Below are 576,716 nucleotides of genomic sequence, written 5' to 3'. Positions count from 1 at the left end.
CATGGGCATGTTTATGAAATCAATTCTCACTTTGTTAAAGAAGAAAGGCAAGGCCACAGTATCTTTAGGAAGGACAAATAAAGGAAGCCAGAAAAGATGAATTTTGAGTGTGAGAAAGTGGAACCCAATCCAGGGACAAGACCAGGGAGGAGTAAACAGGAAAAGGTCCCCTTGGAGAACTCATTTAAGCTCCACGCATTTACCTTATGAAGGTAAGATTGCATGCATAGACTATCTTCACCATAGAATACTCTAAGTATGTGCTGAATGCATAAATGAATGATTTAATGTATATGTGGAAGACTATCATTTCCAAGAAAATGGTTATAACTGGAGGCACAGAATATGGATTGGGGCTTAATGAGGAAATCTTAGTTGTGTCTTCCAAAGCCACTTTCCCATTAGTGTCTTCTACTTTACTATGATGTGGCCTCTGTTGGGGCCAAGCAATATGCCAAATGCTTAATCTAATCCAAGTCTCCAACCCACCATTAATTTTGATGACTATTGAGCTGCATAAGAGTTCCTGGATGGTGAATGCAAAATTCAAAAGTTTAACTTAGCTCAACATACCCCAAAGTCTGCATTCTTATTACAGGCAAAGCTGTCTTCCCTGTTGTTAAAAGTGATAGTATACTGTCACTGTCACGTGTGTCATTATGATTCTTTCTACTCTTTTCTCATTTTTTTTGTGCTGGTATTGGGGCTTGAATTCAGGACCTCACACTTCCCCTTAGCTTTTTTATTTTTTTTAATTTTTTTATTTATTTTTTTTTTGCTGGTCATGGGGCCTGAACTCTGGGCCTGGGTGCTGTCCCTCAGCTCTTCAGCTCAAGGTTAACACTCTACCACTTGAGCCACAGCACCACTTCCAGCTTTTTCTGCTTGTGTGGTGCTCAGGAATCAAACAGAGGACCTTGTGCATGCAAGGCAAGCACTCTACCACTGAGCCACCTTCCCAGCCCCTCCCCTTAGCTTTTATGCTCAAAGCTGACACTCTACCGCTTGTACCACACTTCCACTTCCAGCTTTTGGGTGGTTGAGATAAGAGTCTCATGGACGTTTCTGACTGGCCTGACTTCAAACTGATTTTCAGATCTCAGCTTGAGTAACTTGAGTACCTAGGATTACAGGCATGAGCCACCAGTATCTAGCTCTTTCAACTCTTAACACATGTGTTTAAAACTAGATTGTAGATATGACTTAATAGATTTTCCATGGGACATTCTAAAAAATTAATGGCTTTTAAATAGGACTATATCTGTTAAGAGAGATTCACTCACACACATTTGACTGGATTTGCCTCTATAGAGAGTAAATATTTCATTTCATTTCATTTCAGAAGCATGAAAGTGGAGGAATAAGACTTGATTCTCGATAAATATTTGTTGGACAAAGAAAAAGATTTGAAACACATTCCTTTCTTTGCTGTTTGTTTCTCTGTATGCAACAGCTTTATTCTTTCCCATATTCTTTTTTTATCCTTAGATTGTTTGTGTTCTTTGGCCGTTTGGAGAGAGCTAATATTTGTTTTCAAGTAGTTTTGCTCCAATATGACTTTAATTATTGCTTGGATAGAATTAGCAAGCCACAGATTTGTTTAACTTTGAGTTTTTCTTTCTTTTTTTTCTCTTTTTTAAAATTTTATTGTCAAAGTGATATACAGAGGGGTTAGTTACATATGTAAGGTAGTGAATACATTTTTTGTCAAACTTGTTAACTCCTCCCTCATTTATCTCCCATTTCCCCAAGCCCCCCTCCCAAAGTTGTACATTTCATTTCCAACATATTGTCTTGTGAGTATTACTGTTCCATTGAATTGGCGGGTCAATCCCTGAATATAGCAATAGAACTGGAAATCAGTGAAGTATGGATGGTCTGTTGAACAAATTATTTTCTAGATCTCCTCTTAAATATGTGTGGCTGGCTTTTGGGGTCCATAGGTTCTGCATCCTAAGTCAACCAGCCACCAAGTGAAAATATTTGGGAATAATTGCATCAGAATTGAACATGTATAGACTTTTTTCCTTGCCCTGATTTCATAATGGGATCATATAAATACTATGTACATACCATTTACATTGTATTAGCTTCTATAAGCTATCTAAAGATGACTTTAAGTTTTCAGGAGGATGTGCTTAAGTTATATGCAAATACTATGCCATTTTATAGGACAAACCCTTTTATATAAGGACTTGAGCAGCTAAAAAGTCTGGCATCCATGAAGAGGTCTTGGAACAAGGCTCCCACAGACACTAGAACCATTGTATTCTGAATCATCGATTCTCTCTTTTATTGCATCTGTTTGGTGCTTCTGGAGGTGTGTTGAGCTCCCCCATCCTATCATCCAAGTATTTTCTACTTCACCACAAACTCTTGATATTTTACCACTTGAACCATATCTTCACTTCTAGCTTTTGGCTAGTTTATTGGAGTTGAGTCTTACAAACTTTTATTCTTGGGCTGGCTTTGAACCATAGTTGTCAAATCTCAGGCCTATTGAGATTATAAGCATGAGCCACCAGTGCCTGGCACCATTGTAATTTTTAGACAATATAAGTGATTCAAAAGTGTCTTTGACACTCCTGGTTTTGTTCATTTCTTTTGTGCCTTTCCATGGAGAGAAAGGCATTAACTTCCACAAGGAACAGCCATAGAGAGAGTGGCTCAGAATAATCCATGCAGATTGCAGTGGAGCAGGATGGCATGTAGAGAGATAGACCCAGCAGAGATGTGAAAGGTTGCCTGCCCACACATTCTACTACACCCTTCTTCCATTATGTTGATGCAGATCAAGTGTGCTGAGTATGATAAAACAATTACCTCCCCCCCCCCAAGAATATAAGGATGAGGGACTGAAAGAATGACTGGGCAGAGACAGGGCAGCTGTTTTTCATGTTTTATGGAGCTCTCTATTTCCTGCTCATATAGAATTGTAGACAACGGTACATAGTATTATCATTTCCACAGAAGCCACTGTAGTAAGCAGATCTCATGCCCTCTACCACTTTTAGAGGTAGGATACTTTGCCATTTAAGAGGACTGGCCCAGTATATTATACTGAATTAAATAGGTCAAATTTTAAAATTTGGCCTCAGTACCTGTACAAAACTTTGCATAGAAAAGTCTCTGGCTCCCTTCCTACACACTCTTCTATCACTCTGCCATAGAAAAATGTCCTGGTCATGCAACCCCTGAACTGTACAGGTCTGATCTCTGGAATAGTGCTGGAATGGAAGGACCATAAAGCACTGTCTAGACAGAAGTAGTTATTACAGCAAATACACAATGTATATTTGTGCCATCCAATAATGATAGTCTTCTAGTTGGGTATTAATTGATGTCTGTCTTCACAGACATTTCATCCTACCTAACACTGGCCAGGTTAACAGGAAAAGATCAGCTGGAGGTGGATATTTAGAGATCTCAATTCAGAATAAGCCCAGGCAGACAAATTTGAGAGTCTTATCTATGTTTAACCATTACCAACAAAAACAGCCAGAACTGGAGAAGTGGCCCAAATGGTAGAGCTCAGTGAAAAAGCTGAGAGAATATAAGGCCCTGAGTTCAAGCCCCCCAAAAATGGTGAGACAAATGACAAGAGGGGACTTTTGGAGGAGCCTGTGTCTCAGGACAGCCATCCTTACTGTTGTGATGCTTTGTCTTCCAGCTCTATAACCATTCCCACTGAAGCCAAGTCAACCAACTATCCCACAGCAGCTCCTTGTGCCATAAGTCCTTCCTTCCTAAACATGCCAGCCCTGGGACTTGCTCTGGGTGAGCTTGCCTTCAGCATTGTATCTTATTCAGGAATCTCCTATTCACTCAGCTGTGTTTGACCCAGTTTTTTACCTCACTGTTTTCTGGTACGATTTTTGTGTTTTACCCAGTTTTTTACCTCACTGTTTTCTGGTACGATTGGCTAGCATCTGGCAGCTTTTTATTCCACTCAGTATATCCATTGCAGTTAAACATCTGGTTTTATCTCACCCATTGAGAATCTGTGAATGATTACTAATCAGGCACCAGCTACAGCCTGTTAAAAAAATTAGGGACAAATTGTGAGAAAATAAATTATGTAAGCAAATAGGGTTGCCTAGGTTTGGAGAGTTCATTTATTTTCAATTTATGTGGTCTAGAATACTGGTGCCTTTTCAGAGTTCGGTCCGTGTGTAGAAGCTTCTGCTTTGGTTCTCTGAGTAAGGACAGAAACAGTCAACATCATCTGTAGAGAAAATAAAGCAGAGGGTCTTCTGGGTCTGCTGGGAACTAACAGAAAGAACAAAGTCTTTTCCTTAGTTCCCTTGAGGCATAATTGGCCACTCTGAACTTTGAGGTTTTTTTCTGCTTTAGACATTCCTGCTCTCTTCTAGACTTCTCAAAATTGCCTGAAGATGAAGCAAACTGGAAGTCTTTTTAGTGTGTGTGCCAGTATTGGGGCTTGATGTCAGTACCTGGGGGATAGATATCTCTCTCACACACTCTCTCTCTGTCTCTGTCTCTCTGTCTCTCTCTGTGTCTCTCTCTGTCTCTGTCTGTCTGTCTCTCTGTCTGTCTCGCCACCATCCCCCCTATTCTGTCCTGGGGCTTGTACTCTGTGCCTGGATACTGCCTCTGAGCTCTTTTGCTCAAAGCTAACCATCTACCACTAGAACCATAGCTCAACTTCCGGCTCTTTTGGTAGTTTATTGGAGATAAGAGTCTCACAGACTTTCCTGCTTGGGCTGGTTTCACCACAATCCTCAACTCTCAGCCTCCTGAGTAGCAAGGATTATATATGTGAGCCACTGGCCCCTGGCAGTCTCTTAGCTTTTAAGCCCAGTGATTTCATAAACCACACTTCCACTTCTGGCCTTTTCATAGTTAATTGGAGATTAAGAATCTCACAGATTTTCCTACTTGGGTTAGCTTTGAACATTAATCCTCAAATCTCAGTCTCCTGAATAACTGAGATTACAGGTGTGAGCCACCAGGGTAAGGATTCTGGAGGTCTTCAGAGAATTACAAAGTATCTCACTCATATAGAGATTCAGTAATCACTATAGACTCTGACTTTGAGCCTGCGGTAATTTTTACTTAAAGAGACCTGTGCTTCAGGTAGATGGAATGTGAGTGGGTATGGATGTTTCTACATGGTCCCACTCTCTCAATATGCACAGATAAGAGCACAGTGACACAAACACTTGCTGAAGCCCTCAGGCTGAAATACTCAGAGACAGGGCAAGGGACAGACTCGTCATTACGTGGCCCATCTGCCTATTTCACAGATTATAATAATCTGTCTCCCGAACCATATGAAACCATAACCTGTAGCAGCACCAACTCTCCAGAGACTACTGCACAAAGTGACCAAATATGTTTTTCCTCCTTCTTTCCTTCCTCCGTCCTTCCTTCCTTCCCTCCTTCTTTCCTTCTCTTTCTTTCTTTCCCTTTCTTTCTTTCTTTCTTTCTTCCTTTCTTTCTTTTTCCTTTTTTCTTTCTTTTTTATGATACAAAGTTAGAACTGAAAGTAGTATGTTCACTATGAGTCAGAAAACCTCATGGTTTCTTTCACCCTTATGAAGATGTGACTTTAGGCTAAACCATTCAGTTTCTTTGGCTTGTTTCCCAGCTGCAAAGAAAGACTAGTAATAGCTGAATTATCAAAGCCAAAGATAAATGGTATTTTAGACACAGAACTGAATACACAATGAAACAGGAGATTGTGAGATTACTAGATGGGGCTCTAATAAAGCATCTCAATAGGATCTTGGCCTTGTAATTCAGATCAGAGTCTTTTGTTTAGCTTTGAATTTGATCTTTGGATGCTGGTCAAAATGATGGAAATCTGCTTAACATCTTCGCAGGAATATTAGGTGTAATCAGTAATGTGTTAGCACATAGGGAATTAATCTAGCTAATTAATAGGTTAAGAGTAAGTCATATCATTGAATTTATGCATAAAATCTGAACTATTCAGACACATGTAAACTCTAAATTTTATCTTCAAATAAATCTTTCCTCATGTGTTTTATTTGTTGAAATTCTGCACAGCAATGTGGAACTGTAATTGCAAATGGCAAGTGCATGTTATTTTAATTGTATATAAAAGCATTCATTTGTGGTACCTATATACAATGGAATATTATGTAGCCATTAGAAAGGACAAAATAATGGCATTTGCAGGGAAATGGATGAAATTAAAGCAGATTATTTTGAGTGAAGTAAGCCAAGAACAAAGAGATAAGTGGCACATGGTCTCCCTGATATGTGGATGCTAAAGCCAAAATACAAGAAGATATGGCAAACAGACTCAAGAAACAAAGGACAGCCACCCATTTTGTCATATCATTGCTAAATGACTCCATGTTCTGGACCATGTATATGGTAGATATATGCATGCAACAGAGGGAAGCCAGGAGGAGGAACAGAATAAGTGGGAACAGATCACACTAAGCAAAAGTAAAGAAATGTAAACAGCACCTGATGTGGAAAAAAAATAACTTGTATTGTCAAAGCTCATAGAATTTACAAATTGTATAGACCATGATAATGACAATTTGCCTTGTAAAGGTTAAAATGTGTTTGTGACTTTAACTAAGTATCACTATTCCACATTACTGTGAAATATGTGAAATTTATGTAATCTCCTAATCTCAAAGAAAAAAAGTGAGAGAAGGGATGGGTTAAGAGAGAGGGGTGACAATGTTGTCAGACACCTTGTACTCATATACTGTTTTGTAGAATGGGAAATTCTTTATACAACTACTTAAAGATAATAATAATAATAATAATAATAATAATAATAATAATAATAATAATAATAAAAAAGCAATCATCTGGCTGGGAATGTGGCTGAGTGACAAGAGTGTTTGCCTAGCATGCCTGAAGCTCTGGGTTTGATTCCTCAATACCACATAAACAAAAAAAAGCTGGAAGAGGGGCATGGGTGACTCATGCCTGTAATTCTAGCTACTCAGGAGGCTGAGATCCGAGCATCGCAGTTAAAGCCAGCCTGGGCAGGAAAGTCCGTTTGACTCTTATCTCCAATAAACCACTAGACCGGAAGTGGCACTGTGGCTCAAGTGGTAGAGCACTCACTTTGAGCTGAAGAGCACAAGAACAGTGCCCAAGCCCAGAGTTCAAATCTGGGGGGGGGGGGGGGAAAGCTGGAAGTGGCACTGTGGCTCAAGTGGTAGAGTGCTAGCTTTGGCAAAAGAAGCTCAGTGACAGTTCTCAGGCCCTGAGTTCAAGCCCCAGGAGGACAAATATATATATATATATATGTATATATATATATATACATATATATTAAAGCAAATAAAATACATATATATGTATATACATATATATTAAAACAAATAAAAGCAATTGTCTTCAAATTGTTAAATATTAATCAGATTGACAATTGATACAAATAAGAAAGTACATTACATATATTATTGGGGTGAAATTATATCCTTTCCAAACCAACCATATATTGATAAAAATTCAAATAATGCCAAATAAACGTATAAGCATTAGGATATATTGTAACTATAATTCATATTGAATTGTCTGATGTACTACTATCCATGATGCCCTTGCTAGCAAATATAATCTCCAAAAATTATAAAACCCAAAACAGCAGCAAAAAACAATATTGAATGCCACATCCCAATGATATAGTGAGACTGTAGGTTATCACGCCACATGGTCAGATGAAGAAAAACATATTACATTTCATGGTATTGAGAAATTCAATGAATGGAATAAATGAAGCTACAAATGTTGGATCTATGGTTAGCTATAGTGGGACGAATGTCATGTATTCATCTTGCATAGCTTTCCTCAGCTTTTGTTTTTACTGCTTCAACAGCCTTTTTATACATTTCCTTGTTGTCCTTCTCCCATTAGATTGCAGATTTTATGGGTATATTCTGCATCTGTTTCAGATTATTTTCATATATGTCTTTTCACACCCACCCTACGAAAGAGCACATTTTCAAACCCTGGGTGGCAATTTTGCCATTGTGAAGACTATGTGGTCCAGGCTGAGTTCATCCTTGTCAGTGAGGTAGTATTTGAGGGCCCATTTATGTAGTGCTTAACTTTGTACAGGCATCTGGTAAAGTAGGGTAACTGGTACCCAGTTGGGGTAACTTGCCTGAGGTTCCATAGCTAAGTTTGTGACCTAGCTCCTTAGCCTTTGTGCTGTACTGACTCTGATATCAGGCATGTTTTGTTGTTGTTGTTATTAATTGCAGTGCTAGGGCTCAAATTCAGTGCTCATTGCATGCAAGGCAAATACTGTATCATAGAGTTGAGTTCTGGCCCCCAGCCTGTTCCACTGTTGCTCTATGTTTCATAACTCCCTTTGCCAGGCTCACTGTGATCCTATTGTTATTGTGTGTTGCAGTGGCTTAGGGTAGTATAGGCCTCAGTAAACCTTTTCTTGATAGTCTGATGTTATCTTGCCCATTATGGAAAAACTTGAGCAGGAGCTATACACAGACACAAAAAGATAATGCCCAGTTTTCTTTCTGCCTTCAAACAGCCAAAAACTCTAGTTGAGTAGATCAAGCTGTTTGATAGGATAGCCATTCTACAAAGATTATAACTATAGGAGTCACAAGAAGATATGGACAAAACTATCACTGAGGAAGGTGTTACATCCTGAACCTGATTAACCAGTGTCTGGGTCTTCACTTAAAACCTTCAAATAAACTCATGGCGTCCCCCCCCTCTTTGTGAGCCAATCCTCCATATCTTGCCAACACACCTCGGGTGAATCAGTGAAAGGAGGAACAGATGAAGAAATGAATGGAAGCTCATGAATGAGTGAGAGATCCTTGTTTTCCTCTGGCCATTGCCAGGTATCTAGAATACAATGTGACATTTGTCTTCTTGAGCTCTAAATTCGGGCTACTCAAACATAACATCTAAAGCATGTTTTATTTTCAAAACAGCACTTGCTCTGCTTGGTATACTTTCACGTTATAACTCTTGAGTGTGTTTCTTTCTAAAGATTACACTGGATAATTGTGTTATCCCTGCCTCGGAGGAAGCTGTGTGCCTTTGTTGTTGTTTGTTGTTCCTTTTTTATCTTTACCATGGAAATCCTGGTGTGGGTTAGTTACCAGAACTCCGGGTACCGAGAGAAGTAGAGTCATGACTAAAGGATATCTGACCTGCAGAAGCTTTCATCTATAAGAACCAACACTAAGGCATAGACCTGGCACTGAGATGTAGTTTGCATTAAGAAAAGTTTCTTTCTGGTCATATGTCCCAGTCTCTAAATACACTGAATTATTTCAATCATATTCATTATCAAATACATTTCAGGATTTGTGCTTTCATTTCTCTGACCCTTCTTTAAAATACCATTTTCTTCACAAATGGAAAAGTCTAGAATCTCTGGAATGCCAAACGGTCTGCATGATAATATAATTTTCACAGGACTTAAAATCCAAAATATGGTTCAAGTTCTAAGAAACCTTGGTCTTTTTGCCTCCCAAATAATAGCAAAATGGAGTTCCGTGGCACTGCAAACATTGTGAAATCTTCCTTCAAAAATCCAGCCAGGCTGAATGCTCCCCACACACACCGTAGGGCATCTGCTCCCACTCTGACTCATCAGGAGGCACAAAGGACTGTTTCTCAAAAAAAAAAAAAAAGAGAGAGAGAGAGAGAGACCATTGCAGATTAGTGGTGTCCAGGGGGAAAGTTTGCATGCTAAGCATGGTGGTGACTGCACAAATCCTGGGGACTCTGCATATACTTCATGATTTTTTATGTGAATAAGACACTGCTTCTTGAGATTTCTCCTTCAGCACTACCCATGGGGAGCTCTGCATTTTCTGACATTCTGGCTTATGCTGAAATAAGGAAACTCTGAGGGAACTGAGGGAACCCTGTGTTTAGACACCCCTTTCAAGGACTCTCCCATCATGAGCAGGACCTAGACCACCTAGCCCCAATCCCAGATATCCAGGTTTGGAACTGGATTTATCACCTTCTTAGCAGTGCTGTCCCCAATTCTATTCCTCCCAGAACAGACTCACAGATAATCCTCAGCGCACAAATTTAGACTGTATTTTTCATTGCTCCTTTTCACAAGTGGATACACCAAGAGCAAAAGTAAGAAAGGTCATACAAGACTCCTGTGACTGTGATCCCAGCTGTCCTGGAAGCTGAGGCTCCCAGATCACTTGAACCCAGAAGTTCAGGGCCAGCCAAGGCAACATGGCCAAACTGTCTTCTTTTTTGTGCTAGTACTGTGGTTTGAACTCAAGACCTGGGCATTGACATTTTGCTTTATTGATCAAGACTGGTGCTCTGTCACTTGAGCCACAGTTCCACTTCCAGCTTTTTGCTGGTTAATTGGAAATAAGAGTCTCCTAGACTTTTCTGCCCAGGCTAGTCTCAAACCTGTACCCTCAGATCTCTTCTTCCTTAGCAGCTTGGATTATAGGAGTGAGCCACAGGTGCCAGCTCAAACTGTCTTTAAGATAAATTAAAATAAATAAATAAGTAAAAGCACCATAGAAAGCAAGCTTTATTAATAGGACACATATAGAAATCTAGACCTTCTCAACAAACAATCTATAAGGACACCCCTGGCTCTAATTATGTTGAGGGTCAGACTTCTAAATCTATGACTGTGCATGGTGAAAATAAACTGACATAACACATCGCAAACTGTTGACATCATTCTGGCTATGTTTATTCCACATAAGTAGAATTACTTAGAAAAACAAAAAAAAAGTCAAACAACTCAACTCTCAAAATGACACTAAATTACAGCTGCCCTCTTGGTTTTGTTCTTTTTTATTTAATAAATTCCAATCAGCTGGACATCAGTGTCTCATGCTTGTAATTCCAGCTACTCAGGACACTGCGATCTGAGGATTGCAGTGTGAAATCAGCCCAGGCAGGAAAGTCCCTGAGACTCCTATCTCTACTAAACTACAAAAAGAAGCCGAAAAATGGTGCTATGGCTCAAGTAGAACACTAGCCTTGGGCAAAAGAGCTCAGGGACAGTGCCCAGGCCCAGAGTATAGCTAAATCTGGAAAAAAAGAAATCAAATCCTTATTGAACTAAATGTACCACCTAAGTACTCTGTAGGTGAGGAATGACCTTGACATTTAAAAATTACTACCAACAAAGTTGCTTATATAAAAACACCACCCTCAAGGGCCTCTTACATTCTTTCTTGTTGTTTTTGTTTTAATTCCCTGGAAGACTAAGAGATATCAATAGACTAAAAGACTTAGGAAAAACCAAACACCAAACTCATATGTTCTGAGTGACTCAGCGAATGTTCTGCGGAGGCAGCAAACTGTAATATTTACATCATTTCCAAGTGCCCATTTGTGAGAATCAAGTTCTTGGTTTAAAATGAAAACTTGCTGGGTGTCAGTGGCTCATATCTGTAATCCTTGCTACTCTGAGGATAACAGTTCAAAGCCAGCCTAGGGATGACCACAAAACAAAGCAAAAAGCCAGAAGTAGAGGTATGACTCAAGTGATTTAAGTGGTAGAGTGCCTGTCTTGAGGGATAAAACCAAGAGAGCTCAAGGCCCTGACTCTGGAGTTCAAGCTCCAGTATTGACTGATTGAATGAATGAAATGAAAGTTTGATTTCCCACTGTGAAACATTCAGATGCCACAGATCACTGTGTGCTGCCCACCCCTAGCAATTAGGATGAGCAATGATCAGAACAAAATCAGCTCAGGAAGCTGAGTGGAGTAAGACTGACTCCCAATGGAATCCATACTCTTTGGATTCATTTCCCAATCATCTTTTTGTCCACACATGGGCTCTTTCAAGACTTGCAAATAATGGCACAGTTAAAGTCTCACAGCATGCTGTGCACTACACAGCTGGTATGTGTTATGCTTCTCCTATTAATGATGGAAAGATAATAATACTGGTGACAAAAAAACAAAACACATCAAATAGCAACAGCAACATCACACCAAAACATTCATGGCTTTCTCAGGAAGAAAAGATTTCAAAGGCAGAAAAATGCATTCTTGTCTGGCTTACTATTACAGTGATGCTAAGACCCAACTTGTTTTGAAAGTTTAGTGCCTAAGGAGTTGAATTATTGCATTCTTCAAAGGGACAGAAACTCCCCTTTAAAGTTAGGCATTCATTTAAAGTGTCTTATTGAGGAAAAACTGAGTTGAGTCAAGAAATGCTTTCTCCTGAACCTGATTTTGTATCTTCTGGTCCTCCACTGGAGGAGACCTCACAGTGGGTTTAGGAGAAGAAAAGCACTCAGGCAAGAAGTTTGGCAGAGGAGTGATCTCTCGGGTAAATCTGAGAGCCTGTCCCAACCCCATGAGAAATAAAGGCAAAAGAAGCTGTTCCTAACTGAAGACTGAAAGGCTAAAGTAAAATCAAAAAGACCACAGACCACAAATAAAACCAGTGAGATTGTGGTTAATGGATTTGTGCTGGGAGAGAAGTAGACTCAGAGAAGTGGCCTAAGGGAGTCTCTGAGATTTCTCCAGCATATCAAGACCTCCTTGGTCTTCTGGAGAAGAAAGGAGTCCTGCTGCCCACACCTTACCTTTCTTACATATGGGCCCATGACAAGACTCTGGGGCTCCCCAGTACCACTGGCCCTGGTAGGGAACTAAAGTCAAGGCATACACCACACCAATGAAGGAACCCACGCAGCAGCATCCTCTCCCTTCAAGACATTTTCTAGAATTCAAACTTTTCTCTAATCTCTCCTCTGTCTCATCAATATCTATGCAAGAGTACAATGCAGCCCCCAACCCTAACAAGCCCACTTGGCTCAGATTGCTCTGGAAAGCTCTGGGAAGCTCTCCACACCCTATCTGAGACATCTTGGTAGTGAGGGAAGAGTCCAGAGGTTGCCTGGGGGGTAAAGAATGCATCTTCTTTCCTAACTGCTAAAAATCGTAAGCCAGTGTGAGAGGAAAGAAACTCGTGTGGAGTGGACATCCAGGAGCCAGAGGAGGTGGAAGGGGAAGGAAGGAAGGAGGGGGGAGAGAAGAGGGGGGGGATAGAGGTGTGCAGAGCCTGAGGGGCTTGAGGACTCTGGAAGGGAGGGAAGGGAGGAGGGAAACGAGGGAGGGAACGAAGGGGGCTGGAAAAGTAGGAAGTGGGGGGCAGGATGGAAGAACATGGGGGAGAGGGTGTGCAGCGAGGGACCGCGGGTGGGGAGGAGGTGGGGCGAGGCGGGAGGGGGGCCGACCCCTCCCCGCGCCCCTCCCCGGCCCTCTCAGCCCCTCCTCCGAGTCTCTGCCGCGCCGCCCGCCCGCGGCGCTCTGCAAATATGAAGAGAAGCTGCAGCCGCGGAGACGGCGGCCACTACAACTCGGAGCTGCGCGCGCGGCGGCCGGGGCGGGCCGCGGAGAGGCCGGGCGCGGAAAGACCGGGACGCGGACGGAGTCCCCGCGCTGACCCGGGTCCGACCGCAGCGCACCCGCCGGGCATGGGACACGCCGCGGCCGCCTGAGGCCCGGCCTGGCCGGCGCCCACCGCGGGCAGCGGCCGAGGAGCCTGGTGGAGCCCGGAGGGAGCCCCAGAGCCGCCCGGCCGGCCGGCCCCTGCGGAGGTGGAGGCGGAGGGCACCGCGCTGCGCTGCGGGGCTTGGCGGGGACCGGCTCTGACGGCGGCGGGCGGAGGCCCCCAGGCGCCCTGGAGATGTCCCGCGTGCGCCGCCTCTTGCTCGGATACCTGTTCCCGGCCCTCTGGCTGCACGGTGAGTAGTCGCGGGCTGCGCTGCCCCGGGCGGACCTCGCCCTCGGGGACAGCGTGCCGCCCTCCCGCCCGGCCCAGCTCGGGCCCGGGCCCCTGGCGGCCCCAGCGCGGCTGGGCTGCCCAGCCCGAGGGCTCTTTCGGGCTGGGTGGGAGCGGCGCCCACACAGACACTTAGTATCCCCAGAATCCGGTGCGTGCCCGGGGAAAAGCCGTGATCCCCTCACGGCATCGCAGGCTCTGCGATCTCCCCTCCACGGTGCCCGAGCGTAGCCGCAGAGCCTCCGCTGCCGTCCAATCCTTTACCTGGCCGACTCACGCTCCCGGGGGTTGCCTGCCATCCCAGGACCACCTTGGGTCGCCCGCGCGAACTTTGGCTCCGCATTAAGGGTCGTGTGCGGTTCTCTCCCAGTGGATCGCTGCGTTCTCTGCGTGCAGCGCAGGAGGACTCCTGGTACCAAGATTGAGCCCTGAAAGGCTGTTTCCTAAGGCTCCCCAGAACCCCACGCCTCAGTCCTCTCAGGCTGCTTTGGGACTCTTATTCTTTCTGTACCTCGTGGGCTATGTTTCCTCAAAGTTCTAGAAAACTCTTAGCCAGACAACCTCAGCACACAGAAATAGTCCAGAAATTGCACCTAGCAAAATAAGTCAGAATTGCTTAAGGATGGACTGGGCATGCTTTGTGGCAGGTGTGTGTGTGTGTGTGTGTGTTTGTGTGTGCGCGCGCGCGCGCGTGCGTGTGTTTGCTTGCCTGCCCAGGCTGGAGCTTGGGCTTTGCTCACTTGGCTTTTTCACTTCAAGGCTAGCTTTCTACCACTTCAGCCACACCTCCGCTTCCAGCTTTCTACTGGTTAATTTGAGATAAGAATCTCACAGTTTTCTCCCCTGGCTGGCTTTGAACTGCAAAACCCAAATCTGAGCCCCCTGAGTAGCTAGAATTATGGGCAAGAGACACTAGCACCCAGTGCAGGTGGGTATGGATTCTTGTGACACAGGCAACAAGAGAACACATTGTTATTGTTCAGATGTTCTGGCATTTCAGCAATGATTTCACTGATTCCCTTCCTTGACACCCATCACAACCCCTCAAACCTCCAATCTTACTTCTGGCCCTAACTTCATAATGCACTGGAGCTAGGACTGAAAATTTGCCTCTCAACCCCTGAGAGGATCAAGGGACTAGTAGAAGAGAGGTAACCAGTAAACTGCTGCTTGGCTGTTTTCTTTGCAGTTCTGCAGGCCTTGCTAATGAACCAATGAGTCTGGTTGGGCTACACCTGAGGACTGATTGCCAAGGTGTACTAAGAGTCCCAGTGATCCCAGCATCTTAAAAGTCAGGATAGACTGCTTGCAGTTCCAGAGCAAAAGAGAGAAGTTATAATTATAGGGTTGGACTTCTAGACCCATCTGCTTAGAATTACAGAGCAGTTTTAATCTTTGGCTGAAACATGAAACAAATCAGAGCCAATGAGCAGATCAAACAGCAGCTGCCATACACACAAAAAGAAAGAAAGGGGGTGAAACAAGCCAAACTGTCCCCCTTTAAAAAAGAAAGCATGGCAATGTCTGGAGAAAAAGAGAGTACAAGTAACTTTCACATTAAAAGTAATCATGCAAGTTTGGTATCAACAGTTTTTTTTTCTTCCCATAGAACCATTGCCTGTTGAACTGCAAATACCACACTCAGGGATGCAACCTGAGCTTTTTCTTTCTCTTAGGTTATAATGATAGGCCTACCTACCCTTCCCACAAGCATAGTAATAACTAGCAGACATCAAGAGCCCATGTGTACCCAACTATATCTTTTGGTCAAGCATAGCCCCAACTCTCCCAGCTTTGAGTCTGGAGTCTATGGTAACTCCAGGGGGGGGTGGTCTGGGGAAAGCTTCCCCAGTGGTGCTTGGAGATAGACAGTGAAATAGCAGTACCTGGAAGAGGTTGTCTGAGCTGTAAAGGAATAGAGTAGCAAAGAACCACACGATGTCCATATGTTTGTATGAAAGGAATTTCAGATTAGAAAGGGAATTTACGAAGTTCAATGACTTTCATAAAATAGCACAACTTTAAATTAAATTTGCAGTAGCAAGGTTATTCAAATGAAAGTTGCCCAAAGACCTGCTTTAATGCAGCAGTGAATTCAGTGTGTGAAATAAACAGAGGAGATAGTTGAACTGTTAACCCTGAGGATCCAAGAGAAGTATTGTGATAATTAGCTAGGATAATGGAAAGCACCAGAAAAGAACTAGATATTCTTTCCTGCTTCTGTATTCTTACTTGAAGCAGTTTTAACAGAAAGTAGGTGTTAATCAACCTTACCTGAGAATTATTTGATGATCAGATCTCTTTCCACAATAAGATCTTCAGGCATTGGAGCATTCTGCAGTTTGGTCAGTTATTTCAATGGAAGTTGTAAGTCTGAGGAAATTATCTGAAATGTTTGCAATTTTTATTTGCAATAATTTTTTTTTCCTGATAAGTCAGAATATTAACCCTGTTACACCATTTATCTGTTTATGATGATAACTTTGTAAACAAAACCCGCAGGTTTTCTGTGGTTCTGAATATACTTGTGATCAACTTTATAAATTTAGTTTCAGATATCACTTATAGACTGTTATAGACAAACTATTAAAAGTCACATGATTATCCTGAGTAGTTATGCAAATAACCTGTAAATCATATTGGTGAGTAAATTAGGCTCTGGCAAGATTTTCGCCTATTATTTACTTTGCTCTTTTTTTTCAAACTGTAAATGTAGTGCAAAGCCCAAGTTCAAAATGTGATGGCATAGAAGTGTATATGTTGCTTGCTTTCTTTCCCCTTCAGATTCTGAAAACAGTTGCATTTCTTAATCCAAATAAAACCCATTGAGTGTCATGAAGGTATGCAGCTGGAAGATATCCATTATCACTGTTTTCTTTGCCTAGATGAAAAGCCACAAACTTTCAGATGTCAAATTCTCAAAATCATTCAGCTCCAGAAACACAGATTAGCAGGAGGAGGCCAGAGAAAGTGGTGTTTTAATGTACCACAAAGGGCAAATTCACTGTGCTAATGGAAACATTTGATTTTAAGTTGGGAGATGGCCTTTTCTCTGACTCTATTTACTTTTATACAACTCATTGACTTTTCTGAGGGGTGAAGACTTTTTTCAGCTCTTTCATTTATTCTGTTTAAAACCTTCAAACCATTTAAAAATCACCAAGCAAGTGTTTAACTGATCATATACGAGGAATGATTAAATGAGGCAGAGTAGAAATCTTTGAAACACCATTTTGCTGAATGTCATTTTTAGATAATCTAAGAAAACACTGTCTTTTACCCTCATGTCACAAAATGAAATCTTGAAAAGAAACATGACTCATTTGTACACAATAGAGGACAAGGGCCTTTGACAGATGTTAACTATTCTTTTGTTAAGTAAATTGACTTGCTGTGAATCTGTGGCTGAGTTCTGTGATGGCCATATACATTCTTTTTCTCCCCTCCCCCCCTCCAAAAATAAGAAAACTGCTAAATATAGATGGGTGATATAACTATGTAATTAAATAATGTTTAGGGACAGGTGACAACTGATATAATCAATCAAAATGAAACACCAACCATTTAAGACTCAGAGTAGAAAACTACAGGCTAAGCCGAGAGTCCGTGGCTGGAGCCTATAATTCTAGCTACTCAGGAGGCTGAGATCTGAGGATCATGGATCAAAGCCAGCCCAGGCAGGAAAGTCCGTGAGACTCTTATCTCCAATAAACCACTAGAAAACCGGAAGTGGCGCTGTGGCTCAAGTGGTAGAGCGCTCACCTTGAGCTGAAGAGCACAGGGATAGCACCCAGGCCCAGAGTTCAAGCCCCATGACCGATCAAAAAAAAAAAAAAAAAGAAAATTACAGGGTAGTGATTGTCTAAGTAGGGTTAAGACTTAGCAGGGGATGTGTCCAACAGAGTCTGTCTCTGGAGTTGAAGGAAACACTGAGAAAACTTCAGGAAGAAAATCGGTCACTACCAGCTAGAATGTCACTGAACTGTCAAAGTTGTATGTAGACAGGTCCCTGCATAGTTCGCATCAATTGCAGAATGAATTATTTGGGAAGAGGGGTAGTAGGTGCACAGGTTAGAGAAAAGATACAGTGCCACTCTAAAATCATGAGGCACATTCTTTCCCATAGGGCTTCTCATTTGATTCATTCAATGAGTTTAGTTAGGAGGGTTTGGCACATGTGACATGCCAAGTTGCACCTCCTACAGAGAGGCTTTCCCTCTTTCCTGAGGATTCCTGAAGCATAGCTAGTAGTATGGGGAAAAAATGAGATTAGTAATGTACAAGCTGGGTCTACTATGGTCTGCTCTGGTCTGTTCCCTACTAAGAATCACACACACACACACACACACACCCCACACCACAGGTACTACATATATAAACCTAGACCACCAACACCACACACAAACATACTTATATACAGTTCACACAGATGCAGATGCAAAACATGCAACATTCATACCATATACAAACATATATCAGATAAACATCATATACAGCACATATATTATGCAAACTATACACATATCTATCACACTCAAACATATACTACATATAACACACAGCCCCAATACCATGAACACCACACAATCCAAATACACACACACACACACACACACACACACACACACACACACACACACACACACACACACACACACACACACACACACACACACACACACACACACACACACACACACACACACACACACACACACACACACACACACACACACACACACACACCCCTACCTGTGAAGACCCAACATGCACACTACCATCTTGCACTCAGCCCCACCTGAGAACCTTGGTACTGGAAGACAGCAAAGAATGGGCTTAATCACTAAAGTAGACAAGTTATTCAGTTACTAAAGCCAAGAGTTTGAAATTGACTCAATTATTTTTCCTAAAAGGGAGATATTTTTTGAAAAAAGGTTTACAGATTATAAAAGCAGCTCTCTTCCTGCTTATCACAAAACAAAAACTTGGAAGTTACAGGAGTTTAGCACACACAAGGACCTGAGCCGTGGTCAGATCCAGTTCTGTTCGCAGGACATGTGAGCTTCTGTGCCAGAACTCTGAAAGCTACCCTGGGGTTCACCTACCAGTATCCACTTCAAAGCATGTGTTTATATGATGAATGCCTACTTAATTGGGTAGAGCAATTTTACAGCGAAGTAATTACCTTCATTTAGTCTAATCAGTCATATTTTACATATGAAACCAGTTCTAACTTGCGAGTACTCTTCTGACTCTGCTTGTCAATGTACATGGCACCTTAAAAAGTAGGGAAACGTGCAGAATAAATGTGGAAACACTTAAAACACTATCCAGAGACAACCATGATTAATATTTTGAAATTATATCTGTTTAAGGCATTTTAATTTTTTTAATTTTAATTTTTATTTTTATTGTGAAAATACTGTATAGAGGGGTTACAATTACATGGGCAAGATAATGAGTACATTTCTTATCAAGCATTGTAGCCTCCTCCTTTGTTTCCCCTTCCCATCCCTTCCCATCCTCCCCCCACCCATTTTTAAATAGTAGAGTTCATCCATCTCTAGAGACCAAAATTTAGTTCAGTTTATGGGTGCTTGAATATTGTTGCCCTTCCAAGGAATTTTGCACTGTACCATGGGTAAAATGGTTTCAAATTTCTGATTTCCATTCAGTCCAGGTAGGCAAGTGAAAACTGAAATATATCTAGTAGATAATTCTGATTTTAAAATGTTATTGGAAAAACAAGGACGTGTTTTTTTATTCATATGTCAGCAATCATCTTTGCTCAACATTGAACTGAGCACATACTAGGCTACGCAACAGTTTGTTGAATGAATGAAGGCTAACTTTTAAAAAGTGATTAGACATTGACCTCTTCTAAGTCCTCTCCCACTTCTTCTAAGTCCTTTTTTCATCATTCTCTCATGGACTGGTATGCTCCTGAAAGCTCTGTAGATCTAGGAAGGACATCTAGGTGGGTGGCAGTAACAGAAGTACTTTCTTCATTTCTTTGAAATTCTGCTGAGGCCATTTTATTAATACAGCCTGTGTGCTCCAGTGATGTACAGTTAGCCTGGATCTCCAGGGCATCTACCTCAGTGTGGCTAGTCAACCTATGCTTCCTTTCATTGAAGAATATTGCTTTTTATTGGCTGTCATTAGACAACTTCCTTTTCTGAGAAGATCAGCAGTCATTTGTGATAACCACTGGGGTAACTTTCTTCATGGAAATAAATCACAAATGCACACTCACACATTCACACACACAAGGGATGACTCCAAAGCACTGAGATCTCATCTGAAATATAGAAGGTGGTACTTTGTAAAATTGCACCCTAAAGCCCAAACAACAGTTTGTTCCAAATAGGTGAACAGTTTCCTTACAGATTCCACTGTTTACACTCTCTCACACACAAAGAAACTACTCCTTTGTTATAGTAATTTTATCTAGGACCAGGCCATGGGGCTACAATGTGAGACTGTTTTCTAGAGGAATCATTTGATAACCTCCTTATTCATAATGCCCTGACTGACCTGACAGAGCTGTGGGGAGCTTCCAGGTGGTGGGCACCATTGGGTGACCATGCCTATGAAATAACTATCAGTTGACACAATTGGACAGTGTACTCATAAATTGTCAAGTATTACAGGGACTATTAGTTATTAGTTATTGTCATCGTGTTGTCATTTTTAATATATGTTGGAAAAAGAAAGCCATATATGAAGTGACTTACCTACAACCACCCCCAAAACTGAAAACTCAAGGCTATTTTGAGTCGCTGTTTTCCTTGGATTCATTCACAGCAAAATCTTAGTGAGTAGGAGCTCCATTATCTTGTTCCCTCAGCTAAACATCTAGAATCTTCAATCAATGTGACATGTATACCCTCACACCTATGTACCCTCATTCTTGTTTTATAAAGAGGGGAACATAATTTCATGGCCTACAAGATGTGGTTATCCTTTCATTCTATTACATCTGCACACATGGACTGTCATACAGGCACTGAACTTCCTAATAAAGACCACAAACACCTGAGAGAAAGATAGCAGTGCCAACTCCATTCAGCATGTGATGATCAAAGTCCCAACAGCCAAATACTTAGATAAACTATAATTAGTAAAGTGGAAGGCTTTTAACAATTACTATTATAGGTAAGCACATTTATTATTCCTTTTTTTTTTTTTTTTGGTCATTCGTGGGGCCTGAACTTTGGGTCCCTCAGCTCTTCCCTCAGCTCTTCAGTTCAAGGTTAGTGCTCTACCACTTGAGCCACAGCACCACTTCTGGTTTTTATTGCTTATGTGGTGCTGAGGAATCAACCCAGGGCCTCATGCATGCAACGCAAGTACTCTACCACCGAGCCACTTTCCTAGCCACCACATGTATTATTTCTAAGGGTCCTCAGACAGGGACATGAATTATTATTGCTAGCTACGGTCTTTTAGCAGTGTTCTGATGCATTGCTAAGTCCTTGATTTACTTATGTGATTTATAATATCTTAAAGTAGGGTACATAAATATTTTACAAAATTTTTCTCTTCAAATATAGTTCCAAATTTTCCTTCTGTCCTCCTTCCTTCTTTCCTTCCTTCCTTCCTTCCTTCCTTCCTACCTTCCTTCCTTCTTTCTTTTTTTATCTCCCTTCCCTTCCCACTTTCTCTCCTCCCTCCCTCTTTCTTCATACAATACCACTTCTTTCCTCCACAATATGCAGAAAAATGATCTGTACTTCTCCAGGACTACAAGAAGGTTTTACTACTAATGATTGAAAGCAGTTACTGTCTCATTTATCCAGGCGAAAGAAATTGTACAAGATTGAATCAATGTGGGCTGGGAATGTGGCTTAGTAGTAGAGTGCTTGCCTAGCATGCATGAAGTCCTGGGTTCAATTCCTCAGTACCATATAAACAGAAAAAGATGGAAGTGGCGGGGCTGGGAAGGTGGCTCAGTGGTAGAGTGCTTGCCTTGCATGCCTGAGGCTCTGGGTTCGATTCCTCAGCACCACATAAGCAAAAAGAAAAAAGCTGGAAGTGGTGCTATGGCTCAAGTGGTAGAGCCCTAGCTTTGAGCTGAAGAGCTGAGGGACAGCGCCCAGGCCCAGAGTTCAGGCCCCACAACCGGACCCCCCCCCCATAAAAAAAGATGGAAGTGGCGCTGTGGTTCAAGTGGGAGTGTTAGACTTGGGCAAAAGAAGCTCAGGGACAGTGTCCAGGCCCTGAGTAAAAGCCCCAGGACTGGCAAAAATGAATAAATAAATAAAGATTAAATCAGTGTGATAGCCTTACCATTGGTCTTCCTGCTTCTAATTTTCCTGTTCTCTGTCCATTGCATAAAATCTTTTGGTGGTGCCTCTTCCCTTTTTCAGTGAGACTTATACACACACACTCTCTCAGTATGGTATACAAGTGAATGCCTTGGATCTTGGCCTACCCCCCAAACGTTTCTGTTGCTAGCCACACTTTCTTCTTTCCTTGAGCCATGTGCAAATCTCGCTATGGGAACCTCTCATTCATTTCCTTGTGTTTGAATGTGTTGTTTCCTCTGCCCAGACCCCTTCATTTCATTCTTCAAAGCATAGGTACTCAGCATACCCCAAAGAAAGGTTCAGATCCTGCCTTTTGTAAGCCCCTTATGGCCTAATTTATCCTTCAGTTGAGTCTCTTAGGAGCATGGTATTTGTAGTTGTCATGTCTAAAATTGCACCTGTCTCTCAGAGTCCTGATGATTATGTGAATGAGGGACTATGGTTTAGATATGTTGAGTGGTGCAGTAAATACAAAGATCCCTGGGTTGACCAGCTGGTCTCCTTGGAGGACTTGGCTAATTGTTGAGAATGGATTCTTGAGATAGCTTTCTTCTTGGCTTTCTTGAGACTGATGTTGTATCACATTGCTTTTAGTCCTAACACTGAATCCAAGTAGCTTTCATGTGAAGGTCAATGGAGGTCCCAGTTATCACTGGCCTGCAGTTAGGCAGAAGGGTGATATCAGAATCTGGACACAGAAGCTCTGTTCTCCCCTACTTATGTGTGTATCCATATACTTTGGTTCTTGAGTTTACTTGCAGACTGCTTTTCAAAAATCAAGTAAGAAAATAAGTTTTTTCTTTTTAGTTTTTTTCTCCATAATTCATTTATAAGTCATACCCTCAACCCTGAAGAGAAAAATCAGTGTGGGATTAGAATATGTATTGTTTCAGGAGCAAAGAAGTGTTAATGTGCTATCAGTGAGGCAGTTCCTTATTTTCTCGGACACATCACTCAGTGACTAGGAAGGAGGATACATGAAAAGTGTTAACGTGTTTATGTTTTATTACTGAGACACAGATAGAACAAATAGAAGCCACCAAAAACAAGAGGAATTGCCAGATTATCTGGAATAGATAAATGTCAAAGCCCTCTGAGACTGAATGATTCATGGGCATCTCAGGATGTTTTCAAGGTATTGTGTCGTCTAAGTTAAACTATTTTTGTCACTGGTCATGGAGTAATAATACATTTTACTAGGTGAAGTGGTGGCGGTAATATTATGTGCCAATAAGCCAACACTTGGGAGGATGAAGCAAGAGGATCATCAGTTCAAGGGCAGTCTTGGATGTAGAGAGAACCTGTCTCAAAACTACATCTTAACAATTATTGAAGTAAAGTTATGCAACTGGCAGGTTCTGTTTCAAAGCCAAGCAGCATAGCTCTGGGACTCAGTCACATCCTATACTCTCCTTTTTGCTGAAGAAACATCTGCAGGGTGCAAAGGAGTTTGTGAGTCAACTTTTTGAGCACAGGTTAGCTATTTCTGAGATGATGAGGTCACATTTCAATTCCAGTACCTCTAATCAAAACCTATTTCTTAACTAGCCACATTATAATAGGTTACATTAGTGACCTACCAGACAGCAGGTTTCAGTCAGGACTGTGCTGTCATCAAAATAATTACAGCTAAATTGGAGGCATGATGAAAGCACCCTCTCCCACTCTTTACATTGGCCCAACACCAATGAGACATAAACCTGGGTGTTGGGCAGATTGGGATTAACAGATTAGAATAGCAATAAGTACTCCATGTGAGGGCACTGTGTAGATCACATCTGTGACAGGATTGCTAGTAGTTCACCCCTAATTTGTATGATTTTCTACCTGACCCAGTGCACACCTGAATAACTGAAGAGGCAGCATCCTTGCTACATGGAGCTGCTGATAAGAATGCACATATTTTGCAAACAAGCTGGTTGTAAAAAGACAAAGAAAGAAATGACTTTGTGGAATGTGTTTGTCTCTTCCTCCTTCACTGAGGCCACCTCCCTGGAGAGAGTCACATAGGGGATAGAAGTGGAACCTCCAGAACATCCCTTTGTGACAGTCTGAAATCAAAACCCCCACTTTCATCATTGTGACCATAAATGATGACATCACTAGACAGAGTTCTCATTTTCACTCTTTCCCTTCTCTCATTTCAGGCCAAAATCAGTGTGGTAGCATAAACAAAGTTGGTAGGGAGGTTGCATTTAGTTTGAGTGCAGCACTGTTATTTTATGTCAAAACAGCATCTGTAGTAGCTTTGCCTGTTGCATTTAGATGTGCTAACAAAAAACTTGAGAGTTCATACTGAGAGACATCTGTTTCCTCATTGCCAGGACTTTCCACTAAAAAAAATTAATCCTCTGAATGTTTTGGTCAAATATTTTACAGATATCTAATATGGTTTGCAGGTCTGAGTTTTACCCAGGTAGATTTGTATCATGTTGTTGTAACCCACAGTACTATGGATCTTATTTATTTGTCTGTGTGTATGTGTGTGTGCGTGCGCGCGCGCCTGTGTGCCTGTGTACCTGTGTGCCTGTGTGTGCCTGTATTTAGAGCTTGAACTCAGGACTTGTTCTTGCTTAGTTATTTTTCTGAAGGCTGGTACTCTATCAATTGAGCCACTGCTCTATTTCTGTTTTCTTGTTAGTTGATTGAAGATAAGAGTCTCAAGGACTCCAGTTCCTCCCTGCCAGGTTAGCTTTGAACTGTGACCCTCAGATCTTACCTGCAGAGTATCTAGGATTATATAAGCAGTATATATATAAGCAGTGCCCAGCTTAACATTTTATTTTTAAATGCGTCTTATAAAATAAAGATATCCAGGTATCATTTTAAAGTATGCATCATTGGATGCTCATGAGTATTATTCTAATAAGTGCAATTGATTTTTCATTTTTATTGTATTTTCATACGTTGGTGTAACTAGCAGCTATTTTGTTAATGTAGTGCTGAACACATGGTAGGTCCATTGAGAGACCCACCTACTTGTTAATCACTTGAAGTGTGAATCTCAAAGGAGACATTTGTTTTTCTTGCTTCATTCTAAACATTGGGCTACTGGTAATTTTGTACAAATTAATTTGGGCCAACTTTAACTTACTTGTACTGGTACAAGTAGTTCCTTGGTCTTCAAATTGCTTTGTCCCTGAGAAACAAGCACATACAATCTTTTATAACTTATCTTTTTCTTTGATCATGGGGCTTGAACCAGGGCTTGGGTGTTGTCTTTTATCTCTTTAGCTCAAGGGTAGTGCTCTACTACTTAGTCACAGCCCCACTTTTGGCTTTTTGCTGGTTAATTGGAGATAAGTCTCATCAACTTGCTTGCTTGGGCTGGCTTTGAAACTCAGTCCTCAGATCTCAGCCTCCTGCATAGCTAGGATTACAGACATGAAGCACTGGTACCCAGCTAAATTATTCTTAATTTAAAACCTTATGTTAGATGTTTAGTTTTTCCTTGATTTTGTTAGGAGAGTTCCTGGCCTTGGAAGATAGCTGCATGCAAAGATCAAAGCATTTCCCTACAGGACAGAATATGGTTCACACTTTTGAGGCTAAGTACTTTATAAAGAAAAGAGGTTTGTATAGCTTAAATTGGGATGCTGATAGCTCAAGCATCATTATGCTGGCTCATGTGAAGTTCCCCTTGGCTTGGTCACCTGATGGCTAGCAAAAGCATGGTAGGAGAATGGGTGAGAGACAGGAAGCCAAAGAGGCTTGAGAGTGGCCAGGCTTATTTGCTCACAACAACCTTCTTGGGAAAACTCACTAGGGGTCCTATATGAACTGTCTTGGTCTATTCCAATGGCAGTGCTCCCTGGCCTACACACCACCTAGAGTCCCACTACTTGTAGCATCAGCATCCTGGAGGCCAGGTCTCCAACCACTTCTAAAGCATGACAAGGGCATCCTTTCAGAGGCTGTGACAGCTGTGTGATATGGTAAACCCATGGGAGCCAAGCCAAGGAGCAGACCCCAGCTCAGTTTCTGAACTGTTCTTCTGCCCTGTTTTCTTCTAGCTCTACCCTTAAGATACTTCTCACTGAGGCTAGTCATCTTGCTCTTTGCATTCCTCACCTATATATGTCCTGTGTGTGGCCACCCTTACCACCCTTTCTGATGAGTCCTATCTCCATCTGACCTCTTTATTAATGACTCTTGAACATGTTCACTTGTCTCTCCTGGTTTGTACTGCCCAGGTGCTTGTGAAATTGTACAGCTATAACACAGATGTGGTTGAGCTCTGGCTGTGCTGGGAACCAGTCGTGTGACCTCTAGCAAGATGTATTCTTGATCTCTGTGGGCCTTTTTGTCTCACCTAGGAAGTAATTTCCAAGGACATGATGCACTGTGGCCTGGGAGTCCTGGGAGAGTGAACACAGCCTCCATTGTGGAGTACTTGTTCCTTTTGACCTGTAGGAGCTTGCACTTGCTCTGCAGAGGCTGCTATCCACTGGGCTCAGGCCTGTGCTGCTGTATCCTGCTAACTCTGACTTTTTTTTTTTTAGGGCTGGGAGAGGGTTCTGCCCTCCTTCATCCAGACAGCAGGTCCCATCCTCGATCCCTAGAGAAAAGTGCCTGGAGGGCTTTCAAAGAATCCCAGTGCCATCACATGCTCAAGCATCTTCACAATGGTGCAAGGATCACGGTGCAGATGCCACCAACGATCGAGGGCCACTGGGTCTCCACAGGGTAAGAGCACTGGAGCAGAGGTGGGGCCAGGGAAATACTAGAGCACATACACCTGTAGGAGACCCCTTCTTTTTCTTTCATTTTAAAAATATTATCTTGAAGTAGTTGTACACAGGAGTTGCCATAACAAATCATTTATAAGTACAATGCATCTTGATCAATGTTGCCCCTTTCATCATTCTCCCTCATCTCTCCCAACCCATTCTCTCCCCTCGATTTTCTTAGTTTCAGAGAATATGCATTGAATACAATAATTGCATTGTGCCCTTTCCTTCCTCTCTTCTTTCCTCTATCACCCCTGTCCCTCACCTCCCCGGGACTACACCTTTCAAAGGATGGTTTTCTGGTTTTCATTTTGTTGGACCATGTGTAAGTTTTTCTAAAGAATTTTGCTGTTTGAATTCTCCTGCAAATACCATACTTCAGGTAATACATTCATTGCATATGACTCCATATGTGTTTACTTGTACATTTATAAATTAGCTTCCACATATGGAAGAAAACAGATATCCTTTGTCTGTCTGGGTCTGACTTACTTCACTAAAACATAATGTTTTTCAAGTTCAATCCATTCTTTGCAAATGATGTAATACCCGTCATCCTAATGGATAAGTATAATTCCATTGTTTAGATATACACTACATTTTCTTGATCCATTCATCTTTTGTGCGCTGTTTCCATTCCTTGGTTATGGTGAATAGTGAAGAAAAGCCCCTCCTTGTGGATTCTCACATGCAGATTTATACAAGCTGGGATGAGTCTGGTGGTGTCTATGTTCTAAGGAAGAGCTGACACCTCTTTGAGTTTCTGGATGGTTAAGAAAACAGAGCTAAGTACTCTAGAAAGTTGCATGGCAAAGCAGAGATTATGTTGTCCTGCTGTTAACCTCCTGGTATGAGTGAATAGATCCCTGTTTACTGAACTCCATGGGACCACTTGTGCATAAAGAGAAACCATTAGCAAGTGAAATTAATCGTCTGTGTTTCACCAGCTCTGAAACATGACTGGAAAGCTTCTGATGCACTAAATAATCTAGCCATATTCTGGTAATTTAATATATGGCTACGGGACTCTTAACAGTAAGTTAAAAGCTGCCTCAACTAGTCAGGGCGTAGTTCTTGGATTCTTTTCCATGCTCTGAAGCTGAGATTTATCCCAGTTTGAGCTCTGGCTTATCTTCCATTAGAGCTTTTAAAAAATAGCCTAGAGGCAGATCTGTGAGTTTTCTTTCTACCCATTAAATTGTTGAGCATGAACTGGACTAACTCTGGGATCTGATCATTTCTCCCTGGACTCCATTTCTAGGATATCCCTGGGGAGAGATCGAGTGCCTATGGATACAAGTAAAAAGAAATCTTACAAAATGATGAAGGCTTAGAATTTTTTTTCTAACAATGAAGTCTCTTAAAATAACTGCATGATAAATTATTTCCATAAAAACGTTTAGTAGGAAATCAAAACTTTAAATGATCAAAGTCCTGTCAACTGTGTGCCAGACATGATTGTGAATTTAGAATATTTAGCAGTCCCTGCCTTTGGGGATTTTACAGTTGAGCACAGACCGAAGTACTATGGTGGGTAGAGGGAGGGCAGGTATGACAAGAAAATATTAGCACCATAGAAGGACCCAGAAAGTCTAGCACAGAGGAAGGACCCTGAAGCTGAGACAAAGACTGAGGAAAGCCTTCTGGCTAGAAAAACCAGCTAAGGTCTTGCTGCATACAGAGGCCAGACTGGAGACCTACTGGAGTAGAACAAGGGAAAGCAACTCTAGAGAAGCCTGTGGTGGTGAAGGCACCACAACATTCCCTCCCTCCCTCCCTCCCTCCCTCCCTCCCTCCCTCCCTCCCTCCCTCCCTCCCTTCCTTCCTTCCTTCCTTCCTTCCTTCTTTGTTATTCTCTGTTGTTGTTGTATTAAAAACAGCTCCTTGCTGGCCGAGTTTGCTTGGTCTAGCCTGGAACTCCTGGACTCAAATGATCCTCATGCCTTTGTCTCAGAATATCTGGGAGTACAGGAGTATACTACTACACCTAGCTTATAGATCTCCTTCTAGGAAAAGAGAACTGGGAAGTTATTGAAGCATTTTCCTCTATTCACCCCCTCCCCTTCACCTCCCCGGGACTACACCTTTCAAGGGATGGTTTTCAACCTCCACCATACTTTGAACATAATTCAGCTTTACTGAAGGATGCTCTGGCTACTGTAGCAGATGGATGGGAGAAAATGTGATGTGAGTGGGGGTGACTCCTGAGACTGTTACATACTTCCAACTAGAGATAGCGGAAACTTTGGAGATTGCTGGGTGATGGAGAAATGGCTGGACCTGAGGTACAGTGGGTGCAGGAAGCAGAATTCACAGGCTGTTGATGCCAAGATAAAAAAAAATTAAGCCCGGTGCTGGTGGCTCACACTTATAATTTATGTACTCAGGAGGATGAGATCTGAGGATTGTTGAGGCCAAGCTTGGGCAGAAACGTCTTGAGATTCTTATCTCCACTTAAGCACCGAAAGAACCTGAAGTGGAGCTGTGACTCAAGTGGTAGAATGCTAGCCTTGAACAAAAACAGGCCCAGGGACAGAGCCTAGGCCCTGAGTTTAAACTCCAGGACCCCTACCAAAGAGAGAGAGAAGGGGGGGGGGAAGAACCCTTCTTGTATACACCTCCATTGACCTCAGGCACTGCTCACACATCTCCTCTTCCTTGGAGGAGGAATTTAAGGTGTATTCTCACACCTTTGGCCCCAACGGCTTAAAGCACTGCTGTGTGTTTTACACTCACAAGAGGTTTATTTGATACCAGTTGACAGAGTTACATGGCAATAGATCCCTACCTTTTCTTATGTTTGTCTCTCATCAATCTTCTACCTAAAAAATTAAATTATTAGCAACTTTCAGAGCTCCTTCACTTGGGAATCCAGCCCAGTTGCTTGTAGCCATGCAGTGTCAACCTAGCCCAAAGTCTGTGGTTAGCAGCCGAAGTGGAAGACCAACAGTGGTGAACTGAGCTTTGAGTCACAATCAAACGGACCAGAGGATAACAAGATTAGTAGACAAAGTTTTTGGCCAGTGATGGAAGGGATCCTTCCTCTCCATGGTACAGGCTCTGCTGTGTGTGCACAAACCAGTAACAACTAGGGCAGTATGAGAATGTCCTGGAGTCCTCCAAGCCCTTTGGCTCTGTAAACCCAGGCTAAATATTTTTGGCACAGGATCCTAGCATTTTATCAAATACTACTGTGAAGGACATTTCCTCCTTGTCAAACCAACACAAACCAGAGGAGCCTTTATTTCTTTTGTAATGTTAGCCTTGCTTCTTCTTAATTGTCCTTTTTTTCTGCTAGAGGGGATATTAATTTTTCATGGATGAGAGGATGCATTTCCACTTGCCACAGTGTGACTGCATTCCATTTCAGATCAATGGACACCTTATATCTGCCCGTTCTAGACAAGGGCATAAGAGAAAATGGTCTCCAAGTCAGTTTGGGATCTATTAGAAGGAAACTCCTTTGATAGGCTAGCACTGTACTCTACTTCCTATCTATAAAAGAAGACATTCTCTGAGTTAAGCCTATAGTGTCTGCTCACCTTTCCTATTCCTATAAGGAATAAAAGGCTTGTGGTACAGACTGATGTGGAGCAATCACTGGACTCATTGCTTGCTCATGATGCTTGCTCAGATGTGACTTTGGATGTTGCCTAATCTTGTGCCTGTGTTTTCTTAACTGTGGATGATTATCATACACAACTCCTAGATGGTGAGGAGGAATCAGTGAATTTGTATCTATAATGGAGTAGCATCTGCTTATAACAAACATTTTTAAATTATTACTGTCATGTCTTGATTCAGCCATGGATCTTGTGCACATGCTGTTGAGCTTACAGGGATCTTTTGTTCTTGTTTCTCCAGCTGCGAAGTGAGATCAGGGCCAGAATTCATCACCAGATCTTACAGATTCTACCACAATAACACCTTCAAGGCTTACCAGTTTTACTATGGCAGCAACCGTTGCACAAACCCTACCTATACACTTGTCATCCGAGGCAAGATTCGCCTTCGCCAAGCATCCTGGATCATCCGTGGGGGCACTGAGGCTGACTACCAGCTGCATGGTGTCCAGATCATCTGCCACACAGAAGTGGTTGCTGAGCAGCTCAGCCAGCTGGTGAACCGTACATGCCCAGGCTTTCTGGCCTCAGGTAGCCCTTGGGTACAGGATGTGGCCTATGATCTGTGGCGGGAAGAAAATGGTCATGAGTGTACCAGGGCTGTGAACTTTGCCATGCATGAGCTGCAACTCATCCGAGTGGAGAAGCAGTACCCCCACCATGGCCTGGACCATCTTGTGGAAGAGCTTTTCCTTGGTGACATCCACACAGATGCCACCCAGAGGATGTTCTACCGACCATCTAGTTATCAGCCACCCCTACAAAATGCCAAGGTACCTGGCTCCCTAACATCTGTACTAAAATAAAATAGTTGGCTCAGGTAAGGGTATGTCATAGAGGTCCCAGGAGACCTGGGAAAGGGAAAATTGAGGAATACAGGCAAATTGAGGCTACAGGAGGTGAGAGCTGTGGAAGGGGCCTGCCACCCACTTGCTTTTTGTGACCCAGGGCTTCAGTTTCCTGAAGTTGGGGATGGTAGGGTGAGGATCCTAGAAAATATCTACAGCTCCAGCATCCTAGAAGTGTCCTCTGTGATCCAGAGGAAGGAAATGTAGCTGTATTACAGCCATGTTTGAAAAAGACACCACAAAATAGTACTGCCCCATGGAGAAGAGGGAGAGGGACAGAGGGAAGTCATCAGTGACTCTCTAATCTGCATGTTGCGGAGAGCTTTCACCTGGCTACTGCTTTCAGTCTGCACAGCGACCTCCTGAGGGAAATGTCCTTACAACACTCTCTGGCAGAGGCAGCAAAGGTCCCAAAGGTTAAGCATTCCTGAGCACACACTTCGTGAGTTCCAGCACCAGAACTCTTTCCACCAGACCCAAATTCCTTCCATTTTACTAAGCAACATGTAAAGCCACTATGATCAGAAGGGAGGACCAAAGAATGGAGGAAGCAATTAAAACTTATAATGTTTTCTCCTTGTGTGATGCTCCAGTAATTATATTTGGAATTTGCAAAACATTTCCTTCCCATAAGCTCAAAATCACGTCAGTAATGTAACTTGATCGGCTCCATGGCAGAAACTTGGTTGTTCGGAGCTGGGAGGAACATGACAGAGTCAGGCCTCTGTGTTGGTCAGGCCACTTTCCCTGGAGTGTTCCCAGGACACACGAAGTTGCCTTGGGTGGAACAGTCCCTAGAACAGTGGCAGTCTAGTTACAGAGGCCTACTTGTCTTGTTTGGGTTGTTCATTTTGAAAATCTATTCTTTTTTCCTTAGCAGTACTTTGAGCTTACTCAGAATCAGTCAAGATAACACAGAGTACTTCCTCGACTATAGACTGCTCACTGTTGTCTTTTTTTTTTTAATCTGTTATTGTGAACTTAAGGAATGAAAGTAGCCTTTATTAGAAATCTGCAGAGGAAGCCCACTTGGCAGAGGCTGCGTCCTCTGTTTCCATCTCAACAGGGAGGTATCCCCATGTTGCCTTGTGCAGGGACCAGAGCCCTCAGAGCCAGGGCTCCCTGCTGTTGTGCTATCCTGCCTTTGTATGGCCACCCGTGGGTCAGCTTGTGCCCACAAAGTAGGAGCCTGAGCCTTTTGATGCTGTGAGTTTCAAAACTACCTAAGCGGCAAAGGCAAGTTAAACTAGGTAAGGGAGGGAAAGCTCTCTAGGATCCCAGGGCTGAAGCCCCACCACCACTTCCAGCTTTTTTGTTGATTAATTGGAAATAAGAGTCACAGACTTTTCTATCCTGGGCGGGGCAGGGGTGGGGGCTTGGAATCAGAATCCTCAGATCTCAGCTTCCTTAATAGCTAGAGTTACAGACATGAGCACTGAAAGCCTGGCTTCTAGTTGTTCTCTTATTAGTGAATGAAGGAGGATTCCCAAAGCTCAGCCCTTTCCATAAATGCATCTCTAACAAAGACATCAAGAGAGAATGTACTCACTAGGTCAACCCCTGGCTGGGTCATAATTCTTAGCCAGGTTGTCATGGAAGACAGATTAGGACCTTGGGCTTCCAGCTACATTCTGACTCCAAGCTAGTTGGTGGTAGAGTTGTCTGGAGCTGGTGCTAAGACTCATAGCAGTGTATGTGTTACCTCTCCTGGAACATGGCTGGACACAGTGGCAGAGAAGGGGATTTTTTTACTTCCATTTGGCCCCTCTAGTAGCCAACTTCCCACAGATCTGCAGGGGTGGGATGTAGAGTAATTTCACCTGAGCCAAGAACACAGCCCCCTCCCCCATCTCACTCATAGCCCTTAGGAGTTGCTAAGCAGGCTGAGTCCTCATCTTTTTCCCTGCCACCCCAAGTCCAAGAAGCAAGAGGCTGGTGTCTGAATGAGGAGGCTAGCTGCATTTGCCCATAGCTGACCTTGGGTTGCTGTTTGTATTCACCTATGCTCAGGTTAGGTTTCCTCACCAGGCCAGCACACACCCACATGGGATCTTTGGTCTTTTAAACTCAGAACTGAAAAAAAAGGGGATGCTCTAAAAACAAAACAAAATAAAAACTTTTCTTTTCTTTTTTTTTCTTTTATTAAATGCCAGTACTGGGGCCTGAACTCAGGGCCAGTGCATTCTCCCTTAGCTTTAATACTGAAGACTAATGCTCTATCACTTGAGCCACATCTGGCTTTTTGGTGGTTGATTAGAGATGAGTCTTGTGGATCTTTTGCCTAGCTGGCTTCAAACCATGATCTGAGATCTCAGCCTCTTGTGAAGCTAAGATGATAGACATAAGCCATTAGTGCCTAGCCACCTTTCTTCACTTACCCTGTCTATTCACCTTCAATTGGTGCTGTACCTCCAGTGGCAGGCAGCTCAGACCAGAGCTCATAAGTCACATGACCCCTCCCCACCTGCCAGTTCCTTTATTCTGCTGTGCAGGCTGGAGGACAACCTTCACTATCATCATCTCTGATTACTAATCAGAGCCTGTCCATTGTGGAATACACTTGTAGCCCCTGGAAGGACCTGTCTTCAAAGTGAGAGTTATTTACCTTAGGTATGGAAATTAAAGATGGCCATCATAATGCTGACCTTGAGCAGAAAAAGTAAGGAACTGTACTCAGGCCCTGAGTTCAAGTCCCAGTACAAAAATCAACCAATAAGAAAGAAATACACTCTAATCTCCAGTCTGATACCAAGATTCCGAAATATGAAGGGTAGAAAGAACTTGGGTAGTATTTAGGAAGTAAAAGGAAAAGTACTGAGAAAAGTATTAAGACAGGAAGGCACAGAGTAGCATGCTGATTCTGCTTTAATAGAATCAACAATTAAAGAAGAAAGGAATTAAGGATTTCTGGGAGGGTACAAGAAATCTGGCCATGAATGGCCTCTGACAGTGGGACTGTGTGGTGCAATCAGAACCTTCGCTTTTTGTACCTTCTGTGATGTGCACCACAAACTCCTATTATCTAATCGCCCTTGCCAAGAAAATTTTAAATTCCTAAAAGAATCATTCTCTCCAAGACCCTGAGGAATGCTGAGGCCCGGTAAAGCTGGCAGGAGGGCTTAGGCTTCCTGAGGCTGGCCAGGCACTCTGGGACTGCTGGGGATGCCTCGCTGGGGTGGGTGGGGACAGTGGAAGGCTATGTAGCTACAGAACCTGAAAAGGCATATTCTTTTCTTGTCCTTCATCTTGTACCTCTTGGCCCACTGAGCCCTCAGAAAGTTTTTAGATCCTTTCCCAGGACAGCTGTGGGGAGGAATAAATGCACTTGGCCATTCGTGACTTTCTAGACAGATGCTGGACCTGGTAAAACCCAGTGTTCTGTGCCTATGGGATGTCCAGAAACAGGTTCTTTGGGCTGCCTGTGGCCACCCTGTCTAGAACAGGAAGCAGCAGAGTGTCTTCAAAGAGCCACAGTCCTGTGCAGGAGGGGCTGGAATCTCCCTCCTTTGAACTCTTCGCCTCCCCTAATTGCTGGTCCAGGGAGACCTGGCTGAAAATTAGTTTAAATGCTAAATTGAGTTTCAAACCACGAGTCTCAGCCCCTGTGGAAACAGGACACCATGTAAAAATAGAAACTTCAAGTCAACTTGTTTTTCTAGGCTTTATGCAGCTTTGCTGTGAGGTTCAGAGTCCTTTGGCAAGTAATTGAGGTTTGCAGAGATTCAGGTGTGTGAGGATTATTTCAGGAGGAAACTGGCTCCTCTTCATTAAGAAAAAAATCAAGGCAATCTAAAATAATCCTGAAAGAAGATGCCTTGATTAAATGGAGTTTTAACACGAAGGCAGCCATTACCCTCAGCCTGGATTCTTCAGAGCCAGGCAGTTAAGATTGTATAGCCAAGTTCATGCTTACAGTGATAGAATCAAATGGTTATTAAAAAGCAAATGGTTGCCAGAAGCATTAGAAACACCAAAACCTCAGGATCAGACTTGTAAGCAAATGGAATTGGTCTTTCTCCAAAATCCTGAAATGATTTAACCACATGGTTATAAATCAAAGGGGTTGTCTGAAAACAAGACAGCTTTCCCCAAGCTGTGTCTCTTAAATATTCTGTCCCAGCAAAACAGCTGTGGTGGAGCTGTCTACAAGAACGAGGAAAGCACAAGGCTTTTAAAGGACTTGAGGCCTCCAAGAAAAGAAGAAAAGGCCCAAAGCTCTGTGTGCTCTCAAGTTCTGTGGAAGCTTCAGGCTAGGAACCAACGTGCCAACCAGACAGAGCCTTGTTAGAAATGTCTGTCCTTCTGGGTCCATAGGGCATTGGTTGCAAGACATCTATGGATGCCAAAATTGTTCACATAAAATAGTGCAGTACTGGTATAGGACCTCTGAACATCTTCCAACATGCTTTCAATCATGTCTAGAAGACATATAATATCTAAGATGACTTAAGTGTGATGTTAAACAGATAGGAAATATTAATCAAGGCATTTGTATGTGTTCAGTACTGATGCAACTTGTTTTCTCAATATGTTCTATCCATTATAGTTGGGTCATTCCTCAGGTGCAAAACCTAAAGATTCAAAGGGCTGATTATATGTGAAAAATATTATTGAACTGTGAGCCTTCTGCTGCTGGTGACATTAGGGGATTTCAGATCCGGTGGCTATCAGCAGTGGGCTTTTCAACTCAGGGACTGGATGGACTCTGCAGCAGACTGGGTACGGTCTCCCTAAATGTGTGTGGTATGGCTCCTGGGTGGGGCAGCCCTGGAGTGGGAAAGGAGCTAAGTATTCCCTGGTGTATTCTGCCAGTGTGAGGAAAAGTAAAGGTGGTATACGAGTGGTAGGAGATGAAGAATGGTACAAGGCCAGAGGTACAAGAAGTTATGACTGCCTATAGTATTATCAGTGGCTTACACTGGTAAGTCTATCTACTCAGGAGGCTGAAATCTGAGGATCAAGATTCAAAACCAGCCCAGGGAAAGGAAGTCCATGAGACTCTTATCTTCAGTGAACCAGCTGGAGCTGTGGCTCCAGTGTAGAGTTCTAGCCTTTAGCAAAAAAGCTAAGAGATAGTGCCCAGGCACTGAGTTCAAGCCCTATTACTGGCACTAAAAGAATGAAAGGAGGGAGGGAGGGAAGAGAAGGGGGGAGGAAAAAAAAGAAAGTGATGGCTTTGTGGCCATTTCATTTGGGCAGAGCATGAAGTATCCCCAGTTTGCTATTCTCCAGGCTGCTGCCCTCCAGCCATATTTACAGACCCAGATTATTTTATTTCTTGACTCTCAACTCCTCCAGAGTATTTTGGCAGACCGACAGGCACTTGGGGTTGCTTTATTTCAGGAGTTTGCAGATCAGGAAAGATTTGTTGTCAGGAACAATGCAAGTAGTAAACATTTCACCCTTAAAAGGCAAAAACACTGAGAGGCCAGGATGAAAACCCAGCAAGCAGGAAATCAGCCATTTGAAAAGTATGTCTTACATCTTTACTGCACAAATGTCAGCTGAGCAGTGTGGGGAGAGAGAGGAGTGGTCCAAGCCCAGGGGTTCTTGGAATTCACAGCAGACTTAATTATTTTGAAAAATTATCAGATTCAATTACTTAAATGAATTAAAATGCCTAGGAATCGATGAAACAAGCTAAAATAAGTACAAATTTTCTTCTGCAATGAATCTTAAAGTCATGTCTCATAAAGAAACAGCTCCTGGCTTGAAGTTCAGAAAATTGAAAATTAATAAACAGCTCCCAGTGAGCCTACCTCACTAATGAATCTGCATATAATTGTGCATGTAGAGAGATCTTCATGGAATTACTGTTTCCTAAAACAAGAAAGACCTTTGCAGCTGGTGCTCTTGGCTCACACCTGTAATTCTAGCTATTCAGGAGGCAGAGATTTGAGGATCTTGATTCTAATCCATCTTGATTCTAAACTCATATTTCCAATTAAACAACTGGAAGTGGAGGTGTTGCTCAAGGGGTAAAGGACCAGCCTTGAGTGAAATATCCAAGTAGAGCACAAGCCCTTGAGTTCAAACCCCAGTAAAGAGGGGGAGGAAGGAAAGAAGGAAAAGAATACAGGAAGGGTAGGAGGGAGAAAAAGAAGGGAGAAAGGAAGGAAGGAAAGAAGGAAGAAAGGAAGAGAAAGGAGAGAGAGAGAAAGAAAGGAAAAAGAAAGGGGGAAAGGAAGGAGCAAGCAAACTTTGTGAGCTCACTTCTTAGGTATGAGGTTCTTAGAAAGCTAATTTCTGGGACTGGGAATGTGGCTTAGTGGTAGGAGTGCTTGCCCAGCATGCATGAAGTCCTGGGTTTGATTCCTCAGTACCACATAAACAGAAAGGCTGGAAGTGGTACTGTGGCTTAAGTGTTATCTTTGAGCAAAAAAGAAGCTTAGGGACAGTGCCCAGACCCTGAGCTCAAGCCCCAGGACTGGCCATAAAAAAAAGCTCATTTCTGGAGGTTTCTTTCTCCTGAACTCTGAGGTATAGAAGAGTGTCCAGTTGCTATTTGTTCCCCACACACATACCCACACCCACATGCTCAGTAGCAGCTACAAACCCAGTAGGCTGCTTTCTGTTGGTCACAAAATACCAGATTCTGAGTAATTTGTAAGTGGAGATTTAGTTAGTTCATGGTCCTGGAGGCTGGGAATTCCAAGAGCACAGCACTGGCACATGTTGAGTGTCTTCCTGTTGTATCATAACTCGAGGGTATCCATGGTGAGACAGATTAAGTTTGCTAGCTCAGGACTCTCTTCCTCTTAGGAAACCACTACTTAATTGATCATAGGGTCCCTGACCTGATGAACTTGTCCAATTCTAAATACCTCCCAGAGCTCCATCCTGAAATACCATTAACATTAATTTGGGGATTGTGAACTTACAGGGAACACATTCAAACCATGACAGTCACAAACCATCAGCTCCTTCATAGTACAAGAGGTGGTTGTGTAATGTCCCTGTGACCCTCCCTGTGGCTTCCTCCTCCTTACAACATGTGCCTCCTTCCTGCTTGGAGATCAGGCTCACATAGTCAGTGTACTACTGTGCACCTGTGCCCACCTTGGCCACCCTGCCTGGGAGCAGAGAAAGACTGCAAGTGTCTCGGGTAGCTTAGGATGCTAGACAGACTGCCCTCACCTAGACAGCAGCTTTGGAGGTTGAGAAACTGCCCTTACTTAGACAGCAGCTTTGGAGGTTGAAAGACTAAGAGAAGGGTGACACCCTAAGAGAAAGGGTGGGGTTCTGGTGAAGGTCTTCTCCTTGACAGTGTACAGAGCTTATTCCTCATTCTGTCCTCCATGACAAAAAAAATGAGGGAAGACTTGGCAGCCTCTTTTTATAAGGGCATTAATCCTGTTAATCCAAGAGGTAGCACTCAGTAAACTCCACCCCTATGATCCAGTTACATCAAGATCCCACATCCAGTTCCCCTCACATTCAGGGTCACAATTGCAAAACAGTAATTTGACAAGATATAAATATTCAGTCCAATCCAGCAACGCAGGCAGCCAGCATAGAAGTGTAAACCTCAGTACCAGAGTCAATTTGAGGTAGCCACTCTGTCAGTGTAATCATTCTATCCCTAGGTCACAGGGTCCTAGAATCTCAGATGTAGAAAGCACCTCAAGAGGACTTTCCTTCAGGGCAGTCAATGCTCTTCTGAATGATGACCAGCTGCTCTATTAGTCTCCTTTAATTATCCAGGATACCTTTCTACCGTTAATCTGCCCATCAGAAACCTCATTACAACCAGTAAACGTGCTGTCCTCTGCTGGAAAGCATGGGAAATATGAAAAGACTGCATTGACCTGACCTCAAAGTATGTACAATACAGTGCCCAAGAAAAGCACTCAGGACTGTCTCCAGCAGGAATTGCACCTGGAGAGTTGCAGTTCATTGTAAGCAATATTTTGGACATGGGCTACTGGTGTTTATCCCCTACACTAAAACCCTAGGAAAAGAAAGTCCCATTATCTGTTTCTATCTCTCCTTTCCCTTAAACAAAACTTCTTAAACTCAAGAAATTGAAGACTTAGGTTTTGTCCAGACTGCTTTTCTAGTTGACCTGTTCACAAGATTCTTTCAAGTAACTTTTTCCATTTGGGACGGTGATGAAAACAAGAGGACCCTCTGCAGATGTTGTTGATGAACCAGCTCTCCAGAAATAAATGTTGGCAGGAAATGGGAGAGAGCTGGAAGAGCCTCATCAGTCATCAGCCCAAGAAGACCCTTTTCTAGGAGCTGGAGTCCTTGTGAGGGGGACATCTGTTCTTCTTAGGACTTCAGTCTTAGAGCTGTCTGGGGCCAGGAGGTAGCACTCAGAAAGTCCTAAGACCAAGGCCTGAGTCTACTTTGGGTTTGCAGAGACATCTGAGCCAAGTTATTTTCTCTGTGTGAGTCCCTTTTCTGCCTTGCCTTGAAACCATGCTATGTGGGAGATGGAAGCTCTTGGATGTAGATATGCTTGACATCCTCAGAACCCAATGCTCTCTGCAGACTGAAGCTCTTATACCTGTTCCCTGGGATCCAGTCAAGAGTCTATAGGCAAAAAAGGCGTGCTCTCCACTTCTTGGTGGTAGCATTGCTCACTTAGAAAGTTGATTTTTAAAAATGGGTTTCATCTTTTTCAGAGATTACTTTGATAGGAATCTTTTTCTTCCCAACTCTGTCTCTGCTTTTTTGTGGTGTTGGGGATTGAACCCAGGGCCTCTTGCATACTAGATAAACACTTTACAACTGAACCACACCCTAGCCCATTAATTAAGGCTGTTTATAGTACAAGTCAATAGCAACAAGGGTATATGGAACATGTTCTGGTTCCTCGGCTTTAGTGTTCAGATCTTGTGTAGACAACAGCTTTAAATAACCCTCTTTAAGTTTCTGGGCAATTTAATGGTATAGAAACTAAAATGGTGAGCAGGGGAATCTAGAACATGGTGGTGCTTCTCCAATGAGAAAATCCACAAATAGAGCAAATTTCATGAGAAACAGTATTTTACAGTATAGATCACCATTCATGCTTACAAACTGCACCTGAAATTCTCTTTCCATTTATAATCTTGAAAGGCTATTATTTAAGAAAGCCACTTTTAGTCGGATGCCTGTGGCTCACGCCAGTAGTCCTAGCTACTCAGGAAGCTGAGATCTGAGAACTGAGGTTCAAAGCCAGCCTGGGTAGGAAAATCTGTGAGACTCTTAGCTCCAATTAACACCAGAAAACTGGAGGTGGCGCTGTGGCTCAAGTGGTAAAGCACTTAGCCTTGAGCTGAAGAGCTCAGGGACAGTTCCCAGGCCCAGAGTTCAAGCCCCATGTTCAAGAAGAATAAAAAAATCACTTTCGAAAAGTTGTCCAGCAATACAGGGTGGAGGCATTATTTTCTGCTTTTCTGAAATTATGCCTATAGTTCTCTTTTTTATTTAAATCACAGGTAGTAAGAATCAAGCTGTTTCTTTGTTGATGTCCTCAGAGAGGAAGACCCTGTGTGTATCATAGCTTATCTCCTAGCAGCAGTTACAGAGTTGTTTCAAGTAACTAAGTAACTAGTCAACTCAGAAGCCAAGAATAAAAAAGCCACCAAAAACACCAGAAAGGCAAAGAAAGAAATTAGGTAAAATGGATATAAAGGGTTTGAATCGATAATTCTGTAAGATGTATGAATAGCCATTAAGCACGTGAAAATAACCACAGTGGGATTCTATGGGCAACTTAGTAGTTGCCTATCAGAACGGCTGTTACCCACAAACAAGAAGATGGGAAAATGGAACCCTTATGTGTTGGAGATAGAAATGTGAAAAGATGCAGCTACTGCAGAAAATAGCGTGGTGGTTGCTGAAAAATAAAGCAGTGAGTTGCCAGTGGTCCAGCTATTGTGCTTCTGAGTTAGTATCCCAAAACACTGAAAGCAGAGACTCAAACAGATATTCAGAAACCATGACAACATTCTTCACAGCAGTCAGAATGGGAGCAACCTAAGTGTCTATCAGTACTTAAGTGGAAACAAAAACAAATGTGAACAAACGGTAGACTATGACTCAGCCCTAAAAAGGAAGGAAAAATTGAGCAAGGCACTAGTGATTCATACATACCTGTAATGCTAAACACTTGGGAGACTGAGAATAGGAGGATTGTTGTTCAAGGCCAGCTGATCAAAAAAAATCACAAAATTTCTTCTCATCCTGGTCACAGCAGTATATTCCTGTCATCTCAAGCTACATGAGAAGCTGAGATTGGAGGATTGAGTTTCTAAGAAAAAAAAAGTCCTTGAGACTTCATCTCCTTGGAGGGAATCTGGATAAAGTGGCATGTGCAATGTGACCCAGCAGTAAGTGAAAGCCTAAAGTAGGCAGATCATAGCTCAGGCACAGGCACATGTGCAAGCCAGAAGTGAGACCTTATTTTAAAAATAACCAATGAAAAATGAGGCCAGAGGTATAGGTAAGTAGTATCATGCCAGCCTAGCCAGAACAAGGCACTGAGTTCAAACTTTAGTTCTGCAAAAGAAAGAAGAAAGGTAGCTCTGCAAAAGAAAGAAGAAAGGAAGGAAGGAAGGAGGGAAGAAAGGGAGGGAAGGAGAAAGAGGAGAAAGAAAGATGAAGAGGGGAGGGAGGCCATGCACTGGTGGCTCATGTCTGTAATCCTAGCTCCAGAGGAAGCTGAAATGTGAGGATTATGGTTCAAAGCCAGCCTGGGCAGGAAAGTCTGTGGGACTTCCCAAAAAGCTGGAAGTGGTTCAAGTGGTACAGTACTAGTCTTGAGCAAAAGAGCACAGGGACAGCACCTGGGCCCTGAATCCAGGAGCCTTGCCCCCCCCAAAAAAAGAATAAAGGAAAGAGAGAAACTTTATCCATTGTACTAGTGACTCACCCCTCTAATCCTAGCTACTTGGAAGGTTGAGATTAGAATTTCAATTTGAGGCCATCCCAAGTATAAGTCGAGAATTCTTCTCAACCAGAAGCTGGATGTGGTAAAGTGTGCCTGTCAACCTAGCCATATAGGAGGCTGAAATCAAGAGGATCCCTTATTTCTCATCTAAGCAGCATCCTGAGCTTTTCCTGAATCAGTATTGCTGTTTGAGAGGGGTGGGGGACAACCAAAACTCTTTTCAGGGATTGAGATACTTCTCAAGAAGGGCCAGGAATGAAGTAGTCCCAGCTGATTTTCCTAAGATCCTAGGTTCAAGGTAGCAAGCCAAGTGTGAGGAATGGTGGATGTTTGGTGGGTGAAATGAACCATGCAGCCCACAGGCCTCTGAGGCCTGCCAGGAATGGGCCCAGTAGGTATCACATAGCCTTGCTATGGTAACTCCAGCAGGAAGGCCACCAGCTCTGTGAGGTACCTTGGAGATCCCATGGCTTCACACATCTTCCTAGAGGCTCCTCTTGCTTTCAGAATGTGGCTGGTCTACCTGCAAGTGCTGCTGAGAGTGGCATTGGCCAGAACCCATCCCAACACAGCTTCATCCCTTCCTGTGAGAGGCATCACACTTTTGGTGACAGTCTTGTCACTGATACCAGGCCTGATAGGTTCTAGAGCTGAGCATGCTACTGACACCATGTTAACTTTTCATCCTGGCCTTTACATGTCAGAACAACTGTTTAGGGGGTAAAAATAAAACATGGAACCTTTACCTCATAGTAGCTCATTGAGGAACCTTGTATTGGATAGTTCTTGAACTTGGGCTGCTTTCTTTGAACTCAGTTTGTGTGTTATTCACTCTAACATACATTTGAAAGATGGTGGCTGGTGGCAGGAGACAGATCCTGTGTGTATCTGGTCTTCTTACTGAATGGGTTCACTGAGCAGGAGCTACCTTGATCTTCCTCTCTTAGAACACATGTGCAAGTGGCTATAATGGTTACCATTGTTAAATGAGGAAGTCAAAACAGAAATGAATCAGTTTCCTAAGATCACCAGCTGTGTGGTGAGATGATGGGTCTGGCTCAGGGCTGTCAGGACCTGGCTAGAGCCATCTTTCTGTGCTAGTATTTATCTGAACCTTGATGAACTATATACATGTGGTCTGATGTTTTCGTGTGTGTGTGTGTGTGTGTGTGTGTGTGTGTGTGTGTGTGTGTGTGTGTGTGTGTGTGTGTGTGTGTGTGTGTGTGTGTGTGTGTGTGTGTGTGTACATACATATGCTTTAGCACTGGAACTTTAATTCAGGGCCTGGGACACTGGTGCTTCACCACTTAAGCCACAGTTCCACTTCCAGCTTTTGGGGTTGCTAATTGTAGATCAGAGTCTCATAGGCTCTCCTGCCCAGGCTGACTTTGAACCTCAATCCTCAGATCTCAAAATCCTGAGCAGCTAGGATTACAGGCATAAGCCACTGGTACCTGGCTTGTATGTTAGGCAGGTCTGTCCTGTGAAGCAGAAACTTAGGTGTGTTCACAAACACATCACTCTCCTCTCTGTGCTCCAGAGCTGGCTTTTAATTGCTCTAAGGCTTCTAATTGCTTCTCAGGTCTCTTAAGTGTATGTGTTTCTTGGCTTCAGAATCACAACCATGCCTGCATAGCCTGTCGGATCATCTACCGCTCTGATGAACACCACCCTCCCATCCTGCCCCCAAAGGCTGACTTGACCATTGGTCTGCATGGGGAATGGGTGAGCCAGCGTTGTGAGGTGCGTCCTGAAGTCCTGTTCCTCACCCGCCACTTCATCTTCCACGACAACAACAACACCTGGGAAGGGCATTACTACCACTACTCAGATCCTGTGTGCAAGCACCCCACTTTCACCATCTATGCCCGGGGCCGATACAGTCATGGCATGCTCTCCTCCAGGGTCATGGGTGGCACAGAGTTCGTGTTCAAAGGTAGGTCTGCTACCTCCTGTCCCTAGAGTGTCTCAGGAGCTGTTCTAAGATGTTTTTGTTGAGGCAGAGCCTGAGAGAAGAGGCATGTTCTTTTTCTTCTTTTATTTTTCTGTGCCAGTGTTCGGTCTTAAACTCAAGACCTAAACACTGTCCCTTAGCTTTTTCACTCAAGGCTAGAGCTCTTCCATTTGAACCACAGCTCTACTTCCAGCTTTTTTTTTGGTGTTTAATAGGGAAAAAGAGTCTCATAGACTTTCTTGCCCAGGCTGGCTTTGAACCTTGATCCTCATATCTCAACCTCCTGAATAGCTAGGATTATGGACATGAGCCTCTTGCATCTGGTAAGAGCATCTTTTTATTTTGCTCTATATGCTAGGGATGGACTAAGGGAGCTATTTTTTATCTCTCAAAGCATCCTTGGAAATGCCCTTGAGCCCCGGTCTGGTCAGCAGGGCCAGATCCCTGTAGCTTAAATGTAGTGGATTCCATATCACTATATGGGTAGCTATCAGGTATGGCCCAGCCAGGACACTACTTGAACAGAACCTTACCTCTGTGTGTTCCTTTACTGGCACACTTAGGCAGGACTGAGCTGCCTCTCTGACAGTGTCATACTTGTTCATGTGCCAGGTGCCTTTCTAATGGGAGAGCACATGTGTATACATTGAACACACACAAGTGCACACAAGTATCTGCTCCACAGTACAACCCTGCCTAACAAAACAGACCACACTGTGCCTGTATCTCAAGCCTATAATCCTAGTGCTCATGAAGATCATGGTTCAAAGCCAACCTTGGCAGAAAAGTCCGTGAGACTCTTACCTCCTATTATCCACCTTTAAAAAAAAAAACAGAGATGTGGCTCAAGTGGTAAAGTGCCAGCTTTGAGTGAAAAGCTAAGGGACAGTACCTAGGTCTTAAGTTCAAGCCCCAGTACCATTGAAAGAAAAAAAAAAAGCCAGGTGCCAGTGGCTCATGCCTATAATGCTAGCTACTTAGGAGGCTGAGGTCTGAGGATCATGGTTTGAAGCCAGCCCACAGGAAAACCTGTGAGACTCTTATCTCCAATTAACCACCAGAAAAACAGAAGTGGAGCTTTAGTTCAAAGTAATAGAGTTCCAGCCTTGAATGAAAAAGCTCAGGGACAGCACCAGGCCCTAAGTTCAAGCCCTACAAGCCCTACAATCAACAAAAAAGATAAAAAATCAGGCCACATATATGCAATACATTAGAGCCAAGCTAAGTAACAGCACAGAAAGAGCTGTGACCTGGTCCTGAGTGCCATAGACTAGCCCTACCTCCTCACAGCTGGTGATCCTGGTGACTCCTCTGAGGCTCAGAGTTGCCATTCCCAACCTGAGCTCCCCCCGCACATCACCTTGTCACAGACTGGAAGGTGGGAGCACCACTGGGAAGGTTGGAGCTGAGTGCTAATCACCAAGCAAAGAGGCTGGGTCACTTGAGGCTGTTCACGGCCCAGGGGCCTTGCAGACACTGTTTTAATTCTCTTTTTAAAGCTTGAACATCTTTGTAAAGTAGCACCTCCCCTGAGATACCAAGTAAAGACTGATGGCTTTGGTCTTGAGGTGAGCCCTCCAAAGAAGCATTGTAGTATCATATTGTGTAAGGTTCCCAAAACATCTTAGCCCATCTGTTCAGGGATGCAAGTTAATTCCTGGCACACCAGCCTCTGCCTCGTGATGAGCCAGGCTGGGGACATTCGGTCTCTGACCACTGGGCCCAAAACCTGTTATGTTACATGCAGTTGAGACCAGGGGCTTCCAGAGAAACACCCCACAAAACTGGGCTTCTGTTCATTTATTTACTCTTTTTGTTTGTTTGTTTGCACTCTGACTTAATGTAGATGTCTAATTTAGGGGCCGGTGCTAATTTTTAAGACTGATGGATAGTTGACACCAGCACTTTGTCATAGACACAAGCATTTATTATTTTTGCATCCTAAGGAGTCATTTTTTGCAAACACAATTTCAGGGAAATACTGTGATGGTTTCCTGTTATACTGCCGGGCACAATCAGCCACACATTGAGCATAGCATTTACACACCAAATGCAGCCTGTTTGCTGGCCACAAAAGCTGCTCCTTGCTATCTGCAGGGAATTAATTACAGAACCCATTAGAATACCAGGCCCCAAGTTCCCCAAGTCCCTTCTGTAAAAAAGCATAGTGAAACAAGGTGCTGGTAGCTCATGCCTTTGATACTAGCTACTCAGGAGGCTGAGATCTAAGGATCTTAGTTCTAGATCCTCAGCCAGTCCAGGCAGAAAAATCTGAGCGACTGTTATTGCCATTTAATCAGCAAAAAGCCAGAAGTAGAGATGTGGTTGGTTGCTAGGCTTGAGAAAAGGCCTTGCAACATGAGCACAAGGCCCTGAATTTAGGCCCCAGTATTGGCACACACACAAATATAGTGATTTCATCTGCCTTACAACAAGCCTCCCTTAGAATAGCACATATAATTCCTTTAATTTTAATTTATTATTTTTGCTGGTCCCAGGGCTTGAACTCAGGGCCTGGATGTTGTCCCTGAGGCTCTACCATTTAAGCCACAGCACCACTTCTGGCTCTTCTGAGTAGTTTATTGGAGATGAGTCTCATGGAGATTTTTCTGTCTGGGCTGGCTTCAAACCGCAATCCTCAGATTTCAGCCTCCCGAGTAGATAGCATTACAGGTGTGAGCCAGTGGTGCCTGGCTAATGCATAATTTCGGTTACCAATAATACCTAGAACACATAACACAATGCCAGTGCTCCATCAATACTTGATATACTGCATTAAGAGACTACTTAAGAATATTCAAAGCTGGACACTGGTGGCTCACACCTATAATCCTAGCCTTTCAGGAGGTTGAGACCTCAACATGATAGTCTGAAGGCTTCTCAGGCAGGAAAGTCCATGAAACTCTAATCTCCAATTAGCCACAAAAAAAGTCAGAAATTAGACCAGGCTCTGGTGGCTCACGCCTGTAATCCTAGCTACTCAGGAGGCTGAGATCTAAGGATCGAGGTTCAAAGCCAGCCCAGGCAGGAGAGACCGTGAGACTCCTATCTCCAATAAACCACCAGAAAACCGGAAGTGGCGCTGTAGCTCAAGTGGTAGAGCGCTCGCCTTGAGCTAAAGAGCTGAGGGACAGCGCCCAGGCCCAGAGTTCAAGCCCCACGACCAACAAAAAAAAAAAGAAAAAGAAAAGAAAGAAACCTGAGATCTGAGGATCGCAGTTCAAAGCCAACCCAGGCTGGAAAGACCGTGAGACTCTTATCTCCAATAAACCACTCAGTAAACCAGAAGTGGTACTGTGGCTCAAGTGGTAGAATGTTAGCCTTGAACTGAAGAGCTGAGGGACAGCGCCCAGGCCCAGAGTTCAAGCCCCATGACGGACCAAAAAAAAAGTCAGAAATAGACTTGAGCCACATCTTAGCTTCCAGCTTTTTGCTGGTTAATTGGTTTACCATGGATGTAGAACCTGTGGGTACTGAGGGCTGACTGACTGTATTTGGCATAACTGCCATATCCCTGGGCATGTGGGACTCCCTGGCCTTAACAGTGTATGTGACTCCATGGTCAACAGTGCTGGAAGGTGGTAGCATTGTTTTCTGAAAAGAAAGCCTTGTAGAGGTCGAGGGTTCCCACCACTGGCTGGGTGAGTCACAAGAATCTCTGTCTCCCACAGTGAATCACATGAAGGTCACCCCGATGGATGCAGCCACTGCCTCACTCCTCAATGTCTTCAATGGGAATGAATGTGGGGCTGAGGGCTCCTGGCAGGTGGGTGTTCAGCAAGATGTGACGCACACCAATGGCTGTGTGGCCCTGGGCATCAAGCTACCTCACACAGAATATGAGATCTTCAAAATGGAGCAGGACGCCCGGGGCCGCTACCTGCTGTTCAACGGCCAGAGGCCCAGCGATGGCTCCAGCCCAGACAGGCCAGAAAAGAGGGCCACATCCTACCAGATGCCTTTGGTCCAGTGTGCCTCAGCCTCGCCCAGGGCGGAGGACTTGTCAGAAGACAGTCGGGACCAGGCACCAGGGAGGAGACCCCAGGCCCTGCTGCCTACTGTCCTGTTAAGCCTTTTGACTTTACTACATTGGAACATCCTCAGATAGAAGATTTTTAGAAAATGCTATTTTTTTCTAAACTAAGAATCCCTTACCATTTACAGATTTTTTTTTAACAAAAAAAGACATGATTCTTTTGATGCACTTGAACGCCTGAGAACTGTCATCCCCTTCCCCCTCCAGCCTGAGTCATGAACAGCCTGTTTGAAGTTTTCTGCTTTGAACTCCGTCCAGCTGATTCCTGGCCTGAGCAACTTCGTGGCACTTTAAGCCTGCAGCATTTGGGGCGAGCGTGTTTGGTACAGGCAGCTGGGGGTGGGGGTCAGAGCTAGGTCCTTTCATTTTTGTGCTTCCAATTATTATTGTATTGCTGAGTTGAGCTTAGAAGAAGCATATGACAAGCTACATGTTTTCCTGCCATTTTACTATGGTTATGTCCTGTCTCCTTTGAAACAGTTTTACACTCCAATTTTTCTATGATGATCCTACACAGAATTAGTTTGGGACTGTAATCAAAACACCTTGCCTTAAGATAGAGGAGTCAAATGATAGTAGTTAATGACTGCAATCCTAGCTACTGAGGAGGCTGAGGAGCAAGGTTCAAAGCCAACTGTAGGCTGTAAAGTCTATGTGAATTATCTCCAACTAACCAGAAAAAATCTGGAAGTTGAGATGTGGCTCAAGTGCTAGCCTTGAACAAAAAAAAAAAAAAAGGCTAATGGATAATGCCCATGCCAAGAGTTTAAGCTCCAGCACTGGCCAGCGCACGCACACACGCACGCGTGCACACGCACACACACACACACACACACACACACACACACAAAGATTTAGGTATAGATATGTACAGAGGAAAAAGTACAAGGTTTAGCTAAACTATCTTATCATCTATACCAAAATAAGGAGAAAAATCAAAGCTTTAGGAAATGTTGAGTGGGAATGTATGGTAATTAAAGTTTAAAAGTAATTTAAACTGTTCTTACTTCACTACTTTTGTTTTGCTGAGAGAAGAGGCACATGTTCTGTGCTGCTGGTTACATAATGCAAGCTGCTTCTGTATTTGTTCTCACCAGGCCCAGACACTGGGAAAAATAAGAAAGCAAGCTAGTTTGGTGCTGGTGACTCATGCTGAGATCTGAGGATCATGGTTTGAAGATAGTATGGGCACAAAATCCCATAAGACTCTTATCTCCAATTAACCAGCAAAAAGCCAGATGTGGAGCTGTGACTGAAGTGACAGCAATCAACAGCCTTAAGTGAAAAGCTAAGAGTCATAGCCGAGCCCTGAGAGTTCAAGCCCCAGTGCCAGCACCAACAAATGAAGTAACAACAAAAAAGAACATCCTGATTCTAGTCAAGAACAGGTTCCTCTGGGCAGCAGCAGTGGTAGAAGCCACCTGAGTGATAGAGACAGTGCACATTCATCATAGCTTCCCTGTGGGGCATTGAATCCTGGCACACAGTATGTGGTTAAGGGCAGGCAGAGGGAATCATTGCAGCATCTCTGCCATCTGCAAAGATGAATCTGTTATGATGCTTCAGGAGCTATTCCTGGAAGATAGGTTGGGAATCTGCCACAGTGGATCATCCCTCCATTAGTTCACACCTGGGTGGAGCAGCTTGGTATGAGTCATCTTATCAAACATGCCAGCTTGACTCAGTTTCCTTCCTGTCCTGTCCCTGCCATGTTTTCAAGGCCATCTTACTCAGAGTCAGCTTCTTCTTTTTTTTTTTTTTTGCATGCCATAATTCCTTTTGTTGTCTCCCCACCAAGTGTTATTGCTCCTAAAGACCAATGTTGACAAGAGATGTGTAGCCCAAGACCTAGGTATAATGAGAGCAGGCGTGGAGATCATGGTCCAGAACACTCACCCTCACATTTAAGAATTCACATGGGAGCTTGGCATAGTGGTATATGCTGCCTATAATTCCAGCACCAGGGAGGCTGAGGTAGGTAGATCACAAGTTCAAGGCTAACTTGGACTACAGGAGGAAAAAAATTAACTTTATGAAATGCAGAGTTTTTCCAGTGTGTTATTAAGTTATAATGATGACATGGGATAGGAAAGTGCTTTATTTTTAGATATTTAAAATCATGGTGCATACCTAGGGGGGTTTATTCCAAATGAAAATGCTAACTTAATGTCAGCCAAGTTTAATAAACAAAAAAGTCAAAAGTTATCCCATAGAGTATGTCTTATCTGTGAGCTTATTAATTGCCATTTTCTTTTTAGGGGGTGGCCAGCTAGGGTCCTGCTTGCTAGGCAGGTACTGTACCACTTAAGCTGCACTCTTAACCTTTTTTTTTTTACTTTTAGTTATTTTTCAGATAGACATATGCAATTTTCCTAGACCAGCTTCTGATTTGATCATCTTTCTGTCCCCTGCATAAGCATGCATCATCCCTCATAGCTCAGGTTTGAGATAGGGTCTTTCTAATGTGTTTGCCTGAGCTGGTGTGGAATCACATTTATAGACATGAGCTACCATGTGTGGTCCTTTATCTTTAAAGTGAAAAACTATTCATTGCTAAAACATGTCTCGGTAATTAGTCATGAATGACAGGATTATAGTCTCCCAGTTCACACCACCCACCTAGAACCAGGTATTTCTTTTAAAAGTATGCCAAAGCCAGAAACCAATGGCCCAAGCCTGTAATCCTAGCTACTCAAGAGGCTGAGATCTGAGGATCAAGATTTGAAGCCAGCCAGGGAAGGACTTCGAAAGACCATGAAACTCTAATATCCAATTAACCAGCAAAAAGGTGAAAGTAGAGCTATGGCTCAAGTGGTAGAGCTCTAGCCTTAAGCAAAAAAGCTCAGGAACAGCACCCAGGCCCCGAGGTCAAGCTCCAGGACCAACACACACACACACACACACACACACACACACACACACAGTATGCCACATATATTAATCTGTACACAGTATACATGAAATCCATGTGATCATGTCACTTCTGGTGTAACATAAATCATTACTGAGATAGACCAATATAATTTATTTGTAAATCGTTGACACTTAGGTATATATCTGTGTGTGTCACCATGTGTATAATCTTGTCTGGGTTGTGTCAGATCGACATTAACAGATGTCTCTAAAGGCATCCTCTCTCATGTACCAGTGATCTTCATACAAATGTGATTTCCCATCACCTTTGAAAAAGCAACAGTCCAGGGCTGGGAAGGTGGCTCAGTGGTAGAGCGCTTGCCTTGCATGCATGAGACCCTGGGTTTGATTCCTCAGCACCATATAAGCAGAAAAGAATCTTTAAAAAGCCAGAAGTAGCTCTGTGGCTCAAGTGGTAGAGTGCTAGCCTTGAGCTGAAGAGCTGAGGGACAGCGCCCAGGCCCAGAGTTCAGGCCGCATGACCGGACCCCCCCAAAAAAAGAAAAAGCAACAGTCCAACAGGCTCAAGAGTCACAAATGTTCATTCAATACCAAGATATTTTTCTGATCCTAGATCATTCTATAACAAACTTAAAATACTCTATAGTATACCCTTGTGTACTGGCAAGTCTGTCCCTAAGTGAGTGGTGAATATGCTTATAAATACTAGATTTGCTGCACCAGTGGTTCCAGTAGGATCCATACAAGGATCCATACTGCCCTCCTTCTCCCTTAAGTCTCTCCAGGTTCCAGTAAACACACCATTCTAACTCTCAACTTGTCTGAGAGTAAAATTTTAATTCCACCTCCAAGTGAGACATGTGGTAACTGTCTTCCTGTGCCCTTTCATTTCATTTAATGTAATGACCTCCATTTCTATCCATGTTGTCCCAAGTGATAAGATTTTATGCTTCATGGATGAATAATACTACACATATATTGCATAGCCTTTCTGCAGCCATCAATTGATGAACATGTAGACAGTTCCTGCTTCTGGTCTACAGTGAATAATGCTATAATAATCATGGGCACACAGATGTCTTTCCTATAGACTGATTTAATTTCCTTTGATGTGTATAGTGATGGAATTGCTAAATAATTCAGTATTTCTGTTTAGTTATTTTAGGGACTTCAATATAGTTGTCCACAATATCTGTACTAATTTGCATTCCATTAACAGTGCCCCAAGGTTCCCTTTTCTCTACATCCTCACCAGCACTTGTGATTTTTGATGGTAGCTATTCTAACTGGAATATGGTGGTAACTTATTATGCCTTTAATTTGCATATTATAATTGTGATAATAAACATGCTTATGTTTCTGTTGGCCAAAAAAAGTACTAGACTTGGGGAAAATCATGAATAAACAAAGGGATGCCCTTGCAGACTTCTCTGGCCTGCTGCAACTAGGTTCTTAGTCCTTTGCTAAAACAAAGCATGGGAGACTGGATAATTTATAAAGAATACACAGTTTTGTTTTGGCTTACAGATCTGGAGCCTGGTCAGCCCATATCAGGCAGCCACATGTGACCAGGCCCTGGGCTACTTCAGCACATGGGTGAAGCTGAAGGATATGCAGGCTTGAGTATAAGAGGCAAAAACCAGGGTGGGCTTGCTTTATTCAACCCATTTCTGTGATAGCTAATCAGTCTCTGGAGCAGAGCAAGCACTCACTCCAAAGACAGATGTCAGTTCTTTCATGAGGCTCTGCCCATGACCCACTCCCTCACCAGGCTTCACCTCCCAGCCCTGTTGCATTAAAGAAATTCAGGTTCCAATACATGAACTTGAGGAAAGCCTGAACGCACAACATCAGGCTTCATTGCTTACTGGGGTGCAAACTGATGGGTTAGGACCAGAAACTCTGAATAAATTTAGATGCGATCAAGACTTCAAACTCTAACCAGATTGACCCCAGGCTCCAAAAGGAAACACCTAGCATCTACTTTTCTCCACACAAAAGAAAGGGTCTGTTTTCTCAGACATGACAAGGCAAGTCTGGTACCCTAGAGTAATCTCAAACATTCTGCCCAGCGTGTGTGCCTCCAAATGATTTTGTCTGCATAGTGGTCCCAGGGCAGCCCACTGGGGCATCCCAGCAGTGCCCAGCATGAAGGGCCCCTGCTGGAGAAGCTGGCAGTCCTACATGTCCCATGTTTATAGGAGCAACTTGACCATGAGATTTGTGGTTTCTGGATAAAGGAAAGCTCCCAGGATAATCAAAGACATTCTGTGCTCTTACTAGTGATTTTCATCTACAGTGGAAATGAAGGTTCTGTGCCTGGCTGTGCATAGGAGCATCATAGCATTTCATGTTAAAATGGTGCCGATCTGGGCAAGATTCTAGACATGTTACAATTAAACATAGAAACCCATAGTGTTGCCAGGGCGGTCATGCTTGTAATCCTACCTATTCAGGAAGCTGAGGCCTGGGAGATCATAGATCAAAGTCAGCCTGGACAGAAAAGTTCAAGATATTCCATCTCCAATTAACCAGCAAAAAGCCAGGCTGGAGGTGTGAGGCCATGGTACTTGCAAAAATAATGGATGTAAGGAAGGAGAGGGGGAGGGAGGGAGGGAAGGAATAAAGGGGAAGAAGCCCACAGAACATGTAATCAGATGTGGCAGGATAAGATTCTGGGGCAGAGTTACTGCTGGAGGTGGGGGGGAGGGGGCACAGGCAGAATGAGTAGGTCCACCCAGGTTCAGAGACCTACCTAGCCCAGACTCCCTGTGACATCTGTGCTCTCATGACTCCAGATATCTCTCATAAGATTGGACCAGAATAAAGAATCAAGACCAGACTTGAATCAGTATTCTCCATGAAGCAGTAGATTGGTGAGAAAATCCATGAGTACCTTTTCTCACCTGTCCTAAAAATTAAGCAAGTCCTTCAAATCCCTATGGTGTTCCTGGTTTGCAGAACAATTGCTAATTCTGAAATTGGACCCCTCTTTCCTAGCAATCCCACCTCCCTGGGGTTTCAGTTTCCAGAAGAAAGTATCTGGAAAGAAAGGCAGGGGAACTATGTTATCCAACTTCTCTATCTGCTGAGATAGGAGCGATTGAGACATGCATTTACTCCAGCCTCTCCCAGTCAAGGAGACCTGACAGAACAAGTATCAGATGTAAGCTCCCAAAGCATGACCCCAGACACATGCATCTCGGCTTTGGGTGCTGCCAGTGGCATCTTGTTCCAATACCAAGCCAGTGTTTTCCATTAGATCTGTTTTGGATCTCTATTGCACAGTGGGCTTCATTGCCCACACCCTCTCAATTGCACAGTGGGCTTCATTGCCCACACCCTCTCAAACAGCACTGGAGCAATTTCACCCTCACTTCATCCTTCTGGAGTCCAGAAGCTCAGGAGCTCCTCTTCCTACCATGCAAGTTTAACCTTTACCTCCCAGAACTGGAAGGCAGCCAGCTCTATGGTTCATTACTTACTGCTTCTGCTTTTCAGTTTCTCAGCCAGTCATTTACTGTGAGGAGAGATGAACAGCAGGAAGATTCTGTAGGCTAGAAGTTGTATTGTTCAAGGACTTCAGGATTTGAGGCTTAGTCTGCTTTCCATAGCTAATGAGGAAGTGTGTGTTAGATAATGGACAAGCCTTCACCTTCAAAAAGCCAGGGCTTTAGTAGGCCTGTGGAAAGCTCCTTTATGAGCTGACTTCTTATCTCCCAGTGCAACAGTTCAGGCTTTCCCCAGCTGGGGCCTGGTCATGCACCTGCCCTGGGTTGTGTTGACGTAGCTGGAAAAATGAGATATTGTTATATTCCTTAGTTTTATCCTTCCACTACCTTGAGAAGTAAAATTCTATTATATCTAGGTTCCAGAAGTTCCTACATGAGGGAAAGTAATTCTCTTACTAGTATTCCTAATGCATAGCTCCTAAATACAGCATATTTAACACAAAATGAGGCTGGCCTCCACATGCCTGTAATCTTAGCTACTCAGGAGGCTAAGGTCTGAGGATCGTGGCTTGAAGCCAGCACACACAGGGATTTCTTTCCAACCTACCAGCAAAAACTGCAAGTGGAGTTGTAGCGCAAGTGATAGAGCAACAGCCTAGAATGAAGGAGTTAAGAAATGGCTTCCAGGCCCTGAGTTGAAGCCCCAGTACCAGCACACAAAAAAATAAAAATAAATAGTAAACAAATAAACTTTGGAAAGCATTCACAACCTCCTGTAGGTTCTAAAGCAGAAGAGTTAGAAGCAGGTGTCTGGCTGGAAGAGAGTGGCAGGGGGCAATGTGCCAGACAGAATTACAACAAGAAGATCAGTGTCTTCCCACACTCATAATCATGGAGGTAGTCCTAGACACTGTGTTTGCTTAGCTTGTGGATGGTAGATGAAAATAGATTGCCTTCATTTTCCTAAGGCTAGATAAAAGGATATCAAAATAACAGCAATAAAAATTCAACAGCTGATTAAAAAGTACTAGTAGGGCTTTGTGAGTGGCTCACACAGGTAATCAAGGTACTTGGGAGTCAGAGATAGGAAGATCAGAGTTTGAGGTCATGCATTAAAAAGACCATATTTCAAAGAACAAACTGAAGGCAGTGGCTAACACCTGTAAACCCAGCCATACAAGAAGGTGAGGTTAGGAGCATGGAAGTCTGATTCTGGTAATAAAAGGACAAGACCTTATCTGGAAAAAAAAACTAAACTAAATACTAAAGCAAAAAGGATTGGGAACATTGCTCAAGTGGTAGAGTGAATATAATAGCAAACTAGAGACCATAACTCCAATACCGCCACAAAAAAAAAGCATGAATGTTTTTCATAGAGCCTTCTGCCATTTATGTTGAAAGAATCCAGTATCTGACCTTCAGAATAGACCTTTACTCGGTCCCAATGTAAAGATCTTGATTTTCAGTTGTATGTATTTTATCAATATACAAAATTTGAGTTCCAGATTTCATTACTCCAGAAATTTGACCAGAGCTTAAAATGTCCATTAGTGTGAAGCTGGTGATAAAGCTTAGGACTCCTTGGAGATGTCAGCATCTCAAGATGAATGAAAAAATGAAGCTCCCTAAAATCCCTAATGTTTGAAAATATACAGAAATGAACCGAAAATGGATTGGAGACTGAAATATAAGACTTGAAACTGTAAACTTTGTAGAAGAAAACTTAAGAGAAAGCTTCATGACACTGATGTCAGCCACAATTCATGGCTAGCCCACCAAAGCTCAGGTGTATGCTGTGTGGACTACATCAAACTAAAATACTCCCTGAGTAAATTACTTATTGCCAGAAAGAAAGAGAAAATGATGGATGATTGAATAGTCTGCAAACCCCTATATCTGATAAGGAGCTAATATCTAAATTACATAAAGAATTCTTACAACTCAAGAACAAAAATCCTTGGGATGCTGGTGGTTTTTGCCTATAGTCCTAGCTACTCAGAAGGGCTCAGATCTGAATATCCCAGTTTGAAGTCGGCCAAAGCAGACAAATCTGAGAGACTCTTACCTGTAATTAACCAGCAAAAACCTGGAATTGGAGGTGTGGCTCAAGTGGTAGAGCATCAGCCTTAAGTGTAAAAGCTAAGCAATAGTACAAGGCCATGAGTTCAAGCCCAAAAACTGAGAGATAGAGAGAGAGAGAGAGAGAGAGAGAGAGAGACAGAGACAGAGACACAGAGAGAGAACAAAAAACAAATAACTCTTTAAAACACTGTACAATGGACTTGAAAATAGGCATTTCCCCCCCAATATATATTACAGTTTCTATTGTTTCTTATTTAGCTTCATCATAGAAACCACTTAATGAGGTCCTAAATGGATTTTGTAAACATGGACATTTAGACTTCATGAAAGACTTGGTCAAAGATACAAAATCATTCTTACTTCTAATATACATCATTCCAGTGGCCATAAAAGCAAAATTCCTGGTAAGATAATGTATTCTCTACTGAGCCTTGAATGACTTCCAGAACACCACAGTATTCAGAGCTAATTCTAGCTAACCTCTGAATTTCCTTATTGGCTTGAAACTAAATGGCAGGAAACACCCAGGGGCACTGGTAACCTTTCCTAATCTTGTGCCAACTTAAAACTGGGGAGACAGTACGGTGCAGCTAGTTTCTTAATACTTAGAAAAATTCCATTGAAATGAGAGATAACCAACTTGAAAGGCAAGTCCTTCTTTGCATCAATAAATAAAACATCAAAGTAATTTTTGAGCCAAAGATTCAAGGAAGTCATGTGTGGTTTTTAGCATAATAAAACAGTGAATATGAATTCAAATGATCAGTCTGGCTTAAAAAGCAAAGCACCAGGAAACTTTGTTTCTTAAGTCTGCTTCTCCTAGGGAGCCATGCAGACACTCGAATCATGTACGAGGCCCATGCTTGCATGTGGGGTTTGCTTCTGATCACTCTTCCAGACCAGAGAGAGCTGACATGGCAACTTTTCAGTTTCAATTCACTTGAGAAGGACCAGGATGTTTGAGAAAATGTTAGTGATAAAAATAATTAATTAGGAACTAGATAGGAAGCTTAGAAGTCCAAGCAATAAGAAGAGAATTAAGAGAAGTGGAGTTGTGGCTCAAGTGGTAGAACACCAGCCTTAAGCAAAAAAAGCTCTAAAGGACAGTGCTCACAACCCTGAGTTGAAGCTCCAGTGCCAGCACAAAAATAAATCAATAGTATAAGAAATCTCTGATTGCTAGCTGATCTTTGCATGACTAGTAAGAAGGCCAGAGAGGCATAGCTCTTATACTGGAGTTGGTTTCTCTTTTGCTAGTCTCTCTGAGAAGGTCAACAGAACTGAGTCTCTTTCCCCATCCTTCCACAGAGCTTGGGCTGTGGGTCTTTCTGCAGGTTTGGCTTTCTTAGACAAGGTGTGGAAAGAGTACAGCTTTTGCAGCACAGGCCCATGGGAATTCCTGCTCATCAACCCCTGCCCACTACTCTCTCTCTCTCTCTCTCTCTCTCTCTCTCTCTCTCTCTCTCTCTCTCTCTCTCTCTCTCTCTCTCTCTCTCTTCTCTCTTCTCTCTCTCTCTTCTCTCTCCTCTCTCTCTCTCTCTCTCTCTCTCTCTCTCTCTCTCTCTCTCTCTCTCTCTCTCTCTCTCTCTCTCTCTCTCTCTCTCTCTCTCTCTCTCACACACACACACACACACACAGAGTGGCATAAGTCCATCAGCTTCTCTGAGCTCAGCTTCCTCACTAGCAAAATGTGGATGCCAACACAGGAGAATGTGAGCTTTCTTAGCAGACCTACCCAGGCCCCTTCCACAGGTCATTTTATTCAAGATGCTCAGGTTCAAGTTCTTTCCAAACGTGAGAACCACAGCTTATACTGACCTAAGCTCCTCAGGGGATTCTTGCACACACCGAGGATGGCAGGAGAGGCGGGACTTGTCTGCTGCCATCAGGTGAGTTGTACAACCTCTCCTATTCAGTTGTTTTCCTTCCCAAACTTAGCTATGATTGCTGCTCTTTTGGTGGTAATCATAGAATTATTTTTAAGTTGACTGAGGAACAAAAGAAGAAGAGAGAAAATTAATGTAACTCAAACTGAATTATTGGAAAAATATACAAAAATGTCTTAAAAGCTGAGTGTGGTGGTATACATACCTGTAATCCCAGAAACTTAGAAGGTAGAGATGGGAGTCTCACAGGTTTGAGGCCAGCTGGGGCAAAGTTAATGCAAGATACTATCTGAAAATAATAAAAAGCAAAATGACTGGGGGTGTGGCTCAAGTGATAGAGCACTTTAAAAAATACCCTGAGTTCTATCTCCAACACTAAAAGAAACAAATAAAAAATAAAAATAAGCACCCCCTCCTTGCAGCCCTAGGACACCTGATAAGCTGCTTTCTGTCATTGGGCTGACCTATCTCTGCATGTATCATTTGTACAAAATCATAGATTATGTTATGTTTTCTCCCTGGCATCTTAGAGTGATATTTTCTAGCTTTGTCTATGTTGCCAAAATGTCAGGACTTTTTACGTTGCAATAGCTATGGAGTACTACACTCCACCGGTAACCACATTTTGTTTACAAAAATCAGTTGATCAGCATCCTTGTAGTTTTGTTTTTCATCTTTTGGCAACTGCAAATAATACTATTGCTACATACGAACATTTATATCCAAAGTTTTTGTCTTGCTTTGTTTTGGTTGGTTGTGAAACTTGAATTCAGGGTCTGGGCTATGTCTCTGAGCTATTTTGATCAAGGCTAGCATTCTACTACTTTGAGCCACAGTGCCAATTCCAGTTTTCTGGGGGTTAATTGGAGATAAGAGTCTCACAGACTTTGCCCCAGCTGGCTTCAAATGGAGATCCTCAGATCTCAGCCTTCTAAGTAGCTAGGATTACAGGTGCAAACCCCTGGCACCTAACTTACATTCAAGTTTTTGCTTGAATATTTGTTTTTAGTTTCTATGTGTATAGAGTTGTGAATGGAAATGCTAGATCATGGGGTAGGAGCAAGGCTTACTTATTGAGGAACTAAGGGTGGGACATGAGCACCCGCTACATTCTCACCAACACTTGTTATCATCTGCCTTTGTGTTATAACTTCTCAGCGAGTGCAGTCATACCTTTGAGTGTTTTTTATTTTCATTTCCAAATGACTAGTGATACTGAGCATTTTTTCCTGTGCTTGTTGGCCATTTGTATATCTTTTTTAGGGAACCACTCAAGTCCTCTGCTACTTAAATTTGGGGGTTTTAAAAATCGTATCTTTCTTATTCCTTTGTTTCTTATTATTGTTTCTCTTATACTTATTCTTTCCAGTGTATAATTTTAATTTCTTTCCTATTCCCCGCAGTTTGTTGTTGTTGTTTTACTATTTTGGTTATATTCTCAGTGATTACTGTGAAGTTTAAAATGAAATCCCTAAGTGTATGACCATCTAGTTTGAATTACTATCAGCCTGTTTCTAAAGTATATAAAACTTTGTTTCTGTATAGTTCGACTTGCTTCTACTTTTATGTTGCTGTCATAAATCACACTTTTAAGCCAGGTACTGGTGACTCACGCTTGTAGTCCTAGCTACTGAGGAGGCTGAGATCTGAGGATCCAGTTTGAAGCCAGCCTGCACAGGAAAATCAAGAGACTCTTATCTCCAATTAACCACCAGAAAACCAGAATTGGAGCTGTGGCTCAAAGCGATAGAGCACTAGCCTTGAGCAAAAGATCTCAGGGACAGTGCCTAGACCCTGAGTTCAGACCCACCACCTTATTTTTTTAAAAAAGTACACTTTTAAATGCTGAGCGTCTAGTAGCATAGACTTATCATTACAGGCTTGCACATTTGTTTGGCAAATTATGTAGAAAAATTGAAGCACTACAGAGAGAAAATGCCATTCTAAATTTTGTATTTACTTATATGTATTCCTTTTTGGTTTTTTTTTCTGTCTCTAATTCATCATATAACTCCCTGTGAATGTCTGGTGTTCTTTGACTTCACCATGAAAGAGATGCATTAATTTTTTTTGGAGGGGGGGTTCCAGTCATGGGGCCTGAACTCTGGGCCTGGGCACTGTCCCTCAGCTCTTCGGCTCAAGGCTAGCACTCTACCACTTGAGCCACAGTTCCACTTCTGGCTTTTTCTTTTTGCTTATGTGGTGCTGAGGAATTGAACCCAGGGCCTTATGAATGCAAGGCAAGCGCTCTACCACTAAGCCACCTTCCCAGCCCCACAATAATATTTCTTATACCAGAACATTTCTTGTAGTATTTCTAGTGACAATGCAAGATCCTATTTAGAATTTTCAGTTGCCAGGTTTTTTTTTTCTTCCCTCGTTTTAGCATTTGAAACAAGTGGCTCAACTGCTTTTGGCTCCTGGTAGATTCTAATGAGAGATAGGCTGACAGTCTTGTTAGGTTCTCTTGTTGGGTTCCCTTTGTGTCTGGCTGTCACTGGCTTTAAACCATCTGATTTTGTCTCAGTGAGGATCTCTGAATTACTCCACAAAGAAATAATTGAGATTATGGAATGTGCAAATTGTATTCTTTTATATTTGAGAAGTTGGTGTGTGTGTGTGTGTGTGTGTGTGTGTGTGTGTGTGTGTGTGTGCGCGCGCGCGCGCATGTGCGTGCATGTACTCTTACTGAAACTTGAACTCAGCCTCATGCTGGCTTTTTTTGCTCTAGGCTAGTGCTCTACCATTTGAACCACAGCTCTACTTCTGGCTTTTTGCTGGTTAATTGGAGATAAGAATCTCACAGATTTTTCTACCCAAGCTGGCTTCAAACCATAATCCCCATTCCTCTCCTGAGTAGCTAGGATTACAGATATGAGCCACTGGTGCCCAGCTATTTTGAAAGATTTTGGTCATTATTTCTAAAAATATTGCTCGTGCCCCTTCTCTCTACCCAACAAGGCCCCCACTGCATGCCTATTGATAATCTCCGAGTTCCTTGTAGCTGTTAGGTTTATATTTATTATTATTTACTCTTTCTTTCTGCTTACTGGATTGGATGATTTTTCAACTGGAATATCCTTAAGTTCATTAGTCCTTTCTTCTGATTCCTCAGTTCTGGTGCTGAGGTAATCTAGAAAAGTTTTTATTTGATGCACTGTATTATTCAGCCTTAGAGTTTTTATTTGATTTCTTATATACTTCCACCATTTGGTGGAAGTATATACTTTCTTATATACTTTCACCATTTGGTGAGATATCAGATCCCCAGTTTCTTTTGTTCTTTGTCTATCATTTAGTCCTTTGAGTATGCTTACGGCACTTGATTTGAAGTCTTCAGCCAGAAAGTTTAACATACAGCTTTCCTTGTAGACAGTTTTCTTTCTTATGAATAGTCCCTATTCTTTTTTTGTTTGCATGTCTCATAAATTTTTATGCAAAATAGATATGTTGAATATTATAATGTTTTAAGTTGTAAGTTTTTCATTAGAATCTAGAGATCTAGAAGTGTTAACTATGAAGTAGACTTTCTCTAGTCATTACTTTAATGGAGGTTGGTAGTTTTGAAATCTTCTATTCTACTGTTTGTAGTTACATAATGCTTTAACCTAAACTTGTCTGTTTTGTACTTACTTAAGAGCACAAATTGTGCTGATCCCAGAAAAGATTTCTGATGCAGAACTTATCCTGGGCTGAGAGCCAAGGCCTTCTAATTTTCTATGCCTTCCTTACATGTTATTATGATGCGCCCTAAAGTAGGGTCTGCTCTCTCTGTTTCTTTGAAAACCATTGATTGCTTCAAAAGAAAAATCTGTTCATTCATTGACTTCTTTTCTGCTAGTAAATTTTAGGATCCTTTTCTTTAAAATATTATTAGCCTATCGGTCCTAGAGATTGCTGCTACTTTATTATGTTTCATCTCTCACAAAAGACAAGAAGAACTTTTTGGAAAGGGAGGGACATTAGCTCTTTGCAATTATCACATTATTGGGGGGGAACATTTGAGTGACCTGTGACTTCACAACCTTGCTCCATGACTTTCAATCTGACATCTGATTACCAGGTCTGTGGTCAAATAAAAGTAACTTTTGCCACAAAATTCTCTTTAACAAAACAAGTACAAGAACAATTGTTTGGTCTGTACTTCTCTGATTTGTGGAGTCACAGTGTCTTTCTTCAGGGCAGTTACATGGATTAGCTATGATCTCCCTGGCTATGTCTTAGTCAAGCTCAGACAGTGGCACATACAGATAACCTAATCCTAAATGACATGAATTCAACCCGTTATGCTAATGTTCAAATAGCTATGTTGATAGTGTATAGGACCTATGCTAAATACTTTTGTTTTCTTTTGGGCAGGAGAGTGGAGGAGAGTGAACCCAAGGCCTCATGTTCTCCCTTAGCTTTTCTTGCTTCACTGAGCCACCAGTACCTGACTAAATCTTCTGCTTTGTAGCAATATATTTTCTGCTCTTAAGTGGTAGCCAGGCACAGTAGCCCCTGCCTGTAATTCCTAGCTACTCCGGAGGCTGAGATTTGAGGATCACGGTTTGAACTCAAGAGACTTTTACCTCTAATTAATTAGGAAAAAAACCAAAGTACAGAGGTGGCTCAAGTGGTAGAGAGCCAGCCTTGAGTGAAAAAAAAAAACAAGCAAGAGTGAAAAAAACAAGCAAGATTAAAGCCCTGAGTTCAAGCTCTCTTACTACCCCATCCCCCTTCCAAAACTCAATGCTAGGACTTATAGAGGTATCCAGTGTCAGCATGCACACTTCCAAGAACATTGCTCAACTCCCCAAGGCATTGTGTTCCATTAGGGAACACTTGCAATTCTTAAGAAATTCTCTGTCATTGTGGGCTGAAATCAGTCTGTTTCCACCCATGGCTCTAGTTCTATCAGGGTTAGTTAGCCTCTTCCTTCACTTGGTAAGTTTCCACGTAACTCTTCTTCCTACTTCTGCTCTTGTGAAAGTTAAGCCCTTCAGCATTCCTTCACACTTTCCAAACACCACTTGGATGCTAGTGTTTCAAGTCACTGCTCCATTCTTGCTCTTTGGTCAAGCTCCAGTTTGACAAATTAACATACTGCATAAAAATATAGAATAAAATATCATAGATGTTCATGGACCAATGAAAATTATATTAACACTACTGCTTTCCTGCTGTCGTTTGCTTGTTAAGAACACACTAAAAATACATTGGTGAAGTTTTCATCTGCAGAGTGAAGCTATTGGGAAGTGGTGGAAGGGGTTGGAGGTAAGGCTCAGTGAGAAGAATCTAGATCATTGGAGCCTTGTCCTTGAAGGAGATTGTGGGGCCCCAGCCACTCCTCCTCCTCTTTTTCATTGCAGCCATGACATGAACCATTTTCTTCTGCCATGCAATCCTGTCATGATATGTCACTATAGGCCATAGAAATGAGCCAACTAGGGCTGGGAAGGTGGCTCAGTGGTAGAGTGCTTGCCTTGCATGCATGAGGCCCTGGGTTCGATTCCTCAGCATCACATAAGCAAAAAGAAAAAAGCTGCAAGTGGCGCTGTGGCTCAAGTGGTAGAGTGCTAGCCTTGAGCTGAAGAGCTGAGGGACAGTGCCCAGGCCCAGAGTTCAAGGCCCATGACTGGCCAAAAAAAAAAAAAAAAGAAGCAAAAAAAAAAGAAATGAGCCAACTGACTATGGATGGAAACCTGTAAGACCGTTAGCCAAAATAAACCTTTCCTCTCCATAAGTTGATTGTCTCAGATATCATTCATGATAACATACTCCCCTGGATCAATTCTAGTAAAATGAAGAAGTTATAGAATGCTTTTTTAAATGCTGGTACTGGGGTTTGAATTCAGGGCCTTCTGCTCTTGAGTGGCTGTTTTGCTCAAGTCTGGCACTCTACCACTTGAACAACAGCTCCATTTTTATTAGTTAACTTCAGGTAAGAATCTTGTAGACTTTTCTTCCTTTTGATCCTCAGATCCCAGCTTCCTGAGTAGCTAGGATTGCAGGCATGAACCACCACTGCTCAGCTAGTTGGATTTTTATTTTGTTTTTCCTTTTTTTTTTTAACTTGTCCATTTTTTTGTGATTCTTGAGTTTGAACTCAAAGTCTCACACCTGCCTCACACCTACCATTTGAATGATACCCCCATCCTTTTTGGCCTTAGAATGTTTGTAGATAATGCCTCACTAACTTGCCAGACTTACCTCAAATCGTGATCTTCCTACTTCTACCCCCTGAGTAGGGACTGAAGAAGTACACCACCATACACAGCTTGTTGGCTGAAACAGGGTCTCTAGCTTTTTTCCTAACTGGCCTTGTGCTGCCATCCTCTCTAGTAGCTGGGGTTATAGATACAAATCATCATATCAAACCCTAATAAGTTGTAGCTCAAAAAATTAGATATATGTTTACTTTTAGAATTATTTTCCTTAAAGATTTAGAAGCTAATATTGTCTCTTTGTATGCTATGTTATGGAGAAATGCAAAGATTTTTTTTAAAGAATTCATATCAGAATTTGAGAAGATATCAGTTAGGGATGGGTCTCAGTGATGAAGTACTTGTTTAGCTGGCACAAGGTTCTATTCCCAGCATCAGAAGAAAGAGAAGGAAAAAGAAGAATCTAGGAAGATTCAGAGATTTTCATAGAGAAATAATCCATGTGAGCAGTTGTGTCTACATCCTAAAGCTGTTCAAAGGCATCTGGTGATCAATGGGATGTTTTATATGCAATCCATGAAATAACAGACTTTAAGCCTGGCACAGTGTTCATACCTATAATCCCACCTACTCAGGTGGCTGATCAAGGTTCCAAGCCATCCTTAGCAAGAGAGTCCATGAGACTCTTATCTCCAATTAACCACCAAAAATCCAAAAGTAGAGCTGTGGCTCAAGTGGTAAAAGTACCAGCACTGAGCAAAAAAGCTCAGTGACAGTGAGTTCAAGCCCTGAGTTCAAGCCCTATACTAGGACATGCACACACAAGAAAACCATGCTTGTGCTTATTAAAATATTTTATATTTGACAGATTCATTGCTGATCAAAAGCTCACAGAGGGTGCTTAATTGCAATGGGGGAACTAGATCTGTCTGCAGGGCCTGTCAGGGCCTGTCAAGCATATTGTTGAAGTCAGAACTGCTGGGTTTTTATTTTCCTGACAACTAAGGAGCTCTGAGCCCAGGGGAAGAAAAAGTGGGGGACACTGCACAATCTAACAGCAAGAAACTGAGTTCGGAGCAGAGGGCTGGGGGCTGGGAACTGATATTTGCTTATCTTGGTACTTTGTTGTTTCTGCTTTTGACTGATGATCTGTATTGGTGGCTTTGATCTTATTGCCTTCATTTACACAGAGTGGTTAAATCATTTTGTGGTCTTTAATTTGCAATCCACTTTTCTTTATTTGCTTATTTTATCCCCCAAATTAATTTGCTTGTTTTTATTCAAAAATGATTCAAGGCAGCTTACGGAAATACCTACAACTCAACACCACAGAATGGAATATAAAAATAGCTAAGTACATCTGGACAGCCAGAATGCCAGGCCATGGAAATAAGAACAGTCCAGATGTGGCCTTGGTGTGCTCAGGATGCTTTGTCAAATGCTAAGCCCTAGTAAGAGGGAGTCTTACTTAATGCCAGTCTCACTGGATGCTAAAGTGGTAACATGACTTAAAATTCCATGTGACTTCAACAAATTAATTGCTCAGGAAAAAATGGACAAATGTTTTTGACAGCAGAGAGATTCGCCTTTGGGGAACTTACTGCATGAAGAAGAGCCTATACTATTTATGCTTAGTGTGGTCTGATTCTTTCCAGCCAGGAAACAGAACTAGGTAGGTTTTGTAGGCAGATCCAGAGGCCAGGCTGCCCCACACCCAACTGGCTTTTCAGTCACATTTCCCCCCAGGGCTCATCTGAAATCAGCCTTCCCTCATCCAGGCATCTTTGGAAAACACAATTCTTTTATTTGTGTGCACCTTTGATGTAGGTAGCACTTATGTTGAATTGCTGCGTCCAATATAATCTTAGTCCTTCTTGGGACTCTATGTAGCAAAATTTGACTTTCATCCTTCAGTTAAATCTAATTAGGAAAATCAGCCGAAGCAACTTCCCATAAAAGTGAGATGTTATTACGTGCTAATGAAAGGCAGACGGATGGGGCAAGTTTCTCCAGGTTGTGCAAGTCATAAATGCAAAGCCTCCTCCTCATCAAAGGGTCTTAATTATCTGTCTCCTGAGCTTTCACATGATCATGATCTCTAAGCACGCTGTTATTAGGTGTCAATAAATGCCCAAAGGATGCTGTCTGCTTGTGGAGAGCATGTTGGGCTGTACATTAGACATAATGGCTTTTGCTAAACCTTTCCAATTTTAAAACTAAGTCCCTCTATGTCTTTCTAACAATATTGTTTATTGTGTAACCCCGAATGGAAGGTTCCTGCTTTCTAAAACATATGCACAGATGTTCTTAGCTAGGCCATTGTAGGGTGACTTGGGGGAACAGTAGGGACTATGTGATTGTTCTTAGTCACACAGTCTCATAGCTCTCTTCACTGACATTAAGGTGCATCACCATCTTCCACCTCATGCCAGATCTCTCACAAGATGGTGGGGCATGGACAATTTTTTTCTGAGGTCTCTCTGCCTAACTAGCTGTGACAATAGACCACAATGGAGTGGCCATACAGCGGCCAGGAGGACATCAGCACAGCGGCACAGTGGCACAGTATTGGGACTAGAAAGTACAGGAATTCTTACTTCCTCAGTCACAGATTGTTCCCTGTACACCCAAGGAAATGCAGGTAGCATGGGAAATGGTGGGATTTCCTGTGAGAGCAGCCCCCACCCACCCCGCTATTCTCTCCCCATCTCTCCCCTTCTTTAGTTTACTCTTCTTATGGTGGGGTGGGGATGGGGCCTGCATAAAGTCCTCCATGCAGATCAACTTCTCTGGGAAACAAATTCCTGTTGTCCTCAGTAGGTAGGGTGTGTGTGTGTGTGTGTGTGTGTGTGTGTGTGTGTGTGTGTGTGTGTGTGTGTGTGTGTGTGTGTGTGTGTGTGTGTGTGTGTGTGTGTGTGTGTGTGTGTGTGTGTGTGTGTGTGTGTGTGTGTGTGTGTATATGGTTTGAATGTCTCTATGGGGTTGTGTGTATAACAGTGCAATCTGATGTCTACAATCTGTGTGACTCTTCACATGTGTCCGTATTCATATATGTGTGTGTCAGTGTGGAGTGTATGTGTTAGGTTGAACTGTGAACTGGTGTCCTTTCTGGCCAAGGAAGAGGCTCTTTCTCTGCTGGGCCACTGCTCACCGCCCACTGAGGAGTGACACCAACAGCTCACAAAGGCTCTGAAAAGCCCTCCCTTAGCCTATTCAAGATCTGAACCAACTCCCCTCCCCTTCCTTCCCCATCTCTCTTCTCCCCTTCTCTTCCCTTCCCTAGGCTCTCTCTGCCTGTACTATTACTAGGAAAAACAGGAATCCCCTCTCCCCTCACCCCCCTTTCCTTTCTCTTCCCTTCTCTTGCTCTTCCTTTAAAAAAAATTAGACTCTTCTCTGGAATCACTTCTGTGGAAATGCAGGAGTCTACTCAAAACAGACATTTAAAATTGTTTTCTTATTGTCACCCCTTTTCCATTCCCTTCTCTCTCAGTTCATCTCCTGAGAATCACTACCTCCACACATCATCAAAATTTGCAAAATGGGTCATTTGGAAGAACAGACTGCAAATGTGTAAATAGGTTATCTAAGGGCTGCCTGGGTGAACATCTCTGCCCTCTTCATCACACACTGCCAGCCCTCCACCTTCCCTGCTAACTTTCCACCACTGGGGCTGCACATGTCCTGGACTACAGGGAGCCGGGTGTCCCAGGGAAGGTTAGGCTTAGCTGTCACAGATTTGGAGCCCTAGCCCCAGCTATGCTCTGACCCCAGGCATGTAAGCTTTGGGTAGATCATGGTCTTCATGATCCTCAGTCCTTCTGTTGAAGATCAACAGAAGAGTCTTCCCTTAGACTCACATCTCCCCAGGTTTGCCTAAGTTGTCTGGGGTACCCTTGTGCTCATCACTTCCTGTGGCCCCCCTGTCTTACCATCTGTGGGTTGCTCTTTCACAACAGTTTTTTGTTGTGTTGTTGTTGTTAACAAACAAGGGAAGGGAAATCTGGCTTACCCATGCTGGTGTGCTTGAGTCCCAGGCTCCTGCACACAAAATGCTTTGGGCTAAATATGTCCTGGATGAGCATGAAAACACTGCTCCAGCCATCTGCTTCCTACCAACCTCAAAGCCCAGCTTCACCAAAAACTCAACAGAACTCCAAGTTACAGCATCTGACAAAATGTGACTGGAGAGTAAACAGATGTCACCAGAGCTCTGGCAGAAAAGACAGAAAAAGAAAAAACCTAGAGAAGTTTAGCTTCAGAAACAATCTTGTGACTCAACTCAAAATTAGAAAAGTCTATTCTGTGTAAAATGTAGAATAGGGACTTTGTTTCCCCATGTGCATGTTAGTTTAATTCACAATCTAATACTATTGTTAGGAGCAGAGTTAATTATAAATTTTCTTCAGTGAAAAATTGAATCCAATGCATCAGGACCAGGCCAAGTGCCAGTGTCATGCCTGTAATCTTAGCTACTCAGGAGGCTGAGGTCTGAAGATTGTGTCTCAAAGCCAGGCCAGGCCTTAAAGTCTGCAAGACTTTATCTTATCTCCAGCTAATCAGCAAAAAGTTGGACGTGGAGCTGTGGTTCAAGTGGCAGAGTGCCACGTAGATTTCTCAACGCTAAGGGACAGAGACCTGGCCCCAAGCAAACCCCAGTATTGGCGTGTGTAGACACATGTTTAGTGCACACGCATGCGCGCGTGCACACAGCCACAGACACACACACACACAGCAATGGAATCAATTTCCTGGAGGAGACAGACAAAAGAAATCTCACTTGGGAAAATTATTGATAGTCTCAGCACCAAGGCAAACAGCTGTCTTTTCTTTTCTTTTCTTTTCTTTTTATTGTGAGAATACCGTACAGAAGAGGAGTTACAATTACATGGGCAAGATAACAAGTACATTTCTTATTAAGTATTGTTGCCTCCTTGTTGTTTCCCCTTTCCATCCCTTCCCATACTCCTCCCTTCCCCCCACCCCCACCAAAGTTGTTAAGTTCATTTTTCTACATAACGACTTGTACATCTCATTGTTGCAGTTGGTCCACCTGTATCCCTAGTTAAACGATTTGGGTTTTTTTTTTCTCTTCCCCTCCACAAATTATACCAACATCAAAAACAGTGAAAGTATGGGTTATATTGTGGAGAAGGAACATACAAAGCAACATAGAAATCAACTTATAAATATGATAGAAACAATTGCATGAAAGGAAAAAAAAACAAAAAAAACATTTGAATACTTATCTTAGGGTTCATTCCCCTAACATCAACTTATCTGACCTTTTCTGCTTGACTCAGACATATACTAGATATTGCAAATAAGGGAAACCATGGGACCTATGTTTCTTTGGGCCTGGCTTACTTCAATTAATATAATTTTTTCCAAGTCTTTCCATTTCCTAACAAATGGGGCAATGTCATTCTTTCTGATAGAGGCATAGAATTCCATTGTGTATAGTCCCTGAGTTGCAAAGCAGCCAAAGTAGCCCCTGCTCGTGTATGTATTACAGAGCACATGGGCTGCAGAGCCCTGAGCTCTGGCTGGGCCACATTGAGACCTGGCCTCTCAGAGGGCCTATTATGGAGTCTGTGCAAGGGGAGGGGCCACAGCCAGCGTAGGGGCCCTCCCAACCTCCCCCATTCTTTCATCCAGGAGACCTTAAAGTGGCTAAATCCTGCTGTTTTCATAAAGTTATCTTTGAGAAATAAGATACAAGATTATAACTCAACAAGAGAGTTGCCCTGAAGGCCTTTTTTTTGAGGCTCAGGCACAATTGTAGTGTGGATAAGAAGTCATCTGCTTGGTTAATGCTTATCTAAGTCATGGGTCTAAGCTAGGACTATACTGTCAGAAATCATCCAAGTCCCACAGTAGCAAAGCCACAGCTTACAGAAAGATCCTGAGGAGTGAAGAGGTAGTCCTGTCCAGGTACACTGAGGAGGCATCAGGAATCTTTGTTCATAGGAGACCACAGGGAGTGGGGAAGTTAGAGGAAGTTATCAAAGTAGAATGCTTTTAGACAACCTCACCATTACTACAGCCTACTGATGGGCCTGTGTGACCTTCCCTGGCCTGTGAATGACACACAGGCCTGCTGGATGCAAGCTACCAGCCAGTGTCTTGTTCTGTCCCTAGATCTAAACTTGGCAGGCAGGTGGCTAGGAGCCAATCGAGGTCATCCTTCTAAAGAGAACGAGGCCCTGGGGAGGACAGAAGGAAGCTGAGAACATTCTGCAAGGTCAGCAGAATAAACCTGGGAATTCTGGAAATGGCTGCCATGCACCTGCCAGCTGGAGTAACCTGTAATGGGGCATGAGAACGTGAGGAGGACAGGGGCAGGGAGAGAAGCTTGGCTTCTATCCTCGTGGGAATTGAGGAGGCCATGATGCTCCTTGGAGATCCTTAGGCCGTGCTGTCCTCCTCATGTCAGGAATAACCTGAGGGATCAGTACAAGAAGCCAGGCACCTGTGGGGCATTTCTGGGGTACGTAGGAGTCATGACTGGATGATTCTCCCTCCCTTTATTTTACTTTTTAGTGCCAATCCTGGGACTTGAACTCAGGGCTTGGAAGCTGTCCTGAGCTCTTTTGCTCAAGGCTATGCCTTCCTGCGCTGGCAGTTCTCAAGATCTTAGCCTCCTGAGTAGCTAGGAATATAGGCTTGTGTCACCGATGCCTGACTTTATGTTCATTTTTGTCAGTCTTCCCTTTTCTCAAATATTCCAAAGGACCAGTAAGGATTCTTGGAAACCTTTGCAGGACTTCAGAATCCTGGTTTAGAACCCAGAAACAACAATGAAAAATAGAAGTCCTTAGCAAAGAAGCCCTGGCCTCAGGGCTGTCCTCCTGGCCTCATTCCATTTCCCAGCACTCCATACAATAGCCACATGGGTAGGTCCTCACCCTCTGGAGTGGGTGAAGTTTCTTCTATCAGTGGGAACAATCGAGAAACAAGGGGGAGGTGACCTCTTGGGAGGTGACGCTGGGCGTTTGTGGGTCATACTTATAATTCTAACTTCACAGGAGGCTGAGACCTGAAGGACTGCAATTTGAAGCCAGCTGAGGCAGAAAAGTCCATGAAACTCCATCTCCAATTAGCCAGTAAAAAGCTAAGCTGGAGGCATGGCTCAAATGGTAGAGCACCAACTGTGGTAAGCATGAGGTCCTGAGTTCAAACCACAGTACTGACAGGAAAAAAAGAAAGGAAGAAAAGGCAGGAAGGATGGAAGGAAGGAAAGGAGGGAGGGAGGGAAGAGGGACTGAGGGAGGGAAAAAGGAAGGAAGAAAGAAGAAAGAAAGAAAGAAAGAAAGAAAGAAAGAAAGAAAGAAAGAAAGAAAGAAAGAAAGAAAGAAAGAAAGAAAGAAAGAAAGGAAAGAAAAGAGGTTGTCTAGCAGCTAGGTCAGGAGACAGAAGACACCATGGCACAGGGCTGAGCAGAGAACTTATAGAGGAGAGATTAAAGAATCAGCATGTGCTGCTTCTTAAAAGTCTGAATTGTCAGCTCATGATGCTAGGATGACTTTATTGCCTAATACTAACCAAATGCTTCATAGGCCCACAAGATGGGGTGGCTTGGGGAAGTGAGGACCAGGAATCCTTGAGAGTCTCTTAATCTAGCTGGTGAATACTCTGTTCTAGGCAGCCTGACCAACAGCTGCATGTAAAAATCCCTTAGGCTGCCGTGCCTGCTTTAGCCGAAGTTGTATTTAGGTAGTCAGGGAGATTTATGGGAGAACGCAAAGAAAAGGCTGGGGGCTCTGCCTGTTTGTGCTGCCATGTCTCAAGAATGCAGGGGTGGCACGTTGTTCCCTGAGCACACGCATGTCCCTGGGGCTGTGCCAGCCACTGGAGGACTTAGCACTTCTCCGGTACCTGACTTGCCAGGGCTGGGAAGGATTTGTGATCCCAAAGCCTTTGGACTCCCATGCCCGTCAGCTGCAAGGGATTTCAGTGTTCTCTAGGAGCATCAAGAGTATTCTAAGCCCACACTGATACTAAGGTGTCTTAAGGGCAAATAAGAAAAACACAGTGATGATGTGTACCCTTGTGTGCCCTGGACAGCCCTGGGTTTGGAACCTGTGAGATATTGTTGCAAAATTGGTAATGGTTTCACGAGATGGGCACTCAGCGTGTTTACCTGGTGTTTAACAAATGTCCTCACAGGCGAACCTCTCTCTCACGAAGACTCCTTCAGGGCCCACTTAAGCTTCCTTCCATCATGGCAGCCTCAAGGGACTGGGATTGTTCAGGGTTGTAAGTGTGAGTAGTCTATGTTCTCCATGTGGGAAGTGGGAACTGCCTGAGCCCCAAAGCTAGACCATGAGAACAGCCCAGCTGACTTCCCCCAATAGTCACAGACCTCCATGCAGGTTTATGAAGAGTGAACAAAGATCCCAGTGGGGAGGTGTGTCAGTGGATGGCTACTGTGGGAGCAAACTTTCCATCACTACAAAACTCTTGAGGTAATAAGAGGTATTAAGCTGATATAAAGGAAGGCTTACTTAGGCCCATGGTTTTGGTGGTTTCAGTCTCATGGAAATTGTACCTGATGCTTTAATGAGTCAGAACATTGTGCTGCCAGTGCATGGGAGGAAGTTTATCACTTCACAGTGGCCAGGTAATGAAGAAAAAGAAACTGAGGAAGTGGCCTGGGTCTAAATATCCCCTATAGACCACACCTCCAATGCCCTAACTTCCTTCCACTAAGCCCCTCCTTCTAATAGCACCTACTGCTTCTCAATAACATCAAGTGAGGAGCAAAACCTTCAATACATGAATCTTTGGGGGGACACTTCCAATCTTCAACCACTATATTACACTGTATTATTATTAGACCTATTTTATTAAAAAAAAAAAAAAGAAAAAAGAAAAAAAGAACAAGTGCTTGTGGCTCATGCTTGTAACCCCAGCAACTCAGGAGGATGAGAGCTGAGGATTTCAGTGGTTCAAAGCCAGTCCAATTAGTCATCAAAAAAGGCAGGAATGGATCTGGGGCTCAAGTGGTAGAGTGCAAACCTTGAATAGGAAAGCTCAGTGGCAGTGACCAAGCTCTGAGATCAAGTCCCATGACCAGCACAGAAAGGAAGAAAGAAAGAAAGAAAGAAAGAAAAAAGGAAGGAAGGAAGGCAGAAGGGAAGAATGAAGGAAGAAAGAAAGAAGGAAGAAAGAAGGAAGAAGAAATGGAAGTAGTGAGCATAGTGAGAAAAGCCTATAATATTGGCTATTTAAGAGCAGAAGTAGGAAAATCTCAGTCCAAGGCCAGCCCAGATAAAGTTAGCATGGGACCCAATGTGAAAAATAAACTAAAGACAAAAGAGCTAAGAGTGTGGTTCAAGTGGGAAAGCATTTGCCTAACAACTGAGAGGCCCTGCATTCAATTTCCAGTGCTGCAAGAAATAAAAAAGAAATGGAAGCCCAAAGAAGGAAAATGTTGTAAGAGATACGAGGGAGCACTCAGAGTATGACTAACTCTAAGTGCTGTCTTTCCAGGATAGCCCTGCTCTCTCCAAGAACAGACATTTGGCATATAGATAAGACTCAGAACAAAGCCTAGCAAATTACTTGTTACCATCCTTTTGTAATTTATAGCCCTAACTGAAGAGCCCTAGTTCAATCAACAGACAACTGTAGAAACTGACAGTTTCTCTCTGGTTTGAAAGACTGTTGGCAGGGAAGGCCGGGGAAATACAAGTAATAAAGTCACGAATCCAAATGCAAAATACCTGGCTCGGGGTAAGGCTCTTCCCCAGAGGACAGAAATATATTTACATTATGAAATAAGCTGGAGCCCAATGGGAACCTTTGTTATTATTAGATTTCCTCTGGAGAAGGATTTATAAATGAAAACACAACTTGCTATTTTAGTATTTTGTTTTTCAGGGAAGAAAAAACCCTTTGCAAAAACAAATGTGAAAGGAAAAACTTATCCATTTCAATCAATTGTTTATTTTCTTATTTGTTAGGCTAAAACTGTCTTCTTTCATCTCTGATTTTTTGGGGGGCCTGGAGAGAAGAGGGTTTTAGGTTTGTTTGTTCCTTTTTTTTTCTTTTTTCCTTCCTGCAAATCTGAGTGGTCTCCGCTTTCCTTTATTGCTAAATCATTGCCCAGAACTGCAATTCTGGGTCAGGAGGGCCCTCATTTACCGTAACTGTCAGTCTAGAGCCCCACCTAGTGTTCAGATAGGAAAAGACAGCAGGAGGGGAGAGGGGGAGGGGAAGTGCCTGACCACATCTGTGGATATCTGCGGTCTGTGGCCATCTGTGGCTGTATTAGGCCATCTGTGGACACCTGTGCCCATCTGTGGCCTTAATAAATAATGATGACTTTCTTTCTATATAGCCACTGGCACACAGCTGCAGCTTCTGCTTCTCTTTAGCAGCAAGTGTATTCCATTGCCTTTTATCTCCTCAGGCAACCCTGATGCTGCTTTTGCAGCCCTGCTACATTTTGTTTGCCTTGAAATTTTCATGTCTGGGTAAACTTTCTATTATTTTTATAGACTATTAGTGTTCTTTAAGTTTTTTCCTTGACATTTATTTGATTCTAATTATACATGGGAGGAAAGTTGTAAGAGATTCATTCCAGGAGATTTTAAAACATAGTTCAAGCCCTACATATCTTAAGAAATGCATGCTCCCTGCAATATGACACCTCCTGGGAAGGCCCAGGTACACACACTTGCTGCTGGTCCCAAGAGTTGGCTCAGGCCATCACTCCCTTCAGGTCTTTACTAAGAGGGCCAATAAGGAAGCTGCTGTCCCCCTTATATGCTGTCAATCTCATTATTTACTTCATGTCTCCCAAAGCATTCAGCACATACTGGCAGCCTGCAAATCCTTCCTGAGTAAGAATGGAAACTCCACTCACACCAGGTAAGGGATCTTGTCTGTGGCAGGTACAGGACAGTACCCGGCACATAGGAGTTGCTCTGCACATGTCTTCTGGAGCTGCCTAAAGAACAACAACAAAAAAAACCCAGACAGACCCAGTTCATAGCTCTTCATTTCCAACAATTCCAAAGGGTACAATTATTGAGGAATTTTTATGTATGTATGTGCCAGTTTGGAGACTTGAACTCAGGGCCTGGGCATTGTCCCTTAGCTTTTTACTCAAGGCTAACACTGTACCACTTGAGCTACACCTCCACTTCTGGCATTGTTTTGGTGGTTATATGAAGATAAGTCTCATAGACTTTCTTGCTTGGGCTGTCTTTGAATCACAATTCTCAGATCTTAGCCTCCTATGTGGCTTGGCATACAAAAGTGAGCCACTAGAGCCCAGATAATTTGGAAGATGTTACTTTTGAAATGTTTTTTTAATAAAGCTAGGCATAAATAATAATTTGCTACTTCAATTTTGCACAATTTGAACTTGCAGAAATGTAGCCACATGAATAGATTTTCTTTGAAAAAAGCTGAAGGATTATAAGTATGCTGAAATCCTCTAACAGACATGTTTATGGGATGTATTTCTGTAAAGATGACATTTATAGATGAAAACCAGGTTATCTACACATAGTCCATTAAACATATTCAGGATCCCACTGAACCAAACCAGGAAACTAGATTTCTCCTTTATTCAAAGATAATCAGCAAAGTAAGATCTGTATCTCTCCTCTTCAAAATAATATTCATCAAAACAATTATGTTCCTAAAGTAGATGTGGAGCAGATCTATGTGATTAAACACTTTCAATATTGCCTGAGCACTGTCCCTCAGCTCTTCAGCTCAAGGCTAATCCTCTACCACTTGAACCACAGCACCACATCCAGCTTTTTCTGCTTATGTGGTGCTGAGGAATCGAACCCAGGGCCTCATGAATGCAAGGCAAGCACTCTACCACCGAGCCACCTTCCCAGTCCTATTTGAGCCCTTTGTAGCCCTACTGTACATAGGCATCCATACTGAGCTTTGTGAACAAACTAGTGAAAGAAATCACTCATGTGCAGTTATGAAAATGAAATGTTGCCAGAAGCTTTGACTGTCATTGAAAGCTACCATAATCTCTACTGTTTTAGCACCTGTGGCTGGTCAAGATATGTACAGGTGGTGCCACCATGTGTTTACTAAGGAGAACTGCAAGACTACTGGAAGGGAGAACACAGGAAGCCACTCTCTAGCCAATAGGGTGGTTTCTGACTGACTCCCCTTTGGGCCCCTCACATGGTTTGATTACTATGTCTGGGCTGCTCAGTTATGGGAAGACACGTGCCTGTCATCAGATCTTCTTTGCTTTTCTCTAACCTTGATGTGGTGAGTTGCATCATAAAAATGGTCATTATCTAAATCATTAGGAGGATTATGTCAATGTTGAGGCAGAGATAAGACTATCACAGGTTTTTATGATTCTGCCTCCTCGGAGGAAGTAGCCCACAGTATATCCTCACTGCCTTATACACATTTATGTTGGCTCACAATTCCTGGTGGTTCTATTCATGCTTGCTTGACCTCTTGGGACATCATGGTAGCGTGGTGTGCAGAAGAAGGGTGTGCAGAAGGAGGCTGTTCTCCTCAGAGAACAGGAGAGCTAGTAAAGGGACTCAGAGTATCACCTTCAAATTCACACCTCAGTGACATACTTCCTCCCCAAGGCTTCAACTCCTAGTTTCCAGATCTCCCAAAAGGGCCACACATTCAATACATGAGCCTGCAGAAGACATTTCAGTATACTAATGTACAAGATAGTGGTAAATGGGGAAAATAGAATATTATTGCCAAAGGACTAGCGATTCAACAAACTTTAATAATATGTGAGCTCTTATGTTCCCCCAGTTAAGATGTGTGGTTCAGAATGAGAGAGAGAAAAGTGCCTCCAGATCCTGCTGAAAATGCTTCTTCCTGCTCAAACACTTCTTCCTGTAATGCCTTGGGTGCCAGGGCAGGGTATGCATGAGCCACCAAACAACCAGCACAAAGCCCAAGGTAGGAGATATGGGAGAATCACCCTCTGAGAGAAGTCTACTGAACTGTTCTTGGGCGCTACTTTCTTTCACAGCTTTCCTTTCACTTTCAAATAAACTTACTCTGCCAACAGGACTCACTCCCCCAGCAGTGACTGAGACTTGTTATCTCATTGAGGAAGATGGGTGCCAGCATTTTGCTTCCTGGCAGCTGCTGAGGCCAGGGGAGAGAAGCAGGTTGTACATATAAGGAACTTGGTGACTCAGGCGCAAAGCACTGTCAGAGAGGGAGGCTCACCATGAGACCTGTTGGCTAGCAAGCTCAATTTCCAGTCTCATTCCCACATTGAGGTGCAACATGTTATATCCAAGTAAGTCTGGCATTTGGAAATGCATGCTTTTATTGACACAGAATACAGAAAGATTTTAGGAGAGAAAGGATTGGCCAGAGGCATTCCTTGGGCCAAAGAGGACGGTTGGTATTGCAAGAAAAGATTAAGATGAAGCCCAAGAGACTTTTGGGTTGACGATTTGGAGATACATCATAATGCCAAGATTCAATTTTATGAGTTGCCCGTGCTTGGACAACTATACAGTATCAGGACCATCATAGGTCCGAAGTTTCTTTGCTCAATTCCTACCTTAGGCAAAGAGAAGTGGGGACATTTGCACTTGTCCCCATTTTATCTCCTCTTGATCCCTTAATACTAGGACAAGTTTGCATGTACCAAACTTCACTTTCTAATTCAAAGGCTTTTGGAAACAGAACACTCCGATGACAAGGGGTTATCCTGTTGTCTTTTTCTTTTTCATTCTCTCTTTATTGATGCTGAAATAAAATTAAGTTAGATGTTGTAGGCCCAGGTAGATGACAATTCCAAGATAGCTCAACAGTCAAGTCTGGCGCAGAGTGTGTGTGTGTATTCAGCAGTAAATAACAATTCAATATGAATGAGGGAAGAAAGCATAACGGGAGATTTGTTCCAGATATAGTACAGGAAGCTTCGAATGTGGTTAGTTGAGACCAGCTAACTGGGCAATCTCCATGATGAAAAAGCATTATTTCATGGGTCCGGGGTGTCTGTGGTACTCTGTTGGTTCTCTAGGGCCTAGAAGTTCCAGACACACTTTGCTACGCATTTGTCAAGAGCAAGAATAAGCACAAGAACGAAGGGATTTCTCCCGGCCTCCCCCCCACCTCAAACCCCCCTCCCCACCCTCCCACCCCAGGCCTGGCCAAAACCGCAGCGCCGAGACCGTCCCTCGCAGTCTGCGCCTGCGCGTCGTCGTCTAGCCGTACTTCCGGCAGGCTGCGCAGCGGAAGTTTGAGCGCTCCGGCTCCCCGTAGACGCTCAGCCGTGCGGCGTCCCGGCGTCCTCCGCGGGGTTCCCACGCCGACGCGGCCGAGCTCTCTCCTGGATCCCGAACACAGCGGCTTCGCCCTCCGCGTCCGGGCCGGCGCCGGCGATGGCGGCTCAGAAGATCAACGAGGGGCTGGAGCACATAGCCAAAGCAGAGAAGTAGTGAGTGAGCGCGGTCGCGGGGGGTGTGCGTGTGCGGGCGCCCCGGCCCCGTCAGTCCCGGCGGGGCGCGGCCGCGGCGTGGCTTGGAGGTGGCGGGGTCCCGGCTGCGGGCGGCGCGGGAGCCGGGCTCGGCCGCGGGGCTCCTCCCGCGTGTCCTCCGTCTCCAGGTCTCGCGGAGCGGGGCCGGCCTGCGCATGGCGGGGAGGCGGTCGCATCCCGGCCTCCCCCAGGGCCGCCCCACCTCCCCGGGGCCGGGGGTTCTGCCGGCCCGAAGCGTCCCTGCCGGGGAAGCCCTCCTCCTCGACTGCCGTCGCCGAGAAGCCCCCATGTGGACTGCGGGTTCACCTGGAACATTCCCTGGCGCACCCTCGCCACCTTCCCTGGCGCCTCGCTGTGCGGCCTGCCTGCCGCCCTCTGGATGAGTGCGCGGGGCGCTCCCCGCATGGCTGCCGGGCCGCGTGCCAGGGCGCCGCAGCCTCTGGCTGCAGGAGGTTGACCCCAGACCCTCACTTACCCGTGGCAACAAACCCCCGGCACGTCGCAGAAAGTATCCGCTTGTCCTTGGCCGATGCGGAGAGGAAGGAGTTAAAGACTCTCCCAGAGGAAATTGAGGGCGGTGCCTAGGGTGCATGCAATTTTAAGGATTTTAGATTTTTTTTTTTAACTAATGAAATTGTTGGTAACTTTGAAAAAAAAAAGGCTTGCAAATCTAATTCTTGTTACAGTGTATACATAAAAGAAAATGTCACCAGAGCTAGATTCTCTGGACAGTCCCATGCACCCGTCGCAAAATGAAGGGTGTACTTCTGAGGCGCGTAGGGGAAAATCCTCATTTTCCAGCCAGGTTGCTCCCCTGATTCGTGTGCAGCTTAAGATGGTGTACAGCAATTCCTATGGACACCAAAGGTTTTTGTAGAGTGTATGTGCGTGTGTGTTGATACCATGGCTTGGTACTTCCTTTTCTTTTTTTTTTGGTTGCTCATGACTCCTGCTCCACTCCTTGAGCCTATGCCTTTAGTCTGGCATTTTGCTGGTTAATTGGAGATGGAGTCTCATGGGCTTTTCTGCCCCAGCTGGCTCTCAACTGTTAATCTGTTAATTTCAGCCTCCTGAGTAGCTAAGATGAACAGGTGGGAGCTACTGGTGCCCAACACATCAAAGCGTGACAGCCACTGAATTAGTTTTTAAAACAGTGTATTGCAAACAAGGTGAATAAAGACTGAACACTATCCTTGGCCTCTAAAGTCAGTAAAGATCCTGGAGGACAGTTTCTCTTTGTTTCCATTGCATGGTTCCCTTTCTAATACAGTTATTCTTTCTGTTGTTCCCTAGTGGCTGATTCTCGGCCTTTTACTTTTGTCAGCCCTTCTACTCACTCTTCAGACTCCCTAGGGGATTCTCCCTGTGCCCTTGGTGTGCTGTATGCTGGTGACTCCTCAGCTTCTCTGAACTCCATACCATAGCCTCTGAGCTACTGAGGACGTGGCTTCCAGGTTCTTGGGCATGAGTGTTCCTTTCAGTTTATCAGAGCATGGATCACTGTGCCCAACCCCTAACATTGCTGGTTCTGTAGGCCTGGGGTGGGGTCAGCAATTTACATTTTGAGAAGTTTCCAGGTAATACTGATGCTGCTGGTCTGAGTACCATGTATTGACAATCTCTGCTCTGTTTGGATGTTACAGAGTCATTTCAAAAGGGGGAACATTATGCTTTACAATGAGGGAATGAGGATGTGTTTATTCAGAAAGAGTCTAGATGGAGGAAGGCAGGGTGGGTATTTGCACCTGATGGCTTTTCTTTTTCTAAAAATATCTTAATGACCTACATGGTCACTACAAGCAGGGTTCTAACTTAAAACTGAAGTTGAAATGTGCTTTTCTTGCATTCTAGCTTGAAGACTGGATTTTTGAAATGGAAACCAGACTATGATAGTGCTGCATCTGAATATGGAAAAGCAGGTATTTGTGGCTGAAGTGATGTTACTAGAGTACTTTAAAATAATCTTAAGAGTAATATCTCAATGCTGCTTGTAGGACTGTAATAGTTTTGTTGTTTTTAAGGCAGAACAACCGTGCAGAGTCTTGCATTTTTCCCCCTACCTTATTCTATTCAGATGTTTTGACTGAGCCAGAGATTCTGGTTCCTCTTTTCACAGAGATGAGTAGTGGTAATGGTAGACAGTTCCAGGTTTTTGCATTGTTACACTGCTTTGCATTTGTCTATAGTACTGTGTTCAAGTCTTGCCATATTCTTCTACACTCATTATTGAATAAGGAGTTTTTAAGTTTTTGGTTTTTTTTTTTTTAAACTTCGCTTCATTGTAAGCAAGCAAATCTATAAATTGTATTTTGGCCTACTATGGTTTTATATGAGCTTAACTTTGAGCTACCTTGCTAAGTGTTCATGAAGTATAAAGCAGTACGTATATTTAACATCTGTCTCTGTCTGTCTATACATGAGCTAGTAAAGGGAATTTATTAAAAACTTAGCATTTTCATTTTAGAAAGATATGATAGCTACCAGCAGGTAGATCTGTTAGCATTTGGGATGTAAACTACTACAATTTCAAGTCCCTCAAGAATATTTTCAGCTGTTGTAGTGATGGTCCTGACTAAGATTGTAAACTTAGAATAGTGATCATCTTGGGCAAGTACTTTCAGTCAAACTTGTTTTAGAAAAGAGAAATCAGGGACATTGAAACTAACCGAGGGCACTAATTAGGGCTATTCCTCTTCGTTTTGTTCTGATGAGAACCCCTTTAAAACAGCTGACAGTATTTTAGCTCTTCTAGCAATACAGGTAACAGTATGGAAGCAGTGTTTGTGTGTATTTGTGTTTGTATGTAAGATGCATGTTAGACATTTGGTTTCTCAGTATTTAATGAGCTATAAGGATTTAATCATTAAATATGAATCCTGGAAACTGAGGAGCTGCCATTTGCCATAGAGAATCTCGTGTTTGGGCGTATCTGAGAGTGTTGCTGTTAGCAGGATTTTTTTTTTTTTTTTATGGTGTACAGAGGGGTTACAGTTACATGAGTAAGGTAATGAATACATTTCTTATCAAACCCCCTCCTTTGTTACCCCCTCCTTTGTTTTTCGGTGGATGTAGCACTAATATGTTGCTACTAGTGACAATTTTAAAAACTTTTGAAAATATTCTTTTAAAGTATTGATAGAGATTATGAGGACATTCTTCTAAGGAGAGAGAATTAATTGTATTTTATAGTTTTAGGAAACTTCCTACTTGAAATTAGTATACTTTGTAATAGTTTGTATAGTATGCCGATTTTGAGGATGATTCATTTCAACATTTTTAATGATGGAAATAGAAAGTCTATTTTTTTTTTTTCTGTTTCAGCTGTTGCTTTTAAAAATGCCAAACAATTTGAGCAAGCAAAAGATGCCTGCCTCCGGGAAGCTGTTGCCCATGAAAACAATAGGGCGTATCTTTTTCACCCTTTAAAAAGGAATTAAATAATTAGGTGATTTTAACAGCAACTTTTTCCTGTTTTACTACATTTGAAATAAAATAGTTTAAATTAGAATATGATTAGAAAAATTGTTTATTTTTAAACTGAGGGAGCATTTATAGTGTGATCATATGTCTACATCAGCTCTTAGAGCTGTGTTTGAGAGTTTATTTTCTGGTTATTTGCTGGAGAGGAAGGAGGGATATTTTTAGACATCTGCTAAAGAATAAAACGAGACACAGATATTGAAAATGCATAAGTTGGAATGTAAAAATTTTAACAGTACAGTCTTTCTGAAATATTTGAAACACAATGGGTATTTTAAAATGTAACAATTATGCATTTTAGGCAGACTCTTCAGATTAATGTCTCATAGGAATAACTAAAGATCTATGCAGTTTTTTTGTGAGATAAGCAATGATGAGAGATCTGCAGAAACAGAATAATTTCTGTACTGGTTTGGAGTCATCTTTTGAAACTGACAACTAGTGATGTAGTTAACTGTCTTGTAAAAGTAGATCTCTAGAAGCCACTGATTTCCTCTTTTTCCTTAATTTTGACATCATTATATCCATTCAGTCTTTTCCATGCTGCCAAGTAAGTAATATTATCCATGTTTTTACAAATTATTTTTTAATCAGCTAGTAAATTTTCCCCACACATTTGTAAGTAGCGAATTACTATATATTTAAATAAAATAGTTACTTCCATTTGCTTAAGTTTTCAACTGAATTTTTAAAACTAAGTAATTTCATATTATAAGTTATTGGAATTAGATTCAGCATAACGTTTCAGGACTTTTGTATTCAGTAGCCTATGAAACACACACTTGAGTTAGAATCTCTCTTTACCTGTCCTTGTAGTTAACAAGTACTTGTGAAAGTTGCTTCTACTAAGAGTATTTGTTTTAGAATTTAGGCTTAGGTTTGTCAGGTTAGATTACCCCATAATCAAAGCCTTGTGACAGAAGCCTAAAGTATCAGACTGTGCCCAAGCCAGCATTCACTTTCCCCACTGGCAGGGCCTTCACCAGGAAACCTCTCCTCCCCTAATTTCATGAAGATCTCATCAGAGAAATTATATTCTCTTTTTAGGGCTTATGAGCAAGCTGGCATGATGTTGAAGGTTAGTAATATTTTGTCAGTACTGTAAGTAAAATGAATTAACAAGGTGTTGAGGTAGAATTTATGTTGAGATGGAAAAGTTTACTTGCTGTGTAAAGACATAGATGGTAAATTAAGAATTCCTGTCCAGGGTAACATCAAAGTTTACATTTTGTGTATCTAAAGGAAGGAATTGTAAGTGTTGAAAGTGAAATGTAAGCAGAAATATATTGGTTGGAACTTGGAAAAACAGGGTTGAAAGCTTTGTAATAGGACAGATATTAATGACGAAACGAAAAATGCTACAAAGGAGGTTTCCCTATATTTAAGACTTTAAGGACTTGTAAATGTAAAAATGGACAAAAATGTTTAGAAATTTTCATGGGTTTTAGAAAGAAAATACTTATTCTGCTTAAATAAATACCATTTTGTCTTAGTTATTGCTGTTTTACCTGATTGTTTTCAAATGACAACGTTGACCACCAGTGGGCCACAGTTCTTAAAAACACATTAGAAAAAAAATGCACATTAGAAATTAACACCCATCTTATGGTAAGATAGCACATACTAGTACTGTGTGTTTCTCAAAGTATGTCTGATGGTAATTAAGTTGAAATATTTTCCATTTTTATGTTTTCTACCTTTATAAAAAGTTATTTTGAATTATTTTTAGTTCTTAAAGCTTTTTTAAAACTCAATAAACTTTGTTTTGTATGACTTTTAGAATATTAACTTGCCAATTTTGTTTTCAATGAATTCATGCTTCTGGTAGAATATTTAGAAAGCTGGAAAGATTAAGGAATATTAGTACTGTAATTAACAAGTTTAGTTTAAGTATTTTCTTAGCCTCTGACACAGAAATTTTGGTTCTGCACATCTGGCATAAAGAAATAGAGTGATAACAAGTAGTTGTAAGCATAGTTATTGAGAAATGTTAATTGTCTAGATGTTTTCAAAAGAGAAATACGTAAATAAGAGTGCTTCCAACTGCTCTGCCATTGAAATGCACCTTCCCCAAAGATCATGCAGCTAAGTTGTTGGCTGATGCAACACCCAATAACAGTCCCTTAGAAACTACAATTTCTTGTTAGCCAAGAGGCCAGGGTTGTGTTCTCCTTCCTGTTTCCCCTGAGAAGTGGGAAGTTCTCAAATGTACCTTGTGCCTTCTATTAGCATATCCTATCTGAATATAGCAATCTAGCACATCATAATTCTTGTAGCCTCAGTTTATCCCTAGTAGCTGTACTTAAGCTTTGAATCTTACTTAAAAGTTATTATTAAGCATCATTTCTTTTGTTCAAATGTCTTTGAAGTTAAGAAAGGTAGTACTTTAGGGAAAGACAATGGCTAGGAAACAGATGAAACGAATTGCTTTCTGGCATGCTTATTAGATAGTTATACCTTAGAATAATGTTGTAGGAGTCTTGAGCTCCAGACAGAATAGTTTATGTAAAGTAGAAGAAAAATAAGCTAGCTTTCTTTTTTCTTTTTTCTTTTTTTTTTTTTTTTTTGGTCATGGGGCTTAACTCTGGGCCTGGGCGCTGTCCCTGAGCTCTACAGCTCAAGGTGAGCGCTCTACCACTTGAGCTGCAGTGCCACTCCTGGTTTTCTAGTGGTTTATTGTAGATAAGAGTCTCATGGAGTTTCCTGCCTGGGGTGGCTTTGAACCCTGATCCTCAGAACTCAGTCTCCTGAATAGCCAGGATTACAGGCATGAGCTACCAGCACCTGGCTTAGGCTACAGGTTTGGTGTAGACCTCTATATAGAAGGGACTTGGTGTTTATGTTTAAAAAATGTAAATACAAAATAGCAAGAAGAAAGTTATTTGACTTCTCTAACTTATATAGCTTCATTGAAAGTCTGTAGTAACCATTAGCTAGATATAGATATTTATGATACATTTCTGATTGGTTACATGTAGCTTCAGTTGGAACATCACCATTTGAACCATTTTAAGTACATTTGTTGTATAATGTTTTCAAGTCATTTGCTCATGAATTAGGGGTAGAATAATTGAATTTCCAGTCATTAACTCTGCTTGTTTAACTGGGTACATTTTCTGCCCTATGCTGTATGTTTTGCCTAAAGGAGATGCAGAAACTTCCCGAGGCTGTTCAGCTGATTGAGAAAGCCAGCATGATGTACTTGGAGAACGGTACTCCCGATACAGCAGCCATGGCATTGGAACGAGCTGGAAAGTGAGTGTGCACACCTGCTTACAGTTGGAAGCATTGGTTCTGCAGAGATGTTGTCTTTAGTTTGCTTTTATAAAGTCCTCTGCAAAACAGATTTTTCTGCTTCTCATATAAGTGAAATTCTCTCATCTAATTCAGGCTTGTAGAAAATATTGATCCAGAAAAGGCTGTACAGTTGTATCAACAGACAGCTAATGTCTTTGAAGTAAGTTTGAACTTTTTCTCTTCACTTAAAATGTTAAGATTAATAGCATATATGTAAACAAAAATGAGATGGCTGCTTTTTTTTTTCTTCTTTAACAGTACTGGGATTTGGAATTTGAACTCGGGACTTTTGCTTGCTGAGCAGGATCTCTTATCACCAAGCCATATCTCCAGCCCTATTTTCTGCTAGTTGCTTTTGAGAGACAGTCTTACTCCCTTCCCAGACCTATACCCGGGCTCTGTCTGCATATTAGGCTTTTCATTATAACTAGGATAATGGGTATACCACTGTGTCTAGCGCTCTAATGAAAAAGGAGTCTTTCAAACTTTTTCTGCAATTGTGATCCTCCTATTCTTAGCCTCCAAAGTAGTTACAATTATAGGTAAGAGCAACTAGTACCTAGCCAGTGACTGCTTTTAAGGCTTGTCTTCTCTGTTAGAGATTAAGTCGTGAATAGACTAGCAAAGTTTGGCACCTCATAGTCACTTCTATTACTTTATAAATTTATTGCTGAAAGGTAAGTTTTCCAGATTAATGCAGCCACCATTCCTTCTTGATTCCTTCAGAATGAGGAACGCCTCCGGCAGGCAGTTGAACTACTGGGCAAAGCCTCAAGACTACTTGTACGTGGACGCAGGTGTGCGCTTTCAAACTATATGTATGCCTCGTGTATGCATACACGCACATACACACACACACACACGCGCGCGCGCGCGCCATTATTGGGGCTTGAATTCAAAGCCCTAAGTACTGTCCTTTAGCTTTCTTGCTCTTGGCTGGTGCTCTACCATTTGAGCAACATTTTTACGTTCAGCTTTTTGGTGGCTAGAGTCTCAGACTTTTCTACCCAGGCTGACTGAACCGTACTCCTCAGATCTCAGCCTCCTCAGTACCTAGGATTACAGGTGCAAGCCACTGACACCTGGCTTCTAAGTGTATTATAAGTCTACATTTTGGACTGGTAAATAGTTTTAGGTATAGCTGTTCATCTTTAAATATAAGCTATAGGCATACAAGGATACCCTTTATATCCTGTAGAAAAATTGACATCTAGTGAGGAGACATACTGAATTAAATATTTAAAGATGCACTGTTTTTCTTCTGTATAATGCCAGAATTAGCTCTTTTTTTTTTTTGTCCCTGAGCTCTTTTGCTTGAGTCTAGGGCATTACCACTTTGTGTCACTGTGCCACTTGGTTTTCTAGTGGAGATAAGAGTCTCAAAGGCTCTCCTGTCTGAGCTGACTTTGAATGGTGATCCTCAGATCTCAGCCTCCTGAGTAGCTAGGATTACAGGTGTGAATGGCGTTCAGCAGCATCTCACTTTTATTGGCAAGTATGATTCAGCAGCATGAAAGAGATCTGTTATTTGGTTAGTTTTTTTGTTGCTGTTCTGCTAGTCCTGTGGCTTGAATTCAGGGCCTAGGTACTGTCCCTGAGCTTTTTGCTCAAGGCTAGCACTCTACTACTTGAACCACAGCTCCACCTCCAGCTTTTTGGTCATTAATTGGAGATAAGATTCTCATGGACTTTCCTGCTTAGGCTGGCTTCAGAAAACAGTAATCCTTAAATCTCAGCCTCCTAAGTGGCGTTACACATTACCCCAGAATCTTAGGATTAGATAACTTTGCCTATAAAGGTACATTCTTCGGGGAAAATGGTCTAGCCATCCCTTTGCTTTCTCTTTCTCGAGCCCACCATCAAGTGGAGAATAGGTGAGAGTGGTTAGAAGAGATGAGTGTTGAAGATCAAAGGTTCAGGTGGGCTGGCTTGGTTGACTGGGGCCTGCTGAGGCAGCACTGGGGCCTGGGAAGGCAGCAGACATAAAAGAGGGAGAGAGTAGCCTTGGGGAGCCTGGAAGCCCTTTCCATGGGAAGGGAAGAAGTCTGAGTGATGAAATGGAGGCTAGTTTCTGGTGCATTTCACTGAGGGGTTTATTGAATTTGTTAGAAACTCATTACTTGTCATTTGCACCAACACTTACATTCCTTTGTTCATAAGTCAACTTGAAGCCTGATGGACTTTTTGTGTGTGGGGGGGGGGGGGGGCAGTTGTGGGACTTCAGCTTTCTGAGCTCTTCAGCTCAAGGTGAGCACTCTTTCACTTGAGCCACAGCACCACTTCTGGTTTTCTGGTTAATTGGAGATACGAGTCACACAGACTTTCCGCCCGGGCTGGCTTTGAACTGCAATCCTTAGATCTCAGCCTCCTGAGTAGGTAGGATTGTAGGCATGAGCCTGGCAGGAGATTGACATTTAGGAGACAGTCCAGAAAGCCAGATGAACAGAGCTGATGGGGACATGGTTATGGGGTAGTTAAGAATACCTACCTACCTGTCTGTTTCTCCAGAGTCTATCACATGCACTACAAAGATAACATATACTATGAAGGGATCACTGCCTGCCTTGTCTTACATTTCTTTGTTTGGTTTTGTTTTCAGATTTGATGAAGCTGCTGTCTCCATTCAGAAGGAAAAGAATATTTATAAAGAAATTGAAAATTATCCAACTTGTTACAAGGTATTTGTTGAAAATGCCCACTTTTGCCAGGCGCTGGTGGCTTACGCCTGTAATCCTGGCTACTCAGGAGGCTGAGATCTGAGAATCATGGTTCAAAGCCAGCCCTGGCAAGGAAAGTCCGTGAAACTCTTATCTCCAATAAACCACTAGAAAACCGGAAGTGGCGCTGTGGCTCAAGGGGTAGAGTGCTCGCCTTGAGCTGAAGAGCTGAGGGACAGCACCCAAGCCCAGAGTTCAAGCCCAATGACTGACCAAAAAAAAAAAAAAAGAAAATGCCCACTTTTGGCTTTACATTCGATAACTCTTCACATTAGAATATATAAATAATGCAGGGATACGGTGGGTATTTGTATATTTCTGTGAAATGACACTATTTCTGCCTGTGAATGAGAAAGCCATTATAACCTGTTTCTTGTGGATTGCAACTAAAACTAGAAACTAGAAAGCAGCTATCTACAACTCCTGAGAAACAAAGAAAGGCAGATAAACTATGGAGGGAAATAAGCAGGTGGAAAAATGAGTTTCCCACTTCCTCTTACAGCATTGCCCTGAGAGCATTCACAGTGCTAGGCAGCAGAGGCCCAAGCAATAAAAATGCAAAAGAAATCCCATCATTGATATAAACAGAGAAGGCCAAGTTGTTTTTCTCCATCAGCTTGCTCCAAGGTCAAGCTACAACTGTCATAATGGCTCAGGCCCATCAAAAATAGAGGAACCCCACTTTCTGGCCAGAGGAACTGGGAAAAGGAGCCATCAGAGCATAAAGAAAATCCCAATAAGGAGAAAATAGGAAAGGGAGTCACCTAAGGATGTATGTGGCCCCCCACAGATCTTGGCTATATACATAGGTATGACAGACCCATAGCAGACTCCTGTACAGTGCTGAGAGAAGGGAAATAAAGCATAAACCACTGAGCCTTACAGGACCAAAAACAAGGCATGGTTCACAGTTTGACATAACTGAGATGACTGACTGGCTGTTAAAAGCATTTGATACCCAGAGAATTACAGCAACATCACCATAGCATAATATCCACAGACATCAGGGACACAGTGCATAATTACTCAACACCTAAACCCGGAACTGGCCTAGGTTCAGGAGAAAAGACAACTGATGTCAATCAAGTCCTCTTTGTTTTTTTTTTTAAATGGAAAAAGTTATTTTTAGGACTAAATATAGTATCTGAAATAAATGACTAGATGAGTGTAATTATAATGGTATGGTTTTATAATGGAAATAACAAAAGATAGTAAACTTGAAGACAGAGCAGTTAAAAAAATAGAAATGAAGATTTAGCCAGGCCTTGGTGGTTCACACTGTAATCCTTTCTACTTAAAAGGCTTAGCTCTCAGGGTCTCAGTTCAAAGCCGGCCTAGCCAGAAAGTCTTACCTCCAATTAACCACAAAAAAGGCAGAAATGGAGCTGTGACTCAAGTAGTAGAGCACTAGCCTTAAGCAAAAAACCTCAGGGACAGTGCCCCAGGACCAGCACCAAAAAAAAGAAAATTCTTTTTGAATACTTCTTTTAGATTCAAAACTCTGCAGAAAACAGATGAAGATACAGCTTGATACCAGCAAGGGTTTATTCAGAGGAGCCTGTGGAGGGGAGCTTCCAGCCAAAGCTAGAGTCCTGTGTCACTTACAGACTCGGGTTGTTTCTAGTGTGCTCATGGGAAGTACTAGTATGGTTTGGTCCCATATGAGGATTGACAGAAAAGCAGAGACAGATAACATGCCAAATGAGCCACAGCTGGCAAAGGGGAAAGGGTAAGGTGTTGCATTTGTTAATTAAGACATAGGTTTGGAACCTGACAACTTTATGGGCTGGGCATGGTGGTGCACACCTATCATCATAGAGATGGAGACAGGAGAATCTTTAGTTCAAAGTCAGCTTGGGCTACGTGCTAGAGACCTGGTATCAAAAAAATAATAATTTGGAATTGCTTTGCTAATAAAATTCGTCATTTTCTTGATCCCATAACTTTTGGCATTGTTGACATATACGTATTATTATTGCTGATGTTGCCTAAAGTTTTCATTTGTACTTTCTCCTTAAATATTTTTTCAAGAATTCCTAAGTATAGTTTTACACTTATGAGCCCATCCCAGCCCCAGCCCCTTTTGATTCTCTTTTTCAAGACTAAGTCAGTATAAAGTTTTGAAAAATTCAGGGATTGTGTTCTGGGGATTTGTCAAAAATATGGTCCGCAAGCCAATACCACCTGAGAAGGGTTAGGGCTGGAGAGTTAACAGGCTTGCCTGGGACTGCTCCTGAATTGGGCATTATCCTACCCAAATGTGCAAATGTAGTTTGTGCCATTTGTGTAGTTTGTGTTAGGATTTGAGACACATTTGTGTCCTGTAGACATTATCAGAAATTACAGATCTTTCAGAATACAAACCAATATTCTGAAGGTTAAGTTTCAGTGTTTTAAAGACTGACAGGGAGTTGGCTTTATGAAATAAGAATAAATTGGAATCTTAATTTTTTGTTTTAGAAAACAATCGCTCAAGTCTTAGTTCATTTGCACAGAAATGATTATGTGGCTGCAGAAAGGTGTGTCAGAGAGAGCTACAGGTAAGACCTTGACTTGGAGGTCCAAATTGCACTGGGGGGCATTTGTCAGAATTGCTTCTAATTGTTTCTGGCTCTGAAGCTTCTTTGTAAATCTCCTAGGGCTAGGCGTAAACTACCATTGCAAGATGGATAATTGTTTGGAAGAGGGGCTTGTTTTGTACGTTGCAACACCCCTGGCCTCTGTCCACTGCATGCCAATGGCCCTCCCACCCTTTGTAACAGTCTGATGTCCATGACTTTGTCACCTCTGCTGGTGGTAGAGAAGCAGTCTTTTAAGGGAAGGTCAAGTGTGGTTGTGTTTTACTTTAGCATACCAGGGTTCAATGGCAGTGAAGACTGTACTGCACTGGAACAGCTCCTCGAAGGGTATGATCAGCAAGACCAGGATCAAGTGTCAGAGGTCTGCAACTCACCCCTCTTCAAATACATGGACAATGACGTGAGTGGGCCATTTTGGCTAGCTTTCTACTTGAAGGGAAGAGGTAATTTTTTTTTTCCTGAGGGAGGCTTCTGCCTCTAATTTTACCTTTACCTCAAGCTGTACTCATAAAGGGACATATCAACTCCATTTGGGTGATTTGAATGGCAGCCATATTATCGACATTTACTTACTCTTTAACTGTGTTTAACCATGTGCATATTTTTAAACAATTTAGCTCCATTCCCAACTTCCTCTTCCCAGTTGACCTCTGTATGTTTTTTGGTCAGTTGTTTTTAGGCCCCCATCTGGAAGAGACCCAACATTTAGTGGCTTTTTCAGTAAGCCTGTGGGAGCCCTCTGAGGCAGCTAGCAGTGTAATGCACTTGTAAAAGTCAAGTAACGGGCTCTGTCTTCTGCACTGTTGTGAAGAAACTTTCAGTCCCCAAGGAAGAAACAGCCTGCAGAGCACCACACACAGGAGTGGGCATGGCTCTGCAGCATTCCTGCTCACTTCCTCTTTCAGTGTATTTGATTGTATATTAACTTAAGATTCCAGTTGCAGGGTATAATAGTCAACTTTCTTACAGTGACACAGGTAGAGAAACTAGTCTTTTCTCCTTGTTTTCTTCTCTCCTTTCCCCTCCCTCCTCCTCTTTCTCCCCCCCTCCGTGTGTGTGTGTGTGTGTGTGTGTGTGTGTGTGTGTGTGTGTGTGTGTGTGTGTGTGTGTGTGTGTGTGTGTGTGTGTGTGTGTGTGTGTGTGTGTGTGTGTGTGTGTGTGTGTGTGTGTGTGTGTGTGTGTGTGTGTAAATCATTCTTTGTTTTTGAGACCGGTATCTTAGTTTAGCTTAGACTGGCCTCAGACTGTGATCTTCCTGCCTTATCCTTCTGGATACTGAGGTTACAGATATCACTGTCCCTCTCAGCTTTATGTATGATTTTGTAAATTTTTATATATTTTAAAGGCATGCCATTAGCTTACATCCTCACTCAACAGTACTTTATTTTATAGATACTAAAGTATTAACTTGGTATACTCACATTATCTCAAGTTCCCAAATGAGCCACACATTCATATTTCCACAATGTGCACCTGTCATATCATGGCCATGAGACTGTTGGACCTTAGCACATTGCTCAGCATGTTTTTCATGTCACTGGTAGCTAAGACACTGTCCTTTTATGTTAATTGTTGGGGGATATCATGTGACTAGAATGTGTTTTGTCATTTACAGTATGCTAAGCTGGGCTTGAGCTTGGTGGTTCCAGGAGGGGGAATCAAAAAGAAGTCACCAGCAACACCCCAGGCCAAGCCTGATGGTGTCACCAGTGCAGCTGTTGAGGAGGAGGAAGACGAATATTCTGGAGGACTATGCTAGTGCTAGTGCCTAGGAGAAGGGAAAAATCCTGACACACCATTTTCATGGACCTGGGACTTGTGTATGCTTATCTACTTCACTGAGGATGTGATATTGGTAAAGATGGATAATTTTTAGTTAACATTTTTCCTAATCAGCCTACTGCCTGTGAAGCAATTTTTTTGTTCGCAGTATAAGAGCAAGAATTAGCCAAAAATGTGTTCACATTATAATTCAGGTGATTTTAAATTTACAAGCCTAATTCTAGACAATATTCTAAACAAAAAGGGCATAGCCCTTTATGGTTTTTCTAATTTATTGTTAGGCCACTTTCTTTGCATTTTTTAACAGTGCTGCTTTTATTGTTAAAAATAATTATGATTTTTAAAAGTTTTGAAAAGGAAATTTACCTCAATGATATCATCCATTTAAATGACTAAGTCTTTCTCAGAGATAAGATTGAAATAGTAGCTGTTTTGAACTCTTCAGTATTTAGCCCAATGAAACATGCATTTAGGCTGGTATATGTGACTACAAAATTTTGAAGTTGCATTTAAAAATGATACTTAAATGTCTTCAGTGCTCTTGGAAGCATGGGTATTTTTTTCATCTTATATATAGTGAGTTTCTTCAAATCTTCTTGGAGTAATGGTCATTGATAATCAGACCTTTCATATGAATTTCAAAAAAACTATTCTCATCCACTGAGTATATCCATATTTCTTCCTCCAGATAATTTCTGACTCATTTAAAGTTGCAACTAGACCTACTATAATGTAACATGGGAAATACTGTCTTATACCAAAAAATGGGCTGTGAAAGCATTGCTGTTGAAAGGCATGTATTTAAAATACTGAGTTGCCAGTGTTTTTATACTTCATTGTTATTTCCTCATGGTTTAGTTGGAAGCATTCCTTTCCCCTTGTCTTTGTTAGGCCCATTTCATAAGCTAATAGGAAGAGTCTGGAAGCAGCATTCCTCTGTGCCATGCAGGCCAAGCCCGCTCTGTTACTTGTACCCTGCCTGTCTCTTTACAATCATCTTACTGGAATGTGGTATGCTTAGTTTCACTGAACATATCACAGTATTTCTGAAAACACTAAAATGAGCCTCATAGCACTGGTGGTCCCAGCTCTGTGAGCAAGCTTACACAGAAAAGCATCCTCTGCCAGGTGTGCTTGAAGAGCTTACTGTTACTGATTTATTGAGGGTCTGATAGAAAAATATTAACAAATTTTGTGTTTCCGTAGGTTACTTGCATAATGTGCAAGTAGCCAGCTCATTTTCATTGACTATATTAATATTATGAATAATCTGAATAAAGCTGTATTTAGGCATTTTTATTGAAAGAAATAAATGCATAAAAAAATTTCATCAGCCAGAACCTTCTGCACTAGTTAGTCATCTATTTAAACAGATTTGCTAGTATTCAAAGATTTGTTGTTTTTTTTTTTGGGGGGGGTGTCCGGTTGTGGGGCCTGAACTCGGCCTGGGCACTGTCCCTCAGCTCTTCAAGACTAGCACTCTACCACTTGAGCCACAGCGCCACTTCTGGCTTTTTTTCTTATGCTTATGTGGTGCTGAGGAATTGAACCCAGGGCTTCAGGCATGTAAGGCAAGCGCTCTACCACTGAGCCACCTTCCCAGCCCCCTCAAAGATATTTTAAACTGAGTTTATAGACCATGTTATTAATTACAGCCTTGGGAATCTTATGTTTTCCTCTTTTTTACATAGTGGAAACATAAAAAGTGATACAGTTCATCTTGAGCAGAAGACAGCTTGAGTTTTAAACAATACAGCGGGCTTTAGACAACTGCAACCCCGTTCCCTCACCCTTTCAGAGTGGGCAGGACTTGAGTAGATCTTCTATGTTAGAGTTACTCTGTGTGGTTTCTAGTAAAGACTTTGTTTTTCATGCTTCTACATTCTATTTTTCCACTTGATAATCTTTCATCTTGATTCTAGTCAGAAGTGAAAAACTTGTGTTTACAACAAGAAAAGAATTGTTTTCCAGAACTCTTAAAGCCCTTGTGTACCAAAGTGCTAATCTGCATGAATATGCTCAAAATTTAGTATTCAGTGATCTGTTATATAGCAAGTGAAGTCAGTCTGCAAAATACATTTTAATATATTTATTTGTGAGTATACAGAGTATGGAATTCATGTATGGAATCTGCTTTATTTTTTCAGCTTCCTAATGAGTAGAATATTAAATGTTTCGAAAATGCAGATGGTTGCTTCTATGGAAGACAATTATGAAAATAAACCTGAAACAATATGAATATTATTATTTAGTTTTGCTTGTTCATTTATTCAAGGAATTCTGTTAATTATTTGTATAAGAGCAGTATTTTTTCTACTTTACATTAAGATGTTAAAATTTATTCCTAAAACTAAAAAATATTATCACTATCATTAATGAATTTGACTTACTCATATTGAATATCACATCTGTAACTATCCTAAGTAAGTGGTTAAATTCTAGCCAGATAAAGGGGTCAAATTAACCATCTTGTGATAGAATTCAGAGAGATGAGTGGGCCCCACCTAACTGCTGGCAGGATGATTCCATACACCCTCAGGGAGCACACTCAGCCTTTTCCTACGTGGGTTCTTGTGTTCTGTTAATGGACAAAAAAAAAAAAACCATTTAGCTTGCTGTTTAGATTCATAAAGCATTGGACTGCAGCATTAAAAACTCCCTTAGGTCTGTTTCTGTGGTCTGTAACCTTTTAAGGTTTTATGGGTAGATTTGGGTGGACAAGTTCTGCTTCTACTACAGAGGTGAAGTTAATGTTTTTCCTATTGGATTGTCCTGTTGATTTCTGCATCTTTTTATATTTCATGGATTTTAGGCTGCAATTGAGTACCATTAGTAAACATAAGTCAGCAGATAACTATGATCAGCTTCATAAAACAGCTACCACGACAGACAACTTGAGGGTCTGGATTATAGGAAGACAGACTTCATTAAAAAGTCACCAGTTCCAAAGGGTCATATTATGTTGCAATAACAACCCTTATCTCTGGTTCAGAATAACAGATTTCTGTTCATGCCACACATCCATCACAGGCCACCTGAGAGCTCTGCTTTAAGACAGGACAAGGGAGCACTGTTGGTCTCAGTAACAGAGAAACAGGAACCCAAGTGGGCCTTATGCTACCATTCAGTTGTTAGTTCCAGAAGTGACACCTGACATACTTACTAGCCTGATAACAGAGGGACAGGACCATTGGTTGCTTGTGGGCCTAAAAAGAGAGAGTAAGGGGAGTAAGGACTATATGACATATGTATGTCTCGTGGTCAGTAGTTTAGGTTAGCACTGGTGGGATTTTGCCATAACACATTTACCTGGATGGCCATTCTCTTATCCCCAATTTCAGGTGATTAAACAGATCAGAGGAATTCATTTTTCTCTGAATGTTTTCAAAGTTAAGATGTCTACAGGGAGACAGCTATTGCTTTCCCTGGCTTCTTGGTTGTTACATATTTAAAATGAAAAAAGTCAGTGGGTCATTTGGAGTTGGAGCTTTCCATTCAGTTCTTAAGTAGGAATTGGAATAGCTGGTGAGAACAAGATGTGGCACAGACTTGGTTTTCTAGTTTCTATGTTTGTGATTTTCATCCTGTGGAGATCATTGAAGCCTGAGAAATTCCTGCACTGATACCCTGATACCAGAGTACAGAAAGTAAAGAAGCAGCATCTGTCATTGTGAGTACCTTATTAGGTCTTTCAAATCTGAACATCATTCTAATTCCTAATCCCAGGCCTACTATTTATTGAGTACCTACTGTTTGCAAGTTGAACTCTTCTACAACTCCCTTTAAAGTGGCCTTGTTATGTGATCAGATGAGTGTTAATAAGGTGAGAAAACAGAAGCCACATTTTGAGAGATCTAATCTTGGAGTCTTCATTAAAAGTTGGTGACTGCCTGGTGGACTCCTGTCCCAGAGACCAGCAGCCAGCAAATACACTTAACGCTGTTAGGAAACTGAGCCATGAAGGCTGGAGAGGAAAAAAAAAACAAAATAATACAAACAAAATAATACAAACCAACCAACTAGTTTGTTTGGAGCTGAACTGAGAAGAGCCAGAAGACAGGACACAAACATGGGAACATGTGGAATAGTGGATGACACCTGCACTGGTCTGGGCCTAAATAGGGTCAGGTCAGGGGGCAGGGTCACAGGAAACTCCCAGTTCCAGGCATTGGACTGACAGGTTTAGTAACTTAGGAGCTAAGTGCCTGCCCCTGCCTCCAAGGATTCAGGCATGCCCATCACCTGGGAGACAATGGGCTTCACCTTCCCACACCATGAAGACGATGCGAGACCCTACCATCCACCATGTGCCTAACATGGAGCAGGCCAGACCTGAACTCCATATTTCATGAGGAAGCTGGCTTATTAAGCCCTCTTGTCTGAAACATCAGATTTGGCCCTGTGGTGGCCTCAGGGAGAGCCCTGTAGAAGGGATGAAGGGTCTCTGAACCACTTCATATATGAAGATGCTCCCAAGATTTAGCACACAATTTGCTTATTGAAAGTTTTTCACTTTCAGTTGGGCACTGGTGGCTCATGCTTGTAACTTTAGCTACTCAGGAGGCTGAAATCAAAGCCAGCCCAGGCAGAAAATCTGTGAGACTCCTAACTCCAATTAACCACCAGAAAGCCAGAAGTGAGGCTGTGGCTCAAAGTGGTAGAGCACTAGTCTTGAGCAAAGAAACTTGGACAGTGCCCAGATCACCCTCAAAAAAAAAAAAAAAACAAATTTATCACTTTTAATGTTTAGGAATCTAACCACATTTTATTGTGAACTTTGTAAATGTACTTTGAATTGACAATAATTGTTCATATTTGTGGGGTACAGCACACTTCCACTTGAAAATAACATGTAAGGATCAGATCATGTTAGTTGGCATTTCCATCACCTCAGGCATTTGTCCTTTCTCCTGGCTGTTTTTAAAACTGATTTTAATTACAACATATCCATGCTACAGAATTGAATCACATACATAAAACATTCATTTGGATTATCATAGAAATGATCCTTTTAAGCCAAGTCTCTTTTCTGTGCCTGCATTAAAAGCCTAATTATTGCTGGGAAGTTGGCTCAGTGGTAGAGCGCTTGCCTTGCATGCCTAAGGCCCTGGGTTCGATTCCTCAGCACCACATAAGCAAAAAGAAAAAAGCCGGAAGTGGCACTGTGGCTCAAGTTGTAGGGCACTAGCCTTGAGCTGAAGAGCTGAGGGACAGTGCCCAGGCCCAGAGTTCAGACCCCACAACCAGACCAAAAAAAAAAAGCCTAATTATTGGCTGGGTGGCATTTCTGGGGTGGCAATGCCTGTAATCCTAGTTACTCCAGACTCTAAGATCTGATCACAGTTCAAAGTGAGCTTGGGCAGAAAAGTCCGTGAGACTCTTATCTCCAATTTACTAGCAAAAAGCTGGAAGTTGACATGTGGCTCAAGTGGCAGAACACTAGCCTTGAGTGAAAAAGCCAAGAGAGAATGTGGGACTCTTGAGTTCAAGCCCCAGTATTGGCACATAAAAAAAAAAATTGAAGAGGGGAGAGTAGGGAAGCACCACACCTTTCTGTAACCAGAGTTCAAGTTCCAATGTTCAGTTTCCCCAAAGACCGACAAGAGCAAATAGCCAAACACCCAGTGAAAAACAGGAGGTGGGGGAAAAAAAGGAAGAATTTCAGAACGGAAAAGCTCCAAGACCCTTCCCTCCGCCGGGCAGTGCTGCACCAAACCGCAGCCCGGCCCAGCCTGGGGCTGCCGGAGACCCCAGAGCCACAGTGGCTTGTCAGCAGAAGACTCCCAAGGTGCTGTTGCTGGATCTGCTGATTGTAAACGGAAACGTCGGAGCTCAGAACCTGCACAAAGACCCTTCCCCCACCCCTCACTGGAGGAACAGCACTGCTCCATCCCACCAAAGCCACTTGGACTACAGGGGTCCGTCTGCAAAATACCAGCGCAGAAAACTCCCAAGGTGTTAGTGCTGCCCCAGATAGTGCAAACAGAAACAGAAACCTCCGAGCTCAGAACCTGCAGGAAGACCCCTTCCCCATCCCTCACTGGTGGAGCAGGTCCACATGCCATCCCCAAAACAAAGAACCCAGGCCCATAAAAGGCCGGCGCAAAAAACCGCGCCAGCCTGGATACATACACAGAGGCAGAACTGCTGCCACTACCACCACCACCACCCGGCCCAGCCCACAATCAACCCAATTTGAAGGACAGTGGCAACCAGCAACCTGCAGCACACAGAAACAGCAATCTGCTACAGCCCCGCTGGAGAGTGCCCAACCAATTCCAGGATAAGTGAGTATCCCACAGGAGACACCCTCCCCCCACCTCAAGGGAGACCAGTGCTAGTGCTAACCCCCAGGGCTTGACCCTGACCCCTCCCCCTACCACATAGACTACAGGTCCCACTAAAACTGGGAACTGTGCAAGTGCCCCACCAGCCCATGGAACACACGCAGCCCACCAGGCTTGAGCAAGAGTGCCCCTGGGAGGGAGCTTAAATGCTCAAGCTGGGAACAGCGCCCACAGGTCACAGCAGCCAGCAGCAGAAGAAATCCAGACTGCATACCCCAGCAGGATACCCAGCAGCACAGGTCCCATCTCAGGCCAACCAGTGTGTCCCAGGCTGGGGACCAGGAGCCAGGGCCAGGCCTGGTGATCAGGTGCCTGACTGCACAACCTACCTGTCCCGATTGAAGTCAGATGCTGAACGCATGCCTCAGCAGTAGGGGGAAAGCAGGGAACCACAGGCCCTGGGAACTGCACCCTTGATGGCAAAAGACCTGTGTGTTCAGGGCAGGAGAACCAGAAGCCCAAATCCCACCAGAGCCTGACCTGTATATCCCAGACTGGGGATTGGACCGCCCAGGCCACCAGCACCCGATTATAGTCAGGACTCTAGCAACTGGGAAAATACATCCAGCACAACTGATATTGCCAAGAGCACCCCTAGGAGGGAGCACAAGTCTGGGCTACTTAGTCCTTAGCTGAAGGTGGAAACTGCCTGTGATCTCCAGCAGACAGCTGAGAGTCCTACATGAATCAGACTAGCAGCTGGACATTGACCATTCCCCCAACAGAATCGAGACCAGGTACAGATTCTCAGCCAATCCAGGGCCGAGAGTGAGCTTCATCAGTTGATCCAGGAACCAACCCAGAACGAAGCAAAGACCTATTGACCAAAACAGTCAGAGTTTGAGATTAGTATCCAATAATCCCTGAATCCCCATGCAAAAATCACAAAATTTATCAATAGCCAGAATAGCAAGCCACCCCAAAGGCCAGTAACCACCCAGTGAAGAGCCCCAGTGGAAGCAAAATAGGAATAGAAGACAAACACTACATCCAAGAGATGTTAGAGGCAATGACTCAAGAATTAAAGCAAGCAATAGATCAAAAATTTAAAGAAACTAAGTATCAAAGAGATGCAGGATTTCAAACAAGAGATGCATTCAAAAATAGGTACAGTACACACCTTGCTAAGAGATGAGATTAATATTCTGAGATCCAACATAGAAGTCATAAATGGTTCAATTTCCTCCATGCAAACCACAATGGAAGCCATAGTTAACAGAGTAAATGAAATGGGAATTAGAATATCCGATACGGAAGACAAAATGCAGCAACTGGGAAAAAAAAGTCCACAGATATGGAAAAATCACTTAAACTATGCCAAAGAGAAATCGAAGAACAAGCAGACAAATGCCAAGAAATTTAACCTTTGTATAATTGGCGTGGACGAAAGTGAGGAATACCAGAACAAAGGAATGCAACACCTATTCAGTAAGATTACCACCGAAAATTTCCCAAACCTTAAAAGAATGTCGTATCAACATAACAGGCATATGGAACACCTAACAAGCAGGATCCCAGGAGGAACACTTCTAGGCACATTATAGTAAAAAATGATAGATCTGAATAATAAAGAAACAATCTTGGATGTAGCAGAAACAAAGGAGCTATACTATAATGGGGGGAAAAATCAGAATCACTGCAGATCTCCCCACCCAGACAGGGAATGCAAGGAAAGCCTGGGAAAGTACCATCCAAGCCCTGAGAACCAATAACTGCCAACCCAGACTGCATTCACATTTGATGGAGAAACTAAAATTTTTATTAGTAAAGAAAAACTAAATGAATTCATAAACAATAAGATAGAACTTCAAAGAATATTAAGAGGAAGAATACAACATGAAGAAAACAAGATCAGGGATCCACATCAGACAGATATCACTAGAGGTCCAACTTAGTAAGCACAGGAGGAAATGAAAGAAGAAAAATTTAGGAAAGCAGGAAAATGACAGAAAACAATGCATTTCTCTATAATAAACATAAATATTAACGGGCTCAATTCACCAATCAAAAGAAAACTGCAGATTGAATCAGAAAACCAGACCATCCCTCTGATTCCTTCAGGAGACCTACCTCAGAGCCAAACATTAAAACAAACTCTTGAGTGGAGTGAAGGGATGGAGGAAGATCTAACATGCAAATGCTCCCAGCAAGAAGACAGAAGTTGCCATTCTGATATCAGACAAAATGAACTTTTCATTAAAATCATACAAAAAGAAAAGGACACTACATATTAAGACAGGGAACAATCCAAGAAGAGAATATTACCATTATCAACATATTCCCCAAACATTGGTGCACCCAAATACATTAAGCAAATACTCTCAAACTTACAGAATAAAATAGATCCAAATATAATACTAGGAGACTTTAATACTCCACACTCACCAAAGGCAGGTCTACCTACCAGAGGATTGGCAAAGTAGCCACCAAATTAAATGATCACATATCTCAAGTGGAATTAATTGACATATACTGAGTTATCTACCCTACAACAACCCAGTACATGTTCTTCTCAGCAGCCCATGGAACTTTCTCCAAAATACACAATATCATAGTTCATACAAGGAATTTAAGCAAATACAAGAAGATTGACATAATCCCCTGTATTCTGTCTGAACACAGTGGAATCAAGCTAGTTCTCAATAACAAAACATACTGTAGAAATTATTCAAGTACATGTCAGTTGAACAGCACACTTCTGAGCAACACCTGGGTAACAGAAGAAATTAAGAAATTAAAAAGTTCCTACAATTCAATGAAAATGAATACACATCACAAAGAAACCTGTGGGACACAGCAAAAGCAGTCCTTAGGGGCAAATTTATTGCTCTCAGTGCACACATCAAGAAAATACAGACAGACCAAGTCAATAATCTCATGTTGCAACTCTGCTAGAAAAGCATGAAAAACTTGAACCTAAAGTTACTAGATTGAGTGAGATAACCAAAATAAGAGTTGAAATTAATGAGATAGAGACTAAGAAGACTATAAATAACATCAATAAAACAAGGCTTTTTTTGAAAAAAATCAATAAAATTTGTGGACTTTTGGAAAGATGAACTAAAAAAAAGAAGAAGGGAAACCCAAATCAATAAGATCAGGGATGACACAAGGAAAATTACAACAAATACCCAAGACATCCAAACAATTACGAAGAATTATTGCCAGAATCTATTCTCACTAAGGAAGGAAAACCTAGCAGAAATTAATTTTTAGAGAAATACAAATTGCCCAAACATTACTAAGAAGAAATAAATCAATTAAATAAGCCAATATCTTTCAATAAGATAGAGGAAGCAATCAGAAGTCTTCCAACGAGGAAAAGCTCAGGACTAGATGGATTCACTACCGGATTCTGTAAGACCTTTAAAGAGCAACTAATATCCATACTCCTCAAGCTCTTCTGAGAAATAGAAACAGAGGCAGCTATTCCAAACTCATTCTATGAAGCCAATATCACACTCATCCCCAAACCAGGCAAAGACCCAACAAAAAAAGAGAACTATAGACCAATCTCCCTGATGAACACAGATGGAAAGCTCCTCAATAAAATGTTAGCCAACAGAATCCAGAAACATATAAAAAGATCATACATTATGACCTAGTAGGCTTCATCTCAGAGATGCAGGGATGGTTTAACATACATAAATCAATAAATGTAATCATCACATCAACAGATCCAAGGTCAAGAACCACATGATTATCTCCATTGATGCAGAAAAGGCTTTTGATAAAATACAACATTCAGTCATGTTAAAAGCTCTGGGGACAATAGGAATAGAAGGGAACATTCTTTAAAACAATAAAACCCATATATGACAGGCCAATAGCCAATATTATACTTAATGGGGAAAAACTACAACCAATTCTCCTAAAATCAGGAACAAGGCAAAGATAGCCACTCTCACCACTCCTCTTCAATATAGTTCTGGAACTCTTAGCCAGGTCAATAAGGCAAGAAAAAGACATTAGAGGGATCCACATTAGGGAAGGAAGAAGTTAAGCTATCCCTTTGTGCAGATGACATGATACTATATCTTCATGATCCCCAAACTCCACCCCCAAACTCTTAGAACTTATAAACCACTTTGGCAAAGTAGCAGGATACAAAATTAATCCACAAAAATCAGTTACCTTTCTGAACACCAACAATGTACAAGTAGAAATCAAGAAAACAACCCCATTCACAATAACCTCAAAAAAGTATTTAGGAATTAACAAGATGTAAGGGAATCATTTAATAAAAACTATAAAAACTTAAGCCTGGTGCCGGTGGCTCACACCTATAATCCTAGCTACTCAGGAGGCTGTGATCTGAGGATCATGGTTCAAAGCCAGCCTGGGCAGGAAACTCTTCTGTGAAATTCTTTTTTTTGGGGGGTGGGGGGAGTCCAGTCATGGGGCCTGAACTCTGGGCCTGGGTGCTGTTCCTCAGCTCTTCAGCTCAAGGCTAGCGCTCTACCACTTGAGCCACAGAGCCACTTCCGGCTTTTTTTCTTTTTGCTTATGTGGTGCTGGGGAATTGAACTCAGGGCCTCATGCATGCAAGGCAAGCACTCTACCACTGAGCACCTTCCCAGCCCTTCTGTGAGATTCTTATCTCCAATAAACCACTAGAAAACTGGAAGTGGCACTGTGGTTCAAACAGTAGATCACTCACCTTGAGCTGAAGAGTACAGGGACAGCACCCTGGCCCAGAGTTCACCCCATGGCTAACAACAACAACAACAACAACAAACCCACAACAACTTAAAGAAATTATAGAAGACACCAGGAACTGGAAAGACCTTCCATGTTCTTGGATAGGCAGGCTTACTATAGTGAAAATGGCCATACTTCCTAAATTGACATACAAATTCAATGCAATTCCCATTAAAATCCCAATGATGTTCATTACTGAAATACAGAAAACAGTCCAAAAATTCATATAGTACTACAAAAGACCTAGAATAGCCAAAACAATTCTTGGCAAAAAGATAATACGGGAGGGTCTCAATGCCGGAATTCAAATTCCACTAGAGAGCCATAATAACAAAGACAGCTTGGTACTGGCACAAAAACAGACCCAAAGACCAATGGAATAGAATAGAAGATCCACAAATAAAACCACACTCTTACAGTCAGCTGATATTTGACAAAGGAGCCAAAGACATACAGTGGAATAAGCACTGCCTCTTCAAATACTGGTGCTGGGAAAACTGGGCAGCCACATGCAGAAAACTAAAAGTGGACCCCAGCCTGTCACCATCACTAACATCAACTCAAAATGGATTCAAGACCTTAACATCAAACCTGAATCTCTGAAACTACTGCAGGACAGAGTAGGAGAGACACTTGAAATTATATGCACAGGCAGGAACTTCCTGAACAGAATCCCAGGGTCACAACAATTTGGAGAGAGGCTCAACAAATGGGACTACCTTAAAAAGTTTCTGCACAGCTAAAGCTATAGCAACCACGCTAGAAAGACAGCCAACTAATTGGGAAAAATATTTACTAGCTATATATCAGACAAGGGCCTAATATCCAGTACATACAGGGAACTCAAGAAACTAATCCCTCCCAAATCTAACAAACCAATCATTAAATGTGCCAGGGAGCTAAAGAGAGACTTCTCAGAAGAAGAGATAACAAATGGCAAAGAAACACATGAGGAAATGTTCACCATCCCTCGTTGTGAAGGAAATGCAAATAAAAACAACTCTGAGATACCACCTTACTTAACCCAGTCAAAATGGCCCACATCCTAAAGTCAGCCAATGACAAATGCTGGAAGGGATGCAGAGAAAGAGGAACCCTATTACACTGCTGGTGGAAATGTACACTAATACAACCACTTTGGAAAGCAGTCTTGAGGGTCCTCAGAAAGCTAAATATTGACCTCCCCTATGACCCAGCCATACCACTTCTAGGCATCTACCCTGAACAACAGGAACCAGTGGGTATGCAAGTACACATGCACCTCCATGTTCATTGCAGCACTGTTCACAATAGCCAGGATATGGAAACAACCCAGATGCCCCACTACAGATGAATGGATCCAAAAATTGTGGTATCTATACACAATGGAAGATTACGCAGCCATTAGAAATGACAAAATAATGGCATTCACAAGGAAATGGATGGAACTAGAAAAAATCATTATGAGTGAAGTAAACCAAGAGCAGAGAGACAAATGGCACATGGTCTCCCTGATAAGTGGATGTTAAATCCAAAATGTAAGGAGATACGACAAAGTAAACAAGACTTGAGAAACAAAGGACCTCAACTCATCTTGTCGTATCATTGCTAAATGACCCAATGCTGCTGACAACATATATGGTATATTTGCACATATCGAGGGAAACTAGGAGGAAGACACAGGAAACAGAGGGAAATGGGAAAACATACAACAGTGGGACCCATCAACTGCACTGGACATTGACCAAAACGAACTAAGCAACTCAATGGCAGCAATGGGAGGGAGGGAATGAGCCAAAAACAGCTGACACTAAGCAAAAGGAAAGAAATGTACATATCACCCGATGTGGAAGAAATAGCTGTATTGTCAAAACCCATATGATTCGCAAACTTTATAGACCACGATAAAGACAATTTGCCTCATGAATGTTAGAATGTGTTTGTGACTTTAAGTATCACTATCTCACAAGATTGTGAAATTTGTGCAATCACTTAATCACAATAAAAAAGCTACATACATATGACCATATAAGATGATGCTAAGTGAAACGAACCCCAAGATAGGGACACAAGAGGTTTTATCTTTGTTGCTGTTGTTTTTAATATACCATGTGATTTTGTTTCTTTTGTGTGTTCTTCCCCCATGGTGAAACCCCTGTGTTCACTGTATTTGATTCTGGTACCCTGCATCGGGTATATAAATTTTTCTAATTTGGGGAGGGGAAAGGAAATAACAAAATGCTGAAACAAGGATACAGGTTGACCCATTGTAACAATGAAATGTACAAGACATTATGTTGAACATGAACTTTACAACTTGGGGGGGGGGATGGGAGGGAGGAGTTAGGGAGGTAGGGAGGGAATGGATAACAGGAAAAAAAACAAAGGAGGAGGTAACAATGCTCAATAGGAAATGTACTCATTACCTTACTTGTGTAACTGTAACCCCTCTGTACAGTATCTTTACAATAAAAGAAATTTTTTAAAAATTTAGGTTTATGAAGAATCCGGGCTGTAGGGTCAGAATATTTGGAGCCACCAGGTGGCACTGCAGAGCAAATGGACAGAATCCAAGGTACTGATGTCAGTTGGTCCAGACCACTTTGTCAGGGCCACTTCACTGTACCCATTCTAGACCTAAAGTGGATAGAGACTGAGAAGAATCTACTGGATGGGTCAGTGTAATTCTTACAATGCAGAAGGAAGCATGATGTGTGTCTAAATCATGCATGCATGTGCATACACACACACATGCATGATTTAGACACACATCATGCTTCCTTGGTTTTATTGATCTGCTGTTGCTTTCCTTGTCCTAATAAAAGTTCATTAGGTGGTAATGGGAAGAACTGGGGTCTTTGCTTAGGCTCTGCCTGACTCAACTTCCCAGGACTAACACTGTACAACGTGTTTTCTCAGGAGAGAGTATTCAGTATCCCTGATCCTATCCAGGAAATACTGGCAGTGTCCCCAAGATTGTTACAAATACCAACTATCCCCAAACATAGGCAGATGTGTTGGCCAGCTAAAAGCTATTATCCCTTTTAGAAAAGTGTAGATTTGAGAACACAATTTACCCCTCTGCCCCACATTCTAAACTCTTAGGTAATGTCAACACAATGCCAGCATGAGTATGTGTCTGTATTGTTGGAGAACCAGAGGACCCTGTAGTGTAGGGTGACCTCGTCACATTTCAAATGCTCAACAGCCCTTTGTGGCTGTCATAGTGAACATTACAGTTCCCACAAGTTTGTGGACAAGGCTGGTTTGGATCATTACTTTGCAGAGTAACTCAGTCTCATTTGAGCCCCAAGCCACACATTCCTGTAGAAGACCAGGATAGTAGCTCTACCACTGTGCTTTGAATAAAGTAGAGCCACCACAGTCTGCCCCTTCCTCACGCAGAGGAAGTTCAGGTTCAGCAGACTCTGTGCTGTGTTCCTGAAGCCCAGGGCTGAAGTGCCCTATATTTGGTTCCCGTGGATCCCCAAGGAAACTATGCTTCTTGTTTGTAAACTCACTGCCCATATTTTCTCTCTTTTCTGGATTCACATTTTCATTCAACATGCAAAGTCAGACTAGATCTATCAAATTAGATCTTTCTCTTTCTCCCCATCAAACCAAGTTTCTGGTTTTAAGAAGAGTTTCCCTAGGATGGTGACCTAGAGCTATCTAAAGATTTCTGATAGAAATACTCCACCCCACCAAGAGAGCATCAGGTGGTGAGGGATTGGGAGTGGGAAGCATGACCTTTGCCCAGTAAGATACTGTGTGAATGGCTTCAATGTCTTGTCCTCAAACCACACACTTCTGCCCACACAGGCCTCACAGCTCCAAATACCAATAATACCTGGGGAGCAAGAAAGAGACATGTGGTAGTGGTGGGATTAGGGGTGGAGTGACAGAGCCACAGACACACACAGAGACAGAGATTTACACAAGATTAACATTCGCTCCATTGTATGACGCTGTATGCCTTGCTGAGGATCACAGCCTGAGATGTTCAGGCCTACTCACTAAGTCTTCTCAACACTATTTCTCAATCTTTTTCAACTGCAGCATCTCCTAGGGTAAGTTAGACCATTATCCTCATGGCATTGTTCCTCTAAGCAAACAAAACAAAAGCAAAAGTAAAAATCTGAAAATGCTTATATGTGTAGATAAATATGTATATAAAAATATGTATATGTAATGTATATTTTCTGGAGCAACACAATACACTGAAGTGTAAAAAGAGTCTGAGAAAATTCCACACGAGATGATAGTTCACAACTTCTCTAACCTTTTTTTGGCTAGCCCTGGGGTTTGAACTAACGCTTGAGTGCTGTCTCTGAGCTTTTATGCTCAAAGCAGGTGCTCTACCAGTTGTACCACAGCTCCACTTCTGGCTTTTTGGTGGTTAATGGGAGATGAGTCTCACAGACTTTCCTGTCTGGTTGTCTTCAAATTACAATCCTCAGATCTCAGCCTGATTACAGGCTAAGATTACAGGTGTAAGGCACTGGAGCCCGGCTCTCTAACTTTATGTACTAACTGCCCTGGCCTCAAATCCTCATTCATTCTTGGCACACAAGTCCCAGGAAGATGCAGCCACCATGTACAAGCTACCACAGGTTGTCCACTCAGGCCCCGAGGCCCCACATACCTCTCTCAGGCTTTCCCTTCTGGGTAAGACTCTGAGATCTGTAAGACTTGGAAAAAATCACATTAAGTAAGCCAGACCCAAAGGAACATAGGCTCCATGGTCTCCCTCATTTGTAATAATTAGTGTATATCTAGGATAGTCCTAGCTGAGGTTCACAATAGCTCAATAGCTATGTACACATGACCATATAAAATGATGCTAATTGAAATTAACTCCAAGACATGGAAACAACAGGTCTTTGTTTGACTTTGTTGACCTTGTTGTCGTCAAGTTCTTTCTTTTTATTTCATTTTTTCCTTTTCCTTTGGTTTATTTCTGGCAACTACTGTCTTTAATTCTGGTGCCCTGCCTCTTGTATATACGTTTATCTGATTTGGGGAAGGGAAGGAGAATAATAAAATGGTGAAACAAGGACACAGGATGACCCAATGCAACAATGATATTCACAAGACACTATGTTGGAAATGAACTTTACAACTTTGGGGGTAGGATTTGGGGAGGGAAGGGATAGTGGAAGAAAATTGAAGGAGTGGGTAACAATGTTCAACAAGAAACCTACTCATGATCTTACTTATGTAACTGTAACCCCTCTGCACAGCACATTTACAATAAAATAAAAAGTCACAAATGAAAAAAAAATCACCACTGGGAGAGAGTGAGGGAAGGGGTGACATTGTCTAAAAAGAAATGTACTCTTTACTTGACTTGTGTAACTGTAACCCCTTTGTATACAACCTTTATAATAACAATAAAACATGTTTTCACAGAGTGATAATGAATGGTGAGGATGCTCATCTTGTGATCATTGGTCCCTGGCAGAAATGCAGCTTTATCTGATGAAGCGCACACACAACTCATTGGTAAACACCTGGATTTCTTTCCTTCCTTCCTTTCTTTCTTTCTTTTTCTTTCTTTCCTTCCTTCTTTCCTTCCTTCTTTCCTTCCTTCTTTCCTTCCTTCTTTCCTTCCTTCCTTCCTTCCTTCCTTCCTTCCTTCCTTCCTTCCTTCCTTTCTTTCTTTCTTTCTTTCTTTCTTTCTTTCTTTCTTTCTTTCTTTCTTTCTTTCTTTCTTTCTTTCTTTCTTTCTTTCTTTCTTGTTGGTTATGAGGCTTGAACTCTGGGCCTGGACACTGTATCTCAGCTCTTTAGCTCAAGGCGCACACTCTACCACTTGAGCCACAGTGTCACTTCTGGTTTTCTGCTGGTTTATTGGAGATAAGAGTCTCATGGATTTTCTTGCCCGGGCTGGCTTTGAACCCCGATCCTCAGATCTCAGCCTCCTGAGAAGCTAAGATTACTGGTGTGAGCCACCAGCTGTACACTTGGATTTCTTAAGGCATTGACATTGTGGATAATAACATTAATTTGTAATGCACCATTGCAGTGAGAATATCAATAAGAAACTAATTAAGGAATGTTGTTAATTTCCAATATTATGATTATTATTCACTGGGCAAGAAAACTTACCCAAGATGTCCTGAAGTTGTGTGTGTATACGCACCATGAACTCAGGGCATTGACCATTCGCTTTTTTTGTTAAAGGCTAGTGCTTCTCTACCATTTGAGCCACAGTTCTACTTCAAGATTTTTGGTGGTTAGTTGGAGATAAGTGTCTCATGGGCTTTCCTCCTGGACCAGCTTTGAACCATGAACCTCAGACCTCAGCCTCTTGAGTAGTTAGGATTACAGGCATAAGCCACTGGCACCCTGAAGTCTTATAGTTGATGTGAGGATAGTCTTGTCTTCAATTTTCACAAAATTTGATATGATATTAGCAAGGAGAGCATGGCTCAAGGGGTAGAGTGTGCCTAGCAAGTACGAATCCCCAAGTTCAAACTCTAGTACTACCATAAAAAATTTATTTTAAGCCAGGCTCACGCCTGTAATCCTAACTACTCAGAAGGCTGAGATCTAAGGATTGCAGTTCAAATCCTGCCCAGGCAGGAAGGCCCCTGAGACCCTTATCTCCAATAAACTACTCAAAAAAGCCAGAAATGGCACTGTGGCTCAAGTGGTAGAGTGCTATCTTTGAGCAAAAGAAGCTCAGGCACAGCACCCAGGCCGAGTTCAAGCCCCAGGACCCTCAAAAAGTTATTTTAGTCGGGCGCTGGTGGCTCACGCCTGTAATCCTAGCTACTCAGGAGGCTGAGATCTGAGGATCGCGGTTCAAAGCCAGCCCGGGCAGGAGAGACCATGAGACTCCTATCTCCAATGAACCACCAGAAAACCGGAAGTGGCGCTGTAGCTCAAGTGGTAGAGCGCTCGCCTTGAGCTGAAGAGCTGAGGGACAGCGCCCAGGCCCAGAATTCAAGCCCCATGACCGACAAAAAAAAAAAAAAAAAGTTATTTTAAATGATCAATAGTAGAAAATGAATCCAGATCAATCATGCTACAAAAAGATGGGATTATGTATTATGTATAAATATTATAAAATTACTGTCTATCAGGAAAAGATCACAGTGTCTAAAACTCTAGGACATATAGATTAGCTTTATATAATTATAACAGGAAATAAATTAATTTGAAGATTTTATGGATTTAAGCATTTTTCTTGGTATTTGTCAACTTTATGATTTTTTTTTGTGTGTGTGTGTGTCAGTTATGGGGTGCTGTCTCTGAGCTCTTTAGCTCAAGGCAAGCGCTCTACCACTTAAGCCACTACACCACTTCTGGTTTTCTGGTGGCTAATTGGAGATAAGAGTCTCGGACTTTCCTTGCCCTGACTGGCTTTGAACTTCGATCCTCAGATCTCAGCCTCCTAAGTAGCTAGGATTTACAGGTGTGAGCCACCAGAGCCTGGCTTAAGATTTTTAAATATTGTGATTTTCTTTCTCCTGCTAAATCATGCACTTTATACTAATGTTGTATTCTTTATTGTAAAATTTCTTAAGGAGAGAATCCTTTGAAATATATAAGCTTCAGGCTATATGTTGACTGTCATTTTCTGTCTTCTGCAGATTAGATAAATTCTATTAATCTTTTTCCTAGTTGTGACTATTACTTCTTTTTATCATTTCCATTAAATTAATTTTTGCTTTTGAAAAATTTTAGGCATATTTTGAGTTTCAGAATTTTCACTTGCATTTCTTTCATATTTTATATTTTTCTTCTGAGACTTTGCTACCAAAATAATAGGATTTTCTAAAAGCTATTATTGAACAGTCAATCATAAGTACTTTGAAATCCTTGTCAGATAATTTTAACATTTGGATCATGTCAAGGTAGCCTTCTTTGTTCTTTTCTCTTATAACTATGTTACATCTTCTAATTTCTTTATATGTCAGGAATTTAAGCGTGTGTCTTGATGATCAAATTCAGCTATATTCCTCCAAAGAGTGTTATGTGACTTTTATCAAAGGTGATTTGATTGCCTTCAGACTACCTCCTGGGCAATATTATGATCTCTGTCTAACTTCTGTTTTGAACTGGGTTACTGGCAGCTGTTGTGTTGGTGTTTAGATCCACAGGACCAGACACATGGACCAGGTATATAGTGTTTATGTACCAAACCTGTGATCTACCTTCTCTGCTTCTCTCCTGAGGTCCCCTCCTGACTAGTGAACTTAAAACTTGTCCTCTTTTCTTTTAGACTGGAAGGACAGTGATTTTCTAGCCTAAGTTTTATCTGTTCTGTGCAGCCTTGAACACAGGCTAGGAGACATTAGAATGAGTACTCAATGATTGCCTTTCCATTCCTCTATGTTTCAACCCTTGTCCAGATTTTGCTTAATTTTATTTTCTTGTTACTGGCTTTGAAGTGTTTCTAATTTTCTTTTTCATTCTTTCTTTTTCTTCCTCTTTGCATTAGCAAAGTTCTTTTGGTGAGAGAGAAATTCTGCCAGGACACAATAGCTCTCACAAATCTGTGCCTGGCCTTGCCTCTCCTGGTTTTATACCTGAATTCAAGAGGAAAGGATAAAGGGAAGCAAACCAACAAACAGCAGAAACTGAGCTCTGTGGCTGTTGACATTGGATTGAAAAGCATCTCTCCAGTAGTTCCCAGGTGACAGGGTGAGATTCCAGAGGCCAATAAGACCTCTGTGTTCCCACCCAAGAACCAAGAGCTGGTGGAATAAGGAATCCAAGGTGAATGGGGTTACTTTGGTGCCTCATAGACAGCTTTTGGGGAGCCAAAGGAAAGCTCAAAGGGCCTATTCAAAGGCCACCAGGACAAGAGTGTGTGGTAGGGCAAGGAGTTCTGGCTGGAAGAACAAGAAGAAAGACCATTCATTCTTAGGCTGTGAGACTAAAGAAATTGAAATTACAGATTATGATTATGAGCAATGTCTCTATACAGCATGCACCAAATAAGAAATGAATTCCACTTTCTTCTTATCTTTCCAACCAAGACAGACATAATCTGCACAGTAATGAGTGGTAATTTTTAAAATGGCAGCCTAGCATTGGAAACAGATGCCTAGAAGTCTAGCTTCTCAGTAGGTAACTGGAGGGCGGGGGGCGGGGGGGAAAGGAGGAGTGGGGAGCGGGCAGTAAGAGGATGGTGCTTGAGGCCAACCCAGGCAAAAGTTAGAGAGACCCTATCTCAGAAACAAGGTGGGTAAGATGGCTCATGTTGTAATCCTCGCTATAGGAGACAGATGTAGGAAGATTACAGTAAGGACCAACCAGTGTAAAAGCATGAGACACTATCTAAAAGAGAAACTAAAAGCAAAAGGGACTTAGGACATGTCTCCAGTGATAGAGTGCATGTCTAGAAAGCACAAGGCTTCACGTTCAATCCCTGGTAGCATATAAATAACTATATAAATATATAGTTAACTAAGCCAAATAATAGTCTAGTTCCTAAAGAATCTAGGGAAATCAGCCACAGAGGTTCATGGCTCATTTTATTCACTATGGGCAAGAGGGAATGCTTTTGAGAGACACCTTGAAGTGTTGGGATGAAGGAAAGATTCTCATATCAAAATGCATGTTGATACCTGTTCCTTGGTGGGTTAAGAACAGTCATGAAGCAGTCAGGATAATTCTGGTCTTTTGTTTGAGTATATCCTGTACTATTTCAGAGCATCACTTTGTCTAGGAAGTATGCATGTACACATTGCAGAGGTCAGACTTTATTCAATGAGGAACAAATGAAGAGTAGAAGAGAAAGGTTCAGCTCTGTGACAGCCTCCCCTAGACCAGGGAAGCACGGGGCTGGCATTTCCATTTACACTGGGCTGCTGTGACTTTCGGAGACTCTATGGATAGAAATGAGGAGTGGTGGACAAAGGTGAGCTAGAAAAGCACAGGCAGCAAGTCCCCCGGGAGGCTCACAGGAGCCTGGGGCAGGCTGGCCAGTTTGAAATCTGCAGGAAGCCCTCTGTCTACACACTGCTCGCCCTTCAGGCAAGCCTCAGCTCTTCTAGAGTCCTTCTGCTGATCCAATCAGGTCCCTGCAGGTCAACTCCCAGCTTCCCATACAAAAAGTCACTTGATTATAGAGTTTAGTTCCAAGTAACTCATGCCAGATGAGCATTTGGTGAGGCAACCAAGCCAAGTGCACATATCACCAAAACCGTCACAGGATTGGAGGCTGGTTCTATATATAAGGCTCTCAGTGCTCTGCCACCCTCGTCCCTGTGGTCCAGCCTCCACAGCATTGTTCTGGGAGAACCTGGTGCCTAGAAAAGCACCTAGGGAGGTGTTAGGCAAGCCTTATCCCTGTGTCTCATATACCAGGGCTATGGGACCCAGAATGCAGCAGGGTAGCAGAGAGGGGAGAAATTGACATCTGTTCCTTTGGAAAGACAAGAAACCCACTTGGAGAGCCCAGGTTCTAAGTTCAAATCTCATATCACAACACCCCTCCCCCCCAAAAATAAAATCCGAGAAGCAGCATTGGAAGGTACACACTTGTGATCCCAGCACTTGGGAGGCAAAGGCAGAAGGATTGTGAGTTCAAGTCATGCCTGGGCTACAGAGTGAGAACCTATCTCAAAACAGAAAATCTAGCTCATGCTTGTAATCCTAGCTACTCAGGAGGCTGAGATCTGAGGATCGCAGTTCAAAGCCAGCCCAGGCAGGAAAGTCCGTGAGACTCTTACCTCCAATAAAAATGACTAGAAAACTGGAAGTGGCGCATTGGCTTAAGCGGTAGAGTGCTCGCCTCGAGCTGAAGAGCTGAGGGACAGCGCCCAAGCCCAGAGTTCAAGCCCCATGACCAACCAAAAAACAAACAACCTCCCCCCCAGAAAATCTAGAAAGAGCCATATGGAAACCTGGCTACTGAGAAATACAATGACATTCTAGTTAAGCTCTCCTCTCTCATCTGGCATGAGATAGAGAACCAGACATAGAACCTGGGAATTCTCCCTATTTGTATCTTGAAATCCTGACCCATTCCCATGGAGGTATCTGGCCTACAGAAAATTCTTTGATCTCATGGTCCACGCGCGTGCACGCACACACACACACACACACACACACACACACACACACGCATGGCTATGCACACACGCATGCACCTGTACTGGGACCTGAACTCAAAATCCCACACTCTTGCTTGGCTGTTTCACTCCTAGCTGGCACTGTACCACTTCAGACATACCTCCATTTCCCATGGGCCTTTGATGCTATCTGAAAAGACTGTTTCAGGCACCCAGGAGTCCCAGTCTCATTGATGATATATGTTCTCAATTCAATCCATTGACTTCTCAAACAAAAATATGGCAAATTATCTCATTGCCTCGAAAGGGCGAGAAATTTCTGGAGATGTTTTGCTTTGGAGTGGCTGCCAAGGGAATGCAAAAAACTGCCTTCCCTGCTCTCACAAGCAACAGCCTTTCCCCTGTTGTCCAGTGAGGCAAAGCTCCCATTACTGTTTCTCTTCATGGCTTTCAGGCCTCACCTTCTGCCCACACTGGGGGCACACAGTGCCTCACTCCCCTCAGCCTGGGTGGTAATGTCTAGCAGGACAGATTCCTTTTCTCTACCCATTTAACAAAGGGCAGGAAAGTATTTAAAAGCAGACAGAACAAGTTAATTAAAATGGAAAGGAAGCCAGTGAAAGACTCCTGAGAGAGGGTCCCAAAAGATGAGTCCAATGAAGCCCTCTTCAAGGGTGTTTTTTTAAAATAGTATCTCCTTCCCCTGGTTTTGCACTGGTTGCTGGATGGTTTGTTAAGACTCTGCCCTGGCTCTGTTCATTGGTTCAGCAGGATGGGAAGAAGCAGTCAAGAAAGAGCCCAAGGCATTATGGGAATAAGAAGCACCATCATGGGCCCCAGCTGATCTGCTACTTTTTTTTGCTCCTATTTCTCAAACAGTTCCCTTTTCTTTCCCTCATGGAGGCAGGCAGTGAGCCACTGTGAATTCACAGTGAGCCAACAGTGAGGTTCAGTGGCAGCAGGAATAGCAGCAGTGCCTTCTGAGGTGCCTGGAGGGAGGTAAGTAGTTGAGGGATGAGTTAATAATTTGGAAAAGCAGAAAGCTTGCTTGACTGGGTGCCAGCAGCTCACACCTGTAATCCCAACTACTCAGGTGGCTGAGATCTGGGGATCCAAGTTCAAAACCAGGGTGGGTAAGAAAGTCCATGAGACTCCTCTTATCTCCAGTTAACCAGCAAAAAGCTGGCAGTGGAGCTGTGGCTCCAGTGGTAGAACATACTAGCCTTGAGCAAAAAAAGCTTAGGGACAGCACCCAGGCTCTGAGCTCAAGGCCCAGGACTGGTGTACACGCACACACATACACATGCACATACAAGCCTGTCCTCAGTGTTTCTTGACAGACTGTAAATGGGTTCTAGTCAGATCTTATCTCCTTGGAGAAGAGTGTGCAGAGGTGGACTAGGTCCTATCGCCCTCCATTAGCTCCTGTCATAGGTGGCAGCCTGACTCGGGGTGATCTTGTTCTTTGTACTAATGTTCTGAGAGTTCTCTTGAGCTTTGTCTGCCTGGGTCTAGAAGATGTTTTTTTCTTTTCTTTTTGCCAGTCCTGGGGCTTGGAACTCAGGGCCTGGGCACTGTTCCCGAGCTTCTTTTGCTCAAGGCTAGCACTCTACCACTTGAGCCACAGCATCATTTCCGGCTTTTTCTGTTTATGTGGTACTGAGGAATTGAACCCAGGACTTCATGCATGCTAGGCAAGCACTCTGCCACTAAGTTGCATTCCCAGGCCAGCAGATGCTCTTTTTTTCCTGTTATTCTCCTGGAACAGTTTAAGGATCATAGAAAAGTTTAGAGAAAGTTAGAGATGTTCTAATTACCTCTTAGCTCCTGCTACCCCTGCAAGCATAACCTCTTTTACCATCAACCCCCAGCACCAGAATGGTGCATTGTTACAAATGGTGAGCCACACCATACATCCTTATTACTCACGGCCCAGAGTTCACATCAGCCTCATCCTTGCTGTGTTATTCCTCAGGTGTGGACAAAAGGCATTCATCTACTATTATGGTGTTACATACAATAAAAATGCTCCTCCAAATCATCCTTCATTGAGCCTCCTGCCTCAACCACCAGGGCAAAAACTGATCTTTGTACCATCTCAGTAATTTTCCTTTTCTAGATTGTTATATGTCTTATGCATATTTCTTTTGTGGCCTGATAAATCAATCCTTCCTTCTTTCCATCCCTCCCTCCCTCCCTCCCTCCCTCTCTCCCTCTGTCCCTCCTTTCCTTCCTTCCTTCTTCTTTCTCCCTCCCTCTGTCCTTCCCTTTCTTTTATTCTTTCATCTTATGTTCTTGTTTCTTTCCCTTCCTTCCTTCCTTCCTTCCTTCCTTCCTTCCTTCCTTCCTTCCTTTCTTTCTTTCTTTCTTTCTTTCTTTCTTTCTTTCTTTCTTTCTTTCTTTCTTTCTTTCTTGTATTTTCTCTCTTTTTCTTTGTTTTTTTTTTTTTGTTTGTTTTTTGCCACTACTTAGGCTTGAACTCAGGGCCTCTTGCTCTTGGTCAGCTTTTTGTCCCTCATGATTAGCCAAAAATTCAGCTGGAACCTCTAGTTCTGTTTTTTTTGTAGATGAATTAGAGATAATAGTCCTGTGCATTTATAGTAACTGAGTAAGTAGGATTACAGATGTTTGCCACGGGTGCCCACCCTCATTGTTATTTTAATACGCATTGTCCTGGTGATATGGGATGTGGAGCATTATTTCATAGGCTCATTTGTCACTGTGTATCTTCATTTTCAAGGTGTATTTTAGTAGAGATCCATCATTCATATAATCAAACATATTCTACTTGAAGATGCTTCTTCAACAAAGATTTCTTAATTTGGTTAAGAAGTATTTCTTGAGATGATAATATAAATGATGCTGTTTTTTTTTTGTATTTCAAGTTCCAGTTATTCATTGTTGATAACTAACTTTTGCATATTAGCGCTGAATCTTTCAATCTGTTTATTATTATAGCAATTATTTTGTTGTTGATTGATTTAGATTTGTGTGTGTGTGTGTGTGTGTGTGTGTGTGTGTGTGTGTGTGTGTGTGTGTATGTGTGTGTGCGCGCGCTGGTCCCGGGGCTTGAAATCAGGGCTTGGGCTACTGTCCCTCAGCTCTTTTGCTCAAAGGTATCACTCTACCATTTGAGCCACAGTTCCACTTCTGGGTTTTGAGTGGTTAATTTAAGATAAGAGTCTGCCTGGAATGGCTTGTGATCTTCAGACATCAGCTTCCTGAGCAGCTATGATTAGGCATAAGACCACCAGCACCCAGCTTATTTGACTCTTTATTATAAAGACAATCAGGTCATTTGTGGAGAAAATAGCTTTTTAATTTTATTTTATTGTGAAGATGCTGTACAGAGGGGTTAGAGTTACATGAGTAAGGAAATGAGTACATTACTTGTTGATCGTTGTTACCCCTTCCCTTCCTTGTTGTTACCACTATTCTCTCCCTCCCCCACCTCCCACACTCCACCCTTCATCCCATTCCCTCCCCCCCCCACACCCGAAGTTGTAAAGTTCATTTTCGATAAACTGTCCTGTGGGTATCCTTGTTGCAGTGGGTCATCCTGTATCCTTGTTTCAGCTTCCCCTCCCCACATTAGACATCTGTATATACAAGATACAGGGTACCAAAATCAAGTACAGTGACAACAGGGGATATTCCAGAGGGGAAAAAAACATACAAAGGAAACAACAACAACAACAAAATAAAATCACATGGTACATTTAAAACAATAACAATAAAGACAGACCTTTTGTGTCCATATCTTGGGGTTCATTTCATTTAGCATCATCTTATATGGTCATATGTACATGGCTTTTGAGCTTTTCAGCTCGTCTGACAAGATTATTTTATATGTATACTAATTATTGCAAATAAGGGAAACCACGGGACCTTAGTTTCTTTGGGACAGAGTTACTTCACTTAATATGATTTTTTTCCAAGTCTTTCCATTTCCTAAAAAATGGGGTGGTGTTGCTCTTTCTGATAGAAGCATAGAATTCATATATATGTATGTATGTGTATATATATATATATATATATATACATATATACATATATCACATTTTCTTGATCTACTCATCTACTGAGGGGCATCTGGGTTGATTCCATATCTTAGCTATGGTAAATAATACTGCAATAAACATGGTTGTGCTGGTAGCTTTGGTATGACCTTGTTTGTGATCGTTTGGGTGAATGCCCAAAAGTGGGATTGCTGGGTCATAAGGGAGCTCTATTGGGAGTCTTTTGAGGAACCTCCATACTGCTTTCCAGAGTGGTTGGACAAGTTTACACTCCTACTAACAGTGTAGTAGGGTTCCTTTTTGGCCATATCTGTCATTATCAGCTTTTTTAATTATAGCCATTCTAGCTAGGGTGAGATGAAATCTCAATGTTCTTTTGATTTGTTTCTCTTTTATGGCCAGAGATGTTGAGCATTTCTTCATGTGTCTATTGGCCATTCTTATTTCCTCTTCAGAGAGGCCTCTCTTTAGGTCTTTAGTCCACTTGTTGATGGGGTGGTTGTTTCTTTGAGAATTTGTTTTTGAAGGATTTACTTTTTTTTTTTTTTTTTTTTTTTTGCCAGTCGTGGGGCCTGAACTCTGGGCCTGGGTACTGTCCCTCAGCTCTTCAGCTCAAGGCTAGTACTCTACCACTTGAGCCACAGCGCCACTTCTGGCTTTTTTGCTTATGTGGTGCTGAGGAATCAAACTCAGGGCCTCATGCATGCGAGGCAAGTGCTCTACCACTGAGCTACCTTCCCAGCCCTGAAGGATTTACTTTTTTGAGTACTAAGTATATTTTAGATATGAGGCCCTTGTCTGTTGTATAGCTAGTGAAGATCTTCTCCCAGTCTGTGGGCTTTCTATTGATCTTGCTAGCTATGTCCTTTGCCATGTAGAAGCTCTGCAGTTTCATGCAATCCCATTTGCCCAATCTTTCTTGATTTGTGTTTCTGGATCTTTGTTAAGAAAAATTTGGCCGTGCCAAGGAGCCCTAGAGTTTCTCCTATTCCATCCTGTAATGTTTTCAGGGTGTCTGCTTTGACTTCAAGGTCTTTGATCGTTTGGAGTTGATTCTGGTGCAGGGTGATATATAAGGATCTAATTTCAGTTTTCTACAGGTGTTTCACCAATTGAGAAAATAGTTTTATTTCTTCTGTAATCTGTATTAGCAAGAGTTTCTGGTGAAATGCTGAAAGGGAAGGGATATCTTTGCTGTGTTCCTGATCTTTGGGAAGGCATCTCATTTCCATTTGTTAGTTGGTGAAGAGTCTTGATACCTGATAGTTTCTGTAATTATTCCTTATGCAGCTGAGGAAGTTTCCTTCTATGTGTAGCTTAGAGAGACATGTATATATTTTTTAAAATCCTGGATATTGGATTTGATATAGTCATGTAACTTTTCTTTCTTAGCTTACTGATGTTGTATATTAATTGATTTTTGAACATTAAATCAGCCTAACATACCCAGGATAAATCTCTGTGTCATGGTATATAATTTTTTTAACATTGTATGTTTTGATTTGCTATTTTTTGAAGGTGCCTTTGCATTCTAAGCAAGTACTCTACCATGGGACTATATATCCAGGACTTTGCTTTGTTAATATTTTATTAGCGTTTTACATTAGGATATATTTTATTCTCTTTGTCTCTGTCTTTCTGTTTCTGTGTATGTGTGTGTGCATATTTCTTATAATGCTTGCATTTGGTATTGGTGTTAGGAAAATGCTTACATCATAGAATGTGCTAAGAAATTTCCCTCTAGTCCAATCTTTTGAAGGAGATTATAGACAATTAACATAATTTCTTCCTTAAATGCTTGCTAGAATTTACCAGTGTAGCAATTAATTAGCATTGTTTATCCTTTAAATGTTTGCCATAATTCATCAGTGAAGTTAGCTGACCCCAGAATATTTTTGTGGGAAGGTTTTCAGTTATGAAGTTTCATTAATTGGCAGAGGGCTACTCACATTTTGGGAGGATGTGTATTTCATGAAATGTTTATAACTTTGTATGTTTTAAAATGCATTTATTTAAATTTGTTTAATCTTTTTTTTTTTTTTTTTTTTTTTGGTCCAGTCGTGGGGCCTGAACTCTGGGCCTGGGCGCTGTCCCTCAGCTCTTCAGCTCAAGGCTAGTGCTCTACCATTTGAGCCACAACACCACTTCCGGCTTTTTTCTTTTTGCTTATGTGGTGCTGAGGAACCGAACTCAGGGCCTCAGGCATGCAAGGCAAGTGCTCTACCACTGAGCCACCTTCCCAGCCCTAAATTTGTTTAATCTTTATAACTTTTTTTTTTTTTTTTTTTTTGCTGGTCATGGGGCCTGAACTCTGGGCCTGGGCACTGTCCCTCAGCTCTTCAGCTCAAGGCTAGCACTCTACCACTTGAGCATCAGCCCCACGTCCGGCCTTTTCTGCTTATGTGGTGCTAAGGAATCGAACCCAGGGCCTCATGCATGCAAGGCAAGCACTCTACCACTGAGCCACCTTCCCAGACCCAATCTTTATAACTTTTTATTCATTTAATGAAATTTTCCTGCATGATATCTCCTCTCTGCTTCCTAGTATCATTAACTTGTCTATTTTTATCTCATTCCATTGTCCATTTAACTGACCCTTTTTTTTTTTATTGATGGGGCTTGAACTTGGGGCCTGGGCACTGTCCCTGAGCTATTACATTCAAGACTAACAGTCTATCATTTTGAGCCACAGTGCCATTTCCAACTTTCTGCTGGTTAATTGGAGATAAGAGTCTCATGGACGTTCCTTCTCAGGCTGGCATTGAACTGTGTAGAGTGGCACATGTGTGTCACCCTAGCCTATGACTAGCAAGTAAAGGCTCTAAGGTTAAACCTCAGCACCACTAACAAAAATTAAAACACAAATATTAAGTTCAGGAAGTAATAAGATAGAAAAATAACAACAACTACTAAACAGTGAAATCTGAAATCAGATTATTTTTTTGTTTTGTTTTTGGAGTCTGGTCATGGGGCCTGAACTCTGGGCCTGGGTGCTGTCCCTCAGCTCTTCAGCTCAAGGCTAGCACTCTACCACTTGAGCCACAGTGCCACTTCTGGCTTTTTTTTCTTTTTGCTTATGTGGTGCTGAGGAATCAAACCCAGGGCCTCAGGCATGCAAGGCAAGTGGTCTACCACTGAGCCACCTTCCCAGCCCATGAAATCAGATTCTTTTTTAAGATCAGTAAACCCAGGCCAGTAGCTCACACCTGTAATCCTCACTACTCAGGAGGCTGAGATCTGAGGATCACAGTTCAATGCCAGCCTGAGAAGGAAAGTCCATGAGACTCTTCTCTTCATTTGAATATAGTGGTAAGAGCTCATGCTATTGAGTATTCCTTGTATTATGCAATCCCTTTACCTCTTCTTCCTTCTAGGTTGGGTATCTCTAATCAGAAAATCCAAAATCTAAAATGCTCCAAATGTTCCTGAAGCTGGATAGAGTAGAAAAAATGAGGTATGGCAAGCTAATAGCAAATACAGGAGATACTCCTTTATGTTCATACTTCCCTTAAGATTAAGGGAACACAAGTCTTTTGGGGGGAAATGAAACAGGATAACCTATGGAAACAAGCCTGGTGCAGGCAACTCCGAAATATGTTATCTAAAAACTTAGAAATGCTATCTTTGTTTCAAACAAAGGCAACTGAATGCATTCTTTCCTAAGGGATGCATTTCTCACCCAAGAATTCACAACTGCCTGACAGAATGCCCCAAAATGCAGATAGCAGGGTGTCTCCTTGTTTCAAGGATAAGGATCTGTTCTATAGCAGGATTCAGTCTTACCTGGAAACTCAGAGAATAACACCTGGTGTAGTTAAAACAAAGACAAAGCACCTAGCTTTGCATAACTTAAAGCCAGACCCCCTGCCTTTATCCTATAAATACCCAACAGTCCAAGGAGCTATATGTTGCTCTGGGTGTTTCCTTGTCTGTTTCTGTGTCTGTGTCTTTGTGTCCCTATGAGAGCACCCATACTCTGCTAGAGTGTGTCCCTGCCCTTCTGTTTGTCTGCTTTTTTTGTGTTTCCTTGCTTGTTTATTTAATAAAGCTCTGCCAATTTTTTTTTTTTTTTTGGGTCCGGTTGTGGGCCCTGAACTCTGGGTCTGGGCGCTGTCCTCAGCTCTTCAGCTCAAGGCTAGCACTCTACCACTTGAGCCACAGTGCCACTTTCGGCTTTTTTATTTTTGCTTAAGTGGTGCTGAGGAATTGAACCCAGGGCCTCAGGCATGCAAGGCAAGCGCTCCACCACTGAGCCACCTTCCCAGCCCCAAGCTCTGCCAAGTTTTCTTACCATTGTGATTGTCCAGAAATACTTATTCTGCAATTGTGAAGAGTTCCTATATTTATTTATTTATTTATTTATTTTTTGGGTCTGGTCGTGGGGCCTGAACTCTGGGCCTGGGCGCTGTCCCTCAGCTCTTCAGCTCAAGGCTAGCGCTCTACCAGTTGAGCCACAGCGCCACTTCCAGCTTTTTTCTTTTTGCTTATGTGGTGCTGAGGAATCAAACCCAGGACCTCAGGCGTGCAAGGCAAGCACTCTACCACTGAGCCACCTTCCCAGCCCCCAAATTCCTATATTTAAAGGAGAGCTTCACTAAATCTGTCCGGTGACATTCCCTGAGCATCACACTGGTGAGGAAAATTCCACACCTGACCTTCTGACAAGACAAAATGCAGGTGCCTAACACAGCTTACTCAGTGTCCCCACTACAAAAAAAAAAAAAAAAAAAAAAAAAAAAAAAAAAAAAAGATCCTTTCTGCCCTTCCAGTTGTTTTATGCACAAAATTATTGAAAATTTTGTATAAAATTGCCACCAGACTGATCATACAGTACATATGAAACAAATGAGGTTTCATAGATTACCTCATTTATGTGGATCATTAGGTATGTGTGAATATTCCACAATATAAAAGATCTCATATTCAAAACCCTTCATTCCCTAGCATGCTAGGTAATGGATGCTATACCGGTTATTCCTGGCCATGATCCCTCACCCTTGGTCTAAATCTCCTCACCTCTATTCTAGACCCCTTCACTTTTCTGCTGCCACAGCAGTGACTACAGGTTTGATTCTGCTCTTCTTTTCTAAGTCGCCCTCACAAGCTTAGTGTGAGAAGCTGGCAGAATGGTGCCATCTCCCGGGACCTGTTCTGCTGGCCCGTGTGCATGCTCATGGATGGATCTCTGCTGTGACCCTCAGAGGCATTAACTAACATCCACAGGGACATGCTCATCATTCCTGTGGATGGTGACTGTGACAAGGAGTCTGTGTGGCTTGACCCGAACACTGCCTGCTTTCTTCAGGACAGCAGAAGGTGTACCCTAGATCTCAAGTTCCTACCACTAGGCTAAGGTCAATTGCAACTGCTTCTCCGTCTCCCTAGCCCTGCAGACCTCACTGGCTTGGGTTCTTCACAAGGTCATTCCCTAACATCCTCTCCTCCAGCGCTTCTCCATTTCCAAACTGTGCTCAGAAGCCCAAACGCGGGCCATGGCTGCTATAGGAAGAAGGGATATAGCCCAAGAGAGGCCCTTTAATTCCTGGGAGGTTGATTAAAGCTTGGGGATATATACTGTCAGGTAAACGAGGCTAAGAGAAATTAAGGGGCCCATGGTTGGATTTCCCAGCCATATGGCTTGGAGGCAGGCTTCCTCAATCTCTATGTGATTTCTACCCTAGCTTAGACCTGGCTTGAAGGACTGCCTGCCTTCTGTAGTCAGCAAGCTTTTTTTGGATGTTTTCCCCTCTGACAGTGAGGTGGAGTTCAGAGATAGAGTGTGTCCAGTCCTGGAGCTGGTAAAAGACCTGTGGTCTATCACCATCACTGAAACAAACGATTTTCCTCCTATATGGCTGGAGCCTTCGTTCTTGAGCCCTAGTAACAATTTTGTGGTGAAATATTTTAATTTTAATATCCTTTGATCTTTTCTTTTCCTGTGTCAGTTTGTTGTTAAATGTCTTACAATTTGCTTCCTGGAAGTTCCTTATGTACTTTTGTTTAAAAAATATAAAAGAACACACAAGCACATATAGACACCATGATTATTGTCGGGAAATCAGAACATCATCCAAGAGTTCTGCTGAGTGATTTGGTTCTATTGTTGCTGTGATTGAGGTAGCTGATCCTAGCAGGGCGGAGGCATGCTGGTTTTCAAAGCATGGGAACCGATATTTGGTAATTAATTCCATAGAAGACACTGAACATCATTTGAGTTCTGCTATTAAAGTTTCAAACCAATACTATAGTTTCTTCTTTGGAAACTCCTTTGTTAGCAGCTAATCCTTGTTCTTGTGATTTATAGAGTATCTACATTACAAAACTAAAATAAGCCAACAAGAAGTGGTGTGTGAGTGTGTGTGTGTGTGTTACTAGGGCTTGAACTAGGGCCCTGGGTACTGTGACTTACCTTTTCTGCTCGAGTTTCTATCACTTGAGCTACATCTACACTTCTGGCTTCTTGGTGGTTAATTGGAGAGAAGAATCTCATAGCCTTTTCTGCCCAGGCTGGCTTTGAACTGTGATCTCCAGATGCCAGCTTCCTGAGTAGCTAGGATTACAAACATGAACCATCGGTGCCTGGCAAGTGTTTTTTTTTTTTTTAATTTTCCCTTAATTTTTATTTTTTTAGTCTATTCACTGTATTGAAAATACTTTTCATATTTTGTACAAATAGAATAAAGACCACTCTGGCCGGGCACTGGTAGCTCACCCCTGTAATCCTAGCTACTCAGGAGGTTGAGATCTGAGGATCGCAGTTCAAAGCCAGCCCAGGCAGGAAAGTCTGTGACACTCTTATCTCCAATTAACCACCAGAAAACCAGAAGTGGCACTGTGGCTAAAGTGGTACAGTGCTAGCCTTGAGCTGACGAGCTAAGGGACAGGACCCGGGCCCAGAGTTCAAGCCCCATGAATGACAAAAAAAAGAAAAAGAAAAAAAAAGAGTACTCTGTGTATGACTGCAAGATGTGCTTTATTTTAGGTCAGCCCTGAACAGGAAGTACACAGGATTGATTTTTTTAAAACTTATTCTAGCCCACTCAATGACTCCCAGAAACTGTATTTTTAATATGGAATGAAAACTACATTTCAATCATCAATTTCTCATGCTACATTGTTATTTCATGAAGAGGTTGTATTACCAATGGTAATAATTTAAGAAAAGCCAGTTTTTATTCCCCAAGCTCAATATACATATTTCTTTCATAATTATGAACTTAAAAAACCCGTCTCAGATGTAAAAATGTGAATTGGAATATGTAAACTCTGATATACCTGAAAAACAGGGAGGAAAATGTCACATATTGGAAAAAACCATTGCCTTAGACCATGGAAATGGGAAAAAAGCGCATTGGGTAGGGCAGGGTGGGAGGGCGTGGTGACTTGAGTCACTGTTACAAAGCTGGAGGCACCCATCTAGGCGTGCTCCCATGGAGAGGTGCTCCCAGAATGTGGGGCTGGCCCTTCCAACTGTTCTTTTCCAGGCAGAGGGAGACCATCTGAGTAGAGCAGTCACCATCTCCGCAGAGGTCACACCCAGATCTCCACAGAGGAGGCGTCCGTTTATTTGCTTCGCTGATTTGTTTGTTGTTGTTGTTTTCCTGAGAAGTCACTGGTGTTTCATGGAAAGATTTTTGTATCAGTCTTCAATTGAGATAAGGCAGTAAGAGTATCACTAATGTTATCTTTTTGCTTAGAGTGAGGCTTGTCTTTCCATAGGCATCTTCCTGGATCACTGGTTCCCTTTGCTCTTTTCTCTTGAGACGTGGGGAGTGTTCCCTGCCATCATTGCTGGGGCATGATTGGAGTGTGTTGAGGGCCCACTGGGCCTCTATCCAGCAGCTTCTCCAGTGCTGCTAAGAGCTGTTGCAATACCATTCCAGTGCTGCTAAGTACTGTCTGTTGCATACTCCAGAAGAGGTGCAGACCCCAAAGGGTACCTTCTTCCTTCTTTCTTCTCTTTGGCTTCTCTGAGGGAAAAAACCCCTGCGTCAATCTGGCACATAGTCAATGAGAATGCAAGACACTGAATTCAAAAACTTAAGCAAGTAGCCCTGATTTCAGAGAAATGGAAGTACATGTAACTTCAACAGTGTCTTCCTGTGCCAAGGTAGCTTTTGCTATAAAGGAACCCAGCTCCTTTTGGCTACCTGTCAGAAGAGAAAACCATTCCCATTGAACTAGAAATACTTTAGCTCTTAGGAGAATATTGTGCTTTTGTAAAAAAAAAAAAAAAAGAAAAAAGAAAAAAAAGTCCAGATTTTAACTTGATTTTGCAGTCTGGGTCCTAAGAGATCAGTTTGTTTTTTCTCTAGTCCACTTGATCATTGTTTCTGGTGAGCGGTACAGGAATATTAATTTGGCATAGAGATCTTCTTCCAGTTCCAGTTCTCCTGTCTCCCGGACTAAAAAAATATCTGTGCACAACTTTAAAATTCTGTCTACATTTGGAAGCTCTTCAAACATGATGGAGTGGGAAATGCCACTGAAGAATTCACGGACAAATTTCCCGATCACGAGGACAACTGAAGCATATAATCCCATAATCCTGAAAGAGACAGGAAGTAGAAACTGTATCTAGCAGTTAACTATGTTAGCCATATTTTTTGGTGAAATATAATACATGGGGTAGAAAGGCAATTGGACTCCCTTCTTTCTTTCTTTTCTTTTTTGTGCTGGTACTGAGGCTTGAACTCAGGGCCTGCTCATTCATTGTCCCTTAGCTGTTTCATGCCAAGGCTGGCACTTTATCGCTTGAGCCACAGCTCCGCTTCTATGTTTTTGGTGGTTAATTAGAGATATGAGTTTCATCAGCTTTCCCATTCCAGCTGGCTTTAAACCTCAGTCCTTAAATCTTAGTCCTGAGTAGCTAGAATTACAGGAATGAGCCACTGGTGCTTACAACTTTGTTGTAAGCTGAAAGTTACTTGTCTCTCCTGAGCAATCTGTCTTCCTCAGGGATTTTTATTTTAGCAGTACTGGGGAATTTGAACTCAGTGCCTTATGCTTGGTTGGCTTGCTTGCTGGGATGACACTCTACTATCCTTTAATCCAACTTTTTGCTGGTTATTTTATTTTATTTGGGTCCGGTCGTGGGGCCTGAACTCTGGGCCTGGGCGCTGTCCCTCAGCTCTTCAGCTCAAGGCTAGTGCTCTACCACTTGAGCCACAGCGCCACTTCCGGCTTTTTTCTTTTTGTTTATATGGTGCTGAGGAATCGAACCCAGGGCCTCAGGCTTGCAAGGCAAGCGCTCTACCACTGAGCCACCTTCCCAGCTCCAATTGCTGGTTATTTTGGAGATAGAATCTCATGGACTTTTCTGTCTAGCCTGGCATCAAACCATGACCCTCTGGATCTCAGCAGACAGGATTATAGTAGACATGAGTCACTGGTATCTGGCTCTTCAGAGTTTTATTTTTATTTTATTTTTGTCAGTCATGGGGCTTGAACTCGGGGCCTGGGTGCTGTGCCTCAGCTCTTCATCTGAAGGCTAGTGCTCTACCACTTGAACCACAGCACCACTTCCGGTTTTCTAGTGGTTCACTGGAGATAAGAGTGTCATGCACTTTCCTGCCTGGGCTGACTTTGAACTGTGATTCTCAGATCTTAGCTTTCTGAGTAGCTAGGCTGACAAATGTGAGCCACAGGAGCCCGGCTTCTTCAGACATTTTTATAATAAATTCTAGATGGAAAATTATGAGGCTGTGTAACATTTTTACAAACTTTTATCTTGCATAAGATCTTAGAAATTTAACCATCAGATCAGCTGTGATGCTTCATGCCTGTTACACAAGCTACTCTGTAGCTAGGAGATCTTAAGCTAGTCTAGAGATCAGGAAGATCACAGGTCCAGGCCAGCCAGGGCAAAATGTTAGTGAGACCTCATCTTAATAAATATACTAGTCTGGTGGCTTATATCTGTAATTCCAGATATAAGGGATGCATTAACTGGAGGAATGCAGTCCGAGGCTGGTCCTGACCACAAGATTGTATCTATGTAATTTGAGAATTCTAAAAAGAAAATAAGCTTTTTGCTGTTGTTGGTGGTGGTGATGGGCCTGAACTCCAGGCCTGGACGCTGTCCCTCAGCTCTTCAGCTCAAGGCTAGCACTCTACCACTTGAGTCACAGCTCCACTTCCAGCTTTTTCTGCTTATGTGGTGCTAAGGAATCAAACCCAGGGCCTCATGTATGCAAGGCAAACACTCTACCACTGAGCCACCTTCCCAGCCCTGAAAAGCAGCTTTTTATTCTCAACTTTATATGCATATATGAGTTATTATTATTATTATCATTATTATTTTGGCCAGTCCTGTGGCTTTGAACTCGGGGCCTGAGCACTGTCCTTGAACTTGTTTTGCTCAAAGCTAGCACTCTACTACTTGAGCCAAAGTGCCACTTCTGGCCTTTTCTGTTTATGTGGTACAGAGGAATTGAACCCAGGGCTTCAGGCATGCTAGGCAAGCACTCTACCACTGAGCCACCTTCCTAACCCCCATTTGTGAGTTCTTATAACTATTAATGATAGCAATGGGTCCTTACCCATAGCCAGCCAGGAAGCCTAGGCTGGGAGGGCTGACCTTGTCATTGAAGACTACCAGCTCCAAGGCCTGTGAATTCTGTTCATATATCCTATTTCCTGTCAGGTTGAGAACCCACCATTCACTGTTAGACTTGCTCATATTGTCTCTGGACAAAATGATGGTGATGTTCATGAAATTATTTTCTGGAAGAAGAGAAAAGAAAATCAAGGCAGCATGAGGGTTTTAGGATTTACAATAGCCGTTCCCAGGCAAAACCTGGTCACCATCTTACCAAATGCCATCCTGGGATGAAGACACGTTTGTGTGTGTGACTGTCAGAGCAGCTGGGTGAGTTCTGGGCCTGCAGGTGAGGCCCTTTCTCAGCTGAAAAGTCAGTTAGAGTTTTACATGCGCACAACAGCCAAACCACAGGGAGAGAGAAGATATACCGCCCAAGCAGCTGTGTCAAGAACTCCAAACAACTACATGGACATTAAAAACCCACATCACTGAGGATGCATGACTGAGTCATTCATATTACCAACACCGAGTGTCTCCCTAGGAAGAAGATGATTGCCCCAGGGATTGAAAAATGGCATGTAGCATTATTCCTTATCTTGATGGGGAAAGACTGTGTATACAAGCACAATTTAATTAAGTGGGCCAGCATTATTAAAGTCTGTCTACTTGCAGGGGCCACTTTTGCTTGATATAATCCATGATTGCTTTAGTGAAGCGATTTGTCTTTTTTTCTTTCCCTCTCTCCCTCCTTCCCTCTCCCTCTCTTTCCTTCCTTCCTCCTTCCTTCCTTCCTTCCTTCCTTTCTTTCTTTTTCTTTCTTTCTTTCTTTCTTTCTTTCTTTCTTTCTTTCTTTCTTTCTTTCTTTCTTTCTTTCTTTCTTTCTTTCTTTCTTTCTTTCTTTCTTTCTTTCTTTCTTTCCCTTCCTTCCCCCTCCCTCCCTTCCTCCTTCCCTTCCTTCTTTTTTGAGACAATATATCACTATGTGACCTAGGCTAGCCTTTAGTGCTGGGATTACAGGTATGTGCCATCACACAAGTTTTGTTTGCTCTTTTCAATAGGTGGAGTTGGAGGAGGGGAGAGATCATTTTGGGAAAGTTTGATGGCATGATAGTTTTCCTCATTTATTGTAACTAGAATGTGCCTGGTACATTGCCTGGATGGCAAAAGACAAAAGATACACTTGGACATAATAAATCATACAGGACTCTTGACATTCACAGCGAGACCAAAGGAAGATACTCATAGGAAAGCATCACAAAGGCTCAATCGCTAAATGCATATGATCAAATGATAGCTATCACAATGAATGTCAAGAAATAGAAACGAGGATTTTTTGTTATTTTGATTTTTGTTTTTTTTTCTCTGATTTTTTTGGGTACTTTTTTCTTGTATGTAAGTTTATCTGTTTTGATGAGAGTAAGTCCCACAGAACTTGTGGGACAAAGGGTGAATCAATGCAGCAGTGGTACTCACTAGACACTATGTTGAAAATGGACTGCACAACCTGTGGGAGGGATCCAAAGGGATAAACTGGGAGAAATGCACTCATTATCTGATATATGTGACTGTAACCCCTCTGTACATCACCTTTACAAGAACAACAAAATAAAGATTGATGGTATGAAGCTCTGTAATGTTCTGAAATCCACATTGTGGAGCAGTGGTTGCTTTTGTTGGAGCATAAAGCAAACACAAAGGAGCAGGGAAGGATGAGGCAAACGACCTTCGAGTTATATCCCACCAAGACAGTGCAGCCCCGTCACCAGCAACAGTGCCTGCACAGATCAACACCCTTGTGAGCTGTGAACTTCATGAGAGTAGAAACGAGCTCTGCATTAAGATATTGGATTGCAGAAATCTAGGGCAGTGCTTGGCAGTAAATGTCTTCTGGAGACATGGACAGATGGATGGATCTATACAAGATTCACTAGGAACACTCAGGAATAGTAATAACAATTATTTCTGAAGACCTGAGGCAGTTAGTTACAAGTTACACCTGGCCAGGGGCCAAGATGGCTCCAGGTCTGGGTCTGGTTCTATTATATAGTGGTTACCTCTACTTGTGGTGTCATTCAGTTTCTTCGCTATCCATCAATTTGGGTTAAATACACCTTGTGGGGATACTATTGAAAGGCAGAGATGGAGGAGGCAGGGGATGGGAAGGAAGAGGGAACTCAGAATCCCTCTGGCTGAAGGTGAATCAGGCTGGGAGTAGGCACAGGAGAGGCTGACCTTGGAAAGAAGAGACAGCACACCTTTCTTTGAACCTGAAGGGCAGGAAGAAGGAGCTTGTGAAAGAAGACATGCTCTAAGGAGGACCAGAAGCTTCAGGAGCATCTCCTGCCAGGTCAATACAGTGACAGAAGAGAGCTTGAAGACAGAATCGCTTTGACAACAGCTTGTAGAAGGATCAGAGTGTTTCCTGGGAAGTGATTGCTTATTGAATGATTTGTACTCTCAGAGTAAACATTACTATGACTATCTCTGATCAAAAGGAACTAGCCCATTTCCCAATGTACCTTGTACTTTTCAAGGCATGTCCATTTCCTGAAGGGAAGATGAAATAGGTCTTGTGTCCATCCACCCTCTACTGCCTCACTCTCACCAAATCTGTCTAGGATTCTAACTGCTTTTAGTATTTCTGCTGTTTCAGCTAGCCATGAGCAGCATGGAGCTCCAGTTCTTGGCACAGTGCGTGGTGCAAAATCACTCATTCATGTTGATGAATGAATGAACACAAGATACCTGCCTGCATTCTATTCTACCTCTTGTGTGTGTGTGTGTGTGTGTGTGTGTGTGTGTGTGTGTGTGTGTGTGTGTGTGTGTGTGTGTGTGTGTGTGTATGTGCACGCACCGTACAGAGGCTTGAATTCAGGGCCTCATGTTCTCACTTGTTTTGCTCAAGGTTGGCATTCTACCACTTGAGCCACACTTTTATTTCTGGTTTTGGGATGTGAACTGGAGATAAGAATATCATGGACTTCTTTGCCTAGGCTAGCTGTAAACAGCGATTCTCAGATCTGTCTCCAGAGTAGCTAGGATTACAGGTGTGAGCCACCAGCACCTGGGGAAGCCAGGCAGTTCTGTAGAAGTAAATCACAGTCATGTATCTATTCAGTGACTGGAACACATTATGTAATTTTGTCACTCTGCAAACACTACAGAGGGGACTTGCACAAATCTACATGGTACAACTTGTTTGCTCACACATCTAGGTGTGACACATCGTTACATGTATGTGACACATGGATATGGTCTGTGGTTGACTAGAATGCCACATGGCACATGATTGTCATCTAAATGTATCAGTTTTTGGTCATCACTAATACTCGGGAATGATCCAGTCACTAAATCATGACTATTGATAATTCTTGACCATTAGGCCAAATCAAGTACATATCTTGCTGTCTTTTTACTATTCTGAGTGGGAGAGACTATTGTACTTTAGGATATGTGAAAGGATCTGGTTGATAACAGAAACAAGTAAGTGAAATCACCACTGCACGTCACTGAGCATGATCTAAGTTAGTCACGTATTGTATAGTTAATGTGGAAAAGAAAATGAAAAATATGTCACCTGACTATCAGGGAGCCCTTTAGCAGGAGAAAGCAGACCGAAAGTTGCATGGCTCTTGTCACACACAGAAAGGTAACTGGAAATAGCTTGAGAAATTTGCTCAACACACAGACTGCTGAAATGGAATTGTTCTGAAGTAACATCTCATTCTTACCAGATAAAAGTTGCTTGATTGGTTTTGAATTAGAATCACTGGGTGCTTTCACATAATACGGGTAGATCTTTTCTATTGTCCTGTAATTTAAAAAAAGGTGGGATTTAGTGTTAATTTGTACTGCTCCTAGGAGCTTGAACTCAGTGCCTGGGTGGTGTTTGTTAGCTTTTCTGCTTTACTGTTTGAGCTATAGCTCTACTTCCAGCTCATTTTTTTTTTATTTTGAGATAAGAGTCTCGCAGGCTTTTTCCTGTGATCTTCAGAACGTAGCATCCTGAATAGCTAGAATTACAGGCATGAGCCTCCAGCACTGCGAAGTATTCATCACTTCATATTTTTTAGTGACTTAGAAATCTGGTGTTTTCAAAGGATGAAGGACATTGCATTACCATGTGAGAATTTTTACCAGCCATGTATGTTTGATAAAGCATATAACAGGGAAAAGGAACTTACACTGGTGTGTTTGAACTTTGCGTGTCATTTCCAGCAATCATTTTAGCTATGTTCTCTCTTGTAATATTTTGAAGAGAGAAAGAAAGTTTATCTGTTGCTATTTCTGACTTTGCACCCAGACTCATATTTCTGTGAAGAAAAACAAGGCTCAATGTCAGTGATTATTACAGAGTCTGCAGGAAACATTTACAAACTCACTTGACTTACAGTTTTAGCATTTTATCAAGTCTTCTTACCCAAGTTTTATCCCAACCCTTTCTGTTCACCTTATTTCTACATCTAGTTCCTTAAACAATCAAGTTAATAAACACATTGAAACTACAAGACAATCAAGGGAGAGGAGGCAGAGGCTGCTGCCCCAAGAGATGCAATTTTGCTTCACTGATACAAATTTTAGAGACTTTTTTTGGCTTGAATGCATCACTAAGAGGACACTGTGCCTTAGTTTTTGCTCTCAATCCTGGTGCTCTGCCATCTGAACCATACCTCCACTTCTGGCTTTTTGGTGGCTAGTTGCAGGTAAGAGTCTCACAGATTTTACTGCCTGGCTTGGCTTCAAACCTTGAGCCTCAGATCTCAGCTTCATGAGTAAGTAAGAGTCACTAGTGCCCAGCTCAAGGACATTCTTATGTTAATCCAATAGTATTGGCCTTTACAAGGACTAACGGAAGCCATATTTAAACTGATCTTTTTTCTATTAGGTTTTAGTGGTAGCTCTTCAATGAAAAAGTCTAGAAGTTCATTTTTTGGCAACTGATATAGAAATTGGAATGAGATATGGGAAACACTTAGGACAAAAAAATAAGATTAAAATTGGTATTCTAAAATAGGTCTGCATAGGTCTCTTCAAAGGCAGCTCTTTCCTGTATCCTGTGGATTCATAGAAGATTCCAGAAGGCTTTCTTTTGTCCCTGTCATGATTCTTAATTTTAATGAAGAAGTGGTATCAAGACTTTCTGGAGTCTTGATCTTATGACTATTATGACAGAGACAAAAGGTAATCACCTAGGACATGGTGAGACCAATGCATCATAAAAGCACCAGTACAATGTTTGGAAACCAGAACTTTTAGTAAGATACTGTCTACATAAGCAATGACAAAGAAGTGGCTGTATATGCTTGCCACTAGTTCCAGTTGGACTGGAGGAGGAATTTCAATTCATTTTCCACCTCTAGATGTCTTCAGATCAAGATCCCTCCAAGGTTAGAGAAAAGTACTACTAATAATTCATGAGAGTCCAAGCCTTCATAAACTAATCTTTCAATCTTTCTTTTTCTCCTCCTATTCTCTTCCCTCACTCCTCTCTTTCCCTCCCTCTCTCTCTCCTGCTCTCTCTCTGTCTCTCTCTCTCTTTTTCTTTCTTTGTGTTGTGGTGGTATTGATGGTTGAACTTAAGGCCTATACTTGCTAGGCAAGTACTCTACCACTTGAACCATGCCTCTGTCCTTTTAGTCTATTTTTGAGATCGAATCTCAAGCTAACCTTGCCTGAAATGCCTTGATCTGTGATCCTCATACCTCTGCCTCCTGAGTAGTCAGGAAAAGGAATGTAATACCATTCCTGATTTATTTTTAAGACAGACTCTCATGCTAACTTTTGCCTGAGGTAACTTTAGACTAAGATCTTCCTATCTCTGCATCCTGAAAAGGATTCAATTTCTTCATTACTATGGCTTCAACCTTTTTTAGAAAATTCAATAATTCACACAGACTTATTTCATTTTATAAGCCATCATCCTGTTTCTTGCTTCTCTACTTCTCTCTCTTACTCAAAACAAAATTCATTGACTAACTAACTAAATAAATAAATAAAGCCTAAGAATTTCTTAGTTTGGTCATGGGTTCCTGGACAAGTCATTATTTAGTAAACAAAAACATTAGCTTTAGCATGAAAGGAAGGTTCCCATCTGTGTAATGATAGAGTAAGCTCTATATTAATCTAATATTTCTGTCTACCTCCCACCCAAGTTTAGATGGGGCTAGGGAATGATGCATGGAAATGCAGTAACTACCTCTGAATACTCCATGAAACAACAACAGAGAAGCTACTATTGGGGTCCATGAGCTCTTGTATCATTTTCTGCTTACTGGGAGGGCTGATGGTCCACAAAGAATTGGAGTTTCCTTCCAATTCTGCTACCGTTATGTCTTCTTTTTCATAATTTTCCAGAAATTGCATAGCGCCCTGTATGTGCACAAATGCACATGCATAAATCAATTAGAGACATATGCTTATAAATAAAACAATTACTCCTCCCTTTGACTGCACAGATTTCTTGCTAGGAAAGGAATCTTTACTTGATACATAGATGCCATGTTCCATTGCCCACTGGTATGGCAGCTGTCAATCACCTGGCTTAACCCCAGGTGGTTAGCATTAATACCCCAAAGAAGTGTCCCAATTAAGCAATAATGGATATCTAAATAGTTTCTTGTTATGTTTCTTCTCTCCTTACACAAGGAGAGGAGAAATTTATGAAGAAAAAGAGAATGTCCTCAAGTTCTCCACCTAGGACATCCTGGCTGTTTTAACTAGTTGCTCATTGTTCAAGATTAGTTTGACAATGCCATGGTAATTTTATACAAATAGCTTTTCTTTTTTCTTTTTTTTTTTCTTTTTTGTGTGCTGGCAGTGAGGCCTAAACTCAGGACTCTGTACTCTTACTTAGCTTTTCATTCAAATCTGGTGCTCTACCATTTGAGCTATACCGCCACTTCCAGCATTTTGCTGGTTAATTGGAGAAAAGAATGTCAAGAACTTGTCTGCCCAGGCTGGCTCCGAGCCTCAATCCTCAGATCTCAGCCTACTGAGTAACTAGGATTACAGACATGAGCCACCAGTGCCTGGCCCTAATCACAACTTATAGAACTAATTTTAATGATGAAAACCATGTTATCGCATTATCATGATGTTAACAATTAACATCAACTACAAGTTGGTCACCAGAACATTGTCATTCATTGTCTTTCTTACTGTTCAATATTTTCTTTTCTTGTTTAATATTTTAAAATGTAATAGTCTCTCTATTTTTTTAAATTGGTGTTTTAGCTTGGATAACTCTGATAGGCTTTGTGATGATGGTGATGATGATGATTTCTTTTTATGCTGGTCGTGGGGTGAATTACTGGGTGCTGTACTTGAGCTTTTTTGCTCCAGGCTAGCATTCTATCACTAGAGCCACAGCTCCACTTCTGGCTTTTTTGGTGGTTTACTGGAGATAAGAGTCTCTGCCTGAGCTGGTTTTGAACCACAATTCTCAGATCTCAGCCTCTTGAGTACCTATGATTATAGGTGTGAGCCACTGGCACCTGGCTCAATGTTTTACAAAAGAAGTTGCTTGTAAAATCTTCAGACAGAGAATGAATAAACAGAGTAAAGAATGGAAGCTCTTTCTCCCCATGACCATGGAAGGGGACCAGTGGTAAACTCACTTAATAGAACTGTTATAATCTCTGCCACCAACCAATCTTAGCGAACCTTCAAATTACTTTCAATTTCTGCTGTTAAGAAAATACCTACATGGTGCTTTCCCCTATTTTGAATTCCTTTCTGAGGATAGATTCTCAGAATAGACATGCCAGTCAAAGAGCCATATCTACTGTAGTTTTTTTTAATGGATCAAAAGCTATTGAATTTACATTAAATTATTCTTAATTTAAATTATGTTTATTACCATTTATGCCTAATAAATAGACATACCTTCTTAAATTATCAGACTAGCCAGTGGTAACAGATAATCCCAGAAAAGTTCTCCTCCAACCACTACAATCCATGGCAAAATATTAAGCAATTTATAACAAGTGCTGGGCTCACCTAGAGCAAGGTCTTCATAGAGATCTACTGCATATATTTACTTACAGTATCCCTAGAGAAAGCTCTCATGAATTTATTAAACTTTTGCTGGTCCATCACTTTCAACTGGCTTTGCTGAGCGCTCATTGTGAAAATAGGCTGGAAAACAAAGGCACATGGGCTGTAAGCATTGCCAGTACTTCCCTATATCCCGGGTTAGAAGAAAAGCATTTGCACAGTACAACCACTGAGTATCCTGAGGCAGCTGACCTCAGAGATCATTCTCTGTCTCTGCCTCTGTTGGTGGTCTGGGGTTTGATAGGTAGATAGTCTACCACTTAAGCTATGTTCCTGAGCCCTGTTTGCTTTAGGTGATATATTTTTTTTTGATAGGGTCTTGCATTTTTGCCCAGGAATGGCCTCAGATCAGGGTCCTCCTTTCCTATGCCTCTTATCTAGCTAGGATTACAAACACATGCCACCACATTCAGCTTATTTATTAAGATCGGGTCTTGCTAACTTTCTAGGCTGGCTTCAAACCACTCTCTCTCTCTCTCTCTCTCTCTCTCTCTCTCTCTCTCTCTCTCTCTCTCTCTCTCTGTGTGTGTGTGTGTGTGAGAGAGAGAGAGAGAGAGAGAGAGAGACAGAGACAGAGACAGAGACAGAGAGAGACAGAGAGAGACAGAGAGAAAGGAGAGAATGAGAGAGACAGAGACAGAGACAGACAGAGACACAGACAGAGACACAGAGAGAGTATATGCTGGTAGATGGATTTGAACTCAGGGTCTGGACAATGTTCCTTAGATTTTTTTGCTTGAGGTTGGCACTTGACCACTTGAGCTACAGCTCTATGCCTAGCTTTTTAGTGGTTAATTGGAAATAAGAGTATCACAGATATACTGTCCACATTGGCTTTGAACTGTGATCTTCACAGCTCAGCCTTTAAATTGCTAAGATGACAGGCATGAGCCATGGGTGCCTAGTTCAACCACTCTCTTCCACCTACTGAGTATCTGGAATTACAAGCCTGAGCCATTTGCTCAACTTTGCAGCGATTGTTCTTGTGTTCAAACCAGATGGTTGGTGGTACTAGGGCTCAAATACAGGGCCTCACAGATGTGAGGCAATGAATTGAGTTTCTCCATCTCCTGAATCTACTTCACACTCATGTTGGCTAACAGTCAACATCTGGGCAGGATATTGGAATTGCCAGCCACCACTAAATACTCTTGAAGGCATTCCTGGAAGAATGCAGCCTGAGGAAAGGCTCTAGAAGGTAGGGTAGACCCAGATTACCTGATATCCTCCCAGGGTGATTGTGACTGAGACATCCAGAGGCTGGTTGATAACTCCAGCAACAGATTTAATCAAGGACATGAAGAGAAGAGGGAACCAGACGATGCAGATGAGCAAGACGATGATCATGCCACCCATGCCGTACTTTACCACTTTCTTTTTTTTCTGGCCCCGGGGCTGGGGGTATCTCTGCAAGAGAAGGATTCAGAAAGGCTCACACACACATGTTAGGGGATGCATGGAATGAGAAGGCCAACACTCTTCACAGGGTTGGAGAATGTGGGCTTTGGCCTGATTCTTTTCTGCTTACACTGACATGGGGATAGCAACCTTGAAATGTGGTGTGAAGCTGTGCCAAGTTTACATCATGTCCCCTGGTCCACAAGGTGGTGCCAAAGGGGGCCAAAAGAACCCTGAAGGTGGGTATCCCAGGCTCATGCCCATAATCTTATCTACTCAAGGGGCTGAGAGCTAAGGATAGTGGTGTGAAGCCAGCCTGGACAGAAAAGTCCATGAGACTCTTATCTCCAATTAACTGCCACAAAAGCCAGAAGTAGAACTGTGGCTCAAGTGGAAGAATGAACATAAAAGCCTTGAACATAAAAAAAAATCTCAGAGACAGCTGGGCATTAATGGCTCATGCCTGTAATCCTAGCTACTCAGGAGGCTAAGATCTGAGGATCATGGTTCAGAGCCAGCCTGGGCAGGAACGTCTGTGAGACTCTTATCTCCAATTAACCACCAGAAAACCAGAAGTAGCACTATGGCTCAAGTGGTAGAGCTGAAGGATAGTGCCCAGAGTTCTAGACCCATGACCACCATCACCACCATTACCACCACCACCAACAAAAATCTCAGGTACAATCCCCAGTTCCTGAGTTCAAGTCCTAGGACTGGCAAAAAAAAAAGAGGACCCTGAAAAGTTATGTGGGTTTTGTTAGTGAGTGAGTCACATGTCCTGCTGCATAAACAATGTCTTTAAGGTATTATATATGGAAAAGAAGTTTTAAATTCCTGAATATTCTGCCTGCACATGGAGGGTAGAAAGACATTGTTTTAAATTGATTTCCTGAAGCTGATGCTAGTGGCTTATACCTATAATCCTAGCTTCTCGGGAGGCTCAGATCTGGGGATCATGGTTTGAAGCTAGCCAAGGCAGAAAGTTCCTGATACTCTTATCTCCAATTAACCAGCAAATAAAACGTAACAAAAAACCATGAGGGAAATGTTGAACAAGAGTTCCTGGTCCTTAGTTCAAACCCAAATACCTGCACACATACAGAAATTGAATTCCTGATGTTTGCTATCAGGTATAAAAGTAAAATGTGAATGATTAACAAGGCTGTTTCAATCAAGAATCTGAGTCAGGTTCCCCTAGGTGCTGGATGAAAAAGCAAGAGGAGTGCAGGGATGTGAGTGGCAGAAGGAAGAGTCAGCACACTGCAACTATAACACTGGAGTTGGTTACTGGCTTTAAAGCAGACTTAGTGAGTTTCCACTAAGTGCTGTGGGAAGTACGAGGGGGCATCTCTGCTCCTCAGTATCAAAACTGCTTCAGATCTACCTGTGCATTCTTGTGTAAATCCTTCTCTTTTGATCTTTCAGGGTCTCTCCATCCCTAATACTGGGATTGAACTTGTGAATGCTAGACAAACGTTCTGTCCTTTGAGCCACATCTACACAACTTTTGCTTTTAATTTTTTTTCCCAGAAAGGGTTTTAAAATTTTTTTATCTGGGCTGGCCTGAATGATTGGGATTACAGGTGTACCCAGATTCTAACATTCTAACTTACAGTTTCACAAATAAAACTAGAGTTCGATATTTTAAAAATTGACATCTCTCTCTCTGTCTCTGTCTCTGTCTCTCTCTCTCTGTGAGGATATACAAATGAACTGATTTGTTTTCTGCTAATTAATCAATGAAGCAAGTTGAGGGCTCTGTATACCACAACTCTGGCATTGCATTGTGACGGAATCTGTGAGCTAAAGAAAAAAATGTATCTCCCTTTCTTTCTCTCTTTCTCTTTGGTGGCACTGGGGCTTGAACTTGGGCAAGCATTCTACCATGTGAGCTAAGCCCCCAGAAAAGCCAATGTGTCTTATCTCTGCCAAGGACAGCTGTGGTCTGTTCTGCCAAAGTGGGCCCTCATCTCCCGCTCCTCTTCCCAAGGCCAGGCCATCTCAGGCTACATTTCCCATCCACTTCCCAGAGAGTGCTGGGAAGGGGCTGCAAGGAAATCATTGTGGAATCTGCACAGGAGTGAGTGGCTGGCACATGTGGGCTTATGACTTTCCAGATATTACTATAATAATCATAACACAATCTTATAATAAAGAAGGAGATTTTTGAGAGTCCCTAGGGAGAGATGGTATAAACTTAGGGTTCCACAGAGGCCCAAAAGAAAGAGTCCTTAAAGTTAACCTCTGAAGTGAGAAAGGAGGTAGATTATGGAAGATCAGGCAGAATGCTCCAGACAGCGAGGAAGCATCTCAAGGCCTTATCTGGGAAGAAAGAAGTTAAACATACAATGAATAGCTCCCTGTTGAGTGAAGGAAAGGGGACAGAGGTATTCCTGAAAGAGAGGACTCAGAGGCTGATGTAAAAAAGTGGATGTTCCTGCTGTACCTAGGCAATTCACACTTCTCCATTAGCTGTCAACATTACAGCAGCCACCCTGCCTCCCTGAGGAGTCCGTTCCCTTCTGAAACTGTCTGAGTACCTCTTTGTCCCTGTGACAAAGAATTTGTCATCTACTGGATTTATTTGTGGGACCAGATTGTGAATGTCTGTTTCTATCCACTGAGCCATCAGATCCATAATTTTGTGGTCATTGGATGACTAGTTCCCTCCTAAAACCCTACCAAGCCCATATTCACCTGAGTTCTGCTCACTGAGATGTACTTAACAAATATTTGTGTAATGATTTCTAGATCCTCTGTTACCCTGATTGCTACCATCAATATCTCTTTGGTATGGTGGCTCTTCTATTCTGTGCTTCGGTTTACATACAGCTTGCCTGTGCTGCCTTGATCGCTAAGCTACCAGGGTTGGGAGGTGACGAACACTTTATAAAGTATTTTGGCCTTTATGAATGGATTGGTGTTTCTTGGGGAAATGGGCTTGCTATCATAGGAAGTTAATTCCTTTCTTGTTTTACACAAGCCTGTACCTGAAATGTTGTTTGGATCTGAATGCCCCCTAGAGGTCTGTGGGTTAAAGCCTTTGTGCTCCTGGAAGGTAATGGGCCTTCCAAGAAAAAGGATCTTAGTGGGAAGTCCTTGGTAAAGGATTGCGGGACTTTACTCTTTTTCTCTTTTTGCTTCCCAGTCACTATGGGCTGGACAAGCCTCTGCTACATGCTTCTTGCCATGGGGAAGTATGCTTCCAAATGCCCAAAGTAACAAGAACAAGTGGTAATGGACTGAAACCTTCAAGACTGCAAGTCACAAAGAAACTTTTCCTCATTTTAAGTTGATTTATCTCAGGTGCTTTGTTAAGGTGTGATCTAACACCTGAGAGTGAACTGAGTCTCTTCCTCATATAAATTTCATCTGTGCTTTCTTGTGTGGCTTGCATATATCTTAGCAACATACCTGCTCTTGAAAGACAATTTAGTAATATAGTAACTTTAATCACTGATTTTCTTTCCTTCTTTCTTTCTTTCCCTCCTTCCTTCCTTCCTTCCTTCCTTCCTTCCTTCCTTCCTTCCTTCCTTCCTTCTTTCCTTCTTTCTTTCTTTCTTTCTTTCTTTCTTTCTTTCTTTCTTTCTTTCTTTCTTTCTTTCTTTCTTTCTTTCTTTCTTTCTTTCTTTCTTTCTTTCTTTCTTTCTTTCTTTCTCTCGTATTCCAGTGAAGTTAAATGGACCTTTTGGCCACTTGTCGTAATTCTCTTTTTGTTTAGCTGGTTGGTTGGTTTCTGTCTCACAAATTAATTCTAGCTTGCATTCTTTCCAACATTTCAAGTTGTTGAACACAACTATTTTAGAGAAAATAATTCTTTGTTCTCTTACTTTAGAGTAAATAATTATTTTTCTCATATGTAATGATTTCTAGATCCTCTGTCACCCTGATTGCTACCATCAATATCTCTTTGATATGGTGACTCTTATATTCTATGCTTTGGTTTATATGTAGTTTGTCTGTGCTGCCTTGATCACTAAGCTAACAGGGTTGGGAGGTAATAAAGGCTTTATAAGGCATTTTGGCCTTTATGAATGGATTCGTGTTTCTTGGGGAAATAGGCTTGCTATCATAGGAACTTAATTCCTTTCCTCTTCCACACATGCCTGGCTATTTCCCTGATTTTCTATCATGCATGAAGCAATGGGAAGTCATTAGCTGAAGCCAAACAGGTGCCAACACCTTCCTGTCCTCCAGAACTGGGAGCCCAAACAAACTTCTTTTTATAAATCACCTAGTCTCAGGGTTTCTGTTATAGCAACAACAACAAAAACGAACTGAGTTGATTGCAATGGCTCACTCCTCTAATCCTAGCAACTTGGGGATTGCAGTTCTGAGTGTTCTAGGCATAAAGTGAAACTCTATGTCAAAAAAACAACCAACACAAAGAGGGCTGGAGCCTGTGGCTCAAACGGTAGAGCAAGTGCTTAGCCCAGAGTTCAAATCTCAGCGCTTCTAACCCCACCCCAAAAAGCAGATTAAGTCATCTTGTTATTATGTCAATACCTTCTGCTCCCTAAAAGCTCCCAAAGCTCCCTTTGCTAAGACAATTTTGAGCATATGTTCAGTTCCATCTCCTTTGGCCCACTAGCCTCAAAAACATAGAGGCTGCAGCACAATGGGCCTATGACTGGAAAGTGAAACATGTACTGGGAACTCAAAGTACACAAGAGAATTTATGTAGATCGGGGAGACGTTTCCAAAGAGAGTACTATTTTTGGTGTGCTAGTATTGGGACTTGAACTCGGGGCCTAGATGATGTCACTCAAGTTGACACTCTACCACTTGAGCCACAGCTCCACTTCTGACATTTTTTTTGTTGTTTATTGGAGATAAGAGTCTCATAGACTTTCCTGCTCAGGCTGGCTTAGAACTAGGAATGCAGGTATGAGCCTAGGTATTTTTTAATTGCTGTTATGCAACAAGTTCTTATATGCTAACTAAACTTTTGAAAAATCCAATAAATCTCATTTGTATTTTAAGAGCAGACAAACATAGCAGAATAAACAAATATTGATACTTCAATTTCTTTTGCATAAAGAGGTTGATTTCCCAGCCCTCCTGAAAGAGGAACCGGAAGGTGAACATGAGGCCTAGCCATTCCATTAGCCTCTGTCCCAAAGAGCACCCTGAGAATAACTACAATATACTGCACCTAGAAGCAGAAACATTTGCATGCTATTGCTGACACAGGCAGAAGTAAGATTAAACCTCTAACTCCAGTGAGTTGGAAATCAATGCACCATTATTTATAGGTCATGTCAATTTTCGCCTGCACATATGTTTGTTTGGCCACAAAATGCCCACCATCTATATGAATCTGGGAAGCAATTTGTTTTACACGTGAAACAAAGGAGAAGGGGGCACTTTTATGGGTTTCTTACCTTTTCTGATTCTCGCCAGCACTTCAGGATGAAAATGTGGGCATAGATGTCCTCCACACAAATCCAGCTAGAGAGGCTCAAGGTCGTGTCTGTCCATACCCAGTCCATCACTGCCCTCAGCTCAGTCAGGAATGGAACGAGCCGGAACCTGCCAGAAACCACATCTTGTCAGAGAAGTATTTGTGAGGTGGCCCCATTATCTACCTCACCTCAAGAATGCACGCACTTCCTTCATTTAAACCTAATGGCAGAAGAAAAATTCTCAAGGTGACCCTCCCAGGAAAACCAAACATGGAGCACAAGTGCACTTCATAATGAGCTTAATATGCATATTAGTATTTTTCATTCTTTATACTTTCCCTGTTAGTTATAACCTCTGTGTGCATGTGCTTGCACAAGTACCATACTGGTGCTTAAACTCTGAGCCTTATGATTTCACTTGGCTTTTTCAAGCAAGGTGGGCACTTTACAATTTGAGCCACATCTCTACTTTTGGTGGTTAATTGGAGATAAGAGTCTCATGGATTTTCTTCCCAGGCTTGATTCAAACCATGATCTCCAAACATTCAGACTTTCTGAGTAGCTAAGTGCGAGTCCTAGCATCTGTCTGGATTCCATTTTTAATAAGGTAAGTGAGTTTCTTTCATATTTATTTGTTTGAGAATCTGTTGGCCATAGGGTTATTGAATTAGTTGTTGTTTTATTTCTTCTGGTAAACATATTAGTAAAAATAATACATCTGGTAATGAAAGATGAGGGCAAATGGGAGAAGTCAGTGGGACATGTCAGTGGGAACCAAGCACAGGAAGACCCTCTGTGAGTAGACCAGTTGCCTCTGTCTTAGTCTCTTTTGCATGTCATAGCTAGGACTGGGCTCCTCTAGGCTCTGAAGAATGTTCAGCATTCTTGAGGGATGCAGATCTTCTCCCAGGCTGGGGAATTTGGGCCTATTCCAGAATTCTAATCACTGAGAAATTTTCACTTGGGCTACCTTGGCTCCATAAAGGGGGCAACAATCTAATTCTTAAAAGAAGTACATACAAGGCTCAGGCCCAATCTAGAACTGAAAGAAACAGTGCTCAATGTGTTGCTGTTCACAACAGCTGGACTGACTGCCAGAGCCTAGCTGTGGTGCATCGTCATGGAGCAGGCAGCAGCACCTGCCATTCATGTGGTAAATGACTGATGTCCAGGGGATGGCGAAAAGATGCTGCACTGAATCCTGGAACTGAAGAGCAAATCCACTGTCTGAGGAATGAACTCACTATCCACGGCAAAGTAAGCCAGTGGCGTTCAGGTGGGTTTTGGTGGGATAAACCCTCTCTTCCAATTCCAAAAGTGTTTTCAATGGTCTGTTCTAATGTTCTCAGAAGTTTATTGACATTTAAGGATTATATAACTTCTTTTTTTTTTCTTTTGGTGCTGGTCCTGGAGCTTGAACTCAGGGTTTGGGTGCTGTTCCTATGCTGTTTTGCTCAAGGATAGTGCTCTACCACTTAAGCCATAGCTCCATTTCCAGCATTTTTTGTAGTTAATTGGATATAAGAGTCTCAAGACCTTCCATATCTGGACTGGGTTTGAACCATGATCCTCATATCTCAGCCTCCTGAGTAGATAGGATTACAGGCATGAACCCCATTTTCAACCCCAAGTATTTTCAGAGTAATTAAGAACAATACTAAAATAGAAAATTATCCCATGTGGATGATCCTAGGACAACTTTCTCAGCAGGTGAGGGGCAATTACACTCAGAAAGGTGTTTCATGGCTGACATTTCTGTAGTTGCCTTCTCTCTTTCTATGTAGGAAACAGTTGTCAGCCCACACTCCATCAGTGACGGTGACACACAGTATCCTCACCCTTGAAACAAGAAGAGGTTGACATAGTTGTAGCTCTTCGTGAGGAAGTTTCCCAGGACTCGTGTTGGGTACCCACAGCGGATTTGATAGGCAGATAGTCCAAAGTAAACACACTTCACAAAGTACCAAAGCTGGGCAACCAGGTTCTGGCTGAATTTCCTAAAATGTAAAAATATTCAAAATCATGAAAATATTTTGTTACTGTAAAGAGATACAAGTTGGAATTAAAAACCAACAAATTCCATTTCTGCCACTTAAAGGAATTCTTTAACAGTGGAGTGTGCCAAAGACAAAAATCTAATAATTAATGGAACTTCCAATGTGCATGTAGTTGCAAAAGCCATGATTACAGTAAATTGCTTTTAAGTATATTTATTAATAACTTATAACAACATAAACTACCATAGTCCAAATTAAAAGCAGTTATGATTGGCCGTTATATTTGGGAGCTGGGCATAGCACCTATTAATCCCAGCTCTGCAAGAAGCAGAGGTAGAATGATCTTGATCCAGGTTAGTCTTGGGCAAAAATGTAAAAAAAAATACCCTGAAACATAACTAAATGTCCGAAAAATAACTAAAGCAAAAGGGCTGCAGTAGTGTCACAATTGATAGAGCCTGAGGCCTCAGGTCAAAACATTAATAGTGTTCTTTCTCTTAAAAAACAAAAAAACAAAAGAATATGAAGACTTTTTCCATGATGCCTGAGGGTATTAAAAATATATAGTGCAGTCTGGTGAATTAATACAAAGAAGCACTTCAACTGTGTTTCACAAAGGCAGGTTTCCTGGATTAGGCACATGGCTATCCCAACCAGTAGCTAAGCGATTCCCCCTTGCTTGTGAATACAAACTCAGATGTACAGAAAAGACCAGTCCTGTTACATTATACAGATACTTCTACATTTACCTCTGTGGACCATTTTCTTTTATAATCTAACAGAGGGGATATTTCCCATTTAGAATTAATTTATTTGGACATTAAGCATTAACATAGTCTTGTTTCCTTGCTTTATTTTGTTTTTGGCAGTACTGGGGTTTGAACTCGGGACTCATGCTTGCCAGGCAAGCATTTGAGCCACATCTCCACTCCTGAGTAGTACTCTTTTTTCTTTTTTTGGCCAGTCCTAGGGCTTGAGCTCAGGGCCTGGGCATTGTCCCTGAGCTTCTTTTGTTCAATGCTAGTGCTCTACCACTTGAGCCACAGCTCCACTTCCGGCTTTTTGTGTTTATGTGGTACTGAGGAATGGAACCCAGGGCTTCATGCATGATAGGCAAGCACTAAGCCATATTTCCAGCCCTCCTGTAAAGTACTCTTAAGACCAAGCTTTAATCATACTCCATATGGACTGAAATATAGAGGCAAACACAATACAATATCTTGGATTTGCCCTTCAAATGAAGGCTGCCACCTCTCTTGCCTTAAAATCTCTTCCCTATAAATATGTATAAAATGCAGTTACAATATTTTGGAGGAATTGGTTCACACTGTGGATTTGTACTCAATTTAGAAGAGATCCCAACCTTCTGCTGCTTGTTTCATGGTGCTGCCCAGGCATGCCACTGCTCGTAAAGACCTTACCTCTCAGTCACACCAGGTAAGATGAAGAACATCCAGAAGTGAATCCCAAACACAAGGATGACCTGGAAAATGACCTTGCCCAGCACAGTCTTCCTGAGGTAGAGTGCTCGGTCCACCACCATGGTTCCAAACTGAATGAGGACCATCACCAGAAATGGCCCAGGGACCTGGTCTTCTGACAGCGAAGAGGTGATGTCTGCAGCTGCTGAATGTTTCTGGTGAGAGACAACAGGTTTAGGCCTGAGTGGTACTTCCCATTAAATGATGGGCATCCAGAGGCCTTTGCCCAAACCTACCCCAAAAGCCCAAAAGCCAAAGACAATGATGATGAAGTCCACGGTGTCAGCCAAGAACATCAGCACGTACACGTCAGTCACAGCACTGTAGTCTGGGTGAATGAGGTCATAGAAAAACTGTCTGATGGGCACATAAATTTGCAGAGTCCTGCAAGACAGACAAAGACACATACACACATGCTTCAGAAGGAGGAGGAGGAGAGAACAATCAGACACTATGATCAATAGATCATTCTGTTCTTCTCAGCCTTAGGATAATTTTTCTGGGATAGATCCTTTTTGTGGGACAGATATGAACTTTTTTTTTTTGCCAAGACAGGTATGATCTCTTCTCTGAAGATGATTCCATACTTCTCCTCCCTTGCTTGAGGAATAATAGAGAGATATAATCTTGGAAAGTGGATTCAGGGGACATCTCAGTCTTTTACCTCTGTTTATAGGAAGTCACTGAAGCTAGTGCCCCAGCTCTGTGACAAAACATACATTCCCAAGACTTGGTGTACTCACTTCTTTATTGTAAATGCCTTTGCTTTGATTAAATGCTCTTGAAGTTTTTCCATGTAAAGTTCCCTTTTGCTTTTTTGTTTAATACTCAAAACACTGCTTCCTTTCTGGCTGCTATTTCGGGTGCTTGTACTGCCTAAAAGCAAGAAAGAATGGAAAGAAATCACAAGATGTAGGATGAGGGGTGAATTGGATCTGTCACTAGAAGCCATGGAGCCCACATGCTTGATGGCTGAGGAGCACATATGGGCAGATGGCTTCATGTAAAAGTGTCTAGTAGGCTGTCTTCTCAACTCTGCTACATTGAACAAGATCTGTGGGGTTTCAACCCGGTCTCTGAAATCATTTGTCAAGGATTCTTCTGGGAACACTCTGGAAGAACAGCTTTGATTGTGCTCAGCAGTCCTAGGTTGCAGCCTTCCTGATAGAATCCATGGCCTAGTCCTGTTTTCAAGCCCTAACTTCTCCAATGGTAAAATGACAAAGATGAGGTCTGTAAGTGTCTGCCTCAGAAGAGCAGGTTCTGAGGATGAGCATACCCAAGCATTTGGAAATTTCCAAATAAATAATAGTTTCCATAAATATGAAGGCTCAGTTACTCCAAGAGTAGCAACTGTAGGGCAAATCTACTTTCTGATCATACTGGCTTATTAGCAAGCAATAACTAGTTTAGGAAATAACTAGGTAGTTTTGTGAAAAGCCCGTACTGACTACATTAAAATCCACTTTCAAAATACTGAATTCTCTGAACATCATTCCAGCAGAATATTTTGCCTATGCTTGCCATTTTCTAACTAGCAATGTGCTAGACCTTCTCCCAATTCTGAAATTGATATTTAGAGCAAAGAAGCCACACAATGAGGCAAGACTTGAACTTGGATCGGACACTAGAGCGCTTACCTTTTGCGTTACAATATCCATCTCTTGATAGCACCTGATAAATAACATCACTTCCTAAGACTCACAGGTACCAGAAAGATGAGATCATTTGGTAGCTTAGCCTAGAAGCCATATGACAGATACCTCTTTTGGACCTGTTTGAAGAGAAGCTGGATCCTGGGGAGATCTGGGTGTTGCTGCTGGAGCGTTTTCTGCGGAAGGCAGCTGGCTGCTCTGGGAACGTCACGTGCACAGACTCCACGGAGGCGGCAAGGTTGATGGACTTCAGTGAATCTGCAGAGTCTCTTCTGCCATGTCCAAGGGAGCACTCATCATCAGATTCCTCCTTGTCTGTGCCATTGTCAACAATGTCATCCTCATCCCATAGGCCATGACACTGAAGACCAAAAGTGACAAGTGAGGCCACCATTGCCAGTGGGGGAGATGGCATTCTGTCGTACAGTATGTATCAAACCCAGCAAACCAAAGGACAGAAGTGTACAGAAGCTGTACAAGTGTCCCAGGAGAACAGAGATGACTGTCAGTAATGGGTTTGACTGATTAACAAAGGTAAGATTAAGAAAGTTTTGGCAGATAGAATAAAGATGAAATGATAATCACTTGACTTGTTCTTTGAACAAAAGTACTTTCCAGAACATGTCTGTGTGTTCGAAGCGAGAACTGCATTGCAATGACCTTTGAGGACTCACCTCTTCACCCCAAATTCATCAGTACCTCTGCTTTCCATAATGGTTCTATCCCTCCCATAGCCTGCACGATGCGAAGTGACCACTGGCTCCCTCCAGGCTGATTCAGGAACAAAGCAAGTATTCTACTCAAATATCAGGCAAAGCTTGTGATGCCTTTTGTAGAGCCTGGTGTTTGCTTAATGAAAATGGACGAGGAATTGGTAAAGAGAAGAAAAACGGCAGGCCAAGAGGCTGAGAGCCTGGGGATCTCCTTGGAGCAAAAGGCTTCCAGTACTCCCTGTAGCCTTGTTCCTAAGGCATGAAGTACTCCAACAAGGTTGTCCCCTGACCACAAGGACTGCCAGGCTCTGTCCTTTGTGACTTAAATTTAAGAGGACAAGAACTGCAGGCCAAGTGGTTGGAGACCAAGTCAGAAAATGATCAGTTCACCAAAAGAAAATATATATGTGGTGTGTGTGTGTGTGTGTGTGTGTGTGTGTGTGTGTGTGTGTGTGTGTGTGTGTGTGTGTGTGTGTGTGTGTGAACTCACTCCAAGCCTTGTGCCAAAAAGGATCCTAGGAACTGATATATTAGTTGATAAAATAAATTTAAGACACGTTATCAAAACAGCTAACTTTCAAATAACAGGAGGACACCAAGGTTGTAACAGACCCGTTAGTACAGAAAAAAATGCTATGGGATAATTTATACTTCCTTAGCATTGAATGACACAATAAAGCTTTGTTTATGACAGTGTGTGAGAAGAAAAAACTCCACTGGCTGCTCAGGATTGCCCTGCTGGAGGTCTTCCTAGAGTCATGTGGTGAAGAGTGCCTTCTACAGCAAATTGGCCACATCAACTGTAGTCTTTAGTAATAGCTAAGGGTTTCACAAGAGACCCCCTAGTAAAAGCAGTAATGCTAGAAGTAGGCAGGAGGTATAAATGGGGACAAGTGGCCTTGTGATCCATCTCGGAGTGTTTTCTGAGGTTCTAGCTGAAACAAAGGTGGAATTTGGTGTATCAGGCTAAGATACTACCCAGTACTTAGGAAGGTTTCTCAAATGTGGACTAATTATGATGAATCCAGGGTTGAAATACAGATTTACTCCAAGTTCTCTTATGGACTATTTAGAGAAAATGGGAATTAAATAGATATAACTATCATTTAATTTAAGGAGCAGAGGCATCTCATGACCCCATCCTGAAACCCAGTGTTCAAGTTCCCCAGGAATAGCACTAGGGCTGGGTTATCGCCACAAGCTGATGAACCATAAGCGACCAGTACCTTCAAGATGGAGCGATGGAAGAACAGGGCCAGGAGCTGAATGAGGTCGTAAAGCACATAGCCCTCCTTCTTTTCCACCCCTATGATGTTTGGAGGGTGGTAAGGTTTATCCTTGTTCAGCTCCACATTCTTATTCCAGGGGAAGAATCCAAATTGGAAGAAATATTTGACCACAATTGCCACCTACATATAATGACAGAAATTCAAAGGAAATTCTTTAGGAATAGGTATATATGAGAAACACTGTCAGAAACTGAGGTAAATACCTCAGTTTGATGGGGGGGGGTGAATATCTACAATTATGTGAAATACCAGTATCACTGGACTTTATAACAAGAGCAATGTCTCATGGTCACATGTGTCATAAGTTGTAGACACAGTGAGGCCATCAGGCAATATGTGTTGATGCTTAGGTGACTGTCATTTCATCTCATTTTGAAAAATTAGCTTTTATACTGGTTTCTTTAGGAGGCATTTATATAGTTATTAAGTTATTACAATATGACAGGACAAACTTGAAAATGGCAGTGTTTATATGTCATGTATTGATTTAATTTGAACCTATTGGACATTATACAGTTTGAGATTTTGTGTGTATGTGTATGTGTGTGCATGCGTGCATGTACATGTGTGTGTACTTACAGAACTCAGGGCCTTGTGTGTGGCAGGTGTAAGCTCTACTACTGAGCTCCACATCTGAATGATCCCATAAAGCTCTATTTTCCTCCTTATCTGCTGGCCAGATCTGTATGTAAACCATTGCAAAAGAAAAACAACTACTTTTCCTTCATGTATTCTTAAGTCTGGGCATAGTTCTTGTGTTTTTTGGCATGTGGTTTATATTGTAGAGTGAACTAGTGTCAACTGGGTTTCCATGTATTTCATCCTTCATATGACAGAAAGTGGGAGCCCAACTTAACCAAGAACATTTCTTTTTTTTTCTTTCTTTTTTGGTTGGTCATGGGGCTTGAACTCTGAGCCTGGGTGCTGTCCTCAGCTCTTCAGCTGAAGGCAAGCGCTCTACCACTTGAGCCACATTGCCACTTCTGGTTTTCTGGTGGTTTATTGGAGATAAGAGTCTCACAGACGATCTTGGCCGGGCTGGCTTTGAACCATGATCCTCAGATCTCAACCCCCTAAGTAGCTAGGATCACAGGCATGAGCCACCGGTGCCAGGTTCGAACATTTTGGTTTTTAAGATGAACATTATACAAGCAGTTCTTGTCTCCTTTGTTACATTATGGGTATCTTCCTCATCCCTAGGTGAGGAAGGGTGTCTGGAAAACTCCCCCCCAGAAAGAAGGATAAGAGAACAGAATTTTAGCCATCACTCAGGAGGGAGTCAGTACATCCCAAGAAGTGTTACAATAGGAATATTCAAACAATATCTATTTTTGGCAAGACTACATGAATATCTCAATTAGAGTAATGTCTATGTACTTTTCTTTATAGCCTTTATTTTCATCATGGGAATAAGATACGTATTTTCAATGTTTTATTTTATTTTTTTGTTCAGTTGTGGGGCTTGAACTCTGGGCCTGAGCGTTGTCCCTTAGCTCTTCAGCTCAAGGCTAGCTCTCTACCACTTGAACTACAGTGCCACTTCCAGTTTTCTGGTGGTTTTTATTGAGATAAGAGTTTCACGGACTTTCCTGTCCGGGCTGGCTTTGAACTGCGATCCTCAGATCTTAGCCTCCTGAGTGGTTAGGATTACAGGCATGAGCCACCAGCGCCCAGCTTTCAATCCTTTAAACAGTACTTGTGAGATGATTCTCTCTATATCTTGTTTTAATTGCCTGTTGAATTACTTGTAATCCTATAAAATCTCTAGGCTGTAACTGGATGTCTCTGAGTCCTGTACTTTAAGATCCACGTGCCGTGCTATTGACAGTGAAAGTGTGTCCTTATGCACCCAGAAGGAAACTCAACCTTCTTCACAAACTTACCCACACAACCAACCACAGGAGCCTGGGCATGAGGCTGTGAGGATTCCCCAGGGCTTCCTGGGACTTTACAATCATCTATGATTTCATAGGACAGTCTGGAAAAACAAGTCACTCTAGTCAGACAGGTACCCCTTCTAATAAGAGTGAGGGTAGCCTTTCTGACATTTAGATTTTTATGTGCTCATTTAATTTTTTGTTGGGATATATGGGAAATATGCATGTTGTACTAAACTATATTCAAAGTGGGGTTTTTTGTGCTGTACTGGGGCTTGAACTCAGGGCCTAATGCTCTTGGTTAGCTTTTTTGCCTGAGGCTGGCACTCTACCACTTCTGGCACTTTTTGTTGGTTAACTGGAAATAAGAGTCAGATTTATCTGCCCAGGCTGGCTTTGAACCTCCATCCTCAGATCTTCGCCTCTTGACTGGATAGGTTACATGCATGAACATGAGCCAGTGGTGCCAAATTTTCCAAGTATATTCTTTTTTTTGTTTTTTGATGCCAGTCCTGGGGCTTGAACTCAAGGTGTGGGCACTGTTCTTGAGCTTTTGTGCTCTACTACTTTGAACCACAGCACCATTTCCAGCTTTTTAGTAGTTAGTTGGAGATAAGTGTCTCACAGAGTTTACTGCCCTAGCTGGCTTTGAACCTGTGATTCTCAGATCTCAACCTCCTGAGTTCCTAAGTTTACAGGCAGGAGTCACCAACACCCAACCCTCAAAATATATTCTTGTATGTTGTTATTTCAGTGTCTATTTGTTGAACACTTGCTGATGCTAGTGCTCTGCTTGATTCTGCAAAAGACAGTTACTCTCTCAGTGATTAATAATGCATCTGTCACAACCAGGCTCCAATACCCACCCTCACTCCCCGCCATTCAACAGTTGAGAAACCCCAAGTCAATTATTTGATCTCACTTAAGATGTTCCCTTAGGGGTTTTAAGTGGAAACAGAATAGTTCCATCATTCTCTGCACGATATGTGAAATATGAGGAGGTATATAAAATGTCAGCGCTAGGTAACTGATAGTGAAAATGACATGAATCAAAGAAGGCTGTGTAGGTGATGGACCTACCTCAGTATAGACGATAGCCATCATCCAGAACCGTCGGCTAGGCCGGGGGACAGACAGCATAGCCCAGAGGAAGATGAGGATGGGCAGAAGGAGTGTGATCATGGAGGCAGACACCATGTGGTTGAGGATAATCACAAAGTAGCACACCATTTCTGAGCGGGCTACCAGAGTATTGTACATGGCGTAGAACAGCAGCAAGAACCGGGGCTGGCCTACATAGAACTTCTCTGATTCTTCCAGCTCATCGTCACGGAACATCCTGTCACAATAAACATGATGAGACTCATCTCCAACTGGATTTCATTCAGCATGACTCTTCTTACTGAATTCCCCACCCTATTCTTTGTCCCAACATCCTAGGCTCACACTAATTTTTTGTTAGTCAATTTAATCCAGTTGAAATGCTTTGGGCTGGAAGTGTTCTAGATTTAAGATCTTTTTTTCCCCAAATTTTAAAATAAGTCCATAATGAAACAACTTTGGTTGGTAACTCAAGTCTAAACATCAAGTTTATGTGTCATAGTTATTGTATTCAAATAGCCAGAGGGCAATTTCAATATTATTTTGCCAAATTTTGTCCATGAAAGAAAGCTTCATGGTATGAGTTGATCTACTTCTTACATGTGGCATTTAAAGTATTCTCAGGTCTGAGATTTTCAGATTAGGATGGCTAGACTTCTTTGTGTGCTGATACTGAGGTTTGAACTCAATACCTTTCATTCTCACTTGGTTTTTCACTCAAACTCGGCCTCTACCATTTGAACTATATCTCTACTGCCAGCTTTTTGCTGGTTAACTGGAAATAAGAGTCTCAGGGACCTTTCTGCCTGGCAGGCTTTGAGATACAATCCTCATATCATAGGATTAGAAGCAGGAGCCACCAGTGCCCTATGCGCCAGCAGTGCCCTATGCAGGAGAGGAGGCCACATAAGCTCAGGGCAGTTTGGGTTGGTTCTGTGACTCAATCATGGAAGTACTAAAGGACAAGAAGTTTTAGAATTGGGAATTTGTTCTTAGTGTCTGGGGCTGGGATGGACTCTACATGAGATCAGAAGACACATGTGAGAAATGTGTATTTGCTCACAATACAATTTGCATTGTAAGGTCATGGGCCTGCTTGTGGTCTTACTTGTTGAGCAGTAGCTCGCTAGCTGTCAGCTCATGAGTGAGGGGTGGTAGGATGCTCGACTCCAATTTGTCTGTGCGGCTGTCATCAGGGCTCACCACCATGTGGTTCTTGCCCCCAGAGTCATCCTGAGAGGCAAAGGACAGGCGCTCAAAGCTGACAGCTTTGCTGTAGGAGGGTGGGGGCTCCACATCCCCGTCATCTGTGGAGAACTGGGGCAACTCTTCATCAGGAGTGAGGCCAACCTCCTCGGCCTCTGCATCAAACTCCATCTCCTCCTCTTCCTCATCCTCTTCCTCTTCTTCTTCTTCCCGCTTCTCCTCCTCAGCTTCTCCGAGCTCTGGCTCCAGGCCCACTGCTTCTTCTTCCGCCTCCACCTCCACCTCCTCAATGGTTTCTGTGGTCCCCTGACGTGAGTATAGCATGGTACACTGTGTGGGCTCACTGTCAGGAGAGAGGGATGGGCACAGAGCACTTGTCTTAGCATCTAAACTCCCCAGGACTGGCCCAAACTCTAAACACACACCTCAGAACTCCCAAAGAGAAAACATCAAGCAAGAGAGGAAAAGAAATACCCCATTTTTTTCTGCATTCCATCTGCTTTGTTCCATCAGACTAATTCCTGGTCTGCAGAAACTGCATAAACAGTAGTCTTTCTGATATAAATATAGACAGAGGGCATGCTCCCCCTTCAAAATCGAAGCAAGTCACATTCCTCTCAAGGTGCAAATTTCATCTATGCGCAGTTTTTTTAAAAAAACAAAATTCACAGCCATGAACTTCAGGGTTTATTTCCAAGTCATTACCTAGTCAGCATAGCATAACTACCATTAGGTGTCTCTGAAGAAGAGAAGAATGCATTAGCAAAGGACAAGCCATGCTAGTTTGTGCCAAAGATTTTTTTAACCAAGATGTGTTCTACTCTCAGTCCTACAGAAAGGATCCACCCAGATCTAGTGGGGATGGCAGGAATGATCGATCACCAGCTGAGCCGACCAAAAGCCACTCTTCTTCAATATGACTTTTTTCTGTTTCCCACATAGGGTCTTTTTTCTTACTGATGTGAAGCTCAAATGACTACATTTCCACCACCCCTACAGTTTGCAACCATTTTTCTAGAAATCTTTGCCTTCCCAGTATGGCTTTCCTTTCAGCTGCCTGCTGCACTCCACAATGTTGTCCTTTTCTCCAGCCACCCAAAGACATCTGTTCACTATTTCTTATCCATCCCTCTTCCAGCATTTCTCCACATGCTTTCCTAGTCCTTACTTTGTCCACCCTGTGCTTTGCCTCTCTTCCCTTTCCTTTTAGCCTTTTTTTCCCTCCAGCTTTCCCTATCTGCATGCAGGAAAGGTTGGAACTGAAAACGGAGCAGCCATGCGGGGATATTCCTGACATGCCTTTGTTACTCTGTCCTTCCTGTTGGGAATGAAGGAAGCACACAGACCTCCCCCATCCACAAAGAAGACAGGATTATTTGGAGCCTGGTGGAGGTGTATATAATTTGTTGTATCCTGAAGTGTGCACTACTGTCTACATGACATGCATGAGCAAGTAGGTCCTAGAAACATGATGATTCTCAAATGCACAGGTTGAATCTATTTTTCTTGGTATGTAGTCATGCCAATGAGCATGAATGAGCATGGAAGGCCCCGTGTGGCAGTCTGTGACAGAACTAGGTCTGCAGGAACCCTTGAAGCTTGATCAGGGCTTTGGACCTAAGAACATACATCATATAGACATCTCTGGGAATACCAGGACTAACCAGAGGGTCACTAGACTCACCTCCATTAGATAGCTCTGTAGGAAGCTGTGACATTGCCCCACTCACTCCCCCGGGGATTTTCAGATCACGGAGCAACTCTACCCAAGTTCTGACTTCCCAATAACTGGAAGTCATGATAAGCACAGTTCCTAAGGTTGGGGTCATGTGAGTGTCTGAAGGCTGAGGGTTCCTTCAGAATTCAGCAAGCTCCAAACAAACACCTGGCCTGAAGCATGCAGTGTTGCAGTGATACACACAGCTGCTAAAAAACAATCTATGTGAGCATCCTCAGATTTGTCACCATGAGCTATCTGAGTTAATTTCTTTTAGATTGGATCATTTTCATGTCAGGATAGGCACAACCTAGCTGATGTCCCTGACCCTGCTAAGATTGTGTGTATGTGTGTGTGTGTGTGTGTGTGTGTGTGTGTGTGTGTGTGTGTGTGTGTGTGTATACGCACACACACACAAATATTTGTATATGTGTATATATGTGTGTGCTGGTCCTGAAGCTTGAATTCAGGGCTTGGGTACTGTCTCTGAGCTTTTTTGATCAAGGTTAGAGCTTTACCACTTGAGCTACAGCTCTACGTCTGGTTCATTTGGTAGTTAATTGGAGATAAGAGTTTCACAGTCTTAGGTTGGTTTTGATCCTCAGATCTCAGCCTCCTGAGAAGCTAGGATTACAGGGTGAGCCACTGGCACCTGGCCTCTAAGGCTTATTTTTTTAATGTCTTTACATTGTTTACAGATAGTTCACTTCTAAGTGGTTACTTTTTTGGGGACAGAACTTAATGAAAAAACGTAAGCCATTGTATCAGAATGAAAATTAAATAATGAAGTTCAACACAAACTGTTAAAACTAGGAGGGCAGGGTTGAAGAAGGGCAACTTATAGTGGGGATGATTTTGATCAAACTAGCTTATATGCATGTTGTAAATATCACAAAGAAACCAGTTTGTACAATCAATGTATGCTAATAAATACTTCCAAAAATTCTTTGCAAACAAAACAAGTTATAGCCTACAGTGGGGATATATTTTAAATAATATTCTCTTCAAAAGTCAGTGGTAAACGTTCTGGCTTTTTTTTTTTTTTGGTGGAGTTTGAACTCGGGGCCTCCAATTGCTAGGCAGTCACTCAGCCTTTTTGGGCCATGTCCCCAGCCTCTTCGCTTCAGTTTTCTGGATAGGCTCACAGCCGTGCTTGGGCTACCCTGGACCATGATCTTCATATTTGTACTTCCCATCTAGCTAGAACGACAAGGACATACCCCTAGGCCCAGTTTATTGGATGAGATGGAGGCTCATGAACTTTTCATCCAGGTTGGCCTCTAATTTAAATCTTCTCATTTTTGCCTCTTGAGTTATTTGGGAATATAGGTGAATCATTTGCTTGGCTATGACTTTTAGGTTAGCCATGCACATAAGACATTGACAGATTTATTCTGCTACAACTAAAAATGGCCATGCATGGCAGATTTTCAGATTTGTTCTTTTTGTATAGTATGTATTGCTAGCAAAATCATAAGAAAAAGTTTTCTATAATTCCTGGGGTTTCTCCCCACGAGAGCTACCTACAAAATCAAATATAGGAAGCATACCTTTAAATCTTTGCAGATATCAAGGGGAGGACAATGAGTATTTGCAGTCAGGATTTTAAATAATGTCCTAATAGACAAAACTGAGGTCAGGTTAGTGTCATGGAACAGGGTCCTGGGAATAGTCAGCCTCAGAAGGGGCTGTAGTTGTATTTTTGTTAGTCATGCAAATGCTTCAAAAGAAAGATAAGAAAAAAAATGACATACATGATAAAATTTATCTTTGCAAAGACATCAAGGGAGAAGATCACATTACAGAACAAAGCATGCATGAATGAGTTAAGCACCTTGATGCTAAACTGCCACTGTCAGCTGAAGAGGAAGACATGTCCATGCTGAGCATTTTACGGAGCCTAGGCCGAGCACGCTCGCTTGTTTTAGGAACAGAGTCTTGTCCATCTAAGTCATCAAGGGTGGACTGCCTTGAGAACAGCAGGGTGGCTTCAGTGTAGCAGCTAGCAGCGCAAACAGTTACAGAAACACAGAGTTAAAAGACCACTGGTCCATCTGCTTATTCACAATCAATCGACCTACACACTGCCATGCAAACCACACACAACACCACCACCACCACGGACAATGATGACCACGTAGCAGGGGCTCCGGGGCAGGGGAGGACCTGTTTGGCAGGATAATAAAACACAAGAAGGCTGGAATTAAAAAAACAAAACCAAAAGTAAAACATTGGCTATGATAAATGTTCAAATGACACTCTCTGGGTGGGCCAGGGAAACAGAGTAATTACAAGTTCCAATAGTACTCTTGAAAGGCAGTATTTATGTCATTGTAAGATTGCAAAGGAATTGTTCTTTTGTTTTTGACAAAAATGCATTTTATTTGAAATCAAACTACTAAGCTCATTGAGAGCATTTATCAGCCCAATTGCTTAGGCAAAAATTAACTACTTATATAATTTGAACAACAGATTTTAACTTTTTCTTTTTAAAAAAGTTCTCCAAAATGAGAGCAGAATGCTCAGGAATAACACAATTAACTGACTTTTCCACCCTGTTTTCTGAGTGATATTTGGTCATGCCAAACTAAATGTACATGGAAGAGATGGTGGTTTGATATACACCTAGATATCAACCAACATCAAAAATCAAATAAAGTGCTAACAGAAAATAATAAAGGAATTCTAGCAATGCCAGGTTAATTTTGCCTGCTGTTTTATTTTGCCTAATTTCCGTTTCAGATGTTTTAGGACTGGTTGTATACTATTAGGAAGAAAACCATTTGCTAAAATTTGTGTGTCTTGAGAACCAACAGGGCAGTAGTGGGAGAGGCTAGACAGCTTCCAATGATCATCGCCCCTTCAAATGTGGGAATATTTTTCAGAACGGAACTCAAGCTATCTGGAGCAAGTTATGCTACTATATTAACTTTATAAGGGAAATAACATCAGATCTCATCAGTCAACCATTAAAAAAAAGTTTGACACTTTACTTCTGAATTTAAAAGAAATCTCGACCATTCCATCAAAGAAAACCTGGATGTACTGATTAGGTTCCCATCCTGACACCATCAACTGAGGTGGATGTGAGAGGGTCAGCTATACAAGGAGCAGGCCACCCTGAGTGACTGTCCTCACTAGGGGAGGGTGACCTCACGGTCACTAGGCCTGTCCCACGAATGAAGGATCAGAATGCCAGTTACCACTGGAAGAGTCTCTCCTGGAGAAGACACTGCAGTTCTCCAACATTATAGCCTCAAGGAGACCTTAGTGTTGATCAGTTTCTGCCTGGAAATTTGAAAGTTCTAAGGTATAAAGTGAAAATGAGGCTCAGCACAAAAACTCACTCAACTCCCAACAAAACGAATTTAGTGTGCCTCTTCTTTCTTTAGTTTAAAAATTAGTCAAAATACATTATAGACCCATTTTTTTTAATGGTGCCAGTTTTCTGGTGTAATTGTTGATTTAGCACTTTACTACTTTGACAGTTTTTACTACAAGGCTTTCAATGATTTTCACTATCTCCTAACTCACAATTTTTATCTCCTCTACTGTCTCTCCTCCTTCTCCTTCTCCCTCTCCCTCTCCTTCTCCCCCTTCTCTCTCTCTCTTCCTCCCCCCTCTTTCTTTCATGCTGGCATTGAGGCTTGAACTCAGAACTTGAGCGCTGTCTCTAGGCTTTTTCACTTAAAGCTGGTGATTTACCATATAAGCCACAGACTCACTTTTGGCTTTTTGGTAGTTAATTGGAAATAAGAGTCTCATGAACTTTTCTGCCAGGTCTGGCTTTGAATCATGATCACATCTCAGCCTTCTAAGTAGCTAGGATTATAGGCTTGAACCACCAGTGTCTGGCTAACATAGTTTTTGATCATGAGTATAGTTTCAGATCAAGTTAAAAACCAATCACATAACTTTATTTTAACCAGCCTTTTCCCCTTCTTTTTCTTCCTAAGTTTTGATGTGTATTCAGTTAATTTAATTAGTCATGGTATAAATTTTACAGAGTTAAGAACTACTAGTATAGGAATCATGTAGGTTTTACTTTATGAACTAGTTCAGTTTACTTTCTTCTCTCTCGCTATATCAAATATATATATTATATATATGTATATCAAATCTATATATTCAAACCAGGGTTTCAAGTAGGGTTTTCAAGAAACTGAAGAAGTCCCTAATTTTTTATGAAAATATTTCACAATTTCACACTGACATGTGTTTTCCCTCTTTGGAAGACAGTGCACAGGTTCATGAAATTTCAAAAGGGATTAATGTTACCATTACCCTTAATGTACTAACTCATGAAGAAAACCTATGCCATTAATTTTCCTTTTCACTTAGATATCCTAGGGACAAAAACAATCCCTTTATTATAAGATAATACAAACATGTTAAAAACAGGCATTTAAGAAAATATTATAAATCACATTAAAGACAGCATATTTTCTTTCTTTTTTGTCTGTGCTGGAGCGTGAACTCTGGCCTTGGGCAGTCCCTGAGCTCTTCAGCTCAAGGCAAGTGCTCTACCACTTGAGCCTTAATGCCCATTTCCGGCTTTTTTGCTTATGTGATGCTTAGGAATCAAACCCAGGGGCTCATGCATGCAAGGCAAGCACTCTACCACTGAGCCACCTTCCCAGCCTGAGACAGCGTACTTTCTTGAAGGAAAGATGCAGTGTAAAATAGAATAACATATTGTGCATTTTATGTAATCATATTCTTCATTGTGTAGAAGGAAATAATTTCAACTATGAATTTATTTTTATGTAAATAGGGCAGAGCGATCCAAACCTTTTTTTATTTTAGATCTGACAAGTTATAGTATGGGTTAGACTCTGTCTACTTTGCACATATACAGAACAGCTTTGTTCAAAGACTGAAGGCAGTAGACATTAGTAAATGTGAAGCAAAAGTGGATGGATGGATGGATGGATGGATGGATGGATGGATGGATGGATGGATGGATGGGGTGAGTGAATGGATGTGAGATTAGACAGACAGATGTGGAGATGGACTAGAAAGTGGGTGGGTGAATGATGAGTGAATAGATGAATGGTGGATGGATGGAACATTTCTTGGAAGATGTGTGCCTAGAGAAATTTTTTCTCATTCTTCCATTCCCTTTCATTTAAACAAGTTTTTGTTTATAAATAGGTTGTAAAGTGGGTGAATATGGAAACTTGTAGTTATAGCTCAACACATTCAGAATGTTCCTTGCCTCTGCCCACCATCCTGCTGAATATTATACCTGCACATGTGAATTCACCTGCTCATATATTAGCACTATGATGGTTTCTGTTCTGTTCTTATTATGGTGCTAGCAACCAATCCTAGGGCCTCACACATACTCAGCATGCAGTCTGTCACTGAGCTACATCCTCAGCACAGTCCACTCTGAGAGATAAAGTGGAATACATAAGAGCTTAGAAAGAATGAAGGTAAAATGAATTTTACATTTTGGCATTAAAGTGATTTAAAGAGAGAACAAAGATTCCGTTGAAGTATATTGATTTATTGATACAAAGAGACCTATTGCTAAAAGGAGTAAACTTAAGAAGATTGGTGGGTCTCCAGGATATGGAAACAAGAGTTTTTCTCTTTGTTGTTCTTTTTGTTTTCTTTTATTTGTCGTTTTTGCTCATTTATCTGTCTTTGGGAGAGTACGGGAGGCACAGAAATGGAGGGACAAAGAGTAAACAAATTAAGCAATGGAACTCACTAGACACTATGTTGAAAATGAACTATACAACTTGAGGGTGGAGACAGGAGGGGAAAATCTAGGAGGAGGGAGGGAGAGAAAGGGGTAACATTGTTCAAAAAGAAATGTACCAATTTATGTATGGTATATTCATATGTATAGGTTCAGGAGGAGGTGGGGGAGGGTAGAGAACTCCAGGGAAAAGGGTAAAATAGTACAGCAGTGGAGCTCACTGGACGATAATGAAGGTGAACTATACAACTCATGGGTAGAGATAGGAGGGACAGGGAGAGAGTGAGGCAAAAGAAGACACTGTACAAAAGAAAATGTATTCATTATCTGGCTCATGTAATTGTCATCCCTCTGTATATCACCTTTATTATAAAAATGAAGTAAAATTTTAAAAAGTGATAGAGTGCTAACCTTGAGCAAAAGAGCTCAGGGACAACATGCAGGCCCTGAGTTCAAGCCCCACAATTTCCAAAAAGCAAAGATACTTATTACCTGACTTATGTAACTGTAATCCCTCTGTATATCACCCCTTCATAATAATAATAATAATAATAATAATAATAATAATAATAATAATTGGAATAAAAGGATTAAAAAAGGAAGATTGATGACTTCCAAATACAGTGACCATGGTTTGAAAAAAAATGGAAATAAACAATGAGCTTGTCTCAACAAAGACGAGGAGAAAAGGCTAAAAGTCCCTTTAAGAATATCTCTATAAGACACAGGATGAGAGGCTAGGAAGGTGGCTCAGTGCTAGAGTGCTTGCCTTTCATGCATGAGGCCCTGGATTTGATTCCTCAGCACCACATAAGCAGAAAAAGCTGGAAGTGGTGCTGTGGCTCACGTGGTAGAGTACTAGCCTTGAGCTCAAGTGCCCAGGCCCAGAGTTCAGGCCCCACAACCCACAAAAAACAAAACAAAACAAAAAACGACACAAGGATGATCACCAGGTCAAGGATATCAAATACATTTTTTTTGTAGCTTTTGATATTGCTTTTTGTTTCAAAAATTAGTAACTGAGAAATGTGGAAATGACTGGGTAGAAAGAAAATGGAATAGAAAGGTTTATTACCATGTTACATTATTTTCCTAACCATCAATAATTTGATTAAAATATTCAAGGTATGTTAAACAGAGTCTCAAGTAGGAAATAAATGGTTGACCTGGGAATCCTGGATGGTTTTCTGCCCTGTGTTATTCTTCTCACAGAAATACATACTAGCTGAAATATCCATGACTGTGGAACTTGAAAATGAGCAAAGGTTATCCTCAAACTAGAGGGAAAACAAAATCTCTTTTATTATCCCTGAAAAGACTTTACAAGGGAGAACAGGAAGAAATATATCCATGAATTGCTTTATCTGTACAAAAAATCACATTTAAATCAATACATCACAAATACCTTTAAAATTAAAATGAGACCACTATATATACTATTTTTAAAACTAGAGTTTTGTATATGTACTACACACAGATGTGCACAGATAGCAATAACAGATATATCTATAACAATGATCTTTCCATGCTAATAAATAGAAATTTATTTGTATTAATAGATAATTGTGGAATAGCAAAAAACCAGTCTCAACCAGAGAAACCAAAATATTGAAATTGAGTAAATGTGAAATAGCACTTTAAGGTAAAAGGAAAAATTATTTTTAAACCACCTCTCTCAGATATTTCAATTTTGATTTTCAGTTTCTATTTGGGGATTTGGGGTTGGGTATTGATTGAATGGTCAGTTTGTAGCTGTGCAAGAGAAACATTGCCCAAGGCCTTAAGTCTCTTCCTGTACCCAGCAGCTGAAGATAGCCTGCACTTTCTCACCTCAGCAGGTGCTAAAGGAGGCAATGGCTATGTCTCAGAGATTCTTCCCAGGCTCACATTACATAGGGGAGGTCCTTATCTATTTGTGTTGGGCCTAGAATTGAGCCCAGGAGCTGGCCTAGAATAGGTGTTGTTCAACAAAATTGATGAAGACAAAAATAAATAAAGATGTCCTCTTAACAATCAGAAGACTACAACATGTAATTCTTTTAGTCAGCTAATCAACCTAGGCCGTGCCCATTTTTTCCTTCTAAGGCAGAGATTTCTGCCTTAACTCAGAAACTAACTCTGAACAATCAACAGCAGTTGTGTAGAACATTATGGTGCAAAGGGTACTGAGGCATTTCTGAAACAGGTGGAAAATAGATGCAGGAAGAGGCTACAGGAAAGCAGCCCACATTATTGTGGTCAAGAGTTTGGGCTCTGAATTATTTACCATAGCTAAGATATGGAACCAACCCGGATGCCCCTCAGTAGATGAATGGATCAAGAAAATGTGGTATAGATACACAATGGAATTCTATGCCTCCATCAGAAAGAATGACATTGCCCCATTTGCTAGGAAATGGAAAGACTTGGAAAAAATTATATTAAGTGAAGTAAGCCAAGCCCAAAGAAACATAGGTCCCATGGCTTCCCTTATTTGAAATAACTAGTATATGTCTGAGTCAAGCAGAAAAGGTCAGATAAGTTGATGTTAGGGGAATGAACCCCAAGATAAGTACTCAAATTTTTTTTGTCTTTTTTTCCTTTCATGCAATTGTTTCTATCATATTTATAAGATGATTTCTATGTTGCTTTGTATGTCCCTCCCCCACAGTATAACCCATACTTTCACTGTTTTTGATATTGGTATAATTTGTGGAGGGGAAGGGAAAAAAACAAACTGTTTAACTAGGAATACAGGTGGACCCATTGCAACAATGGTTATGTCGAAAACGAACTTAACAACTTTGGTTGGGCATGGGAGAAGGATGGGTTGAGGGGAGGGGAGGAGTGTGGGAAGGGATGGGAAGGGGAAACAAGAGGAGGCAACAATGCTTGATAAGAAATGTACTCGTTATCTTGCCCATGTAATTGTAACTCCTCTGTATGGTAGTCTCACATTTAAAAAAATTTAAAAAATTAAAAAAAAAAGTTTGGGCTCTGAGCTGGACCAGGTGATTTGAGATCCTGTGTCTGTTTTTATAGACTTCCTAATTGTGTGACTTGGAACATTTTTTGTAACTGCTCTGTAACTTAATCTTATCTTTGAAAACTCTGGGTGGTGATGGCATACAGCGTCTAGTAAGGTGTCAATGCACAAAATGAGCTCACAATGCTGAGTGCTGCAGGCACTGCCACTGTCAGCATGGAGTCAGTTTGCCAGTTCTGCTGAGAAACAGTGCCTGTGCCTGTCAGTAAATCCCAGAGAAAATGGAAACAAGTTAACAGCGAAACCTTGAAGTAACAATGGTGAAAGGAAAACTTTAAGGAAAGCAACAGATGGCAGAAAATACCAGGGCAGAAGATTCTTGATTAAGCAGGCATTTTGGAAGGTAACAAATATTAGCCTAACACAAGAGTAATCTGGAGGTTGGGAAGGGCCATTCTTATTTGCTTCAAGCTTGGCAATCTCAGCACTGTGCATGTGAAGTGTACTCATATTTATTACCACTGTCTGCTTTTATTTGATTCTGTCTAGGGGACAATGCTCTTTTGACATTGCTGTGTAGGTGCAGGTGATCTGCAGGGCCTGGGATGCTGTGCACATTTTTAACTAACTTTCATTTTATCCATTCATTTCTCAGATGTGATGACAACCACTTCATTCACCTGGTGCAAAGAAAACCCACTTTTTAGAAAGTGAAATACCTGGAGATACTGTCATGGGAATCTAAGCTATCCATCCTGTGGGCTGCTTGGGCCCCAGAGGCAGCTCCAGGGTGCTCGTCGATTGTGTCCAGCCCCGACTCTCTGGAGAGGTTCATAATGTGGTTCTGGTAGTACATGTGGATGCTCTCCCGCGTCGGCACATTGCCCTGTGGAGAAGGGGGCATCACCACCATTCCTATGGACCACTATACACCAGACTGGCCATGCTCAGCACTTTTGCATACCTGGCATAAATACTGACACCATGCTAGGGAAAATGAGGATTCATGCCACTCATTTATAATCATTAGTGTGACTCAATATTATTAGATAATTCTAAGGAGGAAAACCCTTTGTACACATAGGCAATTGTGTCAGTCATAGTTACATTTTCAGAAACAGGCTACTATTTTAACATACAATCTATAAACCACCCATGACTATGATATACTTTGTCTTACACACATCCTAATTTTCCTAAGATTAATTGAAATCCTTTATCGAATACAGCAAAGTCTATATATCTGTAACCTCTGAGGAGGGGAGAAGAGAGAATGAGTAAACTGGAAGTTTCTCCAGACTGTGTGTGTGCAGGTGTGGGTATGTACACAAGTGTGTGCCTTGTGTGTGAATATGTAAACATGCAAGTGCATGCCTGTGTACACATATATGCATGAATATATGCATGTATGTATAGTGTTTGATTATGTTACCTCCAAAAATAAAATGGATTAAAATATACAGTATAGTATAGGGTCATGTGCAGGGTAACAACTTCCTGGTGAGATCAGCTTATTTTCCTCCCTTTTAAAACTTACCTTACACAGAGTTTTAAAAACAGGTTGAGCATCCCTTGTCTGAAATCTGAACTCTCTGATGTTCCGAAATGAGCATTCCTTGGGTGTGGACATGATGGCACAGTGGCCTTATGGAAAGATCAATCAAAACTTGGGCACACTAAAAATGCTGCATAAAATTTCAGGCTGTGTGTATAAGGTGTATATGAAATACAGACAAATTTTGTGTTTAGACTTGTGCCCTTCCACCCAAGGTACCTCATTATGTATATTCAACTATTCCAAAATCAAGAATAAAGGAGTCAGAATTGGAATCTTTTGGCAAGAAGCCAAAATAATCATGCCCATAGTGTTACCTTCTTAATCTCTCTGGTCAGCATGCACCTCTCAATCCTCAGGACAGTAGATATGTCGATGTGCTCCCTTGAAATGGAGTTAAGCCACGTGGTGAAACTATCCACTGTTGCCAGGAACAGGACCCAGGTGAACTTCAGAATGTTAAATATCCTCTTGATGATGTTATCTAAGAGAAATAGCACCATTAATGATTTTGTTGTCATGCCGGACTGTAAGGCTTTATTAACACTACACTTGGGTTTTGTCCTGTATTCCTGATGAGGAATTCCTGAACCAGAGGACGGGATGGCATCTGTGTAGCTTTTTATATATTCAGTGGCAGAGCTCATAACAGACACAGATGGAATCTGTAGTATTTAACCAGCAATCAGAAAAACAGCCATCCCTGAGTGCCCATGGGGGATGATTCTAGAAACCCAGCAGATAAGCCTCATGGGTACTTAAGCCTCCTATGTGAAATGGTATATTATTTGCATAAAATTTCCACATGTATACCCCCACACATGCTTTAAATAGTTATAAATGTATTGCCTAAGAAACAATAGCAAGAGACAAAAGCCTATGTGTGTTCAGTTGTATTTTTTTTCCAACTATATGTTTTAAATCTGGAGCTAGCTGAATTTATGGAATGTGGAACCTGCCAATTAAGAATTATGACTGAAGTTTTTAGATTTACTAAAAGTGGAAATGCACGTATTACTGACACCAGGAGAGAAACAGCTTGAGTTTTTAATGATTTTCTATACTTGTTCTGCTCTTCAGAGTTATTAGAAGCAATTCTGTTGATATAGTCAGACTTCAGTGCATCTTTTTCTGTCTGAGTTTCAGTCAAACCATTTTAAAGCTTTTTTTTTTCAATGAGTTCAGTACATGAACTAAAGGCTATGTGTATTTTGTTGAATGATTTACCTTCCCCTGACGTGGGCTTGCCACAAAATTCTGCACCTGGGATTGGTCTTTCCCACCAATCGAAGACTTGAGAGTTGTGCTATAGGTAGATTTTTGTCCTATTCTGTGACTGTGACTGTGACTGTGAAATAGGGAGCTGTCACATGATAGCATAGTTCAGAGTACAAACATGCTCCAAGTATTGACAAAGCTAACAAGCAACCCCCCAGCATGCTAAGAAATTTTATATATGCGCTCTTGACTCCTGGGGAAAGTTTGAGGTGTTTCCACAGCTGGGGACCTTATTCTTTGTAGTATTAGTGTTAAAAAGAAAGTAAATCTTGTTACTTACAACCACATGGATGAACATAAAGGACCTTATGTTAAATGAAATAAGCCGAATGATGACAAATGCTGAATGGTCTCATTCATATGTGGAACCTAATCTAGTCAAACTCACGAAGTAGAATGGGATCCTGGGAAGCATGGGAATGGGCATGGGAACAGGTAGTTCAAAGGGTACATTCTTGTAGTTATACAGAATGACTCTGTGTGTTACGTATGCATCAGTAATTAGAAATAAAAATAATGCTGGAAATTTACCAATGAGTAGACTGTATGGGCTCACAAAAGAAGCTGATTCTGGAGGTGATGGTTAGGGTTACTTGCTGGACTGTAGTAATCACTTCAGTATATATAGATTTATTGAAACAGTATGTTGCATAACTTAAATATAGGGAATCGAAATATGGGGGGGATGGTACTAAGACCTTCATAACTAAAGGCCTCCCAGGTGTTGCATTTTAGGAAGCTGGAAGAGAGTACCCTTTGTTAGGCAAAGAAGGACAGGAGAGGCCACAGGAAGTGAAATGAAATAAGGTCCTAACAGATGCCACAGAAGAGCAATTCTGAGAGATACCATGAATGCTAAACCTCTTTCCTTACCCCTGCTGCCTTAAAAATACCTTGGCTGATACATGTTGCCACATTAGCATGGTTGGACCTACAGCTGCTTCATGTAGACACAAAAGGGAATTTAACAGGGCTAAATTCATGAGTGTACTTTTGCAGCCTCCTACTTTTTGTTGTTGTTGGTGGTGGTGTTGGTCATGGAGTTTGAATTCTGGGCCTGGGCTCTGTCCCTGAGCTCTTTAGCTTAAGGTGAGTGCTCTACCACTTGAGCCTTAATGCCCATTTCCAGCTTTTTCTGTGTATGTGGTGCTGAGGAATTGAACCCAGGGTCTCACGCATGCGAGGCAAGCACTCTACCACTGAGCCACCTTCCCAGCCCCCAGACTCTTACATTTTTGAGAACTTAGTTTTTCCTACTATTTATAATTACTTTTTTGAAGTGGTATTTGTTAATGGTCATTAAACATTTTATTCCTTTTTTCTTCACTTGTTTGTTCAACAATAACAATATTTCAAGACACATGTCCCTATTTCACCAGAAGTGGTGAAAACAAACACAATGCTGTATTTCAGATTTGCTTCGCTAGAGTTGGTATTAAAGCCAAGACCTCTACATTGCAGACTCAAGAATTGAGTAGAGCAGTACAGGTAGTGATCAAGAACACAGATTCTGGATTCAAACTGCTAGAATACAAATTGCAGCTGCATTTTTCTGTGCTGTGTAGTCTTGCAGAGGTTAGTAAATCTCTTGTTGGCAGAGTGACTCAAGTGGTAGAGCACCTGCTAGCAAGTGCTAGCCACAAAAAGAAGTACTGCCACAAAAAGAAAGTTAGCAAATTTCTTAATGCCTCAGTTTCCTTCTCTGTTGAATGAGGAAGACAGTTTTGAAGGAGTTAAACAAGTTACTATGGCTAAAGAGCTTGCAAAAGTGCCTGCCAAACAAGATTTTTCAATCTGAAGTTGTTGGATACCACCATTGTATAAAGCATTATAACAATAGCACAATATCACAACCAATTTGTGGAAATGCAACATCTGAATAATGGATGCTAAGGATTCCTGAACTAGAATATGGAATCCTTGGAAGTTCAATATTTGCCGCAGGAGTAGGAGACAGTCTTGGGACAATCCTGTCTGCTAAGTACTGTGTGCAGTCATTCTAAAGATCAAGATGGAGATATTGATATTTCTGACCTACTGAGCACATTCATTCATAGATTTTGTTTTGCCTTTATTTTTTCCATTCTGCATGGAGAAACCATCCTCCATGTCACAGAACAGAGTGGTATTGTGACTGCACCGAGGTGAGTAAACCAGGCTTCTATCAATCTCTGCTTCTTGGAATTCTGAGAAAGTCACACTTGGCTCTCCTCTCCTAAAATGAACAGCTTGCTCTTGAGCTGCTGGAGCACTTAGATTCTCCCAGTCCCATTCATCCTACGCTCACTTTCTCCTTCCTGCATTCATTCAATAATGTATGGTGTATTTCAGCTAGAAGAGAGACTTTTGAGTGCTCCTAACACAAAGAAATGATGGATTTTTTGAGGTAATAGATGTGTTAACTGCTCTGATGTTATCATCCACACTTTTATACATGTATCTAAATATCACACTATGCCCCATAATATAGTTATTGTGGTCAATTAGAAAAGCTAGCTTGAAAAGATGGAGCAATGAAAAGGAAAAAAAATTAATGGCCAGTATTTTTTGTGCCTTTATTCTACTGGCTTATGTGAGGCATAGCACTTGTTTCTAAAACTCCCTTTTAGAAGTACTTGCATCAGGAATTTTATAAACAGACAGCAATCCAGCATTTCACCCAGTGGTGCAAAGGTCAGCTCTGCTCTCAGAATCACTTCACAGTCTTAGCAGAGATGAGATACTGGAGGCTGCTGATTACTTCATCTTAGTCCAGAAACTCTGGACTAAGGTCAGGCCTCCTTACATTAACTGCCATCTGGCCAAGAATCAGCTTTAAATTTATTACCATTTACCTTTGCCTTTATTTTCTTACCTGGTCCATCAGATTTCTTCTTGATTGGTTCATCCTCATGGTCTTCCCATTCCACTGGACCTGCTAAGTGAGTTCAACAAAGATGAGGTAGATTCCTTTTACAGTAATACAATAACAATACTACTGTTACTGTTAGTCTTGGTAAGCTTATATGTCACTTTTAATATTTTTCTTTGAGTAATTCTCCCCTATAGTTTTCATCTTGAGACTTCAGGAAGGACAAGATCAATCAGTAAACATCTTGGGACAACAGCAGAAATTGTCCCACAGACAACTTAAGCCTTCTTACTGTGACCAAACACCATCCAACATCCTGAGATACAAATCAACCAGTAATCTGAGCATACTTTGACCTGAACCATCTAATCACATATGCCTGGCCCTTGACCCCATCTTCCTTAAAATGTACGCAAATATCCCAAAGGCAGTTTCAGTGTCACTTAAGTCTGCCTTTCTTTCCTATAAATCATTAGTGCTCCTCTCTCTATTTTGAGTATAGGGGAAGGGACAGGTGGCCCAGCTTAGATTAATTGAGAACTGGGGCTTTTCACCCAAAACTCCAGTTTCAAATTTTTAAAAAAGCAGTAATGTCCTTGGAGTGAGCTGGTATAGGAAATAAATTTTTCTTTATGTGACATATGTATGGCTATACATAAACTTCCCGGTTTTGAGAACCTGTTTTGTACAAAGTCAAAAGTGGTACTGTGGCTCAGTGGTAGAGAGCTAGCCTTGAGCTGAAGAGCAGAGGAACAGCCCCATAACCAGCAAAAATAAAAAATAAAGAAAAAAGAAAGAAAAAAAAGTATGTGTTCTTAACCTTTGCTATACTTACACACACACACACACACACACACACACACACACACACACACACACATCCTGAAGGATATCTACTATGACATGTTAATTGTTGAAGGATTGACTTCCATCCTGTTTTCCCAGGTACATACAGATTCCAGGCAACCCAGCAAATAAAAGTGCAGGGCTATCTCTCTAAGCCTGGCTATACACATTCCATCTTGGGCCCAACCAAAAAGCCCCCCACTTCCCTTGACCTAGTAGCTTTTTCATTAACCTCTGCCTCCTTGCTCAGACCTCATAAAACCCAGCTCCTATCCCAGCTCTGATATACAGTCTCCAAGCCTGTGGGAAGGCTGTCCCTTACTGCTCTATCTTAATAAACAGTCTTCATCTGTGGAAGATTGAGTTCAGCCTGTATCCTTCCTTTCGCCTCCATTTCCCCAACAAATGTGGATACAAAATCTAGAAGCAATCTTTTGTTTATTAAGAATGAAATAATTATGTAAATTATGCATATATGTATTATGGAACCTTTTGTACTATTAAAATGATATTGTTCCATAGTCAGAGAATTGCAAATTCAGTAGTTATTTGTGCAGTATCAACTCAATTTTGAGAAAGAAACAAAGGAAATTATAGTATGTGAGAAAGCTAGGATTTGTGGGTGTAGGGGCTGTCTCCAGGACGTGGATTGGGGCAGATTGTGCCCCTGTTTCATTACCATGTGTGTACTTCTTTCAAGTGTATATTAATTTTATCTTTTCAAGCAAATAAAGTAACTTAAAATTAACACTGCCAGAAGAAACATTAAAAGGAAGAAAGAAAAGTCTTAGATTGCAGTTAGAAATTAGTTTCCTTTTAATTTTTCACTACTTTTTAATTCCACAAGGAATGGATGATTGAAGTAAGGAGGTTGAGTCTAACTAATTTACAGTCATCCTGGTGCCTGTGGCTGTGTGGAGGGAATTCTCCACCCAGTGCTAAAAAGCCTAGAGGTAGATGCCTAGGAGGATTCTGCTTCAGAGAAATGCAGATATCATACCCTTAGGAAAGCTTTGCATATAGAGAATGCTCTGATTCTGCCTTGATTACCTCCCTAAATGGTTTGAATCATCCACTTCTGAGTAGCCTCTAAGTATACCCCTATATGGAAGGCTGAAGCATATCTTCCCTAGATGGAAAAGTTCTGATGGTACTGTACCTGAGTATGTCCATATAAGGTCTGCTTTTGTTAAGGCTTGGTCTCCACCCCAAACATGTGGTTGTTGCCTTTAAGAGCATGGTGCAAGCTCTGTTTGTTGGGGCTAGTCTTTGAGAGAGGAGTCCACCATGCAGTCACTGGCCTTTTAATAGACTCCAAGTATCAACCTCTCAAAATGTGGCTTCTCTGTTTTCTCACCATATAACATGATCACATTCTCTTTTTTAAGCATCTAGACAGAGCAGAGGCTAAGGCTCCTTTCAATCACACCACTTCATCTCCACTCGCTCAGAAGTAAATGGTATCTATTCTTCATAAACCAAGCACAGTGTTCTTCCTGATATTTCTCTTTCATTTTACACTATTATCTGTACCCATTAAAGTGCAAAGTATTGTCCTGTGATATTTTGGTTTTCTTTGTTTCATGAATTGTTACTGTAAGCATTATGCCCACCTTTGGTCCTCAGCTCCACCCAGACCTGAGCCCCTCCCTGCCCTGGAGTTCCCACCATACAGCTGGCCCCTCCCTCTCTCTGCCCTGACCCACCTGAACTCTCATCTACTACCTAGACAGTGGAGGCTGCCATGTGCTCTCTCTCCGGGCAAATATGGCTCCTCTAATAAACCTTGTAATAATCTTTCTCCTGTGCCTGCCTGCCTCTGTGTGGTCCCCTGGCATGAATGTGACAGATCCTTTCACAGATCCTTCAGTTATATTAGGTAAATGTCATTCCCAAAGTGATGTTTTTCACTTTATAACATGTCAAGAAACTAACATGCCATTTTTTTTCTTTCTGTAGACTTGTAAAGAATGTTTTCAAATTGTTGTTTTTAACAAATAATATTTGGTGGATATTATTTTTTTCAATGGATATTCTTTGACATGTGATGAATAGATACAAGTGTTGCTTAAGTCAAGCCACAGATCTGAGAATAGGACTGATTTGCACTCCAGAATGTCCACATGTTTCTTCCATGCAGCTTTTTCATGTGGACTTACTACTTCCTAACACTACTCCAGGTGTGAGCAAATATTACCGACTCCCAGTGATATCTGAAATGCTTAGGATCTTGCTAATCCAATAGGTAAGCAAAAGCAACCAAAGCAACTTAAGCAACACTGAAAAATCAGAATGTGGCATTGAGTTTGTTTCTTGTATTCCGTTTTTTTTTTTTTTGGGTCCGGTCATGGGGTCTGAACTCTGGGCCTGGGCGCTGTCCCTCAGCTCTTCAGCTCAAGGCTAGCACTCTACCACTTGAGCCACAGCACCACTTCAGGCTTTTTTCATTTTGTTTATGTGGTGCTGAGGAATCGAACCCAGGGCCTCATGCATGCAGGGCAAGTGCTCTACTACTGAGCCACCTTCCCAGCCCTCTTGTATTACTATTGAGGATATGCAGCCTTGAGTTGACAACGTGTGTGTGTGTGTGTGTGTGTGTGTGTGTGTGTGTGTGTGTGTGTGTGTGTGTGTGTGTGTGTGTGTGTGTGTAGCCCATTGAGACTTCAGGAGCCAAAAGTAGAGAACACCCTACCAACATCAAATTCATCATGCCAATATGTATATTAACACACTTCAAAGGTGAAAAATATTCCAAACTACAACAAAAACACTAAAAATAAAGTTAAAACGCAATAAGTACATTCAGGACACTTTGGGACACTTTTGTTTACAGATCTGTGAACTGTTTTTATGCATTCCATTATTGGGTTGATAAAATCAACTTTATCAACATAATGAGAAAACTAACCTTTTTGGTCAGATAGCTTCTAATTGCTATTTTTATTTCATATTAAAGCAGGCATGTTAGTATTTCCAACACTCAGGGTGTTTAAAGCCAGCCAGATATAGATTGTTAGTATACTTAGATGTGAATACTGCTTTTCCTGAGGCCCCTCTTGGGTGGGTATGACAGCTCTGGGTCTTACCAACTCCTAATACTAATCCTTACTGTGATATAGAGAATGAAATGATCAATCCTGAATGTACTTATTGTGTTTTAACTTTATTTTTAGTGTTTTTGTTGTAGTTTGGAATATTTTTACCTTAGAAATGTGTTAATATACAGATTGGCATGATGAATTTGATATTGGTAGGGTGTTCTCTACTTTTGGCTCCTGAAGTCTCAATGGGCTACACACACACACACACACACACACACACACACACACACACACACACACACACACACACACACACACACACACACACACACACACACACACACACACACACACACACACACACACACGATGTCAACTCAAGGCTAGTACTCTGCCATTTAGTCTATACCTCTACTTCTGGCTTTTTGATAGCGATAAGAATCTCATGGACTTTTCCGTCCTGCTGGCTTCAAACAATGAGCTTCAGATCTCAATCTGGGTAGCTAGGATTATAGGTAAGTAATACCTGTCTACTTGCCCTTTCTTTTTAGATGAAACTGACTAGGTTTTGTCTTTTCATTGACTATTTGTAAAAAAAAAAATCTTTTAACTTAATGATCAGGCATTGTCTTGTATCTCTTTTTTATTCTTTTTTTTTTTTTGTCGGTCGTGGGGCTTGAACTCTGGGCCTGGGTGCTGAACTCTGGGCCTGGGTGCTATCCCTCAGCTCTTCAGCTCAAGGCGAGCGCTCTACCACTTGAGCTACAGCACCACTTCCGGTTTTCTGGTGGTTTATTGGAGATAGGAGTCTCACGGTCTCTCCTGCCCGGGCTGGCTTTGAACCGCGATCCTCAGATCTCAGCCTCCTGAGTAGCTAGGATTACAGGTGTGAGCCACCAGCGCCCGGCCTCTTTTTTATTCTTTAATGTCACCTAAAACTTAAGTTTATCCTTCTATTTTCTTTGGGTTAATTTTGATCTTCTCTCCCTACTTTATGGTTTCTTATTTTATTGTTTTTGTGTTGGTACTAGGGCTTAAACTCAGGTTCTGGGTGCTGTCCCTGAGCTTTTCTGCACAAGGCTAGAGCTCTATCACTTGAGCCACAGCTCTGTTTCTGGATTTTTGTTTGTCTGTTTTGTGGTTAATTTAAAGCCTACCTACGCTGGCTTTGAGCCATGATTCTTAGAGCTCAACCTCCTTAACAGCTAGGATTAAAGGCGTGAGACATAGGTGCCTGGGCTCGTCCCATTTTATAATGCTTATCTTAATTTAAATTCACAGATTAATGTATACCAATGGTCAGCTATGAGAAATTAAGGACAAACAAAGCTTTCTGTCCTCTATGGAGCAAAGAACAGGTCCCCTGAATCTTCTGTCCTTCTGTGATCTCCCTTTCCATGAGGTCACAGATGGTGGAAATGCTGGCTATGAATTGAATCCTGCTCAACACTCACCCTCCCCCGATCCTTTACGCCTCCGTTTTTGTTCTTCTCTCTCAGACTTCCTTTTCTCTTTCCGCCTCTGCCGCAGTGCTGTTTTAGGATCTGTGATCCAGGCTTGATAAACAAACTGAGACAAGAAATTGCAATTATGTTCTGACATTTTAATAATCTCAAATGAAAGGTGACCTACACCACACTTCCTAGCTTTAAGAAATATTATTTTTTTCTCTCAATACAAACTAAACATCCCTCCTTCACCTGTATATGCTCAGCTGATCTTGGCTATTTTTGTTATCATGAGATATATATGAAAACAGACACTGTGGGAATATATTTCATTTGGTGTCACAGATGATCCTGACACAAACTCTGGATATATACCAACCATCAGTTATCCCAAATCCCTAAATACTCTGACACTTGTGTTACTCAGTTATGGATTCTCTTTGCACTACACAACATGGAATACACAGGATGTCTCACTCAGCTTATTAGTTTTTCCATTCAAAAACAAACATCTTATTTACTTTGAGAAAATAGTTTTTACATTCGATACTCTCCTTGAATAATAGCCATTACCAGCAAGTTGAAAATGAGTTTGTGGATTGATTAGTATCTTGAGAGGAGAAATATGGTAGCATTGCCATTAGTTAGTTATTCCAGGATGGTATGGAAAGAAAACTGTGGTGCTTAGGTTGCAATCAAGAGCAGAAAACAGTTGCATCAATATCTTAGAACAAGTAGTTAGGAAAGAGCAAGTTCTGTAAAGCCCACCCACCAAAGCATGCAGAAGAAAAAAAGAAAACCTGACACACAAACAAGCCAGCTGAAAACCATCAAGCCAAGCAGACATGCTGTACATGCACCTCAAACACCTGGGTCTCAGGGAAGCTGGCTTTTCCATTATAATGATGAGATTGAAGAAATAGTCTCAGGTTCTTATGTAATTTTGTCCTACACTATTAACAGATTGTTGAAATATTTGAAAAACACAGAAAAAGTCAACTATTGGCATTGTGATATTTGTAGAAAACAGATTCAACGTTTCCACAGACAGACATGAAGAGACTGTAAATTAATTAGAAATTTCTCACTGATAGAAATCTAAATTGTACAGGAAGGTTACCCAAATACCCAGATGGTATTATTTCTGGATATTATTTCCAGGAAGAAAAAAAATCATTCTAGTTCATGTGAAAAAAATGTATGTAAGGAAATGAGAAGATAAACTGGAATATAAAGGACCATAGAAAGGAATTTTTGGCAGAAGCTTACTGAACATGTTAATTGGGAATTCTATCAAGAACATCTTTCAGTTTTAGTACTTTTAAAAAGCAGACTTGCTTCAGCACAGTACCAGTTCTGTTGAAGGGATTTGAACATAAAACATTTGCAGGCTTAAGAACATCTGGTGACATTTCCTTTAAACCAAGTATTATTACAATATTGTTTCAGATAATAAAAGAATCCTCAAAATAGAAAGCAAGAACAAATTAGGATTTGTGAATGCAGCAGACACACAAGTTGTAGGAAATCTTTTGCTCTGAAGAAAAAGCCAGTAACAGAGGGAGAGGGGAAGTCCAGAGAGGATGGTTTAAGGACAGAGTTTACAGGGAAGGTTCCATTAACAACTTGACATTTGATTTCTGAGTGACTAAAGCCTATCAGTATAGTCTCCCTGAGGTGAATATTTAGATTAGTGAGTACAGGAGAAGTGATCTAGAGGGAGCAATCATGTGGTAATACCCTATTTCTAGGAAACTTTTCCCTAGGTTGGCATTTTGAATACCAACCACATTACAGTTCCAGGAGCTTTAGTTTTGCTGTTGTCTACTTTTAAATGCTGATAAGCAGAGGCAGGCAGGGGTTCCAGTCTTTAGTTGGGTCAAGAAACGGAGACATTTACTGAACTTCCTAATTATTATTTGGCAACTCATAAGTCTTACCCAACTTGACAAGTCCATGTGGGGGGCTGGAGTGGAGGTGAGGTGAGTGGAGGTGGGAAGTCAAAAGGTTTTATGGGGAGTCAGATGGTGCCAGGGAAAGCCAGGGAGAGTCAGGCTCTCACAACACTAACCAAAAGTTTAAAGACTCATGGATATGTATAAGCAACTATTAATGTGTGCCCCTGATTTTAGTTTTAGTTTTTATCTTACATGACTTCATCTTAAATTTTATCACTTTTATTGTAGGGAATGGCATTTATTTCTACTGAAAAATGATGGGGCAGAAAAAAATCATTTATTCTTCAAAATGTTATGCAGTGGAGATCCTTTACTGAAATTGGTGATGTTTTCTAGTTTGTCTTTTAATGCAAATGTGATCAGTACTGTCTTTATCAATATCATCATTCTTTAGATTTTTTTATTAGTAAGTAGGGGGATAGTTATGTAGAATCTTCTCATTTTTAAACTAAGGATTAGAGAATCATACAGTGGTGTACAGGAGGGAAGTGGAGGCTCATGGGAGCCACTGCAATGACTTTTCAACTATAGCCAGTCTCCTGGGTTTAAATCTGAAAGGCATCTGGAGGGCTGACCTTGGCTGCTCCACACTTTCACCTGTTGAATTACATCAGTTGTTTCAGGATCCCAGGTAAAATGTGAGATGCATGGGTCTATGTCACTATTTCTATCTCTTGCTTAACACAGGAGTATAACAAACTGAAAAGTTTTTAGAAGAAACTCTTTTAGAGTTTTCAGAGGACAAATATCTGATAAAATATAAGCAGAGTTATATGTTACTTTTTATTTTTAATAATATGAAGTAAACTACAGTTCAGGTAGCTGAATAACTTCTATTGTGCATCAATCAGATGAATTTTTTAAATACTTTATTCAAAAGTGCATGGGCATTAGGGCTATTCAGACTATTCACAGCTGAGCAATCTAGACAAGCTATACTCAAGACCTGGACAGTCAGAGCCAGTTAGGGAAGATGGAGAGTGAGAAGCCAGGCAGGAGTTGGAACCAAATTAGTCTTTTATTAGCTTATCCAGATTTTTGTTTTACCAGCTTTCTGAGAAAAAATTATTATGTTTTATTCATCATAACTGATGCATGCAATCAGAGGTGACCATTTTAAAATGAGATGTAACTTACGCGAAACTATGAGAAGAAAAAGTAGATTTGGATCTGCATTTTTTCTTTCTATTTTTTTCAGAAGTCTTTGAGGTCCAATAAGAAATGTGGCTTCTATGAAGTCTTTTTGGAAAGCTTTCCTAATATTTCACAATCTTACAATTCCTTCATTGTATGATCTATAGAACAGAGAAAATGCAGATCCCGGGATATGTTTTTTCTAAAGTTCTACAGAGCAGAGAATTACACACTACATGTCAGTAAAACAGGAAATACCTTTGCAGCTCTGATTAAATATTGAAGAATAGTTTTGGGAAGTTTTATGACAGACTTTGGCAAGGCTAAAATGGCTGAGGCAAACTTCCCAATAGCTCTCTACAAAGAAGGACAAAGCAAGAGTAATTAGTAGAAAAAAAACCCAAAAACTAATAATTTAATATCTGCTGTCTTATGAGTTTGTCTCTAATAATTAAGATCAATGATGTCCAAATGTCCCAGCCATAGAAACTAGAATAAAATGTGTTCCACTTGTCTAGGAATTAAAAAAATGCAGTCAGTCATGGCATGTGATCCGTACAGAGTGAAGATGGTCCATTTCTCTTCTTACTGAGGAGTGCTTAGAATAAAACTCATTAAAAGAAAAATAAACATGTTGAGTCAGTAGTATTTGGCAGGGCAGCTGCATACATGCATACAAACATGAAATATATACCAAGAAACATACACAGGGAGGAGTAGAGCCAGGGAGGTGAGTCAAGGAGTCTCTAGGAATAATTTAGTTCTTCAAGATTGTGGGGAAGGCACGTGGGTGCAAGCTGCCCATATATAAAGGCCTGGCTAGCAAAATGATGTTGCTTTTATTACAGTTGATACTGCTTTTAACCAGGTGGATTACATTCGAGGTGCCCTAGCCTCTTAAGAAATGAGAATTAACTGTCCTAGTCTGTGGCTCACTAGAAAGGGAAACATATCCCAGGTTTTTATCTCCCATGTGACCTTGGTTGAAAAGCCTGGTCTTTAACAAGCATGGATTATGTATTCTAATTCTGAGCTGAAGAGCAAGAACTGAGGAGACAGCATGTTCTAAAACAGTGAGAGTTCAGCTGCAAAGATCAGAACTTCACTGACTTATTACCTCAAAACAGTCTCAAATCTTTAGCCCTACAAGTAAACTGAATTTCACAATCAGCTAGTTCACATATTGAAATGTAAGTCCATTCAATGAATCCAAAGCAGTGCCAAGGACTTCACCTCTTACTTGCAACAGCAACAATAAAACAAAGGTCACCTGGTGAACTTCTATTTTAATGTGTATGAACATGTTTTGATGCCAGAGAACAAAGACCTGCCTGAACACTTGCAAATAAATGTGCAGCTTAATTAGAAATAATCAATTTACGATGTCAGTCAGCATCTTCTGAGAGATGGGACATATGCATACATCAGAAGTAACCTAGGCTTGCAATTCAGATGTGTCCATTAAAGAAGTTCCAACTAGCAAAGGACATCACTTCCCCAACCCCACAATTACCTGGAAGGCTGACTTCCGTGGAGGCTCTTCATCTTCCTTCTTTAATTCTTCCTCTTCTTCCTCTTCACTATCCGTCTCAAACAAATAATAATCTCCACTCCTGACCACTATGTGAAACAAAATATTTGCTTATTTCTTGGAAGAGATATGAGAAATTGGGAACTTATTAATGAAATGCCCCCTCAAGATATGCAAATGGTCACCAAAAAAGGACCACAGGAAGAGATGTCAGCAGGGAGGAAAGTACAAGAGATGACAAGAGGCTGTCCAGGATAGGGCCGCATGGTGTGGATGTGTCTGAGTCCACAGAGTATGTGGCCTTGTCTGTGCCAAGTAAGAAGATTGGAATTAACCATTCTTGGGTTGACCTGGTGGTTTTTTCCCCTTTGTCATAAGTTTTACATGGCTGAATCTGCTCAACTGTGCAGCAATCAGTTTTGTTACTGAGATGCTAAAATAATTGATAGCTATTGTTTCATAATTTTGGTCATTTAGACAAGGCCAGAGTGAAGTGGAAGACATTGTCTGTCATAGGTAAGCCAATTGGAGTGGTTCAGGAGCCAGATCAGTGCCACCAACCTTCTACTTCACTTTACGCTTTGTAGACCTAGCTTCTCCACATCACATGTGAGACAACATATATGACAAGACATTTGAAAGAGTTAAAACAACAACAACAACAATATTGGCACAAGGAGGAAATGAGTAGATAACATTTAAAATAAAACAGGAAACAATGACAACAAGAGAAATATGACTACCACTGCACCAGCTTTTCTACCTATAGCTATGGGACCAACAGGATGGCAGAAACGATCCACAGAGATTAGCTCTGTTAGGCTCTTGGTCAACAAGCCACTCCCTGGAGCCTAATGGAATTCAAGAAAAAAAATTCTACTGACCATAAGCTACAAAGCACAGTGTGGACTGCTTCTGCCTAGTCTCACTTTCCCTTCCAGAAAACGGTGACTGTGTCAAGTTGGGAGCTGAGAAAGTGGGGATGTCCAGAGATTTTTAAAGAGATTTCAAAAACCCAATCATTATTAGTTTGATGGGGATTGCAAGTTTATTTGAGAAAGTATACCCAGCATGTACATTTCTTATGCTATAAGAATTGTACCACCACTTCAGGAAAACATTCATATTTTTCGAATTATATTTAGGTTTCCAAAGCTAAGGCACCCATCTTTTAGGTGAGAGAATGTGGTATTTTAAGTATCTTTTGGCCTTACATTTTATAAGGTAATGGGAAACCTTGGCTTGCTTAAAATTAGTTGCTTGGCTTATTACTACACATGGTCAAAAGTCCAGCGATTTTGCCCATGATTTCAGATGACTCTGAAGCCTCCTTTTCATTGAAGATGCAGAATGAATGAATTGGGCCTTATATCCTTGAACAGAAACACTGTAATTCATTATTTTTATTCTGAAGAACAAACCAGGCCCAGAGTACTGAGTCCAGGCCTTAGGAAATAAATGCAATATAACATAAGGTAAGCGAGAACAAACCAAAGTTCTAGCAATACATTTGACATAGAGGAAGACCATGAAAGTAATGCCTTCATGTAAGCTGAGACACTCACAGGAGAGTTACATGGACTACTCTCACATGGTCATTCAGGAGAAACACGGATTATGATAGGATGGAACATTTTACCCTCATTATAGGCATTGAAATCAATCAACAGCTAAGTGTATTCAATCATACCTTCTTCTATAGCCTTTATTCATGTACATGAGCTCACCTCAAGCATTGATTTTTATCATTAGAAATGTAACCAATTTATTACACAAGTGGCATTAGCACACTAAGAAAAGATGTTCTTTTAAAAGTCTCATGACTTTATAAAATGTTACTAAGACAAAGCTCAAAAAAAAAAGAATGGAGAATGGTTTCTCATGTGGCATCTGCTCTTCCATGTTTGATAGTTCAGATGTAGGGCCAGCCAGTAGCCCAGGTCTACATGCATACATTGCAGGGATGTAAAGGTTATCGCTGTATCACTAGTGGGACATTATTTGTTAAATATTACCACTTGCTTGTTGAGAAACCTTTCCCTTTATTTCACATACTTAACAGTAAAACAAGGCTTGCCATTAATTTCAGAAGTACAGAATTAATACCATTAATTTCAGAAGTACAGAATTGATATGGGTAAAAATCACACTGAATTGGAAGGTATCATTGAACAGCAATAATGCAATCCTATGTGTGTACAAAGGTATGGAATCAGGGGCTTTGGCACCTAAAGACCATGCTAAGATCTTCACTGCTGACCATCAATACATGGTAACACTGTGACACCAGCAACAGACTTATATTGATACTCCAACTACACTTACCCTTAGTTTGAGAGCCCAGCCCAGTTATTCAACAGATCAGAATAAGGGTTTTTAACAAAACTCTTCTAGATCTGATGGTAATTTCTGGAACCCATCAAGGCTTATAAAAAGTAGACTATATTTTTCCCTTGTGTTCTTCTTAAGATTGTAAAAGAAAATATATTTTGCAATTCAAAATATAATTCCAAACCATGAATTACACACATTTCTGCATTATTGTACCATCAAGTATTGTAACAAAGCACATTTAGTTTTAATATGTCTTCAAGAACTTGATATAATGAGGGTGAAATGAGTCATATAATCTAACATTAATAACCTTCATAGGAAGTTCTTTAAGCTATTTCCAACTTGAAAGGTGATTCTCAAAGACCATATCCAATTCCTTTGAAAATACAATGTTTAGATGCAAAAAGGAAAGACAACTAAAGTAATTGCAATGGGGATTTACCTTAGCTGAAAGGACAAAGCGTTCAATAGGACATGATTGTGAAATGGATAGGTCTTACTAACTAGCAGAGGTCCTTTAAAAACAGAAAAGTAAGCACAGTTTACTTGTGACTTGACAGGAACAGGCAGTTAGCTCAGTCTGTTACCATATTGGTAGCCTAACTATTGTGCCAATAACAGTTAATGGAAGAATTATACTTGTTTTCAACTTGAACTCTAGCCTTTTGACCTGTGCAGAAAACTAAATAAAACTCTTTAGAACTCACTTTTTATCATGTTAAATTTCAATATTGGGGATTAAATTTTATTATATCTAGATATAATAAGCAATATTTCAAGTATTTTTTTTTCATTACACTAGCTTGCTGATTGTAGAAAATTACTTCTGGGGTGAGAGAGGCCCAAACCAGATCTATGTGATACTAAGAATTAGGCATGGGAAATATTACCATTGATAATTTTCTAATGATATCTATTAGTAGGGTCTTTCCCACCACTCCATGAGTTCATGTGTTTTGGTGACATTCCTTGTCTAATGGAATATAGCATATGATAAAAAGACTGAAGACATGACAATCAATTTTTAGGGTTACACTGAATTGGGTCACTCCATTGTAAAGACAGTGGCCAACATTGCTAATTTCTTTGCTTAGCAGAACCATTACAGCCAGTGATTTCTCTAGTTCATAGTTCATTTTTTATAATCAGAGAGGAAATACACTACTATGTGGCTATCTAGCTCTGCTTTTCTTTTCCTTTCTTTCTTTCTTTTCTTTTTGTTGTTGTTGTGAATTGGTCACTTGTGAGTCTCAGGTGGTTCTGAGGCTGTGCCACAGCTCAACATGGGAGTTTGGTTCAGTTTTATAGCCATTTTGAGACCGGACAGGAGGCAAAGTGAGAAAGTAAATGCTTTCATTGTAAGTCATCCCTCATTTCTATATTTAGTATACTGCCAAAACCTAAAATACAAATAAAAATAAAAGCTCTTGGAATGAGGGGAGGAGCACTCATTGACATCCATGTCTACTGCCTTAAAGAAAGGGTTACAGACATTTTGAATGTAGTGATCAGCCTTCAAGCAGTACTTGGAGGAGCACAAACTCGTGATTACATATGTGAGTGTGTGTGTGTGTGTGTGTGTGTGTGTGTGTGTGTGTGTTGTTCCTGGAACTTGAACTCAGGGCATGGGCACTGTCCCTGAGCTTCTATTGCTAAAAGTTAGTGCTTTATCACTTGAGCTAGAGCTCTACTTCCAGATTTTTTGTGGAGGTAGTTTACTGGAAAGAAGAGTCTCATGGACTTTCTTGCCCAAACTGGCTTTGAACCATGATCCTCAGATTTCAGCCTCCTGAGTTGCTAGGATTACATGTATGAGCCACTGGCACTTGGTTGCGAACTCATTCTTTGTCATAAAACAAATACCAGAAGAGCTCTGGACTTCAAAATTAGATAGCATCATAATCAGTTCTTGCTTTCTGAGCCTATAAATGTGCTCAAAAGTCTGTAAGCCATATATTGAGCTTTCTTCAACCAATTATATCTAGTTGTTTATTTTTCTATTATCTGTTAGTATATTGGAATTATCTAATATCTCTAGAAGAATAGATCCATAGAACCTATAGACCCATTGATGCTGCAATTTTCCTACACTCCAACTCCCTATCAAGTCACAAGGGTCAAACCATGCATGGGACACACAGGTCATGGGGGAGCCTGAATTCTGGTCAAGGATATAAGGGTTAGAGTCAGTGAGATTGGAAGAGTATTGAGAAACCTACTGGAAGCATGATCAACCCAAGGCCGCCACCACTGCTTTTTTTTGCCCTTGGCTTTCTGTTTGTCTGCTTCTCCTAAAATAAAATATGTCCAAATATTAATTCTCATAAAGTGAGCAAACAAAATTTGAAACCACGTTTTAACAACTCAATTGTCAAATCTAGGTCAGTTGCAAAAGTACATCAGAGGTCAGGAAAAGGAACTATACTAAGGCTGAAAAGTATACATGTATTTTCACAAATTATTTTACCTCCAAACGGTTCAATAAAATAATTTGTTAAAATGCATGAATTCTAATGGCTAGAAAGTTTTATGGTGATTATTTTAATGCATGGTTGAAAAAATAAAGTTACTAGTGATGAACAGATGCTATATACTGGAAAAATATCATACACTATTGTTTGATTCCCTTTGAACAAATAAGCATGCAAGCTTTGATAAGGCTAAAAAAACAAGAAATCTTTAAACCTTAAGCTAGATAAAATATCTAATTAGATATAATACACTATAAAGCTACAAATATGTACTTCATCAGAGCTCTCACTGGAACAGGTAATCATTGATATTTTAGCTACCAATACTCAGAGGCCACATAGACTATGCATGCATATTTAATTTATATAAAATTTATAGAAATCAAAAGCAGCCTATTTGAAATATCTTCCTTAAACAAACACATTTAGCAAAACCATGCCAATTTCTTCAAAAATATGTCTTTTAGCTAAAGTTAGGCTATTTGCTCATTGAAGGCATCTTACCAAAAAAGATACTTGTAAAATTATTCATTCATTAAATATAAGTTGATTAAACAAATAAAAATATCCCATGTACAGTAGGAAAGTAAAACTTGCAAAATTTAAAAAAATCATTGGTAATATTGACAGAAAGAAAAGTGACCCAATATCATGCTTCTAGACCATGTCAAAGTACTTGAATAAGAAGAAAATGTCTCCACGTACTTTCATCATCTTCTTCAGAGAGTTTTTGGAGGTCCTGGCCTTCCCCTGACTCCTGGGTTAAGCTTAGCATCCTCTCCTTACCCTTTTTGTACTTCTGTTGCCTGGCTTTGATGCGATCCATTCTATAAAATAAAGCCATTTTAGTAGTGCCAAGAATACAGGCAGTTATTTTATGGCCAATGGACTTACACTTTTATATATATGTCTAAAATCATGAACAAAGTAGTCAACTTCAAGAATTATGATGAGATTTATTGCTAATAAGCCATGATATACGTGTATTGTGTATAATATAATATTATATATTGTATTACATATTATATATTATGTAATCTATATAACCTACAAATATATAGTAAATATATACATTATAAATATTACATATTACCTATTGTGTAATTCATATTGCTACTTCACACTTCACAGATGCTAGACTCAATATGACCCATAATGGTTAAGGTTTGGCATGCAATTTTTGATGTGCATTCACATCTTGTATCACAGCCAGTCTGAAATGCCATATCAGAAAATGCAAGTTCTTTATTTTTTCAAGTTTTGAATTCTTAAACAAGTGGAAAAATTTATCATGGTGCATTACAATATAGGCCTCTCTTATGAAAAGTGAGAAACACATTCTAAATGTTGGTTGAAATATGTTTTAAAAACAGTTGCACCATAATGCATTTGCATTATATATTTTTGCATATAACTCATACCTTTGTGAAAACAAACATGCCATGACATGATTTAATTTATATAAGGCTCTGCTTATCAGAAGGAAACCGAGATATAAATTCAGCATAATCTGAAGCTGTTACAAACTAGCTGTTCTTACAAACTAAAGGAACATTCCTGGTGAGCTGATTATTGAGCACTTCTATTTTCTTGGCCAAAGTGTCTAGGTTTGAAATTCTGTGGCCATCAGCTTTCAAACCTGGCCCCATATACATAAGTGGTACCAGTCTTTGGAAGTTCCATTCATTGCTGAAAATTTCATCCTGAGAACATTCTTTTCAACCAAATTCTTGACTTTCCTGAGAGAAGAACAAGAATGAAGCAAGATATCCTTACTGTCTCTTCAGCTGATCCATAGACTTTTTCTCTTCCTCAATTCTTGCTTTCACAGCTTTCACGATTGTGGCCTGAAAGAGTTCAGCCCCTCTAAAGGGAGATAGGAAACAGAACCAATTAGTATTCCTGCCTTTGTTCACCTTCCTCTGAAAATGATAAGTAAGGGTTAGAAAGCATGGCTTCCCCTTATTGTTGGCTGACTGAAGTTTCCTGGCTGGAGGTTACCAACTCCCTTCTGTGATGGTCACTGTCCCCCCATTCCCCCCCAAAAAAGGAAAGAATATAAAATGTGAAATTGTTAGGACCAGGTCAAAATTAAGCAGATAGGGTATTGATTAGACCAAAGAAGAAGGAAATTTAACTGGGATGAACAAGTCCCAGGTAACCTCAGAAACCTAGGTAACAGACCCTGGGAATAGAAGATTGCAGTCTGACAGTTACTGAAACTTGACCATTTGTATTTGATTAAGAATAGGACCAGATGTTAAATTTCAAAGATAAATGACTGAGTAAAGAGTTAAGCACCAGGATGGCTGCTCTAGGCACCTGCACTTCTAAGGATGGCTTGTCTCACCTCTAGGCCATTTGGGGAGCTGTTAATGCTTTCTGCCATTTGGGGAGGTAATGTTTTCCTAAGGCTATGACATCTGTATGACATCTGTATTTCTCTAAAGCAGAGCCCTCCTAGCTCACACCCCACTGAGTCAGCTATCTGCACTTCAAAGGAAAGCTTGCCGCACCTCCAGGCTTTAGAGCTGGGTGCATAGCCCCCATCTCCTGCCTAGGTACCAGGGTGTCTGCAGGAAATAGTTAGGGCTCAGCCACCTTACTTTGCTTTGATGCCATTTGTAACTTGCTTCTCTGTCAATTATGAAACTGACACTGACCCCTGAGAGTGCTCCCCCCCCCCAGGATCTTGCCTTTAAATACCCTGACTTCATAGCTGGTTTTCAGTCTCCATAGTGGAGTTCAGATGTCATGGCTATTAAAATGATTCTTAGCCCTATTGACTGAGTGTTGGTGGGTGATACCTTTTGCCACTGGGATATTTCACTTCTAGAAGCCCTTTCCTGGTGGATAAACGAGAAAATGCACCCAGGGAGCAAGTGGGCTGCTCACTACCCTGGGAGGCCAGTGAAGAGAAAATAGTATTTTCCAAAGAGCAACAAGTCTCTTTTAAAGGCATCCCAGAAACCATGCTTAAGCATTATACACCTGACCTTATTAGGGTTGCTGGGTCAGATGGTAGTTCTGTTTGGACCTCTTTGAGAAATCTCCATACTGTTTCCATAATGCCTACATTAATTCACTTCCCACCAACTGTGCATAAGGATTCCCTTCTTACTGTATCCTTATCAGAATTTATATATATATATATATATAAATTAATATATATAAAATATACATAATGTATAATTATATATAAATTGGATAGTTATTTATGTGAATTATTATATATTTATATAGTAGTGTTCATTCTGATAGGGGTAAAATGATATTTTACTCTGGTTTTGATTTGCATTTTGTTGATTATTAATGATGGTAAGCATTGCTTTATATACTTGTTGGATTAAAAAAAAATCTTCTCCCCCCTCTCCCTCCCTTCCTTCTTTCCTTCCTTTTTTCCTCTCTTCCTCCCATCTTTCCCCTTTCCCTCACTACCTCCCTCTTTCCCTTCCTTCCCTCCTGCCCTTTCTAGCTCTCTTCCAAATTAAGGTTTTGTACATGCTAAGCATGTGACCTATCACTAAATTACACCTCAGTTTGAGTTTGCATATTTTCTTTTGTGAAATGTCTGTTCAGAATATTTTCTCACTGTTTTAATTGGAGTTTTAGTTAAGTTTTATCAGTTCCTTAGCACAAATTTTAAATTACAAGTTGGAGAAATGCACTACCAATAAGATATGTAAAGTAATAGGTAATAATGCTTCTCTCCAATGTCAGGAATTACTTCTTAAAATAGAGATAAGGAGAGGAAAGATGGACTGAACTCTGGACTTAGATGGCCTGTATTGCTCTGTTACTGTTGGAGGCCAGAATGGGCTGCTTCTAGTGAAGAGTATCTATAGAGGGGCTCAACTATACTTGTGGACCACTTACCCATATCCTAAGTTTTTATAAAGTGTCACATTGTATTACTATGTCTATTTTAGATCCCAAAGCCCTACTTCTAAATTTTTCTTGCCCTGATTTTCCTGGAAGGGGTTTCTCAATTTCTTGTGGGGTTTCCCAACAAATTCAAACAGAAAACATAGTGTAACATTCCTTTTTCTAAGTTTCTTAATAAAAACCACTGAGTCTCACCCATGTCTGACCCACCTTGAGGCCAGGATCTGTGAAGCTTTTATGTCTGCCACAACATGCAGGAAGTAGTAGCTCATGAAGACTCTTCTCTGCAGCAGAAGGAAGGCAAAGCAGATGCTATCCCAGATGATTCCTGCCTCTCCACTGGGCAACTTGCAAGATGAGTCCTCGTTAGCTGTGGTAATGCAGCAGGGGAAAACACAGAAATTAACTTCACTCCCACTGCTACTTTATGAAATCTGTGCTATCCACAGTTCTAGGAAACACAGAGGTACAAGAGCAGCATTCTGTTGTCCTGATCTAACCATGTGCAGTTGAGCTTACAAGTGATGTGAGGTGGCTGAGCCTCAATAATTTGTAGCCATCCTAGTGCCTAGGCAGATGGGGGACTGGGCTCTCCACTCAGCTCCAAGGCCTAGGGGGTGAGACAAGCTATCCTTTGAAGTGCAGATGCCAGGCTCAATGGGATGAGCTAGGACGGCTCTGCTTTAGAGAAATGCAGATGTCATAGCCTTTGGAAAGCTGAATGCTCTGATTCTGCACTGATTAGCTCCCTAAATGGCTTGAATCACCAGCCTCTCAGTAGCCTCTAAGCACACCCTATCAGGAAGGTTAAGGCCTATCTTCCCTGGATGGAAAAGTTCTGCTGGTACCTGAGAATGTCCATTTAAAGTCTGGCATTTTGTCTTCAGTGGTGGGGGAAGGTGATGCCCCCCCACCCCCTTTCTCAGATATCCCAGACATCTGGGATAATTCACATTACAACACAAGTAAGGCCAACACTTTGGGTCCAATGTCAACGTGGACTCATGATGTGACTCCACAGTGAGATCTTGAAACTAAAGCACAGGAAAGCCCCTGAAAATGTCTTCAAGAACCTCCAAAAAGGTTCACGGGAAAAGAATGTCTTAATGATAGAAGAAATGCTCTGACACAAAAGACAGGACAGAGCTCTTTATCCAGCCTGACAATGAGTACAGTATGGGGTAATAGAAGGAGGGATGTGGGTAGCACATTTTATCTGAAGTAAAAACCAATTTCTAAGTGATGGCTGATGTGCAGTCTGATTCAGCCTTATTGGAAACCATGGTTAGGAAGAGTATCATGTCTAAGCAGCTCCCTTTCTGCACAGCAGACCATGTGTGATGTATCCTGGGTTTTGATGCACGAAGTAGGTGGCAGAAACAAGTCAACTCCAGAAAGCTTGGGGGTCCTTCCAATTGTTTTTCTGAATGTGAAAAAGCTCTCTGAGCTTCAAGAAGAAAGAAAGAAGTCTGACTTACCTTGAGGACACAAGATATATCTGAATCTCTACCTCTACCTCTCTTTCATCTATCTATAAATGTATGTATGTATGTATTTTAGTAAAATGTATGTATGTAGATAGGCAGGTAGGTAGGTATCTAGCTACCATCTATTACCATCTTACCATCTATTCTTACCATCTATTCTTGAGTTATGAGTCATACCTGTAACCCATCTTTTGTTTTTGTTTTTGTTTTTGAGATTAGGTTCTTGCTCACTTCCAATTCTCTGCCTCTGCTTCTTGAGCATACTGGGATTATTAAAGGCATTCTCTACCATTCCCGCTCTCAAAATTCTAACTGGAACAACTACAACTTAGAGTAGATATCTGGAATCCTTACTAATCATATCTCACAAAAGCATAAGGAGTTACTATTTCACCATATCCAATCCCCAGATCTGCTGGAATTTTGGAAATTTCTGGAAAATGGTCTAAGAGGGAATATATGGATGAGGGCTCCTCATACTATGAACAATTTTCACACATTACAGATCTATAACCTTCATTTAGGGAGAAATTGACCTCTAATTTAATATCTTTAATTAATGTATATAGGTCCTGTTTTAAAATTAGAACATCTCATACTTACGCATTTTATAGCCTTTGACTGTACAGGCCAGGCTGAAGGCTTGGATCAACCAGCAACAATTTTTTACCAGTGCCCCAATGTATCCACATGCTCCTATCTGAAATACAAATGGGAGGTCAGTTCTCCATCTCTGAACCTAAAAAGCAAGTTTGGTTTCTTGTGACCCCAGCATGTGCAGGAATTCACAAGGACCCAATGCCAATGATTACAGAGGGAGTTATACCTAAAAGTCCAGTTACCATGTTGGCCTATTTTAGCTGCTTAGATAGCAAAGTGAATTCCTAAAAATTAGACCTATTGAGTAAAAGGAGGGTCTTCAGTGTGATGCCTCTGCAAAAAAACACTTCTCTTTTCAAGGAAGAAATTCTGAGCCATTTTAGGAAGAAAACCAGATTCTGAAAATAGATATACATTGAGACCTATGACTTTGATTTTGGTACACTTACTTTTACACAGGTCTGACAATTAAATCTATGCTATCCCCAAGGAGATCATCCCAGACCTAAGCTGCAGGGCAGACTTCAAGGAACAGTAAGCAGAGGTTGGCCTTTGCACCCAGGGACTGTGCTTCTGGGATTCAACCAGCTTTGGCTAGAAAATATTTGGAAAACCATTGATTGTCCCTTATTGAACCTGCAAAGATTTTTGTTTGTCATTATTCCTTAAACAACGTAGACAAACAACTATTTTCATATCATTTATGGGTGTCCATGGAGGTTCCAACACCAGTCCTCAGGGGAGACCAAGGAAGGGTTTTGTCTTTTGGGGCTTGTTTGGCTAATTTTCTGGGTAAAGAAATCCTTTTTGTTGTTGTTGATCAGTAAATAGCTGTCTTACAAAAATGAATATATCAAGTTAGTTATGTTAAATTCCCTGAAGGGTGAATTTTAAATAATTATTAACCACCTCTGGTCAACAAGGTGATAATGCACTGTGTGTATGGGGGGGAATATGTGAGTATGGATCCTTAAGACCTGTTCCTAAAGCAGTGGTTATTCAGCCAGAAATCCCAATTCCAATCTTATGCTATCAAACTTTTGTTCCTCTTGTAAGAGGCAACTTAAAAGACTTTCAGCCAGATGTAGGTGGCTCACACCTGTAATCCCAGCTAATCAGGAGGCTGAGATCTGCTGATTGCCATTCAAAGCCACAGTAGGCAGAAAGGTCTGTGAGACTTTTATCTCCAATTAACCAGCAAATGCTAGAAGTAGAGCTTTGATTCAACTGGCAGAGTGCCAGCCTTGAGGGAACAAGCTAAAAAATATAATCAAGGCTCTGAATTTAAGCCTTAGTACTAGGAGGAAGGGAGGGAGGGAGGGAGGGAAAAAGGGAGAAGGAGAGGAGAGAAAAAGAGAGGAAAGAGAGCGAGAGAGGGGCTTTTGCTGAGCCTGGTGAATTAACTAAAAGTCCCTCAACTTTGTACTTTGCTTTTTCTATCTGTGCTGTTCTCTGAAGCAGTCAACTTTATGATCACCTTGGGCACCAAGTAAGATAAGCATCTTGTGTGGAAGGCAAATTACCACTCTAACAAGCATGTCTTCTCAGGAGACTACCTAGTTCCTATTCTGTTCCAGTAATAAATGATAACAACTTTCCCAGAACTCCTCCAAAAGGGCAAAGACTGAGCTCATAGATTAGGTTACCAGGTCATACCCGTGTCTTGGGACTGCTTTACCTCTGTATACCTTCCTCATTCCTTGCTCCCAGTTTTCCCTCTTTAACTTGAAGCCAATGTCAGATGGCTGAAATGTACGAAAGTGCTATCTTTCCATGGCTGACATGGAATAAATCTCCTTTTTTTGCCTTTTACCATGTCTCTTTATTTGGCATATGGGAGTGAGTGATTGGATCTATCTTGGGGCTCCTAGAGTTTTGGACCTTGTTTCTAAAAATTCAATTTCACTCTTTTCCAAGCAGGGGAACATCCTCTCTTCTTTGTGTCTCTGGAGAATCTTGAATTTTCTTTTTTTTAATGGCATGAAGTTTAGGAATCTTACTCTCCACTTAGGTTGAAGTAAGGAGACTGGGTCTAAGCAAAAAGAGGACATTCTTCCATTTTAAAATGTGTTTTGAGTTGGTAAGTTTCAGAAAAGTCTTGATCTCCTTATTTGGTTTGGCTTATATTTATCATCTTTGTTAGATTTGAGTGCTCACTGGGTTTTTTATTTATTTTGATTATGTTCAGATCTGATTTGTTTTCTCCTTTGTTAAGATGAATTCCCTGCACCTTGTGTGGTTGTTGGCCATATACGCTGTGTGTTAGTTGTATTTGGCAAGGGTGAGGTAGGGCTTTGTGCCTGGAGCGCCCCTGCTGCCCACTAGTGCTCTGATACAGACTCCAAAATCGGCCTTGTAAGTAGTGGCTTCTTTCTTCTCCAGACTGTATCTACCAAACAACAAGGTAAGATCTAAGCCAACTTTTATATTTGCTTTGTTCTTAAAATGTGGCAATCATTCTCACAAATGATTATATTGCCATAATTTTAAAATAAGTATATCTTCCTCTTTAGAATGTGGGTTCCCTAAGGGTAAAAACTGAATCCTATTTATCACTAGCTCTTCAGCAAAGAAGCATATAACAATGGACAGATGGATGGATGGATGGATGGATTAGCTCTAACAAGAGATCCTTCATCTTGAGACTGGCTCCTGCATGAAATGGCCTATTTTCCAGTCCCCTACCCTCTTTTTCAATTCTCAGTACTTTCCACATGTAAATTAATGTGAGTGGGGTAAAGTGCTGACCTGCCTGAAGCCATGTCTATCATCAACTAGAAAATTAATCTTTCAATAGACACTAGGCAAAATAAATTATTCAAATATCTATGACTATATAACGTGGCTCTCCTAGACCTCTAAACACAATGCTATACATTATATATCAGCTCCTTCCCATCACCTACAATAGCTTTTGCAGTTCACTGGCTGATGAGCTCATCCCTAAATACCTAGGTGGGAAAGAAGCAATGGATCATTACATCATCACTCTTCTAACTCACCACCAGTTACAGCTGTAAGAAGCAGGCACAGGGCTAAGTTAAAGGCAGATGGAGAAGCACTGACTCCTTCAGCTTGAGCCAGGCTAGATCCAGGATATTAAGGCATGAGACTTAGGAGTTAAGAATAGAATTGATGGGGGCTGGGAAGGTGGCTCAGTGGTAGAGTGCTTGCCTTGCATGCATGAGGCCCTGGGTTTGATTCCTCAGCACCACATAAGCAAAAAAAAAAAAAAAATAGAATTGATATTGATAGATGACTTGATTTGGAATTCATTTTCTTAGGTTTTCCACTCTTCCATTAGGCTGTAGGAACTCACAATGCCTTTAAACTTTGTATAAATGATTTTCAAGAGCTCAGGCTAAGAATATCCTGGGTAAATATTTCAAGAAAAATACTTGGTAAAACTTGTTTTTGTACTAAAAGGCGATTTTGTCCAAGGTAAAGAAACATAAAGACCCAGATTTAGTATACTGGCTAGCTTTAATGTCTCTCTGGTCCCACATGGTCTGACATGATAATGTCAAGAATGATTAATATGTATCAGGTACCCAAAACAAAAGGAATATTAACTCTTCTGCCTTATTTTCTAGAATAAGTACCACTAAGGCTTGAGTGTTCTATTGATACACATGTTAGAGAAAGCTGTAGACATCTTCCCCTGGTGACCTCTTTGGTCCAACATAATGCTATAGATAAGCCCATAAAAGGTTCTTAACCAAATCCTACAGCACTAAATAACTCAAGGGGTATCCTTGGGGGCTAAAAGATAAGTGCTATAGAATTACCAATACTGTAGAATTATGACTGGTCATAATTCTGGTAGAGAAAGGACACAGGTATTTACTAGCAGAACAAACAGGATGTCTCTACTAATCTGAATGCCTCTGCTTAGAAGCCATTGCGATGCTGAATTCTTTCTGACATCTACCACATCCAGGTATATAAGATGTTCCTGCTCCTCATTCTTTCTCTTTACCATTCCCCACCCCACATAACAGTCTATAGAGCTATGTTCAATTTATTTCACACTGCTACAATTCTTTCTATGTAAGAGTGTTTTATTTTCAAACACCACATTACTTTGAAAAGATTCGGTTCATCTGATTCAGTTAATCAAAGAGTCACTTGGTAATCCATGCAGTGAGTGATGACACCTCAAGAAGAATAGGATTAATTAATAAAATATATTGTAGAATCCATTCCTTTGAATACAGATCCCTTTGAAGTATGACCTCAAAGGAGTGAAAATGAGTAGAAAGAATTTGGCCTAATCTGGAGCAATAAAAATGTAGTAAACAGTCATTTGGATCCTGAATTTTCTGCACCTTATCTGAGGCTTTTACCAGTGTCACATGAGAAGCATGAGGATTTTAATAACCACTGAGTTGATTGTTTACCCTTACACCAAAACTACAAGTGTGTTATACAGTGAGATCCACTTACTGACAGGATATTTTTCATTGTAATCACAAAAACGTTGTATGCAATCAGCCAGTCCCAGTAGCGCAGGATGCTCTTGATGGGTTTCAATAGCAAGTCGCCTCCAAAGAGCAGGAAATAGAAACAGGCCACCAAATAGCCCATGCAAAATATGCTGATCCTGGTTGTTCCCGTAATGAAGATGATAGTGAGGACGAACCAGAAGAGGTAGCTAAAGATGATCACTTTGGACATGTCCAAGTAAGATCTGGTGGGGGGGAAAAAAACCTCCAAACAGTAAAGAGACAACAACAAAACAAGCAAAAAGCAAAGTCAGGATTTCTACTGTATGAAGGGGAAAAATTCATACTTTATATTGGACTCCCTATGAGCACTTGGCAAACCGTACTATGATCTTTCATTTCACACTGCCTGGTGTATAGAAAACCCTTGCATCATTAGTAATGTACAAATAGATGAATTAGGAAAAGTCTGTGGGAATGTATGCTTATCATTTTCTTTTGGTCAAATTTCTCACAAATAGTTTCTTCTCAAGCAAGGTTAGAAAGAGGTCTGAAGTAGAGGAGCCATCTTCATGAAATGCTCACACACTAGGTGACTTAATGACATGAAGCCATTGTTACCTGCAGTGAATAAAATCTGGCACAGGGTTGTGTTGGCTGAATGAGGCTGCATCTAGGTTCATGCAAATTTCCACATTGTCCCCAGCCATGATTCGCACTGCAGCTTTATTTTCATCCTCAAAAATCTGCCGTTGCAATGAGGCACACAGGAGCAGCATGAAGTCATCTGGCAAGACAAAGGTAGGTGACTAACACATCATCTCCTGTTCTGGGGTCCAGAATGTCACAAGCAGCATGAGCTGGTCCCTAACTCCTCTGGGAAGTGCATCCCCAAAGTTCTTACTATAGGCCTACTTCTAGGGCCTAGTAACAATCTCCACTCCCCAGTGTGGCAGGGGGAAGACAGTACACACAAGGTGGGACTTCACCACGGGAAACCCTGGGTTCTGTTCTCCCATTGCTTTGTACCATTGTTCGGTGTTCATTACTAGGCTTCTAGTTGTCAAGAATCTTTCCTGAGACAATATGGATTTACATTAATTTCCCATCTTTTTTTTTTTTTGAATTGAGGCTCCACTGGGAGCCAAGGTCTTCTCTCTTGGCTTTTTTCAGTCAAAACTGGTGCTCTACCACTTTAGCCACCTCCACTTTTGGCTTTTGGCTGGTTAATGGGTGTTAAGAGTCTCACAGACTTTTCTGCCTGGGCTGACTTGGAACTCTGCAGTCCTTAGATCTTAGCCTTTTGAATAGCTAGAATTAGAAACATAAGCCATGCTTGCCGGGATTCATACTAGTTTTGAGAAAGCTACTGGAGCCCTTTCCTTCCTCACATTCTAATCTTTTACATGTAATAGATGTGACACTCCTGTTTTTGTTAAATCTTGCCATCTCCCAGTGCATCAGCAGCCACAGGACTTTACCAGAGCATAATCACACTGAAGGTCGCAGAGAGGAAGACAGGAAGGGAAATGTCTGAGAGCTGTTTGGCACAGACTCCCCAGGCCAGATCACCAGGGCCAAGTCACAGGTTGCTTCTTTGGTCCTAAAATTATCCCTGAAAATATTTAGGAAGGGAGGGCACTTGAGTTTTCTATATTTCTTAGCACTCTCCACTGTCTTGGAGAGAGAGAGAGAGAGAGAGAGAGAGAGAGAGAGAGAGAGAGAGAGAGAGAGAGAGAGAGAGAGAGAGAGAGAGAGAGAGAGAGAGAGAGAGAGAGTGAGAGAGAGGAGAGAGAGAGAGAGAGAGAGAGAGAAGAGAGAGAGAGAGGAGAGAGAGAGAGAGGAGAGAGAGAGAGAGAGAGAGAGAGAGAGAGTGTTTGGGGGAAGGAAAGGAAACTGCTCCAATCTTTCATTTACTGGCTTCTTTCAAAGGTTTTGACCTTGTATTCCAGTCTTTTAATGAATCTGGTGGCCTCTTTCTTGCCACCACAGCTTTGTTTTTCATTTTGGCCTGCCTGACTGTGGCATCTTGAAACCTGTCCACAGCTCAACTTAAAAGACCCCCCCTCTCCACCATTTTAGAAAAGGTGGGTGTGTAGATACACATGCTTAGGGAGGGAGTTGGAGTTGGAAGGTGAATTATTGCAAGTGAATGTGGTACTTCAATGTTGATTTATTAATATTTGGCAAATGTAATAGAGCAATTAGGAGCCATTAATGAACTTGCAATATTCATGAATAAAACAACCCTTTACATGATTGTAAAGTTCAGGGAAAGAAGCAAAAGCACTAATGCCTACTGTGTGAAGAATAAACAGCAAATGTAAACCCAAGTACCAATGTTGTGAGCCCTGTGGTAGAAACACTTACAGACCAAAAACACAGGGTTGGGCCGCACAATGAAATCAGGGAAGTATAACCATTTGATGATGTTGTCATTGAAATTGGCACCCTTGAACCTCCATGGGTAATCTGTGGGGGGAGGGAGGAGATAAACAGCAAGCATCAGTTCTCTAGTGGCCATTGATAATGACTTCTGCTAAAAGCAAGGTGGGGGCTGCTCACCTCGACAAGGGGCAGGTGGGATGCCAATGCAGATGAAGTACTGGAAGGTGATGATACAGGCCAGGAAGCAGCAGTACTTGGGCCAGACCTCAGCGATGGCTTTTCTTCTGCGTCGATACAAGACGGCAATCAGCCAACAGGCATGAATCATGGCATAGAAATCCATTCGCTGACCGATTACATTCACTGACATTAGGAAACAGGTCTGTGTAAGGGTGATAAGAGGCAAGAGAGGCTGAGTTTACAGGGAAGGGGAATAAAATTGGGTTTTATGCACTTGCTGGGGTAGAGACCTGCATTGCTTAGGCCATCTCTACTGAGTGTCTTTTAGTGGGATATAGAAATACTGTACAAGTTATTTTCAAAGAGATGACTGACTATGCCATTGTCATAATATGGAAGCGACGGACAGTGACGATGTCATCATTGCAAATTGTTCTGTTAAAGGGATATCAGTGAAGTAGGCCCTGAGAGGAGACTGGAGCTGGTACAGCTTCTTTCCAGGCTTTGCCTTTGTTTTAAGGATTTTAGACTCCATTTTTGACTGACCTTTAAGGGTGGTAACTAAAAACCTTTGATTGTTCAGTTAAGGACTGACCAATAAAACAGATCGGTTGTAATCTGGCTCAAACTGGCAACATCACACGCTTACGGTAAACTCTGCCTTTTGCATGTGCTTAAGGTAAACTCCACTAAACTCCTCCTTTGTGCATGCTTACCATAAACTTCACCTTTTGCACATGCTTACCATAAACTCTGCCTTACCCACTGAATTTGTGAGCCATTCAAACTAAAAGCAATAGGCTGGTTTAAACAGCCATTATGAGACAAACTGTAACCTCATTGGCCACCTGCATGTGGTCTGGTATGACTGTGCAATCTTTTGTGGGTGTGACAATCTCATTGGTCACCTGTGTGACCAGGCTTGACCTCATGAATTTTGCCTTTAAAAACCAAAGTAGGTGGGCAGCTAGGGGTTGCAGTATCAGCTCCGAGCCTGTGCTGTAGCCCTGGCTGGTCAGTGTAGGAACATTCTCAATAAAGTTGCTTCTTTGCTAACAACTTTGTTGCAGTGGGCTCTGTCACTCCAGAGGAGTTGGTGGGCTTGCATGCCTGAGTAGGGGTCTTCCTACTATATCATTACCACAATCATGGCAGGTTAGAACATTCACTTTGGCCGCAGTTTGCACTTATAAAATACAGAGTAAAAAAAAGATTAGTAATATATTTTTGGAGGTGCCAGGACTGGCGCTGGAACACAGGGCCTCAGGCTCTTGATCAGCTTTGTGCTCAATGCTGGTGCTCTACTACTTGGGCCACACCTCCACTTCTGACTTTGTGGTGATGAATTAGAGATAAGGGTCTCAAGAACTTTCCTACTTGGGCTGGCTTTGAACTGCAATCCTCAGATCTCAGCCTGGTTAGCTAGGCTTACAGCACCCAACAAATAAAATTTTATTTTTAATATGGAATGAATAGGATAACTGGTCTCCACACATTTAGATGGTTCTTGACATCCAGAAAGGTCTCCATTGCAGTTGGGGAAATGGAAAATTCCCAGCTAACCTACCAGTAGCAGCAATATCTCTATTCCCCAAGGGGGTCAGTCTCCCTGAAGATCGCTGATGAGGTTCTGGTGACCAGCTAGCCAAAGACATTACTTGACTTTTCATGGAAAACAGAAATAAATCACCTTGGTAAGAAAACTCACCTCCAGGCCAAATTTGTAGAAGAAGTAGTTTATGAAGTATTTGGCACAATTAATAAGCCCATCATCTAGATGCAATCTTGTAATGTCATGAAAGATAGTTTTAGACACGGGGGCTGTAAGGTTGTTGTGACCTCGATAGTACTCCTGATGGCGGTAGATGGTAACTTCAAAGGCGAGAATAGCCAACATCAGAAGATTATTCTACAAATGATAAGCAAGAAAAACCAACTGGGTATACCAAATATGTTATGATTTGTTACTTTTAAGCAATCCCCTTCACTGTACTTAATTTTGGATATCTAAAAGGACATTTTTAATAAAAATTCTACCTGCATTCAATGTAGGATTGATTGTAAGGCTTATTTTCTCTGTCTTATTAATTGTGGAGTAATCTTCATTGTAGAAATCAGGCTGGGAGCCATGGTAACAGGATCTAGAATCTCTCTCTCTTTTTTTTTTTTTGGTCGGTCATGGGCCTTGAACTATGGGCCTGGCATTATCCCTCAGCTCTTTATCTCAAGGCAAGTGCTCTACCGCTTGAACCACAGCACCACTTCGAGGATCTTGAATCTCTATATAACAGATGGGTTGCTCCTTCTACTTACTTGCTAAGTATACTTCATATGCTGAGGAAGATGACAGTCTAATCTTATTTGGAACCGTAAGTGCATATAGAACAGAGACATCCTGGAAGCATACTATGCTGGAGGAGTGGGATGCCATCTGGAGGGGAAGCTTTAATACTTCTGAAATCTGACCAGAGAAATTATGCTCATGAGGGTAAAATTATAGTTCTTATGATAATGATGAAAATAACTAATGTATGGGTAAATAGATGACAGATATTAGTCAAATTGCTCTTTTCAAATATTAATGTATTTTATCCTTCTAAAAGCAACTTACAGCACTACCTACCATGTAAAGAAAAACTGTAAATATGCAGTATATGAAGTTTTAGTATATTTAAAAATCCTAGTCAGGCACTATTACTCATACCTGTAAATCCTAGCTACTCAGGAGGTGGAGATCTGAGGATTGATGTTTGAAGCCAGTCTGGGTCAAATTTGAGAGACTCTTATTCCAATTAACCATCATAAAGTTGGAAGTGGAGCTATGTCCCAAATGGTAGACTGACAGCCTTTCATAGAAAAAGCTAAGAGAAGAACACCCTTGCCCTGAGTTCAATCCCCAGTATTAGCAAAAATCTCTTTCTCTCTTTATTTCCCTCCTTCTGTCTGTCTGTCTGTCTCTTTCTCTCTCTCTGTCTTTCTCTCTCTCTGTCTTTCTCTCTCTCTGTCTTTCTCTCTCTCTCTCTCTCTCCCTCTCTCTCTCTCTCTCTCTCTCTCTCTCTCTCTCTCTCTCTCTCTCTCTCTCTCTCTCACACACACACACACACACACACACAAACCTAACTGCCAAGTGTATGATTTTATTTTAAATGCATGGCAAGTGTAATATGACTGCTTAAGTTATTTGTCAAAGTAAAATGTGAAAAAGTATAAGTTATTTAATGTTTGCACTATGTTTCTTTGAGTATTCGCCATCAAAGTTTTCTTTTTAATTGTGAAAATACTGTACAGAGGGGTTACACTTACATGGGCAAGATAATGAGTACATTTCTTTCAAGCATTGTAGCCTCCTCCTTTGTTTCCTCTTCCCATCCCATCCTCCCCCCACCCCCTCACCCAACCCTCCTCCCCCCCACCTACCAAGTTGTAAAGTTCGTTTTCGACATAACTACTTGTACATCTCGTTGTTGCAATGGGTCCACCTGTATCCCTATTTAAATGATTTGTTTTTTCCCTCCACCCCCCAAATTATAACAACATCAAATACAGTGAAAGCAAGGGTTATACCGTCGGGGAGGGACATACAAAGCAACAAAGAAATCATCTTATAAATGTGTTAGAAATAATCGCATGAAAGAAAAAAACATTTGAATACATATCTTAGGGTTCATTTTCCTAACATCAACTTAACTGAGCTTTTCTGCTTGACTCAGACATATACTAGTTATTGCAAATAAGGGAAACCATGGGACCTATGTTTCTTTGGGCATGGCTTACTTCACTTCATATAATTTTTTCCAAGTCTTTCCATTTCCTAACAAATGGGGCAATGTTATTCGTTCTTATGGAACGCCATCAAAGTTCTTTTGCAAAGATTGTTTTCATTATTTCTAACTATAATATATATCCTTTTAAAAATATGGAGAGACAGAATTTAAAAATGAAAAATTTTGGGCAGGGAAGGTGGCTCAGTGGTAGAGTGCTTGCCTTGCATGCTTTGAGGCCCTGGGTTCAATTCCTCAGCACCACATAAGCAGAAAAAAAAGTCGGAAGTGGTGCTGTGACTCAAGTGGTAGAGAACTAGCCTTGAGCTGAGGGACAGCACCCAGGCCCAGAGTTCAGGCCCCACGACCAGACACCCCCCCCAAAAAAAATTAAAAATTTCTTGCACTGCAATGCTAGTGTTTTGTAAACTATGGGATTTCCTTTTCAGACAATTCTTCTTTGTCTCCAGCGTGTTAACATTATGCATGCTGTTATAAAATATGCTTTTTAAAAACTTAGCAATTTATTTTGGACATGTTTTAGTTCTGATTTTTTCATTGACCTTGCTTGATGAGCTATTTAACATATATTTAATATATTTTATCTAAACAAAGTAAGATTGCTTGGCTAACTTCTTTTCAGCATACAAGATCAGTACTGATTTTAATATTCAGTTGTTTATTGCCAAGGTGATTCTAAAAGCCATGTAAGAAGATGCAGTGACTGTCACACAGGGTGCTGAGGCTGTCATGGGAGAGGATTGCAAATTGTATCTGTGCAGTGGCCCAGGCTAAACACAGGAAAACCATTACCCTCAGATAGACAAGCAAAGGAGAAGACTTCCTCAGGCCAACCCATTCTGTTGGGTCAACAGGAGCACTGTAGAGCAGAGACTTGTTCAGCTCATGAAGGGGTATGTTGGTTTGATTTTCATTTGGCTAAAAAAGGAGAGAGAAAATAGTCAGTTTGTCAAGTGGGCATGGGCAGATTTTTCTCCCTCAGCTCTGGGCTTAGTAGATTTGGGAGCCCATTTCAAGGGGGATCTAAGTTCCAGAACAGACTTAGGTCTAGGCTGGATAGAATCAGGCTGGCTGACATGACCCATACTCCAGGCTATATGTGCTTGGGGAAGGTACAGGCTCTGCAAATATCTGACTCGCTTTCCGAAAGGACATCAGGAAGGTCTCCCATCCTTGAAGCTCACCAAGGAGCAGTTGACAGAAAAGTTCTCAGGCTTAATAGTTTGTAGCTGGTACAACATTTTGCAGATGATGATCACACATGTCCAGACAGTGCAGACACTCGAGGCCACACGGCGGAGCTTGGCATATGGCAGAGCAAAAGCCCAAGATATCAAAAATACATAGTTGAATAGAGACACCTGGAAACATAAAATCAGAAATGGGGACAAAAATACATGATATGAAATAACGTTCAAGGGAAGATGACTTGGCTTCTTCAGTTTAGCAAGTATTGCTTGTATCCTTACATGAATAGGGACTAAATGAGTGAATTATGGTCTGAAGGATACTTTTATATGGAAGACAGATAGACATATGATTATTTATTATCAATAAAATATAGCAATATCTAAGTTACAGATGTGTGTGAGTTTCTGTGAGAGCATTTACAAGGGATCTTTGGTCTGATGAAGGGGTTCACAAAGAGCAGAACCAGGTGAATGGTGTGAGTAGTGAATGTGAATGATAAATAGTGAATTCCAGGTCAATGGTGCAGAGGCCAAGGCAGGAAAGGGTGGAAAAGTATGGTGAGAACAGAACTACAGATAATCAGGAATTAAGAGTTGGAAGTATAAAATGTCACAGTGGACCAGGCACTGGTGCCTCACACCTATAATCCTAGCTACTCAGGAGGTTGAGGTCTAAGGATCATGGTTTGAAATGAGCTTGGGCAGACAAGTCTGTGAGACTCTTATCTCCAATTAATCATCAAAAAGTTGGAAGGGGTTCAAGTGGTAGATCACCAGCTTTGAGCAAAAAAGCTAAGGGACAGTACCCAGGCCTTGAGTTCGAGACTCAGTAAAATGAAGTGAAGTAAAATAAAATGCCACAATGGGTGAGGATGTAAAGATTGTGCCACAGTATTTGTAGTTTGTTATCTACTGTTTTATTTAACTACTTATTTCTAAATCCAAGGCATCTGTAAACTATAAAACATAATAACTTTAACAAAATACATAAAACATAATAAATATAAAACATAATAACTTTCTTATTGTACCAAAATATTTTATGCAATTATGCAATTTATGCAATTTTATGCAATTGACTCTCCTCTAATCACCAAATGTTATACTAATTTGGATGTTTGAAAGCAAATCTTAGCTGAGCACCAGTGGCTCACACTTGTAATCATGGCTACTCAGGAGACTGCGACCTGAGGATTTCAGTTTGAAGCCAGCCCAGGCAGGAAGGTCTCTGAGACTCTTATCACAAATAACACTAAAAAGCTGAAAGTGGTGGTGTGGCTCAAGTGACAGAATGCTAGCTTTGAGCTAAAAAGCTATGATACAGCTAAAGACCCTGAGTTCAAGACTACTCCTCCCCAATTCTATGAAAACACTGTGAAATTAACCTCTTTGTTGTTTCTTTTACTGCTTATTGAAGGCATTGAGTATACAAACAACACAATTTGAATAGAACTCCACTTTCTGAATAATGGTGAAATAGAAGAAAAGAATAATAATTTTCTTAAATCCTAAGTAGTTCATGAGGACTCTTGACTTGGGAAGGTCACGGGATGGTGCACTGAGATGTCCATAGCAGCCTGAGACAATGGAGTAGAATGAGCATTCTGCCTGGGGAGAGCCATACTGTTTTGGGAGCACACAGCTGAACATAATCCAAGGTGAGGAAAGATGATCTGTAAGATATTACACCTGAACTGAGACTGGAAGTGTAAGCACAAGATAGGTAAGCAGAAGAAAATGCAGGTGCAAGGACTTATAGGCAAGAGTGAACATAAGAGGGACACATCCCTGGAGAGGCAAATGGTTGGGGTTGGGTGGGCAGTGTGATAGTGTGTGTGTGTGTGTGTGTGTGTGTGTGTGTGTGTGTGTGTGTGTGTGTGTGTGTGTATGTGTGTGTTGGGACTTGGGATTGAACTCAGGACCTAGACACTTGGTACTGTCCCTAAGCCTTTCCACTCAAATCAGTTACTGCTCCACTTCCAGCTTTTAGTGGTTAATTGAAGATAAGACTCTCATGGACTTTCCTCCTTGAGCTGGCTTTGAACATTGATCCTCATATCTCTGCTTCTTTAAGTAGCTAGGATTATAGGCCTGATGCCTGGCTATAGAGGACTTTAAAACAGATTCATGTCCTTGAGTTTAATAATAAGTCTTAATGAAGTGTTTCATATCATGTGATTGTGAGCACAAGAGAGAGAGCGAGAGACAGACAGACACAGACAGATAGACAGACAGACACACACAGAGATGTCAGAGCCTGGGTGCTATCTCTTGGATACTTTTTCTCAAGGATGGTGTTCTACCACTTGGGCAACACTTCCACTTCCAGATTGTTTTTGGTTAATTGGAGAGAAGAGTTTCATAAGCATTTTCTGCCTGGGCTGGTGCTATCTTCAAACTTCAATCCTCAGATCTCAGCCTCCTGAGTAACTAGGATTACAAGCCTGAGCTATCAGTGTCCAGTTTAGCTTAACTTTTTAGATTGTAGGCAGTGGCTTCCTGACTTAGTTTTTAGCAAAGATTGTTTGAACGGTGACCAACTCAAAAATAAAACTAAAAATTAAAATTAAATTTGTAAATATTATACAAAAATCACTTGTTAAATAGAGGCTCTAAATAAAAACTCATTCAGAGAAGGTTAATTGTTCACAGCAAAGTGAAATAATTGTTGATAATGGTAATTTTTCTTTACAAACAAGAAAACAGAGGGTTTATACAACTGGATCAGACACTTAGTGTCTTGTCTCCAGAAAGAAAAAAAGCCCAATAGCAAAAAAGTTGAGTACTAGTGAAGACTTTATTCAATTTCAGCACTTGAGTTTACTCCTTGGTAATATAAACTGGAGTGTTACTATTTGCCTTAAAGAGAACTTTGGGAGATAGATTCCCACACGTAGTGCAGAAGAGCTAACCATTCCATGAAATTCACCAGGACTGGATGAAAATAAGAAACCAGGGTATCATGACCAAGCCATTTAGGACCTAAGCCACCGGACTTTCTCTCCATTCCTTCCGTCTTTTCAGTTTCTTGGGTATTCTGAATGTCAAAGCACATGTACCTATCTTCCAGTTGAGATGTTCTAACATAATAGGCATTGAATTAAAAAGCACCATGGAGATATGAAGAAGGAAATAGATAGATGGCCTACTGTGATTGGCTGTATTCTGCCTGATAATACAACAAACATTGACTTGCCTCTTTCACAGTAACCCAGATAATGTAGGAGGAAACAATTTTGATGATGTGCAACTCCAAGATCCACCACATGAACACTTGCAATTTGTGAAAATACTCCAGGAACTTTAAGAAGAGCACAGTGAGGCGATCGATCACCAGGTGCCATTTGTTTCTCAAATCTGCAAAACAGTAAGTTCACCCAAGAGCATGATGATTTTATGTCTTATTCATTAAACTAAAAACTTTCGGGGCTGGGAAGGTGGCTCAGTGGCAGAGTGCTTGCCTTGCATGCATGAGGCCGTGGGTTTGATTCTTCAGCACCACATAAGAAGAAAAAGCCAGAAGTGGGCTGTGGCTCAAGTGGCAGAGCACTCACCTTGCGCTGAAGAGCTGAGGGACAGCGCCCAGACCGAGAGTTCATGCCCCACAACTGAAAACAATAACAACAACAACAACAAAACCACCACCACCACAAAAACCCCAAAACAACAATAACACCAAAAAATAACAAAAAAAACTTTCAGAGAAGCTGCAAAATAGTTGAGAGTTGAGACCCTAAGAGCCCCAAGGCATACTGATGGCATGGACATTATAAACTGAGACTCAGACTCAGAAACAATGTTATTGTAACCACACGTCAATTATTGATGTTGAGAGGAATTTTGATGAAACTATGATTCCCTAGTTCTCTTCAATATTAAGTATCCTGAGCTCTCTGTCAAGCTCTCTAACAAGTTTCTTGTTAAAATGTTGGTTTCAGAAGTCATTGGCTAAACCTCTCCTTCCTCTCTAACATACCTGTCTTAATCTGCCAGAGGTAGGAACAGCTTGCTCATTCTGCTTCCAAATGAAAAAATGAACATTAGATATTTGGATGACCTAGTCTACAGATTCAAGAAATGTGATCAGGTTCATTCAAACCATTTTTTTTCATTTTATCAAGACATGTTATGCTTTCCACTTTGTGATAGATATACATGTTTCTCTCTAGGACTTTGCTAGTTAATCTGACTGAAAGCTGAAACAGGTCTGCTTTGGCCTGTCACATCTGCACCATGGATTACCTCATCATATTTGTAGACAGAAGCTCACATTCTCTACCTGGCATCATGAGTAGATTTAGCAGTTATTGCATATAGTTCTGAACATTAAGGTTTCAGTTGTGAAAAATGCTATTTACAACATGACTCAGATGCTGGTCAACAGAAAGTTCTGGGTGCTAGGTAAACATGATTTGGGGGTGTACACAGGTAATATACCTGATGATATGGGGGTACAAAGGTGCAGTGCAATTTTTGGTGAATCCCTATTAGTAAAGCTCAACCTTCCTGAAAGCAACAATGGAAGATCTGAGTCTTAATCGCTTATACTGAGGTGCAGGTGCTTCTCAGCTATGGGAGGTGGGGTGGGAGGGATATCTCTGGTCCTTTCCTTATGTCTTCTGAGATGAGCAGGAACAGGGACCAGGTTTACAGGAGGAACTTGCCTTTGAGAGGAATCTTCTTCCTTATGTGCTTTGTATTTTCTACTTTTGTACAGAAGAGGAGACCATGAAAAACAAGGGCAGCAGGCTGGGTGCTGGTGCTCATACAAAGGCTGAGACCTGAGGTCACGTTCAAAGCCAGCCCAGGCAGAAGAGTCCACGAGACTCTTATTTCCTATTAAGCTCTAAAAGCCAGAAGTGGCGCTGTGACTCAAGTGGTAGTGTGCTGGCCTTGAGTTAAAAAGCTCAGGGATGTAGCCAGATCCTGAACTTAAGCCCCAGGGCCAGCACAAAACAAAATAAAAACAAAACAGAAAACAAGTATGGCACCTTAGTGTCCCACCTCAAAGATGGCACTTTCTTCCCTCTTATACCTTCTGGGTACTGTAACAAAGACTGAGCTGGTTCTGTCCTTTGCATTTTCTGTCAGGGAGCATGTCCTAATTACTAATGCCATCTGATCCCCATTACATCCTGTTAAAATATTATTTCAAGTCTAGGAAGACACAGGAAAGAAAACCCTAACATCAAAGTAGACAAAGAATATGCCTAGATAACACCTTCAGGAGCTGGCTTGAAATGATCCACTGTGGAACTGCACATCTTCTTAATTCTTAGTTACTCTTTCCCAAAAAAGCCCAGACAGGCTTCCTCAATGAAATGGTGAGACAAAGGAAAGGCTGAACCAATGTGACAGCCATACTCACAAGACACTATGCTGGAAATGAACTTTACAACTTGAGGGGGAGGAGAGCTTCAGGGGAGAGGGAGGGGGCAGCGAAAGTGAGAGAAAAATGAGGGAGGGGGTAACAATGTTTGACAAGAAATGTACTCACTACCTTACTTATGTTATTGTAACCGCGCTGTACATCACCTTTACAATAAAATAAAATCAATTAAAAAAAGAACATGTGTAAAGGTGATGTCAGGTACTATCCAAGGCACCTTCACAGGGACTGGTTTCTCCTTGTAGGGAAGGCCCCTAAGAAAATGGTGACATATGCCCCGTGGTGCCTTGTGGCCTCTAAACCAAAGCTCTGCCTGGTGGTCTGGACTCAGTAGTCAGACATCTGCTCTTTTCTCAGTCAGATTAGAGGGAAATAATTGGAGCAGCTGAAACAAGAATATTATAGCAACCAAACATATAGTACCCCAATACAACTAGGAATATAGCAACCAAAATCCAGTAGAACTCTCCCTTTTATTTCTCAGACTCACACACAGATCCTTTGGAATAGGTCAGCGATTCATTCATTCAATCAGAACAACTGCTAAAAGTGGGATGATTACCTGATGTCTCTTCTTCCTCCTCTGACTCCTCTTCTTCATCTTCATCCTCCTCGGACACATTGCTGTCTTTCTCAAGCTCACCCTTCTCAGCCTTTTCAGTGTATCCCTCTAGCTTCTCCTCCCCAGGCTCCACCAGCTTCTTTTCTAGGCTAGAGGTCAGATTCAGCATGGCCAGATCTGGGAGGCTCCCTTCAGGGTGGGCCAATCTGTTGGCAGAGAACAGCTGAGTCAGAAGAAGAGGGCCAGGAGAGATAAGAACCAGGGGCAAGTCAAAGGAGGATAAATGAAATGAGAATCAGTGCATGTACAAAGACCTTGCAAGGGCGGGGGGTGTTAGATCTTGCCACCTTTTATTGGTTTGTTTTAAGTTCTTATGAAAAACAAACTCTCAAGTCAGGTTTTAGAAGCTTTTCATACTCAAGTTCCATTGACTAATCAGGAATGAGAGCTATTGACACCTAAACTTGACATTTTTCTCCCCAGAGGAGACAATGGTCAGAGTTTAGGATGTAGAAGCATGAAATGGCACATGTAGAGCAAGCATTTCATGACTTCACGGGGGGACTTACTCATTTTGGTGGATTGGTAATTTTTTCTTGATGCTGCTCAATGTAATTGAAATAGAGAGGGAAAAAAAGGAGATGAGAACAGAAGAATTATAAGGAGAGTCAGAGATCATACATCATGCTACACATCACTCACTATTGCATTCCTGTATGCCTCTTGCAGGAACCGCCTAATGCCAAGTGCATTCCAGGACGGCATGAGTAGCGTGCTTTTGCTGTGACCCTAGGCTTAGCAAGTGATCTGAGTGGAAACGACTGCGGGCTTGTGAGGAAGAGAACATAGAGACTCCTGAGGCGAAGCTTACTGTGCTCTTTAGGAACACAACAAACCATCTTGTAAGAATCAGGAAATTATCTTTTTTTCAGATCTTAAATAATGTGTCTTCTCAATCAATGTTGGCAGCAGCTAACCCCACTCTACCAGCTTCAAATACAAATGGAACAGAAGCAAAATGCTCTCAGGAATTGGGATATGCTGGCATCAGCTCATGCCTGAGGGTGACTGATGGCAGCTATGGACTGGAGGCAGCAGTGGAAGACAGTAGGAGGGAACCTGAGCCTGAGTGAGAATAAGGAAGTTCTCACTGAGCCCAGACAGCTGCATTGAGCCTACAGTTTCTCTCATACTGTAAATGACAGGTACAATTCTTCTCTCCCTTGTAGGTATTTCTCTCTCTCTCTCTCTCTCTCTCTCTCTCTCTCTCTCTCTCTCTCTCTCTCTCTCTCTCTCTCTGAGTGGTGTGTGTGTGTGTGTGTGTGTTGTGTGTGTGTTTTCTGATCTTGGGGCTTGAACTCAGGACCTGGGTGCTGTCCCTGAGCTCAAGGATAACAAACACTCTACCACTTGAGCCATAGCTCCACTTCTGGCTTTTTTTTGTGCTTAATTGGAGATAAGAGTCACATGAACATTCCTGCCCACGCAGGTGGCTTCAAACCATGATCCTCAGATCTCAGCTTCCTAACTAGCTAGGATTATAGGTATGAACCACCAGAGCCTGGCCTGTTTCTTTCTTAAACCTGTGGCATTAGGCTGCTTTGTCTATGTCCTAAATGTGATTGGATATGGACACTGCCACCTATTTCTTTACTTCAGCAGTGCCAGATTATACTATGTAAGTGAGAAGACACTATGATTAGGACCAAGAATTTGTGACCATCTTAGACCAAGAATTTGTATCTGTATCAATTTCATACTGACAAGAAGACAACTTTTGTTTATAGAGCAAAAAAAAAAATTCTTAGCCATGAGACTATTTATGATTCAGGTAGAACCAGAGCAAAATATCCCAGTATTTCTGAGCCTTGGGCAGAGATAGAGTGAGGTCAATCATTAAATGGAGGAACTGAAGGAAGACCTGGAACAAGCCTTTCAGAATATCTGCATTTCTTGCTAAAAACTTGTAATCCTCTACAAGACCTCTGAGGTAGGTGGGGCTGAGGATGAAAGAGTCCTGAAATTCCATCACTCATTGTTGCTCATTGTACTCTGAAACAATTCTTACAAGGAAATGGGGCAAGTGGCACCCAGGATCCTCTGGAACAAGCAATTGAACCTTGAAAGCTTGGGGTGACAGAGAAAAAGGAGAAAATGTGTATGGGGCTGTTGTGTTCTAGCATAGGTGTTTGCTAGCTATCTGAGAACTTTGGCGAGTTGTATTTTGCATGGAACATTCATAGAATTGATGTGTCTTAATTAGGTAGAGATGAAAAGTACATGATTGAATGATAATGCTTTAAAATAATCTGAATTTTTCTTAATATCCATCTATCTATCTATTGCTCAATTTTACTATACTTTTATGGAGGCAATAAAGAAGAATGTTGAAAGCATGGGGTTTTGGAGTCAGAAAGACAGGTTGAAAGCTCGGTGCCAGTGGCTCACATCTGTAATCTTAGCTACCTATGAAGCTGAGATCTGAAGATCACAGTTCAAAGCCAGAAAAGTCCATGAGACTATTATCTCTGATTAACCAGCAAAAAGCCTGAAGTAGCTCTATGGCTCAAGTGATAGAGCACTAGCCATGAATGAAAAAGCTAAGTAAGGGCATGAGGCTCTAAGTTCAAGCCCCAGTACTGGAACAGCAACAAAAACAACAAATTGAAGCCCAATGAGATCACTTCCTAGTATATAAAATGGCAAACTATTTAACCTGTCCTCGTAAGTCTCCATTTGCTGATCTGTAAGCTGGAAATAGTTGTGCTTACTTCATACAATATATAGAAAACAAAGGTAGTTTCTGTAAGTACTTAGTTATATTAAGCCATCTTTTTTATTGTGATTAAGTGATTACATAATTTCCCAAATTTCATAGTATTGTGGGATAGTGATGCTCAGTTAAAGTCACAAACACATTCTAACTTTCCTGGAGCAAATTGTTTATCATGGTCTATAACATTTATGAGTTCTATGAGCTTTGCGATACAGTTATTTCTTCCACATTGGTGATATGTACATTCCCACTTGTTCCCTCCCTCCCATATATTAAGCTATCTTTGAGGACAGGTTTTCTTATACTGAATTTTAATAACCCTTTAATATAAAGGCATAATTAGAAACATGCTCTTACAAGGGACCACTCAACAACGGATAACAGAGCAGATGCTAAACTTAATATAATCCTCAGCCCATTGACAGTTTGTGTACTTAAAGGAAACATAGAATCTATCCTCCAATATTTTCCATGGGTTGTTCACACTGCTGAGTGTAGCTTCTGACCACTGTATTCACTGGGAGGTAGGGCTTCATTCATTATGGATGTGTCATGCACAAATGCAGAGGGTTAATGGGCTATTGTTCACTAGACAGATCAGCTGCTCCAGAAAACTATTAACTCAGCTTTCTTTCCCCTTAGCAAATAATAATAAAAAAATCTTGAGGGGCTGGGAAGGTGGCTCAGTGGTAGAGTGCTTGCCTTGCATGCATGAGGCCTGGGTTCGATTCCTCAGCACCACATAAGCAGAAAAAGCCAGAAGTGGCACTATGGCTCAAGCGGTAGAGCACTAGCCTTGAGCTGAAGAGCTGAGGAACAGCGCCCAGGCCCAGAGTTCAGGCCCCAGGACTGACCAAAAAAAAAAAAAAATTTGACTTTTCCTCCCTCCAAATTAATATTGAGAAGTATACTCTGGTGAATAAATACATCCCTCAAAATGTCATGCTAAGGAACTTAGAATACTTGAAATTCTTTTTTTTTTTTTTTTTTTTTTTGGTAGGTCGTGGAGCTTGAACTCTGGGCTTGGGCACTGTCCCTGCGCTTTTCAGCTCTTCAGCTCAAGGTGAGCGCTCTACCACTTGAGCCACAGCGCCACTTTCTACTTGCATTTTTTTTGGGAGGGGGTCCAGTCATGGGGCCTGAACTCTGGGCCTGGGCGCTGTCCCTCAGCTCTCCAGCAAGGCTAGCACTCTACCACTTGAGCCACAGCGCCACTTTCGGCTTTTTTTTTTCGCTTATGTGGTGCTGAGGAATTGAACCCAGGGCCTCATGCATGCAAGGCAAGCACTCTACCACTGAGCCACCTTCCCAGCCCCTACTTGCAATTCTTTTTTTTTTTTTTTTTTTTGGGTCCGGTCATGGGGCCTGAACTCTGGGCCTGGGCGCTGTCCCTCAGCTCTTCAGCTCAAGGCTAGCGCTCTACCACTTGAGCCACAGAGCCACTTCTAGCTTTTTTTTTTTTGGTTTATGTGGTGCTGAGGAATCGAACCCAGGGCCTCATGCATGCAAGGCAAGCACTCTAACACCGAGCCATCTTCCCAGCCCCCTACTTGCAATTCTTTACTGATCATTTTGTGTAAATTATTTATTATTCAGAGGAAGGATTTTTGTTTTTTTGTTTTTTTTGGGTCCGGTCGTGGGGCCTGAACTCTGGGCCTGGGCACTGTCCCTCAGCTCTTCAGCTCAAGGCTAGTGCTCTACCACCTGAGCCACAGCGCCACTACAGAGGAAGGATTTTTATTGTAGGACGACTCCAGATAGGCATGCTGATGGGCCCACTGTATTCTCAGAGAATCTCTCTCCTCTACTCTCTCATATCAAATGATGACATATGCCTGTTTCCATGGGGATTTCCCTTTCTTCTCTTTACATTTCTTTATCTTTACAGATACTTTTGTGTCATTCGTTGCCTTTATAATGGTTTAGGCTCTGAGCTCTGATCCACTTCCTGAGCATTTCAGAGGTAAAATGTTGCTCTTCTTTCCAATTGTAACTAAGAGATACCATCCATCTGTTCATTTATTCATCCACTCTTTCCTTTATGTCTTCAACCTGTGCACTTCTTTGTACCCACATCATTTAATTTTCAGTATGTTTTGTGGGCACTCTTTTCTTGAAGGCAGAATTCTAGTCTTGCTCTCACCAGCTCCTTTGCTCAAGGCAGTGCTGTTTTTGGTACCACTGTGGCCCAATGAGTGCTGAGTGTGATATTCTGTGCTCTGGGGACACAATCTTTGTTGAAACAGGAGAAACAAATTTTACTCTTGAACTAGGATGAAAAAGCTACCTATTAAACCACTTTCTACTGAAGAAAATGAATTTTTTTTGCCACTGTAAAATCTCCTTTGTTTATATATTATTCCTGTGTGTGTGTGTGTGTGTGTGTGTGTGTGTGTGTGTGTGTGTGTGTGTGTGTGTGTGTGTGTGTGTGTGTACTGGGGATTGAACTCAGGGCTTGGGCGCTGTCCCTCAGCTTTTTTGCTCAAGGGTGGCACTCTACTCTTTGAGACACAGAAGTACATCTGGTTTCTTTGTTGGTTTGTTGGAGATAAGAGTCTCAGGACCATTTTTGCCCAGGTTTGCTTTGAACTGAGATCCTCAGCCTCCTGAGTAGCTAAGATTACAGGCATGAGACACTAGTCCTTGGCTCTCCTTGACTTTAAATTATTTGAATTTGGAATATGTGAACTGTAAACTGTACTCATTCTTTTTATTAGAAAAATTTGTAGTTTATGATATCAATAACAGTAAAGTCAAATACCTTCCATAATTTTAGTTTATGATCTCAGTAATATTTAAAGTAGAATATGTGTTGTGTTAAGGATAAATTATTTCCTAGAATCCATAATTAATTTTAGGAGATTTGAGTTCACCTATAAGCAATTGCTTTGTGAATTTAATATTGTATCTTACACATGAATGGTAGTGATTCCTCCAAAAATATCTACTAAGCAAGATTGGATGTAATAGTTTTTGCTCCTGAAAGTTAAAATATTCTAATTCACACTGATTATTAAATTATTTTTATTTCCTCCACCTTTCACATTATTTGTCAAGGTGACTCAGGAGCACATGCTGTGAAAAGAGGAACCCTTTGTTTGATGTGTCTTCACAGGTATTGCTCTGGCTTCTTTTATGTTAACTTTCCTCCATAAAGGAGAGATTTAACTGAGAAGAAGATAATGGGAAAGTTTTAGTATTCCAAGATTTTAACTATTTTGGTTGATGCTGACCCTTTCTGTAAGAAAAACAGAGAAAGACAGGGTCATTCCTTCTGCTTGGAGAGGTAGGGCTTACACATTCACTCAAGATTTCTGAATGGTGTCTGGATCTTATTTCTCTACTTGGCAGCTAAAAGCCAGAAGCAGACTTTTATTCTCTCATGCTGTCCAGAACACTGGGTCCCAGCAGACTCCAGCTAAACTTCATTCTATCTCCTCCTACACCTCCAGTACTGCATCCTTGCACCATTTTGTCTCCTACCATTTGCTGCACTTGGTTGTCTGCTTTAGGATTTAGCCTAAGAGAAGTTTTTGTTTTTTGGGGGGCTTGAATGCAGAGCCTCTCACTCTTGCTTGGCTTTTTCACTTAAGGCTGACATTCTACCATTTGAACCACAGCTCTAAGAAAAACATGAATGCCAGAGAAAACCAAAATCTTTCAGCCAGTTTGTTAATGGAATTAATGCATGTTTCTCTTAACTAAATACTAATGTTACTACTAACCATATGGAATTTGGAGAGTGAACAATTTCACTGGCATGCTTAACAAAGTAAGAATAGTTTGAAGATACAGAACCTCAAAGATCTTTGCTCGGTGCTTGTGGGACATTTTGTGGACACCTTGTACACTTACAAAGCTCATTGTTGTGGATGAAAACTCAGTGTGAGTTTTCTCTCCCAGCTCAATGGTCCTCATCTGAAAGCAGGGCCACATTCCAGTGCCATCTTTGCACATTCTATGGTCTGCAGACAAATGATGAAAGCTACTGAATACAAAAATATTCTTCTTCTAGTCTGGGTTGATCTTGCAACTAGAGATTTACTTGAAATTTTGATGTTTGTAAACCACATATTGTTGTGATTATTTTTTGTTTCAGTCACAAAATGTCTACCAAACGTCAACTAAGGGGTAAGGTTGAGGGGTCAGTGACTTGTGAACATTATAGGACATCCAGGCCTGAGGAGCTTATGCCTCTAGCAAGGGAGATGAGCCAAGCAGGCAGTGGAGATTTGAAAGGCAGAGTATTGGGACAGCCACAGTGACCAACTGCCATGGGAATTCAGATAAAGGGCAGATGACTTTTAGCATGTGTGTGTGTGGAGGAGGTGGTTCTTAAGCTGAGCTCTTAAGTACATGTATAAGAATGAGACGGACTCTCAGGTAAGCCTTGAACTGCTTCTACCACAAGATAATAAAGTAAATGGGGTATAAGTTCGGACTGAGAGCAACTGCTGAGCACCAGCTGAAGACCCTCAGCAACCTCCACAACCACTTGGCAGTACCATTCGGTGTAACACCAAATGGCTTAGATTGCAGAATACATCCATGAGCATACCTGGAAGCCACTCTCCACTACCTGATGATATATTTTTCACTTATAAAGCAGGAAAGAGTTTAACATACCAAGAAACATTTTCAAGCAAGGAAGAAAACATCAAAATACCCACCTATTTATTATTAGATACACACGGCCATTGACTTTGGCATGGCTGAGAGGTTAGACAGAAGCACAAGGAGGCAATGGGAGACAGGAGGGAGAGAGAAAGAAGACTGTTAGAGACAGTGACATAGGCTATATCTTAGGCTTCCTATCACCAGTTGTGTTGTCATCCACACCGGTTGTGCAGCTCAGAAAGAATGTAGGCAGCAAGAATTTATAGAAACAGGAAATCAGACACATGCAGGAAAAATACTCTAAGATAATGTACCTCTCTTTTCTTTTTTCTCCAACATATTCCAAAGATATTCATCCCCCTAGTTTTCTAGTAATTTTTATTTTTATTTAATATTTTTTACTAGCAAGTAGTTGTACAAAAACGTTTCAATATAACATATCAGTTTGTGAGTACAATACCTCTTGTTATCCCTTTTGTTATTTTCCCTCATCTCTCTAAACTCCATCTATCCCCTCAATTTACCTAATTACATTTTCACATATGTACATTAAACACTATCACTGCATTTGCCCACCCTTCTTCTCTCCATTTGTCTATCTCCCTCCCCTTGACCTTATTCCTTTGACACTTGTTCCAGTTTTTTGATATTCATTTGGTTAAACTATAAGTTAATAGTTATACCAAAGTTATCCCCCGGCATACACCATGCTCTAGTTAACATGTTTGTATAAATATGACCTTTTATATATTTACATATTTAGATCTATCTTCCATAGATGAGAGAAAACATGCACCCTATTCTTCTACCTGCCAGTTCACACTAAACAATAGCAATATTTAAATTCTTTAATGGAATTTTATGAAAGATAACTATGGTGAACATGGTTTCTTTCAGATCTTCAAAAACTGAAGTTGGAGAAAGAGGTTGTTTTGTTTCTAGATTTATAATAATATTTTCTAATGAATAATTGATAAAGAATTTTAATAAGATTATTACTAATTTACATTTAAAATAGGCATATTATTATGTAGGATAAACTATTATCAATATAGAAAATCATATACCTGAGATTGCCTTAGAATTATAATAGTTTCTTCTTATGTATCTCATAGAACATTTTCTTAATACTAACTTTACATACAAAAGTGGCACTTGTCTATATTATATGTATGAACATATACACATACATACACAGTGAGCAGACAGGAGGAGACCAGTTGGTTACTGACAGAAACAATAATGTGACAATTTAATAACTAATTTCAGATTTGTGGGATTTATTTATTTTGTAAAGTATCAAAAGGAGGTGAGCACAGGAAAAGCAAAGTAAGGCAGTCTGTTCCAACTTGGAAAATGTCTTTTTCTTTGTTATTTTCATTTTAATTCAGCCACTGATTAAGACTAAGACTAAAACATACTGTGATGTAAAAAATTATTAGTTAAAATACTATAATAAGAAGAGTTGCTAAAAGGTGGGACATAAATTTTATGCTTAAAGTTTATGTTTGAGGACTTCTCCATCAAAATTTTGCAGGAAATCTCAAATAAGATAGCATGTGTGAATTTTTTAATTTCTCCAAGGTTCAAAGAAGCTGTTTTTCTACAGATCTGAAAATGGAATCACATGTGCTTAAATTCTTTTCAGATAGCTGAGTTTATGCATTTCCATCTCATCTCTAAATTTTCTTGTAAATATCACTGTTAGAGAGTGATCCTGGCTAAGTCACCACAGAGAGCAGAGGAGAAATCAACCTCAAATCACCCCAGGTTCTTCAGGTCTGTTCTCTTTTTGCCTGTCCTGCAGGAGGGTAAGTGCCATAAAGCAGGAAACAGACAGCATTTACCTTCATGTGGGACAACTCTCCTTACCCAGAATCTGCATAATTGGACAGGGCAGGGCAAGGCAGGGCAGAGCAGGAAAGACTTAAAGGCAATTCTGGTACAAGTTCAGCTCTTATATGCCCACTGTGTCCATAACCTGTGATATCTTTAGACTGGTAAAAATCTTAGCTAAGCTTATCCTAAAATATTTATAGACTTTTCTGGATAAATTATGGCCTGTATCTGTATTTGATGAATGAAGGCAATAAAAAGCCCCTGCATACTGGAAAATCTTTGAAAGAGAAGAAAATTCATGTGGAAAAGAAGGAAAAGATTTGGGAGGAAAAATATTTTTTAAAGGTTTTATTAGTAATGATCAATAATTACATGTCTCACAAACATAAATATGTTCTGCCAATTAAAAATATTTTTGGGTGATGCTGAGGTCTGAACTCAGGGCTTTGAACTTTCAGGGAGCGCAACTATACCATTTGAGCCATATCTCCAGCTCCTAAAGTATTTTCCTTGATTATTGGATATGATATCTGAAAAATGCTGGCAGTTATAGTTAAAGCATATATATGATTAGAGTTGTACAACATATTAAGCTTACCCACAGGTATCAAAGTAACGTTAAAATGATCAAATAATAATAGTACTAGTCTTCATAAACTCAACCTTAAGGCAATTTTCCTTACCAGCAAGTACAAATTTTTAACAAAAACTTTATTTTTCCCAATGTCTGATTATCTCTAACAGTGAATGGAGTAAATGTATGGGAGTCTGACCATCAGCCCCATCCATACATGGGTAAGATGGCTAAGAAAACATCTAACAGTTCTATTGGTTGATGGTCAGTTGGAGCATACTCAGAATGAAAACTAAGTATGACATTAAAACAAATACAGAAGCAAATCTGTAATATCACAAAATATTTTTCATCATCAAATAGCAGTGTTTCAGTTACCTATAATTTTAGTTCTTCTTGGAACAGAACATTGAAAGTTTAGTATTTCCTAAAATGAGAATAAAATCATACTTCATGTTGTATTCATGTGATCAATTTTTTTCTTTGAAGACAAATAATTAAATTTCCATCTGTGTCTTCATACTATTCTCAGAATAGACTTTTGCTCTCTTAGTTGTATATAGCAAATATTTTCCTAAGAACTGAATCACAGACAAGTATGGGGCAGAAAAAAATTGCTTAGCCTTAATCAGAAGAATGATTATAATTTTCCTGTGATAGCAACAAGGATTTGTGATAACCCATTGTAGTTTCATAAACACAGAGAAGACATATCCTGTCTATTACTTTTAAATAATTTATATTTATTTATGAAGAGAAAGCCAACAGTAATCACTTAAAAGAAGACATTGTCTTTATTTCCTCTTCTTAAAGACTTTTATTGTTGCTAGTAGACTGCAGTTTTTCTGCTTTTTGGCTAAGGTTAACCCTTTCTAAAAATTTAAAATCATCTTTTGGAATATTCTTCTGGTGATTTCTTTATAGGTGATTAGCATAACAGAAAACTCACTCCTGAATCATGTGAATGTCCTAGAAGTATATAACCAGCCTACACATAAAATATGTACCACCAAATGGGGTGTTGGTGGTTCATGATCTAAGGATTGTGGTTCCAAGCCAGCATAGGCAGAAAAGTCCATGAGACTCCTACCTCTAATTAACCAGCAAAGAACTGGAAGTGGAGGTATGACTCAAATGGTAGTGACAGCCTTGAGCAAAAAATGTTAAGAGAGAAGTCAAGGCTCTGAGTTCAAGCTGCAGTACTAGCATGCATATACGTGCACACTTGTGTATGTTTGTGTGTATATACACAATCATCATCAATGATTTTTAGAATCATAATCACAGCTATTGTGAATCTGCTCACATGATTAGACAGCACTTTACATGAATCAGCTATAATTCACTACCAACTACTTCAGAAAGTGTCATGGAATAGTCTGTATTCTCTCTCTTTCTCTCTTTCTTTCTCTCCATTACCCCCCACCCCACCTATGAACTGAACACTGGATCCATAAAAACTGTCAACCAGAGGTAGAGTATCAAAGCTGACTTCCTGATGACAATAGTTAAGGATTTCCTCATTTGCTCACCTGTAGATGGTGTTGTCTTCTTTGCTGGGGATGGCCTTGAGGTCTGTGAGTTCCAGAAAGCGGTCATGGAAATAGTGAAGGTGTAAAATGCACACCAGCAGGAAGGAGGTTGGGATGAATATGCGAGTGAATAATTCAGCCACAGTAAACTGCTTTAAGCCAAGATCCTCAAGCCTGTTGTAAACAAGACAAAAAGCAAGAAGCTTTCTTGGGCAATGCAGGCCACCATAGTTATTCAAGGACATCAGCTGTGCTCTCTCATTGGCCTTCCCACTCTCGGTATCCTTCTCTTCCACAATCATGCTTTAGCTTTTAGTTTCACAAATTCAAGTCACCTACTTTTACAATGGACATAAACAACCTTGACATTGCCAAATTCAATGGCAATTTTTCTATCTATCCTCTAGTCCCTGAAATAACCCTGGTTAAGATATTTCTACACATTCCTGGTTTTCTTTTCTGTTACCATGGTCTCATTTCTTTCTTTTTCTCCCTCTCTTCTTTTCTTTTCTTGCTTGCTTTATTTCTTGCTTTCTCCCTCTCTCATTCTTTCTTTACTTCTTTCTGTACCTCTAGACACTGAAATATCCCAAGGACTCACTTTGGAGTTACTTCTATACTTGTATTTTTTTTTTTCCTGGTGCTCTCAGTATATCCTGTGGATTTATCTGACATCCTAATGCCCAAGACTCAAATGTCCATTTATAGCACAGAATTTTCCTGTGAACTCTCATCCACAAATTTCTAATGAAAACTGGCTGTTCTACATTGATTTCATACTTAGTGTTCTTGGTCTTCCTTTTTTCCTTAGTAAGGCTATTCTTTATATTCCCATCTCTATTCTGATTTTCTCTGCATCAATAAATACAACCATCTACCCTGTCAAAGTTAGGAAATCAGAAGTGTCCATAATTCTTTCTTTACCTTCTTAACATATTCCTCTGCATTTGTTTTAACATGCTGAAACCACCCAGTGCTGTCATCTACCTTTGCCCCTATCTAGTCAGATAGAGTTGCCATTATTTCTCATAGGACTATAACTGTGGTGTGAGATGCAGTCTTATTTCTATTTATCACACCTCATGTTTTCTCAACTAGTCAGCGTATCTTTAATCCTTGAAAATGTCCAAATGAAACTTTCTTCTTCATCTCTTTCTTTCCTTTCCTCTCAACAGGCATACACTTGCTTCAATTCTTCATATGTACCAGGCCAAATTCAGTCTTATCGCAGAAAAGATGAATTCTCTATTTGCTCTGCCAGTAGTGAGTGCTCTTCTGTCCCCCAATCCCCAACCCCCACACTTTTCCTAAGACAGTTGTTTCTTATCCTTCAAGGAGAGTTTAAAGGATACCTGCTTAAAAGACAATTGGAGCCACAATTTGTAGTTTCCCCCATTGCTCCATCAGCCTGCAATTTCCTTCACAGACTGACCACAATTTGAAATAAACTTGCATACAATAAGTGGGTGGTAGACCTCATAAGACTTAAGATTTTCTTGTTTCCTGTTGTAACTCCAGGATAAGTATTCAATAAAATTTGTAAATAAACATGGCAGATTTGTTTGTTTAGCTACATGGCATTTTTTTCTTTTTGTTCTTTCTGTCAGTGAGTACCAGTACTGGGGCTTGAACTCAAGTGCTGCCCCTTGAACTCAGATGCTGCCCCTTAGCTTTTCTGTTCTTTTCTCCTTAATACATTAGCACCCAACTTCCAGTGCTGGCCAGAATTCCAAAGTAATTTCAGATGTTTACAGGAGCAAATTAGAAAAGGAGAAAGCATCATCCATTAACCATACAGGGCATGCTGTCTCCATACCCTAAGACTCTCTGTACCTGTATGAATGGCTTTCTCTTTGTCTCTAAGTTCACTTTCAGTCTAAGACTGGAAACATGAAGAAGAAAAGGCTGAATACATGAATTACAAGTCTTTGAGCTGAAAAATGGAGTTGCATATGAAAGGCAGAAGCTGGATGCAATATTAAGCAGGTATGCTTCCTATGGAACTGACAATAAAAATTAACATTTTCTTGAAATAGGGCTGATAAAATTTAGTCAGCCAATATTCATGTAGTAGCTACTACATTTTAAGCTTTAAAAGAAGAAACACAAGGAAAAGTGAGTTCTAAATCCTGCTATCCTGGTATCTATAATCCCCAAACCATTCTGTTATTCTAGAATCCATATAAGTATTGTAACCATATATATACTCAGACCATTTAATGGCTTGGCTTCTTCTCATTCCATAATGCACTAACATCACTTACTTTTCTTTTTTCAATCCTGTCATATTTTGCCACAGGCCTGGGAAGTTTTCAAATTGATATGTGTATATAAAGATAAGCACCAGCATAGTGTAGATAACCACTGACATCCAAAAATATTTTAGGATTTTTCTCCACCATTCATAGTGCACCTGAGAATCACAATTAAAAAACAAAGGAGACAAAAACGTTATTGGAAAACATAATATATTTACTCTATTTAACTAAAACAAGTGATTCCATAGAAAAGTGCTGGAAAATAGTCTGATTTTTAGTTCTTTAAGGTTTTCATCTTTAGATGGGTGGATCTGGGTTAGAATCACAGTACTATTAGCTATTGTGAACAGTTGCTAAACAACTTCACTTCAGTTTTCTCCTCCATAAGCAGATCATTTGCAGAGTTGTTATGAGGACACTAAAGCAGGGTGCAGGTGGCTCGTGCCTTTAATCCTAACTACTTTCCTGAGTAGCTGAGATCTGAGGATCAAGCTTCGAAGCCAGCCTCAGGCAGTAAAGTCTTGTGAGACACTGAGATTCTTATCTCCAATTAACTATCAAAAAGCCAGAAGTGGAGCTTTTGCTCAGTGGTAGAGTGCCAAACTGGCTTGGGCAATAAAGCTAAGGGACATTGCCCAGGCCCTGAGTTCAATCCCCAGTTTGAGCACAAATGTACACTAAGGTGATGGTTAGAAGGTTCCTAGCATGTTATCTCATCTCTAGGAGGAACTGAGCGAACGATGTTATCGTGGTTGTTACTGCTCAAAGGAAACTGCATCAGTTCTGAAATTCAATATGGGGTTTTATTAATAAAAACATGAAACCATCATACAGGAGGCTCTCCTTATTATAAGCTGTGGCTAATCATTAGAGAAGTTTAGCATGTATTTTAAAAAAGTATTTAAAATCTGGGTGTCAAAGGCTCACACCTGTAATCCTACTCAAGAGGCTGAGATCTAAGGGTCATAGTTCAAAGCCAGCCCAGGCAGGAAAATCCATGAGACTCTTATCTCCAAACCCAAAAGCTGTAAATACAGCTGTGGCTCAAATGACAGAGCATTAGTTTTGAGTGATAAGGCCAAGGGACAAAGCCTAGACCATGAGTTCAAGCACCAGTACTTGCATACACATATTAAAATAATTTTTCAAGATCATTATTGATTTTTGAGAACTTTTATGTCTACATGCAATATACTCTGGTTTATTGTCATTGCTTTATTTGGTTTGTTAACTGCCTGCAGGAACATTTTATTGTTACAATTATTTCTATCATTGGAGTCCCTCTAAATCCGTTATAACTGAGTGTGCGGAGAAGCCAATTCATTTTAGTAAAGAAATACTTTTTACAAATTTTAGTAAAGAAAATACTTAAGCACTTGTATTATACATGCATACAAATATGCACACACATGCACACACACACACACACACACACATACACATATATATATATACAACCCCACACACATGCACACGTATTAATAATTTTCTGATGTCAAGACTTGAAATAATAGCTAAATAGGGAATCCTCTACTATTTGAGATGATCATAACATCTCTTTAAATGTATTATTATATATTCAAAAACTAAAATCGAGTTATATAGACTTCTTTTTTTAAATCAAGGCTTTTATTGACAAATTAATGAACTTTTTCTGATTTTCTAAGAATCTAAAAGTTTAAAGTTGAGAACATGTTGACAGTCATCTCCCATTTTAGGATTCTGAAGACATAATGCTTGAATTTTATTAATCATTTTCTACAATATGTTCATAGAATTGTATCCCCTTAAAAACATTGGCAACAAAAGTTCATTTACATTCCTGGAAGATAGATAGGAAAATAAAAAACTGGAGACCAATCTTTACCTACCTGGTACAAGGCCACACAGAACAGGAAAAGCACCATGTAGATGATTTTGTACATTACTATTTTACCCTCGAAGCTGACAAAGAAGAACATGCCACCACAGACGTAGATCCAATACTTGATGAACATGGCTATAACCAGATTGCCCAGCACCTTCATGATGTCCTGGTCATCTTCTTCTTCTTCCTCTTCCTCCTCTCTCTTTTTCTCTTGCTTCTCTTCTTTTATTTCCTCATCTTCTTCCTTCTCTCTGGGTTCTCCTTCCACTTGTATATCTTGAAGTTCTTCATCTTAAAAACAGAAAACAGTGACATTAAACCCAACGAGTTATCTGACTATATATCATACTTTGGCTGCATAATATATATGGGACACAAAAGCATATATTTTATGAGTGAGTATATAATTTAGAGGATTTTGGACTACTCTAAAAAACAAGGCATAGAATTCCATTGTATAAGGAAATGAAAGGACTTGGAAAAAATCATACTAATAAAGTAAGCCAGACCCAAAGAAACATAGGTCCCATGGTTTACCTTATTTGTAATAATTAGTATATATCTAGAATAATCTTAACAGATGAGCAGAATAGCTCAATAGCAATGTACATATGACCATATAAGATGAAGCTATGCAAAATGAACTCCAAGACATTGACACACAAGGTTTTTATTTGTTGTTGTTGCTCTCAATGTACTATGTGACTTCTTTTATCTTTTGTGTATTTTTCCCCCTATGGTTTATCCCCTGTTGTCACTGTATTTGATTTTGGTACCCTGGGTATTGTATAAACATTTATCTGAACTAGAGAAGGGAGGGGAAAGAACAAAATGGTGAGACAAAGGACAAGGTGGGAACCTATGCAACAACAATACTCACAAGACAATATCTTGGAAATGATCTGTACAACTTGGAGGGTGGGGATTGGGAGGTGGGAAAAGGGGAGAAAATGAGGGAAGGGTTAACAATTTAGACAAGAAATGTAATCACTACCATACTTATGTAACTATAACCCCTCTGTACATCCCCTTGACAATAAAATTAAAATTATATAAAAAAAGCAGGCAAGGGCTAGGAAGGTGGCTCAGTGGTAGAGTGCTTGCCTTGCATGCATGAGGCCCTGAGTTCGATTCCTCAGTACCACATAAGCAAAAAGAAAAAAGCCGGAAGTGGTGCTGTAGCTCAAGTGGTAGAGCACTAGCCTTGAGCTGAAGAGCTGAGGGACAGCACCTAGGCCCAGAGTTCAGGCCCCACAACCGGACCCCAAAAAAACAAACAACAAAAAAAAACCAGGCAATAGTTACACTGAATTCATAGCCTTCCTGAAATGTAGCTTAAAAGAAAATAACTTTGATAATATTTTATACTAATTTCTTTATAGAACTTTTCTTAAATTTGGTATTTCCTAGATCTAGAATCTAGAAAAATAAATAACAATAATGTAAATGAAAATAACTATACCAGTTTGAAATTATCATTCTTTCATGGCCCTAAACAATCTAATTGGTACTTGACTGTAATCATCTTAATCTTAAGGCATATTTGTAAGTATCAAAAATTGTAAATACAGTTATCATTTAGTTTAAATTAGGTTTAAGAAATAATTAAAATTTAATTGCTTAAAGTATTTTTATGAGTCAGAATTAAGATATTTCATCTTGCTTTGAAAAATACTCTGGACTTAATTCCTGTGTTACCAAATCTATCTAATTTGAATAACTTATACAAAGAACTAGTAGATTCTCAGAGTAAGGGGTATGAAAATGAAGGACTAGATTATTTATCTCAAATGAACCATTCTTTACCAAAATTAACTGGCTAACTGATCTACTAAGTAGATATTCAACTTATAAAGGCAAGATTTGATTGTCCTAAATACAAATTGTTTAAATAGGGATACAGGTTGACCCATTGCAACAATGAGATGTACAAGACACTATGTCGAAAAATGAACTTTACAATTTAGGCAGAGGTGGGTGGGGAGTGTAGTTGTGGAGATGTGGAGATGAGAGGAAAGGAATTGTAGGGGAAAAACAAAGGAGGAGGCAACAATGCTTGATAAGAAATGTACTCATTACCTTGCTCATGTAATTGTAAGTCGTCTGTACAGTATTTTTACAATAAAAACTTATTGTTACTGTGTGATTTAATATATAGTTATGTTAAAAGTTTTGGTTTTATCAGGGATATTTCATTGAGCTTACTAGACAATCTTCTGAGAGCACTGACATGCTCCTGTCTAAAACAGAATGTTTCTTGACCTCATAAACAGTTTCCAATCCATGCTATAAACACTAAGCTTATCACTATTGACATGTCCAATTGATTACCTATTTATCACTAAAACCATAGAGATATTACTCAACTAACTTCCTCCCTCTTTCCCTTCCTCCTTTCCTCCCTTTCTTTTGTGGTATTATGTTTTTAGAAAAGAAGAGAATAAAAAAAAGGAAAGAACAGACTTTTAATTAAGCATATTTAAGTCAGTTCCTTAGTTCCAATTCTTACTGAAATGTCATGAGACCATCATGTGAAGCAAAGTAAGCAAAGTTCAGAAGGATAAAAGTAACATGTTTTCTTTCATATGTCCTTGAAAAGTCATTTAATTTTTCTGACTCTCAGTTGTTCAGTGGCTTCTGTTGGCATTCTGTTGGGGAATTTTGAAAGTTCCCTGTGGAGTCTCACACACTGTTAAAATCCTGGATTCTATACTAACATCAACTTTTATAAAACTTTAAAAAACTAAGATTAAAAGCTACATTATCTACTATTACTTATGGCTTCAAGTTCACAATCAATTTTCATTCAGTCTAAAGCTCAGAATTTTTCAGGTGTATTTAGGGCTATTTGTAATTCTGCTCAGCATAAAAATCTGTAGTCCAACACTCCCCATAAGACTTGCCTTTCTCTTCAAGATCCTCACTTCCAATTTTGACTTCAGACAAGAGCGCTTCCTTTTCTTGAAGAGCCTTTTGCTCTGTGAGGTGCTGTCTCAGCAGCAGCCAAAAGGTAATAGTGAAAAGAATCTGAAATCAGAGTGAGCAAAATGAGAACTCAGTACCATTTTCAGCATAAACACATCCCACAAGAAATAGTACTTTCTTTATAGGGTGATGGGAGCCTTTTAATTTTAATTTAAAATAAAATCATTGCCCCACTAGGTTCTACCAGAAAGGAACTGATTTTCAATCTTTGACACACATATGTGTGTGGTGCATGTCAAGAGCACATGTGGTAATGTGTATTGTCCCTGGAAGATGAACTAGACAATCCAAATCAATATCAGCAACTGGACTCCCTCATGATGCCTGCTTGATTTTCTCCTGATTGGGATGTCATTACCATTGGGAAAGGAGGATATGTTTCTTGTGTAACACTCCTCTTATTCTGAGGAGTTCTATAGATATAAAAACTACTTGCATTCTAGAAAATTGAAGCCTTAATTGCTTCCCCTTAACCTTCCTGCACAGAAAGAAGAGTCCTAAGTGTCTAACCTTTTGATTAACATTTCCCTAAGGGATATGGGAAAAGCTTATAATTTAGAGAGTTACATTTTGTAGGGAATGTAATATCTGCTGATAATGATATTAAAATGTAATTCATACAATTTGTTCATTTAAAAACATTCAAGAGCTAAATACAAAGAGAAAAAATTCAAGGGCTGCAAAATGTATCTTAGAGTAAAGGCACAAATGGTGCTTGGAAAACTGTATGTTCACATGCAGAAAACTGAAATTAGGTCCATATCCCTCATCTTCTACTAATATTAATTCAAAGTGGATCAAGGATCTGAAACAATGGGGGAAACAGTGGAACATTTAGGCATGAGCAGTAACTTCCTGAGTAGAACTCTTTAATAGCAAAAAAGAGCAAGGCTTGACAAATAAGATTATACCAAACTAAAAAGCCATATACAGCAAAGGAAATATTCACTGCGGTGACTCAGCTACACATCTGAAAAAGAATGAATAAGCAGAATATACAAGGAACTCAAAAAACTAATATCTCAAAGCATCAACAATACAATTAATGGCTAATGATTTGAACAAACACTTCTCAAAATATGCACATCTGGTCCATAAATGCATGAAGAAATGCTTAACATCCCTGGCAGTCAGTGAAATATAAATCAAAACGACAGTGAGCTTTCCTTATTTCAGTCGAAATGGCCATCATAAAGAATAAAAATAAAAACAGATGTTCATGAGGATCCAGGGAGAGAGGAAATCTTATAAACTTTTGGTGCAGCTGTAAACTATGCAACAAACATGGAAATCAACAGGAGGTTCCTTGGGCATTTGCCCAAATGTTTACAAACAAGACCACACTAAAGCTACCAGCACAACTATGTTTATTGCAGCATTATTTACCATAGCTAAGATATGGAACCAACCCAGATGCCCCTCAGTAGATGAATGGATCAAGAAAATGTGGTATATATACACAATGGAATTCTATGCCTCCATCAGAAAGAATGACATTGCCCCATTTGTTAGGAAATGGAAAGGCTTGGAAAAAATTACATTAAGTGAAGTAAGCCAAGCCCAAAGAAACATAGGTCCCATGGTTTCCCTTATTTGCAATATCTAGTATATGTATGAGTCAAGCAGGAAAGGTCAGATAATGTGATGTTAGGAAAATGAACCTTTAGATATGTATTTAAATGTTTTTTTTCTTTCATGCATTTGTTTCTAACTCATTTATAAGATTATTTCTTTGTTGCTTTGTATGTCCCTCCCCCACAGTATAACCCCTGCTTTCACTATATTTGATGTGGGTATAATTTGGGGAGGAGATGGGGAAAAACAAGTCGTTTAAGGATACAGGTGGACCCGATGCAACTATGAGAAGTACCAGTTGTCATGTCAAAAACAAACTTTACAACTTTGGTGCTGGGGGGGGGAAGGAGAAGGATTGGGATTGGGGGGGGAGGGGGGAGGCTGGGAAGGGATGTGAAGGGTAAACAAAGGAGGAGGCTACAATGCTTGATAAGAAATGTACTCATTATCTTGCCCATGTAATTGTAATTGTAACCCCTCTGTACAGTATGTGTACAAAAAATAAAAATTAAAATAAAAAAACTATAGAACTTGCTTAGGATCTAGTGATAGCACTCTTGGGCATTTATCTAAAGGAATGTAAGTCAAGAAATAGAGGCACATGCACACATATGTTTACTGCAGAACTATTCACAATAGCCAAACTTTAGATTCATGGACCTAGAAATTTCTCTTTCATCTATCTATCTATCTATCTATCTATCTATCTATCTATCTATCTATCTATCTATCTATCTATCTATCTGTATTATGTAAAATTATATATGATGTATACATGTATAATAAGTATATATACTAGAGTATTATTTATAATGCAATAAATATGTGTATATGAATGTATTATTATTTAGCCATAAAGAACAATACAATTATGTCATTTTCAGGGAAATAAATGGGAAGTGGGAGTTGGGAAGAAGGAGAGCGATGAAAGAGATAATGCTGATCAAGGTACATTGTATGGATGTCAAAATGAACTCCCCTTGTACAAACAATTCTATAAACATGTCCTGTTATAAACATTTATAATTCTATAAAAAAGTGCTACTAGAAACATATCAGGACCTAATAAAGTAAAGATCCAAAATGCTTGCACTTCTGAAACTTGGGCATTAAATTCTTTTTCTTTTAATTTAATTTGTAAACATACTGTACAGAGGGGTTACAATTACATGGGCAGGATAATGCGTACATTTCTTACCAAGCATTGCAGCCTCCTCCTTTGGTTTACCCTTCACATCCCTTCCCAGCCTCCCCCCTCCCCCCCAATCCCAATCCTTCTCCTTCCCCCCGCCCCCCCCCCCCACACCGACGTTGTTAAGCTTGTTTTGGACATGACAACTTGTACTTCTCATTGTTGCAACAGGTCCGCCTGTATCCTTAAACAACTGGTTTTTCCCCATATCCTTCACAAGTTATACTGACATCAAATATAGTGAAAGCAGGGGTTATACTGTGGGGGAGGGACATACAAAGCAACAAAGAGATAATCTTATAAATGCGTTAGAAACACATGCATGAAAGAAAAAAACATTAAAATACATATCTAAGGGTTCATTTTCCTGACATCACATTATCTGACCTTTTCCACTTGACTCATACATATACTAGATATTACAAATAAGGGAAACCATGGGACCTATGTTTCTTTGGGCCTGGCTTATTTCACTTAATATAATTTTTTCCAAGTTTTTCCATTTCCTAACAAATGGGGCAATGTCATTCTTTCTGATGGAGGCATAGAATTCCATTGTGTATATATACCACATTTTCTTGACCCATTCATCTACTGAGGGGCATCTGGGTTGGTTCCATATCTTAGCTATGGTAAATAATGCTGCAATAAACATAGTTGTGCTGGTAGCTTTAGTGTGGTCTTGTTTGTAAACATTTGGGTAAATGCCCAAAAGTGGGATTGCTGGGTCATAGGGGAGTTCTATGTGAAGTCTTTTGAGGAACCTCCATACTGCTTTCCAAAGTGGTTGAACAAGTTTACATTCCCACCAACAATGAAGTAAGGTTCCCTTCTGTCCACATCCCCTCCAGCATCTGTTGTTGTTAGAGTTCTTGATTTTTGCCGTTCTAACTGGGGTGAGGTGATATCTCAATGTTGTTTTGATTTGCATTTCTTTTATGGCTAGCTATGTTGAACATTTCTTCATGTGTCTATTGGCCATCCTTCTTTCTTCTTCAGAGAAGTTTCTCTTTAAGTCTTTCACCCACTTATTTACTGGGCAGTTGTTTCTTTGAGGATTTGTTGTTGGGGGATTTAATTTTTTGAGTTCCAAATATATTTTAGATATGAGACCCTGGTCCGTTGTATGGCTAGTGAAGATCTTCTCCCAATCCGTGGGCTTTCTATTGATCTTGCTAGCTATGTCATTTGCCCTGCAGAAGCTCTGAAACTTTATGGGCATTAAATTCTGAAAGTCAGCATGAACTGAACTGAGGCTGCAAGTTGGGACATATGAAGAATGGTTAACAAAAATCAAAGCATCTTCTCTGTGGAAGATGAGTAAAATCCAGGCATATATAATAAAGATTTTTATTAGCATCTATTATGAGGAATCTTTCTTTGTGATATTTCAACACATGTTTTTCAACAATACAAAGTACTCTGTTCAAAACTTAATCCTCCACCATCTCCCTTCATCCCTTGGGCCTTTCCTAAAACAACTTTAACAGGTTTCATTGTTCTATTTTCACCTTTGTATATATAGTATTTTGACCATATTCACCCTTATTTACCCTCTCCATTGTCCCATTCATACTAGTACCTGACCAACTCCTGCCCTCCAACATAGTGTCTTTCACTTTCTTGTTATTCAGTGTATATTCATTTAGTGTATATTCATTGTACAGAGTTTCACCATAGAAGTTTAGATAAACATTTATAATATTTGAATCAAATTGACTTGTATTGCTCTTTTCCTGTGCTTCCTACCCTTTTATTTATTTATTTTTTGTTTGTTGTGGGGCCTGAACTCCGCCTGGGCACTGTCCCTCAGATCTTCAGCTCAAGGCTAGCCCTCTACCACTTGAGCCTAACAACAGATGGCTTGTCAGTACAAGAGAAAAAGTGTCACAATTTTTCTACTAAAAATGCTGAGGATGTGATCAGGGGAAATATTGACATTTCATATCTATTTCAAATTATCCATAATATAAATGTAATATAAATGTAATAATAAGCCTGTTTTACAAATTGATAATCTATCACTAACCCCTTGGCATATTTTACATTGCATTTTTTGGATTTCTTTTTCTATTCATTTTTCTACATTTTTTACACATCTAATTGCTAATATACTAATATACACTTTATAAAAATAATTCATATTATAATACCTTGAGAGGTATTATAATATGTCATTTTAAGTAAAAGTTAAAAGCATGGTGTAGTACATGTTCATACTTAGATTAAGGAGACTTCTGAGCAATGAGAATTATTCCTGAAAGCCTGGTGTCTGCTCATTTGTGCAAAGCAATAAATATTTGGAAGCTCGTTTTTCAAAGTTGTGCTGGATAAGATTATTGTGATTTATATGGTTTGGTTGTTATTGTTTTTCTGTGTGTTACTTGGTTTCTTGTTTTCCTACAAACATACCTTTGATGCAAGTTCTCCTGGTTCTTTCTTTTCTAGAAATCCTGGTACCTTTTTAATTTCAGGAAGTTCAAAACTCCATATGTACTGTAACACCAACAACAGATTTGCATAAACCACCATGAAAGGGGAGCTGATCATGGCATATTTTCTTCTGTTGCGAATCATCCAAAGAGTACATGACCAAATCAACAGCACAAAAGTCAACCAGCTGTGGTAGGTGATGCTCCAAGCCTCCAGGGAGAAAAATCAAAGAAAACAGGGTAATTATCAATTTGATGTACAGTTCTCACTTCTGCTAAGTTCAAAGTTATCTAAAAAGTAAACAACATGGGCTGGGAAGGTAGCTCAGTGATAAAATGCTTGCCTTGCATGCATGAGGCCCTGGGTTTGATTCCTCAGCACTACATAAGCAGAAAAAGCCAGAAGTGGTGCTGTGGCTCAAGTGGTAGAGTGCTAGTCTTGAGCTGAAGATCTGAGGGACAGAGCACAGGCCGAATTTAGGCCCCATGACCAACAAAAAAAAAAAAAAGCAAAAAAGAGAAAAGGACAGAGTTCTGAAGGAAAGGTAGAGAGACTCCAGGCTGTAGAATAGGGGAGGGAAAAAGAGATGGATTTTGTTGAGGATGACACTGGCTTTGTACTTCCTGTAGCCAGATGCTCAGGACTCATGCCCATAATCTTAGCTATGCAAGAGACTAAGATATGAGGATCAAGATTTGAAGAGAGCCTGGGCAGAAACATCCATGAGATTCTTATTTCCAAATAACCATCAAAACTCCAGAAGTGAAGCTACAATTGAAGTGGTAAAGTGCCAACCTTGACTGAAAAAGCTAAAGGACAGTATCAAGAACCTGAGTTCAAGTTCCACAACCAGCACAAAACAAAACAAACAACAAAAACAAAAACAAACAAGTGTAAGTGACTTTTCCCTTCTTTTCCACAAACAGTTTGGAGTCAGCAATTACTTATACATAATGAATGTGAGCTATTTCCGGGCTAAGAAACAGAAGCTTTGAGAATCGCAAGATTAAGTATACAAGTTGGACAGAAAAACATGATCGAAATTAAGAAACTAATGGATGAACATAAATGGAACATTAAACTTACGCACATACACACTCTCTTACACAGGATGAGTTAATAAAGGTGAGTGCCAGTGGTTCACACCTGTAATCTTGGCACTCAGGAGGCTGATATCTGAGGATTATGATTTGAAGCCAGCCCAAGCAGGAAAGTTCTTGAGACTCTTATCTCCAATTAACCAGCAAAATGCTGGAAGTGGAGCTGTGGCTCAGGTGGTTGAGCACCAACATTGAGTGGAAAAAAGCTAAGAGACTAAGGGACAGTACCAAGGCCCCAAGTTCAAGTCCCAGGACCAGCACACACACACACACACACACACACACACACACACACACACACACACACACACACACGCACAAAGTGCTGTCAGGAAAATTCTATATTTTTTCCCCTTCACATTAAGCTTTCAAAGAATCAGCAATGTATTTCAAATGACAGCTACAAATACAATCACTAAGGTGAATTCATGAATCTTATGAACTAGGAAACCTGTTATCTGTTACTGTAGTCTCTACTATCATCTTAATTTGGGAAAAGGCCTTTAAAACATTTTGTAGATAATGTTGAAGGCTTACTGAGGTCAAACACAATTCTGAATATTATGCACTATCAAGAAACAGTTCTAGATTCCAGAACAGCTTTATGTAGTAGACAGGAATGAAGTAAATGAATTCAGCATGGGACCACAAATATTTTTCTCAGCAATTTGCAAATTTGCCTTAAAGAAGAACTGGCTTTTAAAGCAATGCATTCTTTAACATTATTGGTTAAATTACATAATCATTATATTGGAAATTAAAACTCCTTTTACTTAAGTTAGAGACTGATAATGACAATGTCCAAATTATTTTCCTGAAAGAATTATTCTTTATAAACAATGTTTATCAAACATCAGGTAATATTTAGAGTGGGTACATAAAAAGAAAACATTGAATGGATTTATATTCAATAATGTATTTAATGACTTGATCTCAGTAGGAAGGAGAGTTAAGTTTGTCATAATTTTCAAAAAGATGAGATCCCAACAGACTTTTATCCTCTCTCACATTGTTCTTTTTTGGCAGGGTGAGGAGAGCAGTGGAAGAACAGTGGATAATGAAGATTTGTAAGGAAATTTAAGGGTTTTTAAAAATGTTTTTAATATATATATTTATTGTAAAGATACTGTACAGAGGGGTTACAGTTACATGAGTAAGGTAATGAGTATATTTCCTATTGAGCATTGCTAGGAAATTTAAGTTTTATCTACCTGTAGTTTATGGTAGTTGGGAAGTAAAATCTGAGCTATGTGGTTTCCTACCTTTGATTTCAGAGCTGTCTGATAAGTTGGCACACTCATACTATGTATTTTCGAATAAATACAAAATCATAGTAAACAGGCTTGGCTATCTGAAGCCTCTACTTTCGTCTGATTAAAATGCCTGCTGCAATATAGGCAAGTTTCCTTGGAGGGCAGGCTCCTCTACACCAGGGGCTGCTTAAGACTCAATAACACCAGCCAGGATCATGTCTGTTTTTGGGTGGGGTCCAAAACCGGGACTCTTCAGTACTGACACTTTTGATCATTGGCTAGCACTCTACCAACTCTACCACATCCCCAAATCAAGGTTTGATTAATTTTTTTCTTTTCTTCCTTCTTTTGTTTATGGGGTGGAGGAAGGGGCATATGACACCTGACTCTACCAACTGAGCCATGCCTCTAACACCAAAGATCATATCTTGAATGAAAAACTGTGCTGGTTTTTATTACAGACTTACCTTTCTATTAAGTAAAAAAATTGTATTCAATCTAATTTGTTTCAAACCCTACTTCCTTAGAGAGAAAGAAAAAAATAAGTATATAATGCTTTAAGTTCAAAATAAGAATAAACAAATTGTTTAAATAGGGATAAGGTGGATCCATTGCAACAATGAGATGTACAAGTCATTATGTGGAAAAACGAACTTTACAACTTTTGTGGGGGGGGAGGAAGTTTGGGTGAGGGGGGAGGGAGAGGATGGGAAGGGATGGGAAGGGGAAACAAAGGAGGAGGCTACAATGCTTGATAAGAAATGTACTCATTATCTTGTCCATGTAATTGTAACCCCTCTGTACAGTATTTTCAAAATAAAAAAAGAAAAAAAATTATAAATAAAATTTATACCATAGTATTTAAGCACAGATTTGGAGGAAGATCCAGAAGTTTGGAGGAAGATATATAAGGAAAAAATTTCAGTATATAATCAGAACACAGAATTAATTCTATTTAAACAACAGAGTTGGAGATGAATACTGGTGGCTCACACCTGTAATCATAACTACTCAGGAGGCTGAGATCTGTGCATTGAAGTTCAAAACTAGTATAGGCTTACCTCAAATTAGCCACCAAAAAGCTGGAAGTGGAGCTGTGGCTAAAGTGTTAGTGTGCTAGCTTTGAGCACAAAAACTCAGGGACAGTGCACAGGCCCTGAGTTCAAGCCACACACACACACACACACACACACACACACACACACACACACACACACACACACACACACACACACACACACACCACACATACACACACATAGAGTTGGGGATCTCGAGATGAGCACTTTTAATTTCAGGAACTTTTTTCTACCTTCTGTCCCATATGGCAGTGTTCTTACTATAATCTGGAGCTAAGTCATGTACAGCTTTATCCAGGAAGTATCTGTGTTGAGTGGTGCCTGAGTAAGTTGTGTCTACATATTTTTTTCCTAGAGTTAAAATATTTTCATTTTGTATCACCGAGGTGTCCCTGGAATCTCAGCACTGACAACAGAATTTGGAGATGTTATGTTAAAAATAAGAGTATTGTGTTTTCAAAAATAAATAAGATCTCTCAAGAATTTGTATTTAGGAAAGGAAAAGATTAGAACTTCCTTTATCTTCTATCTGAGAGTCAAAGAACTGTTATCAGAGTTGTAATTTTGAGCAGAAACAGCATAAATAGAGAGCTCACAGTTGGGACCATGATAGTTTGATTCGTGTTGGTAAAGAGCAATTCCAGGTAAGATGAGTGATAGTAATGAAAGCAGCTATGTCAAGTGTGAATGTCATTAATACCTTATAGAAAAGGCTTCTTGGCTTTAAGTTGGAAAACTAAGGACAATCTGACCTGATAAGCTAATTTGAGAAAAATGTATTAATATTTAAAAAGAGAAGGAGTTGAAGAGCATATTACTTTGCAGTCTATAGCATAAAAATCCCATGAAAAATAAATATAACCAACAATTGTCTGCCAAGCCATGAGCAAGATTAAGCTCTTTATGCTGGCTATTAGAGGTCAGGCCTGTGGGTCTTGGAGCCACTGGGCCCTGTGCACCATTTTTCAGGGCTGTAGTAGGTGCAGCTCATGTCTACTAGATAATGGGGGCAGATATACCTACCATCATCGCAATGAGGGCACAAATGTAACTTTGTTTCATGATAAATTGGAACACAGAGACCATGGCATGAACTTTGACACTTCTTTTTTCCTCCTGGCTCCTTTCCTCTTCAAATTCTTCTTTGTCTTCTTCTTCCTCTTTCTTTTCTAGACAGATAAATACCTTAAATAGTTATTCATGCAAATGTGTGATGTCTGTATAAATGGCCTAGGCAATGTAGCATGGTCTGGTTTGGGCATAGCTTATAAATTCAGATTTTAGGAATAACTGACACTTAATAATGCCTCCACAATTCAAATAGAAGCAACAAGTTCTGCTTGATGAGGGTCACAATATACAGAACGCAGAAATTTCCATTTGAGAGAGTGTGAAAGGCATCCTCTAAGATGATCTTCAGACTCTATTTGCTGGTATTCGTATCTTCTGGACATCCTTCTCTGAGTGTAATGGAGCTTCTAAGTAGCATGTAGGAGGCAGAAATGAGCCACAAACCACTGACATCATTGAAATAGCAACTAATAGAAATATTAGTGTACAACTAACTAGCTAGGTAAATTCACACACACACACACACACACACACACACACACACACACACACACACACACACGTAGGTTTCACGTTGTTAAAAAGTAAACATGTTGCCTGTAACCTTAGCTACTCAGAAGGCTAAGATCTGAGGATTAAGGGTCAAAGTCAGATCAGGTAGACAAATTCAAGGGACTCTTATCTCCAGTTAACCACCACAAAAGCTAGAAGTGGAGGTGTAGCTCAAGTGATAGGAAGTCAGCCTTGAGTAGAAAAGAAAAGGGATAGCACCTAGGCTCTGGGTTCAAGCCCCAGTACCAACACCAAAACAAACAAACAAATGAATGAATGAATGAACGAATGAATAAACTGCAGTATTGGTACTAAGAATAGGCAAAAGTTACGGAAATGAATTTAGCTCGGCTGGCCTGAGACATAAAGAACATTTGCATACCTGTAATTCTAAAGAATCAAATAAACAACAAACAGGAAAGATGCCATGCCTGTGGATGAGAGGGAAATAGAGCCCTGGGTAAATTCTCCTCCCCTGGCAGGTACATTACCTGAGGACTCTGATGTCTCCCACCGGTACTGGGGGGTGGAATACAGTTCAGTCTTGGCAGGGCCGTTCTCTATGGGTAGGCTGGGATGTATGGTGTGGTAGTCCACAGGATTGCCATTCACCGTCACCAGCAGGCCCTAGAAAGGAAGCCAGGGAACAGGACACTTGAGCAAACAACTATGGGCTATCTACATTGCATAAGTCCCTCCCCATGCTCCAGAAATAGCTCAAGGGATGAAGATTAAATGGAAGCTAAACAATTATCCAAATATTCTACCCAAATAATTCTCTCTAAAATTATGTAGGTTATTATAATTTTTTTTGCCAGTATCAGGTACTAAATACCTGCCAGTACTAAAGACCTGGAGCTTGCTTTGCTGGTGTTCTATGATTTGAGCCATGCCCCCAGCCTAGTTTTAGATATTTTGGAAATGGAGTCTTGTGAAATTTTCTTCACAGGCTGGCTTCCAACCTTGGTCCTCTAGATCTCAGCCTGCTAAGTAACCAGAAATACAGGCACGAGCACTGGATCTGTCCCTACAATTCTGATTTCTCCTGAATGATGGCAATAAGATGCACACCTAATCTTGTAGCATTTCTACTATGCAGAATACCCTCTGTCTCACTATACAGTGTGATCTTGGGGAATGGCCTACAGTGACATTCATGCTTTCTCCAGCCTCAGCTGTCTGCACTGAACACCTCCTACCTGTAAGGTCCTCCAAACCTTCCTGGTCCTCCTATCCCTCCATTTCCCCATCCCCACTTCTGAGGTCTGAACTCAGGTTGTGGGCACCGTTCCTCTTTCACTCAAGGCTAGCACTATACCACTTGAGCCCAGCTCCACTTCTGGCTTTTTGGTGGTTACTTAGAGAAGTTTCTTTTGTGCTCAGTTTGACTTCGACCTTGGATCCTCAGATCTCAGCCTCCTGAGTAGCAAGGATTACAGGCATGCAAATTTTCTTTAGGTCTCAGGACAGACTCCATCTAAGATCTCTGCCTAACTGCTAGGTCCAGTCCACTGACTGAAGATACCTGGGATTTTCCCTTTGGTCTCTTGTACATTTATGTATTTTGATACTAACATGTACATAAGTGCATTCATGCAAGACTTCCTATTTAATTTATGTAATTATTAGCATAGTCACAGTACAAAATACATAAAATAGTTCTATAGGCTGTTTCAAGTATATTTTGCATGTTATACTTAATGATTCACCAGGCATCATTTCTGCAAAAAATGTAATTGAAATGCACTGGAAATTTAGATTGTTAAATCAGACTCATAAGTATTCATTCCATTTATCACTTTCAAGTCACTTACATAAGAATAAATGAAAGTCTAAGGAAATACTAACATCAGATGGTTTGTAGTCATCTTGGGTCATGGATAAAAGCTGCAAAAAGCAATGCAGGACAGTATGTTATTAGGTAAGCAAAGAGCATTTGAAGGTTGCTATACATCTATAAATTGTACTATCCACACACGCCAGCTGAATCCATGCTGGGGTTAATACTGCCATGCAAATGCAAAATGTTATTGCAAATTCAATAACACCACTGGAGGCTTCAGTTCACTGTAATCACTTCCCAGCTTCAGAATTTACCTTTAGCTATCACAGAAAATAAAGCACCATAAGCCACATGGTTATCAAGTTGCTGCATTTTCCAAGGGTTTGTTCTATAGAATAAGCATTTTGCTTTTATGTTCCTAGACATCTATTAGACATGAGCAGGATTCCAAAAGCACTCACTTTTCAAGACATAAAGGTTTCTTAGTAGGATTAATGACTTATACTGTAGTCTGGAATATATCTGTGTGAGTGTGCATGTGTGTGTGTGTGTGTGTGTGTGTATGTGTGTGGGAGAGCGTGTGTGTGTGTGTGTGTGTGTGTGTGTGTGTGTGTGTGTGTGTGTGTGTGTGTGTGTGTGTGTGTACCAGTCCTAGGGCTTAAGCTCAGAGTCTTCTGCTCTTGCTTGGCTTTTTCAATCAAGGTTGGCACTCTACCACTTGAACCATTCCTCCACTCCTGGCTTTTCTTGCTGGTTAATTGGAGATAAGAGTCTCTTGGAATTGTCTGCCTAGGCTAGCTTCGAACTGCAATCCTCAGATCTCAGGAATGAACTACCATCACCTGATTTAATATTATTTTACATATTTTACATTTAAGATAATTTACATATTGTTCACCACAAAATAATTCTTATATGACTGTGCTTTTTTAATACAGGTTGTTTGGGCCTCCCTAAGGCATAATTAACACAAAAAGTATTTCTGTAACATTTGGAGATGAGACTCATTTAACATTCTTAAAAACCACTCAGGGCCCTAAAAAGTCTTTCTTTATGGGGAGATTATCTACCACACCAGGAAACTAAAAGAGGCATTTAAAAATGTTATTGATTGATTAATTCATTAAAAACAAAATCCTATTGTCATGTATTGGTGACTTATACTTGTAATCCTAGATACTCAGGAGGCTAAAATCTGAGGAACATGATTGGAAGTCAGCTGGGGCAGAAAAGTCAATGAGACACTTACCTCCAATTAATCATTAAAAGGCTAGAAGTGAGGCTATGGCTTAAATGGTAGAGCATTGGCCTTGAGTAAAAAAGCTAAGGGACAGAATCCAGGCCCTGAGTTCAAGTGTGTGTGTGTGTGTGTGTGTGTGTGTGTGTGTGTGTGTGTGTGTGTGTGTGTGTGTGTGTGTGTGTGTGTACGTGTGTTGTGTGTGCGCGCACACACACAAATAAAATCCTATTATATGCTATAATAAATTAATCATATATATATTCTTAAAAAAACCAAATACTAGGGTATGGAGGAGGAAAGAGGGAGAAAAATAAGGGAGAGGGTAACAAGATTGACAAGAAATGTACTCATTATCTTACCTATGTAACTGGAATCCCTCTGTATATCAATAAAATTAAAATTAAAAAAACAAAATACTGGAAAAGGTGTTATGTTTTATACTTTTACATGTTTTCTTAGAGTTAAGCTTAAAGAAGGCAACTGGATTCCCATATCTGTGCTTTGATCTGCTACAATGCACTGTTTTGATAACATATGTAAAGAATGCCTTGTTTCTATGAGAATGCATTTAGAAACAGAAGGATGTGTTAATCTTCTATCCGGACCATTATGAGTAGTCCTTGCTACTTCAGCAAACTCTGCTAATAGGAGTTTTGTGAAGGGGAGGTGCAGGTAGAATTGGAGACTCTACTGGAGCAGTTCCCATCATCTGTTACAGTAAAATTACTGATCTCTTTTGCATCTCGAATGAATCTTTTACCTGTGCATTGTGCTTTCAGGAGATGATGACTTCCAAGTTGTTAGTTGGCTGAGCTACACAGTTACACCACTATTGACTGATACCTTTCATTATATAATATTTATTAATTTAGTTTGAGAGTACTGGGGTTTGAACTTAGGGTTTTGCACTTGCTAGGCAGGTGCTCTACCATTTGGGCCATGCATTTAGCCCTTCTTTGCTTCAATTTCTGAATAGAGTTTTACATTTATACATGGGCTGACTTGGATGGTGATTCAATTGTTTACCATTTCCCATATGACAGATGCAGGCCACCATGCCCAGCTTTTATTGTCTAAGACAGAGTCTCTCAAAGTTTTTGCTTGAGCTGGCCTTAAATCATAATCCTGCTCTCGGGTTCCCAGGTGGCTAGGAAGGAATAAGCCACCTTGCCTAGCTCCATTATGTAATGTTTTAAATGCATATTGATATTTAAATATCATGCAACATTACACAAGCACATTTATTTACCAAAAAGTCATTTAAGAAGAGCTCATCAGAAGTGTTTAAATGTTAGGAAGTTTTCAGAGTTTCAATGATAGATACAAGGTTTCTAAAATTCTGATTAAACTCAAATTTTTAAACTTTGTAATTTCATGAAATACTAATCTGTTGCTCTCCTCAAACTGATGGACTTGCTTCATTTATTTTCAAGTAATTATTGCTAAATACTCAGATCAGAAGAATGACATTTTTACGGGATGTGAAGGGTAAACAAAAGAGGAGGCTACAATGCTTGATAAGAAATGTACTCACTATCTTGCCCATGTAATTGTAACCCCTCTGTACAGTATGTTCACAATAAAAAATAAAAAAAGAAGAATGACATTTTTGTCATTTGACTGATCCTTTAACAAGAGTAGTATCTGAGGACACACAGCACAGGTGCTCAGCTCACAGGGCCCTTACTGTGTCCCAGCGGACAGACTCTGCTGTGGACAGCTGACAGACTGCAGATGTAGTATGCTATGCTGACATCTTTTTGTTACATGGAATAATAAAGTAATATCCTGTAGTTCAAGGTTGACATGGAAGAAAATGCTTATAGTCATGCATGGCTTAACCATGGGATACACTGAGAGAAGTTCATTGCTAGGCAATTTCCATTTTGTGGCATGGCCTGCCACACTTCTAACCTCCATGGCATAAATTGGGCTACAATCCTGCACTGCACCTACTCTACAGAAGGCTTTAGCAGATGCTACACAATGTATCTGTGCATCAGCCATAGAAAAAGATACAATAAGAATGTGCTAGAAAGACAGAATGGGGTCCACCTGTAAAGGATACCTTACACAGGTACTGTGAGAGAGGAAGGGAGTTACGAGGAAGGAAGTGAGTTATGAGTAACTATAATGGTGGAGGAGGACATTACTATACCTACCTTAGACTTAGATCACTCTCCATCTGTCTGTCTGTCTGTCTGTCTGTCTGTCTGTCTGTCTGTCTGTCTGTCTGTCTGTCTGTCTACCTATATCATCTATCTATTGTGCTAGTAACTGGAGCTTGAACTGAGCGCCTTGCACTCTCAGTTGGCTTTTCCACTCAAGGCTAGCCCCTGCAAAGCCACACTTCTGGCTTTTCAGTGGATAACTAGAGATAAGAGTTTCACAACTTTCCTGCCTGGGCTAGCATTGAGTCACAATTCTCAGATCTCCTCAGCAGCTAGAATTGCATACATAAGCCACCAGGTACCTCTATTTTAAAAGTGCATTTAATGACACCAGCATTGCCACAACCATGAGAGTCATGCACTGTGCTCTGAGGCTTTCATGGTTGTTCTGTTGCAGGAGGAGTTTTTTAGGTCTTTATGATGTATGGGGCTACTAACTCTGTATGAATGGGACAGAAACATCACTACGTGGCATGGGCTGTTCAGCAAGGTTGTTCTTAAGTGCTTTCTGTGTATGCTTGGCAGTGAAGGGTTCTACGTATGATCATCACTGCGGGCTTGAGTTGGCCAGCCCAGCCTTGATTTATGATGCTTAGGCATCCAGTTTTACACACCATGGCAAAGATTTCTTTCCTCCTTCTCTTCCTTCCTCCCTTCCTTCCTTCTCCTACTCACTATGTAGTGGGTTTTATACTCAAGGCCTTGCACTTGCTAGATAGATGCTTCACCACTTGAGCCATGTCCAAAGCCCTTTGGCTTTAGTTAATTTTTGCAGGGGGTCTCAGTTTTTAAAAATTAATTTATTATTATAAAGGTGATGTACAGAGCAATTATAATTAAACAAGTCAGGTAATTCCTTTCATACAGCATCTTCTATTCTCACATTCTCTCCCAGTCCCTCCCTCCCATCTCCATTCATGAGTTGTATAGTTCACTTTCATCAGTGTCCAGTGAAATGCATTGCTGCACTTTTTCATCTTTTACCCCTTGGGTTCTGTACCTTCCCCCGACCTTCCTGATGATATACACATGAAAGATGTGTAAATCATTTTCTATAAAGAAAAGAGAGATTTATTATGTCCATATTTTAGAGTTAATTATATATATATACATACATATGTATATATCTTTATATAAATATAAAAAGGCATGTAGGTATTGTGCCTTTGTGTTATTCTCTTCTTGTTCTCACTGTGTGTGAGTATCTAGAATCCTGTATAATTTATCATAACCCAGTGTATTTTAGATATAACTTCCACTTATTAGAGAGAATATTAGCCATTTATCCTTCTGAGTTTGGCTTACCTCACTTAACATTGTTTGTTCTAGTTTCATCCATTTCCCTGAAAATAGCATTATTTTATTCTTTCTAATGGCTGTGTAAAATTCCATTGTATATAGGTACCACATTTGTTTGATCTACTTATCTATTGTGGAACATCGGAGCTGTTTCCATATCTTGGTTATTGTGAATAGTGCAGCAAGAAACATGGATGTGCAGGTGTCTTTATCACATCCTGGCTCATGATGTTCAGGGTAGATGCCCAGGAGTGGTATGGCTAGGTCATAGGGAAGATCTATGTTTAATTTTTTGAGGAACATTCAAACTGTTGTCCAGAGTGGTTGTACTAGTTTACATTCTTACCATCAGTGCAGTAGGGTCCTCTCTCCATGCGTCTTGGTCAACATTTGTTGTTGTTTGAACTCACATTGGCCAATCTTACTAGGGGGGTGAGATGGAACCTCAGCATTGTTTTGATTTGCATTTTCTTTATGGCCAATCATGATGAACATTTCCCCATGTGTTTCTTTGCCATTCTTCTGAAAAGTCTCTCCTTAGCTCCCTTGTCCATTTAGAGATTAGTTTATTAGGTTTGGTAGAAGTTAGTTTCTTGAGCTCCTTGCATACATTGGATATTAGACCTTTGTAGGCTATATTGCTGGTAATTATCTTCTCCCAGTCTGTTGGCTGTATTTTTAGTTTAGTAACTATGTCTTTAGTGGTACAGAAAATATTTATTTTGATGTAGTCCCACTTGGCAACTCTTTCTCCTATCCATTTTACCCGAGACTCTTCAAGAATTTTCTACCTATAAGTTCTAATGTTTCAACTACTTTCTCAAATATTTTATTTCTCAAATATTCACCCAGGACTGGATTTTTCTTACCCCAATCTTCCTACCTATGCCTCCAGTAGGATTACAGGCACACACCCACCTAGATTTTAAGTATTAAAACAGAGTTCGTTGTAGTCTTGAGGATTCCTACCAGGAGTTCATGCTCCCAGAGCTCTATGGGCCTCACTGGATAGATCGGGCTACCCTTGGCTGCTACCTAATATCAAATGGACTAAATCTGACAGCCTAAAACCTGGGGCGATGAGATAAAAGTGCCCCCACAAGCTGTTAAATGTCACATCTACCCCATGATTCTGTCCTTCATCATGGTGGCTCATTTATTTCTCATCCACTCTCAATATAGGACAGTCATGCTGATGCTAGGGCTTGTGTATCTTAGAGAAACCTACCAATCACCAAGTGAATCTAATAGTCAGCTGTTGGATTCTCTATGCTGGGAGCCCCTCACTGAGACCAGCAAGAATGTGAACATGACTTGTCCTCACAGCACTACAAGAGGCCATTTGAACACACAGGGTGGCCAATGAATGATCAAGAAGGTATAGAAACATTGTTGTTAGATGTTGCAGACCTTACAGGTCTTACTGGAAAATTTCAGCCTGACTCCACACACTGACAGGTCCAGAATCTGTTCAGCAGGACCTTGGCTCTCCCCTAAGTGGCTGTTGATTACTATGGAAGGGGCTCAACACAGCAAACTCACTTGCTGAAACATATTTCAACTCTGTGATTTTCATCTGCTGTCCACATATTGCTTTCCTATTTATTAATTTATGCCTGTGCTGGGATTTGAAAGCCTTGAGCTTACTTGGCTTGCTTCCTTATGGCTGGTACCCTACCACTTGAATCAGGCCTCCAACTTGGCTTTTTGCTGATTAATTGGACATAATGGGCTCACAGACTCACAGCTTGGGCTGACTTCAAACTGCAGTCCTCTGGATTTCAGCCTGCTGAGGAACTAAGATTACAATTGTGAGCTATCAATCTTGACTTGTTTGTTTAAGTATTGTTTGTTTCAAATATGTGATGTAAATAAATTAAGAAGATTCTTTTAGGATTAAGAGACTTCTATAGAAGCATGGACATACAAAATCACATTTGTCCAGGGTTTGGCTGGCCATGGTGCTGCTTTTAGAAGCAAGCCATTCTTTTTTGATGTGATGTTATGGCACCTAGCTGACTAAATCAAACTGTGTCCACATATCAGCAGCGTGGGCTGATGTGTTATTACAAAACACACACTCAGCAGTAAAATACCAATATAGCAACATAAACTATAGATAGAGCTCTTGGCTCCTGGGCTTACTTTTCTCTCATCAGTTGGGTAATGGGCTGCATACCACAGGCTCCGCCTCCTTTCTGCTGTGTTCTGATTAGAGCTGCAAGCCAGGGCTTGGTCCTCTTCCTTTGTCTTGTCATCCTCTACCTGAAACACAGAATCACAAGAAGAACTCTGCTTCCCAAAGCTCATCCATCAGCAGACATTAGAGGACACCATGAGCCTGGTTTATATTACACACTGTCCTATACTTGAGATGGACCCTGATTCTTGCAAGGCCCTATATATTATAGCATATGCCTTATGTTAAGTATCTGTGTCTCCCTGTACATTCTGAGTAGCACTAGAAAACAGTTATGAAGATCATTTAGTATGAACACATTTTGTGTGTGTGTGCCAAACTGAGGCTTGAACTCAAGTCCTTGTGCTTTAAGCCCTACTTCCAGCCTTTCCTGATTAATTGGAAATAAGAGTCTCTTTAATCTTCCTGCTTGGGCTGGCAGAAAAATCAGATCCTTTGATCTGAACTGCCTGGGTAGCTAGGATTACAGGTTGAGCCATTGATGTCCAGTAGTGTTTGATAGACTTTTACCTCAACTTGTATTTTTTCATTAAATGTTCTAAGGCATCTGGGATCAGGATCATATTATATTTTCACATTGCCTCAGAAAGAAAGCCTACTTCCAGCCTACTTACGAGTGTAGATGAGCTGAAATACTGAAGCTGATGTAATGCCTGTTTCATGGACCCTTAGAGACCTCTGTAATACAGCTGAAGCCCGTGTGGCTGCAGTCCAGATTGCTTTCCTGGTTCTGTCTGCTTGACATTGTTCCCCAGACACCTCAGGACAGGGACACGAGAGTATCACACAGATCTGGAGGGAACAGCAGGATCTCACCAAACTACTGCTCCATCTGATGCCCAGGGAGAGCTAAAGACCCTGAGAACTTTTCCAGGCTGCCTTCATTTCTGTCATGTATAAAACAGTATTCAGAATTTCACCGTGCGTGTCAATTCCTTATGTGTACATTTTAATCTATAGATACATATCATAGGTATGTTTGTTGAGGAAGCAACCATAATGAAAACTTTAAAGGATTTTTTTTTTTACCAAGAATGGGAAATTCCATGAGCACCTGAGAAAATGCCAAAGCAAGATGACCTTATTATTAGCTATCTGTGGTGACCCCTCAACGAAGATGACCCATCATCAAGGATGGGGTCTGTGACCTATTCCTGCTAGTCGCCACTGTCCTCCATGCCTGTTCATGTAGTAGGGAAAAAGAACACAGGAGAGGGAAGACACATCCTTGTTTCTGAGTGGCACACCTGCCAGGCCTACCTGCGGGCATGGCTTTCTCTTGTAGGATATGCCAATTTATCAACTGCAGGCTTTGCCTATTAAGGTCTTGCTACCTTAAGGCCTACATTACTATGGGACACAGAGAGCCACCTGACTGCAAAATGGATTTGTGGATCTGGTACAGTCCATGGTGTTAAGCCAAGAAAGTGGAAAAGTAGGAAACTACTCCAGGCTAGAAATGATACCTGAGGAGAGATTGTATTCAGCCAAGTGCTGATGTGAACTGTGCCCCCTGCAGGCAATGGGTGAAAAAGCACAATTCTCTCTGTAGTTTCAACTTTGTTCCTTCACATGCCAATGAGATACCTTACCACTGAGCTCCTCATAGTCATTTAGAAGAAATAAAAAACTGAGCTGTTTACTACTGAAAGGGAAGAGAGAGAAGCTTCACAGGCTTTGGTGACCCTCCCTCCCCCAAAGCTCCAAATCCTTGTTGAGAAGGCTGTAGGGAGGGAACATCCTTATCTCTCTCCCTTGCAGTTATGCATAGACACCCGCAAACCTGGCCTTGCCCTACAACATCCTCAAGGTCTGAGAGCTCTGGACAAGATTGGAAACTCCAATCACCATGGTAATAGGGGTTGCATGGTTTCTAAAAACTAAGCTTTGTTGTCAAATTAGGCAATAAACTGGTTTGTACCATTTAGTATGGGATTTCCAAAAATTCTGTCACACCTTATTTTTCTCACCTATATAACAGCTATAATACTTGTACTTTAGAGTGATTTAGCATATTGAGGTAATGTATATAAACAACTTAGCATAACACTTGGCACTTAGAAAGTGCTCAGTACAAATGAAGCTACCCTCCTCACCATCCACTCTCAGAGTGCACATAGGGAGTTAGTAAAGGAAAGCTGGTCTTTCATATTCAACCCTCTTTGCAAGGTGTATGTGTGTGAGAGTGTGTGAGCATGCACGCATGTACACATGCCTCTGCACCAGTACTAGGGTTTGAACTCAGGTTCTGGGCTTTGTCTCTTAACATTTTTTTGTTCAAGGTCGGCACTCTGCCACTTGAGCCACAGTTCTACTTCTGGCTTTTGGCTGATTAATTGGAGACAAGAATCTCACATGCTTTTTCTGCTCAGGATGGCTTCAAACCATGATCCTCTTATCTCAGCCTCTTGAGTAGTTAGGATTAGAATTAGAAGCCTGAGCTACCATAATTATGCATAATTATGATACTATCACTAGCATGTGAGCATTGGGTGGCACTATAGTATGGACTAGTCAGTAGGCTACAGGAATTAAACTTTGCACCTGGAGATTCCAGGTTGGTTACTTAGCAGACAAGATCACAGAAAGCATTTGAGCCTTACAAGGGGTTCTTGTAGCCAGATGCGGATCAGTGTGGCCAGCGTGTAGTACATCACCAGCAGGAGGATGGGGTTGGCATGGTGATACCAGGACAGATCCGGGTTCACTATGATCTTCCAAGTGCTGGAGCAGTCTGTTTGGATCACTGACTTGATGCCAAACAACCTGTTAGCAAACAAAGAGAATGCTTGAAAGCCGCTACAAACTCTATAATTCATGTTAGCCTATATTACTATGTAACACATGCAGATATTTGCAATATGTATGTAGTATACACATCCTTGTCACATGTGTGCATATATTCAACACTAACACCCACATTTGCCAAGTGAGCTTTAATATTGGTTCAAAAATTCAGCTTCTGCACCAGGCACTGGTGACTCATGCCTGTAGTCCTAGCTACTCAGGAAGTTGAGATCTGAGGATCACAGTTCAAAGGCAGCCTTGAGCAGGAAATCCTGTGAGATTCATCTTCAAATTAACCACAAAAAAGCAGGAAGTGGAGCTGTGGCTCAAGTGAGAGTTTCTGCTTTGAGTGGAAAAGCTAAGGGACAGCACTCAGGCCCTGAGTTCAAAGCCTCAGTACCAGTACAACAACTTCCCAAATTAGTTTCGACCAATTTTATTTTTAGAAATTTATATTTTAGTCACCACCAGCCCCATTAAATGCCTGCATTTTGAAACTCCAAGTATGTGGTAACATGTTACTAAGTCCAACTAAATGAGCAAATATTTTGTTTTCGGCTGGACTCAGCATTAGCTCTTCAGCTAGTGTTGATATTATGGAGCAAATGTTGAAACTTGACATAGTTCTACAGCTGAGCCGTAACAGGCAAATATTATATAGTAATATCCATGTAAGATGTTTTTCTGTTAAATTTTATGTATGGACAATTTGATTTTTTCCCTAAGTTTTGTCCTTCATCATTTGAAAGATTAACTTGTTAAATTTTGAAATGGTTTGTAAAATATGATTGATGTATAAAAATCTATAAAAGTATAAAGTGAGATGAATTAAGAGATTCACTTGGGTGCTGGTGACTCATGCCTGTAATCTGAGCTACTACTCACCAGGCTGAGATCTGAGGATTAAGGTTCAAAGCCAACCTGGGCAGACAGGTCTGTGAAACTCTCATCTCAAATTAACCACCAAAAAGTTGGAAGTGGTGCTGTGGCTTAAGAGGCAGATTGCCAGTCTTGAACAACAAAGGTTAAGGAGAATGTGAGGCCCTGAGTTTAAACCTTAGTACAAGCACGTGTGTATACATACCTACCCCCCACACAATGCACACACACACACACACACACACACACACACACACACACACACACACACACACACACACACACACACACACACCACTCCACTCTCTCTCTCTAAAGGAAAATTCACAATAATTTTTCATAGTTGTTTGTAAGTTGAACTCTGTACCCCCTGAACGTTTTTTGACATTTCTATGTAAGCACTGAAGAATGAGACCTACATTTTGTACAAGGAGTGGACCTCACAAAAATGTAAAGAAGCTATAGAATTGTCCTCTACAAAGAATTCTCTCTCTGTGTTTCTATTTGTATCTTGTCTCTCTCTGTATCTTTCTCTCTTAAGACACTACAAATTGTAGAATGAATTTGTATTTAAGAAGGGAAATTTATACTTGAACTTTCATATTGTTTGTGATGTTACAAGTCTAGGTCCCTGTAGTGTTAAATACTTGGTCATTTATTTTCTAGGGTGGGTTGCATTTACAGGGAAAAGTGACAATTATCTTGTGGCCCTTACAATCTTCCTCCCATGCCGTGTGATCATGTGATGTGATGAGCTAGCTTGATGGAAGCAAGGGCCAGGAGGTGTTTTCCCAGTGAGTATGAAAGGGGGCATAGGGATAAGATGTCAGGAAGAATGCACAATTTGGGGCAGTTAGTCCACAAAAAGTAGATGAGTAGATGAGAGGAGAGAAACCTTGGGGGATTGGTGTGATTTTTGTCCATATCATGAGCCTGAGTAGGAGAAGAGAGTCAAAGGTTAGAAATAGATGGAAGATAATTTTCCCTATGTATTAACAAACCTTATTCTATCTTGACAATACCAACATGATTGCTAATATGTTTGCATTTAGTGTCTAGCATTCAAACTGATTTAATAAAGATGGAGTCAGCTTTCTTATCTATGAATCCACGTCCATGAATCAAACCAACATAAAAATTTCAGAAACAAATTGTCTCTACTGAACATGTACAAATTTTTCCTTTTAATGAATATCTAAATAATACAATCTAACATTTATCTACATGCCATCTATCTCATATTAGTTATAAGAAATAATCTAGGGCCAGGCCCAAAGAAACATAGGTCCCATGGTTTCCCTTATTTGCAATAACCAGTATATGTTTGAGACAAACAGAAACGGTCAGATAAGTTGATGTTAGGCAAAATGAACCCCAAGATAAGGATTCAAATGTTTTTTCTCTCTTGCGATTGTTTCTAACACATTTATAAGATTATTTCTTTGTTGCTTTGTATGTCCCTCCCCCATGATATAACCCCTGCTTTCACTGTATTTGATGTTGGTATACTTTGTGGAGGGGAAAGGAATAAACAAATTGTTTAAATAGGGATACAGGTGGATCCATTGCAACAATGAGATGTACAAGACATTAGGTCGGTTGTGGGGCTTGAACTCTGGGCTTGGGTGCTGTCCCTGCGCTATTCATTTCAAGGTGAGTGCTCTACCACTTGAGCCACAGTGCCACTTCCAGTTTTCGAGTGATTTATTGGTGATAAGAGTCTCATGGACTTTCCTGCCCGGGCTGGCTTTGAACCCTGATCCTCAGATCTCAGCCTCCTGAGTAGCTAGGATTACAGGCGTGAGCCACCGGCGCCCGGCTATTTAATTCTTTTAAAAAGAATTTTTTTAACCAAGCTGGGCGCCAGTGGCTCATGCTTGTAATCCTAGCCACATAGGAGGCTGAGATCTGAGGATTGCAGTTCAAAGCCAGCCTGGGCAGAAAAGTCCCTGAGACTCTTATCTCCAATAAACCACTAAAAAACCAGAAGTGGCGCTGTGGCTCAAGTGGTAGAGCGCTCACTTTGAGCTGAAGAGCCTGGGACAGCACCCAGGCCCAGAGTTCAAACTCTACGACCAACATAAAAAACCAAAACAACAACAAAAAATTCTTTAACCAGAAGTGGGTTTGCTGAATCATATAGTGATTGTAATTTTACTTTTTGAGGAACACCACCATACTGTTTTCCATAGTGGTTGCAGCATTTTACTTCCTACCAGAAGAACTGATTTCCAATATCAGTACATACTTCCTTGCACATCCTGCCTATACCTGTGACTGTATTTTTTTAAGGGTAACAGTTCTGATAAGTGCAAAGTGAGACACCTTTCCTTCTCAAGTGTTCAGAGCTCTTTTTGCCCTGGCCCTCTGACAGGGGTGGGCTATTTCTTAATTAAGTGAGCACTGCCTGTTTAGAATGTAGTGTGAATTAAGATGATTCTCCTACCTCCAGGAAATAGGCTCCTTCCTGTTACTAGAAAGTACTATCCAAAGATAACATCTTTTGCTTTTTTCCCCCCAGTCCTAGGGCTTGAACTAAGGGACTTAATTATGTCCCTGAGCTTTTGTGCTCAAGGCTAGTACTCTACCACAGCTCCTTTCAGCTTTTTGGTGTTTTATTGGGGATAAAAATTTTCTGGAGTCAGGCCCAGAGTTCAAGCCCCATGACCGACAAAAATAAATAAATAAATAAATAAATAAATAAATAAATAAATAAATAAATAAATTTCCCGGACTTTCCTGTCTGAGCTGGTTTTGAATCTCGATCCCCAGATTGCTGCTTTTTGAGTAACTAGGATTACAGGTATGAGCATGGGTGCCTGGTAATTTCTAGCCTTACATTTTTCAATGAAATAAAATTAAGTTCTGTGTAACTAAAAGGAGAAAGAAAAGGAAAGGTGGATGTGTCTTAGGAAATCTGAGTGTTTGAGATATAGGTGGTAAGTAAAACCAGATTTGGAAGACTCAGAAGAGACCTGTTTATTGATGTTCAGATTTGCTGAGTCAGGGGAAAGTTCTGGTGTTGTATTTCTAGTGTACACACTCAATTTAACTTTTTATTTTAATTTTTTGGTCAGTTACCCTCCAGCTCTCACTCAGCTTGCTGATTCAGCTGGTGCTCTGCTATTAAGGTCAAGCCTCCAGCCTGCTTTTTGCCGGTTCTTTTGGAGACTGAATATCATGAACTTTTCTGCTTGAGCTGGTTTAGAACCATGATCCTCCCTCCAGGTTTTAGCTTCCAGAATAAAACTAAAACATGTTTTTAGTTTTTAAAGGCAAAAAAATGAAGAGGATTGAAGTGGCACATATTATCTACTTAATATTTTGATTTATAAACTAATATCTTGCATTAAATTACCTTAGCATGTTTCTCACAATAAACTTTGAAACATCAGAGGCTAGAGAATGAAGTGGAAAGAATGGGAATGCAGGTAATGATTCAAATCTATGCGATCTTGAATCAGACAATTCACCATTTTATGCTTCAATGTTCGCATTTGGAAAACAATTAGAAAGCACTTTTTATATTTTCAGACTGTGTAACTCAGGGTGGTTTCAAACTCCCTATGTTGCTGAGGCTGGCTTGGACTTGAGATCTGTGGGTCAGTGGCTCCCAGGTGCTAGGATTAAAAGTATAGGGCACCACACTTGGCCATAAATAACAAATTGTGAGGATTAGGTATATGATAGGCATAAAGGTTTTTAAAAGCTCATGTCAGTTCAAATTAGAGTTCTTAAAAGCAAATTGGAAATGCCCTATGAAAATTATTTAGTTTTCAATCAAATTTCTTGAGAAATAGATATTAATTTTTCTTTTTGTGATTTCCTTTTGTAATTAAAAATTATCTTTGGTTATACAAAGGTATTTCAACTCAACTTGTCAACTTGTTAACACAATGCATTCTGATGTATGTCACTGCTTCCATCATTCTCCCTTATCTCTCCCAACCCCACCTATCCCCTCAATTTTCTTAGTTCCATTCTCACATATATACATTGAACATTATGCCTGCATTCACCCACCCTTCCTCTCTCCATCTGCTGTCCCCTGTAGAGGGTTGTATTTGTTTTACCAGTATTGAGGATTGAACTCAGCGCCTGGGTGCTGTTTCTTAGCTTTTTTTTCATTCTAGGCTTGCACTTAAGCCACACCTCCACGTCCAGCAAACTTTCTTAGGTTTTATGTGCTATTTGACATACATTGTTGCCTGTGTACACACATGTGAATTTAGGCTGTTTCCTGGAAATGAGCAGTAGTTGTACAAAGCTGATAATTTTAAATAAACACAATGGCAGAATGTCTGAATCAATTTTGATATAATTGTGTACATTATGGACTACTATGCACCTGTTAAAAATAACATACTATTTATCTACATATCTATACCTAGAAAACATCAAGATATGTTTTAACTTAATGTTTTTAATTTTAAAAAGTAAAAAATTTCTAATTTCCAGGAAGTTGAAAATATAGGAAGAATATGGGATTTCCTATACCTACTTTCTCCTGTTGCATTAGAATAGAATATTTGTCACAACCAACAGGCCAGTAGTGATGTGTCATTTTTAATTACAGTCCACGCTGTATTTGGGTTTCTACTTAATGCCCTTTATTCATCTTAGAATCCATCTAGGGTACTGAATTACATTTAACCACCAGGGAACATTTATTTATTCAGTTGCTTACTTTTGTCATTATGGGTATAATATGAATTGATATAGCTTTATTTTGTTGCTCAAAGCATTCAACTTGTTAACAGTAAAAGCTCTTTCAGTTTGTCCTTGTGTTTCTTTGCTAAGCCCATAGTTTCCTTCCGTTCTTCTTTTCTCCACTTATTTCCCCTTCTCTCTCTTCCTTTCCCTTCCCTACCTGCCTTCCTCCCTTCCTTTATTCAAGTTGAACTCCTATGATCAAACAGGATTCATTCCAGGGATGCAAAGCTGGTTAAAGTTAATTAATATAATTCATCACATCAACAAGAACAAAGATAAGAACCACCAATCATCTCAAAAGATGCAGAAAAAGCATTTGACAAAATCCAACACCTCTTTATGAGGAAAGCTCTGGAGAAACTAGGAATCCATGGAACATTCCTCAATATAATAAAGGCTGTATAACAAACCTAAAGCTAGCATTATATTTAATGGTGAAAAGCTAAAGCCATTACCTCTAAATTCAGGAATGAGACAAGGATGTCCACTCTCTCCACTCCTTTTCAATATAGTATTAGAATGCTTAGCTAGAGCAATAGGGTGAGATGCAAACATAAAGGGGATCAAAATAGGGAATGATGAAGTAAAACTTTCCCTCTTTGCAGATGACATGATCTTATATTTAAAGAACCCCATGGACTCCACTCCCAATATACGCAAGCTGATCTGAAACTTTGGCAAAGTAACAGAGTATAAGATTAGTTCTCAAAAACCAATGGCTTTTCTCTATGCCAATAATGAGAAGAGCATGGCTGAAATTAGGAAAGTAACTCCTTTTGTATTAGGCCCTCCCCCTCAAAATAGTACCTAGGAATTAACTTAACCAAAAAAGTAAAGGACCTCTATGATGAAAACTTCAAAAACCTGAAAAAGGAAATTAAAGCAAAACTAAGGAAATGGAAAAACCTCCCATGCTCCTGAATTGGGAGGACTGACATCGAGAAAATGGTGATACTGGCAAAGGTTATCTACAAATGCAATGCAATACCCATCAATATCCCAACATCATTCTTCAATGAAATAGAAGAAACACTTCAAAAATTCATATGGAACAAGACCCCAAATAACACAAACAATCCTTACCAGAAAGAACAGTGCTGGAGATATATAAATACCAAACTTGTATACTTGTTCAACCACTTTGGAAAACAATATGGAGGTTCCTCAAAAGACTCCACATAGAGCTCCCTATAACCCAGCAATCCCACTTTTGGGCATTTACCCAAATGATCACAAACAAGACCACACTAAAGCTACCAGCACAACTATATTTATTGCAGCATTATTTACCATAGCTAAGATATGGAACCAACCCAGATGCCCCTCAGTAGATGAATGGATCAAGAAAATGTGGTATATATACACAATGGAATTCTATGCCTCCATCAGAAAGAATGACATTGCCACATTTGTTAGGAAATGGAAAGGCTTGGAAAAAATTATATGAAGTGAAGTAAGCCAGGTCCAAAGAAACATAGGTCCCATGGGTTTCCCTTATTTGCAATAACCAGTGTATGTCTGAGTCAAGCAGAAAAGGTCAGATAAGTTGATGTTAGGGAAATGAACCCAAAGATAAGTATTCAAATGTTTTTTTCTTTCATGCAATTATTTCTAACATATTTATAAGATGATTTGTTTGTTGCTTTGTATGTCCCTTCCCCACAGTATAACCCCTGCTTTCACTGTATTTGATGTTGGTATAATTTGTGGAGAGAAGAGCAAAAACAAATCATTTAAATAGGGACACAGGTGGACCCATCGCAACAATGAGATGTACAAGTCGTAACGTCAAAAACCGAACTTTACAACTTTGGTGGAGGGTGGGGGGGAGGATCGGGTAGGGGGACTGGGGGGGATATGGGAAGGGATGGGAAGGGGAAACAAAGGAGGAGGCAACAATGCTTGATAAGAAATGTACTCGTTATCTTGCCTATGTAATTGTAACCCCTCTGTATGGTATTTTCACAATAAAAAAAATAGCTGAGGGGAAAAAAATACCAAACTTCAAACTTTACTACAAAACCATAGTAATCAAAATAGCTTGGTACTGGCACAAGAACAGACCTGAGGACCAATGTAATAGAACTGAAGACCCAGAAATGAACCCACAGACCTATGGCTACCTAATTTTCGATAAGGGAGCCAAAAAAATAGGATGGAAGAAAGACAGCCTTATCAGTAAATGGTGCCGGCAAAAGTTGTTAAACACCTGCAAAAAACTAAAGTTAGGTGCTTATATATCACCCTGCACCAGAATCAACTCCAAATGCATCAAAGGCCTCGAGGTGAAAAGAAGACCCTCTGAAAACATTTCAGGAAGGAATAGGAGAAACTCTTGGGCTCCTTGGCACAGGCCAAATTTTTCTTTTTTTAAAAAAAATTAAAATTTTATTGTCAAGGAGTTGGGGGATAGGGTTAAGGTGAGATGTCAGTATGTAAGTTTGGGTTAGGGTGACAGTTATGGTGGGGTGAGAAATGGGACTCTCATTAGGAATCAAGACCCAGAAACACAAGTCAAAGAAAGGTTGGACAAATGGGATTGCATGAAACTTCTGCATGGCAACAGACATAGCTAGCAAGATCAATAGAAAACCCATCGATTGGGAGAAGATCTTCACTAGCCATACAACGGACAAGGTCCTCATATCTAAAATATACTTAGAACTAAAAAGTTAAATGTTCCCCAAACAAATCCTCAAAGAAACAACTGCCTGATTAATAAGTGGGCTAAAGATTTAAAGAGAGATTTCTCTGATGAGAAAATAAGAATGGCAATAGACACATGAAGAAATGCTCAACTTCTCTAGCCATAAAAGAAATGCAAATCAAAACAACATTGAGATTCCACTTCACCCCAGTTAGAATGACTATAATCAAGAAATCTAATAATAACAGATGCTGGAAGTGATGTGGCCAAAAGGGAACCTACTGCATTGTTTGTGGGAGTGCAAATTTGTTTGACCACTTTGGAAACCAGTATGAAGTTCCCTCAAAAGACTACAGATAGAACTCCCCTATGACCCAGCAATTCCACTTTTGAGCATTTACCTAAATGATCACAAACAAAGATATACCAATGCTACCAGCACAACTATGTTTATTGCAGCATTATTTATAATAGCTAAGATATGGAACCAACCCAGATGCCCCTCAGTAGATGAAGGGATCAAGAAAATGTGGCATGTGTGTGTGTGTGTGTGTGTGTGTGTGTGTGTGTGTGTGTGTGTACATGTGTATGTATATGTATATATGAATTCTATGCCTCCATTAGAAAAAATGACCACCCCATTTGTTAGGAAATGGAAAGACTTGGAAAAAAATATATTAAGTGAAGTAAACCAGGCCCAAAGAAACATAGGTCCCATGGTTTCCCTTATTTGCAACAGCTAGTATATGTCTAGGACAAGCAGAAATGGGTAAAAAGCTATGTACATATGACCATATAAGATGATGTTAAGCAAAATGAACCCCAAGATAGGGACACAACTGTTTTTTTCTTTTTTGCTATTGTTTTTAACATATTTAAAATGTACTATATGTAACCAACCCATATGTCCCTCCCTCTATAGATGAATGGATTAAGAAAATGTGATATATATATATATAATGGAATATATATATATATATATATATATATATATATATATATATATATAAAATGGAATTCTATGCTTCCATCAGAAAGAATGACACCTCTCCATTTATAAGGAAATGGATGGACTTGGAAGAAATTATATTGAGTAAACCAGACCCAAAGAAACATGGTTTCCCTTATTTGTAATAAATAGTATATGTCTAGGATAATCTTGGCAGATGTACAAAATAGCTCAATAGTTATGTACATATGACCATATAAGATGATACTATGTGAAGTGACATGGACAAGACATGGACACAAGAGGTTTTTCTTTGTTGCTCTTTTTTTTTTTTTGGGTCCGGTCGTGGGGCCTGAACTCTGGGCCTGGGCGCTGTCCCCCAGCTCTTCAGCTCAAGGCTAGCACTCTACCACTTGAGCCACAGCGCCACTTCCGGCTTTTTTCTTTTTGCTTATGTGGTGCTGAGGAATCGAACCCAGGGCCTCAGGCATGCAAGGCAAGCGCTCTACCGCTGAGCCACCTTCCCAGCTTTGTTGCTCTTTTTAATGTACTACACAATTTCTTTTTCTTTTGTGTTTTTTCCCCTATGGTTTATCCCCTGTTGTCACTCTATTTGATTTTGGTAACCTAGGTATTATATGTACATTCATCTGAATTAGGGAAGGGAAGGAGAACCAAAAAAGGGGAGACAAAGGACATAGGGGGAACCAATGCAACAGTGATACTCACAAGACAATATGTTGGAAATGATCTGTACAACTTGGGAGAGGGTGCTGGGAGTAAGGAAAGTAGGAGAAAGAATGTATGAGGGGTAACAAGTTAGACAAGTAATATACTCACTATCTTACTTATGTAACTGTAACTCCTCTGTACATCACCCTGACAATAAAATTAAAATTTAAATAAAAAAATAAAGTTGAACTCAGGGCTTCTCTACTGCTTAAACTCTGCCCCAAGTCCAGATTTTCCTACTTTATAGCACTACAAACTGCTTCAGCCCTGTCTTGCATATTTCCCTACCACACCCTGGGCAATCATGCCTCCAGCTTTAATGAAGAGTGGTCTTGAAAAACCAAGATTTGGGCAGCAGGGCAGCTTACTGCTACTGTGGCCTGCAGCTTCAGCTCTTTTCAGTTGCAAGTGCACGTAAGTATATGTGCTCGTGTGCCCTCCTGCCTAGAGCCATTGTGGTGATAGTAAGTGTGAGATTATTATTAGGACTCCAGCTTGAATGTGCTCTCATATTGCTTCTCTGTAACTTTCCCCTGAGTTCAGGAGATACTGTTACATCATCTGACAAGCCTTGATAATCTCACCCTACATAGCTATATATTCTATATCTATGCATATGTATACAAATACACAATACATTCAATCATTTATAATTGTACATGCATATGTATGCATATGTACAGAAGCCTGCATGCAAATAATGTATATTTATGCATACATGAACATACTATAAATTTATAGGTACACATGTATATAAACATATGCATTCAGGGCTGGGAAGATGGCTTAGTGGTAGAGGGCTTGCCTCACATGCATGAGGCCCTGGGTTTGACTCCTCAGTACCAGAAAAAAGCCGGAAGTGGTGCTGTGGCTCAAGTGGTAGAGCGATAGCCTTGAGCTGAAGAGCTGAGGGACAGTGCCCAGGCCCAGAGTTCAGGCCCCACGACCGACAAAAACAAACAAACAAAACAAACAAACAAAAACATAAGCATTCATATACACACATGTATTCTTATATACACACATGTTTTCTTATATACACACATATATGCACAAATAGAACTGCTGACCTATTCCTTCATGGAAAATGGTTTTATGCACCAAAGCCCAATGTTTATTCACAGATGCTTTGTCATTAGACTTAAAATCACTAGTGGTTTCCATGGTTACCCATGTGCTCACCTTTCTCCCTACCTCTTTGAGTGAGATTATATCATACAAATACAGGTGAATGGTTTTGTAACAGTCTTTCATAATTTTTTCATCTATACAAAGTTTTATTCTTTATGCTGTAAGTTCAGTCAGTCTTACCAGTGTCATGTGTTGTCCACCATTGCACAATCACACAGAATAATTTCATTAACCTTGAACCATGTCCTGTGCTTCATCTAGTCAACCTTCTCAAATCTCTAACACCCCCTGATGTGTTCACTGTTTCTATGGTGCTCTTTTTCCAGAATGCCACACAAGTGACATTCTCCAGGACACAGGCTACTCATTCTGGCTTGTCTATTCTGAAGGGAGATTGCTAAGATTCCCCATTTTACCCTGCACCAACTTGTACACATATTTGAGGTATCTGAGCAGTTAAAACACACAGGAGCAGCATCTGGGGCTATCTATGAGCTCCAAAGTTGTTGCTGGTAAGGGCCTGCATAAGGAGTAGGGACAGGTTAAGGGAAAGAGCCTTTCCCCTGCTCTCTCCTTCCTTCCTTGTTTCTTCCTTCCTTCCTTCCTTCCTTCCTTCCTTCCTTCCTTTCTTTCTTCCTTCCTTTCTTCCTTCCTTCCTTCCTTCCTTCCTTCCTTCCTTCCTTCCTTCCTTCCTTCCTTCCTTCCTTCCTTCCTTCCTTCCTTCTGCCTTTCCTCCTTCCTTCCCTCCTTGCTTCCGTCCCCTGGGGCTTGAACATGGGATCTGGGCACTATCCTTGAGTTTTTTTTTAGCTCAAGGCTAGTGCTCTACCACTGGAGCCACAGTTGCACTTCTGGGTTTTTGATAATTTAATTGGAGATAAGAGTCCCAAGGGCTTTTCTGCCTGGGCTCACTTTGAAATAATCCTCAGATCTTGTCCTCCTGCGTAGCTACAATTATTCTTCCTTTTTGAATAATGTAGGCTTTTTCCAATAAGCATTTATAACCACTCAATTAATTAACTTGTTTATACTGGGTCAGCTTTAGAAGAACTTCCTCGAGAACTTCCAGGATGGGATGGCACCATCTTCCCATAGTTACCTATGATTCTGCAGTGGTGACAGATAAAACCAATTGCAACCATGAACAAGGCCCCTTCACTAACTCCTGTCTTCTCTCTTCCCTAGGCAAACACCAATCCTCTCAAGGACTCAGGAGCTAGCTAAGTTTAAGGGGTTTCTTCAAGATAACAGTTGAAATGGGTAGAGATTTTGAGGGGATCTACGTGCCTGCTTATGGAATTCACCTTTTTCTTCCACTACTTCCTAAACAATGCTGGAAATACTTTGAGTAGAAGACAATGATTATCACAGGGAAAATGAGTTCTGAGCAGATGGTGGAATTACTACTGTAGGGTACAGGGGACCCATGTAGGTAGGCTCATACCACATCACAGTTAATTACTGAGAGTGATTCTCACCACCTAATCTTCCCGCTGTGTTGGGGCCATGCAGGTGACAATGTTGGCCACCTGTCCAGAGAAACTCCACTGTATGGAGTCTGAGCATTGGCAACAGTATCATCTTGACTATTTTCTGTCTCCCATACCCAAGACCCAAAGTGCCATCTTCTTTCACATATCCCAAAGTCTCTGCATGCCTGTGCTCGGAGGCAGTGAAAGCTGGCAGGTGTTCAAAGATGCTGGTTACCAACAAAGCAGCAGCAGCCACGTCCACAGCATGTTTTGTAGGAGAATGAATGAGTGTTTCTCCTGTTGAGCCTTTAGTAATCCAGGCCCAGCTCTTCTCTGTGCTTCAACAGGACAGGACAGATAAAAGGACTGACACTGTCTCAAGATCTTGCCTGTGATTCTATCACAGCTGTTCCTTCCATGCCTCACTAAACCAAGGCAGAAAGGAGAGAGCGGGCCTGATATGGACAATGCCCTCCTCCTTCCTGAACATCCTTGGAAGCCTGGGTGATGGCTTTGCTCTGGAGAAATCCTGTCTAGAGGACAGGGGCCTCTTTCTTTGGGATGAGGTGGGCAGTGACCTAACCAGTTACCCAAACAGCTGAGAATGGCCTGAAAGACATTTAAAGGGAGACCCAACCAACTACTGGTTTCCAGGACCCTTCTTGCTCTCCTGCATCATAAAGTCTATACTCTCGTCTTCCTCCTGCTCCTCTTTTACTTCTTCCTCCTCTTCCACTTTCTCTTCCTCCTTATCTAGGATGCAGGACAGGATCTCATATAGCATAAGTGGACCTCCCAGTGATATTCCTAGTGAAGGACTTATACCGAACTGCAAGTAGTCAACAGGATTTCCTCAACTTCCCTGGCACCTTTTTCTCACTTTCAAATAAACTTTGCTTCTGCTCCCACTTATAATCCTTTATTTGGCAGAGAAAAAAAAAGAACCTAATACAGTACCACTGCCTTTCCAAAACTATCCCCCCACAAAGTCACATGCCCTCAGTCCTCAGCCTCTGGCACGTGGCCTCTGTTGTCTCCAGCTGCTCATCATTTCCAAGAGTGTAGGTCTGTGCCTCACATTCCTGTGTCCTTTCATGCTTTTGCCATGCTGGTTATTCTGTATACCCCCTGTTGATCTGAGCTAAATACATCCATGTGTAGTGAGGACTTACTAGCATACTCTAACATCTAAGATCAGGGCTTATATGATAGTTTCTATCTTTTTACATCACAAAGAGCATTGACTCAGGCTTTCCAAAGTGGAATTTGCAGATTGCTTGTAGACTGCCTGGAAATGCCAGCTCCTAGGTCCCCACGGTAGGCTGTCTGTGGCCTGAATCTGGGAAGAGGCCAGGGGAAAGCACCTTTCTTTTTTTTATATTTTCTTTTTTTATTGTGAAAATACTGTAAAGAGGGGTTACAATTACATGGGCAAGATAATGAGTACATTTCTTATCAAGCATTGTAGCCTCCTCCTTTGTTTCCCCTTCCCATCCCTTCCCATCCTCCCCCTGCCCCCCCAATCAAGTTTGTTTTCGATATAATGACTAATACATCTCATTGTTGCAATGGGTCCACCTGTATCCCTATTTAAACAATTTGTTTTTCCCCTTCCCCTCCACAAATTATACCAACATGAAATACAGTGAAAGCAGGGGTTATACTGTGGGGGAGGGACATACAAAGCAACGAAGAAATAATCTTATAAATGTGTTAGAAACAATCACATGAAAGAAAAAAAACACATTTGAATACATACCTTAGGGTTCATTTCCCTAACATCACCTTATCTGATCTTTTCTGCTTGACTCAGACATATACTAGATATTGCAAATAAGGGAAACCATGGGACCTATGTTTCTTTGGGCCTGGCTTACTTTACTTCATATAATTTTTTCCAACCCTTTCCATTTCCTAACAAATAGGGCAATGTCATTCTTTCTGATGGAGGCATAGAATTCCATTGTGTATATATACCACATTTTCTTGATCCATTCATCTACTGAGGGGCATCTGGGTTGGTTCCATAGCTTAGCTATAGTAAATAATGCTGCAATAAACATAGTTGTGCTGGTAGCTTTAGTGTGGTCTTGTTTGTGATCATTTGGGTAAATGCCCAAAAGTGGGATTGCTGGGTCATAGGGGAGCTCTATGTGGGAAAGCACCTTTCTAACTTTCCCTCTAGGCCCCATCCAGTGATTGAAAAGCACAGACAACCTCAATGCTAGATGTCAAACTTTGTTGGACAAATACAATATAAACAGAGCTGGAAGCATCTTTGTTCACCCCCAATTATTTCTTTCCCATTGAGGATTAAAGGAAGGAAGGATTCCCAGAATGGCTAGCTACTCTGCGAACACATTACTGAAGAAGCAGTAAAGGTCCCTGATTTTATTTATTTATTTTTTTACTTTATTGTTTTTGTGTAGTTGATACACAGAGAGGTTACAGTTACCTGAATCAGGTACGATCAGTACAATATTGTAAAGATGTTATACATAGGATTGCTGAGGGAGAACATGAAGGGATAACTAGAGGAACAGAAGAATGACTGAGGGAAGAGTAATGACAGGGAGGATGAGGAGGGATGGTTGAAGGAGGACCTGGAAAAATGACTGAGAGAGGACAGGAGAATGAGGGAAGACATGGAGAATGGCTGAAGGAGGATGAAGAGGGATGGCTGGGGGAAGACATGGAGGAATGACTGAAAGATGTGGGATTTGAGGGATGATGGACTCATGAGGGAAAAGGCCCTCGTGGTTGTGACCAGTGCCTCATAAAGCATCAATTAGACTTCTCTACTGTATGTGGACATAACAGGGAGATAGTCTCTGGAAAGCCAGACATGAAACCCCACCAGACCCCCAAACTGCAGCAAACACTGCTTGGACCTGTCGGCCTCAGGAGCAGGGAGAAGCAGCTGTTTGCTCTAGCAAGCAGTCCACAGTGCTGTTCCCAGCTGGGCTCAGTAGCTTTCTCAAGACTGGAGGCCACATGAATGACCTCTGCCTCTGGTAGACAAACAGAAGAGAAACAGACATTCCACATTTAGAACATTGAGCAAGAAGCCACTCAAGCATACTTGTTGTCCAGTACAAAACAAATCTTCTGAAGACAGTGAAACCTTCCAGATACCTGTTCTTTATCTTTCTAGCAGTTTTTTTTAGTACTTTCATTTCATTAAAATATGTGCATAATGTGATGCTGGCAATTGCCTATGGTTAAACTTAGCTACATAATTAAACTCCTCACCTACTTCCCACATTGATCATTTTTATTCCTGGGAATGCTCACTACAATGAAATCTGACTTAATGGTATCTCAGCATATGACTGCTAGGTGCTGGCAACTTACACTTGTAATCCTAGTTATTTAGGCTGAGATTTAAAGATTACCAAATCAAAATCATGAGACTCTCATCTCTAATTAGCCATCAAAAAAGCCATAAATGGAGGTGTAACTCACTGGTAGAATGCTATCCTTGAGCAAAAAACTAAGGGACAACACCCAGGTCCCAAGTTCAAGTCTTAGTACCAAACAAACTAAAATGCTCCATTGCTAAGAAGTTTAAAACATTGGCTTGCTGTCTAGTGTCACTAATGTGAGAAAGTGACATAAATGGCTGCAAATAAACCAGTGTCATTATGTTCCACTTTCCTCCTATCGGAATTTACAAGACAACTTCTACTTTCATAATTAGTTTGTGATGGTTCTCCTCCTTATTGGATTGCATTAAGTAACCCCACAAAAGTGAGTAAAACATCCCTTGGCCAGACTTCATTTCTCTCTGGACTTATTTTCCTCCTTTCCACATTTTAGATTCCTGACTGGTAATAACTTTTTCTTTGCATGGGTTATTATTGATATTTTTTTACACTAAATCTTTTTAAGGAGTAGTAACAAAAGTAAACTACCCCATTATTCCATGATTCTGAGCCATCACTGGACTCTACCTCCTGGTTTTCACCTCCCTTCAAAGCCCTATCCTATTTTTGTTTGGCCAACCCATGGCTTGTTCAAGGACATAAGCTGTATTGAGGAAAAAAAAGCTAAAACTATAAATCAGACTGCTTGAAAACTATTTCCTGCTGACCCATTGTTAATTCCATTACTCTGTTGTTAATTACTAGATTAAGGTTATGGGATGTGTTACTGTAAGATGCTTTGCTGGGTCCTGTGAATTAACTAAAAGTCCCTCAACTTTGTATCTGTGTCCCTTGATCTAAGCTATTCTCTACTGTATTCAACTTTGCAATCTCTATGGGCTCCAAGAAAGCCCAAAACCAATTTAGTGTGAGAGGCAAACTGTTACTCAAACAAGTAATGCTTTCTTCTTATTAACTTAAAAAACAACAGCCAAAATTTCAGGAGACTGTCCGGTTCTAGTAATAAAATGATAGCAATTTTCCAGAATACCTCTACTGGACAAGACTGAGCTAATGGGCAAACAAGCCATACCTTCAATTTGCCACTGTTTTAACTCTACATATTTCTCATCTTTTGCCTTCTTATTTAAACTGAAGCCAATGTCTGTACCTATGAAGACGTACTAAAGTGTTGTCTTCCCATGGGTGCATATAATAATATCCTTTCTCGGCCCTTTGTTATGTTTCTTTCCTTGCATTTGGGGACAGACCTAACTTGGGACTCCTGGATTTCAGGACAGGGGTCTAAAAACCTGGTTTCAGCTTCATAATCTGGCACAGAATCGTTGCTCCAGTCTTTCTATTTATTATCATTGTGATTGTTATAATAATGCATGTCATGAACTTGGCCTATGCCAGGGATGAAACTTACTATAGTCACCATTTGTCTCTTTGAGACTAACTTACTTCATTTAATATAATTTTTTCTAGGTCCATTAATTTCTCTGAAAATGACATATTACCTTTCTGATACATGAGCAAAATTCCACTGTATGTATGTATGTATGTATGTGTGTGTGTGTGTGTATGTATATATATATATATATATATATATATATATATATATATATATATATCTCACATTTTCTTGATCCACTCATCTTCTGTAGGGCACCTTGGCCGTTTCCGTAATAGTGCAGCAATGAACATGGATGTGCAGATGTCCTTACCAGAATCTTGGCTTAGTAATGCTCTGGGTAGATGCTCAAGAGTGTATCACTGGATCAAAGGGCAGGCCTATATTTGTTTCACCTTGGTGATGTGATATGGGAAGCAGCTCCTAGAAAGTGCTCACAGTCCTGGATTGGTTTCAGCAAATGCATCTTTGATTGTAGCTTGTAAGTGTTCTTACCCACCCTAATCTGTGCATTAGTTTCTTCTACTCATCAAAGAAATATTCTGAACAGTTATGGTCTACAACTTCCCATATGAATAGGAAGGAGATAAGGGAGTGTTACATATCATCCTGTGGGCACACCTGGAACATGGAAGTGGCTGCACCAACTACCTAGGCAGCAAGGTTTGAGTAGGGAATGTCCTGAGTAGTCACTTCCAATTTTCCAAAGACTAGCACAGAGAGAAACTTTGGATTCATCAATCTTAGATGATGGAATAGATTTCCCCTCTGGGTGAAGTAGAATGTCTTCAGGATTTTTTTTGGGGGGGTCATTCAGACCTAGTTGCTCCATCACCCTTGAAAAGCTGGAGTGATGGCCACGGGAATAGAAGGCAAGTATGACTGATCATTGCCATTGCCAGGCACAAGGCTTTTCCTTTAAAGTCTTGGGGGAATCAGGAAAATTGAAAAAAAAAAGTCAAAATCTCTTCCCAATTCCAAGTTTTAAAGTGCAGACCAAAGGTCCTTGATTCCAATTGCTGGGCCGTGGGGCAAGGGGAGGAGAGCCCAGAAGGATTTATGTATGACTAGGAAGATCAGGTATGAGACATCAGTAGATACAGAAAGCAATTTCTGCATTTCCAACTACTATACAATTTTTCCTCAATGTTAGACATATTTCTCTGTGGGAGCAACACTTGTTCTGAGAACTTTTTCCAGCAAGGTCTTTCTAGTTCTCATGGCATCCCACCAATCTGAGTGTAATACAGCCTCTTACACATTAGTTCTTTCAATTTTGGCTTTCAAATCCTCCCCTCCCGACCTCTCTGCATGGATATGTCATAGGGAAAACAGCCAATGTTTAACTATTCTTTTCATTACTTTCTTACTCAAGCTTTAAACATGTTTCCATGCCAAAACTATGGACACTTTTTTTCTCTGTGTGAGAAACTAATCTGACAGATTTTATACTACATTGTTTTTTCAGGCTTGGGAAAACTTTGCATTGAGTCTCCTGGGCTCTGCATCATGCCCTTGAAGTTTCTAGGGGCATATATGTGTCTTAGAGATTTGCCAATTGGCTGTAATTACATTTTATGCTTGATTTGCAGAATATTGTTTTATATGGAATCCTGTCCAAAGGATACCTTTTTACCTAGTAGAGGAGGTGCTGTATGCAAAACTGTGATTGCAGTGGGCAAGTTAGGCCATTTGGTAATGTCTTCTGCTACAAGCACTCCTTTGCTGTTGTTTGATCTTTTATTTATTTTAATTATATTTTATTATCTTTAAGTATTTGTACAAAGGGATTATAATTCAACATGTCAGTTTAGGAGTACAATGTGTCTTGATTATTGTCCCTCCTTTCATCATTCTCCATCCCTCCCAACTCCACCCCCAATTTTCCTAATTTCATAGAATATGAATTGAGTATTATGATTGAATTCTCCTCCTTTCTCTCTTCATTCATTACCACCTCACTTGACCTTTTCACACATATCTTAAGTATCAGTTTCCTGGTATTCATTTTGTTAGACTGATGGTTACTCTAAGAGTTACACCATTTAGTTGGTTACTCTAAGAGTTACACCATTTGAATTCTCCCATGCAAATACAATACTTCGGTTACATTTACATACATGTGCCTATGACTTCGTACATGTTTACTTATACATTTATAAATTAGAATGAGGTTCTACATATGAGAAATAAAACATGTCTTTTGTTTCTCTGGGATGTATTTCACTGAACATAATTTTTTCCAGGTTCTTCATTTCTTTGCAAATGATGCTTATCATTCATCCTATTTGATGAGCAAAATTCCATTGTGTATATATACTATACCTTCTTTTTTTTTTTTTTTTTTGGTCCGGTTGTGGGGCCTGAACTCTGGGCCTGAGCACTGTCCCTCAGCTCTTCAGCTCAAGGCCAGTGCTCTACCACTTGAGCCACAGCGCCACTTCCAGCTTTTTTCTTTTTGCTTATGTGGTGCTGAGGAATCGAACCCAGGACCTCAGGCATGCAAGGCAAGCGCTCTACCACTGAGCCAACTTCCCAGCCCCATACTATACCTTCTTGATCGATTCACCCATTGAAGGGCATCTTAGCTGTTTCCAAACCATGGTTATGGTGAATCATGCAGCAATAAACATGGTTGTGCATGTGGCTTTACTATGTCAAATTCACAAGACAATGATTCTATTTTATGAGTGTTTTCAGTTTCAGTGTATGGCTGCTTTCCTTTGCCTAAATATACTGCATGTACCCATGCACCCGTGCATTCCTCTGTGTGTGTGTGTGTGTGTGTGTGTGTGTGTGTGTGTTGAACTGAAGCTTGAATTCATGACTTAGGTGCTGTTCCTTAGTTTTTGGCACTAAAGGCTGGTGCTCTACCACTTGACCACTTGAGCCATAGTTTCACCTCCAGGTTTTTGGTGATTAATTGGAGATAAGCATCTCATGGACTTTTCTGCTCTGGCTAGCTTTGAACTGCAATCTTCAGATCTCATCCTCCTGAGATGCTAGGATTACAGGCATGAGCTACCAGTGTCTGGTTCACATACAGTTTTACTGATGATGACTTTCAATAAACATTTAATAAAAAGATGATATCAGTACTAAACCAAATCTTATTTATCACTAAAGAAGAGAAATGCTTCCCAACTCATTTTAGGAGGCTAGCATTACTTTGATACGCAAACCAGATAAATAAGTGAAATAAAACTATAGGCTAATATATAGTATGATCATGATGCAAAAATTATACACATTATCAGTTCAAATCCAGCAATTCATAAAAAAGAAAATATAAGCTGGATGCAGTAGTTCACACCTGTAAATTTAGCTACTTAGCAGCCTTAGATCTGAGAACTGCAATTTGAGGTTAGCTTAAAAAAGTTTTGCAAGAACACTGTACCAACAGCTAGGTATGGTGGTACTTGCCAGTCATCTCAGCTTTGTCAGAGACTAACATTAGGAAAACCACATTTCTAGGTCAGTCTGGGCAAAAGTGTTCCCAAGATTCCATCTCAAGTAAAAAACCTGGGCATGGTGATGTGTGCCTGTCACCCCACCTATGGTAGAAAGTGTAAGTAGGAGAATATCAGTCCAGGCTAGCTGGGGCAAGATTTTAAGAACCTATCTCAATTATTCAGGGCAAATAAAGCTGGGAATGTGGCTTAGCAGTAGAGTACATGTCTTGTAAGTATGAGGCCCTGATTTCAAACCCCAGTAACACAAAGCAAAACAACAACAACAAAAAACCCCAACAAAATGAAATGAAACATAAAACCATGGAAAATACTTTTTCTGTTTTTGTTCTAGGAATTGAACATGCTTTACTACTGTTCTACACTGGCAACAACAGGCTAGATTCCTCTAGACCAAATGAGATTTACCTGGAGTGTGTCAGGATAGTTTAATATTCAATGATCATTCATGCTATCAGCTGACCACAAAAGAAAAGAAAATGATGCTTTCAATAATACTAGAAAAGTGGGCTGGGAAGGTGGCTCAGTGGTAGAGTGCTTGCCTTGCATGCATGAGGCCCTGGGTTCGATTCCTCAATACCACATAAGCAGAAAAAAAAAGCCGGAAGTGGTCCTGTGGCTCAAGTGGTAGAGTGCTAGCCTTGAGCTGAAGAGCTGAGGGACAGCACCCAGGCCGCCCAGAGTTCAGGCCACACAACCGGCCCCCCCACCAAAAAAAAAAATACTAGAAAAGTATGTGATGACATATCCACTCTGTTTTGGGTAGGATTTTTCAGCAAACTAGGAATGGATGGGAATTTTTTTTTATCAACCTGATGAAGAACATCTGTGGGAAACCTATTACCATCACACTTAATGAAGACTAAATGCTTTCCCCCCTAAGAGAACAAGATAAACACATGAATTTTAAGCAGAAGCTCACAGCAAGTGTGAAAAGACAAGGAAAAAAAAGTATCCAGATTGAAAACAATGAAGGTAAATAGTATTTGTAGGTAATATAGTATCTTTAGAAAACATTGTGGAATGGACAAACAACAAAAGAAACCCCCCAAACCTTGGAGAGTGAATGAAAATTGGAATGAAATAAGATAAATACACAAAATAATCACATTTTTATGTACTAGGGACAATAGTCAATAGTTTTACAAAATAGAAGAGAGTCAATGATTTTATAAAATAGAAGAATTTTATTTATGCTCATGGCTGTGTGTGGGGAGTGGTGGTGTCATGCTAAAGGAAGACTGTTGTTTTGGCTTAACAGGTCAGAACAAGTCCAAACTAACATCCACAAATTAATCCACAAAGACTCTCAACTTCTGGAGGAAGCACACTTCACCTTCAAGGATAGCTTTCATGGGGAGGCACCTGGTCCTTGTCTCGATGGCTACCTTTTCTGGGATGCCTATCTGGTATAATTATTTGGGTATAATACTTGGCCACTGCATTCTCAACTCATGTTTCTTAAGCTTGTTTCTTCTGGAGTCCATCAAACTACAAAGGGTCATTTAAAAAGGAGCCTCATAGTAACTGTCCTCCAGAATTTTACCATAGTCCACTGAAACAGTGCACAAATCATATCCAATTGATAAAAAACCCTTCCTTGCGGATCCCAAAATGCCATACCCTACTCTGCCCTCTCTCAGCAGGAAGTAGCTTGGAGTGGTTATCACCCCTATTAAGGGCAGTTAGGGGAGGGAGGGGACTGAGGTAAAGATAGGGGAGCTGCTCAGTGGTAATAGATATAACACATGGCAGATAACATGTGTACCACCAGTACACTTCTTGTTTCCCATAGTGCTATAAAGTCCCATTTAAACACTTCTTCCTCTAATGCCCTGGATACCTGCTCAACCAAAAGAGCCAGGGATGTGCATATATAAACCATCAAGAAATCAGAAGGAAATATGGGAGGAGCCCTGCACTGTACAATCTCCCTCTGAAAGGACTCCATCGGACTCTCTATCCAGATGGAGTGTCTTGCTACTTTTTCTCATGGCTTTCCGTATACTTTTTTTTTTAACTCACTTTTCTGTTTTTCTTTTCACTTTCAAATAAATTTAGTCTGTTTTCTTTTTCAAAAAAGAAACTGAAATTAAAATTATCATATGTAATGGTATTAATATTCTGAAAGAGCTGAGGGTCGAGTCTCACAGCAGCTGTGAAAGACCTGTGCTCTAAAAATACATAAACTGGTGAGAGAAATTTAAAAAGACCTCAACATTTGGAAGTCTATAACTACCTCATACATCAGAAGACAACACTACTCAGATTTTTCTAGAATCAATGAGACCCAAGTCAAAATTCTAGTAGGCTTTATTGTAAGATTGACAGACTGATTTAAAAATTTATATAAACATAAAAGATCCAGGAGAAACTAAATGTCTATGGATTTTAAAAATGAAGTGTTCCATAAGCTCAGCACAGTGGCATAACGATAAATGGTACAGATAATAGACAGCCCATGTTTAAAGCTAATCACATGTAAATGAAAACTTGGTTTTTCAGAAAGGTATAAAGCAATATTCTGATGAAGTCTTTTTCAAGGGAATATTCTGAAACAATTGACATAATAAGCAAAATAATCTATAAAATTTCTAGAAAAAATTTCAAATTAGTGAACTGTAGTTTGGAAATGATTTCTCAAATGCCACACTGAAATAATGATTCATAAAATAACAAACTGGCCACATAGCCATTATCAAAATGAAAGCTTTGCTTTAGCACAGTTACCATTAGAAGAACACTTCCTCTACTGGGAAGATCCTAACACAATACTCCCTGACAAATAACAGGAATCCTGGTTGTTTCCTCAGATCTCCAAACTCAACACCAAGAAAATAAACAGTTCTAACTTTTGTAGTGGCAAATATTTTGATAGGCATAATCTACATGAATATGATTATCAAATTAGCTCCTGGATTCTTAGCCTTATGCATTATTATGAAAATGCAAGTTAAACCCAACTTTACTGCATGTGAATGAGAGTCCAGGGGAAATAGAACCCTTGGTTAACCACAAGGTGAATGTCAGTCAATAGACTAGGTTGAATGAAGTACCTCATGCCTTTAGTACATGCTTGGCGCCCCCACAGTACATTCTGCATGATTCTATTTCTATGAGATCCTAAAAAACTTAAGCCAATCTAGTTGCAGAAAGCATATCAGTGACTGCTGTTTATGGAGGCAAGACAGGGAAGGGAGAAATTCCATAAAACCATGAAGAAACCTTTAGACCAGATGGGTATGTGTGCTACATACAGGTACCGCATCGACATGGCTATGGTGTCACCAGTGTGTTTATGTCTAAACGTATCCAACTGTATCCTTCAAGTATATCCAGTTGATTTCCTATCAATTGTATCTCATGGAAGCTTTTAAGAAAACAGCAAGCTAATGCTATCAATAATGAATAACTAGCAAGTTTATGGAAATACTTGCCAAAATCTCTTAGCAGAAAGCTTCTTTAGAGGAGAAAAATGAAAACATCTTAGTCTTAATGTTCAGAGAAAATCTCTTATCTCTGAGTCATGGTTTCTTGGAACTAACAAGCAGAAGTTACTGCACAAGCGACATTCACAACTTCAACAATCTCAGCAGTCATCAGACAATATGTCTCTGTGTATTTATCCCTAAAATATCTTAGGAGGCAGCCAAATTTGCTTATCTACAGTCAAACTGAAAAATTAATGAGGTGTTGCTGCAACCAATTAAAATCTTGAACTCAGATGAAAATCTTAACTTTAACAAACAAGATGATCCTACATTCTGATAAATTTTGATAGCTAAATAATTGTTTTGTTCTAAAATACCTTTTTCTCAAACAATCTCTTCAGAGTTAATTTTTCATACACTGGCCTAGATCCCAAAGTTGTTCATCTGGAGAGACCAGCCAACTCCATACCCAATAGGTCTGACCCCCTAGGCTGCCTGCTGATGTATTTCAAATGGATGCAAATAATTGAGCTCCTGGGCTTTCCTGTGACAAAATGCAAAGGCTGGGTGACTTCCAACTTGTCGGTAACCCTGTAAAGGGACTGTCATAAATATTCAAGGAATAAAGTGGAAACATTATAATTTGGGTCTTTTATTTCATGGAGACTTAGTATAGGTATTAAATGAAAAAGCTTGGAACACATTTTATACCTTTGTAAATCTCAGTCCTCCCACCCCCCAAAAAAATGGGCTTAAAAATTAACATGGCTTGTTGGGTGCAGATGGCTCAGTTCTGTAATGTAGCTACTCAGGAAGCTGAGATCTGAGGATTCAGGTTCAAAGACATATTAACTACCAAAAAGCTGGAAGTAGAGCTGTGGCTCACTTGAGTGCCAACCTAGAGCAAAACTGCTCAGAACAGTGCTCAAGCCCTGAGGTCAAGCCCCAGTGCTAGCACAAAAAACAACAACAACAACAAAAACAAACTAAAAACTAACATGGCTACTGGGCACTGGTGGTTTATGCCTGTAATCTTAGCCACTTGAGAGTCTGAGATCTGAGGATCACGGTTCAAAGCTAAGCTAGGTAGGAAAGTTTATGAGGTTATCTCCAATTAAACATCAAAAATGAAAAAAAAAGCCTTAAGTGGACCTGTGGCTCAAGTGATAGAGCACTAACCTTGAGCACAAAATCTCTTGGACAGTGCACAGGCCCTGAGTTCAAGCCCTAGGTCTAGCGTGTGCATGCATGCATGCATGCGTGTGTGTGTGTGTGCGCACACACACACACACACACACACACGGGTTTATTCTTAGAATTAAATAAAAAACTCACACATATGGACTTATTCTTAGAATTAAATTAAAAACAAATGTCACTAAACTGACACAAAAATGATAGCAATTTCCAAGTGGGATGATAGCACTCAAAATTAGATTGCCTAAAACCCAAGTAGGTGATAGACTCTTCTTAAATGTTATGATTAAATTTCTAGTCAATGTTGAGCATTTTGTTATGAGGATAACCTATTTAACAAACACCACAGTTTTTATTACCTATAAGCATTATTTCATAAGTATTAACTCACTTAACATGGTAAACTTATAGAAAAGCTACTCTTATATTTAATCTCATTTATGCATTATATTATGTTTTCTACAAATAATATTGAGAAAAGAATTAAGTGCTAAAAATCATAGAACTAACAATATAATTAAAAATTAAGAATAACAGAATTAAGTTTTCCCAGATATAGGATTAACAGAACTTAATTTTGGATCAGAGATAAAAAGACAGTAGTAAAAGCTAAGAAAAGGTGCAAAATAGAGACTTGTTTTGTTGTTAAGTTGTACTTTCCTAAGTTACTAATGCTATGCAAGTTGGAACTCAGTCCAAACAGAAAAACTTATCATGTATTAACCTTCACAGAGAGAAGTTTAATGAAAATCACACCATGTACAGCTTATTTACACATATACCCAAATGGCAAAAGGAAAATAAACCCAACATTTCTTGGTTACATCCTGCAAGCATGCCCTGGGAGACCCAGTGCTATTTATCTCGCCAACTGCCCAGCATACTACATCACTCTGCAGCCCCATGTCTTCCCCCATGCCAGCCCCCCAAATTAGGAAAGACATCCAGGTATCTCAGTAAGAAACAGCACATCAGCTCTCTGAAGAACATACTGAATATGAACTGAAATCTATTTCTTCAAACATTAAACCTATTTACTCCTTTAACTATACCGATTGTAGCCATCAGGGATGAAGTTTTCGTGAACTTCCTAATTAAAGAAATTATTTTTTTCTTTTCTTGAGACAAGGTCTGACCAAGGTGACCTCAAATTCATGATCCCACTCCCTCTACCCCTCAGTGTTGGGGTTACAGGCATGGCTATTATGCTTGGTTTAAACTATTGCTATTGCTTAAACAAAACCAAAATATTAGCTAGCCCCACACCGAAGGAGTCACACTCCCTCTCCCATGCTCCTGGCTTAGCTTTTAAACTGAATTTGATGGTCCATAACCAGGGGCTGGCACACAGAGCAGGGCAGTGTGAACACAGTGGGTAGGGACACATCAGCAATGATTGTTCTCGAAAATTACTTATTATGTGCCTCAACTAATGGCTCCTCTTGCTTGAGTTTGGAACACAGAAATTTCACATTATGTTAATATCCACATAACTAAAATATACAGGTTTTAGAAAACGAGGTGAGAAAACAAAACTGATCCAAGAGTTCCCGAGAGCCCAATGTGGGGTCACCCTGTTAAATCCTGGGCATCCAGAAGCCTGTAAAGCTCTTTCACAGATGGCAGAACCCAGGCCTAGCTAGGCGGCCATGAGGAGGGATTGCCCTCTTCCAGGAAGATTCTTGTAAGGAGAAAGATTCCAGAAAGAAGTGCCTGGACTATGTTTGGAGGGAAGAAAAAAACAGTGAGCTGAGTAAGCAGGAGGGGGCAGCTCCAGTGAAGGGAGGGGTGCAGTGCTGGGGTTGCAGAGTGCATTCAGGGCCCTGACAGTATGATGGAGATGAGGCTAGGATCATTTGAGAGGGAGACTTGAGTATGACTCCTGAAAACGCCTGATGCCTTCAATGGTAAATAGCTGTGGTTCTCATTGGCACCCATATTATAGAAAGGCATCCTCACTCCAGGCAGGCATGATTTTCAGGCTGATTTGTGCCCATCAACTAGCTCTTTTGGACCTCCCTGAATCCCTGCTTGACTGCTTGCTTGTACTGTGATCTTCCCTGTGTCTCAGCCATAGCAGCTGACTGGCACCTGCCGATCAACATCACCTCTTTCTCCATGGCCTCTTCCCTCTGGCACTGCCACACCCTACTACCTCACTCTCCTCAGTGTGGAGTAACTCCATACAAAGCCACAAAAATGAGGCCAGAGTGTCTAAACAGGATTTTGGTATATACTATGCTTAGGAACTATTAATGCCAGGATTCAAGATTCCTGAGCTAGAGCATTTATTACTATTAATACAGTAGGGACCATTTCATCTTTGGTGGCAGTGTTAATAACAGCTGGAAGGACAGTTAGACAGTACAGTCCTAGGCTGTAGAGACATCCCATGCAAATGCCCTGTGGCTTGGTAACTTGGTAAAAAGCAGAAGTTGCTGTGTGCCCAAGGTAAGGTGTCATGGCTGGGTAGGAACTCCCTCAGGATTTTGTAAGTACCACCCCATATATGTGGTTACTCATTTTGGGGTGACCAATCACAAGATGTGGTACGTGTTCAAATGGACTCAGAGTCCAAGTACCGAAGTTTGTCAGTTTGCCATTTATCAGCAGCAAAGTAATTCATATTCTTTCTCTCTTTCCTTTCTCTGTCCCATTCTCTATGTTTTAAGACTTGTTGTGTTACTCTAGTTGGTCTCAAAATCACCATCCTCCATGAGCCTCCTGAGTTCTGGGATTATAGGCTTGCACCAACCATGCCCAGTGTAGTTTCTTTTTTGGTTCCTGTTTCTCACCTTTTATATGAACAGAAATGAGGTCTGTGTAAGGCCTATGGACTAAGTCACTTAATCATTAATACTACTCAAAACGAGACCAGTAATTTTCTTACTTTTACATCCCCTACCAACTTTAACAAATAAACAAATGCTATACATGTGGCTACTGCTCATGTCTTCTGCTGACACAAGGTAAAAGGGAAGGATTACCAGAAGTTCCTTAACATTAAAATAACATGATTTATACCCCCACCCGCAACTGGATTCCTTTCACTTGAATTTATTGCGAAAATAGTATCCTGGAGGAACAAATGAGTCTTTCTATGCTGTTTATGTTTACTAAACCTCAGGCCATCTAAAGCAAGACTGCAGTAGCAATCCTGTGTGGGACCACAAACATCTGGATTATCTAACTGCTTGCAAGGCAGACTGCCACCACCCTGAAGCAGAGCTCGTACATTCTTCATTTTCCAGAGGATGGGCCAGGTTGGTTCTCCGAACCATGAGAGAGAAACCCAACCCAGACCTTTACTTCTCTTTACATAGAAATGATTATCACACAATTCATATAAATATAATTAATGACACTGAACTTTAACATTCTTTGGTTCATTCTGTGGCATAAAATTCTTTGTCATATAATGAGTGCTGCCATTTGATTACACCTCCAACCCACGTTTTTGCTGGTTAAGTGGAAATGGAATCTCAACTTTTCTGCCTGATCTGGCTTTGAACCAAGATCCTCTGAACTTCCAAATTTTGCTGTTTTTTTTGTTCACATCGTTTGAACTCTGAAATAAACAGGAACGTTTCCTTCATTAAACATGATTCCTTTCTAATCATTGTGATTTATAGAAATAGCAAATAAAAAAGGGTAATAGGACAGCCATTGTAGATTTACTTAATAGAGTGTCATTTTCATGGGAACAGCCTAAGAATTATCCCCAGTGCTTCCCATCCTTTCATTCTCCACCTTCAAAATTTAAGGTGAACAAAGCCACAGAATAACAAATTGAAAGAGAGCAAACAAGTTCAGCCTTGGAGTGACTCCCTTGAAAATTCTGGTGTCAGAATAAAAGCCAGTGAGTAAGAGAGACAGCCTAAAGCTGTATCTGCATTTTACTGTTTATCATATGCAAAATGTTCATCAGTAGGACAGAGAATTAAATACATGGGTTCGGACTATCTATCTATCTATCTATCTATCTATCTATCTATCTATCTCTAAATATATCATCTATTTTCTATCTATACACTATATCAATCCATTGATCACTATCTATCATCTATCTATCCAGCCAATCCTATTATTTGAATTCAGAGCCTATGCCTATTTAGCTTGCTTGGCTGGTACTTTGCCATTTGAGTCAGGTCTCCAGCACAGCTTTTTGCTGGTTATGTGTAGATGGAATCTCAAGGATTTTTCTGCCCAGAATGGGTTCAAACAGAGATCCTCTGGATCTCAGCCTCTGGTGTAGCCAAGATTATAAGCGCGTGCCACCATCTCTTCCACAGTATGTTATATAAAGAAATGATGATCATTTATTGCTGCTTCCTGCCCTGCCCAGCACATTTACCTGCTTTAGAACCTGAAATCTTTGGATAAGAAAAAGAAAATAAAGCTCACTGTATGCCAAGACTGATTTTAGATGAACACACTTCAGAATTACTTTAAGTATCATCTTTACAAAGAAATCAGTCAAAAGTGTGCTACCAAGCTATTAGAATTGGCTTTTAGAAGAGTTCCAGAGAATATAGAAGAGTGAAGCTCATTACAGAGAGGTGCATTTAAAAAGGTCCATGGGAACTACACACTCATGACAGCACAATACATGCTTCTTCCACTTCTGTTCCTGTCCCCTACCCAGCACACCACCTTTGCACAGCTCAACAGGACAGAAGTGGCCTAGTACTCCTAGATTTACAAAGCTGCCCACACAGCCTTACAGGTATAACTAGGTAAGGATCTATGTAAAGGGACAAATCTGGACATTTATCTAGTTCCACAGCTTGAACTCAGTCTGTCATGCTCACTCAGCTTGTTTGCTTGGCTGGAATCATACCATTTGAGTCATGCTCTAGCCTAGTTTTTTGCTATTTAAATCATTCTTGCTTCATCTCTTACAATGTTATATGTTTGCCTGCCTGAAGAAATTCTCCATGAAAATACATTAGCTAATGCAAAGTTTTAGTTTGCTATTTTCTTAGCAATACTTGCCAGAATATGAGTTTCAATAGGACCTTCTTCTGTTAGATTATTTCCAGTTGTATACATGGTCATTTTTTTCTATTAAGTAGATTAATTTCGAGACTTTATTTTTCTGGATGAAGTCCAAAAAGTGTGATTACTAATACTTTTTTGTGGCTGTAATAGGCTGAATTATCTCAGATTTTTGAAGAATAATTTAACTTTGGATAAGTGTCTCAATCTTCCAATACATACACTTGTCACTATCTAGTAATGAGTCTTGAAATTTGTTTTAGAAAATGCAATCTTATTACCCCTGTATGCCAAAATGGAAGAAGTTCATACATTCTCTTTCTTGATCCAACACCTAATGTTTTTGGATCACTGGGTTTCAGAAAAAGTCTTACTCTGAAAGAAAGGAAACGTCTGATCTGTGTGTGTCACACGCTGGCCTGGGATTGCCACACATAACATCCACACTGTTGAAGGCAATCCACATCATGAAATTAACATGACCTTAGGAACGTTGGGGACCTCCAGCAGAAACAGCATCACACAGCCCTGGAGAGCCTCTTCACACTAAGACAGCAAAGGGCCACTGTTTTCTCATCCTGAGTTTTATTCCATTTAGATGGTCAAACCCCATGGATGACTATGGTATAATTTAGCTAATCATTGAACACATTGCAGCCTACCAGAAACATATTCTAGAAGAACATTTCATGGCAGAGGAACATAAACCATTTCAGTACCACATTACAAAGTAACATGTACAGTAGGATCCAACGTCTGTTTTTTAAAATGTCCATTTATGCATAGGAAGAATAAATACATTAATCAATTTAGGGGGCTGGGAAGGTGGCTCAGTGGTAGAGTGCATGAGGTCCTGGGTTTGATTCCTCAGCCCCACATAAACAGAAAAGGCTGGAAGTGGCTGGGAAGGTGGCTCAGTGGTAGAGCGCTTGCCTTGCATGCCTGAGGCCCTGAGTTCGATTCCTCAGCACCACATAAGCAAAAAGAAAAAAGCCAAAGTGGCAATGTGGCTCAAGTGGTAGAGCGCTAGCCTTGAGCTGAAGAGCTGAGGGACAGCGCCCAGACCCAGAGTTCAGGCCCCACAACCGGACCCCCCCCCCAAAAAAAAAGAAAAAAAAAGAAAATGCTGGAAGTGATGCTGTGGCTCAAGTGGTAGAGTGCTAGCCTTGAGCTGAAGAGCTGAGGGACAGCGCCCAGACCCAGAGTTCAGGCCCCACAACCGGACCCCCCCCCAAAAAAAAGAAAAAAAAAGAAAAGGCTGGAAGTGATGCTGTGGCTCAAGTGGTAGAGTGCTAGCCTTGAGCTGAAGAGCTGATAGCGCCCAGGCCCCAAGTTCAAGCCCCATGACTGACCAAAAACAAAAATAAATTCTTTTAAAGAATATGTATTTTTTCCCTCTCTTTTCTTTCCTTCCCTCCCTCCCTCCCTCCCTCCCTCTCTCCCTCCCTCCCTCCCTCCCTCCCTCCCTCCCTCCCTCCCTTCCTTCCTTCCTTCTTTTCTTGTCCTTCTTTTTGTTTGTGCCAATACTAAGGCTTGAATTTAGGGCTTGGGAGCTGTCCCTTAGCTTCTTTGCTCGTCTAGTGCTCTACCATTGAGCCACAGCTCAACTTCCTGCTTTTTTGCTGGTTAATTTCAGATAAGAGGCTCATGGACTTTTCTGCCTCTCTGGCTTCAAATCTCAATTCTCAGATCTCAGCCTCCTGAGAAGCTAGGATTACAGATATGAGCCATATGTGTCCAGAAATGTATTTTTCTTGTTTTGTTCAAACTTTCCATATGCTAATGAACAGTCTGACTATTAAGGACTTAATCTAGGAGACGATAGTAACAGACTTTTAAATTGTTAAAGGGATTATCTACAAAATATATATTGATAATAAGTCCATGGCAATAACTTACCTGAGGCAGGTAAGTTATTAAACTTTCAGAGCTATTACCTGTTGTCCAAATCTGAGATATCACTCAGCTTACAGGCTACTATGGTTTATTACTAAATGTTTGGAAAAGAAAATATTTCAGAAAGTATGAAAATAAGAGACACAAATTTTGATGTCCATAAAACAGTTTCATTGGAATACATCCCTACTAATTCTTCACATCTTGTTTTGATTGTTCTCAAATTATAATAGTCTCTTGAAAGACTGTGACAGGGATTTATAGCCTTCAAAGACTGAAATCTTGGACTGAAGATTGCCTGATCCATTTTTGGGATGATTACAGTCTTTGCATTTCCCATTATCTGCCCCTAGATGGCAGAAAAGATCCTAAACTACACACACACACACACACACACACACACACACACACACACACACACACACACACACACACACACACACACACACACTGCATACACACAACATACACAAAAAGATCCTAAAATGATAACACACACACACACACACACACACACACACACACACATACTACTGCCCTAAACAGAATATTTAAATTTCCAATTAAGTATCCTCTAATAGTTGGTCCTTACAATAGTACAAAACATTTGTGGTTTCACAAAACCACAAATAAAAGTCTAAAAGAAATTAAAGTCCAGAACTACTGTCTTCACTAAAACTTAGGATTTATTCTTTCCTGCATAAAATAAATATGATGCAATTTGTACCATTAGAGAGTTCTTACTTTTGATGTATCTATATATGCATTTATTCCTTCCTGCCTAATAAATAAATATTATAAAATATGCACCATTAAAGAGATTCTCCATTTTTGCTATATCTACATAATGTTCTATTCTCATTAGATCGAATAAGATTTGTTGAGTTTACAAGTCAATGTTTACTTTAACTGAACTTAAGTGGTATTAGAATTTGTTTAACTAACATTTGTCAGTATTATATGGACACAGCTAAAGCTTGGTATTTTTTATAATCAAATATGACAAAAAGCACATATACAAACTCTATTGGGGTCTGCTGAAAGAAGGATGTAAACTTGAATAGCAGATAAAATAAATAATACTGCTCATAGTCTTTTCAAATATGATTTCCTCATTTCAAAATAGGAAGACAAGACCATCCAGTGGTGACAGAGACCAGGAATCTGGAACAATGTTCATCCCTATAGCCTTTCCTGACATTTTGATTCCTTTTCTGCAACATTAAATTATGGACTCTTTCACAGACAAAAAAAATAAGGTTAACTAGGACAATAGATAAACCTCTACTGATGACCTAGTGTAAGTAATTTTGTTGTCTTTATCTTTCTTTTATGATCTGTCATATTTGTTGTTAAATCATTTGAAAATTACAGATATCATGAGGCTGCAAGAACAAATAAGTCCCTAGAGTATCAACATTTGCCTCTTCTGCACCTAAGTAACTAGAAAAACTTGCATACTACTTCCTAAAGTCCACTGACTATTGAAATTTTCTTCACTTAACCTCTAAATATCTTTCAGGGATCTAATATAGAGGCATATTGTACATGTGTATTGTATATTGATTTCTCCTTTAAATTAGTGTAATTCTTAGCACAGTTTCGCTATATACTTTTTTGTTTTATCTATGTGCTGGTTCTTATTTTGTTTTGTTTTATTAATAGGGTTTTTTTATTGTGAAAATACCGTACAGAGGGGTTACAGTTACATGAGTAAGGTAATGAATACATTTCTTATCAAGTATTGTTGCATCCTCCTTTGTTTCCCCTTACTATCCGCGCCCTCCTACCGCCTCCCCTCGCCAAAGTTGTAAAGTTTGTTTTTCGACTATTGTTGCAATGAGTCCACCTGTATCCCTATTTAAACAATTTGTTTTTTCCCTTCCCCTCCCCAAATTATATCAACATCAAATACAGTGAAAACAGGGTTTATACCATGGGGGAGGGACATACAAAGCAACAAAGAAATCATCATATAAATATGTTAGAAACAATAACAAGAAAGAAAAACCATTTGAGTCCTTATCTTGGGGTTCATTTCACCTAACATCAACTTATCTGATTATCAACATTTCTGCTTGTCTTGTATGTGCTGGTTCTTAAACAGATCACATCATTTGTCTTGTAGACACACATTCTTGTGGACCTATTTTAGTTATGTCTGTCCTTTGCATGTCTTATACATTACAGGTTGAGTCAAAGGCTTGATACTATGTACCTCTGATGCTACAGAGAAGTCTGAAATATTAGGCCATCTCATTTTAGATAATGTTATTTATTTATTTAGTGCTGGTCCTAGGGCTTGGACTCAGGGCCTGGGTGCTGTCACTAGGCACTATCGCTGAGCTTTTTTGCTCAAATTTAATGCTCTACTACTTGAGCCACAGCTCCACTTTCAGTTTTTTGATGGTTAATTGGACTCAAAAGTTTCACAGATTTTCCTACCTGGCTTGGCTTCAAACCATGTTCTTCAGGTCTCAGTCTCCTGAGTAGCTAGGATTATAGACATGAGCCATAGACACCCAGCTAGAAGTGTTAATGTTGATCAACTGATTAGGAGGTTGACTACTTTTGTAACTTATAATGTTTTTCTTTGCAATTAGGGAACAATCTAATGTGGTTACACTTTGATATTGGACATCAGCTTTCAACTCACTTGAAGTAAGAATATCAGGCTGTAGCCAGAATCAAATACTTCATTAAGGGGATGGACAGATAGTAATTTTCTGTTGCTACTTTCCTTTCCTGGCATTATCTTGTCTCTAACTGAGAAAGGCCTAGAATCCTTTCTGAAACTTTGAAAGTGCTGGATTCTTTCTCTCTAATTCCCATGCTCATGGTAAGAAGTTGGTGTAATAGTCGCCTTTCTATCAAGGCAAATTATTAGAGTTCCTCCTCTCCTCTCTCTCTGTTTCAATGGATTTTGGTTTTGTTTGTTTTTCTTTTTGTTTTTGTTTTTAATACTGGGGCCTCATGCTCAGATTATAGTATTTTTGTTTTTAAATTCTTATATTCAATTCATTATTATTTTAATACTTATTTCATAGTGGTCTTTTTGGCCCGTGAAAACTTTCTAGTTGAATGCTTAAGACATGCCCTTGTTATTTTTCATAAGTTCTTCTGAGAACTCTTGTGACAGCTAAGACCTTAAGGGATTAGGGTCCCAGGACACACTTTTGCTTCTACACTGTGTCATCTAAGGCCAATAAGAGTAAATTGCTATATTGCTTTTTCATCTCACCAAAGTGTGGCTTACCCCAATAATTGGCATCCAGAAGCCATCCTGAATGTTCAGAGCCTAACCAGACCCTAAAAGACTTGGTGAGGAACACCCTCAATTGCTTTAGCAATTTCTCTTACCTTGCATAGTAGTCGTTGGGGGGAACTGCTTCTTGAAAGAATTGGAACTGATATAAATAAAGCCCAATCAGGTGCCCAGCAGTGAAAATTGCCAGCAGAACGCAGAGACAGCTGAACAGCAATGGGTCAAATGTCCGGCACCAGGACCACCAGGTACACAAACCCAGGAATACAAAGAAGTAGACAGCTGATGTCAAAGATGGCAACATCATGCCTGAGGAGAAAGAAACACAATCAGGTAAAAGGGGACAGTAGTGGACCTTCATCTGTCATTCAGCAAATGTACTGATTGGAAGTGATGTCAATTTCCTCCCTGCATTTTAAAACAATCACTCAAGTTTTCAAAATATTAATCACAGTCTATTGATATAAACAGAATACTGTTATTATGTATTGCAAAAAAGTCATACAGTAAAGAGTAATTTTACATGTACACTAAAAAGCACTTGATGAAACTGAGCTGAAAATGTTAATTTTTCATACCAGTAGAATTTACATTTATATTTAAATGTTTCCCTCTTTCTTCTCCCAGAATCCTTCTGAAGCATATGTAGATCCACTCCAACTTTTCCTTACACCATTTTCTTTAGACTCACTTATATTTTTCGGTTGACTAGGATTTGTAATAATATATGCAATGGCAGCTAAAGTCTCCTGAAAACTTTGTCCTACCTGTAAGATCTCCAGAAAAGGACATGTAGGATCAGGCAACCCTTTATACATGTCTTAAAATATTTTGTGCATTTAGAAAGAATTCCTCATTAAAATATTGGGTTTCTCCCATGAAGAAGCAGCTATTGCATTTTGTTTTGTGTGGATATGTGATAATATTACAGCTTTAACTCAGGGCCTGAGCACTGTCCCTTAGCTTTTTCACTCAGTTTCTAGCACTTGAGCCAGAGCTCTACCTTTGGTTTTTTGCTAGTTGATTAGAGATATCATGACTTTTCCCCTGGGGCTAGCTTAGATTTGAGATCCTCAGATATCAGCCTCTGAGTTACTAGGATTATAGGTGTGAGTCTCTGGCCCTGAGCCAGTTGAGTTAATTTTGGCTTTGGATTGAAGCAGTCTTTGTGACTGAAGGAGTGCTGGTGGGCAGCAGGATGGAAGGAGGACACAGAATGAGATAATATTATTAGGAAATAAGCGAATGGTGGCCAAAATTTAAAAGAAGTGTCTGAGGTGGAAGATTGCAATCTAACTTGGAAACATAAATAAGTTTACCCTGGATAGTTAAATTAAGCTTTCAAATAACTGCATGTAAATGGACATGTCTTTGGAATGTGCTGGCCATGGGCATATTCAACTCACTAACTGCAAGAGATCACCATTCAAAGTTTTTGAGGATGAGGCAGAACTGTTACTCTATTCTAAACATAGAAAATGAAGTTACTTAGATATGGAAAAAGATTATTTGACAGAGGTTAGCAGAAACCATCCTCAAACACCAAAGCTAGAAGTGAACAGGAAAAGAACTCTCTTTATGTGTGGTTTCTATGAGTGGCCGGCTGACTTAAAAAAAAAAGCTACAGCATTGTTCCAGTGTCCTGGAATAGATTTGTTACCAGCTTTTCTTTTTTTTAAACCATGTCTTTCATTATTCTTCACAGATCAACCTGTTCTCAATGCAGCCTTAGTATAGAACACACTCACCGGAGGAGCCCAGTAAGATGGTCACTACAACTTTGCCTGCTGTGGTTATCATGTTGCCAATAAATTCCTTAAGTTTGGAAGCAACTGAGGCCAGCCTGCGAAACATTTTTAACTTTGCACTTTCTTCCATCTCTCCTTCCACACCTTCTCCTTCATCTAAATCCTCCTCATAGATTAGTGCCTCTTCTGAGTCCATTTTTTCTCCTTCAGCCTAAATAAATAAAAACAAAAAATATTATATTGCACATCATTGACAACTCACATGGCAGGTGATACAGGTCTTAATTTCTGAATTAACCAACAAGGTCAATTTCACAAATCAGGAAAGCATTCAGATCACCAGTTCATACCTAGGTCTTTGATAGTCTCTGCAGTGACTTCAAACCACTTGGAACTATCCTGAAGAAGATATTTGATATTTCCTAGAAAAATTCTCTAGTCATATAATTGTGGGTAGTTAGTTACCTATGTGCTCATTTTTATAGGCAGAAGAAACTCAGAAATATCTATTGACAATCTCAGTTTGGGTCAGTCTGGTTTCGAGTCTTCAAATTTAGTTTTCCTACAAGGTTCTAGGTGGTTTAAAAGAACAACAGCAGCACCTAGCTTTCAGCAGGTCACCTTAGTTCACCATTGTAGTATTTCCTGAGCAGAAGAAGATGAACAGTCTCCAGCTGCTTGGCTAAGTATGCCAGTAACTCTTGCGTTTACATTTTCAGAGAATGCCATACTGGCTGCCCACTGGTGGGCACAGTGTCTTTGTCATGTAGGGGAAACTTGAGTACCAGATCTATATACATCTCCATGCATTATTTCCCATTGGAAAAGAAATGCAATGGTGATTTTGCTACTTGGTTGGTAAAGACTAAGTTGGGAATTTTAATTTTTGCTTATTAAAAGGGTAAGAAACTTTTAAAGAATCTCATACACAAGCAATATCTCTAAGACAAAAAGAATGTACCTGACTTGTAAAGCTGTTTGAATTTGTCCCCAGACCAACAGCCTGCACATTTGAGGCAGTGCAGGACAGCTGGCCACTGAGCCACAGGGCTTAGGCCCAGTCAGATGTCCTGAAAGATGAAAGAGAGAGGCCTGGCTCTCCAACCTCCCATGTCACAAGTTCTTTCAGCTCACACATTTGCACTGGTTCTCAGCATGTTTAATTCTGTGGCTGGGAGGGGAGAACCCTCATAAATAACATATACACATGTATACATCCATACCATATACACACAAATCGCACACTTAACACACTCATATAGACATATGTACACACATGCATACATACCTATGCTCATATACATGCCCTCAGAAATACAGCCTAACACACACAGGCAAAGACACAAATAACCCCCCACATGTCCATATATATATATATGTACATACATATATATATATATGCATGCACACCTTCACATACACACAGACCTTCCCAACATGTATGCACACACACATATCCCCTCATATATATACACACATAAACATATCCTCTCACACACATGCAATACACAAAAACACATTTATGCTCACATATATATGCACATACCCTATGAACACATGCATACATGTGTAGACATGCACACATACACCCCAACAGGACCTGATCCTGGGCTGACTCCTGGTCACACAGGTAAACTTGGATTCCACTTTTTTCTATTGCAACAATGTTCGGACCTGTGTACTTGTGTTTCACTCACATCCATGAATTTAGCTCAGCACAGTTGAGAAACACTTGAAAAGAACCATGTCTATCCCGAGCACATATAAACATTTTTCCCCTAAACAATATAGAAGCAATCTAGGGGTAAATGGAGGATATGCACAGGTTCTGTGCAAATATTATATACTACTTTTGATAAAGAACTTGAGAACCCATAGACTTCGCTATCCATAAGGGATCTTGAAACTAGTCACTGTGGATACAAAAAGACCACTACTTTCATATTTTTTCCCTGAAGCAGAAAGAACATGTTTTTTTTTCATTACAATGCTTTTATACATACAAGGTCAGTGTGTCTTAATATATCTAGGAAGAGATATAGCAATAAAAATGTAAACAACTAAAAATAAGCAAACAAGCTAAGCATCTCAGTAATAAATGCTACTCAGAGAAGTCATGTAGCGTGAAATGATTGAGACTTGAGTGGGTGACTGATTCAAGAGGAATCTTTCCTAGGAGGTGAAATTTAAGCAAAGACCCGAGTGTCACAAAGTCATCAGCCATGTGGCAGTCCCAGGAGACAGCATTTCTGTCAGAGGAGCAAGATGATCAAAGACTCTAGGGAAGGCAATGTGTCTCATGCCATCACGTCTTCCACTCCTTCAGAGGACAACTCCTAGATTTTTCATCTCTCATTCTCAGAGGATGGCCTTGCTTTCTATTTAACAGAGGGAAGATGAGAAAGGTGTAGCTAGTCCATCAGATTACCTCTCCAGCCTGCCTGTGATTCACACCCTCAGGATTCCTCTTGAACTAGGCAAGCTCTACATGCTCCAGCAGCCTCGGGGCACCAGGATGAAGAACAGCTTAGTCATTCTCCCTTCAGTCCTGTCTTACATGTTCTCCATTTCTCTCAGATCACTCCATTCAAGAAAAAAATATGCATTGATTTCTGATCTTAGAAAAACACCACTCTACCAACAAGCATCCAGCCTCCTCCAAGTAAAATTCTCCAAAAAAAAATTGAGAATCTGTGGTGTATGGCTGGGGGACCAAGTTGGCAAACCTGAGGTAGGAATGGCAAGTAGAGTCCAAGTCAGTTCCTGTCTTTTTGTCTTTTGCCGAGAAGGCTGTTTGGAAGTTTTGTCTGGAAGTACCAAGCCAGCAGCTAGCTCAGTGGGTTGGACAGAAGTGGCCCAACTGGGATTCCCTGGCATACTGGTGGATTTTACATCAAGGCTTTAGTGGGTTCCATTGGGGGGAATTCAGAGGTGGCTCACCTCTTGTGTGCTGCCCACCTGGGACCACCTGACCTTCCCACTCATGTCCCTAGAAACAGATCAAGCAGAGAAAGATGTAAGGAACCAGAACCTACAGACTTTTGCCTCTGTAACTGGAGAACAAATGGGTCTCATTCCAGGTCTCCTCACGTTTACGGCAGAATCACTATCAGAATCCATCCTGTGCAGCATCACCTTCCTGATGCTAGAGGAGCAACACATGGCAGGTCTCTCTCCTGGAAGGAAGTTTGTTTGAGTTCTTTGCTCACTTCCCTCGAAGAGGAAGCAAAGAAAGAACATATCAAGGGCCGCCTGGGTCACAGTTAACATGCTGCAAAGTTTCCTATCAAATGACTTATGATTCAATTACATAATGGCTACGGATGTAGATGAAATCAAATAGAAGTCTGGTCGAGGAGCCTTGGTAAGGTCACACAAATGCATTTCCCTGACCTCTGCTAGGCACCCAGCACCTCTGTGATGTCTATGAACAGACCACTGTACTTGAGATGTTTGGAAGTTTTATACCACAGCCCTGGGGTCCCTTGTTAGAAATGCTTTTCAAACGCACTAAGGTGGGAGAGAGAACAGAGTGAGGTGGCTTTGAGACTCCCTACTATCCCAGTCAGTGGGAGGCAAAACCACCATTAGTCACCTCCATTGGCCTGGCTTCTGAGCCTGCAGGCTTTCCCCTTCAGTGACTCATCTGCTGAAGTGTAAACATGAGCTCTCCAAGAGCAAGGACTCACCCTATCATATTTACTAACAAGAACCCTTGCTTGCTGTCCCTGCTTAGACTACAACTTGGCCTTCGGAGCTAACAAGAAGTAGCTGGATAGAAAGATTTAACTCCCTTGGTCCTGTGAGCTATCTAAAATGAAGTAAGTCAAATATTTAGAAAGTCAAATATTATAGCTTGAAGACTTACTAGCCTTGTCAAAATCTAAAGCGCATTTTAAAGACTTTTAAGTCCTTTGCTTCATCTCCTTTAACAAGTTGCTGCTTTCAACAGGAAATCCTGTCATTGTGACACTGTGATGAGCCTGGAGGATTTTATGCTAAGTGACATAAGCCAGGCTCAGAAAGACTAGCAACTGCATGATCTCACATATATGCTGAATTTAAAATGTCAACCTCCTAACTAGAGAGTGGAATAGTGTTTCCCAGTGGCTAGGGGAAGGAGGTATGCAGAGAAAGAGGAGAGACTGGCCAAAGGCTATAATGTTTCACTTGGACAGGAGAAAGTGTTCTGGTTATAGATGGTACATTGTGGTTGCTACAGTATTTACTAATGTATTGTGTATTTCAATATAGCTAAAAGAGAGGATTAAATATTTTCAATCCAAAGAAATAAGTATCTCAGCTAATAGATGTGCTCAAAAAGCAGGATTTGATTAGATTATACTATGATTTATTCAATTATTTTGCAAATTGGATACTATAAATATCATAAATCCTATTGAAAAGTACAAATAAAATTTTAAAATGGGCTTATTATCTTGCTCATGTAACTGTAACCCCTCTGTACAGTACCTTTGCAATAAAAAATATATATTTAAAATAAAAAAGTAAAAAAGAAGGAAGGAAGGAAGGAAGCAAAGGAAACAAAAGAATTATCCATGTATTGAAAAAAAATAATGGAATGTTGCAAAACATCTTTGATTTCAAACTTTAATCTCCTGCTTTTAAAAAATTTTTATTGTAAAGATGCTGCACTGAGGGGTTACAGTTACATCAGTAAGGTAATGAGTACATTCCTTGTGGAGCATTGTTACCCCCTCCTTTGTTTTTCTCCTACTATCCCTTCCCTCCCCGACCTTCTCCCCCCTCCTTTACCCCACCTTTCCCTCCCCACCCTGAAGTTAGTAAAGTTCCTTTCCAACATAGTGTCTTGTGAGCATCATTGTTACAATAGGTTATCCTGTAATCTGCTGCTTTAGGAGATGTCAGCCTCCTTAGCAGCTCAGATTACAGGTATGAGCCCCATGTGCCCAGCAGGGTAGAACGTTTCTTTCACAAAGAGAGGTCTATGTGCTGTGGAATTAGCTTCATACAAAGCCCTCTATTCTCTGCACCCAGATAAGAACTCAACTACAAATCAGCGTCCACATCTCAGCCCAAGTTGCACAAGCTGTCCTTTCTAATCAATTTTTGAAACAGAAGACATAGTTATTTTTGGTAGGACCCAAGCATTCATGTTTCCTTATCCCTAACACTACATAATCCCATCTGGGGTGGAATAAGTACTAAAATATGAAGGGTCATCTGAGGAATATCAGAACAGTTCACCTAGGTCCATTTCAGACTTCCAAAAGCACTGGGATTGGGTTCTTGAAGCATATGCTCAAAAAACCCCTTGGCAGCCACCCTAGACCCCAGACCTCCCTATTGTTGGTGAATCTTACAGTGGAGTAGAAATCACAACAGACACAATAGGAAGACATCCTGGTTGAATGGCTCAGCAGACTTCCTTCCTGGAAAAATATATTGAAGAAATCTCTGGAACCTCCTTTAGGCTTCAGTGATGCTTCTGACCCCAAAGGAAAGTTTTATATACAACTGAAATCAGTTTCTTCTTGCTTGTGATGAAAACTAAACTTTAAAATGTTTCTCTGGAAGTCTATCACAGTCACATATAATGAGGGAAAAGGTCTGGGAGATATAAGGAGCATTTTTCTAAAGTGTCACCATTGTTTATGCATTGTTTGTTATTAAAAGTTAACAATTTATCTTAGCAGAATGGGCTCATCTCAACAGAATGGCCCAAGGAAGGGAGGGAACAGTGGTGAGACTCACAGCAGAAGACAAATGGTCTTTCCAGTGTTCTCTGAGAAGGCAAGAAGTAAGAGAGAGGAAGGCAGAGTTATTTGTGTGTGATCACATGTGTTATGTAAGCCTAACGTGACGGCCTTTCACAGATGAAGCAAATATTATGTTCTTTGGCTAGACTTGCTTTGGGAAGATTATTTTTCCAAACTTATAAAAGCAGTTTTATTAGTTGCCTATTCCACCTGGAAAAGTGAACATGTAGATTTTTCTTTCAGTCTCCATCTAGAGAGCAATGGGAGTTTAATATAAGACAGGCAATGACAAACTAAGTTAGATTAGCAGCTGTAAGTCCTGTGGAGTGAGCATCTTGTTCTCAGAACATATCCCTTAAGCCTGAAAGTTCATAATACCTATTTTGGGACCAAAGTGACAACTTATCAGCTTAAATTACTCAGAATAGTCTTTAAGAATCATTTGGACACCATTTGAAAGGGAAATAAGTAACAGTAAAGATGAGCCAAATATGATGGGCCATTTAAAGGATTTTTGCTTTCAGATGAAAATAAATTAATTAATAGACTACTATAAACCAAACACACACATATCCTTCTATGTGTATTATCTACTCAGTTTGGTTTCAGAGGTTATTACTGTTCTTGCCTCATCTATTTTTTCTTACAGGAAGAGTCTAAGTTTGGCCATTCTACATGACACATCCTGGTTCTTTTCTGGAAATAAAAAAATCAGGAGTGAAGACAAAAGCAGTCTTCTGACAATACACAAGCCTTTCCGGTCTCAAAAGTTTCCTGAAAGTCACATAACTCACATAATTATTTGTGATGGATTAAGATACAAATAAAAAAAATCTTTGCACATTTGTTATAAAGGTGTAAAGGTTGAGCGTGGCTGAAGCTGTTTGTTTGTCCAACAGTCTTCCTTTCTTCCCCATCTCCATCCATCCACCCATCCATCCACTCACCTACCTACCTACAAATCCACTTACCCATCTATCCACCCATTTGTCCAACCTGTTGTCTATCACTCCATCCATCTATCCACCAATCCAGTCACCCATCTAGCCATTCATTTGTATACCCATCCATACATGCAGCAAGCTTGCCATACATCCACTGACCCATCCATGAAGCTACCCACTCACCCACCAATCCACCTAACTCTTTATCCATCCATCTATCCACACACCCATCCTCTCACTCATCCATTTATCTTCCTATCATCACCTTGTTATTAAGTACAAGCTCTACTTACTCCAAGCAAAATGCCAAGTTCAGGATGCAGTAGAAAAGAGAACTTGGAGGATATCCTTAGGAGAGGATCATAGAGGCTCAATAGTTATGTGCATATGATCATATAAAATGATGCTTATGGAAATGAACTCCAAGAAATGACAACAACAGAGTTTTTATTTTACTTTTTATTTTTTCTTCTTTATTCTGTGTTTCCCCTTTTGTTGCTGCTTTTGATTTCTGTACCTTTTGTCTTGTATGTTATGTTTATCTGATTTGGGGAGGGTAAGGAGAAACACAGAAATGGTAGGATAAAGGGTGAACTAATTTAGCAGTGATACTCCATAAATACTTCATTGAAAATGAACTATTCAAGGGTCTGGATGGAAAATTTGGGAGACAATGAGGGAATAGTGACACTGTTAAAAAAGAAATGCACTCATTACCAGTCTTATGTAACTACAACTCCTCTGTACATCACCTTCACAATAAAAAGGTAAACCTGTCACAGAACATCTAGTACTCAGGAGAAATAAGCCAAGTATAAATAACTTGATAAAGCTGAAATGTAAGATCCTAAGGACAGTGTGAGTGGAAAGAACTGGACCTGACTGCAGGGATCTGGAATGCTCTACTTGTGTGATTTTAAAGAGAAAAAATTCTTGGCAAGCAAATAAAAAGAACAAAAGATAATCCTTGTGAGATACCAGTTGCAGATTGCTTGGCACATTGTGGGAACCATAAAGAGGTGTAGAGAAACTGAACATATCTTTGGATAAATAACATGTTCTTCAGCTCCTAGGGAATGGCCAGTCAAAACAGGCATTTCAAAAAAACATTGAGATTACACCTCACCCCAGGTGGTAATGTTTTGACAGATGCTGGCAGGGATGTACCCAAAAGGGAATTCTAGTACACTCTTGGTGGGGCTGCAAACTTATTCAGCCACCCTGGAAAGCAGTAGGGAAGTTCTTCAAAAGACTAAACATAGATCTCCCCTATGACCCAGCAATCCCAATCCTGGGCATTTACTCAAATTTACAAACAAGGCCACACTATAGCTTCCAGCACAACTACGTTCATTGCAGCTTTATTTACCATAGTTAAGATATGGAACCAACCCAGACGCCCCTCAGTAGATGAAGGGATCAAGAAAATGTGGTATATATACACAATAGAATCTATGCTTCCATCAGGAAGAATGCCATTGCCTAATTCACAAGGAAATGGAAAGACTGAAAAAAATTGTATTAACTGAAGTAAGCCAGACCCAAAGAAACATAGGCTCCATGGTTTCTCTCATTTGTAATAATTAGTATATGCCTAGGATAGTCCTAGCAGAGGTTCACAATAGCTCAAGAGTTATGTAAATATGACTACAAAAAATGATACTAATCTCCATGCTATGGAAAGAAGAGACTTTTTTGTGGTTGTTTTGTGTGTGTGTGTGTGTGTGTGTGTGTGTGTGTGTGTGTGTGTGTGTGTGTGTGTGTGTGTGTGTGTGTGTATGTGTGTGTGTGTGTGTGTGTAAACTATTTGCAGTTATTTCTTTTGCCTTTCATTATTTTCTCTTCTGGTTTATTCTCCATGGTCATTGGTTCTGATTTTGGTGCCCTTTGTCTTGTATATAAGCTTATCTGATTTGGGGAAGGGAAGAGTGGGACAAATAGTGATACTAGACACTATGTTGGAAATGAAGTTTACAACTTGGGAGTATGTGCGTGAGGGAAAATGGGAGAAAAATAAGGAAGGGGTAACACTGTTCAAAAAGAAATGCACTCATTATATTACTTATGTAACTGTAACCCCTCTGTACACCAAAAACCCCAGGCCTGCCAACATGTGGCTGTGTCCCATAGCTGTGGAGATGCAAATCTTTGAAGCTGCAAGTGACCTAAATCTTATTCTTGTTCTTTGATGCCTCTATTTTATACTTTGGATTGCTTTGTACAAGCCTCTATGTGAATCAGTTAGTGTTTTGTCAATTAACCCAGTAGGTATATGAGTGCTATTGTGTGCAGTCTTCATTAATTTTGCTGTTACGGGCTACAACACAGGAATAAGACTGTAAGGATTCTCATCCTCATAGACATAGTAAAAAAGACAGGCAATAATTACCAAAGCAAAGGAGTATGGAGAATAATGACAGGATATGATCTTAGTAAAGCAGGTGAAGTGTTTGTCAATATTCTGGGAAGTTCATGTGGGAGATCAGAAGGTGGGAAAAGGTGGAGAGGAAAGTGCACAACAACAGCTGGGTGAAGGGCTTTTGCAGGAGAGGGGATCATCTGTTGAATAAATGTTCCCTATCTAGGTCCTGTGATGATAGAGAGAGGCAGGACATGGCCAGACCATTTTGAGCTGTGAATGTCAGGGTCAGGTCTGAATTTTATCCTAATTGATAGGAACCCAAAGAAATATTTCCTCTGGGAATTAGCACCATTTGATTTTCAATTTGACAGGAATACTGCATGCTGTGTGTGTGTGTGATCCATGGGGCAGGGTAGGAATAGTAGTTGGAAGAGGCAGTGGCTATATGGTGAGATTCATGGACAAAATTCAGAACTTAGAGGTAAAAGCCATAAGACTTTTTGAGGTAATAGGCAAGGGCCCAAGGAATCCAGGGTGATACCTGAATTTCTGGCTTGAGCAACTGGGTAAAGAGAGCTTAATGTTATCTATATGGTCTGCCCAGGCCTGGCAGGCCCAGTGTGGACACCTCCCTACCTCTTGGCTAAGTTTCTACTCAGGATCTGTTACCTAGGTAACTGGCACACCTGGAAGCAGTCCTCCTCCCCCTCCTGCTAGGATATACCCAGGGCAGCCCAGGCCTTCCATCTGACCATGGGCAGATCCCAGGCCCTGAGGTCACATCCAGATCCAGTGTGGCCACACCTTTCCCCCACCTAGCCACACCTCTTCCTGTTCCTGGCCTAGATAAGTCCTGGCCTGGGGGTGGGTCTCCCCTTTTGGCCATGCCTCTCCACCTTGCACAGCAGGGGCAGCAGTTCTGTAAAGAACCTTCAGTAGTCTGAATATAGTGTGGTGTTCGCTTCATCTGCTACCTAATGAAACCTACCTACTTAATAGACGTTACATTATGCTCTTACGTGAGGGAAGGAGGGAATAGGGAAGGAGGAAGGGAAGAAGAGAAGGAGAGAGGAAGGAGCACTGTGGCCTGCTCCTAAACATGTGGCCAAAATCTTGAAAGCAATTCTACAATTCTACATCTAGAGTGTCTGCCATTTAAAGGAGAGAAAGCGGAGAAAAGTGACTGAAGTTGCTGGAGAGAGAGTGTCTCTGGAGCGGGGAAAAGTGGCACAGGTGGGTGGGACCCTCCAGTTCCTCTCCTTTCAGAAACTAGTAGACATCCTCATGCTCAGGGCTCTGTAACTTCTTCAAGTTTCCATGAAGGTATTTCATTTTTATTCACTGTTAGATATAATCACCTAGCAATGATTCCAGGACAGAAGAAAGTACTCTTAAAATTTTGTAAAATATTGTCTTAGAAATCTCCTTAAAGGTTAAAAAAAAATCCTGTGATATCATGATTCCTTCATAAAGGCTGAGAACAGGTACTGCTAAACATGGCCAAATGAATTAACAAATGGGTAAAACAAGATAAGTCTTTTGTAATTGCCCTTCTTTCCTTCCTTCCTTCCTTCCTTCCTTCCTTCCTTCCTTCCTTCCTTCCTTCCTTCCTTCCTCCTCCTTCCTCCCTCCCCTCTTTCTCTCCCTCCCTTCCTTTCCTCCTTCTTTCCTCCCTCCTTTCCCTCTCTCCCTCCCTCCCTCCCTTCACTCCTTCATTCCTGCCAGACTGCCTGCCTTCCCTTCCCCTTCCCACTTTTCTATGTTCCCCTCCCTTTCCTTGTCACTCCTTCCCTTTCTTTCCTTCTCTCTCTCTCCCTCCCTCTCTCTTTCCTTCCCAACTGCCTGCCTTCCCTCTTCTAAATCCTTTCTTCCCCTCCCTTGTCATTCCTTCCCCTTCCTTCCTCTTTCCCTCCCTCCCTCCCTCCCTCCCTCCCTCCCTCCCTCCCTCCCTCCCTCCCTCTCTCCTTCCTTCCTTCCTTCCTTCCTTCCTTCCTTCCTTCCTTCCTTCCTTCCTTCCTTCCTTCCTTCCTTCCTTCCCTTATTTCTTCTTTCCTGGAAGCAACATCATCCCTAGAACAATTACAAGACAGGTTTTCACTCAGCATAAGTCATAAAGTATGAGGTCTGCAAGACACTTGGGCAGCCATCCAGTTCTGCTCTGAATGGTTCCATGTTACGAATAATTGAGTCTGTCTGCTTGAAAAGCAGGTCTAGGAAATTTAAAGCCAATGACTTCAGGGGAAATCTTAGGTTGGAATTGATCAAATGTATAATGCGTAGGTAGAAGGCACCAATAAAAAGACTGATTTTTCCCTTTCTTGTTCTTTTTCTCTGTAAAAAACACAAATCTAAAAGCTGAAGTGGGAAGCACAGCATGGTTGGTCATTTTATCTTAGATGTCACCATAGCCCAGGGGATGCTGGGTATGAGAGAGTAGAAGGCAAAATCTGAGTTCAGAAGGAATTTTCCAAGAACATTAGTAGTGTCTAAATGCTACATTCCTCAAATTTTGGCAATTATTAACATTTTTGCTGGTATCTGAGTTTGAACTCAGGCCTCCTGTTTGCTCTCCTACTTGACCCACCCTTCTAGCACTGCTTTTTGCTGTTTATTTTGGAGAAGGAGTCTCATAGATATTTCTGCCTGGGCTAGCTTTTGGAGATGTAATCTCACAGATTTTACTGCCTAGGTGGCTTTGAACATTATCCTCTAGATCTTAGACTCCTGAGTGAGCTAAGGACACCTAGAAGATTATATGCTTTATACTTCATGTTTTTATTTATATGATTTATCTAGTAAAAAGATACCTCTTGATAATTTGAAGGACTGGGCTGGGTTGGGTTAGATGGAAAGAAGAATGATGGAAGAGGTGACACTGACCAAGACACATTATACACATACATTTACATCTTGAATTGGAATCATTTTGTACAATTATTTAAAGATAAAAAGTTGATTGAATTTAAAAAATTTTTAAGGCACATCTAAGTAAACAAGGTATGACTATAATTGCTACTTGAAAAAAATTAATCAGTCAGAAATGTGGTTTAAAAACATGTAAAAATATTATTTGCTTAAAATCATAAGGCTTCAAAACTTAGTTACAAATATAGCAATATATATATGATATCAGTTTGGTGAAATCACACACTGTTTTGTTGCGAGATAACCCTTTCTACACAATTTGCTTTCATAACATAACTTTTTGTTATGTTAAAATAATATTAAATATATGTTAAAAATAATAATGTATTTCTCAACTCAGCATAGTAGATCTGTTTCTGAATAAAAACATATAAATAAACAAGACAATGAACATGTCTATCTAGACAGAACTCTTTCTGGGAGGTGAGGGATGGGGTACCTTGTTTAGGGCTGTCTCTGTACAATTTCAGAGCAAGCCAAAGGCCACTGAGGAGGCATTGTGGCTTCCACTTTTCCTAGATACTATCTAGAGAAGCCTGGGATTGGTGAATACTTCTCAATGCTTCATCATCACATTCACCAAGACCCTAAGACAGCAGTCCTATCCTGATGTTAGCTGCTACTTTCAAACAGTGCTACATCTTGAAAGGAATTCTCTTGGGCTCCAGAGGATTCATCTTGCCATTTCTCCACTGAGATAAATGAAAGAAGAAACAATGCCAGCAAACACTATTCTTCCAGCATCCTCAAAACCCAAACATTCTGGAGTGTAAAAGCCAAGAGTTATAAGCAAGAGGAAGTATGTTGGGCCCTTGAAAAATAAAATAAATTCTTCTGCTTATTTTGGCTGTGTGTTCCCATTCCTTTCAGATTGAAGTCCAGATTGTCACAAGCAGGAACTATTTCCTTGTAGATTAATTGGGAAGGATTGACCTATCACCTGTTTTCTCCTAGGTTATCTGGTGGGCTAAAATGGCCAAGAAAATGGAAAATTAGTATTATAATTTAGCTGAGAAGGAAAATAGCACCCTATTGGTGATACTATTTTCAAAGCTGGGAGTGAAAGATGCTTACAATATCTTGTTATCTTTAAATAATGTGATTAATAATACATAAGTTTTGGATATTTAAGTCTAAAGATGAAAATGGGGTACAATATAGAACAAAACACAATTTGGGAATTAATGCATGCTCCCCAGAGAGAATTAATGTTATCTCCAGAGGTACAATATCACTTAGAACCTAGCTGTCTTTCTGTGGGTCGGTGAGTACTTTCCTAGTCTTGGCAAGCCAAACAGAGTCTATGGTAACAATGAATGTTGTCTTCATAAGCATCCTTGCAGTTCACCATACTGATCTGTTATGACTGGCACAGAGAGCTTTGTTCACCTCAGATATACTGTCCAAATTAAGCTTCTGTAAGACTTACAGGAACTCAAATTTGAAATTGCTCTACTACTTCTCAAATCAAAGAATGACATAAGTAAAAGAAGCAGCTATTTATTTATTTATTTATTTACTTACTTACTTATTTTTAAAGCTCATTTTCTTTTCTATTTTTCTTTTTTGCCAGTCCTGGGGCTTGAATTCAGGGCCTGGGCACTGTCCTTAAGCTTCTTTTGCTCAAGGCTAGCTCTACGACTTGAGCCACAGCCCCACTTCTGGCTTTTTCTGTGTATATGGTACTGAGGAATTGAACCCAGGGCTTCATGGATATTAGGCAAGCACTCTATCACTGAGCCGCCTTCCCAGCCCCTAACAATTTATTAAGCTACTAAAATGAGCAAGCTCTGTGCTGGGACCTTTTGTTGGACAGTTTCTTTGGTATTTCTGATGACTATGTGCCATGTGATTAATGCCTTTTTTTTCTGGTGCTGAAGTGGAGCACATGAGTTATACCCCAACTCTATTAACTCCATTGTGTAGAAAAAAGAATAAACAATTGTCTGAAATATGGTACAACCATCATTGCTAGCTTCTAGGTCTGACTTGAAAATACAATCAAGTTGAATATTTTCTCAACTCTCCATCTATAATAGGAAAATGACTGACAATATTGTCTTAATAATAGAATGTCCTAAGCTTGAAAAACTGAGTTATGAGTTAGATGGTTCACATCTGTAATTTTAATTATGTAGGAGGTTGACATCTGAGGATCTGAGTTCAAAGCCAGCCTAGGCAGACAAATCTGAGAGACTCATATCTCCAACTAATTATCATAAAGTTGGAAGTTGAGGTGTGGTTCAAGTGGTAGAGTGGCCGCCTTGAATAGAAAAAGCCAAGTGAGAGTACAAGATCCTGTGTTTTAGCCCTGATACTGGCACAAAAACAAACCAAACCAAACCTGAGTTAATGGATTTACTTCCACCAAACTAGAAACAATTAGTAATGACCAAAAATATTCTTAACACGGACATACTGAAAAATCCAAACGTAAAACCAGATATTCAAAATTTTAGTTCCCTGTCTTACAATTGTAAAGTCAGAAGCAAGATCACTTTTATAGCTTTATCTGGTTTTAGGAGTTGTAAACTTGAATGAAAAATCTCCTCAGAAGCTACTTTGCATTATTGTCTTTTATACTTTGTAACTTTTTGCCCTAAAAACACGAATATTGACATGTAACATGATTCCATATTTTTAACCCATAAAGTTTATGGCAACAGTGTTTCTAGTTTGTATTGGAGGAGACTGAATTAAATCTTTCTCTTACTAGTTATTTTCTTTTAAAGGAACAAGCATATGAGGTAATTTTCTGCTTATTAGTGAAGAACAAGTCATTTGCTGTAACTGAGAACCTTTTTCCTTTAGTTCTTTCTTAGTGGTTTACATTATTAAAGTAAGCAATGTCAATTAATTTCAGTTTTACATGTTTTAGTTCTCACCACGGTTTATGACTAAAAACATCTGGGAGTTGTGTCATGTCAAATGTTTAAACCAAGTATTTTTAATAACTTTTTTCTTTGTCAATTTAAGCTCTGTATTAAAAAACTCAACAGCTTTGTAAAAACTGATGACATCTAAACTTTGATGACATAGTACAGTCATTATTAGCACATGACAGTATTCCAGAGCAGGCCCTGGGACACTGTGACAGGTGTTTGACCTGCTCCCACACACCATGACAGAAACATGAACCCATTTTGGATCCAACAGTTGTTCCTGAAACCTTTCCACTAGCTAAAAACCATACAGTTCAATTATTATTTGTGCCATCTTTTCAATTCTCATACTTTTAAAAGTATAGGAATATATTTATTTATTAGTGATCTTCAAAATAACCAAGGCAATTAAACTCTAGGGGCAAGATACACAGGCTAGGAAGCTTCTCTTTAAGGGAAAATTAATGCTTTCTTTCTCTAAAACCCACCAGATGTTACTTCTTCACTGAATATTTTGCAATAACTAAGGTCTCCAGACAAAATGGATCATAATTTTGTAGATGACTTTCCAGTGTTAGCCACTGAAGCTAATACAAGGTAATAGTTCAGGGGTGATAAAGGACCATGGGTCTAATGCTGGCCCTTGTCTGCTAAGGACCTTGTGAAAGATTGATATCGACACTGATATCAAGCCCCCTGTACCTGTCTTGTCATCTCTGAGGTGTGGGTGAGGACATGTGTCCAGTAGGGTGCACAGGCTACCCTGCCAAATGAGTGTGACCCTTCATGCCAGTGCATAGTTGGCCACACTGTGCTCTGCCTCTTCAGCTCTTACGGTTCTAGTTCCATTTATCTATCAAGGGCCACAGCCCTATAATTCAAAGAAGGAAGACATATGGAGTCAGACTTACCAATTCTTCATTTTCACACTCTGAATTATACTGTGCTGCTTCTTCTGTCTCTGGCTTCTGAACAATGTTTCTGCAGACAAGCCAGATGGTCAGACTCGCAATGAACATTCCAATATCAGGCACAAACACTCGGATGCCATTGCCAGCGTCAGCTCCTTTTAAGCTTTGAAGGCAAAAAATGGGAAGAGGAAATTTAGTTAGTTCTTATAGTTTATAATTAAGTAACTGATTATCTTATGATTCAGTTTTTTAAAAAATATTTTATTGTAACGATGCTATACAGAGGGGTTATAGTTACATGAGTAAGGCAATGAGTACATTGTTACCCCTTCCCTTGTTGTTGTCCCACTATCCCTTCCCTCCCCTATGATTCAGTTTTAATGATTTCAAGTAAAAGATGCTCAATTTCTATCCAGAAAACTTTGCATTTCACAGAAGTTTAAGAAATATAATGAACTCTAAGTCAACAATTACTCCTAATGCATGTTAACAAATTACATTGCTGTTAACACGTGTCCACTATGAATACAATTGCTTGCAATGTAGCTGAAGCAATTAACAATAAAACAGATGTTACTAGCTAGAAATACACTATTCTAAATGTCAATCAAAGCTAACAGATAAAATGGAGAAATCATTAAAGCCATCCTCTAGTCTGGAGCATGTCATTATTTTGTGTTCTTAGTTGATGTTATTTCTCATATTTTTCAAAGAAAGGTATACCTAGATTATTTCTTCCAATCTTAGACAAGTAATGTTGGACTTAGAATAACAAGATTTGGGTTGGAGCCTAAGTCTTCATAATAAGTGGCTGCTTTGCATGGGAGGACGTCTTACTGTCCTGACTGTTTTGGGGTAGTAAAAACATTACAGTGCTTGCCTTCCTTATGCTATCAAGTGACACAATGAACAATTTCACTCAATGAAAGCTATGAGGTCATAATTTTATAAAACAATGAATACAAAACGTAGAAAATAATGTCTATTTTTTTGTTGAGTGAGAAATATTTTCACTGAGATCTATATTTCAAGCCCAGCAGCATCAACTGACATTTAAATCATGTTCAGACTGATAAGAACATTTATTGTTACATCTGAGATCTTGAATAAAATGGGGCATAGGAAGTGCAAAGGCCGGGGGTGAGGTGTTATGACAAGAAGCTTCAACTGGAAGAAGAAGAGGGATGTGTCTGCGAAGATAATCTAGACACTGTCCGTGACTGGGGAGCATCCATGGGAAATGAATACAGAAACAGGAAGCAGGTATTCAGCTGCCAGCATGGCAGGTCAGCTTATGTCTCCTCCACCAAGATGAGTTCTGGAATTTCACTGCTGTGAATGTAAAATAGCAGATCCTTATGGCCACCAGCCAGCTTCTAACACTACTCACCCATGGCATAGCCTTGTCTGCCTCAGTGGAACTGACAGTGACCCAGAGCGCCCTGCTATCCTGAGTGACTGCACTCACAGCGCTGTGTCTGGTTAGCTAGGACCTCATCCAGAGGAGTCAACAGGAGCCACAGAGTGGGCCAGTCTGGTGTGCTCTCTATTCACCCGCATGACTAGGAAAAAATTCTGGCAGGATAAAGCTAATGAATAATGAGTGACATGAAGAGACGGTCATGCACATTTTACTGTGTGTTCAGAACAGGGGGTGAGGAGCTGAGGACCCTAGCTGAGGAGCCAGGGTCTGTGCCGGCATTGAAAGTTCCGGGAAAATGAGATGGTCCACAGAACCGTTAAGAATGGAACATCAAAGGAGGAAAGGTTTATCAGAGATAAAACTTGGTCAGGGACATGAAGCAAAAGTCAGGAACAAATAGTATGTATGTGTGAATAGTATGTACATGATTGAATGAATGTATGCATGAATAGATATCTGTATGAATGATCATACATGTATATATACATGTGTGTATGAACACATATCAGGATGTATACATACATGTGTATGTATATATTTAAGGATGTATGTATTACTTCCTCAGTACCCATAGGCTATTGGTTCCATAAACCCTGGTGGTACCAAAATCTAGGATGCTCAAGTCCCTTATATAAAAGTGTTTGTATACAACTCATACACATCCTCTTGTTTAACTCTTCTCTAGATGACTTGTAACACCTAATACAATGCAAACGCAGTTACATGTTGTTACACTGTATTGTTTAGAGAAGTTAAAAAAAATCTGTGTATGTTTAGCACAGATGTAATTTTTTCCCAAGTATTTTCAATCTATGGTCAGTTGAGCCATAAAGGTAGGACGTGTAGGTACATAGGGCTGACTGACTGTATTTATATCCACTTTTTATGATCACATACTATATGCATTGACATTGTCTATATTATACAAGTGAAGCTGTTTTTAATTTTATTTTATTGTAAAGATGCTGTGCAGAGGGGTTACATGAGTAAGGTAATGAGTACATTTCTTGTCCAGCATTGTTACCTCCTCCTTTGTTGTTCTCCCAGTTGTTTCAAAAATAATAAATGAGCTTCATCAGTTGGAGATAACCACTATTAACATTTGCATAAATAAAAAATATGCTAACAATATATCCACTTCCTGAGTACTTCCTTTGTGCTAAATAAGAGCTATTTAACCCAAGCAACCATGGAACAGAGTATCATTATCTTTTATTTCCAGATACTTCAGCTTCCCCGGCCCCTCACCCCCGGCCATGGGGCTTGAACTCTGGGCCTGGGTGCTATCCCTCAGCTCTTCAGCTCAAGGCAAGCACTCTACCACTTGAGCCACAGCGCCACTTTCTATCTTTTATTCCCATACGAAAAAACCCGGAACTCTCCTTAAAACAAACTTTTTAACAAATCACTTTTGCTGAGCCATATTTTTCCAATGCTTGCTTGTTCTACAAAGGAATTTTAGCAACAATGGAATTCTATTCATCCATCGGAAAGAATGACATTGCCCCATTTGTTAGGAAATGGAAAGGCTTGGAAAAAATTAAGTGAAGTAAGCCAGGCCCAAAGAAACATAGGTCCCATGGTTTCCCTTATTTGCAATATCTAGTATATGTCTGAGTCAAGCAGAAAAGGTCAGATAAGGTGATGTTAGGGAAATGAACCCTAAGATACGTATTCAAATGTTTTTTTTTAATTTCATGCGATTGTTTCTAACACATTTATAAGATGATTTCTTTGTTGCTTTGTATGTCCCTCCCCCACAGTATAACCCCTGCTTTCACTGTATTTGATGTTGGTATAATTTGTAGAGGGGAAGGGGAAAAACAAACCGTTTAAATAGGGATACAGGTGGACCCATTGCAACAATGAGATGTACAAGTCTTTATGTTGAAAACGAACTTTACAACTTTCGTGCGGGGGCGGGGGGGGCGAGGGAAGGATTGGGTGGGGGGGTCAGGGAGAGGATGGGAAGGGATGGGAAGGGGAAACAAAGGAGGAGGCTACAATGCTTGATAAGAAATGTAGTCATTATCTTGCCCATGTAATTGTAACTCCTCTGTACAGTATTTTCACAATAAAAAAAAGAAAAAAAAAAGAAAAAAGCCCCTAAGGATTCAAAAGGCAATCAGCCAGGTGCTGATACTTCACTCTAGTAATCCTAGTTACTTAGGAGGCTGCAATCTGAGGATCCTGGTTCTAAGCTAGCCTAAGCATAAAAGTTCTGGAGACTCTGATATCTGCAGTTTAACTAGGAAAAAAAATGCCCAAAGTAAGTATGTGAGTGAGTGAGTGTGTGAGTGTGTGTGTGTGTGTGTGTGCATGTGTGTGTGCATGCTTACTAGTAATAAGGCTTGAACTCAGGGCCTGGGTGCACACCCTTAGTGTTGTTTTTTTTTTTGTTGTTGTTGTTTTTTGGTTGGTCATGGGGCCTGAACTCAGGGCCTGGGTGCATGCCCTTAGTTTTTGTTGTTGTTGTTGTTGTTTTTGGTTGGTCATGGGGCCTGAACTCAGGGCCTGGATACTGTCCCTCAGCTCTTCAGCTTAAGTCTAGTGCTCTACCACTGAGCCACCTTCCTAGCCCTCCTTTAGTTTTTTCTGCTTAAGACTTGTGCTCTACTTGAGCTCCATTTCTGGCTTTTTGTTGGTTAATTGGAGATAGAATCTCAGACTTTCCTTCCTAGACTGGCTTCAAATCTTGATCCTCAGATCTTAGCCTCTTGTGTAGCGAGGATTATAGGTCTGAGCCACCAGCACCCAGCTAGATTATATTATCAAAGCACTTTCATGGAAAATAAATTAATTTTAGTACTTCATGAAATGCACAAAGAAAGCTGAGTTGTGGGGAAAAGTTCTAAAAGAAAGGTAACAAGAGCTCCAGTGTGAACTCAGCTCCTTCTTGCACACAATATAGAGGAGAAAAACCAGAACCTGGCTTTTCCCACCTGTGGGTTGCATTAAGCTTCAAATTTGCAGTTACTTTGAGGCAACAGCCTAAGCTTTGTGGTCCCAGAAGAGACATTTTATGGCATACATGTACTAAAGAAAGAAATGAATATAACTTGCAAAAGCAATCACCCTACCCACTGTGGTAAAATCCAGTCATAGGCTCCAGGGCTGGGTTCTGATTTTCATTTGAAATAGAATCATTCAGCCACTAAGGTACTAAACTATGAATTTGCCTTGTATATTTAAGGAAGGCAGACATTTATATACTATCATAGAAACAATGAGACTTTTGAAGAACATAATAAAATGTATGTATAATGAACAGGTAGGTCATCAAATAATTCAGAGGCCATCTTCTCAATAAAGCTTCTTTCTTTGTTGTTTAGATCATTGTTTAATAAGGAATATTTATTTCAATAGAAATCTTCATACTGTTGTGCAGTAAAAGCAACACAAGGAAAACAGTCTGCCAATTCATCCACAAGGTTCTGTTCTCCACTCACTTTTCTTCTAACTCCATGAGACCAGTCCAGCTATACCTCATCCTCCATGGAGCATGTAGACAATGAACTTCACATTTCCAGCCCCAAGAAACATTAGCAGAGCCTCATTCCTTACTACCTATCTCCTCTTTTGTATTCCACAGTTTGTCAGAACTACATGCTATCTTTACTCCCAATTACTTTTCCTGACTATATTTCTGACTTTGTCATCAATTTAGTAACTAGGGTTTTCATTTGCTCATTGAAAGACTGGAAGGGATTCTGTCTTTATGACATTTCTCCTACCCTCCTCATCTCTGTCCTTGCAGCTCAGTCTGGCTTCTGGATGACTGTAACAGCATCCGTATAATTGCCTCATGATGCCTCTCTGCCTGTCAAGCTTCCACATTGTCCCCAGAGCTTAATGTCTAGAAGCATCCAGCTGATCATGTCAGTATTGTAGCTACAGAAAACACCCCCTTTGCCTGAGCAGGGCACCAAGCTCTTGTTTTCCCAAGACCTGATTGCCTTATATCTCACTACAATTTCCTTCTACCCCCCATTCCAGTTTCTCCTCCCAACTACTATGCTGATAACAATGCTTTTTCAATATGAGCTGGGCATGATGGTTCATGCATTTAATCTGAGCATTTGGGACACTGTAAATATGAGCCCAGAGGAGGTTACAAAGAAACCAAATCCAACAAACAAAATTTTCTTCTTGCAAGTCTCATCTATAGCATCCCCACTGTAGAGGCCTTCCAAACTTGCTCTTCCACTGTATAGTCCATAAATAACTGACTTCTTCTTGCTTTAGAAACCTGCCATACCCTGCACACACTGGGCTTGAAAATGACCAGTGCTTTGAGTCAATCCCTTGTTTATGGGTGTACCCAGCCAACAGGATTCCTTCTGGCTTATCTCTGTGTCCTGGGACTTTCAGTGTGTGGTACAGTATGCATGACTCAGAGGATGGCTGAATGCATGCTAGGTCCAGGCTGTTGACCCTTTAAATATTCACTCTGTTTCCTAGAGCCTAAGATTGCACAAACATGACTGATAAATTAGATAAGATACCACCACAAGGCCCCTTGTTATTTAGTTTGTGAAAAATAAAGCACCAATACCTAGGAGGAAAAGGTTATTATTGCACAGGAAATGGCATGGAGATCACAGGGTCCATGAATAAAATCCCAGTGTATTTACAGAAAGATTTACTTGTCAAAACTGGAAATTAGCCGGGTGCCGGTGGCTCACGCCTATAATCCTAGCTACTTAAGAGGCTGAGATCTGAAGATCACGGTTCAAAGCCAGCCCAGGCAGGAAAGTCCGTGAGACTCTTATCTCCAATAAACCACCAGAAAACTGGAAATGGCGCTGTAGCTCAAATGGTAGAGTGCTAGCCTTGAGCTGAGAGCTGAGGGACAGCGCTCAGGCCCAGAGTTCAAGCCCCATGACCAAAAAAAAAAAAAAATTAAATCATTAAAGAAAACATTTGGTGCATCCAGATGTAGTGACACATGCCTTAGATCCTAGCCACCCAGAATGTGTTGGTAGGACTATCATAGTCTAAGCAAACAATGTGAGACTCTATCTGAAAAAGTAACTAAAGCATAAAAGGGCTAGATAGCAATCTAGTGGCAGACTTCCCCAACACACCTATATATGTATATGTATATATGCTTAGTTTTAGCAAATATGTTAGAGAAAATATTTAAAAAAGAAGAGAAGTTGAGTGTTATCTGATGAATATTAGATGGCCCAATTCAGCAGAAATCTTTATTCATTACTTTAAAACTAATAAGTATTTACTCAGCATCATATACTGTCTCTAAGGCATAGAGTATGGGCTGTAATGGTTTATCAAGAAGATAGGAAGGTAAGTTAAGGTCAGGTTAGGGATCTTTGAAGATGTGGAGTAAAGGAGAAACAGGATCAAGAATGGCACAGAGCCACAGGAGACAGTCTTGGGTTCTGGAACTAAAGATGTGTGTGAGGGATGCTAAGGGTGCTCAGGTACAGAGCTATACTTCAAACTAGTAGTCTCATGGACTTGGCAAATGCAAGGAGGGAAATCATGGTTAAATGGGTAGATTCAAGAATTATCTTTTCACATGTGTTCACTGAAGTCATTAGGGTAAGTTAGAGTATCCTGGGCAGTGCCTAGTATAAAGAAAATAATGTTCAAGGATTTCTTACTCTATTTTTTTTGTCAGTTATGGGGCTTGAACTCTGGGCTTGGGCACTGTCCCTGAGCTCTTCCGCTCAAGGCTAGTATTCTACCACTTTAAGCCACAGCACCACTAAGTATTTCTTATCTAGTCTGTAGGACATTTAACAACATATTAAATTTTCTTCCAAGTAATTCTAAGACAATAGACTACCAGATTGGGTAGCCAGAAGGTTAGTTTCCCTTGTTTCCAGGATAACAAGACCAGGGAACTGGCTAGCCCACGGATCAACCACAAGACCTATCACCTGTAAGATCCATCCATATCCTAAAGATTCTGAAAAATTCCCTTAAATAGACGGAGGAGGGAGGTGGGGGGGGGAAGGGATAGTGGTAGAAGAACAAAGGCAAGGGTAACAATGTTATCTAGGAAATGTACTCATTACCTTACTCATGTAACTGTAACTCCTCTGTACAGCATCTTTACAACAAAACAAAATTTAAAAAATGACTGGTGCCAAGTTCTAATAATGAAGGCATTCATGCAGAGCCCCCCTCTCCAGTGCACTTTCACAGAAAGCAAGAACAGTGACCCTACAGTGACCTCAATCCAATTTTACCTGGGACCTTATTTTTCAATCTCTACAGAGTTTCAAAGCATATGGTCATATGCAGATGGACATTTATTACACAATCAATCTGTTCATCAAAGTTCAAGCCAAACTAAGGACAGCCCACAGTTAGGGGCTCAGAAGCTAAGCATGAGTCCCTGGCTCTCTTGTAGTGTATCCCATGTTCTCTTTAATAAACTTTTCTATTATTTTCATTGTTATGTGTTTTATTTGAATTCCTCTCCAGCACGGTGAAAGAATCAAAGTTAAGCTACATACATTTTCTGGAGCATATTATGTTTATGTTTAGGTTTATTAGTGTTAGATGCATGAATTTCTGGTCACAAATCCATCGGAAGCCACTTCTGACCACCTCTGAATCTGTACAGAAGTGCTGTCATGGCCACCAGCAATAAATCTCCCTTTTCTGCCCTTCAGCATGTCTTCCCAATTCTAAAATTTCATTTTACTATGAAAATCCAAAACAAAGAGATAGTGAAAGTTAAAAGGGAACAGAAAAGAAAAAAGAAAAAACAAATTTTTGAGTGTCAACATTTGGTATCAATAAAACCCCACAGTTACAGTAGGACAGGTCTGGGATATGGCTCAGACATAGAGCATTTGCTGAGCATGTACAGGGGTCTGAATTCCATGCCCAGCCCTGCAAAAAACAAAAAACCCCACAAAAGTTCACAAAGAATAATTTCACTTATACAGCTCTTTGGAAGAGCAAATCCTTTGGTACAGAGGAGTTGGTAGAAAGGTCAACTTCAAATAAATTGCAATAACATGATTAAAATATCAAATGAGTCCAGTTGAAGCAAATAAGAGCTATTAAAATGTTTATGCATGATTTTCTGGTGGCTTCTGAAGTTCACACACAGAGACATGTAGCTACTGTTGTTTTCCTTAATTTTAACTACAGCTTTGTTCAATCCAGGCATCTCCACTGTCTGGGCTGTAATAGCATGAACAGATACAGTCAGAGAATGTGTATTTAATAATAACATGCTAAAACAAAGAAGACCCTTGAATCCATCTACTTCTCTCATTTGTCTTTATGTACATATACGCTACTTTTTAAAGATTTCTATTTGTGATTACTAGTCACAGGTAGCAAGAATAATATATTTGACAGACATGGGAAAAGAGTTGGGTTTGAAACTTCAAAAATATAATTTTTATTTTGAATCCCTTCTGCTAGTAAAACACAGTTAATGTTACATTACAAAAAAAGTGGGGAATAAGAGTCCACTGGCTCAAGCCTGTTATCCTAGTTACTTGGGAAGCAGAGACTGGGGATCTTGGTTTGAAGCCAGCCTGGGTGCAAAAGTTCTCCAGACTCCATCTCATCCAATGGCTGTCTTTTTTTTTTTAAATTAGTGTCTGGGGTTTCAGAGTGTTTTTAAGCCACAGCATTTAAATATTTAAATCACTTTGCTCATTGTGATGGTTTCATTTAGAGCACACAACACTCACATTAGTATGTTGCTAGGTTTTTACATGTGTTATGGAGGAGGCTTAGCATCTATTAAAAGAGGCCAGAAGTCCTTGTGTGGATGAAGGGTGTGCCCAGAAATGGAGAGCAGATGCCAGGCTCAGAAGACTGACAAGTCCATCCAGTGCATGCTGCTCTTCAGGAATATGCTGACACTGCCTGGCACAGGTTCTTCTGAACAATGTGGTCACTGACAGTATTGCCCTTATAAGACAGGATAGGTAAGGAGACAGGGGAAATTAGATTACTTTTACAGATATCAAAAGGACCAGGCTCAAAACTTAAAACAGAAAGTAAACTGGAAGAGTAGTTAAGCTCTCCTTCTATCACACCTGCTTCTGGTTGGATGTTAAGTTCTAAGATTAAGAGGCAAAGTCAAGGCTATCTAAATCTGCCTACTCCTTTAAAATGGTAAGCTTCATGAATGGGCAAAGTTGTCTCATCAAAATTTCTAAAGGTTACCTTGGTTGTGGATAGACTTCATCCAATTTATACCCCCCAAACCACTGTTTTGGATTAGGAGTTGCTTGATGACATAGCTATGTGTATACATAGAAAACTCAGAGTAAACAAAAACTAACAATAGAAGTTGCCATTTTGCGTCTTTAATTCCCATTTCCTGCATGGGGAACAGGAAATGCCTATCTCTTCTCCATTTCTTCCTACTTTAACCTTTTTCTATAAAAATAAATCTCTGCTAAAACTTTGACCTTTTGAGACCCTCCTTTTTGTGAAATGCACTGAAATGCTTTTTGAAGGTGATAGTTTTTTGGGGGGGTATTTTTTGTTTGTTTTTTCTTTTTTTTGGTACTGGGTTTTAACTCAGGGCTTTGTACTCTAGCATTTCCCTCTCACGGATGGTACTTTGCCACATCTCCCCACTTATATCTCTTTGCTGGTTACCTGGAAATAAGAGTTTCATGGAATTTTCTGCCGGGGCTGGCTTCAAACCATGATCCTCAGATGTCAGCCTCATGAGTAGCTAGGATTACAGTGGTGAGCTATTAGTGCCTGACTTTAATTATTTAATTCATTCAGGCAAGTAAATCATGCCCCAAAGGTCAAAGGTAATTCAGTAGACCTCCTCCAACCTTGGGATAATGACTGTGCCTGGACCAACTCTTCACAGAAGAGGAAAGGGCACCTGAACATCCTCAAGCACAGAACCACACTGGGGGAAGGAATGCAGGAAGGAATGCTGGCCCTCCAGATGAAAGACAAACTCAGCCACACTGTCCACCTGTGAGCTACCAGGCTCCTTGCAGTGAGCTTTCTGGGAAAATTAACAACACATCTCCATCATTCAGCCACACTGACACAAACACTATCTCAGGCCTTCCCACCTGCTTGAATTGGTTCATGGAATAACTTGAGAAAATGAACTAAATTCATTTTGCTAAAAAGAAAATAGGATACATAGTAGGTAGCTGTAGCAGAGTAGCACATCTCTCCTCCTGACACACATTAAAAAAAATCACCTCAGGAAAGAGCAGGAAGATTTGTATGTCACTTGAGAAGACTAAGGAGAACAAAGGAAATGACATAAACATTGAATTTCAAGGTCTCAAACAGAAACTCATTCCTGTTTATGTGTGTCTACTGTATTACATACATTTTAATGGGCCCTGTACATAGCACTGAGGAAGATAATGAGCTTTTCTAGGGCAGAAGAGATTGATATAGAAACAAGCAAGTCTCTGAATGACACAGAGTCATCAGGTCATGTATGTGTGCATGCATGTGCAAGGAGCCATGGTATGCGCATGGAAGGCACCATGATGTTCATGTGTGAAAAACACCATCATGCATGTGTACCAGATGTCATGATATATTTGCAAGACATCATGTGTTTACTAAGAAACATAGCATGTGTGCACGGCACCATGACAGTGCATGTGTAAGCACCATAAATAATGTGTTTGTGCAAGACACCTTGCTGTGTGTGTAAGGCATAATGATTCATGTGCAATGTGTACCATAAGGTGTTCATGTATAATGAGCCATGACAATGAACAATGAATGGACAATAGACTATGTGTGCCATGAAGTGTGTGTGTGTGTGTGTGTGTGTGTGTGTGTGTGTGTGTGTGTGTGTGTGTGTGTGTGGCTCAGCCGAAAACAGGAACTAAGGTTGGGGTTGTAGCTTAGTGGTAAGCACTTACCTAGCATGTGTGAAGTTCTAACTTCCACTCATAGTGCCCATAAGAAAGAAGGACAGTTCCTTCAGTTGGCCAAGTCTGAGATGGGTTTGGAAGGATATAAAAAAAGAACATGATACATCCAGGGAGTTATAAGCAAATTTGTGGTTTTGTTGTGATATAAAATTTAAGAACAAATGGTAGAAATAGTCTAGAAAGTTACTAGGTTTCATGTTTGTGAGAATCCTTTTTTTTTTTTTTTTTGTCATTCACAGGGCTTGTTAGGCATTGTCCCTCAGCTCTTCAGCTCAAGGCGAGTGCTCTACCCCTTAAGCCACAGCATCACTTCCGGTTTTCTAGTGGTTTATTGGAGATAAGAGTCTCACAGACTTTCCTGCCTGGGCTGGCCTTGAACCGTGATCTTCAGATCTCAGCCTCCCAAGCAGCTAGGATTACAGATGTGAACCACCAGCACCTGGCTTGTGAGAATCTCTGATATTATCCTAAGGTTTTTAGAGAGGTATTGGTAAACTAATGCTAAGCTACTTTCTTGTTGCTCATACATAGAACAAGTTATTTAACTTCTGTTTCCTAAATGACAAAGTAAAGAAAACACTGTAAGTCTCGTAAGGGTGTGAGAGTAAGCTAAAGAATTTGCTGTGTTTCTGCTTGTCCTGCCAGGAGAGTCCTGGATGGCAGAAACTAAGCATACAAGAAGGTGGCTGTAGACTGGGATTACAAATGGACCAGTTCTAATTTCAAGTGCTTGAATTTAGAAACAGGGAGAAAAGAAAATGTGACATTCAAAGTATCAAAAAGTTACTAAAAAACAAACCCATAGGCTAGAGAGAATTTGTAATAGAACCAGCAGTCTGAGAAAGTGATAAATAGTAAAATCATACACACACATGTGCATCCACTCACACACCAACAATAACATGTAAAGCAAACCAGCAGAAGCTCAGTTCACAGTAAGAATTGTGTACTAATGGCATTTTGTGAATTAGTGTCAGATGACAAAGTTCTGTACATTTTGTTCTGTCCATCTCTTCAGAGTATAATCCACCTAAATAAGGACTCTCCTAGATTACTACTATACAACCATCCAATCAGAAAATCAACCCTGATGTAACACTACCATCCCACATGCTACATTTCTGTCTAACACTACCATTTGGAACACACTTTCAGCAGGTACAACATTACTAGCTGATGCAATCTCCCTTCCTATGTCATCAAATATGTCCACAATGCCCATACTTCTCTGTGTTCAGATCCTATGAAGGGCAAAAGGCAACATTTATTTTTCATGTCTCATCTGTCTCCTTGGATTTGTTTTTCCATGACTGTAGGAATGACTATAGTGTTTCAGCCTGGCTCGAGCGTGTGTTCTTGGAAAACCTTCACAGGCTTAGTGTCATTACTGTTGTCAAGTGACACACAGCAGGAAGTCCATAGTCCAGGCATCACCTATATCACTTGGTGAATGCGGTAGATGCCAGCCTTCTTTGCTGAAGTCATCATTTTTTCTTAAAAAACATCCTTAAGTAGTTGTACAAAGGTGTTTTAATTCATCATGTCAGTTTGTGAGTAAAATGCATCTTGATTAATGTCACCCTTTCATCCATTTGCTCCATGGTTCCCAATCCCACCCAGCCCAAGTTATTTAGTTTCATTCTCACATATGTAGATAGTATATTATGACTGTGTGCACCTATCTTTTCTCTCTATTCATCTGCTCCCACTCTCTTTGACCACACCCTCCTGACAACCTGTCCCAATTTTCTGGTATTTGTTTTGCTAAAATGTAAGCTAGTTGTTCAAAGGAGTTATACAACTGGAATCCTTCCTTGCATGTAACACACTTTAGTTAATATGTTTGTGTATATATGGATATAATCTTGTATAATATAATGTAATATACATACATACATGCACAATCAATATATGTATATAACATATATAATAGTTAGATATAAAAATCACCATTTTTTGAACTGCAGTTGATTTGAATTTTAAGGGATATACTCCAAAATTACAGCAATGTTTTATCCCTTATTTGAACCTACAGATAAGGGATATAGGAGTCACTATTGACTCTTTTCTGTATTAACCACTATCATATGTGTATATATATATACATATATATATATGCATGTGGTGTAATATTCCATATTAACCACGTAGCAATGAGCTACATACATCTTTATTAATTAGTTTTCTACTAAATATAACATTTCCCTTTATCTCTAGCTAATTATTTTCCTAACTACAGTGTCAATACCTGAATTCCTGTTTTTATTAGATGGCCTGAGATGATGATTATTTATTTGAATGGTGGGGGCACCTCCAAGCTGGCTTCTGTGACTTCTTCCTATGGTTAGTGAAGTTTTGTCCTGCTCTCTGATGTAGCAAGATTTTCAGGCCTATCTTTTACTTCCCAACCTTGTCTCTGGGCTCTAAGTGTCCAAGACCCAACATTCTTTGGGCAGGTATGGATTCAAAGCTAGCCCTCCGATTGGGGCATTCTAAGTAAGTGTTGCTCCTGGAATCATAGTTTTGGACTTTTGTACTTGACGCTTAGAAATATGTAGATAAATATGTATTTCCATATACTCAAATGTGCATTTTATGACTATTTCCATGTATTTATGACTATTGTATTTTCAAAGCTATGCATTCATTCTGATCATTTCAATTTAAACTTAACACCTCATTTTTAGCCTTTTCCTTCTATGTTTAGAATCTTTACTTCAGAAGTGAGAAACTTGGTTCCCATGACTTCTAATATATTTCATTATATACCAAATCACTTAGTTATTTACTTTAACTAATTTGCAAGCCACCACAGCTGCCTTGGCACCTGCGCTTTTACCACCTGTGATATAAACCACCCCCACATGGAGTCTACTTCTAACACACCTCCATTTGACCCCTGCCCCAACGTCCTGGCTTCTGCCAGGACTATAAGAGCTGCAGGCAACAATTCCATGTGCCATGTGATCCCCCTTGGTTCCAGAAACCAATACCTAAATACTTGATGGGAAAGGGAAGAAAAGGGGGGAAGACAGAGAGAGCTAGGCAAGTTCTTTACATGAGACCGAGGTAAAATGGAACCAGGTAACTTGAGGAGATGAGTGGTTTTGGGAGAGATGAGGGAGAATGATGGAATGGGTGACACTGAACAAGATGCATTGTACTCATAAACTCATTGTGCTCATTAACTCATATGTTAAAGTGCAATCCTTTTGTGCAACTACTTAAGATAATAAATTAAAATATAATTAAAAAATTTTTTTTGGATCCGGTCGTGGGGCCTGAACTCTGGGCCTGGGTGCTGTCCCTCAGCTCTTCAGCTCAAGGCTAGCGCTCTACCACTTGAGCCACAGCGCCACTTCTGGCTTTTTTCTTTTTGCTTATGTGGTGCTGAGGAATTGAACCCAGGGCCTCAGGCATGCAAGGCAAGCGCTCTACCACTGAGCCACCTTCCCAGCCCCTAATTAAAAATTTTTAGAAGGCTAAAGAAAAGGCTAAAACCAAAGATGGAAAAAGAAATGCAAACATATGTAGGTCAGCCCAGAAATTCACAGAATCTCTGTCATCCACCATGCTGTCAGCTCCAAATCCAGCTTTCCAAATCTACCCAGGACTTATGGTTTCCCCCATTTTGTGAGTTACCTAGTGAATACAGTGCTACCAAATGTTCAAAGAGAAGGAAAAAAGTAGTCAATGAGTCTTTACCAATGTGTGTTGAATAGAACCCAGAATACTTAGCGAGATATCTTTTGATTATAGAAACCTTAAGACTTTGAAGCTTTCCAAATCTACCCAGGACTTATGGTTTCCCCCATTTTGTGAGTTACCTAGTGAATACAGTGCTACCAAATGTTCAAAGAGAAGGAAAAAAGTAGTCAATGAGTCTTTACCAATGTGTGTTGAATAGAACCCAGAATACTTAGCGAGATATCTTTTGATTATAGAAACCTTAAGACTTTGAACCACAATGTTGACTGTTGTAGTCTACATAAAATGATTGTTACATCTTTTGAGCCTTTAAGAAATTCATTTCTAGCCAGGCGCCGGTGGCTCACGCCTGTAATCCTAGTTACTCAGGAGGCTGAGATCTGAGGATCTCGGTTCAAAGCCAGCCCAGGCAGTAAACTCCATGAGACTCATCTTCAATACACCACCAAAAAACTGGAAGTGGCGCTGTGGCTCAAGCGGTACAGTGCTCGCCTTGAGCTGAAGAGCGCAGAGACAGTGCCTAGGCCCAGAGCTCAAGCCCCACGACCGACCAAAAAAAAAAAGAAAAGAAAAGAAATTCATTTCTTATGTTTTCCGAAGATGAAGTAGAGAATGTATAGAACAGTAATTTGCATTTTAGAGTCACATCTTAAGTGCTGGGCTGTGGATGTCCCAAGTCCATCAAGCTGGGGACTCTTCCTGACCCTGCATGGTTCTGAATTAGACATAGATAGAGACACAATCTGAACTGCTGCTTCTGAAGGTCTTCATGCAGTGAAAGCTAACAATGAGGCATAGGCAGGTTCCATCACCTTTATTCTCCTCCACCAGGGCTCCAGGCCTTCTCTGTGAGACAGCGCGTTTTGGCAGCAGACCCATCTCCAGAAGCTTCTCAGATGTGATAGCCCTATCTCGGAAAGAACTTCCTGAGGCCCTTCCTGTGCTCCCCACCAGACGCTCATTCACCTGGATACTTTTGTGTTCTCAGATTGACTGGTTTTCTTCCCTGTCAGACTTCACTCCTGCAGCCTTGCCAGCACAGCTTGAGTCCTAGGATAAATTCTTCTACCCACAACACAGTGACTCTTCCACTGCCCCACCCCCATCCCTGGAGACTGATCACAGACAACTCCTATTGTAATTCTTTCATTGGCCTGCAAAACTTCGGTGAATCACCATAAATGAGAAGCCAATGCAAACCTGCTCTGCTTGAACCAAACAAAGCCTTCACTGCAGAGGTTAGGATTCACACTATGTTCAAAACAGAACAGTCTCTAAGAAGAGGGCTCCACTTGCTGCTTGGCAGGGTGAGGATTGTGACTTGAACCCAGAACACATATTGCTGAGAAAGAGAAGCTCTTATTTCTCCAAGTGGTGGAGTCATGAAATATCAGCCAGCACTGTCATTGCAAGAAAAGAATAGCCCGTGCTGTCTTTGCAGGGAGTTACCATACCACAGCCACAACTAACAGGTCTGTGATTGCAGTGTTGTCTAGTTTACAGTCCCCCTTCTGGGAATTACTTTTCAATAGTTAGAAAAACACTATAGTTGTGACCAGTGAGCTTATTATAACACAAATTAAGGGCACATCAACCAATCTTTTATGTTTTCAGAAATGTATTAGAATAAAGAGGAACAAAAACCAGGAATGTGCAGAATAATAAAATAATAAAAGAGTTACTTTTTAAACAGGTAGGTGATTGTGTTGGGCAGCAAATAGGATACTAGAAATCCATTGTTCAAATCTCTTGGAGCCAATGTATTTTCGAATGCAATAGCAACCAAACTCTAAAAAACCCCCAAACGATATAAAGTATATAGAGTATTTTAAACCAACCACATCGGCAAGTATATAACTGTTGAAAATAACAAAATTGTGGTGATTTCCATTAAGAATTACTTTATGGCATCTCAGCCAGAAGAAGCAGTAGAGTCCAGAGGTTCATGAGCCTAAACTTTGGTATTATGGTAACAGAAGCTATTTCTGGCTCCTCTCCCCAGGGAGTTCTTTACTACAATAATTTATGGCAAGGGTGAGATGAACAGTTCTGGATGCAGTGGAAATTGTTTCTTTGGTGAATCCTTTTGCTTGAAATGCTGGGAAATGGTGTCTTAATAGTTCAAGACCTACTTAACAAAATCATTGATTGATGGGGATTATAGCTATAACTTTCCTGAAGAAAGATTTGTTATTTTCATACATTAAAAATACTACTCCTAGAAGGAACTATAGCTACTACAATCCATATACTTTCACATCTGTACAGAATACATCTATCTATCCTGTTGGCCAGATCCAAGCTTTCTTCTCCAGTGGGGCCACATTCCAATGCCCTTCACCCAGGTCAAATAATACTCAGCCTGTCTTGAATGCTATCACTGCCTGTCATTACCCTTTCCAGGGCAAATACTAAACCTCTGATTCACCTCCGTACATCCAGCTTCCCAAGTTAGCTGCATTTCCTTTCCTGTTCTATCCATGATCTCTCCTAGGGAGTTCCTGATAATTCACACAAGCTCTTTCTGGACTTGGACATCACACTCTTCTGTGTCCATCTGAGAACAGTGAGCAATGCAGAGAGGGACTTCTACTGCTTCAGTCTTCACTTTGAGCTCAATACCAGCATGTGGTCCTTATTTAGTAAATATTTCTTAATTGAATTGTACAAGAAATCATCATTTATTATGTTTGGTCAATTTGGCAGGGATGAAAGTTCTATAATGGCCCATTGGTACTGTAATGAATTTTTCCTCTTAGCATGCTATTTAACAAGCACTTCCATTCAATGTCCTCTGGGTACCTACAAAGGCCGAGGTCCCCTGATGGGGCTTCCTATCGACTTTCTCCACATAGGTAAGGTTCTCAGACTAAATGTCTTCCAATTCTGATATCTCTCTTCTTACTGGGAAGCAACTGACAGTTAAAGCCAAGATCTGGACCATGTTTCTGGGTAGTTAAAGCCCCCTGGATGCTTCAATCAGCTTTCATAGGTCCAGAGAGCTCACAGGTCTCTGCAGTGCTTGTAAGCTGAGGGCTTTGGGATTTTCCTGGCTTGAAGGACAGTCAGTGACTTAAGATGCTGAACAGAGGGCTAGGGGATATGGCTCCATGGCTACACATGAAGCCTAATTAGTGAAGGGTGGGATCAGTTATGACCATCCTAACTCAACTGAGCACTGGGGGCAGACCTCATTGTTTGTCTGTGGCAATGGGTGACAGACTGTCCTTTTACTTATTTCTCTTATTTTTCTTAGTAGCAAATGGCACAAAGTGGCACAGGGCTTGTTGTTTTCCTTGATCATATCTTTTTCCTTTCTTTCCCCGAAAGTAAGGAATTCAGGGCAACCTATTCATGACCATGAAAACACACTAACTCTCCTAAGACATGGGAAATAAACCAAAGCCACTCAGGATAATGTGTCCTAGTGACAAAGAAAGATTTCAACAGAGCTAATATTATTCATCATGATTTTTCTTCAAGAAGTCAAACACCTGTTTTCTGCACACAGCTGATGACCAACCAATAATTCCAAGTCAAGCTAACCTTTTAGTTTCAGATTTCTCAGGATAAAGATTTTCTTGCCCTCTCTGCTCCTGCACTGTGGTCTATATCCATTAGTGTTCTAATGCAAAAAAAAAAAAAGACAAGAAAACCACTGGCAAATTCACTGAAATGACATTCAGTCCCATAAGGAATTCGATGATCTATGGGGATGGCTAAATAAATATGGTTAACTTGTCAGAGCAGAGTGCAGAGAAGTATTCAAACCCAAACATTTCTCATGATGACCAAGTGAAAACAGTTTTCTCTCTGTTTATGGCAAGCAAGTCAATAAGTGGCTTCTGGTACAAGCCATTTGAAGCTCTGTCTGAGGCTCTCTGCTCTCTAATCTGATATTTAATTCTTCTCTGTGCTATTGACTTGGCCATTGATCAGGATTTTCCATTTGCTCTTGGAATGACATCCTCTCAGGCTGTTTATTGCTCACAGTTACAAGGCCAAGGGGATTGGGGAGGGTATATCTGGCCTGGGTCACTACTTGGCTCTACCCACTGATGGAGGAGTAAATTACTGCTGGGTTTGGCCAGGTACCATGTCCTATGTCCAGGAGAGGTGTGATTTCCACAGTTATTTGCCCCTCTGGCAAGGCCTTCTACACAGTCTGCAAAAAATCTTCTGAACCTCTCAGAATAAAGAGAGTCACTTAGAACTCACTACATCAGCTGATGGATGTAAGGGCAGGTTGAGTATCTTGAATCTGAAAACCTCAAATCTGGTGCCATTGATAGCTGATGCTTTTCAGTAACCAAGATGGAGATATAAGAGAAAAATTCCATACCCTGAAGCTTGGCTTCATGTACAGAATTGTTTAAAAATATCATTGATCCAGATGCATTGTATTCATACATTGATCTGTGGAATGGTAACTCCTTTGTATAACTACTTAATAATAATAAAAACATAATTTAAAAATACTACATAAATGACTTCAGGCTATGTGAATTTGGAACATAAATTATTTTCATGTTGAATTGATTCACAAAATAGCTCATTATGTATATGCAAATATTCTTTTTTAAAAAATAAGTTTGTTATTGTGAAAATACTGTACAGAGGGCTTACAATTGCATGAGCAAGGTAAGGAGTACATTTCTTGTCAAGCATAGTTGCCTCCTCCTTTGCTTCTCCCCTACCATCCCTGCCCTCCCATCTTCACGAATACACTCTCCACCCCCCCCTCCAAAGTTGTAAAGTTCATTTTTCGACATTGTTGCAATGAGTCCACCTGTATCTCTATTAAACAATTTTTTCCTTTCCCCTCCCCAAATTATACCAACATCAAATACAGTGAAAACAGGGGTTATACTGTGGGGGAGGGACATACAAAACAACAAAAAAGCACCTTATAAATATGTTAGAAACAATAGCAAGAAAGAAAAAAACCACTTATGTCCTTTTCTTGAGGCTCATTTCGCCTAACATCATCTTATCTGACCTTTTCTGCTTGTCTCACACATATACAAGTTATCACAATAAGGGAAACCATGGGACCTATGTTTCTTTGGGCCTGCCTTACATCATTTAATATAATTTTTTCCAAGTCTTCCCATTTCCTAATAAATGGGGCAATGCCATCCTTTCTGATTATTCAAATATTCTAAAATTGAAACAATTGTTTACAGGCATGAGCCACCCATGTCCAGCTGGTTTCTAAATCCTAAGATACCTGAGAGGAGAAACTAAATATCACTAACTCCTGTGGCCATCTTGCTAATAGCTTATTGCTTTCTAATGAATTTGAAAATTTATTTCAATTTTGGCAGTATTGGGGTTTGAATTGGCAGTACTGGGGCCTCAAACTTGCTTGGCTGGTACTCTACCACTTGACCCACGCCTCTACCCTTGTTCTTTGCTAACCAGCAAATGGAAATGGGGCATAGCAAACTTTTCTACCTGGGCAGTTCTCAACCTGAGATCTTCCAAATCTCTACCTCCTGAGTAGCTAGGATTACAGGCATGGCCATAAGAGTTTTTCACTTTAAACACATTTAAAATGAACATGAATAAAAAGAAAATATAATCTGTTAACAATGAAGCATAACTTCTTCATATGATCCATCAGCAATGAGAACAACTTTTACATAAAAAATAATTTTACTATTTCTTCCTCTTCCATAGGAAGTGATTGTTCAGCCTTAATAAAGTCCTGTGTCTCTCAAGGCTTTCTTGGCTAGAGATGATATTCTAGCTTGAGAAGACCTCTGCAAGTCCTTTTCAATTACACTAATGAAAAAAATTTGACATAAAATTCTAGGTTACAAACTATTGTCCATGGAATTCAGTGTAGCAGATTTTTAAAATATATACCTGCTTTACACTAAGGTGCTTGCTAAGCACACAACGTGCAAGTTTTACTTAAGCAATAAATACACACACACACACACACACACATATAGTGTCAGTAAAAATAATGTGTGTGTGTGTGTGTGTGTGTGTGTGTGTGTGTGTGTGTGTGTGTGGCTTCAGGGGTATGATGATAGAAGAGAGATGCTATAATAAGATGAGTCTGGTGTTGGTAGCTCATGCCTGTAATCCTAACCTCTCAGGATGCGGATATCTGAGGACTGTGGATCAAAGCCAATTTGAGCAGAAAGATCTGTGAGACTCTTTTTTAAAAATTTTTATGTAAATTTTATTATAAAGCTGATTACAGAGGGGTTACAGTTACATAAGCCAGGCAATGAGGACATTTCTTGTTGAACAGTGTCACCCCTCCTTCATTTTCTCCCATTTCTTCCTTCCTGACTCCCCTCCTCACCAAGTTGTGCAATTCATTTCAAACATCTGAGAGACTCTTATCTCCAATTAAGCAGCAAAAACCAGAAGCAGAAGTGGCTTAAGTGATAGAATACCAGCCATAAGTGAAAAAGCCAAGTGAGAACCCAAGGCCCTGAGTTCAAGCCCCAGTACTGGAACATACACACAGCAAAACAAAATAAATAAAACAAAAACAAACAGAAGAAAAACTCAAGATGCTGGCAATGAGACATGAAGACCTGCGTTCTGAGATTGAAGGGGTGTGTGAGTTCAGACTCCAGCCATTAGGAAACTTAAGACATAAGCAGAAAGAGGTAATAAGAGCCAATCTCACTGGAAAGATGGGTGCAGAAAGTCTAAAATTTTAAAGACATTAAATTAATTGAGTAGGCATGTGAAAGTATGAATTACAAATGTTTAGTTAAAATAGTTTATGGGATAAGAAAAAACTGCAGGAAAATCAAGGGAATGGTTATGTGACATTCCCAGGAAAAAGTAATGTGTGGCCTAGGCTTAAGGAAGGACAGTGGAAGGTGCACAGGAGGAGGACAGAGGGCAGTTTCTCCCTAAGATGCAAATTGGTGTGGTCTGGGACTGATGTAAAAGCAATGCCCAAAGGATAACATGAAAGAAAATGTTAACACTAGCCTTTGAAGGTTGGGGGGTTGTACCTGGCCAAAGCTTCCCTGACTTCCACTAAGTGAGGAGGCAACCAACTGAGGCAAAGAGAGGAGGGGCAATGGGGAGAGCGCAGCCTGGTGTTTGGGCAGTGCTCTGTCAGTACATCATACCTGATGTAGAAGATGACCAGTTGAAGTCTATAGGGAATAGCAGATGGGAAACTGCAGGCTTCACAGCCAAATAGATCTAACTCCACACATCTATTGGTGAAGAAGGTACTGAGCCTCTTTGGGTCTCCATTTCACATCATCTGTGATGTTCAGCTATGAGGCTATTAAAAGGGTTTAATTGCTGGCTGCCAGTGGCTCATGCCTATAATCCTAGCTACTCAAGAGGCTGAGATCTACGGATCTTACTTCAAAGTCAGCCCAGGCAGGAAAGGCCAAGGTTTATCTCCAATAACCAGCAAATAGCCAGAAGTGGAGCAGTGCCTCAAGTGGTAGAATGCTAGCCTTGAGTAAACAAGCTAAGGGACAGCAGTCAGACCCTGAAATCAAGCCCCAGTGCTGACACACACACACACACACACACACACACACACACACACACACACACAAGAAAGTGTTAATCTGTACAATGCTGACATTATTTGCTGCTCCAAATAGTTTGTGCAAATTTAGGATGAAGAAATTTAGGAGTGTGTGTGTGTATGTGTGTGTGTGTGTGTGTGTGTGTGTGTGTGTGTGTGTGTGTGTGTGTGTGTGTGTGTGTGTGTGTGTAAAAGAGAGAGAGAGACAGACAGAGAGAAATAGATTAGGAAAAGAAGAGCCAGTAAGAGCTGGTTTCTACCTGTTCATCTAGAATGATATATTTCCCAGGATCCTGATGGGAAACCCAGTTCCCATGAAATATCCTAAGTAGAAGCTGTTACTTCAGGTGAACAATAATATCTTTGTCATTAATTAAGGTATACCACTGGCTGAGATAGGATAGGGGCATTTCAAATCTAAGACAAAGCTAATTTCAGACTTCTAAGTAGGAAGCAGATCAAGTAAGAAACACAAACCTTGGGCTTCTGGGTAGTTGGTAATTAACACAATTCCCCAAACACCTCAGTTCCTGACTCAGATGCCAAGTTCTACCTCCACTGCAAACAGCCTGAGATCCTGCCTCTTATTCATCATGCTGTCCACATGCAGACTTGAATTCTTCATGGGATATGCTGTACAGCTTAACTGTACAAGCCATTAATGAAGCTTAAGACATCATGCTGATCCCTTCTATGCCCAACAAGGTGCCAACAAAGCCTCTTGGGACTCCAGCTTTTAAGTTCCAGACCACAGTGTTCTCTGTAGCTCAGATCAACTCACAGGTTATTTGTCTTAGTCATAATGACCCTATTTAACTAAGACAGGGATTGTAAGTCTGGAGATATTTTCTTTCAGCCATATTTTGAAAGAAAGAAAGGATGTTTAAGTTAAGGACTCTATTTTCTCCAGAAGAAAAATAGATTTTGTCACCAAGTGCACATTAAATGGTGTTAGTGTTTGAACAAATGATGAGTCAATGAGTGAAGGGAACAGGGGACAAACACAGCTAGCATACTCAATGTATGTATGCAATCACGGAAGCAGGAAATGTGAAATGAGTCTGAGGGGAGGATGGCAATCAGATGGTGAAGAATGATGAAAAAGGTGACTGAATAGAAGGCACTAGACACTTAGATGGACACATTAAAATTATAACCCCTATACAACCTTTTGAGATTCAGAAAAATAAAATTTTATCTTAGACTTTGCTGATTATTTTCCAAGTTGGAAGCAAAAGATCTAGAAAGTCAAAGCTTTCTATAGCTTGAAAAAATGTAATTGATCTATTTTTTGTTACCTATTCATAGATATACAAATATCTTTATATATGTATACACATATGTTCATAAAAGACACACTAATTCAATGGCTTTTGATCTGTGCTTCAAAGATATGTTTAGGCAGGCCAAAGAAAACAGCAAATGTAATCAGCTGCATAGAAATCCTTAATGGACATGGAGGTAACTTGTTACAGCTTGATACATCTGTCTCACAGATGTGTAGAAGTTAGTTGGAATATCTAACTTGCTTCTGACTTAGTAGGAATTCTAAGAGCTTAATAAAGCACTTGTGGCAAGAATGAATGAATGTGCTTGCATGGAAATATCACAATGAAATCCCCTTGGCTTTAAAACAGTATGCTAATTTAAAAGTAAAGAAAAAGAATAAATGAGACCCCAGCTTTCTCTCTTCTGATAAAGTGTCTTTCTCATGAAAGTGGGTTGAGATAGAATCAGTGTCAGGACTTTGTTAAGTTACAGCTGTGTGCTTTAAGTGGATTATATTAGTGCTCTTTGTGAACTAAAGATAGAACTATTGTGTTGGTCTTTGCCACAGCAAGTCAGTTTTCCTTCATAGTGCCACAGGGCACTTGTAGGTAGCATGTACTCACAAATGGCTGATGCTATTGTATTTGATCTGTAATGTCAGCCACAAGCATGACTGGGACATCAGTGTGATCATTTGGGAAAAGTCTGCAGTCCCGTGTGGAATGGGAAACAGGGGCAGGTTTTTCTTCTGCCTTTCACACCTGTGTCTTCTGTCTGAACACATTTTTCACCTGTAAAATCCAATTAACTAAGAGCTCCAAGAAATGGCTTGCTGGATATTTGCTTACAGAAAACAATATTAACACTCAGTAGAATATTTGACTATGTCACAGTAGTTTTTTAAAATACATTTAAAAATTATCTTTAAGTACTTGTACCAAGGAATTTCAATTCAATATGGAAAGTGCTGGCTCAAGACTGCTTCTTTGAAAATCTTGAAAAGGAGCTGTGTCTTACATGAGTGGATGATTAGTGCTCTTAATCAGGAGTTTTATTTACTTTTGTTTTTGTTTTCATTTATTATAAAAGAATGAGTCTGGACACTTTTGCTATCTTGTCCTATGGTCAATCTCTCTGTCTATGTCTGTCTGTCTATGTCTGTCTGTCTGTCTGTCTGTCTGTCTGTCTGTCTGTCTCTCTCTCTCTCTCTCTCTCTCCCTCTCTCTCTCTCTCTCTCTCTCTCTCTCTCTCTCTCTCTCTCTCTCTCTCACACACACACACACACACACACACACACACACCTTTGGGTCATGTCAAGCCCACCTCTTAAAATGCTATCACCTCCCAATATGGATGTCTAGGGGAACAAATGTCCAACAAATGGAGAACTAGGAGACATTGGAACCTACCCAAATACAATGCAGAGTAAAATCTGGGTATCATATAGTCCTGCCAGCATGGTGCTGCCACAAATAGGCCCAACTTCCTATTCTTGAGGACTAATCATTTAACTTGTCTCACAGCAGCTCCACCAACAAAGCAGGCATGACTTCTGCCTTGGAGATTTTACAACAGGGTCATTTCACAAGGAGCAACCAGTGATAGGCCCAGATCATTAACCAAGAAGCTTGAGAAGGGAGAGTTGGAAATACCCTTTCTGTGACAGGCATGTCAGCAACAAAAGATAATGTTGTGCACTGACACATAATAAAGTCACATATTCCTTCCTCTGCTCTCAGGAGTAAGCCTGCTCTATCTGTAGGTAGCTTGACTGCCCACCAGATTGCTATAAGGTAGTGGTGGAAAAAGGTGGGATCCATTCCCAGTTGCTCTTTGCAGGACCCACTCTTCCCTAAGCACTCTCCAACCAAGTGCCCGTGGGCATCTCTATGGAAGCCATGAATTTATTCTACAGCTCTCTGATTAGGCTGCATGGTGGGCTTCTTAGCTGCTCAGGGACTTCTGATTAATGAGTACACACAATCAAAGCATCTCCACACAAGACATTCAACACTATGACAGAAAGATGAAAAACTGTCACACGAGGTCCATAGACCTAAACATAGCCCTCAGAAAAGATTTCACGCAGCGGTAATGCCTAAACCCTAAACTGTGAGTCACAGCAGACAGCAGACCTGGACAAGACAATGCTACATGAAGCTGGAGTCCCCCCTAAAGACCACAGTGGGCCTTCTGAGTTATGTCTACATTGGAAAGAGTCCTAGGAACATATGTGTTTCATTATGGTGGTCTATTTTTAGGGTGGCTTATATTCTACATTGTTCTTTGGAAGATCAAGATAATTCATTCCACAAATCCCCACTGCACATCCAATAACACACAATAATGTTAATACTAATGTAATCTGAAGCACTGTATTGATTACATACCCTTGAAAATGTCTTTAACTTTTAAGTAAAAATGGTCAAGTGATCAAGAAAAGACAATTATTTTTAAATAGGTGCGAGTAAGAACTCTGAGAAAGCAGAGCCTTCCCCTCTGCGGGAAGGTTGCTATGCTCAAACCTAATTACTCATTGCAGGACTTTTCTCAGATGAAAAGTCCAGCTATGGAAAGAGCAAACATGTCCATACCTTGCTCAGACATTATTGTCATAGCTATTACTAGAACTTTCTAGCTTTTTGCTTTTAGCCCCTTCAGGAAACACAGCAGAGTGCCACCTGTGAACCATGAGCTGCAATGACGAATGCCATTTTCAGGTGGGAGCACTTAAGACCCAGTGTGCAATTATCCAAGTTTGTTTATCCCATGGAGACCACAGTGCCACAGGCTGAAGCAAATGTGGATTCAGAGGTGGGTTGCATTCAGCGTCCTGTGTTCACAGTCTCTCTCTGTTCTGACTCTCTCTCCCGCTCTCTTCTGGTACTAGGGCTTGAACAAAACCTTGTTCTCTTGCTGGCTTATTGCTCATGACTATACTCTACCATTTGATCCATGCCTCCAATCAGGCTGTTTGTTGGTTAACTGAAGTTGAAGTTTTATAAACTGCCTTCTACCCAGGCTGGCTTCCAACCATCATCCTCCAGGTCTCAGCCTCTTGAGTAGCTAGAATTATAAGTGTTAGTCTACTCTGATTATAAACTTAGAAAATCTTCACAGAACCATCAGCTTTTCTTCTTGAAGCCCCAATATGTTAAGCACTGGGTCTTGTTGTTGTTTCTTTTAGAACAAAAAGTTAAATGAAGCCTGAGTAAACCTTTCTGACACTAACAGACAATTTAACAAAATAAGTATCAGGAAGATGAAATGAGATTGTTAAAAGGGGGTGTAAATAGAAAGTAGAAGAAGGCAAAATGGAAGAATGGACAAACAGCCAGAAAATTCAATACACATACGTTATTAAGGATGTGAAAAATGTGAAATGCATCTGGGGGCATGAAACAGACAGGATAGAGTGATGGGAGGGGTGACTTTGATCAGATAGCACAGAACACTTAGGTGGACATGTTAAATTGTAACCTACTTGTACAACCTTTTGAAGTTCAGGAAATAACGAAAATAGAAAACCATTGAGACTATTTTCTTGTGTTGCTAGCAATATTGTAATATTATGTTGGAGGTGACACATAAGATATGTACTTCCTTTCCAGGGTTCAACACATCTCTAAATGTAGGGAGTCCTAAAATAAAATAAGAAAGGAGATACAATTGTTTGTAAGACAGTGATTTCAGTATTTTGAAATAACTGTTTCAATCACAGAAAGGGTGACAATGTATATAATGTCTATAATATTATCTTTGAATATATATGTATATGTATATATGTATGTATGTATATATGTATAGCCACAGGGTTTCTGAAATTCAAATGGCTGAATGCCTCTCCCCTGGGACAGCCCATCACATCCCAGCAAACATTACCCAAAGAGGGCCAGTGGGTTGCCCTCTCATCTCAGCAAACATTACCCAAGGAGGGCCAGTAGGATGGTCCCCAGGTCTTCCTTTGTGTTATCTAATATAAAGTACAAGCCATCTGTGCTTTCTTATTCTTGGAGAAAGCTTTGAAGCTTCAGGTGACAACATTACTTCTTTCCCTTCAAGTATGATCACTTTAATATAATCTAGTAGAATAGCAGACTTCAAAGAGGACACAGCATTGAAAGGGCCAGTGCTCTTAGGATTACTCTCAAGTCCCAGGGATAGAACTCAGGGCATAGGGCTTGTCAGGCAGAAGCTCTACCACTGAGCTATGCCTCTAGCTCATTTTGCCTTTGGTTGTTTTTCAAGGTAGGATCTTTTTTATGCCTGAGCTGCCCTTGGCTGTAATCCTAATACTTGTGTATTCTCACATTGCTGGGGATGACAGGTGTTTGCCCTGGTGCCCAGCCATTGGGTGAGATGGAGTCTCATGAACTATAATGCCCTGATTGGCCCTGAACTGTGATCCCTCATGCTCATCTTCCAAACAACAAGGACTATAGGCTGCCTATGAAGCTCTCTGGTCCAACAACAAAATTGAGAAGTCACAGCAGCATTGTATGCCCTCCCCTTACTAAATCTATAAGGGCCATTGATGGTGCCAAGAAGTCTGAAAATGTGTGCAGAGAAATAAGGGAATCTTGGAATCCATCAACAGATGGAGGGAAGGAGTAGAGTAGGGCTGCAGAAGGGTGTTCTCTATTGCTACTGGAGAAAGGGTGCATTTTAATGGTTTTCTTATTTCTTAATTTAATTACTTTCTTTTGCCCATACTGGGTCATGAACTCAGGGCCTGGGAGCTATCCTTTAGCTTTTTTGCTCAAGGCTAGTGTTCTACCATTTGAGCCAGACCTCTACTTTTGGCTTTTTGCAGGTTAGAGATAAGAATCTCATAAACATTTCTGCCCAAGCTGGTTTCAAACCACAATCCTCAGATCTCAGCCTTCTGAATAGGATTACAGGTGTGAGCCACTAGCATCCTGCTTATTATTGTAGGGGGGGGAGGATCTCCTAGACTGTTAAGGTCCCAGACTGTGTGAGAAAAACTAAACCAAGAAATTGACCCTTTACTAAAAACAGAGAGGCCATAAAGGGAGACCTTAAAACATTTCACACTCTCTCATACCCTGCCTAATTAGAATGGCACCTGCCTTGGCACATTGTATATTCTCCTGTAGCTATCTTTGTAATAAATCTCCTGCAGCTGTCTTTGTAACAACCCCCAGCTTCAAGGGTGCAGGGGCATATGACATTATGTTTCTGGAATGTACAGCCCTTATGAGTAACAATATCTGCCTGCTTTGTGTGAGGACCCCAAATTCGAGAGCCAATTCAAACCAAGATGATAGGTTAGTTTAAACAGTTACTATGAGACAGACTGTAACCCCATTGGCCACTGACATAAATATACAATCTTTACATGTGTGTTACATTCCCGTTGGTCACCTGTGTGTGACCAGGCATGACCACATGGATTTTTTCTTTAAAAACCCTAGCTTGTGGGCCATTCAGGGTCGCAGTTTCTGTGCTGTGTCCCTGGCTGGTCAGCGATCCACTTCCACAATAAAGTCATCTTTTTACATGAGGCTGTCTCTGAGTGGTGGACTCTTTTCCCCATAACAATTATTACTATTTTTATATACTCTCTCTATACATTACATACTCTTTATATATTCTGTGTATTGAGGCTTGCTCAATACACTGAAAAACAAATTGCCCAAGCAGTACGAAGAACTAGTCTGAACACCAGAAAAAATAGAAAAGAAGAAGTAAAATATACATTTAGACAAAATAAAATTAAAATACTTTTGTCTGTTAGGGCAATAGAGCCCTCCGCTTTGCTGTCTCTGTGTCTCAGCTATGGGCTCTTCAGGCTCTGCTGAGCCTGACCCACATTCCTAATGCTTGCAATGGATCCATCTTCTTTTCTTGGAGGAAAACGCTGACGTAGAGCTGCTGGCAGCTAATAGTGATAAGGTCCCAATTTTTCCTACTACTGATTTTTAATAATTGGGGTACAGGTCAATATCTGTACAAATTTCTCTAGACAAAAATCACACACTGATCAGGTCATACAGGATGGTAAAAGTTGGGGAGAGTCAGCTCCATTTCCAGAAATTCTCTATAGCCACTTTGTCAGGATCACAGTGCCAGGAGTGTTTGCACACACTGCTTCATTTACTCTCTATATCCCCCCTGAGTCCAGGCCAGGTTTTTCACAAAGATCCCGAGGCTCAGGAAGATAAAAGGAAGAAGGAGGACTCACCTAAGGCCAAATAGACCCTTTAAAGCACTTAGGACACTGGCCTAAGAAAACCATCCTATCACTCAGGGTAATTTTAAACTTCTCTTAGTGCTCTTTCCAAGTCACCTTGGGGTGACAAGATCATCTTGTGACAGCAGCAGAAAACTGCCTTCTTATTGTGACCAGACACCATCCTATAACCCAGGATAAACATCAACCATTAAACTGGAGCACACTTTTTGATCAAGACCATCTGATCACATATACCATCTTCCTTTACTTAAACCTAAAACTTAACTGTATTCCTAGCTACTCAGGAGGCTGAGATCTGTGCTTCTTTTTTTTGGGGGGGGGTGTCCGGTTGTGGGGCCTGAACTCTGGGCCTGGGTGCTGTCCCTCAGCTCTTCAGCTCAAGGCTAACGCTCTACCACTTGAGCCACAGCGCCACTTCCAGCTTTTTGCTTATGTGGTGCTGAGGAATCGAACCCAGGGCCTCATGCATGTAAGGCAAGCACTCTACCACTGGGCCACCTTCCCAGCCCCGAGGCTGAGATCTGATGATCAAGGTTCAGAAGCCAATCCAGGCAGAAAAGTCTGTGCAACTCCTATCTCTAATTAAGCAGCAAAAAGGAGGAAATGGAGCTGTGGTTCAAGTGATAGAGTGCCAACCTTAAGTAAAAAGCTAAGCAAGAGCATAGGACCTTGAGTATAAATCTTAATACTAACACACACACACACACACACACACACACTCCCCTAAAATTTATGCAAATATCCTGAAGACAATCCCAGGGTCACTGAGCCTCCCTGTCTTCCCAACATGGCTACATTCCACTAAATTTCCTTTCTCTAATGTTCACCAGTCTCTTTAACTTGTGTGTAGGGATAGGGATGGGAAACCCAGCTCAGTCTGTTTGAGACCCTCAGAGTTGGGGCTTTTCACCCCAAACTATGATTTCATGTTGATCTATCATGGAAAAACCACTTAGAATAAAGTGGGATGTGCTGACTCCAGCTTACCTTTCAAAGCCAATCTGCCGAAATGTCTTCTCCCATGTGGAGCCTGTAAGGGAAGGAGAAGTGGTCAGTGCATTTCAGGTCTCAGACAAGCCTGTAAGCCTGTCCTGTTGCTTCTCAGGGGGTTTGACATTCCATTCCCATGAAATGATTTGATTTTCCCCTCTGCAGCCTGCAGGTGGCCCTTGTGTTTTGGTCATTTTATTTTACTTTGTAATTGGCAGTGCACATTTGCCCTGTGAATGGAGATGAGGGGAAAGAGCATAATCATCACCTAAATATAGATAATTTCTTTGTGGGACATTCAAAGTCATTGCTTCTTGTTATTTTGGGACATACAATAAATTATTGTTAACTATCATCATCTTACTATGCAAATCAGCGGCAAAATATTTCTTATTGAACTTTGTATCTAGTAGCCACACACTTGGCCACACCATCCATTTCCTTCTTTAGCATCTGAAGATTATGGTGAGACAAAAGGTGAAAGATTTGGCAGATAGGGAGATACCAGACCCTGACCAGGTGGAGATAAAACCGCTTCCTCTTTCTGAAGACAAGGTCCCTGCTGGCCATGGAACAGACCCATGCAGGGGAGAGGTGCTTCTCCCTTTGGGATGAGAACAATGGCCTAGCCAGATTCCAGAACAGCTGAGACTTGCCTCAAGAGCTATAGAGAAGAACTCCATGAGCCTACATTGGGCTACTGATTTCTGGGTCTCCTCTGGCTCTTTTTAAGTGAGAATTCTGTACTCTTCTTCTCCCTCCAGTCAGAAGTCCTGGTTGGGGCTTATACCAAACCAAATATTATAATTAAAAGGCTGTCTGCACGTCCCTGGCTTTTTACTTACTTTCCTTTTTTTTCTTGTCGGTCGTGGGGCTTGAACCCTGGACCTGGGTGCTGTCCCTCTTCAGCTCAAGGCTAGCGCTCTACCACTTAAGTACAGTGCCACTTCTGGTTTTCTGTGGTTTTATTGGAGATAAGAGTTTCACAGATTTTCCTGCCCGGGCTACCTTTGAACTGCGATCCTCAGATCTCAGCCTTCTGAGCAGTTAGGATTACAGGCATGAGCCACTGGCACCTGGCTGGCTTTTTACTTTCAATTAAGCATTACCCACTTTTCCTACTTCATAATTCTTTGGTGTAGAAAGAACCCAAGACCTCCTAGACTGATCAACAGTTCTATTCTCCACTTCCAGGAGATAAGCCTTTCAGATTCTGCATATGGACAGAGCAGAAGTACACAAACGGGATTCCATCAAACCACAAAGTTTTGAAACAATCACCCTTCTGAACTTCTAAATATATCCATCTTAGAAGAATATGAATAAAACTCTTTTGCTAGAAACAATTTTAAAAAAGCTGGGTGGGGCATATACTTGAAACCCCATCTCAATCTATCACTGGGCTCAGTGGCATAAACCTGTTTTTCCAAAAATAATAGAAGCATAAAATAGATTGTAGCTCAGGTGCCAGGTCAGGAAGTAAAACTCAGCCAGTGGCTCACGCCTGTAATCCTAGCTATTTAAGAGGCTGAGATCTGAGGATCGTGATTCAAAGCCAGCCTGGGCAGGAAAGGCCATGAGGCTCTTATCTCCAATTAACCACCAGAAAACTGAAGGGGTGCTGTGGTTCAAGTGGTAGAGTGCTAGTCTTGAGCTGAAGAGCTCAGGGACAGCGCCCAGACACAGAGTTCAAGCCCCACGACTGACAAAAAAAAGAGCTAGGGGCATGCCTCAAGAGATACAGCACCTGTCTAGCAAGTTCATGACACTCAGTTCAAACTCCAGTATTGGAAAGAAAGAAAAAAGAAGAAGAGGGAAGGGGAGGGGAGGGGGGGAAAGGAAGGAAGAAAGGAGGAAAAGGAAGGGGAGAGGAGAGTGAGTTTTGCACTGTAACATTCAAGTCTTATCTTAGTTGGCTGCTAGCCAGGTGACACTGTGAATCTCCAATCATTGTACATCACGTCTTCTTGTTAATAAGGTTGGATCATGAGTTTAATATTTTACTTTTTAAAAAAGAACATGAAGGCGAGGCACCAGCTACTCTGGAGGCTGGGACCTAAGGATCATAGTTCAGAGCCAGCCTGGGCAGGAAAGTCTGTGAGATTCTTATCTCTACTAAATTACAAAAAAGCTGAAATGGAGCTGTAGCTCAAGTGGTAGAGTACTAGCCTTGAGCAAAAGAAATTCAGAGATAGTGCTCAGGCCCTGAGTTCAAGCCCCAGGACCAGCACCAACAAAAACCCCAAAACAAAAAAACTTTTACGCTAACAGTTTTTAGTTAGGAGAATGCAAAACTGCTATTTCAAGTCTACAAATTTCCATGTAATAATTCTTCCTTACTTGACAGGCATATAATAACTTGATATAGAAATGTGCTAATTTGGGCTGGGAAGGTGGCTCAGTGGTAGAGCGCTTGCCTTGCATGCATGAGGCCCTGGGTTCGATTCCTCAGCACCACATAAGCAGAAAAAAAAAGCTGGAAGTGGCACTGTAGCTCAAGTGGTAGAGTGCTAGCCTTGAGGTGAAGAGCTGAGGGACAGCGCCCAGGCCCAGAGTTCAGGCCCCACGACCAGACCTCCTCCCCCCCAAAAAAAGAAATGTGCTAATTTATATCAAATATCATTAAAAATCATTGTGGAGGTGATGTACAATCAGGTACTGAGTACATTTCTTTTTGATCAGTGCCACCCTTCCCTCAAATATCATTTTAATAAAAAAAAACTTCTACATGTGTCAAAGTTTGGGTAACTTGAATTATTTTTTCATTTTTGAGACTCAATCAGTGGCAAAGTATTTTGAATATTTACCCATGCTTCCCTTAATTCCTCATGTGTGATATGCTGGTTGATGGCCACAGCAGAGTAGTAAGCCAGTTACCAATCCATACTGCTTTTTTGAGAATGTACTTTCTGAGAAAGTACTGTCACAGGATGCAGCAATACTTCATTCACCTCAGGCTACTAAAAATATCTTCTGCTGCTCTTCCTACAGTCAAAGTGAGTGGGGATGGTGTTTGAGTTTCTTACAAACTCTGCCTCAAATGGTTTATCTTTATGTGACCCCAAAGGACATTTGTCTCTGGGGAGAAAGAAGTAGTCCCCAGGGAGTCAGGGCTAGTCCCCAGGGAAACACAGCTAGAATCCTCAGGGACACAGAACTAGTTCACAGAAAGTGTGGAGATGTCATTTTACCTCTAGATTGGGTCTCTGATCATAGTAGTGTTTAAATCTTTGTATTAAATAATTAAGGATTACACTTTGGATATGAACTATACATAAATTTGCAACAGATTCAAGCTCATATTATTGGATCCACCTGAGTCCCAATGTGGTTCATTAAGTAAGAGGGAAAGACCAAGATTTCAACTAACCAGCCTAGGGATTTCTCTTGTTGCCTAGTCCAATGAATGTCCTGAAAAACCATTAAGACTCCTATCTCAAACCAGGGACCAGTGATTCATGCCTATAATCCTGGTTTCAGGAAATGGAGAAGGAGAAGATTCAGGTTCAAGGACAGCCTGGGCAGAAAAGTTTGAGAGATGCTCTTCTTCAACCCATAGTAGACCCACGCTATGTGCGAGGCTGAGAATGAGGGGTTTGTGGTTCTAGTCTAGCCTGGCCCATAAAATTCTGGGAACTCATCTCCACAGAAGGAAGCTGGTTGTGGTGATGGGCACTCGTGATCCCAGCAACACCTGAAACCCTAAAAGCAGTTGAGTTAAAGCTCACTCACATGCCCACACTGGCAAGTGAGACCCTATCTCAAAAACAACCTGTGAGAACAGGCTGGAGGCACAACCCAAGTGGTAGAGCACCAACCCAGCAAGCTTAAGGCTCTGAGTTCAAAACCTAGTACCCTCCCCCCCAAAAAATATAAGGATTGTTCAAAGACAGTATGTGGTCCCTGGAGGCTTAGTAGTTAAGACAGTTTTAAAGAACTCACAGGCTTTTAGGTAGTGGCTACACTGTCTTCTGGGACTGCTGGACACTGCCTGGCCCAGGCTAGGAAGTGGGAGAGACAACAGACTGCTGGAGGAGAGCCAGAAGATCTAGTACAGCCAAGATTAAGGTTCCAGTGGTGGCAAAGTGTGGTGGTGAGAGGGTTCACTGCTGTTCTTGACTTCTCATGCCTTGACTGAGCAATAAAACACCTTATAAATGTTCTATAGTTCCATTGTTCTCCAAAAGCTCATTTCCAACATAGTATCTAGTTAGTATTCCTGTTGCATTGGCTCACCCTTTGTCCACCCTTTCTGTGATTACTCTTCCCTTCCCCAAATCAGGTAAACTTATATACATCACAAAGGATACAAAAATCAGAGACAGAAACCATGGGGAATAAACCAGAGGAGAAAAAGATGAAAGACAAAATAAATAATTGCAAACAATGCACACACACACATACACACACACACACACACACACACACACACACACACACACACACACACACACACACACACACACAGAGAGAAAAAACAACCACAACAAAAACCTCTTCTTTCCATATCATAGAGATAATTTAAATTAACATCATTTTATGTGGTCCTATGTGCATAGCTATTGGGCTATTGTGAATTTCTGCTCGGACTATCTTACACATATACTAATTACAAATAGGGAAACCATGGAGACTGTGTTTCTTTGGGCCTGGCTTACTTCACTAAATATGATGATTTCCAAGTCCTTCCATTTCCTTATGAATGGGGTGATGCCATTCTTTCTGATGGAAGCATAGAATTCCACTATATATATATCTCAAGATAATGTGATATATATGTGTATGTGTGTGTGTATATATATATATATATATATATATATATATATATATACATACACACACATGTATCTCCATTCATCTACTGAGGGGCATCATATCTTAGCTATGGTGAATAATACTGCAATGAACATAGTTGTACTGGTAGCTTTAGTGTGGCCTTGTTTGTAATCATTTGGATAATGCCCAGGAGTGGGGTTGCTAGGTCCTAGGGGAGCTCTATGTTTAGTCCTTTGAGGAACTCCGTATGGCTTTCCAGAGTGGTTGAACCAGTTTACATTCCCACCAACAGTGTAGTAGTATTCTCTTTGGGCCACATTCCTGCCAGCATCTGTTATTATTTGTTTTCTTGAATAAAAGCCATTCTAACTGGGGTGAGGTAGAAGCTCAATGTAGTTTTTTATCTGCATTTCTTTAATGGCCAGAGATGTTAAGCATTTCTTCATGTGTCTATTCTTATTTCCTCTAAGGCAACAGACAAGGGGATCGAAATAGGGAAAGAAGAAGAAAAACTCTCCCTCTTTGCAGATGACATGATCCTGTATTTAAAGAACCTCATAGATTTCTCTCCCAAGTTACTTGAGCTGATCTGAAATGTGACAAAGTAGCAGGGTATAAAATTAACCCACAAAAATCAATAGATTTTCTGTATGCCAAAAATGAGGAAAGCAACTCCTTTTGTAATAGCCTCCAAAAAAAAAAAAATACAATACCTAGGCATTTACCAAAGGTGTGAAGGACTTCTATGATGAAAACTTTTTAAAACCTGAAAAAGGAAATTAAAGCAGATTTAAGAAAGTAGAAGACCTCCCATGCTCCTGGATTGGGAGGATTAACATCATGAAAATTACAATACTGCCAAAAGCTATCTACAAATTCAATACAATACCCAGCAATATTCTACCAACATTCTTTAATGAAATAGAAGACCCCAAATATGAAAAATAATCCTTAGCAGGAAGAATAGTACTGGAATAATATCAATACCAAACTTCAAATTGCTTTGGGGGCTGGGAAGGTGGTTCAATGGTAGAGTGCTTGCCTTGCATGTATGAGGCCTGGGTTCGATTCCTCAGCACCACATAAGCAGAAAAAGCTGGAAGTGTTGCTGTGGATCAAGTGTTAGATCACTAGCCTTGAGCTGAAGAGCAAAGGGTAGCGCCCAGGCCCAGAGTTCAAGCCCCACAACCGACAAAAAAAAAAAAGAAGAAGAAATTGTTTTGTCCTGGAACATGAACAGGCCTGAGGACAAACGGAATAGTATTGGAGACCCAGACATGATTCCACACTCCTATGGCCACATAATATTTGATAAGGGAGCCAAAATCATCAGATGGAAGAAAGACAGCCTCTTCAACAAATGGTGCTGGCAGAATTGACCATACTTGGTAGAAAACTGAAGTTAGATCTAATATCTATATCTATATCTATCTCCTTATATATCACCCTGCACCAGAATCAACTTCAAATGGATCAAAGACCCCAAGGTAAGAGCAGATACCTTGAAAATATTACTGGAAGGGATAGGGGAAACACTAGGGTTTCTACACACAGGTTGAAACTTCCTAAATAAAGATCAAATAAAAGCTGGATAAATGGGATCACATTAAACTGCAGAGCTTCTGCATGGTAAAATGACATAGCTAGCAAGATAAATAGAAAGCCCACAGATTGGGAGAAGATCTTTACTAAATGCACAACAGACAAGGGCCGCATATAAAAAATACACTTAGAGAGAAAAACATTAAGCCCCCCAAAACCAAGTCCTGCAAGAAACAACTACCCATTAATAAGTGAGCTAAAAAATTAAGAAGAGACTTCTCTGTTGCTCTACCATTTGAGCCACATCTCCAATTCTGGCTTTTTGTTGGCTAACTGGATAAAGTCTATTGACTTTTCTGCCTGGACTGCCTTGGAACTGAGTTCCACAGATCTCAGCCTTCTGATTACAAGTGATTACCAGTGTGAGCCAGCAGCCCTTGCCTGAAACCCTCTTTCTCCTCCTCCTCCTCTTTCTTTTCCTCTTCTTCCTCTTCTTCTTCAATGATGATAATGATGATGATGATGATGATGTAGCTTTACAAAGGGATTACAATTTCCGAAGTCAGGTTATGAATGCAATTCCTCTTGGTCAATGTCACCCCTTCCTTTGTTCTCACCCATCTTCCCCTTCCTGTCTCTATCCTCAAGTGACATGTTTCGTATTTTGAAGCCCTCTTTCATAATAGATTATTGTAAAAATAAAATAAGAAAATGATTTTGTTATACAGTACTAATAAACTTGGAATATGAAGTTTTAATTAAGAAATAGATCCCTCTTCATATTAGTAAGAAATGTAAATTTATTTGGTCAGGAGAAGTCAATAGTTTGGGGCCAAGTATCCTAGTACTGTTTAGAACAGAACATTATTCAGCCACTCAGCCAAGTGCAGTAGAGATGAGAATATGACTTGCTCTGCTTAATAGAACTAAATCTCATTAGTGATTTGAGTGTCTTATATTCCCCAGACTCATCACGCAAGCAGTCATCTTGATCTGCTCAGAATATAGGACTGGATATATTGAAATATGGTTTCTGCCCTTAACTTTCAAATACACAAAGGTTTAGGGTTTATGTGTGTTGTGAGTTCTCAGCCTGCTGAAACAAGAAGCACACAATAAAAGGACAGACATATCCAGATCCTTTGGCACAAAAACTATTTTTGGCAGCTCATTATTCAGTTACTGTGGAATTCTTTTAAAGCCATTAACCATCCCTTTACTTGGTAAGGGGATACTACTCTCCATTGCCAAAGCAGTCCAAAACTGAGGAAACAAAAGCGACTGGCAGACTTTCTTGCTTAGGACATTTCTAAATGAGATTTACAGTGCCTTCATCTATGTTGCTTGGTGAAGTCCCAGTAACCCACAGACATCTGGAGTCTAAAATATTAAATGGAAAACTTCTAGCAAGAAATGGCTCATATGTTTTAAATACTTTTTAGTATAGGAGATTGTTGTAATTGTTTTAGTTTGTTACTATTTTTAATCCTACTGTTCTAATTAATAAATGACACAATATCATAGTTGTGTACATGGAAAGCAAACAGCATAGTCCTGAGTTTCAGACATCATGGGAGGAGGGGGTCTTAGAATGTGCACCCCATAGGCAGGGGCGGGGGGTGGGACACTACTGCAGTACACAGAGCTCTAAAATATACCACACTTTTTAAGATAAAGCAAGCGGTGGTAACAGAAAAGGATAGGATTTAACCTATGGAATAGATAGCATATATGAGAGTGAGTTTTCTTTTCCAATCTTAGATGAGCTTACTAGAAACAATGAACTATGATTCTTCACTTTGAAACACCACTAATAGAATGGAAATCTAGAGCAACGATGAGAGACCATTTTGAGTAAACCAACCCTGCCTTCTTATCCTTCACTGACCAATGCATTCTGAGTCTGCTCCTGTGCATATCCTGGTGACCAAACACCCTGAACGCCTCAGAACTGACAGGAAAAAGGCCTCCCAGTAGATACTCTCTGTAGCAAAAAATGCATTTGTAACTAGTCTCTTACTATTTGTCCATCTTCAACCCCACCTCTGTCTTCTTAGCAGACAGATATTATTGATATGTTAATTTGGGGGAGAACTTCAGCTCTAGATTAAAATTATGGTTAAAGCTGGCTAATAATGATCCAAATTGCTTTTCTTTCTTTCTTTTTTATTTTATTTCATTTTATTTTTTGTCGGTCATGGAACTTCAACTCTGGGCCTGGGTACTGTCCCTGAGCTCTTCAGCTCAAGGCTAGCACTCTACCACTTGAGCCACAGTGCCACTTCCAGTTTTCTTAGTGGTTTATTGGAGATAAGAGTCTCACAGACTTTCCTGCCTGGGCTGGCTTTGAACTGCAATCCTCAGATCTCAACCTCCTGAGTAGTTAGGATTACCGGTGAGTCACCAGAGCCTGGCTAAAATTGCTTTTCGTGTCACCTAATACCATATATAGTTAGTTAGATAGACAGATAGACAGACAGACAGATAGGTAATATGCACATATATATCATATATCAGACACATACATATCATATATATATACAATGCCCTATCTATCTATCTATCTATCTATCTATCTATCTATCTATCTATCTATCTATCTATCTATCTATCTATCTACTATCTATCTATCTTTGTCTTTCCTTTTGCTAAGATTTGGGTGTGAGTTCCAGAATTCATGCATTGGTAACTTAACTCCCATATTCATGCTTGGTGGTATTTGGTGGTAGGGTCAGGAAGTTACTAGGATTAAAGATTAAATAAAGTCAGAGCAGGATCCTCCTGATGATATTAGTGGTTCATTTAAAAAAAATAAGGGGCTCTAAATGTGATTTGGTGGTAGAGTGCTTGTCTAGCATGCATGAAGCCCTGGGCTTGATTCCTCAGTAACACATAAACAGAAAATGGCAGAAATGGCCCTGTGGCTCAAGTGTTAAGAGTACTAGCCTTGAGCAAAAGAAGCTCAGGGACAACAGGACTGGAGCAAGTGAGGGGGGGAGGGGGGGGAAGAATCTCATTATGTGGTACCCTCAGCCAGGCTATGAGATATAGCAAGAAGGCCCCAATCTATTTTACAGAAGCTAAATAAACTTTATTCTTTATAAATTACCCAGCTTGCAGTATGTAAGCATAGTAGCAGAAAACGGACTGTTTTTTGTTCCTTATTCTCTATAATCTTTCTCTTACTCCATTTGAGTATACTATATAATTCAAAATATTTTACTCCTCTAAGTGTTCTGTGTCTGAATATTACTTTTAAGATTGCATCTAACTGAAGTTGTCACAACATCTCTTTCTACATCATCTTTCTTTGAGAACCTGCAGATTATACTGTTAACTTTTTTCCTTCCTTCCTTCCTTCCTTCCATCCTTCTTTCCTTCCTTCCTTCCTTCCTTCCTTCCTTCCTTCCTTCCTTCCTTCCTTCCTTCCTTCCTTCCTTCCTTCCTTCCTTCCTGCCTGCCTGCCTGCCTGCCTGCCTGCCTGCCTGCCTGCCTGCCTGCCTGCCTGCCTGCCTTCCTTCATTTCCTTCCTTCCTTGCCCCCCCTCTCTCTCCTTCTTTCTTTCTTTTTTGTGCAGATCCTAGGCTTGAACTCAGTGTCTGGAAGCTGTCCCTGAGTGTTTTGCTCAAGTCTAGCACCCTAACACTCAGGCCACATGTTCACTTCCAGCTGTGTGTGTGTGTGTGTGTGTGTGTGTGTGTGTGTGTGTGTGTGTGTGTGTGTGTGTGTGTGTGTGTGTGTGTGTGTGTGTGTGTGTGTGTGTGTGTGTGTGTGTGTGTGTGTGTGTGTGTGTGTGTCTCATGGACTTTCCTGCCCAGGCTGGCTGTTAACCATGATCCTTAGATCTCACCCTCCCTAGTAATTAGGATTACAGATATGAGCCACTGGCACCCAGCTCCTGTTGATTATTTTGAACACTCGATATGTGCAGCAAAGTGTAACTGTACAAATCCATGCTGAAAAATCCATGTTTGTGTATGAATGTGTTGCCCAGGGATGGTAGAATATGGGTGATTTTCTTTTTTAAAATTTCTTGTAATTTTTCTGCAGTAGTAGTTCAAAATCACAGAGCTTTACTTGGAGCCACCCATGTGATTTCTATTATCAATCCTGTTGTTGGCCCTCTAGATTTCCTTACACAGTTCCTTGCAAGCTTTCTCAATTTTTAATGTGACATTAAGGGGGGTGGGATTCAACAGCTACTTTGCAATTTACAACTATAGTTTTTCATAAATGTTATGAGTGGAAAAGCAAAATTCTCCATCTTCCTATTATAAATTGGTAATTCACTTCACTAAGGTGTTTTCTTGCTAATTACAGGTATCATCTATTTTCTTTCAATCAACTTCTACAGAGAAAAGAAATCCTGATAATACAGAAAAAATGAAGTTAAATGGCATAATGCATGGGCAGACAAGACATAGGTTTCACCTTGAGTTTGTCACAGAACTAACAGCCACTTGAACTTGGATCTGCCTTTGTGTTTTTGAATTAGCCAGCAGAAAAAGGAGTAATACTTTGCATAAATTGTTAGGTTCACCAGTGTATTTCTATGAAAGCATATTTTCATGTGCTCTGGGGGCTGCCAAGCAGCCAAACACACCATCTGGCATAGAAACTGGTAACAAAACATTCAAATGTCAGGAAATAGCCACACGCTAGTACTTTCATTTACATCATCTTAACTCTCTTTATATATATATAATTTTGGGGGGGGCGGGGTCCGGTCGTGGGGCCTGAACTCTGGGCCTGGGCGCTGTCCCTCAGCTCTTCAGCTCAAGGCTAACACTCTACCACTTGAGCCACAGTGCCACTTCTGGCTTTTTTTTTCTTTCTGTTTATGTGGTGCTGAGGAATTGAACTCAGGGCCTCATGCATGCAAGGCAAGCGCTCTACCACTGAGCCACCTTCCCAGCCCCTAATATATATTTTTTATTGTAAAGATACTGTACGGAGGGATTACAGTTACATGAGCAAGGTAATGAGTCCATTTCCTATCAAGCATTGTTACCCCCTTCTTTGTTTTTCCCTTACCATCTCTTTCCTCCCCACCTCCCCAACTCCCCCTCCCCCAGCCACCAAAGTTAGAAAGTTCATTTTCAACATAGTGTCTTGTAAATCTCTTTGTTACAATGGGTCTTCCTGTATCCTTATTTCAGCATTTTGTTATTTCCCTTGCCCTCCACAAATTAGAAAAAATGTATATACAAGATTCGACACCAGAATCAAATACAGTGACAGCAGGGGTATGTCAAGGCTAAGCAGAAGAGTTCAAAGCTATGTACATATGACCATATAAGCTGATGCTAAGTGAAATGAACCCCAAGATAGGGACACAAGTGGTTTTATCTTTCTTTCTGTTCTTTTTAATGTACTTATAATAATGTACTATGTCACTTTCTTGTGTTTCTTTGTATGTTCTTCCCCCATGGTATAACCCCTGTTGTCATCTTAACTCTTGAAAGAAAAAGGTTTACATATTTAATAAAAGAAACAGAAGGTTTAACTACATATCAAACACAGAATGTAATGTGAACTTATAAGATAAAATAGAGGGATTTTTCTCAGTTGACCAATATTGACATTTTCCAACTATTTAAATGATCTTGCATTGAATTTTAGTTGAAATCTACTAAACCACAGAATGATTGCTCTAATGCATGATATATATCCAAGCAATGCAATAGCAGGATATAGGGTTAAATAGAGAGATCTGAAAGATTTTCCAAGTACTATTTCCTGGATGATATTTGTCCTTAGATAGATTAAAAATGATAGTGAGCAAGACAAGGTGCACACATGTGAAATCCCATCACTCAGTCAGGGATTACAGGAAGACTGAGAATTGGAAGCTAGCCCTTGGGAATCCCAATCTTATAAATGTCTTCACCCAAAACAAAACAAACCATACCAAACAAATAAAAAACTAAAGCACAGAGATAACATAAATATTTATTATCACTTAATTAATACCAAATGACCTAAATTATTAGTGTGTTTGCGTGTGTGTGCACGCACATATGTGCTTGTACCGGGGCTTGAATATGGGGCCTAGGTGGTGCTGTCCCTTAGCTTTTTCAATCAAGGCTGGAACTAAACATTTGAGCCGGCTCCACTTCCAACTTCCTGCTGGTTAATTGGAGGTAAGAGTCTATAAGCTTTTCTGCCTGGGCTGGCTTCAAGCCTTCAGATCTGTTTCCTGAGTAGTTAGGATTATATATAGACATGAGCCACTTGGTGCTCAGCCTACTTACTGGAGAATTAAATCATTCCTATCATGTAACATTTTCTATTTTTCAATTTATATGTTTTGATTCCAAAATGTGTGAGCAAATATTGTATCCATTTCTTTGTTCTTTATGAAGCTTATAATACCCAATTATCTCAACACCACCTGGGCAAGAATGAGAAGGATTTGGATGGAGTGGCTTGCCACTTGCAAGGCCCACATCCATGCTTCCACCCAGTGCAAGCTGGAACAGCTTTCTTGGTGACATGCATCCTCCCACCCTCCCACCTGTGAGGCTGATGCAATAGCCTTGTGAAAAAAAAAAAATTCATGTTACTCCAAAAGGAGACACAAATCCCAATAATTAATTTCCTCATTAAATAATGGCTTTTAAAAATAAACTTGGTGCAGGTGCCAGTGGCTCACACCTATAGCTACTCAGCAGGCTGAGATCTGAGGTCATAGTTCAAAGCCAGTCCAGGCAGAAAGTCCATGAGACTCTTAAATCCAATAAACTACCAGAAAATCTGGAAGTGGAGCTATGGCTCAAAATGGTAGAGTGCTAACTTTGAGCAAAAAGACAGGGACAGTGCCCAGGCCCTGAGTTCAAGCCCCAAGACCAGCATTAGCACACACACACACATGCACACATACACACACACACATACACACACACACACACACACACACAAATCAAATAATCCTGGAGTATCAAATTTCTAGTGTAAGACTGACTGGTGGCTTTGCTTTGACCCAAATTACCACTACAATGGTAACAGACACTTTGAAAATGAGGAACATAGTCTCTCTCTCTCTCTCTCTTTCTCTCTCTCTCTGTCACATACACACATACACAAACAAACACATAAGCATGTACCTATTTTCAAGAATCTTAGCGGAGCTGTCACTGGTAAGTTGATTTCACTGTAGTGTGAATCTTAAAGTGTTCTATGCATATCTCCCATGGAAACCAAGAAAACCAGCCATCCTTAAAGAACATACACTATTTGTCATTCATTCCTCATTGTAGTCCCCTTAATTCAGAAACACACATATACACTAAACAAAAGCTGGGCAAACTGTCTTCGATACATGGATGTCTTATTCTGAGGAAGCCAAACTTTTGTTCTCATCCAAATCATCATCAACATCATCAGCAGCATCAGCAGCAACATCACCACCATCAAACCTTCTTCTGACCTCTGACATCCAAATCTTTCCTAATCTAAGATACAACTGGACAGTGAGAGAAAAAGGGGTAGAAGAGTGAGAGGAAGATAGGGAGAGAAGAGAGGAAGAGAGGGAATGAGAGAGACAAAGAAAGAGGACAAAAGAGTAAAAATGAGGGAAAATGGAAGAGAGCTATGGAGAGGAAGAGCACAGAAATGAGTTTCTATAGTGATGGACAGGATGGGCCTCATGGCACAATGTTTTGAGGAAAGGGTAAACTTGTCAGTTGGCCATTTCCCAACATGAACATGAGAAACAGCCTAAATATGCAACAATTATGAAATGTTTACATATACTGTTCAAATGTAGTGGGTAGTATCTAGCACTAAAATTAGATTTTGAGTAGAAAAAAGCACTGAGAAAAGTGAAATTTATAGGCTTTATGTAGTTAGTGAAATTATACTTGACATGGTATCATAACTTAAGGCCCAAGTTTCCATGATTTTAGATATCCTATTTTTTATGCTTTTACTTTGTTTTCTATTTTTTATGCTTCTACTTCAGCAAAAATGTTTAGATCTTTGACCACAATATGATAAAAAATAGAATCTGGAGATTACTCAATGTTTAAAGAGAAAGTTAAGAAAGAAGATTCAGCTGGGCACTAGTGGCTCATGCCTGTAATCCTAGCTAGTTAGGAGGCTGAGATCTGAGGATCATGGTTCAAAGTGAGACCAGGCAGGAAAGTCCAAGAGACTCTTACCTCCAATTAATCACCAGAAAACCAGAAGTAGAGCTGTGACTTAAAGTGGTAGAACACTAGCCTTGAGCAAAAAGAGCTCCAGGACAGGGGTCCAGACCAAGTTGAAGCCCCAGAACCAACATATGCATACAGATAGTCAGACAGACAGACAGACAGATAGTCTCTCTCTCTCTCTCTCTCTCTCTCTCTCTCTCTCTCTCTCTCTCTCTCTCTCTCTCTCTCTCTCTCTCTCTCTCTCTCACACACACACACACACACACACACACACGAATGAGAGGCCAATTTAAGCAAAAATGACCTTACAAATGATCTCTTACATCTTTAGCTTGCTTAGCATACATATTTCTGTGGGTTCCATCTGTAACACTGTAAAAATCAGTTAAATAAATGAAGACTAATTTCAGTGGAAATACAGGAAAGCAGTGCCCAAGCACAATGCTCAGAACTGAGTGGGAAGACAGGACATGGAACATGGAGAAAGCAAAGACAGATTTCCCTTTTAAAGGCCAGGGTCAAACAAGATGGAGAGAAACAATTGAGTATGAGGGGCTGGAAGGGACAGCTGGAGATGACTGGGGACAACAACAGTGTAAGCCAAGTAGGATGCAATTTGTGGGAGTCTTCATGAACTAAAGGAACAGGCTGAGCAGAGGTTGATGGCCAAGAGATAAGGAAGGATATGTCCAGCTATCTCAGCAGAGAGAAGATTCTGATCAGGGATGGAGGATGTGCCTGGATCAGGTAGAGGGCTTGGAGAGCAGAGGAAACAGAAAAGGAAGACTGTACCATATATGCATCAGAGAATGGGCAGGGAACTCAAATTTTTTGAGGAAGACTCATGAATCATCCTATTTGAAAAGGCATAACATTGGACTGTAAATTTAGATAAATATAGTTGGAAATAATCTATACATTGATCAGTCTTCCAGAGAACTAGAACATATAGAATACAAAATTGACTCAAAATAAGCCATATGTTGTGGACAGTTTAGAAAATACTTAAGAACATGACTATGTTCAAAATTATGGAGAATAAATATTTATTGTACAAGTCTGGAATGCTGAGATACCCCCAAACTGGCTTCATGATTTGCTCTAAAAGGAACTTCAAAAAATAAACTTCTGATATCTATTTGTTTGTTTCCTGCTTATTTCTTATAAAAGTTGATGATGGAAGACATTTCCATTAACTGATCACAGTTATTACAAAGCGATGTGCATAGGAGTTTGCTAAGACCCCAAAGCATTACACTAGATCAGAAATTGATGCTGGACTTTCATCATAATCCTCTTGCCTAGTGCCAGCTCTCTGGTTGACTTGAAACCTAAGATGTTTACATTTGATTCTATCCTGCTCAATCTTTCTTCAGCTCCATGATATGACTGCAGATTAACCTCCATGAGATAGGAAAACTGATAGGCAAATTACTTAATAAGTACAAATCACTAGAAAACCATGCGTCTCCTGCCCCAAGATACTTTCAGGAATAACAATCGGTCACAACTTCTTAACAATTTATGAGCAATCATGACATGGTCCAGCTCATCAGAGGACTAAATTTGAGCAAGGCACAGGTATAGAATATCCCTTCGTAGGTTATCAGGAGCCAGGAAGACTTGAGCCTTATATGTTGTAATGTATTTATGTACTAATATCTAATTCATATGTCTTTATTTTCTAGGTATTACACATAAAACTTCTCAGTATGCAACTATCTGGAACTCTAGTAGGTCAAAAGACAATGACTCAGCTCTTGTAGTGAAAACAATTTGACTTTGAATGTCCACTCTACCATCATGCATCTGTCAGAATATACTCTATAAATCCATGGGTTAGTCATGACATCTCTAAAATGAGGGCCAACTCTGTTTATGCCAACTACAATCTAAATATTGCAGACCTAGCACCAAGTAGAGAGTAAGTTGTAGTCACTATGAATATAAGACAGAGGCAGAGAGAAGGACAGAGGCAGAGACAGAGGAGAGAGAGAGGAAGAAAGGAAGAGAAGGAAAGAAGGAGACGGAGGGAGGAAGGGACGTCTTTCCTTTGTTTCCTTTGCTCTTCCAGAGACAAGTTGGTGACTTTTCCAGTATTGTTACATAATTTGCCTGTTTTTGTTTACTTCTACTTTTATCATTGTTGTTTTTATGCAAATATCCTTTTGGAAGCTTGAGTTATTGTTGGCCCCTGACAGAATCTAGCAGGAATCTGACTTACACACAGGTAGAAGTGGGACAGTCAGGGAGACACATGGGGCAGTCTCCACTCTATGTGAGGGAGACAGGCTCTGTCATGAGGGAGAGGGTATGATGGCTCACCACAGGTCACTGCAACAGCGGGTCTTTCCCCTAGTTTCATTTTTTTTCCAAAAACTAGCATAAATTAATTGTTCAATGGGGCAGCATATGATGTTTTATCAGATTTGTTCTGTCCCTCTCTCCCTCACCTTTTTGATAATATATATTTTATTGTAAAGATACCATACAGAGGGGTTACAGTTACATGAGCAAGATAATGAGTACATTTCCTATTGAGCATTGTTACACCCTCCTTTATATTTCCCCTACGATCCCTTTCTTCCCCACCTCCCTGACTTCTCCCTCCCTTCCTCACCATTTTTTAAAAACAAATATTAGTGGTTTTATTTAGGTTTATTTATGCTCTTTTCACACACACACACACACACACACACACACACACACACACGTATAATGTGTTTGCATAATAATAATCTCTCATCACTCTCCACTGGTCGTCCCCTACAATAGACCCCCTTCTACAAAGAATCATACTTTTTACTGATAAACATCGTGCACACTACATTCACATGTAAGAATGTTTGATTAGGCTCTGGTATACACCAGGATGCCTGGCTTTTAAACTTGAACCAGGTGACAAGCAATTGATATATGCCTAAAGAATGTAGTCTATATTCAATTATTTTAAAAAGTCTACTTATATTTGTATTTTATTTTCAAATTTGAGCTAATAAGCAGTATCAAAAATGACAGGTCAAGGTTTCTTGGACCAAGCACTGAATTTTCCTGTCCCCCAGTGCTTCCCATCAGTGTGATTCAAATCAAGCCAGACTCTGGCTGTCTACAGCTCACAGGCTTTCTGAAGGCCGATAATGAGAGCAACTCTGCTTATTTTATATTCTATATGCTTTAGATTGCATTGGAAATACAAAAATGCACTTTTAGGAGATAAAATTCTCATGAAGAAGGCAGAAAGCCAAACCCCAAAGAACTAAGATGGGGATTAATGTCAAGGTATTTGGGAGAAGTCAAGGTATTTATAAAAGATTCAAAGCTTCCTACGCCTACACTTCTTTAGTAAGAATCACACACATTTCTACAGCAAAGCACCACCTTTCGGATGTGATTCCACACCTACACCATTAGGAAAGAAAGGACTTTGAAACAAATATCCCAATTTCCCTACAACTTAGAGGGAGGGCAGGGGTGCTATGTGGTATTAGAAAGCTTCCCATTGGGCTTATAAGTGCAGGGTAACTGAAACCAACAGTGTTTCTACACAGAGGGGCTCCTAGGGGCTGTCTGCACTGCTTTTCCAGCCCAGAACTGTGGGTGTGGAGTCCCAAGTGTGCAAGTGTTACCCAGTAATCATGTTCTTCCACTCAGGCCTACAATTATTTCCCTTCATAGAGGAGAAGGAGTTTTAGTCTTATAAGCCATATATTACATAAATTTAGGGCTGCTGTAAATGAACAAATGTCATTAATATGGAACAAATGGTAGGTAGAGTCATCTATGTCTCAGGCTTTATGCTGTCATAGCCTGTGACACAAGTGCATATGAAATTCAGGTTTCTGGATCCAACATGGAAGAGCTAAAGTCACCTTTATTTATTAGTGAGCTGCAGAGATTTGTGACAACCTTCCTTGAAGTATCCACTTCTCCCACACTTCGCTGGCCAACATGTGTCTTCCCAGACTGTAATTCAGAGCACGAAGGCATTTGGACTGGAGCACACAGGGCTTGGGATGAATGTTCCCAAGCCAGGTGCATGCTCCCCTGTATTATTTGTGCAAAACATAAAAACACTTCTTCACATTCATCCCTGCCTACTAGTTCAATTTGGATGCTTTAGCAGGAAGAGAAGAAGAGAGTGTTTGGTTTGTCTCTGTACTGATTTCAAAAAGTTTTCCAGTCTTCTGCTGAGGTTTTGGCTGACTAGAGTCAGTCTTGATGTAAACATGGACAGTATTCACCTCAGCTGCAATAAAAATTAGAGCCTCTGAAAATATTCTTGTTTATGTGATCAGCTGAAATGTCTAAGCTCACTGTCCTCAAGCAGAAAATTAGACAAAAGAAACTACTGGGAACACAATGAAGGAGAAAACTGCAAGTGCTCATGATGACATGAAGCTGCCTGGGACTGGATGAATAGGGATGTCACACATTGTGTGGGCAATGCTCGAGTACCTCAAAATGGTGCAGATTTCAGACTGCTGTGAAAAATTCTGAATTAATAGCTGGGTTATCTGGGTACTGGTGGCTCATACCTGTAATGCTAGCTACTCCAGTAAGGTTTGAGCATCACAGTTTGAAGCCAGCAGAAAATTCTGTGAGACTTCTACTCCTAACTAACCAGCAAAAAGCTAGAAGTGAAGCTATGGCTCAAGTGGTAGAGTTAAGGGATAGTGCCAGGCTCTGAGCTCAAGCCCAAACCCAGTGCTAGTGTGTGTGCATGTGTGCCTGCATGTGCGGGCATGCGCGCATGTGTGTGTGCACGCATGCACACACACAAACAGAAATTCTAAATTATTTTAAGCAGATGTTGACAAGTTTTCCTCTATTATCAAGTAAAACTAGAATGTTTCAACTGGCCAAGCAGTAGTTCACACCAACTATTCAGGAGGCATAAACTGGGAGGATCACTATTTGAGATCAGCCCAAGCTAACAGTTCTCAAGACCTCAGCCCATCAAATAATGATGTATGCCTTTCATCCAACCTCCAGCAGATGGCATAGGGAAGATCTTGGTCTCTGTGGGCCCAAGGATAATATGCAAGGCCTTCCCTGAAAAAAATAACTACAGAACAAAGAGGATAAAACATGGGTTGGAGGAGTGTTTCCAGTGATAGAGCACCTGCCTTATAGGTCAGGCCCTGAATTCAAACCTCAGTACTGCAAAAATAAAAGGGGGTGGGGAAAGGAAAGAATGAAAAAAATGTATATAATGGCTTACTACAATAAGTTTACATTTCAGAAGTTGCATTTTGATGCCATTTCAAATAAGACTGGAGCAAGGAATCAGACTTACAGTCTGTGGGAGAGGGGCCATTGTCACAACAGTGAGAGCAGTTGACTCTTGCCATCCTCTGGGGTGCAACTGCTGTGGGCCCTCAGGACAGATGTTCCCATTCTCACCAACATGTCTAACAGTCTCCCATAGTGTTGAAGGGAGTCTGACACAACAGGACAGGTGGATAGATTGTGAGGGTATGTGCTTGACTAGAGAGATACCTTGAGTTTACTAAAGTAGAAGTGGTTTCTTGGTTGGCAAGAGAGGGGGGAGCATTATTTCTTAGAGATTCTTCCTTAAGTCACCACGGATAGAACATAGAGTAAGTATCTAATTAGAGCTGCTTCAAGAGATTGCCTCTGCTTTGTTTTTGTTTTTGTTTTTAAAGAGAAAGTGAAAGGCCTAAATACTTTGTCAAAACCAAATACAGTAATCCCCACTTTTCTGGAGATACATTCTAAGACCTCCACCCCTTAGTATATTCCTGAAACCATGGAAACACTATACACAATTTATACCATGGAAACACTATACATACTTTGTTCTTTTCTTATATGCAAGTCTACAATGGCACTTAATTTGTAAGTCACAAAGTAAGAGATTAATAACAGCTGCTAGTGAAATAGAGCAATTAAAATACGTTGTGATAAAAGTGTCATCACTACTTTCGTGCATTAGTCAATAAGTAAAATAAGGGTAACTTTAACACATGTGCATGATATCAAGAGAGTTGATACGACAATCTAAGAGTCACCGAGTGACTAAGGAGATGGGAACATATACAGTGTGGATATACTGGGGAAGGGGATGACTCACATCCAGGGAGGAGAAGATGAAGCTGGTGGAATGATATTCCACTATGTCACTTGCAAAGTTGCACAACTTAAGACTTACAAAGTATTTATTTTAGAAAATTCTCATTTAACATTTTTGGACCATGATTGAATTCAGGTAGCTGAAAAGATGGAAGGTGGGTAAGTGTATGTGTGGGGACAGTCTTATGCAAAAAAATTAGAATAAAGGGTGAATATTGTCAATATATGCATATGTTTTATGTGTGTGTGTATTCACACATGAACATGTGCACATATTCCACTGCACATAGCAAGGATCACTAATCCCTAGACACACAGAATCAATGGCTTCATTCAGTGTGTCTGACCCTTAGATCCTGACCTCACAGGACATCTTTGCTTCTTGTTGAGATGGGCCCACTTTCCTTCCAAAGAAGTAGGAAATCTATCTCCATCCTAGATCAGTGACAGAGCATTGGCCTAGAATTTGAGAGGGCCTGGACTTAACACACACACACACACACACACACACACACACACACACACACACACACACACACACACACACATTATATAGCACTTTGCATGTGGTAGGCAGTAATTTAAAGCTCTATGAATATCTTATTTTACTTAAAGCTTCATGTCTACTCTTTTTTTATTCTCCCTTTTAGTAATGGGGCACTGTCCCTTTGCTTTTTCACTCAAGGCTGGCACATGAGCCACACATCCACTTCCAGCTTTTTTCCTGGTTATTGGAGGTAAGAGTCTTACAAACTTTTTTGCCCCTTCTTTGATTTGAACCTTGATTCTCAGCTTTTAGCCTACTGAGTAGCTAGCACAACAGGTGTGCGCCACCATTATTCGTCCATGTCTACTCTTTAAGATAAGCACTTCTATTTTTTTTCCAAATACACATGTGGTAACAAATCCTGGCTTCAGGTAGAACAAGCAGCCCGGTAGCTGCTAATCCAGAGCTAGCAGGACTTTCTGCAACAGGTGAAACATCTCACATGACAACTGTCGTGTCTACAGATATGAAGCGGCTCACCTTGAGCGCTGAGTGCCCCTATAAGTTAGGAGGAACAGCAGCATGGCCCCTGTACAGACTTCCATCCATGGACTTGGCTGGAGTTACTAATGGCTCTCAGGACTCTCATTTTTCCTGTGATTTTTGAGGAATGGTTTGGCAAAGCATCATATTGGGAAGTAATCCATTAAAAATTGTGCTGTTACAACAGCCTCTTTTGTATGCCATCATCTTTTGATGACTTTTGAGATATCTTTGTATCAGAGTTAAAATTCCACTGCTTTTCAGAGCAGCAGAGTGTTCTGTTATGGAACTTTAGTGCTTGAGGCCTACTCTAGCACTCAGTGGGGCTTCTTCTCCAAGCAGGAGTCCCGCCCCTCAGAGTCTCCCCTTCCTTTCTACACAAATAGTTATGGAATCACAGTTCTGAAATTGCCATTCTCAGTTCTTTTTTTCAAGCAATGCAAACTTTACAGTACATAAATTCACTGGATTCTACAAAATAAATGCAGAGTTGGCTTGGAAATGTCTCCTGGAACCAAGATTCATTAAGACTGCTTTGAGGCATAGTCCTTAGGATTTTCTTTTTAAAGCAAGAAAAAAGAATTCTTGGAAAACCACATTGGAGCCATGGAGGTAGATGATTCATAAAGAACCAGGTGGTAGTAAGCCCTTGTCATAATGCCACTGATAAAGAAAATCTGGTCAACCATTGACCCTTCATTTCTTTATTTCAGCTAATTCTCCTAGTGGGGAAAGTTAAAGGTCTGGAGCTAAGCTGTATAGGTTTTGCCAAGTCTGCAAGCCTGGAGGTTGGAATTCTTACATCTGAATGTAGGAAGGAAACCTACATGGCTTCAGGGCAGGGGACCAAGAACTCAGTTCAACTGAATATGTTTTTGCTGGAGATAAGAAAAACAAACTCACATAGCTATGTTGGACTGGGTTCTGCTGTGACAAATTGTGAGACTGAAGACATAAACCCACAGTCATCTCACCAGCAAGTAGTTGCTCTGGCAGGAAGTCTGCAGTGAAACTAGTCTTCTAAGTGTAGAGCAACAAAGCCCAAGAGAAGACTAGCCAACAGCTTCCTCCTTGTGAATTTCTGTTCCCTTCCCCTCCTCTCCCCTCCCCTCCCTTCCTTTACCCTCCCCTTCCTTTCCTTTCCTTTCCCTTTTCTTTCTCTTCTCTTTCCCCTTCCCTCTTCCCTTCATTTTCCTCCTTCTCTCTCATCTCACTGTTCTTTTCTTTTTTCCTTCTTTCCTTTTTCTCCCTTTCTTTTCTATTGAGACATAGCATTACTCTGTAGTCCTGGAACACTTTATCCCCCTGCTAAGCCTCCCTTGTGCTAGAATTACAGTAGTTACTACCATTTCTCATTTTCTTGCCTTCTTCCTTCACAGCTCTGGAGATCAGTGCTGTTTCTAAATGTGTGTGTGTGTGTGTGTGTGTGTGTGTGTGTGTGTGTGTGTGTGTGTGTGTGTGTGTGTGTGTGTGTGTGTGTGTGTGTGTGTGTGTGTGTGTGTGTATTTTCTTCTAATCTACTTTGGTTTTTCCACAATGACAATTGCTGCAAGTACACAATTCAACTTGCTGTCATCAAGAGAGATGAATATTTAGTTTATGAGGCTAAACTATTTATTAGAAAATGCATGTAATAACCAGGAGATGGCATACAATTAAACACTGTTGCTTGAAGTGCCCTAGTGGAGCCAGAAGTGGCAGGAGAATGAATGAAAAGCCGTCTCCCATTTGTTTTGTACTTCACAGATTATATTGTAGATTCATGCCTCTACTTGAAGACTAAATAGATTCTTTTCTGATTTTGAATCTCACCCTTTGGAACTAGAGCTCTCTGTTGCAGCTTACGTGCAGGACAGTAGTATCTTCACCATTCCTGAAGCTTCAGAGCCTGTGAGTTTTACATTGAAAGAATGTAGCCAGAGATTCCCCACATGTGGCTGTGGCTTGGCAAATTATCCTGTGGCTTGTACATTATTTCTTCTATGCAGAGCTCTGCTTCCTTAGAATGCTATCTGTGGGTTCCAGGGAACAGGCAAAGCAATCTTACAATAGCCCTGAGATAAATTACAGAGCCAAACTAGATTTCTATAAAAGTTGATTTTTTCCCATTATTTTCTCATTTTACCAGTGTTCACTCTCTGAAATTTTGGGAACTTTTGTCCAAACATCTAATCCTAAAGCGCCACTTCAGGTCTTTCCTAAGCAACTTATCCACTCTAGACATCCTTCTTTTCCCTGAAGTCAGTTCTGTATGCTCAAAGCTCTGCTCAGCTTATGGTAAAATTAAGTCACACTTCTTTGAAAGATCCACTCTAATTCAACTGGTCATGACACAAATAATGGCTTTCAGAGAGCATAGCAGAGATAAGAGACATAGCTCTCCTAGCAGATTTTGCTTCTAATAATCTAAATAATGGACCATCTGAAATTACATGTAAAACCTCATTTAATAATCCTAACTGGATATCTTCACTTAATATGATTTTTTCCAAGTCTTTCCATTTCCTAAAAAATGGGCGATGTCATTCTTTCTGATGGAAGAATAGAATTCCATTGAATATATACATATACATATACATATATATATATATATATATATATATATATATATATATATATATATATATATATACCATATTTTCTTGATCTACTGAGAGACATCTGGGTTGGTTCCATATCTTAGCTATGGTGAATAATGCTGCGATAAACACAGTCCCAAAGAAATTTAGGCCCCATGGTTTCACTTATTTGTAATAATTAGCGTACATATAGGATAATCTTATCTGATGAGCTGAAAAATCTCCAAAAACCATGTACAAATGACCATATAAGATAATGTTAAGTGAAATGAACCCCAAGATATGGACACAAGAGGTCTGTCTTTATTGTTATTGTTTTAAATGTACCATGAGATTGTATGTTGTTGTTGTTGTTTCCTTTGTATGTTCTTTCCTCTATGGCACATCCCCTGTTGTCACTGTACTCAATTTTGAGACCCTGTATCTTGTATATACAGATGTCTAATCTGGGGAGGGGAAGGGGAATAACAAAATGCTGAAACAAGGATACAGGATGATCCACTGCAGCAAAGATACCCACAGAACAGTATTACATTTCAGGCAGCGAGGAGGGGAGGGGATAGGAATATGGGAAGTGAGGAGGGAAGGGATAGTGGGACAACAACAAGGAAGGGAAGGGGTAACAATGATCCACAAGTAATGTACTCACTGCCTTACTCATGTAACTGTAACCCCTCTGTACAACATCTTAACAATAAAATTAAAAATTAAAAAAAATAATCCTAACTGCCCAAAAGAAGAAGTAAAGCATCTATGGTACAGCAGAAAGAGCATCAAATTTAGGATCACAAGCTGTGTAGCTAACCCATAATTCAAACAAAGATTATCTCTGGCCATGGCCTCTTGTCCCAGTCTTTCCATCTCTGTGATGGCAGAGTAGTGACAAGCATGCTTTTCAAAGAGCTAAGTGCTTAAGAAATACAAAACACGAGAAAAGTTAACACATTAGGCCTCTAAGGGGTATTAATAGAAGCAATGTCTGACCACAAGCAAACACCTATTTTAAGCACTGACTTCGGCCAAAAGGCCAGGCCAGACAGAGGAAGGAAGGGCTATAAATCAATCTCCTTAAGAAGCTTTCTGAGGAAGTCAGCAAAGGTTGAATATTTTTAACTTTTAGTTTTAATTAGCTTTGAACAACCTCATAAAAATTATAAAAAATAATATTTAGGCTTCACTGGAGATGAACCTTGCTCTCATCGATGAAAATGAATGTATGGAAAATGAATATATGGATCCTTCATGACTAAATAACAGGAATATTCAGTGACTTTACAAAATAATCTATTTTTATCAATGGAGACAATTTTCCATAAAACAATTTTCTAAAACATGAAAAAGGTAATTAAATAATGATCATTCACATTTCAAAAGTGAATTTAAATCCTTCACACCCTTCTCTTTTTTGGTAGAGAAGACTATTTAAAAAGTTGGGAGCCTTGATGGGCTTCATTGGAGGTCAAACCAAGTGTAATCCTGAGCCATGCCTACTTCATAGCTGTCAGTGTTTTGCTGCAGTAGATGGAATGGACCTGACAATGGAAATCAAAGAATGTATGTTACATCCCACAAAAGTGAGATCTGTTATAAAACTCACCCACACACAGGGAAATGTACTTTCCTTTAAAAATACCTAGGCAAGCCAGGGACTAGTTGCTATCCAAGTCACAGTATACATACACATACACATACACATACACATACATACATATATACAAACAGATGTAGAAAGCATGAGATGCATATGTTAGCTGATTTTCTCTGAGGACCATCATATATCTGCTAGGTCTGCCTGGGAGCAAAACCCCTTTATTCCCCCCTCCTCTTTGTGATGGACAGCACATGGCCTTACCAGAAATCATCTGCCTGTAATCAGTCATCACCTATAACTGTTAAACATCTGGCTGTGGATCTCCTGACTGTGAGTCAGTAAAAGGATCCCAGAATCTGAGGTCACTTCCTCATCCACTGAGGCTATACCTCCTCCTCACCTTTCCCTATATAGTCTCTCTCTGCCATCAGTCAGGCTGCTGGGAGCTACTTGCTACGTGCTACACACTCGACGTTGTGCTCCACATACCTACACATCTGGTGCAGTCCAGAGATTTGGTTCTCCAAATAAACTCTATTCTGCCTGAACTGATGGTGATCTCTTTTCATCAACCCTTACAATATCCTCATCAGAAAGTGAAGGAGAGAACTGAGCAGCACTTTCTGGAAGCTGTCACATTTCATAAGTCACTGCTGTTGCTTTGGTTATCTTTTTCTCTGACTAACACAGGGAATTGTTCATTAAAATAATGTTTAAGTGAATGTTTACTAGTAATGTTGGTGGCACTCAAGATATGTGGGTCAGTGAGACCACAGCAGAGTCCCAGCTTTGACAGGTCCATTACAGGCAGGCCACGCAGTGCCACAATGATGCTGGATCCAGAATGAGCTTGCACCAGTGTCCACATAAATATAATTGGGTTTGCCCTAGAGATCTTACTGCTCTCTTCCAATGAGCATTTTATACAAGGTATACAGGAATAAGATTAGGATCTGGGAAATGATGAAGATCATAGGTAGGAGTCATTACCACTGTGTGCCTTCTGGTAACGTTTACCAGTCTAGAAGACTCAGACTGAGATATGTGTTTTCATTGCTATCCAGGAGCAAGGATTTAGAGAGAATACATATGGACTGAATTTCTTTCTAAAAGTCAAAGACTATTGGTATTTACAAAAAAATATTTGCACATGATCAACTTTATCTGGATCCATTCACAACATTACAAAATTGATTTTAAAGTATCAATTGTTGGGATGACAGAGTCACTTATACCTGTATTCCAAGGAACTTTGGAGGCAGAAATAGGAGGCTCACAGTTAGAAGCTATCCCATGCAAAGTAAGTTTGTAAGACTGTATCTCAAAGAACAAGGTGGGTGTGGTGGTGAATGCTGTAATCCTAGCTATGAGAGGCATAGGTTGAGTTCCAAGGCCAGCCAGCCTAAAGGTGAGACCCCACCTTTCAGATGCTGACAGACTGACATGAGGAATATTTTGTTCCTCAACTTATATCTTCCAAAACAGTTGTGATCAATAAGAAAACTTCCAGAAGCCATACTAGGTGCTTCCCAAATCAGCCTTGAGAGCAAAGACTTCACAGAAAATGTGTTAGATGAATGAATATAATTGATGCTGCAGTCATGGCTTTTTTCTTAAAACTTAGGAAAAAATCTGCTTTAAAAAGTTTGCTCACCCAGTGATTGGACATGGTTTACATTGATAAGATTTTTTTTGAAGTGTTGGCTTTATCCTATGCTGTTTAGTGAGGGTTAATACTGAAAATAAATGATGAAGTTAGACTTTGACTCCAGTCAGAGTGTGAGCAAGGTAAATCTACTCTTTGACAATGGTCAATAAATCATATGACATTTATCCTGGCACTTGAAAATTCTGTATGCCTACTATGTGCCAGACATCATGCTTAAAGTTGAAATAGGAAACACTTCTATGAAGAGGACCACAGAGGAGGTATAGGAACATGTAAGAACCAAGGTTGAAGAAGAGAAGGGGAAATAAAGATTAAAAATAATAGATATGAGTGAAATGATCTTAGAATCATTTGTCATTTCATATAGAATCTTTGTTTTTCAAATGAGTATTGCTTATAGCTCTAGCTATGATTTTTCCATGAGGGGTGCTTAGCATAAATGTGGCCCTATCTAGTTCCAGTGGCTCAATAACATTCAGGTCTGTTTCTTTTATGATGATGATGAAGATCATGATGATGATGACAATTATTATTACTATTAGTTTTCTAGGAATGGAACCCAGGGCATTGCACATGTTAGAAAATTGCTCTTCCAATGAGCTACAACCAATATGAGTGTCTATGAATACATTCACATATTTTTATCATGTATGAGATTTCTTATTTGTCTCCTCATGATTATCTCAGCAAGTTTTCCCCTAGCTCCCCTAGAAAATGCATACTTAAGATACATTATTTAATTACTCATTAAAATTATTCTAGCACTTTCAATAATACTTCCAACGTGGCAATTGATTGATAAAGAAGGAGAAAAGGAATCGAAGATGGAAAAGGAAGAAGTAATGAAAGGAAAGAAGAGGAGAGAAGCGAGAACAGGGAGAGGAGAAAAGAGAACCAGGGAGAGAGGAGAGGAGGAAAAGGAAAAGAGAGGAGGGGACAGAAGTAAGAAAGAGATGGTGAGGAAAAGCTGAAGAAGGCATGCGTGAGTGCTTTACTTGATGTATTCACATAGAACAAATGCTTCCGTTCACTACATTTTTGACATGGAATTGAAATAAACAGGCTTTAAAAGAGAATTTCTTGAACTAGGGCTAGAATAACAAACATTCAGTCCAAGGTCAACATTAATACCTACTGACATAAGGGCCTTGGGGAAGAGAAATGGAGGTTGGACTCTAGAAAGAAAAAGAATAAAGAAGACTGAAAGCACTGAATTGTCTCTAGCATGAACCTTGCCTGGATTCTTCCTGTCTCGGATATCTGGGGATCCTGATGTGAGAAAGATGTGAATACATAGTAACCAGAAGAGCGGTCAGTGCTTGTGTCTCAGTGCCTTCCTTCCATAGGTGGAACATTCGATCGTGTACGAAGAACTTCATAAAGCATGTGCTTTGCAAGCAAATGAAACCCAAAACAAAAGAGGTACTGTGTAAGGTCAAGAGTTAGCTCAAACAGGAAGGTGTTGATGAGAAGGGCCTCTGCATTGATTTTTCTTGTGTTTGCTCTTTGTTTTTCCACAGCCTCACTATGACAACTTGTAATTATAGCTAACCTTACTATTTCATTTCTACTAGTCTGAGTTAGTTACTACTGCCTTTAAAATAGCCCAACTGTCTATATATCCACAACATGACAGGATATTAGCTCCTTGATAGCAAAAATTTATATTTATTTTTCCAAGACTAAGACTTGAACTCAAGGTCTGATACTTTCATTCAAAGGCTGCCACTCTATCCCCTGGACCATGCCCTTAGAACCCATATTTATTTTGCTTTTAAATAATTTTATTATCTTTAGGTAGTTGTTCAAAGGAATTGCCATTAAACAAAGCAATTTATAAATACAGTACATCTTGATAAAGGGCCCCACTTTTAACATTCTAACACATCCCTCCCAATTTACCTGTTCCATCTCATTTCTTAATTTTATAGGATATACATTGAATTCTTGACCACTCTTCCCCTTCTCCTCTTCATTCATCTCCCCTTCTATTTGCTTTTATTGTGTCTGATTTTATTCTACTATATTACCTGCCTCTGGATCCAAGAATCACTACATGATGAATGGTAGGCAAATGCTTTATTTTAATTGAATATTGGAGATATGCCATGTTCATGGATTAGAAGAATTAAATTTGTCAAAATGTCCATTCTATCTAGAATAATTTACAAATACAAAGAAACAATCAACAAAGTTAAAAAAACATAGATGGCAGAAAATACTTGCAAATAATAAGGTTAGTTATCCAAAATATATAAGAAATACATTACTCAGTAGCAAGATTATTCATGGCAAGATTTGTGCCTGGTTACCAGTGATCAAAGTATATAAAGATATCTCTCACGAGAGTGAAATGGCCAACAGACTTATGAAAACCTGCTCATCTGAGAAGTGTAAATTAAAAACCAAAATGGGTTACCTTCATATCTGACTGAATACCTAATTAGTATCAGAAAGATGATTAAGTATTGGAGAGAATTTGGAGAAAAGAAACTCTAGTATACTGTTAGTGTGAATGTATACTAGTAACAGCTATTTCAGGAAGTAATAAGGAAGTTCCTCAAAACACTAAATAGAGCTATCATGTGATCCAGCAATCCCAGTATGGTCTGAATCCAAAGGAAATACTGGTATGCCAAACAAACATCTGTACTCTCATGCTCATTTCAGTAGAATTTATAATAGCCAAGACATGGAAGAACCCTAAATGCAAATCAAAGGACAACCAGATAAAGAACACTGTGGGAATACTACTAAGTCCCCAAAAGAAAGTAATTCTCTGTTGAGACAATATGAGTGGGTTTGAATGACATTACGCTTCATAAAATAAGCTAGACAGAAAGATAAAACTAGATAATCTCACCTATATGTGGGATATAAAAACTTGATCTCATAGAAACAAGAATGGAAGATGAGACATGTAAATAAATAAAGAGGATGTAAATTTTCTGTTATATCAAAGGGCAAATTTGAGACATATATTGTATTGCATGGTGATTAAAGTAATAATAATGTATTATATGTCTCATACTTACTAAAGAATAAAATGTAATATTTTTCTCACCACAACACACATTAGTGAAGAGTCAGATATATTATTTTGAGCAAATCTTTCTGCAATATATCCATAGCTTAAAATATCACATCATACTGGGGCTGGGAAGTTGGCTCAGTGGTAGAGTACTTGCCTTGCATGCATGAGGTGAGGCCCAAGGTTCGATTCCTCAGCACCACATAAGCAGAAAAAAGCCAGAAGTGGTGCTGTGGCTCAAGTGGTAGAGCACCAGCCTTGAGCTGAAGAGCTGAGGGACAGTGCCCAGGCCCAGAGTTCAGCCTCCACAACTGACAAAAAAAAATCATATCATACCTAATAAATATTAGCCAGACATGATGGTTCAAGCTAGTAATTCTAGCTACTTGGGAAGTAAGAGACTGGGGATTTCAATTTGAGGTTAGCCCAGGCAAATATTAGTTGATTAAACTCCATCTCAAGCAATGGCTGAGTATAATGGCACCCACCATTATCCCCAATGACATGGGGAGGCAGAAGTAGGTGAATCACAGTTCAAGTCAGCCCAAGCATAAATTGAGACATACTTTGAAACTAATCAACCCTAAAGGGGGCTGGAGGCATGGCTCAATTGGTAGAATGCCTATATAGAAAATTCTGGGCCCTGAATTCAATCCTCAGCACCATGAAGAAAAAAAAAATATTTCCTAGTTTCATATTAGTAGAAACAAAATCTTTGTATGTGTTTAAGACAGTCTGGAATTAAAAATGTGCTAAGACTACAAAAAACATAGCTATACTCTAGGGTATGAATTTTATCATTCTAACTTTAAAACAAATAAGACTATCAGCTCTGTGAGAATTCTATTACTGAGTATAAAGCTTAACTCATACAATTACTAAGGGATAGTAAATCCAAGTTACATCATTATTGAGATTATTTATTGTCATGACACAAAGTCAAAAATAAGTAAGAATTCTAGAGTACAACAAATGTCAGATACTGTTGACAATGCCTGTGACTAGCACAGAGAAATGCCATTCAATATATTTCATCAACAATTTATCTAATAATTTAGTTTTGTTGGTGTGTGTGCATTTGCATGTGTATGTGCGTGTGTTTGTGTGGTAGGGCTTGAACTCAGGGACTCACACTCTTACTTAGCTTTTTCACTAAAGGCTAACACTCTATCATTTGTGCCACATTTCCGCTTCCACAATCCAGTCTTATTAGGGAAATGTTAATTAGAGTAAGATATATTTTACTAGCATATTGATTCAAATTTTGCTAATGTGTACAACTGATTCAAAGAGTTCTCCTAAATGGGAAATTCATTTTTCTTGTTTCATTTTCAAAATCTTCACAGTAAAAAGAAAAGGTTTACAGATTTAGACAAGGATCTCTGATCTAAATTATAACTGTAGAGTGAGGCATGTTGGTACACTCCTGTAATCTCATCTCTGAAGAGGCAGAAGCCTGAGTATAAAAAATTTGAGACCAGTTTGGCACAGTTAGAAAAACATGATCTCAAAAAAAAAATGTAAAAAAGGAGTCAGGGGTGTAATTCTGAAGAGTTTGCTTAGCATGAAAAAGGCCCTTGCTTTAATCTCCAGCACTGTAAAAGAAAATTCTCACTGTTCTGTAAAAAGTGTTCATTTGTCATACCTTTAATAAAGACATCTAGGCTGGATTATGATGGCACGGGGCCTGTAGTCATCTCTACTCAGAAGGCTGAAATCTAAGGATCAAGGTTCTAAAATAAATTAGGCAGAAAAGTCCATGAGACTCTTATCTCTGATTAACCACTAAAAAGTCAGAAGTGGAGGTGTGGTTCAAGTGGTAGAATGCCAACCTTGAGTGAAAATGTCAAGTGAGAATATGAGGCTCTGAATTCAAGCAGCATAAAAGAAAAAAGCGTATAAAGACTTTTTACCTCATCACAAAGTATTTTATGGTAGTAAATGTTTATTACACTACAAATACCTAAATGTAATAATTAAAAATAGAGATAATTTTTATGTCATGGATACTGTTTCCTGAATAATTTATAATGACATGTTTTCAGTTTCAGGGAATCTTCAGTTTAATGTATATCATCTATATTTATCTACATATATCAAAATTCATGTCACTTTTCATAATATTTTTAGAGTCCAGGAAATTGATACATATTTCTTGTACATATGTATGGGGCAAAGTACAACAACTGGGTACATTCATATAATATAGGATGACTAAACAAGAAAGCATGTAGCTTTCTATCAGCTTTGGGATATTTGCAGTCATGAGGCTTTGTGCTTGGTCTTACAGAAAGGAAGCTGCTTTTCATCTTTTTATTGAAATGATAAAATTCTAAATTCCCCAACTGATGAGTATACACTTTTGACATTAATATTGTTTTTATTGCAGCAACTGCTTGAAAACTCATTAAATATGTATGTCAGACAGACAGATAGATCTAGATATGCACATTCATTCATTTGATGATAGTGGAGTTTGAATTTAGAGATTCCACTTGCAAGGCAGCTACTTGAGCCCTATCTATCTCCATTGGCTAATTTTGGGATTGGATTTTACTTCTCACTGAGGTGCACACCTAAGCTACCATCTATGTGTTTGAGCTGTATTGTGTACCTTCCTCTCAAACAAAGTCTGTATTGTTAGACTGGCCCACTTTGTCCCCCTTCTCTACACTCAAGAGTCTTGCAGAGTTTTCTGTCCAGGCTGGCTGGCCTGGAACCACTATTATCCCAATCTCAACTTCCCTCAGAGCTAGGATTACAGACTGATGCCACTTCCTTTCCTCCCACTATTAGTGAGAAGTGGTCTTCTGAACTTTCCTGCCTGGCTAGCCTCAAACCTAGATCCTCTGATTATCAGCTCTCAAGTAGCTAGGATTATAGTTGTGAGCCATCAGCACCGACATAAAATAATTTAAATATACTTTAAAAGGACTCCTTTTTATGAGAGCTAGCTGAATATTTCAAGAAACACTAACTCTAAGGTAACTCTAAGTTACGTCAGGGTAACTTAAGTCTAAGCTGGCACCTTGTACCTCTATATATGCCTGCACAACAAATCTAGTATTATAGGTATGCACCATGCCTGGCCTCTAAAATATACTCTTAATAATCAAAATCAAGAGGATTTGCTCAAATTCCAACTTCAGTTTGGGGAAAATGGTTTTAATTTTGTGAAATAACTGAAGCTATGTAAGTCCCCTAAAATACCAGTTTTATATGTAAGTCTGATAAATAATTCAACTTGTGCTATCCAGTGAATATTTTCTGGAATAGCACAACACTCAGCTTAATTCCGCTGCTTCCATTACACCCTTGAAATGCCCTTCATTTTACAGTAAATTGGGAACATACAGTGAGAGTTTTATGTCTATAATTTTGAGGTTCAGTTTACTCCTATACCACACAGACTTGGGTTAGTGCTTTTATTGGAAATAATTTACAAAAGAAATGCTGCATCATGAAACTGAGGTTAGGGAGACTGTTATTTAAGCAAACAAAAATCAATTCCAAATTGTTTTAGATTTTGAGCTGTGATTTATCTTCCAGCAAGGACTGGTGGGCAGGATGTAGGGATAGATCAGTTGGATTTCCCTGGTGGAAATGACTCTTTGAAAGGCTCCTTCCCCTGGTCCTAATCTTATTATAAGACCTATGACTACTTTCTCTTTCCTTCCTTTTCCACCTCTAATCTCAGTTTCGCTTTAATATTTTACACCTTTAATTTCCCCTAAATCCAATGCGAAATTCACATATCCTTTTACAAAGATAATAAATGCTATGTAACTTTATTTAATTTTCCCCAAATCCAAGGAGCTGTTCACATTTCCTTTTGCAAAAAGAATAAATGCTATATAACTTTATTTGATTTAATTTTCCCCAAATCCAAGGAACAAGTCACATTTCCTTTTACAAAAAGAATAAATGCTATGTAACTTTATTTGATTTAATTTCCCCCAAAGCCAAGGAGCAATTCATATTTCCTTTTACAAAGAAAATAAATGATATGTAACTTTATTTGAAAAGCAATTGTTATTGTTATTAATTGTTATTATTTTGCTAGTACAGGGGATTGAACTCAAGACCTTGTGTTCTTCCTTGGCATTTTCACTCAATGCTGGCACTCTAGCACTGAGCCATACTTCCACTTCTGGCTTTTGCTGGTTAATTGGAGATTAGAGTCTTAAAGTCTTTTCTGCCTAGGCTGGCTTTAAACATTGATCCTCAGTTCTCAGTCTCTTGAGTGGCTGGGGTTATAGGTATGAGTCACCAGCATCCAGCTTTGATAAGTAATTTTCAAAAATATAATAATCTTATTTTGTTTTTTGTTTTTTGTTTTTTGTTTTTTGTTTTTTGTCAGTTGTGGGGCTTGAACTATGGGCCTGGGCACTGTCCCTGAGTTCTTCAGCTCAAGGCGAGCACTCTACCACTTGAACCACAGCTCCACTTCCAGTTTTCTGGTGGTTAACTGGAGATAAGGGTCTCATGGACTTTCCTGTCTGGGCTGGCTTTGAACTGTGATCCTCAGATCTCAGCATCCTGAGTAGCTAGGATTACAGGTGTGACCTACCAGTGCCTGGCTTTATTTTCTCATTAAGAAGTTATACAGAGGTTACCATTTCACAATCTAGGTAATGCATACTTATCTCTTTTTGATAAGCAATTTTCATTGAAAAATACAACACATGTTCCTAATTTCCTCATGAACTGAAAAGAGAAGTGAGAACAACTGAGAAGGAAAGGTTCAGTGTGATCCTCAGAGGGCAGAGAGGAGGAATTGACCGTGTGTGGGGATAGGGTGCCTGTCATTCTGTGGCTGTACTCACCCACAACTCAAACAAAAGCTTGGGTGCAGAGGCCACCTGGAACTTCTCCTACAACAAACCAGGTGAGCCATCAAGTTTCATCTTTTCACACTTTCTTTTCCTTTTTGGTTGCTCCTAATTCAGTTATTCACCCTTCCAACAATTATTGAGCATGATACTATCTATTTATCAGCCATTCTTGTAGGTGCTCACATTACCAAAACAAATAAATTAGAGTCCTGGCCCTCAATTCAATATCTTCTAATGGGAGGACACGGAAAGTCAGTGATTATATCTCCACATGGCAGGGCCAATAGCAGATCTTTAAAGTACTGTAGGATTCAGAGGCACATGATCTCATCTGCCTGGGGGTTTGGCTCAGGTTTCCTGGAGGAGGTGGCAACACTATGGGTGGGCCAAGTGAAGCAGTGTAAGAAGGATGTGTGGGTGAGAGCAGGCTGTCTAGCAGAGGTGGGAAGGGAGGCAGAATGTGTGGAATTAAAAAGGTGGGGGTGGGAAGCTGGAGGTGGGGAGAAGCCCAGGAATGCTGCTCTTCAGTAACTTCCCTACCCAGCCCTCCTAAACATCCCACAGGCTACTACTCTTGTTCTCCCATTTCTCCTTTTGTAAAAAAAACTAACAGTAGGACTCATTTGCTATGCTGCTGCAACAGTAAAATATACGGAACTGCTCTATGGAATTGAGGAATTACAAATAAAACATGCCTAGCACAGAGTGACCAATTGTACATGAAGACCATTATCTTCAATGAATTTAGAGCAAAACTTGGAATGGTGCACTCACATAGGTGTACATGCACACATCTATGTATCCATGCATATGCCCATATGTGCACACAAATGCACACATGCCCACACCTAGAGCCATGCATACATTAAAAAACTGGTATGAGATGAGATAAATGAGACTTTTGCTGAGGAGATCTCTGCTCTGCCTAGTCAGAATACAAACCCCACATCCACGATGGCAACCCCCCCTCTACCTTCAAAGAAATATAAATAGAATTGCACAAGAAATGGATTTGATGTTTTCATTAAGATCTACATGAATCAACAGCTTCAGCTAATAGGAAGAAGGATAGTCTATTAGTCAGACTTCTATCACCATGATACTTAAAATACATAAAGAGAAAATATATCTTCTTCTGTTTTTTTTTTTTTTTTTTTGGCGGTCGTGGGGCTTGAACTCTGGGCCTAAGCGCTGTCCCTCAGCTCTTCAGCTCAAGGCAAGCGCACTACTACTTGAGCTACGGTGCCACTTCCGAGAAAATATATCTTGGCCAATAGTTTCAGTCCATACTTGTGGGCTCAATTGTATGTGTGCCATAGTGAGGCAGAGCAGGACTGAAAGGCTGATGAAGCAAAAATGCTCACTATTCCTTGCAGTCAGGAGCACAGAGAAGAGAAAGAAGTAAGGGTACAAAGATGCACATTCCAGAGTATACCCTGAGTGATGACTTCCTTAAGTAGGCACACCTCCCACTTCACTACTTCCCAATAATATCAGCCCATTATGAATCCATGAGGATTACCCTTGATTACATCAGAATGCAAGCATTTCTCAAAAGCCCATAGCTGGAAATGAAGCTTCCAATACATGAGCCTATGGGAAACACTTCTTACCCACACTATGACATTTACCAGAACAAGAAAACTATAGCACTGCTTTGTTCGTATGTATCAGGCATCCCATTGGGCAAGAGAGGGCAAAGGCCAGGCAGAGCTGGACTTAAGAAGTACCTGAAAAGATTCTTAGATGTGACATCACAACTCTCCCTAATACTTGAACAACTATTGTAGAGAAAACACTAGATTGGTTATATTTCATTTTAAAACAGCCTCAGGATATAGGATCTGAAGGGTTCATCTTAGAAGAAGGTAGATTTCTATACAACAAAAGTTAGCATATCTAACTATTCTTGCTGACTTATTAACTGACATATCTTCAAGAAAAAAATTGTCTTCTAACTTTTCAGGCTTTAAATGTAAAGATCCAAGACAGTTATAGACCAAAAGATCACAGTTATAAGCATGTTGACAGAGGGCTATGACTGCACTCATTGGAAGGGAGATGGCAAGAAAAATAGGCTCAAGAGGTCTGGGAAATATATGCAGGTCATCAGATGTATGGGTGAGTCTCTGTGACTTTTTTATTTTTAATTTTTATTACTATTGTAGAGGTTATATATAAAGGAGTTACAGTTACATGAATCGAGTAGCAATTATATTTCTTTTTGAACCATGACTCCCTGCTGTGACTCACTCTTAACGACAAAGATGTTATTAAAGGCTAATACCATCTTCCAAACAAAGCAACTATTAACCATTTAGTTAGAATTAGTATATGATATTAACTATCCTCTTACTAAGCACAAACTGCAAACTTTGTGCATCTTAATCTTATTATCAAAATCTGAGCAGTCAAAGCCTGACTTCTCCAAGAACAGTTCCTTAGGAAGCTCACCAGGCTACAGGGCATATTTGGAAAAAGTCTGGACTATGAAGTTCAGGAATTCTGGATTTGTTGCTAACTAATCAAGGGATCTAATATAAGACACTTTCTGCCTCTGGCCTCACTTTTCCCACCAATATTATGATAGTGAAAGCCATGAAGTAATTAAGACATAAAGTAATTAAGATATGTCCAAGTTACCCAACATGCTTAGAATTCTGCATGATAGAAATTGTAGAATTTGTTGACAAGCTTTCAAGTCAATGAGAGAATAATATGAAGACCATAAAGGATTCAGACATCCAGCTCAGAACCAATGCCCTAGGCCACGTGCCCAGGGCATGTGTACTGAGAGATCCCAGGTGTATTTCTAGTTCTTTCTTCAGGGTATGGGACCTTGAACATGAAATACAACTTCTGTAACTTTTGTAGCAGCGAATTACACTTGTTGAGCACTCATGAACCAAAGATGGTTCTAAGGGCCTGGCTGAATTAACTGAATCTTCACAACGACCTATGTATGGTGATTGCTATTTTTCCTTTATACCTAAGTAGTGGAAACTGGGTCAGAGAGATGAGTGTCTAGTTCATTGTCACCTACTATGCTACATTAAATAGTTTCAAGTATTTCTCACAGGCTGAGCTGTTCACTGGAAAATGCATGAACATCAGTATGACTCCTCCTCCAAGGATTCATCCTAAGGATGCTTCTCTTCCCTTCCCTTCCATATGATCAGAGCCTCAGCTTGCCCTCTTAGCTGTGTCTGGCTTTTGTTATTCCAGGAGCAGCAACTCCATCAAATGTGAGTCTCTAAGAGCGCTCTTTCATCTGTTGCTTTCATCCAGAATCTACTGAGCATAATTTTGTCTTTACCTTTATTGTTTTACCCACTCCTCAGAATGCCAGACTAGATCCAGGCTGGTAAGTACCAATGTGAGTTCATGGATCAAAAAATCAATTTGCTTTGGTTATAAGGGGCTGAAGGAAGCAGGACTATAGGCTAATCTATCCCATCACACATGACAGAGTATCCATGACCCTCATGATCTTAGAGGACCTGAATAAAGAACAAGTCAGCTGTGTCACCCCAATCTCCATGCAGACAGCCTGAAGAAGAAACAAAACTGGATCCAGATATTATTTTCCTTTTGTTTTGGGCACCATTGTGGTTTGAACTCCGATCCTCACCTTTGCTAGGGATGACATGAACTACCACTGTACCATGCCCTTTTCTGGTGGAATTATTTTTCAGGTAGGGCCTTGTGCTTTTGTCCAGAGCTGGCCTGGATATCAATCCTCCCCAGTATCATAGCTGAGATGACTGGGATGCACCACTCCATCAGGCTTATTAGTTGATGTGGGTTCCTACATACTTTTGTCCCAGGCTGTCCTGGAACTCGAATCCTCCCAACTCTACCTTACCTGGATTACAGACATGAGCCATTGCTTTTGGCCATTTTTATTGAGGAGAAGTACCTCTAATAGATTGATGATTAATATTCCAATTCCAACTAAGGAGCTGGAAATAACTCAGTGGTATAGTGCTCACCTAGTATGTGTGAAGCTCTAAGTTCTATCCTCAGTAACACATGCACATGTGCATGAGCATGCGCATGTGCACATGTGCACACACACACACACACACACACACACACACACACACACATACACAGGAAGAGAGAGAGAGAGAGAGTGCTTAGGCCAAGCACAGTGGTCATTCCTATAATCCCAGATACTCAGGAGATGAAGAATGAGAGGGTTGTGTTTCCAGGTCAACTAAAGCAAAAAGGTTGTAAGACTTTTGGAAAAACTAAGACTAAAAAAATACTGTTATTATAAACTGATGTATAGAGGGGTTACAGTTACATAAGTCAGGTAACAAGTACAATTCTTTTTGGACAATGTCACCCCCTTCCTTCATTCTCTCCAAGTAAAAGTAAGACTTTTGAAGAGCAGTAAGACACTTTAACAAATAAGTCAAGTGTCTATAATCCCAGATAGGCAGGAGGTGCAGGTAGAAGGATTTGAGGCTAAAACCAGTCTTGGTCAAAAAGCAAGACTTGATCTTGAAAAATAACCAAACCAAAACAGAACAAAACAAAAAGAGTGGGAAAGGTATCTCTGGTGGCAGAGCCACTTGTCTAACTAGCACAATACCCTGAGATTAAAACATAGTTAATTGCACAAAATGGAAAAAAAAAAAAAAAAAGGAAGAGAGAAAGGAAAAAAAAAGGACAGTTTGGATGCTTGATGTCTTTCATGGAGATACTTTGTCTTTTCAAAACCTGTTTCCTCCTCAATGTAGACCCTACCTTAATGTTCAGCACTCAATGAGGCAGTGTACTTGTCCAAGCAAAGGAAGAAAAACCAGAACGAAAAACTAGATGAGAAAACTACAAACACAGCCCCACTGGGCCCACAGATGGCCTCTTTGTGAATGAAATAATTAGGCTAGCTCCAGCTGGGCAGGGCCTGGCATCTAAACTCCCCTACCTCTTCCCAGGCCTCTGCCTCCCTAAGAGCACAGCTGTTCAGCCCAGAACCCCACCCACCAATGGCAGGTGAGTAAATGAGATGGGCCTGCATGGAGGCCCTTCTTCAAAAGACAAGGGAATCTTTTGCAACAGAAATGGAGCCATTAGAAACCAAGTACAAAGATCACTGGTCTTGTAATCTCATTAGATACCCTACAAACAGCTATCCTAAATATCTATTATCACCAGGAATTTCTCTTCCAATTTTTTTTGGGGGATCCGGTCGTGGGGCCTGAACTCTTGGCCTGGGTGCTGTCCCTCAGCTCTTCAGCTCAAGGTTAGCACTCTATCACTTGAGCCACAGCGCCACTTCCAGCTTTTTTTTTCTTCTGCTTATGTGGTGCTGAGGAATCGAACCCAGGGCCTTAAGCATGCAAGGCGAGCGCTCTACCACTGAGCCAACATCCCAGCTCTTCTCTTCCAATTTTTTGGACCCAAAAGTTTTCTGAAGAACTTTGACACAGTTCAAGAACCTAGACTGGCAACTGGGTGCCGGTGGCTCATACTGTCATCCTAGCTACTAAGGAGGCTGAGATCTGAGGATAGTGGTTCAAAGCCAGCCCAGGCAGTAAACTCCATGAGATTCCAATAAACTACTCAGAAAAAAACAGAAGTGGTGCTGTGGCTCAAGTAGTACAGTGCTAGCCTTGAGCACAAAGAAGCTCAGAGATAGTGCCTAGGCTCTGAGTTCAAGCCCCAGAACCAGCACACACACACACACACACACACACACACACACACACACACACACACACACACACAAAATCTAGACTGGCCTTGAAATGCTGCTCACAGGGCCACATATCTACCAACGAGTCAGACAGAGTACTTCTGTGTAATTTGTAATGACATAATTGAAACCAGGTTCACATTTATTTAAGTAGCATAGTTTTGATGGAATGAAAATATTTTAGTTAGTGGCACCACACATTTTAGCAAAATTTACAGAGGTCTCCTTTGCTCCATGGACCCCCTCACTTAGTATAAGAACGCAGATTTAGAAATAAAGCACGTGGGACAGGGAAGGGAGTGTTAAATTTCAATCCTACACAATGGCACCTTTAACAAATCTGCCAGCCAGTCAAAAACTAAACAGGGTGACTTGAAAAAAAATCTTCACTACTGCCAGTTAATAGTCACAAGACTCCAGGGGAACAGAATCTTATGATGGCTCAGTATTTAAAATGCTATCCCAAAACACGTGGTTTAGGGTCCCAAGGGATGTTGAGAGCTTTTGCTATCATGGTGGTGAGCCTAGAAATTTTAAATTGGGAAAGAAGTCATTAGGAAAACAAAAATGAAACACACATAAATATATAAATGAGCACTTGGTGGTCTTGAGTCTGAAGCTACTTGTTTTGGTATATTCTTTCTTTCCCAGCACAAAAATCTTGAAAAAAAAAAGTGTATATGTGCTGGTACTAACTCAGGGCCTTGTGCTCTTGTTTGGCTTTTTAGCTCAAGGTTGCCACTCTACCACTTGAGCTTTTTTGTTGTTTTTGTTTTGTTTGACCACTTCCAGTTTTTGTGTGTTTGTTTTGCTGGTTTATTAGCGATAAGACTCTCATGTACTTTTCTGCCCTGGCTGGCTTCAGACCATGATCCTAAAATCTTAGCCTCCTGACTAGTAGATTACAGGCATGAGCTACTGACTCCTAGAATTCAGGCTACTGAAATAATGGAGTTTATATTTACAACTTTGATGGTAAAATCCTAACTCTAACTGTGGAGAAACAATCTCAGCAGTGAAGTGAAGTCAACTCTAAATGAAAAGCTGGTATTTCCATTACCCACCCTCCCAGGACTTATAGGAGTTTATAGAATTTGATCATTAAACAAATGCTGTAGGCTGAAAACCTAGTCTGTGTCAATCTGGGACATGAATGAGTTTGCCAACCTCTGAAGTTTGTTTGTCCTTCTCTTTGATCCTTTTCGAGAATGTATTAATATTAATGCTACACATGAAACGGAGGCAAACAGCATTCGCAACACCTGGCGATGGCCCTCCTCTAGCAACACTGGCTTTTTTCAGAAGAAATTTATGATGTCTATAAACTCACCTTCAAGGTGCTTAGGGCTGAAAATAAAGAACTCTTTTTTTTTTTTTTAACTCAGACTTTAACCTAACCCTTGGGTATTCATTATTCCATCAAAAATATTTGGATCTTCAAATTGGAACCTTAACTTTGTTAGAAATAAGCTTCACATTGGAATTTAACTTTGTAAAAATAAAATTTATGGTTGTTGACTTCCATTCAGTTGGCACTTATTTGTGCAAAGGAGTTCTTTCACAAGGAAGCTTAAGAGATGAGGGAAGGAAAGAGGGAACGGAAGGCATTCCTCTGATTCAGACTTGTTCAAGTTACCGTGCAGTAAGGAATAACAGTAGAAGACACATAAGACATGGTCCTTGTCAGGGACTTGGGGATGATGTTTAGGAAATGAGGTTTAGAGAAGCAGTTCCAACACCACAAGACTGAGAGGGAAGAGCAGACAGGAAGAGGGAGGCTAGGTGGTCAGCCCTCACTGCACTGAGCCAGCTTCCTCCCTCCACTCCTGGGAAATAAAGATACTTTCAGGATATCAATACAGATTCCACCTGAGCAACTGAGTATTTTGAACCCTTGTCTACAGATGAGGTATCAAGGCTCCTCAGACGTGTGTGTGAGTGTGTGCATGGACATATGTGTTTGTGTTATATCCCTATATCTGTTCTATCTACATTTCATTAAAGAACATATATAAAATTGATACATTAGAGAAGGAAATTTTTTTTTAACCTTTCAAATTGTATTGCTTTTAGTGTTGTAGAAAATCTTCTTGTATATAAAAGTAGGAATGCCTAGCCATGCTGAGTCAGAAGGGACCATGAATTTCATTTCCTAGCTGGACATTACCAGTCCTCTTCCCTATATCCCTCAGCATCTAAACTACTTGAGATAAGGGTCAAGTTCTATATTTATAAACTCAGATTTTAAAAATGCATTAAGTTTTAATACTGATGGGGAATTCATGTTTGAAATGGTCTTCTAAAATTTGAATAAGATTTATGGTTATGTAATCTGTGGTATGGTCTTAGTTGTCTTAGTCAGATTTTGGTCAAGAAGTAGTATGAAGTATCTTGTCAACAATCTGTGCTACACGTGAACTTGGCCAAACATAATAATTGTTCTTTATCACTGTATTGAAATCAAAATGACCTTATCAATATCATGGATTTTGTTTGTTTGTTTGTTTTGTTTTGTGCCAGTACTGGGGTTTAAACTCATGGCCCCACGCTGAGTGAGATTCAACCATTCTGTTAATGGAGTTGCTCTAACACTTGAGCCACAGATTCACTTTTGGACTTTTTACTAGTTAATTGGCAATAAGAGTCTCTGGACTTTCTTGTCTAGGATGACTTCAAAACTGTGATCCTCACATCCTCGTGAATAGTTTAGGATTACCAGAGTAAGCTGCCAGTACTGGCATAAATACCATGTTTTATCAAAATTGCAGCAGCAGGATAATGTTTGGCTGTTACCAAACACAGCCACATTTTAACAATTGAATATTATTTATTCATACAGAGGAATGCAGTTGGCATACATCCCTCATGAATGTTAAAAAAAATTATGCCACGTAAAAGAAGTAAGACACAAATGACTACACACTGCATCTATGTAGGCGAAATATCCAGAATAGCAATGTCTAACAGAGTTGGAAAGTGTAATAGTGGCTTTTAGGTCTGGCTGGGAGTAACTAGTATTTATAATGCAGGCTTCCTAGGAGGTGTACACTGGGCCTGAAATGCATGTTCTGGCTGACTGCACAGGCTGTCTAACACCTAATTGTAAACTTTAAGTAGGCCCATTTTATGGTATGTGAATTATATATCAATTTAAAGAACAAGTCACACTGTAAATTATAAATCTTTAATAAAAATACTTTGTCAGACATAGTTACCAAAAGAATTATGAACTCTATAAAATGACAAAAATGGATATTAACTTCAGCTCTGTAGATGTCTGAAAGTTAGCAGTGAGGGAGGAGGGATAATGAGTAATTTATGAATATGAAATTCATATTCCACTAAAGAATCCCTCACTTTATTTAAGCAAGTCTCTTTGGTCCATGAGGAATTTTGATCATTTTACTTTATAGAAAGTGTATTTACTTCTTATTGCTTTTACTTGTGCTTATGAAAGTTCAGGAAATTTTCATCCCACAAATAGGCTCCTCAAAGAAAAACTGACAAGTTAAAACTGTTATTACAGTGTATTTCAAACACCCCAGGGATTCTTTAGTTTTAACTGAAAACATATGGATTGTATTTGGTCTACTTGAAATGTTTCTGTTTTGTCAAGTGACAATCAGACAGCCTACAAAAATGGGCCATGATTTATTTTGGAAAGGCAATATCTAGACAAAACATAAATATATTGAATTTTTCAGATCATAAATTCAAAATAAAATGGATATAAGATACCCACTTCCCTCTGAATACCAAAAAAGAATTCTGTTTGAAAAAGAACTTCTATGTACTATGCCTTTTTTTTTTTTGCATGAAGACATAGGAAATGCAGCTGATGCCAGAAGCTCAGATTTACTATTCTAGTTACTCTGGAGGCTGAGAACTGAGACTCAAGATTCAAAGTCAGTCTGGGCAAATAAATGTATAGACTCTAATCCCATTTAAGCAGCAAAAAGCCAAAAGTGAAGGTGTGGCTCAAGTGGTAAAGGCCAACCTTGAGCAAAAATACTGATTGAGAGTGCAAGTTTTGGCTCCACAACCAGCACATAAACACACACACACGCACACACACACACACACACACACACACACACACACAGACTGCATAATGTTACATTATGTTTTATACCAGGGATGATGTTATGGTCATACATTTGTGATGTAATTAATATAGCATTACTATACATTTGTCTTCTTGTTAAACATTGTTTTTTTTTAATGTAAGTTCCAAGGACTGTTTGATAATCTTGACTTCCAGATAGGTCTGATAAGAATATTTTACTAACATTTAGGAACCCAATATCCAACGCATGTTGGAAATTCATTACCTAAACTGCTCTCATGCCCTAATTTTCTAGGCAAATCTTCTTGATACATATTTATGTTGTGCTGAATTGACAATCACCAGAATTTACCATGCATTTTATAATATACATCACAGATTCTTGTGAGTTAGATGGCCCAGAGCTTTATCAGTTACCTGCAGAGTAAGATGAGCAGAGGTTGTGATACTCACAGTTGTAGGCAGGTGCAAGGCGGTGCTGGGCTTCAAGGCTGGCCAGTGTAATGTGGAAAATGATGTGCAGCAGCAGGAAAGAGAGGCTGGTAAAGCACAGAGACTTCAGCAACCGTCCTGTGTGTCCTGGGGAAGAAGGACAGAGAGTGAAGGAGGTGCCAGTCACCTCTACCCACACTTCCTCCTCTTCAGATCCAACACAGAACATACTTCTCCATCTCCTAGTGTATGGACCCAGTGAAACAGACAGGCAATGTTATTCATACCTTACCTATTACTCTCTATATATCTGTAAGCCTTGCATTTATTAAAAGTCCACTGTAACATTACATGCAACACATCATTACTGTTATTACATGACATGTTATTGAAGGACCACAGAAAGAACCTGATCTAGAAAATTTCATAAGAAAATGCTACCAATTTTGAAGGAACAGTTAACATCCAACTTATAAAAGTAATTCTAGATTGTAGAAAAAGGAAGTGGCCTAAAGCATGTTATGAAGTTACGATAGTTTTGATTACAAAATTAAATGAACCTAGAAGAGAAAACTATAGGAAAATTTTACTCATGAGCATAGACCATTAAAAAAACGGCTAGCCAACTGAAATAACATAGTAAAGTTAAAATATATCATAATTACAATAAAGTTTATTGCAGAAAACAAGTATGGTTGACATTCATAAATCCGTAAGTGAAATTCATACACTAACAGGCTGATAGACAATTTTCTCAATGGGTACAAAAGAAACATTTCATGAAGTTAAAAATATTTATAAGCTTGATTTAGTGGCTCAAATCTATAGCTATAGATATTCATGAAGCTGAGATCAGAGGATCTCTGTTTCAGGCCAACCTGGGCCAAAAAAAAAGTCAGAGACATTCCATCTCAATAGAAGATTTCTTCTGAAATCAGGTGTTGTTGGCATTCTATTCAACATGGTACAGAAAACCTTAGCAAAAGAAATTAGGTTTGGAAAAAATTCAAAGAAGAAGTTAAACTGTATATGGTGTTCAGATGACATAATCTTATATAGAGGAGCCCTTAATATTCCAATAAAAAAGATACAAAAACCTAAAACTAATGACACCAATAAAGGTGCAGGATACAAAAATCAATGTACTAAAAAAAATTGAACACTGAAAAAGCAAGAAGGACTAAGGGCAAAAAAGAAAAGCATCAATATGTTTCTATACACTGACTGGACTCTCTGTTAAAAAAAATTAAACCCATTTGCAAAGCAAGATTTAATTAGCTACTTTTAGTATTGTTGTGCCAGGATAGGGAAGGCATGACAAAACAGAGCAACCAAATTAAGTAAGCCAGGAAGCAGAATAAAGGTAAGAATACAGAAGAGACTAGGGGAAAATATAGCCCCTAAGGACATGCCCAATCTCCTACATGGACCAACATCATATTAAGACTATCCATTCATTATGTCAAAGCCCTCTGGATCTAATACTCTCTGGAAACACCATCATAGCATACCCTGGTTACAGAGGTATGCTTTACTAATCCTCCAGGCATCTCTCAATCTGATTAAGTTGACACGTTAGATAACCATCACATAAATGGCTAAATCTGATCTTCTGTCATATGTGATTATGTGTGAAAGCTATTTTTTCAGATTTTCTTCTGGTAGCATTTTCACAGAGATTTCTTTGTGTTCTAGAGTGTGGAGAGAATGGAGGGACTACACGAGAACTGCATGTTTATTGTGACTGCGACTTCTGCTTTCACCAGAAATCACATACAGGTGAATGTTTCATGTTTTCAGATCTCTTCTTAGTATACATCCCATCCTGGATATTATAGTTGACTTTTAAAGTTGCCCACCGAGGTCACCTCTGAGTGCAATAATTTCCCAAGAAACTTCTTCTTAGTGGTCCTACTAAAATTTTAGGACTTTGCTGTTTCTTTCAGTGGTGATCTTTTGCTCAAGGTAGTGATGAAATTTCGTGCACTTTACTTCTCCTTATAGAATGAGCTCTGAATTAAATGCAATAAAGTCAAGTGCTTTGTATCAGTCTTTCAGTAAGTCCCCAAACTTGACAGTACACACACCATTCTGCTCTGTCCTCTTAGGAACCAGGAACAAACATCAGAACTGGAGATATGGGCTGCTGTCTTTAAATCCTCTGACAGTGGCAACAAGGAAAGACAAATAAAAATGCCCACTCTCCTGCCATCTCCAACTTGCCTGTTTCCTCTCACCTCTGTAAATTTGTGACTGGTTTTAATAGTTCTAAAAAAAACCTGAATCTGGTTGTTTTTATTTGACATTTGGATGTTTCTGCAAAGAAGCAGCCTATGGAGATGTGCATTGAGCCATCTTCACTAACATAAAATTTGCTTTCATTAAGATTTTCAATATGTGTCTTTTCTTTATTATACACATATCTACATATAGTGTCTGTGTATGAATATATGTAATACCAAAGTCATTGAATAGAAGGTAATTTTCACTTGAGTAAATAAAGCAGAACACAATCACGCAGAAAGCTAACTCTAAGTAGAGCAGTAACACCATAGGCCATTATAAGTGATCCATGATCCACTCCCATACCTTCCCATTAACTTATAAAACTGGCACAATTAATTCAAGTAAAAAGCCACCAATTATATACTCTTCCATACATTTTTTTCCTCTCACTCCCTTTCTTGTTTGACATCTTCCCTGGGGACAGTCCCAGTTGCCAGGCTATATTATGGTGCTCTCTTGAAGGCATCTAACTACCTTCCTCACCTCACACATGCAAGCTTTTCCTTCTGACAAAATGAAATAGGAGAGAAATCCAAAGAATTAAAGAATGAACAGGATCAATTCTCAATCTGGACACAACCTGGTATCCCCTGTAAGCTATACATTAATTGAACTACGCATTCTTAAAACCCTTGAAAAAAAACTGAGACATGAACTATGATATGAAAAACTCCCCAAGTCCTAGAATATCCCTGAAATGTCACAAATAAGGTGCACCTAAATATATAGTAAGATTTGACAACTGACTTAACAATGGAACCATGACCCACAGAAAATGATCAAAGCTGATGCCATCAATGTAAACAGACTGATTACCTGCTAAATACCAGAGGAAAAAACAATTAACATTCTTCAGAGGATTTTACAGTGTTCATAATGAAATATTTCAAGTGTCCACAACACAATCCCAAATTGTCCAAGATACAAAGAACAAGTTCTCAAGAGAAAAGTTAATCAACAGATGCCAATTCTGACATTCCACAGTTGGAATTATAAGAAAATGTTACAATAACATCCACTATAATGATGTCCCATGATATAAAGATAAACTGTTAAAATATAAAACAATCACAGTTGTCAGCAGAGAAATTGAAACAACAGCAAAAATATTCAAATAATTTTAAAACAGAAAATGGAATATCTGAAACTATATATACCTATATAGTATAGTACACCTGATAACTTATTAGGATACTGGAGGTACAAAGGAATGTCACTGAATATGAACTGATAATAACTGTTATCGACTTAAGGAACTGAGAGGAAAACACTGGAAAAAAGTTAATAGAACCTTAGACATCTGACAGAAAATATACAAAGATCTGTCACTTGTTATTAAAAGAGATTGCTACAAAAAATGAATAATAATTTAAGAAATTTAGTGAAGAGGTAATTTCAATAAAACTCTTGAAGGCCATAGGTAAAAAAATGTCATATTTCATATCAGAAGAGAACAATTCCAAACCTACATTTGAAAACATCACAAACCATTCAGACAAGAACACAGTGAAATAATATTATAATGTTATGAAAGTAATGAATTGTGAACTCAGACTTCTACATCTTGTGAAAATCTCTTTCAGAAATACAGATAAAAGTAAGGCATTCTCAGATAAAGGAGAAACTAAGACCTGTTTTAAGAGAAATGCTCAGGTAAATTATTCAATCTGAAGGTAAATTACTCCAAATGGAAACCTGGAACTTCAGAAATGAAGAGCAACAAAAAGAAATAAAAAGTTGCTTTATGGGCTGGAAAGGTGGCTCAGTGGTAGAGTGCTTGCCTTGCATGCATGAGGCCCTGGGTTTGATTCCTCAGCACCACATAAGCAGGGAAAAAAAGCCGGAAGTGAGGGTGTGGCTCAAGGGGTAGAGTGCTAGGCTTGAGCTGAAGAGCTGAGGGACAGCGCCCAGGTTCAGAGTTCAGGCCCCACGACCGGACCAAAAATAAATAAATAAATAAAATAAATAAAAAATTGCTTTACACACATGCATAGTTGTACAACACATACACAGCATACACATAAACACATACATGTATGTGAATGCACACACACTACACACATTATATCATACATATACACATACAGCAATACATGAATACCTACATACATACAATATGCACATAGACATATACACACATATATATTCATATACACATATACAAACATACCTATATCTACACAAACAACAGGCACATATGCACATATACTGATACACATTCACACATACATGTACACACGTACAAATACACAGACATGCACACAGGTATATACATCTACACACATATGCCTATACACATAAGCACATATACTCCCAGTCTAATTACAGCCATGCATCACTTAATTCACAGCATACTGAACAAGATCCCCATTTCTCAGGATGGCATCAACTTTTGTACGCTAACTCTGAAATTTCCCACTTAATAAATGTGTGCCAAAATCACTGAGAGATACTTTTTTTGTTGTTGTTTGTTTTTTCTTTCTTTCTTTCTTCCTTTTTTTTTTGGTCGTTGGGCTTGAACTCTGGGCCTGGGCACTGTCCCTCAGCTCTTCAGCTCAAAGTGAGCACTCTACCACTTGAGCCACGGCACCACTTCCGGTTTTCTGGTGATTTATTGGAAATAAGAGTCTCACGGACTTTCCTGCCTGGGCAGGCTTTGACCGTGATCTTCAGATCTCAGCTTCCTGAGTAGCTAGGATTACAGGCGTGAGCCACCGACGCCCGGCTCAGAGATACTTTTAAAAGCATGTTCTGAGACTTTTCTTGTGAAAATAAAACAGCAGAATTCCTATCCATATAGGTTTCTAGATAAATTAATAAATTTGATATCAATTTGGCACAAAACCAGTGTTCCAAAACCAGTGTTCCAAAAGTATTATTTGTATGTAAAGTCTTTGCCATTTTACTCAAAAGATATATATTTATTTACAGCTTAATTAGGAAAACTTAGTAGAAGTACTATGCAGAATAGGTACTTAAAATGCACATCTTACATTTAGAGGAAAAAATAACATAGAAAGGAAAATTTTTCATTTGGAGGATTTCCTACAAATTACTCTTCAGATCCAATAAAAGAAAAGGCAGTTGATACAAATCTGAGGGTTTTCTTTTACCAATTTTATTTTATTTTTTTATTGTAAAGATACTGTACAGAGGGGTTACAGTTACATTATTACCCCCTCCTTTGTTTTCACCCTACTATCCCTTCCCTCCCCACCTCACCAATTCTTCCCTCCCTCTTCCCACCCCCACCAAGTTGTAAAGTTCATTTTCAACATAATGTCTTGTAAATCTCATTCTTACAGTGGGTCAACTATCATTGTTTTAGCATTTGTTATTTCCCTTACCCTCCCCAAATGAGAAAATGGATATACAAGATGCAGGACACCAGAATCAAATACAGTGAAAACAGGGGTTATACCATGGGGAAAGAACATACAAAAGAAACAAAAAGTCTTTCCATTTCCTAACAAATGGGGGGGAGGGGTTCATTCTTTCTGAAGGAGTCATAAAATTCTATTGTGTGTGTGCGCGAGTGTGTGTGTGTGTGTGTGTGTGTGTGTGTGTGTGTGTGTGTGTGTGACGTTTTCTTGATCCATTCATCGACTGAGGGGCATCTGGGTTGGTTCCATAGCTTAGCTATAGTGAATAATGCTGTGATAAACCTAGTTGTGTTGGTAGCTTTAGTATGGCCTTGTTTGTGATCATTTGGGTAGATGCCTAAAAGTGGGATTGCTGGGTCATAGGGGAGCTCTATGTGGAGTCTTTTGAGGAACCTCCATACTGCTGTGCAAAGTGGTTGAACTCAAAGAAACATAGGTCCATGGTTTCCCTTATTTGCAATAACTAGTATATGTCTACGACAAACAGAAGAGGTCAAAAGCTCTGTACACATGACCATATAACCTGATACTAAGCAAAATGAACCACAAGATAGGGACACAAGATACTTTATCTTTCTTGTTGATCTTTTTTAATGTACTTAGTGATTTTTTTTGTTTCTTTGTATATTCTCCCCCCCACCCCCACCACATGGTACAACCCATGTTGTCACTGTATTTGATTCCGGTGTCCTGAATCTTGTATATACAATTTTCTAATTTGGGGAGGAGAAGGGAAATAACACAATGCTGAAATAAGGATACAGGATGACCCATTGTAACAATGAGATGTACAAAAAACTATGTTGAAAACAAACTTCACAACTTTGCGGGGTTGGGGGAGAGCGAGGAGTTGGGGAGGTGGGGAGGAAAGAGATGCTAGTGGAAAAACAAAGGAGGAGGTAACAATGCTTGATAGGAAATGGACTCATTACCTTGCTCATGTAACTGTAACCCCTCTGTATAATATCTTTACAATAAAAATATATTTTTTTAAAAAGAAACAAAAACTTCTGGGCATGTACCCAAGCAATCACAAACAAAGCCATACTAAAGCTACCAGCACAACTATGTTTATCACAGCATTATTTACCATAGCTAAGATATGAAACAAGCCCAGGTATCCCTAAGTACATTAATGGATTAAGAGTTTTCTTATAAATTCGAAATGAAATTAATTATAGATGCCTACCAGATGGGAAGCTTTTAGGCAGAACACATGTTGCTATTTAACCATAGTTAGTTAAAAGAATTGCCATTCCTGCTGGGCATGGTAGTTTACACCTGTAATCCTAGATACTCCAGAGGCTGAGATCTAAAGATAGTGGTTGCAGGCCCCTTTTCGCAAATGAATCAAAAGGCTGGAATTGGAGCTTTGGCTCAAGTGGTAGATGTCAGTCTTGGGCAAGAAAGCTAAGGGACAGCACCCAGGCCTGAGTTCAAGCCCAATACTGGAACCCACACATACAACCAAAGAATGGCAATAACTGGGCAACAGTGGCTCACGCCTGTAATCCTAGCTACTCAGGAGGCTGAGATCTGAGGTTTGCGGTTTGAATCAGGAAAGTCTGTGAGACTCTTATCTCCAATTAACCACCAGAAAAATGGAAGTGAAGCTGTGGCTCACGTGGTAGAGCTCAAACCTTGAGCAAAAGGAGCTCAGATATAGCACCCAGGCCCAGCCAACAACAACAAAAGGAACCTCGTTACCAATTCAAATGAAGAGAGAGAACACATGTGTACTTCATAACCAGTCTGAAATCTCATGAGACTCTAATTCCAGTTCCCAAAACCTTTTTTTTTTTTTTTTTTTGGTAGAAAGGAGTGAATCCCAGAGAAGTGACCAGGGAAAAAGCTATTTGAACAAGGAAGGGTGGCATTTCCTGCAGTATTCTCCTCATCTCCATACTGGGACTGAAAATTCCCATTATGTTCCTGCAAGTGGGGTACAGAATTCCCATCCATGCCTTCCTAACTCTTTCCTTGCAAAAGCCCAGTGTTCTACCTCTACTTTCTTTCCCCCATTGGTATAGTTATTGGAGACATTATTATCATTTATTATCCTGGTTTTATGTACAATGAAACTTTCAAAATCAGCCACACAATAAAACAGATATAAACAGAGAAGAGCAATAGTTTCAGAGTATAGGTGAACCATAGTCAAGGGACAAGGGACAGGAACATGAAGATGCCTGCATCAAAGGCTTCCACACCTTTCTCCCTTCCGAATTGACTGTAATCAGTTATCAATTCTGCAACATCATTCCCTTTAACTTTGACCCAAGGAGAATTTTGGCCCTCCCTCCACTGAGATGGCCTTGGAATATTCCTTTAATATTAAGACACAGTGAGTAACTGTGGGATGGAGTTCCAAGAGCAGGAAGAGAGGCTCAGTGCTGACACCTCTAGGGGAGGAAAGGCACATAGCTTCCGGCACATGGCTTCTCCCAAGCAATAAACCATAAAAACGTCATGAGTACATTATCATTCAGTGTCCTTTAAAAACCAGGGAATTGTAATCAGCCCTGTGTTTTAACCAGTGATCCTAATTGTGTATTTTTTTTCATTCAAAGCATGGTGCATGAGGCTCACCACAGAGTTACCACTCCTCCAAAGCTAGCCTGTTTACTGCTTTGTATTGCTCTATCCCTCCAAAGTATTTACTGTGTGCTGATGATTGGTTATGTCTTTCTGGTTATCTGTCTTTTGTTTTCCCTTCTTTTTCCTGCATTTGGAACAAAAGCCATGTTTCTACACAAGACTGTAGTCTGGCCAGAAGCCCCTTGCTCCTGGTGTGTTCAGGGATACTGTTTGGACAAGTCTCAATCCTGATGCTTAGCTCAGTCTTCTGGAAATTATTTGAAACAATTTCTAGGCTGCTGCTTTCTAGTTTGGGGGTAAAATTAATCTTCTTTGCATTTAGTTACCCGTGTTTCAGCAAGAATCAAGCAGAAGTGTGGAAGTGGAAGGTAATTACGATAGTCATCCTCATAATAGTATAACAAAGCTCCCTATGATGTCAGAACTTCTCACTAGAGCTAGTTCCCAAAGATTCCCATCACCTTTTCTCCAGGTAGCTCCACATTGGGGATTAAGCCTTTAATCTGCACCTTTCAAGAAAAGTTACAGTCATGGAAGTGGGTGGCAGGGAAGGGGAGAACTCGTAACAAAGATTTTAATTCTCTTGCTTATAACACCTGGAAAAAGTTCAAATGCAATTTATAACAATATCAGCCACCTAGATGATAAAAACTATAGTCCTCCTGAAGACTTTATCCTTGGAAGGGACTGATGCTGGTATCGTAGACTGAGTTGGTATAGAGAATAGGCCTGGTCCCTGAATTTTCTGGCATCCTGTTCATCATGTGCCCTCTTGCTGCCTCTCCACCATGCTGTAACAGAAACCAAAGACTGAAGTCTTCCTAATTTTGGGTTTTGAGTCTCCTAAGTTGTGAATTCAGTAAAACTTTGTTCTTAATATAAGTGTCTAGTTTGGATATTTTGTTATACCAGTAAACAAATAAAAAATAAAAAGTTTAAGATAAATACTAGAATGACTTTCAGCTAACTTTCTTGAGATTCTCAACAATGTAAATAAATAATATCCTAAAATATGAACAAGAAATTATTTTTAAGAAGTAGAAGAGATGACTTTTCTTTATAATGTCATTTCTTCTACTTCTTAAAAATAACTTCTTATTCATATACCAGGTGCTGGTGGCTCACTCCTGTAATCCTAGCTACTCAGGAGGCTGAGATCTGAGGACGGAAGTTCAAAGCCAGCCCCAGCAGGAAAGTCCGTGAGACTCTTATCTCCAATAAATCACCAGAAAACCGGAAGGGCACTGTGGCTCAAGTGGTAGAGCACTCGCCTTAAGCTGAAGAACTGAGGGACAGCGCATAGGCCCAGAGTTCAAGCTCCACGACCACCAACAACAACAACAAAAAAAGGAACAACCATGTCACAGACATTAAAAATAATTCTTATTTATTTAAAGAGATTAATAAACTAAACCTTAGGTTAGACACAGAGATAAATTTAATGAATTTGATAATAATACTGAAATGTTTGCCTAGAACCCAGTAACAAAGATGATACAAAACAAGCATTAGGAGACATGGAGGGCAGATTGAGAGAATTCTAATATATCTTTGGGAATTCAGAAAAGCAGTGTGCACAGTAGAAAAAATACCTGATGAACTTCCTTCTACTCATTTGTCTGGTAATTTGTGTATGCCATAAAGCATGTTTCACAAACACAAAGTATTAGGTATCTTATGCCAGAGACATCTCTATCATAGGGCAAGAGTATACAGCCTGTGCCCTTCAAATCAGAGAAAAAAAGGGTTAGGGGATCCATAAAGGTAGTAGAAATCAAAAAGAAATTAGAAATAGCACTGTTGTTTCAATCAACTAGAAACAGAATTTATGAAACCCTGTACTCACTCAGGTGGAAGGAGCCAGAGTTTCAGTAAAGTTGGGAATTCTAGGTCTCTACCTCTGAGGACCAGGAAGAAAATATTTTATGCTTTGCAAAGGTGCTCATGTCTGCCCTTGTAGCACAAAAAACAATCGTACACAATATATGGACAGGTTACTTGTAGCTATTGGTAAAATTTGGAACTTGAATATACCCCACAGGCGCATGGTAAAAGGCTTGATCCCCAGGGTAGAGGTATTGGAAGGTTAGGTTGTCTAGGCTTGAAAAGGTGAGATCAGTGTTTGGGCCATTTTTCTTGGAGACAGCAGTAAAGGGGGGACTGCTCCCCCTTTTTTTGTCAGTCATGGGGCTTGAACTCAGAACCTGAGTTCTGTCCCTGAACTTTTTTTTGTATATATTTTTATTGTAAAAATACTGTACAGAGGGGTTACAGTTACATGTGTATGGTAATGAGTACATTTCCTATAGAGCATATTACCTCCTCCTTTGTTTTTCCCCTATCATACCTTCCCTCCTCACCTCACCAACTCCTCCATCCCTCCACCCACCGAAGTTGTAAAGTTTGTTTCCAACATAGTGTCTTGTACATCTCATTGTTACAATGGATCAACCTGTATCCTTATTTCAGCATTTTGTTATTTCCCTTCCCCTCTCCAAAATAGAAAAGTGTATATACAAGATGCAGGGTACCAGAATCAAATACAGTGAAAGCATGGGTTATGGGGGGGGGGGAGGGCGGAGAACATACGAAAGAAACAAAAACAATCTCCTGGTACGTTATAAATACATTAAAAACAACAGCAAGAAAGATAAAGTCTCTTGTGTCCCTATCTTGTGGTTCATTTCACTTAGCATTATCTTATATGGTCATATGTACATAGCTTTTGACCTTTTCTGCTTGTTCTAGACATATACTAGTTATTGCAAATAAAGGAAACCATGGTGTCTCTGAACTTTTTCATTGAAGGCTAGCACTCTACCACTTGAGCCACAGTGTTACTGCCTTGGGACTATCTTCTCTCTCTCTGGCTTGTGACTGGAACTGCCAAAATTGAGCCAACACAAAACTTTTCTCTTACAGGTTAATTATTGACTCTTTTAGGAGTCAAAAACGAATACAGCTGTGACACTATACAATATAGATATAGATACTAAAATTTAAATTTCCAGAAATTGGGACATGTTATGAGGTCATATTTTTTCTTGATTTTTTTTCAACTAAATATGGACACAAGAAAATTTTGGCTGGTGGTTATCATTTGATGAACTCTGCTCTTGATGAACAAAACATTTGAAAGCAAAAAATCCATAAGTATAAATAAAGAAAAAGGCTAGATTTTGATAATCAAAAAATTTCCTAGCATCCCATGAATTCCACAATATCTAAAGAATTCTTTCCCACTTACAAGGCTCAAAGAAACAATGGATTCATTAGCACCAGCTGGCAAACACCAGATTCAGTCTTTGTGTTCGTAACAGTGAGTTCCCTAGAGAAGATGCTACACATTTTTACTTTCTAGTCAGATCATTTCCAGAAGAAAATCAAGTTAAAAAAAAAAGGCTTAATTCTTAAATTAGAAGGCAGTTACTTTTAGCAGTGTTTCTTGCGGGTTTATTTTGTACATGTCAGTGTATACATATACATAAACTTCATGTAAGCACACTTTAATATTTCCTCTAGGTATGAAAGACTGAAGTACAAAATACAAGCCAAATTGGATACTCCAATTTTAAGTATATAAATACAATGGCTTTTCTTGTACCCTCTTATAGGTTGGTAGAGAACAGGCTAATGCAAACAACCAGTTTTGGACACGAAGAATTTTCCTTGGTGGATCATTGATTATACAGTTCCACTCAGGAAGTAAGGGAAAGCTTTAGCAAATACTCAGACAGGGGAGCAACTCAGTCTTGTGCCTTTGTCTGACCTCTTCAGATCTTCTAACAGGCAGGATGGTATCAGTAGCTTAGTGATGCAGTGAAGTTCAAAGACATGTATGATATTAACTACAGTCCTGAGAAAAGCTTTTGTGTCATTGTGGAGCTTGAAATTTGGGCTTTGTGCTAGTCCAGTAAACAAACTTCAAGACTAAGGATAGTTACTGTTCTTTTTTATGTTGTTGTTGTTCTTTAATTTATTTTTTAAACATTATGTTATAACTTTTGCAATTTTGACCCTGATAGTTTCTGTGTTTTGTAGAAAAGTCCAGGGATGACAGGGCAAGAATATGGGTCTCTTTATAGAAAGTTCTTTTTTTTTTCTTCTTTTTGCTGGTCCTGGGGCTTGAACTCAGGCCTGGTTGCTATCCTTGAACCTCTTTGTGCTCAAGGCTGGCACTCTACCACTTGAGCCACAAAACCACTTCTGGCTTTTTCTGAGTAGTTTATTGGAGATAGGGTCTCACGGACTTTCTTCCCTGGGCTGGCTTCAAACCACAATCCTCAGATCTCAGCCTTCTGAATAGCTTGGATTACAGGCATAAGCCACCAACACCCACCACCCCCCTTTTTTGAATTAAATTGTATGTGTGCAACACACATACATACACACATGTGCACTGGTACTGAAGCTTGAACTCAGGGTCCAAGCACTGTCCCCTACCTTTATCACTCAGGACTGGCAGTCTACCACTTAAGCCACAGATGGTTTTTTGTTTGTTTGTTTGTTTGTTTTTGTTTTGTTGTTGTTGTTGTTTTTGCTAATTCATTGAAGACAAGAGCCTTATGGATTTTCCTCTCTAGTAGCTAAGATGACAGGAATTAACCAGCACCCAGCTACAGAATGTTCTTGAATGCAGAAATTCCAACAGGAGACATTATCAAATTGCAGAAGCTTCCTGTCAATTCTCCTGCTAATTCCAAAGACCTACCTATGGGAAGAAGCTGTTAGTATAGGCGTTAGGTATGTGGATTAGTCATTAGTAGTGACATCCATGAGTCTCTGCTCTCTTGTCTTTGTTTAAGAATCCTGAAGACTTCAGAAAGGTACCAATAGGAGCGTTAATTTTGATATTTACCAAATGCAGACTGGAACCTGGCTCTCCTTTACTTGTGTTTCTGAGACTTTACACATTTCTCAGTTTACTTACCCCACATTTCTATTGTAGGGACTAGAAGGACTCATCTATCTCAGGGAGGAGCCATTTGGGATCATACAACTATGTCTGTGATGATTGAAAATATGAGGAATGTGGCTTAATGTTCATATGCTTATTCAGCCTCATTGCTTAGGGAATTGGATTAGAAGAATAAGGAAGGGAGAAGATAAGAAAAGTATGCTGTGTTGAAGAACTAGCAGAATCAGAAGGAAGAACTCTGTGTGTGTGTGAATGCACATGTGCACACAGGCTTGGGCTTGAATTTAGGGCCCCAAACTCTCAGCTTTCTTGCTCATGGCTGTAATTCCACCACTTGAACCACACCTCAGTCTGGCATTTTGCTGGCTAATTAGAAAGGAAGTCTCATACACAGATTCTTTTTCTGCCCAGGATGGCTTCAGACCTTGAGCTTTAGTTCCCAGCCCTCTGAGTAACTAGGATTACAAATGTTAAGTCACTGATGTCCAATCAGAGGAAGATTTTAAGAAAACTGAAAACTGGAAGTAAATGGGGTTTACTTTTGAGACACTTGGTTATCTTAATAAATAACCCTTTGTTCCAAGGAGGTAAAACATACCTTTTGAAATGTGTTTCCTCAAACCAAAGTCTCCCTGCTGACAACTGCTGTTTTGCCCATAATGTTCCAGAGGAGTTAACTGCATATTTCCTAAACTGATCACCCTGTGAGCTTCTGGAAAGAAGGAACCCAAGATGTGACTCTCCAGACTAACACCGTACTTTATGCTTAGGAGACCCCATTAAATGTCCATTAAAAAGACACAATAAGAATGAAAATCATACACATGATAAAAGGTGTGCTGGTTTCCATCTATGTTGGCAAGAACAATTCACATCAAGCCAACAAGAAGTCATCAACTTGCTTATTGTTTCATGAAGCCCATTTGCAGATTTGGTACCAGGGGACCTACAAAGAGTGGTAAAAGGGAAGAAAAACCATTAGGCTATTAAACCTGCTTCCCTGGGGGCAGGCTTATTCCTTGTGGGGACACCCTCCCAGCAGTTAACTTGAGATATCTACTGATCAGGGTTAGCCAACAATCCCTTTAGGAAAACACTCACATGGATGCTGAAAGAACTTTCTATTCCGCTATACTTTATCCTCACAGGCTCAAAATAACTTAACCTTTGCCTTTTTTCTCCCTTTTATTTATTCTTTCTTTGTCCCTAGTTCAGCATATCCTAAGTGTCAGGCATGAGCAAACATCAAGAGGACTTTAGCTTTGTGTGGATCAGGTTAAAAGACTCCATCAAAGGTTGCATCAAGTATTGTTGAGGTGTCAGAACCTAGCTTCTCATCACACGGGGTCAATGCGGTGGGGGCCACTTACTGTCTTCATCAAGTTTTTTCACCTATATTTGTTCATTATCATGAGGTGACCACTGAGTTAGCCAGGAAGAGGGAATTGTGCTATACAGAAGGTTACAATGACTAATTGCCTTGTGATCCACTGTGTTTATCCTTCCCGGCCCTGGGCTTTCCTCTTGTGTTTTAGAGGCCAAGCCAGACAGCTGTTAGCCAGCATTGCCTTCTGTTTGTAGTTTGTACTCATAGATAAACCAATAGTGACTCATCTGTAAAGGAAGTCTCCATCATGAGCACAATCCTACTCAACTCCTTTCCACCACATCATAGGAAATGAATCTTTTCAATTAATTTGTCTCCATTACCACAGCAATTTTTAAATTATTTTATATATTTTTACATTTGATTTTATTGTAAAGATGCTGTACAGAGAGGTTACAGTTACATGAGTAATGAGTACATTTCTTGTTGAGCATTATGACCCCCTCCTTTGTTTTTCTCTTTCTATCCCTTCCCTCCTCCACAGCCCCTCTGAAGTTGTAAAGTTCATTTCCAACATAGTGTCTTATGATAATATACATTTATCTAATTTGGAGAATAACAAAATGCTGAAACAAGGATATAGGATGATCCATTGCACAGTGACTTTTTTAATCCATCTATAAAACTGCTAAGAAGAATTTTTTGAAATTGAATTTCTCCTTTTAGACTTTATAGGCTTCTTTCTGAGATCTAAGTCCTCCTCTAAGTAACACAAAAGACCATCCCTGGCTACTCAAACTGAAATGGACCTCACCATCCTCGAGGTTCTGTTTTTCTAACCTCACTATTCATCATGAATTTTCATTATTTTATTTGCTAACTTTTCTCTGGCTTGGGCACGGTCCCTGCACTCTTCAGCTCCAGGCAATAGCTCTACCGCTTGAGTCACAGTACCACTTCTGGTTTTCTGGTTGTTTATTGGAGATAGGGGTCTCCTGTACTTTCCTGTTCGGGCTGGCTTTGAACTGTAATCCTCAGATCTCAGCCTCCTGAGTAGCTAGGATTACAGGTGTGAGCCACCGATTCCCAGCTGCTCATTTTTCTCTTTTAAATGATGGCTTGATGATTTCAAGGATTCCCTTTGTTATACATGGTTTTCTCTCTATTCCCAACATACAGAAAAGTGTTCAGCAGAAACTACATGACCACTATTGGTTGAATAGGATGTATCAGGAGACCCTTAAGAGACATGCATTAATTAGGACAGCCATGTGGATTACATTCTTAGGGAATACTGTGAAATCTTTAACTTCCCTCAAGACAAAAGACGGAAAGAGACAGGATCTTTTAGTACCTAGCAAGGAAGGGAACAGGCAGTACTTGGCTCTTCAAAGTTAACTTTCATGGGGCTTGAGATTTTATCTAGAATTGGCTGACAGTCTTGCATTCACACCTCTGTATCTGTTATAAAACAGATTCCTCCATCCTACGATCTTCCAACCCATTCCTATTTCATACATGTTAGCATGTAACCCTGCTAGACTTATTTATTATTTGACTTGAGTATACTATTAGGCTGAAGACCCTTCTAAACCTAAAAACCTACTGCAAACCACCTTTCTTTTCACATTATTGTGGCTTTAAAAATAATGAGACCTTTAGAAAAATATATATGCAGAAAATAAATAAAGTGTAATACATATACACTCCAGTGAATTTTAGCCAGTATGAGAACCTGAGAACTGAGAGCTGAGCACATCACCACTCAGGATTTTCATTGTACCCTCTAGTTACCTGCAGAAAACTGAGAATCACAGGTTACCTGCCACAACCAGCACAAAGAACAATCACTCTGGATACAGCCCAGCTAAGACTAAAGACAGCACTGTTAAAAGTACCAGAAGAACATATCTTAAGTTGATGAGATCAATGTCAAGACTTATGACAGGTATTAAGAACTATGAAAGCCAGAGGGCAACAGAACCATATTTCAGTGTGTAAAACCAGGAGGATTACAATTTCAACCATTTTTTTTAATTACTAGTAAAACACTTCTTATAAAATGAATGCAAACATATAGCTTCATAGATAAATAGAAACTGGGCACAACTATAACCAGTAGAGCTAAATTATAAGGAATACTAAGAGGAGTTCTTCAGGAGGGGAAAACCACACTAAAGGGAAACTCTGATCTACAGAGAAGAATAAGGAATATTCACATATAAAAATGTAAATGAGCCACTGACTCATGCCTGTAACTCTAGCTATTCAGGAGACTGAGATCTAAAGATCATGGGTCAAAGCCAGCCCCAGGCAGGCAAATTCATGATACTCTTATACCAATTAATCACCTAAAAGCCAGAAGTAAAGCTGTGGCTCAATTGGTAGAATACCAGCTTTGAGCAAAAAAGCTAAGGGACAGTGCCCAGGCCTGAGTTCAACCTCAGGACTGGTACACACACACACACACACACACACCCCAAACACACGCACGCACACACACATGCACACACCCACACAAATGTGAATGAATATAAAACATCCTCCCGTATCTGCTTAAGTCAGGCTGAGGTCAGGTAAAGTCTTCTTTACCATTAGATATTCTATATATTGTACCAAGAAGCAATGCAGGTTGAGTATCCTTTATCCAAACTGCCTAAGGTCAGGAGAATTTCAGATTTTAGAGTTTCACACACTTGGAGAATATTTTCATAGACTTTTCCAGCTGAGTATCCCTAATCTGAAAATTGAAACTCTGAAGTATGTCCAATTCCAAAACTTTTTAAACACCTATCAGAATAAGAATGCTTCACTTATATATGTATATATCCAGGAGTAATAAACCTGAGCCCAGCAGTCATCTGATGGGCACCAAGCTCTTTGAATATAAAAATATTACCTTAAAAGGAATAATCTTGCTAGGTCAGCTACATCAGATTCCTTTTCCCTTGAAATTTGTCTTCGAGTCCTATCAGTCATTTTGAATGCATACCAAGTCATTTGTTTCTGCACTGAAAACAAGGCAAGCATACTACAGACCCTGTTTCTAATCAAGCAAGAAATTTAAAAACAAGTCCCAAATGCACGTTCTTGATTTAATCAGTTCACACTATCATCTGCTACTTAATTCCATGATGGACTAACTTCCTGGCCACCTGGGCATTTCATGACTCAATGACAGATTCAGTTCCTGAATTTCATGCTTATAATGTACCTATCTCTGGCAACTCAGAGGCCACTAGCTTTAATTTACTCATTGGCTTCCACAAAGTATTTTGGACTTGACCCTTGGTAACAGATGCCTGTGGACCTCTAGCCCTGGTTGTCTAGATTCCAAATTGCTCCTGTAGCCTGCATATCTTTTAGTCATTTCCCATGTATTCTAATTCTTGCTGAGTGCAAGAGTTCTGCTGGGCCCTCTGATTACATAGGTGAAAACCACTGAGAGCATCATACCTCAGAGCAGGCAGAGCCTGCTAATTGATTTAAGAGTTAGGTTAGGTGCGTATTCTAAAGTGATAGTGCTCCAAGAAATTAAAGATTACAAACACTTTGAAGTCCCCTTGGGACCAATGATAATCTTCTAGTTGATTAATTTAACAGGAAAATGGACAAATACATCTTTGCATACAAAATTTTTTTTGCTAACTTCTTATTCTATCCATTGAACGCTAGTAAAAGTTTGAATTCGGCTGCTTAAATAGTTATGTGATTTTGTCTAAATTCTTCAGAATTTCTTAACTCTTTTACTTCAAATAATCAGAGATTGTAATTGTTATCTAAATGATCAGTCTAGCACAAGGGCTGCTCTTATGAATTTATTTTTTTTACTAATTTCTGAGTTTCTGAAGACTGCTGAACTTTAGCATTCTTGTGCATTAAAGTTCTTATGAGGAATCTTTAAAAACAAAATATTCGGACTCCATTCCCAGAAGTGCTGATCTCCCTGTTCGGAGTTAGTTAGAACAGAGGATGTTGTAAAACCTGGGTAATTCCATGGCAATGGCAGAGCCACGGTGCTAACAGTTTGGTAAATGGAAGGCTGGTTTAGCTCTAATCTACAGTGGTAGCTACGTAGAGTTGTAGAAATGGCATATAGAAGTACAGTAATGCTTTCCCTATTATTGAAAAGATTAATAGGCTTGAATTTTTAAGCTCCTCAGTTTTCTTTTTTTTTAAGTAAGTGTTCTACTGTGAAAATACTGTACAGAGGGGTTACAATCACATGAGTAAGATAATGAGTACGTTTCTTATCAAGCATTGTTGCCTCCTCCTTTGTTTTTCCCCTACCATCCCTTCCCTCCCATCTCCAAAACTACATCACCTCCCACCCACGCCTAAATTGTAAAGTTCTTTTTCCGACATAGAATCTTGCACATTTCATTGTTGCAATGAGACAATCTGTATCCCCCTATTTAAACAGTTTTTTTTCCTTCTGCTCTACAAGTTATACCAACATCAAATACAGTGAAAATGGGTTATACCGTGGGGGAGGGACATACAAAGCAACAAAAAAAAACATCACGTAGTACCTTATAAATACATTAGAAACAACAGCAAGAAAGAAAAAAAAACTACTGTGTCCTTATCTTGGGATTCATGTAGTTTAACATCACCTTATCTGACCTTTTATGCTTATCTCAGACATATACTAGTTATTGAAAATAAGGAAAATCATGGGACCTGTTTCTTTAGGCCTGGCTTACTTCACTTCATATAATTTTTTCTAAGTCTTTCCATTTCCCAACAAATGGGGCAATGTCATTCTTTCTGATGGAGGCATAGAATTCCATTGTGTATATATACCACATTTTCTTGATCCATTCATCTACTGAGGGGCATCTGGGTTGGTTCCATATGGTAAATAATGCTGCAATAAATACAGTTATGCTGGTAGCTTTAGTGTGGTCTTGTTTGTGAACATTTGGGTAAATGCCCAAAAGTGGGATTGCTGGGTCATAGGGGAGCTCTATGTGCAGTCTTTTCAGGAATCTCCATACTGCTTTCCAAAGTGGTTGAACAAGTTTACACCCCCACCAACAATGCAGTAAGGTTCCCTTCTGTCCACATCCCCTCCAGCATCTGTTGTTATTAGAGTTCTTGATTTTAGCCATTCTAACTGGGGTGAGGTGGTATCTCAATGTTGTTTTGATTTGCATTTCTTTTATGGCTAGAAAGGTCAATTGGCCATCCTTCTTTCCTCTTCAGAGAAGTTTCTCTTTAAGTATTTAGCTCACTTATTTATTGGGCAGTTGTTTCTTTGAGGATTTGTTGTTGGGGGATTTAATTTTTTGAGTTCCAGGGTTATTTTAGATATGAGACCCTTGTCCATTGTATGGCTAGTGAAGATCTTTTCCCAATCCGTGGGCTTTCTATTGATCTTGCTAGCTATGTCCTTTGCCATGCAGAAGCTCTGCAACTTCATGCAATCCCATTTGTCCAACCTTTCTTTGCCTTCTTGTGTTTCTAGGTCTCTATTAAGAAAATTTCAGCCTGTGCCAAAGAGCCCTAGGGTTTCTCCTTTCTGTTCTGTAATGTTTTCATGGTGTCTGCTTTGACTCCGAAGTCTTTGATTCATTTGGAGTTGATTCTGGTACAGGATGACATAGAAGGATCTAGCTTTAGTTTTCTACAAGTGATTAACCAGTTTTGCCAGCACCATTTACTGAAGAGGCTATCTTTCTTCCATTCTATTTTTTTTAGCTCCCTTATCGAAGATTAGGTGACTATAGGTCTGTGGGTTCATTTCTGGGTTTTCCATTCTATACCATTGGTCCTGTGGTCTCTTCTTGTGCCAGTATCAAGCTGTTTTGATTACTATGGCTTTGTAGTAGAGTTTGAAATTTGGTATTGATATTCCTTCAGCACTGTTTTTTCTGTTAAAGATTGTTTTTGCTATGCAGAGTCTTTTATTGTTCCATATGAATTTTTGTATTGCCTCTTCTATTTCCTTGACGAATGAGGTTGGAATATTGATAGGTATTGCATTGAATTTGTGGATAGCCTTGGGACGTATTGTCATTTTCACAATCTTGATCTTTCTGATCCAGGAGCATGGGAGGTTTTGCCACTTTCTAAGTTCTGTTTTGGTTTCCTTTTTCAGGTTTTTAAAGTTTTCATCATAGAGGTCCTTCACTTCTTTGGTTAAGTTAATTCCTAGGTATTTTTTTTTTGTGGGGCTATTACAAACGGAGTTGCTTTCCTGATTTCAGCTGCACTCTTCTCATTGTTGGCAAACAGAAAAGCCGTTGATTTTTGAGGGTTAATTTTATACCCTGCTACTTTGCCAAAGTTTCAAATCAGCTTGCATAATTTGGGAGTTGAGTCCATGAGATTCTGCAAAAGAGGGAGAGTTTTACTTCATCTTTCCCTATTTGGATCATTTTTATGTTTGCATCTTGTCTTATTGCTGTAGGTAGGCATTCTAATATTAAATTGAAGAGAAGTGGAGAAAGTGGACATCCTTGTCTTTTTCCTGAGTTTAGAGGACATGGCTTTAGCTTTTCACTATTAAGTGTAATGCTGGGTGTAGGTTTATCATATACAGCCTTTATTGTATTGAGTAAATGTTCCATGGATTCCTAATTTTTCCAGAACCTTCTTCATAAAGAGGTGTTGGATCTTGTCAAATGCTTTTTCTGCATCTATTGAGATAACCATGTGGTTCTTATCCTTGCTCTTGTTGATGTGATGAAGTATATTAATTGATTTGCATATACTGAACCAGCATTGCATCCCTGAAATGAATCCTGTTTGATCATGGTATATGACTCTTTTGAGGAGTTGTTGAAGTTGATTGGCCAAGAATTTTTTGAGAACTTTTGCGTCGATGTTCATCAAAGAAATGGGTTTACAGTTCAGTTTCTTTGATGAGTGCCTGCCTGGTTTGGGGATGAGGGTTATGATGGCATCATAGAATGAGTTTGGTAGTGAACTTACCCTTTCAATTTCATTGAAGAGTTGAAGGAGTATTGGTATGAACTTTACTTTCAAGGCCTTGTAGAATTCCACTGTATATCTATCTGGTCCTGGGCTTTTATTAGATGGGAGGTCTCTTACTGCTGTTTCTACTTCAATGCTTGCTATGGGCCTGTTAACTTGGTTTAACTCATCTTGGTTTAATTTTGGCATGTCGATATTTGCTAGGAAATCATCCATTTCTTCCAGCTTCTCAAACTTATTAGGATAAAGGTTTGAGAAATATTACCTTATAATGTTCTTGATTTTGGTTGTTTCTGTAGTGATGTTTCCATTCTCATCTCTGAGTTTGTTTATTTGGGTGTGTTCTCTTTTTCTGATAAAATTTGCTAAGGGTCTGTCAATTTTGTTAATTTTTTCATAGAACCAACTCTTTGCTTTGTTGATTCTTACTATGGTTTTTTGGATTTGAATTCGTTTAATTCTGATTCAATTTTAATTATTCTTTCCATCTACTAGATTGGGGTTTAGCTTGCTGCTCTTTTTCAAGGAGGTTCAGATGGCTCATTAAATAGTTGGTTTCAGATTTCTCCAATTTGTTGATGTAGGAACTCAGAGCTATAAACTTGCCTCTGAGTACTGCCTTTGCTGTGTCCCAGAGGAGCTGGTAATTTGTGTGTTGATTTTTGTTGAATATCATGAACATTTGCATTTCCTTTCTAATCTTTTCCATGACCCACTGGTGATTCAACAGTGTGTTGTTCAGTCTCCATGTGTTACAGGGCTTGGCTTTTCATGTTGAATTCTAATTTTATTCCTTTGTGGTCTGAGAGAATGCAGGGCATAACTTCAATGTTTCTGAATTTGGACAAGTTTGTTTTGTGACCTAAAATCTGGTCTATTTTGGAAAAAGTTCCGTGTTATGCTGAAAAAAACATGTATTCTGATGCTGCTGGGTGAAATATTCAGTAGATGTCTGTTAAATCTAGTTGATCTATGCACTTGTTTAGATCTGCGGTTTCTCTGTTGAGTTTTTGGGGATAGTAGTGTATTAAAGTCCCCAACAATGAATGTCTTTGGATCTATGTGAGATTTAAGGCAAAGTAGTGTTTCTTGGATGAATTTGGGTGCTCTGTTGTTTGGTGAATAGATATTTAGAATTGTAATATCTTCCTGAAGGACAGATCCCTTAATTAGCATGTAGCAACCTTCTTTATCTCTTCTCACTAATTTTAATATGAAGTCTATTTTATATGATATTAGGATTGCAACTGTCACCTGTTTATGGGGGCCGTTTGCTTGGTAGATTTTATTCCAGCCTTTTACTTTGAGAATATGTTTCTTTTTATGGGCAAGGTGTGACTCTTGAAGGCAGCAGATAGAAGGAGCTTGCTTTTTATGTCACTTAATTGGAGAGTTTAGTCCATTAATGTTGAGAGTTAGGACTGAGAGGTGTTTGGTAGTTCCTGCCATGTTATCCAACTTTTTGGGAGCTGCCACAGCTGGATTCTTCCTATGGTTCTTGGATTCTCAGTTTGGGTGCAGTTTCTTGGCCTTCATTGTAGTTTTGTTGGTTTTCTATGTGAAGGACATCTTTAAGTATCTTTTGTAGGGCTGGTTTGGAGGAGATGTATTGTTTCAATTTTTCTTTGCTATGGAAGTTTTTTATTTAACCTTCGGTTATGAAGGAGAGTTTAGCTGGGTACAGAATTCTTGGTTGATAGTTGTTTGTCTTTAGGGTGTGGCACATATCATTCTAGGCTCTTCTTGGTTTCCCTTTATAGATGATTGATCTTTTCTTCTTGATAGCCTGAAGGATCCTTTCCTTGGTCTGAATTGATCCTATGTGGATTATAATGTGACAATGGCATGTCCTATTCTTATCTGGTCTATTTGGGGTTGTAAAAGCTTCTTGTATCTGAATAGGCCTATCTTCTCACACATTTGGGAAGTTCTCTGCTAGGATCCTGTTAAATAAATTTCCTAGACCATTAAATTCTGTCTCTAGGTGCTCCTCTAAACCCATTATCCTCAGATTAAGCCTTCTGATGGTGTCTTCCAAATGTTGAATAGATCCATCATATTTTTTGGATTTGACTTGAATATTGTCTGTTCTTTCTCTATAATATCTAGGCTGTCTTCAGCCCTTGAGTTTCAATCTTCTGCACGGTCTAACCTACTGTCAAGACTTTCTAGTTTGTTTTTTATATACTTTCCTTCTAATTGGTTGGCTTTGATGACTTCAAATTCTTTGTTGGAACTTTGCTTTAAATCTTGTATGAACTTCTTTACTTCCTTAATTTGTTCAGTGTTTACTCTCAAATCACTGAGTTGATCAGTTATAGTTTACTTGGACTCCCTTTTCTTCTGACAGGCTCCATTCAGTATTACCTTTGTGGTTTCCCTGGATTCCTTCAGCTGTATGTTTATGGATACCATGAATGCCTCTATTGATTTTTCTCACCCCTCTCATGCAACTTTTGTATTACTCTGATTAGCTTCCTCATGCTCACGCAATTCCTGTATTTCTCTTTGACTGCTCATGCAATTCTTGTATTTTTTCTTTGACTATTCTCAGCCTGCTCATGCAATCCCTATATTTCTCCTTGACTGTTTGCAGCCTGCTCGTGCAATTCCTGTTTTTCTCTTTTACTGTCCTCAGCCTGCTCATGCAATTTGAGTACCTTCCTCAAGCTCAGGAGATTCCTGTAGTAATTTTTCGTTAGCCTCAACATGCTTTTGAAGTTCCTGTATTAATCTTTGATTTGCCTCATCTTGCTCTCTATCACGCTTGCACTGAGTCCTTTTTTTTAATTAATAAGTTTTTTTATTGTGAAAATACCATACAGAGGTGTTACAAGGTAACAGGTAATCAATACAAGGTAATCAGTACATTTCTTATCAAACATTGTGGCCCCCTCTTTGTTTATCCCTTACCATCCCTGCCCTCCCATCTCTATGACTACACTGCCCTCCCCATCCCCCACCCACCAAAGCTGTAAAGTTCATTTTTCGACATAGCATACTTTTCATTGTTGCAATGAGTTGTTAGTGTTTGTAGAGCTTTTTGGGAACTCTCCTCTGGATTATTCATTAACTGTTCTATCACCTGATTATCATGAGTGGGAGTTGAGATACCCAGACTTGTCATTTTTCTTGTGTTTCTCCAGCTTTTTCTGTCCATTTAGTATGAAAGTAACACCAAGTTTGTGCTAGAACACTATATTAAGGCAAGCATCAACCAGAATCCTGTAGTTGCACAGTCCAAATGGCTGCAGATACAATCTAGTTCAACAGATACAATCTATTCAATATCAGACAACTATGGATTAATGGGCTAAAAACATCCAAGAGGAATTCATCGAACCAGAAATTATTAGGTTTAGGGAGAATTGTGGAGAAAAATTGGATTAGAGGGATGTGGAGAGGTAAAAGGAGAGTGAATTTAACCAAGTCCTCATCTCAGAGAGGGAAATGGATAGGACAGAATGATAGGAGAGATTAAAAAAAAAAAAAAAGAAAGAAAGAAACAACTGCCCAATAAATAAGTGGTCTAAAGACTTAGAGAGAAATTTTTCTGAAGAAGAAAGAAGGATGGCCAATAGACACATGAAGAAATGCTCAACCTCCCTAGCCATAAAAGAAATGCACATCAAAACAACATTGAGATACTACCTCACCCCAGTTAGAATGGCTAAAATCAAGAACTCTAATAACAACAGATGCTGGAGGGGATCTGGACAGAAGGGAACCTTACTGCATTGTTGGTGGGAGTGTAAACTTGTTCAACCATTTTGGAAAGCAGTATGGAGTTTCCTCAAAAGACTCAATATAGAGCTCCCCTATGACCCAGCAATCCCACTTTTGGGCATTTACCCAAATGTTCACAAACAAGACCACACCAAAGCTACCAGCACGACTATGTTTACTGCAGCATTATTTACTATAGCTAAGATATGGAACCAACCCAGATGCCCCTCAGTAGATGAATGGATCAAGAAAATGTGGTATATATACACAATGGAATTCTATGCCTCCATCAGAAAGAATGGCATTGCCCCATTTGTTAGGAAATGGAAAGGCTTGGAAAAAATTATATGAAGTGAAGTAAGCCAGGCCCAAAGAAACATAGGTCCCATGGTTTCCCTTATTTGCAATATCTAGTATATGTCTGAGTCAAGCAGAAAAGGTCAGATAAGTTGATGTTAGGGAAATGAACCCTAAGATATGTATTCAGATTTTTTTTCTTTCATGTGATTGTTCTAACACATTTCTAAGATGATTTCTTTGTTGCTTTGTATGTCCCTCCCCCACGGTATAACCCCTGCTTTCACTGTATTTGATGTCAGTATAATTTGTGGAGGGGAAGGAGAAAAACAAATCATTTAAATAGGGATACAGGTGGACCCATTGCAACAATGAGATGTACAAGTCGTTATGTTGAAAACAAACTTTAAAACTTTGGTGGGGAGGGAGAGTATTGGGGGGATGGGGGAAGGATGGGAAGGGATGGGAAAGGGAAACAAAGGAGGAGGCTACAATGCTTGATAAGAAATGTACTCATTATCTTGCCCATGTAATTGTAACCACTCTGTACAGTACTTTCCACAATAAAAAAATGAAACACTTAAAAATTATGTAAGTATGAAGAAATAATATTTATAGAAGAAAAGGATAGGATGAGAGGAGGGGAAATATAAAAAGGAAAAATGAAAAAAAATTCTTAAAATTGGAATAATTGAAAGTTATATAGGTAAAGAAATAATACTACTAGTAAAGAAGTTAAGCCTAAGAGGTTGTGAATTGAGTAATAATTTCTGGATTAAGTATGTACACAATGACGGATATGTTCTAATAATCAGCGATGGGTATATATCTGAGGATGAACAGAACAGCAATTAAGTCATGCAAAAAAGAAAGAAAGAGAAAAGAAAATGAAAGAAAAGGACTAAAAGATCAAAAGAGTGAAAACACACATACATACATTCCTAAAATAAAAATTATGAAAGAAAAAAAGAATAATAGAAAACAATTTTAAAAATAATAAAAATAGGTAGAAAAAACAGTTCTTTGTTTTGGGGATTCTTTTTGGGAGGGAGGAGGAAGATCTTGTATCTCCCCTGTGTCCATAATTAGTCTCTTGGTGAAGTCTGTGGTCTGCTTATGATGTTTGGTTTTCCTGTGACTTGATTGGTTTCTTAAGTCGGTTTGTTTGAGAGGGAAGACAGCTTTGCCTTACCCAGGACTTTGTGATCCTCCTCTCAGCCTAGTTCAATGGGTAGAAGATCTGCTTTGAGTATCATAAAAGAGGGAGATGGCTGTTTACTCAAGCTTGGAGTTACTGTTCTGGGTAGGGTTGAGGCCTTACAGCAAACAGTAGTTTTTCTCTGAGGGGCTAGCTCCTGAGCCACTCACAGAGCCTAGCCTGGAGCCATTCTCAGGGTTTATGTTTACTGAGTTTCAATTGTTTGTCTAGGCTGCCATAGGGAGGGGCAGCCTCTGGCTCTATTTACCCAGTGAAGAAAGTCACTCCTCCGGGGAGCGGAGCTTTCACTGCCTGGGTGAGGTGACTTTCCCCTGGGTGGAGCTGAGCCTGGCAGGGCAGGTCAGGTTCCTGTGACCTGCTAATGGCTCCAATTGTTTCCTTCCTAGGCCTGTGTTGGAGCTAGCTCATTGGGGCCTTTGTCAGTATCAAAGATGGAAATCTTCTCTGGTGGTTGGGGAGGAACTGCCTTCCCACTGTGGCTCTGTGAGAAAGAGTGAGGATGTCAGGGTTCTACTCATGTCAGATTCTTGGTTCCTGGGCCATCCCTGGTCTGCGATCAGCAGGATGAAGATTTCTGCTCCTTGTCAGTTCTTGCTGGTAGTGAGTAGAATCCACTCACATGCTACGTCTGGTGCCTTTGTCCCAGATTTTCTCTGTTGGTAAGGTGGCCACAGCTGTGGCTACTGGCAAGTGCTCAGATCTGTCTCCTTAACCAAGCTGCCTGCATTTTCCCTCTTTGGCCAAACTCTCTGTACTGTGATGGCACACTTGGTGTGATTCTCTAGCCTAGGGCTATTCATTAGAACGCTAAAACTGCTTTCTATGCAAGAGCTTGTTTAGCCTCCAGCTTCTCCTCCACCATCTTCCTCCAGTCTCCCCAGATTTCTTTACTATTTATAGAGTATAGTTTTATCTGAATAATGATGTTTGGAAGTATTAATTCTCCTCCAAAATTCATATGTTGAAGTCCTTCTGCTTGGGACTCCATAAGGTAAATATATTTATAGACAAAGCTTTTAAAGAGGTAATTAAGGTAACATGAGGTATATTGGATGGTCCATAATCCAGGATCACTGGCATTCTTCTAAGAAGAAAACACAGGACACAGACATGCCCATAGAAATATCTCTCCTTGCCAATCCAAGGTAAGGAGAAAGGCCTTAAGAGGAAGCAGATTGGATAAACCTTGATCTCAGATGTCTAGCTCTAGAACTATAAGGAAATAAAAGTCTATTGTTTAAATCCCCAGTTTGGGGGCATTTTGTTATAGCAGCTCAAGCAAACCAATACCTATAAAGGCTATCTATGAGAAGAAAATAATGATAGTAAAGGTCTTGATTTCACAGTTCTTAGGATTTTCTTAATCAATATGCCCCTTATCAGAGAACCGAAGTACTGATGTAGATATTGTCTAATAAATACGAACTAAAAACCTACTAGGCTCCAAACAGACATAGCTTGCATTTGTCTTTGAGCAAGAAATAAGCCAGAAGGATATCAAAGCCAAGAAAGCCTAACCAGTCTCTGTTATGCTTCCAATGTCATAAAATAGAGCCATCTAAGACATGGATATTCTACTCCACAAGATCCCTGAGGGAACATAGTGACTCAGTGCTCTGTAAAATGAAGTGCACTATTCAAGTTCCAGAATGACAGGCCTGACCACACAGTTCTTCAAATGCACACATGTCCATGTTCTCTGGAAATAAAACCTTTGTAGTAACACAACCACTTGAAAGTGGACATGAACTCTGCCACTCATTCAAAAGAGTGGTTTTGCTTAAGCTCCATAATTATTCTACAACTCAGTTTTCTCCAAAAATGTCACCAACCTGATGAGCAAAACTATCATATACATTTATATGATCGCCAATAACACAAGAATTAATGGTAATTAGCCAATTCTGCCCTTCAAAGTTATCTGTCATGAAGAAGGAACCTATCACTGTTTTGTACATATTTACACACTTGGTTCAAAGAAGTATTTGGTCTAAAGAGGACGATTAATCAGTATTTGTTGAAAGAGTAATCATATAGTGTGTGAACATCTTCCTGGTGAATCAACACTCAGCCCAAATGTCACATCCGTTTTCAAATGTTCCTTCAACACCTATTCACTCTAAATCCATACAAAGCACTATGCTATTCAGGGTAATATATACAGAAAGCCTGGATCTGAACTATTTTCATTGTTACAATCCATCCTTAGACATACAGATGAAGAGCTTCCAAAGAACTGTATTGATACAAGACCTAAGAAATTTAACCATGTTTCTCTTGAATACCAATGCAAGTTAATCCTCTTCCCTTTGTAACAGATTTAATTCTTTTTTGAGAGAGAGGGTTAATACTGTTGTATTTCAGACTGGCCTCAAACATACTATGTAGCCTAGGCTAGCCTCCAACATGCAATCCTGCTGCTTCAGCCTTCCCAGTGCTGAGATAAAAGGTGTGTATGTGTCATATTACACCCAGCTCACATATTTAAATTTAGATGACTACTGCCTTGCTGTAGTCCCCCCACTCCGCCCACCAAAAACACAACAGAACTCTTTTTACTACACATATGTGGGCAGTTTTTATATATAAATTATGCTAGAAAATAGTTTTAAAACTCTTAGGTGTACTGGTCTTTGAACTCAGGGCCTCATGCTTGGTAGTCTAGGACAATACTGCTGAATCATGCCTTCAGTCCTAATATTACTATATATGTAAGGATTCAAATTCTATTTTAAATCAAACATAACACTTTGCAATGGTTATTCATATACCTTTTTCTATCTTACTGAGTTCCTGCTTCCTAGCTTCAAGCACTGTAACTGCCTAAAGACTTCTGGCCTTGGAAAGCCTGTTCCATTGCCTTAGGGGAAAAAGCCTCCCAAAAGGCTATGAGCTACCCTTGGACATGCAGTTGACAAAGAAAATGAATGTCTGCCACAATCCTTGATCTATGTAAGTTCTGCCAAAAAATATAAATATTTGTATTATTGAAAACATGTGTATCACCAACCGTGGAAGTTTTTATTTTTTAGCATTCCAGTCATCTTTTATTCACATGCAGTTTTTAAAATTAATTGTACAACACGAGGTTTTTCACTATGATATTCCTATACAGACATAAAATATAGTTTGATCACACCCTCTCTATTAATATTTTTATCCCCTCTCCCCTCTCCTTTTCTTAGTCTCTTGTCAATTTTTGCATAAAATATTTTTTATTATTATCATTTTTTCAAAAGGGAAAGAAGATGTAATAAGGGAAAGTTTTACAAGACAATCCCTATCCTTCATTAGAAAATACTTTTAAACTCAAACTCATCCTCCTCCTACCTCAGCCTCCCAAGTGCTGGGATCATAGGCATGAACCCATCCAGCTCCAAGCCATTCTTGGGTTACTCATATATTCTAAAATGTTCAGATTAGATCGTTTATTTAATTTGTATAATTTATATAAATCCCAGAAGCTGTAAATACTTTTCCCTAAAGGGCAGAAAGGAATTTGAGAAACACTGAAGATGATACATTGGATAGGTGAGCCTATATTATCGAGTTAGCCCAGTAAAGTTTTAGGGTTCATGGCAAATAAAGGAGAAAGGCAAGCCTGGTACCTGTGGCTCACACATGTAACCCTAGCTACTCAGAAGGTTGTACTCTGAGGAGTGTGCTTCAAAGCCTACCTGAGCAGGAAAGCCATCTGTAATGGCTTTTTGACAGGACCTTAACTAAGTAGCTATTGAGCACTACAGCTCAGATTGTTGAGCACTGAGTTGGAAGATATACTTCTGTATAGCTTAAACTGCTTAGTTTGTGACAATGTGTCACAGCAGCAATAGGAAATAAACACAACTTGATCTTGAACTTACTGTTCTATTAAATTTAGCCACCAATTCAAGATCATCCACATTCCATAAAAATAGTCATTTTTTTCAGCAATTTAGGGGGTGAGCATAGAGCCTATGGACTAGCTTGCTGCCCCTACCTACCAAGTTTCCATAGCTAACTCAATGGATGAAAAGGAGATACAAGTATTTTAATTTATTAGCAATAATCACAGTCCATTTGGGTAGTCCAGTATGAGACCTAATCAGAATCTCAATGAATCTTTCAGTGGTGGTGTAGGAAACTTAAGTGTCTAGGAGACGCATGTCAGAAGGCTTTTAAGCAGCTATAACAGTACTAGAGGCAGGTATAATCCTCACTGGTGCTATTCCTTCTCAAAACAGAGGTCCCTCAAAATCACAGTCTTGGAAGATTCTCAGCCAGTGTTTTAGACAATTGACACAAGACACTTGAGGGATACTGAAAAGAGGCTTAAGAAAGCAAAAGGAGCTAAGAGGTAATATGATAGCTTATTGGATCATAAAGACTATGTCCTGGTTCCTGCTGCAACCTGTAGCACAACCCTGACAGATGTGACAGAAAGGGAGGCACTTCCTTGTACCTCAGTAGCCTGGAATATTCTTTTTTTATTTTTTATTGTGAAAATACTGTACAGAGGGGTTACAATTACACGGGCAAGATAGTGAGTACATTTCTTATCAAGCATTGTAGCCTCCTCCTTTGTTTACCCTTCCCATCCCTTCCTGGCCTCCCCCCCCCCCCCCGGCCCCCAAGCCTGGAATATTCTTGCAGATGAGTGTGTTATTTCCCTCCTCTGTCTCCATCAACAAACCTTACAGATAAATAAATGGAGAAAATTTTTTTTTAAAAAAAGAATGTTCTCTGGGAATAAGATACTCATATCTGCCAAGTCCCTTTTGCCCTGAAAAGTAACATATCCAAATATTCTGTGGATGTGACAAATGAAGAATAAACAACAATTTTTAGAAGATATGAATAACTTAATATTTTAAAAGTCTCTCTTGATATTGGGTGCTGAGATAAAGCCAAATCAGAAAAAGAGATGAATCCCTTCAGGACGATGTACTCTTGCTTCATTCTTTGGAGAGGGAGGAATCCAAGTCTATATATCCTCAGCTAAAGAACAGGAGATATTCCTGTGGTCCTGGAGTTTATAGCTTAGTTCTGTTTATTTGTGTGCCTCCTATAGCAGATTCAAATTTCTTGAAGAAAATAATAAAATCTCTCAAGCCTTTGAAGATGTTTAAATCAGAATTGAGCACATATATGCAAGTGTTCAATCTCATATTTTAAATATTAATTTGCAAATGGAAACATTCCAACTATGTGTGTAATGCTTATTTCAGCTATAGTTTCAGTAACTGAAAGTTAACTGCTCATTAGTATGAAACAGCTTGGGAGTTCTGGTGACCTCTTCCTTTCCCCTTTTCCTTGTACTTCCTTTCCATCCTTATCTCCTCCAGCTAGTTTATTCTCCCCTTCGCCCTTATCATTCTTGTAGACTTAAACCAATAACAATTTTTTTAGGAGCCACTGTTTATTCTACACTTCAAAAAAATGCAATCCATACCAGGGTAAGAGGGAAGGAAATGGGTCCTTGAGTGATCTTTGAAAGAACAGCAACAGAGAGCTGCAAAAAAGGAGGAGGCAGCTTGGTGGTGAGGATGCATGTCCTCAATGAAGGATGTAGAATGGGAAGGTCCAGAAGGTAAGAGTCAAAAGAGAGGCACAGTAAGAATAAAGAAGGCAATGAGGACACAGGAAGAGGTCCAGATGCAAAGAGTAAACTGGAGGCCACAGAAAAGGTGAGAGGCAAGCAAAAACCACCTGGTTCAGAGACCCCCAGAGAGAAGGTAAAGTGTAAGGAGTGGAGCCTTCAGCGAAGGCTGAGGGGCAGGAATGAAGAGTGGGGTTTAGCAAAAAGGAGAACAGCATCAGGAGCTAATAAGCAATAACCAGTTATTTATTGAAACAAGTGATTACTCCAGGTCAAGAGAAAAACAACCAAAATTATGAATCAAGCTCTATAGAAGAAAAAAAACAAAAGTATGTAAGAAAGGAACCACAGTTGTGAAGAAATGACTACCTAATTATTTAATGTTGGTACTGGGGCTTGAAATCAGGGCCTCATGCTCTCCCTTAGCAATTTTTGCTTACAGCTACACTCTACCACTTGAATCACACCTTTACTTCTGGCTTTTAGTGGTTAATTGGTGACAGATTCTCATAGGCTTTTCTGTCAAGGATGGCTTCCAATCTTTATCCTCAGATTTCAGTCTCCTGAGTAGCCAGGAGTACAGGCATGAGCCACTAGTGCCTTTCAATGAAGTGACTTTCTATGCTATCAACTACATCAAAGGATATGATCAATTTTTGTCAAAGGCATACTCCTTTCTAGTTAGCATCCAAATAATACAGATTTGTTTTATTTATTCAGCTCTGTATTAATGTTATCACTGGAAGAAGTTCACTTTTCATTTTAAACATGAGAAGTTGCTAATTCTCTTCATATTGCTTTTGAACATTTATTTGTTTTCCTATTAATATCTAGGTATGAAGTGTGGAGAGACACTGGGCTATTGTGTGAATAATAACCTTCAAAAGCCTATGTGTTGAAAGCATGGTCCTCAGCTTGTGCTACTTGGAGATGGCTCCAGAAGTGAAGCCAAGTAGAATGTCTTAGATCTCTGAAGGCCTGTTCTCAATGGAGACAGTGGGAATCCACAGTAGAAATCCCATTATTGCTTCCTGGCCATGAGCTGAAGAGTTTTATTCCATGTGTTCCTGACACAAGGTACAGCCTCACAACAGGCCTCACAATAGCAAGAGGACCCATTTCATGGACTATAACTATAACCTCTAAAACGAAGTCAAAATAAACCTTTTCTCTTTTTAAACTGATTGTCTGTTATTTTGTTATAGTAATACCATTCTAACAGCCACTGACAAGCTAAAGGAAAGCTATGGTTAAAAATGATCTCAGATGAGGGGGCTGGGAAGGTGGCTCAGTGGTAGAGCGCTTGCCTTGCATGCCTGAGGCCCTGGATTCAATTCCTCAGCACCACATAAGCAAAAAGAAAAAAGCCGGATGTGGCGCTGTGGCTCAAGTGGTAGAGCGCTAGCCTTGAGCTGAAGAGCTGGGGGGCAGTGCCCAGGCCCAGAGTTCAGACCCCACGACCGGACCCCCCCCAAAAAATGATCTCAGATGAAAGAACCAAGTACACCACCCATTGACAGAGTTCTCATAGGAGATGGCTGGTGACACTCAAACATCTGAAAGGCTTTCCAGGTGATGGGGAGGAGACTTAACTTGGAGATTTTTTCCAAAGGGCATGGCTCAGACAAGTTAGTGAATCACTAAAAGATGTATTATGGGGAATTCAGAAAGTAGGAAATTCTAGATGTCAAATATTTTCCTAGAAAAATAAACACTCACCATTCCTGAGGTTGTGGATAAGATCATGGCATGCCATTGTGGTCCAAAGGTACCCAATAATTGCAAAGGAAAGTTCTGAAGACAATCAAATTACATGGCTCTAGTTGTTGGCTAACCACTAAATAGAAGTTAGCTTGAAGGTATGGGCAAATGAGACTTCATGTTTCAAAAAGTTAACTTTTTTCTTAAACAATTAATGATCTCACTCATAAAGTTCTTTATTAAAACTTCAGGCCTCCCCAGCAGCTTTCAGAATACTATAAATTTCCTGCTTTACAAAAATAGAAAAAAATAAAATAAATGCCTACTGTTCAATTTTATCCTATGCCTCAAGTTGTTTTTAGTGATCTTCCAAGCTAGAATACTCAAAGCACAATCATAACCCTGAAGTCAAGGAAAGGCCAGAGGTGAAAAATAAAGTACCCTACCATTGCAAGTCCCATTCACACTGGGAGGCTCTACTGAAGGACAGAACACAAGAACTGCAATAGAAGTAGGAAAGGGATGGAAGTGGCGCTGTAGCTCAAGTGGTAGAGCACTCGCCTTAAGCTGAAGAGCTGAGGGAAGTGCCCAGACCCAGAGTTCAAGCCCCATGACTGACAAAAAAAAAGTAGGGAAGCTTAAAGCTTAAAGGAAGCCTTAAAGGAAAGAACAACACAACCAGTACCTCACACTCTTACTCCTACATGGAGTCTCAAGACACCGACCTCATAGATAGCAGAGGTTTGGTAGATGTGTAAGAGTGAACTACGGTTTGGGTATGTATCTCCTAATGGCCCCTGTGATGAAAATTTGGTCTTTCAGGTAAAAGTATAGATCTTAGGGAGGTGGACCCTTCTGGGAGGTCTTTAGGTCATTGGTGAACTCTAAAAGGAAATGATAGGCTGTCATTTTCTATGCTCTTCCTCTTTGTTCCATAGTTCATGAGGTGAGTAGCTAGTTGTGTCACATACTCCCATCCCTTACTACCTGGCATACTAATCTAAGACCAAAACAGTGGCTCTGTGAGCCAAAATAAACCTTTTCTTTTCTTAAGTTTATTTTTCATGTGTACTTTGTGGTAGTGATATAAATAATAGAGAAAATGGTCAATGTCCATAAAGTTACAGATACACAGAAAATCAGAGGTTCTGGTTTTCTAGATCAGTATTGCACTGAATGTAACAAAGCAACCCAAGGAGAGATTTTAAATGTTCTTACCACAAAGAAATTATAAATGTATGAGGTTAAATACTCTGAATTAACTATAACATGAGTTATATAGAATGACCAACAAAATATCACATAAATATGCCTCATAATATATACAGCTTAGCAGTTTTTTGGTGGGGAGGGAGCTTGAAGGACTTACAAAGATAGGATATGCATCAATTAACTTGAGGCATGGGCCTTGGAACTGCTATCTCCTGTTACTACCATATCAGAAGCACTGTGACCGAGGTCACAAGAGTAGGACTGGGTGGGGTGCATTGGACAGATGTCCAGTGCTTCCAATCAGCATTTCACAGGTTCTTAGAATGTGGTAACCTTACCTAGAAAGGGAAAAGTATCCTCAGTCTTCTGGCCTGCCCTCTGCAGAAAAAGCAACAGCAGCAGCCTTTGCAAGGGCATTAACTATCTAGTTCCTATTCTGGGATAAAAAGTGAACTTTTGGAAAAATTTCCATGTGGGGTGAAGTCAAGAGAAACCAAAGCATCCTCTGAGGCATGTTCCTAGTATATTCATTTTTCTAGGACAACCACAATAGATCCCACATACCTTGTGCCATAATCAACAAAAGTTTTCTTACAGCACCAAGGTTGGAAGTCCAAGAACAAGGTGCTTCTTCTAAGAACTCCGTCCTCAACATGCAGGTAGTGCCTCCTCCCTGCATCCTCCCAAGGCCTTTCATGTGTGCCCACATCTTGTGTCTCCTCTCCAGAGGATTAGGGCCCTACCCTTATGGCCTCATGCAAACTAAGGGCCTGTTCAAACACTCTCACCTCCAAAATTACATTAGGGCCAGAATGTCAACATATGGATTTTGAGGGGATATATTTAGTCTATAATGACCAAATAATACTACCACCTTGCAAGTGAATAGAACTTGGGCCTTTAAAGAGTAAAGTACTATTTAATTATATAATTGCAAACATCTGAATTCAGCTATGAAAGAAACAAGAAAAAGTAAAAGTAAAATGTTTAATGGGCTAGCTGCCTGTGGTGCTGCAGGTTCTTTGGGATATGAGTCAGCTGGCAGTCGGCTTTGTAATAAAGACTCCCAATTTGACCTCTCAAAATGTGGCTTCTCTATATCTTGCTGATTAAATTCCTGTATAACATGAAGCAGTTTATGACATTCTGTATAAGGATGAGGACAAGCTCCACTGCCCTTGGACAGAAGAGAGTGATTTGGACCAACACAATAGGAGTTGGTTGACAGAGGCTGGACATGGGCTGGGAAAGATGTCCATGTGCAGGGAAAGCTCAGCTAAATGTCAGTGGGCAGAGAAATGAGAAAAGAATAAGCAAACCATGAACTGTCAGTTCTGAGCTCTGGGCATCAATTCAGATAAGACTGGGCCCTGCAAACCTATGTGAGAAAAAGGAATGCAGCAGCCAATCAGGACATCAAATAATGTAACTGGCTGCTCAGAGCAACGTTATGGCTGAGGATCAGGGGAAAAAGTACAAAGGTTAAAGGAACTAAATTGACAATGAAAGAGGAAATAAAAAGATTTAAAGTTGAATTTTTGAGATAATATAGGCTTTGCATGAGAGCTACACCTGACAGACATCTGGAATCATCTTTAACTTCACATTTTATTTGTACAGTTTTCTTTCCTTTTTTTTTAAACTGGAGAAAATTGAATTTAAATAACAGTCTTAGGTAATGGGCTGATGGATAACCACGAGGTTTAAGTTCCATTTAGGTTCTTTTTTCACAATTCGCCTGTGCAAATAAATGTAAAAATCATTAACATTAACTGAAAATAGCCATTCATTGTAACTCCAGAACTCATGGGTGATTGTGCTAGATTATTTAGTGGTTTAGTTCAATACTGAAATTTCAGTTTATGGGTTCATAAGTAGTTTTTCCATTTGAGAATTTTTTGTTGTTGTTGTTTTTTTTTTAATATTTTTTAAAGAGTGGAGTAGACTTAAATATAATCATTAAATATACTAAAAAAAGTTTTGTTAGTCTTTTTAAAAATAAATTCTCCAAAACCAGTCATCTGAGAATGAGCTTACAAAGCAAGAAAACTTGCTATTCACAATTAGCCCAGGTGGTCCTAGTTAGTGCTCTCCTGGGACATCTGTCTGTACAGATGTAACAGATATAGCATTTGTCCAAAATGCCACAGCATCTGACCACAGTGTTTCAGCCTTTGAAATACCTGCATGTAATAATGATATGTCTTGGGACTTAAGATGGGTCCAAGAAAACACAACGATTCAATCAAGTTATATCCAACGCTTTCCTACATAGTCTGAAGGTAATTGTATGCAATATTCTTAATAATTTTGTGCAAGACACAAGGGTTCTTGGTGTGAAATTTTCCACTGTGGAATCAAAATGTTTTGGTCTCTGCATCATTTTAAACTTTAGACTTTCAAGTTTGGATGCTCAGAGGATGTGTCAGATATTTAGGGACATTGCTCTGGTACTTGAGCTTAACTAGGACATTTCATTTTCTGTGTGTGTGTGTGTGTGTGTGTGTGTGTGTGTGCGCGCGCGCACGCACATGTGTACTAGTGCACGTGCATGCATTTGTACATTCATATGCACACTGGTACTGGGGCTGGAATTCAGGGCCAGGGCACTATACCTTAGCTTTCTCATGCAAGGCTAGTGCTCTACTTCATCAGCCACAGCTATACTTCCAGCTTTCTATTCTATGATTAGAGATAAAAAAGTTTCAGGTACTTTCCTGCTCAGGCTGGCTTTGAACAGTGATCTCAGCTTCTTAGTAGCTAGAAATACAGGATTAGTCACTGGAGCCTAGCTAGCCAGGTCATTTCTTGTGACCATGTGTGATTGAGAAACTGGAGACATCAAAACCCTATAGTTTGGGGGCATGAATTCTTGTATGAATCCTCATATATTCTGGTGGGAAAAGGCCCTGATGAGATAAGATAATCATTTTGAGTAACATGTGAACCCCAGAGCAGGCCACAAGGCTGAGAATTCCCTTACCTTAGGCTCTTCTTGGCTCAGTACTCTATTACAATATCTATTGAAAAAAAAATCTCTTAGGTCAGAAAATGGCATTTGACCATGGCTCTAAAGCACTGTCAGTTTCAAGCTGGAGAATCAGTTACTTAAATAAATAAGAATGGAGGAAACATCATGTTAGGTGTGAAATTTTTTGTTCACTTGTAACAGCCTCAAATTAACTGGAAATTACATTAATTTTTTACAGTAACAGTTAAAATTTGGTAGGCCTTCTCCACACACACACTTTGAGACTGCATCTGAACTTGATTTACATGACAGCCCCACTGGGTAGATTTCCTGCCAATTCAAACATATCACATCCAACAGGGAGCTCTGGCTTTTCCTCTATCAACCCTGTTCTAGCCGAGGTCCACATTCCAGTCCAGGCACAACACCTCTCAGCCAGCTGCTAACCACTATAAGCAATGCTTTCCCCTACTTCCTCCCAACCCCACCCACCACAATCCATATCAGATCCCATCTTTGAATCTTGTTAGTTTTCCTCCAAAATGGATTTTCCATTTCTTCAGACTCCCAGTCCTTTAAGCCTCAGATCATTGTCCTTCTCCTGAAGATCCCGAATGACCTATCACCCCTTTAGAATAAGGACTTGACAGTAATTAAAAGAAATAAAAGGGAAATACTATCCTGTGCTGCAACATGGATAGGACTGGAGGAGTTATGTTAAGTGACAGGAGCCAGGTTCTGAGTCAAGCTAGGAAAACTAACTTGATAGAAGAAGAGATGGGATGACAGGCAATAAAGGTAGAAGAAAATGGGGAAGTGACTAAGCAGAGGTAAGAAAAGAGGAATAAACCCCAGTGCTCTACAACATGGTGGAATGACTAGAGCTGGAAGGAGGAGTTTGAAATTTCCCAACACAAAAACAAAGTAAGCATTTAAGGATAGGTAAATGTATTTGATTGCTTATTACATTATTTTTATTGTATTGTATTTTTATTTGATTGTTAGCTGGTTTGATTATTATTTTGATTCTTATCACATTGTACCTAACAAATATGTGCCAATTAATATTTTAAAAAGAAATAAAAACTGATGGCTCATGCCTATAATCCTAGCTATTAGGACAGTGGAGGTTGAGATGTTCAAGGCCAGTCAGGACAAAAGGATTAGTGAGTCCCTATCTCAGTCAGAAAAAAGCTGGGTTCAGTGATGCACGTCTTCATCCCAACAATGTGGAAAGTATAAATAGGAGAATCATGGTCCAGGGAGACTCATAGTAAAAACACTGTAAGCATGGCTCAAGTGATATAGCTCCTGTATAGCAAGTATAAGGCCCTGAGTTAAAACCCTAGTACCATAGATAGATAGATAGATAGATAGATAGATAGATAGATAGATAGATAGATAGATAGATAGATAGATAGATAGATAGATAGATAGATAGATAGATAGATAGACAGACACTAAAGTCTTTGCTACCCTCTACTTAATGCTGAGTCCTTCTCAGACCTCCACAGTCTGCTTCTGTCACGCTCTCTGTGACTCTCTTTCAGGTGACTTTCAGGTGACTCTCTACATCATCTCTTCTCCTTCTTTGTTTTTTCCTACCCCAGAGTCTTTGCACCTACTACTCTCTGTCTCTAAGACCTCATTCTTCAGATAAACCTCATCCAGTTTCCTCTCCATCCTTGCTCAACTTTTCATATCCTTCTAATAGTTATTGTGAAGACCTGTTATGAGTCAGGAAGCTGTATCATCTTGTCTGTTGGCTCCCTCCAGTTTCACCTCAGTTCTAGTGTTTGAAAGCCAGATACTATGTCAGCTTAGCTTTGTGCTTCACTGAAGAGCTAGGGGTCCTGGTTTCCTAGATGGGGAGCATGACAAGGCCCCAGCTCTGTGAGCTACAACAGCCCTGCAGGCTAATCACATTGAAATGAGTGGAAGGGTGAAAATCTGTCTTTAACACAATCCTTTAGAAAAGAGTATTCTACTTATTCTTTACTTTTTTATGCTGGTATTGGGGCTTGAAGTCAAGGCCTGGGCACTGTCCCTTAGTATTTTTGCTCAAGGAAGGAACTCTACCTCTTGAACCATAGCTCCAATTCCAGTTTTTGCTGGTTAATTGGAGACAAGGGGCCCATTTTTCTTTCTGGGCTAGATTCTAACTGTTATCCTCAGATCTCAGTGTCTGTCAGATTTAGTATGACTACCATCAATGTTAGAATAATGTTGACTTGGAGAAAATGAAAATTGGGCATGTCTTTTGACAACCCCTATGTACCTATGTGTATACCATGAGTACCTATGAGACACATCAAACAACCATATTCCATGGCAAATTTTTGACTCTAAGAAACAGTCTCTGACATCTAATGTCCAATAATTGAATTGTGTTGGGTGCTGGTGGCTCACATCTGTAATCCTGGCTACTTAGAAGGCTGAAATCTGATAATCACAATTCAAATCCAGCCCAGGAAAGAAAATCTATGATACTCTCATCTCCAATTAACAGCAAAAAGCAAGAAGTGAAGCAGTGGCTCAAGAAATAGAACACCAGTCTTTAGCAAGAAAGCTAAAGGACAGTACCCAGGTCCTGCATTCAAGCCCCAATACAAGCACAAACTGCATTGCACTAAAAACAAAGTCCACCTCAATGTACAAGCCATATAATGAGAGTCAGACTTATAGAGCACGTGGCAGATTTGAAGCCCTTTCTGTCATATGAAGCGGCCACAATGACAGCACACACATTGCTCTCCAGACTCTCCCCGAGGAAGCTGGAATTGGATTTAAAATTGGCATAGAACCCAACAAGCATAGGATGTCCAACATAATTATGTACATGGTCACTGAGTGGTGCTGTGGTTGCAGAGCAAACTCTTCTGGGTGGGAATATAACCCAATGCTTGAAAAATCAAACAAGGAACCACTGTGCTAAACTGAAACAGCAGGGAGAAAACTACTCTTAGGTTTTTATTTGGACACTTTTAAAGACCAAGTAGTTTTCTGGGTCTGTTTGTTGGTGTCTTGTTTCACCCAGTGCTGTGTGGGCAAATTCCCATGGGAAGCTGGAATTGGTAACTGTCCTGGTCACTCACTTCTTTATCCAGCTTACATTCTCTCCCAAAAAGACAGAATCAAAAGTTTCAGTTTCCTCCATTCAGACTCATAAAGAAGCAACATTACTTTCTGTATTTAAAAAATGGGATAGGTAGGAGCCTGGCCCTAGTGGCTCACATCTACAATGCAAGCTACACAGAAGACTGAGATCTGAAGACGACATTCCGAATCAGCCTGGGAAGCAAAGTCCATGAGACTCTTTCTCCAACTAACCAGCAAAAACAGGAAGTAGAACTGTGGCTCAAGTGGTAAGATGCCAGCTTTGGCGAAAAAAAGAAAGAAAGAAGAGCACAACATCCTAAGTTCAAGCTCCAGTAATTGTACTAAACTAACAAACAAATAAACAAAATGGGCAAGGAGGAGTGAAGTCTCATTACTAAATCAAAGGTACCCTTTCAAGGAGCATTTTCACTTGGTGTTACGAATCCTCTTAGCACTCCACATTAGCAAAAGTAAAATAAATAGACTCTATTGTGAACTTCAAGAAAGAAATCCTGTGTCAAGTATCAGGCACCTTGAGTCATTTTTTAATCATGTGTCAGAAGTTCACTTAACTGTGGCTTCCTAATTGTGAGCAGATTCCTTTTTCACCAGCAAAACAAATGAGCCTGGAGGTAATTCAAGATCCCTACATCCTGGAGAACAAAGAAGTCACACCATTCTCAGCTGCATGGCAAGCTAATTCATCCTAGAAATTAGAATTTCTCATGTAGTGGACAGATGGATCTCATGCTGAGGGCTGCCTAGCCCTCTTGCTAAAACGAACACTTTAGTGAGGTACCAGTGGCTCACACTTGGAATCCTAGCTACTTAGGAGGCTGAGTCCTGAGGACCATGGTTCAAAGCCAGCCCAGGCAGGAATGTCTGTGAGAGTCTTATCTCCAATTAACACCAAAAAGTGTGAGGTGCAGCTGTGACTCAGGTGGTAGAGCACTAACCTTGAGCAAAAAGGCTAAGAGACAGCACCCAGGCCCCGAGTTCAAGACCCCAGGACCAGCACAAAAGAAAGAGAGAGAGAGAGAGAGAGAGAGAGAGAGAGAGAGAGAGAGAGAGAGAGAGAGAGAGAGAGAGAGAGAGAGAGAGAGAGAGAGAGAGAGAGAGAGGAGAGAAGGAGAAAGAAAGAAAGAGAGGAAGGAAGGAAGGGATGGGAGGGGAGGGAAGGGGAAGGAGGGGGAGGGAAGGGAGGAATTTCTTAACTTCCAGGTACTTGAGGAGTAACTCAGAGAGCAGGGTCACTGCTCATTATCAGGAAATAGACAACCACACCAAAGTCCTCCAGAACGAACAGAAATTCATTCTTACTCCTGAGAAACAAATGCCTACTGAAGATTGAGAAGTTGTATTACAATGGTGAAAACAACGTTCCACAGATGTATGTTTTATAAACACACCAAGTCCTGAAAGAATATGGTAGCCCAATTCCAGTATCTCATGGGGGTTTTTCCTCCAAATGACAAATTTGTCAGACACATGATTTTGTATGGTGGTTACCACAATACCACAGTCTGGACACGTTTTAAGGAAAAGAGGTAGATTTGGACTTATGATCCTTCACAAGATTGAGGGCTGCATCTACTGATAACCTTTGAGCTATAGAGTCCCGAGATGAGTGGAGAGTTCATAGCTTAATGAGAGATGGGGGAGAAAAGCCAGTGGCTTGGTTTTTGTTGTTGTGTTTCCTTTTTTGTTGGTACTAAGGCTTGAACTCAGCTTTGCATCCTTGCTTAGCTTTTCCACTCCACTACTTGAGCAAGAGCACCACTTCCAGCTTTTTGCTAGTTAGTTATATGTAAGAACCAGGCTAGTTTTGAATCATAATCCTCAGAACTCAGCTTACCAAGTAACTGGGATTATAGACAATAGCCTCTAGCACCCAGCTTACTCCCTAGACAATCCACCATCCACTAATCCTTTGGATTGGGAACAGGCTAATCTACTCATTGGGGCTGAGCCTTAATGACATCTACTGGCCACTACTCACATATATTAGGGACTACATTTAATGTAAGTTTCAGAGCAAACATTCTAGGTTACACAGCAGAACATAAACCCTAAATCTCTGGCATTTGCATTTACATGTTTTAGCAAGAAGCCAATAGTGAGAGGAGGCTTCAAGCAGGGCCCTCAGACTACCACACACTGGAGTCACCCATAGCCCGATGGAACAAGCAAGGACTCAAACCCTTATCCAGGAAGTTTGTTTTAACCAGAGGTATAGGTGATTCCTACATGTCAATGACATGGAGAACCTTTAGGGGTCCTGAATTTTATGTGATAGCTGAGGTACACAACTCAGCATCCTTGGTTATTCTATCTACTTTACAAGGGGCAAGAATGTGGCTTCAAATTCTTTTCTGTGTCATAATCTTTGGATGAATAAGATGTTCCCTAGTTATAATTATAAATCGATACTTCTAAGAAATCTAAGGCTCTCTTTTTAGGGACTCTGAATCCTATACATAATTTTCTTCATTTTTCACCAGCTGCTGAAAATGTTTGTGTGTGTTTTCTGACATCCTGTCAGGAGGTAGCTATAAGGATTTAATACTAATTTTATGTATCTTTTATTTTCGGCTGTGCTGGAGTTTGAACTCAGAGCCTTGAGCCACTCCTCCACCTCCTTGTACTTTTTTTTTTAATTTAATTTTATTAGCTGGGCACTGGTGGCTTACACCTGTAATTGTAATCCTAGCTACTCAGGAGGCTGAGATCTGAGGATCATGGCCAGCCACAGCAGAAAAGTCAATGAGACTCTTATCTCCAATAAACCACCAGAAAACTGGAAGTGGTGCTGTGGCTCAAGTGGTAGAGTGCTAGCCTTGATCTGAAGGGGTGGGGGACAGCAACCAGGCCCAGAGTTCAAGCCCCACAACAAACAACAACAAAAAATAATTTTATTGTCAAGGTGATGTACAGAGGGGTTACAGTTACATATGTAAGGTAGTAAACAATGTTTTTTCAAACATTGTTACCCCCTTCTTCATTTTTCTCCCACTATAGTATGTTACATACTTTCTAGGCTCTTTATCCTCCTGTTTAGATTAAAGTAAGACATGAATAGGAATCTTTTTATTTGACATAAAATACATAGGTGTTTTATATAAAATTCTTAACACTGAAACCACTGAATTATTGAAGGTTGGTTTCATCAGTCTACTCACATGGCCCTATTAACTTTGTCTTACGGAATAAATTAGAAGAGTATCATTAAAATAACATCAAAATTGAATTACTTTGAAAGCTTCTTGCTACTGCATCAGTCTAATAGTGGGTAAGTATCTGAGTACCAAGTCAGGCCACTCAGTGCAATGACCTGCAATGGCTTGTCACTGAGAACCAACAGTGAATCAAAATTCTATAATCTTGTTATAATAGACATTAGGGCAGCTCAAGACCAGAGCCAGAACTAAAAAAGCATCCTTGGACACTAGCTTATAAAATAAAAACATTGTATTATGGGGTTCATTTTATATCTCTTGTCACAGGAAGTTACACATTCACTACAATTCATTACATCAATTTAAAGAATGTATCCTAGGAAACATAATAAATGAAGGAGAACAGAGAGCAGAATAAAAATTTTATTGGTGATTTATCAGTTTGCAAACAAGTTAACTAAAAGGCAGTTACTGAGCTGACACCTATGTTCTGTGAAAGGTTGAGATAAAAGGAGAATGCAACCTAACCAGATGTCAATTATGATTATTAAAAACTGAATGATTAGGGGCAGACAGGGAGTGTTGAATTGTGAAGTATGGGCATTTTGTCCCATAGAGGTTAGATGAGCTTTTTATACATTGGAGAGGGAATTTTACAGGTAGAAAAGGAAATCTCTCCATGTGTTTCTGAAAAGACTCTTTGTTCCAGCCCTCCTTCAGAGGATTCTGCTCATAAATGTACAGGTCACTCCTCTGGTCTTCTTAACTCAGTGGCTGCCTGAAGAAAGACAATGGAAGGGTGTGCTACCTTTGACCATTTCTTCCAGGATCAGGTTTCTAAGATAAAGTACCAGGAGCTTTAAGTGTAATTGTGGAGGCAGAAGCTTCTTCGATAGTAAAATATGCCAAGTTTTTTTAAAAACATTTTCATCCAAAGAGGCTGGTTAAAATTTTTAATTACTATTACAAAGTAATTCTCTTCCCAAGTTTGACTATCCCCAAATCAAAAACTTTTTTTTTTTTGCAATATTCAGTCTGAAGTCAGGACTTTGTACTTGCTAAGCAGGCACTCTACCATATAAAGTATGCTTCTAGTCCTTTTCCACTCTGGTCATTTTTGAGCTAGGGTATCATTGTTTTCCTAGGGCAAACTAGAGCTGAGATGACAAGCATGCATCATCACCATACCAGCTATTGGTTGAGGTAGAGGCTTGAGAACTTTTTTTCTCACACTGGCCTCAAATTTCAACTTCCTGGTTAGACAGAATTACAGAGAGAATTCAAGAATTTCAACTAGGTGCAAATCAAAACCATTCTTCATTCAAATAAGAGCCTTAAATGAATCAAAATACAAATCCAATTCAACCTTTATCCTATACACATACATTCAAACACAGGTGGACTTCTGGCTAATAAATATAGGTGAATTATAACACCAAATAGACAGTATTGCATTTAATTTCCAACATTGTAAAAAGAAACTGAGCACATTAAGTATATTTTTAGCAAAATCAGAGTCCCCATAACTTTTCCCTTTTTCTCTAGGCTATAGTCACCAGAACTATTATAAAATGAAAGCCATGAAAATCATATTATCTGTCACATGTAACTACCATATTCTGTTTGAGTAATGTAAATAGCATATGAGGGAAAGCCACAAGTCTTTAAAGTGCTTAGCTGAACAGTGCTGAACAGAGAAATAGCTCTCTCCCTTTTTTGGTGGATTTGAATACAGAGCCTTGCATTCTTACTCAGTTTGCTTGCTTGGTTGGAACTCTACCACTTGAATAATACAGCCAGCCCAACTTTTTGCTGGTTATTTTGAAGATGTAGGCTTACAGACTTCTCTGCCTGGGTTGGCCTCAAAATGCAACCCTTTAGATCTTATCCCCTGAGTAGCCAGGACTAGCAACCTAGCTGAGCAGTGTTGTTTCTAAGTTGCACCTTCCTTCTTACATTTTTAACCCAAATCTAGTCAATGACAAGAAATTGCAAGGTATTATTTCCATGCCCAGTTAAACCGGAAGTCCTTATTTAAGAATTCGGAACGTACTGAAAGGTTTTAGGTACACTGTCATTTATTTGCTCACCCACTCTGTCCTCAATATGCCCAAAGGGGTATAAAGGAAGGATTTCCTGGATATAAGCACAAGTCCCTGTGGTCATGGCACTTGAAGTGTGAGGGAGGAAACAGTGTGCTAGTTAGGGAAGATTATGAAGTAGATCTCAAAGATGGAGTTCTATATGTAATACATATAACCTATATCAAATAGAGATAATAGAATAAATAGGAACTCACTGTCATGGTCTGCAGGTCTAGAGCCCCTATGCAGTACTGCTCAAGAAACGGTGCATTGGCAGACAGCAGTTGATTAATACATAAGCACTGACTTTTTTTTTGCAGACAAATGGAACCTTCTATAAGCAAAATGGAAAAAATAAATGCTGTGTCATTTGCCAGGTTATATGAGACATGGTTTTCACAGATTTCCTCTAAAGCCAATCAGCTTTGGGGAAGGTTTTATTTTCATTTTTTTAAAATGCTGTCTCCTGGCTTTTGGTTATAGAATAGTGCTGTTCTCCTTTCCAACATTTAAGCATACATTTGGAAGTCTCCAAACTTTCTCATCCTCTGAACCTACCTAATCCCACTTCTTAAATTGGATCTATTTTAAGTGTCTATGCACACAAACACACATTCTTCCCCTCTCCATCTACAACTTCAGGACTAAAAAAACAATGAAAATAAGCAAGAGTTCTGGCTCAGATCTTCCAGGATTTATCTTCCTTATAAATTATTCCAGAGAAGAAATCTAATCCTTCCTTCCTACAGATACACAAATGGACTCTGGTGTGTGTGTGTGTGTGTGTGTGTGTGTGTGTGTGTGTGTGTGTGTGTGTGTGTGTGTGTGTGTGTGTGTGTGTGTGTGTGTGTGTGCTGATACCTGTCATTGTGTGTGTGTGTGTGTGTGTGTGTGTGTGTGTGTGTGTGTGTGTGTGTGTGTGTGCTGATACCTGTCATTGAACTAAGGACCCAAGTACTGTCTCTTAGCCTTTTTGCTTACTACTGGCATCCTACCACTTGAGGTACAGCTCTCCTTCTGGCTTTTTGGTGGCTAACTGGAGATAAGAGGACTTTCCTGTCCAGGCTGACTTCAAACCACAATCCTCAGATCTCAGTGTCATAAGTAACTAAGATTACAAGTGTGAGCCACCAAGTGTCCAGCTGGCTCTGCTTTTTAATAGAGAGAGCTACAGGTTTGAATAGGTGTAGTCTAGAAAATCCGAGGTGCCTCTGTCTCTCCATAGCAATGTGGAGCTGCTTTCCCTTCTCAGAAGTTGCAAAGTAGTTATTGTTGACTATAAGCTACTCAAAATAAGGTCTTATGGTGAATTATGTCAAATTAAAGTCAGACTTTTCACAAATGTGTGTTCGTGTGCACAGATCCTTAAAATAGATCCAATTTAAGAAGTGGGATTAGATAGGTTCAGAGGATGAGAAAGTTTGGAGACCCTCAAACATTTGCTTAAATGCTGAAAAGAAGAAAAGCAGTGTTCTATAATGATCTGTAACAAGTATATCCTCCAGTAAAACGATAATTTCACTGTTGGTGTTACTATTATTATTGAAACAATGTTATGCTGCCTCATTCAACAATATTTTCAAGCCTAATCTATAAATTAGGTTGCAAGCTCTATGAGTTTAGAGTCATTGGCTTGTTCATGTTCCATTCTATTCTGTTAGCTCAGCCTGTCAATACTATAACAGAATACCTAAGAAAAGTCAACTTATAAGGAGGGAAGGCTCACTTTGGCTTACAGCTTCAGGGGTTTCAGATATAGTTGTTTGGCCCTATTGCTTTGGGATCTGGTGAGGCAGAACTTTAGAGCAGGAAGTGCAAGCAGGAGAAAAGATGCTCAGCAAGAAGTAGAAAGAAAAACAGGTTGAGTTCCAGTATCGCCTCCACTGGACCCCACACCTCCAATGACCTATCTTCCTTCCACTAGACTCTGTCTGCCATCAGTGCCACAACTGCAAACCCAGTCTTTAACACACAGCCTTTGGAGAACAAATCAAATCTACAACACAACCTCAGCCCTGACTTAGAAAATCTCCAGTATAGGTTGATGACAAATGAGCATACCAACAGGAAGTGGATAGGGATGTAAGTGTCCTTTTCACCATTAATAAATAAACTGTTTATAAGGTATAATTAAATTATGTACATAAACAAGAAATGAGCATCATCATTTCCTGCTACTTATAGGATGGCATAACAATTTTGCTTGGAAGGCTATGTAATTTCTATCATTCATATAGAAAACATTTAATCGAACACTATCAGTGCGCTTACTTATTAGAGCTACTTGCCTAATACTCCTTACTTAGAGCACTGACTTCTTTTTTAAAATCTATCTCCCTAGCCACTCTCACTGGGAGTGGTGTGGCTCAAGTGATAGAACAAAAAAAGCAAGTGAGAGCATGAAGCACTGAGGTCAAGCTTCAGTACTGGCACCAAAAAAGTTCATTATGATTTCATCATTAAGTAAGTTTTGGCTTAAAATGATGCTTCTTTCTAATATTATTTGATTTTCATGAACTTGGATTGCATTAGGTTTTTTTATTTTTTTAAACAAATCTAGAAATTGCACAATTCTAGTTCCAAATAACATTCATGAGGATCATTTAAAATGACTGGATTTTTCTGGAAACTTTTTTTTATTAATCAGTTTTTTATTGGTAAATAACATACAGAAGGGTTACAATTACATGAGCAAGGAAATGAGTACATTTCTTATCAAGCTTTTGAGGAAGAAGGTGAGGTTGGGATTAGTGGAAATACCAGACTATTTTGGACAAAACAGCTCCCTCTGCTGGAAACAGGAGCTTGTGTCTGGGTAAGACCCCACACAAGCCAGAGCCCTAGGAAAGTCTTGCAAAAACAAGGGTCCCAGGCAATGGAAAACTGAAAAGCAAACAGGAAGGAAGGAAGGAAGGAAGGAAGGAAGGAAGGAAGGAAGGAAGGAAGGAAGGAAGGAAGGAAGGAAGGAAGGAAGGAAGGAAGGAAGGAAGGAAGGAAGGAAGGAAGGGAGGGAGGGAGGGAGGGAGGGAGGGAGAGAGGGAGGGAGGGAGGGAGGGAAGGAAGGAAGGGAAGGAAGGAAGGAAGGAAGGGAAGGAAGGAAGGGAAGGAAGGAAGGGAAGGAAGGAAGGGAAGGAGGGAGGGAGGAAAAAAAATCTCACCTCATTAAATGAAAACTTGAATCACCAAATAGTTTATCATCAAAGTAAACTTTTCTACTAACTGCCTAGCACATTCTAGAGTCACCTACCAGAGAGCCTCCAAATTGTTATACATCAAAACATGCAAGATTTGGAGTTCAGATTTGACCCCAAGCTGATAAGTGGATGGCAGAGCATGGCTCCCTAATTCTCCAAATCTAGCCACCAGGCACTCAGGATGAAGAAACAACACTTCATCATCAAGGCCAGGCACTATGAAAGACATGCAGGGTGGGGTGGGTAATGACCCTGGCAGCTTGGCCCAGTTCATGAATAGACAAAGTCATGATTTCAAAGCTAAACAGCTCTATGGAATCCATCCTGTGCCCCAGACAGCCGCTTTCATTGTTTTCAAAGGTCAGTGGGTTTTAAACTAAATAGTTGGAACTGGAGGAAATCGTGATGTTAGTCATTGTTTATTTTACCATATTATCTCGGCACATCTGTGGTCTTTGGTATTTAGACTAAATCTGTTCCTCGTTTTTCTGCTGTTTCAATCATATGGGACTTTATGTGAGAAAACATTACATACTAGTGTTGCTTTACAACTATTCACAATCAAAAGGAAGTGTAATACTGCTGTGTAAAACAGTGAACATTTTTATAAGGATTTAATCTACTGGTTATGTCTTCTAATTTTCCAATATCCACTTTATATAGGTATACTAATATAATACCAGCTACAGTTAAAATGACAGTGAGGAGCTGGGCACGGTGACTTAGACCTATAGTCTTAGCTAGTTTGCTGAGCTCCAAGGTTCAGGGTTGAAAGCCAACCCCAAAAGGCAAATCCATGAGACTCTTATTTTCAATTAACCAGGGGAGAAAAGACAGAAGTGGAGCTCTTGCTCAAGTTGTTGATTTCTACCCCCTGTGCAGGCATGCGCGTGGGAGTAAGCACACGCCTGTGGGAGTAAGCGTGAGAGCATGCACGCACACACAGACACACAGACACACACACACAGACACACACACACACACAGAGATAACAGGACTTTGCAGGAAGTGCCAGTGACCCCTCACTCCATCAGCTGCTGCCTGAAAGAACATTTTCTCTGCACTCCTGGTAGTGTCAGATTCTCACCAGCAAGAAAACCAGCACTCCACAGTATTTGAGACAGAGAGAACACAGATCACCCTTTAACTCTCTGCCCTCAGAATTAGAAAATGGTATTTTCAAGTCATCTGTCTTGGAGCATGCCTGTAATCCCAGCTATGCAGGAGGTAGGGTCATGTGGGTTTTGGTTCCAGTCAAGTATCAACAACTAAAAACAGAAGGAGTAGGTATGTGGTTCAATGGTGACTGCTTAACGCAAGGGCAAGTCCCTAGATTTAACCCAGAATATTACAGATAAAGAAAAGAAAGTTTAACAAGATGAATATTAGGAACTAAAAGGGGGTAGGGATTAAAGTGTCAAGCAAATGGACGGATAGAAGGTAGACAAATACAGACATAATGCTCAATGTGTATATGTGAAAATAGAAGCAGGTGATGGAAAGGATTAGGGAATTGGGACAGATGAGGGGGAAGAATGATGGAAGGGTGACACAGATCAAGTTACACTGTACTCATAAATTGACAGGTTGAATGGAAAATACTTCATATGTCTATTTAAGGATTAAAAACTAATTTTTGTGCTGGTACTGAGGCTTGGACTCAGAGCCTGTGTGCTGTCCTTTAGCTTTTTCACCACCACTTGAGCACAGCTCCACTACCAGCTTTTTGCTGATTCATTGGAGATAAGAGTCCCATGAATTTTTCTTTCTAGGCTGGATTCCAATTTTGATCCTCAGATCACAGTCTCCTGAGTAGCTAGGGTTACAGGAATGTAAGCCACTGGTGTTGAGCTGTAATTTCTGTGTGTGTGTGTGTGTGTGTGTGTGTGTGTGTGTGTGGCGTGCTCACACGGTTAAGTGGAGTTAAGAGTCTATTGAACTTTCCTGCCTAGATTGGCTTTGGACTTCCATCCTCAGATCTTAGCCTTCTGAGTAGCTAGGAATTCAGGCATGTGCTACCAGCACCTGGACTATAAATTTATTTTGAAGAGAAGAAAAAAACAGTGTGTTCCACTAGAGCCAACCAAAGGAGATCCCTCCTCCTGCCCATGAGAGAGGCTAAGCACCCTGCTTTGTAGGATGGCAGCATCCTAGAAGATGGCTGAGGGGTACTCTGTGCAGCTCCTGGATGTGGGTACTGTGAGCATCCCCTCTCCCCCGCACACACACCTGCTGGCTGAGACCACAGTCCCCATAGCCCTGTGTGACCACATTTCAGACAGCCAGTGTGGGAAGGGGCAAGTTTTGCTGCTTTACCAATAAAAGCATTCCAAGACTCGGAAGAGGACAAAGACCATCACCAGCCCAGCCCATTCCCTCTCTACAGAACAAAGCTCCCATTAAGCTGCCTAAGGCAGATTAGCTGGAAGTGGAGATGGAGGAGAAAGGCTGAGGTTAAAGGCAGGAGGACCTGCATCCACAGCTGCTCTCTCCTCCCACAGTGGTACCACTGCATCTGAATGCCTAACAGGAAGCTGTGTATTAGAAAGGCTTTGATGCATCAAGGTGTACTGGATAGGTACACTCTGGATAGAGGCAGGAAAGAAAGTCCAGAAATAAAACCCACAGCACCACAAGTTGACTACAAAATGAAAACAGGACCTCAGGCTGAGGAAGAAATACAGAGCCTCTCCAATCAACTAAGCCAAACTGGATGGCTAAAGGAGACTCAGATAATATTTCTTCAAAGAATCTACTCATTACTCCCTTTTCACTTACTCTTTAAACTGGTTCTGACCCTCAATAGATTTTCTTGGTTTAGCATAAAAGGGGAGAAGATTCTAATGATAATTTAATGAGCTGAATACCTCTTCAGTAGTCTGACCACCGTGGCAGTGTGTGTTGTTGCTGACATGCAATATCTCTGGAAGCAAACAGCTGGGAGAGTACAATATTTTGCATTGCACTGAAGAGGATACTTTACAAAAAAGCTTATCTTCTTCAGCCCAAACAGAGTCAATAAATAATGATTACAAAAAGGAAGGAATCTTTCTTCGCATACATACTGTATAGATATACAAGATACATATACAAGATATATATATATATATATATATATCTACAAGAAAATATACAAAATATGCAGTGAAGTTTGAATTTCAAATAAAAAATCAAATAATTCAGCATTTTAGTAAAAATATGGCCCAAGCACTTTGGAACATCTTTACACTAAAATTTACTTGTTTATTGGAAACTCAAATTTAACTGATCATTCTGTATTTCTTCTGTAAATCACAATTATAGAGAGATAGATAGATACATACAAACATACAGATAGACAGACAAACAGATATATGTAGCATGGGTGATGTAAAATTTACATGCTGTTTTTGTAGATAGTTTTCAAACTCTGTATGTTGGAGAAAGAAAAACTGAGAAAATGAGAGAACAAGTGCACAGGGTAAACAGAATCGAGATGAGAAAGCACTATGAAATCCACTGGAGAATAGTATTCACGTTCTCTGTGTGCCATGAGTGTGTACTTGTGGGCAGGTGGCTCACAAGTATGGTTACACTTCCTGAAACAGAAACCTTACTGATTGTGAGGATGATCTCCTCAACACGTGATCAATGATATTCTCCAAGACTCCTATTAACATTCTGTCATGCCTTTCCACAATCCAGAATTTAAAACTGGACTACAAAAACTCAGAGGGGAAGTCACATCTATGCAAGCTTGTCCAGCTGGGCCACAGCTGAGAAATTAACCAGATCCAGTTCTTCTTGGAACATACAATGTCTGGGGCTTAAGGATATTGTTGAGCAAAGTATAAGAAATAATAAAGGACCAGACCCTGATGGCTCATAACTGTAATCCTAGCTACTTAGGAGGCTGGTATCTAATCATTGATGTTCAAAGCCATTCCAGGTAGGCAAATCTAAGAGATTCTTAAATCCAGTTAACCAGAAGAAAATCTGGAAGTAGAAATGTAGCTCAAGAGGTAGAGCACCAGCCTTGAGCAAAATAGCTAAGGGACAGTGCCTAGGCCCTGAGTTGAAGCCCCAGGACCAGCACCAAAATTTACCAAAAGAAAGAAAGAAGGAAGGGAAGAAGGAAGGAAGGAAGGAAGGAAGGAAGGAAGGAAGGAAGGAAGGAAGGAAGGAAGGAAGGAAGGAAGGGAGGAAGGAAGGGAGGGAGGGAGGGAGGGAGGGAGGAAGTAAGGAAGGGAGGGAGGGAGGAAGGAAGGGAGGGAGGAAGGAAGGAAGGAAGGAAGGAAGGAAGGAAGGAAGGAAGGAAGGAAGGAAGGAAGGAAGGAAGGGAGTCTGTGAATATAAATGAATATCATTAAGAATAATTTAAACTCCAACAATAAAAATACAAGTGCATGTTTCTTTCAACTCTCTTCTTAACATGCCTGTATGGTAATGCATGGTTACCACAATGATACTACCAGATGTAAACCTGAGTTTTAAATTTAAATAGCAGACTTTCCAAAAAAGACACTGCTGATTGCAAATCAAATATGTATCACTAAAAAGAAAGTGGTACCAGTAGCTTACATCTGTAATCCCAGCTATTCAGGAGTCAGAGATCTGAGAATTAAAGCTTAGAGCCAGCCCAGTTAAAAATGTGTTTGAGATTTCATCTCCAATTAACCATCAAAATGGTGGGCTATAGGCATAAATTAAATGGTAGAGTATCAACTACATAAGGAAGCTGAGAAAATATGAAGCCCTGAATTGAAAGCATGTACTTGTGTGAAAATAGAATTAGAAAACTTGAGGGGATGGGTGGGGTTGGCACAGGTGGAAGAGGATGATGGAAGGGATGACATTGATCAAGGTACACATAAACTGACATGTTGAACTGCAACGCTTTCTACAACTATTTAAAATGACAATAAAATAAATAAAATATACTTAAATTGAAAAAATACACAAAGGAATCAATATGGCACCTCCCAAAAAAGTGGCAAGTTTTTGAAGAAGGTTCTTCTAGGTTGTCCAATTTGCCACAACATACCCCACCTTCAACAATATTCCAACTGTCATGTTAAAAAATATCTGACAAACACTGTGACCATTCTGTTCTCATCTTAAGCCTTTCTGTCACTCTAACCAAGCTAACACCAACTCCTGTGAAATGTGCACTTGACCTTGTTGTTCCTGTGGACCACAATTGCCCTGAGGAGAATACAGCATGAGGTTTCGGTGAGCCTCTAGATGCAGATTGTTCATCAACCTGTCAGTGTTGAAGATTAGATTGTCTAAAGACCTAGTTTCACGTATATCACTGATTTACACTGTGCTCAGTCAGCAACACTGCTGCTCAGATGTTGACACAATGACAAGACATAGTCTCCCTGCACTTAGGAACAATTGAAGCGCTCCAGCAGTTCATATGAGGGCCACTTTTAGCCAGGAAATCACCAAAAGATCTCACAAAAATGTGAAAGACATGGCACCCAAGTAGGGAGTGTCACCCAGTGCCACCTGAGCTGGGAGCAGAAGCTTTTGCTTCAGCTTTTAGCTTTAGCTTCTACCATTCATTTTCCAGCTTCTGTGGTTCTGGGCATGTCTACCAATAACCCTGAGAACACTTTTAGGGATTGATCAGAGAGTCACTAAATCATTGCAGCATGGAATGTAGATGTTGAAATGCCATCTATAGCTCTAAACTAATACTCCAGGATTTATCAACTAGACAGTGAATTTATAGATTGTGAAAGTCAGCTGCTTTTGTCACTGAAATTCCTAGCCAGTTCCTAATATTTGAAAAAAGTAGATGTATTAAAATCACCACTTAAATGTCTAGGTGTTCATGGTTCACATTTGTAATCCTAGCTTCATAGGCTGAAATTTGAGGATTGCAGTTATAAACCAGCCCAGGCAGAAAAGTCTGTGAAACTCTTATCTCCAAAAAAGCCAGAAGTGAAAGTGTGGCTCAAGTGGCTTGAGTGAAAAGATAAGAGAGAGTGAGAAGCCCCTAGGGCAAGCCTCAGTATTACTCTGCCCCAAAATTTGGTCAAATGAATCCATCATTCAGTACTCCATTCAGCCCCATAACTTAATGCTTTCTACCTTTCTATGACAAATTACCCTGTGAATAAATGTACAGAATTTATGCACTCAATTCTGTTAGGATGTTACTCAAGAAATTAAAAAAAAAACTTTAATTTCCCAGGTAACCACTCCCTAAGATCCTTCTTCCTTCCAATTAGCTGATCTCCATTTCCAAACACCAAGCCCAACCCAGCTTGGTTTTTAGAATCCATTCTCCTATTATGTATGCGGCCTATAAAAAGCCTTTGTAAACACTTAGGCTGCTGAATATTTCATGAGCAACAGATGCTTCAATGATGGAATCATTTAAAGTACCAGAGAACCCCACCAGCAAGGTGTCACTGTTCTCCATTGACTTTGGAAGGATGAGAGGAGTGTGGGCTAAACCTCATTTTTATGGAAAAGCAGACAGCACAGCTGTCAGCCTTGAATTCACCTTTCTAGTTACCCTAGCTGTCAAATGGGGTCTGGTGCTAGGAAGCTCATTTGCCATCAGCAGCATCGGCAGCTAGCAAATAACTGCAAAGAAGAGGAGGGCAGTGTACAAATGGTACCTGGGAAGAAACCCCCACGCTGTGTCTAATAATCATCCTCTGAAGCACTTGTTTCTCAGACTCTACCTCTTTTGATTTCACACCTGTCTGCAACTCCTTCTACCATCCATTTTCCAAGAAGGTAAAGGTGCATCACTTAACCATTTATTCTGCATGGAAAAGTCTCTCCAAGGAGATGGAAGCAGCCAGGAATCATCAGTCAGAGAGTAATGACTTCGTTCTTGTTGTGATTTGGATATGAAGTGTACCCACAAAGGCTCCTGTGTTGAAGGCTTGGCCCCAGGCAGAAGACAGGTGATTGGATCATGACAATGTTAACTTCACCAATGTGCATTTGGGAGGTAAGGCCTGGGGAAGGAAGTTGCTGTGGATATAACATCAAAGGATTTATCCTCTCTCTCTCTCTTCTCTCTCCTCTCTCTCTCTCTCTCTCTCTCTCTCTCTCTCTCTCTCTCTCTCTCTCTCTCTCTCTCTCTCTCTCTCTCTCTCTCTCTCTCTCTCTCTCTCTGTCCCTCCCTGCCTCTCTCCCTCTCTGCACTTCTCTCTGCTTCTTTTTATCTCTGTCTCTCTGTCTCTGTCGGTCTGTTTGTCTCATTCCATCTCTGTCTGTCTCTTCACCCTCTCCATGCTTTCTGGCTGCAATGAAGTGAGCAGCCTCTGCCATACTCCCCCTGCCATGATGCTGTGCCTCACCTCAGGCACATGGCAATGAGCCAGCCATAAACTAAAACCTCTGAAACCTATGAACCTAAATAAATCCTTCTCTTTTAAGTTATTTCTCAGAGCAATAAAGTGAATAAATACATTACTTCACAGTTCTTTTGGCACTGAGTCCGAATCCCAGGCCTGACTAGTTACATATGGACACCCCATTTTTCAGCTTTCTGTCCTGGAATGATGCCAAGCATTCAACCTACAATGAGGACAAGCTAAGAGTATAAATAACTTGCCCAAAACAATGAAGTTAATAGGTAGTAGAGCTGGAGTCAGATCCTGAGGACATCAAGTCTGTCCTGTTTACTTTACATGTCCAGTAGCCTATTAGAAGGCTCAACAGAGAAGATGTCAGGAAATGTTTGTCAAATGAAAAAACAAAAGCATCATAGTTTGAAGAGTGGATCAACAAACTGATTATCAATATATGTAATTTAATGCACTGTAGTAACAGGGATACATTGTTTAAAAAGGTGGAGCCATTTTATTTATGTAGTTTATCATAATCAACTAAGAAAAGTTGAAGACTTCTGAAATAATTTCCTTTTTCTTTGTACTTGTTGTACTGGTACTAGGGCTTGAACTTGTGGCCTAAATGGTTGTTTGGCTTTTTCGGTCAGGGTAGTCTGAAATAATTTCTGTAGTTATAAATAATAATATGATCTAAGGTTCTCTGAGCTGCAGAATCATAGAGCAGAAACTCTGTGTTGCAAATTTTAAACTATAATGGATATTGTATCTATGCCACTTGAAAAAAGGAACAAAAATCTAAAGGTCTTATCCCTGATTTTATTAAAACTTTCGAGAAACATTCAATTATTTTGTTAATATGCATTTGATGGTGAGCTGATATGATTAATAATGAAACACTTTTCTTGAATTTTGCTTTATTATTACATAGTAAAACACAGTAATAAGCCAAATGGCCTAAGGACTATTTGTAACAAAAACCAGATGCAAGCAGCTTTAAATATCTGCTACTATTTCCTTTCTTATGTCTAAACAGGGCTTTACAAGTTACAGACCTCTTTGCCTCTTTAAGTAGGCAAATGGAAGTCATTTTTCTTTCCTCAAGGTACCCTTAGATATTCTGATTACAAGCATCCTGGGTCAGAACCTTGGGATGTGGCCCTTTTGTGGTTATTTTACACACACACATACACACACACACACACACACACACACACACACACACACACACACACACACACATTATACAGTTAGTGTGACTTCCTCTTTAGGAATGTCTACTGTTCAGACCTGCATGGAATAAACACACTTTTCTTTTCTACCATGAGGACAACTCTGACAACTGTTTACAAAAGTGAACTTCGCCTGCTAAACATTTCACCTATTCATGGTCCTCACCAAAGTGCACTGAAGCTTTTCCTTTCCTGCTCCTGTCTAACTCTGTCTCCCAAGCACTGGAAAAGATCCCAAGAAACAGAAAAGACAGATAATTAGTAATAATGTTAGAATATAAATGCAAGCAAATACATCACAGGAGCTAACATTTTGCTCCAAATAGCAAGGCAAAGATGGGGGGGGGCGGGGAAAAGGACATTTCAGAGATCTAATCGTTGTAAAACAGGGGGGTAAAAGATCTGCACATCTCTACCAGGTGACATATTGAAAAATGTTTTTTGGGGGGGGACCTGAAGAGCCTGGCAGTGTGTGCTTACACCATTGTCACTCCTTTCCCATCTTGCTGGCTTCAGCAAACAATTGGCTCCCTCTCCACGTACCACCACTGCACCAGGAGCTAAACTGCCATCACAAATAAGAAGAGGCCAGACACAGGTGGTGGCTCACACCTGTAATCCTAGCCACCCAGGAGGCTGAGATCGGAGGATCACAGTTGAAAGCCAGCCCAGACAGTAAAGTCCACAAGACCTTTCTTCAAATAACTATCAAAAATGTCCAAAGTGGAGCTGTGGTTCAAATGGTAGACCAACAGCTTTTTGTTGGCTAACAGGAGATAAGAGCCCCAAATGCTTTCCTACCTGGGCTGGCTTCAAACCACCTTGGATCTCACCCTCCTTAATAGCTAGGATTACAGGCATTAGCCACCAGCTTTCACTTTCTTAACAGGAGTAAAGGGTGTTAAAGTTAGAGCCACATTAGGGCATGTTATTAAGGTAAGTCCATAATACTTTTCCATCCAAGGAGGGAAGTACTTTCACTTTTCTATCCTTAGGAGAGAACTAGGTTATAGAGAATGGAGTCAGTGTAGACACTTCAACTAACAACCTCCATGAAAGCCTTGTTACCCTGGACACCTGAGGTTGTATTGGCCATGTTTGACTTTTATAATCAAGATTATAGAATAAATCAAGCAACTCAACACTTCCTGAGGATGCTGCCTTCTTACCAAGACATCCTACTTTGCAATAGGTGAGATCACAAGCAACTGTGTCTGGTAGGAAAATGTACACAGGTGTTTCACATATATTTGCTGTTGTATCAGCCACAGTGTTCTCACTCAAATCAACCTCAAACCTGCCTCATTCTTGATGAGGAGTGACCTTCAGACACTTTGTTTTGTACTAAGTATTCTAAAGTTTGTTTCCTTCCAAAATTGACAGATTAAATTGACTAATTTAATCATCTGTTTTCCCCCATCAAGCTTGACTCCAAATGCTATAAAGTCAGTTCTTCACACAAGGACCACAGTTATCACCATGAAATTTATTTAAGATGAACTCTTAATACAAGTGCCAAACAGCAAGCAGAAAAAAAAAAAAAGAAATATACCTCTTGCCCATTCGCTGGAATAAACCAAGAGGCTGCTTGTGATATCTGACCAAGAGTAACTGTGACCTTTTGGTAGAAGAAACATTAAGAAAGCCCAAATGCCAAACAGTCCTGCCATTCCAGCCTAGGCTGGTCATTTGAGCGATCATTTAAACAATAATCAGAATGCATGGGGGATGAATCCCCACCCCTGCTTCTGTGGCATGAAAACTGAGGGGGAAAAAAGTGCTAAAGATTAAATTGAAATCAGATGAGATAAACTGAAGTAAGGAAAAGACTATGTTAAGTAAGTCACCTTGTTTTCACAGCCATCCTGGTACCTATCCAGGGGATGGAGGTTGTTCTTAATCCTAACACAAAGCACAGTGTTTGCAAATAGCAAGAAGATACTAATTTTCTCTCCTGCAGTACTATCTGCTTAAATAAAATACCTATCACTGTAGATGAAAATGGAAAACATTTTAACTACCTTGATATCTTCAATTGCTCATAATCTTCTTAGCTTAACTAAATTTAACATAGAGTCCCAGACTTGTTAGACCCTCAACTTCTATCTCCAGACAACTGTTGTATGCAATAAACTATATCTCTGTTATCAAGCTTAAGTAGTTGAACACTCAACTAAGTGTTGACAAGTGTTCTTGTCAATGTTCAGAAGTATTTCCAAAACACTAGGCTCTGGAGATAAGTTTATTCATTCATTCTATACATCTTTATTGTTTACTATATCCCAGGCACTGTTTTGGGTTTGGGACATAAAAGAGTAAACAATGGCTATCCAGACTTTTACACACTAGAAGGGAAAGACACTAAATAAATGTAGTGTAGGTGAGATCCTATGTGGCCAAGAGACCAACCCTTTGTGCCAGGGTTATTCTCTAGTGCATACAAAGGGTGGTTATTTTTCTTTCCTTCCCTCCCCCATTCCCACCCCTTCGAGAGTACTGTGTTTGAAGTCAAGACTTGGAACATGCTTATTCCTTGCACTGAACCTCCAGCACTGCTTTTTGCTGTTTATTTTGGAGATAAGAGTCTACAAAATTTTCTGCCTGGGATGGCCTCATATTGTGATCCTCAAGAACTCAGCCTCCTGAGTAGCTAGTTTTAGGTCTGTCTGGGAAAAGGGCCACTTTTCTCTGTGTCAGTCTGCTTGTAGTCTTCCCTCCTCCTATGTGCCCTACTCTAGAAGTCTCCATCCAACACCTGTGTTACCTAGGTGACTGGCACACCAGAGGGCAGTTACCTCCCCTTTCTCTGAGGTCACATCCTGGACCACCCCAGTCACATCTCCTTCAGACCATGGGAGGTTCTCAGATTCCACCTGCCATAGCCACACCTTCTTCCCCTCTACATTAACCCCAATCTGGCCAGGTGACCTTCCCTTCTGTGTGCACCTCCACTAGTGCAGGGCTGGCAGTTCAGAACAAACTTTTCTTTTTTCACCTGAATACCCTGTGGTAATTTCCTAGACCTAATTGAAACCTAAAGCTAGGATTCTAGATGTGAACCGCTACTGCCCAGAATGAGTGTTTATTTTCAACCTGCAACTCCAACCCATGAAAGATATGAAAGGATTAATGATGGAGAAGTTAAAATTGTTGGATATGGTAGAGAGAATCTCAAGCCTAGTGAGAGAATCTTCAGTGAGAAAACCTATTACCATGGGAGCCATGCTAGATGGATAAAGGACTTTTGCCTGAAAAATCCAAGGGTGAGAATCAAGGATGGGATAAAGTGGCTATGACTACAGAGGTAGGGGCATGAGGAGGGAAGTAACTACACATGACCATTTTGTGTCATCAAGACCGGGTAATTTAGAAAGAGTTGAAGTTTATTGGACTTATGTACTAGAGACTGGGAAGTGCCAAGCAGGGCCCCAGCTCAGCATCAGTGAGGGCCTTCCTGCTGCATTACACCTGATGAAGGATGTTGCATAGCAAGAAAGGTGTGCCAGCTCTGGGCTCTGTTTTTCTTCTTTTTAAGAAGCCATTAACACACCATGAGGGCCCCATCTACATGGCCTCATTTAATCCTAATCACCTTAGAAGGATTCCACCTCCAAATACCACGAACTTATGAATTGAGGAATCCATGCAAACTGTAGCACTGACCAGTGGCAGATTTACGGTGCCTGCTCTTTATGCTGTGTGTGTTACTGGTGTGTATGAGCCAAAGGCACAGAAAAACATGGATCAAGACAGAGAGAGGGGAGGGACAGGAGACCCACCCTCCTGAGGATGACTTTGAGTCAATTTGCTCAAGAAGAACAACACAAAGGAGTCCATTCAATTTGGTCCAATATACTGGGTCAAAGAAAGCAATGGAAGAAATCTATACTGATGCCCAATCATCTTCCATATCCACTGAGACTTAGCCCAGCCAGGGTAGGTACAGCCCAGGCAGGTGAGAAACAGGCACAAGGATCTGTGGAGACACAATTCCCTGGAAGTCCCACTCCTTCTCCAGCTTCCATAGGCAGTTGTTTATGGACAGAAGCTTTAATTTTAAATAACACATAGGGTTTTAATTCTGACATGGTGTAGACAGGTTGAGGCACCCAAGTGTCAGAGGACATATTACTTGTGGACTGCTTAGAATGGCGCTCAGGTACATGGGAAAGATCAGCTCTACGAAGGAGATTCAAGACAGTCACAGGCTGTATCTCTGAGTACAGGTCTTATAGACTGGGAGCACCAGTAATTTCAGATAGGCATAAATATTGAGAAAAACAAACCTGGTTCATAGCATAGAAAACAGAAGTGAGGACAAAGCCTGGTGGTTTTAGCAGGAATGGAAGAGAGGATGCTTCTAAGATGGCAAGGTTTTCAGAAATCTGAATTAGCACAGGAGTACACCCACTCAAAATCTAGGGTGACACATTCTAGCCAGGAGAACTAACTACACAATATAGTTTCTTTTACACAGTAGAGTTTCTTGATCTGTTGGTAATTATATAATAGAACACTTGAGACTAGGTAGTTTATAAAGTAGAGGAGTTGATTTCTTACCATTCTAGAGTCTGGGAAACTTCAGAGCATGACCTTCCTTCTGCTTAGTGTGACAGAGGCTATGTATGAGACAAACTCATCCTTTCACCAGAAGTCCACACCCACAATACTGGCCTTAATCCATTCATGAGAAGGCTGTCCTCATTCATCCCCCAATCTCCTCTTAAAGGCTTAACTTTTAGTGCTGTTACCATGACAATGAAATCTCATCATGAGTCTGGAGAAGGTGTTCAAACCGTGGCACGCAGACTTACCAGTTCAAAACTATGTGAGTTCTATAATTAATTACTGCTTGGGCAATAATTTTACCTTTTGTTTAACATTATATCTGTTCAAAAGCCTAATAATCCTGAAGAATATGGACCTCAGTTGCAAAGAGGGAAAACTTAGCAGAGAGAACTGGCATCCAGTCAAATGTACTGTAGGCTGGAGCTGAGATCCCAGCTATAGAACCTGCACTGAATGTGCTCGGAAATGGGTACACCAGCTGATTTCCTTCTAGGCCTGGCCCCTTGTATGGACTCTTATCCCATCCCCAGAGGTCCCAGCCTTCCAACCACATGAGTGCTCAGATGGCTGGATAGCTGCAACAATAATTCCTGCTTCAAGATTCTGGTGAGTCTGGTTACCGAGAAACACAGCGTAGCAGGGTCTTATTGGGCCTGCAGCAATCAACCACAGGGTAAAGGAAGAAGAATCCACAGAGGCATTCATGGAAAAGAGGTGGTTTGCAGTGGGCCTCAGCTAATGGGATGCTCTGAAGCTGCCATGGTCTTCCACACACTTCCCAACCCCACTGTCCCGACAACACACATTGTAGTTACTGGGTGCAGCTGCCACAGCAGGGACAGGAGAAGCTATGTAAACCACCTCCTCACTCTTTTTCTTCAGCCAATTCTATGGATTTGGGGGAGGGAAAGTACCTGAGCTTGAACTCAATGCCTCACATTCTCACTTGACTTTACTGCTCAATGTTGGTGTTCTACTACTTGAGCCACACCTCCAATTCCAGCTTTTTGCTGGTTAATTGGAGATAATCTCACAAAATTTTTCCTATCCCAATTGGCTTCAACCTGCAATTCTTAGATCTCAGCCACCTGAGTAGCTAGGGTTACATGCAGGTTGGGATTGCAAGACCTGGTCTCTTATCTTTCTTTCTTTTTCATTTCCCAGCCACAATGTGAAGAGTTTGCCCAACTGCTTTCACTCCCTGACTTGATGTACAGGCCATAAGCAATGAACCCAGTTGTCTGCTAACTAAAATCTCCGAAACTATAAGCTAAAATAAACCTTTCCTCTTTATAAACTGACCTCAGATATTTTGTTACAATAGCAGAAAGCTGACTAACGTAGCCATCAACAATTCCCAGAAAAGGATTTTGCTGTAAGTTGCCCCATAAACACCTCCAGGCAGCTGGGGATGAGTCCCTCAGTCCTGAAAGGGGATTCAGATTTACACCAGAGCATCCACTGTGTACTACTTCTCAGAGAGATTCTGACAGAGTAAATCAGTCTGAATGGAAGAATCAAGAACTCCCATCCTTGAGTAACTAGAAATAATATTCTAATCAGTGAAAATGAGTGAGAGAAGCAGCATCTCTAGCAACATCTACCACCAGACACTGGAAATGGGTCATTTCCTGGTGGTCTGCCACACATCTGAGTGACATGGTCCACATTGAAGAGTCAGTTTGCACATAGAGTTATTTCCCCCTATGATTCTAGCAGCTCTCTGCTAATGCTATCCAGTCTTCCTGCCTGACTGATGTCTTCCTTAAATCAACATTCCCTTTGCTTTTGATTCTTACATCACTTTTAATAACAAATTCCTTGTATTGAATTTTCCTTTTTTAAAAATCTAGAGTGATTCCTGATTTCTGTTGATACAGTCATTCTGATATAATTGATACAACTGAGATAATTCCATATTTGATCATCTAAATCATTTAGTTGAAATATTTATTCTTTTGTGAGCCCTTCACAGTTGGCAAGGTGATTTGTCAGCACTGGTTAACTCTTTGTTGTCCTAGGTTGGAAATATGCCCAGGAGACAGGTTGCTCCCTGGCATCACCAGTATGTAATGGGACATGTGTCCAACAAACATAGACAGCAACATAGATGCCACTTGTATATGCCAGGTCACTCTTCAATTACTTTAGAATTACCTGACAGCATAAGTTTCAGCCCTTTTCATTAGATGATATCCATGTGTTAAGCATATTGAATCTGCAAACAATTTTATCAACCTAATTTGTTGTGTACACATGTGGCAAAGGATGAAACCCAAGGCCTCACATGTAACAGAAAGCTCTTTAGCACAGAATTATACCCAAAACCTACCATCATATTTTAAAACATGTACAAAATATTTTAGCATAGAATTGCATATCACCCTCTTTCCTCTCCAGCACAGTAGTATAAGGCCTTACTCACATGCACACCCATTCAACCTCAGGGACAGTGATAAATTATGGTATTCAGGTATTCTTCATCCTGCAGAGTCCTAAGAGATCAAACTTCATGGACATTTCTGGCCTAAACAATTGGAATTTTTCATTTGGAATTAACTTAAGGGCTACTCAGGACGTAAGGACTAACTCAAAAACTACCATCTTAGTTTCAGCCCAAACAGTCCCCATGTTGGGCATCTCTGTGGGTACACAGAGACAAGTTTAGTCACACAACCAAAGGAGGGAAGTGTCTGGTAGCAGTGGCCACGTGTTTGTCTCTCTTTTCCAGTTCAGCGGGTCTGTGTTGATTTTACAAAGTCCCAGAAAGGCATGGTCAGACCATTCCTACATGGTCTCCTGAGGCTGATTCAAATTCACTCAGTGAATTTAGGCCCAGACCAAGGGAGCCAGAGCACAGACTTGCTGATAGTCTGTAAGCCTGCCAGTATACTTACTTGTCTGTCAAATGCACTTGTCTGAGAAAGTGTTTGAGTGGAAGCTGACCAGTCCAAGAACTTGAGGACTGGAGTCCCCTAAAAACCACACAGCCTCACTCACCTTATTGCGTCTGATAGAATCTTTCAAACAGAGCTCCTATAAATGAATAGATAATGAATCCTATTCTGGGAAAAATAATCCTAAAAAAAAATCTCAATTTGAAAAAAAAACATGTGACACCCCTTCCTGGAGTCATCCATTTGCTATTAATCAATAAGCAAATAAACAAGGTTGTACTAAATATGTATCAATCATACTTCTTGGCATTAAAATGTAGGAAGAGAAAAGAAACATTGAAATGCTGTTCCCAGATTCACACTGGAAAAAAAACAGGTTCCCTCTTGAACCTGTTCTTCCTTTTGATCAGCACCAGCACACCCACAAGTGCCTTTAGCTTTGCTTATGGTTTAAGCATTTGTGCATGGTGTAATAACATTTTTCTCAATCTAGATCTGCCTTCACATATGGAGGATCTGGGCTCTGTTTTTTTTTACTTTATGTTATTCTTACAATATAATTTTCCAGATAGGGCAAGCCCCAGTGTTTCTGGGCTTAATATAGTGGTCACTTCTAAAACTGTCATATGTTCAGTGATGTCAACTTTGGGATAAAGGAAAAGTCAGGGGCTGCCACATGAATATGAATGAAACAGAGAAAACAGTGGCAGTCCATCTTGATATATCATCAATCGGTAATTCAGTTCTATATATTGAAGTACTCATTTTTAAAGCACTGTATTCTGAAAGCTACAGCCCTGAATAGGAGTGACTTGCAGGTTGTAATCTTGTTTCACTAGCTATACAACAGAAAAGGGCCTCATATCTAAAATATACTTAGAATGCAAAAAATTAAATCCTCCAAAATCAAATCCTCAGAGAAACAACTACCCCATTGATAAGTGGGCTAAAGACTTAAAGACAGACTTCTCTGAAGAGAAAAATAAGAATGTCCAATAGACACAGAAAGAAATAAATGCTCAACTCCTCTGGCCATAAAAAGAAATGTGAATCAAAACAACATTGAGATTCCACCTCACCTAGTTAGAATGGCTATAATCAAGAAATCTAATAACAGATGCTGCAGAGGATGTGGCCAAAAGGGAACCCTACTGCATTGTTGGTGGAAGTGTGAACTTGTTCAACCACTCTGGAATGCAGTATGGAGGTTCCTCAAAAGACTACACAGAGACCTCCCCTATGACCAAGCAATCCCACTTTTGGGCATTTACCCAAATGAAGACAAACAAGGCCAAGCTACCAGCACAACTATGTTTATCACAGCATTATTCACCATAGCTAAGATATGGAACCAACCCAGATGCCCCTCAGTTCAAGAAAATGTGGTATATATACAATGGAATTCTGAGGCCAGAAGTTATTCTGTTTATGTTGAACTTTAGGAATGAGTCTATGATGGTTTGATAAGGATTTGCATAAACTCTCATTTCTCCAGCCTTTCTTAATGTGTATTAAACATTTAAATAACTTAGAAGAGCTATTATTTAGGTTCTTCTTGAGATAGGAAAATCAACATGACATCTGGAACTATAACTACAAGGGTGAATGACCATAATATGCTTTTTAAATTTAATAATAAATGAGAAGAGTGGAAACAGGAGTCATTATTTTCTGTTCTGTGTACATCATGGTCTTTGCTTATTCCCCCCACAGCATCTGTGAGTAACAAGGAAATCACCATTAGTGACCTTTCCCATGACTCTTTGCAGCTTGTGTCAAGCCCATTTCCCTTTCCCTTCATGGAAACACATAGCTGTTTTACTTACCTATGGACTTAGTCCAGGTCCTTATTTCTTATCACAGCAATGTGTTAGCTAAACAACATATTGACTTAACTCAGGAGGTTTTGTTTCTATAATTGTGCAAGGACTTCAAACAAATTATAAAATCAGATGATGCTTCCTAATTAAGAGCTTCAGAAAATACAGTTATACTCTGTTTAGGGCTTTGAGGTTGTTGTAAGGACCCTGAGAAAGATTCAAAACTTTGTAGAAACATACTTTAGGAGCAATATATACAATGCAAACCCTATCTTTCATTGAGTAAAGTCATATTTAAGAAATCTCAGATGCCATACGAAGAAGGTAAGACAGGGGCCAGGCTTCCTGTCCCCTTCTCCTACTGAAGGGCTTGGAAATTCAAGCACTGCTCTGCTTTTTCTAATTAGCATATTCTCCCCTGAAACCCAATATGTAAATGCATATACCAATGTTGCCATGCCATCTGCCTCTGAGTTAGTCTTTACTGGCCAAAACATTCCAGATGTACTGCCAAGCATACCAATAAAGATTTAATGGGAACTTACAAAGGGAGAATATCTGTGTCAGTGACACAAACAGGATTCACTCCCTGCTAGACCATCCCTACTGCACAGGTAACTTGTTCCACTAAATAAAGAGAAACTCAGGATCTTCGATAAGGGCATGTGCCTGTCATTCTAGTACTTGAGAGGCCAAGATAGCAAGATTGAAAGTTCTAGGCCAGCCTGGGATTCACAGCAAGATCATCTGTCAAAAAGGAGGGAAGTAAGGAGGAAGAGGGAGGAGGGAGGGAAAAGGAAGGAAGGAAAACAGCAAGGGAAGGAAAAGGAGTGATTCTGAATAGAAGGCCCTGGACACTCAGGCACATTAAATTTCTGAACTCCTTCAGGAGTTCAGAAAAATTAAATTAAAAATTTTAATGTAAATTTATATCCAAGGACTACCACAAAATACATTCAAACTGCATAAACTATGTTATGGAAAATAAAGTATCTTACCTTGCATCGTTGCTTTTGTTGGTTCTGAGAAGAGAGGAATGAGCAAGAGGTAGATAAGGTAGACAAAGGACAGTCCATTATATCGGAATGCACACGCTGTGATTGGGAAGAAAGGAGAGAGAGAACATCATTAATGACAGGGTAACAGAACCTGAGGTGTATATAAATGATGCAATGGTACCAATTATTACTAGATTAAATACTATCACTTTCTACATACATATGTCAATCTCAAAGTAATAAATTTCATATTGATTTCATATTCATTATGTTGAGTACACTGTGAAACAGCAAATTAAAACACATGATTCCTGCTCTTTAAATCTCAGTAGGAAGTATGGCAATTAAGTTAGAGGAGAAATTAGAATTGTAACAATGACAATGATTTTAATATACAACAAAATACGTAAATTATGACATAAAAAATAAAATGTTGGGAAAAGTGTGGATGGAAAGTGTAAATATTTAAAGTTGCATTGTCATCAGCTTAAAATATCCTGTTAGAGCTATAAGATGCTTTCTGTAAGTTAATTGTAACCATAAAGCAAAAGCCCATAGTAGATTTGCAAAAGGAAAAGTAGGATATTAAAGCATAGAAAGTCTCAAAACATAGGAGGGAGGAAAAGAAGAAAGTAAAGAATGAAGGAAATGAACAACAGGACAGAAATGAGCACTCTTTTTTATTGAGTGTGAATGTACTAAATTCTACAATCAAAACAGTATGGCTAAATAGGCACTGTGCTGCTTACAGGAGGTACACTCCACTTTTAAGGACAGACATAGACTAAAGGTGAAGGGATAGAGAAAGATATCCATACAAATGGCAATGCAAAAAAGATAGAGGTAGCTATACTTACATCACATAAAATATAACTTTAAATTAAAAATACAAAACGAGTCAAGAAAGATCATTAAATAGATGTAGAGAGAGTCTAGCAGTTGTAAATTTATAAGAGCACTAAGTATGTAAAGTAAATGATGACAGGTATAAAGGAAGGGAGACTCTGCAATATAGTAATAGTCCAGCTTTCAGCAATGAACAGATCATCCAGGCAGAAAATCAATGATGAAACATCAGACTTAAACTAATGTTAGACTCCATGAATCTAACAGACAGAGAGAGTAGCAATATCACATTCTTCTCCAGTATCCATGACAGATTCTTCTGGACAGAATACATGTCACAAGCTGGGCACCAATGGCTTAAACATGTAATTCTAGCTACTCAGAATGAGGCAGGATAGCCTAGGGGAAATGAAGCATGGTAAATGGCTGCCAGGGATTCAAAGACTCAAGCTTAAAGTTTGTCCATCTACTTTCCTTAAGATTAAGGAAACAAAGTCATTTAAGGGGAAATGAAGCAGGATAAACTAGTGAAAATGAGGAATGATCAGCTTATAGCAAATATAGGAGATATTCCTTAATATACTTCCCTTAAGATTAAGGGAACAAAGTCATTTTAGGGGAAATGAAGCCGGATAACTTAAGGAAACTGAGGCCTGGTGAAGGCAACTCAGAAATATGGTATTGAAAAACTTAGAAATGCTATCTTTGCTTCAAAGAGAGACAACAGGATGCATTCATTCATGAGGGATGCATTTATGTTTGCCTTCCTGAGAAAAATGCTTCCCCAAACTTAAGCCACCTGCCCCAAAATGCAGATAGCACCTATGAAAGCACCCACACTCTGTTAGAGTGCCCTTCTGTGTGTCTTTATCTGTCTTCTGTCTGTCTGTTTGCCTATTTGTTTACTTAATAAAGCTCTGCCAAATTTTCTTAGCACCATGACTTGTCCAGAAATTCTTTTTTTTTATTGTGAAAATACTGTATATAGGTGTTACAATTACATGGGCAAGGTAACGAGTACATTTCTGATCAAGCATTGTAGCCTCCTCCTTTGTTTCCCCTTCCCATCCCATCCTCCCCCCCTGCCCCCCCCACCCCTCCCCCCCCACCAAAGTTGTAGAGTTTGTTTTCTTATTCTGCAATCAAAGTCAAGGATGCTAAGTGAAGAGTTCCTATCTTTAAAGGGAAGCTTCACTAAACCTCACCTCCATCCAGTGACGAGGAGACTGAGATATGAGGATCATGGTTCTAAGCCAGCCCAGGAAAGCCTGTGAGACTCTTATCTCCAATTAATTGCCAGAAAACCAGAAGTGGTGCTGTGGCTTAAAGTGGTAGAGCACTAGCCTTGAGCATAAAGAGCTCAGAGAAAGCACCCAAGCCCTGAGTTCAAGCCCCACAACCAACAACAATAAAGAAGAATACATGTCCCACCACAAAACCAGTTCCCAAACATTTAAGAAAAGTGAAATCTATCAAGTGCCTTTACTAGACACAATAAAAGGAAAATAGAAATCTGTAGTGGAAGGAATTTTTTAAAAAAAAAAAAAACCTCATAAACACATGTAGAGTAAACACCAGGTTCCTCAACCACTAAAGGGCCAAAGAGAAAAATTCTAAAACATAGTGAGAAAATTTAAAATAGACATAAAGCAGACCCAAATTTATGGGTGCAGCAAAAGCAATTCTAGGAGAAAAGTTTACTAAATTCTAAGAGAGAGAGAGAGAGAGAGAGAGAGAGAGAGATTTCAAACTAACATTATACCTCAAGGAACAATAAAAGGACAGATTAAGCCCCAAACTAGAAAGAAGGAAATGATAAAAATCAGAACAGAAATAAATGAGACTATAAAAAATGAGAGTATAAAAATGATTAAAACGTGAGTGAATCTAATAGTAGATAGTTTTGAAAAGATAATCAAAATTGATAAAACATTGACCAAGAAAAATACAGAGAAGACTCAAAAAGTAAGAAGTGAAAGAGATATATCACACAAATAGAAAAGATTATGAGATGAAAATCCTTCCACCACTACCCCACCATGGACAGCCTAAAGGAAATTACCAGATACAGGTACTAAAGAAATAGAAAATATAAACACACCAAACATGAATAAAGAGACTGAGTCAGTAATTAAAGATGTTTATCAAAGAAAAGTCTTGGTCCGTATGCCTTAACTGCTCAATTATACCTAACATCCAAAGAAATATTTCTCAAATTCTGCTAAAAAATTGAACAAGTAATTCTCCTAAAAATCTCCTGAAGAAGATACAGACAAATTTCCTGATGTTCATAGCTACAACATTGTGTCTTCAAATATACTGACAAATTAAATTTAATGGTGCCTTCAAAGGTTCATTCAACAAGATCAAGTGGGCTTTATCCTAGGAATGTGAGGATAGTTCAATATTTACAATTCCATAAATGGGTTAATAACATGAAGGACAAACCCACCTGACCATCTCAAAGATGCAGAAAAATTTTGATAAAACTCAACATTTTTTTCATGGTCAAAACTCTGAGTAAATTAAATGTGTAAGGAATGTTCCTCAACGCAATATGACGAATACATAAAATCCCACAGCTAATAGGATACTAAACAGTGAGAAGTTAAAAGCTTCCCTGAAATATATATATATATATATATATATATATATATATATATACATATATACATATATATGCAACCCTAAAGTTGTTACTAAAATTTGTTTGAATTTTTAATTCAATTAATTTAAAAATGCAATCCTGTTTCTTAACTGGAATTGAAGTTTCTTCTAGGAGAATGCAAAGACTTTGATTATTCATTCCATCAACAATGCTATGTACATGGACATAAGAGGTTTATCTTTGTTGTTGTTTTTAATGTACTATGTGATATTTTGCTTCTTTTATATTTTCCCCCTATGGTTTATCCTCTGTTATCACTTATTTGGTTTTGGTACCCTGGGTATTGTGTATGTATGTATGTATGTATGTATGTATATATATATATATATATATATATATATATATATATATATATATATATGTTTATCTAAATTAGGGAAGAGGACCAACAAAATGGTGAGACAAAGGGCAAAGGGTGAACCAATGCAACAATAATACAAGAAAATATGTTGGAAATGATCTGTACAACTGTGGGGAGTTTGAGAGGGAGGGAAAGAGGGAGAAAATGAGGGAAGGGTAACAAGTTCTACAAGAAATGTACTCACTACCACCTTACTTACATAACGGCAACCCCTCTATACATCACGTTGACAAAAAAATTTTTTAAATGCTATGTGCAGGTAAGATATGGAACCAACCCAGATGCCCCTCAGTAGATGAATGGATCAAGAAAATGTGATATATAGATATAGATATAGATATAGATGAATTCTATGCCTCTATCAGAAAGAATGACATTGCCCCATCTGTTAGGAAATGGGAAGACTTAGAAAAAAATATATTAAGTTAAGTAAGTCAGGCACAATGAAACGTAGGTCCCATGGTTTCCTTTATTTGCAATAACTAGTACATGTCTAGGACAAGCAGAAAAGGTCAAAGGCTATGTACATATGACGTATTTATAATGTACTATGTGATTTTTTTGTTTCTTTGTATGTTCCTCCCCCACGGTATAACCCGTTTTCACTGTATTTCATTCCAGTGCCCTACATCTTGTATATACACTTCTCTAATTTGGGGAGGGGGAGGGAAAAACAAAATGCTTAAATAGGGATAAGGATGACCCATTGTAACAATGAGATATACAAGACATGAACTTTACAACTTTGGCAGGGGTGGGAACTAGTTAATGTACTCGTTCCCTTGCTCATGTAACTGTAACCCCTCTGTACAGTATTTTTACAATTAAAAAAAACATACAAAAAATACAAAATAAAATGCTATGTGCTGGCTTAGGATATGACACATGGAAAGGTCAGAGGTCCTCACTGCCTTTGTGGGAGGCACAAAGAAGAACAGACAATATATTAAAACCTTTGGTGTGTTGGAAGGAAGTTCTGTGTCAGAAAAAAGCGGAAAAGGAAAGGGGACGAACAGATGGGTGGGAAGGTGGGCTGTAGCATTCATTAGGAGAAGTAAAAGGGTTTCAGGATAAGATGATATAGTTGATTCCAGAGTAGAGAAGGCAACATAAGAATCAAGCAGTCCTGTTGATCTTGTGGAGAACATGCCAGGTGATTTAGCCCTTTCAGCAAAATCACCAAAGAAAGCAAGCCTGGCCTTTCTGGAGTGCCAAACACAGCCCCACAGAGAATCCTCCAGAGAACCAAATCACACCAGTTCTTGGAAAGTATCCAAATCCTGCACTATTCACTCTAAATGGCCCTTAGAGTGATTCTTCCTGCTCTTGGCCTGAGACTCCAGCTCCACTTCCCCCCAGTACCCACTCTGTACTGCTGCCCACTTGAATTACCCGCCCATCCTGTGCAACACTGCTCATGGACCCCTGCCTTAGACACTGTCCACTGCAACCAGAACATGCCAACGCTTCTCTTCATTGGCATATTCCTACACAGACTGCCGTGACCACACCCTCCTGCAAATGAGATGCCTTCCTCTGGAGGTCCTCTAGCACATGTCCTACTTGTCACATAATCATTTGTTCATCTTGGTATCTACCCCAGCATCCAGGACGGTCTGCTCCATCCAAAGTGAACTTTTAAAAAAGAACTCAGAGCCTCTGATACTCAGGTGGTTTTTATGCCCAAGGCTGGCACGGTACCACTTGAGGAATATCTCCACTTTCAGCTTCTTTGCTAATTAATTATAGATCAGAATTTCAGAGATATTTCTGGCTTTGAACCATGGTCCTCAGATCTTAGCATCTTAAGTAGCTAGGATTAAAGGCATGAGCCATCAGCTTCCAGCTGAGCAGTCTGGTTCTTGAGTGATTTCAAAATATATGACCCCACACCATAACATGTCATTATAGAGTATGTCCTTTTCCTCAGTTACATGTCAAAGTCCTGAGGAGGCCAGGCCCAGACCTTTACATGCATCCTCAGGGTTTAGCACCAGGACTTTCTTGCACATGACAACAAATACTCTGCATTGCTTTGTTCTTTCAGTGTTTTGTAACTATATCCAGTAGAGTTACATCTTCATGACTAGAATTGTGAAGCTAGGAGAAAGAAATCTATCTCTGTTTCCCACATCACAACTCTTAGCTATCATTATTTCTAGAACATTTCAAGGAGCTTAAGAAGAAGACAAAGATAAGCCAGTTGTTGGGACAGACAGCCTTTAAAAGGACAATGGTAACCCTGGCATTTACCTTATGTATGTCAGTCTCCCTTCTTGAGTGTAGTCTGGGCCTTGTGACCTACTTCTAATTACTACAACACAGTAACAAATATTAAGATGCAATATAGAGGTGTAAAAGTATTGTGGTTCTGTTTCAGGTGCCTTTCTTCTTTCCTGATCACTCTGAAGAAAGCTAACCACTATATGGTAAGTTCCAGGTGGTAAGGAACAGAAATTTCCAGCCAATCACATGTATAGCTTGGAAGAAGGTCCTTGCATGGCTGCATGCTACCGGAGTATACCTTGGGTACAGTCTATGAGGGGTACTGAGGCAAATGACTCAGCTTAGCCAACTTGGTGACTCAGCTCTCAGGACTGTGGAGACCATGCCCATTTAGCAATTCACTGCTTGGCTAATGAGATGCAATGACAAGTGAATAATACCCAATCTTTAAAAAAAAAAAAAAAAGGGCTGTTGTGAAAGTCTGAATTCTGTGTGTGTGTGTGTGTGTGTGTGTGTGTGTGTGTGTGTGTGTGTGTGTGTGTGTTTGTAAGTGAGTCCCATTCAATGAATGACAGGGGACAAATTACTGGATTTTTTTTGCATGAAACTGCTACCTTGGAGATATCTAGGCCTCTGAGGGTATAAAATGTATCTAAGTGAGTTACCTCCATCTAGGGCAAAATACGACTTTGAACTTGGCAAGACAGCATAGTCAAGTTAGAAAAGCCTTAGAAGGCGAACTTTTCTTCTTTATCAAGAGTGATGTGCCTTTGTCCAGGACCTGGAGACAAAGTCCATCCATCACTTTTCATAATGAGCCATCATATTCCAAAGCACAATGTTCTTTAAGCTCCACCCTCTCCAGGGCCTCTCAAGTCAGCTGCATCTCTATTCACTGTCTGGAGCATATTGTTGTTGGCAGAGCACTATAAGTGTTCAAATGAAACAGATGATCCACTTTAGCAAAGATTCCCTATGTCTCCACACTTCCAAGTTAGCTTTACTGTCCAGTAGTATCAGGAAATTTCTTCAGAAGGAAGACAACAGCTTATGGTAATTTCTTAAATAAAGGCCCTGGTCAGACCTAGAAGTATGAAATTAAAATCCAAGATGAACAAACCAAATGATCATGTCTAGAATCTTAGCTACTCAGGAGGCTAAGCTCTGAAGATTTGGGCTGTTTTTTTTTTGTCAGTTGTGGGGCTTGAACTCTGGGCCTGAGTGCTGTCCCTCAGCTCTTCAGCTCAAGGCAAGCGCTCTACCACTTGAGCTACAGCACCACTTCCAAGATTTGGGGCATTTTGAAGATACCTCAAGCAGAAATGTCTATAAGACTCCAACTTCTTATTAACCAGCAAAACGTCAGACTAGAGACTTGACTCAAATAGAAGAGCACTAGCCTCGAGTGAAAAGGACAGGTAAAAGCTAAAGACCCTAAGTTTAATCCCTAGAATCAACACACACACACACACACACACACACACACACACACACACACACACACACACACACACACACACACACACACGATAAATATAAACTTTATAAATAATGTCACTGGGCTGGGAAGGTGACTCAATGGTAAAGCGCTTGCCTTGCATGCATGAGGCCCTGGGTTCGATTCCTCAGCACCATATAAGCAAAAAGAAAAAAAGCCAGAAGTGGAGCTGTGGCTCAAGTGGTAGAGTGCTAGCCTTGAGCTGAAGAGCTGAGGGACAGTGTCCAGGCCCAGAGTTCAGGCCTCACGACCGGAACCAAAAATAAAAAGTAAAGATTAAATAAATAAATACAATGTCACTGCTTAAGCTAGTAGCATCCCCATTTGCCTCTAGTTAATTTTATTTTCTAAAACTGAAATTTGGCATGCAATTTTGAAAGAAAAATCTCTGCAAGTAGGAAAAATGATAGCCTTCATATGGATAACTTATGATCTCTCAACAAAGAGGGAAATCCCTTGCAAATATGAAATTGTTATGACCACATAACATTTACATGAATCCTTGTGTTTCATGTATAATTATTTCCTTTTTACCAGAATATGATCCCAAAGAAATCTATAGTACTTCATGACCATAACTGTGTTGTTAAAGGGAAATGTGCTCTGAGATGAATTTTTAGCAAGATCAAAACACCATTCTACTATTAATGGCAGGGAAACAGGCCCTTCTGTGTTTAGAGCTCCTTTCCCACTAAGAACATTCTAAATTCTTTCTCACTCCAAAGAGTTTGTTTATTTTAACAGTTGCCAGAGCAGTAGATAATCTGATACACATTACTCAGAATAAGCAGCCTCCGTACCAAGTGACAAAATAGTTCTGTCAATTCAGCAATTCTAGAAATTCCTGTTTCATTTTTTTAATATTTTTCTTTCTGTACTCTGAAGCAAGCGATTTCTTTTCTTCAAAAGATGTCTTCTCGAGATTATGGTTATCTTATAAAGTTTTAAAAAAGAGAAAGAGAAACAGCTGCAAAGTATTTACAATGAGATAGGAAACAAATTAAACAATTGTAGATTCTCCCCAAGGAAATGAAAACTATTAAAGAAACTCAAGACAGGAAGAAGTGTTTTGTCACCTGATTCATTGTCTATGTGTGTAGAATTAGGTCCCCATTGTGTGTTGCTGTACTTTACATCCTGCTAAAACTGCTTTTCAAAAAGTGACACTCAGGGACAGTGAGCAATTGAGACAGGAGCATTCTCTACCCTCTGTCTGACCTCTATACCCACTGGAGGTCATCCCAAGGACTTTCTTCAGACCAATATAAAATTATGATTTCTTTAAAACAGATGATCCCACCACCATTCAGAAAGGCCAAGATACAGACTTATATACCTTCTCCTACCATGGAGCACCTATATGACATTCTTCATGCACACAAAAGAAATAGTTGTGACCCCAAAGATTAATAGAAAGAAGAAAATATGCTCTTACATTTAACATTCCTGTGCTTTGATTTTGACCCTTTATCCAAAGATAAATGAAAGATGAAATCATTGCAAAAAGTGTGTTAATCCAACATCAAATCAGTCACTCATTTATTATATATTTCAAGAAACAAATATTATACTACACATTAATTTTGTCAAACAAATTGGTTAAGCAAGGCATGGAGTTAGTTACTTGAGTGAGATCAGGAGCATTGAAGTTCAATATGCAGGTATTACGAACAAAGTTCAGAGCCCTTCTCAACCAATAGCTTGATACAGTGATGTACACATGTCTTCCTAGCTATTTTATGCCCAAGCCATTCTGGGCATAAAAGTTTGCGAGACTCTGTCTCAATAGAAATAATCTGGGCCTGCAATAGACACATGAAGAAATGCTCAACCTCCCTAGCCATAAAAGAAATGCAAATCAAAACAACATTGAGAGATCACCTCACCCCAGTTAGAATGGCAAAAATCAAGAACTCTAATAACAACAGATGCTGGAGGGGATGTGGACAGAAGGGAACCTTACTGCATTGTTGGTGGGAGTGTAAACTTGTTCAACCACTTTGGAAAGTAGTATGGAGGTTCCTCAAAAGACTCCACATAGAGCTCCCATATGACCCAGCAGTCCCACTTTTGGGCATTTACCCAAATGTTTACAAACAAGACCACACTAAAGCTACCAGCACAACTATGTTTATTGCAGCATTATTTACCATAGCTAAGATCTGGAACCAACCCAGATGCCCTTCAGTAGATGAATGGATCAAGAAAATGTGGTATATATACACAATGGAATTCTATGCCTCCATCAGAAAGAATGACATTGCCCCATTTGTTAGGAAATGGAAAGACTTGGAAAAATTATATTAAGTGAAGTAAGCCAAGCCCAAAGAAACATAGGTCCCATGATTTCCCTTATTTGCAATATCTAGTATATGTATGAGTCAAGCAGAAAAGATCAGATAAGGTGATGTTAGGAAAATGAACCCTAAGATATATATTTCAAAGGGTTTTTTTTTCTTTCATGCATTTGTTTCTAACGCAATTATAAGATTATTTCTTTGTTGCTTTGTATGTCCCTCCCCCACAGTATACCCCTGCTTTTACTGTATTTGATGTCGGTATAATTTGTGGAGGGGAAGGGGAAAAACAAGTCATTTAAATAAGGATACAGGTGGACCTGTTGCAACAATGAGAAGTACAAGTTGTCATGTCGAAAATGAACTTTACAACTTGGGGGGGGGGATTGGGTGGGGGGGAGGGAGGATAGGAAGGGATGGGAAGGGTAAACAAAGGAGGAGGCTACAATGCTTGATAAGAAATGTACTCACTATCTTGCCCATGTAATTGTAACCCCTCTGTACAGTATTTTCACAATAAAAAAATAAAAATTAATTTAAAAAAAGAAATAATCTGGGCCTGGTGGCATACACCTCTCAGCCCAGTTATAGTAGAAAAAGTGGAAAAACTGGAGGTTCAATAAGGAACTGAAACTGGACCTGGAAAGTAACCAGTTGAGAAAGAGGATGGAGGCATGGCTCAACAGTACTGAGCATGCCTAGCAAGCATGAGGTCATGAGTTCAAACCCCAGTACCAGGAAGAAAAGAGAGAAACAAGTTTTGTTTTGTTTTAATTTTTTGTCATTTATCTTAAAGATCAAATACAAGAGGGCTTTGTAGATGCTTCACTGTGTTTCTAAAGAGTATTAAAAAGGTAGGATTATGTTCTGTTCTGTTTTCTACTATTACATATAGATAATGGTTAAATATTAACAACAGTATTTAAATCCCTGAACTCATCCTGATAAATTGAACAGTTTGCATTAAGTTAAAAAAGTGGGTTTTGGGGCTGGGAAGGTGGCTCAGTAGTAGAGCGCTTGCCTTGCATGCCTGAGGCCCTGGGTTCGATTCCTCAGCACCACATAAGCAAAAAGAAAAAAGGCAGAAGTGGCGCTGTGGCTCAAGTGGTAGAGTGCTAGCCTTGAGCTGAAGAGCTGAGGGACAGCGCCTAGGCCGAGTTCAAATCCCACGACCAGACCCCCCACCAAAAGGTGGGTTTTTTCCTCTTTTGTAAATATCATTTAATGTTTACATCATTTTATAAGCCTATCCAAAGAACTTATTTCATTTAAAACTCAAATCCTTATGCTCAAGTTCAACCTTGCATATGTTACATAAATCTCTCTGATAGAGAGATTGGTACTCATGATGGCAAATGCGGAAATAAAGCTTTATGCTCATATATGATTTCTTAAGCTATATGAAAATTATATTAAATTTTACAAAGATTTAGGTATAGCTTGGTGGTACAATGCATGTTTAGCTTTGCAAGGCTCTATGTTCAATTTCTAGAAATAAAAAGAAAAAAATAAACAGGAAGGAAGGAACAGAGAGACGGAGCAAAGAGGAGGTAAATAGGAAGGAAAGAAAGGAGAGAAGGGTAGAAATGTTACTAGACTACATCGCTAAAATAACCAGTAAAATCCAGGTACTAATGGTTCATGCCTGTTATCCTAGCTACTCAGAAGGCTGAGATTCAAGGATCACAGTTTGAAGCTAGTCTGAGCAGAAAAATCCCAGTACTCTTAATTCCAATTAACTAGTAAAAATCTGAAGTGGAGGTATGGCTCAAGTGGAAGAATACCAGCCTTGAATTAAAACGCCAATCAAGAGAATAGGCCTTGAATAAATTATTGTTTATGTCATAAAAATAAAATTTCCTGGTGGTATGCTTGTAGTATTTTTGGCTCAGACCTTGATATTACTATTAGCTGTGCACTTGAGTGAGGTTGACTGTCAGAAAAATCTGAGGTCTCCTAAAATTCCAGAACTAGATGTTTTATTTTTCATGCCTTTATTTGTGCCCTGGATTTGCTAACTGGTGCTTAATGTTTCAGGATTTTCATAATGAGATTACTTTGGTATCAGAGCCTACTTCCAAGAAGTTGGTAGAAGTCAAAGCCACTAAGAGACCCAGCTAGACAATTTCACAGAGTTCAGTAGTTTTTGTCCACAAGCATTATTGCTGTACTTAGCAAAGGGACAGGGACAGGAAAGTGCATAATCTGCCTCTATTGGCCTCTCAGCCAACACCTTGTTACCATCCACAGATAAACCTAAACCTATCACCAGCATATAGGAGTAGGGACTATATCATGTTTATTACGCTATTTCCAGTTTCTATTCCAATTGCTAACATAGTAAGCACTCCGTATTAACTGAAAGAATAAATTCTGACTTCTTTTCTCTGCCAGCTAGCAATTTTCTCTATGCAGAAACTAGTCACAATTCATAACCTGGTCAAATGCTTGTCTTCTCTTTAAGAAAGGCCTGGTGACTTCAACCAAAAGTCATGTCTGGAAACAAAAGCACTTACAACATAGGAGTCAATAAGGATTTCTACAAAATGCAAGTTATAAAGAATTGTTGTACCTAGGCATAAACATGGAAATATGTTCAGGATATAAGTAAAACTGTACACTGTGTGAGCAGTCTATAAGATAGATGCTATAATATCCCCCACTTAATGAAAACTAAGGCTCAGAAATGAAATGTAACTCACACAATGTAAAGAGAGAAGAAGGAAACATAAGTCCATAAAGGTTGGATCCATAATGCTAGCTACTCAGGAATCTGGAGGTCTGGAGGAACACAGTTCAAAGCCAGGTTAAGCAGAAAAGTCTGAGAGGTTCCATTTTCAATTAACCAGCCAAAAGCAGTGCTTAAATGGTGAAGTGCCAGCTCTGAGCAAGAAAGCTAAGCAAATACGATGCCCCGAGTTCAAACTCTGGTACTAGCAAAAAAAAAAAAGAAAAAAGAAAAAAAAAAAGTGCAACAGACTACTGCTTCCCACAAGATATGTCTGCTTCTGGGAAGCGGGAGTAAAGAATATTTATGAGTGAGACTTAGGCATCTCTCTTGGGGGGCTGGAAATAGATTGCTCTGTGCTAGAGAGAAAAAGAAGCACTTCCTGTTGTCTTGTTGGCTGTGTGAGTACAACAGTTCCAAACTCACCCTCCTGGACCTCTAGCTTTATCTTTCTTCTTTTCCTCCTTTAGTTAAAAGTGGGGAGGAATCTTCCAAAACTAAACTTAAAGGATTCAAGCAAATGGCATCCAACACTTTGTCCATAAGAATTAATATAGGAAATCTAAGATTGAATATAAACAATTTTAGCATGGCTCTGGAAGGGGAGGATGCACAGCAATTTCTCTTTGCCTTCTAACTCCATAGCAACCAAGTTGAGCTTGTTCTCACCTGTTTTGTTTCAATTTGGTTATCTCTTCCATGAACAAATGAATCCTCCAAAGCAGAAAAATGAATTTTGTTCAGCAATCCTTAGGAATATGTTTATTTTGTCAAGATTTCCTAGAATTGCAACCTGGAAACTAACAGAAATCTAACCCTCCCCTCCCTAGATTTCCTAAGGGCCCCAAATGCCTCTCCTTATGGCCTCCCAGATTGTAGTAACAGGAGCGATGGCAGGCATGACCTCCACTGCTCTACTGGGCTCTGAGGATTAGAACAGCCTCTCTCTCCGCACCAAGGCTCCAGTCCACCTCACTCTTGTCCTACCTCTTTTCACTTCATCAGTAGCTTCTGGTAGGGCTGCACTGAATTCTGGACTAGGCAAATGTGAAGGTGTTGGTTTTCCATATGAAGCCTATATGGTAAAAATAACTTAAGCTGCTTTGCTGATGCAAGATAGACAAATGCTACTTCACTTTGTAAGTAGGATAACAATCTGTGAGAAAAAACAAATGTATTTGGTTGGACATTTTCTTAGGTAGGTTCTTGAGATACAAGACAGATCCCAAGAAAGCTCAAGGGGACAACGTGGTCTGTGTCTTCTGAAATGAAGAAAAAAATAGAGAAAAGCAAAGCCACTAGACAGAAGAAGGTCTTTAGGCTATGCTGTGAGCTCCCCTGGTGACAGGAGGACCTCAACAACTACCCTTGAAACAAACAGTTGCTGCCAAACTCTGCAGGCTTTGGGCTTTGCCTTCCATCAGAGGTAGGGCAGAACCAAGTCCCTAGGAAGGAAGACTTCTGGAATCTGCAGACATCATCCCAGAACTCTGGGTTCTTACAGGCTTGTGTAGCTGGGACTCAAGGGGCAGGAGAACTTCTTAGGAAAGGTAGCTATGCAGTTGTTTGATTCTAAAACAACCAGTCCATTTAGCCCATTTTAATTCAAAAGCTAATTAATTCAATTAAGAGGAGGGAAAGGTGGAAAGGGACCCTAGTTATTAGATATCTAGTAGAATTGAATTTACTTTGTAATCTGTTGCTGAACAAATCAAATTTCACAGAGCATGTGCCAAATGCCAAGGAAATTGAACCGCTGGCACTTCTCCCATTACTTATCGCACTGGATTCACACTAAAGTCCTGTGAATTAGGAACCGTCACCATTCTAGCAGAGAAAGAAGAAACAGAAGATAAGAGGGGCTGACTAATCGTGGAAGCAGTATGACATCTAGTATTCAAACCTCAGGTTCCTCTTTAAAAAATACATTAATAATTTATATTAATTGGATTTGTTGTAATACTTCTTTCTTTCTTTCCTAGGTTGTTTTTGGACAGTAATGCAGTTTGATTTTTAGGGATCACACTTGCTAGGCTAGTGCAATACTGCTGAATCTTATCTTCTGCTCTTTGTTGCACTGTTGTATTTTTATTTTTTTAGAGGACAGGAACTCACTTCTGGCCCAGACGTGCATTTGAGACCAAGATCCTCCTGTTTTAGGTTTTCCACATATTTGGGATAACAGGCAGGTGTCATCATGTCCAGCTTCTTCCATTGAGATGGGAGTAGTATACTTTTCTGCATGGGCTAGCCAGGAACTGAAGTTCTCCCAATCTTAGTTTCCCACGTAAGCAAAATGAGAGATATAAGCCGCCAACACCCAGGTTTGTTGTGATACTGCTTTTTTTTCTTTTCTTTATGAGTGATACCTGAGCTTGAACTCTTGCTCCTGTGCATGCAAATAGATGGTGCTCTACTACTTGAGTCAAGTTTCCAGTCTAGTATTTTGCTGGTTGACTGGAGATGGAGCCTTACAGACATTTCTTTCTGGGCTGGCTTTGAGCTCCTCTAAGTCTCAGCCTACTGAGTAGCTAGGATTGCAAGCATGAGCCATTGGTGTTAGGTTTCTTGTGACATTTCAACACATTCATATATAACACACACTGATCAAATCAGTAATCAATAGCATTTCTACCTCCTTATCATTTCAGAAGCCCTAGAGATCCTCTCTTCTAGACTTTCAGAAAATACATAACTGGACTTCATTATCCTACAAAATACTTATTCCTTCTGACTGTTACCTACCTTCCCTCTATCCTCTCTCACACTGCCATGGATTTTGAACTCATGTCAGGGAGTGCTTTTCCCAGGTGTGCAGAGCCACACCTCTAGCCCTGTTTTTCCTGATCATTTTTAGGATAGAGTTTCATTTCCCTATGTGACTGAGCACGGTCCAGGTCAAGTGACTGAGCAAGCATGATCCACCTAATTTTAGTTTTATCTTCACTGGGATCCCAGTCATGCATCACAGAAACCAGATTCCTTTTCATGAAGATCTGGTCTTGAAGATTTTATTAAACCCAGGCTAGTCTGGAACTGTGTTCTTCCCAATCTCAGCCTCACATATACTTTGAGATCCATGTAACACTGTGCCCAGCTAGGGGTTGAGACCTAAAAGGGTCTCAACAACTTTTCTGCCCAGGCTGGCCTCTAACTCCCTTTCTCCACCTCACAAGTAGCTAGGATTATAGGAATGAGTCACGGGTACCCTCCTTAATGCCTTCCTACCACTTATAGCCATCAGCCAAGACACCTACCTATACCATATCCCCAGGATTTCCTCCTCCCTGGTTCTTCTACATCCAGTGTACTTCCTTATCCCTTGTTCTTTCTCCTCTCTCATTCTTCATTCTCTCTCAGTCCTCCTTGCTCATGTGCTCTGAGTTGGTTTTATTTTGATCACCGGTGATTTAATTGTATTTATATTTGATAATTTTGATCCTACTTTTGTTGGCCATTTTTCTCTAATAAGAATTCCATTTTAACAATTAGAGATGCTAGGAACTCTAGCAGACATCATACCCCCAGGCAAACTTGATCTCTCAGTTTTCAAGAGATCTGGTTGTAGATGGAACAGAACACACTATTGCTCACAGAATCTTCTTTCTTAGAAACTTAGAAAGGATTGTCATGCTCTTCCTTTGTCCCAACTAGTTGTGGGAGAATAATGGCAATTACTAACAGCAAGCCTACTGCATCATCTATGAGTAGTTTCTATGGCACCATTTAGCTCTACAGTTTATCCATTTGACTCTCTCAATCAAATCTGAATGGAGAAACTAGAAACAATGATTGTAAAGCAAATGATCCAATGAGAGAATGAACGCACTGTTTTATCCTCACAAAATAACACAAGCTGTTGTCATTTTAATGAGACTGCCTATGAATAAATGCCTTCCCCTGAGTCATGTTTATACGTAGGCAATAACAGTCCAAGAATCAAAACTGGATCAAGGTGACTCTTTGCTCCTTGATAGTAACTCTCATCCATAACATTGTGTACTCTAAAATTGGAGATCCTCTGCTGGACTCCAGAGGTTCATGCCTCTAATTCTAGCTACATAGGAGGCTGAGATCTGAGGATCACAGTTTGAAGCCAGCCCAAGCAACAAAAATCCAAAAGTGCAAGTGTGGCTCAAGTGAGGGAGGCACAGTATTGAGTAATAAAACTAAGATAGAGCACCCAGGCTCTGAATTCAAGACCAATTACCAGTCCCTTGACCCCAACACACACACACACACACACACACACACACACACACACACACACACACACACACACACACACACACACACACACCACACCACACCACACCACACCACACCACACATTGGAATATGCATTCATTTGTCTCAGGCTTAATTACATCGTTGGGACTTACTAGTCCCAACATGTTCCAAACCTTTAATTCCTTCTTCCCTTCTGACAAGCTGTCCATTTTCCTGGAATGTCTCTCTTCTTACCTTCCCTTCAAATGAAGTCTAACTCCCAAACCATTTACTGACTCCAGCCTTCCATATACTCCTTCTACTTTGAGGGCATTCATTGTACATCCAGGCTTTTGTTGTTGTTTTATAAAATGTCTGTCTATAACAAAGCAGGAGCCAGCACTTCAGTCTGACAAATAATGAATGGATCTTCTAACCTGCTTTTCTCCTGGTTTCACCTCCTCCTTCTGTATTAAAGAAATTTTCCTGAACATTCTACTTCTTACTAGCACATAAACATGCTACTTTGGGAAGGAAGCAAGAAAGGAGAGATGGAGAGAAAGGGTATTTCCAAATAGTAAAAACTATAATGGCACATGTGGTGACCTAAAGCTTGTGTTCTCTGCAGGACAAACAACAAATTCCCAGCACCATCTGTTAACATATAATGAGCAATCAACACATACATGCTGTATTAACAGAACTGGCGTAAGTACAAATACAGTATTACAATTACTGAGCTGGAAAAAATATAAGTAATTCTTATGATAACATACACAGATTTTTGAAATTGCAAATAAGTCAACAATGGGAACTAATAAAATGCTTATAAAATTAAATTACTATGAAGTTGAGTTTTAGAAATATCATCTTGTTTATTCAAAAATTCAGCATGGAAGACTTAGTAAGAAGTTCATGAAACTAAGAAAAATATATGAGAGGAAATTTGGTATCATTTATGAAATAATGGCACAAGAAAAGCAAGATTACAAATTGCTAATCTAGCAAGACTCTTGTCTTTCTTAAATAAAGCAAAAATCCCAAATCTGTAACAACACAGGTTCTCAGAGAGTTAGCTTCTGGGTGAGGAGGAGCAACTCAGAAAATTCTCTGTGGCCTTGATTAGATTTCTGTACTAACCAACATGTCACCACTGTGATGCACTGACCAAGGTTAGTCTCAGAGAACCACCAGGATCCTGACAGGCTCTGACTGAATTAGGTTGATTAGTATTACGATGTTCAAATCTTTTTATTATTTGATTCCTAGCATAATCAATTCATCACTTGATTTCTTTGCTAAATGCATGATTTCTTAGTTACAAATAAGATGAAACTTATAATCACAGTTAATAGAATGTAGGTGGTCACTCAAATTGGGTGTAACATAGAACCTGTATTGACTATGTGATCTAAGCCTATGTAACAAAGCTAGAAAGGATCCACCAACTGTGAGTGACAGATAACCCCTACAAGAGTTGGGTTCACTTAAATTTGTCTTTAAAATTGTGATGTTTGAGCAGAATACATTGGGAAGCTACCCAGTAAGACTTACAACCTGCTGTTGGATTGAGTTAAAATTGGAGAATATCATAATGAAGCATAATATTTAAGCATAATACTGTGTAACAGAAAATATATAATTGAGTTTAAGAAGTCATCATCTCTTTCACCAAGAGGTAAGAATCATATGAAGAAGATCAGAGTCTGACCTAAACAATTTCCAGAGCCTCTCCAGATGCCTTCTGTCCAGTCCCAGGACTCTGGGAGTGAGAAAAGGATACACATGTAATCTGTTCCTCAAACTTCTGAAGTATGTTCTTAAGAGGCAAACATATATGACTTAGCTGCAGGAGAAGAGAGGCAAGGTGATACTCCTAGGAGTGGAACACAAAGGTATGATGTCTACATGCATCTATCATATAAAATCGTATTTATCAAAATGAACTCCAGGAAATAGAAACTGTTTTTTTTTGTTGCTGTTATTGTTTTCCCTTTTTATTGTCTTGTTAGTTCATTTAGCTGTCTTTGGGAAGGTAAGGGGGATACAGAAATGGAGGAACAAGGGTAGACAAATGCAGCAGTGGCATTTACTAGACACTATGCTGAAAATAAACTTCAACTTGTGGGTGGGATGAGAGGGAGAAAGACGAAGGAGTAACATTAACCCCTCTGAAACCTCGCCTTTTTAAAAATTTTGTATTGCCAAAGTGATGTACAGAGGGATTACAGTTACATAACATAAGTAAGATAATAAGTATATTTCTTGTCAAACTTGTTACCCCTTCCCTCATTTTTCTGCCACTTTCCCCCACTGTCCAATCCCCGCCCCCAAGTTGTACAGATCATTTCCAACATATTGTCTTGTGAGTATCGCTGTTGTATTGGTTGTATATATGTTTATCTGAATTAGGGAAGGAACGGGGAGCAACAGAATGATGAGACAAAAGACAAGGGGGAGCAATATACATCAACTTTATAATAACAATTTAAAACTTTGAAAAAAAGAGAGGCAGGGTAGGGAGCAAATCCTCAGCAAGGATAAAGCTACTAGTTAATGTTTCTGTACACTCCTGGCAATGGGTGATGGCAAGTTCCCATCAACTCCACCCTGAAGCACACAGGCAATTGAGCTGAGTGGTTCGAAGACCACTCAGGAGCGAGGAGCGCCCTCTCACTACAGGGAAGTGAAGTGCACAAAGAGGACAGGACATCCTCTTATGAGAGAAAAGGGGACAGAAAGGAGCATTCAGAGGCCTCATCATCCTGACACTGTGACTGTTGGTGTGGCCTCCACTTAGCTCCCATTGTTAAGGCTCTTATTTGCTATTGATTAATCCTGCACCACAGCATCTAAAGCACCGCCCTTTCCTGGAACCAAGTGTGACAGCCCCTTCTGACCTTCCTGGGCCCACTTCCAAATCTGGTCTATCAGATTAAATACTAAGGAAGAGGGGAGGCAAAAAGAGAAGGAAGGAGGAACGGAGAGAAGAAGGGAGCAGAAAGGAGGGAGGAAGAAAGAAAAGGAGAAACATACAAATTGTTAAAAATAAAACACAAAACAAGAAAATAAGGAGCTTAGTGAAGGTGCTTACCTGTCATGCACAAAGCTGCCTGTGTTCAACTTAACAGCACTGAAAGGAAAGGGGAAAAAAGAATTAAGGGAGGGAAAAGGAGGAAAGGGAAGAGAAGGAGGGGGAGAAGGAGAAGAGAGAAAAGAAGAGGAAGAGGGAGAATAAGAACAAGAGGAATGGGGTAGGGAGTTTGTATTTGGCTTTAGGCTTGGAAGTGGAAGTGAACAAGCAACCACTCAATGCAGGAGGCACCAAGCTTGACAGTCTAATGGCTTTCCAGCATCAACTGGCCAGACTGAGCAAATGCCACAGAAACCTACTTCCGTCCTGAAGAGATGGGGGAGTCTAAGGAGAGCAGGAGGGCAAGGGAAGTCATTACTTCTGGGCAAACTGCCCAATAAGCATAAAGTATAAATACAAGGCAAAAAATAGAAGCACAACCAGTTTATCTTTCCAATCAAAGTTTCACAAGCACGCCCCTCACTTCCTTTAAGAGTAGGTACAGAGCACAGTGCTCTTTCAAAAAACATGGAGGGGGGGAAGGAAGAAAGAGGGAGCAGTGTGTATTTCATAGAAGATAAATTGAAGGTACAAGAAAAGAAAACTACAAGATTAATAGGCATCAATGAAGAATTTTTATATGGAAAAATAATTCCAAGAAAGAAATTATTTAACGAACAAGACAATGATTCATCTGGCATGAATCTTTCCGCTTCTGTTGTCTTATTTACAAAATAGGGGTGAGAGACAGGCACTGATGGCTCATGCCTGTAATTTTAGCCACTCAGGAAGGCTGAGATCAGAGAATCCTGCTTTGAAGCCAGCCCAGACAGACTAATCTGAGAGACTCTTATTTCCAATTAACCAGGAAAAAGTTAGAAGTGAAGGAGTGGCTCAACCTTGAGCAGAAAAGATAAGTGAGAACACAAGGCTCAGAGTTCAAGCCCTGGTAACAACACAAATAATGATGATGATGATGATGGTGGTGGTGGTAGTGGTGGTGGTGGTGGTGATGGTGATGATAGTAAGACATCTATGTCATGAGTGATAAGACTCAGTTAAATAAGATAGCCTAAACCTGTCCAAGCAATGGTCTAGACAAGTAGGAGCACTACAGAAGGGCTCACTCTTGTTCACAATGATGATGCTCATCTCTGGAGTAAAGACTTAGTTAGGTACAAGATTTTGATTCAATTCTCAGAAGCCAGGCTTGGTAAATGCACCCAATGGTTAATAGCAGTAGCCCACCCAAACTCCAGACCATTTCAGTCACCATGCACATACCACATGAGCAAAACACTTCTTCACTTCTAAAATCTACCAAAGCATAGTCTTTCGGGTCACTAATAGGTATGCCTGTGGGGTCCTGTGCTACTTCTGAAATACACTCAGAATCCCAATGAAGGACTTTCTGGCAATAACTGAGGTAATGCTGTTTCATTCAGAGAGATGGTAGAAATGGTATGAAGGCATCTTCAAAAGTTGCCAGAGCTGGATGCCAGTGGCTCACACCTGTAATCCTAGCTACTCAGCAAGCTAAGATCTGATCATCGTGGTTCAAAGCCAGCCCACAGGAAGCCTGCCCAGGCAGAAAAGTCACTGTGAGACTCTTGTCTCCAATTAGCCACTCAAAAACCAGAAGTGAATCTGTGGCTCAAGTGGTTGAACATGAACCTTGAGCACAAAAAAGTTCAGGGACAGCACTCAGGCTCTGAGTTCAAGCACCACAACTGACAAAAAAAAAAAAAAAAAGAAAGAGCACAGCAGAATAGGCCAGTAGATGAAGGATGAAGAAAGATTTAAGATTTTGTTTCCTCTTTATAGCATTGTTGAGCAAAGTAAGCCAGACCCAGAGAAACATAGGTTACATGGTTTCCCTCATTTTTGATAGCCAGAATGTGCCTAGAAATCAGCAGACACACTGGATGGTTTAAAAACAAAAAAACTGCAGCTTGATAAATTACACACGTCTTGAGACATTCACATACAGTGAGACCAAAGGAGGTTATTCTCAGGCACAATATCTATGTGTATTTGATGATATAAAATACCATCAAAATGAACTCAAGAAAATGATGAAAAGAGGTTTTTTTTTCCTTCATTGCTGTTGTTTTCCTTTTGTCTTATCTGTCTTTGGGGAGTGGAAGGGGGAACAGAAATTGTGGAACACAGGGTGAACAAATGTCAGCAGTGATATTCACTAGACACTAGACAACTTGGGTGGGGGACATGGGGAGGGAAAAACTAGGAGAAGGCAAGGGGAAGTGATAATGTTCAAAAAGAAATGTACTTTTTATCTGACCTGTGTAACAGGAGCCATCACCTTTATAATAACAATAAAAAACGTTTTTCAAATGCAAAAAAAAGAAAGAAAGAAAGAAAAGGAAAGGAAAGGAAAGAAAAAAGTTGCCAAGTGCTCTGAATGCAGAGAGAGATTGGAACACATTGTGCTCCAAGATGGAGGGCACATCACAAACACTAGTTTTGTGTTTGTTTGTTTTTTAAAATAAAGCAAAAAACTGCATGTCCACAGGAAAATGGCAGAAAATACAAAAGAATGTCTGAATACTAAATACTATTCACCTACCTGACATGCTCCTACTTGACATTGACTAAGTATATATTTATAGCGTGTTGAATAAATCCAGAAAGTTACAAAACTTAGAGCAAATGATTCAATCTTAAAATACATATTCACTTAACAAAAGCTACAGTAAGGAAACATAAAAAATACTAGCAGTGGCTATTACTCCATAAGAAAACAAATTCATTTGTATTGTGCATCTATGGATTTATTCTTACATTCTCTATAATTACTTTTGTAACCAGAAAGAGAAGCAATAAATTTAATTTAAAATAAATTCCATGAAAAAAAATTCAGGTACCTTTACCCAAGCAAAAATAAACCTTACTGGGAAGAGAAATCTAAACTGAACACTGAAGAAATTTGAACAAGGAGAGTTTTGTTCATAAATGAGGTTCAGTCTTTGCCTTTCAATAAGTCTACACCTTTAGAGTTGGTGTTGAGAAAATTATGGAGGCTGGAACTTCTCAACATCTTACCCCCTCACAATGTCCTTTAAGCAAGTAGCAAAAGCAACAACTAGAGAAAAGATTAAAGTCTTCGTAGTGCTTCATTCATTCATTTGCTGATACTGGGGCTTGAACTCAGAGCATCAAGATCTCCCTTAATTGTTTTGCTCACTCAAGGCTAGTGCTCTACTACAAGGGACACACCTCCACTTCCAGAATTTTGGCAGTTAATTGAGTGAGGATAAGAGTGTTTGGATTTGTCTGACTTCAAACTGGGATCCTCAGATCTCAGATTACTGAGTAGCTGGGAATTCCACTGGGATTACCAGTGCTCACTTCAATCTTTCTCTCATCAGCAAAAGAAGTTAGAATAATCTACATCTATGCCATTCTTTCAAGTAATTCCTACTCCTAAAGCCTAAAAGGCAAGAATGGTATCAGGCAACATTTTTGTTTCTATAGTTTGCTTAATTTCTAGTGATAGACTGAAACAGGGATATGGAGTCAATTGTTGGGCAGCCTAGCAGAAATATCAGCTATTTTTACTCCCTTTAATGGCGTAAACTACCATTTCCAAAAATACCACCCCTCCCAGGTAAGACAAATCAGCTAATTTGGAGGGTGACCCAGTAAAATTCCCCTGGTCCAAACCCTATTTAATCTTACATGAATATCTTGGAGCAGTACTAAAAATCACCAGGCCTACTTGTTTACACCTCTGGACCAGCTACTCAGGAGGCCAGGTCAGGGGGAATTTCTTGAAACTAAACTGGACAACAATATAAGACTCATGCCTACCCACTCTCCAATCAAAAGAGAAATAAAAGAAAAAGAAAAAGAAATAAATAAAATAACTTCATGCTAATGGGCAAACAGTAACTGAATAGGATTTCACTAATACTCCATCTTTTCTATGCTACATTTATATGTAACAAGAAAAAAAAATCTGATGATGGTTATCATCAAGTATTTTGGAATTCTTCACAGTCTTCTAGAAAATTCTTCAATGATTTTGAGGAGTAAAAAGACACATTTTTTGAGAATCAGTCATTCATTCAGTATCTTAAAGAATATGTCAAAGGTTTATCACCAGTGTGTTGAATCCAAGCCTTTTCTCCATACCAGAGAGGTAAGTAATATAGGTTTCAATTTACCTCCTGCCCTCAGCACCTAGCCTATAGCCTGGTGTCTTGGATATACTTAGTAAGGAAATCTTAAGTGATTGAAATAATTCTAATTTTCAACTGAGATGATCTGATTAGTTCAGTTATGGCCATGTTTCACACACATATGATAGCACACTTTCCAAACCATTGGGTTGGCCATTTTTCATTGAAGACGCTAAGATGAAGAAACAAAGTTCCCAATGTCACAAAGAAAGAAAATAGCCTTAGTAGGTAGGACTCAAACTCAAGGATTTCCCCCCTTATTAATGATCTTTACATTGTTTTATAGGCACTTTGGTGAGGGAAGAAAATTAGTGCTCAGAATAATAAAGTGTTAAGCTGCAGGAGACGCAGTTACAGGTGCTACAGTGACAGTGTGGCATAACTCTCTAACAGAATTCTCAAATCACTTCTGTCGACATCAGGAACCTTGCACCCAAGACCACCTCTGCACCAGCCCTGCACATCTACCTCCAAATGCTCTTTATTTACTTAATAAAGTGAACAAATTCCTTCTGAATTTAGATTCTAAACCAGAAAGTAAAACTGAAGCTCAATGGAGAGTAGATTGCTCACATAAATTTCCAAATATTCTTAAACATTGTCCAGCCCTTATAAAAATGTCATTTCTTTGTAAACACTGGTTTGCCATTATAGAAGCACTGACTAAGACATCCAGTGAATTGTCACAGGGATATCAGGATGGAAGGCCCTTGAAGGAACTCGCCATTACTTCCTATAATCTGAAAATCACCCAGTGGAAAATGAGTCCTGTTCAGTGTGCTATTGAAGCTCAGGAGTGGACAGAAGGCTACTCTATCCCCATTTGCTGCCATGGCTCACTCCGCCACCCAGGGAATCTTTGTGCATTACACTAAGGGGACTTGTATAAGTCTCTTTGAAGGATAAAGACCCTAAAGTTTGCCTTGTGCAGTAAGGTGAAATGGCCATTAACCACTGAGAGTCATAGCAGGTTAAGCCATTCTTCTTCCACTCATTGATCACAAACAAAATCATAAATTTAGTGCTGGGCACTAAGAACCTCATAGACTTTCCTACCTGGTATGGCTTTGAATCACAATCCTCACATTTCAGCCTTCTGAGTAGAAAGAATTATAAATGTGAGCCACCATCTCCAGCTTTACATTCTGTTTTTTAAAATTAAGTCAGTATGTGATCAAAGGTATTTCTGAACTATGCATGAACTATAGCAAACTCATGGAACACTAGTGAAATTAATTTAATATAGCAAGCAAGAAATCAATAAGAGAAAGAAATAGGCATAATCTGTCCTATGGTTTATAAAACAAATGACCTCAGCTTGAATGCCCTTCATGGGTTCCTGGATCCTAAATCAGGAGGGCAAGTAGGGTGGACATCTAGGTTTCAATAGCCCTGAAGCCTGCTGCAGATGAGGGAGAGATGAAGAGAAATGATGAGAATCTGCTCCCCTCTAGGGTCTCTCTGATTTCTAAAACTCATCCTTGTCCCAGCTTCTCAGTGAGGTCTTTCATTTATTTGCGGTTAAGTCAAAGTAGAAGACTATATGTCAAATTCAAATGCCATGAGGACATTTAAAGTGTCACTTCTTCCAACTTGAACAATAAACACCATTTCTTATGTTTGTGCTGAATGAACAGACTCTAGGAATGACCTGGCTTTGCTTTGGACCTCTATGGCCTGGATTAAGACAAGAAACAGTTGCCCTGAAATGGTTTACCTTGGCCAGCCAAACAGGTTGACTGCCTTGGTTACCAAGGTGGCTGAGACACTGCCAGCTCATGGTCCCTTCTTGATGTGGTGTTTAGCAATCCACAGAACCCTTCAGTGAAGGGGCTAGACTGAGCCAGTTTCAAATGAACGTCTGCCAAGTGGTCCCTGATGTCCCAGGACTTAGGTTCCCTGCTACCAAACTCTCTTCTTTCTCCTGTGTGCTATTTGCTTAGTTTGAAGGCTGAGTCTTGCCCAAGCTCAACATGAAGAACACAGAATCCTCACACTGGACCTCACAAGCTAATTTTCTTCCTTCAATGATAACAAGTACATAAGAAGCTTTAGCATGCAATCTGTGGCCACTCTGCTTCTGTTCTGGGAGGATTTCAAAAAACAAAAAAAAAACAAAAAACAGAAAACCTTTCAGTTTCTCAGATTTATGCTTTATTTCCTGTTCTTTATCCTTTTCTCCCTATCTCACCCGTCCCTTAAATGACTTCTGTCACTCAAACGAGACATGTTGGAAAACTTGGGGAAGAGGAAGACATGACAACAGAAGAAGGAACAGTGAGTCATTTAAAGAGCTCAGGAAGAGCAAAATGACACAGGATGCACCACTCTTCCAGAACACTTCCGGTTGTCCAGTATATGTGAAACTGTGGAAGCCTGGACTTCAGGGTCGTGGTCCCAAGGCCTTCTATTCCCACCTTGAGGAATGGGAACTTGGAGACAGGTAGTTTAAATATCTAAAACCAATAAAATGCTTTTTTTTTTTTTTGCTTTTGTTTCTCAAGGACACAGTTGGATAAAAATAGCTGAAGAGATGAGTGTGGCTCATCAATTCTTTTGTATACTAGGCCATCTAATGCTCTACTTGGAAAACTTTGCCTCTCTATTTTCTGCAACTAAGAGTCAGTAAACTACCTCCATCAAATTCTGCCCCTCGAGCTCAGAGAGATGAGCACACTTTTCAGGGATAGGGGTACACAGTCAAAGGAAGATTTTTCCCATAAAAATGAAACATATGATAATGAATTTCATTGTCCATCATGGCAGTTTTGGCAAAGCACAGCCATGCTCAGGCTTTCACATAATGCTTGTGTGTTCTGAACCAGAACAGAATGTTAAGATTACAGCAGACCCAGGGTGGTGTGTTCTCCATATTCAGGAAAGGTGTGTGAGTCTCAGATGGAGAGGGACCAGAATTCAATTCAGAGCAGGGGCTAAACTGGGGAAGCCATCAACAAAAACCACACAGAGCAGGCCTACAACTGGTTCACAATTAGGAGAGGGAAAAAGCTACCAGGCTACCCACCATCATCTGAATAAATCAATGCTACCTTTCAAGGCAACTCCACATCAGTAATGGTAACTAACTGTGTTTCTACTGAATAAACCTATTTTCCCAGCAGGGTGGGATGACTACTGTGAAATCAAGTACAGGAAAATATTGGTTTATGGTAGGTAGATATTCCTAAATCAGAACCAACCCACTTGGTTATTTGCTGAAGCCTTCCAAGCACTTCCCAATTTCATCCTTATACAAGTATATAAATTGCTACATGTTGGCAACAAAGGAACCATGTAAGTTTCCTCTTTACCAGAATTCTAACAATACAATATATAAATTATATTATATATAGATGAAATATTTTTGAAAAAAAATCATGATGGATGTTGGGTGCTGGTGGCTTATAGCTGTAATCCTAGCTACTCAGGAGTCAGAGATTTGAGATTCAAAGACAGCCTGGGAAGAAAAGTCCGTGAGATTTTCATCTCTAGTTAACCACCAAAAAGACAGAAGTGAAGTTATGGTCAAAGTAGTACAGTTGAAGCCTTGAGTACAAAAAGCTAAGGGATGGTGCTCAAACCCTGAGTTCAAGCCCCAACTCTGGCACAAAAAGAAAAATAAACACTAAGGGTCCAGTGACTGACTCACACCTGTAATCTCAGCTAGAGATTCAAAGCATTATGGTTCAAGGCCACGGCTTGCACCAAGTTAAAAACAAACAAACAAACCATCTCAACCAATAGCTGGGTTCCAGTGTTGCACTCTTGACCTTCTATTATGTAGGAAGTAAAAAAACTAAGCTCATTGTCTAATCTAACCAGAGAAAACACATGAGACATGAAAGGTACATAAAGAAAAACAGGCTGGGTCACAGCTCAAGTGGTGGAGTATCTGCCAGGAAAGTACTGAGTCCTAAGTTCAAATGCAAGTACTGTTCCCCCCGCCCCCAAACAGAACTAAACTAAAAACAACACTAATGCTTGATATACAATCATTCAATAAATATACTCATAGGAATGTATTTTAAGGAAATAACTGGACATGGTGGCAAAAATTTATGTACCAGTGTTGTTAATCTTAGCATTGTTTAAAATACTTAGAAATTGATATCTGACCATGTAGAATAGTTAAATTAATAACCACGCTGCTCATTGATGAGATATCATAATACTATTACCCCCCCACCCACACCCGCAAAGTTGTAAAGTTTGTTTTCAACATAGTGTCTTGTAAATCTCGTTGTTACAATGGGTCATCCTGTATCCTTATTTCAGCATTTTGTTATTTCCCTTCCTCTCTCCAAATTAGAAAAATGTATATACAAGATGCAGGAATCAAATACAGTGAAACCAAGGGTTATACCAGGGGGAAGAACATTACAAAGAAACAAAAAACATTACTTAGTACATTATAAGTACATTAACTAGAACAGCAAGAAAGATAAAAATCTCTTGTGTCCCTATCAAAATTAATTTTTTACACCCTTCTAAACTGGTTTTTTGGAGTAAGATCATATGAGACACAATGTTTGAAATATCATTTAAATTAAAAAATATATTATTGCAGTACATGCATATAGTACAATTCTTCATAAAGACTACAATTTCCCACTATGTAGGTACTTACCTATTACTATGATTTAACCTATCTCTTATATCTGGGATGTTATGCCCCTATCAATGCCAGTATTTCTGTAGGTTCACCCTCTGTTGCTTCGTAAAATGGTTATATTTTTGAAACTATTATTTTTATTTTTGTTATTCCTGTCCTAGAGCTTGACTTCAGGGCCTAGGTGCTAACTCTTTTTGTGTTCACAGCTAGTGTTCTACCAGTTCAGCCACAGCTTCATTTCAGCTTTTTTAGTGGTTGAGTGTAGATAAGAGTTCTGTTTGACTTTCCTGTCCAGGCTGGCTTTGAACTGCAATCCTCAAATCTTTCTGGGTAGAGGTATGAGCCACTGGTACCTGGCTATTTTGAAATTTTGATAGATAAAATCAAACTTTCTTGAAAAATATATGCTTCAGAAAACAATGTCAAATGCACATTCACTAATACCAAGTCAGCTCATTTATTTTTTCATTTGTGTCCTGACAGGCAAGATGTCCAAATTTGTCATCATTTTAATTTAGTAGTTAGTAGCAATATTACATTATTAATAATATTGTTACTTGACAATTTGTGTTTCTTCTTTTGCAAATTGTTGGTAAGTATTATTTTCCAATTTTCTTGTAGCATATTTATCTTTGATTCCAACTGAATTATATGTTGTTATGTATTCTTTGCTGTCATAGTTTGTGAAGTGTTTCATATAAAAAGTTTTAATTGCTATTTTTATACTTTTTTAAAGTGAGGATAGTTCTAAATGCTATCCATGATTATGGGTAAAGCAAAAAAAATACAAGCATCATCAAACTATTGATTCCTTTTCCTCAACAAATACACATTAAGCTGTATAGTACTCTGCAAGACAGTTTAGAAGTCTAGATTTGAAAGAGGTTTTCCATGATTATTCAAAGGATGAGGTTTTTAATTGAATACATCCATTTACCCTGAATCCACAAACATTTGATTCTTTTACTGGTTTCAACAAATTGCTCCATCTTCCATTTGAATGCTTTTTTAAAGCAATAGAATTAATTATCACAAAAATGTTCATGGAACAGAGTCAAAGTCATTGAAAAAGCAGTGATTGAGGTGATCAAACAGGCTGTTCCTCAGCCAGGTCCAGAGCAAAGATAATGACTGGGGTAGTTTGAAGATCCAGTGCTGTCCACCTGTTCAAATGGCCACATTCTTCTTAATTACATGTACAGTCTATTCACAATGACTGTTTTCATTCTGTACAGTCAAATTCACTACAATTTCACTTTAATGATGTTTCAGCTAGTTCCTTGGGAATATGGGTGTGACATAGCAGTGGACTTTCTTTTTCCTTTCCCTCCAAGAAGAATGGTTCCCACGGGCGGTATGACTTAGAAAGGTACTTGCTGAAAATGGTACCCCAGGGTCCACAAGAACCCACGAGGGCCAGAGTAGGATTCAGAGTCTTCACAGGCCATTTGTGGTTCCTCAGACTGGACAGCCCAAGCACTTTACTAGCCCTCGCTAATTGTCAGGAACATTCCCAAATTTAAATACTCTTGGGAGTAACAACAATCAATCCAAAGGCCCTGAGAGGCTCTCCAGGTAAGTTTGTACCCACCACCCACTGAAGCCTCATAGTCTCTGAGGTTGATATAAAAGTATCTGTTTTTGGAAAATGCCTTCTTTTGTTATACTATTTGATATAAACAATCAGAATTGTAAAAATGATCCCATTATTTTTATGCACTAGTAAGAAAAAGAGATTTCTACCAATAATTGAAAAAGATCATATTTTAATTTAGAGCTGTTGAAAGTTTTTAAATAAAATTCCATCTGACCGTCAATGTGGCCAAAAAGAATTTTGTTTGATGTTTAAATCCTCACAAATAATTTCCTAAAACATTTCATTAAGTTGAGTCAACCAGGTTTTTGTTCAATTTTTGTTAAAAATATAAACTGGACATTGGCATTAGTTGACCCCTCCCCCAAGGATTGCAGAGCTACCTCAAGGCAACACATTCCCCTGGAAAGCAGATCAGACAGGGTCCATGGTTGTCACAGACACTTGTAAGACCTGTCTACACAACCATCCCTCCTTAAGGACTTCCCCCAAACCCCTCCAAACTACCTCCCCTCTAGTATTCATCAACAAGTATTGATAAATATCTTGCATGCCCACAAGTGAGTAGACATCATGATGACAAGGATGCTTGTTCAACAAAATAAAATTTCCCTTTAATGGCACATGCATAGTACTGTACTTGGCTGTCCTTAAGTAAACTTCCAGGAGAAATCTCTAAGGCCTCTTATTTATGCACTGCATATCATTAATATCATTATAACAGAATGTGTTGTGAAAATGGGAATGTGTGATTGAAAAACTATAGTACCACCACTCATCACTTAAAAACTGTCCATTATGACGGACTCCTCCAGTGGTAGGATGTTGCAGTGATTACATACTTAGTCAATCTTCTTAGTTTGAAAGAAGATCTTTAAGTATGTGATCACTGCAACTCTGATAGCTGGTAACTCAGTCAATCTTCTTAGTTTGAAGGAAGATCTTTGAGTTACCAGCTATCAGAGTTCATAATTGAACAAACAAAAATTTTGGAGTGTAATCAAATACAATTATGAGCCAGGCATGAGGTGTTAAAATTTAGGCAACTCAGGTGTTTTTCCTTGGACCAAAATAAGCTATCTGTGTAGTCCCAATTTAAACATCAGAAAGGCCATCTCCTGACAACAGTCAAAACTCTGACCTTGGGGTCTGAGCCAGACTGAGTCTGCTCCCACAAGGACAGAGCAGCACAGAAGGCATTCTTTGGTTCACTTTTCCCTTACCTCTCCCAGCTAGGCTGACTACTAGCTTCAGGGCTTTGAAGACACAGAACAAGGTGCAAAAAGTGGGCAGGGTGAGCAGCAAGCATGCTGATTTGGTCTCTGATAACTAGTAATGTTATAAAGTAACCATGCCTGGTGACTCCCAGCACTGCCCTATCCCAGCTAGGCCTCCACTCACCCCACTCCAGGGACAAAGCACTTCTCATTGCTGGCTGCCTCCTCATATCCACAGTTCTCCCAGAGCCCACAGCAACAGCCTGCATGCTGAACTCTATACCTGTGCCTCCCATATAGCCGGGATTATAGGAGTGTTTGTTGTTGTTGTTGTTGTTTAGATGGAGGGGTCTTCTTAACTTTTCTTTTCTTTGCCTAAACTGGCTTCAGATTTTGATTATCTCAATCTCTGCCTCATGAGTAGACAGGGGTTTGAGCCACTATGTCCTGCCTCTGAAGCAGGGGATAAAATTACAGGTGGAGAAAATACGTTCAGTCCCTCCCAAGCAACAAGACACCACAATACCGTGCTATAGGATTGGAAAGAAAGGGCTCTGCTCTGAGATAGATTTCCTTCCCAGAGAAACAAGGGAAGTAAAAAAACAAAGTGTGGCATTGGACTTATTCTTTTTTTCTTTTTTTTCTTTTTTTTGGGTCCTGTCATAGGGCCTGAACTCTGGGCCTAGGCACTGTCCCTCAGCTCTTCAGCTCAAGGCTAGCGCTCTACCACTTGAGCCACAGCACCACTTCTGGCTTTTTTCTTTTTTGCGTATGTGGTGCTGAGGAATCGAACCCAGGACCTCAGGCATGCAAGGCAAAGGCTCTACCACTGAGCCACCTTCCCAGTGCCCTGGCATTGAAATTATTGGCCTTAATTTCTCAGGTGTTCACTAGATTCCTAATCTTCATACAAATGTTCTAGAACTTTCTTCTCTTTGTCTAAACTAGTCTTTGTTAGAAAGTTGTGCCTTAGAACCAAGAGTTACAAATTAAGCTAATACCTCTAAGAAGTGGTTTGCCCAATAAGGGGGGTTGTTAGAAATAGGAGTCAATTCATTGTGAACTGAGTTTGACTCCAGAACCAACCAGCTAAGTTAAACAAAGCAGGTCTGCTCACCTCTGTACCTCACTCAATGACATGTATATTTCAGTGGTCCATCTCCAAGGTAATGTCTAGCTCTTTTTTGCTTCCACAATATCCTTTTTTAGGTTGTTATTGTTGTTGGTCGTGGGGCTTGAACTCTGGGCTTGGGCGCTGTCCTTGCATTCTTCAGCTCAAGGCCAGCTCTCTACCACTTGAGCCACAGCACCACTTCCGGTTTTCTAGGGTTTATTGGAGACAAGAGTCTCACGGACTTTCCTTCCAGGGCTGGCTTTGAACCGCAATCCTCAGATCTCAGCCTCCTGAGATTACAGGCTAGGATTACAGGCATGAGCCACCAGAGCCTGGCTTTGCTTCTACAATATCTACCTAGAGGATTCTTATATCTCCAAATAGCCATTTGTTGTTTATTATTATTATTATTATTATTATTATTATTATTATTATTATTATTATTATTATATTATCTTCAAGTACTTAAAGCAATTTCAATTTAGTATATCAATTTGTGAGTACTATGCACCTTTTTATTAAATTTTATTTTATTGTAAAGATGCTGTACAAAGGGGGTTACAGTTACACGAGTAAGGTAAGCACATTTCTTGTCCAGCATTGTTACACCCTCCTTTGTTTATTCCTACTATCCCTTCTCTCCCCCACCTTCCTCACTCTTCCCCTCCCCAAGTTGTAAAGTTCATTTCCAACATAGTGTATTACGAGTATCATTGTTGCAATGGGTCATCCGGTGTCCTTGTTTCAGCATTTTGTTATTATTCCCCTTCCCCTCCTCAAATTAGATAAATGTATATATAAGATGCAGGGTACTAAAATCAAATACAGTGACAACAGGGAATGTACCATAGGGAGAAGAACATACAAAAGAAACAAAAAAGCACATAGTATATTAAAACAACACCACCAAAAAAACCTCTTGTGTCCATATCTTGGGGTTCATTTCACTTAGCATCATCTTATATGGTCAGATTGTAAGGTCCACCTTGGGAAGGTGGAGCAGACTCCTCTCTCCTCTTGGTTAAGTCTCTGCTGCCCAGTACCTGCTTCACCTAGGTAACTGACACACCTAGAAGCAGTCACCTCCTCCCTCCCTGAGATCACATCTGCATCTGGCATGGCCACACCTTCTTCCCACCCCTGGCCTCGATGAGTCCTGGCTGGGGCATGATTCAACCCATTTTGTCCGGGGCTGCCTGGGCTTCCAACTTGACCAAAGGCAGCCTGCAGCTCAAAAATAAACCTTTCCCTTGCCTGAGTACCACATGCTGCCTTCTCTTTCCTCAGCTGCTGATTTAATTTACATAACATATATGTACATAGCTTTTGAGCTTTTCTGCTCATAGTACAATACATCTTAATCAATGTCACCCTTTTGATCATTGTGTTCCCATCATTCCCATTTTCTGAGAGAAGCAGCTGACAATATTTCTGCATAGAAAAGAAAGGCTGATTGTGCTGAATCTAGCCAGGCAGCACACGAAACAGGCACCTCCACTGTCTCCATCCTTCCTTAATGAGATAGTTCTGAGGACATACCACAGAACAACTCCAGGGCTAACAAACACAATTACTCTAGGAATGGAAGTATCAAGTAAAAGCACACCAACTTATTGAGGAGAAGTTGCCAAAATCACAGGAAATAGACTTCATAGAAGCTGGCATACATTATAAAAATCCCTCTTGTAGCCCTTCAAAGCACAGGACAAGGACTGGTGAAGTTGAATAATTAATATGTAGCCATGAATCCAAGTCAGAGATTCTCAGAATGGAAGAGCCCCTAGGCATCCAGCCTAATTAACTTCCCAGCCCAGCCCTAAACACTCTTACCCATAAGACTCACTGGAGACTGTTCCAATGTCTGGAAAAAGCTTCAAATAGCCAGAAGTGCCCCTCCTTGTATGGAGCCTAAATGTCTTTCTCTTCCAATCACCCACCTTCATCCTTTCTCCAAGCCTCAGAAGACATATCTCTCTTGGTTCTGGAGGCTCTGGAACATCCATCCAGAGGCAATAGACATAGTCTTCTCTGGTGGGCCATTCACCTGGCCACAACTCTGAGATCCCAGGTACCTTTACTCCCATAGTTCATCACTCCCATTCCCTTTGTCCCTATAAAGGATGGCTCCAGACCTGGCTGTGATGAATCTACTGTAGGAGAACCTACTGTGCACCTGCCATCCACCAGAGCAACCCTCCAAGTGGGGTGGAGAGTACTTCACCTGCCACTGTATTGGTGACTACTCTAGGAGACAACATTATTACTCACCCTTAAGGCCCTATGGTGTTGAGTCAATCAGAGGTCTCTCTCCCACCAGGTCCATACTACAGCCAATCACAGGTTCCCACCACTACTGGGTCATTGTGTAACCAATCACAGTCCCCATCACTACCAGGCTGACAGTACAGCCAATCACAGACCCTCACATTTCTTGTCTTCTCTAGGACTCCATTGGATTTATTTCTTTAGTGTATAGAATACACAGCAGCTAAACTGCTATAAATTGAATAATATGTCCCCTATTGGCTCTAAATTTAAGAATATGTCCTCTATTGAATAGCTGGTCTCATAATCTCAATTCAGCACTTAAAATCATCACCAAAGCATAGTGATTCATTGCTTATACTCCTAGCTTCCTGGGAGGCTGAGATAAGGCTAGTGGTTCAGACCAGGGTAAGCATACACATAAGACTTTATTTAAAAAATAGTAAGAGCAAAACAGGGCATGACTCAAGTGGTCAAGTGCTTGCCTGGCAAGATTCAGGCTCTGAGTTCAAACCATAGTACTGAAAAAAAAAGTCTTCATCATCCTAACACTTTCATATCTACCACTTGGTAGGTAAATATCTCTAGTACTGTTTATCTCGTTCTCTTTTACTTGCTATAAACTCTGAAAAATTTACGTAAGTCTTTTTTATTTTTTATGTTTCTGGTTTTTGTTTTTCTTGCTGCAAGTATGAGGGTTGAACTCAGGGTCTCCACTCTTGGCAGACAGGCATTCTACCATCTGTTTTCGTGTTGGGTCTTTTCTCTTTTTTGTGGTCAGTCATGGGGGGCTGAACTCTGGGTCTGGGAGCCGTCCCTCAGCTCTTCAGCTCAAGGCTAGTACTCTACCACTTGAGCCACAGTACCACTTCTGGCTTTTTCTGCTTATGTGGAATCGAACCCAGGGCATTATGCATGCAAGGCAAGCACTCTGCCACTAAGCCACCTTCCCAGCCCTCATGTTGGTTACTTTCAAGACAGGATCCTACTTTTATGTCAGGAAAGCCTGGACCATAGTCTCTATATTTGTGTTTCCCTGCATTGCCAGGATGACAGGAGCCTGCCATGGTGCTCAGCACTTATTGTGAACACATTGACCAGAATTAAACCTAAATCTTCATGATCTCCAGCTCCCAAGTAGCAAGCATTACAGGCTTAAGCAACCATGCTCAACTGTTTGGTTTGTTTAGGGCTAGTATTGATGCTTGGACTCAGGGCTTCATGTCCTCCAATGGCTTATTCACTCATCTGGTGCTATGTTACTTGAGCCACATCTCTACTCCAGGTTTTTTGTTGGATCATTAGAGATAATAGTCCCTTAGGTTTGTCTGCCAGATCTGGCTTCAAGCTGGGATCCTCAGATCTTAGCCTCCTGAGGAACTAGGATTATAGGCATGAACCACCAGTGCTCAGACATGCCCTGTTTAGACAGGAGACTTTGACAAAGTGGGCAGACTATCATTATGAAAACAAGGGAAAAACAAAGGAAGAGAAAACAATGATTGATAAGAAATGTACTCATTACCTTGCTCATGTAACTGTAACCCCTCCTCTGCACAGTATTCTCACAATAAAAACCTTATTAAAATGTTCAAAATCTAAAAAAAAAAAAGAAAGAAAAAAAAACAACCATAGCATCCAAATAGTGCTTGAGTCAGACCCCTAGGATCGATCCACAGAAGACTGGGAACTGTTACAAAACAATTTAGTGTCAAAACACTAAATAACCAAGGTCTGCAGGAACTGGGGAGTATTTCATTGAATGCAGTGCTTCTGGAAATGTGACTGTAATGCTCCAACTGAAAAAAAAATGCTGATAGAAAACATAAGCAAAAATATGTTGGTCAACAACCAGCAGTGCACTTAATCTCTGTAATAAAGCTTCATCTGGCACTAACAGTGGCCTAAGTGACCACCCTGAACAATCTACTATCTCTTCTGTGCTATGACTGATGTGTTTTTCCAAGGGTTTATAACACACACACACACACACACACACACACACACACACACACACACACACACACACACGAATGCACATTCTTCCCATGTACCAAAAAATGAAATATGAACATCTAAAGTACATACCCTTTTCTGTGTGTGTATGTGTGTGTGTGCTGGCACAGGAACTTCAACTCTTGGGCCTGGTCCTTTCCTTTAGCTTTAGCACTCAAGGCTGGAACTCTACCACTTGAGCTACACCTCCACTTCCAACTTTTTGGTGGTTATTTGAAGGTAAGAGTTTCATGGTCTTCTCTGTTCAGGCTGGCTTCTGACCATGAGCCTCTTGAACAGCTACAATTTGCAGGTATGAGCCACTGGCACCCAGCAACTGAAGGAATTTTTAAGTCCTCTTTTGGTCCTTGTGTCTAACATATGAGAAAATTTAACTTCAGCCTAAAATGTGTATGGCATACATTTCTTTCATCAGGTCATTCTGGGTGAGGAGTAGCCCCTGCCTTTCTTGTACTGGAACAAGGTAAAAGAGGTGGCAGACTGAATTCCTTTACAGGTAAGAAACATGTCCAAGATAGACAAGTTTGTGCATTTTGCCCTGGGATATATTTGAGAAGAAATGGCTCAAGGAATGTTTTGGTGAAGATATTTATTTATTCATTTATTCATTCATTCATTCACTCATTCATTCATTCAGTAGTGGTATTTGAATTCAGTGCCTTGAGCTTGCTAGGTAGGTGCTATACCTTTTGATCCTTATCCATACCCTTTTGACTTATTTTTCATATAGGTTCTCTCATTTTCCCTCGTTTTTCTTTCATTTTCATGTAGCTGGAATTACAAACACATGTCACCACAACTTGTTTGTTGGGATAGGTTTTAATTGATTTTTTGCCGAGTTTGGCATGGAACTGAATTTCTCCTATTACTGCATCCTGAATAGCTAGCTTTATAGGTATGAGACCACACCTATAACATAATAACCATAGCTGGCTAGTGAGCAGCTCTAAAACATTTCTATGACTATTCCTGCTCCCTCTGCGGCTCCATAGAGATAATGAACTGGTAAAATGAGAATGAGTTTGAATGAAGAATAAGTTTTTGTCACAGACAAAGCCATCTCAGGGAACATTCTAAAGCCTGGGAAGATGGAACACTGTACTAAGCATCTGAGTGGCAACTGGGCAGGCTTTCAGTTCAATAATTTTTAAAAACAGGGACTGGAGGGTTGATATTATGGTATGCTTTTTCGTCTGCCCTCAATTATGACAAGATTTTACCCTTTTGGTGTGAATCAAAAAGCTATCTGAACTTTTTATAAAAAACAAGTGTATTGGAATTGCCAGAAGTGGTGTGTGTCCATGCTATGTGCTTTGTAGGGTTGATGCAAGAATATGTATGTAAAGGGCTTAAAATATTCTAAAAGCAAAAAAAGTTCTTATTATTTTACTTTAACATATTATTATAAACTTTCTTCTATATTCCAAGTGTGCTAGGATATATTATTTGATTATTGATAATCAGGAACTCTGGGGAAAATAATTTAAAAGTTATTTAAATAAAACAACAATCCAATGCCCAAGAGAAAGCACTACTGATTCTCTCAGTTGACATGGCCAGTGCTCTGTGAGTGGCAGGTGACAGAGTCCTTTCACAGCTGCTCTGACTGGTGGTATGAAGATACGAGGGTCACAGCTGGTTAGTGACAGAATTCAGACCAGCATTGTTCCCCTCTACCAACTACCACATCATCTCTGTAAACATCAGTAAGAAGAATAAATGAATGCCACTAAAGGAAGCATGAATCATGTGGATATTACCTTGCATAAGAATGAAGAGGACCTCAGCAGAGTGAAGTCTCCCTTCTACGAAAGAACTTTCTCCCTCATCAGCGCTTCCTCCTCCACCAAGGGGGTGAGTGATCCACCCCTAGTATATCCAAGGTATGCTGTTTTTGTAACCTAGCAAAAGATGAGATCAGAGAAAGGGAATAGCACATACTTCTAATGACACTATGTCTTCTATTGTCTGTGCAGCAGCATATTCTGCATACTTGTAAACCACACAACTGCACAATTTCACCAAGTCTATAGCTTCACCTCCCTCCCTGAAGAGCAGCTGAAGCTTTCTTAGTTCTTTGTGGTGACCATGATCATAAAATAGCTTCATTAGACAAAGAAGTTGTTAGGTTAAACTGTGAGATAAAGGCAGAAACATGTGTTGCTGTGGAGCATCAAGAGGAGGGGCAGATGAATGGAGAGAAGAAGTTAAGATGAATATAGTCATTATATTCAATGTACATACATGAAAATGAAACTAGGTAACTAGGGGATGAGTAGGCTGGGAGAGCTATAGGGGGAAATGATGGAAGGGGTGATACTGGTCAAGATGCACTGTACTTATAAACTGATTTGTTGAATTGAAACCCCTTTTACAACTATTTAAAGGTAATAATAATGTTCTGGTTTTGTTTTTTTTTTACAAAAAGAAAAGCACTCTCACTTGGTCTATGTTTTAAAGGCTCTGCCCCTTTAGCCATTTAGTATATTAGGAAGGTCATCTCATTTTGCACACATCTAAAAAGAATGAATTTAAGATGGGAAATTAGGTGCATGTATCACTGCAAATTAGCAGCCAGAAGTAATGTGTATTTGTCAACATTTAATACATGAGATGCTGATATTCTGCTATTGTATATATCTTGTTTTTCTGGTATTCCTTTGCCTAAAACATCTAGTAAGACTTGACTTATAGGCATATAAAGTGGAATAAAGGTGACAGTTAGTCAGGAAGAAAAGTAAGGAGTAAAGACAGAGTTAGCATTTTTACAACCTATATGTGGGAGCAATGCTGTCCTCTCCCAGCTTCATGGGAAAGTTCAGTGACAAGTTCCCAAGAGGACAGCTGGGAAACGTTGTCCTCTTCCCCCATTTCCTGATAAATATGCAGGTAAAATATCTTCACAGGTAAATCACAGTTCCATTCCTGTGCGTGTGTGTGTGCGTGTGTGTGCGTGTGTGTGTGTGTGTGTGTGTGTGTGTGTGTGTATAAAGGTGTGTGGTGTGCTGCTGTGTGTGGTGTATGTGGTATATGTGTATATGTTGTATGTTGTATGTGTGCATTATGTATGGTACGTGTCTGTGTGTGGGTGTGTATAAGGGTATGTGATATGCTGCTGTGTGTGTGGTGTGTATGTGATTTGTATGTGTAGTGTGCATGTGGTATGCTGGTATGTGCAGTAGTTGTATGTGTGTAGTATGTATGGTGTGTGTATGTGTGTGTTGTGTTGTAGTGTGTGTGTATGTATGGTGCTGAATAATCAAACCCATGGCTTGGCACATGCTACTCTACCTTTGGGCGGAATCACAAGCCTCTGAAAGGATTTTAAGATTAAAAAACAATTCAGGGGCTGGGAAGGTGGCTAAGTGGTAGAGCGCTTGCCTTGCATGCCTGAGGCCCTGGGTTCGATTCCCTAGCACCACATAAGCAAAAAGAAAAAAGCCGGAAGTAGCACTGTGGCTCAAGTGGTAGAGCGCTAGCCTTGAGCTGAAGAGCTGAGGGACAGTGCCCAGAGTTCAGGCCCCAAGACCAGACCCCACCCAAAAAAAAAAAAAAAACAAATAAAAAACCCCGATTCAACTGGAAAGAGAATTTCTGGTTTTATTTATCCACAGTTATGTATACATTTATGCATGCATTTCAAATTTAATCTTCTATATAGTAAGCAGCAAAATCAATCAGGGCAGTTTTCTGAATAGCTTTGTAACCAGTATTTTTAAATTCTTTGTCAGTAATGCACAAATCAGAAGGCGAAGTGCACTTTTAAGTGACTTGTAAAAATGAGAAATAAGTTTTGTCTGGAAATTTTCCATAACCCAAACATAGATCCGTTATGGCTTCAACCTATAAAACCTGGCTCTGATGTGGTTAGAACAAAAACTTAATAAGAGCCCTCATTAGGGAGCTTAGGATACTGTGATGCTGTAGTATGGTAGCCTCTTTTTCTCTATTAATCAACCTAATAGAACTCACACTATTGGTCAACCTCCCTCTATTGCTATCATGTTCAGTTTGCTAGTATTATTTTCATTACATGTAATTAATTTTACATTCAGCTAGCTACATAGCTATTAATTGTTTTAGTGTCAATTAGTGCAAAGTACAAGATATTTGAGTGAAAAGTACATCAAGATAGAAATACTTTATGCTCATAAAGCAAGTTTGGAATTGAAAATGTGTGAGCTGGGAAGGTGGCTCAGTGGTAGAGTGCTTGTCTTGCATGCATAATAAGGCCCTGAGTTTGATTCCTCACCACCACATAAGCAAAACAAGCAGGAAGTGGCACTGTGGCTCAAGTGGTAGAGCGCTAGCCTTGAGCTGAAGAGCTGAGGGACAGTGACCAGGCTCAGAGTTCAGGCCCCAGGACTGACAAAAACACAAAAACCACAATCCTAGTTAGGTGCTGGTAGCCCACCTGTAACAAAGGCTACTCAAAAGGCTGAGGTCTGGAGGATTTAAATTTGATCTCATCTCTGGCAGAAAAATCTTCAAGAGTCCACCCTAATTGGCAAGCACAAAGCTGGACTAGAGGCTTGACTTAAGTGGTAGAGCACCAATTATGAGCAAGAAAGCCGGGCCAATTGCAATATTCTGTGGTTAAGCTCCAGTACCAGCACAAGAAGAAGGGAAGGTAAGAGAGGGGAGGGAAGGGAAGGGGAAGGGAGAAGAGGGAAGGGCAGGGCAGGGCAAGGCAAAGTGGAGCACTTGGGAGGCAGAGATGAAGTGGAAAGATATTGGGGTTCAAAGTGAGCATGAACAGGCAAAATGTTAGTAAAACCACATTGACCAATAAACCAGGCACAGTGGTACATGCCTGTGATCCCAGCTACATGGTAGGCACAGGTAGAAGGATGGTGGTCTGACATCAACAAAAAGGCAGACCTTCCCTGAAAGATAACTAGTAAAAAAGGACTAAGGGTGCAGTACAAATAGTAGACTGCTTATCTAGCAAGTATGAGGCTCTGAGCTCAAACCTCAGTACTAAAAGAAAAATTCTAACTGGTGTAAAAATATGTAACTGGAAAAGAGATTTTTTAAAATAAATTTTATTGTTATTATTATAAATGTGATATACAGAGGGGTTACAGTTATATAAAATAAGTCAGTTAATGAGTACATATCTTTCTGGACAATGTTACCCTTCCCTCGCTGAATCAGAGACACTTTTAAACTGAGTATTTGCAGTTGTAGAGGGTAAAAAGTTTATCAAATTTTTACATGCTTTGATTTACTTTGTAATTTTATAAGAACTTGACTAAAAGTTTGAAGATAATATATACAGTTATTTTGGTAAACCACGTCACAAGTCACAACAAAGAACAATCCACCTAATAACTAATATAATGTTCAGTATTTCCTAAAACTTGGCAAAATGTAAACTAGAGGCTTTGAGTGATCATTATGTCAACATAGGTTCAACAGCATTAACAGATGTATTCTGTGGTGAGAGGTGGGCAGTGGTCAGAGGCCATGGGTTTGAGAACTCTTTACTCTAGCCCCAATTTTGCTGTGAATCTGGAACATTTTAAACAAAACGTGTTATGGAGCCTCAATGACTCACACCTATAATCTTAGCTACTCAGGATACAGAAATCTGTATCCCATTCAAAGATAGCCTGAGCAGAAAAGTTCTATGAGACTCTGTCTCAACCAGCAAAAAATCAGAATTGGAGATGTGGTTCAGGTGGTGGAGCACCAGCCTTGAACAAAAAAGTTTAGTGGGAATGTAAGATCTTGAGTTCAAGACCCAGTTCCAGTGTCAAAATATAAAAATGTATTTAAGAGGAAAAATAAATATGATGTACTATTATGAATACTAAGTATCTAATGTTCACATAGTTCAAGACTCTTTTGTTTCTCTTTGTTTTTTTTGTTGTTTTGTTTGCTGGTCCTGTTACCTGAACTCAAGGCTTTAACTCAAGATTGGTGCTCTACCAGTTGAGCTTTTTTGGTGATTAATTGAAGATAAGATTTGACAGAGGCGGGGCACCGGTGGCTCACGCTTGTAATCCTAGCCATTGAGGAGGCTGAAATCTGAGGATCAAGGTTCAAAGCCAGCCTGGGCTCTGAAAAGTCCGTGAGACTCTTATCTCCAATAAACCACTAGAAAACTGGAAGTGGCACTGTGGTTCAAGCGGTACAGCTCTCGCCTTGAGCTGAAGAGTGCAGGGATAGCACCCAAGCCCAGAGTTCAAGCCCCACAACCAACCAAAAAAATAAAAAAAAGATCTGACAGATTTTTCTGCTCCAGCTGACTTTAAACTGCAGTGCTCAGAGCCTCTTGAGTAGCTAGAATTACAGGTATAAGCCACTGGTGCTGGCAAGTCCAAGATTCTTGAAAGAGAATGGAGGGATGGAGAGAGGGAAAGAGGGAAAGAGGGGGGGTGGAGAGAGAAAGAGAGAGGAGAGAGAGGGGGAGAGAGGGAGAGAGAGAGAGAGAGAGAGAGAGAGAGAGAGAGAGAGAGAGAGAGAGAAACACTCCCTAAGGTTACTGCATCATAGCTATGTGATTTCCTCTCACCACCCATACCCCAGATGGCCTTGAACTTAGTAACTATTTTGAATACCCTTAAACTTATTTTCAATGCGATTATGGTTTTTAATGCAATGTATAATTTTAGTAAACAGCTAGTGTGTCACAATGACTTTGATAATGTGTTCCTCCTAAAGCTCCCAACCAAGATGAAGAAAAAACTCAGCCACAGTGCTCTTAGTTCTATTTTTTAACTCACCTACCTTTCTTGGCAAAGCACATGTGTCCAAGAATCTACATTTCTAACAAATCAGAATGCCAATGCTGCTGGCTCAATGTTTACAACCACTTCCTCCTCAGAAGCCTCCAGGATATGTGGGAGGTTTTTTCCCTTAAATATGAAGTAGCAAAATTGTTGGATACAATAGATCTGATGTCAATGGCATCAGATGTCTTCTTTTCTTTTTCTCCCAAGTAGTTGAAAAAGACAGTTGGTGACCACAGCTAAGCTATACTCACCAGGACTGAACATTGGAAAACTTCCTGTAAGAAAATAAAATATCACCAAGAATTATAGAAGGCGAGAGCACTTCAAAACTACAAAACATACTCCAGCCATTTCTGTATCTGTCAGTACTCTTGTAATCTTGTTATACTAAACATGGAGTGACTATATGACTTTGAAGCAAAGTGGTCAGGAATACTTGTATTGACTAAATCTGGCTATAAGTAAGGGCAAACATAAAAATTAATAACTAATAAGATATTGTCTATGTCTTTTATCCTTATTCTTCTCTCTGAAGGTAATGCGTGCAGGTTAATCAGCTGTTTGTTTCTGAAATATGTAAGAGCCTTAACTTTGGGGGTCATCCAGACCTACCTACTTAGGGTGGACGGGTTAGTTACAGGTAGATAAATGAATAATAATCAAAACATAGACTGAACAAATATATGTTCACCTTTTAAGTGCTTGAAAAGCTTTCTAATATGATATAGGAGACAACTAACATGTACACAAGATTTTTAAGAAGAGATTGAAGAATGAAAGTCAAAGAAAATATCTTAATCCACGTGCCAGTGCCTCACATCTGTAATCCTATTTATACAAGGGGCCTTGATATGAGGATTATAGTTAGAAGCCAGTCCAGGAAGACAAATCTGTGAGACTCTTTATCTCCAGCCAAAAGTCAGAAGTGGAATGGCTGAAATGTTAGAGCACCAGCCTTGAGTGATAAAAAGTAAGTAAGATTGCAATTGCAGGGGAGTTCAAGCTCCAGTATTTAGCACAAAAATAATTAAAAGAAAGTATCTTAGTAGTTATATGCTTTTATGTTTTCCTTTATTTATAAGTAGATGAAAGTGATACCAACACTCTCAACCACTTCAGTTCAAACTTATACCAATTTTACTCTTCTATGAAGTGTTTGAGATTTAAAAAGTACATATGCTAATTTACTATGTTCTGCTGATTACAAACTTAAGTTTGTAACTCTGTAGAGACATTACAAAAAAACAAAAATCTGTGTTTATGTTTATCTTTATCCTTGCTATCAATCTTTTTGAAGTCCAGAAAAATGTTTAAAATCAGTGCTTTAAGGGAAAAATATCTGAGATCTCCCTAATGCTCAAAACAAGGAAATGTTGATTAAGAATGGAATTTAAGTCATAATAATAGTGTATGACCATGGGAATATTGCTCACATAGATCATCTACCAAGAGAGAAATATTATGGTATAATATCAACAAATGAATAATGCAAAATTTTACATAGTCAGGAAGTTACAATTACGCTGCTAAATATATGAATACATAGAACACTCCATGGGATTCTAAGCATCCAAAATACTTCAAAGGCTATATTATACTAAATAAAAATATGTATTGTTTATCTGAAATCAAATTTAACAGAATTTTGTATTTTGTCTAGGCACCATAATATTAGATAAAATGTAATCTTATTTTAAATACTACATTTATTAAACAACTCTGGGGTCCAACAGAAAAAGAGATTATAATGATGAATATCATAAGACTTACTGATGTAAAACTTCAGTTGAAAGAAGACTTACTCTTCGAGAGAATAAAATACAAGTATAAATTGAAGAAATCTAGAAATTTATATCTACATATCTAAATAGCTTTTCCACTAGTTTGGGATAAATTCAGACCTAATTTTAAGAGGAAATATCAGTAGTTGAAAGGAAAACATTTCTCTAGTTTACAGCCAAACAATAAACAAAATAATAAGATAGATAAAGTACCTCCAAAATATGCATCCAACATGCATCACGGAAACTTCAAAATAATTATGAAAATGAAACATGGCCATTGTCTAGTGCATTCCCAATGCCTTCAATGTCACTTATAGTTCTAATCTGGTATTTTATTTTGAAAATGCCTAAAGTGTGTGAGTCTCCTAGGAAGTGCAGAGTCTTCTGAGCTCCAGAGTACATAGTAGAAACCCACACAGGACCCTCAAGAAGAGAGCTTCCACATGGAGTGAAAATGTATCTCTATACTGATTGTTGGTTTGTTCCTTGGATGCGAATAAATAAAATATGCAAGCTAACTTTCCTATCCAGTGAAACTGAGTTGAAAATTATTTGGGACATTCCTAAGCCTGACGGAATTCTGCTAAATCAAATCTGGTTAAATTGAAATTTATCAGAATTGAAGATGTCAAGAAAAGTTGGAAGGACAAATCAACAGTTAAAGTCCTGAGTCATGATTTTCTTGGAAACTTAGAGCAAACAATTGCTTTAGCATCTAAGGACTCTATAAAAATGATTTAGGGGGCTGGGAAGGTGGCTCAATGTTAGTGCGCTTGCCTTGCATGCCTGAGGCCCCGGGTTCGATTCCTCAGCACCACATAAGCAAAAAAAATAAAAACCCAGAAGTGGCGCTGTGGCTTAAGTGGTAGAGCGCTAGCCTTGAGCTGAAGAGCTGAGAGGGAAAGCACCCAGGCCCAGAGTTCAGTCCCCACGACTGCACCCCCCAAAAAATGATTTCAGTACCCAGGTTTCACAATTTGATTTGTAAATAACCAACACTAAGAATGAGTATGATTGGTTGATAAACACACATTCTGATCTTGAGGAACTCCAGAACCCCAAAGCATTTCCACTTATCATAACACTCCTGAAAATGTATGCAGATAGCAGCATAAAGCTATCCATGTGCACTGAATTAGGTCAATGCAAAGCAATGAAAGTTCATTAAGTATGTCTTCCCTAAGCTGTTGGGCTAGTGGCTCATATCTGTTATCGTAGCTACTCAGGAAGCTAAGATATTATGATCATGGTTTGAAGGCAGCATAGACAAGCAAGTCTGTGAGACTCTTAGCTCCAATTAACCAGAGAAAAACTAGAATGGAGCTGTAGTTCATGTGGTAGAGCACCATCCTTGGGCAAAAAAGCTAAGGTATAGTGTCCAAGCCCTGAGTTCAAGTCCCAGTACCAGCACAAATAAATAAACATTCTGACAAAGAATGTTTTCCCAAACTTACATGTCACCTACATCAAAAAGTCCTAAAATTTCCAAGTCTTTTCACTGATGCAGACAGAAACTTTGCCATTCCATGTCTACACATGGGTTCAAATATAGCACTTATTGGAGAGACTCAAGGTTTCAATAGGAGCTAGGAGGAGCTTCAGTGTAAATGGGGTTCTTCTTGGGTTTCTGTCTTAACCATGAGCATCTCTAGGTCTGTGAAGTCAATGCTTTCTGCTTCCAATTCACTGAATCCCTCAAGCTAAAAAATAACCATGCCAAGACTAATGGATACTACATTCAGAGGTATTCCCGACATTAGCAGCTTCTATCCCTTCGACTAAGACTTTACCTAAGCCTTCTGTTTATTTACTAGTTGGAAGGCTGAAAGTTTGTGTTGTTATCACACATGTAACAACTTTAATATTTCCTTCAGTCCTCATCAGCTGATTGACACATCCCTCAGAGCTAACATTTGGTTTCACCTAGGCTAAAGTCCTCATCCGCTGATTGTACAGTGTGCGTGACTTCTGGGGAGGGACTCTAAACAGACACATCAGAAGCACAGCACCATCCAAAGATGACCAGCCAGAGTGGGAATCTGAGTGTCACTCCAGTGTTTGACCTACACAAAGACACAGTCTGCCTCTCCAGCTCTGGTCCAGGAAGACCCCTGGGTGTGCAGGTGTTGTCCCATCCTGCTCCTTCTTGTATGCTCGCTTCCTTTTCTTCCTCTGAACAACTGTTTGAGATCTCTGAGTGAGAAAACTCATGTTAGCACAGCTTCTTTCTTATTGGTGTAAAATGAGAACAAACAATTCCAAACATCATCAGAACATCAGACAAAATAATAAGGCAGATCAATTGCACCTAACCTTTGAATCTCATTGAAATCCCAAGTGTGCTGGAACATTTCAGAACTGAAATAATCTCAAAAGAAAAAAAAATACTTCTAAGAAATGCAATGAGAAGCAATATGAGAAATTTCCCCATGCCCTGATTTTACTGCGAAGAAATTTCCTAAGGATCACTGATACAAATGCTAATTTGGTATGCTCTCTTATGCTGATTTTTAATTTAACGAGTAGATTAGTCGAAGAAAAATCACTTACCTATCATGTCAAGCTAATTATATCAAAAAGTGACTTAGCCATTCATTCTGTAGAAAGAACTCATAAGAAACAACTGAGATATTAGGCAGAGAGAGTTAGATCAATGACAAGAAATACAGGCACCAATTTGCAGAATTTTTAATTCTCCAGCTTGAAAAGCAAAAGAACAAGACAGGTACCTGTCTTGTCTTGAATCTACATAATTTCCATTTGCCTATACAGCTCCTGAAAGGGGATAAATTGATATGTGAAAATGGAATTAGAAAAATGGAGGGAATGGGTTGGATTGGAGTAATGGAGGAAAATCATGAAAGGAGTGACACTGATCCAGATCCATTGTATTCATAAACTACATGTTGAAATGAAATCTCTTCGTACAACTACTTCAAGATAATAAAGAATTTTAAAGAAGAAGATGAATTGGTTGATAGAAGGAGCCTTAGCAGAGTACAATCTAATCTCTCACTTATTTGTAATAATATCACAAAATAAAAAAAGAATAGTTCTTTGAGTATATGGAATTGGAAAAGAAAGCAATAGAACAAACATTTGCATTTGATTACAAATAAAAGCAAACCATCATGTCTCAATTTATAAACCATCAATCTACAACTGTCTTTCCTAATCAGGCTTTAAATGGTCTGCATGAGGGACTTTCTTTGCTAGGACCTAATTTGGCCTCTGCAGATTACATTAGCACAATGAAGTGTTCTGACGGAAGTGGGGCGATAGAGTGGGAAAGGCAACAAGATCAGTTCTTGAGTATAAATACAGCATTTGAATCCCAGGCAGGGAGCTGATCTGTGTCCTCTGCTACAAACACATCTGAACACTACTTCTTGTCATAGCCAGCACCAGTAAACAGATGTGAGAGGTGACTGTTTGAAGAACTTGCTTTGTGTAGCTGAAAAATCCACTAAACCATTAGTCTCAGATTTTCTTCCAGTAAGTAAACACTGTATAAATATGAAAGCAATGAAAAAATAAACCACAACCTGGAATTACCCACTGGTCAATACTTCACAGAATTACAGTGGTTTCTGAACCCATATACATGCTCCGAGGTCAGTTTACCTCCACATGATCCTTTAGAATGTCCACATTGGGGATAATCAGACAGCAGCCAATAGAGCCATCCAAAGTGCAGCGAGCACTAAGTCCCCCGACAATGTGGTCTTGTAATCATGTTGCTGGCCAGCATTCCAGACCTATCTGTTGTTAAAATAGCCACAGCTATTACCAACCCAGAGGTAAACTAACCATGGTTCCACCAGTTCAGATTTGGCCAATAAACCACTAGCTGTCCTATAAACTTCACATCTGTTACAAAGCATTAGTGAGATTCTATCACCATGAACCAAAGACAAGTCACATCTGTTTTTTTGGTGGTACTGGGTCTGAACTCAGGGGCTTGTGCTTGCTAGACAGGTGCTCTATCATTTGAACCATGTCTTCAGCCCTTCTTTGAATTAGTTATTTTCAAAGCAGAAAATAAAGCAAGACATCTTATGCCTAATCAGCCTGGACAGCAATCCTCCTATTTATGCTTCCTACATAGCTGAGTTAACAGAACAGACATGTGGTACTACATCCAGCTTTTTCTTGAGAATGGAGTTTCTCAGAAACTTTTTGCCTCAGCTGGCCTCATATCATGATCATTCCAATTTCTATCTTATTAGGAGCTAGAGCTATAGGACAGCATACCCAGTCTAGTTGGCATCTTTCTAATAAAAAGTATTCCTCACAAAGTAGATTCTTCTCAAAGAGATATGTTTTTTGGTTTACATTTTTGGCCATATTGGTTTTGATGGATTTCTTGAACCTGAAGGAAATGAGATATTGTACTTCTGTATTTAAACAGATGAGTTGCCTATCCACTACTGGTTCCATTCAGAAGGCTGGCAGAGAAAAAAACAGAACACCTACTATGCACAAAGCAGCTTGCTCAGCATGATGGCAATATGGATAGACAGGAAGGATAGTAAAATTTAAAACCAAACAACTGATTACACCCTGTTGAAAAGACATTAAGTAGCCTCAGTTCTAAAGCCTCAAAAATAAAGAAAAAAATGAGTGTAATGGAAATTTTAGTTATCCAAATTGAATCTAAACCTAATTATGTACCTTCATAACCTTTTTAGCATCTATTATTCGTACAAGGAGTATTTATGCATACAATGCAGCTCAATTAGAATTAGCCCCTCTTCTTCTCCCTCCTCTTCTTCTTTGTTCCATTTTCACATATGTACATAAAGTATTTCGACTATATTCACCCTCCATCTTTGTTCATCTTCTTCCTTCTCCCAAGTACACGCATGTATAACACAAAGGATTATTTGTATATGAAAATATCATCTGTTCTTACTAGAGTATGCATGTGTCAAATTTTGAAACACCTCTAAACAATTAACATGCACGTTAACAAAACAGAATATAGGAAGCTGAAATATACACCCACATAATCTCCAGGGCTAACATTGTGCCTTTGTGGCTACAGGGCTTTGAGGATGCTAACAAAAATTCAAATATCTAACTAGGTAGCGCAATATTAGTATTTGTATTGTATTGTATTGTATCTATAGCTTTGGGACCCATAGTCACTGTATATTTGGGAAAAATCACAAATATCCTAATTAAATCACATTTGAATTTTAGCAAATCATGGTACTAAGAAATATAAAATTCAGCAAAATATCACACTGACTCTATTTCTTCCATTGATCAATAAAGTTGATGGAGTATTATTTCATTCTCACATATCTGAAGAATTCAATTCACCTAGTAACTGCTTGGATGCCCCCAACATTCTCAAATATCTTTTGGAAAGAGTTTCATCTAAATTCAAAAATATTTTACAATTGAAATCTTCCCTGATAGAAAATGTGGATGAGCGGGAAATTGTATCTGTCCCAGTGTTGAATAGAGCAATGAGAAGATGTAATTGTACATATTGTCATGATCAAGACACACATGCATCCAAACAAGTCTCTCTTTAACTGTAGGTAGAATCCCCTTGTTCTCTTCCCTTAACAGCTCCCATTGTGGTGTAAATTGAATTTAAGAACTCCATCCTAACAATCATGCATCAAATGAGATTTCTTTCCATCTCACTTGGGACCTTTTAAACTTTAGATGACCATGGATGGACAGTATCAAGATTTACCCTATAAAAGTCTCAGTGCCTTGGTGCTGTCCCTTAGCTTTCTTCACTCGTCTGGTGCTACAGTACTTGAAGCATAGTTCCACTGCTGGCTTTTTTGGTTGTTGTTAATTTTAGATAAGAGTTTCAAGGACTTTCCTACCCAGGATGACTTCAACCCTTGATCCTCAGATGTCACCCTTCTGAGTAGCTAGAACTACAGGCATGAGCCAACAGTACTGCGCTAAAACTTTCTTCTTAAACAAGTAGCCAGGGAGTTGTTCTATGGCCCCTTCAGCACAGGCAAAGGTCAGTGCATACTTACCATTGCTAAAAATTGCTCCACAAATGTTCCCTGAAGTTCCTTCCTCTAAATTCCTACTCAAAGGTAGATAGTCATACACAATTTCTATCCAGCATGGACAGGTATCTTCTTTAATATATACTGTGTGAATTAGGAGCAGCAATACACAGAAAATAAAACCAAAATTCTGAGAAGTTTAAAATAATGACACCTAGGAAGGACAGGAAAACACAGCCAAAATAGTCAATGTACATAGGTGAGAACGGAACCAGAAACGTAGATTGGGTTAGTGGAGTTGGGAATGATGGGAAGAGACCAACCAATGGAAGGAGTGACACTGATCAAAATGCATCGTATTTAAGCTGGGTGCTGGTAGCTCATACCTGTAATCCTAGCTTCTCAAAAGGCTGAGATCTGAGGATCTCTGTTCAAAGTCAGCACAGACAGGAAAGACCATGAGACTCCTATTTCCAATTAATTATCAAAAAGTTAAAAGGAAGGTTAGCTTAAATGGTAGAGTACCATCCTTGAGGGAAAAGGCCAACCAAGATCATGAAGCCCTGAGCCCATAACCCAGTATAAGCACAGACACACACAAGCAGATACAGATACACACACACACACACACACACACACACACACACAACTGTATTGCACTTATAAACTGACACATTGAATTGAGACCTCTCCGTACAATTAAGGATAATTTTTAATATCAATCATGAAAAGGGAGGCTTATCTTCGAACATAGCAAGATTTATCTACAAATCTTTTTTTTTAATTTAATTTAATTTTATTTGTGAACATACTGTACAGAGGAGTTACAATTACGTGGGCAGGATAATGCGTACATTTCTTACCAAGCATTGCAGCCTCCTCCTTTGTTTACCCTTCACATCCCTTCCCAGCCTCCCCCCTACTCCCCAATCCTAATCCTTCTCCTCCCCCCCCCCCACCGACGTTGTAAAGCTCGTTTTGGACATGGCAACTTGTACTTCTCATTGTTGCAACAGGTCCACCTATATCCTTAAACAACTGGTTTTTCCCCATCTCCTCCAGATTACCTACAAATCTTTTAAGAATTTTCTCATCTAGAAGCAACCAGACAGATCAAGCTCACAAGCTAAGAGCTCAACTTTATGAACGCCTTAGATTCAAGGGTTCCAAAGCAAACACAAGTGTAAACCAATGTTATTTAATTATCTGAAAATTAATGCTAATTTGTGGTGTGTGTGTGTGTGTGTGCGCGCGTGCATGTGTGTAAGTGTATGTGTGTGTGTGCACATTGGGTACCAGTTCTGGGGCATGAACTCAGGGTCTGCATGCTGTCCTTTAGCTTTATTGCTCAAGGCTAGTACTTTTATCACTTGAGCCACAGCTCCACTTCTAGCTTGTGTGATGCTTAATTGGAGATAAAAGTCTCACAGACTTTCCTGCCTGGACTGGCTTTTTAAACATGATCCTCAGATCTCAGCATCCTGATGACAAGCATGAGCCACTGATGCCCTGCCTAAAGTCAATGTGCTTTTAATTGCTTTTAATTGCCTTTGAAATCAATGTATTTATTTAAATGTACCAAAGGGTTCTAAGTTGTTTACCATAATATTGTTAAATAACTTTCCCTTCTAAGAAATTCAAGGTCATGGAAAATCATGTCTAACAAATACCAGAAACTTGCCGTGGGTTGTGCATAGGGCTTCATATGAATTTGAACCAAAGAGAGTAGTTGTCCTGCTAGAAATACAGAATCATAGTTTGTCTTCACATTCAACAAAGAACTACCTTAAAACAGGCAAAGCAGTCCCTTGCATTACTAATATTTTCCAATAAAACAAACACTTGCTAACTCCATTAGGGAAACATTTGCTATATGCTTTTTTTACAATTAAGGTAATTAGTATATCCCACTAGACATTAGTATAAAATATGGCTATAAAAAACTTGGGAGACAATCTTTTCGTTTTCAAAAAATCAAAAGATTTGAGTATTTTGGTTTTGGGGTTTTGTTCCTTTTTTGGTAGAGATTTGAACTCCAGACCTTGATCATTTTTGCTCATGGTTGATGCTCTAGCACTTGAGCCATATCTCTAGTTTGGACAGTTTACTGGTTATTTGGAGATAAGAGTCTCCAATTTGTCAGCTTAGATGGCTCCAAACCTCAGATATCACCCTCCTGAGTAACTAGGGTTTAGTCATGAGCTATCAGTACCCAGCTTACATCAAAAGAATTAAGTTAACTCTCTCCAGCATATAATATGATGAAACATCATGTTGTATCTCACAAATATACACAAATTTTACTTGTCAAATAAAACAACGATAAAGATAAGCTTAGCAGAACTTAGGTATGTATATGCAGAACTGGGCTCACAGAGAACAGCTACTCAGTAATAAATGAGTAAGTGGCTCTCTAATGAAGGATAAGCAAAGCTAAACTTTAGTTTAAGAAGTGGGCAAGTCAGGCACTAGTGGCTCATGCCTATAACCCTAGCTACTCAGGAGGTAAAGATCTGAAGATTGCAGTTTGAAGCCAGCCCCTGTAGAAAAGTCTGTGAGATTCTTATCTCCCAAAAGTACTCAGAAAAATTCTGGAAGTGGCACTGTGGCTCAAAAAAGTACAATGTTAGCCTTGAGCCCTACGAGGCTCAGGGACAGCACCTAGGCCCTGAGTTCAAACCCCAAGACCAGAAAAAAAAGTGAGCTAAGCTAGGAACTAGTGGCTCAGACCTGTAATCCTAGCTACTTAGGAGGCTGAGATGTGAGAACTGAGGTTTGAAGTCAGACTGAGCTGAAAAGACAGACTCTTAACTCCAATTTAGCAAAAAGACAGAAGTGGAGCTGTGGCTCAAGTGACATAGCACTAGCCCTTACACAAACAAAGCTAAAGGACAGTTCCTAGGACCTGGGTTCAAGCCCCAGTACCAATACACACACACACACACACACACACACACACACACACACACACACACGTGAGCTACTCACATGTGCCTTATTAACAAGCACCTCAAGATCAAATTATTCCACTACTTTCTATTCCTCTAAGGTCTCATGGCTACTTTATAAAGCCCCAAAGGAATGAATATGATGAACTAAGAAATTCTTTCCAAGCCCCTGTCTCCCAGCATTGGTGATATTAAGCAATCATTTATTGTGTTAGGCACAGAAATGCAATAGCACTATGCAATTGAAAAAGAATCCCCAAATGTAATCTGAAAATACCTACACAGAGTAAATATTAATGCTTATATCTCAACGGAAATGTGCAGAATACTCCATATCTTAATCTTCAGTCATCAGTACAGATGGCCCTGAAAAGTAGAGTTCCTGAGGAGGATAAACCTCCAACCCAACACCTCCCACTCTCCTGAGCCTGGCAGTGACACACTGTAGCACCCACAGAAGCCCAGCTATTATCGAAATATGAACATTCTTTTTCTTCTTGGTGGTGTCAGGAAAATCCCAGCAGGGAACCTTGGCCCTATTACAACCCCTCTAAATAAGTAAATGATCCACTTAACTCAAACATTCATGCTTCTTTTCAAGAACTGGACTGTATGTTGTGATTCAATGACAGTCAGATTTCCTACTTGCTAAAAGTAGATGTAAAAAGTGTGTCTGAAATCCAGGCCCTGACCAACCACTTTCCTGATAGATTACCACAAAAGAAATAAAAAGAAGCTAGTTGGGCAGCAGAAATGGGGTGATTTGCTAATTTAAGCAAAAAGAAGCTATGGGTTCTCAACCTATGGCTGGGTACAGTGAAGCATAGTTGTAATCCCCAGCAATGGGGGAAGGCACAAGTAGGAGGATCTCAGCCTAGGTCAAGCCAGGCATAATGTGAGACTATACTGTTTTTTTTTTATTTTTTATTATCTTTAAGTAGTTGTACAAAGAAGTTCCCATTCTACAAAACAATATATGAATACAAAGTGTGTGAGACTATATTTTGAAAATAATCTACACAAAAAGGACTCAAGAGGTATAGGGTAAGTGGTAGAGTGCACATGTGAAGTCCTGAGTTCAGTCCCCAGGGTCACCAAAAGAAGAAGGAGGAAGATAAGGAGGAGGAGGAGGAGGAGGAGGAGGAGGAGGGAAGGTGGCAGGGCAGGAGGGAGGGAGGAAAGAGAACAGACTGCAAAGCATTTGCAACATTTAATCAGAAAAAAATCTGAACACAGATATACACATATGCATAATTACACACGCCCTCTCTCTGCCAGGCATCCAGGCAGGATTTTGGAAGGCCATGCCAAACAAGAACACCAAAGCCCAACCCTTCTTGAGCTTATAATGATGAAATATATGAATAAGTTTTGTAAACTGCAATGTGTCCAACAAATAAGACATGGTTACCAAGCCTCCAGCATAGCTTCCATACCCTAGCATTGAATGTGGAATTTCAGCGATGTCAAACCATGCTGGAGGAAGGAACTAAGTCATTCCCACCACATCAACATCTGAAGGACTCTGTTCACTAACACAATGCCTGTGTGGAACTAACAGACTAGCACTTCATCAAATTGTTGAATCGTTTCCTCAATATATCTGAGGAATCCCAGACAAACTCCATTCTATAAAAAAGGATGAACCTTCAGGAAAGACTCTGTTAAGTCCTGTTGTAATCATAAAGAAAGAGAGAAAGTAACTTCAAAGTCAGGATTAAGGAGTCCTATGCCAAGAAAACAGCCCAAGACAGGACAACATTCTAACCCAGCTGACAGTAACTTGGGATTCTCTCTTTAAGCACTGCCAATTTTCCCTCAAGTGTTTGGAAGCCTCTGCCAGAATTGGCTTTTGTCAACTTGATTGTATGAAGTGGCCAGGCGTATCTAAGCTAAGATAGCCAACAGCAACACAGAGAGGACTGGTCATATCCTTAACCCACAGGCTTCCCATGCAATACTAGGGCACACCACAGGACCAACCAAGCCAAATGGAAGATGAGTAGATAAGAAGTGCAGAGCTAGGTTGGTGTCAGGCTATCCACTAGCTTTGTTTACTTCCCCAAATACACTGACTTGGTCTGAATTTACTCCTGACCCCAAATTTCTCCATTATTTTATTATTTATTTATTAAGGGGTAGGGAAGACTTGGAGTGGAACTCAGGACATGGGGGCATACTGAGCCTATGCTCTCCCAGGAACGAGCCACACTCAGGCCTGCTTTAATCTTCAAGTTAGCCAGCAAGTGCTTAAGATAGCAAGGACAGCTCAGAGACTAGGCCCTACTTCTTTCTGTCCTTGTCCAAAAAGATTCATAGCCCAAGAAACAGATGCCAACCCCCAACACACAAAGCCTGGCTGCTCAGGTATATTCATTCTGTCCTGGAAGGGTGGGAAAATATAACCATAATATGCAACATACATATGAAAAAATAGAACCAGGTAACTTGAGAGGATAAGAGAGACAAGAGAGATGGAGGAGAATGATTGGAGGGGTAACACTGATCAAGACATATTATACACACAGACTGATAGGTTGAATTGAGCATTTTTTGTACAGCAACTTAAAGGATATACACACATAAACATATAAACTATTTATACATATATAAATAAAACATGGAGCAAAGATTATATAGAGAGACTCTGTGTGTGTGTGTGTGTGTGTGTGTGTGTGTGTGTGTGTGTTTGTGTGTGTGTGTGTGTTGGAATTAGGGTTTCACCTCAGGAACTTTGAACTTACTAGGATTGCTTACTCAGACCTGGTGTTCTATCACCTGACCTATGCTTCTAGCTTAACTTTTCGCTGGATAATTGGTTAATTGGAGATGACATCTCAATGACTTTTCTGCCTAGGCTGGCACCCTCCAGGCCCCAGCCTCCTGAGTTGCTAGGATTAAGAGGCGAGTGCAAGGGAAATAATTTAGGGTCCTGTGGTTAAGAACATTTGGAGAACAGTGCTGGACTCTCAAAAAGTCACAATTTCAGTAGATATTAAGCTCTAAACTTTCTTGGCATACAGAATATTGATTTATCTAGCATTTCTCAAAAGTAATCATGAAATTTGTCTCTCACTGTCATAAAAATGCTAGATAAAAGGCCAGTCATCAGTGGCTCACACCTGTAATCCTAGCTACTCAGGTGGCTAAGATCTGGGGGTCATGGTTTGAAGCCAGCCTGGGGGAAGAAAAAGTCTCTTAGATTCTTATTTCCAATTAACCACAAGCCAGATGTGGACCTGTGTCTGAAGTGGTAGAGCATTAGCCTTAAGCAAAAAGAACTCAGAGACAGTGTCCAAGGCCCCAAAGTTCAAGTTTCAGGACAGGCACACACACACACACACACACACACACACACACACACACACACACACACACATACACACAATGCTAGATAAAGATATTGGAAGTCTATGTAAAGCTGGGAGCAGTGGATTATATCTGCAATTCTAGCTACTTGGGAAGGTGAGATTGGGAGACTGTGGTCCTAGACCATGCAGTTCATGAGATCCCATCTCAGTTGAAAGAGCTTGGTGCAGTTGTGCTCACTTGTTATCCCAGCTACAATGGGTAGTCTAAAATAGAAGACCTATGGTCCAGGCTGGTCCAGGCAAAAAGTGAGACCTTATCTCAAAAATAGGGCAAAAGACTGAAGGCATAGCTAGTAGAAGAAAACCTGCCTAGCAAGCATGATGCCCTGAGGTCAAACACCCCAGAGCGCATACAAACACACACACACACACACACACACACACACACACACACACACACACACACACACACACACACACACACACACACACATTAGTCCCCAGAAAATTGATTTGGTAAGAAATAGAAGAAATAGAGACTGGGAAAATCAGAAGTGCTCTCCTCCTCCCACTCCCACCTCCACAAGGAAATGAACATCAAGCTACAGACTCCATGCGCAACTTCTCACTGGGTCTTTTCAGTTTAGTTCCTTACATTTAATTTTTGAGGGGGAAGGAGGAAGAAAAAAAATGGTCAAGCTAAAAAAGAATTTTCTCATATGTTTCTGTTAAAAAAGACAGGAGTAAACAACAAGTTAGGCAAGGGTATGCTTTGATATGTGCAGAAGACAAACCACTACTAGTTTAAGGTAGGAAAGGCAGGCCTTTAAGCATCTTCTACTACTTAGGATTCTCATGGATTCTGGGAAATGTATATAGAGTCAAGAAGGGCACTGATAAAAACCAGAGGGAGAAACCAAAACTTGATTTAAAAAAAAAAACACCAGAGGATAATTAAAACCCACCTCAAATATGTTCTTTTATCCCTTATTTTTATTGACATCATAAATGGCACAAGGGAAATATATTCATGTTAATATTCATCCTACGCATATCCAAATACATATCCAAATATATGAAGCATCATAATGTTTCATACTCCAAACAAGGTTAGTTTGGCCAATATCCTTCCTCCTTGAAGGCCAGCACCACATTTACAATACACATTCCAAGACTAGATCTACCATGAAAATCTGAATAGAAATATATTAGAAAAAATCCAGTTAGTTCCATAAGGTTCAGATAATAGCTAAGATTTATTGCCTTCCATGTACTAAACTTGAAAAGACCTATCTTTATTTTCAAAACATGATTAATATTTTATACCCAATAAGAATTTTTGTGTGTATGTGTGTGTGTGTGTGTATGTTTGTGTGTACTGATATTGGAACTTGAACTCAGGGCCTAGGCACTGTCTCTTAGCTTTTTCAAGTAAGATTAGTAGTGTTCTACCACATAAGCCACACCTCCACATTCTGCTTTTTGGTGGTTAATTGGAGAATAGAGTCTCACAGACTTTCCTTCCTGGGCTGGCTTCAAACTGCAATCCTCAGATCTCAACCTCCTGAATAGGCTAGGATTGTAGGCAGGATTACAGGTTTGAGCTACATTGTGTCTTATCCAATACAATAATCACCATGATGGGGCACTGGTGCATTGTGAGGGTACTTACTTTTTTTGTGTTATTTTGTGTGTTTGTTGTAGTGCTAGGGATCAAACCCAGGGCCTTGCAAGCATTCTCCTACTGAACAACAATACCAGCCCTTGACTTTTGAGACAGGGTCTTACTATGCAGTAGCCCAGGCTGGCCTTGAACTTAGAATCGTTTTCCTCAGGCTCCCAAGTCCTGAAATTGCTAAAATGACAGACATAATCTATCATACCTAACCGAGAGTGATTTTAGTGTGTGAAAATGATCTAGACTATTTACAAGCAGAATCCATGAAGAAGCTGGGTAAGAAGCAGTATAGGTGGGCAATGCTACCACAGGTGAAAAATACCATGTGTCTCATGTAACAGCAAAGTTAATGATGCTTTGAAAATAATGAGTATAGAGATTTGTAGTTGCTCCTGAAAAATTTTAGGGATCTGGGCCTTCTGGAAAACACTAGTTCAGAAGAAATCCACTGCATTTTATGCCTATCTCTCCCTATCTTTCCATAGGCTTGCAATGGGACTTTCGATCTTATCCTGGCTATAGATAGGGGCAAAGGAAGAGTCTGGAACCCAAAGGGGGCTCTCTGGCCTGTGGAAAGGACCAGCAAACTGATAGTTGCTAAAAAAAATTTTCACATTTACCAGCTAGATTGACTTTGAGTTCCAAGGCCAACAGAAATAAGCATTAGCTTGGCCTAAGCAGGCTCTAATGTATATTTTGGAAAATACAGAAAAAGGAAAGTGTGACCTTTGAAACACAAGAAGTTGTAGCTCCATAGCTGGTACTACAGCTATCAGAGCATTTGGGATGCACTTCCCAACACACCTGAAAGGTCTATAATAGAATTCTGTAGCCAAGGCCTTCTTCATTCTATTATTATATCACTGTAATATCACACTCATCTGGTTCAGTACTAATTCTATCTCTGCCTTAATCATTTTTTATGTAAACAGAGTAAGCTTATTTGAAAATGAAAGAAAGCAACAAAAGAAAGTGGCAAGACTCTCCATCTAGACAGGGGCAAATGGAGTCCTCTTGGGGGTCCATTTTGTTTTGCTTTGTTTTGTGCCAGTCCTGGTGCTTAAACTCAGGGCCTGGATGTTGCCCCTGAACTTACTTTGGTTTTCACTTTTTGCTCAAGACTACCACTCTACCACTTGAGCCACAGCTCAACTTCCAACTTTTTCTTTCTTTCTTTTTTTGCAGTTAACTGGAAATAGGAGTCTCACAGACATTCCTGGCCAGACTGGCTTTGAACCACAATCCTCAGATCTCAGCCTCCCAAGTAGCTATGATTATACACATAAGCAACTGGCACCTGGCCCTGGAGTACAGTTTTTCTACTACAGGGCTCCTCCCCATTCCCACCCCCCCCCCCCCGGCTTTGCACTGATTACTTGCTGGCTTGTGTATGTACCACCCTTACTCTTCCCATTGGCTGAGCCAGCACTTAGGGCATTATGAGAAGAAGAAGCATTTGAGCAGGAGCCTGAGGCATCCTGGTTCAATCTTATTTATGTAAATCTATGTACCACTACAAGATCACTCAATTTCAGTCAATGCTATAATGTATTTTGGATTGCTATGCTCATAAACTAACTATGGGTTGCAAAAGTTTGTAATTTCTACAAAGATAAGCTTCAACAAGTCAAAACCAAATGTGACCATGCATTTTGTTGTTCTTGTGGTCATCAGTGGTAAGGCATACTCTGTAACTCAGTGCTAGGAGCAAATGAGGGATAGTGTCCAAAAGATCCAAACTGCAAAGCCTAGGTCACAATGGCTCTCCTTTGTCACCAGCTGTTCTGTAAAGGCTTTACTTAGGTATATGATTAGATAATCCCTTTTCTTAGTAGTCCCCAACATTTCTTCAAGGATAATGTAAGTCAGATGGCTATTAAGAGATCAGAATAAGGGCTGGGAAGGTGGTTCAGTGGTAGAACGCTTGCCTTGCATGCGTGAGACCCTGGGTTCAATTCCTCAGCACCACGTAAACAGAAAAAAAAAGCCAGAAGTGGCTCTGTGGCTCAAGTGGTAGAGCGCTAGCCTTGAGCTGAAGAGCTGAGGGACAGTGCCCAGGCCCAGAGTTCAGGCTCCACGACTGGACCCCTCCCCCCCCAAAAAAAGAAATCAGAATAATTTATATATATATATATATATATATATATATATATATATATATATATATATATTCTGGTGTGCTGGTCATATTCTTTCACATGAAAAAAGAAAAGGATGGGTAGAAATAATTCAGAGGAAATTATAAAAATATTCCTTAATGCTTCAACACACACATTGTGCAGATGATATATTTAAGGAAGAAAGTTTCTATGGCTTGACCAAGTCATATAGTTTATTATTACCAGGAACTACATTTGTTAGACCTATAGATCAGGCCCTTCAAAACTATTCCCAGCCAGTCTCTCTAACAGAGTCCATGTTCCAGTGGCAATGCTAAAGTCAGATGCATCTAGCAGGCAGGTAGGACTAGAGAAAGCAGGAGGGAAAGGGTATGACAGCCAAGTTGTGCACATCTGCATAGCTCATTGTGCTTTGGGCTCAAAATGATCAAGGTATTAAGGCTCTGCATTCTCCCTTCTTCTCTGTACTTGTGGTCCAAACTGCTGACCTAGAGGATTTGACCACAGGAGAAAACAGATCGATGACTGTGGTTCCAGAGAGCTGAAAACATTTTTTAAAACTATATGCACATCCAGGATGCTTCTTCAGTCTGACTTTATATCATCAAGGGGCTTTTCCTTCTTTACTCACTAAAACAAATAAGTATTTGCTGCAATAATGAGAAAATTCTCATGTATGAAAGTTACTGAGAGTGTAAATTAAGTTACAGCAAATTTTACATTAAAGACTTTGGAACTAATAGAGGTAGGAAGATCTTCACTCTATATTGAGATCTTCAAGAGAAAACCATTGAGTCTTGAGTGTCTTAGTCATCTGGACAACATTGTCTTACAGCCCTTGCTGCATAGATGAAGCATAATAATCACAATTCTTTCCGTCAGATAAATAGCCCTGTAATACATAGAACTGGAAGCATTTGCCCTGTATTGCAAAACAAAAACTTGCAATACAAAACCATATTTTGTATGTTTGCTACTTGTTAGGAAGTTAATGCTGGGATCAAATACACGGAGCACTGAACTTACAGATCCACAGAAGTAAGAAGAAACCCTATTGCCAAACACAAAACTGGGATGAACATGAGCAAGATGCCAGGTGGACACAAAGGGGACAATTCATTTTGCCTAGGGAGGAAATTTGAGAAGAAAATATGTTTCAATTAATACACTTCGGTTGTCACAGCATCTCAAAAGTAACTGTCAAAAATTACACAGATTGTTCCCAGTGTGGGAACAGTGGGGAGAGGCCAGGTCAGGCTGTGTTTTAAAGAGGTTGGGAATGGACTAGAACTTTTATCTATCTGCCCATGGAAACTATGTCACTCTACATGAACAGGTCTTCAAACTAGCCCACAAATTTTATTCAACTAATAATCATGCCTAACCTCTGAGTCTGGAAAAACACAAACTGGGAGAAGTACAAGTTACTATGTATCAACTATATTTGATGTCAGTATAACTTGTGGAGGAGATGGGGAAAAACCAGTTGTTTAAGGATACAGGTGGACCTGTTGCAACAATGAGAAGTACAAGTTGTCATGTCCAAAACTAGCTTTACAATGTCGGTGTGGGGGGCTGGGGGGAAGGAGGGGGAAGGAGAAGGATTGGGATTGGGGGGGAGGGGGGAGGCTGGGAAGGGAGGTGAAGGGTAAACAAAGGAGGAGGCTGCAATGCTTGGTAAGAAATGTACGCATTATCCTGCCCATGTAATTGTAACTCCTCTGTACAGTATGTTCACAAATAAAATAAAATTAAATTAAAAATAAATAAATAAATAAATAAATAAATAGAAAAAAAAGAATTTACCATATGTTAAACACTGCTCAAAGCCTTTGACATGTACTGCCATCTAAGCTCTATAACACTGCTAAGTGATTTGTTAAGCACCAACTTGCTTTACAGATGAAGTATTTGAAAAACAGAGAGCTTAAACAATATGGTCAAGTGCACACAACTGCAGCATGGATACAAAATCTACAACCAAACAATTCAGCTTTACTTTATCAGGATAATACATTTTTCCCTGGATTGTTATAAATATCTTGCAATAATGAGGAAGAGCTTTTTGTGTTCGATTTCCTGAATATAGAGATGGCTCTAGGAAAGGTATTCTCCTTTCTCTTTGGAGCTCATTTTCGTGAGCCCTTATTTTATTAATGGTATTATAATTCCCTAAGAAGAACCCTGGGCATCAAGATCATACATGTCTCCACTATTTAAAGGTTCTCCCTCCAATTCACTTAAATACCTATCCTATCCCAACTAGCTAATAGAAAAAATTATTAATATATGTTTCTCAAGGAATAGAATGAGAAAAGCAAAATAAATTCAAATGTATTGGCAATGTAGTAAATTTCTTCCCTTTTGTCAAAGGGTTGCAGGTGTAAAGTCTGCTCAAATCTGTTAAGTGATTATAGTGCTTTTGATTCTGTTTTGGTGAATTAAGCTAGCCTTCAGCTTAATACAAATCAAATCAGAATTCAGTAAACATCTATCCAATTTCACTTCTAGAAACACCATGACTAACCAGCGAACACCAAAGATCTCTGTGAGTTGAGTTCAGAGTTCTCTGATTATGGCTTTGACTCCAGGTCAGACTGGTGACCTCACCTACCTCACCTGTGGCAGCTCAGTGCTACCTCCTGGCTTCTGCATTCTGGGATCCAAATATCCTCCTACAAGTTGGTAGCAGCAGTTCGTCATCTAACTTCTAACTATTTTACAGCCCATGGCGGATGCTGGGGCACTCACAAATTTGCTTTCTATTACAGGCAAGATCCATATCCCTCTCAAGGAAGAAAACAAATATTATATGATAAAGCCATTCCAGTCTCCCTGGGCTTCTTCATACCTTTCTGGGATGGGTACCAGTGGCAAATTTGGCACTGTGAAAGTCATTTAATGTAGATCACCTTTTGGTCCATATTTCAACCAAACAATTCCTAGCTGCAACACAGGACTTAGAAGTTCTACTTATGGCTCCATATTAATACATTGAGCCTGGCCCAACTTTAGCCTCCTATAATTGTCCTGCATATGTCTATTGCCATATAGAGTCTTCAAACTCTTATCTGTATCAATCAGGAAAATCACATTGTCCTTTTGAAGTAGAGCACAACTCTTCATGGGCATAATTTTTACTTCCCCTTTAGGGTGTACTCTGGCTCTGGGTCCAGAAGCAAAGATAGGTGGTACAATTCTGAAGGGAAAGAAAAACAGCAATCTATGCGGCTAATTAAGTTGCCTTCCTCTGCAGGTGGCAGCGACTAACACCTGTATGCCAACATCTATTCTTAGCAGACAAATGCCACAGACATATCTGAGTGAACATAGTATATACTCTTTATATGTGAGCACACTGTGTACAAAATAAAGATTGGCTTACATCTGTAAGCCTAGCTACTGAGGAGACTAAGATCTGAGGATCACCATTAAAAAGCAGCCCACGCAGGGAGGTCCATGAGACTCATTTCCAACCAGCTAGCAAAAAGCCAGAAGTGAAGCTTTGACTCAAGTAGTAGAGTGCCAGCCTTGAGTGAAAAAGCTAAGGGACAGTGCCTAGCCCTGAGTTCAAGCCCCAGTACTAGCTAAGGAGCAGAGGGTGAGCTTGTTCCCTTAGCCTAGAGTTTCTTTTAGTACATGAGAGAAGGCTACGGAGGAAGACTGGATGCTTGGCGTTGTCCAAGTTAGCTTTAAAGCAGGCTTCAGAATTGGAGAGAAAAAAAATTGAGAGGGGAGACTTACCTCAGTTTGAGTCCCAGAAATCAATAACTTTTTAAGAAAGAAGCTAAAGTCTTTAGAAAACCTACAATCACCAGATAACTGAACCACCTCCCACCTCCCAAAGCCTAAAAAGTACTTACTGCAGAAAAAAACCTAAAAAGACATAATCCATCCTTTCTTTTTTATATAAAATACACTTAAGATTTGCAAATCTATAAACAAATGTCTAAATAAATCCATCTGAAATAGCCCAGCTTCATATAGAATTGTGTCTAAAAGCAGGAATAAACAGCAAGTAATAATCAGAAAACAATGCCATCCTATGTGATAAAGAGATTAATTCTTCTTCAGAACTGAGAACATTTTTAACTGGTAACTATTATTTGTAGTATTACAGTTGGAATGTCTTCTAAAAGCCTGTGTATTGTAAGCTTGGTTTCCCTAGTCCACAGTGCTACTGGGAGGTGATAGGTGATAGCGAGGCCTAGTCAGAGGAAGTAAATCACTGAGATTATTCCAAGGGATATCAGGGATCCAGAGGTCTTTCTACCTCCTCCTTCCATCTCTATTTCATAGCCACCATGAGATGAACATCCCTTCTACCACATAATTCCACCACGGTGTACTATGCTACCACAGGCCCAAAGCAACAGGATTAATTGAACATGGACTAAAAATTCTAAAATCATGATCCAAATTATTTTTTCTTCTTTGTGAATTGCCCCTAGAGACAGAAAGCTGACAAACACATTTAGTTAACCAAAAATGTATATGGTTATATATAATATATATACTTTTTTTTCTTACAAATACAAACTTACTACTATCTCTCTCAAATTACCTAGGGATATAGTTCAGTGATAGAGTTTGTACATAAGACCTTCATTCAATCCCTAGCATGGCAAAAAACAAACAAGGTTTAGCTAGATGTATGCTCATTAGCTGACAAAAAGTGAAATTGCTGAATTCTCTGTATGCTGAGGTCTCTCCACAGGTGCTCCTGATATGCGTTAAGGCTTCTTCTCCTTTTCCACTTACCTTGTCCCAGGTATGTCAAAAAAGCCAAGTAACACTAAGCAATATAAAAAACTTTGGTGTGTCATAGTAAATATTTTTGTTTTCTTTTTTTTTTTTTTTTTTTTTTTTGTCAGTCGTGGGGCTTGGGCCCTGTCCCTGTGCTCTTCAGCTCAAGGTGAGCACCCTACTGCTTGAACCACAGTGCCACTTCCGGTTTTCTAGTGGTTTATTGGAGATAAAAGTCTCACAGATTTTCCTGCCCGGACTGGCTTTGAATGGTGATCCTCAGATCTCAGCCTCCTGAGTAGCTAGGATTACGGTGGTGTGAGCCACCCACTGGCACCCAGCCAAAGTAAATATCTCTTTATTTATATTAAACATCTCCACTCAAGGGGATATTTTCCTTATTTTGTTGCATAATCCCACACCCTTAAAACAACTGCTTCAATATGATCAAATGTTATGTTGTCCATTATGTACCTGGTATCATTATGTTGTTCACTATATTGTTCCTAAGTATCAGGACATGGACACTATTCTGTCTCCCTGAATATTTATGCAAAAAATTATAATAGTAAAAACATAATTTCATAGACAATTAGAACACAAGAGCCCAAAGGAAAATGTCATCTCTAAAATATAAAATCATACTGAATAAAGACGATGAAATTTTACCTGTTGTCAGTACCACACATCTGTAATCTTATCCACTCAGGAGGCTGAGATCTGAGGATCACCATTCAAAGCCAGCCCAGGCAGGAAAGTCCATTAGACTCTTATCTCCAATTAACCAGCAAAAACCCAGAAATGGAGCTGTGGCTCAACTAGTAGAGTGCCAGCCTTTACAGCCCCAGGCCCTGAGTTCAAAGCCCCATACAGACACAAAACATATTCTTAAAGACTTTGAAAATGATAGTATGGTGTCAGAAAGACAAAACTAAATTTTATCAACATAGTTCTACCTGTTAATTTTGACTAAGGCATGATCCAAGCATGCTTGTTCTCTTCACGGCTTCATAAATGCCATGCAGTACCCACTGTATGGCAGGCATTATAACACAGGTCTGTGGTGCACAATTTCATAACCTCCCAAAGAAGAAAGATCCCTATTTTACTGAAAGGAAAGAGAAACAAGCACAAACAACTCTAGGACCCCATATTGAAGGGCATTGCTGGGACGTACTCAACTGCCATTGCATCCACCTCTAAAGCTGATGGCCAAGGTGATCCGATTACCTCTGACAGTGAACACACACGGCCTGTAAAGCAACATACCCATTTACAAAGAAATAGCATGGGCACACAACCCCAGCCTCCACAGCTCAGATGACAACATGTCCTTCCCCACTAAAATCTTTTACTTTAAAATTCAACAATAAATATCTATGCCTTTCCACTGCTTTCATTAATAAGACCAATAAATAGGCTGAGAAAGGGTGACCAAAGTGAAAGTGACTTTAAATGCTTTCAATAAAGCCTTCAGCAGTCACCACCTTCTCCTGCTAGAGGTAGATGAGCACCTACGTAGGAAACCAAGACAGTCATCACAAGGAAGACTCACACTTATTAGATACCAATCAGCCACCTTTCTTATGCTCACAGTGTGCAAATATGGTCCTTATGCTTAGCCAGACCTACACATATCCCAAATGCAAATATGGTCCTTATGCTTAGCCAGACCTACACATATCCCAAAAGTGACTTTTTACTCCAGCACACACACACACACACACACACACACACACACACACACACACACACACACACACACACACACACACACACACACAGAGGTAGTCCTGGGGTTTGAACTCAGGAACTCATGTTTTCTTCAGGTACTCTACAAATTAAGCCACACCACTAGTCCTTTTACTCCAACTTTAATCTTTGTCTAAAAGGAATTTTAGAGTAGATTCTTGGAGTTGCAATATTATCCAAATGCAATTTGTTTCTCAGAACAGTACTTGGTAGGCTGATTATTTTAGAGCTATCAGTCCCTTTCTGGCCTGTTTGTTGTTGTTGTTGTTGTTTCTTTCTGATAGCCCTTCATTTAGGGGAAGCATAAGCTAATGGGGGAGGGAGCTAAGAACAATTTAAAAGAATTCACCAGCTGGCTGTTAACCTAACTACTCAGGAGGTTAAGATCTGAGTATTGCAGTTTGAAGCCAGAACAAGCAGGAAAGTCCAGGAGACTCTTATCTCCAATTAAGCACAGGGCACACACGCGCGCGCACGTATACACACACACACACACACACACACACACACACACACACACACACACACACAGGCAGAAGCTATGGCTCAAGTAGTAAAGCATTAACATTGAGCAAAAGTTCAGGGACAGCACCAAGGCCTCAGGTCAAAAAATAAATAAAAGAGGGGCTGGGAAGGTGGCTCAGTGGTAGAGCGCTTGCCTTGCATGCCTGAGGCACTGGGTACGATTCCTCAGCACCATATAAGCAAAAAGAAAAAAAGCCGGAAGTGGCACTGTGGCTCAAGTGGTAGAGTGCTAGCCTTGACGCTGAGGGACAGCGTCCAGGCCCAGAGTTCAGGCCCCACGACCCGACCCAAAAATAAATAAATAAATAAATAAAAGAATCTATGATGGCTTCTGCACATGTGCTCCCTTTTCCTAAAAGCAGGTAAATCAGCTCCTCTAGACAAAGAATCAAGGAACTCCAAGCAACAGTGGGCAGGATGGAATAAATGGGTCAGGACCATCTTCTAAAGATCCCTAATTCCTTCCTAGCTCTAAAATAAGCTTAAATCATATGGCTCAAAGTAAGAGGGAACGCTGGGATATAAAGTATATGCTTAGGAAATACAAAGCTCTGTGTTCAATCACCAGCACTGAATAATAATAATAATAGTAATAATTTGTAAGTAAGAACATGTTAAAAGGAAATGAATGTTAAAATATATTTAACTATGCTAGAGAGAAGTATAGCTATCACAGAAGGATTTTTCCTTTTCTTATACTATGCACCTAAAAAAAAAAAAAAACAGATGGCGGGCTGGGAAGGTGGCTCAGTGGTAGAGCGCTTGCCTTGCATGCATGAGGCCCTGGATTCGATTCCTCAGCACCACATAAGCAAAACGAAAAAAGCTGGAAGTGGCACTGTGGCTCAAGTGGTAGAGCGCTAGCCTGGAGCTGAAGAGCTGAGGGGCAGCGCCCAGGCCCAGAGTTCAGGCCCCACGACCGGATCCAAAAAAAAAAAAAAAAAAACAGATGGCTACCAAGTAGTCATAGATAATTTTGAATATGTTTAAGATTTCCAGTGACTATGCATACATGCTTATCTGTCAGCAAGATGTTCATTGTAGATGGTCAACAAAGTCTATTATGCTTTGGTTTTTAGCAACCAGGAATCATGGAACACCTGCATAGAAGAGGCCTGGTATCACTTTATATTGTTTCTTTAATTTCTTTCCGAGGGAAAGTTGGGGGGGGGGGCGTGCAACTTTGGCACCAAATTAAAAAGCAGTTAATTTTAAACATCTATCATTAGGTGAAAAAGCTAGGACATCTCTTCAGGACAATGTCAACACTGGTGTTAGAGAAATGGTTTAAAGGAAATATATAGAAGCTTCTGTAAAGGCTTGGCTTTGAAGGCTGCCTTGCCCAGATACAAAAATAGACGGCTAAAATGCAAAATCGATTCTAATGGCAAGCAGATCACTGCACTCTTCGTGCCCAGGATACAAGGGAAACCTGAATATTTGATTTAGTAGCACCTTGGGAGTAGACAGACCTGAACACCCTCCAATAACCTTGAAAATCTCCACTTCCTGTAGAGGAGAGTTAAGTGCTCCAATGAGGCACCATCTCCCCAACCCTATTCAAGCATGGTGATTAGAAGGCAGGAAGAATCTTAAGACTTGCTTCTGCCTATGCTTATGGTGTGGAGCTAGATGGAATCCATCTCCCCAGCATCTCTCCTCCTATCAGCCAGGGCCTCCAGCTCCTCAATTTCCCCTAGCTGAAGCAACAGGTTCTGGGCTGAGCTGGGGATACCACTATCCTATACTCCTACATACATACTCACATATTCACAGTGTCTCACACTCTCAAATACAAATGTACATTCACATACACAAAACACACTTGTACACACTTATACTCTCCCATACCAGACTCAGGTCTCTGGACCTATGAGAGGTGGGCTGCAGAGGAAAGAGTGGAATGGGTGGGTAGGTGATCCAAAAACATTCCTGAAGCAAGCTGGGAGGGCTTTTACTACTCTGGTACCCCTGAGAGCTCAGCCCCTCCCAGAAAACTCTGGTTGACTTTGCTCAGCATCCTCAGGCCTTACCCTATCTGTGGGCCAAACCTGTAGGCAGTGGGCACTGTGTGGGAACATTCCTCCATGGAAGAAGTCAGGGCAGAAGCCTGGTGGAGCTGAGACCCATGCCTTAGGGCAGTGGCCCCTGCTGTGCCTAGTGCCCACTGGAGAGCTTCAGAGTGACTTTGAAGATAAGCTGCCACCTCATGCCAGATGCCCTCTTGTTCTATGGAAAGCAGAATCCAACAGTATGACGCTTTTGTACGTATAACCAAAGGTTTATCCAAATAACTCAGCTGGGCCCCCTTGGCTACAAGAACACTTGCTCAGGGTAAGGCCACAAGCAATCCCTGGGTGATCCCTTTCTGTCATTTCCCTGAGAGGATCAAGATCTTCAGGTGACAACTTGCCTCACTATAGTCACAACCAGCCACAGCTCATGGACATGAAGAAAAGGACTGGGGCACTGAAGAGAATGTGGGGGAAGGGTGGCTAGAAAGGCCTTGATGGAGGAGGAGTTCAGCTTAGACCTTGAGGGCCACTCCCACAGGCCTCTCCCCTACAGCACGGATGACCACAAATCAGTCCTCACACTAAAAGCCCTTTGTTAACAAATGCACTCGCTTCCAATCAGTAAATGGAAGAGTCAAGTGCTGGCGTGCAGTGACTGCTGAACAGTGACCCCATCTATGTGCGGCATAACTAAAAACTCTTCTCAAAACCACTTTCCCAACCAACAGGAAGAAAAGGTCCACATTGGCTTCTGGAAGCTGTCTTCTGAGGTACGTAACTGGTTACTGAAAATAAACTAAGATCCTAGCAAAATGGTCCTGCCTGGAAACTGCAAATGCATCCTGTCTTTCGAGGTCAAAAAAATTTCTGCCAGCCCTCCTGCTGGGGCCTAGGCACCCTACCTCTCCAGCAAATAGGCCTAGTCTTGTTCTCTGAAATTGCCTACCTATCTCCCAAAAACTTCACTCAGCTATACATGACTACAAAACCCTGTCCACAATTAACATAGATCATGGAGCACAGCAGAACACTCTTGTGTGCTAGAACTCTTTTTCAATTGTTTCCACTAAGGAAACATTTACCACAGGTATGATTTTGAACCATCCACTCTGACATATTAAAGGTGGCCTTCAGTGAGAAGGCCACGTTCTCTTTGTAAACCCAATTCACATCAATTCAAACTTGGCTTCAAAGTGTTCTGTTTTCAAGCTCTGGTGAGGAAAGAGGCAAAGCAAGGCTCATGTGGATCTGTATCATTCTTAGGAGTGGGATTCAATGTCACCCACACTGAGAAGAGATCCCCAACCTCCCTCTCTCCTACAGTGCTGCCCCATTCTTTAAACTCGACCCCTTTTTTCCTTTTTAAAGCCTTTCCAGGCATGTAGAAATTGTGAGATGAATCAGTGAACCTCTCTGTGGTCCTCCCTAGACTCTGGTTGGGCCTTCTTGACCCTATAAATGTCTGAACAGGATGGCAATAGGAGACAGCGGCTTGGTCAATGCTATCTCCAGTTTTGTGGAGGTAAAGCAAAAGTAAGAAACTTCAAGGCAGTTTTCTGGCACTTTCTACTTCTGTTACCTGGTCCCTCCTTCTTTTATATACATATATATATACATATATATATATATTAATTGGCATTGTTCACTTCTTCTGACACCATTGCTGCAGGAGAGATGGCCTTGGTGCCTTTGGGACTCACTGGGGACACTGGGAGGATCTTCCTAGAGCCCTCAAGGGAGGGAGAAGAAAGGCTGTCTAGACCTGGCATTATTTGTAGACAAGTTGGTATTCCACTAAAGAAATTCCACGTGTGATTACGTTCAACACAACAGTCTCCAATGTACGGGATCCCGGTCACTTTGACTCTGAGGCTGACCAGTCTAGAAACCCTGATGCTGTGGCCCAGTGTGGGAAGTTAGGGATCCAGGCAGGAACATGGGGGCTGCAAGCTTCTGATGCCCCTAGGACCAGGACCACGCCTTGGGCCTCTGAGGGCAAATCTCTGAGCACAAAAGCCCTTAACTTTACTAGGAAGCGCCCCCACCCCCGACACACACAGCCTGGCGCCCCCTCCCCCTTGTCCCCTCAGTGAGCTGATCCCACTTACCTACTGCCAGGCAGATGGGCAGCAGCAGCCTGAAGACGAGCCCGCACACCACTTCCGAGGCCATAGCGCCGATGCCAGGAGTCTGAGCAGAGGGGCGAGGCTCAAGGGTCCCTAGGGCTGGAGCTCCAGGCCCATGCCCACCTAGGGCCTCGTGCCGCTGGCGGCTCGCTGCCGCCCGGGCATCGCCTCAGCGGGCGCCCGCTGTCCGCTCCGAGGGCGCGCTCGCCGGGCTCTGGGCAGTTGCTCAGGAGGCTCTGGCCAGCCACCTAGCCAGGCGTCCGGCGCTCCGCGGCCGTCCCATGAAGCGAACAATCCGCGGGCTGCGGCGGTGGCCACTTCAGGGCAGTCGGGGCGGAGGTCTTGAGGGGGTCGCCTGGGGAGCGTCCTGGGGGAGCGGCGCGGGGAGGACACGGGGTGCGCCGGGCGCGCTCTCCTTCGCTCAGGCTTTGGGACGTCGTTCCGCGGCGGCCAGAGTTTTCTAGGCAGACCCCCTCCGAAGCCAACGTGCCCAGGCCGCCCGGCCCTCGGCCCCGGCCCCTCGGCCCACGCTGGCTGTCTTGCACCACCCCCGACTGGGCTCTTGGAGCGGCCTGGCGGACCCCAACTCTCGCTCTACAGACCCCGGCTTCCAAGCCGCTGGTAATGGGTCCTGGAGAGGAGACGCAGCTCAGCCTCTGCGCCCCCCAGCTTCGGGCCCGAGAGAGCAGGACGGGAGCGGCCGGGGGCGCACCAGCATCCCCGACAGCGCGGGGCTCGCGTGCTCGGTCCGCGGGGGGCGCTGCGAGTCCCTTCCTCACCGGGAGGAATCGCGCGAACCAGGGCGGGAATGGACACGAAGGCGCATCTCGGGTGAGGCAGACGCCAGCCGCCGCCCCCCGCCCCGACACAGACACACACCGCCTGGATTTTATAAAGAAAAAGGGGGGAAAAACCCGATACTTTCGGTGCCCAGCGCCGCCGGCGCCCTCCTCGCCGCCTCGCAGCCCAGCCCCAGCGGCGCGGCTGGGGCTCCCGGCGGGCGCGCACTTCTCCACCGTCAATGAAACTTTGGAAGCCCTCACTCTGAGACGGGCGTGTCCTTGGGCCAATGGGAAGGCGGCTTCGGGGCTGGCGCCGCTGAGCCCGCCCCTGAGCAGCTTAGTTGGGGCGCTGAGCACCGACGCAAAGGGCCACTCCCACTCGCACCCCTAGGTGTACCTCTCCCGCCTCTGGCCTTGCCTCACAGCTCCTTCTGAGCTGCGGGCTCGGCTCTCCAGCAACTCCACCGGGTCCTGTCTTCTCTTGTAAGTCCTGGCATCCTATCTATGGTGGTGGCCATGGACTCTCTCTAGCGCAGGGAGTCGCTTAAGGCCCAAAGAAAAAGACACAATCCAGGCACCATGTATATTCTAAGGGCTTAAACAACTCCATGGTTTATCACTTCTGCCAAGTCCACAAATAACTATAAAGAAAAACGGAGTCAGAATTTATCTAGAACCTTTGTTCTAGATAAGAACTAAGAAGTTTTGACTCTGAATAGGCTTTGGGTAACCCAGAGTCTTCCAGAATGAGCACAGATGATTCAGATACATGTCACTTCGTTCGTGGAGAAACTCTAGTTTTCTCAGAGGGGGAAAAAAAAGTAAGATGGCATTGATAATAGTTTGCTTGTATTCTAGACAAGATGTAGAGAAATCTGATTTTAGCTGGGAGACTCCACTGGGTCTGTGGCCTTACAATTATCCAAAAGTGGAGGCAGTTAGGGAGCTGCTTCATGATCTCTCAGACCAAGAGGCAGGCAATCTTAGAGTCTGTAGAGCCTACCACTCCCATTGACATTTCCACAGAGATGAGTGATGGGAAGCATTCTACATCCCTTGTGCACCTGCACTCAGGGTTTTACATGGTTGGAAAGGATGGAAGAGTCTGTCGATGAAAGGAGACAAACCTTAGTTTACTGGGTTGGCACAATTACTTTAGCCATATGAAATGCTATTAGGGACTTACTTTAAAAAACACACACACACATACATTTAGCGTTGAGCTCTGCTGTCTTTACAAATTCACTGAAAATCACAAAGAAATTTGCGAAGTGACGCATCACTTTTTCAAAAATTGAAAACTTGTGAAGACACAATGAAACTCAAGATTGTATGATGCCCACTCAAGAAGTTTAGCTAGCATGTCAGTAAGCCCCAAACACAATCAAGAACTCAAAAGTAGGGCCAGAGCAGAGAAGAGAAGATAGGACCTAAATCCATAACTGTTCTGTGTTTCCTAGTGTAACTCAGCTTGGAGTCCCACGTAAGAGGACAAGAAGCACTCTTCAATTATAAATAACACCGTGTCATTACAAAAATCTTGTTTTCTCTAAATATTTCCTAAAAATTGATAGTTTTCCCATATAACAACTGTGTGGATCTCCTCAAAATTACTACCTTGAACACCAACTAAGAGAGAGAAGCATCCTAGCAAACAGAAAGTCTTAATAAGCATATTTTCAGCTTTCTCTGCCATAGTGGGTACTAATTTGGCTATTCAGATTTTAGAGATTTTTAAGCTAGATTCAGTTTTGAGACTTTCAGCATATATATTTCAAGGAAAGTTTTCTAGACAGTGTCTAACTCAAGGTGTTCAATTCCTGCTCCATGTTGCAGTCACCTGGGGAGCTTTTTGAAAATCCAAATGCTTAGTCTCTGCACTACTAGAAATCTTAATTTAATTGGTCTAGTACAGGTTCCTCAAACCTATATAATTTTTAAAGCTCTCTGGTGATTCTCAAATATGTAGTTGGAACAGAAAACCTCTCACTGTTCTCATTCACGTTACAACTCAGAAAACCTTTCACTGGTATCATTGAACCATATCTACCTTTCTTGAGCTGGCTTTCCATACCGAACTGAATGAAACCTTCTTATCACTATCCAGTTACCTAGTTTTTGCAAGGCAGTTTTACCCACAGTCCCCCAGAATCTGATGATTCATACCTAAAGTCTAGACAGCCTTATTTGCCAAGACTCACCAGTCCACCAGGGTTTGAATGGCAGAGTTTAGGAGCTCTGCTTGCCTAGTAGCCTTTATCCTCAAGCTGAGTATATCATACCTGGACTCCGAAAGAGTAAAGGAATTTAAAAACTCTTTGGAGGAATATAAACCCTGCACAATGCTCATAGACATATTATCTTGCTATCTGATAAATGCTTAAAGAAAATGACTATGAGTTTAGCATAAGGAATAAGCTAAACACCTCTTTGCGTTGAAAAAATATTTTTTTATCTTTAAGTACTTGAACAAAGGAATTTCCCTTCAACAAAGTAGTATATACATTGAAATTTGATCAATTTCACTCCTTTCATTAAATCATGACTTCTTTTGGTCATTACTGACAACTCCAGTCTCTCAGTTTCTTTATTTGGAAATAATGTAAAAACGATCAAACCCACCTAAAATGGAGCACTACATAGAGACAATATACATAGCACTTAGAAATACAGGGTGCATATCACACATTCACTGAATATTTGTTTCTAAGATTACAATTAATATTACTGTATTAATATTGGAAAACGGACTAATCCTACATTTATGCGACTATGAATATAGTAGCCTAATCTGGTACTTTAAAAAGATACTTTGTTCCTAAGATGTGCTTAAAATCTTAGCATGTTTAGGGTGATAGACATAAAAAGGTATCACTTGGTTCCTTGTATGATTTATCTCATCCATTAGCTTTATCTTTCCTAAATTTAGTTTAGTACAGCACTGATTTACAAAATCATTCAGGAAAGCTAACCAGCAAGTTAGCAGGTTCTTGAGTCAACACTGGTTCCTCCAAGCCACCACAAGGAAGAAGGTGGCTCAGTATCTGGGATTGGAGACTCAGCTCAATTATTTCAGCTTCAACTTGAAATAACTCTGTCTGTAGAAAGCCATCACAGCCCACTGCTGATGAAGTGTCCTCAAGTTCAAATCCCTTTAGAACCCAGTAAGCATACTCCTTTTTGTGGTCAAATAGTATTTTAGAGTTTTCCAAACCTATTCCTAAGAACCAGCAAAAAGACATTTATCAAGATGCATTACACTCATAAAATGACATGTTAAATAGAAACCCTTTATACAATTAAAAACAATAAAATAAAATCTCAAAACCTGAGTTAAAGCTCTCTTCCAACACATGTGTTCCAATATATAAATGTCCATTTCTGGCAGCCTTTACAGTTCACCTTTTAAGTTTTCATTAATTTCTGTCAAATCAAGAGTAATCATTTTATACATCAAAATACTTGACATGTTTGGAAAAGAAAAGAAACTCCATCTTTTCTCAGACATAAATTTTCTTTATCCAGCCAACAAGCAAATACAGAGTTAATATTGTTTTTTGATTCCCTGCCATCTTTAGCCACATGTCAATTACCCTCTCTGGTACTTTGCTAGTTACTTTAAAAGATCTAAGGGACAGAGATCGTCCCAAATGGTAACTTTACAAAAGTGTGTCCCTCCCTGGGGACAGAAAGATTGTCAATCTGGCATTCTCTTCCTCCAGTGGTAGTTGCCAAAATCCCTTGGCACCACCCAGCCTGGGGAGAATGTGGATGTGTAGCCAACTAGAAGAAAATGTCTTCTAGCATCTGTGATATGTGTTCTCCTTACTAATAAAACATTGAAAAACATATACACTTCTATGTTTTCATTTTTAACTATTGCTGACTCATGATTCACAGTGTTTATTTGAAAATCAGTTTTGTTAAGGGGCCACAAAAATGTTGGTTATTATATTTTTAAAATTTTGGAAGGTGAGTAGAAGCCTTATTTCTTTTTTCTCTTTTCTTTTTCTTTTCTTTTCTTTTTTTTTTTTTTTTTTTGTCAGTCATTGGGCTTGAACTCTGGGCCTGGGCGCTGTCCCTCAGCTCTTCAGCTCAAGGCAAGCACTCTACCTCTTGAGCCCTGTTCCACTTAAATTAACCCTCCATATCTGTGGGTATTGTACCTACAGATTCAATTAGGCTCAGGTAAACAATGTTTAAAAAACTAGTTTTGTCTGTAATGAACATATACTGACTTTTTTAAAAATTTTATTTTATTTTATTTGAGAACATACTGTACAGAGGGGTTACAATTACATGGACAGGATAATGCATACATTTCTTACCAAGCATTGCAGCCTCCTCCTTTGTTTACCCTTCACCTCCCTTCCCAGCCTCCCCCCTCCCCCCCACCCAATCATTCCCCCCCACCCAATCATACCCCCCTCCCCCCACACACACACCGACATTGTAAAGTTGGTTTTGACATGACATTTTGTACTTCTCATTGTTGCAACAGGTCCACCTGAATCCTTAAACGACTTGTTTGTCCCCATCTCCTCCACATGTTATACTGACATCAAATATAGTGAAAGCGGGGGTTACACTGTGGGGGAGGGACATACAAAGCAACAAAGAAATCATCTTATAAATGCGTTAGAAACACATGCATGAAAGAAACAAAAACATTAAAATACATATTTAAGGGTTCTTTTTCCTAACATCACATTATCTGACCTTTTCCGCTTGACTCATACCTATACTAGATATTGCAAATAAGGGAAACCATGGTACCTATGTTTCTTTGGGCCTGGCTTACTTCACTTAATATAATTTTTTCCAAACTTGCATGTCATTCTGTAAAGAATGAAATACGGTAACTCCATAACATTTACATGATATTAGGTATTATTTGTAGTTTAGAGATGACTTATACCATACAGAAGGTTATGCCTATTTATCTGCAAATACAGTACCTTTTTATAGAAGTATTGACAACATCTGAGGATCTCAGAAACCATTGACTGCTTTTGTTGGTTGATTGGTTGGTTGGTTTTATAATGCCAGTCCTGGGGCTTGAACTCAGGGCCTGGAAGCTATCCTTGAGCATTTTTGCTGAAGACTAGAACTTTACCACTTATCTACAGCTCCACTTTTTGGTTAGTTGGAGGTAAGAGTCTCATAAACTTTCCTGCCTGGACTGGCTTCCAACTGTGATCCTCAGATCTCAGACTCCTGAGTAGCTAGGATTACAGGAATGAGCCACCGCTATCTAGCCACTGATTGCTTGTTTACACTACCAATATAAGGCTTAGAGCTGCAGTATTTTCAAGATCCTGACATTTTAAGGCCCTATATAATTTCTAATAATTTGTAGAAGATATTATCTCATCATAGTTCTACTTTAGCAGAACTATGCAGTCTTTCCTGCAACAATCCATAATGAAATTCACTGTCTCTGACATCTTGCTCTTACATGTAATCTTCCTGCTGGACAACATTAAATTTGTACCATAACCTTAACCTCATTTTGGGAGTTATAACACAGATCCTGAATCTAAGCAGAATGTTAATTCTGTGTCTGCTATTCAAGAACAATGACACACAATCTTTCCAATTAGATGGTAGGCCTTGAGGACATAGATGAAATTTCATCTAGAAAGTGTACTTCAAGACAAAATATTATTTGTATGTGAATTTTATTCTGCTTATATGTTTCATTACACACACACATACACACACACACATGCACACACACACACACATACACATACACAGGTAGCTACATATGAAAAAAAATGGAAGTGTAGATTTGTATTTATTGTTCCCAGGCTCAACCCACAGAGGAAGAGATGAGGAGGGTGCTCTGCTGAAGTTGATGATTTGCCTTGGGCACCATAGGCACCCAGGTGGCCAATACTAAAATATAGAAAATGCCATTCATTATTTACAGTCAACCCTATGAGCAGATTTTTATCTTGGGGGTTGGCTAGCTACACTCTATGTATTTGCTCCTACAACCTTTAAAGAGGCTGCTGATTTTAACATCCTATTGTCCAGAAGAGTTTATCAAACTCTGACAAGAGTTTCACAGAGAGATACTGAATTCAGTAAAATGTACTCATTCGAAGCAAGCTACTCAAACAAAACTGATTACATTTTTTCCCTCTTATTTACAACCTCCAAAACTGGAAAGTTGACTTGCCTATGCCCTATTAAATACTTAATAGCTATATTTCAGAATACTTAGAATTTTAGTCATTCGTTCTTAAAATCATCTTGATGTCTTCAACAGACATAATAATATTCTTTGTAAATTTTGGTGATTTTCACTCATTGGTCTTCTCATGAGACTTCAGATGTGTGTAAGTATGTGACTGAGGAGATTGGGAGTGAGCTATTTCTAGTTATTCAATAGATTAACATTAGCCTACAAGTAGGACTACTGGATCTGATTCAGTGACTAGAGTCAGCAGGGGTGAAGCTTCTTTCACTTATTCTCCTGCAGTGCCACCTTTTGGCTAAAAAAATACAAGTATGGTTTAGAAAGCCTGCAATTAGGCACAATCATCAAACATCAATAGTGGGCAGGACCAACACAGGTTGCTTTTATAAAATGGGCTTTGATTAAGGACAGACAGACAGTCATTCAATATGTGTAAATAACAAGTAAATAAAGCAAGTGCTCAAGGGACTATAAAGCTGAACACCAGTGGCTTATGCCTGTAATCCTAGCTGTTATTCAAGAGTCTGAGATCTAAGGGTTGTAGTTCCAAGACAGGCCAGGCAGGAAAGTCCATTAGATTCTTATGTCCATTTAACCACCAGAAAAATCAAAACCAGAATTGGAGATGTGGCTAATATGGTAGAATGCCAGACTTGAGCAAAAAAGCTAAGGGACAGAGCCCAGAACTTGAGTTCAAGTCCCAGTACCAGCATGTGCACACATGCACACACACACATTCACCCACCTAGTAGTTGGCATTATGAGATATAATAAACAATTCGCATACACTTAGTCTAAGTTCCTCTGGGGGAGCCAAAGGAAAACAGAGTCCTTGAGAAGGCTGTCATTCCTAAATCTCCCATTATTAAAAGAGACTCATCAGAACATACGTTCTACAAGGGCATTGCTGTGTTCTGTGTTATATTCCCAGGGCCAAGAACAGGGTGAAGTCTACAATAGGAACTTTACAATATTTGTTGAACAAATATGAGCTGAGGAGAGAAGGGCAAAAAAGTAGGTAACATATGTCCTAAAGGCCCCAAAAGACATGGTATGTTGAAAGAATTAAGAGCGGTTCAGAGTTAAATTTCTATTTCACCAGTTGGAGGTTCTATACAGATTAACTTGTTTGAACATGGAGCTTCCAATTCATAGCATGTTTTCTTTCCTATTAGGTTGGAATGACAATAAACACTTAGTAGGCCTAAGAAGAATACTCAATACATGTGGGTATGCTCCAAGAATAAGTAGAGTCTCAACTGGAACCCTTTATAGTGATGCTCTCTACAGTAGAGACATGTGAATCAGTCAAGTTCACTTAAAGGAGCTCAAGGGACCTGTGTCTCACTTTAGCTCTGGTACTTTCAAGTTCACATGATATTAGATGTCACTTGAACTTTATGATATTGATTGTTTCTTTTTTCCATTGTGAAGTTATGTGTGTGATTAATTTTTTAATTATCTTTAAGTAGTTGTACAAAGGGGTGTCAATTCAACATGTCAATCTATTCATTTTGATCAATGTCATGCCTGCCCATCCCCTCAGCTTACCTGGTTCCATGTTCATAAATGTACCTTGAATGTAATGAACTACCTTCTCTCACCCTTCCTCTCTTCATAAGTCTACCTTTTCCCCTTGACCTCCCCCTCTCACAACATATGCTCCAGCTATCTGGTATTCATTGTGTGGGGGGGGTATGTGTGTGTGTGTGTGTGTGCACATACATGTGCATGCATGTGTGTGAGAGAGAGTCCTGGGGCTTAAACTCAGGGTATGGGTACTGCCCCTGAGTTTTCTTGGCTCAAGGCTAGCTCTTGAGCCACAGCTCTACTTCTGGCTTTTTGGTGGTTAATTGGAGATTAGAGTTTCACTGGCTTTAAATGTCTCCTGAGTAGCTAGGTATGAACCTAGCTATGCAGGTATGAACCTAGCTATGCAGGTATGAATTACTGGCACTTGATATTGGTATTCATTTTGTTAAACTGCTAGTTTTTCAAAGGAGTTACACCAAGAGAATCCTCCATATTTTAGTTAACATGTTTGTGCACATATGCAAATGATCCAGTATACACTTTCATACATGTTCAAAATTCATGTCTAACATTCACATATGAGAGAAAACATGTACCTTTTGTCTCTCTGAGCCTTCACTTAACATAACTTTTTCCAGGTCCACCTATTCCCCTATAAATGATATACTATCATTCTTCATGATGGATGAATAAAATTCCATTGTATGTATAAATATATATTACATACATATATGTATAATATACATGTAAATGTAAATGTATACATATGTATAATTTTTTGATCCAATGGTCCATTATAGGGCAGCTGAGCTGAGCTATTTTCATAACTTGGATATGGCATAACTACTTTCTTTTGATCTCTGTACTGGGACAGCTTTCCTATTTGTTCTCAGGCCTGTGGGGGATACACAGCAAATGTTCCAACTCCCATTCCCATAGGCTGGGACTGCAGTCCTACTGCTCACTTATGCTCCTAGTTGGAAGGCACTGTTGACTGTGAGTAAATGCCTAGCCATGCTCACCAAGCCAACAACGCAGAGTTATCAATGGACTTGGTGACTGAAAATCACAACACTTTCTCTCCATGTATCAGTGTGAAACTTCACTTGGCTGTCCATTGACATAAACATTGCAAGTTTCCAAACTTCTTGTAGGTCCTTCAACCAATGTTTTGCTTGTTTGTACTAGGATGTGAGTAAATTGCCTCTCTTTCTAAAATAAACATGAGACAGTAGTCTGATTTCCCCCTAAGTCTGCAGCAAAACCTCCCAAATCAGAATCAGTGATGGGGAGAGTTCCTGAGCCTTTCTTGTGTCATCTATCACCGGAGACATGGCAGGGAGGGGGGGTGTTTCTTCCACTTTAAATGTTATTTATTCTGCTAACACAGCTGAGGAAACTAGGCACTCATAAAATACAGTTTCACAGATACATTTTCCTTTTAATCAATACAATTGGTGTTAGTGATTTTTAAACATACAGCAGCAACTTTTACATGTACAACTCCATGAGCTATATCAGTTATTTTTGCTTTTTTCAGAATATTATATAAACAGATTGTGCAGTGCTTCATGGCAAGTTACTCCAACTTATTTACTCCAGTTCATTCTTGTTGGTATGAATTTGCACCAGGTTCACTCTGGTACTTAAACTCAGGGCCTGGGCACTTTTCCTGAATTTTCTTACTAGCACTCTACCACTTGAGCCACAGCTCTACTTCTGGCTTTTTGGTGGTTAGTTGGATATTAGAGTTTCACTGGCTTACTTCACTTAATATAATTTTTCCAAGTCTTTCCATTTCCTAACAAATGGGGCAATGTCATTCTTTCTGATGGACGCATAGAATTCCATTGTGTATATATACCACATTTTCTTGATCCATTCATCTACTGAGGGGCATCTTGGTTGGTTCCATATCTTTAGCTATGGTAAATAATGCTGCAGTAAACACAGTTGTGTTGGTAGCTTTAGTATGGTCTTGTTTGTGATCATTTGGGTAAATGCCCAAAAGTGGGATTGCTGGGTCATAAGGGAGCTCTATGTGGCTTTGAATGTCTTCTGAGTAGCTAGGTATGAACCTAGCTATGATCTCTGGTACAATCCATCTGTGAAAATACAAAAGAGATCTTCCTTCAGTTGATGGATCTTTAAATTGTTTCCATGTTGGGGCTTTTATGAATGTAGATATAAACTTTTGGAAAACTGAGTCCCTAAGAAGTAACTCAAGTAGCTAATTCAGACTGAAACATGACAGCCACTTGCTGATTGTGGAGTCACCCACGAACTCTGTGTTCTTGGAAAGATCATAAGTTCAACTTTTTGCATCCCTTTGCCTGTTGCTGTCCAAGCTGCCATTTTTCTGGTTGGATCTAACCAATAAAATAAAACCTGCAAGCATATGTAAAAGTCAACATAGAACTAATCAGTCAGAATTGAGAACATGTATATCCCTCATTTGCAAGACTGGAACCTGGATGAGAATTTCTTCTATATTCCTATTTTCTTCTTGTATTCCTTTTAGAGCATGCTTTCATTTTGTATGGAAGGTTTCCTCCCCCACGTTTATATTGCTTATTGAAATAAAGCTCCTTTTTGCCCAAAAATCTTTCCTAGTGAATTTTTGTTAACATGGCTGATTTGTTGCTGTTGCTATTGTTGTTTGTCTTATTTTTGCCAGTACATTTTTTTTTCCCAGTCCTGGGGCTTGAACTGAGGACCTGGGTGCTGTCCCTGTGCTCAAGGATAACACTCTACCATTTGAGGCACAAAGCCACATCTGGCTTTTTCTGAGTACTTTACTGGAGATAAGAGTCTCACAGACTTTTCTGCACTGCCTGACTTTGAACCGTGATCCTCAGATCTCCGCCTCCTTAGTATCTAAGATTTCAGGCATAAGCCACTAGTGCCCAGCTAAGTAATAGGGTTTGAACTCAAGCTCTTGAGATTACTTGTCTTGTTTGCTCATCTGGTTTTTTACCATTTGAGCCACTCCTCTAGCCAAATTTTTCCTACTTATTTTGGAGATGGAGTCTCACAGACTTTTCTTTCTGGGCTGGCTTTGAACCACAATCCATTAGATCTTAGGATTACAGGCATGAGAATGAGCTACAGGTTCCTAATTTAATCTGAGAACTCTTTTAGAGATCTCGTGCAAGACATCTAAATATAGTTCTCCAATGTAAAAATGACTCAGAGGATCCATCCTTTTTAATAACACAGGTTTCCTTGAAAGGCTTGTTCCTGATAACATTTCCAACAACAGTTCAAGTTCCTCTACAGTTGGACCAACACTTGACATGCTTAGCCTTTTTAAACCAAAGATAAAATTCAAACCATTTTGAGACAGGAAGAACAGTGATTTCAGCAAGTCATGGCCTGCTCAGATAAAGCCAGCATGGGTGAGGAGTATGCTGTCTTAGTGTTTCATTCAGCCTCTTCCATGCCATCTTTGTACTTCTTGTGGTACAGGGCATTGGTGCACCTGGGTACTTGTTACAGCTGGAATCTACACCACCACAACACTACAACAACTGCAACACAACACAGTGTTAACCCTACTTGTTAACTCCCTCTGCTTTCTCCTCACAAAATGTTGTACAAGCTATTTCTTCTTTTTAATTGTTTAAATTGTTACTATAAAGGTGATGAACAGAGGGGTTACAGTTACATAAATCAGTTGAAGAGTATCTTTCTTTTTGAATAATGTCACCCCTTCCCTTACTTTCTTCCAGTTTTTCCTCTCCTGTCCCCACCCACAAGTTGTATGGTTCATTTTCAACATAGTGTCTAGTGAGTACCACTGTTATGTTTGTTCACCATTTCTGTGCCCTTACTTGCCCTTCCAAACATGGACAAATGAGAAAACAAGTAAACAGAAAAAAGAACAAAAACAGTAATGAAAAAAAACCCTCTTGTTGCAAGCTATTTCTTACCTTCTACCGTGGGACAAGTGTAAGGATAGAAGGTGTTTGAAAATCAATGTTCAAATCTCATAGGAGCCCTCAGAAACTGAACAACCAAAGATAGCTTACTTACAATTTTGTATTTTTGTCTTCCTTAAAATAAAGAAGGTAAGTCAGGTACCAGTGGCTCACACATGTAATCCTAGCTACTTAGAAGGTTGGGGATCTGATTGTCAAGCTTCAAAGCAGATCAGGAGAAAAGTCTATGAGATTCCATCTCCAATGTAATTATCAAAACTTTATACTGCATAAAAGAAATGCAAATCAAAACAGCATTGAGATACCACCTCAACCCAGTTAGAATGGCTAAAATCAAGAACTCTAATAACAACAGATGCTGGAGGGGATGTGGACAGAAGGGAACCTTACTGCATTGTTGGTGGGAGTGTAAACTTGTTCAACCACTTTGGAAGCAGTATGGAGGTTCCTCAAAAGACTCCACATAGAGCTCCCCTATGACCCAGCAATCCCACTTTGGGGCATTTACCCAAATGTTTACAAACAAGACCACACTAAAGCTACCAGCACAACTATGTTTATTGCAGCATTATTTACTATAGCTAAGATATGGAACCAACCCTGATGCCTCTCAGTAGATGAATGGATCAAGAAAATGTGGTATATATACACAATGGAATTCTATGCCTCCATCAGAAAGAATGACATTGCCCCCATTTGTTAGGAAATGGAAAGGCTTGGAAAAAAATTATATTAAGTGAAGTAAGCCAGGCCCAAAGAAACATAGGTCCCATGGTTTCCCTTATTTGCAATATCTAGTATATGTCTGAGTCAAGCAGAAAAGGTCAGATAAGGTGATGTTAGGGAAATGAACCCTAAGATATGTATTCAAATGTTTTTTTTTCTTTCATGCGATTGTTTCTAACACATTTATAAGATGATTTCTTTGTTGCTTTGTATGTCCCTCCCCCACAGTATAACCCCTGCTTTCACTGTGTTTGATGTCAGTATAATTTGTGGAGGGGAAGGGGAAAAATAAATCGTTTAAATAGGGATACAGGTGGACCCATTGCAACAATGAAATGTACAAGTTGTTATGTCAAAAACGAACTTTACAACTTTGGTGGGGGGGCAGGGAGGATTGGGTAGGGAGGCGGGGGGGGGGGGAGGGGTTGGAAGGGGAAACAAAGGAGGAGGCTACAATGCTTGATAAGAAATGTACTCATTATCTTGCCCATGTAATTGTAACCCCTCTGTACAGTATTTTCACAATAAAAATAAAAAATAAACTTTATGCTGCTTACATGGCTCTAGTGGTAGAATACCATGCAAGAGAGTTCTAGGCCCTGAGTTCAAACCTTAGTACTGGCAAAAAAAAAAAAAAAGGAAGAAAGGGAGGAAGGAAGGAAGGAAGGAAGGAAGGAAGGAAGGAAGGAAGGAAGGAAGGGTGAAGTGTGTGAGAGAGAATAGTCAACTCAAAATCTTCATGGAGAGCAAAGATCTGTCTATCAAGGTAAAGGACTTGGGGCAGGAAAAGCAGCATCCTTGTTTTCCCAGAAGAGTAGACGTTAAGCAGAATATAGAGACATAATGATGATACCTTGCACTTATCTGGTTCCTTTCTCTTAAGAGCTCAGAGTGCTTCTCAGACATTATCTCATTAATTCGCAAGTCATCCCTGGGAGTTAGGTAGGAATGAAGCCAGACGAAGGTTTCTAGCATACCACTTCACTAAAAGCCAAAATGGAGACATCCTCTCCTAGTACATGCTCACACTTTCTATACGAACACATATGATTACTCAAGCCACAGATTCTGAAGATCTCTTTTCCAGATTCTGGTATCTTCAAAATAACATATGTCTTTTAAAAGGCAAGCTTATTGCAACAAATTCTTCCTCCTTTTGGGGGGGGTAAGGAAGGAAGGTGTTTGTGGAGTTTTGCTTTCAAAAATGAAAAGGGAAGCTAGTGAATTTCAGAAATGTTCCTGAATTTAATCTACAAAATGTAAAGGTGAGTGTACTCTTTGTTGACAAGGACTAGAAAACAAATATACTTTCAGAGCTCAGCTATTGAAGCATCACAATCCCAAGGACGTTAGAAACATACTTGTCATTTTTTTTAATTAAATTATATTTTTTGTAAAGGTGCTATACAGAGGGGTTACAATTACAAAAGTAAGGTAATGAGTACATTTCTTGTTGAACATTGTTACCCACTCCTTTGTTTTTGTCATCTTACATATAAAAAAATTAGGCCCAGGCTGGGTGTCGGTGGCTCATACCTGCAATCCTCGCTACTCAGGATGCTGAGATCTGAGGATTTTTATACATCCTGTTTACTGTCTTGAATTTGTCTCTTAAAAATATTACCTTCTGGAGGCAGGGAGGATTGGGTGGGGGGGCAGGGAGGATGGGAAGGGATGGGAAGGGGAAACAAAGGAGGAGGCTACAATGCTTGATAAGAAATGTACTCATTATCTTGCCCGTGTAGCCCTTCTGTACAGTATTTTCACAATTAAAAAAAAAGAAAAGAAAATTATGAAAAGGCAAAAAAAATATTACCTTCTACTCAGAAGGCTGAGATCTGAGGATGGTGGTTCAAAGCCAGCCCAGGAAGGATGTCTGTGAAACTCTTATCTCCAATTAACCACCAAAAAACTGCAAGTGGTGTGGTGGCTCAAGTGGTAGAGAGCCAGCCTTGAGTTGAAGAGCCGAGGGACAGCACCCAGGCCTAGAGTTCAAGCCTCACAACCTACTAAATAAATAAATAAGAAAAAATTAGGCCCATGCTGAGGACTTCCCAGTGCACTGTGCAGAGTTCATACCTCTGGCCCACTAACACCCAAATGGGCAAAGGCCTGTTCACCTTGAACAACTACCCTATGTCCCAATCCTTCTAAGCAAGAACAGAAAGGAATAATTGCAGATGACAAAGGCAAAGATCAAAGAAATGAATTTAATCTTACTCTTCACAAAGCAGAACATTATATTTATTGGAGATTCACACAAAAATTTCCTGTCCATACATACTTGTCATCTTGGGAAAATTATACCACACAAAAATTAAATGGATGTCAGTCAAAGGAGAAAACAGAAAATTGGAGAGGATTTGCCTGCACTAAACTGTGGAAGATATTTACTTAAATGGATTTTTTTACCTTCATAAAAATCTTTCCCATACTTTAGCATGGACAGAGTTTAGCTTCTTCATTTGAGGGAAGTATCTGTGAATTTTAAACTACTGGTTGAAGTAAAAGTAAATTCCTTAGATGAGGGCTCTCATAAACTTGTATGTCTGTGCACTCTATATTAACAAGTAAACCTGCTCATGCTGCTTTACAAAAAGAGCAGCTGAGCCACCACAGTTCACAGTGGGGAACTTCTAGGTCAGGGAGACCTTCTACATACTACTAGAGAAGGGAGTAGGAAGACATGGCTTCTTATTTTTGCTTCTTCTCGTTTAAAATTCTTTTACATCAATCTTGCTGAGGGTAGGCAGGACCCTGAGGAGTATAGCACTTGAGCTGGAGGTGGAATCAGGTGACTTCAGTGAGCCATGGTCGGTGTAGACAGAGAGTGTCACTGCACAGAAATCAACTAAGGTACCTTGGGGCGGGGAATGCAAAGGTGGTCTTGTCTCAGACCAACTTTTCTAACTTCTGTCTGGCCTCCTTTTCCCTTTCTTTCCAAGCTTTCTCTCCCTTCCTTCCCTACTCCCTATGCTTAACCTGCTAAACAGAATTCTCCACTCCATATTCTTTTATATGGTTTCTCTGAAACTTGTCTTCTTTAGTAAAGAAAGAAGCAACAGCAAAGTCTCTAGGTTAGAAATAATTTCTCTGGGTAGAAGTCTGAGAAATGGATTGGAGACAAATTCTACACAGGGTTTATTGTGTTCTAACTGTGTACCAAGCATTGTAACAAAGATTTAAAATGCCAAGGCTAATAGATTTACAGGGTCTACTCTGAATAAATGTACAGATTAAGAAGTAGCTCAGACTGACTCCATGGAGGAAAATGAAGGCTGCCTCAACCAAGGCAATGGTGTAGGCAGGGAAGCAGTAGCAGGCAGAAAGGTAGGGAGAGGCAGCTAGAGAGATAAAAGCCATGAGCTACTCTGCAAAAGCAAGGCTGTTGTGAATAGTACTATTTATATCTTAGCTATAATCCTTGCCTCTTACCTAAGGACACAAGGAATTGAAACATTGCTATTGGTGAACTAGAAAAAAGAAGAAAAGAACCGGGCTTGGATGGCTCATGCCTGTTGTTCTAGCTACACAAGAGGCTGAGAACTAAAGATTGAGGTTTAAAGCCAGTCTAAGCAAAAAGAAAGAAAGAAAGAAAGAAAGAAAGAAAGAAAGAAAGAAAGAAAGAAAGAAAGAAAGAAAGAAAGAAAGAAAGAAAGAAGGAAAGAAAGGAAAGAAAGAAGAAAAGAAAGAAAAAAGAAAAGAAAAAGAAAAAAGAAAAGAAAAAGAAGTGTGTTAAGACTCTTATTTCCTATTAACAAGAAAAAAAATAAAGCCAGAAGTGGAGGTGTGGCTCAAGTGGTAGAGTCTCAGCATTGAGCAAAAAAGCCAAGTGAGAACATGAGGCCCCGAGTTCAAACCTCAGGACTGGCACAAGAAAGGAGGAGGAGGAAGAAGAATAGGAGGAGAAGAAGGAGAGGAGGAGGAGGGAAAGAAAATTTTAAGCAAAGAAATCCCCCTCCTACGCTGAGAGGAATGGAAACTGATTCTCATTTTCCAGTTTAATATGAAAAAATATGGGACTGTGAGTTGCAGATATTAAGTCTTGTGTGAAAGCCAGGCATCCTAGGAACTATTCCTACACTGTGTCGACAAGTGACTCTCATTCCATTGATGATCAGAGTGATGAGGAGAAAAACAGCTACCATTTGTTTCACATTATGTGCCAACTCTGCTGAATGCTTGCCATGATTTTAACTCACTTAATCATCATAAACACTCTGGCACAAGCACTGGGATCCTTACTTTGTAGACAATGAGAAGCAAGGGAGAGTAGAGAATGTCCTTGAGTTACACAAATATTAAGGAGGAAGCTGGCATTAGGGCTGAGATTTCTGCTTTCCTCAAAGCAGGACTTAAACTCTACTAAGCCTAAGCAATTATTAACCTTTTCTTTTTCACAACCCACCTGTAGCCATATATCATGTGGTTCACATGAATCTTTCTAGCATAGGGTAGGAGTTAACTCCCCGGTAGTTGTGTGATATTTTGCAACTTGTTCTGGCCAGTGGTCTGTGACTAAATGTTTAGCTGTCATCCTGGCAGGGCATCTGCTAGCTAATTCGAGCACATTGATAGGGAATGTAGACATAATATTCAATGCATATCCTATGAAACTGAGTAGAAGGGCTAAGCTGAGAGGGATTGAGGAGAATGATAAAAGGGATGACATTGATTAAGATGAATTGTACTTTTAAACTGGTAACTTTTGTAACTACTTAAACACAATAAGGTGATTTTTTTTTGAAAAGGTAAACTGACTAGGAAAATTGAGGAGAGGGATTGGGTTGGGAGGGATGGGTAAGCACCATGAATGGGGTGCCATCAATCAAGATGAATTGTACTTATAAACTGATTTGTTGAATTGTAACCCCTTTGTACAATTACTTAAAGGTATTTTTTGTCAGTCACGGGCTTGAACTCTGGACCTGGGTTCTGTCACAGCTCAAGGTGAGCACTTATCCACTTTAGCCACAGCACCATCTTTATTTCTTTTGGCTAAGTATTACAAGTAGCTCTTTATTGCCTGTTGTGAACATGGCATATTCAGTCCAACTGAATATTTGAGGGTGTGGGTACTGATTTTATGTGACTATCCAATTTAAAGTTGGATTTAGAGTTAAAATCAAATGGCATGACAACGAAGTTTAAGACATAGACAGTATGATCAGTTCCTCAGAAAACACAGTGGGCAAATTTCTCATCATCCTGGCTCCCCTGCTTCTTGCTTTCATGCACACATTCCTTTCAATTAAAGAAGCAAAAATATATTAAGTTCACCAAAATTCTGAAAGTTGGTTTGTGTAGTGCTGAATGAAGGTAGTTTTGGGTACTGGATATTACAAAGTCATCTTTATCAGAGACATTTCTTTCATTTTGGGTCAAGGTGAGGTAAAAAATGAGATGGAGATTCCCAGAACTGGGCAGTAGTGGCTCATGCCTGTAATCCTAGCTACTTTGGAGGCTAACATATGAAAATTGTGGTTCAAAGCCAGCTTGCGGAGTCTCTAAGACTCTTCTCTTTAATTAACCAGCAAAAAGCTGGAAGGGAGGCTGTGGCTCAAGAGGGAGAGTGCTAGGCTTGAGCGAAAACACTAGGGGACATTGCTCAGGCTCTGAGTACAAGTGTCAGTCAGTACTGGCTACGATAACAAAACAATCCCAAATGAAGAATTTAAGTGAATGTGCATGAGCATACTGGGAAGCTGCCTTCTGTTCTGCTGCAACATGCTGCTAGTGTGACCCTAAAAGTACTCATTGGGAGAAGACCTAGAAAAGTGCTACTTCCAGGATGAGTTGTTGAATATTGGTGTGCATAGTGATTTTTTTGGTTTGTCTAATTCTTCCAAGGTTTCAATTCTATTTTTGTTTTGAAAACCAGGTATTCTAGGGTATCCAGGAAGCATCACTGTCACTCTTGGATATTGAGTGTTGGGGGAAACTACTTAGAGGTAGGCAAAACCACAACGCTGTGCACAACTTCAACTTATCCCATCTCTCTGAATTTGTTGATAATCTTTTTTTTTTCTTGAGGAGGAGGAATGTTTCTGGATTGTGCAACTAATGTTGAAAGTGGATATTGAAGTAACCTACTACCATAGTATCTGAAATATCTGTCCCTTTGTGTCTAATAGTGCTTGTTTCATGAAACTAGATGCACCAATATTTGGTGCATATATTTACACTCTATAGTTTCTTAATTAATTGTTCCCTTTTTTTTGAAGTAAGGAGGTCAGATCTGGTTGACTACATGGTGGATTGTAGGGTCTGACATCTTGTCTTCATGGTTGGGGAAGGAAAAACCCCACCCTCTGCCCCACCCCCATCACCTGCCTCCCAGGTGATGGGCATGCTCTGATCCCTGGAGGCAGGGGCAGGCACTTGGCTGATAGGTTACTGAATCTGTCAGTCCAGTGTCTGAGACTGGAAATTTCCTGTGGACCTGCATCCTGATTGGATCCTATTTAGGCTGGACCAGCACAGGTACCATTATTCCATGCTACATGTGTCTCTGTGATTGTGTCCTGTCTCCTGGCTGGTCTCCACCTATCATAGCATCCCAATTCAGCTCTCTATTGGAGCTAATTAGTTTGTTGGTATTGTTTTGTTCTTTCTCTCTAGCCTGTTTTCTAACCATGTTAAGTGTATTTGGGGGCTGCAGGCCTTTGTTACAACTGGGTGCCTGCAGCCTACTAACTGTATAATAAAGACTCCAACCTTCCAAAATGTGACTTCTGGGATGATTCGCCTATGACACCTTTACTAGTATATAGTGATTCTTATCTCTTCTGATTAGTTTTTGTTTGAAACGTACTTTGTCAGATATGTGTATTACTACTGCTTGCATTCAGATATCATTTGAAATAACTTGGACTTCTCTCTTGTAGCGTTCAGAGTTACTTTTTAATTCTGTAGTCTTGGTTTTTAAACTATAATATGACATGCAGAGATTCTTTTCTGGTCTATTTTATTTGGGATCCCAAATGTCTTACATACTTGGATGTCCACTTTGTTCCTTAAACCTGGGAAATTTTCTGCTATATTTTAACTAAAAAAAATTTTGTTGAAGAAGATTTCTATGTATATTGTATGTATTTTGGTCTCTGATTCTATACAACTAATTCATACAATTGGTCTATTAATTGTGTTCTAGAAGTCTTAAGTGTTGTGGTCATGGCTGTTTTGTTCAGCTCCTTATTACTATCTGAATGTGTTAATTTCTTAGCTTTCACTCCAGACAAATATTCTTTTATCTATATGGTCTATACAATTGGATATGCATTTTACTGAGTTTAAAATTTTTGATTTATTACCTGGATGCTGGTGGCTCATGTCTGTAATCCTAGCTATTCAGAAGGCTGAGATCTGAGGATTTGGATTTAAGTCCAGCTTCGTAGGAAAGTCTGTGAGACTCCAATTAAACAACAAATTCCAGAAATGGAGCTATAGTTCAAGTAGTAGAGCATTAGCCTTGAGCATAAAAGCTCAGAGACAACATTTCAGGCTCTGAGTTCAAGCCCCAGGACTGGCACAAAAAAAATTGATTTATTGAATATTTTTATTTCTGAGATTTCTGGGGGGGGGGTGCTTTTGTTTTTGTTTTGCTTTTGCTTCTATTTCTCTTTTTGTTGAAATTTCATTCATGTTGTTGATTTTCTTGTCCACTTCATTCATATATTTGAGAGCTTGTTTGGAGGTTCTAGCAGGGGAGCGCAGCTACTCGTATACCCTTGACCGAAGACCGGTCCTCCTCTATCGGGGATGGTCGTCCTCTTCGACCGAGCGCGCAGCTTCGGGAGGGACGCACATGGAGCGGTGAGGGAGGAAGGGGACACCCGCCTAGCCAGCCAGATCAGCCGAATCAACCCTGGCGATCAATGGGGTGACAGATGTCGCAGCCAGATCGCCCTCACATCCTTCATTCATATATTTGAGTCCATTGAGGTCATTGATCATTTTTTAAACCAGACTTTTGAATTCTTTGTCATTATTTTTTAAAAATAATTTTGGATTCAGTTATTAAAGAGGAAATTTTTATGGTACTGCAGTTCTGAGATCAATTATGATAGTTTCAGTATGTGAAAGTCAGCTTTCCTTTGCCATGACAAAGTACCTGAGAGAAACCACCTTCAAAAGGAAAAATTTATTTTGATACCTTACTTTAGAGGTTTCAGTTCATAATTGACGGACTCCATTTTTTCAGGGCCTGTGCTGAGACAAAATATCATGGTAGGGAATGTAGGATGGAGCAAAGCTGCTCATGTTTTGGTTTCCAAGAAACACACAGAGACAAGGAGGAAAGTGGAGGGGTAAGTGAAGGGAGAAGGAGAAATAGAAGAGAAAGACCAGGGGCTGGGACAAAATATACTCTTCAAAGGCATCCTAGGTGATCTAATTCTTCCCATGGGCTTTTAATTTCCAATACCTCTCAATAGCATTACCAGCTGGAGACCAAGTTCCAACACAATAGCATTGGGAGGACATTTCAGACCATGAATGAATACTGCCATGAATGAGATCATATGGTATTTGTCTTTCTGTGTTTCAATTACTTCACTCTACAAAAAGTCTTCCAGTTTAATCTATGTTGCCACAAATGACAGGATTTCATTCTTTTCTTTTTCACCACTGTATGACATCCTATTGAATATGGATATCACATCCCCTTTATTTATTCATCTTCTCGATGGATTCCTACTTAATTTTGGTTTATTACATGCTGCAATAGACATGGGAGTGCAGTTGTCTCACCAACATATTAATTTCATTTCTTTCAGATAAGTAACCAGAAGTGAAATTTGTAGGTCATATGGTAGGTTCGTTTATTTTGAGATCACAGCCTGTCATAGCCATTACCAGCTAAATGAATGTCACTATGCCTAGCAATAGCCATATGTGCCAAGGATGACATCATAGGTCCTGGAATGTGAGACCATCTCACAATTGGTCTCCCCTGATTCTCTCAAGGTCCTAGATGGACTCAGAAATTACACAGAATGGCCTGCATATGGGAGCCAGGCATGAGAAAGAAAATTTTGAAACTGATGTTATGTATTGAAAGGGCTAAAATTATTTGCAAAGTAAAGGAAACCATACTCCTGTTACTATTGTTATAGCCATATAGTGCATCTAATGCAAAGCAAAAGTTGTTCTATAGTCACATTTGGCAGCATAGGAGAGACACAAGGCTCTAAGACAAAGCATTCTTGCTTTGTCTTAGAAATGTCTTGCTTAGAAATCTTTAAGTGAAACTTTTGGAGTACAGACCCTTTTCATAATGTCTTACACCTGTAATAGCAAGTTATGATTTATAACCTGGCTCCTAGACATTTCTTGGCCAGAGCCTCATCATCCCAAATAGTTATTATTAAGTGTCTTCTGGAATGTTTGTATTTCTCAAGCTATGCCACTTGGTAAATTCCATGATGATTTGGCAAAACCTATTCCCTCTCTCCCTCAACTCTCCAGATCACTGTCTGAAACGTTTCCATATGACTCAGACCATCCCTCATCCCACAGCTTCTGCAAAACACATCAGAAGTGCAAAGTTGAAGAAAGCTCAAGAGAACCATCAGGTGAGAAGGCCATTTTCCTTGGAACACCAGTCCTGAAATAACCTCTTAAGTATCCAGGTCAGGCAAGTCCCCTTGGAAGCATACCACCAGCATTGCAAAATAGAAAAGCTGGACTTCCCCCAAGAAGAAACCAAAAAAGCACAATGTTAGCAAGACCACAAAGCCACAAACTACCTGCCTCCCTGCTCCTGTCCTGCCCTTTTAATTAAATCATCAGTAATATGGACAGTGTTCAGCACATGAGATAAAGCAACTTTCCCCTTTCTTTCCCCAATTAACAATTATTAAGAGGTGCCTCCCCTATGAACTTCATTATGGAACTTACTACATCACAATTGCTTCTTCCCTTGCTGTCCCCATTACATATCCCCATGCTCCTTGATGAAAAAGAGTTTTAAGCTCAGGCTTCACTATTTGGCCAAAACATAGGAAGGAGGGTGCTCAGCACTTAGTAGGCACTGAAATGGAGTGGAGGAGTGAATTGGAGAACTCATCAGATTACTCTACTGAAATGTGGATGTTGTCACTTTGTAATAGGACAAGCCCTGTTCATTTAACCGAATACATCAATAAGGAGAGCTAGCCTATACTTACATTTTTTAACACCTCTGAGACTTGGCATATATAAAGGAACAAAATATCTTGGTTGTATAAGGTAGAGGATGACAAGAAAAGACTTAAAATGATTAAATAATTTCTTACTGTATATCTTAGAAAACTTTGCATGCTGAAGCTTAGAAGGATCCTAGCATTCATTTTCTTTCAGTCAGGATATACAACGTTGTACTCAATCTTTTGATCATCTCTTATAAAATTATATGTTTCAAGCTCCTAAGAAATGACTATACCACTTTTTCAACAAAAAAGGATATTTATTGAAAGTCCAATGAGCCACTATGTCAATATATTCAACTTACATTATATAAAAATTGCACTATGCAACTTAAGGTTAGGGATGGGGAAAACAGTGATAGAATGGGGTGACATTAAGATGTTTTGTACCCATAACCTGACTTATGGAACTGAAACCTCTTTGTATAGTTACTTAATTGTGTGTGTGTATATGTGTTTGTGTTTGTGTGTGTGTGTGTGTGTGTGTGTGTGTGTGTGTGTGTATGAAAAATGAAGGATGTTTAAATTTTTGTTATGTGATCCACAGTAGAACTTTGCAGGCTCAGAAAACATGTAACCTGAAATAAATTAGACTTAAAAAATGCTTTGTACTAATCTCTAATGGTATTGTTTTACTCAGGTGGGTAATTTAACTTTTCATGTGTTAATCTCTAACAAATAGACTTGATCTATCAAATTCTCAGAGACAAATGTACAGATATCAACTAATTCCCCTATCTTCTAATGAAAGGCAACAATAATGATACTAGCTTTCATGATAGTTACCCAATTTTAGGGCTATGAAACAACATAGTCAACTAAAAATACTCTTGATTTTTAATGAGGTATAGGGTTTAATCACTAACCATAAAACTAAGAACATAGTGGGCATTTTAAAACTCATCAGGTGGGCACTACTAGCATATTCTTGTTATCTTAGGTATTTAGGAGGCTGAGATCTGGAGGATCAAAGTTGAAAGCCACCTAGACATGAGACTCTATATTCAAATTAAGCATCAAAAAGTAGAGCTAGAGGCATGGCTCAAGTGGTAGAGCACCAGCAGAGCCAACAAACCAAGCAAGCTCTGAGGCTCTGAGTTCAAACTCTGGCACCAGAAAATAAATGAAAGAAGCTAATCATTGATGATTTCTGAAGGTCTCATCCCAGAGATTTTGGTTTTAAAAATGACTTAAAGAAAAATACAGGGGCTGCGAAGTTGGCTCAGCAATAGAGTGCTTGCCTTGCATGCATGAGGCCCTGGGTTCAATTCCTCGGCACTACATAAGCAGAAAAAAACCAGAAGTGGTGCTGTGGCTCAAGTGGTAGGGTGCTAGCCTTGAGCTGAAGAGCTGAGAGACAGCACCCAGGCCCAGAGTTTCGTCCCCAGGGCCAATAAAAAAAGAAAAATACAGATCTTAGCAAGAGGAGATATTGATAATATAGTTTCGACTAAAATTAGCTAAAAACTAAAAAGCTAAAAAGCTAAAAAACTAAAAACTAAAAAACTAAAAACATTTTAGGAGTCTTGGTTGTCCAATCATGATGCTAGAACTTTCCTAAAGTATTCTGAGTTGGAAATAATAGAAAGAACATGCTTTTATATTAAATTTATCAAAATAGAAAGCCTTTGGTATGGTTTGTACTCAGGAAAGCACATGAAACAAATGGTGACTTTTGAGATGTAAGACCACCATGCACAAGAAGGCTCCAGCTGCCTGTTGCAGTCTTTCAAATTCACTGCAATTGTTCTGTCAAAAGCCCAAACTAGCTGGGCTTGATGACACACACCAGTGACCCTCCCAGGAAGATAGGAAGTTCAACTCCAGCACGGTCTACTTAGTAGGTTCCCAACAAGTCTAGGCTGAGAACACACAGAAATACACACATAGCTGGGAAGGTGGCTCAGTGGTAGAGTGCTTGCCTTGAGCTGAAGAGCTGAGAGACAGCGCCCAGGCCCAGAGTTCAGGCCCCACGACCAGACCCCCCCCCCCAAAAAAAGAAATACATACACACACACACACACACACACACTCATACACTCATATATATACACACACATATAAACACACATATCACTATTTACATGTTTACATAAGGAAATAATTTCAGAAGTATTACACAATCAAGTTACAAGAAGTTAGTCAATGAATAACAAACACAGGATCTAATAAATTTCATCAGTTTTGGTCAAAGAGGCTATTTTATAAAAAATTTCAAGCTTCATTGGCTGTAAGACTACTAAAATTAAGCTGGTGGTTCACACCTGTAATCCCAGCTACTTCAGAGGCTGAGATCTGAGGATTTCATGCTTGTAATCCTAGCTACTCAGGAGATTGAGATTTGAGAATCACAGTTTGAAGTCATCCCTGACAGGAAAGTCTGTGAAATACCAATTAACCAGGACAAAGCTGGAAGTGAAGTTGTGGCTCAAGTGATAACAATGACAGTCTTGAGAGAAATAGTTTAGGGATAGTGCCCAGGCTCTAAGTTCAAGTCCCAAGTATTGGCACCAAACAAACAAACAAACAAACAAAAAAACTAAAATTAACTGTGAAAATTCTCAAAATTTCCTAACCAATCTATGCACGAATGAAATAAAAATGAAAGTAAACTCATAACACCAGTACTTGTTATCCCCAGCACGATTCATGATTTCATATAGAAAAAATACTGACTCAGAATCCAACCAGAATAATGCTTAATAATCTGTTGAGAATGAAAAATTGTACATTGCTTAAGATGTATAAAGTAAAATAGATCATCAACATGCTTTGAATGACTAATATAGGCTTTTCATAAGGAAAAACCCCTATTTATTTTGGAAATCACCAATCTAAGATTTCACTTAGAATAACAGACTTAAGCTAATTAACATATCTGTCTTCTAATATACTTATTATACATAAAATGACCTCATTATAGTCTATAAATGTATACATGTATACATTTTGTCAACCTAAAAATATTTGAAAACAAGCAGAACATTCATTACCTTCCTTTGCAAATAACTATAGTATCTTTATCTAAGTTTATTAAAATTATAAATTCATAAACTCAGCCTTCCCAAAAGTCTCTAATTTGTAGATGTAGATTATGATTCTAAGCATTTGGAAAACCATTCGTTTTCATTTACTCAGCTAAAAGTCTTCTAAAAAGCTGGGTCATCATTTTGGAACTCACACCAAAAAAGAAAAGTTAACCACAGAGTCCAAACTTGCTTTTAAGCTCGCAAGGCAGTTTATAAGGGTTTCTCTTCTCCTTACTGAAAATTGAATTACACAGAAGTCAATACATTAAAAAAATATATTGTCTTTGTTCAATAAGGATTTCTCCACCCAGGCCAAGTTTTACCACACACCTCTGCAATGTCAGCAAATCAACATGGAGTTCAAATCTGTGGAGCCTTTAATTCACTTCTGGGAGGAGGCGCAAAAAGAATTTGGACAATGATGCGACAGCCTAAATGGTCAGTACTTTAAGAAAGTTCTCTTTTATTTCCCAGAAAGCAAAGAGGTATGAGTTTGAAGAAATCCTTTTTGTTGGCTTGTTTTCTTTCCTACTGAAAATGATCTTATTTATGCATTATTGTGGAAAATAATATTAAAATATTGAATCATTCTTTATGGACCCCAACATATACTCATATGCAAAATAATACAGTCCCATGATTGTTATGTACTAAGAGACTTACAAGAACTCCTGAGTGCTTATTGTGAATTGGATCTATGTAATATTCTTCCCATGTAGTTCATTAGTTCTCAAAATAATGAGGCAGATATAAACATTAATCTTATTTTATCTGTGTGAAAACTTAGTGTTAATTCATTGTCTTTTGCCTCAGGTCAGATACCTACTAAGTGGCTGGGCCTCAATTTGAACCCTGACATCTGTTTGTAGAGCTACATTTTCAGCCATACCCAGGTTCTATTTGGTATATAGTTCATGTGTCTTCCAAATGCTTCCTCAGCCAACAAATGTGCACTGAACACACTGTCAGCTGCTATTTCAGGGAACTAGGATATAGCCCTAACCAAAATAAGATAATATCTAAGCTCTCAAAACTCTATAATCAATAGCAGCAATTGATACATTCCATAAATATTTATCAAGTATTTGTTATAAGCCAAGAAGTGGGCTAGAGAGCTTACTGCCTAGGGGAGCCTACAAAATCGGCACACAAAATCCAGGCAAGAATGGCATCTCACCTAATTTATTTGCTTAATGAAGCACTTCATTGAAGGGTAGTGCATTATTCAACACTCCCCATGTGGAGAGTCTGTTTCTATAAAACAATACCTGAAACTAGAAGCCAGTGGCTCATGCCTGAAATTCTAGCTTCTCAAGAGGCTGAGTTCTGAGGACCATGTTTGCAAGCCAGTTGGGACAGAAAAGTCCAGGAAACTGTCATCTCCAATTAATCAGCAAAAAGCTGGAAGTGAAGGTGTGGCTCAAGTGTTGGAGCACCAGCTTTGAACAAAGCAAGCCAACCGAGAGCCAGAGGCCCTGTTGATGGCAACTCCTTTGTATAAAGATACTAAAAATATGTTTAAAACATAAATTTTAATAGCTAGAAATATATTCCATATTATTATAAGAGTATTTGTGGTTGAACAATAAAATATTTTTTTTATTGTGAGAATACCATACAGAGGAGTTACAATTACATGGACAAGATAACGAGTACATTTCTTATCAGGCATTGTTGCCTCCTCGTTGTTTCCCCTTCCCATCCCTTCCCATACTCCTCCCCTCCCCCCACCCTGTCCTCCCCACACCCCCCACCAAAGTTGTTAAGTTCGTTTTTCGATATAATGACTTGTACATCTCATAGTTGCAATGGGTCCACCTGTATCCCTAGTTAAACAATTTATTTTTCTTCCCTTCCCCTCCACAAATTATACCAACATCAAATACAGTGAAAGTATGGGTTATACTGTGGGGGGAGGGACATACAAAGCAACATAGAAATCATCTTATAAATATGATAGAAACAATTACATGAAAGGAAAAAAAAACATTTGAATACTTACCTTGGGGTTCATTCCACTAGCCTTAACTTATCTGACCTTTTCTGGTTGACTCAGACATATACTAGTTATTGCAAATAAGGGAAACCATGGGACCTATATTTCTTTGGACCTTGCTTACTTCACTTAATATAATTTTGTCCAAGTATTATTGTCAAGGTGATGTACAGAAGGATTACAGTTACAAAGTAAAGTAGTGATTGTATTCCTGTCACTCCATCCCTCATTTTTCTCCCTCTTTCCCCATGCCCTCAACCCCCCCCAAGTTGTACAGATCATTTCCAACATATTGTCTTGTGAGTATCACTGTTGCATAGATTCCCCCTTTGTCCTTTGTCTCACCATTTTGTTGTTCCCCTTCCCTTCCCTAGTTCAGATAAATATATATACAATACCCAGCGTACTAAAATCGAATGCAGTGACAATAGGGGATAAACTATAGGGGGGTGGAAAACACAAAAGAAAAAAGAAATCCCATAGTATATTAAGAACAAAAACAACAAAGAAAAACATCTTGTGTCCATGTCTTAGAGTACATTTTGCTTAGCATCATGTTATATGGTCATATGTACAAAACTATTGAGCTATTCTGCTCATCTGCTACGACTATCCTAAATGTATACTAATTATTACAAATAAGGGAGACCATGGGACCTATGTTTCTTTGAGTCTGGCTTACTTCACTTAATATGATTTTTTCCAAGTCCTTCCATTTCCTTAACAAATGGGGCAGTGTCATTCATTCTTTCTTTCTTTTATTTTTTATTTATTTTTATTTTTTGCCAGTCCTGGGGCTTCAATTCAGAGCCTGAGCACAGGCCCTGAGCCTCTGTATTCAAGGCTAGTGCTCCAATCCGCTCTTCCCAGGGGAAGGCTGCCGGTTCCAGAAGGGCTGACAACCTTCACTACCTGGTGAGCACGGAGAGGGCAACCATGCCCCCCTGCAGGTAGCAAAGAAATTCCATCCATACCTCAGATGAATGAGCAGCTGTGCCAAAACCATGAATCTCACTAAAATTCATTAATAATAATAAAAACTGGGGGAAGCTGGGGTGGGGGTGGGGGGTGGAAGATGGGAAGGGATGGGAAGAGGAAACAAAGGAGGAGGCAACAATGCTTGACAACAAATGTACTCATTATCTTGCCCATGTAATTGTAATTCCTCTATATGGTATTTTCACAATTAAAAAATAATAATAATAAAAACTGGCTACAAAGACCGAGAGAGGATAAAGGTGAGTGGACCAAAGGGGGCTCCCCAGTTTGGGAATAGCCACCAACTCTAGACAGGCCAAAACCCCAACCACGCCCAAGCTCAGTTCCAGCAGTACCAAACTGCAATCTCCTTTGGGCAGCAGAAAGGAACTGCCTCCTCCTTTGGGCAGCAGAAAGGAAAAACTAAATAAATAAAAAGCAGATCGTGCTTTTTAGTCTAGGAAGAAGATCTCATAACTCCCAAGACTGTAAAGCAGAACTTTTTTCTGCATACCCAAAGAAGCTGATTTGAGAAAACATCCAAGCAAGCCAGGAAATCGACCACTACAAGCAAATCAAAGATGCTATCAAGGGACTGGAAAGCAGACTTAGCAGAGACATAAGAGCCCCCAAATAAATAGAAGATACTTTTTTTTTCTCTTCTCCCTTTTTCTCGAATTATATATTTTACTTTTTATTTTTTCATTTTCATTTTTTAACTTCTTAAAAAAAAATTTGCAGGGCTGGGAAGGTGGCTCTGTGGTAGAGTGCTTGCCTTGAATGCATGAGGCCCTGGGTTCGATTCCTCAGCACCACATAAGCAGAAAAAAAAAAGCTGGAAATGGCGCTTTGGCTCAAGTGGTAGGGCACTAGCCTTAAGCTGAAGAGCTGAGAGACAGTGCTCAGGCCCAGATGATCAAAAAAAAAAAAATTGCTACTTCCCTTTTAATTTTTTGCAACTAGTTTAACTCTGTTACCTTTTTTTCTTTGTCAGTTTTTGTAATGTGTTTTTGTTTTTAGTTTTGTTTTCTTATTTTTTTCTTTTTGCAACAATCCTGTTGGTCTTTTGTTTTGGTCAGTCATAAAGCCTGAACTCTGGGCCCTCAGCTCTTCAATTCAAGGCTAGCTCACTACCACTTGAGCCACAGTGCCACTTCCAGCTTTTTTCTGCTTATGTGGTGCTGAGGAATTGAACCCAGGGCCTCATGCATGCAAAGCAAGCACTCTACCATTGACCCACCTTCCCAGCCCGGTTGGTCTTATGTTGTTGTTGTTTTGTTTTTCCTTCCTCATTGCTGTTCAGTTCACAACTGGATACACAGCCCACAGTGATCACTAGATTTCCTCCATAACTGTATAGAGACATAATTCAGAGTATAAGTTGATCACCCAATTGCCTACGACACAATATGAGTGTTAGGTAAATTAAAATTGGCAGCCAAGGAAAGAGAGCAACACGTGGTATTCAGGCAAGGGAAAGGTTTATTTGCAGGCCGCCTCTGGTCAAGTTGGAAGCCCACACAGCAGGAATAAAAAGGATTGAACAGCCAGGCCAGACTTATCAAGGCCAGGGGCTGGAAGAACATGTGGCCCACCAGATGGGGATGAGACCTCAGGAAGGGGGGATGGTGACTGCCTCCAAGTGTGTTGGTTACCTAGGTGACACAAGTACTGGGCGGAGACTTAACCAAGAAGAGGGAGGAGTCTGCGCTTACCTTCCCAGGGTAGTATTGCTAGTTCATACATACATAATTGTTCTAATTTTTAATTTTTTATGTATATATATTTTTCTTCTTTCCTTTTTGTTTTTGTTTTTATTTTTGTTATTTATTGTCTTTTTTCAGGTTTTGTTTTGTTTTAATTTTTCTTCTCTTTATTACTTGGAAGTTAGGTCAAACTTTCTTCCCTCTGTTTCTTTCTTTGGCTACATCCCTCTAATCTGATTTTTCCCCTCCTATATTTCATTGTATATATAAATCTTTTTCATAAATACACCTCACCCATTTATAATTATTTCTACTCCTTCATTCCCGCTTTGCTTTCTTTACTTTGTTGATCCCCAAGTGTGAATCATTGAGTTAGACTATATCTGTGGTCAGTAAGACTGTGCTAAAATGGCTCAGGGTGCTATCCCGTTAGCCCAAACCACCCTAAACCTCAGAACAAAGCTACTTACTGATTACAACTGTTCATAACTCCCACTTCTGAAGCACAATACCCTTCACCTGACAAAGATAAATAGAGGTAAATAAAGGATTACCTATCTACAATGGGAACTTCTAAAAATCAGTGTAGACATTGCCCAGATGTGGATTTCATCTTAAAACCGTGCTCAGTGGTAGTACTGGGCCTGCTTACATATCAAATAGAGGAGAGATAGAGTGAAATACCTATTTGGATTTTTACCTACAAAGTTGGCACAACCACAGGGCTCTGAGTTGGTGTTTATCTTAAAATTGAGTGCTGGTGAGCCACTAGATATACTTTCATCTCCAAAATAGGAGAGATATATGAAAACATCTGTCTTTAAGTGAGAACCTCCAAAGTTTGTACAACTGAAGGGGTCAGACTTGCATTAAATTGTGTTCTGGTGGTGAATACAATTCCAAAAAGGAGAAATAGAGTGAAAATACCCACTTTGAGTGTGAACCTCTAATTCCTGTGTAATTACAGGGCTCTGGGTGGGGGCTTGGCTTAGAATTGTGATTTAGTGTGTAATTGATAGAATCTCACTCTTCAAAAAGGTGAGATACTGGGAAATCTCCCATTGTTGATTGTAAACCCCCAAAGTCTGTGCTACTACTGTGCTCTGGTTAAGTGCTAGTCTTAGATGTGTGCTCTGGTGTGTAATAGGCTATAATCACACTCCCCAAAAGGTGAGATAGAGTGGAAAAAAGCCATCATTGATTGTAAACTCCCAAAATCTGTGCAACTGCAGGGTTCGGGGTAAGTGCTTGCCTTAGAATTTTACTCTGGTATAATTGGATATACCCTCACTCCCTAAAAAGGTGAGATAGAGTGAAAATACCCATCATTAATTCTAAACCTCCAAAATCTGTGCAACTACAGGGCTCTGGGTTGGCACTTGTGTTCTAGTGAGGAACTGGATTTGCTTTCATTCCCAAATGGACAGAACAAGCCACAGAAACACAAAAGAATGTCAAGTCAAGGAATTTCAACTCCCACACAGGATAAACAGGCAACAGTGCAGTTATTAAAAAAATCCAGAGGATACCTCCAAAATCCTTTACAAACCCAACTGATAAACATGTTGAATGAAAAAATAGAAAGTCTACATGAGGCTATGCATGAATGTAATGAGGCAAACAAAAGATTTATGGAATCCACAACCAGAAAGCGGAATGAATTCCAACAAAAGGAAAGGGAGTCCAGTGAAAGTATAGCCACTCAACTACAGGATTTGAGAGTGAACACAGATAACCAAATCAAGGAGGCAAAGAAATCCATACAAGACCTAAAACAAAGCTTCAACAAAGAAATTGAAGCCATCAAAACTGAGGAATTAGAAGGAAGGAAAATAAAAAACAAAGTAAAAGTCTGGACAGTAGGCTAGACCAAGCAGAAGACTATATCTATGGGATAGAAGATAGCGTAGACATTATAGAGAAAGAACAGACAAGTATTCAAAACAAATTTTAAAAATATGATATATCTATTCAACATATAGAAGACACCATCAGAAGGTCTAATTTAAAGCTAATGGGTATAGAAGAGGGCCTAGAAACAGAAGCCAAAGGTCTAGGAAACTTATTTAACAGAATCCTAGCAGAGAACATCCCAAACATGCAAAAAGATAGACCCATTCAGATACAAGAAGCCTTTAGGACCCCTAACAGATAAGACCAGAACAGGATAGCCCATTGCCATATTGTAATCCACATAGGATCAATAGAAACCAGGGAAAGGATCCTTAAAGCTATCAGGGAGAAAAGATCAACCACCTAACAAAACCTTTCAGGATAACTACAGATTTCTCAGCAGAGACCATGAAGGCAAGAGGAGCCTGGAATGAAGTATGTCATGCCCTAAAGACAAGCAATTATCAACCAAGACTAGTGTACCCACCTAACCTCTCCTTTATAACTGAGGGGAAACTCCTTTATAACACAGCAAAGAAAAACTGAAACAATTTATCTCCACCAAATCAGCACCACAAGATATTTAAAGATGTCCTATACATAGAGAACCAACTAGAACTTAATGAAAGCAGAGAAACAGCCCCTAAGAATCAGATAAACATAGGAAGAACCTAGGTGATACAAACCCTCACAAGGTAGATAACATGACAGGAACTTCCAAACACTTCTCAATCCTAACTCTCAATATCAATGCTCTTAACTCTCCAATCAAACAACATAGAATCTCTAGTTGGATCAAAAATCTAGATCCATCTATCTGCTGTCTTCAAGAGATACACCTTCCCCACAAAAACATGCTCTGAAAGTGAAAGGCTGGAATAAAATCTACCAAGCAAATGGCCCCCACAAACAGGCTGGAGTAGCAATCCTAATTTTAGATAAAATAGAACTTCAAATTAAAATTAGTAAGAATAGATAAAGATGGACACTACATATTAATAAAAGGATCTCTATTACAGGAGGATATAACAATTCTAAATATCTATTCACCAAATACCAGAGCACCCAAATTTGCCCAGGAAACACTACTTTTCCCAAAATCACACATAGATCCAAAGACATTGATTGTTGATGACTTTAACATACCACTTTCCCCGCTGGTTAGATCAACTCGGTAAAAACACAACAGAGAAACAGCAGATCTAAACAATTGCATAGACCAACTGGATTTAACAGACCTCTATAGAATATTTCACCCATATACAAGAGATTACACATTCTTCTCAGCAGCACATGGAACATTCTCCAAAATAGATCACATTTTAGGTCACAAAACAAATCTGTCCCAAGTCAGAAACATTGAAATTATGACCTGTGTTCTCTCAAACCACAAGGGAATAAAATTAGAATTCAACAATAAAAGTTACCAAAGAAATCCTTATAACACATGGAGGCTGAACAACACACTGTTGAACCACAATTGGGTCATGGAAAAGATTAGAAAGGAAATTCAAATATTCATGGAATTTAACAAAAATGAGTAGCACCTCTGGGACACGGCAAAGGCAATACTCAGAGGAAAATTCATAGCTCTGAGTTCTTACATCAACAAATTGGAGAGATCTCAAACTAACAATATAATGATGCACCTGAAGTTCTTGAAAAAGAGCAACAAGCTAAACCCCAATCCAGTAGATGGAAACAATTAAAATTAAATCAGAATTAAATGAACTAGAATCCAAAAAAACCCCAACAACATAGAATCAACAAAACAACGAGTTGGTTCTTTGAAATAATTAACAAAATTGACAGACCCTTAGCAAACCTTACCAGAAAAAAGAAGAGAACACACCCAAATAAACTCAGAGATGAGAATGGAAACATCACCACAGAAACAAACAAGATACAGAACATTATAAGGGAATATTTCTGAAAATGTTATGCTAAAAAGTTTGCAAATCTGAAACATTACAGGATGGAATAGGAGAAACCCTAGGTCTCCTTGGCTCAGGCTGAAATTTTCTGAATAGAGACCCGGAAACACAACAAATCAAAGAAAGGTTGGACAAATGGGATTGCATAAAGTTGCAGAGCTTCTGCAGGGCAAATGACATAGCTAGCAAGATCAATAGAAAGCCCACGGATTGGGAGAAGATCTTTACTAGCCATACAACGGACAAGGGTCTCATATCTAAAATATACTTGGAACTCAAAAAACTAAACCCCCCAACAACAAATCCCCCCCCCAACAACAAATCAAAGAAACAACTGCCCAATAAATAAGTGGGCAAAAGACTTAAAGAGAAACTTCTCTGAAGAAGAAAGAAGGATGGCCAATAGACACATGAAGAAATGTTCAACATCCCTAGCCATAAAAAAAATGCAAATCAAAACAACATTGAGATATCACCTCACTCCAGTTAGAACGGCAAAAATCAAGAACTCTAACAACAACAGATGCTGGAGGGGATGTGGACAGAAAGGAACCTTACTTCATTGTTGGTGGGAATGTAAACTTGTTCAACCACTTTGGAAAGCAGTATGGAGGTTCCTCAAAAGACTTCACATAGAACTCCCCTATGATCCAGCAATCCCACTTTTGGGCATTTACCCAAATGTTTACAAACAAGACCACACTAAAGCTACCAGCACAACTATGTTTATTGCAGCATTATTTACCATAGCTAAGATATGGAACCAACCCAGATGCCCCAGATGACTGGATCAAGAAAATGTGGTATATATACACAATGGAATTCTATGCCTCCATCAGAAAGAATGAAATTGCCCCATTTGTTAGGAAATGGAAAGGCTTGGAAAAAATTATATTAAGTGAAGTAAGCCAGGCCCAAAGAAACATAGGTCCCATGGTTTCCCTTATTTGCAATAGCTAGTATATGTATGAGTCAAGCGGAAAAGGCCAGATAATGTGATGTCAGTTAAATGAACCATTAGATGTGTTTTTTTCTTTCATGCATGTGTTTCTAACGCATTTATAAGATTATCTCTTTGTTGCTTTGTATGTCCCTCCCCCACAGTATAACCCCTGCTTTCACTATATTTGATGTCAGTATAACATGTGGAGGAGATGGGGAAAAACCAGTTGTTTAAGGGTACAGGTGGACCTGTTGCAACAATGAGAAGTACAAGTTGTCATGTCCAAAACGAGCTTTACAACGTCGGTGGGGGGGGGGGAAGGGGGGGGAAGGAGAAGGATTGGGATTGGGGGGGAGGGGGGAGGCTGGGAAGGGATGTGAAGGGTAAACAAAGGAGGAGGCTGCAATGCTTGGTAAGATATGTACGCATTATCCTGCCCATGTAATTGTAACTTCTCTGTACAGTATGTTCACAAATAAAATAAAATAAAATTTTAAAAAAAAGTTTGCAAATCTGGATGAAATGGAACAATTTCTAGCAAATATTGACATGCCCAAACTAAATCAAGATGAATCTTCAATGAAATTGAAAATGAAAGTTCATTACCAAACTCTTTCTATGAAGCCGTTATAATTCTCATCTCAAAACCAGACAGGGACTCATCAAAGAAAGAGAACTATAAACTCATTTCTTTGATGAAAATTGATGCAAAATTTCTCAACAAAATTTTGGCCAATCAACTTCAACAAGTCATCAAAAAAATCATACACCATGATCAAACAGGATTCATTCCAGGGATGCGAACCTGGATCAATATATGCAAATCAATTAATGTAATACATCACATCAACAAGAGCAAGAATGAGAAGCACATGATTATCTCAATAGATGCCAGAAAACCATTTGACAAGGTCCAACACCCCTTCATGATGAAAGTTTTGGAGAAGCTAGGAATCCAGGGAACATTTCTCAATACAATAAAGGCCATGTAGGACTTAATGGTGAAAAGCTAAAGTCATTTCCTCTAAATTCAGGAATGAGACAAAGATGTCCACTCTCTCCACTGCTCTTCAACTTAGAATGCCTAGCTACAGCAATTAGACAAGATGCAAACATAAAGGTGATCCAAATAGAGAAAGATGAAGTAAAACTCTCTTTTTTTGCAGATGACATGATCTTGTATTTAAAGCACCCCATAGACTCCACTCTCAAGCTACTCAAGCTGATCCAAAACTTTGGCAAAGTAGTAGGGTATAATGTTAACCCTCAAAAATCAGTGGCTTTCCTGTATGCCAATAATGAGAAGAGAGTGGTTGGAATCAGAAAAGCAACTCCTTTTGTAACAGCCCTGCAAAAAATAAAATGCCTAGGAGTTTACTAAAGAAGTGAAGGAATGCTATGATGAAAACTTTAAAAACCTGAAAAAGGAAATTAAAGCAGAACTAAGGAAGTAGAAAAACCTCCCATGCTCCTGGATACAGAGGATTAACATCATGAAAATGACAGTTCTGCCAAAGCTATGTACAAGTTCAATTCAATACCCATCAATATCCCAACTTCATTCTTCAATGAAATAGAAGAAGCAATCCAAAAATTCATATGGAACAATAAAAGACCCCGAATAGCAAAAATAATCTTTAGCAGAAAGAACAGTGCTGGAGGAATAACAATACCAGACTTCAAACTCTACTACAAAGCCATAGTAATCAAAACACCTTGGTACTGGCACAAAAATAGACCTGGGGAACAATGGAATAGAACTGAAGACCCAGAAATGAAACTCCAGTCCTACCTAATCTTCAATAAGGAGGCCAAAAAAAAAAAAAAAAGAATGGAAGAAAGACAGCCTCTTCAGTAAATGGTGCTAGAAAAACTGGTTAAACACCTGTAGAAAACTAAGGCTAGATCCTTATATATCACCCTGCACCAGAATGAACTCCAAATGGATCAAAGACCATGAAATAAAAGCAGACACCCTGAAAATATTGCAGGAAAGAATAGGAGAAACTCCAGGGCTTCTTGTCACAGGTTGAAATTTTCTTAATAGATATCCAGAAACTCAATAAATCAAAGAAAGGTTGGACAAATGGGTTGCATGAAACTGCAGAGCTTCTGCATAGCAAAGGACATAGTTAGAAAGATCAATAGAAAACCCACAGACTGGGAGAAGATCTTCACTAGCCATACAACAGACAAGGGCCTCATATCTAAAGTATACTTAGGATTCAAAAAATAAAGCCACCCAAAAATGAGTCCTCAAAGAAACAACCGCCCTATTAATAAGTGGGCTAGAGACTTAAAGAGAGACTTATCTGAAAAAGAAATAAGAATGGCCAGTTGTCCCATGAAAATGCTCGACATCTTTGGCCATAAAATAAATGCAAATCAAAACAACATTGAGATTCCATGTCACCCCAGTTAGAATGGTTATAAAAAAAATCTAATAATGACAGATGTTGGAGGGATGTGGCCAGAAGGGAACCCTACTGCATTGTTGGTGGGAGTGTAAACTTGTTCAGCCACCCTGGAAAGCAGTATGGAGGTTCCTCAAAAGACTACACATAGAGCTTCCCTATGACCCAGCAATCCCACTTTTAGGCATTTACCCAAACAATCACCAACAAGGCCATAATAAAACTACCAGCACAACTATGTTTCTGGCAGCATTATTCACCATAGGTAAGATAGGGAACCAACCCAGATGCCCCTCAGTAGATGAATGGATCAAGAAAATGTGGTACGTATATACAATGGAATTTTATGCTTTCATCAGAAAAAAACACCGCGCCATTTGTTAGGAACTGGAAAGATCTGGAAAAAATTGTACTAAGTGAGGTTACTCAGTCCCAAAGAAATTTAGGTCCCATGGTTTCTCTTATTTGCAATAATTAGTATACATATAGGATAATCTTATCAGATGAGGTGAAAAGTTCAAAACCCACATAAAAATGACCATATAAGATGATGCTAAGTGAAATGAACCCCAAGATATGGACACAAGAGATCTGTCTTTATTGTTATTGTTTTAAATGTACCATGTGATTTTATTTTTGTTGTTGTTGTTTCTTTTGTATGTTCTTTCCCCATGGCATATCTCCTGTTGTTACTGTACTCGATTTTGACACCCTGCACCTTGTACATACACATGTCTAATCTGGGGAGGGGAAGAGGAATAACAGAACACTGAAACAAGGACACAGGATGACGCATTGCAACAAAGATACCCACGGGACAGTATATTGGAAAAGAACATTACAACGTCAGGTGGCAAAAGGGGTGGAGGAGGTGTTAGGAGTGTGGGAGCTTGGGGAGGGAAGGGATAGTGAGACAACAAGGAACAGAAGGTTTGCAATGGTTGATTGAGTACAAGTAATGTACTCATCGCCTTACTCAAGTAACTGTAACCCCTCTGAACAACATCTTAACAATAAAAATAAAAGAATGTATTCTCATTACACATACCTATGAATCACATCAGCATACACAGTTGAATTGTGCTTTTATTAAGGATCTTATTTTTATACAAACATTTTGAAAAATTAATGGGATTTGTGAAGCTTGACTATAGCAAGGAAGAAGGAGGTCTTTGTAATAAATGAATTTCCAGCAAAGTGGGTGTTCATATCTTGAAGATAATGAACCCACTGATTCCCAGACAGACTGAAGGGAGAACAGGATTGATTTCATACTCCATGTGAGCTGTAAGTACTGCATCGTTTGGATTGCTCTATTTGTTTGGAAACTTTATTTAGGATGTCTTTTTTTAGTTGGGAAATTTTTCTCTCTGAATGCATTGATTGTGGTCAGCTGAAGACTTGAGAAGACCCACTGAAGACCTTCAGAATTTCAATTAGAGCACCGTGGCATGAATCTAAAGACACCAAAATTATCAGTGGCATCATTGATAGGATAATATAAACCAATTTCAGCAGTTTATAATTCCATAGATATAATATAATCCAGTCATTGAGTAAAAATTAAACATACGCATATTAGTTGACACTACTATTGAGGTAGTTTTTTTTTTTTTAGCATTTAACCAAAGGACATATTAATGTGTTTGCAGAAATCCCTTGCCTATGCCATCATCACCAAAATATTTCATTTGTATTCTCTTTAAACCTTCAATTTTAGCTTTATATTTAGGCCTAAGTGAATTTTCATCTTAGATTTATAGAGGTATGAGTTTGGGATTACATTTCTTAACCTATAAATATCCAATTTTAATATACAATTTATTGAATAAACTATTGTTTTTCCACCAAAAGTACAAATTTTTTTAAAAAATTGAACACCTATACAATATGTCTAATTTCAATAATCCAATTTCAATACTTGAAATACTTCCCAATTTCAATAGAATACCTACTATTCTATTTCACTAATTTATTTATTACATACTGAATTGATTATTGTGGCTTCATCATAAGATTTTAAGTTGGGAAATGTAAGTCCTTAGCTCTGTACTTTGACAAAATTGTCTATACTAGGTCTTGCCATATAAATATTAAAATTACTTCTTTGTATTCTGGGGATTCTGATTAGGTTTACATTGAGTTTATAGATAAGTATGGCAAAAATTGATATCATAAACATTTTAAGACAAGTAGATTTTTCCATGTAGTTTTAGTTTTTCTCATTAGTATTTTTAGTTTCTTCCCAAGTTTTTAGATAAATGCCAAGTATCTCATTTTTATGCTAAAATTTTATATACTTTATACACTTGGATTCTATTCAGTAAGATTTTGTTAGTTTTCTTCTTGCCTTTGTGCTTATGAGAGATAATTACTTGTAGCTTATATTTGTTTCACTGGTTTAGGAATCAGAGTAATGAAGATCTTACACAAAGAATTGGGAAATGTCCTTTCAGTTTCAATGTTCTAAAAGAATTTGTTGTTAGTGCTATATTTTCAACTATGTTAGTAAGTAGAGTGATTTTCACTCTCAATATCTTCTTCAGAGAAGGCTTCATCAGGTTGTTTGAAGAATTATCCATTTCATGTTTATTCTATACTTACTTTTGTCATAAAGTTGTTCTTAACATTTCCTTATTATTCATAGAATTTGTATTACCTATTATAATGTTATGTCATATCATATTGGTTACATTTTACAAGTTGTCTTTTTTCCTTATAAATCTGAATAAATGGCTGTCAAATTTTCATCCAGTTTAAAATACTTTCCATCTTTTTTGCCCCTTCTTGCCATGGACTATTTACTATGTTACCTCATTTCCAAATATTTGTGGATGTTCCAGATACTTGTCTGTTATTGAACCTTAAATTATTTTTATTGCAAGCAAAAATCATGATTTTTATATGACTTGTATTATTTTAAATTTGGGGGATGCACTTCATGGCTCAGAATACAATCAGTCTTGGTAAGTGTTCCATGTGGATTTCTGAGAATTCTCCCTAATGCCCATGAATTATGAGGCTTTTCATCCTGGTTGCTGGGAACAGAAACATTTTTCCACCTGGCATGAGATCTAGCTTCATTTCTTCTTTTCTTTTTGGGTGGTTCTTTCCCTGGCATTGTGTGATTTCCTTGCATACGTGCAGTGATTTGTACTCATTAGATAACTCAAGGGCAAACATCTCTAGGGTTCTCTCTGTCTCTATCTCTGTCTCTCACACACATTATCTATCTATCTATCTATCTATCTATCTATCTATCTATCTATCTATCTATCTATCTATCTATCTATCTATCTAGTCAAACATACCTTTTCTCTTAAGTCATTCCCCTGTCAGTCTAGCATTTTCTTAGCTTTACTTTGTCATTCTACAAGACTAATATACTCCATCCCAGCTTAATAGAAAGAAACTGAATTTACCAAATTCTATAAATGCTTATAATGAGATTTGTCTTAAATTTCTATTCTGCCATTGCTAGAAACATGATCCTTTAAGAAACTTTTTTAGGCAATGGCTGCAAAAATTGTACATATTTTATTTATAACTCTTTAAGAATAATTTAGGTACATGGCTCCCAATAGCTTCCATAAAAACTGGAAAATATAACTACTACTTACACATATGTTCACAGCCAAAACTGGAAGGGGATATTCTATTATTGTATAAAAGAATGATAGAGTAAATACTGAGGGGCAATTAACAGGCTTTCATGCATGTACTACATACTCTCATTTATTTTATTATATTTTGATTCATTAAAATGTAAGATTTGAGAGAAAAAGAGAAGCTGGATTCATATCTATTGCCACAGTTAACTTATTATAGTACAGCTGTCCCTTGGTATTTGTAGGGGATTGATTCCAGTACTCTTGTGGATACCAAAGTCTGAAGATGTTCCATTTTTATGTGAATTTGCATAGTATTTCCATAAGCAATGCATACATTTCTCATTACTTTAAAACCTTTTTATGACCTGCATATTTTAGCTCATCCCTAGTTCATTTATAGTCCTGAACGTAATGTGAATGCTATATGTGTATTGTTGTTTTACTGTTTCATTTAGAGAATGATGATGAATCAATCTATATATGTTCAATATATTTACCATTTTTCTTTTTAACTTTTCAAGAAATTCACCTGGTTAAACCAAGAATGTGTAAGATACAGCTGCAGAGTTCAACTAGATGTCATTCAGGAAGAAGAAAACCCAGCCGTGTGGAGATGTAAGATGGATTTTTAAAATAGAAAATTATTTTAATAAATTTCTAGATTGTTATGGATATTCTTTATCGGCAGTACAGTAATACTTGACAGTATTTTTAAGTTTAACTGAAAATTTGAATCTGTAACCCTATCAATGAATGATTTTTAGTGCATCAAAATCTGTCTACTCTTAATTTGTAATGGATCTTGTGTCTCTACAGGATTATGTTACATCATGCTTTCATCATTTGGAAAATATTGATTAAAATATATACTTACTTTTTAAACCAGCAAACTTGATACATTTCATCACACAGTATTAGAAATGCACAGTTTTTATTTTCATTAAAAATCATACCATATGTTCCTTAAAATTAGGAAGTTGCCAAATTCCCAGTGGCTCTTACAGGTTTTAATTTTTAACAAATAAACAAATATCCATGTTTTCTTGAAAGTGACAGAAGCTCTTTATTTTTTCAGAAAAAGTTTGGTCAAAAGTGAAATCTGAATAACTGACCTGTGTTAGTTATTTCATTGATAAGTGTGCTGACCGAAACTGTAACACTTTGGCTAGGTGCTGGTCATACGAGCCTATAATCCTAGCTACTCAGGAGGTTGAGACCCAGAGGATCAAAGTTTGATGCTAGCCTTGGCAGAAACGTTTAAGAGAGAATCCATCTCCAAAATAAGCAACAGAAAGCTAGCCTATAGATGTAGCTCAACTGGTAGAGTACCATTCAAGCAAGCTGAGCTCAAGTCTCTAAGTTCAGACTTCGGTACTGGGCAAAAATATCCAAAAACAAGACTCCATCCAGGGCTATGTAAGCAGTCAGAAGAAAATTCCCCTATACAGAACATTAAGAAGACAGGGACCAGGGCTGACATGCTATATAACAATAATGTGTGTTGTTTCATCCTGACATTCCTAACTGAAACCAGAACTGTATTTTTGAACTGTGTACGGCTGTGATATCTCAAGATTTATGTAAGATGTTAGAATCTTCTTTCATATTTTTCAATACAAATGCAAATATGGCAAAAATCCAAGCAAAAGCAAATAGCATTTTGATTTTTTTTCGTTTTTTGTCCATCGTGGGTTTTGAACTCTGGGCCTGGCTGCTGTCCTTAAGCTCTTCAGCTCACGGCTAGCACTCTACCATTTGAGCCACAGTGCCACTTCCAGTTTTCTGATGGTTAATTGGAGATAAGCGTCTCATGGACTTTCCTGCTAGGGCTGAATTTGAACAGTGATCTTCAGATCTCAGTCTCCTGAATAGCTAGAATTACAGGCATGAGCCACTGGTGCCTAGCTGCATTTCCCAAATTTCACAGTATTGTGGGATAGTGATGCTTAGCTAAAGTCACAAACACATTCTAACTTTCATGGGGCAAATTGTCTATCGTGGTCTATAACTTTTATGAGTTCTATGAGCTTTGACAATACAGTTATTTCTTCCACATTGGCTGATATGTATATTTCTTTTGTTTTGCATAGCTGACATATTCCCTCTTTCCCACTCGTTCCCTCCCTCCCATCACTGCCATTGAGTTGCTTAGTTCATTTTGATCCATTTCCAGTGCAGCCAATGGGTCCCAGTGTTGTATGTCTCTTCCTGATTCCCTCTAGTTCTGTGTCGTCCTCCTGGTTTCCCTCCAGTGTGCACATATATACCATATATGTGATCAGCAGCAGGGGATATTTCATCCAAATGAGTGGAAGTCCTTTATTTCTTTTTTTAAATTAATTAATTAACTAATTAATTTTTATTGTAAAAATACTATACAGAGGGGTTACAATTACATGGGCAATGTAATGAGTACATTTCTTTTTTTTAAACTTTTATTGGAAAAATACTGTACAGAGGTGTTACAATTACATGAACAAGATAATGAGTACATTTTTTATCAAGCATTGTAGCCTCCTCCTTTGTTTCTCCTTCCCATCCCTTCCCATCCTTTCTCCGCTCCCCACCCAATCCTCCTCCCCCCCCCCCACCAAAGTTGTAAAGTTCCTTTTTCCACATAACGATTTGTACATCTCATTGTTGCAATGGATCCACCTGTATTCCTATTTAAACAATTTGTTTTTTCCATTCCCCTCCACAAATTATACCAGCCTCAAATACAGTGAAAGCAGGGGTTATACCATGGGGGGAGGGACATACAAAGCAACAAAGAAATAATCTTATAAATGTGTTAGAAACCATCACCTGAAAGAAAAAAAAAACATTTAAATACATATCTTAGGGTTCATTTCCCTAACATCAACTTATCTGACCTTTTCTGCTTGACTCAGACATATACTAGTTATTGCAAATAAGGGAAACCATGGGACCTAAGTTTCTTTGGGCCTGGCTTACTTCACTTCATATAATTTTTTCCAAGTCTTTCCATTTCCTAACAAATGGGATAATGTCATTCTTTCTGGTGGAGGCATAGAATTCCAGTGTATATATACCACATTTTCTTGATCTATTCATCTACTGAGGGGCATCTGGGTTAGTTCCATATCTTAACTATGGTAAATAATGCTGCAATAAACATAGTCATGTTGGTCGCTTTAGTGTGGTCTTGTTTGTGATCATTTGGGTAAATGCCCCAAAGTGGGATTGCTGAGTCATAGGGGAGCACTATGTGGAGTCTTTTGAGGAACCTCCATACTGCTTTCCAAAGTGGTTGAACAAGTTTACACTCCCACCAACAATGCAGTAAGGTTCCCTTCTGTCCACATCCCCTCCAGCATCTGTTGTTATAAAAATATGGAATGCTTCATGAATTTACGTGTCATCCTTGAACAGGGGCCCTGCTAATCTTCTCTGTATTGTTCCAATTTTAGTATATGTGCTGCCAAAACGAACACAATGAGTACATTTCTTATCAAGCACTGTTGCTTCCTCCTTTGCTTCCCCTTCCCATCCCTTCCCATCTCCTCCCCACACACCTCCCCAAAGTTGTAAAGTTCCTTTTTCGACATAAAGACTTGTACATCTCATGGTTGCAATGGGTCCACCTGTATCCCTATTTAAACAATTTGTTTTTGCCCTTTCCCTCCACAAATTATACCAACATCCTTTGTTTCTTGTCTTGTTAACTTTGTTGTATCATGTTATGTCTTGGATTTAACATCTACTTATCAGGGAGACTATGTGATGTTTGTCTCTTTGCTCTTGGCTTACCTCACTCAACATAATTTCTTCTAGTTCCATCTGTTTCCCTGCAAATGCTATTATTTTGCCATTTCTAATAACTACATAGTATTCCAATGTGTATAGATACCACAATTTTTGGATCCATTCATCCCAGCTACAATTTGAGTTTTGTATGAAAATAGTTTTGATCTCATGAATCCCTTGAAAGCCTCACAAGAAGTCCACACTTGGAAGCTGCATGTTGAAAATCAGTAATTTAGAAAAGCAGGTTCCATTCTGTATTATTAATTGATGGGAAATTGTCTTACAAGTGGAGCAGACTGCCTATTTTCTTCCCCATCAATATTCTTAGCTTCTCAGGTTTCTGTTTATTTCATCTGGCTGCAAAGGATGGCTTAAATACAGATAACCAATTTCTAATCAACAACTTACTAGACTATTATTACAAGTATATAAGATAGAGTCTCCAAAAGTTGTTAGTAGCAGATACTGGTAAGTCCTATCTGTAAGCCTAGCTACCCAGGAGGTTGACAGCTGAGGACGGTGGCTCAAAACTAGTTTGGGCAGAGAAGTTCATGAGATGCTGATGTCCAATTAACCAGCAAAAAGCCAGAAGTGGAGGTGTGCTTCAAGTGGTAGAACCACAGATCTGAGCAGAAAATCTACAGGAGAGCTTGAGGCTCTCCACACACACACACACACAAGAACACACACACACACACACACACACACACACACACACACACACACACACTATGAAAACCTTCAAATTAGATCAAAAGGCAATCAAAAGTTAATTTATAAAAAGTGGGCAGAGAGCCAAACCCAGTTACCACCTCTGTGCACTTGCCTCACTACACTACCAAAGAAGATTTTTTAATTTGTCAATGAAGGAAAAAAGATTTGCCCCCAAAATGTGGACATATTTGAAGTTTCTAGAGAGTATTACAAAAGAAAAGGCCCTGGGCTTTAAAATAACAAAGGGTGATTGTTTGAATCTTTTTTTTTTTCTTTCACCTTTTTTTTTTTCATTTTATTTTATTATTTTTTTTTGTGAACATACTGTACAGAGGGGTTACAATTACATGGGCAGGATAATGCATACATATCTTATCAAGCATTGCAGCCTCCTCCTTTGCTTACCCTTCACTTCCCTTCCCAGCCACCCCCCTACCCCCCCCACCAAATCCTCCCCCCCCCTCCCCGCACCAGTGTTGTAAAGCTCGTTTTCGACATGACAACTTGTACTTCTCATTGTTGCAACAGGTCCACCTGTATCCTTAAACGACTTGTTTTTCCCCATCTCCTCCACACGTTATACTGACATCAAATATAGTGAAAGCAGGGGTTATACTGTGGGGGAGGGACATACAAAGCAACAAAGATATAATCTTATATATGTGTTAGAAACAAATGCATGAAAGAGAAAAACATTAAAATACATATCTAATCTATGATGAAAACTTTAAAATCTTGAAAAAGGAAATCAACACAGAACTTAAAAAATGGCAAAACCTCCCATGCTCCTGGATTGGCAAGATTAACATCGTGAAAATGGCAATACTTCCCAAGGCTATCTACAAATTCAACGCGATACCTATCAAAATTCCACCCTCATTCTTCAAGGAAATAGAGGAGGCAATCCAAACATTCATATGGAACAATAAAAGACCCTGAATAGCAAAAACGCGCCTCAACGGAAAGAACACTGCTGGAGGAATATCAATACCAAATTTCAAACTCTACTATAAAGCCATAGTAATCAAAACAGCTTGGTATTGGCATAAGAACAGACCTCAGGACCAATGGAATAGAATTGAAAACCCAGAAATGAACCTACAGACCTATAGCCATCTAATCTTCGATAAGGAAGCTAAAACAATAGAATGGAAGAAAGACAGCCTCTTCAGTAAATGGTGCTGGCAAAATTGGTTAACTACATGTAGAAAACTAAAGCTAGATCCTTATATATCACCCTGCACCAGAATCAACTCCAAATGGATCAAAGACCTTGAACTCAAAGCAGACACTCTGAAAACATTACAGGATGGAATAGGAGAAACCTTAGGTCTCCTTGGCTCAGGCTGAAATTTTCTGAATAGAGACCCGGAAGCACAACAAATCAAAGAAAGGTTGGACAAATGGGATTGCATACGGTTGCAGAGCTTCTGCAGGGCAAATGACATAGCTAGCAAGATCAATAGAAAGCCCACGGATTGGGAGAAGATCTTTACTAGCCATACAACGGACAAGGGTCTCATATCTAAAATATACTTGGAACTCAAAAAATTAAACCACCCAACAACAAATCCTCAAAGAAACAACTGCCCAATAAATAAGTGGGCTAAAGACTTAAAGAGAAGCTTCTCTGAAGAAGAAAGAAGGATGGCCAATAGACACATGAAGAAATGTTCAACATCCCTAGCCATAAAAGAAATGCAAATCAAAACAACATTGAGATATCACCTCACTCCAGTTAGAACAGCAAAAATCAAGAACTCTAACAACAACAGATGCTGGAGGGGATGTGGACAGAAGGGAACCTTACTTCATTGTTGGTGGGAATGTAAACTTGTTCAACCACTTTGGAAAGCAGTATGGAGGTTCCTCAAAAGACTTCACATAGAGCTCCCCTATGATCCAGCAATCCCACTTTTGGGCATTTACCCAAATGTTTACAAACAAGACCACACTAAAGCTACCAGCACAACTATGTTTATTGCAGCATTATTTACCATAGCTAAGATATGGAACCAACCCAGATGCCCCTCAGTAGATGAATGGATCAAGAAAATGTGGTATATATACACAATGGAATTCTATGCCTCCATCAAAAAGAATGACATTTCCCCATTTGTTAGGAAATGGAAAGGCTTGGAAAAAATTATATTAAGTGAAGTAAGCCAGGCCCAAAGAAGCATAGGTCCCATGGTTTCCCTTATTTGCAATATCTAGTATAGGTATGAGTCAAGCAGAAAAGGTCAGATAATGTGATGTTAGGAAAATGAACCCTTAAATATGTATTTTAATGTTTTCGTTTCTTTCATGCATATGTTTCTAACGCATTTATAAGATTATTTCTTTGTTGCTTTGTATGTCCCTCCCCCACAGTGTAACCCCCGCTTTCACTATATTTGATGTCAGTATAACATGTGGAGGAGATGGGGGCAAACAAGTCGTTTAAGGATTCAGGTGGACCTGTTGCAACAATGAGAAGTACAAAATGTCATGTCAAAACCAGCTTTACAATGTCGGTGGGGGGGGGGGAGGGGAGTATAATTGGGTGGGGGGAGGGGGGAGGCTGGGAAGGGAGGTGAAGGGTAAACAAAGGAGGAGGCTGCAATGCTTGGTAAGAAATGTATGCATTATCCTGCCCATGTAATTGTAGCCCCTCTGTACAGTATGTTCTCAAATAAAATAAAAAAAAATAAACAACCTTATTGCAAAAAAAAAAATACATATCTAAGGGTTCATTTTCCTAGCATCATATTATCTGACCTTTTCTGCTTGACTCATACATATACTAGATATTGCAAATAAGGGAAACCATGGGACCCATGTTTCTTTGGGCCTGGCTTACTTCACTTAATATAATTTTTTCCAAGTTTTTCCATTTCCTAACAAATAGGGCAATGTCATTCTTTCTGATGGAGGCATAGAATTCCATTGTGTATATATACCACATTTTCTTGATCCATTCGTCTACTGAGGGGCATCTGGGTTGGTTCCGGGAACATAGCTTAGCTATGGTAAATAAGGCTGCAATAAGCATAGTTGTGCTGGTAGCTTTAGTGTGGTCTTGTTTGTAAACATTTGGGTAAATGCCCAAAAGTGGGATTTCTGGATCATAGGGGAGCTCTATGTGAAGTCTTTTGAAGAACCTCCATACTGCTTTCCAAAGTGGTTGAACAAGTTTACATTCCCACCAACAATGAAGTAAGGTTCCCTTCTGTCCACATCCCCTCCAGCATCTGTTGTTGTTAGAGTTCTTGATTTTGCCATTCTAACTGGAGTGAGGTGGTATCTCAATGTTGTTTTGATTTGCATTTCTTTTATGGCTAGGGAGGTTGAGCATTTCTTCATGTGTCTATTGACCATCCTTCTTTCTTCTTCAGAGAAGTTTCTCTTTAAGTCTTTAGCCCACTTATTTATTGGGCAGTTGTTTCTTTGAGGATTTGTTGTTGGGAATTAACTTAACCAAAGAAGTGAAGGACCTCTATGATGAAAACTTTAAAATCTTGAAAAAGGATATCAAAACAGAACTTAGAAAATGGCAAAACCTCCCATGCTCCTCCTGGATTGGAAAGATTAACATCGTGAAAATGGCAATACTTCCCAAGGCTATCTACAAATTCAACGTGATACCTATCAAAATTCCAACTCATTCTTCAAGGAAATAGAAAAGGCAATCCAAACATTCATATGGAACAATAAAAGACCTCAAATAGCAAAAGCAATCCTTAACAGAAAGAACAGTGCTGGATGAATATCAATACCAAATTTCAAACTCTACTACAAAGCCATAGTAATCAAAACAGCTTGGTACTGGCATAAGAACAGACCTCAGGACCAATGGAATAGAATTGAAAACCCAGAAATGAACCTACAGACCTATAGCCATCTAATCTTCGATAAGGGAGCTAAAACAATAGAATGGAAGAAAGACAACCTCTTCAGTAAATGGTGCTGGAAAAATTGGTTAACTACTTGTAGAAAACTAAAGCTAGATCCTTATATATCACCCTGCACCAGAATCAACTCCAAATGGATCAAAGACCTTGAACTCAAAGCAGACACTCTGAAAACATTACAGGATGGAATAGGAGAAACTCTAGGTCTCCTTGGCTCAGGCTGAAATTTTCTGAATAGAGACCCGGAAACACAACAAATCAAAGAAAGGTTGGACAAATGGGATTGCATGAAGTTGCAGAGCTTCTGCAGGGCAAATGACATAGCTAGCAAGATCAATAGAAAGCCCACGGATTGGGAGAAGATCTTCACTAGCCATACAACAGACAAGGGTCTCATATCTAAAATATACTTGGAACTCAAAAGATTGTTTGAATCTTAAAAGCTCAGTCACATACTGGTTGCATAATTCTTTGACTTATTATAGCTCCCTCTTTGAGTTTCATTTCCTAACCTATAAAATGTATACACTAATGACTGCTATTCTCAACAGCTAACATATGTACACGAAAATGCTACTGTATGTGACAAAACACTTGAGATGAGTGGTTTCATCATTTTCCTGACTCCATAGCGCAGCTCTGACTGCTTTTCCACATTAAGAACTCATGCCTGCTTGTAGGGCACAAGTAATTGGGTCCATCTTGGTCACCACATGGGGCCAAGCACCCAAGAACAGTGATTAGGAAAAAGCTGGCAGTGCTAAATTCTGCCAACCTCTCCTAAACAATGTGGCATTTCACTGGCCCATTAAAAGGAATTGAGACTCAATGGTTTTTAAATGGAATTAATTAAGATTTATTACACAGAATGGTCATAAAGATGAAATGACACTACTACCTGTGTGAAGTGCTTGATGTAGTGGCTTGGAAAACAGGGGAGGGATAATGAGTCATGCTATTATCCCTGACAGAAGCAGCAAAGGTGGTGAAGTCTGTTCACAAATTACCAAAGGTGCACAGCAAGTGCTGCTCTCCTTCCTGAGTGCACTGGGTGTCTACCATAAAGGCACTGAGCTTTCATACCTCAGTGACCCTTCATGTCCCAGTTCTGTCCATGGATACCGTGACAGTGAGAAAAGGGATTTATTCTAGACATACATGCATTGTCAAGAGAGGCAAGAGATAGTTTTCCGTATAGATCCAAAAACCTCTGGAGCTTCCTCCATCCTCTACTTTTAATGGGGTACGAAAGTATATATAGTAGCTTGGGAGGAGGAGTCTGAGTTTACAGATTAAAACGTAGGTGAACAGGACATCAGGAGAAGAACATGCACTTGTCCTGTTTTGGGACAGGATCATGGTATAATGTCAAGCTCTCTCTCTCTCTCTCTCTCTCTCTCTCTCTCTCTCTCTCTCTCTCTCTCTCTCTCTCTCTCTCTCTCTCTCTCTCTCTCTCTCTCTCTCTCTCTCCTGTATCTTTGCTCAAACACATGATTAGAGCAAAATAAACAGTTTTCAACTGGCAGCAGGCTTACACCCAAGCATAGCTCTCATGGATTCCTAGGGTCCCTACATTCCGGGGAAACTAGCGTTGAAATCCTGGGGTCCCTGGTGTCTGAACCTCCCTTCCCTTCATGACTTCACAAAACATGCCATCATCGGCACACCAGCTGTCAGTCACTGAATAAAAATGGAGCCATGTGATGGAACTTTAAAAACTATGGACACAAGAAGTTTTTCTTTGTAGTTTTTTAAATGTACTATGTGATTTCTTTTTTCTTTTGTGTGTTCTTCCCCCTATGGTTTATTCCTTGTTGTCACTGTATTTGATTTTGGTACCCTGGGTATTGTTACATACATTTATCTGAATTAGGGGAGAGAAGGGGAACAACAAAATGGTGAGACAAAGAACAAGGTGGGAAACCAATGCGACAGTGATACTCACAAGACAATGTTAGAAATGATCTGCACAACTTGGGGGGGGGAAGGAAAGTGGGAGAAAAATGAGGGAAAGGGTAACAAATTCCACAAGAAATGCACTTATTAGCTTACTTATGTACTATAACCCCTCTGTATATCACCTTGACAATAAAAAAAAATAAAAAGTCACAAGGAATGAAGGAAGAGGATCTGCTTTATATTAAACAGTTAACTTGAAGAGGCTACCTCATCAAGAGGACATACTCATCCTAAATGTTTATATGTCCAATAACAGAGCTTCAAAATAAAAGAAGACAAATCCATGCTTGTAGGTTGCTTCTAGAACCTATAACTCTTTCTTAGTAACTAATAGAACAGAGGGAAAAAAAGTCCTATGGGATATTAAAAGTTTGAATAACATTATCAGTCAGCTTAATCTCATTGACATTGATTAACTACTCCACTCAACAACAGATGACCATGACTTCTATTCAATCATGCAAGAACATCAAGACATTTACCAAGGTAAACAACATTTTGTGTCATAAAACAAGTCTCAATAAATTTAAATGAATGGATCCAAGTCATACAAAGCGTCTTCTGTGACCATTTTGGAACTGAATTTTTATTTTTATTTATTTATTTATTTATCTATTTATTTATTGGTCAGTCATGAAGCTTGAACTCTGGGCCTGGGTGCTGTCCTTGAGCTCTTCAGCTCAAGGTGAGCACTCTACCACTTGAGCCACAGTGCCACTTCTGGTTTTCTAGTGGTTTATTGGAGGTAAGAGTCTCACGGACTTTCCTGCCTAGGCCTGCTTTGAACTGTGATTCTCAGATCTCAGTTTCCTGAATAGCTAGAATTACAGGCATGAGCCACTGGTGTCTGGCTGTTGCTTGATTTTTAAAAATCAATAACTGAAAGATCTCAGAACAATCTCCAAATTGTGGTTAAGGAAGGGCATACTTTGAATTAAGTCACAATTCAAAGAAAAAAAAGGAAAATAGTTTACACCAATGGAAATGAAAATATAAGATGTCAAAGTCTGGAGGGTACTGGAAAAATAAGTATAGGGGTATTGCGGTTCCGGGAAGATGGCGGAGGAGAAGCTGGAATCTGAACAAGCTCTCGCATAGAAAGCAGCTTTAGAGTTCCAGTGAACAGTCCTAAGCCAGAGAATCACACCAAGTGTGCCATCACAGGACAGAGAGTTAGACAAGAGAGGGGAAGCCAAGGCAAGTGGTCGCCAGCAGCCGCCACGGCGGCTGCGGCGGCGACAGGGTCGCAAGCGGCAGAGACCACAGCCGGGGGCCATACCTGAGCGCTCACACAGAGAGTCCGGGACGAAGGAGCCAGACGCAGCGGCCGAGCGGATTCTACTCAACACCAGCAAGAACCAACAAAGAGCGGACATCTTCACCCTGCAGCTTGCAGACCAGAGACGACCCAGGATCCAAGACTCGGCACCAGAGACGACCCAGGACCCAAGACTCAGCGTGAGTACAAGCCCGACATCCTCACTCCTCAGGGAGCAGAGGAAGGAAGGCCACCCCTCCCCCCCCAGCACCGGTGATCTCCATCTTGGATACCGACAAAGCTCGGAGTTGCTGCTAGCTTCAGCTCAGGCCTTGGAATAAAATGAGTCATTTAGCAGGTCACAAGAACTTAACGCCGAAGTGACCTGCCAGACTCAGCTCCATCCAGGGAAAAGTCACCCAGCACAGGCGCCAGCCTAGCCTCACTGGGTAACCAGAGCCAGAGGCTGCCCCTCCCTCTAGCAGCCACCACAATCAATTGAAAAACAGAAACCCTGAGAATGGCTCCAGGCTGGGCGCTGTGAGTTATCACAAAATAGCCCCAGGGAAAAGCTACTGTTTGCTGAAAGGCCTCAACTCCACCCAGAACCTAGCCTCATCACCACATCCCCCTCTTTTGTGACTCTCAAAGCAGACCACCCTCCCAGAAAACTAACCTGGGAGGGGGATCTCAAAATCTTGGGTAAAGCAGAGCATTTTTCTGCCTCTTCCAACCAACTGACTTAAGAAACCAATCAAGCCACAGGACCTCAAGCTGACCAGAGACTCCAAGAGACTGGTTGCAGACAAAAGGGAGATACAGGATTCTTCCCACTCCTCCCCCCCAAAAAACAAAAAAACAAAAAAAAAAATCAAAAGACTTTTTTTTTTTTTCTTCTTTTTTTTTTTTTTTTTTTTTTTTTTTTTTTTTCTCTTTTTTTTCTTCTTCTTCTTTTCTTTTTTTTTGCTTGTTTTTTGTTTTTTGTTACCTTATATATATATATATATATATATATATATATATATGTATATAAATTTTTTTCCCTTCTAAAACTTTTATCAATCTTTAATTTTTGCCTCTTCTGAAAAAATAATTGTTTTCCAGTAACTTTTTTTTCTCATCTTATAATTTTTATTTCAGAATTACGTGAATGAGAGTTTTCCTTTCTTTTCTTGTCTTCTTTCTCTTTTTCTTTCTTTCTTAATTATCTTTTTGTTTTTTATCTAGCTCTACTGAACTTCTGATCTTTTCTTCTCCCTTAAAGCTTTTCACATCTCCTCAATGTCCCTCCCCTTCTCTGAACATATTCACATTCCTCTCTAAATAGACGGTCTTTTAACCTCTATAATAACATTAATTTTTACGTTTCTATTCTTTTTCTGGTCTCTCTTTATACCCCTTTCCGTCTCTTCTTTTTCTCTCTCTCTCTACTTGCATCCTACCCAACCCATTTCCTGCACTGTGAGTAGGACATAGTTAACTCTCCTTGTGCCTCCCCACACCAATCTATTCCTATTTTTTACCCACATCTCTCACTAATCCTAATAATTTCTGGTTTTCCAAATTCTTTTCTGCGGTTCGAAGTCCTTTAACATATAGTCGTTTGATGTTGAATAGATGTATCTGTTGAACTAGATTGTATCTGTAGACTATTGACTGTACAAATGCAAACTTTGGTTGATGGTTGCCTTAAGATAGTGTTCTAGCACAAAACTGGTGCAATCTTTATCTCAAATGGGCCGAGTAAGCCGGAAAAACACAAGAAAAATGGCAAATTCGGGTATCTCAATTCCCAACCTTGATAATCAGGGATTAGAACAGATACAGAATAATCC

The 576,716-nt window shown here is 40.1% G+C and overlaps 3 protein-coding genes and 1 non-coding gene across 5 annotated transcripts; 2 read left to right on the top strand and 2 right to left on the bottom strand.

Moving 5' to 3' along the window:
* The first annotated feature begins 13,283 nt into the window (after window positions 1-13,283).
* Apcdd1 (APC down-regulated 1) lies at window positions 13,284-51,530 on the top strand. Its single transcript, XM_070029636.1, has 5 exons — window positions 13,284-13,704; window positions 26,557-26,740; window positions 30,649-31,180; window positions 43,752-44,073; window positions 47,763-51,530. Exons 1-5 carry the CDS (start codon window positions 13,647-13,649, stop codon window positions 48,197-48,199), a joined length of 1,533 nt encoding a protein of 510 aa, XP_069885737.1. The 5' UTR covers window positions 13,284-13,646; the 3' UTR covers window positions 48,200-51,530.
* Window positions 51,531-78,831: 27,301 nt separating this feature from the next.
* Window positions 78,832-95,133, top strand: Napg (NSF attachment protein gamma). 2 transcript variants are annotated; one of them, XM_070029633.1, is made up of 12 exons: window positions 78,832-78,995; window positions 80,886-80,953; window positions 82,356-82,440; window positions 83,047-83,064; window positions 83,562-83,592; window positions 85,660-85,769; window positions 85,905-85,971; window positions 86,538-86,608; window positions 88,411-88,489; window positions 90,989-91,068; window positions 91,378-91,507; window positions 92,723-95,133. In XM_070029633.1, the coding sequence occupies exons 1-12, from the start codon at window positions 78,940-78,942 to the stop codon at window positions 92,864-92,866; spliced, it is 939 nt and encodes a 312-aa protein (XP_069885734.1). In that variant the 5' UTR covers window positions 78,832-78,939; the 3' UTR covers window positions 92,867-95,133. The 2 variants fall into 2 exon arrangements, with proteins under 2 accessions (XP_069885734.1, XP_069885736.1); XM_070029635.1 differs by lacking the exons at window positions 78,832-78,995; window positions 82,356-82,440; window positions 83,047-83,064 and having other exon boundaries at window positions 80,887-80,953.
* Window positions 95,134-125,922: 30,789 nt separating this feature from the next.
* Piezo2 (piezo type mechanosensitive ion channel component 2) lies at window positions 125,923-521,454 on the bottom strand. Its single transcript, XM_070029632.1, has 54 exons — window positions 521,391-521,454; window positions 448,748-448,843; window positions 380,241-380,366; window positions 334,710-334,752; window positions 303,694-303,856; window positions 287,929-288,139; window positions 286,276-286,489; window positions 250,435-250,597; window positions 247,777-247,896; window positions 240,987-241,025; window positions 239,630-239,765; window positions 238,539-238,684; window positions 234,063-234,293; window positions 228,802-228,925; window positions 225,903-226,189; window positions 224,038-224,186; window positions 221,774-221,947; window positions 210,436-210,641; window positions 207,681-207,841; window positions 204,479-204,655; window positions 204,087-204,212; window positions 201,221-201,421; window positions 199,510-199,714; window positions 199,315-199,416; window positions 197,566-197,731; window positions 196,946-197,189; window positions 192,503-192,599; window positions 190,623-190,782; window positions 188,304-188,393; window positions 187,233-187,354; window positions 186,276-186,347; window positions 181,705-181,811; window positions 180,450-180,548; window positions 177,106-177,220; window positions 171,768-171,827; window positions 167,953-168,119; window positions 166,800-166,966; window positions 159,240-159,407; window positions 155,591-156,031; window positions 154,462-154,720; window positions 151,442-151,624; window positions 149,611-149,863; window positions 148,591-148,723; window positions 148,084-148,231; window positions 147,788-148,002; window positions 146,208-146,366; window positions 144,349-144,496; window positions 138,785-138,973; window positions 137,555-137,647; window positions 135,708-135,880; window positions 133,696-133,824; window positions 133,243-133,322; window positions 129,510-129,693; window positions 125,923-127,516 (listed from the first exon to the last, which is right to left on the bottom strand). The coding sequence occupies exons 1-54, from the start codon at window positions 521,452-521,454 to the stop codon at window positions 127,264-127,266; spliced, it is 8,538 nt and encodes a 2,845-aa protein (XP_069885733.1). The 3' UTR covers window positions 125,923-127,263.
* A 45,183-nt stretch (window positions 521,455-566,637) lies between these two features.
* Window positions 566,638-566,744, bottom strand: LOC138832739 (U6 spliceosomal RNA). The gene has a single exon (XR_011373669.1). It is a non-coding gene; the product is annotated as a U6 spliceosomal RNA (small nuclear RNA).
* Window positions 566,745-576,716: the final 9,972 nt, after the last annotated feature.

Source organism: Dipodomys merriami, unplaced genomic scaffold, assembly GCF_024711535.1.
Source record: "Dipodomys merriami isolate MVZ:Mamm:240054 unplaced genomic scaffold, mDipMer1.0.p SCAF_2, whole genome shotgun sequence".
NCBI lineage: Eukaryota > Metazoa > Chordata > Mammalia > Rodentia > Heteromyidae > Dipodomys > Dipodomys merriami.
This window is presented reverse-complemented; position numbering and strand designations above follow the sequence as displayed.

Excerpts from the sequence above, each read along its gene's own strand:
- Piezo2 (XM_070029632.1), bottom strand. The coding sequence starts at position 521,454 with ATGGCCTCGGAAGTGGTGTGCGGGCTCGTCTTCAGGCTGCTGCTGCCC. Across the intron at positions 199,417-199,509 it reads CCCACCTGCCCCTTGTCGAG|ATTACCCATGGAGGTTCAAG; the intron begins GTGAGCAGCCCC and ends CTCCCCCCACAG. Across the intron at positions 190,783-192,502 it reads AGTCAAAGGCTATAAAATGC|CTAACGAGGACTCATCTTGC; the intron begins GTAAGTATGAGA and ends GCATTACCACAG.
- Apcdd1 (XM_070029636.1), top strand. The coding sequence starts at position 13,647 with ATGTCCCGCGTGCGCCGCCTCTTGCTCGGATACCTGTTCCCGGCCCTC. Across the intron at positions 31,181-43,751 it reads CACCCCTACAAAATGCCAAG|AATCACAACCATGCCTGCAT; the intron begins GTACCTGGCTCC and ends TCTTGGCTTCAG. Across the intron at positions 44,074-47,762 it reads CACAGAGTTCGTGTTCAAAG|TGAATCACATGAAGGTCACC; the intron begins GTAGGTCTGCTA and ends TGTCTCCCACAG.
- Napg (XM_070029633.1), top strand. The coding sequence starts at position 78,940 with ATGGCGGCTCAGAAGATCAACGAGGGGCTGGAGCACATAGCCAAAGCA. Across the intron at positions 83,593-85,659 it reads AAGCTGGCATGATGTTGAAG|GAGATGCAGAAACTTCCCGA; the intron begins GTTAGTAATATT and ends TTTTGCCTAAAG. Across the intron at positions 91,508-92,722 it reads TCAAATACATGGACAATGAC|TATGCTAAGCTGGGCTTGAG; the intron begins GTGAGTGGGCCA and ends TGTCATTTACAG.